Source organism: Corvus hawaiiensis, chromosome 1 (assembly GCF_020740725.1).
Source record: "Corvus hawaiiensis isolate bCorHaw1 chromosome 1, bCorHaw1.pri.cur, whole genome shotgun sequence".
NCBI lineage: Eukaryota > Metazoa > Chordata > Aves > Passeriformes > Corvidae > Corvus > Corvus hawaiiensis.
The window spans coordinates 60,354,135-60,805,402 of NC_063213.1; the positions used below are offsets into that span (position 1 = coordinate 60,354,135).

Sequence of the window (451,268 nt, forward strand, 5' to 3'; positions counted from 1 at the left end):
AGTAAACTTTTTGGATTTCTCTTCTTGTTTTTGTTTTGCTGTTCCATCTCTAAATTATGGAGGAACCATGGAAAAATGCGTGGCTCTCCGAGCTGCATATGGACATTTATCTTAAACTTGAAAAGATTCTTGAACAACGATTTTTAAATTTTAGCTTAATTCAAGCTCAAAAGGAACTGAAACACTTCCTGGCATGGTTGTTTAAGAACTTTTTCTACGTTTCTTGGGACTTGATTCTTACCAAAGACTTCTGGAAGACTGTTTGGACACAGTTAATTTCTGAGTCAAAATATATGCTGAAGGAAGAATATTTTCGTGAATATTATTTAATTACCGAGACTGTTGAGCAATGTCAGCTGTGTCCTTGTGAAGAGAAGCGTGCCTCAGGGACCATGCAACCCAGGCCACGCACACCGAGCGCTCTCCGAGCAGCAGCAAGGCAATTCCCTTGCGTGGGTGGAGCGACGCGAGCTGCAGCGTTGGTAGCGGAATGAGGTGCGGTGGGAGCGGCGGGACCCGGCGGTGCCCGCCTGGCCCCGCACAGCGCGTGGTGGAGTGAGCCCCGTGAACGCCCGACCGAGAGGGGTGGTGCGTGGGCGGCGGCCAGCGGCGATGGCAGCAGAGCGGAGCCGTGCCAAACCAAAACGCGCGCTGGAGCAGGGCGCGGGGGGGTCATCACTTGGTGGCCTGGCCAAGACGTGGGCACGGCCCCAGGCAGCAGCTGCGCAGCTGAGAGCAGAGGCGGCAGCAGCGGCAGTGTGCGGAGAGCTGAGCGGTGTGGCCCGGCCCGGCCCGCATGGCCCTGAATGCAACCCCGGGAAGTCGAAACCCCATGGTGAGAGCGCGCAGGCATGAGCTGCCCCAGCAGCCCTGGCAGCCCAGGCAGCTCTGGCGCTTCCAACACGGGAGCAAGCGAAAGCAAAAACACAGCGAGACAGAAAACAGCAGCCACTTGGAAAAAGAAAAAAATCATCGTATCTAAGGTTTTAGGAATAGTAAAATAGTATAATGTTAAACAAAATTATGGTTTTATAACGAGATGTGACAACCAAGAAGACATATTTGTGCCATTATGAAAAAGAACCCCAAAAAATATATCCCAAGCTTAGGAGATGGGGAATTAGTAGAGTTTAAGATTGTCCAAGGAAGGAAAGGTTTACAAGCAGCAGATGTCACTGGGCCTTGTGGTATTTCTGTGAAAGGCAGTATATATGCTAAAAATCGTAGTCGTGTTAGACAGTATCCGCATTATAAGCAGTCCATACAGCCTCCCTTTCCTAATCCCACCTTTCCCTTTTACCCTATATCCTATTACCCCCAGTGTATTCCCAATCTGTTTATTCACCCATGGTTTCCCTCACAAAACCATGCCTTTACCAATTGTTTCCCCAAAAATCCCTTTCCAATGCCGAGTGGGGGATGACAAGGGAGAGAGAAAGAAATTAAATACTTTTGTTTATAGTTTCAACAAGTACAAATTGAAGAAACCGTCTCCTGCCTCAGTTTCCCCACAAAGCATGCTCAGAGAGTCCTGTCTCCCTTCTGTCATCCTTAAGATATTCCAGCAAAAAAATCAGTTTGGACATTTAAAGACTCAGGAGAGTAGCTTGTTTTGTTTTGAAACTGTTCTTTTATCTCATGTTTATCCAGTTGTTTTCAATGTTAAGTTTTAAATCTCTTTTCTTACAAATAAATGGGTGAAGTGTTGGGGTTCCTCCCCCTGCCATGAGGTCCTGAGAGAGGGGCCCTGGGGTAGAGGCAGGGCCTACAGGGTTTCCCTACTCCCTGGTCAACCTCGTTTCCCATTGGTTGTTTTGTGTTCCCCTGCTGGGAAGGACCCTCTGGTGCCGTGATTGAGCAGTTCCTCGGCAGTCGCCCATCAGACGGCTGGAAAAATAAACATCTCTGAAAATATCTACCAAGAATCAGTCCATATATTCTTTTCCATGGGCCTTGTTGTCTGATACACGTGTTGCAAGAATTACCACTGCAACACTTCCAGCTCTGTTTACTACGAGACTATCTTGAGGACTTCCATACTAGTGCTTTAGTAGGAGCTCAGAACATGAGTAGGAATCTGTATGTTTGGTATTCTGAAGATATTGAGTGTTTCACATGATCTAGTGATCATGATGGGGTAGTTGGAACTAGATGATCTTTAAGGTCCCTTCCAGCCCAAAGCATTCTATGATTTTATGATTCCACTTATTATAATTTTCCATTGATTCAAATGCATAGCCAGTATGTAGGGCTATGCCAACTTGCTTCTATTCAAATACATATTTATATAACACAAGTGATTAATAGATTACAAGGTCAGAAAACAGCATGATAATTGCCTTCTTTAATCAGAGACCAGATTGTAAGACTTAGATCTGAGTCAATTCATGTCAAGCTGTTCTTCTGCCATATCTTTTGATTATTTTACAAAGAGATTACATATTTTTCCACTACAATCAACACCAGAAACACATTTGAATGTCTCCCTGCTTGCTTCTTATATCATCTGCTTTGTTGCAGAAATATGCTCTTGTTTCCTGCAACATTTCCTTCATGGGCCTGTTACTCCTTCTCAGATTAAAAATATCTTTTAATCTTGCTTTGTGACAAAGTAATGAACTTCCAGCACTGTCTTTATCTGTGCAGCATGCTGGAATTACTTTTTCTCTCAAATCTTAGGATGCTTGGAATGCCAGTTACTTAACCTTAGGATAGGGCAACTAATAATGCTTTTCAGAATAGCAGCCTTCTAACCACCATCCATTCAGCCACCTTATCACTTATTCAGAGATGCCTTCTGGACACACTCATATTCATTAAAATGTAACTTGACTTTTAGTCAGTTTAAAATCAAAAATGTGACGTTTATATTACAATAAATTATACTTTAACATCTTTTTTTTTTCAGCTTTAGCGAAACCAGTTTAAATATCACTTTCAAAACTGACATAAAAGCGCTATGTGTAAACAAGCTTGTAGTCATGTATAGCTGCTTCCTGAGAAATTTGTTTGAAACTCACTGCTGCTGAAAATGTAAGCTGGGTTTATTGTGCTTAATGAAAACTGGATTTATTTGTGCTCCTGTGTAGGCTCTGCTCACCCTAGGAAAATGTTGTATGCTGCACATCATGCAATAACTGGCAGGACTGGAGCCTTACAGAAATATGATAGATGAGGTGAATTGGTGGATTCAAGTCCAGTAATTTGTGAGCATCTAGCTGATGTACTTTTTCATTCCTTGAGAAGGTGTCTCAAGGGAGTTTGAGACATCTGTTGTGATGGATTTTTCACGGCAAATATCAGTCCCAACCAGTGAGTTATTTTCTGTATTTAAATTGGTTTTGGAATGACATATATTGCACTTACACAAATTTTGTCAGGGAAATCCGTTACAGTCTTATAAATTCAGCAAATGTTTCAGTAATTTTATCTTGTGTGCATATTCCACAATATATTATTAAAACAAACATTGTTGAAGTCTGTGGTAACAAACTAAAATGACTTATTTCACTGATAAATAACTTCTGAACATTGAAGTATTTTCAAATTATACAGTACAGATCACTTATTATCTGGTTGTACATTTTTATTTTTGTTAGAAGGGCTCTTTTTCCTATATTAAACATTAATTCAGCACTTTATATTAAACTATTAAGGAAGTAATCAAGAATTATTGCCAAGATTAAACAATCATTATGCAAAGTTATAGGTGCAGTACTTGGAATGATCAGTAATTTTACTGTTTTGTCTTTAGTTTATGTCTGTAGTAGATAAGTTATCAACAATTGAAAGGGCCATCTTTTTAAGAAAAAAATTTAAAGCCAGTTCTCTAAACTGTGATGAATCAGAAAAAAGTACAAATAACATAGAGCTCTAAACTATAAGCTTCTCCTGTGGTCTGTTCTTTCCCTGTTCAAAAGGACATGAATTTAAATCTGATCAGGATCTTCAGTATAGTACTTTACTGCTGCATAGGGAGTAAGAGACAATTTGGAAAGAAGGGAAATTTGCACAGTCTGTTAGTTTTCTTTGATGTTTTCTACTAGTTTGGATTTTTATGGCAATGCTGCAAATCACACAGCTGACAAATGAACTGTGGAATCACTACAAGTTAGAGTTCATGAATATTCATTGGCTCAATTACTACATCAAGAATGAAAGCTTGGTAGGTTTTAGTGACAGTGTTGCAGCTGTCTTCCATATTTGTACAATAATACATAATCAAACTAATGAATTCTTTGTCTTGATAATATTTTTTCTATTATGCTGTTGTGATCCTTAATGTTTCACGTATGGTCCTCTGCAATACACGATCGAAGAGCTCCATTCTTATTAAATTAAATGGAATCTTACTAAACCAACCATCTATGAAGGTGTTTTACACATCAATTTAAGATTCTCAGCCTTGGGCAGTGTCCTGGATGAGTGCCCAACTTAAGTTATAGCTAAGGCTAGAAATCGAAAGTCAAAAACGCTTACTTGATAGGAATATTTAAATAAAACATCATGGAACATGGCCAAGTGTACAAGTGTTCTCTTCAGTTTCCTGCAGTTGAATAAGGCCAGATTCCTCTTCAAGGTGCTGGAATTGTGTGCTATTACAAAGTGGTCTAGGTTGTAGCCACTGTAAGACATCAGACCTAAAAGCACGAATACCCATTTTCTTGATGAATGGAACCTTAAAAATTTCATCAGTGATGACCCCAGTGCATCCTAAACAGCAAAGTATTTTCTCAGTCAACAGCCAAACCAACAATATTTTCTCTTACAGAGGATTGAGAACAGCAGTACTGTAAAGGAAGCTATCAGCAAATGTCTTTATACAGGCAAAAACTGTGTTTTGGGCAGGCTAGCAGAACAAAGGCTGGCTTGGTGTATACACTCAAAGTTACCACCTTCAAGCAGTGTTACCTTGTAGTGGTAGCATGCCCACTGTTCTAGTGTGTAGTACTGCCCTTACTGTCACGCCTGTGCAAATCCCTGTGACAAGGCACGTCTGCTCTCGTGTGCGGCGCTGCTTCTGCAGCTGCCTGTGTCAGTACCTGTCAGTTCAGCTATCCCATCTGTCCTAAACAGCACCTGAATTGAATTCATGCTGGGAAATAGGAAAATAATACCTCAGTCTCCAAAACAAGTTAGTATATTTATCTAGTCTTCCCTCACACTGGCTCCCTCCACAGCAGCTCTTTGCTGAACTATGTTAGTAGTGGAAGTAGTATAGTGGGTAGCCCTAGTCAACAGAATCAACCAGGGTTGACAAGGTAGGATGTGTCTATGGTCCAGCGTTTCCTAGTTTAGGCAGTTTCTATTTAGGTTCAGGCTCAGAGATCCTGGAGAGTAGTAGGCTGATCTCAACCAAAGAAGCTTTGTTGGGTGCTTGGTGCAATGAGTAACAGCTCTAAACTGCCTTGGGCAGTGACCCCCTTATTCGTGGAGCATTTCTCAACCCTTTATCAGCATGACATGCTGTGTCACTATCTTACAAATAAACATTCTCCATACATTATTCCAGTATAGTATGCTACTGGTGTGTTAACAGCACCTGAAAGCAGCCACTACAAAAACGAAGACAGTATATTCATGTTTCACATGAATCACTGCTCAGACTGGTTCAATTTCTTTTGCTTTTAGACTAATGATGTTTCCAATTCAGTAGTGTGTTGAAAATGGCCTGTTTTGCTAAAAAAGCCGGAAGAAAACAAAAGCAGACCGTATTCTGTGTTTATATGGAGCTAGCTGAAATCTGAAAGGCAATAACAAAAGAAGAAAATTGTATCTTTGCAAACAGCTAGAACATAAGGTGTTTAACTTAATAGTTTCATTTTTGGGGGACATGATATTTTCTTGAGTGCAATAAGGATTGCATTTAGCTTGCAATTTAGCGGTGGCAAGTTAAACGTGAGTCTGCAGTGCCCTGGAAGCCAGGAGGGCCAACCATGTGCTGGGGGCATCAAGCACAGCATCGCCAGCCAGGCAAAGGAGGTAGCTCACAGAGAATGTGCCCTAAGACACAAAGAAAATGCTTAGAAACAAGATTTCTTGAGGAATACAGGACACATCTTTCATGTACAACTCTGGTAAATCCAAGCAACATTTATCTGTAGTCTGAGTAAATTCCTTTGAAATGCTTAACTAGTCACCAGGTGAATCCATAATTAGAGCTTACTACCATGTCAGCAGCAAGAGGCATCTCCTTTTAACTTCTGATTGCAATGCACACACTGTGAGACAGGACTCTTGGAAAGATGGATATATTTTTTCCTGCCCTCATCTTCACTAGCCACAAACTTTAGTGTACATCATACTGTACTTATCTACCCCCTCCCCACCTGAGCACACATTTTTCTTTTGATTTTTAGAGCGGGGCACCTTTCAGAACATGTAGGAGAAGGGTGAAAACTGCTGCAGATTATGGCCTTTATGCACCAATACCAATGTTAAGATGACCTACAAAACAATATGATTTCAGGAGCTGTATTATATTTAGGTGATGAACTAAATCAAATGCCTGCTATTAGTACTGGCTTAGAAATACAGGAGGAAAAGAAAGGGTTCTGCTAGTTCTGCTAAAAACCCCAATGTAAGTACATTTAATTTCAGCTATGAGGAGTGTTGTGTCCTACTCACATCTTGAGTATTGTTTGAAATGGGAAGGACATGGGGTTTGAATGGATACAAAGGCAAGCACAATTATTTAGGGACAGAACAATTCTCTTATGAGAGAGAAACTAGAAGGAAAATACCTAAATCTGGACTGGAAAAAGCTGAGAAGAGATACTGGTAATTATTACAAAATCATGAAGGTTGCGAATAAAATGGATACAGAGCTGTTATTGATTGAATTTTACAGTATACTAAAAAGGAGTAAGGAAAAGTTAAGAGGAAATTGATTTTAAAGAGATGAAAGAAAATCCTAGTTTACACACTAGGTAGGGAATTAAAAAAAAAATTTAGCACAGGATCTTATGAAGGCAGTGGGAAGATGAATTAGCTAAATGTGTGGAAAACGTTTGTAAGATGTACTAAAGGCAACAATCATGGGTGTGCTGCCTAACAGCTCATTCTAATGACTGCCTATGCTAGGTGTGAGGGGAGTGGACCCCAAACAGTGTCAGGCTTGTATGCACTGTCTGAACAGCATTTTCTGCTGCTATGACATAATGCTGAGCAAGGTAAAGCAATGCTTAGGGCCCGTAGAGCTTTTCTTAGTCCTTATGGTCCTCTGCTCTGGGTTATTCCTTTAATTTCACTTTCTATCCTTCTCTTCATACAGTTTGCCTTGGAGTTTGTTGTTATTCCAGTCAAAAAGTAATTAAAAATACAGAGGCTTATTAAACAGAATAAAATAGATAAAAGCTATGGACTTTTGCAGGGTTTTCAACAAAACCATGGATCTTTCAGAAAATGCAAGTTAGAGGCTAAATTACTGATGAGCCTAAGCTAAGGTTTGTGCTGTAAAAATAAAAATGTTTCATTTTTAGGATATTGTTAAGATTCTGTGACTTGCATCACGTAGTTGTCTATGCCTTTTATTAGCTAAATGAATAAGTACTTGGACCTGTACCCATTTGAGGGTGTGTTTTCAAACGTATGTTACATCACAATATAACTGGGCTACCCTGCAGTGCAAGTTACATCTTCGCAGATAATAGGTTTATTATTGTTGGGAGTGTGGTATGTAAGAGTAGCACTTTCTTCTGGGATGTACAGATGGATAGATGGATTTAAAAAAAAAAAAAAAAGAGTAATGTAGGGACGGACGGAGACGAGAGATCTCTATAGGCAGATCTTGGAACGTGCAGTTTATTGCAAAGGGCGTGGGTATAGGGGCACTGCTCAGAGCTGCAGCTGGCAGCTCTGAGCAGGCCCAAGAGAGCAAGAGAGTAAGCGAGTAAGTAAGGAGAGAGAGAGAGAGAGAGAGTGTAAGAGTGTGTGAAGAGTAAGAGAGGAATAGTGAAGTCCTGGTTACAATACAATAAATCATCTTCTGTACTGAATATTCTAATTGTCACTAACCAATCTAATACAAGATACAAATCCTATAGCATTTACATACAGCCTATAAGAGTTCTTATATTACCATAGAGTGTTACATCTTAACTTCTAAAAACTACTCTTTGGACCCCTTCTGCTGAGCTAGTAGGGTCTGCTCTGACCCTTGGACCTGCCTGCAAGCAGAGGGTATTGTTCAATCAAGAGGGGATTACTTCAGTTGGCCATACCATTGTTTTCCAGTTGTTCAGTAACTAAGATTTGGTATTTCAAAAGTGGCCTTCATTTCGATGTTGCCTGTAGTTTTCATATTCCCAAAATCTTTTGTCAGGCAATCATATTTATAAGGCTTTCCTGTTTCATCTTCCCCAACATCTCCCCCGTTCTGATGAACAATTAAGATATTAGACATAGTCCTACTCGTTATTTTTTGCACACACTGAAGTATACAAGGTACTGCTACTAAAACTATAATTATTACTACTAGAATAATCAAGCCTATTTTACAGAGTTCCCTTAGCCAAGGTGCAAAGCTCCAACCATCAAACAAACTGTCTAGCCAAGACGGGTCATCTGTTGTAATTTGGTTAGCTAGGTCCCTTAGGTTTTGTAACTGTTTGTGAATGGAAACAGAATGATCGGATAAGTTCATACAGCATAATCCTTCAAAATCTTCACAGCCATGCCCATGTGCTAATAAAAGATAATCAATGTAAGTTTGGTGTCTATGGCTGGGAGTTGGAGAAATGTGATGATTATCGTATGGCTAATATTTATCAAAAGTAACATTACCAAAACCTTCTGGGAAAGGCACTCAGTAAGTTGAGAAAGGTTTGTCAGGGCTTGTGTCAGATAGACAGATGGTATCGGAGCCTGCAGATTTGGCTAAAGCAACCCAGACATTTGTCTTTGGTTGATTTACAGGTAAAGCTTCACTACAAAAACTAAAACAAAAGGTTAAAAGCAACATGCACCTACACAAATAATGCTAAAACTCCATTCTTTTCTTGAGCTGTTTTTGGCAGATCACTTTCTTCTGGTGATTCTGCGCACTTCAGGTCTGGGTGCTTGCTTCCTGGCTTCCACTTGCAGGGTCACTGGCTGGAGTGGAACCGACAACGGGCTTTGATGTGTGGTACAGCTTCACGTTCTTTGCTGGAATCCACTTGGTTCCTTCACCTGTGGAGAGACATGCAAATCCCTTTCCCCACATTATAAGATCATATGGTCTTTCTATTTTTCCTGATTCCAAATTCTTAAAAACTGGGGGGTGTTCTTTCAATTTTGCTTTTTTGTTGTTTAAGAAATGTCTGAAAATGAGGGGGTCAGGCTCTTCTGCAGAGCTGTTCGAGAAATTAAAAACATACAAGGGTTTATTCAACCTTCTTTGAGGTGTAGCCTGGGCTTTTCCCCTTTTCTGTTGATTTAAAATGCGTTTTAAAGTTTGATGTGTTCCTTTTAGGGTACTTTTTAGCAGTTGTTTAAGATACGGTGAGCAAATGCCACTGTATCTTACAGCACTTTTTAGTTCTTTAATTTCGAGAGTGGGGATGGGAGCCCACGTTTTAGGACTGTCGGGCTGTTGGCTAGCTATCACAGGCTTAGTTAATAGACTAAGACTTTCATCTTTACAGATTTGGGGTCTTATTTCATGGCAATCTGTTAATTGAGAATAATCTGAGCACTTTGGAGGATTTTTTGATTCAGAAGGTAGCGCTGACAAACTCTCAGAACTCGTTTTCTCTTTCTGGGTTGCAAGATCCCCGTCGCTCGCTGGCGGGACTCTGGGGCTCATTGCAAACAAATCTGGCTGCTTTTCAGAGTTCACTTGTGTTAGATTTAAAGCATCAGCTCCGGCAGAGGGGCTCTCCATCTCCCCTGCCACTGGAGCTGCATCATTGCCCTCCGTTCCCCCCCTGCTTGCGGCTTCTGACGCGAGGCTGCACTGCGTGGAGGGATACGGCTGGGCGGCGGAGGGATACGACTGCGCGGTGTCGGGGGACCCCGGCGGGGGCGGCTGCGGCGCGGGGATGGGGCCCGGCGGGGGCGGTGATGGCACGGCAGAGCTCGGGAGTGGCGCAGCAGATCTCGGTGGCGGCGGGCGAGGAGGCGGCGGGGCCGCGGGGGACTGGCTCCGTGACTCCGGCACGGCTGATTGAGGCAGTGGCGGGCAAGGGGGCGGGGCGGAGCTGCGCGGCGGTGGGGGGGGCGCGGCAAATAGTTCCATTAACGCTGCACAAGCCGGGATGAGTTCTGCGGTACTCTTGTCCCAGCGTGATATGGCATTAAATAATTTGATTCCCACTGAGTCCCAAAAGTCTCTGGTGTAGACTGCTGAACGGTCAGCATTTGGGAAATTAATCAGTCCATTCTAAGAGGTTTTTTAGCTCCTGTTTAGGTAATTGTCTTGAACCAGAGCTTATAAGTAAATGCTTAAGTTGCTTATAGAGATCTCTGTCGTGGGCAGAGTGAATTTGTCCCATTTTTAGACCAGTATGATACTCACTTAGATGATGTCGCAGGAGCAGTGTCCTTAGTCAGAGGTCCGTCGTGGGGGGCTGGCCAGGCACTCCACTCGGCGCTCAGGACGCTGCTTTTGGGTCCTTTCTCAGAGCTCCGGTTTCAGGCGTCGCTTGGCAACGGCTTTCCGTGCTCAGGACCTCACGGGTGGGTCCACACTGAGCTCCAGCGCGGGCGGTGCTGAGCACTACTCGCCTGTGCTCGGGGCGCGCGGCAGGGTCCCTCCGTAGAGCTCCGGTCGGCACTGCTTAGCAGCGTGTCCGTGCTCGAGGGGTGATACGGCAGACTTCCTCAAAGAGCTCCAGGGAGCCGCTGCACAGCAGTGGCCGCCTGTGCTCGAGGACTGCCAGGCAATTCCCTCCAAGAGCTCCAGGTAATCCCCATGCTCAAGGGCTGCCTCGGCAGAATTATAGAGCTCCGGCTTTTACGATGCGCAGCAACGGTATGCCGTGCTCACGACACGTTCTAGGTGGCTATAACTGGTCTTTTAGTTACCGTCCATGGAGAAGTCTCCCACAGATGGAGAAAGCTGAACCGGGCGTTCAATCACGTTGTGCGCCAGACTGCAGGTGTTGGGTGTGGGTTCGGCAATCATGTTGGGCGTCAGACTGTAGGAGCTTGGGGTGTGGGTTCGGACGGTCGGGGACAGTGAGGACAGACGGCGACGAGAGATCTCTATAGGCAGATCTTGGAACATGCGGTTTATTGCAAAGGGCGTGGGTATTGGGGCACTGCTCAGAGCTGCAGCTGGCAGCTCTGAGCAGGCCCAAGAGAGCAAGAGAGTAAGCGAGTAAGTAAGGAGAGAGAGAGAGAGAGAGAGTGTAAGAGTGTGTGAAGAGTAAGAGAGGAATAGTGAAGTCTTGGTTACAATACAATAAATCATCTTCTGTACTGAATATTCTAATTGTCACTAATCAATCTAATACAAGATACAAATCCTATAGCATTTACATACAGCCTATAAGAGTTCTTATATTACCATAGAGTGTTACATCTTAACTTCTAAAAACTACTCTTTGGACCCCTTCTGCTGAGCTAGTAGGGTCTGCTCTGACCCTTGGACCTGCCTGCAAGCAGAGGGTATTGTTCAATCAAGAGGGGATTACCTTCAGTTGGCCATACCATTGTTTTCCAGTTGTTCAGTAACTAAGATTTGGTATTTCAAAAGTGGCCTTCATTTCGATGTTGCCTGTAGTTTTCATATTCCCAAAATCTTTTGTCAGGCAATCATATTTATAAGGCTTTCCTGTTTTATCTTCCCCAACAGAGTAAGAAAGAGAAATGTTGGAAACAAACTCTACTGGAGAAGGATATGAATTCATAGACTGTTCATGTTGGATCTTCTGTTCTTACTGCCTCCTCATTTATAACATTCATTGAGAGATGACATTTTAAAAGACATTAACATTAATGTTGTGGATATTTCAGCATGTTTAATTGAGTCAAAATATCTCTTGAAGTAAGTCATTCTACTTTGCAAAACAAATTTGAGAATACATTTCTTCTATATATCATATATCATCTTCGATAATAATTTATTGACTTTGACAATTTTAAGTCCTACTGTAAAATTCACCTTACTCTGCTGCCAAATAAACTTCATTTCAAGTTAGAGGAATAAACAAAAGCAATTTGGCATATCCACGTAAACATCTATCTCCAAAACGAATCATTCACCAGCTTAGTAAGAAATATTCTTGGAAACTATTCCATGCAGCAGATGGCAGCAGTAGTAAAATGGTGTAGCAAGGAGATGATTGCATCATGTCTAATTTTATGATCTTTAATATAGTGTAGCTCAAATAGTAAAAATAAAAACTATTAAAAGAAAACAGAGTTAAATCCTTTATTTCTGTCTTGATGATGTTGGTGTCAGCATTTGTTGTCATTAATAAGAGCAAATTATTTTCATACATAGTTTATAAATTCATGGCTTTAATTACTGTGGTTTTCACTACATAAAAAGATCCCTGAACCTTCTACCCTGTAAAATTTGTATTTTTCTTTGAAAAAATGAAATAAAATATGGTTCTGAACTAGCAAATGGACATTTCTTTTCCTGAGATCATAAATTGCTGCTTCTACAGATGCATTTTATTAGGGATTGCTTCATTACATTCTAGTGGTCAACATCCTGTTATACTGCCTCACAATCAGTGAATTCTTTTTTGTGACTATAAAAATATTGGAAAGCCTTTATAAAGTAAACAAGTATCAGATGCAATGAAGATGATTGTGTACAATGGCTTTGGATCTTTTCTTTGGATTCATTTTTAATAGCATAGTTTATTGGTTTTCATAGCATTTCTTTTTGTTTATTTCATGTCTATAGCTGAGTCCTATGTCTGCAGTTTTCCTGCATGCAGGTACTAGTAGAATGCTTCTCTAGCCCTTGTTTTGCACAAAACTTGCAGAAAAAAATCTTCGCAATTTTTTCTTCTTCTGTCAGATATATTTAGAAGTGGTAAAATTGTTAATAGCTTACTGGGGTGAAAGGAGTGGGGGAATTCATACAGGGACAGGGAGGGATTTAATTGGCAAAATGTAATTAATAGTACAGGTATGCACAGCAAAAGCAATCTCTCCAGGCTTTTTTAGCTGTCAAGGAAGTTATATTACAGAGACTACAGTGCAATTCCTCTCTTCCAAAAGTTTGTTGCGGAATAGGCCTGACAAACTGCCTCCTAAAGTGCCTCAATCTCCAATGACTGTACTAGGGGTCCTAGGATGACTTCTCCAGATAGCTCCATATACTGCAAATTTAGATAAGATCCATCCTAACTACACACACAGATCTCATCAGCTTAAGCCTTGCTTATTCAAGAGATCACACTGAAAAAAAGCAAAAAAACCCTCCTGCTTTAAGTAAGGGAGGAAAATGAAAATAAAAGAGAAAAGATAAATAATTAAGACTATACTCAATTATAAATAATAAAGGTTGCAAAGTGTTTTAGCTTTTTAAAAAAACATGGGTGAAAGAGAATTAGCGGTTTTCATGCATATGTTAAAAGGCTTTTTGGAACTATGCTTTTACAAAAAATATTCAGATCAGAGACCAAAGAGTTGCAGGCAGATTACGGGTGTTGGCTTTACTGTAAAATCTGTTGGTTTTTAAAGAATTGATTCGTTGACATAAAGCTAGAAATTTCCATTCTGAAAGATTCAGATCAGCTTTATCGATATGTTAAAGAGGAGATAACATAAAGGAGCCTGCCAAAGGGGAACAGGGTCTATTTTTCCATCTCTAATGCACATGTATTTTCCTCTTTCAATGACAGTAAAGGTAGTCTTTGGCAGGTGTATCTCAGATTTCTTTCTGCAGTAGGAGAGTAAACTGAAGTTAATACATAAACAGAAAAATGTGCAGGCAGCCCATATACCAGGGGGATTATTGACTTTAAAATTGGCAAAAAGTATTTGCAGAAGAGTTCTGTCCCTCAAAAGCAGGCATAGAAACAGTGCAAGGAGTCATCACTCAGAAGATGGGAAGGAAAGCCAGCATATTTGATCTATCCATTCTCCAGACTCATCTGAAAGTGCATACAGATTCACACTACCCTTTTTCTCAACTTTTTCACTGGTTTATGAAGAGTCTTATTTATCTTCCTCTTACATAAAATTGCCTCAGCTTCCTCTTTAGTTCTTTTCAAGGTTTCTGCAAAAAAAAAAATAAAATTTTTTTTTAAAAAATTCTGGTAAAAAATCCTCCAACCCTCCTTGTAGGGAGTTAATTTTGAAAAATACTTCAATGCCCTAATGCTCTGCATACTAATCCACTTAGGCTTTCTTTTTCAAGCTTATGAGTGCCAGCCATTGACTTGTTCTACTTGGCTACTTTGAACCTCACGCTGGGTTGCAGAATGTATATTGTCAAATGTAAGAAAGCATATCCAATTGTTAATAATTACTCACTTTAAGTTCGTCTAAACAAAATGTGAAAATTAAGATTACACTTTATAATTATGCTTTTCCAAATTCCTGTGTGGGGGTGTATGTGTTTAAAAAGGGCAGTGGGGAAAGGATGATTAGAATAAATTTTCTTCTTGCATACTTCAAAATCTATTTCCAAGTGTGTGGAAGGTACCAGGGGAGCAAGAACTGCAGCAAAACCAGAATTACAGAATAACCCAGGAGGCTTGGTTAGTTTCATACTAAACAGATAAGTTGCTTGTAGCAGACCCTCAGGTCCAGGAAAGTTTCTGCTTTCGGTGTTCACAAGCTACTCACATGGAGCCCTTCAGTATAAATCCATAACACTCATGAGAGCTTGCACAGCTGCTAAATCAAAGTACAAGCGCTTGCTTAGAAGAGAGTTAGTGTGGACTGCAACTCAAGACTACCTGAATTCTTTTTTTTCTAACAGATTTTTTCTTGTCCTTATCTATAGAGAGGAGACATGAGGAGCAAAGGAGAAGATAAATCCTGCTTCTGTACTTTTGGAAGAATTTGTTCAGCAGAAGGAAAGGCTTGAAAAATCTTTACAGAGAGAGTGTTGGTACCAAATTGTCGCTGTTCTGCATATTGCTGTTTTGCTTTTTAAGACGTAACTTAACACTTACTTGTGTGGATTTCTAGCTCTTGCTCTTTTTACCTCATTTTAATCAATTTGTTAGCTTTAAGCTGAGCTTTAGCATAGTACTTTGAAGTTAGCATTTCAGGATTTTCTAAAATTTTAGTTGCCATAGACCCAGCAAAATATATGCAGCCTAATTCTAAATTAAAGGCCACTGTAACTGATAGAAGTGGATTGGCCACTTCTAACAGTTGTTACCCACAGACGCCTACAGCAATTCTCCTCTAGGAGGTAGTGATACAAAGAATTCTATGGCCAACACTGAGCAGAATGAACAGTGCGCCCTCTTGATGATAAAACAATCGTTCCTAAATTGGATAGAACAGCGCTACAAGGATGTATGGTGTGTTTAACTCAAACTGTATTTCAAAAGTTAAGGTAGTAATTAATTTTGTATTTTCTGTATGTTTCTAAAAGGCTAAAAAGAAGCAAGCATTTAATTTAGAATCTTATAGTTGCATATGTGCATTTACTGTGAATATTGGTATTTAGATTAACTATGGTTATAGAGAGAGAAACAATTCTTTTAAAAGTGGAAAAGTTTCTTTCATAAAGTAAAAACATTTCTTAATATGAACTCCCTTCTCAGTAGTCTTGCTACCAAGCCTTCGAACAATGAATATAATACCAGGTTATATGGGAGAGATAGTAGTTTGTCAGTAGTTTTAATAAAGGTAGAAGTAAGGTCACTGTCATGCAGTGAAATTTGTATTTGGCTAAATTGTTTTCTATCAATACTGGTTCTTTCATTGTCCTTCCATTCTAGGATTTTCCTTTTTTTTCTTTTCACCTTTATTGCTTCAACAGCTGTTACTTGAAACCCATCTAATCACTCAAATATTCTATGAGCTCTTCTTACTGTTGGTGCCAGTTACAAACTTCCTAAATTTAAGACAAAGGGATAGAAAGAAACTGTCTTCTCTCATTCTGGCTTGTATTCATGACTCAGAAACTTATGTTTTTTCTTTTTTTTTTGTGTAGACTAGAAGACCTTGAGAAACATCAGTCAGCTCTCAGACAACAGGTATTTGCCTGAAATGACTCTTCCTTATTGTGAGAATTTCCTTAGAACTGAACACTGAGTCATAGTTTAAAAAACCAAGTGAGTAATCACTTGTTATCTCAATTTCTCTAATAGTAAAAATTCTTTAAAAATATTTATATAAAGCAAAAATACCACACAAATTCATAAAGAACATTTGAGGGGTTTTCAAGCATAAGTTGATGAGTATCAGCAGGAAAGGAAAAAAATCAGTATGCTGAGGTCAGAAGTCAATGGCTAAAGGTGCAACATACAATATTATGTCAGTTTCCTACAAGGTGAACAGTATAATTGTCAAAAGGTTATTTTTCAATTCTAAACTCTATTTTTTTCTATTAAAATATTACTCAGAGGTCTATGCTGCAATACTACACAATAGTTCATTTGGGATACTTAATAGTTCAACATGTATAATTAGACTGTAAATGCTTTGGACTGGATAAGACACTCTTAGTAAAATCAACACCGTTTTTGAATTTCTTTGGAAACCTAAAGGAACAAAAAAGAAACAACATACATAATAGTCTGAGAACAAAACCACACAATAGACAGTGAAAACCTTAGGAACTGATTTCTGCATCTGTTTAGTATAAGAGGAAGTGAGATAACTGAAGCTGACTTGGTGGTCTAGTAGCTGTAGTTTAATGTTTAGATAGCTTCAGAAAAGTTAGGCTGCTAAAGTTCCTAAGAATGAACACAAGAGCATTTTTTCTCTATGTGTTCTTTAAGGTGAAAATAAACAAAATTATACCATACTTATGAAACCGCCTCTTTTTCATGCCCAAAATACTAATACCTCCCATTCTAAGTTCTTTATAATAATTGCTATCACTGAATTGTCTTGATGGTTATCCTTACATCCCAATGCTTTTTGTTGTCTCTTTTTTTGTTTTGTTTTGTTTTGTTTTGTTTTGTCTTGTTTTAAACACAATCAGAGAGTTAGCAGTAGAGAGCCTGTGTGAGGGAGAAGTCTGTACTCAGATGGAGGCAATTAATTAAGTTTTACATCACAATTTCCATATAAATTAACACTTTCATTTAATTTCAAAACACAGATTTCATGACAGTAATACTTTAGGACAATAAATGTCACCTTAACTCTGTAATATGTGAGAAGGCACTTGTGAAGATATATTTCTTAAAATATAAGAGGGTTTGCTGGTCTAGAGTGTATAGTAATCTATAACTTCTTTCTTGCTTGCTGTTCTACTTTAATGTAAATAGATTTCCAGATCATCTTGGAAAACTTTCTGCTGACAAGTGAATTTTGTAATCCTGGACTAAAAAAAGACTTGTTCCAGGCACATGTATATATATTAAACTCTATGCTAATGCATGTAACTCAGAGAATTTCAATAATATTAATTTATTTTAATTCATTGGCAATCTTAATATATGTGATATTGTTAAGATTGGCATGTGATGCCAAAAAAGCTTAATTTACTGTGGTAATTTTAAAGTACTGACATTTTTTATTACAGCACTCTGGCATTAATTCATTGGCAAAGATACTTTATGTATTGAAATTCCACGGAAATTGCATGCAAAATGTAGTTCTTTCATATGTCAATATGCTGCCTATGGCTGTAATTATACAATGTGTGCAGATCACATTAATAACATGGAGGAAAGCTGCAGTGCCAGAGGATTCTCTTCTATTTTCCATAATTGCTGTGATTAGTAAAAAGGAAAAAAGATGCATTTGCTTAGTGCATCAAAACAAGTTACACAGTGTTAAAGGAATAAGAGTTATATAGCTGCATTATCCAGTGTGATGTGAAGTTCAGCAGGGGTCTTGCTAAAATTATGCCTAAATCCTCTCCCTTTCTGCTGTACAAATAAAATAAAGCCATTTGTCATGTTGGTAGAGCTCATGGGAATGCCTTTGTCATCTCCGAGTGAGTCCTCTAAAGAGTTTTCCTGTTCCTATACAATTTATTCACCAATCGTTTGAAACACAGTAAATTGCAGAGTGCAGTTATCCCTGGCATTTGTGAGTGGCAACTTGCTTTTGTTCTCACAGCAGGTGTGAAGGTGGGAGAAACAGGTAAGCTGCAGTTAGTCTTACTGGTTCACTTAGAATGAAAACTAAGTAAGTAAATAGAACACTGTAACCAGAGAGGCCTTGCAGCATGTTCTCTGTCTAGTTACACCATTTCTAAATTGCCTTCACTCCTTTTCACTAAGAACATCAGTTATTATTGTATGAGCTTTCTAAATCATAAAAGGTTGTATCTGTGGGTGGAAAAAATTTTATATGCAGTTGTTTGGGATCATGAATCTGTTCATGAAATAGTTTTGAGATGCTCACATATTTATCACTCTTCTTTTTATCTTATTTCTTCTTCTGCTGATTTTCCTGGGACATACCTTGCCTGTCAGCAATCAGTTACTCTCTTGCAAGTACCCCAGCATGGTAATTGTGCAAACTAATTTAAAAGTATTGATTTTTTTTCTGAAAATTCTTGATCTCAGATCCATGCTTGATCATGCCAAGATAAGTAAGTAAGTGTAAAATGGAATAATAATTTTGAAAGAAATTTTTTATTTAATCAGAAAATTCATCATACCTCTGGTTTTGCTATAGAGTCTGTTGTCATGTTAGAATGGTAATTGGTAATCTACTTCATTCTGAGTTACCCCAGTTTTCCAGTTCTTCTCAAGGTTTTCTTCCCATATATTTTATCATTCTACAGTAAATGGAGAGTCTCTGGCTTATGAGCATTGTGCATGGACTTTTCTTCCCCTTTATCAAAATTCTCCAAAAGGCATGCAGTCAAATTTGAGTCAAAATGGTAGTCTTGCAACACATGAGTCACAATATTAGTGGTAGGTGCTTCAGGAGATTTTAAGATATTAAACTGTACAAGTGATTCATTTTTGTCTGTGTATCTCAGCAAATTTCTAATGGACGTCTAACTACACAGCTCTGTTGTTGTCATGGTCCCTTTTGATCAGCTGGAACAGCTTCAGTATGGGTAGGTAGTGGGGGAATAATACTGCTGCACAAGGGTTTGAAGAAAAGACTTAGCAACTGATGCCAGCAATTACTTCAGAAGTAGTAATCCAAGTGCTGTGTAGACAGAATAGTTCTTTAATGACAGTGGCGTGACTGAAAACACAGTGTCAAGGGTAAAAGCAGAGGGTGAGCCTTGAGTCACTGTCAGTGATTTTGCCACCACTGAGAAGCTCATTCCCAAGCCAGAGGAGGTTTGCAACACTTAGTCATAAAAGGGAAGTGTATTCCCCTTTGAGATCAGCCAGAGTAGCCTGTACCAATTATTATCTGTTGCTTTTTAATGTACTTAATGTTTTCTTTTTTTCCTATCACTCTGTAATATAAATATTAAAGTAAGTTGTAGCCAGTATTATTATGCAAATCTCTCAGAAGCTTTCAATAGTTATAAATCATCACGTGTTTTTAAACGTTAGCTTTTCTCGGCAAACTGAAACAACTCACCCTCTGTTTGTACACTTTAATTGAATGGAATGAATTCTTAATTATAATTAGTAATTATACACAAAACATCAAATTATATACAGATAAACCTATTCTATGTTTGTTTGGAGATTGAGAAATCTCCAGAATTAAATGCTGGAAGCTATTCCCCCATTATCTGAGAAATTATTTTTATTAGTGGAACAAATCTGGACATAGTTAGCTTTGTTTGACAGAACAAATTATATAAAAGCCAGAGGAAGTGCATATTATCATGCGTTTCTGCTTTTCAGTCATTCTTCTAAAAAAAAATTTATATGAAAATTTCTGTAATTCTTGTTTTCATACAGTGGTATATTTAGTAATGTTAGTTTGATAAATATCCTTTGTAATTTATGAAGTAAAAAGAATATTTAAAAGTAGGACTGATTTTTAAAATACTCAGCCTTCATTACACAAGAATCTGTAATGTAATTGTACTTTGTATTTTTGAGAACATTTGTTTACATTTTGCACTTCCCTCAAGCTGGTCTTGTCAGTTTAATTCTTTTATAGTCAGTGTCAGTTGTCAGTTCTCAGTCTTGCCAAAACAAGGCTGTTCCCTTTGAGCTCGCCACCTTGAAGGAGACATTACAGACGTTTTAGAATGCAGGATTTTTTCATTAATCTAGCTTTAAAGAGAATGATGGTGTTTCTATTACTACAGGCTTACTGCTTCACAGGATTTGTTGAGCCGGCTGAGATGATAGTCCTTCATAGCAACACGGAAGGTTTGGAAGGTGGGAGACTGATATGACTGGTGTACCAGTCTCTGTGGAATCTGTCAGTCATGACAGTTTTTGCTAACTTCCAGTGCAATAATATTTTAATGGCATGGTGATGTAAATTCAACTTTGTAACAGCATCCCTCTGGAAAATCTGAGTGGGTGGACAAAATTTTTTTTCACCACAGGCTGAGCTATCCCAGCTTTTGCAGTTGGTGCAAATGTGACACAGAATAAGTGGGGATGAAAGAGACTGTTCTCTATGGGCAGAGTTTTGCAAAGAAAAAATATCATTTTTCTATGGATGTGATTAAGAAGATTTCTGTTTCTATCGTGTTCTCATATTTTCAGAAAGTATTAATATTTTAATAAAAAAAATTTCAGGTTTGTTATAGAAGTGATCTGATAATTTAGTAACACAGCGAACAGTTATGAGTTCTTGCATGTATTATCCATCATAATGAAATACATTCTTTAGCAGATTTTATACATCTTGTACTTCTAAAACAGACTGTTTCCATAAAATGATAACTACTAAAATATGTGAAATAAATTTAATAATGCAATGCTTAGAACTTGCAAGTACGAGAAGAACATGTACTAATTCCTACCCACCTCCATTGTTACCTTAAGGGCAGCTCTCTCCATAGCAACTGAAAACTTTTCAAGGCAGCAATAAACTAATCCTCTCCAGCTTCCAGAGCACCATCAAGGAATTTTAAAAACATTGGACTTCCAGCAGCTAAATACTTCTGAGGATTCAGAAGGCCACAAAGCTAGATACACAAGCATTCTTTTTCCCTTCAGAAGGTAAGAAAATAACATTTAGAAATAAATGTTCATAATATCTTTGTAACAATGATACATATTCCTAATTGATAACAGTAAAATATATCTAAACACCAAAAGATTTCCTAATATCTAAAAACATACTAACTTTTATCAGACTGAATACCCATTTGAATTCAGCAGTTCTTTTTTCATTTTAAATATTTTGTTAGCAGAGTTTCCTTTAAAATAAAACACGTGTATCAAATTGCAGTTCAAAGAAGATGAACGTATATGTGGCTGTTTAGCACATGTGCATTACTGTCGGAGTATGTATGTCACTGCCAGCATCTGCTTATCAATAAAATCAAAACTTCTGTGGAAAACAGAAGTGAAACTCTTTTATATTTCTTGTGCTTTGATATTGAGATAGATTGCTGTTAAAGCAAAGGGAGTGGTTTATTAGGGAGGATTGTGACAAGACAGATTTATAGTACAAAATGTCTTTTGCACCTAGAGTTAACAAGTTAAGCTTGTTTGTCTGGTTTATTCACTGAGTTCTTTGAGTGAAATTATAACCTCAGCATTGTAATTCTTCTGTCTGAGTAGAGATAAAATATCACTAATTTTTAAGTACATCCAGTTCCTTCTTTTTTTTTGCTGTATAGATGGAGTTTAGTAATGCTGGTAAAGTGTTTTGACAATATAACCTTCTTTACATTATTGCTGTGTAATGTAATTACTGCAGATTCATATCAGTATTAGAGTAGTAATATTTATTTGCAGCTATTTTTGTTCCTAAACAACTGTTTTCATAATTAAATGAAAGTGAAAGCCATGGTATTTTCCTGTTCTTACTAAAAAGAATTATTAGTGAGTGCAATAACGTAACACTGAAATGAAAGGCAAAGACTTTATTTTTAAGAAGAGGGAAGGGCACTTTGAGACAACCTCTTGTTGGTAATTCTAAAGAAGTTTTGAGGCCATGGTTGTCTTAGTTTCCTGCTGTTCTGTGCTGTAAAGCCCTTACAGGCTCCCTGTTGTTCAAAAACAGCTTGTCACTGCAAATCAGCTTAGCCGACCAATTAATAAATCCTTTCGAACATATTGCATTCACACTAATTAAAGGATTGGGTTTTTTCCCCCTTTACCATTCAGATTCTTCAGGTTTCGAGTTTAAGCTGTGAAGGGCAAACAACAATCCAACATTCAGTGCAGATCACACACTGCAGGAAGAGGAGATGTGTTTTCTGACCAAGCATCCAGCTCTTGGGGTGGTATGTTCTGCTTTCATATTCAGCGTGCTCATTGCTGAAGGACAGCCTGGGGAAGAGCATGGGCAGGATGGCAGCAATCCTCCCAGCAGAGGCTCTCTGGTGGAAGTTTTACGCGTTCTCTCAGCTGAAAACACTGAGCTCCACATGAACCACTCACGAGAACTGGTCAAAATGTTACTGGAGAGAGCTGAATGCCCACAGCGGATTTATGGCATGCAAGAGGATTGTAATCTGGTTAGTGCTTCAATTAATGAGGGATATCTTTACAGGATCGTCAGTGAGTTCTAACATTATTTGTTAGTGATACTGTCCTGAATATGATACCTAAACATGTAAAAAACGTGTTGTTGCAGCAAAAAAATTGTCCCCGCTGTGTTTCATTTTGAATTATTATTATTTATTGTTTGAGCTCATGAAGAGATGTTCCAAACATGAGAGACATTCCTTAAAAATGCCATGCTTCAGTCGCATAACACTAATAACTTTTCTTTTAAAGTTGCCAAGTGTTTGTTTTCCAGCAAAAATTTTTCTACTGAAAACTGATCTAACAATAAAAGCATGAGCTTGTATGTGGGGCACAGGATTTCCACCATGGAAAGACATAGGTAAATGCTGGGGACCAGTTCTGCCACTTTTTTTTGCTGTTGTTCTGGATTTTACTTCATAAAAATAAAACCCAGACAGGATTGTCTGAGATTTATGTGCCACTTCACTGAAACATTCAAGATTTAGGGGAGGGTTTTGGTAAGCAGTTCAGGTCAAGGAAAATGAAAGGCAGAACAATGAATCTACAAATCCAAACTGAAACTGGAACTAGTCCAGTGTACAGTTGAACAGAGGGATTGGTTGTCTACTTGAGAATATTTTCAGAACTCATTCCTGATTCAATGAAGAAAGGACAGGGACAGTGTTAGTGAGCAACTTAGCTGAAAGGGACAACAAAGGGCTTGGTCAGCCCTGGCTTTCATTACTCTGGCTCTGGCACTGTTCAGTGACCTACATACAGCAGTGTCACTTTATACCACCCTTATGAAGATGGTCAGAAAGGTGAATGCTTTTACAAGGTGCTATTCTCGGCAATCTACCAAGCCAATGAAATGGGAATCTTTTCATCCTGTGCAGTAGACAGCTGCTCACTTAATTGACCCTTTCTAAAAATGCTCCCATTTTTCATACGAGCCCATATGTGAAATTTCATACATAAATATTGTAGGTGTCTGTCATTACCTAAATGGATAATTTTTTATAAAGGAGATTATTCACATATGGGCAACAAATATGCATCAGATATGGCCCCAGATTGAAAGTTGACACTGTATTAAACGTGGGTATAGAGTCCTCCTAAACTTCAGTAAATGGGAGTAGGTTTTTGTTTATCTTCTTTGTTTTTCTTCTTGAGTGCCATGGTTTTTTTCTTGTATTTGTGATGTATTCCTGGAGAGCTTGCCCACTGTGTCCTTGGATTGAAGAAATCTAAGGGAAACATAGCTGGGGCTGACTTTTGTCAGTTCTGCTGCTCTGTTCAGGTTTCATCTTGGAAATTTCCTATAGGAAGAGTTTGAGGACTTTCACCATTTCCAGTACTCCTCAGTGTCACCTGAGCCAGAAACACTGCACACATCCTGCACTGTCAGTATTTCTGTGCCAGCACCACAGGAGCATGGTTTTCTGTAGGAAATCCTTGAGAGAGATATGGTATTTTCAGTCACATGGAATCCACATGGCACTGTGCTGAAATCACCCATGATTATTTAACAAGATTTGGTAAACCAAGACAGCAAAAACTGTGCAAGAAGCACTATCCTTCAGAATCATAAAAATCTGAAACAGAATGCCCCACCTTGTCTTGGCATTTTCTTCCTCATACTTGTTGGGAATCACTAATTGATTTCAGATTCAAATTTCCTTTCTAAATCCAGGATTCCATTTATACCACATGACTTTGTTTTCAGAGTTTTTTATTATTATTTTTCATGATATCTCTAAGGGGCATTTAAAAGCAGTGAAGTTTAACACTTTTTTTAGACCTTCTTCTGGTTTTTTGTTATGTAGTGGCCCTAAGACCCTTTGGGCAGGGGCTGGCAGCTATTGAATGGCATCTGACACTTCATCTCCTAAACACACAGAAGTCATATATTTCTTGCCTTGGTAAGAAAATCTTTTTGGTACTTCTGGCCACTTAAACAAAAGAAACTCAGACTTCAGTGCCCAAGTTCTGGGCTTCTTTTTTATAGGAAGTAAGCATTTCTAAATCAAGGACATGCAGATGGTTATTCCTGTAAAAATATTAGTAGCAGCAAAAAAACCCCCAAACCAATAAACAAACAAAAAAACCAACCCAATGACAAACCAGTTTATATCCTCTTAATATCTCTTCAAGGGTCACTCACCATGGGCTACCCATATGCTATGGAGTAACTTTTACAATGCACCTGCTTCCTTCTAAATAGCAATTTTTTTTCAGTCATCTTCCTTGCAAGATTGCAAACAATGGACTCACTGATTGCAATTTATCCTCAGTGGGTTTTAAAATCTTATAGAAATCTTTGAAAATCTTCAACTTCATGCCATATATTTATTGTATTACTACTGCATGTTCATAAAGGCTGGTTGACTGACTCGAGGTCTCTGGGACAGAAAACAGAATAGACTCCTCCTAGTCCAAAGAGTAATTCTCAGAGACTGCATTAGGAAAAGTTAGGCTTAAAGACCTTGAAAAGCAGTGTAGGCAGGACACAGTGAATCATACTGTAATCTAGTTTATTTAGGTATATAAATAGTTAATTTGGATATTAATATCCACAGTTTTCATTTTTCCTTTTATTTTAGATTCAGTATTTTGAGAATTTTGGTTAGAATTCTTCATATTAAAAAGTAGCAGCTCTCTCAGTTCCTCCAAGGAACTTTGACTTCTGAACATGACAATGTGAGCTTCAGTGTAGGAAAATGAACTAACATACAAGGTGAGCCCCACCAACCAATACATCATGCTTGTAGACACAAAAAATTTATTCTTACAAACTGGATCCTGTCTGGATTCATTAATTTATTCAAGTGCAGTGTTGATCCTCCCATGGTGTCTCATGTGTTGTAGTTTCTTCTCTGAAATGTACAGTTCAGCTGCTCTACCATTCTTGAGATTAGCTGACACATCTATAACATGCTTAGAAAGGAATCTGTAAGAGAAAAACTGATACAGAATGAATAACATTAATTACAAGATCTCTTCAAGAGGATTCTTTATTTTGGACTTCAGTGTCTTGTCATGGCCTGAGATAGACCTCTATTAGTCTTTTGGTCTAATTTACAGACTAACTTTTGTATGAGAGGCAAAAGTTTCTGCAAAGCATCTTTGTAGCAAGAAAAAATTGAGAGAGAGAGAGAGAGAGATAGATAGATATGTGTGTGTGTGTGTGTGTGTGGGTGTGTGTGTGTATGTATACACGTATTAAAAGATCTGTGCTCAGATGTAAAGCCTTCACATGATGAATATGTAATTTCAGTCTCTCTTGAAATGCATTTGAAGGACTAAATGGGGTTAGACCTTGTGCTGGCTCTCTGCACTGGATCTCATTGTTGCAGTTAACAGAATCCATTGAGAAACATAAAAATAGCTGTGTGATTATAGGGTCAATTAAGTCTCTGAACAGTGCATTGAATATGATATAACTTCTGTTTACATAGCCTCAATTAACTACAGTTCAGCAACTGTTTTTATCTTATAATGCAAACACATAGAATGCACAGATGAAAATATGAATAGGCCTAGCCCTTATTTAATAAATTTATAACCAGCAGTATAATCTATTGAAGCCAGTGGAAGGCTTTTGCTTTCTACAATGATTGATCAGAATTATTCCTAATTGTACTGAGTCTAAAACCACTAAATCATAGAATCATAAAATAGAATCATAGAATGGTTTGAGTTCGAAGGGACTTTAAAGATCATGTAGTTCTGATGCCTTAGGTTTTAATTTTTATGTTTTTCAAATTCTGTACTGCTTGGTGTGTGACTCTGAAGTTTCTTGTAGCCTGTTAATTTCTGCTCTCTCATGCTAGGTAGACATAACAAAGCCTCTGCGGCCCTGCTTTCTAAGGACACCAAGACTGTCCTAGGCCAAAAGTATAAACCAAAGAGCCTCTAAGGGGGGGGCAAGCTGAGAGTAAAACTGAAGCTTTAATTGGAGAATTAACCCTGCTATACAAATGAACCAAACCTATAAAAGGGTGAAGAACTCGTGACCTGGGGTCCATCTTGGGGTCCATTTTGAGAATAGCTTCAGAGTCCCCAGGGGCTACCTTTGAAGGCCTTTCAAATAAATACCTACTTTTATTCCCTTACTCCTGTCTAGTCTCTGTTTCTGTGAGGCCTCTTAAGGCATCAGTTCCACTTCCCCTACTGTGAGAAGGAGCACCTCCCAATAGACAAGGTTGTTCAAAGTCCCATCTCTAGGGCACTTGACTTTTCTTAAAAATAAAAAGGGGTCTGGAAAAAAACCCCATGGTATGATCTTGCAATGAATTACCTGCACCCTCCTCCTGCCATTCCGTCAGCCTGCATCTGTGTAGTTTTGGGTTTGATCCCTTAAATATAGAAGTTGTATTCTCCTGCTGTCCTTCCTATCTGTATTTGCAGATGCCTGGCAGCATGTCACTTGAGTGGAATTTCCATTAATTTTTATTTCTTCACAGTGCCTTGAACCGGATGCTCTGTTACTAGTAGCTGGAGGAGATTTAGAAGACCATCTCAGTGAAGAAGTATTTGAGAGAATTTCTCTTGTCCTTCTCTACTACATTCTTCATCATAGAGATATGTGTTCTTCAGAGTTCAGCTTGAATGATAAGGATTATAAATTTTACCTACAGAGTATGCTTAGTTTAAGACATGATGAAGACTGTTATTTTTTTTCACGGAATGAAACGGAAGATATTTTGGCTGCAGTAAGGCAACATTTTAAAACTTCTGAAAACCAGGTAAAGAAAACATACATAAAGATAACTTCATCTTTATTACAGGTAGAATGCCTTTATGCTAGTACAGACACTGTGCCAGTATCACAGTCCTCCAGAAAACTGGTAAATGACAGTGTGAGAGCACAGGCTGGTGTTGTGTTATATGTGCTGTTTAATGCTTTTCTGTGAGTTGTTTCTGGCATCTGCCACTTCCACAGGAACTGCTGCGACATGGTTGGGGAGATACTGCACTTCAGGGACCATTCCCAATAGGTAATTTAGATGCAGTTCCCCTGCTTAGGGCAGATGGAAAAGAGCACAGCTCTGTGTAGATGCAAGATCTTGCACTTGGCTCCAAGGACAGAAAATACTTTCTCATCTCTTGTATTTGTTAGTATCAATACACTAGCAATGTTTGCATTTCAATGGTATAAAGCAGAACAGCTCCATTACTGGCTGATATAGGTGAAATAATGAATTATTTTGCTGTGATGAAATCCTTGCCAGGTTCTACACTTCCATGTCTATCCAAAGCTGGATGGAATAAGGAATCTGTCCAAAGATGTGATAGCTTCCTTCAGTTGGAACACATACATTTGTGACTAATTACCTACCAGCGTGGATATGCCTTGTAGAAAGATTGATGAAGATAAGCTTAAGTTTAAAAAAAAGCATATTGCATATTTTCAGCTAAGATTATCCTTTCTAAGTCAGGAAACATGCAGGGAGTTTTCTCACTGCTGTTTAGAATTTCTTATCTCAAATAGGGTCTATAAAATAATAGAATAATATTCTAGAGTTCAAAATCTAGGAAAAAGATTTCCTTGTAACGGGCAATAAAACAGGTTTTTGCCAGATTAGATAACTCTTAAAGTACAGATTGACCTCCTGTTTGTAGCCCCTTAGATCTGTTCAATGTACTGAGTTAAATTTGGTTCATACAAAACTCAAATTTGTCCTTTTCGTTTCATTAGATTTTAATTTATAGCATGCTGTAGTAGGGTTTTCTGCACAAACAGAAGATGGGTAGGAGACCTGGCTGTGTCCAGAATGCTGAGGACCTCAGTTCCTCGCTCTGTCTTCTTTGTGTGATTGTTTCCCACCATAAATTATTCATTGACCAGTACTTTTGGTTCTGAGTCTTGGTGAACGTGCTGATTTCCAAGGACTCCAATGGTATCTGAGCAACTGTAAAGAGGCACTGGAGGGTATTTGGAATGTCAAGATAGAATAACAACCCATAATATGCATTACTGAGGGTTCTGTTTGTTTATGCTGGCAGTATAATCAGTTGTCAAGCCTGTCCAGTGACTGAGACTTCCCCACTCACTGACTTGAAGGAAAAGAGGTTTCTTTTATGAAAGGTACACAAAACATAATCCTTGGCATCACAACACTTGTGTTATGAAAAGGGCCAACAGTGCAGGGTAGTCATAGAAGAAAAGCATTTTTAGTGGCTCTTTATGTGTTTTAGTTTCACAGAAAATATCCTCTTCTTTAGTCATAGCACCTAATATCATGTTTGAAATGAGAGATTAAATTCTGGGTTGTGGAAATTTTAATGTGTAGTGAATGAACAGGAAAAGAAATGCCAGCCTGCTCTCTGCAGTGTTTATGGCCTACATACAGAGACATGAGTATGTACAAAGTAAATTACTTACTGTACTGGCTCATCTAGCTGACTTTTTAATTTTGTTAATATGAGTTAGAAACAAATGAAATTAAGCAATTTTTGCCTTTGTTTTTTTATTTGGTTGTTTCATTCAAACCCAACTATTTGCAGTGAGAATAAACAAGAAAGGAAAAAAGGGAAGAAAATGAGAAAAGGGGAATAAGTTTCTGGGTAACTGAGAGAGTTTTCAGGCATCCACACACATGGGTGTATACCACTGACTAGTGTTTTTATTTGGCCACCCAGCAGGAAAGTCATCCTTTTTCTGCAAAATTATATCTTTCCATATTGTCCCCAGATAACTACTCCATAACAAACTATTGATTTCGTTTAATAGGTAAGGAACTAAAAACATTTAAAGAATTTGTTCTGAAGGTTGAGATGAAGAGTTAAAGTCTCTATTATTTGAGCCAGTTTCTCATGCCTTAACTAAAAATCCTCCCTTTCTTCCACTTTCTGGAAGTAGATGTAGATGTAATTGAGGAGGACACTGGGAACAATAGAAACAGCAGGAAAATAACACTAAGCAAAATTAACCTGAATGAAAGACTATACTTTTTCCCCATTAGACACTGAGTAAATGTTCAAGACTTTTTATTCTATGCCTGTTTGTCTGAAAATGTCCTTTGATTAGCTGTCTTGCTGGCAATAACAGCTTACACCTTAGCATTTTTTCTACTCTGACTGTCTGTGAAATTGTTCTCCCCAGTTTCTCCTCCTGTCACTCTGATTATTTAAATGGAGGTGACCAGGACTGTCTTCATGCTGTTTTCTCCTGATTTCAGTGTGTTGATGTGAGCACTCTGGAGAAAAATGCTGATATTATGGACAGAGATGGTGCTGATGAAAACACTCTTCCACGCCTGGCTGCTTTAATCCTTACTCTGGCTCTCCAAGGAGTCTGTATGGGGAAAGCAAGTTTGCCTTCCCCAGAATTTTTTATAAAATATATTTTCAATTCTCTAAATAGTACCACTGAGCTCCAAGTGACAGGTAAGCTGGAGTATGCAAAGTTCATTTTCTTTAGGAAAATTTATTGCTGGACTTACCAGAAATGCTACTTAACCATAAATAAATAGGAGTATAGGAGAGTTCTAAGTGGTCCAAAAGTAACAAAACAAAAAACCTGGAACAAAACAAAACAAATGTTGAGCTATGAGCAACAGCAGCTATTAATTTCTGTAAAAGGTTGTGCCTGCTTGGCAGTTTATGAAGCTGTACCATCAACTCAGGGGCCTAGTATAGATTTAGAAGGTTGTTATAAGACATCTACTTTTCCTTGTTTGTGGCAATTGCTAACAGCAACACTTCACAAGCTTTTCAAATCACTTTTAAAAAGTTACATTAAGTATGAGTTAAAACAGATTAAAAAGTTGAATTGGGCATAGGTAAAAACATTTTAACATTCATAGATTACACAGAGGTGAATTGAATCACAGAAATAAATATTAAAAAAAATACTAATCCTTAGCCCTGAACTGGGGCTCCTCGATTGTGTTTACATAAACTGGTTTAGCAGCAAAGCCCTTCCTTTAAAATTGCCCAGCCAGATTTTCTAAAATAATTAACTCACAAGAATGGATGTACAGTAGCTTTTTAGCACAGTGCTACTAAATATCTATATATGGTGAAATCTGGGCCCCAGTGAAGATAATAGCAGGACTGTATGGTTGGTGGTGTTAGGATGTTCAGAAAAATAAAAAAATGTGCTTAACCGGTTTGTTACAGAGTAAGCATATTTTAACTCTAAGCTAATTATACTGTCCCTTTAAATTTATTAAAATTCTGAGCAGTAACTTCAGGAAAGAATAAGAATCAGGAAGCATGGAAAAAAGAAAATTAGATGTTACTATATTTAGAAAACAAATATACCTGTAGCTCCATTCAGATCTCTTTGTTTAAGTAGCCAAAAAGAATGTAGTGAAGCATCTTACCAGAAATCTTATTGTGAGATTTATGATTAAGATTATACCATTTGCAGTTTCTGAGTAACAACATTAAAAAATAATTTTCACTTGAAAACATTCTCGTTAATCTAAATTTCTTTAAAATTAATTTGTGGACCATTTTTTTTTTTAATGGACAGAAGGTCCATTGTGGACCATTTTTTTTAAGGTTTACAGAAATTATTGCTATAGCTTCATTTGAAAATGCAGGGGTGAAGGAAGGTGATAAGTAAAATGGGATATGGCCTGCCTCCTCAAATAATCAGGCAGTCCATCAGCAGAACCACCCACTGCACCCAAGCTATGTCATGAGGTACATCCGTGCATGAGCTCAGATTTAGCTTAGGGATCCTGGCTCTCTCATTCTGGTTTGAGTGCTGTGAGCAGGCATGCTTCCCAGTTAATCAAAAGAGACAGAAAATTCGCTGTCCTATGTTGCACTTTTGAAGTGTAAGGGCAGCAGAGCATCCTGAAGATTGATTTCAGGACACCCTAGAGAGGATCTGCCTCCTGATCTGAATACCTGGCTGTGGCAGCTTAGTGTGGAGTTCCCTTTACATAAGAAAATTTTAACAGTGAAGTTGTTTAGCAATGACTAGAGAACTTCGTCAGAGATTATGATTAAATAAAAGATGAATTGCCTTTCATTCACATCTGTTTTCCTCTGAGAATGTCATAAGCAAAACCTCTGAGTGCAGTATGTAAAGAAGGAAAGGCTGGGGAGCTGGGTGTCTGGAACTTCCAGAGTTGTGAAGCAGAAATTACCTCCAGTACCAAACTGAGAAAATAGTATTAAAATGAGGAATTGAATTAATGTTATAACAAACAAAAAGAAAAAAATACTGTCTTTTAAATGTTTTGTCTTTTAAGTGTGCATTTTCCCATGGTAACATATCTGTTCTCTAATGAATTACTAGAACTAGAACAACTACTAAATGTGCTTACAGCCAAAAAGACCTGCACTGTAAATGGACAATTTCACAGTCACAAAAGAAGACGTTACAGTATGGCAATCAGAGATACTGGAAGAAGAAATATTCCAGTCAAAGGAAACCATACAAAAGGAGACTATCTGAAAGGGTATTTTGAAGATCGTGAAAGAAACACAGATTGGGACCAGGTTAATTTATTTTTATGTTATTATAGTGTTGGTGGCAGAATTTCAGTGACAGAAGTTTAAATTGATTTGCAAACAATATAATATTTCTGAGGTAAGATGTATTAAGTTTCAATAAGGTATGTAGATACTGATGAAAATATACATTTATATAGCTATATTTGTTTAAATATTAATTGGGGAAAGAACTTAATGGTTGTTGAATGTGCAATTAAAGTCACTGGGAGGGGCTAACAATGGTTAGTGTTACACAGAATCAGGTGTTTCTTCAAGACACAGAGGACTGGGGAACATGGCTTTGATATTTTCACACAGAGATTTCTTGTGATCGTATGTCACAGAGTTTCCAGGACCCCTTAAGTGACCTGGTGGAAGAAGGATTGTTTTGTACTAAGGAAAACAAAGTAAATTAAAGTTTTTATGTAAGTTGCTTTTAAAAAGCTTCTGTAAATTGAAGATTGGGCATTTCCAAACTCTTTTCATAACCATCTATGGAATCCAGAAGCCTTCTTTAGAAAGTATAAAGTCTGTAAAACAGAGCCTTAGCTACTCCCCTGTATCCTCTCTGAGGACTTTGAAGGACACTGGCTCATTGCAGGTGATTTTATCCTTATCCTAAGAATTTGAAAATAAATAAATTTTGTTTATACCAAAGATCAAGATAGTAACTGACTTCCATCCTTTAGACTGGGTATCGTTCCTTAGACAAAAAACGAGACTTCAAAGTATATAATTGGTATATATTTTGATGCATACATTTGAAATATATACTTCAAAGAACACTTTTCTATTGTTTTCAGTTCTTTACCATTTACGTTAACTCAGTGGCAATGTTTCTTCTCCATTTAGGAGAATTGAGTGATGTGCAACTGACTTTTGCTGTGTGGTCATTTTATGATGGGGAACTGAGACAAATGTCATCTGGTTAAATGCTATTCTGATAGATATTTATCTGTGTAATTGGGTTGCATTTGAAATGCATACTCTATCAATATGTTTATTTCTTTGCAGCTGACCACAGAAAAGGATCATGCTGATCAGCATGATGAGGCTCTTAATGGAGTCTCAAAATAATTTTAAATTAAGGTCATTTTAAATGTGTTGCATATGAATTTTAAATTATGAGGGACAGAAATCAGTACTGATACTATCTGTAAAAGAACTTAAATTATTCTCCAGCAATTGAAGTATTTTTAAAGCTCAGTTTTTGATTTCTTGAACTTCTGAGACCAACTGTAACTCAAAAGATAAGTGTGCAGGGGCATTATCTGAGTCTTAGGAGTCAACTGAGAGCCAAATATTCTGTATATATAAAAATAAAATCACAAAGAAAAATCTGGACAGAAGATAATTTCTCTTCTGTGTTAATTCCTACTTTCTCGGTGGTTTTTTTCCCCATTCCTCTTCTTTTTAGCTCTGCCTATTTTCCTTGACATGTTCCATTAAAACATTTTGTGTTTCGCTACTGTGTTGCTAATTTTGTCTCCTGTTTTCTGCACCCATGATAGCCATTGTGCTTCATTAGTAATGCATTCTGCTACATACAAGACATTGACTCATTTATGGCTTGTGTTTGCTAACTGCATTAAGATGTGTAATTTAATTTTTATATAGGAATTATTATTTGAAACATTACCACAGAAAAAGGGTCACTGCTTTCTTTTAAAGTCATCATTGTCTCTACATTTAAAAAAGTATATTAAAAAAGTAAGTGGCAGATGATCTAATAAGATAAATAATCTTAAATTCCATTAAACTATGTCACAATATCTATGTATTCATTTACTATTCCTCATTAAACAAACATGGATTTTGGAAACCCAAATCATCCATCCATCCATCCAGTTTTTCACATGAAAATATGCAAATTCGATTTGCTTATTTCTTTTATATCATCCTCCAGGAGCACACACCTACTTGCTTCTCTAATGGAGACGGTTCTCTGTCTCCTTATGTAAAAAAGCTTATAAGGCTGGGGCTTGCAACAGGAAAAGATGCAGGTCCTTGTGCCCCAAGTCTTACAAGAACATTTTACTAAATAGACCTTAACAGCTATTTTTTTATGTATGGGTGGACAGTTTATTTTTACAGATGAAATTTTGCTTTTCATTGAAAATTCCTGGTAATAATGTCACATTAAAATTTAGGTTCATAGTAATCCTGGACCTCATCTTGTCTATCCTACTTCTCAAAAAAGAGCCAACTTAAAAGTTAGATCAGGTTTCACAGAGCCACGTCCAGTTGAATTCTGAATGTCTCCAAATACAAAGATTATACATTCTTTTTTGGGAAACCTGTAACAGTTCTTTATTGCCCTCATATTGATGGACTTCTTTATTATAGCCAATTGGAGGCTTTTGTTGCTGCAACTGATACCTTTTGCCTCTCTTTCTTTTGCTGTATGCCTCTGAGAAGATTCTGTTTATCTTTTCCCTATAAACCACCTGAGACAGTTGAAGACTTAAGATACCCACCAAGTCTTCTCTTCCCAAACTGAACAAACCCAGGTCCCTCAGCCTCTCCTGGCACATCATGTGCTGCTGTTCCCTAGCCATCTTGGTGGCCCTCCAGTGGACTTCCCTCAATTTGCCAGTCTTGTACTGCTGGTTATTAAGCTGGACATAGTCCAGATGTGGACTCACATGTCCTGAGTGGTGGGCAATATTCTTTCTCCAGTACCTGCTGGCTCCACTCTTGCAGCCAGTGTGCAGTTAGTGCTCATTGCCACAAGGGCACACTGGTGGCTCATGTTCAAGTTTCCTGTCAGGACCCACCCCCAAGGGCTTTTTCTGCAAACCTACCTTCCTTTTGGCCAGTTTTCCCTGGCCTTTATTGATGCATGGGGTTATTGTGTGTGAAGCACCATAAATTTGACTTGGCTGATCTTCATGAAGGTCTGGTCAGCCCATTTCTTTGGCTTGTCAAGGTTCCTCTAAATAGCAGCCACACCTGTCAGCATGCTGACTGGTGATCCCAGCTGGATTTCACTCGTGAATGCCATCGGGTGCACTCTGTTCCATCACTCAAGTTGTTGGTGAAAGTGTTAAATGTTATCATCCCTGCTCTGACTGGTCAGCAATGCTGCTCATAACCAGCCACAAGCTAGTCTTCCAACTTGATACCAGATGTCAGTGTTCCCTAGTTCTAGAGTCAAAACCACTGCTTAGAACAGGCAAAATTAAGGTCTTTTCCAATATGGTAGCTTCTGAATTTTCTTCATGCTCTCCTTTGGCTTGAAGGCAGAACACACTAGGTCCAGGTGACAAGATCACCCATTATCCTGAAGGCTTGAATGTGGTTTTCAGAAAGAATATATCAGTGCTCAATTAATTCAGTTTCTTAGTGAACCACAAGGCATATTTTACTTCACTAATGGATGAGCAAAGGCAGGATTGTGTTGGGTTTTAACTGGGTTATTTAAAAGTAATTATACTTAACAACTTCAAAAGAAGCTTAAGCTTCAGTAATAAGAGAAAGAATATTTAGGAATCCCTTGAGTCTCAGATGCAGACCAATTTAAATGAATTTTTTTTTTTTAATATTGAATCACAGCTCATCAGATGAGATTAAGAAATGATTGTTCCTTTAAGTAACATAACATATTTGATCTGGGGTTCTTCTGTTTAAAAGTGTTTACAGAAATTTCCACTAGAAGTTTTCTTATGCTAACTGCTCATGTTTTTACTAGAAGTTTCATCCTGGAGAGGAAAACCCAATTCTTCATGAAAATTTTTGAAATATAAACGGTCCCATGAAAAATTGCTTCTTTTGACAAAGAGATGCTCCAAACAAGAACAAAAATTAGTTGGAATTCTGAAGTACCTCTAATAATACAATTATTAAGCATCTTTCGACCAATTTTAGACTATGTAACATCTAGTCTGCTGACATGCCCTCATTTAATGAATTTAAAAAGCTAACTTATTTCCATATCTTGGAAAGATATACTGAAGATCCAGTACAAGGACAAATCTCAGTATTGCTTTGATATAGGCAGTACCTTATATTAATAGAACTATTGCTGCAAATAGTGCACTTTCACAAGAATAGCTAAGGATATGGTTCATATTAGCATTAAAACATTTTTCTTAACACATATGACAATAAAATATTGAGAGATATTACTTTGTATGATCTTTATGACACTAAGTGGCTTCAATAGAAATTGAGCTGCTTTATCCCAAAGATTCTGGTCTTTCTGAAATATATAGCAGTATCAAGTTTACATGGGAAAAAAATGCAGTAATTGAAATAATTAAACTAATTTAAGCAAGAAAGAGTATATATATAGCAGGTTTCTTCTAGGCTGGACAGCCCTGTGTTCTAAGTTTCTGTATTTAACCTCAAAGTTAAATGCAGGTATATGCAACATGTTCATGTAACTGTATATACTTTTCTACAAAGGTTTGTTTCTCTGCCAATGAACTTGTGAAGATATTTTTGAAAAACAGTTCTTCCTCCATTTCTAAGGACCACTTCAAGCAAATCAGTCCAGCTATCATTCAACAACTTTTAAGTTGTTCATGTCAGCTTCCTGACTTCAAGCAGACAAAGCTTCCACCAACAACTGTGGAAAGTGAGTTATGTTCTTATTAATAAATTATCATTTAAATTCAGATAAAGAGATGCAAGGACTTCCAGAGACATTTCATTTATTAATAAACCAAAACATAATGGGATTTATGCCCTTTGTAATTTATGCATCCTATAATTTCATAGCATATGTGTCAGATAATATTGAGAAGTGAGGAGATTCAATGGTCTTTTTATTTTATAGTACTTGGAATTATATTTCCATATGTAAGGTTTTATTTTCTTCATTTGTTAGAGGACTGCTTGATATTGCCAGCAGGTAGGCAATAACAAGTCCTTATCAGTGGATAAGGGCTTATTTTGTGAAACTTGCACCAGGTTTAAATTGGAATCACTGCATTGCTCTTACATATAGAATCAGGGTCACATTAGCTGGCATTTCATACCATGATGTGACAAATGCTTGATATAGGTAAGTTCTGTGTGAATGCTAATGGTGTTTCAGCTTGAGACATTTTATAGCAGAGGAGCTTTGAGGATACTATTGTAGTAAGAAAAATATCCAGAAAAACAGTAACAGGGCAGTAGGACTTGTGTGATAGAGCTGGAACAAGAACTGGGTTAGAGCATAATCAGGTTGTTTCCACTTGCAGTTGTAGCCCTCACATGACTCTGCTTCCAGAAGTTTCTGCCCCATCTGTTCCATGGATTCCACTTCTCCTGTAATCAATCCTTAGTCCACCTTATAAAAGAAAAAATTGGATCTGATCTGACCTGAGGGTTTCCTAATGTGTTTTCTGGGCTTTTTTTTTTTCTTAATTTTAACCCAGTGATATCTGGGAAGTGGCTACAAATCAAAGTGTGCAGGTGTAATACCAGAGACATTAATTTTGGGGGGGGATATGGTCATTTGGGAATGACCAAAACGAAATGGCCATCTAAGCATAAATGCCTGTATCTAGAGGAGAACTTTTTAGGCTACAAATCAATGTCTTCAATACCTTTATCCTAATATCTACATGGCCAGCTTTGGATGACTAGGTCTTTTTGGAGCTAGTAAGTTTTCCCCACATCCTGCTGCCCAATGATCCTTATGGAACAGCACATGAATTATAAAGCATGAACGGACACACGTGGATATCGCAGAACTAAAAAGCATGGGAGAACACTCTTGGATATCCCAGGAATTGTTATAGGAGAGAGACATACAGAATAGGAAGAATCATTATGGGTCTTCAATAGGGAGCAGTCCTTCTTTCTTACCTTATCTCTCTTCTCATTACCTGAACACCATGCAGTCTTCACTGCTTTGATCTTTTCTGTGCTACACAGATATGACCATTTTTCAGATCAGGAATCAAGGGACAAAGAAAGAAAAGAAAGTAACTTACCCAGGTCATATACAAGGTTCATGAATAATTCACTGTTAAGTGGGATTCTTCCAAGTCTAAAGCCATCAGCCCAATCAATGACATTTTAGTGATCTCATAAAGGTGAGAGATGAGAAAAACTGAACTATTCAAGTGCAGAATGGAATTAATAAGGCCCTTTCTGCAGCCCTTTCCCTGTGCTTTTTGACAAAGGAAGGTTTCCATGACCACAGAGATATTTCTGCTGTCTTGATACAGATAAAGGACTCCGTGTTTGACCTATGTGTGACCTAGTGACATGAGCATAGGCTCATTAGTTTTATTCTGAGTTCTATTTTACAGACAGGATATGCTGTTTTGGCTAAGTCACCAAGGCTTGGTCTTCCATATATATCTATTATACTCTTGTATTTGAATATGCAGTCTGTGAAATTAACTGTCTGATTTTATGAGGTGCTGAGCATTTGCAGTGCTTTTAAAGTTTGAAACATTAAGTAAAGTTCTGAATATTTTGGCATTAATTCCTTTATGTGTGTTTCTTATGAGTGTTTTACCTCCCATTTTAACACTTCCATACAAATTAATCAGGATTCATATTGTGCAAAATTTCATGTTGGAAATGTGAGCAGTGTGTAACTCTGAAGAATTTTAAGAGTAACATTCAAAAAAATCCCAGTAATCTGGGAAAAATATGTTGGTGGTCTTGGTGTATTAATTGAAGGGATGTATTTCCACAGCAGATTTGTAAATACAAGTTGAACCAAAATGTTCATGCTTAGAACCTAAATTATATCCCTACATTCATTTGAGGTTTTAGGCCTTTATTTGTTTACAGAAAAGGATTTGGTTAAAAATGGGTGTTGACTGTAAAGATACACAGGTGTGGCATGTGAGAACATAGAATCTCAAGCATAAACCTGCTAAAAGAGGAAGAAAATGCAGAGCAGTATTCACTGTGCTGCTCTGAGTGTCTCTAATTTGCATAGCCACAGTCTGTTTAGCTCTTAAGGTTTGACATTTGGAAGCACCAGACTATTACATTTAAAGCCTGAAAAAATGAACGTTTTCTGGGCTTCTAATTCTGTCATCTGTATCACACATGACTAGAAAAATCTATGTGGCTGTTGTGGCTTAACCCGAGACAGCAGCTAAATATGAAGTAGCCACTTGCACACTCCCCCACTGCCTACCCCCCCAGGGGTTGGGGAGGAGAATTGGAGAAAGGTAAAACCCATTGCTTGAGCTATGTTCAGTTTAATAATTGAGATAAAGTAAAATATACAATTCACGCTACTCCATCTCCTACTACTATGATGACTAGTACTGGAAAGGAACATTAAAAAAAAAAAGAGAGAGAGAAATAAACGCCAAGATAAACAAGTGATGCACAATACAATTGCTCACCACCTGCCAACGGATGCCCAGCTCACCCCAGGCAGCAATCAGCCCCTCCTGGCCTATTACCCCTGTTTATACACTGGGCATGACGTTTTGTGGTGTGGAATATCCCTTTGGCCAGTTTGGTCAGCTGTCCCAGCTATTTCCCCCCTCACCCCTTCCTCAGTTTCTTGTGCAGCTCCTCAATTTCAGAGCATGAAACACTGAAAAGTCTTTGGCTCAGTGCAAGCACTACTCAGCAACAACCAAAACATAACAGTGTGTTATCAACATTATTCTCATCCTGAATCCAAAACTCTGCTCTGTACCAGGTACTAGGAAAATTAATCTCGGCTGAAATCAGACAGCGGCACAATGAATCACTTCTCCTGTGTGCTTGTATATAGAGGTATTAAAACATACCCTTGAAAACAATTACAAATACAAAACAAATACTTGAACACAAATACAAATACTGGATGATTAAAGGTGCCCTTGTTTTGTTTCATTTGTTTTCCCCTACAGAATATGGTTACAGCACTGTTGCTGTTTTACTTATTACTGTTGGATCTATGTTTGGTACAACTCTCATTTTATTTAACTCCTGTCAAGAAATCTATACACTCATTTTACAGCTATTTGTTGGTTTGGCTGTTGGAACCCTTTCTGGAGATGCATTGCTACATCTTATTCCTCAGGTAAGTAATAGACACTTCAGTGCTTTTAAAATGTTGACACATTTGTGTGTGCACACACACGGAAGAAAGTTTCATTTAAACCTGGATAATGCTCATCAGTTTATAAATAAAGCTTTCCCTGAAATCCCCCCAGCATTCCAATTACATTTGCACTCTGTAGCTCAGAGAGAAATTAAAAATAATAACTAGTAGAAATCCATGATTGATGGTGATGCCACGAAGATTTTTTGCCTTTTCTTTTATACCCCTGTTATACCTTTTTACAACTTCTGTATTCTTAGTGCTTTTTGCCTACACTCTTGGGCTTGCTTGTCAAGCTAAGAAACTAAACATCTTAGAAGCTTCGTAGCTAGGGATCAGTGTGTCCCAGACCCCAAGGTCCTCTCCAGAACACATTCTGTAAACCAAGATAGAACCATCCAGGGGAAGGTTCCTGGGGGTGGGGAGGGGGGGGTGTCTCACTTGAGCCTCTCATTGGGGAATTTTTGATAGATGTGCTAATTAGTAACACCTATAATGTTATACCTGATCTTTTGGGGCATATTTGGTGGGGTGCATTTCAATGCATACAACCTGGACGTGTGCACTTAAGAATCCTTAAAATAAATACCAAGGTAAAATCCCTTTTCCCCTTCTAACCATGTACAACTCTTGATTTTAAGACCAGGAAAAGGCATCAATGGATTCAAAGAAAATAAAGTTCCTATTTTCAAAAAAACTTTTCAGAAACCCCACAAGTCCTGTGCAAGCCAAGTGCTAGTTGGGTATTAATTTCTTTCATGAGGCAGATTCTGTAACACATTTTAACAGAAATTGTTCAAAGGTTTTATGAGGCATCCATAGTCCCCTCCACACATTGTTCCAGAGAACCAGGATCTATCAGCCTAATTAATCCCGAGGCCTAGAAGTGCAATAAAATGGGTGCCATGATCTTTTCCTAAATTCATAATCTAAATTTTAAGAACAGGATAACATGCAAAACAGAACCAAATTTTCCATTGTGTATTTGACAGAGGTTCCTCTGGTATGACACATATGTTATGAGTAGACTTCTAGTGGTCATAGAAGAAGCTTCACTTAAGATTCTGGTCAAAATTTTCTTCATACTCGATGCATCATCTCTGGAAGCAAAACTGGGAGAGTGTTTCAAGGAAGGCAATTCTCACTCACACAATTGCATTTCTCGCAGCAACACCTTTTAAGTGTGAAAGTATTCTCTTTCACCAGTTTCAAGTGATGTATCCAGTAGCCTTTAGAGCCCTCACTTTCAGAGCAAAGGAGGGCTCCTGTGCTGTGACACTGGGGAAAAAAAGGAAGCACACCTACCAATAGAAATGAATTTTTGCATTAATTATACATTAATTAATTTATTCATTATTTTCACAGAATCACAGAGTTACAGAATTACAGAATAGTCAGAGTTGGAAGGGACCTCTGGAGATCATCTTGTCCAATCCACTGCCAAGGCAGGATCACCTAGAGCAGGTCACAGAGGAATATATCGAGGAGTTTTTGAATGTCTCCAGAGAGGGAGAATCCACAACCTCCCTGGGCAGCCTGTGCCAGTGCTCTGCCAGCCCCAATGTAAAGAAGTTCTACTTCATATTGAGGTAGAACTTCTTGTGTTCTAGTTTATGGCCATTGCTCATCCTGTGGCTGGGCACCACTGAAAAGAGCCTGGCATCATCCTCTTGGCACCCACCTCTGAGATATTTATATCCATTGATGAGATCCCCTCTCAGACTTCTCTTCTCTAGACTGAACAGGCCCAGCTCCCACAGACTCTTCTCATAAGAGAGGTGCTCCAGTCCCATAAACATCCTTGGGGCCTCTGCTGGACCCTCTCCAGTAGCTCCTTATCTATTTTCAATATGAAGTTTATATAGTAACATGATTCAAGTAATTTTAATAGTATTTTAACATCAATATATTGCAAACAAGATATATCTCATATATATAAAAGGTAATTTCATAAACTGTCCCTAAAAATACTGTTACTTTCACAACTGAGAGATGAAGAAGTGTAACAGAGGTTTATAATAATAATTCATTTCATCCTCTCCTATTCAGCTGATTATTTCAAAAGACACAATTTAACTTTGAAAGAACCGGGAAAATAAAATTCTGAGAATAACTTGAATTAACACATTATGACTTGCTCTAGAAAAAATTAAAACATTGTCATTTAATTTTTTTTTTAACTTTGTCTCTTTTATTTCAGACTCTTGGTTTACATAAACATGAAGCACAAGATTTAGAACATTTCTATGAGGGAAAAGAATATATTTGGAAACTTTTGGGAATAATTGGAGGAATTCATGGATTTTTCCTGATAGAAAAGTGTTTCTTTCTTTTGGTAACACCTCGTGACCAGGTAAAGCTTTGTACAATTCATCCTTTAAAAAAACACTTGTATTTTGAGATTTTGCAGTGCATAGAATGTTAGAATAATTGCGGAAATTATAATTTCTGTGAGTTAAATGAAGCATTGATAATTGCTTTCCAAAGTGCTCCTACCAGATTGACCTTCAGTTTCTATTTTGCTTTGCTCTGTGGATTGTACTTGCTTCATGAGTGTGTTCCATATATTTATAACTCAAGAAGGGAACAGTTAATCGGATGTGTTCCATAAGCCTGCATTCATGACTCGCACTGGAGCAGGTGAAAAGTGTGTATCCATATGAAATAGCAATGACAGTTGTTTGCTCTAGGCTCTGTTTGAAGAGGAGAAAGATGTAATAGAAAGATAGATGCAAGCATAAGATATTTTCAAGAATGATATCTTAAAATTTTCAGATTGCTTTTGATCCCTATCCCAATGATTTGAAAATCTAATATGTGGGTTGCAGTCAATAGGACCCAATTTTATATTGATAATATCGCCTTGCTCACGGCTATGCTAACAGTAATTCTAATACTTTATTTTACTGTGGCTGGAGCCTGAAAGTAGGATTATGCACAAGGATATAATGTAACAAAAAATGTGACGGCTCATTAAGCATGAGAGACAATCTTAATGTCACTTAAGAAGGCTAAACCTTTGCTGGTTCTGTTCTGCAGAGAGTGTGAAGACTGGCCTGATTTAGATATGCAGAAATGACTCCCAATTCCCACTACCTTTGATTCAGCCATAGGAATAGAATGTGAGATTAATACAAGGAGAATATTTTGATGATGGTGACATTTTATTTGCTCGGGAAAAAGGAGTCCTTTTTGTTACTTGCTTGAGAGAAAGCTTTTATCATCATCCCACAAGTCTTTAAACTTTTTCTACTGAGAACTAGATGAATTCTCCGAGTTAATTTTTAAATCTATGTCACCTTTCAATTTTAGTTTGATTTTTAAAATAAATGTAGTTTTATCAAACCATTGTGGTTGTCACTGATTTATCTGATTCACTTTCCAGGGTTTTTTAACAAAATAAGCATTAGGAACTGTTGATGCCAGCTGGTGATCTTTTTCAATAGATTTTGTTTGGAAAAAAATTATTCTTAAAAATGCTAAATTTTCACAAAAGACTGAGAAATGCTACATCTGTGTTCATTGGGTTTCAGAACTAATTGCAAAGCATCTTCATTCAGCAGGGCCTTTCTTTAGTTAATGGGCACTGGGGACATTCCCATGATCTTCCAGTGGAGTCTGAATTAAATGAACAGTCAGGCAGAGGCAAATCTACTTCAACCATACAGTTGGTAGGTTACCAATATGACATTCTTCCCTGAATTTATATTCTTCTTTCTCTGTTCCTCAAAATAAATGAACAAAATTAATGTAATAAATCAGTACTTTCAGTCTTTATTGATTTGTTATTACTTGACATGATTGTCAAGAATCTCTAAATTTTGAAGCTTATAAAGAGCTTTCATAGAGATATTAAGAACAGATATTTTACAATAACTCTTCTTAAGTGTGTATCAGATTGATATAACAATACACTTCCTGTATTGTTATACATTTTGTTGATAAAATTCTTGAAGATTTTCCTCCTCCCTTCTTTTTAAACATTGACCATATGTAAAGACAGACTCTCCCATAGGAAAAACTTCAGAATTTTCTGCAGTGAGAGTTAAGTGCATAATTAGTGAAAAGATTAAATCCTGGGCAGTTCTCGGGCATTCTTCCATAGATGTGAAGAGTAACGTAAACACTGTGGATATCTGGGAATGGTGCTTGCCTATACGAAGTTACACACTTTTATACTGGTCTGTTGGTATTATCCAGACAGATAAATCTTTGCAAATTAATATGAGTCATAACTTTTAAAATGCTTTCTCTTTCTTTCAACAAATCTCTTCAGTTTATGTCCAGCATCTGGATGCATAGGTAAACTCCATTTTACTAATGTAGTTGTGATGGGCAAGAGCCTCACGAGTCACCGCTAATCTCCAAAACACAGTTGGGAAACTCTCAATTGAAAACAGAGCAAACAGAGGAGTGAAGCATGTTTACTATTTTTTGAGACATGTCATAGCTTCCTGTTTATGATAAAAAATGATCATGTCATTCCCCTCAGCTGCAAAATCCCCCCAAAGTTCTATATAGATCACATGAATTACCCTGGCTGAGCTGGTTTGTACAAGAGCAGCCGATTTTGCAGAATCATGTGAGTAATACTAAGACAAACACTGGTTGACTAAGAAAAACTTATAAATCCTTCAGGTCAGTAATTAGTCTTGCAGTTTTTGACTCAGAGCTCAAAGAAGTGACATGTGAATAAATATTATAGGCGAACTGGAACAATTACTGGAATTCATATGACTGGCTGCAATCATGGGAATTAGAGACATTTATTTTTCCTTTATAATGTAGAATATGAAAACCAATTATTTTTCCTTCTTTCCTCATGCATCTACAGCACATATCCTTCATCACAACCAAGCTAATACCAGCCAATAAACATATTCTATTTTGTAGCCAGTGCACATCTCTGGTACAATTTTTGGAGTGGTGGCTGCTGTCCCTGACACAGTGCTCTTGTGCTGTTGTTGACTCCACTGGCTGCCACAATACATTTAACACATTTTTTTTGGGAAAAAAAAACCCCAGCAAATAAAATTCAGTCTTTCTAGTTTCAAGAAAACAAGTCTTTTGGCTTATCTCTTCCCTCACATGAGCTTCTAATAATTTCTCCAATCAGAAAGCAAAGCCCCAGGGAGGTAGGGGCAGTGAGAGATTACTCATGTTCTCCCTTCTCTCCCAACAGTTGCAATATCTATTAATTAAACGTTAGGGCTGATACATCAACTTATCTCTCTAGGATAAGGAAGCAGACACTGTTTCTTTCTTCACTTGAAATGAGGGTAAATTTCACCATGGGGCGTACTCAAGTGCTGCCATACCCAGCTAGTGTTGCCTGGTGCTGAGATGAAGCCCCTGCTAAAAGCAAGACACAAGACACTGGAGACTGCACCACCCTGAAGAAAACCTCCTATATTTTGAAAGGGGGTGAAACTACTGATTATCATCTCTTTTTAGTCTTGTGTTTTCACAAAGAAACTGTGAAGAGCATGAGTGCCAAAGAGACTACCTATTTTTCCTTGGAAATCCTGTGGACACATTCTCCAAGAAAATACAGTCATCCAGTCATGACAAAATCAAAACATGCAATTTTAATTATAATGTCCCTTTTAGTCTTGCATTTGGCTCAGATTTTTTGTGTATTCAAGCAGAAGTGTGGTTTTCTTGGGCTACAACAATGCCTATGAAAGTCTTTCTTCCTACCTGAATTAGACTTAACCCTCTCTTGGCAAGGCATATTTCTTTTTTATGTGTTTCTGCATTACCAATCACACTGCCAGTGGCCAGTAAATTATTCTAATGATATCTGTGCAAATAACAATTGACTATCTTTAATTCAAATAGCTTGAACTTAGTTGGTATTTTCCTGTATTTATGGCAGCAGCTGGAAGAGCCCCTTAACACTGATGTATTATCTTTGCTTTTAACTAGAGAAGCCCAGAAGATTCTGAACCTGCTGAAGTTCCTCCAGAGAGCAAGGTGATCAGCAAAAAAAGTTAGTATCAATAAAAACACTAGGCAAGACAGGAAAATCCTTCAAATGTATTTTCTAAGATGGAATTGAAAGTGTGCAGCTGGCTTAGCTCTGTGTTTGCTTTGTGCTACATCACCACATCTCATGGCGCCTGGCTACATAATTTAATCTCTGCTTAAAGACCTTCTCAGCTGCCAACCCTGTAATTGTGAAGTTCATTAATCTTACACTGTCCTTGCTTTAGTATTTGCTGTCTCACTGTTGCAACCTACTTTTCTAAAGCCTTTGCTTAAAGGGAAATAGTCAAAAATTAATACAAAACATATTTTTATAATTTTAAATTTACCTCAGGCTTTTATTTCTGAAGGTAGTGAAACATTTGTTTTGTTGGCTTCCTATGCTAGTATAATTCTATGTCCTTCTTTTCTTACACAATAAAGCAGTAGACTCTTTAAACCAGTAATGATTAATTACAGGTATGGAATTACAGCTTCATGATGGCTCTCAGTTTTAGAATAATCTGTTTGCTTCTGAGAACTTCAGATAATTCCTGTCTTCTGTGGTTTTTTGCTGCTTAGTTACTAAAAATAGCAAAATAGAGTACAAACCAAATTTTGCCTTTAACTGTACTTTGTGACCTTGGTGAATTCAGTAGAGTTGCAGTTACTCAACTGAGGGAATAATATTTTAATTGAAATCAGTTTATTTACTATAATTACCTCCTCTTTCTTTTGTGATGTCAGATCTCAGGTCATCAGTTTGAGTTATTTAAATATGTCATTATCTTCTTCCAGGTTTTTAATGTTCTCTTCTGCTCTTGTGGACTTCATTTCTATTTCTGAAGCATTAGAAATCTGGATTTTCATTTCTTCACTCTCACCTCTCCAGTAGTACACAATCCAGTGCAAGTCTGAGCATGACTACATACTTCATCTCTAGATATTTCTGTTCAGTTCAATCATCATTACCTGCTAGGCACCAACAAATTTCTAGTGATCTCAATGTTATTTGTTCCAACTAACTCAATTTGGGATAGTTTCTCAGTAATCTTTGTTTAGTTTAATTTTTTCTCATACCTGGGTCTTATCTCCATAAGTGAAATCTTAGTAGGGAAGCGGGGGGAGGTTATTTGGGGGTTTTTCTGGGAATACATAATTACAAAAGTTTGTTTCATTACAGTTCTTTTAAATAGCTAAGTGCATAAACATACTTGGGTTCCTTGATACTGAGCTAGATGTTTCTTCCATGAAACTGAACGGAATCTGCAGGTCTAAGAGAGAAGCCTGACAACTCCAGAACTGCAAAGCTTCACTGTAAATGCCTGTCAAGTAGGACTGCAAAAGGAGTCAATCACCTTAGATAGTCAGGGAGATGAAAGAAAAAGACATCTGACTGGCCTCATTTATCCATACTTTTTGTATCAAGATCAGAGAAGACCAAACAGTAGCATTTTATATTTGGTATACTTAGTGACACTTTACATTTACTAAAACTATTTTTTCTGTGTTGGTCATGGAAACATTGGGAAAAGATCTATTTATGGATAAATGTTTGCTTCAAAATCTTATTCTAAACTTAAAAACTGTAGTATATGTTGAGGTCCTGTACCCATTAGTTTTATGAAAATTATAGAATAGAATTTGCTATGAGTTCTAATCCCCTCTTTAAGCAGAGAAAAAGTAAGGTTTTTGGAGAAGAAGAGGCTTTGTAGAAATAGTTAAGGTAATGAGTTAGTACTCAGAGTTCATGTTGGAATATAATGCAGTGAGATAACTGCCAGTAACAAAGCTGCTTTAAAATATGCTGAAAGTAAAGTAAGATAAACATTCATATTTATTTATACATACATCTTCTTAACTTACTGTCAAGGAAGTTCACAAAACTTAAATCTGTAATTGCTCCATGTTAACCTGATTCCTGTGCTATACTACAATACTCTGGAATGAGTCCCAGTAATCATGGTATATCTTCTCCAACAATCAGATACTTGAACAAAACAGACCAATAAGACCTCAGGGCAGGCCACGATTTCACCCTTGCCAGTGCTTATTACAAATCACAAACTTAATGTAACGCAGCAATCTATTATTTCTATGTAATTCATGCTCTGTGCTATTGGTTATAAACTGCCCATAGTGTTTAGAAAGAACTGTGCAAACCGGGGACATCCACGTCCGGCTCTGTAAGCTGGCAGCAAAATCTAACAAGCCTGCCAATTTTTCTGAACCCACAGAGCTCCCAGGCAACTAGGGACGATTTTCTGAATACGGTTGTTAGGCTTTTATGTGCTCTGTGTTTTTCATAATAGTCTGAAGGCTTGAGTTCTAGCCAGTTTCTGTAAGAAAAACATCTCCCCCATCACTATAAAATGTTCATCTCTGAGAAACATTACTGGAGTGAAACCTTGTAATAACTATATTCAGACAGGTCTGTGCAGCTTCATGTTTGTTCCTTAGTCTGTCATACTATGTCGATGTGGGGTCACCAGAAGTCAGAAAAATACATATTTAGGGCCCAAATCGTGACCCTGCTCCTTCAGGCCTGAAACCAACCCTTTTCAAAGTGTTCTGTCCATTCTGTGTAGAGGGAAGCTGGATGGGTTTCTTGACAGACATTAGGCAGCCGCTTGTAAGACTGTGGGTAAAATGAATGAAACAAAGTACAGGATGGGGCAGCTAATTAAGTGTTGCTAAGTTTAGACATTGAACTTATATGGAGCCTTGTTGCTTCTTGAAGAGATATACTCCCTCCCTGTGAATCTGTTCAGCATTCCACCCAGCTGTTACAGGCTGGGCAGAGAGACTGTCCCTAATTCCCTAGCTTGAGCTCAGTGCTTGCATCACTAGTGGCACCTTTCCACTCATGTCAAGTGACATGATGCCATGAACACCCAGTACACTGTTTCACAGTAAACAAGGTCACAGAGCAGTATGGGAAAGACAAACAGCCATCTACACCCAGGAGTGGTGCTCCAGATAGGAGTACTATGGGCATAACAGCCATTAATTGATTGGAACAAATATTGGATATAAGCATACTGTAACCCTCTACTATAAGTGATACTCTTAGGCTTGTTGTCTTTCATTTCTATCTTTCACTGTAACGCAACTGCATAAGAAAACTAAACCCTGCAAATATTACTCAACAGTAGTAAGCTTCACAGGATTAAAACAATCAGCTGTGTGAGACCAAATATTTATCTTCACTATAGCTGTGCAATTCTGTGAGCAACTGTGGAAGAACTCCACATAACATCTAGCAAAACTTGTGTGAATTTCATCAAATAAAGAAAGAATATAGAAATAAATTGATATAAAGAAAGATATAAATAAAGAAATATAATAGAAACCCTTAGGATGCATCGTGAGACTGGACTCAAACCAAAATTTTTGTCTAATAGTTGACCTAGTAAGAATAAGGAAGTTATTTCCTGGTATCTGCATCTCATTTTGAATTGTTCTGGAACCTTCTTTTTTTGTTTCAAATGTATTGACGGACATGTAATAACAAGGACAAAGCAGATAAACACTATTTCCCTCTGATTATCATGACTTTTTGTAATGTTATATGCAAAGTCACAAAAAACCCCAAATCATTTGTAATATAACAAAAGTGGCAATATCTGTTTGGGTTAAAACTGGGCTTTTTATCTGTTTGCTTGTTTTCCGAGGTAAGAAAATCAGCTTGTTAGCAATAATGGTTCTGGTGGGTGACAGTCTTCACAATTTTGCTGATGGCTTGGTAATAGGAGCAGCATTCTCATCCTCAACAGAAACAGGTGTGACAACGACTGTTGCTATTTTATGCCATGAAATTCCTCATGAAATGGGTAAGAAATACATGTGTGTATTTTTCCTGATTGGCTTTGCATTTCCTGGTTTCCTAAAAAGTTCTTTCCTGTATGACATTTGTGGGCATTCTTGTTTATAGCATCATTAATTTTAACATTACTATGTGAGGCTGATACTTTCTTTGCCCTTCACAAAAACCGGAGGAGGCTTCTGCACTCATTACTGGATGCCTTCCCATCTCGCCTTCTCCAAATGCAAACGACATCAGGTCAGGAGTGACCTGTTATTCTTATGTGTACAGACACAAAAAATAATAAACTGTAAGCAAGACCCATGTGTGCATAATGGCCATGCCTGACACAATGGCCTATCCAAGAGTTTCAATATGCAGCAGAGCTATTTAAGCAAGTATTCCTCTTGCTACCCTCATTCCTGCTGCTAATCAAGAACAATAAGATAATAAAAGGTGTATGACCTATTCTACTAGTGGAGGGGATGGGAAGATTGTTCTGTTGAATATTGCCCTTGATTGACCTTCTGTGGTAAAACTTCCAGCATGGCTGAAGCTGCTCCTGGCATTGTGTTGACAGATGTTTATAAACTGGGAAGTTTGAGATGAGAACTTCAGGTTCTCATTTCTGTCATTAAGTGACTGAAGATTTCATGTGCTATATAGAAAATTCCTCCAAACAAAAAGGTGGGATGGAGGACTGCTGTAAAACTGGTAACTCTTGTTTGCATAGCAAAGAAAATTTAAATACCTGACAGTTACCTCCAAAGACACCTTCTTAATTCCGGGGCAGTAGTGCCTCAGTCTCAAAGTGGCCTTTTTACACTCATGAAACAAAGTTTTTCGAATCTTCTACTGTGGGCCTGTTATGAAATCTTTTATTTTAGAAGAAAAATCTGCGATGGGATTCTGATGTACAACTTGCTCCAATTGATGAGGACTGAAATCAGTGGAATTAAACTCAAACTGGGATCAGACCAGCATAGATTACTCTGACTTGCAGCACCTGTAAAACACTCAAAGACCGTGCTGCAAATATACCCACATGATTTGAACTGGCAAGTCCCCAGTGGAGAAAGATTTAGAAACTCTGGGAAGCCAAGTGACTTCACTTTTGCATGTATCCAAGTTGGAATGTCACAGAACATAGAGAACTAACAGAAAGCCCTCCTCAATACTGTATGCTATCTTTAGGAACAGCTAAACAAGTGCAAGTCAATATGACTTTTTTTTGTTTTGAGATTTTTCTTTCACACTGGACAAGTTTATAACTAACTCTACAGAATTCTAAAGGCAGCCCTTTGTCATTCACTATCTTTGTGCATATCCTAATTATTTTCCTTCATATTTTATTACCAAGAGTCTTAAAAATACATTTATCAGCTAAATAATAAATGTTCTCTTTTTCTCTATGCAGGAGATTTTGCTGTGCTGCTAAGTACAGGGCTCCCCACGAAGATTGCAATTTTGATGAATTTTATAAGTGCACTAACAGCATTCTTAGGACTTTATATTGGCCTTTCTCTATCGACTGACCCATCCATTCAAAACTGGATCTTTACTATTACAGCTGGAATGTTCTTGTATTTATCTTTAGCAGAAATGGTGAGAACTTCAGTCTATTTTTATATTTTCCTTATAGCATAGCCATATCATAGATGAGTGTCAGACAAATGCAGGGGGATGAATGTGGAGAGAAAAAGAGTTCATAGGCTGCTTGTTGGGAAGAGCATGTTTTCTGTCCTGTGTGTGCAGAGTGCTTAAAACAGTAATCTGGTTTTGTTTTGTGTCACTCTCATGCTAGGTGTCATTATAATGAAAAGGGGAAATAAAGGCCATTAAGGGACTAAGATAAGAGAAAGGCATAATGGACTTTCAGAGTCTTTTTAAAAAAATACTTTAAAGACTTTTAAACAATGTATTTTTAGTTAATTAGTGAAAATTATATATTTGAACCTTCAGGGGTTTTTAAGATCTTGAAAAAATTGGTTACTTTTTTCTTTTTCTGCCCTTTTTCTTTATATATTTTTCACCTGTTGTTTCAACGCAAATTTGCTGTTTCAGAACTAAAATGTAAGATACTTGTAAGATACATTTCGTTTCTGTCCTAGGGACGTTTCAATGAGCTCTTAAGCAATTAAAAAGCCTTCAGATAACCTCAATTTTTTTATATTTGCCCAGTATTTTTCATACTCCCAGTTCAATAGCAATGATCTCTCTATAGAAAAATAGCGTGTGAATATAGGAGGTAGGAGGAAGGTCTAAGGACTGAGCAAAATGTGGAGGAATCATAGCTCATGCAGATTCCTCAGGCCACATAATTTATTGAAGAGATGGGTAAGTGTTACACTTGTAGGAATGCAGAACATAAATGCCTGCCCAGCTTTGTCACAGGGCTCTTTACACATCATGTGTTGATGTAAAGTTTCTTGCAAGCTCCTCCACAAAGATGGAATGTTTTGAGTGAGTAGATCAAGAGGGAGGAAAAAAGAAGTCTCTTCATAAATTATTACTTTGTTTTTTCCCAAGGCCGTCTGTCTCTCTCTTGTGTTCATTACCATCCCTTGTCTTCATTACCACTTTGTGCCTGAGATGCTCTATACCAGGTTCAGGCATCATACTTTAAACCTGATATGCCATTCCAGTATTTTAACCTATTTAAAATTCAACTTAATTCTACTCTGCAGTAACTGATCTTAGACTTTGGTAGTATTTTTGTCTATTTTTGCTATTTTAAGTAAAGTAAAATGAACATAAAGTGCACCTAAGAGCTTAATCGGGAACTGCTGAAGGATTGTGGATGTGTCAACAGTCCTGACTGAGGTGGTAAATAACAGACAAGAGCACTGTGTACCAAGTTGCAGCTTGTTCTGACAGAGACATTTGGAAGTGAGGCTGCCTACCAGCTGTGTAGGCATGGTTTTACTAATGGGTCTAGGAACGATGTACACATATTTTTCCTTCAGTATGGGATCGGCATCCATCAGGGATCCACAAGCTCTTAGAAAAATACCATGTTTTACCCTGAGTCTTCAAAGCAATGTGCCAGCTGTAACTCCCAAGAGAAAATACAGTTCCAGGCAGAGACAGGGACGTATTTTCCCTTGTTCTCAGTTTGTCATCATAATCTTCCTCTTGCTGTGAAGGGGAGAAAGAAGGGAGAGAGAGGGGAGGAACTTATTTCTCTCAATCCCTTTTATTAATAGGACTCTCATCAGCCTTTCTCTGCATTTTGTCAAAAGAGCTGCCATCAGGAGGCTCACCTGTTTGTCAGTGTCAAATATCACAAGGATTATTTTATTTTAAAAATTATTTATGTAGCACTGCAGGCATCTATAGATCTGAAAATTTTTGCATGTTAGTATAGTACATCTCAAGAGAAAATGAGCCATTCTTTATGTATTTTTCAACTTTCTGCACAGAAATAGGTTCTATTCTCTGCTGCACTCTCATCTACAAACAGCAATCATCAGTGCTCCTGCCAGTGGTGTACAAACACTTAATAGTACACAAAGCTTGACTATAATTTTCAGTACTTGTTTTATGGGATTTCACATATTCATGTGCTTGTGAGAGCAGCAGTTTAATAAAACTGAACAGCATCACTGGTTTCTGCATTGAGGAACACTGAGGGGTGTGAGTGGAGGTTTGTTGACAGAACAACACAGTGAGACTGCAACCAAAGACAAAGTACCACAAAACTACTTCTGTGGGTAACTAAAGGTTTTTTGTTTCTACAAATGGCATCATAACTCCATTAGCAAGCTGTATAGACTAACAATTTCAGAAACTGAATAAGGGACAAAAGATAAAATCACTTACATTCATCATTTTTCACCAAGAAATTGTGCAAAACTGAAGTTTACTCTTTGAAAACGTTTTTTGAAAATGTTTTCAAATGTAATTTTGAAAATTTTTCCCATTTTGAAGATAAGGGAGTAGTTTTTAAACTGATTTACTGGACTGTTGCAGTGTAGCAGCCATGCCACCTGTGCCCAGCTTGGTAGAACTCTTTTTTAGCCAGTACAAGCCTGAGAGCCTCTCATGCCTTCTTTCAGCATGCTGCTTCCTGTTTCTTCTTATCTTTTGTGTGCTCATGATAACATGACCTGGAGTGGAATAAAGCAGTACCTCTTTTGCCTCTGACAGACTTGAAGCATTAGCAAGCGTGATAGCTTCTGACAGCTTGGATGTAGCGCTATGTTCCCTTAACTTGTGAAGTGGTTTGCATCTGCCAGTTGAATAGGCAGGCCTATGCTTCTTAAACAACAAGATTCTCTCTGCTGTACCACACACTTTGTTGTTCAGAGAGAGCTGGGTAACCACAGCTGATATTGTGACAGCAACCATTTTATTTTAGCAGATAAGCAGGGATGTCACACTAGGTATGGCTATAGAAATGGTTTGTATTGATAACATGCACATAGGTTAGGTAGAGGGAGCAGACATCAGCACTGGACATGGAAAAGGTACTACTTGCTAAGAATTCCTTTTGAAAATTCTCTTAGGAACCTGCTGTGCATCTGTGTAGCTCCTAAATTGTCACTGATAGGAATAAATAAATTCTCACTGACAGCAATGAAAATACTGGCTTTTGCAGCGAGAGGAGGAAATTTTCCCGTTTGGAGAACTTGTTCACTCAGGCACTGGAGAAGAGGACAAAATAGACTGATTATAAGGATAAATAAGAAAGACTAAACATCTGGACTGGAACCCTGGATTCAGGGTAGCTCTTAATTAATAGTTTTTACCTATATACACAAAAACCCCTGTGGGCTCTGAGCACTTAAAACTGTCAGTTCAGATTTTGATTTACATCAGGACTTTGAGGTGTTTACACTTGCTTTAGATGAAAAGTTTCTGATTATCTTTAAACACTGATCAAATATAACTACGTAAGTTTCTGCACCGTAATTTAAACCACTGCCTGGTTGTAATGAAGATCCAGGGCATTTGGGTTTCCCTGTTATTTTCAGGCAAAACTTTACAGCGGAGGCAGATTTTTCAGTACAGTTTTGTTTTGGGCCTATGCCAACTTCCAAAGGAAGAAGAATGCAGGAGAAGCAGCCCCAGAGACCCCTGTCTGACAGAGGGAAGGACAAGCGTAGCAAACACTCCCGTTAACCTCCTTGGTCAGCACCACTCCACTGTCTCCCAGTGGCTGCTGCTGTTACAGCTACTGCAAAGAGGCTCCAAAGTGCAGAGGAACTCAGTAGTTTTATTCAAGCACAGAAAAAACACACCAAAAACAGAGGTCAGCACTAGATTATTGCTCTGTATTTATTTCCAGAGTTGATGTGACAGTATTAGCAGTCATCAGTGTTTCCCCTGCATAAAGCAAAAATATTAAGAGAATTTGAGCCTGAGGCATCATTTTTGCAAGCTCTGTTTAGACAAATATTTAGTTTAAACCTTTGATAAAATACACTGTGTAGAGTGAAAGGTCAGTGCAAGTAGCTTTTATTACGATTATAAACAAGTGTTGCTCCATTACTTGATGTAAAACTGACAGAGAAAAATACTAAACATGATTTTTTTCAAGCATTTTAGAAGTCCTGTTTTCAACTTGTACATTTACTAAAGCCCAAGTAAATAGGAGTGTTGCCAGTTATTTCAGAAAGAGCATGATTGACACTATATATAGTACTGAAGCAAAAATACTCCAACTAGTTTATTCCCACAAAAGGAAATCACTAATTTTACTAAATAAGTATTTCCTTGCAGACATCTGTATAAAATTACTACAAACTACTGAGAAGTTAAAAAATTTCGGAATCTTGTTTATAATTCTTGTCAGTGCTAGTAAAAGAACCAAAGTGGGTTGAATTTGATTAATTGAAATATTTCACTGTCAAGATCACTTTTTGTCAAAATGTACAGAAAATGCTACACATTAATAACCATAGTCAGAAGCTCAGCATTTTAAAAGTTGTTTGTTTTTTTTTTTAATGAAGTTTGCCTTGTTTTCCCATAACTTTTTTTTCCCACAGATGAATGTATCTGGCTCTCATTCTGTGTCTTATTCTTTTTTTAGCTTCCTGAAATGACTCATATTCAGACACGGCGACCCTGGTTGATGTTTCTCCTACAGAACCTTGGATTACTATTAGGCTGGCTTTGCCTCTTACTTTTGGCTGTATTTGAACAGAAAATTAAAATATAAGTTTTCTGTTGGAAATCTTGAAGTACCACTTATGACAGTGGATAGCATTATTCACAATTTTGTCATGTCTGCTATAGTGATATGTAAATTAAGTTGCTGGGATTTTATATCTGAACAGTAGATAACTATTTTACTTTATTAACTTATTGTTCAGATTTTGTAATTATTTTTTTGTAAACATGAATGTTTAGAATTATGTTTTATTTGTTACTGAGTTTACCAGATCCCATGCTCAAACTCACAGGAGCTTTTAATTAGTTTTTATTGAGACTGTTTTAGTTGAATGCTCTAAGTGATCTCTGCCAGTCTGATTGAAGAAAAGAATAAAACAATTTTATATGCAATAATTAAAGTGGACTAACCATAGTTGAATAATTTGAATAAGGAATGGTTTTTTTGCCTTTTAGTACAAAGAATCAGTGTATTTCTTTAAATCTAAAAAGCATAGCCAAGCTAAACTGCTAAATGGCATAAAGCAATCTCATAAAGTCTGCACTATCTATGTTGACAACATAAAGATTCTCATCAGTTACATCTTGCTGGTCCACTGTGGCAGGAAAAAAATGGTAAGTGTAAATGTTGAAGTTTATGATATAGAAATTTGAGAATACTCTTTCCCGACTATAATGCAGTTTCTCATATGTGTGATGGATTCTGTGACAGTCAGGCACTGGACTAACCACTTTGGCATTATCTCACCTCTGGTGGTTGCTTATAGAAACTGCTTATGAACTGTTTTTCCCTGATATCCCTTCCAGGCTCCTCAAATGAAGGGATTTCTTGAGCCAAATCTTGCTTCTGAGACATCACATTCAATAAACACTTGCCTTCCTGTCAGCAATTAGCTTAATCATAGATATGGGATGTGCATTGTGGAAAGAGCTTTTTCAATTGTCTAGAGTGAATGTGGCCTCACTGCAGCTCCTCCCATCCTGAGTGATTTTTGTGTAATTAGTCCTCTTGATTTCAAGGTAATTCTGCATAAGTTGAGATGATTCATTTAATTTAGTATTGCAGAACCAGGTCTGAAACAAATATACAAATTCTGCCCTGATTCTCATGTGCTGAGCAGCTTCCAGGAGGTATTGAGCAACACTCAGCTGAGTGATTTCAGCTATTTGCATGCTCTCAATTTCTGGTGCAAGGACTTCTCCACCACTTCTCATACTTTTGTATGAGAACTGAATTATGTTCTTTATTTCTCCTCTGATGAGATGTGGAAATAGAGAGAGTAAGTTACAGAACAGACATATATTCTTTATGCAGCAACTGAAAATTTTCTTTTATTTGTCTTAACTCAGTCTTGAAATATCTCTACATTATGACACAACATGACTGTCTCACAATGTGTCCTGTGTTTTTTTGATAGCTCCTAGTGAAGGTACAATTATTCTCATATTACAGAGGGGAACAGAGTCTACTCTCCTGGAGCAGACTGTCAGACCTGTTAGTTCTCAAAAGCTTCATGGGCACCATACTAACTTATCAAAATACAAAGTGAAAAAAACCCCGAATTTCACTGTTTATGATAGCCCAGGTACATGGGCTTGTGAATCCTTAGTCAATCACAGACTAAATCTCAAGAAAAAAACAAAATATTTAGAGATAATTTTTAAAGTAGATATGTATTCATTTTCAGTCCCTGTTAGTTATGGGAATCTGTAGCAAATACTCCAATGCAAATCTAGACAAACCTAGACATTTACACACCTTGAGAAACCTTGTGCCAAACAATTTATCCAAGGTAACACAGGAGGTCTCCATCTGACAGGGGAGTGAACTGAGCTCTTTTTAAGGCTCAAAGTAAAATCCTAGCTTCTTTTATTTAGGTGTGCAAATATTACGATTGCTTTTTCTGTTGATGTAACTTTGAAAGGTGAATTGAGAAGCTATGTCTAATGCTTCTGTTTCAAAGTTCACATTTTTTTCAGGAGCTTGTGCTTGATTTTATTAAGGTAATATTTTTAAAAAGTGGTTTCCTTGATATTTCATCTCTTTGTTTTGGCACTGAGTCACTTCATGATCTTCAGCTGTGGCAGTCAATTCAAGCAATAGCAGGGCATCACTGGACGTAAGCAAAATCCATTATTCTTGGAGCAGATGGTGCAAATGAATATTGGAAACATTCATTATTTCAAAGAGAAGAGTTACCATAGTTTGAATGCTTATGTATGCCTGATGTTTGCTACCATGGAAAACAAGGTTACCAATATGATCATGTTTTGGTAATGTTATTGTATTCTGAAATATTTGTCTACTATTTATTAATGTGTCTGAAAGAGGGCAAGTAATTTCTGGCAGTGTGTACTTTAAAGTGGCATATGAGCATAGGTTCCCATCCTGACATGATCTGTGAACATATTGTACCCACATCTGTTAAGAAAATGCCATCTTTTGGCTATATATGTTTATCAGGCACCTTGATCACATTTTACAAACAGGTGTATTTATACAGCTTCCACCACAGGCACAGATATGTTGATCAGAATGCCAGTTAACCTTTATTTCTGCCACAGAGCTCTTAGGCTTTTGTGGTGTTTGTCAGTAAGTGAGTAGTTCTATGATCATTTTGCCCTGGTGTCAAATCTGAACACCTGAAATCTCATCAGCATATGAAAGTTTGAATTCCTGTGGCACTTATGAGAGAACTTATCTCACTGCTTAAGACTAGTGCCTCTGCTGTAAATCTCTTTACATTAGTGTCTTTAAAAAGAAGGTGGAGTGTTACCACACGTAAATCAAGACTTCTAGCCTTACAGAGGGCTGGAAACTGTTCCTGTAGATCACTGAAACAGAAAAGTAAATGAGTTTTACACCAAAGATATTCACCTGTGGAATTCCTCATTTTAGTCAATGTTCTCTAAAAATTCCAAAAAAAATAACAGAGTATGTTTTTGTGTCCCTACAAAAGAGAAGACTCTGCACAAGTATTCTTATGAACTCTTTTAGTTTGTTTTAAATTCTGTAGAGTTTGATCATAGAGATTTGAAACAGACCTGTTTTTAAAGCCAGGTACATCTTTCTGTTGCTCCAAACCTAACAGAGAGCATAATATGCCAATTGAATAATTTTCATTGAATCAAATCCTGTGTAAGGACTGCCAAACTTTATCATTTGCAGCCCTTAAATCAGGACTAGGTTTCTCTGTAAGCAGTATGCAATTACTCAAACAGATGTTATGTGCTTGATGGAGAGATTACTTGGTGAGGTTTTACAGCCAGTCAGGCAGCTCTAACTGGATAATCATAATGTTCCTTTGAAACTTTAAATACATGAATCTATAGATAAAGGAATTTTTCTGGAAGAAGCTGCTTAGCTTTCTCCCTTTCATCTATTCTTAATTTTCAGGCACTCTTAAGATGAAAAGGTCTTGCTTTCCTACACAGAAAATTAGAGAGAAAACGAAAGGTTGAAAGAATTTGTTTGCTACAGTATTTTTTTCTTGGAAGTCAGATGGCAGGGTGCCTCATGAAGAATACTTTCAATTCCAAACTACCAGCGCTCCTAAGCATGAGAGCTGACCTTGTACCTCACTTTTCTGTATATGTTACACATTATCCAGTGACTCCTAAGATAAATAGTACCTTCTTTGCAGTTATAGTAATGCCCTCAGAAGTTTCTGGAGCTCATCTGCATGTTTTAAATACTGCCATCTATTCCTTTATTTTATGCTTTAAACATGAATGTGGCATTTCTCCAGAGACAGGAAAATACATAAACATAGACATATAAACATAGACATAGAAAAATACAGAAAACATAGTTAGTTTTTGGTATTTACCCTTGGATTGTTTTGCTATCACCCTGCCATTGCACTTGAGAAAGCAAATTATCATTGTAACAGTTTTAAGCAGGTTTATATCTGTCTGATGTATGGATTAGGGCTGATACCTTATCAATGTCCTTAGCTTTTTCTTTCTTTACTGTAACCTTTTGTCAAGCCTTTCTCTCATTTTAAAAATAAGCTGCCTTCTATTGTGATTGTAGCTGTAGGAATGTGACTACAGAAAATACAAGCAGTAGTTACACAATGGCTTTAATCAAAACAAAAAGTCCTGCAATTTATTTTACTAGACCCACCTACATTCCCTTCTCCCCAAAAGAACAAAAAATCCACACATGGAGCTGTTGCTCTGGGTCACGTAGAGAAATGTAAGAGGTGCCTCTTTCCTTTTATGTCCCTGATAACAGGACCAAGCACAACGGGAGACCCTGCACAGACGCCTGGAAGCATTGACGTCTCTGCCAAGCTCCCGTCGGCGGCAGCGCAGAGCAGCATCCCGGGGCAGGGGTGCAGGGACCGTGCCGGGCTGGTGCCGCTCCCCTGCAAGGGACAGCGCCCAGAGCAGGCGGGGACTCCCGAGGGGGCACCGCAGGGTGGCACTTCAGCGCCTGCAGCGGGAGCATCCAAGGGTTTACAGCTGTCTCTGTTTCACCCTGCTCACTGCAGGGCACATTCTCAGATGGTTCATGTTGCCTTGGCTTAGCAAGTGAAAGCTGTCGTGAAAGCGGTCTGGCCGATAGCCCCGTGACTGCGGGCTCTCGCAGGGCAAAAATCCGCAGGAGCCCAGCAGTCAGGGTGATCCCAGGGATACCCAGGGAGGTCCATCTCCACTTTGCAGCTGCAGGGCGCCCAAACAGAGCGCGACGAGGTGGTCTCTCCTCGCCAGGGTCTGCTCTGACATTGCCAGAAATCATTAAGCACAGGATTACCTGGCAACCTAAATCTGCCCAGCAACCATTTACATATCGGCCCAGGATAATGCCGAGCAACTCAAACGCAGTGCTGGAATGTGTCTATATGTGACATCGTTTTATTCCACTGCAGCTGGCTGGGGAACCCTCCCTCCTCCTTTTCCCAAGGGCCAGAAGGACCTAATTTGACCCATCCAAGAGACGTGATAAGAGATAAGCATAGGGAAAGAGATTAGTCAATTATTATGACATAGTCCAGTCTTAAATTAAGATCCCACCAAATTGTTCTCCATGGACTCTCATGCTGCAGGAAGGGCAGCAGGACAATGTCTGCACTGCTCTGTTGGGTAGCTACCCAGCCTATCCTTGTCAGGGTACGTGGTAGGTGAGTAGCAGCCATAGCTGAGGCCTGGCAAGTGTTTCAGAGTATCCCAGGTGTCCCTGTATTGCTGGTGTATATCCACCATCATACTACCTCAGAAAAACTCTTTTTTAGCTTTTCTGGGAAGGACTTTCTAGTGTTTGTCCTTCCCCCTGCTATGCAAATACCATAATCCATATGATACGGGCTGTTACCTGGTATTTTCCACCACCCATAATGATGGTTTTGGACAGGTTTTTTGTGTTGCAACTGTTTACCTCTTCTGATGATAAGGACAGGTTTCTATGTTGCAACAGTTTATTTCCTCAGAAAGGGAAACAGAATGTTGGAGATTTCACTGAGAATCACACAGAAGGAGCTATTATTATATACACAGCAGTACCAGTAATGCAACTCATTTTTGGAGAGATGCTGCTGTGAGTACTGAGCACAAGCACAAGTAATTTATCTTTTGATTCCACACTGAAATGCGCTGGTGTTGTCTTGGTGGCCTTGGGTGGTTTTATCACAAAAAACTGGTAGTGTATCCTAGTTTCAGGACTTCAAAGGCCATCTACGTATTCCTGTGCAAAGGCATAGTATGAGCTCTGGAGCAAGAGTACACCTACTTTTTGACTGTCATCCCAACCCAGAAGGGGGTGGGTATTGAATTTAAGTATACCACCTAATGTCAGCTATATGCATGGTACAGTGACTCAGGAGCAGGTAGCTACAATTATCAGCAAGTTTAGAAAGTTGCACATGGGCAATATACATCTGATGGTTTAGGATGCCCAGGACAGCACAGCAGCATTCAGAAAACATCCACACTGAGCTGTAGCCATGAACGCAGTCCTTTTCCCAGGTTCTATCCACATGAGATGTCCCATGAATGTTAGAATCATTCTGTTACACTCCAGAACTTCACTGATGATAACTTTTTGTGCACTTTGCACAAGGTTTCAGGGAAAAAGATGCAATGGACAATAAGGCCTTTCCTGTAATACAGTAAAAAACTGAACATAAGGGGCAGGGCACTCTAAATTGCACAGTGATTCCTCATCCTGCACAAATGCAAAGCATCTCCCTTTTCACTTTGAGACAAACAGGGCAAAACTTATACATAACAGGAAAACCAGAACAAGGAAGTGTCCAGGAGAAAGTTTTTGTAAATGACTGTGTAAATGGGAAAACAAACAAGAAATACATAAAGAATATTACTCCCTCCTCATTTCAGTACCTCCTCATTGGCAAACACAAACCCCACAGAATTCTCTCAAATGTTGCTGGAAAATATTGTGGCTAAGAAGTCAAGTTTTAACATTGGAAATAGTTCACATATAACAAAATAGATGACTTTTAATAACCCTTAAATTTGAGAGAGGCATTGTAAATATGATCTGTATGTTCATAGCCATGTAGTTTGGAAAATACATATTCATAGTTGATTAAATCAGTATAATTTTGTGCACAGGATTTCAATTCCATCTCAAGTAATGAGAGGGAAAAAAGCTTATGAGAGCATAGGCCATTTTCTATCATTTCCTACTACCATAAAACCGAGTTTTCAAATTGGCATTTTGTACTTGCAATTAGCAAGAATATGCCATTTGTCTAGACAACAGAGTAGCTGAATATCTGATGTTTCTGGCATTATTACGGTAGATTAAGAAAGCACATGACTATTTGTAAATTCCTTTCTAGCATTTTTTCTTTCCTTCCCTTTCTCTCACTTAATTTCTCCCACCAATATAATTCCTGCTGTGTGTTAAGTTTCAGTTTTGGTAGAGAAAACCTGATTTTTTAGAGATATTTCATTATTATAATGTGTGTTGGATCATGGGCAAGAGAGACTTCAGAAAGGATTATCTGAATTCTAAGGAAGCATAAATAGAGCAAGAGGTTCCTACCTTTTTTTTTTTGGTTGATTTGTTGCTTGGGATTTTTTAAAATTGTTTGTTTTATTTTTTTATTAGAAAGCTTTAAAAGGAAAAAAAGGAACAATTAGAACCCCAACAAAGTATTTAAATGTCAAGGTGCAAATACTGACACTGGTACTCACCAGTTTACATTAGACTGCAAGTGATCAGGTCTTCTGCACATCTCCAATCACTTTTATTTAAAGCTATTGCTTCCCAGCTGAGACATGGTAACTGACCCTGGGCACATGCCTAATCTTTTGCAAATTCTCAGTAAAACAATTGCTAACCACTTCCATTTCTACAGCCTACTGGTATTACGGATGAAGACAGAAAAACAGTTTCTAATAAAGGATAAATATATGATTTAGGCAATATAAACTGAAAATTGCTGAAGACTAGAAGTAGATATGTACTTGCAATACACTCTTGTGGTTTATAGTTCTGGTATGAATGTAAACTGTAGCAATAACAAGAGTTGCTTTTGAGTATCTCATACTGATTTCAAGTAAGAAATATTCCATACTTTTCCCTTCAGAATTCACAACACAAAGGGTAGCTCAGACAGTAAGAACAAAGCTTCAGGTCCCTGGCTTTCTCAAGAATTACATTTTTGTATGTTCAAAATGGCTATTTGAATAGTAAAAAGGCCCTTTCCCACTTTCTGCATTTTTGTCCTACTTATCTCAGAAATAGCCACCTTTTACAAAGAATTGCCAAGCTTGTTCCCCAGGGAAGTTGGTGGTTCACATGGTAAGACACACAGAGTTTTGGCAGAAGAGACATTTACATTCACTATATTCATGGTTACGAAATAGCATCAGATATCAGCCTCAAGATTTTGCTCTTTAATGCTCTTAAAATCAGTGAGACTTTGCAGCATGTAAAGAATAAACCACTTCTGAATTCTCATGTTCGTTTTATACTGGCAAAATTTTGGTAGAAGCAGTAACTTCTGCTTCATTCTATTTTAAACAAAAGACAACATGGGCTTTTGGATTCTTTATAACAAAACTCCCAAGTCTGCACAGTGCCTCTGTTACTGAGATCTACATGATAAGGAGATCATCTGAAATACAGCTGGCAACCAGCACTGTTTCTCAAGTACTCAAAGTTCCTAGGCAGTATGTTTGATGAAAAACACATTGCATGTTCATTTATCCCCTATGTCTATTTAAAATGTGAGATATAAACATCTCTACTAGAGAACAACTCAAAAACCCTATATCTGGTTTACATTTTTCCGTCACCACAAGGACACTTCATTAGCTAATCCATTGTGGAACTGATTTTTAACAAAATAAAAGTAAATTCAATTTGTTAAGTTTAGTCAGATCATGTTATACTCTTCCAGTAAATCTACCCCTACAGTTCTAGCTGCCTTGTATTATTATTTTCTGGTGACAGATAGGCTGCTGCAAATACTTCTATCATAATTAATCTGCTCCAAGGGAAAAAAAAGAAAAGAGAGTTGAAAGTAAACTTCTAAATTACTTGGTCCTGCACCTTACAGTGTGAATGGGTCCTTGCAGTTTTTAGATCTATGAAGGTAAGACAAATAAGACAAAACAATTTCCCATGCAGTGACAGGGAAGAAGCAGTGTTTGATATGTCTGTGATGCCAGATAATAATCATCAATACTAATATAACAGTTTTGGCACTAGTTTGCTTGTCTTTAACTCTGCCTGTTGGCTACATCGACTATTTTCACTCTAATTATGCAGTATTCCCTATTACCTACTTAAATGAGAAAATAATCAGTCAAGCTCTCTCAGGGAAAATTTAATGAAGAAGAGAGTTCCTTCACAAATGAGACTTTTCCATGTCTTGTCTCTCAAGTTATCTCATCAGCTGAGTCCTGCAGAATGGCGAGAAAATTGAAAGACTTCTACTAGAGTTCAACAGAAACCTCAAAACATGAGGATTTCCAACCAGTTTTAAGCAGCATCCTTGGATGCTTCAAGTAATCCCTAGGACTTGGTAAGTTTGTCAATTTGTCTATCAGTAGTTAGATACAGCAAAAGAAACTTCCTTAGCTCTGTGATCTTATTTTTGCACAAGACTTCATAAGGGACCACAAGGGCAGTAGGACAGAAAAGAATTGCCAGTGAAAAACCCCAAATATCTGCACAGAAATCATCTGTTTCTGGGTATGGCTAATGCAAAAGGTAGTAAAATATATTAATCCCGCCTTCTTCTCTACAGTTTAGAGGCCTTTGAGATGGCAGGGATAATCCTTTAATCAGTGTGGATACAGAGAATGGGATGTAATCCTCTCCTGAGAGTGCATACCTTTTCTATCAAAGATCTGAATCTGATCACTCCTCTCTTTTAGAGAGTGGCTGAAGGAGGCTGTTCTGCCAAATTGTATGAAACAAAATTGCAGATCAGAATACTCAAAAACTAATCCAAAACTAGTTAATCCCATTTTCAGAGACTGCTTGTGCATTTTCTCCAAGGCCTACTCTTCCTTGGAGCAAAGACTAGAATCCCCAAGTGATAAACTTGGTTACCAGGCTGAAGAGTAAGTCAAAGAAGACCTGAGGTGGGCAGACACCTCCAGAGATTCTGTAGTCCAACCATACTAGCTCAGAGCAGGCTCAGCTAGAGAAGGTTTCCCACGGTCATGTCCAGCTAAGTGTTGGGAATCTCCAAAGATGGAGATTGCACAACCTCTCTGGGCAACTTGTGCCAGGGCTCAGGCACTCTGTTTCAATTTGTGCACATCACCTCCTGTCCTATCACTAAATACCACTGAGAAGAGTCTGGCTCCATCTTCTGCACAACAACAGTTTGACTTCAAGTATCCATACTCATGGCTATGATGCCTGCAAGCCTTCTCTTCCCGAGGCTGAACAGTCCCAGCCGTCTCCGCTTCTCCTCATTCAGCAAATGCTACAAGCCCTTAAGCATCTTTGTAGAACTTTGCTGGCCTTGTATTTCCATGTGTTTCTTTTCCTGGGAAGTTCAGCACTGGGCCCAGCACTCCAGATATGTCTCATCAGGGCTGAGTAGAGAGGAAGGTTTACCTCCCTCGGCCTTCTGGTAATGCTGTGGGACAAGCTGGACATGAGCCAGCAACATGTCCTTACAGCACAAAAGGGCAAAAGCATCCTTTGCAAAGCTGATTTCCAGCTTGATCCCAGCCTGTACTGGTGCATGGTGTTATTCCTCCCCAGGGACAGGACTTGGCATTTTGACTTTTTGAACTTGGTGAGATTCCTGTTTGCCCATTTCTCCAGCCCATCCAGGTCCCTCTCAATGGCAGCACAACCCCCAGTTCTGTACCACCTGCAGGTTACATTCCTTCTTTTCTTTTTCTCCAACCTACTACCTTAAATTAATTCCTATGGATTTCTAATGAGAACAGAGGAGTGTCACTCCTCAGAGCTGCCAGTAAGTGTGATGTAAGCATAGTCCTTTGGGGAGTAGCAGACAGGGATTTCAAGCTCCTCCTGATAAAAGCAACAAGGCAATGTCCCCAGCAATGTTCTTCACTCATTAGATATCTTGCCTAAGAATAGGGATCTGTATTTTTCTCTCAACCATCTCTGGAAAGGCAGTGATCATACTTTTTGTCAGAGGATAGTTCACACATTAGGCAATTTTGAAGCATGTCTTGGCTGGGCCCTAGAAAATTCTTAATTTCTAGGTCCTGAATCCTTGAGAGATACATTCCAAATTGTATTGCTCAGACTGTTACAGCCAAAGCTGAATTTAGGGAGCTTACCAATCAAATGGAATTATTTAACAAGCTTATATAACTTTAAAAATTATTCATACATAGCAACTACACCCTGACTTTGTCCTTTCAATCCAGCCTTATAGAGTTCCAAGAGTGTACAATATTCTCTGTCAAACTACTGCTACAAACTCTAGAGATGGGAAGAGAATGAGACAGATATTGCATAGTTATTTTATTTTAACACTCCCAGTCATTCCACATCCCTGCAAATTAGTACAATTTATGCTGTACAAAAACCACTAGAGCTACAGATTTATATGTTTAAAAGTTTAAACAAGTAAGCATTTTTGAAAAATAAAAATAAAGAGTGCAAACTCTACTTACTACTGTCTTCATTTCTGCCAAAGCTATGTCAATATGTGAAGTACCCAAATATTCTCTCATTAATAAGCTTATTTGAAAATCTGAAATTAAAAGAATTATGTTTTGTTTTCATAAGTTAACAGTTTACATGCTATCAAAAAACTCCTTCAGCTTCCTGCACTGCACGGATCTGACTGTACTTTCCATGATTTTGTTAATCCCAAAATGTGCCCATCAGATAAAATTTTCTATTTGGACAACACTTCTTGTCTTTCCAAAGTTGTTAGTGAGTCTGGAACACAAGCTTTAAAATGCCAAGTTTGTAAGATGTCTCTTTATCTGAGTAAATGTGTCCTCAGTTAAAGAAATTGCCCCTTACACTTCAGAGATTACCTTAGCAGAAAACAGGAAGAAATTAAAGGTAAATGTGAGTGAACTACAATAACAAACTGAATATATTTCAAAGGAGATCTCAGTGCATTTAAATAAATAAAAAATTTATAAATCACAGACCCTTTAATTAAAACAGTTTTCAGAGCCCCTTAAAGAATCACTGTAGGAAGCAGTTCACTCTGACTCTAAATTGCTTATTTCTTCCTGTCAAAAAATTATCAGTATTTATAGTTGCAAATGTAGAAACTTGCGCAATAATTCCTCTGTAGAAAAACACAATTAAATCTTTGGAAGTTCACAAAGACACACTTCTGTGCTGTTTCACTTACTTTTTCTACTTTGATCACACTCTTTCTCAAAGGTGTATCAGGCAATTACAACTAGTTGTCATTTCACAAAGGTGCTACAAGATAGAGAGGACGGTATTCAGTGGGCTTATTGCAGCAATATTTGTTCCTATTGACTTTTTTCCAAAATTTTCAAAATTTGGTTCCTCCAGGGAAAGCTTTTATTTGCCTTAAGACTGACACTTTACAATGGTACAATGAAAGACCAACTTTTGTGCTGTAAACAGCTATGGAATTGTAAACAACTTCTATTCACCCAAGAAATGTTATGTTTCAATAATATTTAATCCCATGTAAAGGTTTAATGTGAAATCTTTAAAATGCATGTCCTTCAGAAATGTAATTCCTATCCTTCTCATGACACAAATTAGTGGGTTTAGAATAAAATCCATTTTAAGCTCATTAGTTTGCAAACTGTGGAATTTTTAAGATATTGTTTCTTGACATCTTTTAGTTATAAACAATAAAACAGAAGTCAATGATATGGCTGCTCTAGAGAAACTAGTACCTACTTTCTAAATGTTGTAATTTTTTCTGGGTCAGATATATATTGCTCATAAAGTCACGGAAAATAACAGTTCATATCATCAGTCATTTGAAAATACCAACAGTTTTAGTGGTGACACTACCTGTATATTGCATGTTTGCCCTGAGAATACATTTATAGTCTGAAGAAAATCTAGAGATAATGAAAGTGGTAGTAAATGCATTCTTTTGAATGCTGCATACTTCATACTAATCCCTTATTTATGGTGTGGGGCAGATCCAAGATAGTGGAAATGAAAATTAATAGGTATTTTTCTGGTAGGAAAGTTTACTCCATTATTATGCACTGAATATCACAATAAAGAAGGGCTGTTTCTTTTCGGGCTCTCACTGTGAGTTGATGAGACATTGGGCTGTCATCCATAAAATTTTCAGATATACAAAACCAGGCTTTGCAATAAATATTTACATTTGGTTGTGGTTTTTTGCACTGTGCCTAATGAGAAAAAGGCTTTAAACGTTCAAAAACTGCTGAAGTAATATTTATTTCTTCTCATTTTATAGCATTCCTCTCTTTTAAATGCCTTTGGGAATTCCCAGCAAGATCAAATTTTAACATAATGGAAGATAAGATTTAGAAGCTGCTGTGGAAAACAGGTTACTAAGGTTACTAACCTGTGAACTTGTTTTCTTCCCAAGACCTTGTAGAGGTTCAGAGGCTTAGGATATTTCTGGTCTCTTCAGTGATTATAGTTTATAAGGAAATAATAATGACCATCTGAATAGATCTCATGTTAAAGATTTAAGCATTTAAAACAGTGGGTGATGCAAAATCTTGAAGTGACCCTTGCATTTATTTATTTATTTATTTGTTACTAAAGTAAGCTAAGTTGCATCCATGTGAAGTTACTAGTGAGAAATGGAAAAGATGGCAGTAAATGTAGCTACAGCATTCTCCTCTTTTTTCATCAGCCTGTAGAGCAAGACAGTCTCAGGATGAGAGAAGTGGCTTTCCCTGGAGTGCCCAGCTCAGGGCACTGCTACTTCACTTCCACAGGTTTCAAATTTCCACCAGCTACAGCACTACAGGGGAGTCATATCAGGGTGGGCATTAGATAAATGTGTAACTTGGGTTTGTTGATTAGGACTGAAATTTGGATTCTTTGGTATTACAGTACGAAATCATTGCATCCATATAGAGAAGAGATATACACAGAGTATTCCAACATGGTTTTCAGGCTACTATGCAAAAAGGGCTATGCAGTAGCTATCAGTGCTGTAAATCCTCTGAAGAGCAATAGTCTTAGCAAATTTAGTGAACTGCAATAAACCAACTTCATCTTATGGCAGCCTTAATACTTGATAGAAGCCCAGAGCACTGCAACAATCAAACTAGAAAAATCTGATCTCCTCTCTAGAGTGACTTATCTGGCAATGCTCAGAGAACCTGACCTAATTTGATCTACTCTTCTTGTGCCCATGTTAACGTGAAATGTGACAAGAGTGCTTAAAAACTATTCCTGATAAAATCTCAGGGGGAAGGGGTGGCTTGTGTCCATATCCTACCTCATCAACCCAGCCAGCAGCTCTACAGACTGAGCTGTCTTAGCTGGAACTCAAATGATTCATCATTTTAGAGACAATTATGATTTAAAGCATGCTTCTGTATTAGCTTGAAACACTCCCTAAGGCCTGTAAATGAGATGACTGTTTATAAATAAGAGTGCATATTGATATTGTTAATATTTTCCTTTTCTCTGAGAGATTTATGATAATAATTCCAAAACAGTTCATCTTTATGAAATACAGAAGAAGAGTTTTGTTGAGAATAATAGATTGCTTTAAATTATTATTAAAATAATTAGAGTTTGCCTGGTCTCTACCTCAATTCAGAGCGCTCCTATAGGAGTTTATCAATCAAAATAAAAACGAAGTTATCCCAATTGGCTGTTACTCAGCTTTAGTCATTTTAGAACAGCTGATGTCACAGAAAGGGATTTTTTTTAAATTATCATTACTTTTATACTAGCCTGCTTGCTAAGATATCTGTTACTGGACTGGATTTATATTTATGAAGCAGAAATAAAATGCTGACTTTTAAAAAAGTGTTTTTGCCTAGACCTGGTACAGTGTGATGTGATTGTACATGACAAAATTGCAAATGTAGGTATGATGTTTACAAGTCTCTCAGGAGAGTTTTGTTGCTCAGAAGTAGCACTGGTGAAACACTATTTTTGGAAGTGTTATCATATGTCGTGTTTTTACCAGCAGCATTCTTGTGTATGAGACTGGTGCTCTTGGATGAGTGTTCACATCAGTATTGTTAATCCGAGAAGCTTCAACGAGTGCTACAACCAATATGTGCTTAAAATAACCAGGACACAAGAGTTGCTGTAAAATTCTATTAATAAAATCATCAGGTAGAAATGCACTGATAACTCAAATTACAATCAGAATAAATACCAAAGTATTTGGAATGGAATTACATGGAATAATATGGAACAACAATGAGCAATAGAGCAACTGTTGCTTTGATGAAAGGGGAAGGATAGCAGAGAGCAGATTTAGCACTTTTAGCCTAAAGAAAGTGATAAGATTTATTAGGCAACCAATTATTTCCCTTCTATATGGTGGCTTCAATAGCTACTGAATCAGACACTATTTCAACACCACAGATATTTGGCTGATTGGCACTCAATATGCCAGCCTGGTAGGTATGTATAAGCAGTCACCAGATAAATTCCAAACTCTGAAATGCAGAATCATACTTCATCTCTGTCAATGAACTTACTTTTTGATTCTGCTCTGCTTACAGTAAAACTTTTTCTGTGGTACATCTCAGCACAATGTAGCTTTTTGACATTTTGACTTTTTTCTAAGCGTGATGTAGACCTCTAAATAGGTTTTTCTCTTAAACTTCATGAAAAGCAACTGAGGAGCCATAGAAACAAAGGTCTCAGCATATACATACCTACTAGAGTGAAAGGGAATTGGTTATATAAGCCAACATTTTACAGTCCTTCCAAACTAAGACTAATAGCCAGATGTTCAAGAAACTTTATCATTAGTGCAATCAGTCCTGATGTCTTTGCTTTGTGGTACATGTGCTTGTTGCCTTTCTGGCACTGTATTTTATTTCCTGTAGGGCTTAAAAGGCTGCAGTTATATGGCTCTTTGTGTGAACTGATTTTGGTGCACACATTTTTAGGCTCGTTTCTTTTGATTATGATGCAATCTGAGAAGTGCCAGCACAGGAGTCTAACCTGTCTGTGCTCCAAATGCCTGGGGATTAGTGCTAACAGAATTTGTGTGTGGGACTCACTCACAGTATCAGAGAACAGCCAAGCATCACTTCCCATTCATGACATTCTGCTGCGTTTGTCTTAGGGCATTTTGGCCTTACAGCTTCCATGTGTGAAGTCATATCCACATGGAGAAATCTTCAGTTAAATCACCTTCCCTCTAAGACAGTAAGGAAAATGAACAGCAGAAGGGTTAGAGACTCTGAGAGCCCTACATTTAGGTGGCCTCTGAGTTTCAGCACATATCCCACTATAGCCAAGGATCACACAGGCTGAAGCCATAAATCAAAGGCAGTTTTACGAGAGCTGGCCAGTGTAGAAGCAGCATGCTTCTAGCAGGACAGAGCGCAGTGAGTGCCAGCCACCTGAGTACTACAGCTTGTTCAGCTGGAATGTGCAGCCCTGACTGCATCCCGACACTCTCCTCCTGTTGTCTGTGCCAGCTACCTTCAGCCATTCTTGGTACAGACTTCTGACTGCCAGGAATGCGCTGGGACACAGCTTTACACACCTTGCTAAACCGTGGAGTCACACAGCCATGGTTGCTCCACACCAAGCTTTCATCTATCCTTGGCTTCAGAAATCTTTGTGGACGAGCAGTAGGGTTTCAAAAAAGTTTTGAAGCAGGGGAGAAGGTGATGAAATAATTTTGATTTCCAATCTGCAGTGATTGGCTTTCAGCAAAGTCACTGACTGACAAATATTTATCAATACATATGTTTTATGCTAGAAATGCAAAGATGCTATCTATCTGCAGATGCATTTGTTCACAGTATTAACATCTTGGGGCATTTTTACAGAGCGAGGGAAGCTGAAATAGAGATTATAAAAATGCCTCTTGACAAGGCAGGTTCTTGTTAATCTATGATCCCACAGAGAACTGTAATTTCCTACTGACAAAGATAATATTCAAAGATCATGTGGTCTTTGTCACCTAACAAACTGTGAAGGGTGCTGATTTTACTTCTGCAGCAGGTATATTTCTTCTGTACTGTACAGCCTGAGGGCTTCACACCTGAGACCTTATAGTACTGCTCTGATAGCAGTGAAATGGACAATTTATAGTAGAGTCCATGGCCTCTCTATGTTAACTACGTGATTTTTCTATTGCTAGTCTGAATGGCTAAGTAAAGATCAAAACTGCTTGGGAATTATTTTATATTCTATAGGAAAGAGTTTTTTTTTTATCAAATACCTTTCTGTCTGTGCTTTCACTTCTAAAAATTTTCAGGCTTTTATTATTTTTATTTTACCAGCATTTTTCTTTTGTCTCTTTCTTTCGTCTTTCTGTATTTTCCTTTTTCTTGCCCCAAACTTGGCCTTGGCTCACAGACAGAACCTGTGCTAAGGGTTACAAGTAGGATTTACTATATACTTTTGGCAATAAAATTGGCCAGTCAAATCTAGTCCTCCTTTTTTGTACAAATGCTAAGCCCACATATAAAGTAATTGCATTGAATTATTCCAAAGAAGTTTAATTCCATTTTTCTGAGAGATAAGAGTGGTAGCAACAAACAATTTTAAGATACTAAGCCTTGAAAGACTTCATTTTGGTTTGGAGTGGGAGGATGTTTGGTTTTGTAACAAACTGATGTTATACACTCATTGCAAACGGCTCCCAGTCCGACCATCAACTTTGAATGCTGTAATACAATGCTACTCCTAACTCTCTGAGCTCTGAAAAGATAATCAAACTACATTTTCATATTATTATACTGAAGTTTATTCTTCAGTGTGTTCCCTACAGAAGTGTGTGTTTAATAAGGAGGATGTGAAAGCGATAGTGAATGCCGAATGTTCCATTGCACTGGTGGCTTGCAATACAGCACTTTACCTCCTGGACATTTTTATAGAGATTTTTTTTTCTGTTAAAGAAATTATTTTTAAAACATTTTTCACTTTTAGTTTTTGTACTTGTATGTTACATTTACAACCAGTCTACCTTTTTAATATTTATCTTGCTCATCATTAAAAAAAAGTTGTATGCATAGACCAACTGAGGAAACAGCAACTACACTGAAAGAGTTTCTGTTTCTGTTTTTAAGGATATTTTGGTTTTTAATCTGATATCTACTTTTGGCTTTACTCAAAAGCCAAAAAAGCCTTTTGGGTAAAGCCAAAAGGTATGTCAGATCAGTTTTACCACTTGTGTTTTCAGTACTTTTTGTCATGCTTTTCTGTTTGAAATTGACTTTATTTTGTTTGTTTGATTTGATAAGTTTGGATTTTCTCTAAAAGATGTTGTATAGTATCTCTGAAATTTTAGCTACTTCTAAAATGTAAGGTCTGATCTAAAAATAGGATTATTCTCATAAAATGGGATCTGAATTGAGGTTCAGCAGTAGCAAAGAGCAAACCTGAAAAACCTTCCTGGGGTGCCAAGTGATTTTAAAGGCACTCAACTCAATGAACTTCGTATATATCTTTCACGTTGCACCTGGGACCAAAGACTAGGTAACTTTTTTTCCTCTAAGAAAATCCTATAAGGATGCTTATATCCACAGTATATATCTGTCAGGTAGTTCCTGTAACCATCCCAGGCAGAGGATGCGTCATCCCTGAAAACATACAAAGTCAGATTGGACAGGGCTCTGAGCAATCTGATACAGTTGAGGATATCTCTGCTCATTGCAGGGGCGTGGACCAGATGACCTTTAAATGGCCCTTCCAACCCAAACTGTTCTGTAATTCTATGATTCTATGATCACGAATGGTCCCTATTCTGAACACCCATTTTGATAGGACAAGGAATGAGGGGTAGAGTACATATTAATTTTTAGTCAGATGGTTGAATATTCCAAGAAGTTTGAAATATCCTGAGATTTGATTCCTGTTCTTAAAGAATAATTTATCCAGTGCCTATTCTGGTTAAAAAGCCAGTACAGTCTCACCTTGGAAACACTGAACTGTTCTGTACTTCTTTTTCCTGCTCTGCAGGATATATAATTTCACTGGATAATTATAATATTATTTCTAATCAACATTATATTTAAAAATGTTCAAAAGAAAAAAAGATAGCATTTAAATTATACAGTGCAAGCCATTTGGGAAAATTACTAATTCTATAAGACATTCAGAATAATGAAAGCATTAAATGTACTGGAACACATATTTGTGCAAGAAAGACCCCTCTCTTAGAGTTGTTTTTTTGCCTTTCTAATGGAAGCATGGTAGCAAATGCAGAAGAGTGGTGAATTTTCTTAAAACACATAGAATGTAGCCATGCATATGGAGATTATATATAGACAGTATAGTAGATGGTGGTAAATGAACTTTCCTTGCAGTGGCAAACATCAACAAGAATGCTAATTAAAAAGAGTTTATAGACTTGTTGCACAACAGCATATGTGCAATCCAAGAAAAGCAGAGCAGACACCCGGCTACGTAGTGATCTAAGCTGCAGCATGAAGGAGCACTTACGAGCAGCACCTAATCTGTTTATGAACTCTCAGAGCAAGGAGAATATAACAAGTTTCTTTCTTCTACATGATCTTCATGTAGATACTTTGGTGTGCATTCTGTTTTCATTGCTAAGTGATAAAAAGACATGTAAAAGCCCTTATTACAACTTTAACCTTGTTTTTTTAGGGAAAAAAAAGAAAAAAACAAAAAGAAAAAAAACACTCAGGCAAAAGTTCCTAGTAAAAGCCCTTTTAGTTTACACTAATGGCTGAACAAACACTGCAGAAAAACTGAGGCTTCTTCCAGAAGGAAATACACAGCAAATGAAGCTGGAATTGCTGAGTGGGTGACCACACTCAGCTGGCCACTTTGCTGCTTTAGGACATTGCTGCTTCAGCAGTGGCTACTGTTTAGAGAACCATTACTGAATGTATGAGTGAGAACAAAGAATTAATCTTGTTTTAAATTGGTATACTGGATTTGAAACAGCAGGAGTTCAGGAGTTGATTCATGAACAATAGTTTGGCTACAAACAGCTAAAATTTTGTTCTATCTCACTATGTTCACTGTCATTGTTGCCTTTATGCTGGGTGACATATATAGCAAAACTGAATAAAACAGTATTATTTTTTTGTAAAAGCATGCAACAGAGATTTACCTCAAAGAAGCAACCTCACAGTGACCCAAACTGCAGATCCCAGAGACTCACACTGGTACGTAATATTTATGACATTGCCCATACTACTTACACAAGCGGCCATTCACCTATATGTTATTCTGTTGTTGAAAGACTTACTTTAACACAGTGTTGTCTTTTTAAATGTGTTTGATCTATTCTAAATGTTTTGTATCAGCCTGTAGAAATGAAAACAGGGGGTTTTGCTATGTATTGAGCAGTAGATGAGCATTTGGAAGAGGTAAGAATATTTACTACAGTAAATATTGAATTAGTTTGTATAAAGTGCTAGAAAAAAACTTGCATGAAGTAAGAATAGTGTTATTGTTTATAAGCCACATTGAAATAGGTCCAATACATGAGAAATCATGTTTGGGATTCTGGCATCCAGTCAAAAACTAGTGTAGAGCACATTGCAACTCAGGAAGGGTTCTATGAAACTAATGAAGCTACATCCATGAATGATTTTCAGGACTCCTTTTGGTACACCGATATACAGCTCATTCACAAATCTTGGAAAACTAGGGCTTAACTAATAGCTGAACAGGAATGGTTCTCTTTTTTGATGCTTTTGTCTTCAGGTGGACATGAAAAATTGCAGGACTTCCTCAGCTTTGAGTGAATAAACAGATGCACACTGATTATACCAGAAAAAAAAAATAAAAGGAAACAAAACAACTGCATGAAATTTATTTGAATATTGTCCAAACAAAGGCTGTAAAACCTCATCCGGAATATATTTTGTTCTCAGGAAAAATCCTTTATGGCTAATTACCAAAGACCATGATCTGCTTCTTCACTTGAGGAGGAAATTTTTTAAGGCTTTGCTCATTATCACTCTTTGAAATTTATTTTTCTTCCTGTTGTGCTAGAATATGCTCCATGTATCTTTGAAGAATTAGGTCTCTGGCTAACAGGATGTTTCTTTAGTATTTGTTGCCATGGAGCTGCCTCTGCCTATTGAATTCACCTGGGCAGACTTCTGATGGCACACCAGAGCTGATGCAGCCTGTCTCTAACCTGTATTCAGTGACCACAGAGTTTCCCAAATGCCATAATGAAAAGCAGTTCTGATCAGATTTCCTATTAAGGGATTATTTTAAGTAATACTAAAGATTTGGTTTTTTATGGATGCTTTGTGGGATCACTGATGGCCTGAAATGCCCTCCTCGAAAGAGCAATGCTTCATCACTTTTGTTCCTTGCTGCCTTTTTCGGAAATACGCATTCAGGAAACCAACCCAAGAGTGAACATGGATGCATTTCACCATGGCTTTCACCAGGACCAGCAGCTCCTGTGCTGCCCACTGGAATAGTACAGAGTGGTTTGATTTTTAAAGTCCTGGGTGGCACAGGCTGGGACACCAATACATTAGCTGTTGCTTTTAGTAGATATGTAATTTTAGAGGTTGTTCTTTTCCTATTATTTTTATAAGTGTAATTCCATCATGAAGAAAAACTTTAAAAAAAACCCCAAACCTATTTCAAGCTATTTCTCCTACAAAATAGACCAGGGCAAATTTGAAGGGAAATTTGTTTTCTTAGCATCTAATGATATAAGGAAACCATAAAGATTTGAGAAACATGTCATAGGAAGTATTTGAGAGTGTGTTTTAAAATACATGATTTCAAAACACTATAAAAGTATATATTTAGTTTCAAAATGTGTAGTACATTTGATTGATACTTGCCACTGTTTTCTTCTTTGCATGTGACTGGGATCAAAATGCTGCTATTAGGCTTTTGGCATTTTTTTTCTAGAGAAGTCATATGGGATACCGTTGCAATGTTACAATAGAAAATTATTATGTCAGTACTAACTTGGTTTCTAGGTTTTTGAAGGACACTTCAAGGACAGTTGTCTCAATAAAATTCAGGGCAGCACAGAGTCAGAGAAGATGGTGAAACTTTATGCACCATTTCATGTTTTAGGGGCAAAAAGGTTTCCCTTGAAAAATTTTCTCTGGAAATAGATAAGATGGTTTTGATGGCAATTAATTGACTGTGGCTATTACAGCATTTACATCACAGTATTGATGTGAATGCTGATATTTTATTTCTCAGAATCATTTTTCTTATAAAACTTGAAGGGTGCTTTATTGAAAATCATTTTCTTACAAAATGAGAACTTCAATTTTGGTAAAGATTGGGTGAAAGTTGAGTAAAAGAGGCTTAGCAATATGTGAGAAAAAGGAGGAGCAAACAAAAGCTTGAAGACTTGTCTTTCCTTGCCTGCTTTTGCTGCATAAACTCAAAGTACTTACCAAAAATTACTTTTCTGAAATCAAATCAGCATTATTCTGCAGTAATGTTCTCAAAACCAAGCCCTTGCAGTTTGATGTTTATAGCTAGGCTTCCTTAAGGGTTGGTGTGCTGCCAGGAAGGAATTTTTCAGCCCTGCTCCGAGTTGCGTATCCCTGCTGTCTCTCCTTCCCCTTTCACCCTGGCAGTTGCACTACTCAGTCTTCATGGTAGGATGGCTCATGGAGACAAAGCAGCAGATTTACCCTATTGAAAGGTAATTAATTTTCTGCTACATTTTACCTTTAGTTCTGGAGTGGAGTCCCTCATGCTCTGAGAGCCAAGCAGTGTGCCATGGAGGATCAGATTAGCTCAGCCAAGGCAAGGAGGAAGGGAAATGACATCTGGCAAATGCTCACTGTTAAAACTGACTTGATGGCAACATGGAGCGGTGCCATCAGCGATTTGCACTTCAGATCTGTGCATGTATAAATTGGCAAAGAATTTCAGTACTCTCAGACGTATTAACTCTGCCAGCAGCCTTGGTAATGATGAGTTAACTGTCAACCACGATGATGGTTTTGCAATCCTCACACTGACTAGAGGTTGTCACTGTCTTTTCTTACACCATTTATTCTGAATGAAGTTTTGCCTCAGTGCCACAAATAAATGATTGTTGGGTTGAAAAAAAAAAACCTACCCAAAAGTAGAGAAGCCCAAACTGAGCACAGGACTCAATGAAGGGTGGAGAAAAGGCCATCCTCAAGGAGCTGAGGAGAGCTTGGATGCTTGTCCTTGGACACAGGCCACATGATTTATTAAAATCTGTCACTAACTCACATGGGCTGAGCATATTTGTTGGTGAGAGTGCTATAAAGCCTTTTTGTGCTCTTGTGATTCAAGTATTTAATAAGAATGAAATGATGCTATAAATAGGAACACCATAGTTGGTAAGGACTGGGGATACAAAAGGAGATATGCAATCTCAGTTATGACAGGAGAGCAAAGAAAAAGCAAAGAAAATATCAACTGAAACCAGCAACTTCTGCAGAAGTGCTTAATCAAACATGAACTTTGTATACAACCCATCGACAGCAGATTTGCCTCTCACAAAGTGAACAGCTTGCGAGCAGGAGCGTGCCTTTTTTGGTCACGTTTTGCAAAGGGCTGAAAATATGTGCTTAGTAGGTGTTGTGGCTTTTTGAAGTATTGCGAGCCTTTCTGTGCATTAAAAGCATTTTTGCCAGTGTTTATATCTTGCTCCTATCTCCCACCATGTGGAAACCTGCCTCCTTCCAGTCCTGTCTTCTCCTGAATACATTGTAACAATATCAATCACGGCTTTTTTTGCTGCATGGTGCCTATATCCAAGAATAAAGCATAATAAACACGAGCTGGGAAAATGGATCAGTTCATTAAATCCAGCCAGGTGGTGTTGTGCTCTGATACAGACTGATAACGGATTCAAAAGTGAGCCTGTCTGGAGTGGTTTTGTTCAGACTTGTGTGAACGATAAAGTACAAAAGTAAGAGGAATCCCTTCAATTCACACTTGTGACAGGCAGCTTCCAGTTTATCACCGAAGAAGATGAACTATGTCTGTTTTGAGATACTAAAAACAGGTAATCAAATGAATTCTTCTTTTCACAATATTGAATTTCTGGCTACAATTCATTTTAGGTAGGAGGTGGCAAAGACTAATAGATGGCCAGCATTTCTTTTTAAGTGGAAGTCCTAAAGAAATTGTCTATATCAGGGCTTTAAGCATACGCTCAGTTAGAAGCATTTTATTAGTTTCATAAGAATAATTGTAAGCTCACTGGTCTGTATTCGTGCAAGTTTCTAATGAAGTCCCTTGGGTCTAAGTTACTATCTTTTAGCTGCATTTGCACAAATATCAGCCAACCCTCCTAGGCCTATTTTTGCACATTCAGGTGATAGTTATAGGCTAAACCAAACTTGTACGTGCCATACATGGGTACAAATGTTAGGACATGGTGCTGACACCACATTCTTATACTGGTGGTAAAGAAAAATTAAACATGCAAAGTAATACAGCCCACCTTGCTCTAAAAGAACATCTAAACTCTCATGCAAAAAACCCAGCTATTTTTGGCACCCAAATCAGGTTATCTTGTTTTTCAGCCTAAGCTTTTTGGGGTTGTTTTTTTAAAGAAAAAAAAAGCCCTATGAACAAAACAGCTTGTGTTTTCTTCTGGTTTTCTAATATTTACTTGTTTATAAAAATCCAAATAAGCATGCACAACACCTCTTCGTTGCAGATAAATGTGTAAATAAATGCAGCAGTGTGTTTTTCTGCTGAGAAGGGGTTAGACATACCAGGTTGCTTTTCCCCTTGAGAAAGAACAAGCAATTTAGAATCTCTGCACATTGTTTTTACACATTGACCCTTATCCTGGAGCAGATGGGGCCAAAAACAGCATGCAGAGGGATGACTGCATGCATATGTGTTCGGCTGAAGGATTTTCACTGCACATTTCAAGGTTAGAGAACTTGGATTAACTGCTAAACAAAAGGACTGAAATGGAATAAGATACTCATAATTATTTAATTATTTTTCAATGCTAATCTTCTAGCCACTCATTACATGAAGGCAATGAATGATAATTGCTGCTAAAGAACTGTTGTGTAGAACGTTTTTCCTCAGCAAGAAAAAGCAAATAAACTTACCAAAAATTCAGATGTTATTTGGGGGGGGGGGGGGGGGGGGGGGGGAAATGTCTTTCCTGAGTCTGCTCTCTACAGACCCTATATGTGTATACTTAAAAAGCAAAATCATTGCCATTATATTTTTATAATGGAAAGAAAAAAAAAAGACAAACTAATCACAAAAAGATGTAAGACTGAGCACACAAAAAATGAACTAAATGAACTTCAATTGATATATTCAAGCTCTAATTTATAAGAGAGTAGAAATACTCTTTCAATCCAGATTCACAATTTATGGTTTTAGAAACCGTAATGTTTCAAAAATGATCACTACTATTCTTAAAGAAGGATGGTATACTTAAAAAAATGCTGTTATTTATACATTCTTTACCAAGTGAAAATCCAGAAGGCAATATGAAGGGCCACTGTTACATGATTAAGCAACTTCCACTCCCTTCTCTGTGTGAGAGAGAACAGGCAATCCCTGACAGATGCCTGAAAATCTACCAAGTAAATGTACTGAATCATGGTGGATCATCAAGTGCCTTTCCTAGACATGGTTCAAAACAGAAGAATAAATTGTTCCAAAGCTATAAAGGTGTTAGAAATTCAAAGCCAACATCTTTCAATAATAATATGCCACCTAGAAATCATTAACAGGAATACTGTGTTTAGGTTTTTTAGTAAATTCCTTAATAATGATGATGGTCACAAAAAGTAATTCAATTTAAACAATCTAATTTGTAAGTGACAAAGCAACAACTACTTCAAGGACTCTACTAGAAGGTGAAGTATGCATTTTTCACACCAAATGTCTAAAAAGAAAACATTGGTTATTGCCACTTGGAGAACATCTGGAAGCAGTCCAGGCTCCAGCATCTTTATAGTTTCAAGATCGTTGAGCATCTCTATTGAGCAACTTGAATGAAAGTTAAGCAATAAAGCTACACTTTCACTTTAAATTAAGGTTCTGTTTTGTCATTGACAACAACTTAAAAAATTCTGGAAATTAATTTTGAAATTTTGTCTTCAAAACTAAATATGAAACTTTTTGGACAAGTGAAAGTTCTTCAAACCTCAGAGCACTTCCACTTGCAGAGAAAGCTAATTCCTTCACAAAAAAAAAGAGCAGTTCCTGTAAGATTTTCACTAGTCATATGAGAAAATCCACAGGGGTAAGCTAATTCAGAAAGGAAGCTGATTAGCTATTATGAAAAATGAAATAAATCAGCCATGCAATCTGGACAGCTTGAAAGTACTTCTTGAAATTGATCTGGCTTTTGTGCTGGCTTTGGTTTGCTGGCTTCTTTTCCTGAAAGTGACTTTTATTGCTTTTAGTAATGGCTGTGATTTTAAGTATGTGACTTCAGGCCAGTCAGTTTCTAGACTGAGTTTTCAGTGTTTACAATCAGCTGGTAAGAGATTTCACAAGCCACCACAAAGTGATTCTGAAAAGATAAGTTTCCCTCTCACGCTTCATGGAGCACAGCTAGGTCCCATCCAGTGAAGATAAAGGAAGGTAACAAGAGTACGGGTAGCAGCCCACTGTGGGCTTTATGGGGTCAGAGGGTTTAGTCTCTGTCAGGACAGTCATTAAATTGGCTGTCACAAAAATAATCTGTCATTCATAAATAATGACAGATCATCTCAGGGGTGGAGGGTGATTTTCCCAGATCAGTTTTCGAACAGGTCTTTCAAAAGCCTCCTGGGGGGTACCCGATAGCACGATTGAGACTGTGCTGCTACAGGTTATATAAAATTAGACAGTGGGCTTCATCTCACACATTCCTTGTTGATATGTGCACGGGAACCTCCAAGTACAGGCAAAACCCCTATCAAACTCGAGAGACCTATGGAACTTTCTCTGTGCAAGTGCCGGTTTGCTCACTAAAACCAGAGGTCTTGCTCGATGCGGGCTGAGGCAGGCGATGCCGTGCGGCCAGGGTCCAGACGTCCGGCAGGGCTGAAGGGAAAAGCAGGGCCTGACCGCACCCAGCGCACCCCGGTCCACAGCCCCGACTCGGTTGCTCGCCGCTCGGCCGCGTTGGGTCCGACGGGCGCGGATGCGGCGCCGCCCCGCCGGCGCTGCCTGAGGGAGCCGCTCGCTGTCACTTTCCCTCTTCCCCACGCGCCGCCCCCTGCCCTCCCCCGCGCCCGCCGCCGGCGCTGCCCCGTCCCCCAGCGCCGAGCGCTCCCCGCCGGCAGCAGGCAGGGCAGGGCAGAGCGGAGAGGAGCGGAGCGGAGCGGGCAGGGCAGAGCCAGGCTGGGCAGGGCCGGGCTGGGCAGGGCCGCCCGCCCGCTCCTCGGCATGGCCGGGCGCTGAGCGGCGCCAGCCGACCCGGCTCGGCTCGGCTCAGCACGGCTCGGCTCTGTCCCGCCGAGGGTCTCGGCGCCCAGCCACCCGCTCTCCTCGCCAATGGTCCAGAGCGACATGTCCAAATCGCCTCCCAGCCCGGCGCAGGAGGTGCAGATGGAGCTGCTGGACAACCCCCTGCCCGCGGCGGCGGCAGCGCAGGTACCGCGGGGCTCGGCCGGGGCGGCGGCGGCAGCGGGGCGGGGGCGCGGAGCAGGGCGGCGGGGCTGCCGGAGCTCCCCGTCCTTCAACTTCGGTCACCGCCGTCGGAAAAGTTTGACGGCTCCCCTAAGACGCCCGAAACCCCTGTCTTCGCCCCCACCCTCAAATGCTGTTTAATTACATACATGGGATGCTCTGTGCCGTAGAAGCATCGTAAGTCAAAAGAACCTTGCGGTTGTTTGGAGGATGAATATGTAAGAATACGTTGCTGTTAAGCTGCTCTTCTGTACATGTATTACTCGCAGGCTACGGCTATTCTTCCCTGCTCCAGTAACCTGTTGTTTCTGTACCTGATGCTTACCACACACAGCTGAAACCTCCTTCGTCTGTTCCACGGGCTGGTGACAGTCTGTAGGTGAGGGAAGGCGATTCACGCCAGTAGTTCATGAGGAATTCTGAGGAGGCTGAAGGTGTTGAGCATGCTGCAGATTTAAGCTGCTCGATTTCCGTGCAGAAGGTGGTTGTATCGTCATCTCAGAAATTTTAACAACTCAGTTCATGTGCACAGTGTTCAGGTGGATGTGTGATGAGAAGGAGGCAGGGTAAGGCACACTTAGTAAAGACTTTATAATTTGAAAGGTTGTTTCTGTTTAATATATGAATGTTGCATAATCTTCGAGTTTGCAATAGTTGGCTACAAAGACTTCAGAGTGCTGTTTTTAAACCCAGTAAAAGGGTGGTAAAATCTGATTGTGTGCATTTCAGATTACAGACGTGCATGGTCTTGTTAGGACAGAGGTTTTTTTCCCTTTGGGGTGCAGTTTTTACTGCTGCTGCCAAAGCTATCTCTGATGCCTTGTTTGAGAAGGTGGACCAGCTTCATCCCAGAAGTGCTGGATTGACAGAGGAAAATGCTGTCAGTCTGTCAGCAGTCTTGGTGATTGATCTTACCCAGGCCTGGTGACAGCAGAACAAAATCCAGGCACTGAAGCAGAGACTAGGTGAAACTAAAGAAGTGTCTCTTTGGATGTGAATTTGTCTGTAGCCTCCAAGCACAGAACAGACATTTCAGTAGGGCCATATGCTTTGCCAGCTTCTCTCGAAGCAGTGGCAAGGGAGCTAATTTCTGACCTACAAATCTCCGCCTTTTTATATCTTTTCAGCCCTAAGCATAGGATCAGCAACTGTCAAATCATATGGTGCCTCTCTGCTGTGGACAAATGTCAAATACTGATCATAAAATCGATTTCTCACCCCTTCTTTTTACTAGGCTTAAAGAACCTCTGTTTAGAGAGGAAGAATAGTTTGCTAACACCCACATTATTTATGTTTCAGGTAATGCATTTATGTTCTGTTTTATAAAACAGGTTTTTGAACATTCACAGACAAAAAGATTCACTTTTTAAGACAGTAATAATGCAGCTTTTTGGCTCAGGGATGATTTTAAGTTTTTGGAATCAAAGTCATCAGTCAGAACAGGAATCATCTTCTCAATATGTACTTGTTTTAGTCATACATAAACCTTTGGTGTAGAGGAAATAAGATTATGGAAACAAAAGAGCCCTTTGTCTGTATAATAATACAAGTTAATTACTTAGCAAGCACTGCATTTAGAGACAATTATTTTGATTTGGATCTTTGTTCCATGAACATTTTAAAAAAATCTATATTGTAAAATCTTGCTGCTTTAGAACACACTCCCAGAGAAGGGAGGCTTAATGAGGACATGTGAATCATCAAGTAGATTGCCTGCAGGTACTTCAGTTACGTGTACCACTATCTTTTTCACTAAGATACTTGAATATTAATCCTAGAAACATTTCCTGCCAAATGATCTGTCAGGAAAAAAAAAAACAACAACCCAGCACGCGAGCTTATGGAGTGATGTCACTCCTAAAAGTGTTCATTCTGAAGTGCTTCTTCTGGGAATTATGCTTTAGTGAAGTATTATTGAAGAGCTTTTGTAGAGTTGTACCAAGTATCAGCACTTCTCTTATACAAGAATTTTACTTTTGCTGAGATTTCTCTTAACCTATCCTGACATCCTGGTCAATATCTTGGATTGTGCCTGTCCATCCATTTTGGCCAAACTTGTCACCACGTGGCAGAGAAGTGAATGTAGTTAGCACTCTAGAAGTAGTTCACTTAAAAGGTAGTTAAAGATGTGAAATATTGTCATACAGCATCTGTGTAAAATCTATTTCTTATTTTCATAATGCATTTTCCTAACAAGATCTGCAAACCGAATAAAATCTCTTTGGGTGCTGATCATGACAGTAATACTATATTTTTTCCTGGGAACTTCTTTGCAATTGTGACAAGATATTGGTGTATTTTTCTGTATTGCCTAAAATTCTGTGGCTTTTAGGTCCACATTACTGTAGAAACATAGTCCTAGTTATATATAGTTCAGTGTGATCTTGGTCTTAGATGGAGTTGCAATATAGTTTCAGATGTCCAGTTTTTTCCAGGCAAATCTGCATGCTAACAGTTACACTGTGGACTTATTCACAATGTCCAGGTATATGTCAGTGCAAAGTGGTAGTTTTAGGTGTGGCCCTTTTGTAATAAAATCAGCATTTGGTTTTATGAAATCATAAAAGAAGCAAACTGTTCAAATGTATCAGTGTTTGGTGATCAGTTTTTTGTTTTTTGTTTTTTTTTAATCAACTGCAATCTTCTTTTTAGTTCTTTATTTCAAGAACCCCTTTATTTTAGGAATCCAAATTAGTAGAATATTCAGTTTAATAATTTTAATTAACCCAGATACTAGTCTGATTTTTTTATAATACAACATAGCATATTAATGTCTTTCATGGTAACTCTTAGTCTCTCTTCTTTTTTCCCCTCCCTCCCTCCCATGTAATTTTCTTATGATCCTACTTCAAAGTCCCTCAGTCCTCAAAAATCATTAGATTCAATTTCTATTGCTGTTTTCTCATCGTAAAGCTTCCTGTGCTGTGCATTAGGGAACGTCATAGCAAATCAGATGAGTAAATTACACAAAGATTTTTCAAAGAAAACATAATGAAAACTTCTATCAAGCAACTACAGACTACCTTGTGGAGGGAGAAGGTATCTTACACTGGATGAATTCTTTCCTATTCCTCATTATTTTCCTTCTGTTCTTTTTCTTGCCTGCTTATGCATCATCTGTCAGTGCACGTCCTAACAACCTGACACATTTTAAGTGAAAGCAATTCTCTTCTTGATTGTTTTCTTCAGCTCTTTCACCTGCATTTAGATTTCCTCTGTTACATGGTACTGTTAAGTGCTTCTGCCTTCCAAGTCTAAAGGTTTCATCATCCCTGGAGTGCTTGGCTTGTTTTCCAGCTTGCATTGCTGAGGGTAAACTGAATGCATGAGGCTAGGGGACAGGCTTGTTCAGTTTTCCTTCTCTATCAACTATGATTGATGTTAAGGTGAGTTTTAGAGTCATGTGCATGTGATGATTCCAGAAAATCAGCTTAGTTACAGGCCCTTACTCTGGCTGTTGTCCTTCCTGAGTTTCCAGCTACCTTCTCAGTTGCATAGCACCATCCCTTCATTGCCTGTCTTGTGGTAATGAGGAATGGAAAGAACATCCAGAGATTTATTCTCAGCAGATTAATCACACTGCTCTCTGCTGCTTTCAGCTGAGTTGATTTATCACAATTCATACTGTGTTTACCTGTTCTTCAAACAAACATTTTGCAACCATGTATTTCCCAGTACTGACTTGGAAGAATAATTTGTAAGCCATAAATGAACAAAATTGATATCCCTTTGCTTACTTAATAATAACAATACCCATTCATTATAGAGGTATTGAAGGTTTTACTCTCCTCTGGCAGCATCCCTAGAAGCCAGATCCAATGTGGCAGCAATTCAGTGGAGCATATACAAATGAAGAAGAGATAAAATCCAGTTCCATTCATTGGACTTCCTCATGGCCCTCAGCAAGGGGTAGTGCTTTCTCTTCAGATGTGGTAATCTCCTTTCAGTGTTGTATTCCTTACTGACAAAAATAAATTTTAATACTCCGTCACTGAAGAAAGCCTTTCAGGTTTCAGCTATTACTTTTCCGATGATTCTCCTCTGCTCTTTGGGGGTTTTTTCCATTACCCTGTACTCAAGCAGTGGAAGGTGATTTTGCATACTCACCTCTTCCAAAGATATTTTCCACTCGGGTATTATACATTATCAGCATAAATGGGATATAGTAGTTGTTCTTTGCATTATCCTAGAGTATAAAATCCCTCTGAAACAGTTCAGCGCTTTCAGTCCTGACTTATTTGTGTATCTGGTAACCATCTTCTAGAGGCAATCTCTGGTTTTGTCTTGTTTTGTCTGTACAGATGAAAAGTTCCTGTGCTATTCCAAGGCTGGAGTCTCAGTTACTTTTCTTCTGCTTCTTTTACTCAGTTCTTTCCTGTGCCAGGATAGAAGACTTTATAAATCAAGGAACCTGCCTCCAAGGGCTTGCCTTGGTCTCTGTCCTCAGGGTAGCAGACCCTTAGCAGAGGGAAGCTGCCTCATAGTTGGCTGTTGGTCCTGCAGGCATCCTTCTGTCACAGTCGGATTTCTTTCTGTTTGCTTGTGTCAGTGAAGTACAGAAATCTGTGGAGAGCAGGTGGGGAGGTACAGGCACGTGGCCTACAACTATAGTTGCCAGTTTTAAAAGGCTGCAGGAGGCACAGTGGGGTTTGGGCATGAGCTTCAGCACCTTCTGCTGTTGTGTGCTCCTGTTTTGCTGAGTTGGGAGCTGACATCTTCATCACTGGCATTACAAATAGATGTGCAGCAGGTTTGCGCCGAGGTGGGTTTCCAAGCCACTGGGGAGGAGGAGAGCCAGCCAAGTTCCCAGATTCTTGTCTGGCAGGTGGAAACTGCCAGATGACCTGGTCTGAGGCCAGGGTGAGAGCACTGGGAGATGGCTTACAAGTATAGGAACTGGTGAGAATAGGGCTGTTTCTAGATGCAGTGTTGGCAAGGCTTTATCACAGGCCAGCAGAAAAGAGCATCTAAGATTTAACCATTACAGATTGCTCGGCAGAAATTAGTTTTCTTTCCTTTTAATGGGGAAAAAGAAGCATCCGTCAAATACTTATTTATGTATTATATTTGCAAGTTTTGAGAAGTAAATTATTTGTGGAGGCTTAAGGTTTTTTGTTTGGATGGATTTTTGTTTTGGTGTCGGTGTCGGATTTTATAAATGACTGTGAAATGGACTTTGCAGACTCATCCCTGTAGCTTGCGTGAACTTGATGACTGTATATGGAGATCCTCAATTTGATAGGATTCCTGATAGGAAGTCCTGTTATTTCTGAGTTTTGTCCCAATAGCAAATGTTACTTGTTTGGAAAAATCCAAGTTTTGAGACCTAAGCTGGGGATTCTTTTCTGCTATGGTAACATGAGTCTGTGCTCCTCAGGCAACTTCTGCTGAGGGTATGTCACAGAGCAGAGTGCCTGTCACAGGACTGCCCTGATGTTGACCATGTAGGGTGACTCAAAACCCCGCCCCTGAGGTGGAGGCAAGCCAGGATACATTGCTGTATCCTACCTTGCCCTCTTGCCCTCATTCCCGTCATGGAAGGGAGCTGGGGAGTAGGGGGGAGCACATCACCAAGGTCTGTGTACATCTCCCAGCCCTTGGCTGTGTGGTCAGAAGCCTCTACTCCTTTAAGAGATTAGTATGATTTCTTATTCATGTCTTTTTCTGTTGGGTGAGGGTGGAGGTGGCTGCAGCTATGCAGCTGATGCTGGAGGGTATCATTTCTGAGTGGTGGCAAGCCTGGCCAGTGGCCAGAGAGGGCCCAGGGGGCCTGACCCATAGGAACATTTGTTGCCTTGTTGTAAGGAATTGCTTAAAGTAGCAGTGACTGTTCTTTTAAGGAGAGGATGGAGCTGGGTGTGTATATTCTGCACTGTCCTGACATGCTATTCTGGGTATGGAACATGTACATCTTTAAATATTTTTGAAGCTTTTGCATATGGAGAAATACTTAGTGCATTTTTGCGTTTCTGACCTTCTAGCAATTCCCTAATCCTTCAGGGGGTCACTTTTTACCTTTAGGTGTTCTTTTGATTTTTGTAGTTACATCCGAGATGATTTAAGATTCGTTGTAGCTCTGAAATTTTATTTTCTGGTTTTGTTTTCTCCAATTTATTTCTTGCATCTTTGTTTGGGGACCTGACTTGGTGTCAGTGACTCTACTGCCTAAATCATCTGTGCCCTTCCTTCATGAGACCAGTTTTTAAGGGTTTACCTCTGCCACCTGCCATCAGTCTCAATGACTGGTGCTATTTTACCTGTGACAGATAGGTAAAGTTCAGACTCATCCTTTTTATAGTCCTCACCACTGCTTTGCTATAAAATACCATTAGAGTAGTTACTGGTGAAGGGCATTTTAAGACTCTCACTGAAGATCAGTTCCCTGGTTGTAGATAGTTGGGAGTTTTAAATGTTTTATATTTCCTCTTCCAGATGATAGTATTTTGCCTACAGGGATAAACTATGCCCTCTGCTTGTCATGTGTGTTACAGGATTAAATGTTACAGATGCATGTTTTTTATGTGTTGAGACAGAACCTCATTAAAATTAAAGGATTTCACTGAGCAGCATTGATCTCGTCTGTTTACAATAACAAGTAATTGTATATAAAACTGTTAATTATCAGAAAACTGCTATGTATGCCTTTAATGCTTCATATGATTCCCACATTTCATTTGATTACATGGGTTGAATAAAGGTTGTACAATATACTTTCTAATCAGAGTTGGAAAGCAGAGTCTTTCTTTGCTTTGTTAAGACTTGGTTGATGAAATGTTTTTTACAGAACTACCTTAGTTTGTTTTTGTTTTTGGTTTGTGGTTTTTTTTTGGTAAGTTTTCATGTTGTTTTCCAGGTATTTTATGAATCTTTAGAACATAAATGTGTGTATTTTATTTTTTGTCTCTGGCAACTCAGCCAATTTTAAAAGAATTTCACACATCTGACTAATAAACAAAGCTACACTTTTGGTCTTGTAAACACATGTATACGTAACTTTATGTTTGTGTAAGATGTTCTGCTAAAATCCATGAGAACATTACTGTCAGCAAACTTTTTATATAAACAGGCTTGTTCACAGGGCTGGAGTCAGTTGTATTCAGATCAGCTGGGGAAAATTATGGTGTGCCAACCCTGCCCTGCTGGGTTTTGAGGTTGCCACCACTGGGCACTGGAGACATCACAGGGGTGCTGAGGCATTCGCTCTCTGGTAGTTGTTCTGTTAGGTACAGCTACCATATAGGTTAAGAACACTGCCCCGTGTTGCTGCTTTTACTGGCCAATGTCCTCATGTCGTGATTCAGCCCTTTATTTTTAGCTACCTAATTGCAGCCAACTGCTGCACAGAACACAGATAAGGGAATGAATTTTAGCATGAAAATCACAGTAACATATTGGGGAAAAATGTTCTTTTTTTTTTTTTCTGAGAATTGAAAGTACCTGATAGATCATTACTTTTTTCTTTTTTTTTTTTGGTCAAAGGCCTCCTTCTCGCATTAAGATCTTATGGAAAAAATACACAGGCATTTCTGACTGTGGGAATAAGCTTGAAAGGTGTGGAAGACAAAGGTAGTCCCCGATTAGCATCATTTAAAATAATGAGAAGAGTCATCATATCCCAGTTTTCCCACATACCAAAGTTGTCCCCCTTTTCTCTGACTGAAAATTGGTCTGTGCAAAGAGGCAGGTGTGAAACTGACTCTGCCTACAATCTGTAGCCACGGCCTGCCGTCATGTCAACAGGTTTTTTTGTGTTTAAAGTTAGTATGTAGCTTATGCTTCTAAATAGTTTTCACTTACAGAACACTAGAACAAAAATGTGCATTTTGCTGTGCACAAAAATCCTCCTCAAACTGAAGAATCAAGGTGAGTTTCAGCCTGAGCTGCATCTGCTGTGATGTTGCCAGAAATAAATGCTTTTAGTCATTGCTACACAGATAAAATGCATACTTCTCTATCTGTGCTTGTAACGTTCTTTTTCTGCTCTTATCTGTTTTATCCTTATCACTCTAGACTCAGTCCCTCTTTTGCCTTTCTCATAATTTTTTGTCTCAAACTGAGCACTATGATACTTCAAATAAAATAAATATTGTAGAAACTGGAGACAAATACAAAAAATGTGACTGTGAAAGAGCATATGTGTACATTTTTTTAATTATCTCCTTGGAAATTACACAATATTGTACTGTACACCATTTATGAAATTGCCTAGTTAGTGTGATCCTCATGTAGATGCATTATATGCTTTATAAATGTTAGAAATTCTTCATTTTTTTGTAAGTATATTTCTATATTCTTCCACAAAAATTGTAGGAAAGGAGTTCAGAATGTTTGTGGGTAGCCACAGTCTGTTAACTCAATAGGAACCATTCATAACAGGTAAATTTTGATCTAAAGATGTTGTTTTATTTGTAGAATACTGCTGTGTATTTACTGTACTTTTTGTGTATTTTAAGTACTTTAATATTATATTAGGTGGAAGAGTATATTAATTATGTTAGGTGGAAAAAGATGGTTCTGATAGAACTGTCTATTATAACTGGAAAATATTTTTAACAATTTTCTTGTAACAGTGGTTCTAATCTACTAATTCTTACTGATCTAGGAAGACCATTCTATTACCAAAAAATTCTTCTATTATAAAAGATTCCTTTTAGAAATGCAACCATGTAAAACTATTCCTGATTGAAATTTAATTTTGTACTTTAAGACCTGCTGGGTTACTGTCCTAGACTCATCAGAAAGTCCTATTTTCACCCCCATAATGTGCAGCATGCTGTTTTTGTTATAGTTCTACCCTGACCAGCACATGTAGAATCAGTTGGGGTGCCCTTCAGAAATTTCTTACATGGCTGTTTTGCGGTTTAGAAGAAATCATATGAGCTTGGAAAAATGTCTTTTCCATAAATCTACTTTTTGGGGGATACAACATTGCTTTGTTGTAGGTCATTGTTAGGTTAGTGACAAAACAGATACTACTTTTACTGAGGGTGCGTGTCCAGCTGACAGAACTGTTGTTTCTTGAGTCATCCTTTCTAAAAGATTGGTATATTAGATTTCAACCAGTGCTCCAAACTCGCCCAGAATCAACACAGATACAGTTTGAGATTGTTCTCTTGCATCTTGTGGAGGCATGTTACCTGGATTTGTCAAATGATCTGAAGTTAGTAGTGGCTCTCTGTTGTCGTCCTCAGATACTCTTAGATTGCAAAATATTCATCATACTTACCATATGTGTTACTGATAAGAACAGCACTCAGATTTTGAAGAAACAATATTAAAAATCTGCCAGTATGAGATTTTAAGTGTTTCAGCCTGCACTGGAGCCCACTCTTCCCTACTATGAGAACCAGTAAACTCAGGCCCAATGCTCTGAAGTTGCCCAGCCCAGAGGTGGTGTTGTGGCACAGTTTACAGTCTACACAGTTTGAACTCATTTACACAGAAATAAGTGGTTGCAAATAACATAGTTTTGAACCATTTCTTTTTTTTTTCCTTGCAACTTATTGTAAAGATATTTATTGATGATCCACTTTCAATGCACAGAGCAAATAGCTTTTTGTGGACACATGCCTGCATTTGCTTTGTTTCTAAACCATGATTTTATGTGTTTCTAAACCATAGTTTCAAAGTTTTGTTTCAGCCAACTGTAGCTTTCTCTTAATGTCTCTTTAAATTCCTAGTAGATAAAAATGATGCCTTTGCTTTTTAGTTGCATATTATCCCTTACCCAGTTATAAATATAGTCCTTTTTTATTGTTATACTGCTTTTACTTTCTTGAACTTACTGTAAAAAATTATTATTGTGAAATCTCCCTCAGTTGTAAGATTGTGTCTCAATCAACAAGTTGTTTTTCACTTCTTGTCATTTAATGTTCCCTCAGCTGACTTTGCTCGTAGCTGTGCTGTACTGGAGACTGCTCCAGTGCCTCCTGTCCTACCTTGTTTATTTAAACTAGCTGCACAACAAACTGTACTTTTTAATCACTGTGACTTGGATGAATAATTCTACATCTCTGCGAGTCTATAAATGCTTTTCGAAACCCAAATGTGAAAAAACCCCAACAACAGCAAAACATTTAGGGCTCAATTGACCGAGCTTGGTGAGCACTTGCACACACATCCCATCAGTTACTTACTGAATATGTGCTTATTGATTGGCACAAAGCTGATAATCTGAATCCCTGCTAGCCTAGGAGACACAGGAAACTTTCTTTGCAACACAAACTAATGCTGTAATGCTGTTTCTCTAATCTGTGTTTTCTTCTTTTTTTTTTTTTTTTAAACAGTCTTACGGTAAAGGGGCAAGAAGGAAAAACAGATTTAAAGGATCAGATGGGAGTACATCTTCTGACACTACCTCCAACAGTTTCGTACGCCAGGTATGAGTTTTTCAGCTTGTGAAAGACTGGATGGCTTGCTGGTGTAAATGTTCAAAATGTAATTTTAATTTTTTTTTTGGTAAGTTGTCTAATCAGAGTGATGCTGTAGTCTGAAAAATAGCAGAAGTCTCTTCTGGCACAATGAAAAATATTTGGTTGCTATTGTTTTGATCTTGGCATAAAAATACTTTTTCTTTTCTCATTCATTTCCATGTATAGTAGTTATCCTTATTTTTGTTACTCTAATGGCATCAGGTGATTAAAGCTGGAGGAGGAGACAGAGTCTGATGGAAGTGCCTAAAGTGTCACCACGTGGAAGAAGAAATCAAAACCCTAACAATCCTCAGGGTTTTCCTGCTTAAAATAGTGCTGCATGAGGCAGTGTTAACCTAGACACTTTCCTCCCACATCCCAGTGTTATTTTAAGGCAGGGTTGGAGGGAAAATCCCTGGCAGCATTTGTCCCCATTGCACCGATGCTGGAAAGAGCCTGTAGAAGATGGGGTGGTGTTGTAGGCTCCCGTGCCCTGGTGTCTGTGTGACTCCTTCAAAGGGAGAGATCCTAGTGGAACATCATGGGGATCCCAGATCAGTGTGGGTGCTTGGAGGACAGCTCCATCTGGCCAGGAGAGGCTATCTGGAAGTGTATCCAGAGTCCAGCGTGGCTGTGGCTGCAGGACAGTGCTGCTGAGACTGTGCTTTTGAGGGTGTGTGTCAATGGGCGTGTGGCTGACAAGTTGGAGAGCAGAAATGGTACCCAAAGCACCCACAGTGACCAAGCCTGTGCAGAGTCGGAAACAGAGTTCTTCATGCCCAGCTGATTTAAGCCACGGTATTGTCAGTGCAGACTTTGCCATCTTTTTCAGAGAGGTTCTGGAATTTGGGAGCTTTCATAGCAGAGTTTTTTGTTTTACCATAAGCAGGCATCACACCTCCTTCTCTACTAGCTTGTTTTGCATGTTCCTTCATCCCCAAACATTTAATGACTCCACGGATGTTGCATTGATTGTATCAGTACACATCTTCTGTTTACAAAATTGTTTGACTTTGTCCTGCTATAATTGTATTGGTAGGTTTTGTGGTAGGCTGTGGATTTGATAAAGTCAGGCCCTTATTACATTTCTGTGTCAGTTGGACATAGACATGAAGTATTAATTGATCATGGGCATGGCAGTAAACAATATCAAGGTGGAAACCCTGGATCAAGTAAATTACTTGTTTGGGATATTTTGTCCTGTCTTAAAATACTGTGAAAAAATCCAGTCCTGGTAGTGGTTGAGAGTAGCAAAAGGATCTCCCATTTCCAAGGAATCTTTGTAAGGAATTCTGTGTTGCTGTTTTCCTTAGCTCCTTGTGGATATTCAATTCAGCCTGGAACATTTTTAGCAGAGTATGAGTGTTTATTTTACACCAGCTGCACATGCTTCTTTGCCTTTCTTGTTTACCTAAAAGAAATCTGAAGTTAGTTTCAAGTATATCCTCTTGCTCCTCTTGTCATGGTGGGGAGCAGGGAAAGGAGGATCCACAAGGAGGTGGATCATCAAAAAAGTAGTGATGTTGAGGTGGGCTTGTGTAGTCATTGGAGATCTGGTTGTCTCTACAGACTGTGAGCCACGATTTATCAAATCTCCAAAACTAGCATAGAAAGCAGGGTTGGTGAGCTGTAGTCTAAGTGTGTCTATATCTTTCTGAGGGTTCTAAAGGGAGTGTGACTTCAAGTGTAGATTTTACAGAAGAAATAAATCAAAATCCCTGAAATAAATCAAAATTTAGTAGTTATTTGAGTGATGTAATACAAATGATTAAAAGGTGAATAGGCTTCTGTGAAAAATCAGAGATTTCATAGATAGCTGAAGCAAAACTCAGTTTTGAAATGCTATTGTCACTGAAGATAATGAAGGGATGTTAATGGATAAATGAATTAATGAATAAATACATTATGTGAAATTATCCTGAGTAAATTACAAAAAAATCCCCACAAAACATTCCTAGCAAGTAATGTACAGGCAGAGCTGTTCAAGATGTAGCAGATAAAAGAGAGAAATGCCTCTTCACAGTTGCTGCTGAGAGGTTTGTGTCAGAACTTGGATTGTGCCTTCAACAGGCTTTCCTGCTCTGATTCTTCTCCTGGGACAGTTAGGTTTCTCTTGCACTAAGGAAGAATTGCCACCAACATGACCAGGGTGCCCAGTGCTCCAGGTATTAAACAGAATGGGGGCAGTTTTCTGCTGGCTCAGCTGCTGTGCCCTCCCCAGAAACCCTCTTGGTCTACATATTGTTTGTCTCTGGCTATCTGGCAGGATATTTTACACGGTATAAATGAGAATAATTGATTTGCAATAACCATTTATTTGTAGGGGAAAAAGTAAATCCATTAACTTTTGTGTTTCTTCAAGATGGATGAAAATTGCAGAAAAGCAGGGCAGACATATGAATTTAAACCATATAGACTCAATGATGTTCATTTCTTGTTATTTTATTTTAGTGCTATCTTAAAACCAGGAAGTCAGTTCTTCCTTAAAAAGGGATTTGTGGAGTTATTTGACAGTGGTTTTGATCTAGACATGGGATATACATAACCTGTTTGTTTCAGCAATGCTTATGATGCCTATAGCTGCCTTTTGTTTCTCCAACCTCCTTTCCCTCTCTGGGTTCCTGTTTCCTTTCCCATTTAGTTCTTGTCCTGCAACTTTTATGTGCATCTCTACAAGTACTCCCCTCTGCACTGAAGAAGGAATCCTGGGATTGTCCTGAGCATTTGTCACTAAGATCTGTCTGCATTCCTCATAAGGAAGAAAGAATGTTTGGAAGGAAGGTGTCATATTTAGCTGGCCTGTCCTTAAGCTGTGGGAGCTCTGAGAGGTGTGCAGGTTCTTGTCATAAGCATCGATGGAAAGTGGGTATTTCCTAACAGAGAAATATATTGTGGCTGGACAAAAAAAGACAAATATATTTAGTCCTAAGGAAATGTTATGCACATTGAAGGCAATTGAGGTTTTTGGCAAGAGCAAGGAGATAGGATTCAGTCTTTTGAATCCACAGAGCTGCTGGGCATTTAAGTTAAAGCTGCTGCAGGAGGGAGGGACTTCATGTCTGTTGCTAACACAGATAAAGCATTATTGTTTGTGTTTTAGTATTTCCTTAAGGACATACTCCAGTATATACCTGGCAGCTTTCCTGCTATGCATACCACATGCTACAGTAATAAAAATAATGCCAACTTTGTTCTCTCTCCTTCAAATGAAACCAAGTAACATTCAAATTGCTTGAAAACTCCTGCTGTTATATAAGAAGAATGAAATGTGCTCTGCACAGCCCTGTGTGCTATGATCTTTTCCATTTAAATCTGTTTTGTGGAGTGCTGAAGTAGAGCAGAGCAATCTATCCAGTATTGTTTCTAATGTGTATAAAAGAAGGCTTAAACTGGAGCAAGAGCATCTGTATACAATATAAAAATTAAAACCCCATTCTCTTCAATCCAGTTAAAGCTCCTTTGTGCTGTGAATTTTATGTATTGATATAGATTTTTATTTTAATTTTTACTTGTGACGCTATAAAAGCTACGAGATTTTAGGGTAATGTTTTGGATCATGTTCTATTTGTTTGTTACAAAAAAAAATGTTTGTTTAGCTTTCTCTCCAGCATATTATTGATGATATTTGAGCTTAAGAAAATAACAACAATTTGTCTTTCTTTTTATTTGGTAGCAGCTACTGCTTGTCTTTTCAATAGCAGGAGAGGGAAATTTTTTCCTCTCTGTTTTCTTGTGAAGTTGTATTGGCAATTAAGCTGTGTGTTTGAAAAGCAGAAGCATCATTGCACACCAGTCAGCTCCTAACTGAATATAATCAGTTGTCTTTAGGGAGCTAAAGGACATTGTGTTATACAGTTTTCATCATCTTTTTTGAGCTTTGGAATGACAAGCAGCTTGTTCTTAGGGTTAGTTATGAAAGAATGAATTGGATCTGATCTCTAGTTGTTGCCATTTTGACTGATGCTTGGTAATGATTTTGTTCCCGAGGGTTTCTTCAAAATACGGATCAGACAAAATAGTTTGCACATGACACTATGGCACTTCCCAGGAACATTATTTTGAGCAAATTGCATGTTCTGATAGCATTACATATTTTGTGGTTGTGCTTTGGACCCGTCTTTGTCAAGGTTTTATTTTAAATCATAATGATTAATCACAGAGGCAGAATAAGTTGTTGGGATTTTTATGTATTGCAAAGGCAGATTAGATTGTGAGATAGGCTGTTGTCTATGGACCAGCTTACAGAAATATTTAAGGTTTTACAAATCTGGTTTTTTTTCCTTTAAATATTGGCTTGATGCCTGTTATACTGTGTTCACTCAAAAACACAGCTATAAATAATTATGTAGGGAATTCATTATTCTACTACTTTCCCATAAGGACGTTTGCCTAGCTGTGTAATTACCTATTGAATTTTATGAATGGTAGAACTAAGATTTTCTCTAAAAACAAATTTGAAAATACTGACTTAGTTTTGCTCATAAACATGCCTCTTAATCTTGATTTCAGCAGAGAACTGGGCAATGTCAGAAGTGTATTCCTCTTCTTTTAATTGTGTTTTTTCTTCCAGATGTAGAGCTTAGCTTTGATTTTTAATTTTTTTTTCCTTTTTGTGAGGGGAAGAGCTTATGTATTCAGCTCATAGATACAGCCTGCCAGTGAAGTTATGCATTTACAGGCTGAGCCACAAAGAGCTGTGTAGAGTGGGCACAGATATTAGCTTTGGTCTTCACGCCTGGTACTAAACAATCTTAGGCTGAAAACCTGCCACTTTTCCCTGCTAGGACTATTCCTGCTTCTTGAAGACATATGTGAGCAAGATTGTGTCTAGCCAGAAAATCTAAATAAATAATTAAAAATAGGGCTCATTTGCCAATTAATATATTCTTACATCCTTTGTGTGTCTTAAATTATGAGACTTATTTTGCTCGTAGAGGAAAAAGGAGCTTTTCAGACTTGCCATTAGCCTTTGCCCATAACAAAATGAGGTACGTGAGGCACTTTTAGAGGTATTGTGCAAATACTGATTGTAAGACATAAAAATATATACCTACTGCTCAGCTTAATTTTCTCATCTCCTGTTTCTGATGCAAATGTCTGGGGTTGTTTTGTTAGGTTCAGATTTTTTCTGGTCTCCTTCTGCAGATTTCACTGAAAGCCACAGCAGTGATGCTTGTGGCCTGCGCTTGCTACTGTGGTTGCACTGAAGCCTTACACCAGTGATACATTCTAGAACGTCTGCTTATTTGAAACACATTAAAACTGTTATTTCATGGGGAATTGATAGAATTGTGGTGCTCTCTGTTTTTCACCATAAACTGTAAGTTATTGAAAGAAATGCATTGCACTTGGATAAAGCCACCTTACAGTGAAGTTGGCATGTGGAGTATGATGTCTGTACTGCTCTGTTCTTCTGGTGTTAGTGGAAGGAACCAAACTTTCCTCTGAAGGCCAATGTGTGACTTTAAATCATGGGCAGGCAGTGTAGTTTAGGGTGACCTGCTGTTTGTACTGAGCAGTGTGAATCAGTTTTTAGTCAGATCGAGTGAGACTGCCTTTATTGTGATCCTACTCTAGGAGTAGTACTAGTATGGGAAAGCAACTGGTTTTTTATGTATTTCTTGTTGTATGAAGTATACCAAGTTCACAGCAGGGGTGAAGGACTTAGAGCAGTGCAGGGATTCATAAGAATATGTCAGTTCAGCTGTTGATGTAGAGTTTCATTTATGGCTCATAAACGAATAAATGAATTGTTCTCAGTTCCTCAGTCATGTGGTAAAAAGCAGTTAGATGGGGAGTGGGAGGAGGACAGCTTTTAAAAGAGGCCTGGATTGGGAGCATGGGGCTGGAGGAAGGGGGAGGGGGGAAAGGGACTTTCCCTTGGCAGTTGTGGAGCTGCAGACATGGGGGAAAAAAAATCACATTAGGCTCATTGAACTATAGATTTCCTTGGCTGTAGTAAGAGCTTGAAAAGTCTCCTTTTTTGGCCTGGAGAGAATAGAACAGATGCCCCTATAAAGTATGGGATTTTGGCAGGCATGACTGGAGGGGAGATGGCTGAGAAAAACCCAGCAGAAAGGAAGTTCATTTGTGGACTTCAGTTCTTTCATGGGCCCTTTTTTGCCTCAAATGGTTTCTAAGAATAGAAATCAAAATGTTGCCATGTGTTTAAAAAAACTCCACACACCCTCTAACCAAAACAAACAGGCAAAACATCTTAATGCTCTTCTTACTTGCATTTACACTTCTTGTAGCAGGGTAAGAGAAAATTACTGTGGAGGGGGGACAAAACTAAATGTAATCCTTTATTAAAAACGGAAGGGTAGGAGCTCTCTTTGTAGCCTCGAATGGGTGTACATGTTTGATGTTACTCTGCATGCTGCTGAAGTCAACCCATCCTTTTCCAAGCAGCAGTGGAAATTTTGAAGATGGGCCTCATTTCTGATGTCTGCTGAGATGATTGCCAGCGTTGCTTTGGAGTTTGCTGAGTTGATGGGTGGGTGTTGAGAGGTGTCTGAGAGGTTATATGAGGCCTGCTGGGAGAGAAAAGGGAGATGCAAGCCCTGAATGTGGGTAGGTGGCATCCCTGGGGGTGGCAGCTGTTGAACCTCCTCCTTTGACATTCCCATTGCTGCTGTCTTGACTGCTGGCTGTGTGCTTCTCTGGGTCTGTGAGGGAGAGGAGGAATGGGGCTTTCTAGTTGCTCAGTTTCTGCCACAGCCTGCACTCAAGTTTGGCAGCATCAGATGCATCATTTTGTAGCAGGACATTCAAAAGGTGTGGCAGGACTTATGCATTGCTGAGCCAGAGGGTTTCAGCTAGTGACAGAGCTGCCTCCATGCAGAGGAGGAGGAGCAGGAGGCAAGGGCTTAACTGTTGGGGCAGGCAGAGATGTGAGGGGGTTTTAAGCATTTAGTCAAACTGATGAAGGTAAAGAATGATCTTTGCAACTTTGCTAAAGATACAGTTGGAGACTCTTCCATCATAGTGGATGGCATATGGAATGAGCAGAAAGCCTAAACACTGAGTTAGGCTTAAGCCTTTCTCTTTGTCCAAATATCTTTATAACTGGTGATTGCTCTCTGACAGTCTCCATCTTTCAGTGTTGTTCTAATCAAAGTGGACTTGCAAGAGCTGAACCTGTCAAAAGCCTTGCAGCTTATTGCCTGTATTTGCTGCTCTCTTGCATGGGGTATAGCAGTAGCTCCAAGAAAAAACTACGCAGATGTAAACAGTTAAGATCAAAATTAGGAATAGGATTGAATGAGAATCAAGTGTTTTGTTTTATTTTGTCCCCTGATAATATTTCTCCCAGAAAATTCAGTGTGGTTTCTAGTTCTTGTGTGCAGCATTGTCTTAATAAATTTGTGGTGAGATGCAAGGTTTATTATATGCTATCATAGATGTCTTCTAGTTATAGTAAGAATAGACATACAAAGGATCTGCAATGGAACAAGGTTTCTGATGCATATATTTATAGCTAATGCAGACACTGTAAAAAAATGTTTTATGAAGATAAATGCAGTATTTTTACAACTTTTTCTTATGGGCCTATCTAGTTGGAAATTTTTTAACAAGGTCTTAAAATATGGGGGTTCTTTTTAGATGTAACATGTTTTAAGTCACTTGCAAAATTCAGTTTATAATTACATGTAAGTGCATCATAAACAATTTCTTAGTTCCTGAAGTATTTTTTGTAATTTTCAATATTGCATTGATTTTCAGGGTTTGCATTTATGCTGTGTGGTTTTGATTGGGAACAAACGCCTAACAAAAGGGAACAGTTTGATCCTCTGTAAAGCAAATATCATCTTCTGCTCCAAAACACAAGCGATTCATAGGAAAATAACTGCTGGTTGGCCAATGTGCAGCAAGCTGCTTCAGTTTCTCTCCATCGTGAAGATGAACTGCTCCCAGTCGCTGGCAAGACTCAGGGAGTAAAGAAAGATCCTTTGCAATTAACCAGGGGGTGTTACTGACTCTTTTGTCTTTCACGATACTCCACCAGTACATACCTGCTCCAACTCAGGAGTGCTTAGTTTTGTCCCTCACTAAATAGATACACTGCAAAAGATATGTGCCATTTCTGTTCAATTAGTCACAAAATTGCCAGTTTTATGGGCAGTTGCAGCAGAGAGCTGTCTTCTCTTGGGCTATGTGTTTAGACAGTACTTCCAGCACTGATTATATGTTCCTGTAGACTTGAATGTTGCTTTTTTTTGTGTGATCTCACTCAGATTTTGCTGGAATACTAGGTTCATTGAAAAGATTGGTGCTCCAATACTTTTAAACTTAATTGTAAGTCTTCTCAGGAATTTACAATAAAGTTTTTTTTTGTTATCAAATTGTAGAGTGACATCCACATGAGCACAATTAGTGAGTGTTGTTTCTACTGATGGTCACATAATATTTTAGTTCCTGAATATGACTGGCCTAAAAAGAGTAGGACCTGAAGCAGTCCTAGGTATATAAAAAACTTCCTTAAAATCTGATATTGTAGAATATATGAATGATTTTTCTTCTGCCAAAGAAAGTCATTAATAATGCTCTTGAGATGTGCAGCATTCATTCTAAGCACCACATAAACCTGTAGTCCCCTATGTGTTAAATGGCCTTCATCAGATGGTTTACTAAGAGGATAATCAGGTCTTGGATAGGAAAGAGAACTTTTTCCTGCAGACAGGTGGGGAGCTGAAAGAGGGGAGGATGGATGAAGTGAAAAGGAGAAATATATTTATATATGCCTTTGATATGCTTCCTCCTATTGTCTCCACTGGTGTTTTTGAGTTTTCAGTTGTTTTGCAGATTGAACCTGGGGAGTCTGTTACAGGGTGAAAACTAGCCTTCTCTTTTATGCCATATCACCTTTAATTGCTGTGTCTTTTATTTTAGAAATACAGCTTTAAGCCATGGTTGATCAGATGGCTCTCAAAAGTGTCCTTATCAGATCCTGCTTTTGTGGAGACTGAGCTGAAGGCAGAAGTCATTGTTCCTGTAGAAACAGCAGTGAAGCATTGCTAGTTGGGTTTATTTTTCCTACAAATGGTGAAAAGTATAGCATATGTTCAGTAATCTCCCCTTAATACTTTTCTAAAAACATGTTATTGCATGTGTAGTTCTCTGAAAAATCAATTATTCTTTGTCCAGCTTCTTTGACCTTATTTATTTTTGAAGAATTCTTTTGAAAACAGTAATGTGTCAAGGAAATGTTTGTTTATAATAAGCAAAGATTAAATACTGTTTCAACCTTGTCCTTGAAATAATTGCGGAGAAAATTGCCAGAGTTAGTAATAGAGTTTAATCAGGACTTGGTTGGTTTTATACATCTCTTTCCAATGTTAGCTACAATTTATCCATCATCTGCCATTTAAAGTGAAGTGGAAATAAGATGCTTTCCTAAACTGCTTGTATTGTTAAATAAAATGCTGAAATAATATGTTAAAGTAAAACCTCCCATGCTTAGGAGAAATAGTGTTTGCTCAAACTCCATAAGCAGTTTGAACATATTGAAGGTTAAAATGTGTAAAATCTTCAAGTTCCTGTTACTATCTGAGAACAGTGAACAGTATTTAAAATGCTACTAAAACATGACAAAGAAATGAAAGCACATCAATAGATTTGACCAATTATGCTGCTAATATACTTTAAAATCTGAATGTAGAAAATTATTCAACACTTTACACAATAAATAAGTGTGATGATAAAGTATGGTGTTGAGATAAAGCCTTGGAATGAGATGACACAGCCAAGGGAAAGAGAGACAGCATCATTCTGAGGCCCAAGAAGCAGTGATTCATTGGAGATAGTCTGGGAGAATTGGCGGTATGCCATGTGCTTTTTTAATGGAAACAACTTCTCTCTGGAAGGTTTAAGATTTTTTTTTTTCTAGTCTTACTGATTAATTGCTTGTAAGCAAGAGCTCCTTAGAACAATGCTTGAATTTTTTGCACAGTGCTCAGCCTCTATATGATATTTATTTTAGAAAGATTCCTGGTTGTTTGAAGTACACAGGAGTATCACATTTTATCTTGCAAATATTTCCTACTCAGAGTTCAACTCACAATTTACTTAATTTAGTCCCATTATATGCTTAAAAATCAATGTGGTAAAATCCTGTTTAACACAGGATTTGGGATTTGATTTGCTGTTCCTTCAATCAGAAATCTGCTTTCTACTGTGGCAAAATCCATTACATCAGCCCAGAGCTCAATCCTTGCACGGCACTCAGAAAATCCTTTGGTCTCCTGTGACATGTGATGTCACTCCCTCTTTGTTATCCTTCACCCTCGTATTGTATTTTCTCGCAAAGCCGGGTCAGCTAAATCTAGGGTTTATTTCCAGCATGCATCAAATGTACATCATCTGGAGAATGTCCTATTAGTTCTTAATTTTTTTAATGGTAAATGGAGCCCAAAACCGCTGGAAAATGTGTATTTTTGATGCTACATGTCCTGTTTATAGCTATGGTTGTTTGATTGTTGATGTGGCCACTTGTGGGTGGCTTACATTTAGCTAGGAGTTCCTAATAGCCAGGGGAAATGAAGAGATGAAATAATAATGAAACCCACTGTTGCAGTGCTTGCTTCATTAAATAAAAGAAAGTTCATCCATGGGAACAAGCAGGGTTTGAGATAGTATGATTTTGGGAGATGTGTGCATCATTTGTCCTTTTATCAACACTGCAAAGCAAAAGCCCCAGCCCCAGTTCCAGAGGGAGTCTGTCCTCTCTGATGGTTCCCTTGGGGTTGCTCTGAAATGGATCTATTTGTACTGTGCTTCTGACTAAAGACTGCAGCATATTGTTCAGGAGGTGGCATTGATCTTTTCCATTTTTCTAATTTTTGTACTGTAAAGTACTAACCTGTTTAGACTTGCCAGTTCTGTTGGTTCTGCAGGCTGTTTGCAAATACAGACCTTGGCCAGATGAAATTATTATCTCTGCTGTTTCCAAGACATTTTTAATTTTCCCCCATTGGAAAATTTGTAGTCCATCAGCTTAAAATTCTGGATCAATTTACGCATCCAAAAAGAAGAGTCCTTGATTTAGACATTGAATGACCTCCTCTTATTGCCTGAATATTTGGTAGATGGACTTGGGGGAAATCCTATTCCTAGGCTGTAAAAAACTTAAACAGAAAGTTTCTAGGCAGACTTTCTTGGCAGCATACATAAGATTTTATTTTTCACGTTAGGAAAGTTGACTGTATTTGTAAGACTGGCATTATTCATGGGTTTTCAGAACACATTCTTGAAGTCAAGCAGCTGCAATTTACAGTTAATCTGGCAAACATTTACCTTTGCTTACTCTGAGTGTCACTCAGGGATTTTTCTCTGCTAGCTCTTTATAAGGCTTTTTGAAAGGTCTTACTGATGTGGTACTGCCAGCTGTGGAGCAAGGCCATAACTTGTTCTTATTTGTACTAATGGACTTCCCTTTCAAGTCTGTTTAACTGTGTATGCATAACTAAATTTTTCTATGAAACTGGTATTTTAGTCATCATTCAAGAGTTGGAAATACAACTTCCTTTATATTTCCAGGAAGACAGGATCTGCCTGAAAATACATCATTAGTTTTATTATGTAGGCTATCCCAAACCAGAGCACCATGAAAATCTGAGATGTGTATAAACCCCATCTCTGCCAACTTGGGAAAGGGCTTTTCATTGTTTTGCACTTGGCTGGCAGGAATTTTGTCAGCCACGGGAGCAAGGAGACACCCTCAGACGAGAGGGTGAGCTGCCGGAGAGGCATTTGCCAATGGTGTAGCTACCAAACTGCGCTTTGCTGGTTTGCTGGGCCAGTGAGGCTGCACAGGCTGCTCAGGTGTGATGAGGGGAGGGATTTGGATGCTGTGTCCTGGCAGGTGTCCTCTCCAGCCCCAGGTGGCATTGCTCCAGTGCTGCTTTGGGTCAAGTGCTGCATGCTGCTTCTTAGCCACAGAGGGCTATAGGAATGGTCATGTGGATTTTTGCTATGTACAGTACAGCCCGTGGCTGAAGAGTGTGGCTGAAGTCCTTATCATGCCAAAAGCCATCAAACTTGGATGCTTTAGTCCCTCTGTGGGAAGCCCCTGGGTTTGGAGCACATGCAATGTGCAGCATGGCAAGAAGAGATGCATGTAAACACCATTGCCTTTTTCCTCACCCCCCTACATTGTAATTTCCTTGGAAGGAAACAGTTTGTGAGGAGGCCCAACCTTCTGTGTTCCAGAAGTTTCTGGATTTGGGCAATGGCTGGACCATTTTCTCCCTGTGACTGCTGGACATTTCTTCCACAGGTTGACACCTGTCTCATTGGCATGGATGACCCCAGCTGCTAACAGGAGACTTCAAATCCTGTTTTGAAAAAATGCTTTGACAAAACATATATCGAAAATTGTGATGTCAGCAGGTGTTAAGTATGAGATAGGTCAGGAAGCAGACAGAAATGGAAATGAAGGTACTCTGTCAGCACAGGGAAGAATTCCCAGCCTTTGTAAGCCGAAAACCCAAAATACCAGGGTAAACAAAGGGAAATTTTCCCACTGTGGCTACAAACATTTTACAGGGCCCATTTGCTGTATAGAGTATTCTAGGGATTTCAGAATAGAACCAATTTATCAGATTGCTAGCAGTCTGTTGTTTGTTAGGTCTCTAGGCACCATAAATGAGGGTGACTGAGGCATTTGGATAAATGTTGTTTGCTCCTTATATGGTATATCATTGCCATTTAAGAGAGTATCTATTAATTACTATCCACTTTGAAAACTTGTCTGTTTTTTCATGAGAAGGTTTGGTACAATTTGAACTATTCTATTTTAGAATCCTTTTTCCATTGCTTGTATCTTGATTTTCTTAAGAGAAGAGGAGAACCTGGTACACAGTCTCTGTTGCTTAGCTTGTTTTGGTTGCCTCCAGTGGATGCTGTTGGCATTAGGCAGGGAGGAAAGTGCATTTTGAGCTCTCACCCAAGCTAGCAGCATTCTTGTGTGTGCTTGATAGTTGTGGAGACAGACTGTCTCTTCCAGAAGTTGATTTGTATTGCCTAAATTAGTCTTGTGCTCTGAAATACTCTCCAGAAGAAGGAATTGTAGTCCCACTGAGTACAGGGGGAACATCAGGGAACTGGTTTTCTCATTTAGCTGCCTGTGGTTGGTTGCTGTGAATAGTCTCTTTTGCTCATACCTGTGTCTGACACTCAGGCTTTCTTCTCGGCTGATGTTTCTAGAGCTGCTTAGCATTAATAGCACCTCTTTAGCTATTGAGCACAGATTCAGCACACATTGCTACAGTGCTTTCTATGTCTATACATCTTATTTCAATGGAAACCTTTTGCATCTGTTCTAATCATATGTTCTAATACCTGTGGGGTGTAGAATACAGCAGCACATAAGCTGTTTTTAATTTTATTGCTGTTCTGCATTTAGGAGTGACTCATTGCTTTGGAGACTGAGTTGATAAAAAATTTGCACATCTCATTAATCTAATACTGTAATTCCCAAAAAACATTACACTGAAAAAGCCCATTGTTCAGATGGTGCACAGTAATTTTTACTTTATGGAATAGTACTATGGTCTGCGTGAAACAATCCTAGGAGTAATTTTCTAGCAAATAAAAATAGAACACAAGGACTTCTTTACAGAAACCAAAAAATGATGCCTTGGAGCTCAGACCTTGGGGAGAATTGGATCAAGAGTTTTAAGAGGCTTCAGTTTCACTCTGTTAGTCAGACCATTCATTGTCATTAATATCAACCTTAAAGCTTTTCTGAACGGTGACATTTTTCTTTCTTTTTTAATATAAATCAAGTAAATTGATGACAACCACCTGATTGACCAAGAGATTGGTTTTAAAACTATTTTAAAGCTCTTATTTTATGTATGGTAGTCCATAAAGTGACTAATAATAATAATAATAATAAAAATAAAGGAAAGCCTTACACAGCCTTGCTCCCCTGTAGTATTATGATTCTCGTTTAGACAAAAATTTTAATACAGAACATAGCTAAGTGAGCTACTTTTTAAATTCTTAGAACTAAATTGATTATCTTCTTGTTTCACTATTTGTCTTTACTTTATCTTGGAATATAGTGTTCATGTCTCCCCTGCTTCTTTCCCCCTCCCAAAAAGACCAACCCCGAAAGAGCTAATGAAGGGTCCCATTTTTGCATATAAAAATTCTTGAAAGTGAGGAGAAACTGAAGATAATGTTCGATGTGGCAAACAATCATTCCTAATATGAATTGTAATGGAATGTGCTTATTGTAGGAACATCAACCAAAAAAGTAGGAAGCAAAACCAGTGGAGAGAGTCCACTGGAAAACACTTGATCATAGTCAATCTTCAAACCTCTCACTTCAAAGACAGTAACACTAGGTCAGGCTTAGGCCTGTTTTCTGGCATCTGGGTGCCCCACCTCCATGTGAGCTTGAAGACCTCCTATCTGGAGCAAAAGCTTGGTGTTTGCTGTAACATCCTTCAGGATAAGTGCTAGAGTTTGCAGCATTTTTTTATCTTCTGGGAATGATACTTTTTGGTGTAGTAAATTTGTTATGGTAATATACTAAGGATGAAAATTCTGAATGTGGTAAAATGTATTCACAGTTCTCAACTTAAGCCGAACTCCCTGGTTGTAATTTTTGTAATGCTGTAAGAGGACAGCATGATGAATTGCACATGAGAGCTGAAGCTGAGCTTTGCTTTTTTTGAAGTTATCCATAGGATGTGTGTGTACTTGCTTAATTTCCTTTTTTTCTGGAGGACATAAAAATAGTTCTCTTGCCCTGAAGTTGTGGGCAGACTAGTGGGCACCTGATGTGTGAATTTAACCCACCTTTTCTGAAGGGCAATGGTCCATGAGTCGCAGTGATTACTTTTTTTTTTGGCTCATGTAAACGACACCTGCTCTGTTCAACGTTGTATGCATTCCAGGGACTTTCTGTTTATTGCAAGTACAAACTAGGCACAGAAAATCCAATTTAAGAAATATTTCTTTAACTTCCTATAATTTGAGATTTTGACCTCCAGTTTAGGTTGAGGAGTATACCTACATGCAATTCAGTCTAGTAGGTGGTGTTTTAACATGTCTCAATTCAAGATACACAAGTATAAATGAGTAAGTGAGCAACAGGTAAATTGTATGAACGTAATTATCTGTCATAAGTGGATTTTTAGATACCCGAAGTCCATGAGTACCCTTGGATATTTCTTTTGCAGCCTGTCTCCATTGCTTGCATGGAGTTCTTAACCTAGCTAAGATAAATGCCAAAATAGTCACCTTTTAAATTTTTGATTATTCTGTCCAAACCTTTATTTCTTTTTTCACAGATAATGACATAGTGTTGGTTTGTGTATAAATTCTAGTACAAGTTCTGTGTAAAACAGGAAAATCTTATTAGAAAGTTAGGTCCCAAATATTAGCAGTTTTATAGTAAGACAAACCCAAAATATACTGTTCTATACCTTACTTAACTGTAGGCATGTTTGTAATGTTTTTATCCAAGCTTCATTGTTTTTTAATTTTCATAGAAATGTGGTTTTTAAACTGTGATTAGTATCATCCTCTATGTGCTACAGGCAGTAAAATAGAACACATAATTTTTCTAGAGTGTGTTGTACTCATACTTTCAGTATTCTCTAAAATATTGATGTGAATTAGAATAGGTTGTTTTCAAAATTTTTTTGAGAGTATATCTTCTTGAATCTTTTTTTTTAAAGTAAAAGCTGTATTATTATATAGTAAGATTTCTAGCAATGGGCCTTGTGTTTTTCCAGATACGGAGAGTCTCAGGCTGGATTTATAGATCACCTTTTGTTCCAATTATCTTCCATGTTCTTAAAAAAAAATAAAGGCAATATATTATTACCCAGATGATTAAAATGTCTACTAATAATCCTTTGATATTGAAGCACCTGCCATATGTTTGTGGGCAAGAAAAATAGTGAGAGGAATGAGAGGGAGTCAGAATATGATTTGAATTTGGTAAGGTGCTGAGACAAGTACTTCACACTGGTGTGGACTTCATGATCTGCGGTGTGTGGGTGAGTTTCCATGGCCAGGAGAGCCTCCCTGGAGCAGCCTGTGAGAGGAAGGTGGGAAGCAGCAGCTGTCAGTAGCCAGGGAGTGAGGACAGGGCATGCACCAGGAGCAGGACACACAAGGGACTCCTTGTGTCCCGTTTGGACCCTTCCTTCTGAAGGGGCTGGCGGGGGCCTTTTTCCTGAACAGTGACATCGGTGGGTAAGAGAAGGTTAATATGGGGTGGGAATAGTAAACGTGGGAAAAGTATGGCCTCTCATGCCATCTCTGGTGTCCTACAGGTGTGGGGGCAGCTCTGTGAAGACCAAGTTGAGCATAGGTGTCCAAGCAAAGAACACAGATGCCATATGTTGTTATCTTCAGTTTGAAAAGCAAGCAGGAGTGTTTTCTTCCCAGCCTCTCTCAGCACGTGTGCAAGGCATGTGTGTCAGGTGGGGGCTCTCCTGCATGTGACCCTGGTAATTGTGTTAATGAGCAGGGAGGGAGGGGAAAAATACAAGGTACTTGAACAACTGACCAGGAGCATTCAATATTTAATATCCTTATCTCCCTAGAAATTTAAGGATTAAAGAGGCATGATTTGTTACAGCCATTTTCCCCTCTTGGAGCTGTCATCTGGGCTGTAAGTAATGGGTTATTTTGAGGAAGAAAAAAATGCCTCAAAGAAACAACTCACTGCCCTCACAAATTATATCATTTTTCTACGTATGTTTAAATTACTTTTATCATAGATTTCAAATAGTGCCCTGGTACATAAATTTTGGGAGAATATTGCAAAGGCTGCAAGCTTTTGTATTTCTGAGTGTGGCTTTCCCTGATCCTGATGAAATGCAGACTTAATAGACAAGTGGGAGTGGCCGTATCTTGGAGGAAAGGCTCTTGCCCCATTGAAGCAGAGGCAGCTGATGCCATGCAGTGACCAGTGTTGCAGTTCTGCATGGGCTGTGAGCAGCTGTCCTGTTATGCAGAGGGGATGTAGAGGCACTGGTTTGTAAACTAGTACATCCTACTCTTAATCTTTGTTTTTGAGCCCTGCTTTGTTTCATAGTACTTGATGCCATTGGCATTTGAATTTTTTATCCTGTGACTTAAAATCTAGCTACTATGTTAAGAACAGTAGCAAAGAAGTGTCCATAATTTACTGAAGAAAATCTAAAATTTTATTCATTGAAGTTTTTTATATTAATTTTTTAATACATATTTATTGAAAACATTGGGACAAATTTCTGTTTGCCCTGCTAGTGCTCTCCAGCAGTTCTCCATCTAAGCTTTATACCTTGCTACGCAATTGCTGTGCTCCAGGTCTTTCCCTTGCTGCTTCCACGCCACATTGTGTCATCCATCTGTTTCTTTAGCTGACAACATACAGCTAAAGAAACAGCTGCATACGACATACATTCACAAAACATTGGTCAAATTGATGATACTGAGTAGTGTACTTAGTGTATCCTTAATTCTGGAGGCATGCCTTTTTTCTGTTCCTTGTACAGAGCTTATTCTAGTTCTTTTTTTTTTTTTTTTATTCTACCTGTGGAATAAGCTGGACTTTCCACCCTTGTCTAAAGATGCTGGCTGCCATGCTAGACTACTAAAGGCTTGTGAAAGTTAAACATATTTAATTTTTATTCTTACTTTTCTGGGAGTTTTAGATACACAGACTGGATCTAGTCATGATGCTTTTAAATTTATGGCTTTGTTTTTGCTTGACAAGAAAGAAAGCAAAACTCTATAAGAAAATAAAATGTTCTCTGCTAGGATCAAGATGCATTATGTATAATATATTATGCAGAAATCTGCGCACAGTTTTCTCAATTATATGTGTTTATTTCCAAAAGTAAGCAAAATCTAATATGAGCTGGAATGGAATAAAATAATAAAAGACTGAGGAGTTTTAAGTTTTCTCAGTAATGTCAAAAGTTAACATGCTAGTTGTCTGGTTTTAGATATGCGAGGCATCACCAAAAGTATGTTTTGATGCCACTGTTATTGTGAGACCAAGGGACATTTTTTTCTTTTCATTTTCCATTTATTTTCCTCTGAGTCAGTAATCTAAAATAATTATCTTACTGTTCTTAATATTTTGGATAGAGATTCTGAGATATATATCTGTCTGGACAATTTGTGAAAAGCACTGAGACGTGTGTGTTGTTCTGGAGAAATAATCATGGACTGACTAAAATTTAACCCATGTTTGCTTGTTGTTTCAATTGCATCCTAAGCAATTGAAACCAAACCATTTTTTACTGTTAGTCTGCATGCATTGTTTAATAAACTACCAGGTACTACCTCTTCTGAATAATCCTGCAGGAAAATAGTTGAGCAGTATTAGCAATATTGCTAATAATTGATTGTACCAATTATCAAGTTTCCTTAACACTTTCACAATGAAACTTCATTTGCGTAAAGTTTTTTATACATATGCTTTTACCTTAAGAGATGTGGCAGAAAGGGAATTTTCTTTTTCCTAAACAGGAAGTAAATAAATATATTTTTACTGCAGTTCTGGTATTTCAGAAAAATGCTAGTTAAACACAATAAATTGATTGAACATGTAGACAGGTTGTCTCTTTGCCTTTTCCATTTGCCTTTTCCCTTCATCTTTTCCAATACTACATATTTGATCACATACATTCCATAGGTAATCTTTCTATCAGAAGCTTGCATCGTCTTCTACTTAAACTGGATGAATCTAATTAGCAAATTCCTACTGTAGTATCTTGTGTTTGATGCACCACTAAACTGAATTCCTACTGTGTAACTCTCCTTCTTCATGTTACTTGAGCCTGAGATCTCCAGCAGTATTGTGAGTCCCACCACACTTGATGGAGTTTCAAGTGTTTCATAGAATCGTATGATAGTTTGAGTTGGAAGAAACCTTTGAATGTCATCTAGTGCTACCCCAATAAACAGAGATGTCTTCAACTGGATCAGGTTGCTGAGAGCCACGTCCAGCCTGGCCATGAATGTTTCCTGGTATGGGGCATCTACTGCCTCTTTGGGCAACTTCTTCCAGTGTTCCAGTGCCCTCATCGTAAAAAATGTCTTTCTTGAATCTAGTCTGAGATGTAGTTTCCTTCCCATCTGCTCTCTGTGTTCTTGAGGATGCTTGCACAGTGGTAGAAATTTCTTTCCATATCTGCTCCTGTCCTGATTTTGGAGTTACTTTGAACTCTTAAGGATGATTACTGGAAGCCTCAAAAACTCCTTGGACCACACTAGTATCAATGATCTAAAGCTCAGTAATCCTGAATAATTTTGGCTCTGTATCACCCTTGCAATTCCTAGAGCTCTCTTCTCAGAGGGCCCACTGTGCTATTTTTTTTGCTCATAAGTCAATTCTAAGGTAATTCTTTCAAGTAAAAAGAAATCTGCTCTTTAATAGATACAGCTCATGAGCGGAGGAAAAGATTGCTCAGAGTGGCGAATTTAAAGTAGGACTATTTTTATGCAGATGTATTTCTTGTTTTATTCAGGGACTGGGAGCAGGGTTCAGGTGTCTGTAATCGTTCCCTGCGAGAGCCGATGTTATCATTACCAAGCTCCTTCTGCAAGGAGCACCCTGCCCTTCTCCACACCAGGGTGAGCAATGGAATCTGCTCTTGGAGATGAGACAGGGGGCCCAACACCAAACAGGCTGCAGGAATCAAATATTTCAGACCTTTCAGAGGACACTCTAAATCTTAGACCCACGGATGAGCTGGAAACAATTCCTGTGGAAGAAATTCAAGGCCTTAAACCTGAGGATTTGCAGGAATCTGCTCCTGCTGAAGCAACGCAGAACACTAAACCTGGGGCTGAGCAGGTACAACAAAGGGATAACTGTAGATTAAAGGTCTGGGGCATTTTTACAGTTGCAGTAATGTATTTTTTAGCAATTGTAAGCATACTGTTTTTCAGTTATACTTGAGAAGGCTTGCTTCGGTTTTATGGATTTAGCCTGTTATTTCTAGAGGTTGTATCTGTGAAGCCCCAGAAAAGTGGTGCATATCATGGAAACCCCTTTTTGCTTTAACTAGGCAGAAGTTTATGTATGCCACTGTCATCTGCAGGGGGATTGAGTGGAATGAGAGTATCTGTTGCAAGCTGACCTGCATAGGCATCTTCCACGTGTAATGCTGAGCACTATCCATAATGGATAAATTGAAACTATCCTAATATGAGATGGACTTTTGTGTGCAGTTTGAAATTACTGGCCTCAGTTGAGAGTGAGGCTAGAAATATGATTGTTCCTATCTGTGGTATTTGTGGTATTGTGTTCCTCTGCAGAAAATTTCATTCTCCTTTGATATCACAGTTCACGGAGAAACATGAATATTGAGGGCTTCAAGTAGAGCAGGTGTAAAATAGGTTTTCTTTATTGTAACAAGCTTAAAATATTTTTCAGTGTTATTCCAAACAAGTGAAAAAAAGATCTCAGGAATGAGAGACAGGCTTCGATGACAGGTTCCAGTGATCTGACTTTTCAGTGCAAGACAAATACTTGCTCTTCTGTGCTGCAAGAAGCAAATGTCCAAAATGCTGGACTGGGTTCTTGCCCAGAAATTTTCTCATCTTAGTGTTTCTCTGTAAAATTTCCCCATTTGTATAAACTACTCAGCTCTCACTGCAGCAGGCATTTGAAACATCTCCTAAGCACCATGTGAGTGTCCTACCCAGCAAGTATTTTCCTCCAAATCAGTCATCCAGATCTACCAGAAGTTGGATCTCAGCCTGCTATCTACATCCTGAATGGGTGTCTTTCTGTTCCTTAAATATTTGTTTTGTGATAAGTGCTTTGAGTTTTTTTTAATCTGAAATTTTAACCAGCAGTCCTATCCTGAACTTGAGAAGCCTGTCCCAAGGAAAATTTTATTAGAAATAGCATATTGTTGCAAAGTCTAGCTAACAGATTAACTGCTTTTATCTGCAATATTGTTCTTTTGAAAAACTGTTAAATCAAGTCTTGAAGTTTTTTGGGGTACAACTTTAAGGTTGAGCCGTTCAGAAACAAAAGTTCTCTTCACCCATCTCTGGGAGCATTTCATCTCTAAGAACAGAGGCCCTTCTCCTTCCCTTGGAGCAAAGGGTCCTCCTCATCTTCATCTTTAGGACTATCTCTGGGAGCATCTCTAGGAACTGAGGTTTTCTCCTTTCCCATTTGGAGCAAAAGTCCTCATTGCTTCCATCTCTCCCTGTTCAAACTTCTCATGAAATTACAGCTGCGTCACCATCTGCCTATCTCAGCACAGGTGCTTTTGTTCACAAGTTGAACACTCCACCCCCCATATCTTCATGAAATTACAACGGGTACTCTGATATATCATAGCTTTACAACAGAATTTCAGCTTTAAGCATCTCCTCTTTCTCTTCCCTCAGGTTTTCAGCTCTTCATAGCACTAAAAGGGTTAATCTCGCCCAGGCCTTGCAGCTGGAATGAAGCTTATCCCTGTTGGTCACATGATCTCTGCCGGACATTGGTGCAGCTTCAGCTGAATCTTGGCCACACACGAGGCGGGGGAGCCGAGCTGCTCCGGCTGCCCACGGCAGGGCTGTGGGGGGGTTCCGTGGGTGGAACAGGGCTCATCAGCTCCAGGATGGCCGTGGCCTGGCCCAGCCTGGCCCGAGCAGGGCCTGGGCTGGGCCCGCTGCCCCTGCATGGGGCCCGCAGCCACCTGTTCCAGCACCGGAAACGAGACAGAGCTGTGGGGGGGTTGTTTATTCTTAAGTGTGGATCACAGAGGCGGTCACAATTTTAAGTGGCTCAAAGAATTGTCCATATTCAAACTGGCCAGCTGATAGGTTCTATCAGGTCCCAGAGGAAGCTGTCAGCACCCCTTAGCAAGGACATCCCTTCCGGGACTATGCTTGCTAACCCATGACATCAAGAAATGTTAGAAAGAATTCCTTGTCAGAATAAAAAGATGACTCTTGTTTCTGGATTAAAGAATAGTTACTAATACAGCAAGAAAATTATCAAGTGTCTCACATTACAACAATTCATGAATCTGAAAACTTTTTTTACAGAGTGCCTTGACTGTAGGAAAATAAGAACTTCTGATGTTGATGGTTTTTTCTTCTTTCTTGTTGAAGGTTTGAGTTTTAGAGAGAAGGGTCAGGGTGGGATGGTTGTCACCTTAACCAATGTGACATGCAGTCGTGGTTCTCAGCAGTGAAGCCCCATGGAGCCACTCACTTGCTCCCCCAACAGTGGGACTGGGGAGGAAATCAGAAGGGTAAAAGGTAGAAAACTTGTGAGTTGAGATAAAACCGTTTAATAGGAAAAGCAAAAGCAACATACACAAGCAAAGCAAAACAAGGAATTCAGTCACTGCTTCCCATGGGCAGGCAGGTGTTCAGCCATCCCCAGGAGAGCAGGGCCCCATCACATGTAACAGTTACTTGGGAAGACAAACGCCATCACTCCAAACATCCCCCCTTCCACCTTCTGCCCCAAACTTTATATCCTGAGCATGATGCCATAGGGTCTGGAATATCTCTTTGGTCACTTTGGGTCACCTGTCCCAGCTGTGTCTCCTCCCAGCCTTCCACGCACCCCCAGCTCCATTGCCTTTGTGGCAGTAAAAGCAGAAAAGGCCTTGGCTCTGTGAAAGCCCTGATCAGCAACAACAAAAACATGTCTCTGTTATCAACCCTGTGTTCAGCACAAATCCAAAACACAGGCCCGTACCAGCCACTGTGAAGAAAATCAACTCTGCCCCAGCTGAAACCAGCACACGTGAAAACTCAGGTACTAGAATTGTGAAGAAAAAGTGCTTCTGAATTCCTACTTCTAAAAATGATTTCTTGGTATGAACAGACTCTAAATCTTAGCCTTTAATAATTGATTTTCCTATTTGTCAAAAAACTTGCTTATTTACTAAATGAGAATATTATTCTCTCTGTAATGTTAAAGTGTGAGGGAATTCCAAAGTTGCACTTTAACAGTGCACTTTTTATATCTCTTTATCCAGGTAAAATTCAGTGTTGCTGAATATAAGATATGATCTCTTAATGAGCAGTTGTGATAATGTGTCCTACATTCCTGAGGCTGGTTTTTAATGCCATTGAGGTTGAGAGGAAATCAGCCCCACTGTGCATCTTCAAATATGGAGTCAGGAAATGACATGGGTAACTTTCAAAACTTTGAGATTTAATCTTGGCATAGTTTATTACTTTGCTCTGATGCTGCTGAACATGCATTTTCAGAACAGACACAGCTCTGTGAAAGCACCACTTTGGCACAGGCCTCCCCTTTTCTTTGCCTAATAGCTGGGAACAGTTCTTGCTGTTTAGTTCTGTAATGTTTCCTGAGTTCTTTCCACTGTTGCTGCCTGCATGTGCAGAACATCATGTGTTTCAGGGTTGTATGTGTACATGGCCCCTTTCAAAATGAAACTATTAATCACATTGATAAAGTTGAAAATTCTTGGTACGTGTACAAGAGTTCTTTGCTTATATTCAGAAGCTCTTTTTATTGTTTTTAAAACTCATCTAAAGTACATCCCAACATTCTTTAAGCTCTCTGAACATTTAATTTAGCTAAAAAAGAAAGATGAGATTCATTAGAAAACATGTTCTCTGTTAGGAAATTTCTTCATCTTAATGCCTTGTACTAGATATAAAGAAGTTTAGAATGATTTCCATTAGTGTTTTGATGTGAGGTAAATAAAAGCAAAGAACCATTTACGAAGAACTAAAGAAAGCTATTGTTAGTAATGATACAAAATGCTCAATCAATGCTTTTAAAAATATTTCTGCCTTTTTAGGACTGTCAAGAGGCAAACTTTCAGCATATTCTGGACACTAAGCACTTGCATTATATAATGATGTGTGTGTAGTTCTTGAACTTTTAAAATAATGTTTAGTTTATGAACTTTTCAACTTGAGATACAGCAGATTCTGCCTGGTGACAGAAAGTAAACAGAAGTTAGAACCTGCAGCTTCATTAGATGCCTAGACTAAATACAGTTTGTTTTCTAACAAAGCAGTATGAATGCTATTCATTCCCCAGCATTTATATTCAGGGACTTCTGGTAGATTTATGGATTTTGTGTGTCTTTTTCTTTCTGTTTCTTTGTCTCCCTCCCTCCTTTTCATTTCTGGCATCATTTTGTATGACTCAGATATTCCACTATTCTGTCTTTAAAGTGCCAGCAGTGCTTGCAAGAAATGCCAGTGTAATGGACTAGGAAATTCTGGTTCCTTTTCTCTAGAAAAAATACAGGCTAGGCAGTGGCCAGCCCACCATCATCATACAGATGAAAAAGTCACCATTTCTTCCCAGTCTTAGCCTATGAATGGGGAATCCTTAGTGGAAAATGACTGCCCCTAATAAAAGCAGAATTATGTTCAGTGAGGGGGGCCCAGACTGAATGGGGCACATGAGAAGATTGTTTCCGATATGCTTTCCTGTAAACTGTGCATATGCTTAATTAAGAACAAGTGAAATGCTCAGCCAAATATTTGGGGTTTATTACTGTCAAGGTGTTCTTCTGCACAGCCTCTTGTGGTTTCACATTGTGCACTGTTGGCTCTGCTCTCTTTCTCCATGAGAATGACTTCATTGATTGCTCCAGGTCAGTCTAATAGATCTCACCTAAAGGAACCGAGTTTGATTCAGATGGGCTCCGTGGTATAACGTACACATTTATACCGCAGTTTCTGCTGTTGGTGCTTTCTTTGGATGCAATCAGAAAGCAACCCTAAAAGGACCTGGAATCTGCAACATTGTCTCATTCCCAACATTTGTTATATCATGCCTTCTTCGGGGAGTGCAGCTGTGTGTCATCTTCACATATGTTCAGAATACATTATGAATGGGTGTTGCTCTTCCCCAGAGAATGCGCAGCTTTTGTTTGTGTTCGTGATCAGGAGCAATTTAGGTTGATAATAACCTTGGAGGAATTTGTAAGGGTGGATATCATGTATCTGAAGCAGTGTTCACTCTTCTCACTAGCATCTTACTTGTCAGAATTTGAAACGCCCATGGTAATGGTTTTCTTCCCTTAAGGGGATTTGTGTACAAACTTTGAATCATGTATGAATCTGTGTACAGGTCAGACTGCCTAACGCTGTGTGAGTTTTCCATGAATTGTTTTAACTGTAGTTGAGATAAGCCAAAAATCACTACAGCTTTCTTCTAGTCTGAATTAACGATTATTACTTTAACTGATTGTAACAGGGTTCACTTGGACATGGGCTCATGTCCTGTATGATTGGGACCAGTGTTATTTACTGTCTTCATCAATGACAGATGAAAGGATTAAGTGCAGCCTCAGCAAGTCTGCAGATGACACCAAGCTGAGTGGTGCAGTTGACACACTTGAGGCATAGGATGCCATCCAGAGGGACCTGGACAAGCTTGAAAAGTGGCCCATGGGAATCTCATGAGGTTTAACAAGGCCAAGTGCAAGGTGCTTCAGCTAGGTTGGGGCAACTAGATTGAGAGCAGCCCTGCTGAGAAGGACTGGGGATTTTGGTGCATGAAAGGTGGGACATGACCCAGCCATGTGCACTCACAGCCCAAAAAGCCAAACGTGTCCTGGGCTGCAGCAAAAGAAATGTAAGCAGCAGTTCGAGGGAGGTGATTCTGCCCCTCTACTCTATAATTCTTTGCTGTGAGGGTGGTGAGGGTCTGGAACAGGTTGCCCAAAGAAGCTGTGGGTGCCCCGTCTCTGGAAGTGTCCAAGGCCGGGTTGGATGGGGCTTTGAACAACCTAGTCTAGTGGAAAGTGTCCCTGCTTGTAGCAGGAAAGTGGGAACTCGATGCTCTCTAGGGTCCCTTCCAACCCAGGCCATTCTATTATTTTATTGTGATTGGTACCTGGGTGAGTCCTGTTTTATAAATGTATTATCCTGAATCTCAAGCCAGTAACTGGAAATTATTTGGCTTCCCAAGCTGGTCTGTAGTTTATTACTTTGCATGTCTGAACTTGAGGTAAGCCATTAGTTTTGAAGCTGAATGTTCCATCAGGAAACAGCTTCTTCTTACAAGCTGTCCCTGGCCATGGTCAGTAAAGGTGGTGTGAAAAGAGGTGAAGCAAGTGTGCTACATTACTTACCTTACAATGCTAAAGCCCTCTACGATCACAGTCTGCCAAGGCCTATGTGAAACCTGTGTGAGCAGCTGGAGAATTATGAATCATTGCTCGTAATGAGGAGCCATAATTCAGGCAAGTATAAGTGGTGACTCAGGGGACACTGAATTGTGAAACAGAGAACAGCAGATTAGTTTCAGAGGGGCCCAGCAATCTCCCTTCAGCAAACCAAGGAGTGGAAAATGGCACATTAAATGCCAAATGATCTGAAACACAAATTCAAGTTATATGCAGGATTTCAGATTCTAGATGAAAATTAGAAGGTTTCATAAATACATACCAAGATTTTAGGAGGAGAAGAAACCATGAGGTTGAGATTAGTTTACAAAAGGCTCTTTTTGAAATCAGAGCATTGTGAATCAGGTTTATTGTTCATGTCTCCAGTTACATTAATTTAGACCTTACATTATCTGAGTTACTTAAGCACATCAAAAGTGTTTTGTTACACTTCAGTATTTATGTGGTTAATGGTGATCATCACAGATTTCTTCTCTTAATTTAAATGCTAAAAAAACCCTTTCACCTACTTTTGTGCCCTCCCCTCCCCTCATTTTTTAAAGGTGTGCCATCTAAATTTATTCTTAATGACTGTCCAAAATGCAGTTAGTCTCACCTAATTTGTCTAGATTCTGTTTCTAATCCTTTGCTCTTGTTTTGACATTTTCTACTAGATTAAAGACCTGTTTACTGTTATAAGCCCTTCCTGCTCTAGCTTACATGTAATCCTTGTTCGAGCCACCTCTTAACTTTTTTGCTGCAATAAACAGACTCTGTTTATGCTGCTTTAACATTCCTGAAGTAATTTTTCTGGCACTCGTCTAAAATTTTACAGTTTTCAGTAGCAGCCTAGAAGATGTGTGGATGTTTGTCCTGTACACATTACCACAGTAATAATCTTGCTAATAACCATGACACCACCTACTTGCTCTCTCTTTACATTTCTTTGTAGGTTAAAATCACCTTCTAAGGTAATTAAAATCACCTTTTTAGGTTAAAATGACCTTCTAAGCTACAGACCTGCAAAGACTTTCTGTAAAACCAGTATTGTTCATGATCCTTTCTAGATTGTTCCTTTCCAAAGTATTCTACTATTACCTAGTTCCCCCTTTAAACAGATCTGTGTGCTTGCCTTAAATTAATTCAGTCCAGCCAAGTCTCCACGTAATTGCGTCATCTCCATCACTGTTTATTGCATCCTAGATTTTTCAGATTAACCTACCAGTGAAGTGGCCACTTTGTCAGTTACCCGTTTTCTGCAAAATCATTGCCTTATTCCATCAAATTTGGAAGTGCAGCGGAGATCCTAAAAATGTTAATTTTATGCTGAATTTGTGAAAAACAGAGGAGGGGGGCTGTGAAGCAGACAGAAGGGGATGGTTCCACAGTGCAGATGGGTGAAATCCGACCTTTGCCCTCTCTTTATGGCAGTAGTGGGATGGTGAATTGATATGAAGGTTGTCATGGGGCAACAAGCACATGTGTAGATTCAAGACACCTGCTGTCATCTGAAGCTGGCTCTTGCAGAGGTAGGAGAGGGTATTGGTGTAAGCAGGGAGCATTGTGGTGCTGCCAGGAACAGGAATCTGGTGCATGAGGAAGCTTAGGGATTCAGGGACACTGGGCTAATGCATTGCTCAGGATGTGGAAATGCACAGGGGCTTAAGAGAGGCCAATGTGTAGGTTTTGCTGGTTTAGGCAGCCATTAGCTCTACTGAGCTGATCTGAGCCCATTTACCATCTTTGTGTTTACATATTAGATGTGTTATGGGTCTGGGCTACATACTTAAACTGAAATGTAATTGTTTGCACTTGGCTCTTTTCGTCAAATCTTTTTTATTTGTCAGTGTACTAAACACCCAAATCAATCTGAAAAAATATTTTTGTTTAGGTTAAAAAAAAATCATTGTAAAATCCTATTTTTTCCCAGTGAAAAGTTCTAACGAGAGATAGTCAAAGCTAGAAGCACCAAGCAAATGTTTTAGAACAGCAGAAGAAGCCTAGTGTTGTGTTGCTTTGGGTACTGTATGACAAAACTGATTAGAGTGTTGTTTGAGAGCTAAGCATATATTTTCAAAGATAAATCCTACATAGTTAGGCAGCTAATGCATTATTCATGTGATACTAGGGAGAGGTATAGATTTCAGCTGATAGTGCCATATGGCTGGCCAGAGCAGTAGTATTTAGCCTTTCTTGCTGTTGCTGCCATGGGGAAACATGATCAGGATGGCATGGTGCTGTTACTCAGCACTTTAGACCCCACCCTCTGCTGTACAGAAATCCACCACTCTGTAAAATGCAAAATGGGAATGGCAATGAGAAGAAAATAATTTTTATGGAATTTTTTTGATGACAGTGGTTCATTTATGAGTAACGCCATTTAATGATTGTGTGTTCCTGGATTTGATTTTTTTTTAAGGATTATTTTGTTTCTTAAAAACGCACTAGCAGAAATGTTTCTAAACATATATGTAAAGAAGAAATGAATGAAAAATACTAGATGGCCTTCAACTGCATCTTTTAGAGGAGATTTTTTAAAAGTTACCAAGCTAGATTAATTGACTTTTTCTGTGTTACTTTCTGTTGATTTTTAAAAATAATATCTTCTAAATAATAATGCATTATGATATAAATATAGACATTAACTCATGTTGCATGCCCTCCTTAAATGATTTGCTCATTGAATTTGCTGTACCAAAGCTGTCTGTTATAAATATTTTGCTGGTGTCCAAGCAGTGTTCAGATAAACTTTCTAATAATGTCTCTGAAGTCTGACATAACAGGAAATTTGTTATGGTTATATAAAGGTGGGACTTAACAAGATTAAGACACTGGGCCATGGAGCATTTGACTGTGAAGCTCAAATGTTCGGTATGAGTGTATACAAAGATGGTGTTGTAGGTTTGACTTACCATGAAAGTGAAGGAAATTGCTATAAAAGCAGATTATTGGAATATTTTATTGTTTGTGAAGACTGCTTTTCTTCATGGAATGGAAACTGGGTCAGTTGTATCCCCCCAACATTCTTTTATCCACTAATGTCCAAATTATTTTAATTTTTACATAACCTTTGATTTCATGTCCTTCTCTGAAGAAGTGCCAGGAATAATTTTAACTTTAGGACCGGAATTGTGTAATTTCTGTCTATATAGTGTCTAGGAAGTCAAACTGTGATATTTGTTACAGTGTTACATGGCATTTTATGCCTTTTTATTATGTCTACTATTAGCAATAATTGGTTGGAGATTCAGCTTATATTTTTATAGTTTATTAATACAGAAAATGTAATGGTTTGGTTTTTTTGTTTCTTTTTTTTCTTTTGGTACCAATCCTTCAAAATATAGCCTCAAGAATCCTCCTTTGCCTGGAGAATTTAATGAAATACTTCTTTTTCTTGTGGTTCAGAGGGGTATCTCTTTACCATGCAAGGAAATTAAATTAAAAGCTGTCAGACCTTACAGAGGAGTTTTCATAGATGGCACTAGACCTAGATTGCAAGAATTAATAAATACTGTGTTTTTAATAAATTGCCTCACTGATCAGCAAAGCATAGCACTTTGGTTGCCTACAAAGTGGCTGCCAGCAGTTCAGATAATCAGATTGTAAACATCAGTGTCCAGTGATCTACTCTTGGTCTACTTCAGGAGATGATCTAGTCATATATAAGGCAAACACAAAAAAAGATGCATTTAAAAATGGACAGTGAAATTTAATACACACTATTCTGTGCATGAAAATGAATTCACCAGAACTCACATTTAATTTCTTGTCAAATACTGTGCATTCAGTTGCAAACTCCGTGAAGCTGAGCTACATGCTGCAATTGGCATGTTCTGGAAATCCTGATGAAAGTGATAAAAAGTGCTCAAAGGTGTTACTGAAAGTTGACAAGAAAGTAGAAGGACATTGCGAGGAAGTATTATTCCAGATATGTGAACATAATGGATTCATCTGTTGAATATAAAATTAGGTTTTTGTTTGGGTTCTTTTTTCTTTTTGACCATCACATTAAAGAATATACACATGATAAATTATCATAGGGGAAAAAAAGGAGGAAAGCAGTCAGCATCAAGATTATTCTTTGAGTTTTTTAAAGTGCTTTTTGTTCTCTTTGGTTTATTTGAATTATTTTTATTCTTGCAACTGCAGAAATGGTCAGGTTAACTATTTCACTCAAAGACAGTGATCAAAGAATCAGACAAGGGAGGATAAGAAATCATCACTGCTTCAGTAACAATTGAGCAAAGCATACTGTAAATGCAAAACACAAATGAGTGTGCATTGGGACATATTTTAGAGAAGCTGCTATAGCTGGTTCTGTAATTCTTTTTCGCTTCATGATCACTGCTGAAACACAGCTCTGTGTCCCTGTGTTTATTGCACAAGGGATAGCTCTTTGTGATTGTTATTGCCCAGGCTTTGTGAATTATTTACAGAAGAAAATATGTTAAAATTTCCTACAAAATATTATAAGTTTAAAAAAAAAAGTTCAGTATGTAATAATATTAAAGGAGAAGTACAATAACTTTCTTTAGGAGTAAATTATAATATTTTTCTGATGACAAAAGTGTGCCCCAATTGAGTAATCAACATGTACTTGAGTACATCAACATGTACTCAGGGAAACAGAAAATATGTCTATCTATAGTTTCCAAAATATCAGTTGTTGTTAGAGAAGCATAATACAGATCTATCTGTTAATGGCTAAGGTACTGTGTCCATAATTAGTACTGGTGAATGTTTTTTATTCATTTAAATAAAGCCAAAGCATTTAAAATTCTTAAATTGCATAGATCCTTTGTGAAATATGTTTGTCTTTCTTTTCTGCTCAGCAATCAGGCTTAGGTCCCTTTAAACATGGATGTTTATCTCTTGTCATTTCTGCATTAGAATAGCACAGAGATAGATGGGGTTGTACTGAAGTTACTGTGCCCTGCCAGTATGTGTGTATTCTTTTCCTAATATGTATTCTGCTGCATGGACTGGCCAGCAGCATGTGTGTGTGTGCGTAGTGGATTCCTCTTTTGTCTTTTCAAATATTCTCTGAGGATAAGTCCTTTCCTGCATGTTATTGTAATATCCTGAACATACTCTCTCAGGGACCCTAAATTTTACAGATTTTTTCATTGTTGTATTTTTGTGTCAACCAAGGGATATCTAAGCTTGAGGACACACATACATGAAAAATGTGTGCTTCCACAATTCTGACTTTGTCGTTAACTCTTTAATGTTTCATAAAGTTTCTCAATACAGTGAATAAACAAAAGCATGGCTATTAGTTGGTTCCATCTGAATTAAGTGGCAGCAAGTACATATGAAGTGCTAAAACACTGTTTCAAGGATGATTATAGAGAATCATTTGTCAGTTGTTTTGAATTTGCCTCTGATGAGAAGAAAACTGGCTATGACTACAGTGCAAATGTGTTCTGTGTCTTAAATTCTGCAGTTAAAAAAGTTAAGACAAAAGAAATTTTTTTCATGAATATTGAATTTATGTTAATCAATGTCATTGAATTAAAAGGAAGATATAATAAGTCAAGGCCAGTGTTAAATGGTTATTTAGCATATTTAGGAAGAAGATGAAGCACAATTACTAATTTTTTCTGTATACTTGCTGAAATGGCTTTGGATTTCAAAGAGTTACAGAAAAAGAAAATTCAACTCCAGAGAAATTCTACTAGAGTTATAAAGGGTACACCAGCAAGGAGATTAATGATGCTTTCACTCAGTTTGCATGCAATTGTGTGCAAGTTACACATAAATTGTAAGAATAATCAGATGATAGTGAACTGGTTAATGTTTACAGAATTGTATTCTTGGATACAGAACTGTTGGTCTGGAAAATGAAATTCCATTTTTAATTTCTAAATATATGTTTGTTCCCTCTGCTCTCTGAATTTTATATTTAGTCCAATACACATGACATGGATGCTAAGTGTATCTAAAACAATTACCAATCTTACCAGCCTTGAGAAGGTTAGGGGAATTGTTCTGACCTTTTGCAGTGTCATTTAAAATATAAAGCAAATTGGCTCAAACACTGTTTTTAGTAAACTTTTATGAAACATTTTTATTTCATTTTAAGGGGGTTTGGTGGCTTTTTTCCAAAATGGTTATTTTCTCCATAGATGGTCCACTTGCTCTCATGTTTCCATTTTTGAGGTTTGAAAGATCAAAACTGAACAAAACTCATAGGTTTTCTTTGTGCTGAAAATTTTACATGATATTGCTGAAAAGCCACAAGTCAGCTCTGGTTTACTGCAAGATTTCACAGTCTTCTTTCTTTATACGTTGAGAATACTCTAAAATTTGAAATGGAAGTAAATGGCTTGATTATAGAATGGTTTTGATAAGCATGACAGGAAGCTCAAGTGGCAGCTGTGTAAAGCAGAATCTTGAGGTGTGCCCCAAATGTTCTGCAATCCTTCATGGTTCTAGTAGGGTCCAAACCAATGGTTGAATCATATGTGTGCTGCAAACACTTTGTGCAAGACTGAATCTTGTCTGAAGTGAAAACCTTTCTGTGTACAGTAGAGGCATACAGGGACATTGGCACCGATTTTTGTTGATCTACTGAATGATTCCTGTGGTGCTGCATGATTGCTAATGGAGATGTAGCCAAGAATATAATCTCCTTTGGGTGTTAGTGACTTCCTTAGATAACCCATTTAAAGGCTTCCTCCTTAGCATTCCACAACCTCCCCACTTCTTCCTTCCCTAAGTGCTAGTACATTTTGTAAAACTTATTACTATCAGAGATAAAGGTGTGGTTTTGCTTCAGTTATAGTCTTCCATTTCTTGCGCATTGTCCAAACTTATTGGAAGATACCATTTTTTCTTGACCTTTGGGTAAAAAAAGAATAAGGATTGTTAGTAGTACAAGGTACTTACGCAGCCAGAGGATATGTTTTTGGAAACTGCTCTCCACATGTATGTGTTATCAGGGGGAATGTACAGCATCCTAACATTTGTTTCTATGTTCACTGATGTTAGGAATGTAATTAACTCACCAAATGGGTTTGTGAACAAAGTTATGAAAACATTGCTTTAGAACTATTTAATTTTGCCTAAATCTGTGAAAGAATCTACACTGACTACAGTTGGTTGTTATTTTTCAGGATAATTATAGATGCAAGCTAAGATTGCTTGAGTGCTGAAATTACTTTCACATCTAAATAAATATAGATATCTTTGCAAAATGGGTGATGAAGATCTATAACATGAAAGACAGTCTTTAGCATTGGATTGAGCTCTTCTTACAAGACTCATTCTGAATTCTCTTGTAGTACTGTATTCAGTCAAGAAACTTACAGCTTTAGTGCCCAATGCAAGCCTATGTTTCCTATAGAAATAAAAGCATCTAGTGATTAAAAGCTGATTATTGGGTTGTTTTTTTCCTGTTGTATTTTGCAGTCTGGGTTAGGCTGGGTTTCTTCTTCATACGGTGTGAGAAGACCAGGCACTGGTCTTTTGTGTGGTGGCTTTTGTGTCACCAGAAGGAAGAGCCCTGGATCTGCTGTTTTCTTCCATGTCTGAAGGGTGGAAAGGATGATGAAAGGGAATATGCAGCCATGGCCACAGCAATTCAGTAGCCTGTGTGCTTTTTCCAGTGCTGTTTGGATACAGGCAGGGAGTAGGTTTGCAGCCTTGGTAAATACTTAGCCATAATTATTTTCTCTCAGCCATCACCTTGAATAGAGATTTCTATTTCTTCTAATCTTGGTGCCTCAGGCAGAGGCAGCGTGTGCTGGAGCAGTCACCAGTTCTGCCATCTCATCATCCTTCTGCCTTGTCCCAGGGAAGTGACAGGGGGACATACAGACCATCCAGGTAATAGGCTGAGCAGCTGTGGTTTAGTCCATCCTGATGTTGGGGAAGTGGGTTTAAGCAGCTGTCACAGAAACTCTAATGAAGAATAAACTTCTGACAGGATCAGGTCACCATGGTGATCCCCTAGTGCCCCTTCCCCATACTGAAGAGAGAACTGAATTTTGTTATTCCAGATTGCCCCTTTCTACTTTGCATGCGCCCAGGAGGCTGGAATGCATGTCTTCAGCGTGTGGGTGATTGATGTTCTGCAAATCAGCATTTTCCCAAGCAAAAAAAATGGACCAGTGTCAATAATAAGTTTTATTCACTGATTGTTAGTTCTATAGTTTATTAAAAGCCTGTGTATAGCCAGTTAATTTCCACCAAAATTACATTTAATATTAAAATACTTCCCTATCTGGAAGTAAGAGTCCCATTTATATCCTCAGAATTTAAAATACTGAAAGGTAAAGAAGAGAGTGCCTTGCATCATTAACATTTAATTTACCTTCCATTCATGTGTGGTGTGCATTAATATAGTATTGTTCGGTTCAGGACATGAACTGCATGACAAAGTGCCTCTCTGGTTGTAGGGGGGTTTAATTTCTTTTCTCTTTGTTGTTTTCTTACATCTGGATTTCTTTGGCCTTTTTTGCCCCAAAAGTTGGATAAGTCTTTATGTATTTATATTATGGAGAAAGTGTGTTTAAATGTTTCTGTCTGAAATGCTATCTTTCTAAAGGCAGTTCTGTATAGTAGATAGTCAGAAGTATGGTACTGGTATCCCTCTTACAGTATTTGAGTTTCAGAATAAAATAGTAAGCAAATACTTGATGAGCTCATGGATTATGGATCTTGAAGGTCGTATGTTTGGTGTCTGAAAAACATTGGCTTTTTTGAAAGGGTGTCTTTTGTAGTGATGGAGATTGTGCTGGTGAGCTCTAATTAGTATTTCATCAAGTAACACTTTTTTTCAGAAGCTTTTGTAGATTTCTTATGCTTAAATAATATTTTGGGTTTAGAATGGAATGGACATTAAGGAGTGATACATTTTAAGTACATGAATAGTCTTTCAGTATGCAAAATCCCCCATTTTGTTTCCTTTGCTAGGTTTTCTTTTGATTACAGATGGCCTGTGTGATAGTTGCTATAGAAACCAGACCGTTTTACTTCAATCTCTCTCTGTTGCTATGGTGTGCAGAGAGCTGCTATGTGTAAAGTGTCATTTAGATTTTTTTGTGATACTCCATGTAATAGTTAACTTGCAATCAATACTCTCTAACAGCAGATAGGGTAATGTGACATGCTAATTAATGCTTTCTGCCACCAACTGTTGGATTCAACAGTTTGGCAGAAATTAGTTGCAAAGTTAGTTTAATGAATTCTGTGGATACAGCTTTCTTTAAATGCTCTAATATTAGAGGAAAATAACTGTTAACTCACTGTCAGGTGGAATTGTTTTTCTTGCCGTAGCACGCTCCCTAACTGAGTGTATGGAAGGCACCCAGAGGCTCTGAAGGCAGAAACCTCAGGTCTGCAGGGAGGCTACAGCAGCCAAAGAAGCTGGTTTTGCAACCTGCAGTTGCCAGTGGCAGCTGTAACCTTCCGGCAGTTCCCAAAGGCGGCACCAATGGGGACTGCTGAGTGTGAATAAGCTGGAGCGCAGCTGTCCTGGCCTCCAACCTTCATCCTCCTGCCAGCCTGAAATAAAACCAGTGCGGGGTAGGGTGTAAGACTTGTAACACTTCCTTGTTGCCTTCTTCATAACTGGATTTGGCAATTAAAAATTGAAATTAAATCAGTTTAATTCAAAAATTGAATTTTCAGGAAATGTTCCAAGGGTGGCATGAATGAGTCCTCAGTGAAGATGATGATCCTGTCATTACCCCAAGGTGAAGATGAGATTATTTTTCACGCAGAATAGTTGTAACCAGAACAAAAGTGTTAAGCAAGTTAGTGAGGAGATCTGATACTTATTGTGGCAAATGTTCAGCGATCAGTTGCCGGTTGCCGGATTTGGTTTAGTAGTAGCTCCTACTTAATTTATTTTGCTCACACCCCAATTGCCAGTGCAACATAAAAGTAACAGAGCTTGCCCTGGATCTGAGAAGTCAGGAGGAGTCCCCACATTAGGAGCATGGTGGCTCTTTGCCTCCCCTCTGGAGTCAGTTCGCAGCTGTTGGGGTGGGCTGGCACAGCACCCTGTCCTGCAGCACTGGTGTGTTCCCCTGGAACACACTGTGTGCAAATGAAGAGAGTTTATGGGGATTTCATTTGTTCCCAAGTACTGTCACCCCAGAGAGGCTCCAAAATCCTCGTTCCACTTTCCCTGCACAGTTTCAGTAATAAACAGCAAGGAGTTTTTAGATCATGCTAGCTACGTCCTGAAGCTTCATCAAGCCCCTGCTCTGTGATCTGTCTCTTCAGATGGGAAAATGGTACCATCAGGGTACATCTGTGTATGGCTTTGGTAGAGTTGGTTCAAGGGAGAGACTTTGCGTCATGAAATGGATCTCATTTTGAGACAGAGAAGCGTGATGACAGTCCCTTTTCAGATGTGAAATACTCTTTAATATTATTTAACCTCCAGTAAAGTAGAATAAAGAAAACTTTTGCTCTGTTAAGAGGAGTTTTGGGAAGTGACCTGTGCTCTCTGTAAGTGCAGTGAGATAAACTTTTGTAAACATCAGGATCCCCTTTTCAGATGTGTTCTTTAACATTTTTAACCTCAAGAAGAATAAAGAAAACTTTTTTTTCTCTTGAGAGGAGTTCTGGGGAAGTGATGTGTGCTCTTTGGAAGCACAACAAGATAAACATTATGATCTCTCAGTATCCTGAACAGACCAAAGTCCACCCTCCAGAAGTCCTAGGCGGAGGTTTTCTTGACCCCCTTCTTTATTTCTTCCAGAATCAATAAACTCTTTTATAATTTTGTGGCTGCTGTGCCCAAGATGAGCTCTGACCACCACATCTCCCACCAGCCCTTCTCTGTTTGTAAACAGCTTGTCTAGTGGAGCACCATCCCTGGTAGGCTTGCCTGCCAGCTGTGTCAGGAATTTATCTTCCACACACTCATATACTTTCTCTTCTTCACTGTGCCGAGTTTCCAGCAAACATCAGCAAGTTAGTCTCCACAAAAGCTTCATATTTTGTTTTTTGAGACAATAAATATATGGAGTTAAATGTGGTGAATTTAATTCTTTCTTAATGTGATTTACAGTGCTGAAGTTGAGTAGCACAGATGCCTGTTACCTGCCATCACAAAACCTGAATCAGGAGGTAGTCATGGCACTTACACTTTGCACTGTTTTTTGGGGTTTTTGAATCACTTATTTTCCTGTTTTTGTAACTGAGTCTGCTTTGTTCTTGTAATTGAGCCTAAACCTTAATAATTGAAACTTCTTGTTTATAAAAAAATACAAATTTTTGCTTCTTGGAGAAACATTAGATCACAGAGCTTTGAGTGCAAAGCACAGTTCTTGATTCTGTGAGGGAGGGATCTGTCTATCATGTTGAACTGGCTTCTAAATTGCACCCTTTCCAACACAGATGTACAAATGGCACTCGCAGGGTTTGTATTTTACATGGGTGCTTTGCTGAAAGAACGGGAACTGTCTGTCACAATCTGTAAGGACCGTGGGTGTGGGCCCTGTTGTATTCTAATAATATGGATTTTTACAGTTGTAATACTTTATTAATATTTACAAAGGAGAGGAAAATTTCCATTAATAGCCAATACTACATTGCAGACCCTTTGACAGTAAAGTAAAGCACATTTCAGCATAATTTTTCATATTAAAAGTTAAAATCTTGTTTAACTACTCTGCTTAATTAAAAATTAAATTACCCAAGGCACTGCAGCGTTAAGAAAAGCTGTCTGAAGCTGTTTCTGTAAGAGTCAAAATTGAAATGGAGGACAACATATGTTTTTGTTCTACTTCATTCATTCTTTTTTTGTTATTGTTGTATGCGAGCTAATGAAAATGAAAGACCTCTAATCTAGATAATTGAGCCTAGTCATCCAAGATGTATTGAGAATCTGACATCTGGAAACATCAGGGTATGTTAATTTTGTCATTTTAAGTGGTTATGGTTTAAAGGACACTACTAAGACTGCTGGGCTGTGTTTATGGTTTGGACTGTTTCCAAAATCAATCTTTGTCTTAAATTGTATGTCCATGTGGGTAGTATTGAAGGTAGGTATGCAGATTAATGCTCATAGGCTATCATATGAAATATCATTCAGAGATCGTTCTTAAAAAATTAAGGGTTTTTGTTGTATAAGTCACGATTGAGTTGCTTCTTTGTATCACTGTTATCTAGAGGAAACAGAAAAATCATAGTAACCACAGAAATCACAGTTCATTACTGAGTCACACATGGTGTATTCTTGAGCAGGAAATGTTACTTGCACCATGCTGGCAGAAATAATTCTCAGTTATTGACTGGAATGCATTTAACTATATTATTGCAGGCATGTCTTGATAATTTTGAGTGTAGTTTTACTTTTTGTAGTTATGTAGCAACTAATGTAGCAATTAATGTAGTCTTTACAGATGAAGTATCTTTCATTTATTTCTTGTAGGTTGAGCCTGTTTGTACTATTTTAGTTCTTAAGTGATTTGTTAATACACCTAAAAGCCAACAAAAAAGCATTAAGGAGTTTTTTAAGAATCTTAAAAGTCTCCAAGACCCTTTTTTAAGTCTTTATGTACAAGACTGCTTCCTACAGAGATTTCCTTTATACCTCAAGGAAGGCCGTTGCATTTCTGTCTTTCTGATTGTCTTTATCCCTCTTCAGCAAAAGCGAGACATCTTTTGCGTCTTCGGTTGTGATGAACTGTACTGGCTTTTAAAATTCCAGAGAACGTTGCCGTAAAGTTGGAGTAGGACTGCAGGATGTCTTTATAGGGTCAGAAGAGCAAGAGCTTATTGGTGCCGCTTCAGGGAGAGACATCTAGTGTCCGGTTGCAAATTAGCATTGAAATAGCCTCTATTTTTTTTTTTCCTTAAAGAAAAGTTAGACTCAAAATAGCACCTTAAGAGCAAAACCACAGAATCATACCAGTAGTGCAGAGATTTTGTTTTTAAGAGATGCTTGATGTAGTAGTGCTTTATAATTAACTGTAAACATAGGTTTCTTTTGCATTTGTCTCAGTAGAATACAAGATGTGGTGTTGGGTATACATGTATTTTTAGAAGTGAAACTTTCTCTGTTGAAGAGTTGAGTCAAAGGGGAATGAAGGTGCTCAGGAAATCATTTGTTGCATCTTTGCTGAAAATGGTTGTAGGTCTAAATAATTTGCTTCTGAATGTGGAATTGACTTTAGTGATTTGGCATGCCGTGAATATTAACTGAACAGCCTTTTTATCAGTTTGTTGATTAATATGTTTTATTTATTATTACTGATAGAGTTCTGGTTGATTTTACTAATAGCTTTCTTCTGTCCTTGTGCTTTTTTTCCCCCTTTATACTACTTCTAAAAATTACTTTGCAATCTCTTTGGAATACATGCTTTGCTCTGTTTGAATTCCTTTAAAGTACTGTGCATAGTTGGGAGCAATGAAAATTATCAAGTATAACAAATAATATCTCACTTAATATTCTCGATGGATAAAAGTAGACAAGATTAAACTAATGTGGTGTGTTGGGGTTTTTTGTTTTTTTTTGGTTCTTTGGGGGTTTTTTGTTTGTTTCGTTTAAGGAAAATAAATGGAAAATATATTTATAACTTAAAAAAAGGGAAGGAAAAATATCCTTTCTTGTTTTCTTCCAGAATTCTGGAGCTGTTTTGGGTTAACTTTAGCATTCCCACCATTGCTCAGCTGTTACAATTTTTGTGTAAGATATAGAAAACAGAACTAAATTCCAAATCAAACTTGCAGGAAACAAAACTTGCTTTGCTCTATTTTAACAAAAATGGTGAGTATACTGTTGAGATTAGTGGCAATTAAATCTACATGATTTCCTGGAGCATAATATAAATTCAAACAGCAAGTCCATAAACGTGCTTGACAACTAATTTCTTCATTCAAGAGAAAACTGCCTCCTCCTTTGTTTGATGCCAAAACCATTTTGTGCCTATTGTGCGTGTGGCAGCAGCTGTATAAAACGATTTCCTATACTGTGAATGCAGTTAATTGCTGCAGCTATCTTTTCCCTTGGTGGAAGAAAAGCCCCATGCCATCTGAAGGGGAAAGGAGAAAAGGAAAAAAATCCTTCAGGACTGGAATTGTGATTGTGGGTTTGTTTTCTCCAGTCTTTGTCAAGGTAGGTCGGCTCTGAGAACATAAGCCTGCTAGTGAGTTGAAGGTTGCTGTCCTTGTGATGAATGCAATGCCAACAATGTGACATCTGTGAGCAGATACTCATCTCCATGAGTCATTGATGGCAAGTAGTGCTCTTGGTTATTCTAACACATGTTGAGAAATCTTTTTCATGAGATGCATCTTTCTCCGCAGTGTGGACCTGTTTGTGACTTTATTAGCACTGTCACTTCTGTCTTTATTTTACTGAGGGAAGTGACAGCTTAGTGTGTATGAGGCACATCCTCTTTCACCTAGCCTGCAAAAGCCTCAAGATGCTCAAAATGTGAAAGATATGTTGGACTCTCTTCCTAGCTCCCATTTACCCTGAAGATGAAAATCAGGGAACAGACTTATGTATAGATTTTACCCTCTGTCTTTGTTTTGCTTTAATCTTTTTGGCATTTTCTACCTATAAAATAAATATAAGAATGGGTAGATACGTAACAATAGTTTTCAAATTGATTATTAGTGCTCTCTTTAGGAACCACAGTTGAGTTGTGTTTCAAAGGAGAAAGTGCTGTAAATTCAGAACTAGTTTCAATCCCTGGTATAAAAAAGTAAAGCTCCAAAATATTTTAATTCCCCTTCTGAATATTGTGGATTTGTTAATGTCTGGTTTTTTTTCAAAAATCAGCTTGCAAACTTATTATGTTGATTATTGGTGTCACATTACAGAGAAGCTGGAGAGCGTGGCTAAGCATGAAATGTACAGACTTTCCTGTGTCTGTGATCCTGGACAAATAGAATTGGGGACACATCTTTCTGACTCATTTAATCTGTGAATGAACCCAAGCTGGCAGTCGTCCAGGAGTAGGCATTTAGTGTGTGCCACATGACAGTGGTGTTCAGCCTGTTAACAAGTGTCACAACGTACCTGATGCTATGCAGGAACACATCTACAATTGATCTGAATCCAGCTGTACTCTTTGCTAATATAATTTATGTGCTCTACTGTAGCCAAAGCAATATGCAGTCATAGTCTAAATCAGCCATTTTGTAAGTGAGGTAAGCTGCACTACGAATCCTCCGTGAAACTACAGTGAGGATATAAGATCGGTCGTGGAAGGTTATTTTTGTCTTTTAATCCTGTTTCCAAAATGTATTAATTATTGCATGCTGTCAGGTGACACCTAACTTCTGCCCTCTGCAATATGTGAAGGAAATTCTGTCAAGCCTATGGCAATCATCTTTTTTTGTAAGAGGAAAGGTTCTAAAAAGAGTGAATGATGTCAAGGGATGACAGAAAGCAAGATTTATGTAACTGCTTGTAGTGACCTGGTAAAACTGTGATGAGAAGAGCAGAAGTACTGTGTTGCTGTTTAGAAGAGCTATAGCATAAGTTTATGGAAGAGATTGTCCTCAAGTAAGGATAGACACTCCTGAATTAGCAGAAGTTAAGATTTTTATGCACTGCGAAGAGTAGGTGAGAGACTGGAGGGGATAGTGGAACATCTTTTTGCATAAAGATTTGTTCTGTTTTGACTTTCATGAAGCAGAGATTGAAATACGAGCACTGATGTAAAGCACAGAAGTGTGAAAGGGTATGCTGGCCTCTCTTTGCCGTTTATTAACCATTCATGACCAGCCTCAGTGGTGGTGTTGAATCGATTGAAATTAGATATTCTTGGGCCACCCAAAGCCTTCTCCCAGGGATAATTTAAAGTGGGGTAAACTGGACCATCTGCTCCAGAAGCAGGTCCCAGTTCTGGAACTCCTGCAGATTTTTTGCAGGAGTGCAGCAGTGCCAGGGACTGGCAGTGCATGGTCGGGAGGAGATGTGTCCTGTTCCCAGCTCTCCTGTCACCCCAGCAGTCACTTTCCATCCAGGCCAGACTGCTGGCAGTTGTGGGAAGGGGCTTATGTTTGTTCATCTGGGAAGGATACCAATGCCAATTCACCGTCTTTCCCTGGGGAGGGAGTTGTGGGCAGCTGGAAAGCATTTGGCTGGCTGACAGCAGGGCCCTACAGGCTATTAAGCTACATTGTGAATTAGTAAAGTTGGTGCAGGGGAGTTTGAGTTCTGGCTTTGAAACAAAGATTTTGCTTTCAAGGCACACCATATCTTATTTTATTTTATTTTATTTTATTTGTTTAAGAATACAGAAACTAAACATTTCATTATAGATCAAACAACAAGGTTTGGGGTTCTTAATACATTATTTCGTGAACTGTTCATGTCTGTGCAGACAGTTTGATTTTTCCTTTTATTGGAACCCAATTTACTTTCTTAATCTGTAACAGTTCAAAAGCTATTTTACAAAGGACATGGTTTGAATCCTGGCGCCTTTTTAGTAATTTGTGTTGCTTTTCAGAATGGAGCTTCTACTTTTCAGTTATTTTAGTCATCATTTCATGTCAATCATTACACTCAGGATTCAAAGTGGCATCTACAACGAAGTCTAAAGGTGTTAGCAGCACAGAGCACTGCAGTTTGTTTCCTATATCATACTTTTGTTTTCAACTTGTAACAGTTTTTGACTTGATTATGCTTCTAGGAGAAAAAAAATACAGCGAACATGCTATATTTCACAATAGTGGGCTGTATTTTTTATGATTTATACGCTGCATGGCTATAAGACCTGCAGTCTCTCTTCTGCTACTCTTTCCTCATTCCAGTCTGTTTGAACTCCTGATCACTCTGTTATCAAAACAATATGCCATCCAAACAGAGAAGCCAAGATTAGTCAGGCTTAAGTTATCATGTACGGAGTCTGTCTCAGGAGACAGGGGCTTCCTGACACTGCATCAGGTTTCAAGCGAAGTAAGACTGCGAGGTTTAAAGTGTTTTCATTTCCAGAGAAATGCTTTGGTGCCGTCTGAATTCTTCCGAGCAACAAGTAGCTGGAGGAAGTAGAGATTTCATTAGTTAATACCCGAGGGATGTCTTATTTGAGTTCACAAGATGTGCCATCTGGAAATTCTTGTTCTTTCACATGTTGCATCCTTTTTTGGACACTGAAGAGTTCCAAGGTGCTTTATTTGAGTTGCTTTGGAAGTGACTAAAATAAAATCGAGAGAAATATTTGAAACTCTCTATTAAAAATAAATAAATAATAAAAAAATCTGTTTCCATCTGAGTTGCCCAGGTTACCCTTCTTTGCTGTGAAATCAATCCAAGCTTTGCTGCTCCTTACTGCTATGCTCTAAGCACTGCCTCTTTTTCTTCTACTTTTCATCCATTTATCCTTTAAAATTCCCAATAAGTCACCTTCAGAAATGTATCCTCTCTCCCTCTCTTTTTTCTGCCCCCCACCCTTTACCCACCAGAGTCTTCAGTGTGGTCCATGGAAACTGTGGGAACATAGCCAACTCCAGACAAGAATACTCAGCACAACCACTGTGACGTTTTCATCCTTGTTTTGTTTATCGTGGGATATGTTTGCTGGGATGAAACTTGAGGTCTGCTGGTTCAGTGGGATTTTTGTTGCGAAACACTAATTTGGGAGAAGTCTATGATTTGGCAGAGCCCGAAGGGTGGCACAGGTGTGCCTTGTGGTTCACTGTCTCTCTCTGCCTCCTACCCCATGACCCCGGCCTTGGAGCTCAAGGGCTTCTGGGCTTTCATTGTCTGGGGTATGGTACTGCCCATAGAGCCATGGCTGGGGAATCCACATCCCCACAGAGACTGGCAAGGCTCGGACAGTGCCACAAAACCGGTAGTAACGTGTGCTTCTTTCTCTTGCCGTTGCGTAATGCTGACATTCTTTTTGGGTCTTGGGTCAGTTTGGAGAAGAAGGAATGTTTTGAATTACTTTAATGAAGTGTGCTGAAATTTTTATAATAAAGTAGGATTTATTTTGCTATTTCAAAATCTTTTCAAATATATTTAGCCTTAGTTTCTAAGGCATTTGGTCCAAAATTTAGGCCCTTTGTGTAATGGTTGCCATGTTTATCCCTTACTGTTTCTTATAGAATCTACAGTTTCTTTTTAGTTGGCTACTCATTTAAGCACATCTGTAGGAAATTAATGCTTAGTGAAGTCAAATACTATCAAAACTGGCAAGTGATCCCAGTCTAAAGAGGGAGACCTAAGTTATTTTATTAGGAAACCAGTCTAAAAGGAGATTGTTTGTTCATTCTGTTTGGTTGGAAATAGTGAAATATTACCCGTAATTTGCAGAAAATCCACTCATATTGCACCAGCTGCTTTTATTGTACTAGATTTATTTTCCTAGAAAAAATTTTGTTTTAAATAAGCTGTGATACATATTTTAAAAAAGAAGTTTGTGTTTTTGTTTGCTTGTTTGTTTGGTAGGAAAAAATTGTCACTGGGTATCTGAACTTCTTAAAAAATGTGGTTTGTGTTGCATTTGAACTTCTCCATTCCTTATTTTATGGTTTGCTGATCAGTAACAACACAATTCAGTAGAAATATATTAGACAGCTGTTTTCCAAAAGTTCAACAGGTTTGGTAATTATGAAGGGAATATTAAAAGAAGGCTTTGGAAATTAGTGAGACTATAGTAAAAGAAAAGTTTTGTTATGCTTTTTTTTTTTTTTTTTGTGCTGTAGTTTATGTTTACTTTTCTTAGCAGTGCATTCTTAAAAACTTTCCAGCATCCTAATATCCATAAAAGCTTCACGAAACATTTGTAAAGCATCATGTAATTGTCTTTTGAATACATTTATTCTTTGGTTAGTAATAAGGAGAGATTTAGAAAAACAGACTTATTTTCAGTAAAAGTTACACTGGTTATGTCCTTGCTCACAACACAGAAGCAGCAGAGCATTACTTTCCCATTGTTTTCTAGAAGCTGAACATTAGGTAGTATAAGAAATGGAGATTATAAGTTCTTTTTTTAAGCAAAAAGACTGCTGCAGTTAAGTTTAGGCAAAATTCTGTGGCGTTTTGTGTATTTAGTCTTTGTAGAATCAGAGAATGATTGAAGTAGGAAGGCATAACAGGAGATCATTGAGTCCAAGCCCTTGCTCAGAGCAGACTTGGCTAGAGCTGTTTGCCCAGGGCCGTGTCCAGGAGGGTTTTGAGTATATGCAAGGGCGAAGACTGCATGGTCTCTCTGGGTAACCTGTTAAAAGCGCTTGACCACTCTCACTGTAAAATAGCTTTCTAATAATTAATTGAAATTGTTTGTATTTCAGTTTGTGCCCATTGCCTCTTGTCCTGTCATGGGGCATCACTGAGTTGCTGGTGCTCTTTACGATGTCCCTTTTGGTATGTAAACATATGGATAAAGACTTTCTCTAGGCTGAACATTACCAACTTCCTGCCTCTTGTTTTGTGTAAGGTGCTCCAAGCCTTTCATCATCTTCATGGCTGGACTCACTGTAGTAGGTACATGTATGTCCTGATGATGCTGGTTTCTCTGGGGAGGAAAATCTTCTGAAGGAAAGAAGGTTTTCAAGATCATGCCTTGTTTAAAGTGTGTGATGAACTCCACACCTCATAAAGGTGCTGTGAGTGAGTGATTTTGAGGCCTCCTGAGATACAAGGGCTCTGTGCCCTCACTGTGGATGTTATTGTAAGCTGCTTCCAAGTGACCTGTCAGCAGACTCCTGCTTTTTTGGGGGTTGAAAAACAAGGTAGCCAGCTGTGAGAGTACCTTGCTCTGTCTCTCATGTGCTCCAGAAACTGGACTGCTCAAATGTGCTTAGCAAGTGCCTCGTTCTTTTGTTCCTCTTTTGTCATCCCCTCCTCCTTCTTCACATTGTGCTTTGGATAGACACATGCAGCAGTTTAAGTTAAAAACTCAGTGCACTTCCAGCTGCTTCTTTTAGTCTCCCCTGTGACACAGAAGCTCATAGAAGCTCATAGCTGTGTCACTGTGATCAGTGGTTTACTGACATGTTAGATGACACATATCTAGGAATGGGAGTGGATGCTACTGAGCAAAAATACATTCCACATCTACTGCGTGTAGCTGATAACTTTCCAAGGGGGCAGTGCTCATTGTTTTGGAATGACTTGTCCTCAGTCTGGTTAATTCTGTTTTCTTTCCTCCTTATTCTGAGAGGGATGTTTCTTAATGACTGTCACTTAAAAGAAAGTGCAAACTAAATAGTGATGAGATTCAGCATTAGATCGTCCCCCTTTGCTGTAAAGAATGCGATCAAAACTGTTGAGCATTTAGTATCTGCAGTGGTTGTCTCAAATTCCTTTTTTCCAGTCTCACTCCCATCATGCTGGGGCCCCAGTGGCTTGTAAAGAGCTTGATATGACAAGAGCTTACTGTTAGAACACACACTCAATACAGTAAGTTTATAATTTTCTGACCGGTTAAGTAATTTAGCCAAGTCAAAAATCCTTGACTGTGGAGTTCACCATACTTCTATCTTGGAGCTAAGCAGATTTTTTCCTTGAAACAGGAAAAAACAAGCCAGGATCATTCTGCCTTTCCTCACTCTTTGGACACTTCATGCTCCTGGTTTATGATTTTTCTTTGGTAGAGGGAGATACTAATATTGTGAGTAGATTTTTATTAATTGGTGGCTTGGTAGTTCTTTGGGAACTGTGGGACAGGAGTCCTCTTCTTGCAAACTCTTTCCTTTAACATGAATTCCAGATGAGTCAGATGGGGTTTGCTTTGCAGTAAATTTGTGGAGAGTTAGTGGATCAACTAATGTTCACTTCGTGTCACTTATAGCTGTATTGGAGGTACCACTGAACCCAGTACACTGGGATGTGTAAGCGTAGACAGCATGGAATTTAACTTAAAGCATGGATCAATGAACAGATGTGCTGAAATAAAGAGAAAAAGTAAGAACTAGCCAGAAAAGGTTAAGGAGAAGAATGTACTAAAAGAAAAGGTTAAAAGACTAGCTCTCTTTGTAAAGTATTTGCTGAAATTCAACCAGATGGAGAGTGACCTTGCTGGTTTGAAAGGAAGAAAAGCAGCTTTTATATCAAGAAACAGGAGTACTGTGTCTTCTGTAGTCAAAAGATATCATCAGTCAAGTCAGAAGATATTGTATGTGTTAGTAGGTATTATCTTCTAAACTTAAAATCTGTGTTCAGTATTTTTATTGTTGCCCAGTGCAGTAATTCATGTGATTTCAAGAATGTTCACTAAAATTATTTTACCATCTTTTAAGGATTTTAATAGATGGATGAAGCACTTTAGATCACTTACAGATACTGTCATAAAATAGGTTTATGTTTACTGAATTTAGTTTTTCCTTTACACTTTTTAAATTTTCTGTGGCATTTTTTTAATAAGCCTTTTGTATTCAAATAGAAAGATACCATCATGTCGAACATTTGGTTCTTTGGCCAACTTTGCCACCTAGCGGCTGTAATTAAATAGAACAGCTCGTTTTCCGTGTTTCTAAGAAAGGTAATGTAGCACAGTGCCACTGTCTTTTTTTTCTTTGCATTGAATTATTCGAGGATTTTTGAATTATCATAATATTCAGATGCAACTGAAGCCACTCATAATATGCTATGAAAATAAACACTTCATTTTATAATGTTTAAAAGTTTGGTATGCAAGTACAGGAGAATTCGATACTTTCTTTTTCCTTTTTTTAAAAAAAAGTAGTCAGCTTGTGATAGAAAGAGAAGAAAAAACATCATTCCTCTTAGTATCTCTTGCAAAAAAGTGTCATTTTAGGTCTCTGTTTGTATGTACTGTGGATTGTTTTTCCTTTAATATCCCTGTGGCATATATAAAATAAATTATCCTTCTTTAGATATCATCCCTACAATGTAGAGAGGAGAAACTCGCACCTGCAGTGCTTGTGCTTCTACTATGCTTTATAGGCAGGCTGAGTCCACAGTAGGACTAATAAAGACTGTGTAAGTATTGTTTTCGCCTCTTCCTAGTTCTTCCTAGTTTCTCCTGCTCCTAGTTCTGATACAGAACCAGATCCAAAAGAAATAGAAATTATTCTGGCTCTAAATTGTAATTTTTTATGTTTTAGTGCCTATTTTTCCGTGAAATTCTGTTAAAATAGGAACTCTGTAACAGCTGTTTCCTCAGTCTTTCTACCCTGTGGCGGCACACGTGCTGTGAACAGCTGCAGTAGGCAAGAAATGTGTGGTGGGTGCAGTAATGAACCCTAAAACCTCTGGATGGGGGTCCACCTGCCAGCTCCCCTCTGGATTACACAAAGCCACAGGCAAGGCAGTTCCCCAACTTGTATGTAATCTTTGCCAACCCCCCCGCCCTCTTTTTTTTTTTTTTTTAAATTCAGAAATGTTTCCTTTTGTTTTTTTCTTCCTCATATGCTTTGAGCTTATCTTGTTTACACTTAGTAGAAATTGGCTTAAAGAGAGGTATTGAGGGAAAATTAATTCTTTCAACAGAAAAAAGAGCATCTTTATCTGTAACGTGGACATTTGAAATTAACAATGATATTTAATTTCAAAAATATGATTGCAGCAAATAGATTTTTAGACATGAATTACTGTCTTTCATATCTCTTGGAACGTCCAAAGGAAAAAAGTAGCTGTTCTCTGAGCAGCAGAGTAACAGAATCATGATATCCTTTTTATCTAAGCCTTTTTTATGTCATATACCCCAATAATTCTTTCTAGGCAAGTAACAGCATGTGCTGTGACTGTTTCAAAGTTATATGTGTGGTGACTTCCCACCAATGTAAGCATGATGCAGTATTGTGGCAGAGCATGAGATGCTTGTTTATAATTTAATATGATTTTGTAATTATCAAGGGTTTGTGTGTCTCTTATTTTATCCATCTTCTAGTAATTACCAGGCCTGTAGAAACAAAATATCCTCGAAATTTCCAGTAGTTGAATTATACAGACTGACAGGTGGAGAATCTGATGAGGTGGTGAAAGGGAGGAGGATCTGGTGGAGAATCACAGAACTACGTAAAGCTTTGTTTCCTAAGAAACCTCATCTAAAAAGTTGTGGGAAAGGCTATCATGCATCTTGATCAAAATACGGCCAAGAGAGTGTTCTGTGTACAATAAGGAGCTACAACAAGGAACTGAAACTAATAAGAAATTGCATGGACATCTTCTTAACGTTTCATAGCATTCATATTATCAGATTCCATGCAGCAAATTATTTAACTTTTGGAACTTGTTTGATAAATCCTTAAAGTACAGGAATGAGTAGACGTAGGACCAGAAAGAAAGGGAGGGGGTGGTGCAGATTGTCTTTAATGAGAAAGAAACAAGTCCTTGACTTTTGAGCTGGGGACTAGGGAGAGGTGCTGATAGTGTCTGAGATGGCGTGAGAGATGACCTTCACACGAAGGAGAAAACAAAGATGACTGGGTGTACAAGCTGCCAAGCTGCCAATGTATTAGCTGCATTGCTAATGAGATTTCTGATAACATCTGTATATGCATGATATGACCTGAACTGGGGGCAGAACATTCCTGAGAATTAGAGTTCTCAGGTGGAAACAGTAGGATTGGAGACAAATTGGAGCAAAGAAGAGAGGATACCGCATAGAAACATGGTGTGTTCAAACACCTCTCTGACAGGAAAACCAGAAAAGCAGGCTGCCAACTACAGAGGGTGATAGATACAAGTACAGAATCACAAGAAAAGAAGTTCAAATACAGTTGATGTTTCTGGATAAAAAGAGACAATGAACTGCAGGCAAAGGGAACAATGAGGCATAAAGAACCTCAGCTGACATGCAGACAACGTGTCTGTAAGCAGAAATCCCTTTAAAGAAGACTAGATAGCATGGCTACCAGATCACATAAAATCTCCTCCTGCATGAGGGTGATGGTCCTTCTAGCACAGTAGTCTAACTTTAGTTAAATTTATGCTAGTTAGAGAGTGTTTGAGAGAGCCCGTTGGCTTTCTGAGGTCCCTTGTTTTCCTTGTTTTTTCGGAGGCTATATGCTTGACTACTTGAATTTGTGTCAGTTTATGAGACTTCTGTCCTTGTATTTGTCCCCTCTTCTCCAGTAGTGTCTGTGGTACTGCCAGTGGCACCAAATTCCAGAATTTTATGTCTGATATTGTAAGAAGTATTTTATTTTATTTGCTTGACTTTCTAGGAAATCAATGTCAAACAAGTAAAATCAAGTTTAAACTATGACTTGGTGATTGCAATTGTCTGACATAAATCTGTATGAGAACAGCTACAGCTTGGGTGATAGCTTGACAGATTCATATAAACCTAGGTTAGTGATCATCTGAAGGAAATTGTTTGTTATCTGTCTTTGGAGAGCTTTTAACATTGAAAAATGAGCTTGAAAATATTACAGTTTACATTACCTCTCTGGATTAACAGGCACAGTAGGGTTTGCATACATTGCTTCCTTTTCAGGATCAGCTATGATAACAATGAGGGACTGTTTTATTAAAGGATGATTTTAAAATTATTTATTTTTGCTCAGTAACTATGTGTGCATAGATGTTGTAAGCAAGATCTAAATATTGCTATTTAGTATATGCAAACCAGCAAAAATAGCATAGTGATAGATAACTAAATCAAAATATTTCAGGTTAAAAGGGTTTTGCTCTTTTCCAGTCTGTTTAGAAATAGTTGCATGAAACTTCAGCAGCTTTATAAGAAAATAAAATTAAAAATTGAGCAATACATCTCCAAGGTAGAGGCAGCCACTATGAAGCTCTCTTAATGAACATGGAAATTCCTCAGCACTGATATTCTTTTCCAGAGAAGGCTGGAAGAGAAGAAGACATTTGTAACATTAATAGAAAGTCAACAACATTATTTTCTGGTGGAAGACAGGAAGGTGAGAGCCATACTTTTCAAAAGCTCATTGTCAGTGATTAAATCAGCAAAATGTTATTTTAAAATGTTATCTGAACGCAGAATTCTTGAGCTAGTATTGAGTATTTTTTTATATTAAATTTAGTTAATTTTTTTTTTTTTTTCTGGACAATACAGATGATATATGGATGATACAGTAGAGTTACCAGTTTGGAATACCATTTAAAAAGCAGCTGACTGAAGAACGTTGTTGTGGTCTTTCAAGCAGTGAAAGAGTTAGCCATCACCAGAAGTAGGTTCTTGAAAAGCCTTGTGAAGAATTGAGTATAGCACATGACCAGTAAAATGTCATGCGGAGAACGATAATACTGCTTGAGAGAAATCATATTCTTAAGTTATTTCCAGCAGTTTCTGAGAGCCAGATTTTTCTTTTTTCTTCTTCTTCTTGTCTGTAATTTATTGCATAATACATAGGAAATGCTTTGTAAAAGTTGGACTGGTTTTGAGAATCTCATACAGGTTTTTTACCTGTAACTTTGTAAGCAAAGTAAGTGTTTTGATTTGGTTTTGATTTTTAAGGGGGAAGGACTTTCTCTGCAGTTCAGAAAACTGAGGGATTCAGAAACAACTTCTTCTGACAAAGTCTGACATGTTTTTGATATAATTTCTCTGTCACCATAGACCATTCCAATTTAGCATGGATGCTTAAATACTTATTTATTTAAATACTTTTATTTGTAGGTAATTGAGTGGCTTTAAAATATCTCAAATCAGCTTCTTTGAAGTGCTTCATGTTAAATGGAAATAAGTAAATTAAATCTATTTAAAAACTGACCAATATGCCAAAAAAATTTAGCTAAAAATAATACATTATTTCACAAACATTGGCTCAGATAAACTGCTAAGAAGTGAGCCTGAAAATCTTTAAAATGGTTACAATTAGAATAAAATTAAACATTTTGATGTAAATTTAGGAATCTATTGACATACTTAGAATGAAGTTGTTATGATACCACTGGTAAAATCAGACCTAAATGTGTGTGTAAATTTTTAGGGGGAGAGGCCTTTCTGGGGGACAGTGATTTACGCTGAGTATCCATACCACAAAGCTGACATCCCGGAAAATTGGATCTTAGTAATCTTTTAAGAGTCACGGATTGGGGAAGGTTTGTAGGGACTGGAAGAAAGCAAATATAGCCACAGTCATCATGAAAGGTGAGAAGGAGAAGGAGGATCTGGGGAGCTACAGGCTGGTCACCTTTACCTCGATCCTTGTGGAAGTGCTGAAGCAAGTCCTCTTGGAAACCATGATTAAACATGAAGGTTAAGTAGGTTACTGGGAGTAGTCAGCACACATTTACACAATGTCAATCAGGCTTGACCACCTTGACAGCCTTTTACGATTAGACGAATGGCTTAGGTGACAGGGGAAGAAGAGTGGGTGCTGGTTATCCTGTCTCTGGTGAGGTTTTACAAGCTGTTTCCTAGCACATCCTCATAGACAAAATGATGGAATGAGTAAGTAGATAGTGAAGTGGACTCAAACTTGTCAGAACTGCCAGACTAAACTGTATTCAGCAGCATGAAGTCCAGCCTAGACTGGAGTCCAGTCGCTAGTTTTGTGCCCCTGGGGTGGTCCTGGAGCCAGTACAGTTTAACCTCTTCATTAGTAGTCTGGGTGATTTATGCAGAGTGTACTCTCAGCAAGATTGCTGATGCTGCAAAACTGGGAGAAGTGGGTCATACATCAGAGGGTTATACTGCCATCCACATGGACCTCAGCAGGCTGGAGAAATGGTCTGACAGGAGCCTCATGAAGTTCAACAACGGGAAAGGCAATGTTGTCCACACAGAAAAAAAATAGTCGCGTACACCCGTATAGACTGGGGCTGATCATCTACAAAAGAGCTTTGTAGGAAAGGCCCTGGGATCCTGGTGGAATCTGAGCAAGCATGAGCCAGCAACTTGTCCTTGCAGCAAAGGTCACCAGCCTTCTAGGCTGTGCTAGGAAAAGTGCTGCCAGCAGGTAGGAGATGATTTCTCTCTGCTCGGCACTGGTGAGACACATCTGGAGTGCTTCATCCAGTTCTGAGTTCCCCAGGACAAGAGGGACATGGGCATTCTAGAGTGAGTCAGTCCAAGAGCTGCAAAATACAGGTGATTGCAGTTAAACGTAAGGTAAAGCTTTTTTTTCCTGTGGGGATGGTCAAGCACTTTAACAGGTGGTCCAGAGAGCTTATGGAGCCTTAGTCCTTGGAGATAACTTGAAAGTTGGATATGACCCAGAGAAAGCTGTCCCAGCTGAGTCTGCTCTGACCAGGGGGTTGGACTCAATGATCTCCAGCAGTGCCTTCCTACCTCATGGTTAATGGATAAAATTTCATGGATAAACTGAAATAATAATTTAATGGAACTTACCTTTAAAGGATCCTGAAGGTTGCATAGGGTGGACAGTAATTTTTTCTGTGACTTTTTATAGAGGGCTTGGAAGGGGTAGTTGTGTCTCGTGTTTTGGGTTTTTTTAACCCAGAAAAAGGATTCAGCATGGTTTTATTCTGTCATTGCTCTCTTTTGGAGTGTATACAATGCCATTTGAGGTAGCTAGGGAAGCAGTGCCTTGAGCTTGCTGGCACTGAACAACTTTAGATCATCCCATTATCTCTGGACATTCACTTGATCACATTATGGAAAATCTGGCTATGAGCTTCAGTTGACTGTGAGCTGGCAGAGGCATCACCCAGACAGTGCTGGATAGCTGAAGAAACCAATCAAAGTAAATTATAACAATTCTCTGACAGCCTCTTTTTCTTTCCTCACCTTTCAGTTTATATAACCTGTGAAATGAAGCACTTGAGCAGAATACAAATAGCTGTATCACTCATTTACCTTCTAAAGGTTCATTCCTATTTCACTTTTCATGCCAGCCTGTTAATTTAATTTCAGGTAAGAACTTTTGTCGTTTCTTCCATGCTCTTTCAGCATTGGAGAAGCTGCATCTAAGAATTGAAAAGTTAGCCTCACTGATTATTTCAAAACACTTCTAAATTTTCTCCTTATTTATTGTACCTGTTGGCATATGTTTCACTGTTTTTCCCTGCTCCCCAAGTGCCTGTACCAGTCTTTTTAAAGGTTTTGTATGTGTCTGATAAGCTCCTTTTTCGAAGGTGCTATCATTTTGCCCTGTATGCAAAAATAAAATCAATCCCTGAGTACATTAACCTTGGTATTGTCTTAATGATAATGGCTAAATAAAAGGTCATTTCAAAAACACATCACAAGAAAAACAAGACTCATGGGGGTTTTTTTTTCAGTGTTAGAGCAGGGTAAAAATACCTTTTACTGGCTTGGTAGTTTTCTGTCTTCTAGTGAGGTTTTCAGGGTTTTAAGATTATTTTTGTGTTAGATGCCTTGTTACACTTTCAATTTAAGGTAACATGGAGGTTTTTTTATTTAACAGAAGATGCAAGTGGTCTGATTCTGTATTCACTGCATTGTCCTACAGGGACTGTGGCAAAGTCATATTTGCTGAACATAAAATTTTACTGGATTTCAATTACAGATGAGTTTGACTTGGACATACTTACATCCCTTCTGTCCCCATATAGTCATCCTTTTCTTACCTCTCCATAAAAAGCTACACAGACTCACATTTAAAAAATTGTCTTTGGTAATTGTTTGATGTAGAGTCATGACAAAGTATTTTAGTAATTGGGAGTAGGAAGGGAGAGAGTCAACCAAACAATTTTCATGTGTTGAGAGATTTTATGGTTAAACTATGAAGTCTTTGGTTCTGAGAATAGTTGCAGACTAATTTGAGTAAGAGTTAAGATACTGGTTTTGTGAGAGATGCTTGTGGTTGCTGGGAATCTTCTTGATGAGTTTCAGGAAGAGTTAAAAACACAGATGGATTTGTGTTCCTCAGAAGCAATTGAAACTTCTAAAATTAATTGCTACCTTTCATATTGTTTCCTTACCAGTGCAAGAAACACTTATGTGAATCCAATATTATGGTTAATTTCCAAATAAATTTCACAAATATTTGAATAAAGTTGAATGTATAACATATAGGTGATGCATGGCTTTTATATTTGTGTTATTTTGTGTATGGATCTTCTCCAAGAGTAAAAAGTAGTCATTATAAGGAGAGAATTTAGAGAACTGATTACATACATATATAAGCATCTGCTGCATTATACTGTCTAGCTTCATTTCATTAGCTATTTTGAAAAGTGATACTTTTTTTTATGGTAATATTCAGTGTGTCCTACTTCAAAATGCTTTTTTCTTCCTGCTAGTTGTCATTATTGGTATTATTAATGGTTTTATTAGAATAACTCTAAGCAGTCCTGATCTGAAGAGATTAATGATCTGCATTGCTTATTGATCTGGTATACTGCTTTTGAACTGTGAAATTGCTACAAGGACACTTCCTTATGTGTCACTGGAAGCACCGACTTCTGTTCTTCTGCTAAAGATAAATCAATATATATCAGAGTGTGTGGTAGGAGGTAAAATAAAGATAACTTAGATTTAGATGTATAGATTAGGTCCTTACATCCACAATTTCCTGTTTTTAATTTTATTAGTCTTATTATATTTTTTTAAGATGCTGAGAGCATCTGCAGGTCCAGCTGAGATGAGTTATCAGCAATACATCTTCACTAACAATTGTGGCTTAACACCAAAAGTACATTTGCCTTAAAAAGACCTGTCAGCCCATTGGTGTCCATAGGAACAGCTGGTTGTTAGTTGGATTGGAAAAAGAAACCTACCAAAAAACCCCACCCAAACCAGTCAAGCTGGTGATATTTGAGTGGCAAAATAAGGATTTTTGTCTCCAAAGACGCAGAGATGCTTAGCACAACTGATTTTTATTTTTTTAAGAGGGATGTTGCATATGACAAAGAAGTGTACTCAAAATTGGCAGGAAGTGAACTTTAGTTGCCAGACTTTGGGCTTGTAAATGTTGACTCTCTTTGTTATGTGATTTCATCACACAGTCAGAGGGATTCCTACTTCATTGGCCAGACCACTTACCTTACACTGGAATAAAACTCTGATCATTCAACTGGATTGAGTATCTGATAATATTTTGCCCCCACACAGATAACTTGCCTTCTTTGGAGTCCCCTCTTTCAAGCTGAAATCCAAACCAATCTCTGAGGAGTACCATCTTCCTTTTCTTTACATTTTCTGGAAGATTTAACCTTTTCATTAGTTGTCATCACAGAGCCTACATAAAGACAGGATGGAGATGACTTGTATAATCTCTAATTTTCTCATTGCAACTTTTAATGATATTATAGTATAATATTTGTGGTTAATATTGCAAATATTATTTTCTAAACTAATATTTTTGTAATGATAACTATTATTTTATTAATAACTATTTTAATCACATTGTGTATCCTAGTTTTTAGCAAAATGCCAGTGCTGAAAGAGTTAAGTGCTCAGTGCTAAAAAAAGTGCCTCACATACTCATCTGACAGGAGCTATACAGTACTGGAGAGATTTGAGACTCTTACACCACTGCCATAAAGTAGTGAAGGATGGGAGTTTTAAGATATAATGTAGCTATTAAGCCTTTTCAGTATTGGAAAACTCAGTCTCTCCCATAAGAAAAGTGATGACCTGTGATCATAAACAGGTTAATTCAATTTGACCTGGTTTCAGAAGTGTCCCCTTATTGCTTTAAGGATAGTAATTTTTCATTATATTTGACTTTTCAAAATCATTATCTGTAAGTCTCAATTATCCAAGTGTTTAATTAGTTCTCTAAGTGCGTATTGGAGTTTTAATGTTCTTTTGAGTTCTTTTTGTAAACAGTATCAGCAGAGGAGACTGTGCCTCTGATGCAAGTCAGGTAGCAAGGCCACTCAGCAGTCCTGCCTACAATTCATGTGAAACACGTCTCGTCAGACAAAGCGTCTGCCTATTTGGAGGGTGGTTCTGTAGTCTTGCGAATCCAGAGTGTGTTAAAGTCTAGACTCCGTCATTTTTTGAGGCTGTTGGCAAGGGTTAAATAACAAATCAGATATGCCTAAGATAGAGCAGAGGTAATCCTGAAGCAAGGATGCTTTTGCTGGCTTGTGCATTGGGAAGAAAGCTGTAATAGCAGCAGCAGCAGCAGCAATAACAACAGCAGCAGCGGCAGCAGCAGCAGCAAGAGACCTTCAGAAAGCCGGGGTTGCAGTAGTCTGAGATATGAAGATCTTGTTATGTCTCTGTTTCTCCTAAGTTCAGAATGGTTCATACAAACCTTACGCCACGTGTAGTAAAGGATGTACAGGAATATGGAATTTGCTTTGTAATAACTGGATGCTAAGGAAATAAAGACGTGCCTCTGGGTTTTTGTTGTTGGGGTTTTTTTCTGCCTTTTTTTTTAAATCGTTGGAAACAGAAGAGACTGATTTATTCAGAGAAAGTAAGTTTCATCTATCTTCACAATAATTTAAAGGGATAGTTTCAGAGCTGAAGGGTGACTGTTTTGCTACCTGTTCCCTTGCATCTGGGACTGAAAAGTGACGAGAAATGGACAGTGTCTCAGAGGAGACAGGAATGACCGAAGCTCGGTGAAAGCACACACTGATTGTTGTCTGCTGTCCTCTTCATGCAGTGCTGTGGGCTGGTGCACCGACGGCGAGTACGGGTTTCCTATGTAAGTTTTCATTTGCATTAGTATGATGTTAACTTGTGTGTTCCACTCCTAATATATTAGCTGGTAGAGTATGACCGAGGCAGGTATTTTAATGCATAGCTGCATGACTGACCAGAGTGCTAAGTACCTGTGAAGTAAGTTTTTACAGCCCAAAGACACAAGGATCTTTTTAACAGGTATGAGTCTTGCCATCTATTTTCTTGTAACTTGTTCATATCCTCAAGGATATGGTTTTATTTTTAGATGACCGGTAGTATTGAAAGACTGGTAGTCTGACCATTCTGATTTCTTTTTTTATATTTTGTATTTATTCTTGGTAGTAGCTCTGTGTAAGTGGAGTCCTTAGAAAAGGACATCTCTACTTATCCATATATGATAACTGAAAATCACTTAAAGTTATAAGCAATTCTGAACTGGGCACAAAAATTATTGGAAAGGCCCTGAGGAAACATAAAAATAATCTTGTGGGGTAGTTCTTTTGAAAAAGAGCAGTAGTACAGTGGCAGAAGTATAGCCTGATATTTTACATGGTGTATTTGCTTTCCAGAACAGGGTATTTCATTCCTCAGGTATGATATGACTGCTCTGTCTTGCAAAATGGCTGGCTCCAAAAAATTCCAAAAGGAAGGCCAGCACCAAAGCTTAAGTATTAGTAATGAAAAAGATCAAATACTAGCTGAAATATGTCTGAATTATACTCAGCTGACATAATAACCCTCAAGTAATTAATTTATGTTTTAACATGCCTCTTCTATTCTTCTGTTCAGTTTTCAGATAGACATGATAAGAAACAGGAGGTTGCAATGATCAGGATAAGCTGCAAATTGAAATTGCTGAGTATTAGCAACAAGCAGCTTGTAGCTTGTTGCACAAGAAAAGAGCAAAGGTATCAGGAGATACAGTTCTGTTGTCAGAATTACTGTGGATTTCTCTGTGTCATAGAAAGGTCCTTTAGAGATGCTTAAAAATTCACAGAACAGAAAAGATCACAGAACAAGCAAGGTCATAAATAGGTACAATCTAAGTCAAAGTTTGTGTAGGGATTTGATGGAGAGAATTGAATTGTTAAAAAAACCCTAAATCTCTCCTTCAGAACAAATTGCAGAGATGTAAACAACTGAAAATGTGAGTGTGGTCATAGTTGTTTTGCACAAAGCTGATTTGGCTTTGGGTGTATTTTGTTCTCACCAGTGCAACAGTTGATACTGTAAGAAGCAGGCAGAAGTATGGAGCGTCAGATGAGATAAAGGAAAGAACTTAAATAGTACTATATTTTGTATAAACTGTGCAAAAAACAATGCATAGTTACTTTTAACCATCAATTCAGTGTAAAATCAAAACTTGGATATCTCTTATGCAGATACTTGATAATATTCCCACAATTATACAGAAGTTGAATTACAAATTGAAAACACTTCCTGTCAGCTCTCCCATGCCAGTGGAATTTAGGGCGTATGAAAATAATGTCCTCTTGAGATGCATCACCCACCCTTTCATTACTCCTTGTTACTGTTATTTAGCAGTAGCACCAGCCACTGTGAATAATATTATCTAGACAGAATCCCACGAACTCCATCGGGTATTTTGATGTTTGTGGGTAATGGAGAGAAAGGTGCTTAGTGAATGTTTTATAAAGTACTAAGCTTTGTACCTTTTTTCTGTGAGGGTATTGTGCAAAGCTGATGGACCTCATGGTGTTCTGAATATCTTACTAACTGTTTACAAAGAAGAAGGTTGCTAAGTCTTAGTTAGGACAAGTGAAATGAAGTTTGCCCTTGATCTTTTTGGTCTGGATGCTATTACGTGAAAGATGACCGTGTTCTTAAATAACTTAATTACAATGAAAATTCTCTCTGTTGTTTGAATCCTTGATTATCCAAACCTGTTATTATTAAAATTTTTTGGCACTCCCAATGGCATTGGACTAATTGAGGTTGTACTGTGTGATTCTTTTGGGATGAAAGCACTGAAATTAAAGTGAGCCAAGACATGACCCTTTTTATTAACGTCTTACTCCCTGGGGAAAAACATTAGACTTTTATTCTGGGTTATTAGTTTACAGTTTGGAAGTTCCTTATGAACTGTAGTTGTTAATGATCTGTCTTGAAAGTTTGGGGTTTTTTTATTTTTTTGGGGATTTTAAGGTACTGTACTTTATGTAACTGAAACATATGGCCAAACCTAACTGGCTACTGTGTGCCAGCAATACAGCTCATTCTGGCCTGGGTCCTAAAAACTGTGCAAACCTTACGCATAATCAATCACTTTGATGATGTTTTGGGTACCCTTAGTTACACAGGCTCCCATTGTTTTTTTGGAGGAGCAGCATTGTTGATAGATAAAATATTTGCATTCATATATTGCTCCTTTCTGTGATCTCCTGCATGTTGGACTGTCATGCACAGAGATTAGTCCTGCATCTGTGTGCTGGGATAAAACTGAAGGCCTGGATGGGTTGTATCCTTCTTTCCTTCTTGCCAGGTTTTGCAGCTAATAAGTGGTGTGCAGACCACACAATGTTAACAAGATTAAATCTGGCTCACGAGAGCTCGCTTGGCTTGCCTGATCGTTGACTCTTCCTTCATCCTGGCACCATGTAATGCCTGAATCCACAAAATTTCCACTTTTCCTCATCTGTGGTTTCTTTGGATGGGTAATCAGGGTGATAGGGGCATGAAGTGTCATTTAATGTGATGTGTTTAATATGGTGTGAAATAACCTGCAGCTTCTAATGGTAGGAACTGTCGTAAGAACATTGTGACTGCATGCTAATACTCAATTCCAGAAATAAAGACCCTCACACTGGAAATTTTCATGGCAAAAGTTGGAGATAATTCCAAGTAATGTCTACACCTTATTCCATCAGTCATGTCTGTGAGTTGGGGTCATGCCATTTGTCAAATAGGATCTATTTGGAGTGGTATGGAGGAGCAGCTGAGTGAAGTCCTTCCAGTGAATAATGTCATCTCTTTCTGGAAGTGAAGTCTAAAACATTAGTACTACTTATGTGTTGCCCAGAAATGTTTTCACAGCTCTTACTGCCTACATGGTACAGAACATTTAAAAGCACTGGAGCCTAAAGACTGACCAGTTTATTTTGTTTTCAAACTTTAGTCCAGTCTATTCACTGTTGGTCCAGCCTTCAAGACAAGTTGCAATCTGATGGAAGTCACTCAGAAATCTTGTACCGTATCCAGCTCGCTGATGTCCCTGGAAGAGTCCGGAAGTGAAGGCTGTTTGGACACAGAGTCCAAGATAATTCCAGACTCTGCATGTTTCTGAGCAGAGCAGTTCTGTCAACCACTTTGCCTGACTGTATGTGTGCTGCCTTCTCTAACTGCTGCGAGTGATCTCATTTGCTGTGGTTCAACTTGCTGACCAAACTGGAAGAATTGTTTTTATGGCAACATAATAGGGGTTGACTGAACTTTTTAATCCATGGCAAGTGAAATCAAGGAAGAGGTTAGTTTCTTGAAAGACTGTTCAAGTCATTGTGCATGGAAGGGACCAAATCCATATCTGGAAGGCATCTGCTGGAGTATACAGACAGGTAATTCCAAGCCCCTTGAGCATCCCAACGTGCTGCAGAGCCTCCTGGCTTCTCGGGATGCAGGTGCGTTCACAGAGTACATGTTTACTGCCATTTTTACAGCTATGTAAACAAGGAGTAGGTGAGCGTGGCCAGGGAGGACCAACATGATAGTCTGGATAGGCAAGCCGTGGGTTTGGAATCCATTGTACTTTAAATAATAGCTTAAAATCTTTAGCTGTCTGGATTTCCAACCGCTGACTTTCATACTGATATGTTTGAAAACTCATGTGGTTGACTTTTTGAATTTTTGTGGGCTTTTGTTGTTTGGTTCTTTTGTATAATTATCAAATTACATTTTTGCTTATGTGGAAGGACTATTCAGAATAAGTCCGAGCTGATGTTTTAAATATTTTTCTCAGATATATTACTAATTTGATAAAGCATTGAGATGATGTCTGGAAGGCAAATATTCATTACTCTGGCTCTAATCTTAACGAAGTACTATTATAATTTGATATAAAAAAGAAAAAAAACCTTTAAAAATGCATTCCAAAACAATATAAACTTTATTTAAACATTAGTAGTGAAATTTATGGTATGGCTTGTACTGTGTATTTTAGTTTAATGTAATTAAAGGACCTTAGTATGGTTTTGCTTCAAGATGCTTCTTTTCTAATGGTGGGGACTGTAATTGGAGAGCTTTCTGCCTGCAGCAGTGAGCGGGCTCCAGACGTCAGGCTCTTTGTGCCTGTGTCTGGAGGATATTTCAGACCTCCTGAGGGAGCGTTCTCTTTTTGGTGTTTTTAGATTTGTACTAGGGCTTTTTTTTTCTGTTCCTTCTGACATCGTAATCTTTTCTATCTATCACTTAATAATGTTTCTCACCAGACCATTCTTTATTTTTTGTAGCAGATGCTGTCCTTTCCTTTGTTCCTTTTGCTTGCCACCTCCCTTTCTCTTCTTCATTGCTGATTTATACTTATTTTTCTTCTAGATAGAGCTACTTCTTTTACTCTTCTCCACCATGCTTCTCATTTTGACCTGCAGAATTCTTGATTCACATTTGAAAACTTCTTTGCTTCTGATGACATTAGTCTCAGCCCAGGATGGCACCTGCCAGGCCTATTTCTGTGACCCCCTGACACCCCTGTGCCATTAACTCTAGTCTTGCATCTATCCCTCTTTTCTCCGTTGCTGCTTTTGTCAGTTTTAGTGGAAGTTTGAGCTGTTCACAAGGACACAAGGAGATGTTACAGGCTAAGGCAGCTGTGGGTGAGCTGTTATCAGAATTTACATCCATGATTTTCTTCCTATTGTATTGTAGGCAGAAAAGCACATGCTGAGGAGGAGGAGAGAAAGTATAAACAAATTGTGGTTTAGTTATGAAGACATTTAAAGGAATGTTTGTAGCATAAAGATGTTATATTTACAGCTTAAAGGAACTGGCTGGAAAAGGAAAAAGTCCTTTAACTTTCTTCAGTGACTCCACTCAGTACTGGGTGCCTCAGCTAGGAAGGAACTCATAATCTATGGATTTGAGGGGATATTTTCTGTATTTAAGTTGTCTCTGAGAAGTCCTTTTGAATGTTTTCTATACCCTGATTTTGTAATTTTTTGTTTTGATAGTATGGGAAGAAGACAGTCTGAGAATAAAGTGAAATAAACCAATGTGGCAATACTTAAAGAGCGAGGGATTTGCACCAAGACTCTCGTAGTCATTGTATACCAGCCAAACCAGGACTGTCAAACTTTGCACTCCCAAAATGAAAAGTAATAAATTCTCTTCATCTGCATTTATTTTGCTACAGCTGTCTAATAACCCATATTCACTATGCTGGGGAGTAGTATTGATGTTAAACTCTTCTGATTGCAGCTCCGGTCCTTTCAAGTGAAACTTCACACATTTGTTCCAATTGTTTTACTTTTCACATCATTAAGTGGCCATAATTTTTTTTGGACTCTGTGGCTCCATTTAAAAGATTTCTTTCCATTTTATAGCATAGATTTTGGACTACAAAACCTCTGTTTTCTTGTCTCCCTTCTTTAAATTCTTTTTTCTTGCTGCATTTCCTAGGTGCAACCTTAGAATTTGATTAACTAGCAAAAGGGGCTTCTTTTGAAAAAGAATCTTACATTTAGGAGAATTAAATGGAACATTTGCAGCTCAGTGTGCATTTTGAAGTAAAATTATATAACAATATGGCTGGTGGACAAAATATTGTGACAATATCCACAATAAGGACCTGCTGTCATTCCTTTTTCATTCTGTGTATAATGTAACTTCTTGAGTTAAAGATTTAAAATATGTAAAATTTCAAGGCAGCAACATCATCAAGATTTTAATTTTGTACTGAAGTAAAGAATTAGAGAACTCAAATTATTTTCCACTACCCTCATCTCTTAAGGCTGAGTTCATAATTCCTTTGGTAATTCTATCACTATTTCACTGTCGCTTAAATGGAGCATTATTTTTGTTACTTCCTGCTAATTTGGATATATCAAAGTCGTGACATTATTTGCATTGTTTTTGGGAAGAAGACCTTAGATGTGTGAAACCAGCTGGCTTTCCTTGTAAACTCCTTTTCCTTCATCAGTAGCACCCTTGAGTTGAATTTTATGCAAATTTTAATTTTAGAGTTTTCTGAAGCTGTGTTTAAGTAAGGTGTTCTTAAAAAGGCTTTGTGTTTTCTGACACCTGTGATATATTACTGAAAATAAGTTGCAGATTTGCAACAAGCTGTACACTTCAATCACTGGATGGTCCATGATGAGTCTATTGGAGTTAATGAGTGGGAATTGGGATTTGTAACCTCTGTCTCCAAACCCGTCAGTGATTCATCCTGTGGCTGTGAACAAATCATATGGAAAGAGGCCTGAGGCGCTTCCTTTCCACAAAACTTGAGGAGAATCCTGCTGCAAAAGTATGTGTGCAGAAGTATAACATTTTTAACAAAATGTGAAAAAAGAGTATTTTTTAAAAAGAAACACTTAAAGCTAACTTAAGAGATTGTTACAAGTAAAATGTAACCCATTTTCATGCTTCATTTCTTTACAGCTTTTTTTCCTCTGTCTTTTCTCCCACTTCATACACAGTGAACTTTGCCATCCTCACTTGGTAAAATGTTTTTCTTCTTTGTTCTTAGTGTTTTATTGGTTTGGTTCTTTTTTCCTTTCCTGAATGTATTTTTTTCCCTTCAGTAGTTACTTTTTCTTTCTGCTCTTCTTGGGTTCAATGTCTTTGAGCACAATACTTACTGACTTCAGTGGTGGAGGAAAAATTTAAGTATTCTTGGCAATTTTAATACATTTTCTGATGAGTTGGCATTCCACGACAATTTTATGAGACTGTGAAGTCATAATAAATTAACTGGCTGTCTTACAATACTAATTGAGTCCCCTGCATTCTCTATGGAAGAATGCCATGCTTAATGTCTTTCCTACTATCTTTATACTAAACCAAAGTGATAAAATTAGAAACTTAGTAATAGGGAAATGAGAGAAAAATAAAAGAACACTTTTAGGTTTGAATAGAAAAGATAGATTCATAGGGTTCTGAACAGAGCAAGACTGCTTCACTGAGCAGATGTTCTTCGGGAAAAAGTCTTGTAATTGTTCTGTTGTGATTAAACATCCCCTTCCAACAGGAATTTTGGAGGAATACAGAAAAACTGTCTGAGCAAAGCCCGATAGAATTAAATCTGCTCAGAGATGTCAAGGGCAACAAGAAAAGCTTCTGTAGGTATATTGATGATAAAAGAAAATCAAGTGAAAATGTGGGACCTCTCCAGACAGAAACAGGAGTCCTGGGTACTTGGGACATGAAGACTGAGGTGCTCAATGATTTTTTTACCTCAGTCTTCATTGAAAAACGCTTCAGCCACACCAGCTAAGTCACAGAAGGCAAAGGCAGAAACTGAGAAAATGTAGAACTGCCTGCTGTAGCAGATTAAGTTTCAGACCATCTAAGGAACCTGAAGGTCCACAAGTCCATGGGACCTGAGGAAGTGCATCTGTGGAGCCTGAGGGAACTTACAGGTGAAGTGGCCAAGCCACTATCAATCATACGCGAGAAGTTGTGGCAGTCCAGGGAAGTTCCCACCGACTGGAAAAGGGGAAACATAATTCTGTACATTACGTAACGTGGAATATAAGGATGTGATTGATTACAGCCAACATGGCTTTACTAAGGACAAATCACGCCTGACAGGTTCGGTGTCTTTCTACAACTTGATTACAGCATTGGTGGATGAGGCAAGTTGGTCAGAGCATGGTGCTAATGACACCAAGGTTGTGGGTTCAGTCCCTGTAAAGGCCATTCACTTAGAGCTGGACTCAATGATCCTTGTGGGTCCCTTCCAGCTCAGAATATTCTGTGAATCTACCTGGACTTGCGCAAAGCATTTGACCCTGTCTGGTACAGCATTGTGGTCTCTAAACTGGGGTGACATGGATCTGACACGTGGATCACTCAGCACATGAGGAATTGGTTGGATGGTCACACTCAAAGAATTGTGGTCAGTGGCTCAATGTCTGAGTAGAGACCAGTGACAAGTGGAATTCCTAAGGGGTTGGTTTTGGGACTGGCACTGTTTAATATCTTTGTCAGCAATATGGACAGTGGGATAAAGATCTCCCTCAGCAAGCTGGCTGACATCAACAAGCTGTGTGGTGCACTCCACACGCTGGAGGGAAGGGATGACATTCATAGGCATCTTGTTCCACCTGAGAGGTGGGCCTGTGCCAGCCTCATGAATTTCAATAACACCAAGTACAAGGTCCTGCACCTGGATCAGGGCAATCCCAAGAACAGATAAAGGCTGGTCAGAGAGTATTCTGAATAGATTGAGAGCAGCCCTGAGGAGAAGGACTTGGCGTCCTTAGACCAGAGGAGAAGGTGTTGGTAGATGAGAAGCTCCACATGACCCAGTAATGTGCACTCACAGATCAGAAATCCTGAGTTGCATCATCAATAGAAGCAGATTGTCCTGACTGTAGATGCTAATAATTCTGATGCTTACAACATTATATTTTCTGTCCAGTTAACCAAGCATGCAGTACAAACTTATGTAAGAAGCAGATTATTAATGAAGCTATTAGCAGGGCCTTTATACTGAGTGTGCTGTCTTAGTAGTTTATGCTTATTCTTTATTTAAAAATAGCTAGTCATCAGGGATGAGTAGTCTTTACACACTCTTCCTCTAGATGGAACCACTCTGCTGCTTCACTTGGATAAAATACTATTTGTTTTAACAGCTGAAGAATCTGTTGCAGAGTGTATTTGCAGTCATGCATCTATGTTCACATGTGCACGTGGGGCTCGGAGCGCTCTGTGTGGCGTTAGAGCGTGATGCAAGAGAAGGAATGCTCCTGGGCTTTGTGTTGCTTCTGGGAATAAGTAATTTGGAGGTAGTGTTTGCACACTTTGATCTGTTCCAGAGTAGTGAAAATTACTATCTTTATGGGAATAATGACCTCTTTATTCTACAACTGGTGAAATGCTTCATCTTGTCCATCGGCTCTTTAAAGTCTATTTCAGAGTTTATAACCAGACTGCTAGCAAGAACACTCACCATCTTCACATTTTGTAATCTTCTCTGCTTATGCGTTTGTGCACAGAACTTGGTTGACTATAGCAGATGTTGATACCTCTATTTTCAGTAGAAACATCTTGCTTCATTTATTGCTTTTCTATTTCCATTTGTTAGTTTCAGAAACCATCCCAGTCAAAATATCTTTCTTCTTCTTTATTAACACTTTTCTCATGTTTTCAGATCATGAGTTTTTTTTAGTAAGTTGTGAGTACAACTTTTCTAAGGTTCCTCTGCTTTTACTGACTTAAAAATGTTCTGTTTACCTCTTGTTTTCCCAGTTGTTAATGTGAGCTGTATGTATTATATAATATACTCTTCATATTCTTTTCATTGAATTGTGAGCCACAGAATTTACTTACACTGGGTACTTCACTGTTTCTAAGAGCAGCATTCTTTCTAAGGCTTGTGTCACTGCAGGCCATGCAAAAGATTCAGAAAATAGACTGGTTGGAGTAATTATCTGCTTAATCAGAATCCAACATAGTAAAAGGTTGTCCAAAAGAGAAGAAAGAAAAATGTTGAATACAGTTAATTTAATGGATTTTAGTCGTCATTTTCTCCCGGAATACTGAAAGTGTGCTGAAACAGCATGACCCTACACAAAACCAGCATCAGTAAACAAATATAAGGTGCTGCAGCTAAGGAAAGAAAGGCTTAGTCATGCAACTCTTTAAGAACTTATCAGCAAAACTCTAGTTGGGAGGTTAGAAATCAGATTAATTTAGATCATGTTTGTATGGAATAATAATAAGCTACTTGCACTGAAAGAAGTAGAGGCATGATAAAGAGAAATTTAGAGAGGATGTCAGAAGAAGTCAGCAGACCTGGAGGAGGTTTGCCATGTGTATAGAAAAAGTAGGTGGAGAGGAGTCACACTCATGGCACCTTCTTCAGTGGAGGAAATGATTACAATTGTTATGAACTACTGCCCCATTGCATTAAAGGTATATCTTTAATTTCATTAAAGATACATGTTTGCATGTTTAGTTTCATTAGAGATACGTTTGCATGTGTCTACAACCACAGTACCGTAATTCAAGTAAAACACACAGCTGAACTTTTGCAAATTTCAATGAAACTATATTGTCTAATGATTGCTGGTAATTGTCAAAGTATTATCATGTTTATCTTTTGAATTGTCACCATGCCATTAGTTATTAAACCTATTTGCATTTTAGTAAAAGTCAGTCTCTACAAGGACTAACATATTTGTGTAGGTTGCATATAAAACATATAAGGTATAGGTTGCAACCTATACCTTAGGAGAGGACAACAGGTGCAACACATCACCCAAGGGCAGCAGAAATGAGAGAAATGTTATCCTGACTGGGGCAAAGAAGTGTGTGTTAAACCAGGCAAGCACATGAAATGATACCTTGTCTAAGAAGGAAATATTTGCATCTCTGAGGAAACAGAACAGGATTTGTTTTGAGAGAAGAATAACCACAGGAGAAAATAAATTAAGTCTCAGTGACGAATGTTGAGGGAGAATTCAATGATCAGGTTAATTATAAAATGCTAAGTGCTTCACCAAAAAGAGATACTCAGTGAGGGTTGCACAGTGAGGGTTGCACCCTGAGGGTTAAGATATGCAGAAAGATGGAAAATGGAATAGAAACACAGGAAAGTCTGTGGAAGGGAAAGATTCAGCTTCCTTCCCTTTGTCTTCATAAAACATTTAACTGTTGACTGCTTTGGAAGTTTTAAGGAAATATTTTTCTTTTTGTTTTAATCTTAAATGGGCTTGTGTCAAGGGTTGGAAAGCTCCTGGGTGACAGCATACCTCATCCAAGCCTATTGTGAGTCAAACAATTCATTCACTCTATCTTTTAAGAAATACTCTGTTTGTCCAACATGTGTCCAGGGTGACCAATGGTAGTAAGGTTTGCCCTGGAAAAGGGTGTCCTAGGGTCACATGAGTCTGTGTGTCCCAGTCACTGGTGGGGGAACCGAGACAGCAGTTTTTAAATGGGTCTCCAGTGAGCTTGCCAAGAAACATTTTAAAGTAAGTGTTTCCCTTGTTATGATCCATGATGATACATCTTCCCATCCATATAGAGTAGGATTTCTGAAAAATTAAAAAGATGTAACAAACAACCAACAACCAACTCCCCCCCCATCATACACACACAAAAAAAACCCCAAATCCAAAATTAATTAAGAAGGCTTCTTAGGAGAGCTAGAGAATTGCGCAGTAAATCTGAAATGCAGTGTCCTTGATCAGCCTTGCCATTGCCAAGCTCCTGCCAGCTGCAGACCTCCTGCAGGGGACCCTTCCTCCAGGTATGCGTTTGAAAATGTGGTGTTTATGCCAAATATTTTCCTTTTATTTTATACTTATTTTTGAAATTGCTTTGGATTCAAAGAGATAAGACATCATGTCATCGTGTTTTTATGCCAACACTGTTGCTTATAGTTAAGGAGTTGACCCCAGTCTTATTTATGTTTCTAAGCTGGCTAAAGTGATCCTTGTAAGTTTTGAAGTGCCAAAGTACTATAGACTGAAATAAACCTCAGACATGAACTGAAATAAGTTTTTCCTCAAAGAAAGAAATAAAAAGGAGACAGAACAGAGAAGATAAAAACTGTTTCCAGAAATAGTGATATTTACCTGTGGTATAGGCAGAGATCACAGAGACAGTTTTTGTTTGGTGAACTCTCTACAGTCACTCTTAGCAGAGCTCTGGCTGGATTCAAAGGAAATATCTCTGCCTGCTTGTGCAAAGCTTGCTCACAATACCAGTTATTGCTGTGAGGCTGTGTCACAGGAACACTGAACAGAAAGACTTCCTGTACTCTTAGAGAAATGGCATGATTAGAGGCAGAAAAAATTCTTTGTTTTCTTAGATACTGTAAAAATACAAAAGGAATGGGGTAGTTGTTTGGCATTAGGGAAGTCATATATTCTAGAAAAAAATGTATTCAGAGTACATGGATGGTAGATGAGACAGAAAAGGGGTTTATGACTAATACAGTAAAATAGTAAACTTTTTTCAAGAACAATTCAACCAGCTGGAAATGAAAAATTTGTAAAACTGCCAAAGTCAGTGAGACCCTAAGCAATTTGCTGATTGAATGATGATCACATGTACATGTGCCTGTGGGTTCTGTTTAGTTTCTGTACTTTCATGCTGTAAATTTAAAGCATCTAAAAAGGGACAAATTAGACCACAAAATAAAACCTGTAGTGTTAGTAATTTCTTTAGAGCTTGTATTTTCTTTTTCGTGTGCGTGTGGCAAGTCTCTGGGGTGCTCTCCATATACAAAGGTGTTTGAATCACAAATTAAAAGTAACTTCTCTGTCACTTTGCTATCACATAAAATGTGGATTTCTGCCCTAAAAGTAGGAAAATAATTTTAAAAATTTTTTAATAAATGACTGAATCTGGTTCCTTGATTTAATATAGCAAATTACATTGACAATTTGTAATATAACAATTTATTTTGCCTAGAGAATTTGTGGATGCCCCATCCCTGGTAGTGTTCAAGGCCAGCTTGGATGGAGCTCTGAGCAGCCTGATCTAGTGAATGGCATACTGCCCATGTCAGGGGGCTTGGAACTGCAGTCCTTTCCAAACCAAACAATTCTATGATTCCATGAATATAAGTGACTAAGTTATTGAGGTAAATGCAAAACTCTTGCTGTGATTTCAACAGGTTAACATTTTCAGTTTGATCTTCAGAACTCAGTGTACTTCCCAAACTGAGTGGTGCAGTGTGGTATCATTATCATAACACTACAGACCAGTTTGGCCAAGCTGCAGGGCTGACTAGTGACAGTGAACATTAGGGCCAGGGAAAAATTTATTATAAGAAATTCCTTCTTTCTGGACTGGGGAATCGTTTACATCTCCCAATTTCAACTGGATGAGAAAATAAAATGTGCCAGTTACTCACAACTCAGAAGGGTAAAGTCTGTTGCCCAAGGCAAGTAAATTGGATGAATTTAAGGCCTATTTGATGGAATTGTAATGGAGTCTTGCCAAAACAAGATGCAAACTCCAGGAAACTGGAGAAGGTATGACCAGGACTATTCTCAGCCACCAAGGCTAGCTCTTCTGTATTGGTTTCAGCTTGTTGAGTCAGGATGTCTTTGCCAGCCCAGCACCAAGAATATATGGGAACATGTGGGCTGCTGCTGTGTTAGGTTAACTTGTTCTCCAAATGCTCTAAAGTCTCAGAGATCAGTGGGAAGATCTGGCTTCACACATTTTGTGAAAATTAAGTTTCAAGACTTTGCCAGTGGCTGCGCTTTGCTGTGAAGGAAGACAAACTAGAGACCCTAGGAGACCCCATTGCTGCTGTGGCCACTGCCTCCCTCCTCCTGCATCTTTCTGCCTCCTTCTGCCTCCTGCCTGCCTCTTCCTGCTTCCTTCTGAGAAGGAGGAGGAGGAGGCTGGAGTGATGTTGCCTCTTCAACAGTTTAAGCTGAAGATAGATTGCAGCCTCAGTGTTACATACTGTGTATCACATTGAGATAAAGATGTTTCTGGCAGGTTATGAGCTTTATAAGAATCTCTCCCATTTTTCCTTGACATGAACTCATCTGGGTTTGCAGAGTGGTCTGTCCCACTGGCTCCTCTGAGCTCAGGAGGCCACTCTCTGGCACTACTGACAACAGGACACTCCTGTTTACAGGCACCATAAATTGCTGCCCACCATTCTGTCATGTGCTGGTTGCTTTCATCCCTCAATGCCCAAGATGTGCTCCTGAGCTTGCTCTGCTGCTGGAACGTTTAATTTGGTGCATGAAGTATGATGTAATTTGTGGCCTTTTTCCAGTACACTACTCTTGATTATATTGGATTGTGTTGGGCAGCCCAGGAGGATAATCTGTGTATATAATACATAAATATTACCTGGCCAAGCTGAACTTTATTTAATTACCTTTTCTTTGTCCCCTCTTCTGCCTTTTCTCCCCAGAATGTCTCTTTGACTTTAACTACAAGGGTACTCTAAGCCAGAGCCAAGTGCTTTCCCTTGATCTGTCCTGGACTGGCTGCTCCCACCACTCCTGCTGTCTTCCCTGCATGATATGATCCATCATATCATTTTGTCTGTAGCAAATATAAATAGGCATGAGAAAAGAGAGATTTAAAAAAGGCTGTATAAGACAGAATATTTCTTGATGCATGGTCTTCAACTCAAATACTGTAATCTTTTCTTTTAATGGTGTTTTTGAGAGTATTTTTGTTTTGAAATCTGTGCTTTGCAGTATGTTGCTTGTCCCTGAGGAATGATGTGACATAGTAGAACAGACTCTGATTTGAACTGGCTTTTCACTGATGATTTAATTGATTAAAAGACAACATTGTGTGAGTTTAAAATTAAACTGTCTGAAAGGCTTTCACAGTTTTAGTAGTGATTTTGAATATCACTCGTCTAACCTCTATTGTTTTCAGCAATTTGGGCTTGAAATGCTTGATGATCTTGTCTAACAGCAACATATAATAAACTGTTATTGCTATAGTCTAGGGTACTTGGCTTTTTAGTCCATGACATTTTTCAATTGATTGCCACAGGAAAACAGTATCCTCTGATGGTGTATTTAATTAGGGTTAGAAGTAAAGAAAAAGTTAAAATAAATTTTTGTTTCCCCAAGCACTGCTATAGTTTTCATGGCTTTGCTTGTGTGTGTAGAATGTTTTTGTTGTTTTGTTGTATAAAATATTGCAAATGAGTCAATTCCTTTTGTTATTTTTGTCCTTTGTGTATTCTGAAGGAACTGTTTGAGTGGTCATAAGACAAAGAATAGAAAAATGGAAAATATTCAAGTCATGTCAGTAACTCATAGTAAAGGTTATTACACAGCTATTCAAATAAGTGCATTAAAACACATTTAATGTAAATATATTTGGATGAGAGATGCACATGAATGGGTTGGGGTAGTAAGTTCAATAGTGTACTCGCTGTACTTTTGATTTTCTTATATAAGAATTATACAAAACTTTTCAGGTATAGAAACAATTACTACATTTTTAAAAGAAGAGATACCAGAGCTCCTTTTGCTCACCAAGGCTTGAGGAATTTTGTTTCATAGAAGCATTCTTTGAATTAATATGCTACTTCAGGAATTGACACCTCTCTTAACATTTAGTACATCTTCTTTTACAAAAAGGTTTGATTTGCCTTGCCATTTATTACTGATAGTTTCTTCTTATTATTTTTTCTTAGTGATTTTGATTACAATTTAATGTGTGGCACTCACCAACTCTTGAATTTCAATTCCTTGAATATTTTTAGTACTTCCATTATTATTTATATACAATGAACTGAAATACCACTGAAATACTACATTTACATACTCTTTAAGCTTTCCTTTGTCATGAGCATGTAATTAATTTTCTACTTATAAATATCGAATGTGACTTTTTCATTTACCTCTAAAGCATGATGCAGAAGCCAGTAAAAATCAGATACTTTTTGTTTTCCGTTTCTTGTGGTGAGCCACGTTTTTTACACTTTCCTGCGTTATTATGAAACTTTTTTTTTTTTTTTTTGTGCTGCTGAATACGACGGATATGAAAAGAAGTTTTATCCTACCAACCTTAGAAACTAACTACAGAAACAGATACTGTAGGTTATTAATATCCATAGAATTTCTTCCTGTTCCGAGAAACATCATCTCTGAGTCAGCTACATTATCTCAGATAATGTCCTTTGAAAATATGAATGATGATTTTAAACTATGACAAATGGTGAAGAACCATTTTTGAATCAAACTTTGAGTTATCTGAATTTTGGTTGGTTTTACAGCTTTGCAGTTGGGGGTTCTTTTCCCATTTTCTTCCCTCTCTGCTGGACTGTAGCAGCTGGGCAGCAGCCTTCTTGCCTTGCTGCCTGACTCCTCCATTCATCATCCCATGCACATTGACTCTGAATTGTGGAACTTGGAGGTTTTGTACAACCATGGCCTATATTCCAGAAGATTTTTATTTTGAATGAGACTAGAGAAAATAAGCTGATCCTTTGAGAAACACTAGGTACAAGTAGGATTTGGAATAGGCTGTGGGGATCTGCCTCGAGCAGGGGTTGGTCTGCTGCTGTCTTTTTTTTGCTGGCCAGGCTGGGTGGTGATATGATAGCACTGCTGGCTGGGACTCAGGGGAGGGACGGGAGGCTGGGAGTCAGAGGACTTGGAGGGGAGCTCAGCAGCTGGGCTGTGCAGTCACGAGTCACTTGGTGGCAGGGAGGGATGACCACTGAGATGTAGAGCTGTCAGGGACAGCAGCAGGAGGGCACAGTGTCTAAGCTGCAGTATCTTTCCACTATGTAAGCAGACCATGTGTCCCATCCTTTCTGAGGCCTGGCCATTTCTCTGTGTAAAGAACAGTAATTATGGTTTGGCAGCCCATGTCATGGTGTGTTATGTATGCAAAGGCTTTTCTTTAATGATCTTCATTAAGCAGTGCATTCCTATAATGTTCATCTAATTGCTTCACAAACTTTAATGAGCAAATTTGAAGCATTTTTTTTCAAGGTCACAATCTTATTTCTCTTTTGTATCTAGAGAGAAGACACATTAATTCCAGCATCTACTTATTCTGAAGAGCCAAAATGAATGATTCGGGCAACATGCATCTGTTTCAGCCACAGCTCTGAACTGAGGACAGTGGCTGGGAAGCTTGTTGCAGTCAAAATCAATGCATGCATTCATACGGTTTCTTTTCTGGTGGTGATGGTGCTGGAACTTTTATTAAAACCTATAAAAAAAGGAAAACCTTGCATAAGAAAGCATTGAGATTAGGAAGTCAGTTATTTGAAAGCTAAAACACCCTAGAATTCTGTGTATATGGTGCAATGTAGTATTTAAAGACCAAGAGCAAAATTCTATTTTTCCTAAGATCACGGCTGTATTCATCACTGGATGGCTGATATTCAGGGAAAAAAACCTCAGATTTCTTGATGTGAGACACCACTTTGTTCCTGAAGGCAGAGCTAAGTAAGTAAATGTAGGGCAGGAAGAGAGAGGATAGTTTTATGAATAAAATGGAAATAGTTTTGGTACTTACTTGGCTTTTGGCAAGCTTGAACATTTTTCTTAAATCAGAAATTCTGTTAATAGTCTAAGTGTCTTTTGTACAACTATTTGGGAATACCCAGCTTAAAACAGGTCTGTGATCTCAAAATTGAAGTGATGAAGATTTGTGTCCAGAACTGCTGAGTATGCAATACAGAGAAAGTCCACAAGTGTGCTCTAAATACAGAAAGCATTACAGTATGTTAAATTCTTGAAAGGATCAGACCAGAATCCTCTCAGACTAGATTGCTCATTAACTAATGGACTCATCTGGAATTTATATTCCAGCTATCAGATGAGAATAACAGCAGCAGCTTTCCTCACAAGCTTCTTCTGAAAACACGCTCATTTAATACAGAAAAACTATCCGATGTTGCAGTGACTGTACAAAAAGTGCCACATCTGAAAGGAGAGGATGCATGGTGCAGAATATTTCTGTCATTTTAGGTTTATTGTTCAGCATTGTTCTTCTTACGAGGACCTTCTGTTTTCTACAATGAGATTTGTGTCCTCTGGAATTAAAGATTGCAGCATAGGTCCTACTTATAACAGGGTTGATTTCTGGACTTTCTAGTCTTGTTAGCATTTAAATTTTCAACCCTTGTTGTCTTTTATTTCATTATATTTTAGCAGTAGGATTTTTTTAATGCATGCTATTGGTCCTTATTTAGCTGCTTAAAGTAAAAGTATTTCAAAATCCTTCTGTGTGAGGAAATAACTTTAGTTCATTTTATTTGAGCGCGTCTGGCAAGCCATTAGCAGCTGCTGCTCTAAAATTCTGTGAACTGAGTTAACATTAAGAAGGAGAAAGCTCAAATACCAGCTGTTTTTCAGCTTGTATGTGTAGAACCAAGTGTATATTTATTGTCACAGTATATAGGGACAGATCTGATCTAATCCATTCTACACCAGTGACAGTGCTGTAGGATACTTTTGTGTTCGATGCTGATGTAACAGACACTAGACTTATATTCTTTAACTTTCAGAATGGAATAAAGTAATTTCTCTGTGAAATATTTTCTTTAATATGTCTAGACATGGTATATTTGAAACAGAACTGTTTCTAATAACTGCTTAACATCTCATTGAGACTTTTTCACTGCATAAAGTTTCCACACTGCTGGATTTATATCCAGTCATACACCTTTGGATTCCACCCGTCCAACTACTAGAATTTGAATCTCAGTGCACTTAGTGAAGGCAATCATCCACTCTTTTATTTTAGTCCCAATAATTTAAAATTACAGATATTGCTTCAGCTCCATGACTTACGTAGACTTACGAAAAAAGGGGGGATCTAATTAAAAACTGTGTGCATATAAACTTTCTTTCTAGTATATGCAACGCAGAGCGTATCAGACTTAGCTTCTGATTACCTACAACGTGGACTACAGAAAGCAGAAGACTGTAAGTGTTTAGAAATCAGATAGTAATTTCCAGTGGGAAATACACACATTTTATCTGTGCCAGTCGCATAAGCAGTTTCTAGAGTTTCTTTTAACAAAATAAGAAATTTATGTTGCCACCTTGGAAAAGATATTAATATTATTTTAATACCCACAAATAAATCACAGACCATCCACAAATTGAATTCTTGGAATCATAAACCCATTGCATTTATGCAAATACGTTAAATAATCAGTAAAGTGACAGATGATGCTTGAAGCATAATCTAGGTCTGTATCATGAGTAGATAATAATATTAAGTTCTTATTTAGGAAGTCCTAGAAAAATGTTGTATGTTGTAATGCAAACTGCATCTGTCTGTCACATTCAGAGTATCTGTCAGCTGGACTTAATTTTGTACATTTTTTAAAATTGCTTTTTATCAGATTGCTCCTTTGTTCTGTTTCACCATCTTTTCTATTTTGTGTTTTGTTTTCTTCTTTTCAAGACAAAATATCACAATTTTGGGATGTATTGTACCTTTTTACCTCATAGCTCGTATTTGCATTTAAATTTATATATATATATATATATTTGAATATGGTTCAGGCAGGTAACCTTCCTTGTATATACAATGATATACTTTGGAAAAAGAATATTTGAATTAAATGCTCTTGGTGAGTGGTGTAGATACTGTCAGTGGGATTTGTGGATGTTCTCCCAGGGAAAGATGATGCTTCTCACAAGTTCAGTGCTCAGATGCCACGTAGGTGCACTTGGACTGGATCCATATCTGAGCAGCAGCAAGCAGGTACACAGAGCACTTTGGGTACGTAGTGCCACTCTTTGATATACTATGCTTTCTGGTGAATCCATGAGACTCCAACAAACTCTTCCATCTGGAAATGGTCTGAAACACTCCCCTGTAAATTCATGCAGCTGCTGAAAGTAGGATCCCTTTTCTCTCATTTTTAAAGACGGTGCGGTCTGGCTTGTTTTCCCTGCACTGTTTCTCTTACAATGGACTGCTCCAAATGCTCTCATTCTGTGCAGTGAAGCATAAGTATTTTGCAAATGGTACTGGCCCGTGTGCTGAGTGAGGAAGCAGAGGTCTTCCTGTATAATCCGATTTCAATCAACTCACTCTAATCACTACTGATAGTTGCAAAATTTAGCCTGGATCTGCTCTGGTAATCTAGATTGACAGGAGGTAAAAGTAAAAGGACAGAAGGGCAGAGGAACAAAGAGAAACAAGCAGGAACAGTGATTTTCTGCCTTTGCTTGCCGTTCTGGGACGCGCGTCCGTGCCAGCGGTGAGCCCAGCGCTGCAGGAGGGTGCTCCGAGAACAGGTGCCCTCTGTGGGGCTGGAGTGGCAGCCGCCACGCCACGGGCACGGATGGTGCAACAGGTACCTGCCCGAGCTGTTGGCATGCATTATTTATTGACATCGAGATCCTAATTCTCTTTATTACTCTAAAGATCCTGGGGTCGTGAAATATTCAGGCATAGCAGCAGTTAAACAGTGCAGCCAGCAGCTGTGTGTGTCTTTGACATCCTCTGAAGGCGAGTGGCTTCCAGTGCTGGGCTTCATTCTCCTACGAGCTCAATGCTTGGCTGGAAGCTTGGAGGATAACTGGACTCTGCATTTTCTCACTGGGCTGGTGAAGTGTGTGTGGGAGTAAGTCCCTTGGACTTTTGGTTTTAACTTTTCATAGGGAAGAGCCAACTTTGGATTTCATGGATATACAGAAATACAGGCAGCTGCTGCTGAAGACAGGTATGTCTCGGTTTGACTGGATTATACATCGGGAAGAAAAATGACTTTTTTTATTGTTACCTGACCACATGCTCTGTGTGCCTGTGTCAGCCAGGCTGAGGAACTCTACACCCTAGGGTAACCACGGCGCCTGGACTACCCCTCCATCTGACTTTCCATGCTGGTGGGGCTGCTGTTGGTTGTTTCAGCCTTGCATGTTGCCATGCTAAAAACACCCAAGGCTAAAAATGTGTCCTGGGTAAGTACAGAAGCATGAACAAAGTTTCTATAAGTGTGGATTTTTCAGGTATATATGAATATGCTTTTCTCTATATATGTGGAAGTATAAACTTAGACAGACTGAGGTATAAGGTAGATTAAAAGATTATAAATCATTAAGATCGTAATTATTTAAAATATTTCTAAGAATTAAGAAAAAAAAACATTATTTTGAACACTGGTAATTTGAAGGAACTGTACTAGGAAATGTTACGAAAGACTTTCAACTTACTTGTTTCTTATATATACTTTCCATCTGTGCTAGTAAAGCGTTTGTGCTACATACTTTTATATCAATTGAAAAATTTTTGTGGATTTTTGGATGCAGACTTAAGGCTTAAAGAGTAAGGTTTAAAGATTTTCATGGGATTAATGAATAACTGTAGTTTAATTTCTATTTTTTTATACTTCAGTGGTTTGATACTATAGGTGTTCTTCTATGTAGTTTGATTCACATCTTCAAACACTGTTTATAAAGTCCCAGGAGTTGTTTCGGTACGTTGTAATAAGTTGTAATACACAGTGGGATGAGGGAGTCCACATTCGGTGTCTTTTCTGTTGACTTTCTTCTTTTTAAGTAAGGAAATACATTTTTATTTTGTCCTTATCCATTATTTCTGTATCAGAAACTAGGATTCCTGTTGGAGAATAAAGTAAGCCATGAAATACAATTCCTGACTAAGAAACAGTGCCCTTTGCTTACCCCCATCATGGATGATTATACAACTCTACCAGTGCACAGCCTGCTCTACCGAATAAGCACAGTATCATCAAATTGCAGGTCTACACAGAGTCCTGGAAATGCTGGCAACTGCTCAGTACATAGCTTTAGGGCTTCTTTAGTGACCTCACTGAGTCCCAAATATTGCCCCAAGTGTTCCTCATAACTGCATTACCTTGTCTACAGTGCCAGGGTTTTCAGCAGTAAAGGATGCCACTGCCAGCTCTGAGGTTCAGATCCCTTCCCTTCCCTTCCCTTCCCTTCCCTTCCCTTCCCTTCCCTTCCCTTCCCTTCCCTTCCCTTCCCTTCCCTTCCCTTCCCTTCCCTTCCCTTCCCTTCCCTTCCCTTCCCTTCCCTTCCCTTCCCTTCCCTTCCCTTCCCTTCCCTTCCCTTCCCTTCCCTTCCCTTCCCTTCCCTTCCCTTCCCTTCCCTTCCCTTCCCTTCACTTCCCTTCCCTTCCCTTCCCTTCCCTTCCCTTCCCTTCCCTTCCCTTCCCTTCCCTTCCCTTCCCTTCCCTGCTGTGAAAATGCATTAAGTTTCAGATTACTTAGAAATTTAAGTGTGTTCATGAAGCAGGCTATGATATGAGCCTAGTTGAGAGATGTTTGTATCCCCCAATTTATGTACTGAGGGACAAACTGCTCACATACACAGTGTCTCTTCTTGGAAGTAGAAATCTCATATGTCTGCAGATATGATGGGTTACAAGTTTGGCTATTTAAATATAAGGTATATGTATGTATTCAAATACCTATTTCTGGTGATTATGTTGGAGAATGTGGAAATATTTACTCTTACGAATAGTTTTGCATTGTGGAATAGTCACCAAGGATAAAACAAGTAAGTCCTTTCTTGCTCTCCATCCTTTCATTATCAATTTGCATAAAAAAAGGAAATAGATACATGCTGTCATGAAAATGGTAAATTTTGGTAATCGTTTCAACTGGATGATTGATACAGAGTTTATCTATCATAGCATGGCCCTAGGTTGTGGACATTAATGACCTTTAGTTGTTTCATTAAACCCATAGTTGCACATGTGAAATGTATAAACTATAAACTGATTTGAAAACTCCAGTTCAAAAATGACAACTTACATGATTGCAACTGTGTGCTATATAAAGAAATAGATGCTGCATCCAAACCATTGTAGCATCTGGGATTACTTCTACTTCATATACAATTTTTTCCATTGAATAAAAACCACAAAATTTCTGCAAAAACTATCTGTAAGGTTTCTGACTTAATTTTTAACTAAGTGTATTCTATTAGTAATTTACAATTGTAACAGGATAGTTGTTTGAGCTAAATGAATTAATGGCTATAAAACGATGGAGATAGTTTTATCTGTCTTGCATTCATCTCTTTCCCTTTGGTTTTCTTGGGGGGTGTGTGTTTAATCACTTCATCTGTCTTTGGCAATATAATATAAAAGTTATTCACTATTAAGTGATGGCAGGTGTCATTTCCTTAGTAAGTATAATTTGTGACTAGTACTTTAATTGAGAAAAAGGATACCTATTGCTCTGAGGATGCTTAAAACAGATAAGAATAGTGATTTTTTTTTCTTTTTTTAATGCTTTAGTGTTTTGAAAATCTGACATGCCCTACAGTGAAGTACAAGGGCACTTTAAAGAATCAGATACCTGCTCAAAGTATCACTTGTTTTAAATCCCAACAAGTGAAGATTAACTGGAATTTATCGAAAATCTGGATTTTGACTCCAGAAGTTTTACCTGTCTGGGGATTCGATCTTGACCTTTGTGGATATGCAATGAAAATACAAGGGTCCCAGGCTGAATCACAAAGATAAAAGTGCATGAGCAAGGTGCTTTGACATTTTCTGAAATTTAATTTTCACCTGCTTAAAACTTAAGATTTTGGCCACTTTTTGGCAATTACTTTGCTGAATCACAGTGTTTTCTAAATCTTTGCTGTTCTGTAATTGAAGTTGGCATTTGATCCTTGTATCTGTAGCATATAATGTTCTTAAGGACAGAAACCATGCTATGCTGGTGGATTTTTTTACAAAAAAACCTGCTGCCTGCATAATTTATAGTTCCTCTTCAAGGCTTCAAGGTGTCTACCTGAGTGCCTTCCCCTGTGGAAAAGAAAACCCAAACCTGCTACAGTCCTTAAAAACTAGGCAGCTTCTATGACCTTTGCTAACATTTTGCACCAGTGTGTCTGACAGACCCTGACTGCTGCAAGGACCCTCACCTCAGAAATTGCAAGGCTTAGAAGTTAATATCTGATGTCTTTCAAGAGTTGAGGAGTTGTCAGCTTTTCAGTGGGTTGTTTCTTTCCCAGAAGTGCTTCGGATACCATTTGATAGATCTCCATGTCTTCAATACAGGTTCTGTGAATATCAGCCTTGGTCTTGTGCTTGTGATTGTGAGGAAAGCATTGGTCACGGCTACATGTGGTGTCTGGCTATTTAAAGGCTTTAAATGGTCTTCTAGCAGCTGTGGGGACTTTAGTTTAAAATTAGGTAGAGAATATTTTAACTTTTCTCTCTCTAATGGCTGTTGGTGCTGTCACATGTGAATATTTTAGAAAATTACTGGGAAGAACTGAGGCTGACCTAGACAAGATGACTGTAAAATCTGTTTGTCATCTGGTGCCTTGGGGTTTTTTGTATTTGATTTGCAATATGAATTCATTTAATTATCCTTGATGGAATAATTTTGTTAAATTGACTCCTATTGACACAAATTTAATTTTCATTGTCTAATATAAGCAATTCGATTGTTTGCTACTTTATGTAACAGAGCTACCTTTGAGCTCTGTGACAATTGTAGGTAGGACCTAAACCTGTGGAAAAGGCAGTAGGTCACAATAAATGCAACTATGGGACATTATCTTTAAACCATGTTTTTGACCTAAGCAGAAGATGGCTGTGAGAATTGAAAATACAGGAACTTGGAAATTTGAAATACCATAGCATCTTCAAAATACAGTTCTATGCATGTTAATGAAGGATGTCTCCTCTATAGTTTCTGTAAACAACTTGGCTAGTCTGTTATACCCTTATATAGAGGAGTAAGCACCTTCCAGTATTCTGTAAAAGACATTTAATTGTGTACCTGATGTAATTTTCAAGGGCAGCATCATTTTAGTGTTCTAAGTACAGCCATTTTTACCTATCCAAGCATCCTCTGGCCTTTGGAACCATACGAGCCCTGCTGGAGGGCTGCAAACCTTGACTCTGCGCCAAGGCAACCTACTGAGCAGAAAGGTCATTGAGCCACAAATACCCAAATAAATTCTAGCTCTTTAGCTGAAAGCTGTAGAGCTGCCTGCCATGCTCTGCTGTCAGTAGTTAATTTGTGGTATCTATTGCAAAAAAAGAGCAAAGTCTGTGGTGCTCTTTGGTAGAGTAACTCTTCTTCCCTGAAACACAGGTTTGGGGTGGGTAGGAAGTTTGCTGCATTGTTGTTACTGTAAGTAGGATGCTTGTGAGTGCACACATAGTATGTTTCTGCTTTTATTAATATTTAAATTGAGTTGTCAGTGTTGGTATTAAAGAGATATATCTTCTTTATTGCACAGTATCTTTTATCTCTGTCTTCTTAATAATGCTCTGTTGAACAGCTTGTATCACTCAGATTCAAAGGAGTGGAGTTTACAGAGGAGGAAGACTGACTTTTATGTAATTAATGGAATTGTAATTCCTGATGAATTCCCTCAGCTAATAAAAAGGATTGATATTTCTATCTCACTTTATTACTCAAGAACTGACATGATACATGTGGTGTTATAATGGTACAGGAAGTTAATGAAAAAAGAAGAAAAATAGAATGTAAATAGTGAAATATGCTTGAAATATCACCTAACGGGAAAAAATAGAGTGTTATGTAGTCAAATAAAAAGGGAGAGCAGGGGATAAAAATTCTGAGGGAGAAGAGATAAATAAAAATACAAAGTAGAGCTTTGAATCTTAAGATATGCGATATTATTAGAAAGGAAGGGTTAAACAAATACAGAAGTACAAAGAGGGGGACACTTAATGTGTCTAAATTAAGAGCTCTATTTTTGTACACTTGGGATCAACTTGAAAATAGGAAATAAAACAAGTAGTTTGAAGGACAAGACAGTGGAAGAAGCTTGGAAATAATAGGGAAGTTATCTGAGGATGATTTCATGTTTACCCTGAAATGTGAAAGATAATGGTAATACAAATGAAATTTGATGTGCTTCTAACAGAGGGCAAAAGGCTCCCTCGGATGAGTTCTCTTCACTTGAGGTTCTTGAGGCACATGGATGAGAGGAAGACTTGGAGAGAAGTACCTGCTGTTCGCAGGCGTGCTATTACTATTACTCTGCTGTGGGTTAGTATCGATCCTGTGAAGAGACTGCAAAAGTGCAGGAAATATTGAAGGTGCACGCGTCATCTGTCTGTGAAACACTAATGAAACTATTGCTCATTTCATAGCATGGTTTTAAAATGTTACTGAAGGAGGGTAAGCTAGGGTTTGATGGAAGGTCTATGGAGAGAGCTCTTGACTGCAGCTGTATCCCTCTGGGCTTAAAGGGTTATCCAAGCCATAATTGCAGGAGTATGTGGCATAAAAGACAAGCGATTTCTCAACTCTGGCTTGCATGGAAGACTTTCATCCTTTGATAAATCACGGGTCTTGGCATTTAAAGAGTGACGCAGCTGAAACAGCTGTAGATGCTTTTTGTCTGAAGTGCACCATTATTGGTGAAAAAGAGAAAAAAAAATATTGTATGTTACATTGCTTATGAAGTTATGTTTTTGTTCAGTAAATTGTTGGGCTGCTGTTTTGGTTCTGTCTTGTCCTGGTCTAGCATGTGCTAATACGATACAATACTCACTCTGTCAACTAATCATTCACTGAAATGACATTGTAATTTGCTTTCTTTCTGGTTGTTTTCAAGTCCTTAATTTCTAGTGGAGACAGCTCTCAGCATTCCTGAGTAATAGAGCAAGCTTCCTCAGCAAACTTCTGATGACAGGATTGGCTCTCTCTGCTGGCAGCACAGGTTTTTTTCTATTAATAGAGGCAGGTCTGGGTTGTCTCCATCCTTCAGAGGCAAACCTTTTGTGAAAGCACCTGCGGCTCCAGGATTGTCTTCTTTTGGCTGCATGGGGCTCTAGTGGTGTCCTGCAGAAAGTTCAAGGGACTCAAAGCACTAGAAAAGAAAAGGCAAAAAGCTTAGCTACATATTATCCATTCCTCTGTTTTTCCTTGTACTTACTTATCAGTGTAATTCCCACTGATTTTGGTTGGAGCTACATTCATAATCTGATTAGCAGAAAGGTCATCAGGGCATGCAGAACTTCAAGTAGTCTGCTGTAAGGTAGAGGGCTTGCTTCCCTTGACTTTTCTGAAAGTTTTCCCTTGAATCAGGGGACCCAGGATCCTGCCACATCCCCAGAGCAGCCAGGCTGTGCCAGCGAGTGGAGCTGCATGGATGGCACTTTCTGCGAGAAGTTGTGGCCTGTGCGCACAAGGTTGGGATTGCACTCAGGCTGCTCATCCAGCAGAGTCACTGCCAGTCTGGGCTGGATGGGGGTGATGCATCCTATCAATAACACTGCTTGACTCAGCCTGCACGATCTCTGATTTTTAGCAGTCAAGTCTGAGAAATAAATTAGTGGTGCATTCCAGATTGGAATCTCTCATTAATTTTAGCAGTTCTGTACAGCGTGCTGACGTCGTGACTACCAGGCAGCAGTTTTAAAGAGTCTTGAGGGCGATTTGTGTTAAAGCTGGAAAGTTGTTGCTGACTGACTTCATACAGTAAGGAGAAGTTAACTTTCCCAGAGTACTTTTTTGTTAATACATGAAGTCACACCAAAGTGAAATAGAAATATAGGTTTTTTAACTTTTAGTAGAAATATATGCTAAGTGCCTTAAAAAGTGCCTTAAACATTAAAAAACTGCAGCAGATACCTTAAACACAGTTCTTACTGCAGCAGTGTTACCTTTTTACAGAATTCTTTTACTTTAGACAAAATATAGATAAAACTATACTGTTCACATTTTTTAGATAGAGTGTTCACCTAAACAATAAGAGTTGATAGAAACTATAAATGCAAATCTGTGTAATACCTATGTAACTCTTGTGTAATGCATGCACATTAAATTTAAATACATGCACAAGCATTTACCACAGATGTCTAATCGCTGCTTCTAATTTCTATGGACTTTTTGTAACCTCACAGGTATAATGGGGAGGGCAAGAGGAATATGTTTCCCACTTTTTAAGATGTAAAAGTTAGGGTGAGGTTTTTTTCCACTATCAAGAGTTAATAAAAAAGCAGAAGTTAACAGTTGACCCAGTCACAACTGATTTGAGCCGCCTTGAAATGTCTTGAAATTTTTAGAAACTTTCAGTTTTTCTGGGTCAGAGGAGAGTATTGGAGAAAATACAAACCTTAGTTTGAAGGTAATGTTGTCTGAGATGAAATAGAAGGTGAAATTACAGATGCATCTGTGGACAAAAGGAAGTTGAGCCTGTTTTTCTCAGAAATACTTGTACTGTCCTTGGACATTAAAATCTGAATACAGGAATGCCATCTGTATACTCCAGTGGTTTAATTATTTCTACTGTCATTTCATTTTTAGTTTTCTAAGGTTTTTGCCCCTACTAAAATTTGAGGTGCTTTCAATATAAATTTGTAATGTAATTTTCCTATATTTGAATTGCAAAGATTAAAACTGACTGGGGTTGCAATTTATGCCAAATTGTCAGATATATCTCACATTTCCAGAGGCATAAATGGGCTCAGAGTGAATAAAGTGTAAATGGTTTATTTTTCCAGTGATGCATGACAAATTTAAACATGTAACTGCATAAGTATTTATGAATTCTTTGCTCAAAACATTAGTGCATTAATTGAAAAATTATTCTTAAAATTATGGCAGCCAAGGGAAAAAGAAAGATAATCAAAAGAATGGATATTGGACATTTAGGACTGAGAACATACTGCAACCTAGGAATTCTGTAAAAACTTAGGACGATGGAGAAGTTTTAATCCTTTTGTATTTGCTTAATGTTAGAGCTGATAGGGAATTTTTTTTTTTTTTTAATGCTGTATGTTAAGGCTGTATAATTTTCTGTTTGAATTCATCCTGCTCCCTTTCAAAAATACTTGTCCTCAGCACAGTTGCTACATTTCATCTGGGATTCTGCTTGTGTATAGATCTTATAATGTCCTGTGGTTATTGTATCCCATGAAGTTATACTGTTCTTCAAGTAACATGTGATGCCGAATGAAAATTATGCATACAATGAAAAAGGCTCACAAGAAATGTTCAAGAAATGTGCCCATATTTTAGTCATAAAGTTATGGATACGGTTGATCAGAATCTCATGGAAATTTAGTCATTATATGCTCAAAGTATTCTGTATCTGTTTGTTTCTTCCTGTGTATACCTACTCATAGGAGAATATTTTTATCTAATCATTAACTATTTTATACTGAGTTCATAGGAGATATTGATAACATTGAAAGTCTTCTTAAGTTCTGTTTTTACAAGACAGCCTGTTCTTGGAGGAAACTACAGACATGATTTCCTATGTGGAAATTGGTTTTGAGCATTTAGAAGCAATTTGAATGTAATACTGTGCAGAAAACTAAACCAAATAAACCATGCATTTTTATTATTTATTATGGTAGAAAAGGCTGTCATAAAAATTACCACATTAAAAAAAAAAAGCAGCAGCGCAGTTAACATAGTTTCTCTGGATGATCATCAGCTGTCAGTAAGCTGTGTCAGTAAGATGTCTTCTTTAGAATAAAAATAGCATCAACACTTGTTGACACAAAATATAACAGTTGATTACTAGACTAGATAAATCTGGGAAAAGATATGTAAAGGTGTGTCACACACGGGGAAAAAAAAGTACAAATAAAAAGTTACTTATGTGGAAGTGTATGCAACAGTCCCAAGATACACATTGGCAGTGAAAATCTCTCTTTTCTATTATACATGATTTATAAATGCTTTCTGTCACAAGTGAAAGCATCGTGGAAATGAGAGAAGAAATTCAAAGGACATTAGGAAGTGAAGATAATTTAACCTGAAAAACAGGAAAGAAGTAAATAGAGCTGTAAAAGCTCCAGATTTCAAGAACTTAAAAGTCCAGACCGCTCCCTAGAGCCTGTCAGTGAGGCCTGCTCTGCAGAGGCTTAAGGGATGGCCTTTATGTTTGACTTCCCAATCTGCTTCCTAATGTCTTTCAATTCATGTTGGCTTTGGTGAATAAGTAGCTGGGTACAGTGTATTGAATTCTTGCCCTATTTCCGGGCTGAATGCTGTTTCCACATTTCAACATGTCTTTGGCTTTTCTTCTTGGAAAATCCCACTCTCTGAGATTTCTCCCATGTTATAGAACCTGGTTCTTGAATGGAAAATACTTGTATTCAATTTATTAAGTAAATTAAATTTGATAAACTTCAACAGACATTTTGATACTTTCTGTAATAATATCTTGTTGTCTTCAGAATTTTTAGAAAATAGTAGGAATTTCTTTGCAAACAACACCTCAGTTTTTAGTATTCAGCATTTCAAACCAGTACCATATTCTTCATGCGGGAATTATTTTATTGCAGGGCTCATCTGTGTTTAATACTTGCAGGTTTTACTGTCTTGTGGTCTTTTTCTTCCATTGGATTAACTGCTGTGGCAAAGAGTAACTTGTACTTTTTGATATGACTTCTATTGAGTCTTCCAGTAATTTTGAGGTTGTATTGTCTGATTTCCCTCTATATCTACACCATGTTAAATAAGGAAGGGAGCTGGACCTGTTCAGCCTCGAGAAGAGACAATTGAGAGGAGACGTAATCTCTCTCAGTATCTGAAGGGAGGGTGCCAAGAGGATGGACCAGGCTCTTCTCGGGGATGCCAAGCGGTAGGACAAGAGACAATGGGCAGAAATTGTTGCACAGGAAGTTCTACCTGAATTATGGAGAAGAACTTCTTTACCATGAGGGTGACTGAGCACTGGAACAAGTTGACCAGAGACAGAATGGAGTCTCGTTCACTAGAGATATTCAAGGACCATCTGGATACCTGTGCCATGTGCTCTGGGATGGCCCTCCTTGAGCAGGGAGGTTGGATCAGATGACCCACCTGGTCCCTTCCAACCTCACCCGTGTGCTTCTATGGGAGACATAAAGCACTGCTTAGTCTACTCGGTACTCCTATTGTGAATAATATTTTTGTTAAGTAACATTAAATGTCACTTCTTAAAATAAGACTAGTAAGCAATTTGAGATAGATGCATTCAAAGAACATAATCTCCTTAAGACTTAGAGGAAGCTTTCATAAAAAAAAAAAAAAAGGGCCTATAACTATGTTGGGTTGAGTGCACTAATATGCAAGATATTATTTTACAGATTTGTTCATAGCTGCACTTCTGAATGTGATTCCATGTTGTTAAACTCCTAGTACCAAATGTTCTTACTCTTTCTTTATCTGAAAAGGGCCATTCAGATGTCCTTGAAGTTAAAAGTTCCTCCCTAAAGATGCAAGAATGTCTAAAGACATCAGAAAAAAAGCAGAATGAAATCCCAAAAGCACAAAGGGAACAGGGAAAACAAAGTACTGTTATCCCAGCTGCTGATACCTACTTCTTTATTTATTTCATATTGGAAGGCATGAATCAGATATGACATCTTCTGAGAAACTGTTTACTCTTTATAAACCATCATCTCAATCTAGTCCTAGAGCTCCTCTTGTCTGTTGGTGAAATGGGATGTGCTGGAATGCTTCATCATAATTATTGCCTTTATTAGTTGTAAGAAATTAGAACAACAGTTAATACGGTCCTCTGTGATTCAGATGATGAATATGAAGCAGAAGCACCATTGTATAACACTCTAATTCAAGAACCCATTTTTTCTCCTCACAAAAACCTTGATTTGCAGACTTTGAAGTTGCTCATATTCCATACCTTGTTTCTCACAGAGCACACAACTAATTTTTTGGTTCTGTTTCATTTATCAGTTGGAAAAGAGTGCAGCATTTCTTGTAATTTTTATCATACTTTCTATTGTACAGAAATTGAGATTGGATTTAATGTCTTGATCTCTTTCTAAACACTGACAAAACAGGAATTTGCAAGTATTTAGTGTGAATACATGCATGGAATACTGTGCTTGGAAGACATTAATGTAGTGATATTCTTTTGAGTCATTAACAACTGATAGAGAATAAAGCTAATGAGGCAAAATATAACTATGGAATAGATAATTTCCTTTTAAAAATTATATTTTTAGGAGCAGATTTTTTGTAGGAAGAAGAATCATTACCCATTGCCAACTATAGCAGATTTTTAATTCAGCAACTGATAAATTTTATTCTTTCATGGAAAACAATCAAAATATCTATTTTGAACAGTTAAAAAGTTTTAATGAATATTTATTGATGTAGTACTATGGTCTATTAATAGTTTCACTTAGGTAGCTTTAATTTTAAGAGTTTTGACAAATTTTTGTTGGTTTATTAGAATTGTAAAATGCTTCTCAATATCACAGAAACTTGTGTTAGGAAATTTTTCCTATTGTAAACAGAAATTAAACAAGCTGTGTGCCAGCTATTTCATCTCTGACAGTTGGGCCCTTGCAAGGTCACTTACAAAGCTCATAAACTTAATTGAGTTCTCCTACAAGCTTTGATATGAAGAGTAAGTAGCAAAGTGTTGGATTGCCAGCTATTTTGAAGTGTTCCCAATACTTTGGCCAACAAAGCAGCAGGAGAGGGGACAGGGCAGAATGGGGATGTGCTTTTCAGTTCCTGGCAAAATGACACAGTAGTAGAGCAAAATCTATTAAATGACTTTCCAACTTTGTTCTGAACAAACTGTACTCTCCAGTATCGTTTCAAATGTCGTCAGCTCTGTCAAATGCTTAATATTGTCCTGTAAGGTTAAGTAATTTTCTCTGAATCCTTGTTTGAGGTCGGTAAATCTGTTCTGGTGGAACCTCTGTGTGCTGTGTAATTGCGAGACAATGCTAGGTATGGTTATACTATATTTGTGATGAGTAAAATAGCATCAGTCACACAACATATTCCTCCACTGTCACCAGATCAGGCATTTCAGTCTTTTCACCTGCATTAGGGATGACAGGGGATGTGGGCTGCACGACAAGGAATGTGGGCTGCGCAGTAACACATATATTATTGGCCTGTTCTCCTCTATCAGAAAATCTCATGTTACTAGTCAATCACCTCTGTATACTGTTGTACTGGAAGTCTTTTAAATGAATAAAAATGATGTCTCGCCTTTCCAAAACAAGTGGGAAGTTTATTTTATGTCAGCAAGTCTCGTGATGCAGCAGCAGCCCCCAAGGCTGCAGTCCCTGGGCCTGCAAAGTGAGTGGTGTGACTCGGCACTGCTGCTCTGTGGGGTTTTGAAGGGATCCGTGTGGAGTGTTCAGCTGCTGTGCATGACTGGAGTGGGGTGGCTGTGAGGAGGGAGGTACTTCTCTGTCTGAAGCAAAGCCAGTCCCTGTTAATAGCTTAGCAGTGTTTAACTCAGCACCCTGATTTCTAAGCTGTCAGTGGAAGGACCCAGGTTTGGGGTTGCTTGATAAGCACCCCCAAACACCATCAGTCACTGCATCAATCTGCCAATGCTTATTAGCCCCTTTCCTTCTAAGTTCTTCCCCTTTCCCACTCAGATTCTCATCCAAAAAACAGCTGTCCCCCAATCACTTTTTTTCCCAGTTTGTCCTGATTTTGGTATGTCTGACAGTGTTGCCCAGGTAATATGGCCTTACACCACCCTACTGATAAGGTTACCTGCACACTGTGTACACACCTGTGCAGGTTTGGTGGGGGAGGGAGGAAAAGGGTTCATGTGCTGATGGGTAAATGAGGCACTGGTACCTCTCTAAACCTGAACTGCTGCTGGGACAACAATGTGCTAAGGGATCAGATCCCAATAATGTAGGATCATTACTGATGCAGGTTTTAATTTCAACTATTTTTGTGGGTGACTTAAGCACTCGTGAAGAAACGGCTTTTGAATTGCAGCCTTTCCTGTACATTTCCCTTACCCTCTTGGTAAATTGGAAAGAGATTATTTTAAGAGATGTTTTGTAAGTGACCTCTTCCAAGAGACAAAGTTTCTGGTTTATTTTTCAAAGTACCTCCTTTGAAATGTGTTTAAAACTAAAATAAATCTTAAAATTGTGCACATTGCCTTCTTTAGAAAAAAAAAAAAAAAAAAAAATCACTTAAGTGGAAATCTAAACCCCAGCTGGTCTAAACTACTGGAGTAATTTCTGCATATTTATGACTGGAATGGCACCAGACTAGCTCATGATGTAAATTAAGGATTTCTTTTCACTTACAGCCAGTGCTTTTAACTACTCCTTTGTATTTTTTCTGTAAGTTTATTGTTGCTAGGGGAAATACTTTGAATCCTGTGAGAAATGTGGTATGCTCCCACACTAATGGAACCTACTGTATTTTTGTACTATACAGTTTTCAAGGAAAAAGAACTCCTCATGCTGCAAGTAACATCACAAGTAATGAACACATTGGCTCTGGGAAATTATGTTCTCCTTGTGATGGTGTAAATTCTCTGTGGTAAATACAGCACTTTTAAGGAAAAGGAATTCAAAAGCCTTTTAGCAGTAACCCAGGCATTTCAGATTAGTTAATTATAATGTTGCGTGATGGTCTTTGAACTTAAGGTTGGGGCATTCACAACTTCTCTGGGAAACTTGTCCCAGTGCCTCATCAATCTCACAGTGAAGACTTTCTTCCTAATGTCTGATGTAAATCTCTCCTCCTTCAGTTTAAAACCATTCCCCTTGTCCTATCAGTGAATGTTCTTATAAAAAATTCTTCTCCAGCTTCCTTGTCAGCTCCCTTTAGATACTGGAAGGCTGCCCTGAGGTCTCCTTGGAGCCTTCTCCAGGCTGAACAGCCCCAACTCTCTGCTTGTCTTTGTAGGGTTGGTGTTCTCTGATCATCTTTGTGGCGTCCTCTGGACTCAGTCCGACAGGTCCATATCCTTATGCTGGGCACCCCAGAGCTGGATGCAGCACTCCAGGTGGGGTCTCACCAGGGCAGAGCAGAGGGGCAGAATCCCCTCCCTCACTGTGCCGCCCACACTGCTTTTCATGCAGCCCACAATTGGCTTTCTGCGCTGCAAGTGCACTGTGTCAGCTCATCTTGAGCTTCTCATCCACCCACAACCCCAAATCCTTCTCCTCAGGGGTGCTCCCAGTCCATTTTCTGCCTAGCCTGTACCTTTGCTTGCAATTGCCTTGACCCAGGTGCATTTATCATTAACACAAGACTTATTGGAACTGTTAAAACTGTAGTTTAGGTTTAAATTTTCAAGACTTGCCAGCCTGTAATTTGTAAAAATACGTAGATAATTCCTCAAGTCCATAATTAACTACTTAATACATACATTCTGATAGGATTTTTCTTGTGTGAATGTGCCTCCCAAAAAAGGAGCAGGTTGAAGAAAGCTATTCAAAACCATTGTGCTTCCAAAGCGTATGGTTCCTTTTATTTCTGATATCAGCCGTGGCTTGCATCAAGCAACACAAAAATCAGCCTAGTTAGATGTCCACTTTTTGTGGGGCTGTAATGTGCAAATTGACAGAGAATATGAAATCCAAAGAGAAAAAATTCCTCCCTAAAGACGCCAAGTAGTCAGTGTGTTAAAGAATGAGAAGAAGTAGAGTTTTATACCTCACTGATGCAGAAGACTGTTTGCTGACTGGTAAGTGCAGGATTCCAAATGTAATGTTTCTGAACAGAAGAGAGAAAATTACCTACTTGTTGGATGAAGACAAACTGGGTTCTCAATTAAAAGTGTGCCTAGGCTGTTCTCTACTTAAGACAGGAGTAAAGGATTTTAGCAAAAAAAATAATGAACTTTTTGAAAATCTGAAGGTGGAACTAGCTGTGAAAACCTATCTTCCTTTCCAGCAGAAAACTACCTAGAAAGGAAAAAGGATTGCAGGGTAAAAACATAAAAAATAAAGTCGAATTTCAAAATAATACTGCAATAACAGTAATTATTGACAGGAAACTTATCTAGTAATTAAAGAAAAATGTTATACATTATTTACTATTTATTTTAAAGCCATCATCAATTTCTACTTGTACATTCATTTTCAGAGACACTGTGAAGCTACCGAGAAACACAGGTTTGTGTCACAATTTACTTAAAGAATGCATTCACTAAATGCTGTAGAATAGATATACCAGTGTAATATTTTGTGCTCAAAGTCTTCAGTTGCTTGCAGTAATTCATGATACCTTTGCAAGTCTGTGCTTAGGGTTATGCATCTTATTCTTTCATTAATATATTGTTTATCCTCTGAAGTGTGACTGTCTATCTGTTGCACAGAATGTAACAACTGTGGCTTCATCCAGACTCTCCTGAAAGAACTGGGGTCACATTTTCAAGTTATTTGTGGCACTTTCATCCTTTGCAAGTCATGTTTTGGCACATTGTGTTCCTTAACAGTGCTGAACTTACTGGTCCAGTATTACTGTAGAACTAGTCAGTTCTGTGAGAGCTAAATGGGTGCAACTCCTCAGCACTGTTACTGCCAAACCCCGCTTTCTGTTTCTGAGGTTTTTAATTTTTTATTTGCATGTCTAAGAATTGCTTCACCAGTTTATAGCTGTAAATTAGGACAGTCAAATGCTTTTGTTTTCACAGAACAGGGAAAATGCTGCTTATTTATGGGAATTTATTATGGCATACAAGGAAGGATTTGGGACCATTTACTGCATCGCTCAGTTTCCCCCAGAGGATCTCCCCAGGCAGTCAGCCTCTCCCAGAGTTCTCAGGTTCCTGGGAGAAAATTTCTCCTTCATGGTGGCAAATCTGTGGTCAGACTGGGGGATCAGAACTTCAAATCTTACAATTTTGAAGATTTTTTTCCTTATTACCATGGGTCCCCTAACGTGGGCACTCATGACAAGATGTTGGTAAAGATCACCCATCTGTTGAACTTGACTTTTCCTTGGTCAGACATAACCTCCAGGCTGAGGAGCACTTGAGGTTCATCCATTTGTGAATGTGAACTGGGGACTCTACGGAATGAGAGGAGGGGTGTGAGAAACACGTTCAGTGAGACCCATTTCCGGCGTTCCTCAGACATAAAGTCAGCATATTAAAAAGAGCTGTATTTTTAGCCAGGATTGCTTCCTAGCAACAGACCATTTACTGTACTGTGGGCTTAAAAAGTATTAAATAATTTTAGCTTTCCTACTTTAACCTCGGTGGATTACACTAATGCCTTCAGGCTCTTTTCCTGTGCTATGCTATCTGCCTTCTGGTACAGCAAACTACTGTCAAGGCCAGGCTGCTCTTAACTCACATGCTGTGAAACTTTTTTTAGCAAAAGGATGGTGACATAATTTCTGCTACCTTCCTTCTAAGTACTAAATAATAAATAATTAGAAGCTCAAGTGATTGCTATCCAAAAGCTGCCCAGATTTATACTTCCACAAATTAAAAAAAAAAAAAAAATTACTGATTATATTTCTGTTAAGATTATTATTTGAATTTTTAAAAATTAGTATTAACTAATTTCCTTCTAGTTCTAAATATTTAAGATGTATTACTCAATGATTTTCACGTTATGATTCAATTTTGACTTTTATAGTCACATTGCAGTATTTTTTGTAGAACTTACTGCAAAAGTGGTTTTGATTTTCAGCTGTGACCAATGTGCGTATTCTGCTGCAGGCAAATAATTAACCTCTCTGCTTGATCAGCTTATTGTCTAAATAAAGCCTGTATTGTTTAAAGAGGATACTTTGACTAAAGTATTTAAATGGTCCAGACCTGAGAGTGCAAGAAGGCAAAGGTCATGCAAGTCATTTTGTTGACTAAGTCTGAAGAAAATCATCTCCTCAGACAGCAAACCTGCCTTTCCATTGGCACAGTGTGGTCACCTAGACTAAAGCAAAATTTATTTTTATGCAGATTTTAAATAGCTAGAAATGGTTATAGAAAGAAGCAAATAATAAACCTTCACTAAATTCCAGCCAGTGACTTCAGCCCTTGTAGACTTCAAAAATACCTTAAATTTAACCACAGAATAGATTAATCAAAGTATTTTAAGGTACTTTAAATTACAGTAAAGTCCTAAAAGCATTCTGAAAATCTCCTGTGATTCGGGAATTTTATATTCTTTTCTTATTTTTTTGTCGTGTTTTCTTTTTTACTGTGATCTTGCTAGGTCTAGGCTAAGTTGTTTTCCAGTGTTTCTGGAAGTGATAACCTTTTTCTTTACTCTGTTAGGCTTCACATTTAAAATGTGAAGTAAAAGTCTTTGGGCCAATTTTGTTGTTATTTATGCATGGGTAAAGCAAATCACAGCTGTCAAGTTTTGCGCATGCCATGGAAGATGTTTATGCAAATCACTGAATAAGTCATGCTACATGCTTAATGCAATTTTGCATGTAATAATAACCTTCCATTTGGAAAAAAAAAATGCTGATGAAAAAATGACTATTCACTGTGGTTGGACAAGTCTTTTATAAAACATATATGGTAAACATATATGTTTTATATGTTTATAAACATAAATGGTAAACATACTGCCCTGTTGCCATGTCTGAGTTCTTTCCTGCTGGGAATAAAAAGGTTATTTCTGTCTTGTTTCTTTGCTTCAGGTGCTTTTCTGTTTGATTACCAATTAATATTAACTGTGATGAGTATGCAGTATGGAAGCTGGAACTTAAAACTCAGGAATCTGACAGATAGGAGATATGTTTAACTGTTACTGAGATGCAAAGGGAAGTCATCAATGAATTCATGACACTCTTCATTACCCAGACCCAAATATCTGTAAGGTTCTGAAGGAGGGATTGTACTCGTTGTACAAACATACATTCTGAATTTGGGTGTTTCTAAAAATCAAGTCCTGAATCAGACATCAATTCTTAAAATATTATTTTTTTAAATTCAAAATTATTCATTTTGTATTTGTATTTCTGTAAAAGTAAATAGGAAAAAAAATGGTGGTTTTCTAGTGTTGTACAAGACATTCCATAATGTTCCAAGATACTGATTTGGCCCCTGCTCCCAAAAAGGAATGATTCAAGAAGCTCTAACTAGAAGTGATGGAACATGATCATCACTTCTTTCCTGCACCAGACGAGGTGCTTGAAATTGGCTGATTTTCCCTACTCTTCATATAGCTACATTTTCATTATTTTTATTCTATTAATTTTTTTATGTATTTGGGTCTCAGTATTTCCCATGTTTTGTTGCAGTGGGCTGCTCCTGTTTGTGCATTCTCTGAAGCTGCCAGGTGAAGTCTGGTAAGGGAACAGTGCAGAGATATTCTGTGATCTCAACAGGATCCTAGCTCTTGTTTGTCTCAGGAGTAAATGCTTCTTTCCCTTAAGAAGTTTTGGAGTGTAGCTGGAAGTAGCTTCCAGGGTCGAAATGCAAGGCTTGGCCTCTACCCTTGCCAGATCCTTTCCCGAATCTGGTGCTTCCCATCCTTCATGAGCATGTGGTATTTTGGCATGGGCCTGTCTTTGCTGTTTGGCAAGCTGGATGTGGATCTGGTCAGAATGGCCTGAGGTGCCAGTAACTCCTCAGTGTAGTCAAGGGGGCGGCTGGAAATGTGGCCAAGTGCGATGTTGTGGTTCCCTCTGCATGTTCAGTGTTCCTTACTCTGAGTGCCCAGCTCTGGGGAAGTGTGTCCAAATGCAGTCAGCACTGCCTGTCATGGTGGGAGATTGTGCAGGTCTGTTCTCTGGCCTTGGCCATGAATTATCCTTTCTTCAGGATTGGGATAATTTGATCTAAAAATGCTGTACAGTAAATATTAGGATTATGCTAACCTTAAAACATTCCACAGAGTCTTTTTATATTGTGCCAGGAAGATTTCAGCCTTTACAAAAACTATAGTTTGAGATGTCATTTAATGCCTATTTTGTATTGAGTGTCCTATTTTCCCTTTACATATAATTTGGCATGAGAAAAGATGAAATCATTGAATATATTTCAGAGCAAAAAGGCGTGCTGAAATTGAGTGTCCGTGTTGATAGGGCAATGGGCTGCCGAGCACTGAGCTGAAAACCATTTTGGAAAGTATAAGGTCATATTTTTCAGGCTCTGAATTTCCAGAGAGAGATGTTTCAATTGCATTTTTATATATGCTTGAAAAACCTAAACAATACTTCCTGCCTGGCATTGAGGCTGCCCAGGGTGGCTGTGGCTGTGGCTGTGGCTGTGGCAGGGAGTCTCTGGGGCCTCTCAGTGGTCTGTGCTGGGAGGTGCAGAATCAGCTCCTTAAGCTCCTCTTCTCTTCTACTTCCTACAAAATCTTGCCATGCAGTGAGTTTACGCTGCTGTCAGCAGGTCATGTTTTTATCCTTCCAAATATTGTATTGTCCCAGATTCAGGATGAATGTTGAGAGATTTTAGTAGAGAGTAAGTGAGAGAATAAGTCTTTTAAATTTTCCTTAGTAAATCTGAATAGATTAGTCTGAATCATACACGTAAGAAAAAGATATTAAGTATTAGTATCAAAATTCAAGGATGAAACATCATCCTGAGTTCCTCTGAAAAGTAGCCTTGCCAGTGCCAGCAAAATGACCTTCTTGGAGCCCATTTCCTTCTCTGCTGTGAAGAATTTTTGTATCCTTTTGCACACAACTTTTGCTTACCTGTCCCCTTTCCAAGGATTTTGGTGAGCTTCAGAAATATTTATAGCTGGCTACAGTGTTTTATGATATAACATCAGTTGCCAGTTGATGGTACAGGAAAAAGCCCCAAGTCCTCAAGTCTTTTACAGATGGTTGGTCTGACATATGATGTGGTGAGGGGCATGCCAAAAGTTTTTCAATGTTTCTATGTTAGGTTTGAGATTTAGTGTTCTTTTGTGGTTCATGGTTTATAAAACTGTATTCTAGCAGAACTTAGAAAATTATTTTGCTATTGAATGTGATTTATTTAGTGAGATAACTTTAAAAAAATAGTGTATGCTGAAGATGAAATAATTAAATACCGATCAGAATCTGTTTTGTTACACATATGCCTAAGTATTTGTTTTAATATCTGTTAAGGTATCTGTCAGAATTGAAGAAAACTGCGTATTTAAGTATTTGGTTGACTTGATAGTCTTAATTTTCTTACTAAAATTGTCTTTAAGGAAGGGTGGTGAAGTATAGAGCGCTATGGAGCAGATACGAATTTCCTTATGCTGCTGCACTGTGGGGTTTTTTAAAGGTTTTTATGTTTCTGCTTTGAAAAGAAAAAGAAAAAAAAGGGAAAAAGAAAAATTTAAAAACCAGCAGTCTCATGACTGGCAGAGTTAGAAGTTACTTTTACCAATGTCATGGTTTTAACCCCAGCCAGCAGCCAAGCCCCTGTCACTCCCCCACTGGAGAGATCGGGGAAGGGGTTGGAAGGGTAAAATGTAGAGAACTCGTTGGCTGAGATAAAAGCAGTTTAATAGGGAAAGGAAAAGCATGCACACAAGCAAAGCAAAACAAGGAATTCAGTCACTGCTTCCCATGGGCAGGCAGGTGTTCAGCCATCCCCAGGAGAGCCCGGCCCCATCACATGTAACAGTTACTTGTGAAGACAAACGCCATCACTCCAAACATCCCCCCTTCCACCTTCTGCCCCAAACTTTATATCCTGAGCATGATGCCATAGGGTCTGGAATATCTCTTTGGTCACTTTGGGTCACCTGTCCCAGCTGTGTCTCCTCCCAGCCTCACACGCACCCCCAGCTCCATTGCCTTTGTGGCAGTAAAAGCAGAAAAGGCCTTGGCTCTGTGAAAGCCCTGATCAGCAACAACAAAAACATGTCTCTGTTATCAACCCTGTGTTCTGCACAAATCCAAAACACAGCCCCGTACCAGCCACTGTGGAGAAAATTAACTCTACCTCAGCTGAAACCAGCACAACCAAGGATATTAAATTTGAGTGTTTTAAACAAGACAATACAAAACAGGTGAAGAAATTGCGTGGAATTTAAGCGGTAAAAAAATTTGTGGTCTTTAAATGGTACCCTGATGCTCTGAGGAGGGGCATCAGTGAAAATGAAAAATTGTGTCTCTCATGTATCTTATGTGATGAAGACATGAATATCCTGAAAAGTATAGGTGTGTTTATCTGCATAATTGGGAGTTCCTAGCTTCAGTATCAGGTAGTGTCTTCTCTCAGCCTTGCTGAGCTGCCCATTTTTCAGAGCTGTGCAGAAACAGAAAGTGCTGCTGGGCGAGCTCTTCCTCACCTGCATAGGCAGCTGGACATGAAGCTGATAAAGCCAAAGAGCACAAAACCCCGGACATGGTACAGAAGCTGGCCCTGTTTAATCCCTACATGGCATAAACAGGAAAACAGAGTATTTCTCCCCAGAAACAGCACTAGTGCAGATTGCACTTTTTTCCACATAGATTATAGTGTCAGTACAGCAAGCACCTGAACTTGTAAATATTTAGAAAAATTATTTCCATTTAGAGAAGACCAATTTGTTTGCAGGATCCAGTTTTATTTACATCTTAATTTTCTATGGTAAACCCTCACTCTTAAATCCAGGGTTACAGGTAGTGAGCTGTAAGTGCAGCTCAGGCAAGGTGGTGCAAAATGGCCTCTGCAGCTGTCAGCCTTGGGACAAATGATGCAACCAAATCTAAACTCTCCCCAGTTCTGCTCCAGCAGCCTCTGGGACAGTCGGCCCATCACTTTTCCTTATGTTCCTCTGCCCTCACAGGCCCTTTTTCTGGGAGCCAGGAGCTAAATACTGTAAAAACAGCTGCTCTGTTCTTGCTGCTCTGCTCTTGCTGCTCCAGTGTCTCATTTTAAACACAGTCCTAAGACATGAAGCAAATGGGTTTGTTATTTTTATCTTACTCGTTAGATGATTCTCTGGCTCTCTGTTACTGTCTTTCTAACTGTTCTGCTTTTATTTTGTAATTTGTGTGGGACCTTGTATACATACAGTAAATGAGGGGTGATGGTGCCCTTGCAAAGACTCAGTAATTTCCAAATGAGTGTCCCAATCTACAGGCAAAAATACTTGTAGTTGCTTCTGATTTCTTTATAAAAAAGATTTCATTGTCACCATTTCTATGTTGTAATTCAAGTACTGTCAAGTGGAAAAGGCTTAGAAATTAAATCGTAGCACTGGGCAAACTGATTCGGTGGCATTGAAATGTCATTTCTAGAATTATCCGGCTTACTGGGGAGTGTTTCAAGGAATAACCTTCTGGCGTGACAGACTACAGTGGGGAGATTAGATGGGGTTTGTACAGTGGGCCAAATTCTGCCAGTGTTAATTAGGATTGAGTGAGCATAAGTGAGGACAAGAACTGTCCCAGCGATTGCCATTTTACTTTTTAAATCTCTGTGGCATATATATTTTCATTTCCATGTAACATTATTTATTTTCAGGTAGAAGGAGGCTCATACCCTTTTGACTAATAAAAAGAAAATAAAAGATAACCAGATCATGTGTCAACAAAATCATTCTACAAAGTCCCAGCCTTTTCTTTGTTTTCTGAAATTTAGGATATGTTTGGTACCCTATTTTCAAGAGAAATATATCTGATTTTAATTTTGTCTAAGAAACTGGGCAATATTGCCCCTTGAGCAGGACCTAGAGTTTTGAAGGTTTATGAAAACATCCTTAGAACATAATTGAATGCTGTTTACATGGGGTTTTCCAAAAGGCAGTGAGGCTCCTAAGGAAGCCACAAAGTGAAGACTAGATGCTGAGCCTGCGAGGCAGTTCACTGGATCCCACAACCCTCCCTGCTTCTGCAGGGGCATAGAAAGAGAGAAAGAAGCTGAGGGTGGAAAGTTTTGAATTTGACTCCCAAAACCTGTAAGCAGAAGAACATGGGAAGTTAAGATGGACAAGCTTTACCTGAAAATGTTAGCATGATGCTTTGCCTGCTTCCTGAATTGCTATTTAACAGCGTCAGAATGAAATTACTCAGACACAGCTTTGAACTTCGAGTCAATCTGAGTGTAGAACAGAATACGCAGCCCACTTCTTCAAGAGACTAGAAGAAAATTGAGCTGATTAAATAGCATTTATACTGTTATTTTCAATAATGTTCTTTAACTGGGACTCTTTACTATTTTTAACAAAATCAGATCAAAAGTTCAAGTGCTGAGAGGTGATATAATTTTAATAAGCTTCTGTCATAGTGAACGGAACTTTTGGAGCTGTGGCTAAAAGGATGACTGTGACTGATTTAATGGTGTTCCATAGGAGCTACCAAACAGCTTACTGAAAGGACAATCTAGGGCACAGAGGAGGTACTTGTATTTAAATCATTTTATGAGGAAATAAAACAATATGTGAGCTGTATTTAGGTCCCTTCATTTTAACCTGGGAGAAAAATGCTGATGTGCTGGTGGTGAGGAGTGAGGAGGGAAAATGTACCTGGCTGCTGGATGACAGATCGTTTGGGGGGAAAGGATGTTTCCTTGTTTGCTTTCTACAGGACATCCGACAAACTGCTAATTTCATGATAATTTCCTGAAGTTCATTGTGCAATGATTAGACCAGTTTTAAAAGACTTCATAATTCTGTTATGTAATTGTTCAGTTTGATAGTATGTGGTTGAACGTGGCCAGGTTTAAAAAGCAGAAGCTATTGCTTCTAAAATCAAGCAGGTTTTGTGTTGGTTTTGCAATTTGAAACACAGAAATTCAAGATTTTTAATTAAATCTTTTATATATTTCATATTAATGATAACTATTAGTACTATAATATAGAATAGCAAGAATATTAGCTGAATACTAATACAATTTACTGGAAAAAAATATGACAAAACTTGAAGCCCTGTAATTTGTGAATGCAAATTTTTTCTGCAGTTGTGATATAGATATACTTTACTTCATGGACCAAGGCTTAAGCCTTATACAGTAACTCATTATTTGAGTTCTATCTATTTCCTTATTTAGACAATTGACACTGGAAAAATGTTTACTGACTGCCTATGTTTACTCTGTTAATGATTTTCATGCTCTGTAAGTAATTCAGGAATTTTAATATTGTTTTTCATAAGGATTCCCCTTTTATTTATACCTGCCTTCATAGATTTTAAGTACTTTTTTTGCTGCTGTAGAGAAACCAGAACCTTTAAAATCAGTCCTGTGATTAACTGGTAAGATTAGATAATAAAAAAGGAGAATACACTGGAAATCACTAACTTTTTGCCAGCCGGCCATGCACCCTCGGCTCATCAAGCAAGGTGCTGGCATCTGTTTGTTTGTGTTAAGAGGGGATGGCATTTACGTCTTGTGTGAAATCCTTGATTGACGCAAACTGCCTAAATCTCCTTAGGAAGAAGCAATCAGTGAGAGGCAGGCTGGGCGGGTGGGCAGCGCGCTCCTCTCATGGGCACAGGGATCCTCTCGTGGGCCCTGCCTGCTGTCTGCTCTGCTGAGAGAGCCTGGGGGCTGCAGCCAAACCCTCCCTTTGTGCCCCTGAGCCTGGCCTCGACCACAGGGGTGGATGCGTTGGGCAAGGGACTGAGCTCTGCGTCAAAATGATTCCTTGAAATGTGACTGCGCTTGAATTTCCTCTCACAGCAAGATAAGGAGTAAATTGTAAAAATAAAAAATGTAAGGAGAAGTTGATTTTTCTGCTCACTAAGGGAATTTCCCTCAGTGGCCCATGTTGTTGGTTTGGGGAATTTTTATGAAGAGAATCATGGCATTCTGCTTCCTTTATGTAGCCCCACCTTTCAAAGAAGAGGGGAAATTGAAATGATTCTGCTTACTAGCAAGAATGCCTTTCTATCTCAGTTTAAACCAAAATAAAACTGGTAGTTTTGCAGCCTTTTACCTGACCTGTTTCATGACTGTATTGGGCCCGGTGGTAGCAAACTGATACCAGAGTCTTTCCTTTCTCTCGTGCACTGTTTCTCACACAGACTGATGAGGAAGCGTATCAGGAGATGAGAAATACATGACAAAGGAGAGAGGGGGGCTCTGAACTTTCCATCAAAAGGTATATGTCACAAAATGTCCTGTAAAGCAGCTTTAAACCAAAAATACTAGAGATGTAGCACCTTCCAAATGACCTGACTTTTCCACGTACCTGAATTATTTATATTCTTCATTAAAAATTCATTTTTGTCAGGGCTGATCTAATAGATTTACAACAGAAATAATTTTTGCAAGTAATGGATCTTTATTTAGCTCTACTGGATTTCATAAGGAAAAAAGAATTAATTTTTTTTTTTTTGAGGAAACTATTTCCTGACAGTTCTCAAGTAAGGTTCAGATCTTTAAAACAAAAGTTATGCTACTGTTTGATTAAATCATTATTTTGGGGTTTTTTTTAGATCGGGGGTTACTTGTAGGTTTTTTGTTTGTTTTTTCTAGGAGCACCAATATAGGAGAACAATAGAGAACAACAGAATAAGTTGAGCTCGAATGGCTTGAAAGAAGGAGGGAAAATCATAATGGTTAGGAAAAAAAGTCAAAATATGATAAGAGCAACAAACAACATAGAGGTAGAAGGGAACAATAATACAGAAAAAATTAAACCGGAATTGAAGGTGAGCTTTTAAGTCAGCTTGAGTAACAGCTAGCTGAATAAAAAGGTGGATGAAAAAAGACTGATGCAGAAGTTATCATTTAAAACAGAAGTAATCAGAACAATCAAATCCTTAACAATTCATCTGATTTATAGATATTCCATTAAGGTGCTGTAGTTGGCCTTTTAATATTTTGAGATGTACTGAAGTGGTAATTGAGAATACTGGTTTAATATCTTTAACTCAGGATTCATTGTTGTCAGACACCACAAAACTCTTCTGTTTTTCTGTGTTGCCAACAACATTTGCACAGAACACGGAAGACAACACAGTCTGATAAAGAATGCTTCATCTCTGACTTCTGTGTGCTACTAACGAAACAAATACGTAACAATTGGGAATCCAGTCTACAAATTTGTTTTGATTTCTAATATTTTAAGGAAGAAGTGTAAAAGATGAATGCCATGTTTATTTGCCATCCAGGAGCTAGCAAAGGGGTGTCCCTCCTCCGTCTCTGAGTCTCAGCTGCGGGGTGGGCAGAGGGTGTTGGGTGGGCAGAGCAGCGCTGAACAAGCTGCAGCCAATGCATCAGATTCAAAATCACTCCTGTAGTTAAATACGCTCTTTTTGAAAATACTTGCATTGGATTCATTCTCTTTTCTTCCTTAATCCCCTCCCCTTCTTTTATTTCTGTTATGTAAGAAGCATAATTGTTTTTATAATTCACATTATTTCTTTTCACCTCTCTGCATCATGAGCTAATCCCAAAATATCTGTTATGTACCAGAAATAGCAAATGGAAGTTTTGTGTTCTGTTTTGTTTTGGTGTTGTGTTTTTATTTCTCTTTTCTAGAAGCTTCTTTCTGCAGCCTCTTGTCTAAATGCTGCCCAGCAATCCTGTGTATTCCCCGGATCTGGGACACAAAATCATTCCCTTAATTCCTGTCTCTGATTACTTTCTGATTCTGACCACCGTCTGGAGCTGAAGCGCACAGATTTCATATGTTTGATTTGCTGTGCAACAGAAATCTTTTATCGGCCAACAATAAAAAACGAAAGAAAACCCCACACCCAAACCTCTTCACTGCAGCTGTACAGGAGCGGGCACAGGCTTGGGGAGCCATGAAGTTTGAAATTGTCTGCAGATGATCCAAAGTGAATGTGTGATTTAATCTGTATTTTCTTATACTGATTTGAATATTTCGTGTGTCTAAAAGTTAATGAAATTTTGTGCAGAGAGGTGATGAGAAGGGAAGCAGTGGTGGTGGGTGGTTCTGTATCAGGGAAAATTTGTCTTAAAGAGGTTTATAGAAATAAACCCATTTGCAGAAAGATAAATATGTATTTTTCTTAATGGATGTTATCAACAAATATAAACCTGTGTGTAAAATGCCTGGAAATGTGGTAAAATCTGTATGTAAAATGCCAAGATGTGTATATAACTCAGGTCTTAAACAAACACCAACTCCATTAAACCAACAAGGCATTTAAATGACCATGCTGCATCCAACACAATTTTGTTTCATTTTTAAAATTCCCTTTCACATACATTCTCAAATCTTTATGGAAATAATTAACTTAGAAGTGAAAAAGTTAAGAAGGTTCAGAACAGAAATAAGCTGATATTAGCTGTGCTCAAATTTGACAGAAATTTTCAAAGCCTTTAAGAGATGTGAGATGCTCCATGAGCAGCTGATGGCCTGGCCCTGCCAGCTGGGGGAATGAGAGTCTGTCTTTTAAAAGAAAACTCTAGATCAGCAGGTGAGGATATAAAATAGAAATAATTGAGTTGGCTTAGAAACTATGGTGAAACAATCACCTGAAGGCATTTTAAAATACATTTGTGGCCATAACTGGGGTGTGGCTTTGCCTGTAGGAGTTTCTGAAGCTGTCTAACACTAAGACTGTTTCCGTAAGTGGGAGCTGACAAGCATAAGAAGTTTCCTGGCAAAGGAGCACAACTCTGTAGAGCTGTCAGAACAGTCCCTGGTGTGCCTTTGGCCAGGACTAGCTCGCAGACTTCCAGGCAGCTCTTCGGTGTCGCTTGTTAGACAGCACAGGCCAGGTGGTAATTCTGTGGGACAATTTGGATTCAACCATCCTCTTTTGAAGGGGAAGAGAGTTTAATACTATGGACTTGGCAACTCCAAGACAGTTGACTTTGGTTCAGGAGAATGGTCCAGGCATGTCAATGCATTAGACTCCACTAAGGGGAGCCAGGAGTACTGTCCCATGAGAGCAGCCACCAATTTTACTTCTGGGGCCCTGCAGTGATTGCCCTGCTAACTGCGAGGAGTGGACCAGGAGCCCAGTGAGCCAGGAGGAAAAGTCGTGATCTTTCTCCAGCCCTTCGAGGTACCTCCATGTTTATTATGAACCATTTCCATTTCTTCCCTTTTATCAAAGATGGCATTTGCATTGCCAAGAGTACATTTTAGCAATCATTTGTAAGTCATTTTGTGCTTAATAACTCACATAGCAGTAGATGCTTTGAAAAATAATTTTCTTTTTTAGCTGAACAGCTGATCTGAAATGCAGTCAGTGGTATTGCACTGTCAAAAAATATTAAGACTCTTTGGACTCCATATTCTGCTTTTAAAAAATATTACTTTCACAAATATATTCTGTGTTGAAAATGAAACTTTTCAAAACAAAGTAGTAGCCTTAGCTATACAGCAAATTTAAACAGGAAGTGCAGTGTCTACTGCAGCTTCTAGTTATAGGCAAAATTAGGTTCAAAAGTAGAGTATATCATGTCCTTGACTCATGGAGAATATTAAGGAAATAATCATGGGAAAAATGGACTGAATTATATTAGGGAGGAAAATAAAATAACACTTACCAGCTGAAGTCTCTATTTGCAGTGATAATGTAACTTCCAGGGCAGTTCCTGCTGTCTTGGGCTGTCCCTCAGCTGCCTAGTTCATGGTCAAAAGCACTGTTTAATGCAGTAGGGAAAAGTCCTTCCTCTAACCTGGGGCTTGACAGTACAAACATCTGTACTGACCTATGCAGTTTAGTGAAAATGCACAGCAGTTCCTTGTGCATTTTTTTCTCCTGTGTAGAGTAATATAAAGGGAGTGGTTGCACTTAGTATCACACGTTTGGGTTTGATGTTTCTGGGAAATTTGTGCGCTAACACAAGAGTTTGCATTTTATTTTACCTGAGGGAAAGCTAAGTCCTTGATCACAAGAACAGAACTGGAGTTAAAAGAGAAAAACATAAAAGGAATGAAAAGGAAACTCTAAGTATATTTAACACCAACCTCCTTCCCTGGAAGACTTTGCAGAGGGATCTCTAAGCCCTCAAGGGGGCTTAGGGGCAGTTTAGCACCATGACGCTTCCTGGGAGTTATGTTTTATATCAGCCTTTAAGCTAACTTTGAAAGTTGGAGGACTTGGTGTGTATCTCCTTTTCTTCTGTTTCTTTCCCTCATCTATTAGTTTAGCACTTGACATAAAACATGCTGTACCAAATTAGATCAAAGATTTATTTAGCTGTTTGCAATATTAGCCATTAGCAGAAGTAGAGAGAAATATAAGCACAAAGCAAGTGTGCAGTGATATCCTTCCACATAACAGTTTATTGCCCATGAATACTGGCACAAAAACTGCAGCTGTGGTACTATTCCTAAGCTCTATTTAATGTGTGCTAACTGGCTCTCAATGGAATTGTATTCCAAGAATGTGTTGTGTCCACTCACTTTTTGGGTCCAGTTCTGTCATTTCCTGTGTATGTTACTTACTCAACAGCAATATGGTTTCTGAATTTACACAGCAGGTGGTTATGATGGCTTAAGTTTTTTCTTGACAACTGATCTTTAGATCAAAATGCAAGAGGAGGGGATGCTCCTGCCTTAAGGGGTTTGCCTGCATTTAAATTCTGTTCTACCTATTAATTAGCACTTTTCTTCTACTTAAAAAAGCTTTCTTCTTTTTTATTGTCATGTGAGTGAATGACAAATTTTCTTCATGTCTAATAAGATTCCTTACAAGAGGTTCTCTTCTTCTTGTGAGCTGCTTGGAGGTGAGGCACTGGTACTGGGAGCAGGAGGCTTTCTCTTACACACCAACCTTTGGTGCTACAGGCAACAAGATGTTTGCATGCTCCAGATTTGAATATTGAGGCGATACAAAGTCCCCTTTTGCCTGAATTCTGCCTGCTTAAAGTCTTATCTGAAAACTGGGAAAAAGGTTCCCTTCATTTTACTGTCCTTCTTATTGTGGAGATAAATTTTTGAAGCTATAGGTAATGCTCATGATGAGCTTCTCAGAAAATAAAAACCACAAGTTAATAACATGGGCTTCAGAACAATACAGGAAGCCTGGGGCCCAAATACTCAGGGGAAAAAAAGAGCACAAAAATTATATATAAAGTAGTAGATCAGTAAACATTCATGTGTCTGAGTGCTGAAAAATGTCGGAGCTCCCTGGAAAAGAGAATATGATTATGTAGGTGAGGACAAGGGAATTAAATTAACGTTGACTAAATGCTTAATTGCTTTATTTTGCAGTCTAGTCTTCTGTCAAAGTAGGTTATGTGTGTAATATATTTTAGTTTAAGCTTGGTATGACTGTGGTTTTTATCATTCTTTCCCTGCTTAAAACAAAAAAATCCAAACTAAAGTGTTTGTTATTATTAAAAAGAGTAAGTTACCATTCTTTTTGCTTGTTAGAATTGTTTTCTTGAGCCTATTTACATGTCTTAGTTGGAAAGTAATTGCTTTCCTAATCCAGATAAATAGTGTTGAAATGTGAATTGCAAAGCCTGGTACGTTTTAGATTCATGGGTGGAGGCTGCTGTTTGCGAAGGATCACTGAAAATTCTGCATTATCAGCCTAATAAACAATGATTTCTATCAGTACAGATAGATAATCTCAGATATTTGCAGGCTGTCGTATTCTGTGATAAATGGTTCTTCAATGGAGAACATGAAATAAATAGTGTGAATAATCCACTCCTATCCTGTTGATAGGAGTAGGGAAAATAATTTTAAAATTGCATATTTTTAGTCCTTATAATGAACTGTTGTACTGACCTATTTTTGATATAATCTTAGAAGCTGTAATCTGAAGACTGTTCTCTGATTCCCTGTAGATCAGTGCACCTTACTGGGTAGTAGTTCTGACTTATCCATTTATTTCAGCAAGATTTTTTTCTGTAGTAGTAATAATGAATTCTTTGCAAGGATTTAGTGATAATCCTGTTAACATTTTATTGTTTGTGCCATTACAAGGATGGATACAGATATCCTTGTGTGGTGTTTTTTATTGTCAGTAGGAAAAAAAGCAACTTAACAAGAATTTGTAATTGTTCTTAACTGGAAGAAAATTATGCTTCAGGAGAAAGTAAATTATAATAGTTCATCATACTTCTGCATTACATATAGCTTAATGGGCTGTTGTGTGGGGAGTTCTTACTATTTGATAGCAGTCCCTTCCAAACTTCACTGAGAAGCTGCTGATAGACAAATACACATTCACTCACATATTAACAATTGGTTTGTGTGGGCTCTGCATTGGTGCAGTGTGTCTTTTGTACTTGAATATTAGATTGCTTTCTTGGCTCCTGAGTAAGATCACAGATCGATCTGGAATTTGCACAGTATATCTAATACTTTTTATACTTTGCATAAAAATAAAGTAGGAGAAGAGTACTGACCCTGGGTCTTCTACTTTCCAGTAGTTCCAGCTGCGGCAGTACTGACCTGTTGTGCTTCTTATCCCCTGTGCAGATATGGATATTAATTTCCAAAGCACCAAAGTTAAAAAAATGGCCACACCGGAATACATTGGGGGTGTATATCATACGAAATTACAGTATTTATTTCATTATTTTCTGGGAGAATATATATTAGCTGCTCCAAATTACACGTGTCTCTTAAACAAAAACTAATTTATACACACAGAAATTGTGTCTGCTGGAATTTGCATAGTTGAAATGGGCCCCAGATGTTGCAGTTATGTAAGGGCCTAATCTAAAGCCAACCAAAGAGAGCCTTATGGGCTTCAGATCACGCCAATAAGAACATTTTCAGAAGAATTAACATTGAAGGAGACTGCAGTAAGCTAACATTGTCTGTAGCTATTACAAATATAAAACTGAAATATATGGATGGAGGGATGTGCCTTTTTCACTGTGGATGGAATTAAATTTGTACTTCAGTGGGGAAAAATATGACATGAATGATTTTTAACAAAAAAAACCCCTTTCATTTAAATGTTAAGCCCAACTGTATGTGTCTGAAAAACCATAATTTTTTCTGTTTGCTTAAGTATTTGTGGGGGAGTGGTTAATTAGTAATATTTTTAATGTGAGATACTTTTGAAGTAGATCTGTTTTCTGCTTTTGAACTGCTACAGGATTACATTACATAGCTATTGCTATCCATCACAAAATAGAATAGGGGCTGTCTTGTTGTGATAAATAAATGAGGGATTTTAATACCTTGACATCTTTTGGAAAGACTTTGAGTCTTCTAAAAGGGGAAAGCAAACTCTTCTGAAGCTGACTCTGGCCAGGTGAGAAGAGCTGATAACATGTCACTTATAGGAAGGGCAAAGGGATAAATATTCACCTTCAGCTAGGAAAAGAGAACAGCTTGGGTTGTAGTTAACTTAACCTGAGCTCTTTGTATGGGGTACTTGAATACTTAGAGGGCCAGCTGAGGCAGCTCAGAAACAAGAAGTTATGTTTTGAGAAATTTTGTAAGACTGATGAGATACTTGATAGCTGAATAAAAGCAAATGTGATATCTGAGATAACTGGAGAAAAGCAAATACATTATCTGCCTTTAAAATGGGAAGGAAAGGCAAAACTGAAAAATCTTCATGTATATATATATGTATTAGATATGCAGATTTACAGGTTGCTATGCATTACCTGTTCATGCATATACCCATCAGCAAATGTCAGATAACATAATTCATAATAAGGCAGAATGACAATAAATTGCCTTAATTTGTTTGCCATATGCTAAGCATGCCCACATGTCCACACATGGATCAGCTGATGCACAATAACTTGGTGATGAGAAAAATTACTCATATGTTTTAAGGTTTTAGCACTTCTGAGTTACTGACTGTGTGATCTCTTAACAACTCATTTTTGATCTGGTTTACCAACAGGAACTTGTATAGACTGACATCCATCTTGCTTTGTTACACAAAAAGACAAAACCAAAGCAGCTTAAACATTTACAAGCAAGCTTCTATTAGTATGTTACTGAGTATTTAGTTAATCAGTACTTCTGTTTCCTCATGTGCTTAATCCCATTTATTGTCCAAACATAGTAAAATTTCATAAAGTTGTGTTTAAAATTGAGACTTCTGATGAAATCACAGTGTAAATACAGAGTACTAAGATTTAAAGTTCAGGCTACTTCTCCATTAGAACTATACAGGATTAAAGAATGAATCAAAACATTAATCTCTGAATTAATTGTGTTCCTGTTCTCTTAATAAAGATGTGTTTTTCTGTGAGGGGTTGAAGGTCTTTGTTCTAAGGCACCTTAATTTGTCAGGTTACACAGCAGATACCTTTTAACAGATCTGGTACTTCTTAGGTGATGATTCACCATCTTGGGCAAAAAAGGGCGAAGTTGTCTAGCACTTACTGTATACTAGTTCCATGCTGTTTGCTGCTCAGAAGTTAAAAAAAAAATTAAAAAGGAAAAAAAGGAAGAAAAAGAGGTGTTTCTATTCTGTTACTGGAAGATTTAGGGAGCTTTTGAAACTATGACTGGTACTGGCAAATTTTTCTATTGCTGTTTCTACATTTTAAATTATCTCATTACTGCGTTTTCTACTACAAAGTTCTTTTGTTTCGATATTGTGATACAAAATTTGCCATGATGACAGTGTGGTCTTGCAAGCTTAGTGTCAGTATTCTGTAAAATCTGCTGAAGGGCAGAAAATAAGCCTCTGGAATGAGAGCTGCTCCGTCCTAATTGCGATATTCCAGCTGAGACTGTGACCGTGTATTCTTCAGAGTAGTTCTGATTTGCCTCAAGATATTTGTGTCCCACACCATGTGTTAAACTTTTTAAGGATAATAACTTTGCTAAAAAGCTTGCTCAGTAATTTTACTGTTAACCCCCCAACATTGTTAATACAGTATTGCATCAGAAATTGCTATACTTCTCACAGCCTTCTAAAATTGTATTCGCTGAAGTTTACTGTTTGCTTCCCTGGAAACCAGTAGCTGTTTCAACATTTTGAGTTTAATACCCAGCCTAGAAGTGCGCTATGGAAGTCAAAATAAGTTATGCAAGAGGTTGTCAATGTTCTGTGTATTTTTCTTTGCTCAGTCTATTTCAGGTAGATGGAAATGTCTATTTCATGAGAAATAAGGACAAGGTTTCTACTTATTTAATTCTCTTTTGGCATCCAAAGTGGACCTAACATGAATACTGAATTCAGAAACCGTGGTAAAATTTTAAGAATCCTGCATTCTCATAGTCCCCTTAAAAAAAAAACAACCAAAAAAACCACTGCAAAAAACAACCACCTGATCAAGTATTAACCAAACGTCACTTCTTGTTTCAGTGAGATAGAATGGTTAACAGTATTGTATACAGATAATATAAATAAGAAATTACATTTTAAGAGGATAACTTTATATTGATCAATCTTGGTACACCTTAAAAGTGGCTGTGTGAAAAAATGTGTAGGAACCAGTTCATGTAAATGGAAGCCAGTCTGAAGTCTCTGTTTAAAAGGAAAACAAAATATCTGGTTTAATACTTATTGTGAGACATAGGTATGGTCTGCCCTTCTCTCTCCAAGTAGTGTCGACTTTACCGAGTCTACAAAGTCAGTATTAAGAGCTTGGCCTTTGAAAATAGACAATATTTTCAGCTCTCATGGACTAGAGGCTGGACTTTGTGGGCCTTTGCTTGCCTCGCATGCCTATTACAGACCAGTCTTGAGGCATAGGCAGAGGAGAAGGTTGCCCAGCTCACTGAGCAGCTGGAGCCAAAACAATGTTTGTCCTTGTTGCTACTCTGGGGAGTCACTGCCTCGGCATTCATTATCTCAGTGGTAACAGAGGGGGAAAGTGGCTTCTCTGGAGCTCTTTTTCTGTTCCTATCATTCCTTGCCTGTTGCTGCCTGCTCCTTTTTCCTCTTTACTACACCTCTAGGAGCCTCGGACCAATGCAAGCATGTATCTTTCGTGCTTAATTACATTTAACCTATGCTTTTATTTTAAGCCAGTTGACCTTAATCTTGCAAATTCTTAAACTCATTAGGGCCAATAATATAATGCATGTAGGTTTTCCTGATTATTTCAGTCGACTGGCTAATATATAGAAGTATTGCCATGATGAAATGTCTAGTGAGAGTTTTTTAGGATGGTAGTTTATATAAAAATCATGATTAAGGTTCATTTATATGTATCTTCTACTATAACAGGTCTTCTACCTTAGATATAGTCAAGGAGAATTTTCCTTTTACAAAGAAAATTTCCAACTTAAATTGATATTTACAGTTTGAAATTCCAGCATAATATCTCTGTGGGTGGGGGAGAACAAAAAAAGATCTGTATCCAGAAGCATCAATAAATTGATTATGTGGTGTTTATGCTCAGATGCCTCTCCTGTTTCTGGCTGCACAGCAGTTGTGTGTTACCAGGGGGCCATGCATGTTGCAAGCCATACTTCTGAGATGATTGAAGTGTGATGTTACTCCAGGAAGTGTGCAGGCTTCATCCTTACAGCGGCTGTCGTCACCGTGAGCACAGAGCCCTCCCACTCCTCCTTGGTAATTGATGGTGACGGGCTCTCTGCTGAGCTGTCCCTAACATAGGGACTGAATCAGATCAACAGCTGAGAGAAATCGCCAGTAAACAGCCTTGCTCCGTACAGACAAAAGCTGGGCCCTGTAAACCAGGCCTTGGAAGTACAGGTATTTCCAGTAATGGTCAATGCGGGCTGATTCGCTGAAGTTTTCGCTGGTGAGCTGCTTTGCGGCGGAGGTTTTGCTCCTGTGAGAAGTGTTGCTGCTGCTGGAAGGGCTGGCCTGCTTGGAGTGAGGCTGACATGCTTGACAGACGCCTGATGTCTCCTCAAACTAAGCACATTGCTCCTGGGGTAAGCATATGTGGCAGGAGTGCAGGCCAGATGCTCGGGGAGCCCTTTGATTTTACAATGTAGAGGCTGGCTTGCAAGTGAACTTAATTACAGTTCAAATGTTTCACTTTGTTCTCATTTAGCCAAGCTGAAATGTTTTGGAGAAATGTGCCAGCCTTTTTGTGGAAGTCCAAACCATACTTTTGAGCTTCCTTTTTTGAAACATACTAACTTGACTTACGGTTTGGAAAAACTGTAAAAAAAATGAGTTGAGAGGGAGGGAAAGCAGGTGGCTGCTGCTGAGGGCTTCTGTCTCTAAACCTATTAAAGTACTTCGAAGTGGCTTGCTGTTTGTTCTGTGATTTTGGGGATTGTGCTAAATTGTTTTCTTCTCAATATGAAAGCAATGGGACTCTCTGCTGGCAGTAGCTTGAAGTACATTCTCTCTACAGACACAAACGTTATACTCTCTGTTGTTTTTGTTTGGGTTAGGTTGTAACACATTCCTGAGTTTTGGTTTGGCAGCATTTGACCAGATATGTGTATCCTGGGGCCAGGGACTTTTAGTAGAAGACATCCCACTACAGCTGTGCTGTGAAATGAAATTTAACTAGATGACAAATACTATTTTTAAAGTTCTAATGGATGTGCTTTTTCTTTTTACATTGTATAGAATAAAGGATAGAGATTAAAATAAAATTAACACAAACATAAATTTAAGCTGAATGTTTGGCTTAAGCTTGCTTCTTTCTATAATGTTTATGAGAGATTTCAATAAAGTTGCAGTAAAAGAACAGTAGCACGACAGTAGCTTTCCAGAGTTATTTTGAGAGAGCATTGAGAACATATTTTGAGAGGCTGTTGTCTTGTGTAACAGCTGCTCTAGAGTTTTTTTCTACAAGGAAATCAGGTTTGGATCATTGCTATTCCTGGGTTATTTAGGGATCGCCACATAGAAAACTGATTAATTATTGCTAATATCCATTCTGTTCTCCTCTTATGGACAACTTATCTTTATGAACAGCTTCTTTTTATTCTAATTAGACTATGCTCTTATGTTTGTGGGGGAAGTAATGCAACAGTGGGTCTGACAGGAAGTGTGCCACGAAGCAGGAATGGGTACAACTACTATATACAATTCCACTGGACTAATTTTCATCATCGATGTTCAGGATAGTAGAAATCAGCTACTAATAGAATCACAGAACCATTTAGCTTGGAAAAGACCCTTTCAGTCATCAAGTTCAACCATAGCTGTAGCTGCCTTTAGTCTTTTCTTATCTAATTAATATAGTAAAAAGCTTAAGTCTTTCTGTTTTAATTTATAGACAAGCAATTATTAGGAGTTCTGATGAATAATATGTTTTGGGGTTCTCTGACAGTCCCAATATATGTAGGGGGAAAATGGAACATAGCTTTTTTGGCAGGGGGAAGGTTGTTGTAAAATAAAAAAAAATCAAATTGGAAAATATTGTTTTCATAAAGAGAAGCAATCTGATGTTGAAACTTAACAGAACTAATGTACATGTTTCCATGCAGCATTTTCATGCTTCTGTCTGCTGGTTGTCAAATAATGTCCTCAAGGAGAAGCTGTGTTTATCTGATCTATCTAGGAAAATGAAGCTTTTCCCTCGTATCACATCACAAAGAAGTCCAAGTTCTATTTTAGCATGATAATAGAGGTCCTGTTAGATGGAGGAAGAACTTACTGTTTGACGGGGTAAGGGGGTCACAGGGAGTGGTGCTGTGGATGTACAGCTCTTGTGAACTGAGGAGAAGCAAAAGATATGTGAAGTGAAACACAGATAGAAAGGAATAAAAGGGATTCAGCCATGTACATGGATTTCTCAACATTTGGCCAACCCTCCTTTCAAAGTGATAGTTTATGACTATTCTGTTCATGTTTTCTCAGTTTTTATGCTAGTCTCCAGATACGTCATGAGGGGAAGACTATTTAGCTTTGCTAATGTGAATTTTGGCTGCAGTCACTTCTTGTTCAGAAGCATTTTTCAGGAAGCTGTGTTTGCAAATTAGCCTTTTTTTTAGCAGTACTAGTTCTCAGACATCATCTAATTGAAAAAATGATTGTTTAAGTATCTAGGAGGAAAGTAATTGGAAAGATTAAAGAAGAGATACACCTTGAGAACTTTCATATTGTTGGCATGAATAATTAAGTAAATTTATTATTGATGACAGTCCTTGAATGGCAGTTGTTGCATCCAAAGTAGATTCAAATTGTATAATTGACTAGAACTTCAGGTAATTGTTTTATGGGTACGTTTTTCCAAATTGCCAGATTTCAGGATGTCCCTTGGAACAAATTGACCCCTGATGTATTCAAGTTAATTAAAATGTTACAGGAGGATAAAATGAAAGAATACTTACTGCAAAACCACTGATACATTTTCACCACCAACACAGTCATTGTAACATAGAAATTCTGAAGTACGGAAACATTAGTAACTGCCAGAAAGTATAAGGACATTTTGTCCTTTCCTCACTCTCTATGCAGAGAAGTGGCACCCTGCCTTTTTCCAATTTACCCAAATTTACCTGAATTTGTGTTTTTAGCATCAGTGAAATATATATTTGCTGCTGATATTTTTTATTCCATTTTCAAATAGCAGTGAACAAGCCTAGGAATTCATAAACTTGAAAGGGAAAATTCTGCTATTTTCTCCCCAGTATCCCTGGTGGGATCCCTGGGATCCCTGGTGGAGCTGCCACAAAAAAAAAGGCTGTAAAAGGACAGGAGGTAAAGTGCCTTGAAACTTCAATTGCTTTCAGATATCCATTTTATAGGCTATTAAACCACTGCCGTGCTTTATTTCAATATTTGTACTTTTTTTTTTTCTGTGGGCCAAAATACAGAAGATGTCAGAATTTTGAAAATAGATTGTCTAATTACATATGAATATATAAATTTTTGCAATATTTTAATTACTGATCCCTAAAGTCCTTTGTTATAAGTACAAATTTTTTTTAAAAAAAATTTTACAAATGTTTTTGCACCACTGGTGCTGTATGAACACAACCCAAAAGCCTGTGGTTTATACTGTACTTGTAACTGCTTAATAAGAGCAACCAATGTTCTGTGACGATGATGTGAAAATTTTCTGACTGACAGATTAAATGTTTGCATTGCTGCTCATGGCATCAGCTTATATTTAAACAAGCTGCTGAGTATTAAAGCGTGCGGACAGTCTTTGTATAACAGCTCTGATTTTTTAGGTGTATTTCCTAAGACAAGATTTATGCAATCCCACTTTCCATCTGTTAGTTGTGCTTCTCAGGAACTTCAGTGGCCGATTTAAACCAGTCTTGCAGAGGTCTCAGAAGTACTGAGTGATTATAGCAAAACTTCTTGGGGGCTGGAGGAGCTGTTAAAGCCATTTCCTCAGCGTGCCAGTGTGGGAGATGGAGAGCACTCTCCGGCCTCCTCTGGCATCCAGAAGGCAGCATCCATCCAGCTAAGGAGCACAGCCTAACTCTGCAACAGATCAAACAAACACTCTCTCTTGTTCAGCTCACAGAAAGGGAAGTTTGGGGAGGGGAGGGGAGCTGAGGGTACAGAGCATGTGGTGTGTAGGGAAAATGAGAAAGAGCTGAAGGTATTGTGGAGATGTGTGTGGGAACCCAAGCTTCATTACTTCTGCTGTCACTAAACAACTTTTCTTTTCTTCAGCTCATTTATGATACATTGCATTTTGCAGTATTTTACTGGGTATAAACATCTATTTTTTTTCTGAATGTTTTGCAGCTGCAAATCTCAGGTTGATGATTTATAATATTCATCTCTTAAAAATCATTAGCTGGCTAGTTAATGGTATTGGTAGAGTATTAGTATCAGAAGAAAATGTAATTTTAAAGCTCTGCTAGTAATTCTAGATATAAAAGCTAAATTTCACTTTGAGTAAGCTCATGCTGACCAAAGGATTCCTGTAGAAAGACTGGCTTACAGATGCAGTAATTGTAATTTGGTGTCTTCTTGGTTTGACAAAGTCCTCAGTCAAGTATGTATTATCATTTCTGTGCAATTCCCACAGCCTTATAAATACACAGTTCAGCAGCTCTCTTCATCAGGATAGAGTTTCCTCATCAGGATAGAGTTTCCTTGAAAATCTTCGTGACCAAAACATGCTTGGGCTTTACAATTTTCTCTCTTATTAAAAGCCTTAGAATTGGGGGTGGATGAAAAGGCCTTTGAAGGTCCCTTCCAAAACAAAATATTCTATGATTCTGTGATTTTGCTTATTGGTTTAAGCAACATTAAGCGACTGATACTGGTTTGAAAGGTTCTGGTTGGTTTTCTTCGTGTCACATTTGCATAAACTTTATCATTCTTGTAAATGATAAAGTAGTTTCTATGAGCTAACAATGAAACAAGTATTTTCAAACCAAAATATTATTTGAAAGTCATCTCTTTAATATTTGCTCACTAGAAACTTTTAATGAAAATACATACGAGAGTTTGGTAAAAGTAATGTTGGAAGTTTTAAAATACTGCTTTTCTGCAATATTTCCAGTTTGGCTTGGAAACAGGGTCAATTTGGTGTGTAAGAAACAGGCTAATGCTTGATTACATAATAGTTTGAATAGCTGATGCTATGGTGGAATGCTGGAAAATGTGCTTTCAAACTAAGCACTTTGATAACTTCCTGCAAAATTCAGAGTAAATCAGTGAGTTCCCAGGACATCAAGATATTTTCTGTCTGAATGTTTTCTTTTACGAACATGGGATCAGGTTCTATCACTGTGATTTCACGTGGATCTCCCAGTTTCACTAGAACTTGTGTAGACATAGACAAAGCAACAAGCATCATCATGGCAGAAGTATTTTATTTTAGGAGAAGTTTAAGGTGTGAAAACTAAACTGCGGGAGAGAATAATTTCCTTCTTAAATTTTAAAAGCAACTTTCTGCATTGATGCTGGTTTAGTGTAAATCCATTTTTCTGTTCATGTCATGGACAACACAATATACAACTTAGGTTCAGTTTTATGAGTTTAGGAGAGGAGAAATTCCTGCCTCTTGGAATTCAAAATGTCTTTTTATAGGTTGCTACCATATTAAGATTATGGATTTGATTAGAATTTTTATATTATTGACTTTTTTCAACATGTTGAATCAGATGTCTAGCAAATTTTTTGTACATAGGAGGAGTTTCTCAGTGACTTAAGAAATCCTCATCCAATGCACATTAGTATCATAGATTTGAACCTATAAAAGGTAGTGGGGAACGACTTGTGAAACACAGGAACAGGTTCACCTTTAAAACTCTTACCAGGGTGTAGAAAGTGGCTGAATGCCTTGCCTGGAGTATGAGAGTCCTGCAGTCTCGGACAGAAGGAGAGCCCCACACAGAAATGCAGTTTGAGATATGCTCTTTGCTTTGATGCATGAGCCTTCAGTGCTGTCAGCTTTGGGGGAACCAGGCTGTTCAGAGCATTCTTTTTATGAACACCAATTGGAAATTGTGGCAAGAGGGAGGGGAAAAAAATGTGCAAAACAGAAAAATGCAATTGAAAAATCATATTTTTACATTTTACAGTTATATCTAGATTATAGCTAAGAAAAAAGAATTGTGTTTTCAATGTAGAAGACCTTTGCACCTTCTTACTCTCTGCCAAGTATTCACCTTCTTACTGTCTGCTAACAAGATCCTGCTAATTTGAGTGGACAAGGAAGATTGACTGAAAGTACCTTACCTTCACGAAGCATCTCATCAGGGCAGTTCTGAACATGTTGTTGTAACACGTTGCATTAATTCTCTGTAAGGAGCAACTCACTGCACTTATTTAATCCCTTGCATTGCAAACTGCTGTCTCTGCTTAGCTGACATGCTGGTTCCTCTGGCTCTGTTTTACTTGTTTTACTGAGAGTTCCTAGCCAGGGTTACACATCTGGCTCCCTGCTCATTAAACTGAAGTACATTTCTGTTGTGCCAGCGTGACACCCAGCCTCACAGGTGAGAGAGCCGTTACAGCAGCACATATGCTGCCTAAATTCCACTTAATTCCTATTTTGAGCTCTGAAGTGAGTCCCAAGAGATACACAGTCCTTTCTGCAGAGACAAGTTTTCCAGCTTTCACATTTCACCAGAATTCATTTCACTGGAGCTTGTTAAATTGCACAAGCTATTCCATCAAAAATTAAACATAATTAGGCCAGATTTTAGGATTGCAAAAATCTGTGACCATCAGAAATGTTAGAGGTTTCAAAAACATTAAAAATGAGAAATGGGAACTGAGATTTGAAGGACCAACGAGGCCAAAGAAACCACAACGTTTGGTGATAATCAATAATTTAAATTGATGGAATTGTGGAGTGATGTCTTGTGCCAAAAATGCATAAACAAAGGCAAAGTGAGCCATATAACTCCTGTGGCCTGCTGTTGTGGCTCTCCTGGTTAGATGCATTTTATTTTCTGGAATGAAAACAGAATTTGGAGGTATCCATAGCTCAAGCACTTCTATAAATGTGATTTTGAGATATGGTTGGTCATTTTAAAAACCAAAACCATTTTAAAGGCACAGGGGCTCAGTCTGTTCCTCGGTGAACTATCAGTTACTAAGTTAATGTCCTGAGTATGGGATTGCACAGCAATTGTCCCAGAGGACAACCTGTAAGTGGATCACAGCTTTCAGGATGTGGATGTGGCCAGAGGGTAATATTCCTACTAGTCTGGAGTAGCTCCTGTGAACAGCTATGAGCCAAAGTTATTCCTCAGTCTCCAGGTCTGGGCAATCAGCATTTGGCCATGATGGAGCTGCCCATGGCACTTGAAACATTTCAGTGCCCCCAGAGGCAGAGTGCCGAGTGTGAGAAGTGAAAGCCTTTCACTGAGATTGAAACCCTCTGTTTATTTAATGTTGCATTCACGTAGGGGTAACACTATAGAGTTAAATCAGTAACTTTTTAGTGGAAATATGTATTTTTTAAGGAAAAGTAGCCAGCACAAGCTGTTTTTAAAGTGTTCTGTAAGTTTTATATGTTCTACTTCAAGGTATTAAGCACAAAGCTCTTGTGAAGGTTGTTTCTGTATTGATATTCTTGTGCTCAAAAGTATATTCATTTCCCATTTTGCAATTAATAAATATAGCAAGTGACATTATCTCCTTTTTAATACTCAGGGTATTACTTCTTTTAAATATGGTTGTTGAATCCATTTTTTCTTCCAATCACTTAAAATTCTGACAGAATTTACAACTGTTTCAGAAGTGTTTGGCAGCACATTCAGCTGCAGGTGACTTCTGTGACTATTGTAGACCAGCAAAAACATGTTGAGCACTCGAATTGTTCTTTCTGTCTCTGTCCCTGTTCTCTGTGTTTCACTGCAGCAAGGCTTTAAGAAAACAATGTTCCACATGACTCTACGTCACATGTAAAAAATAAAAATAAAAAATCTTGCCCACATGGGAACAATCACCTATGGGCAGATTTTCCAACTTTATAGCATTTATAGCACCTCTCTCCAATATCTCAGTGATGCAGAGTATTCATAATACAACAGGTATTTGTATTATGTATCTGTAATACAAATGGTTTTAAACACTCATTGTGAGTTGGGTTAAATGTTTTAACGTCTGACTGCAGGGAGAACAGCAGCTTGTTATTTCTGTGACACTGTGAGAACATACTCACGTTATCTTTCAGTGCAGCAGGAGATAGCATGTGCCCCTAATGTATGTATGTTTACAAGTTGAGAAGTTAAGTCTGCTGTTAATGTTATCACTGCTGTATCCTGAAATAGAAAAGTGCAGGCAGATTGGATTGTGTTAGAGAATGGTAACCATAATAACCAATAACAATCTGCAAATGATAAGCAGCTTTAATGTTTAAAAATAAAATTTATATAGCATTCCAGTACTTCCATGGACATACTTTCAGGTTTTATTTTATTATTCATTCTTTTTAGGTTTTGTTTTGAGATTTAAGATGTGACATCAATCTTAAGGAAGAGTTTCATTATTGCATCTTGAATTAGTTGGTTTATTATATACCTAAATTAAACCTCACAGAATAAAATTTTACTTAACAACCCTCTTTCAGATGTACACCATCTGTAAGGGAGAATTACAAGCATCCTACATGATGTATGGAATTTTATGGAAGGAGATGGACTTTGATTTTATGGTTGGATGTAAAATGGATACATTCAGTAAAGAAATACAAAGTCTTCTGGAAATGAATGCAGAGCATCTTGATAATTTGGAATCTGCACCATGTTCAGGGATGCTGCCCAACACATCTGCTGATATGAAAATTAAACAAACACAAACCCCGCCCTTTTAACTTGCCCCAGACCATGCTATTTTGTTTGAGGGATGCTTTTAAAAGAAAGGAAGGTATCATTCAAGAGAAGGAAGAGGTTGAAATTGTGTCCTGGCCCTGCCATCCCCCTCCTTGCCTACCTCCAGCACACAAATAGGTGAATTACTTAACCTGTCATGAGCAGTGTGGTGCTATGAGCAAGCTGGTAATTCTTCTGGGTTAACATGTTCTCAGTCTTCCTTGCTGAGGCAGTCCTATAATTTTCATAAAAGACTTGGATGTTTCTTAGAACGTGGAGTCCTATTTCAGTTTTTCTTAACTGCTGAAACACTGCAATTACCACCACAATGTGCTCAGAGAGTTACAGTGGCAATGAGAATAACTGGAAAAGACCCATTCTTCTAAAAGTGCTGATGTCCAGAGGACCAAGGCAGCCTGGGCTTCAGATCCATGCTGTAGCTCTTTCAGGGCACTAACACTCCTGAAAAATTAAGTTTATCCTGCTGAAAGTGTCTTGCCCACAGTTAGAGTGACCACTATGGGAGAAAATCAATGGGAGAGCTCAAATTCATAGGAAAAACTAAAAAATTAATTGCTAATCATCATTTTCACATTTAAGTAACCTTATTAAGAAATTATTCAGTGCTGGTGTGGGATGGGATGGTTTGAATGGAGGGTAATTAAAGTGAAATAGCTCTTGCTCTGTCATCCCATATGTGAGAGGGAAAAGTTATTCAGAGTTTTTTTTGCCAGAACTTCCCTTAAAATGAGACATTCACATTTACAAGAGACAATTCTTGTTGCTAGCTGTGTAAAGGAGTTACGAGCTGTTGACATTCTTCACTGGGATTTGAATTTGAATCTGAATTAGTTAAGAGAGAGTCAATTGCTTTCCATTAGAGTTCCTGAAGAAAAAAATGTTGTTACTGTTGGATACAAGTTGAAAGATTCTTGTTTATCAAGAAAGGTCTGTTTAGTCTATTAACCTTGACAACCATGTCAGCATTTTTTTCTGTTTGTTTTCCCAAAGGCACTGTGTTGAAGTACTATGATATACAAAGCTATTTATAGTGTAGACAGTTCATAGCTATGCTTAAAAGACATGGGTCAGGGTTTAAATACCAGAGTTAAATGCTATTCTCTTTGACAATCTGAAAAGTCATTATGCTTAATCCTTGAAAATTAAAATGGAGAGATGGAATCCCTGAAATACCAATGTGAACCAGACTTTTTTTAAATTTATTTTTTTTAGGGTTTCACAGAGTGGTTGAGGTGAAAAGGAAGCTCTGGAGCTATTCCAGTTACCTGCTCAGAGCAAGGCCACCTAGAGCTGGTTACCCATAACCATGTTCAGATGGCTTTTGAATATCTCCAAGCATTGAGACTCCACAACCTCCCTGAGTAGTCCGTGCCAGTGCTCTCTCACCCTCACAGTAAAATAAAAATATACAACAAAACAAACCCTATCACCATCTGTATTTCGGTTAATACTCATTGGTTTTTGCCTTTTCATTAGGACTCACTGAGAAGAGTCTGGCTCTGTCTTCTTTACTCCCCTGCCACCAGGTACTATACACCAATAGATTTTTATGAAAGGAACAAAATTTGGGGAAGTAATCAGGGAAAACAAAGTCCACATATATTGACACATCTGTGTTTGTACCTCTTTGCCTCTGTTAACACATGATTAATATTGCTGTTGCTGTCTTGGCTTCTACAGATGAGCAAGAGCTGCTTTTAAAGTGCTTGCATGCAGTAGAAAGCTGAATAAGTGATTTATTTTATCCTTGTGATTTACTTAATCATTTCAGACTGTAGTCTTGACTCTCACAGTCACAGTACTTTATTTTTCTTCAGTCTGAATGCTGGTTCTCAAGGCCAGTCTTCATCAAGCCACATTTGTGTAGCTCTCTGTCACATATCTGCAAGAACATGTCATGCTAGAAAATGCCAGTGAGGGAGAGGAGCAATTCTATCCTTAGCTTTGTTTCCACCTTCCATTTTATAGACCTGTTTCTGTGGTTTTGACACTTTCTGCCTGTATCCCAGTTCTATTACTATCCCAAAAATAGGATAGCAACTTTGTCTCTTGCTGAAGTCTCCAACTTACAGGCTTTCCAATGGCCCATATTTGCTTGATCAGCCAGTTCTGCCCAGGCATCCCATCACAGCATTTTTGCCTTGGTCCACACCATTCCATTCCTCCCTGGTTACCTCCTAGCTTTAGGCTAGTCAGGTAGCCAGCTGTCTATGAAGGTCTTGTCAAATCCTATTTTTCTCCCTGCCTACCATGAACAATTTTCTTGCATAACCTTAATTCCTGTCTTCTGGCCTAGCTTCCAGACTCTCCTCACTGTGGGTCACACGGCTTCTATCCATCCTTGTTCTGCACTCTGGTTTTCTGCTTTTCCCATTCCACCACCTCTCCAGCCTCATTGTTCACAGATTCCTTTTTGCAACCTCGGTCTCCCTCTCCACGCCCCCCTCCCACTCCCCCATCTCTTCCCCTTCACTGCTCACTCTTTCTGTATGGATCATGGCATTCTGTCTGCAAAGGTCAGCACTGGTGAGACACTGCCCACCCTCTGCTGGCCAGTCCCTTGCCACACTAAACTACTGGGGGAAGGATGTGCAGCAAAAACCCAGTGCTGTCACTTAGCTGGGAGTGGAGCACAGGTCATCCCGCAGTGCTTTGCTGAGTTTAAACACCCTCAACAGAAGTGGCATTTTTGCAGACTTTTAACTCTTGAACCATAAAAGCTATGTGCACATTTGCTTTGTGGAGCCCTAAGACAGACTTTGGTACCTGTCATGATGTTTCAATTGAAGAGAGCAATGAGCAATTCAGCTTATTTACTGTCCAAGCTGCCAGACTCTGGCTGCTTGTACTGTCTGTAGTGAGAATTACTTGCGACATGAAAGTCACTTATGGTGACAGTCTGAATAATGCCCTAAGTCTCTGTTGAGTATATGTGAACTGCAATCCTCCCTGATTTCATATTCATTCCCAAAGCACAGGAGCTGATGAAATGAGTTTTAAAAAAATTAAATTATCATAATTTTTAATGCATAGAAAGCAATATGTTTTCCTTATTTTTGATGTTACGAGTACTTGTAATGTTCCTGCTGGGTTTTTTTTCCTCCAAATGTACTTGTGAGAGCCATAACCAAAAGGGAGCAATCAAGCTACGGTGCCCAAATTCCAATGGCTTACAAGAGCTGTATCAGACAAGCAAAGTAATGTGTGATGACACTGGCTTTGCCTAGTATTGACAGGTGTGGTTTCACTACTAAAAACACTGTGCAGGAAAGCTTAGGCAATTACGTTAAAGCTAATAAGTATATGTGACTACACTCGTTCAGCATCAATAGGAGCAACCAACTTGGACAAGTGATTATTGCATTCCAGCAGAGGTGTCTGATGCCTGTTAGCCTCCATGCAGGAATGGTGCATGTTTTATTTACTCTCTGGGAACGCACTATTATGATGTTATTCGTTTGAAGCATAATTTGCAGTTGATATAAGGCGAAGTGACCAGTTCAGATGACAGATTAAACTAATGCTATTTTGTAAACATATGGTTAGAAATAAAATTAATGTCTTCTGATTTCTAATTTCCCCTTTCCAACCATTTTCTTGGGTTTAACTCTGCTTGTAGATACATACAAGAACTTAAAAAATCCAGACTCATGAGTCACATCACATATAGTCAACAGAGGACTAAAGGTCTGTTTTGACAGAGAAAGCAGATTGGGAGAAGAATATTCTACTAACTTACGCAAAGAAACTGAGGTAGTCAAGACAAGATCTGTTTAAAATAAGCAGGGGATCATGCAGGGGAAGGAACAGGGAAGATATTTACAATGTTTTTGAACTGCTTCATTTGCTGCTTTTGTTAGGAAAGAGGTCTTGTTCTCTTTCTTCTGTGAAGAGAAGGAAACTGAGTAGCACAAACTGGTTTTCTGTGCCGGGTATGTTCATGGTATCATGTAATGAGATGTGTATATTATATTAACTTGATTACAGATAAAAATGGGCAAGCATACACCCACACATTTCCTCCTTAAGATGTTACGTATTCTTTATTTTTTTCTTAGTGCTTATGTATAGTTGTTGTTATAGGATATAGTGCTAGCAGCAGTATGAACTATAAGGAATTGAGAGGACCGAGCTGAGAAGGGATGGGTTTCATAATGCTGTTTGAGAGCAGTTTTGGTCGGTGTTACTGGATGCTGACTGATGGCCTCTTCCTCAGTTGTAAAGAACAGCCTTTCCCACAGGGCAGTATTTCTGCATGCCTGGTTTACTTTATGCTGTATTCCTAAACCATCTTTAATGGGATCTATTTTTAAGCCCCATTTTAATATTAGTTTGGGAATGCAGTTGGTGATTAGTCTCTGAAGTCTTTTACTGGTTTTATCCTGCTCTTTGGCTGCCTTTACTCCTTCTTGCCTGCTCTGCCTGGAGTAGAAGTTGGCCAGGAGCGAGGCGGGTCCATGGATTCTTCTCTCCCGGTGTGGTACTGTGTGCTGGATCCGCTTCCCGTGCACTGGAGGCAGCGGGTGTAACTTTTCGGTTACCTGAGTGCCATTGTGCTACAGAGATAAAGTTACACCGTGTTTACAGAGCAGTCTGGGACTAATCAGTGGCAGGAAGCAATGAAGTGAGTGAAACATAGTAAAGGGAAGCTATTCTGGGCTGTTTGTTTGTTTGTTTTTCAGAAGAGATTTTTCTTTTTTTTAAGAGATAGATAGTGAGATAGCTCCATGGGTTTCTGCAGCACTGTCAGAGCAGCGAGGGGTACGTGTGAACCGAGCTCCCCGCGCTTCACCCAGCGCTGCCGGCTCGCCCGGCCGCAGCAGCTGCCCCCTCCGCCGCCCCCTCCGCTGCTCCCGGGCTCTCCCGTCCCGTCCGCGGCTCCGCGGGCCCCATTCGCGCGTTCCCCATTTGCGCGTTTCCCCGCACACAATTTGGGCGGCGTCGCGCCAGGCGGGGCAGGACCGGAACGCGGCGCTGCCGCCCCCCGCTGCCGCCCCGCGCTGCCCGCACCGCCCCGGCTGGGGCTGCCCGCACCGCCCCGTCCCTCTGCCCGCACCGCCCCGTCCCTCTGCCCGCACCGCCCCGGCTGGGGCTGCCCGCACCGCCCCGTCCCTCTGCCCGCACCGCCCCGGCTGGGGCTCCCCGCACCTCCCCGCCCCGCCCGGCTCCGCACGGACGCGGGGCTGCCGCTGCCGCCCGCGGAGTTTCGCAGTTTTCCATCCCGCCGGTCCCGCCGCCCTCGCAGCAGAGATTCCGAGTTCATGCCCGAGAGCCCCGGTGCCTCAGGAGCAGCCCAGGCGTGGGAAAGCAGCCTGGGAAGCCTGTCCAGCTGGGACACGGGAGCTGAGGATGCAGTGGAAGATCTGACTTTAGGCGACTGGGCGCTCTGGGCAACTGGTGTCAGACTGTGAAGGTGTAACTATGTACCTTTTTGGCAGTGAGGATTACGAAGCGGTAAGATGTAAACTAAGGGGTTTTTTTTCTCAGTTGTTATTTACTTTTAATGTTCCTGTCTCAGAGTTTATTGGGCAACTTTGCGGTTTTGTCTGTGGTTGAACTTTTGTAGTCACCAATTCACTTGCTTTTTAAATAGGACATTTTTCTTCAAGTTCTTCAAGTAGTGAGATACTATTTGCTAGATAAAATTGAATTTTCTTTCCTTGTCCTGTTTATTGCATTGTGGTGATATTGAAAATGTTTAACTACTGAGCATTATGAGGCTGTTTGGGCTTTTGGAGTTAAGCAAACCCATGCCTCCAAATAATTCAGAATTTGTCTCATACTTTGTAATGTAGATAGACTACAAGGAGCTTATGGAACTGGCCTTAATAGAGTGTTTGTGGGGATGTTGCCAAACCATTTCTTTTGTACAGTTCAAAGCATGTCATTGTAATGTACTGCAATGTCCATCAAAAGAGCTAGCTTAAAAAACTCCAAACACACCCACATTAAAATCTGACACTCTTTAGTTGAGTATGTGTGTAAAACAGTGTTTGAAATAAGTTGATGATGTCAGAGAAGACCAGAAGGAAACCACTAATAGCTCCACACTGTTGCGTGACATTGTTAGCTGACATAAAAGTTTACAATTTTGCAGCCTGTGGTTCAAGTGCTACGTTGTAAGCAAAATGGATGGATTCTTCCACCCACACACATTTGTGACTGAGTCCAAAGGAGGTTTGGGCAAAAATGACACTGAAAAATATCTATGAACTCTACTATAGGACATCAAAATAAATTTCACGTGCTAAAAAGTGGCACATTCTTTGCATATAACTGGCAATTGCAAATGTTTTGTTTTGATTATTGAAGTTGCTCTTTGAAATATGAAAGGGCCTTTTTTGGCAGTCTGGGTTCTACAACACATTTCAAAGAATTAATTTAGTTATTTTGGATTATTTTTCTTCTTTTTTTTCCCTTTTTTAAATTCCAACCAGCTATGCTTTTGAGATGCAAGAAATGTGGAAGACATTCAGGAAAATAATTTAAGTGCAGCTGTCTGTGCATTGAACTCGTTTGTGTGTGTATGACTTGCACAAACTTTCACAAACAAAGCTAGGGAACTGAAAAGAACTTAGTTTTTCCAAAGCAGTAAGCCACATCACTGGCATTGCAGTGATTATGCTATAGAACATTTACTTGTGTATAAAGATTATAAAGCAAAAGAGAGTGTCAAACTTTGAAGCTTTTTTTTTTTTTTTAATTGGTTACATTTAGATATTTGTAAAGCATTGCAAATCTCTCTTAACAGATTTTTTGCATTTTGCTCTTCATTCCATTGTATCCTGTGGAGTTATTTCCTGGTTTATACAGCAAATGAGTCTGAAATTTTAAAATTTCTTGAAAATAACCTAGATGACTGAAGAATGATGTTAGAGCTTTGGATTCAAATCTCAATCTTTCTCTGATGCTGTTTCAGCTTCTAAAAAATATGGAAGTATTCTGTGTCATAGAAAGTAGTTTAATGTTTGAGACACCTTTCCCAGGCAGGTGGGCCATCTCATTCCAGTCCCTTTTCTACTACAAAGTTGTGCAAAGTGAAATAACATCAATAGAAAAAGTAAGGAGTCCACCATTAATTGTGTGGGGTTGGAGTTTTGTAATTTTTTTTTTCTTTTGTTCTCTTTGATATCTCTGTAGGTCCCTGAAACTGCAGTGTAATGATCTGCTCAAACAAAATGTGTCACTAAGTGCAAACTAAAATATAATTTGGGTTTTTTCTTCTTTAGAGCAAGATAGTTCAGGGGAAAATAGGGATGCACTTTTTTGGTGTTATTTTGGTAGCCAGACTACCAAACTACAAACCAAGATGTTTGCTTTACTCGGTGATAAGTAAAATAGAATAGATGGTGTACATAAAGCTTGAAGAACACTTTTATTGTTCAGCAAAAGCTAAATCAATGTGAAACTTCTATCTGTACAGATCTGTTGTTCATGAAGCCATATGCTCTGCTCTGTGGAAAAGGCATTTGTTTTATCTTCCCACACAATTATTTGAGTGACTGAAGGACAAAGTGAGTGAAAAGTGACAGTGAAGAATTTCAGGGTTTAATTTTAAGTTTACTATTAATTTAAAGCAATTTAAAACAGGTTTAAGGCATTCTATCTATGCTTATAAAATTTGATTTTTATCCTAGGGAGGAGACCACTGATGAAAAGAAACATAGCATCATTAAAGCATCTCTTAGAGGAATTCAGTAAATCCATCTCTTAAAGCTCAATCTTTAAGCAGAGTAATAGACAAGTGGAACTGTATGTGACCACTGTTCGCATTTCATACGTGCACGCGAATGTCCACGTGAGCATGCACATGCACGTGCAGAAATGTGAGTATCTGAAGTGATACTCCAACTCAGTTGAATTTAATAGCAAAATGCCAATGCCACAGACTGGTACTCCCAGCTTTTGCATCTGGTGTCCACTTTGCATTCTTTTTGTTCCTGTGTGTAAACAAGCTTGGGTTATTAGCTTACTCTGAGTGCATAGTAAGTCTAGATATCTGACAGCACTGATAATCAACTTTGATGCCATCTCCTACCAAGCTCAGCTAACAAAGATAATATTGCTTAAGAACCAGTTATCAACAGAAAAAAGCTGGGATTTATGACCACTTCATATTAAGAATAAGAACAAAGTGTCATGACATAGTGACAAAAGCTACATTTTTGAAATTAATAATAAAACCAGGCAGCAGTGGTCATTTCCTATTTCCATTAGTATTTTAATAAATATTCTAACTTGGCATGCACAGTGTGTTTCACATTACATTTCAGAACTTCAGGTAGATGCTTATTAAGGTGTTTATGACTGATGAAATAAACATATAGTATCTTTTTAGGCATTCCTTGCCACATACCTGGCAAAGTAGATCTGTTTAACTATAGTAAGCGATTTTATTTCATAAATACAGGAAACTGTAAGAAGCTGCAGATCCAGCAGTCTCATTTGTGGCTGTAATTTGTTTGTTCATAACTTTTCCTGTTTGTTTGCGAAATAAACCTCTGGTTAAAGCGAATAAATAAATAAACCAAACAGAATTGGAGTAGTTCCTCAAAAATGAAGCAGAAAGAAGGAGCTCCTTTTCACAGATGTCTGGTAGATCGTAGTCTGCATTACCCTCCCAACACAAAAGCATCTAAAACTTACTCCCAACAGTCCTTTGAGTTCCACATAAGGGATGATGGGACTCTAGATGGTGCTTGCATGTTTGGGAGGCTCTCCTGTGCCCCCAGGCTACACTTTGCCCAGCAGAGCATTTCCCTGTGGCTGCAGAGCATCTGCTCTTCCTTCCTCAGGTGGGCCTTGCCAGGGCTCTGGGTGCTGGGCACCTCCAGCCGCATCCCTCCAGCCTTCCTGGAGCCCTGGTGGAGGTGTTCCAGTGCTGATGGCACCGACTTGTCCCCAGTTGGGCACGGGACACCTTTAGTGTTTTATCACGCTTTCCTGATGGCAGTCTGGCCTGGCAGAGACTTCGGGCTCTGTTGTGTTAGCATAATCCAACACTGTGATGGTAAGTGTAGGGTTAATTATGATTTCTTCTGCAAAAAACCTAATCATTGGAAAGCTATATTTTTAGCAGAATAATTCAGAGGCAGCAAGAAGTTTTCTTGGTGATTAGTCATTTAAGAAAAATAATTTAATTTCATTCACTCTGTTGCATGCAACTTTCAGACTTTTGCAATCAGTTTTTAACTTTCCTAAGAAACTCAAAACTTAGCTTTTTTTGATCTCCATAGATATTTTTCTTGGAAAATATCCGTACAAAGAGTGGGAAACCTCTATATAAGTCCAGTGAATTGGTTGTGATGTCCAGAGCATATGTTTTGGTTGCCTTGGAAATCCAGCATTTGTCACTTGTGTTCTCCAGGCAAAAGTTTTGAACTTGTCTATTTAAATTAAAGCTTCACTTCCATTGAGTTTGCCTATGTCCTCTTGCAGGATGGAGTACTTCTTATGGATTATTAAGTATGATGTTGATAAATGCCAGTTTTACTCATGGCTCCTGCTGGGCAGAATTATCTTCTAAAAAGTATGAAAATCTGTCTGCTAAATTTCTAAAGAAGGTGAATATCTTGAAGCAGTCAAATGTCATTCACGTTTGAGAAGAGTTACTTTCTGACTGCTCTTCATGAATCAGACAAATCTCAATTCTGTGTGTACAGGCATTCTGCTGAGAGGGCTAATTTTGCTGTGTCCAGGGAAAACCCCACCTCTCCTAGAAACAAATAGGGAGAACACAATGATGTGCTTATTCTGAGACATTGCTACTTACCTTATTTCAGAAACTGAGTGAAGGGAGAAAAGGATGTTGTTTGAGATTGAAGAGAGTCACTTGTAACTGTTTAGCAACAGTAGTTTTCATCATACTGTGGATTGACCTGGGAATGTATCTGAAAATCATAAATCAGAATTGCTTCTTTGGGAACCTCTCCCTTGAATTGCATATTTATTATGACAAGGACAGTTCTGCAAATTGCGTGTGGCAGAACACTGTAAAAATTTAACCATAAGGTTTTGGAATGACCTTTCCATGTTCACCTTAGTTCAACCTAAGGCAACAACATCTAATGTTATGTTCAGAGAGATAAGTTGTACAACTTGTGAGTGTAACTTGAAGTACAGACTTGAAAGGCAGTCAAATTCAATTCAGTCTCTGAGGTTTGCTTCAGAGCCGTGAGTCCGTCCTTTGACAAAACCCTTGATATTTTGATTCTTTATCTTTAAATTTTAGGAGACACTTGATTTGTTTCTAGTGACAATAGCACTTGGTTAATTTTCAACTGTAAATATTGTACAGATGCACAAGGAATGCATCACATTGTACAGATGCACAAATTCATGCCTAAAACCATGTGTTCAGTGAGAAGTACTCTTATGTGGAGGAAAGAAGTGCTTATACGTGAAGATAGATGGGCTCACATCCAGAGCTGGATGTAAATTTGTGAAACAGTCACCCTTAGCAAGCCTTTTTCCTGTGGATTCTCTGCAGCAGCCAAAGTGTAGAAGCAATACAGTTCTCTTTTCCTAAATTGGAAAAATGAGGGTCATTCTGTATGGCATCATTCCCCATGACTAGCTCAGAGACATCGCAGCTGTGTTTTAAGCACTGCATATGAGTTTTGGGACTTCCCCAAGGGAAGCCTGGGAGAGCTGCTGGTTTCGATCCTGTAGCAGAGTGGCTCCTGAAACAGTTTCAGTTTAGAATAGGGAAATGCTAGAGAGGAAAACCTTAGTAAAACAATGCAGAGGAAAGTATTGATCATTTTTGTGTTACTTCCAAGACACCAAGTGTACTTCTCAGTTAGTGATTTGCACAACTGTAGTGACTGTACTTTTTTCCCCAGAGAAAAAACAGTGTTCAATCTAACCTCCTGTAGTTTATGTGAAGTAGATTTTTAATAATGATTTTTAATAATGATGTTACTGTTTGACCTTCATATCACTCCCGTTTCCTTGCCTCCTGTCTTTAATTTGAATTTCAGTGACTGAGGATGGAGACTATTTTTGACAGTATATTGAAGGTATTTATAGTGTATGTGACCTTCCCCTACCTCTGGGCCCACAATCCAACACATGAACAGTCAATAAAAAGATGGGGAGCTCTGTGGAAGCCAAGGGTGGAGGCACAAGGTGTAGGCCCTGTTATGTACGTGAGTCTGTGAGCAGTGGATAATCTGTCCCTCATGTAGAACTCAGAATACCTGGTTCATAACATGGGGTCCTGGGGTGCATGGAGCTCTGGGAGATTAAAGACAAGGTTTCTCCCTTCAGGAAATAACTTTTAGAAATAGATACTTCCAACAAAAAATATGAGGCAAGTCAATGACTGCAATTTATCTGGATCCTTTTGCACTGGTTTAGTGCCGAGTGGTGTCTGAACGCAATGAAGGAAGGGAATGAGCATATCTCTTATTGTGGAAGAGGATCATGGTGAGTGCATCATGTTTGAGAAGCAGGTTTGTGCTTGAGGCACCTGTGAAATCAAGCAGTTTTTGACATTTAGAAACCAACCTCACTGACCAGCTCCAGGTGATGAAATAGAAAATGAGAAATTTGTTTCTGCTTAAGGAGTAGAGGGTAAGAGAAGTGGAGTGTGGAAATTGGGCTGGGTTGGCAGGACCAGTACAGTTTACCTCACAAACATGAAGAAAATGTAACAAAATCAAAGTACTTAAAAATCATATACACAGATGATGTGGGCGAACAGCCTTGTGAACACTTGTCACAAAATCACAGGGTGGTTGACAGTGGAAGACATCTCTGGAGGTCATCTGGTCCAATCCTCCTGCTCAGACAGGGCCACTTAGAGCCAGGGGCACAGGACCATTTCCAGGCTGCTTTTGAGTATCTGCAAGGATAGGGAGACTCCGCAACCTCCCTGGACAACCTGTGGCGCTTCTCAGCCACCCTCATGGTAAAACATTCCTATGTTCTGAGGGAATCTTCTGTGTTTCAGTTTGTGCCCACTGCCTCTGGTCTTGTCACTGGACCTCACTGAGAAGAGCCTGGTTCCATCCTCTGTACCTTCCCTTCAACTATTTATATACAAAAAGCCCTGAGCCTTTTCCTCTCCTGGCTGAAAGTCCCAGCTCTCTCGGCCTTTCCTTATGTAAGACATGCTCCAGTCCCTTCATCATCTTTGTGACCTTTTATTGGAATCTCTCCAGAATGTCCATGCCTCCCTTTTACCGGGGAGCCAGGAACTGGATACATCACTCCAGGTGTGGCCTCACCAGTGCTGAGTGTTTTGTTTGTGTTTTTTTATCATAGCTCCCTTTTTTGGTTTTTGTTTCCATTACTTACTACAAGATGGAAGATGAAGGTGGAAGCAAAGGGTAGAGATGAGTGGAGCGTGCCCCCCACCAAACTGCTTGAGGGAGCTCTGAACCTCTCAGCTACTTTTCCATTTGTGAGACAGCAGTGGGAAGGAGGGAAGGAAGTCTCTCACAGGACCTGGCTTCTGAGTGTATTGAGAGCACCAAGTCCTGATGAAATCTGTAAATTCATCTGTTGGTCTTGGTTTCAGTTAATTTCCATCTGAAGGAAATGGCCATGGTAATGGCCTATTTCCGGGCAATGCGCTGATCAACCTCATGCTGCACGAGGCAGTTTATGTCAGTGATGTGAGCCAGCATGGACTTTGAAAAAAACAAAATAACCTATCAGGAATAGTTGAGTTCTTCTATTCCATATTCATTTACTTTACAGGTCTTGATATTAAAAAAATGGCTATTTTTCAGTGAGGAATTTGAATGAAGCTAGTGTAGCCATAACAAGTGCTAATGATAGGAGCAGTAATCTAGGCAGGGCAGTACAGAGTTAACAACAAGCTAGTTGATTGGGCTTCTCTGATTTATGTAGCTACATACTTAATTCTTGGATTCCTCTGCACACCTTGTGTGTGTGTGTGTGTGTGTGTGTATGTGTTTCCAGGCTTTTGGGAATTATTTACAACTTCCTCCCTGTTACGCCACATATATTCATAGTTCTTATTTGATTAGATGTCAGGAGACGTCTCTCAGCTAGAGAAGTCTTCTGGGTAAAAGATACTAATGGCATGTGGTTTAAGTCAATTTATATAGGGCTTGGGGTGGGAGCCCTACATGCAAAAGTTAAGATATTTAGAAGAAGGTGGCTTGAATGTCTTTAGTTAAAGAAATGGGACATGCATATGCTGTGCATGAATATGGTACAAAATAAATCCAGATCTTGCAGGGACCCCGATGTTCTGCTTCTAACAATAGCATTATTTTAAAGTTTGATTTCCAGTTAAGTATTTGTGACATGCATTTTGATGTCTGCGTTGTTTAGCCTGTGGAAGGATGTAAGGTAGCAGAAGGGGTAGCAGAAGGGTTAGCAGAAGATGTTTTATGTGCAAAATTGAAATCGTGACTTCCCTACAGCACATATGGAAAGCTAAAGTCAAGAAGGCATGTTCGCGCTGTCTGCCATCCGCGCCTGCTTGCCTGGTGCAGCAGACTGCCTGTTTTAGACGCTCTATCCTGGGTAGCACAACTACTCTCCCATCAATGGTGTGTGAGATGGTGTCTGGCAGTCTAGATAGCTTGTTGCTCTCTTGACCTTTCAAAGCAAGTCGTTTATTTACGCAGCAGCGGGTAATGACAGCCACGCTTGTTTATTATTGTTTATTATTTGATACATATCTGACGAGATTAATGTCTAAGATTCTGCCAGGAGAAAATTTAGCAAAACTTGGATGTTTTCACTGCAGTAACTACAGAACCATAGGAACCAGATGTTTTAAAAGTTTTTTTTCTGAGAAATGAAAGATTAAAATCTCTGGGAAATTCTCCTGTGCACATTTCATTGTACATTGTCATTTACAACACAGTGTGATTCTATATGTTTTAATTTAGCAATGCGTAGGACTTTCTGGCATTTAAAATTCTAGAATTCCGTACTATATTTTATGGTTTGCAACAGAGTTTTAGAGTTGTGTTAGAGTTTACAAACCAGTCAAATGGAGTTAATAAGAATTGGGTTTAACACTTCATTTTTTTACTTTTTTAAGGCAATTTCTGTGTTTTTTACAAATATCTATACAGATATTTTTATTAAAAATAAATTCTTTAAATCAAAGTATTTTTTATTGGTATAAGAAAATAATTTTTTTTTCAGGAATCCAAAATGAGAGTGCTTCTTACTCAGCTTTGTGCTGAGGTCTAAGGGCAGGTAGACCATTACAAGAATTTTTAAGCAGAGGGAACAATAATAGGCCAGCTTATGGGAGCAAGGCTGATACATTAATACTACTAGTTGATTATCATAAGAACATAACTGCATTTCAAGGCTATTCCCTTAAATAACAACTAAGTACGACAGGAAAAAGATATTTACATCTCTTTTTATAAAGTATATTTGCCTGAAAGGAAGTGACAAACTTAGTTTTGTCTTCACTGGAGGTACTTGAAATTTATTATATGTGCAGAAATGGGCTTTACTAAAATTGACTTTGCACTTAACTTCATAGACTTGTTTCTATCTGCTTGTGGAGGCAGCTCAGCAGGCTAATTTTGGAGGCTAAATGTCAAACTTCAGAGTTTTTTATCCTAAGATGTTAATTACTCTTAGGATTTCTTTACTTTTTTATCTGGTGTAGGAGATTAAAAACTAAAACTCCTTGTAAAATTGCAAAATTTTAATCCATGGAGATTGTCAAAACTCAACTAGACACAGCCCTGAGTAATCTGCTGTGGCTTTGAATATGGTGCTATTGAGCAGGAGGCTGGACTAGATGATAGTCTGGTTCATTGAGAGAATGCAGGCTATATAAAAGTCTTCAGGGCACAAAGGAGGAATCCCCATGTTTTTTACATCATAAGTTAAAACTCACTCTTAGAAGTTTTCATCTTGTCCAGCAGTTGCCCGTGATTTAGTTCCCATTACTGAAGGACGCCCAGTATAATTCTGAAATTTTAGGCCTTTAATATCTAATTCACTGTGATTCTTTTGCCTTCATTTGGATTCCAGGTAAATATGGGGATAATATCTATAAAGTGAGATATGAAAGAGGCATTAGATTTTTGCTCAAATATAGTCAATTTATCATATATATCACATTGTGGTTTACCCCATATATTTAAGAAAGTTGTGTTCTGCTTCCCTTAATTCCTTTTAAAATGGAATAATTTGTATTGTGTGCTGTAATTCTGTTATTCCTTATAGACATCCTGGCAAGAACATGGGTGGCCTTCAGACATGCTGAAGTGAAATCATAAGGTTCCCTGTACAAGACCCTAGTACCATATGTGAAATTTTGATTTTGCTGATTGACGTTTCACTTGAACTTGACAGTGAGAAAATGCTTTTTTCTTTTAAATACTCACCACATACGCCTATTCCTGATAACTTAAGCTGCTTTGCCTTCTAAGAGTTTTCCTATGCATGCGTGAATGTTATCCCCCTCCTCTCCTGCCAGGAACATAGATTTGTTAGGAAAAATGAATAATTCAGTTCAGCCATGTCTTTTAATACAAAATAATGTTCTCATCACATGGATCCAGAGGTTCAGTGGAATTTTCAGGCAAGAACATCTGGGAGATGGTCTGGATGGGACTGTCCTGGTGTGCTGAGGGAGAAAACATAATTCAGCTGATACCATTTCCTATAGCTATCTTTGCCTTGTCACCACAGGGATAAAATTTGAGATATTCCTGTAATCAAATGCCTCCCAGTAAAATGCATACATTTAAAAAAAAATCCAAATACTGCAAATTGTGCTGTTTTGCTTAGGGTTATTTTAAATAAACCTGGACATCTGTGTCTGTAAGTGTGGTGGGAGAGATTAGTCCTGCCAGTTAGACAACGTGTTTTGTGGATCCACTTGACTGGTAACAATTAGAAGTGTTGTCCCTGCACTTCTCTGGTAGATTTTATGATGTGAATGCAATGCTATTCCATTTAAATAAGGTCTGTTTTAGAATAATCAAGAGAGGAAACAAGAAGGAACTGCTATGAAGATCATAGGCTATGATGATTTTGAAAATTAACAGGAATAAAAAATACCAATGCCTTTTCAAATCACGAAAAGATCCAGGTCTGCAAACAACTGACAAAACACAAGAGGCTATAAAAGAACACACTTGTGTTACTGTGCCAACTTAAGCAACAAACATTTCCTTTTCTTCTGCATGATGAAAGAAACAATAAGCCATGATTCTTTTTTTAAGCATTGTAAACTTAAAAACTTTGAACAGGAAGGGAGATGCTAACTGTATGAATTACTGCTGATGATTGATGGAATAACTGTTACAAAAGGAATAATGGAAGGAGAGCAGTGCAAATCTAGAGTGACATTCTGGCTTACTTAAATGAAAGTTTTCAATATTTTGTAATAAGTGTTTTAGCCTAATTGAAATCAGTTAAGAATAAGTTTAAAATTAAAAAAGAAATATAAATAAGATACCAAGTCCCTTTTTTTTTTTCTCCAAAACTGAGTTTAGCTGGCATAATATTGAGAGCCAGGAAGATTTCTTTAAGTGTGAAAATCCAGTTTTGAATTTAGTGGTGACTTCTGACTTTTACCTGACCAGGGAATGCAGCATTGCGTCTCGAGAGTCTTGGAGGGGTTTTGAGTAGAAATGTATTTGAACTGTGGTATAGCAGAGCATATACAATCTACTGAGTGGGCCCTAGGTGTGACCTCGGAAAGGTGATGCATCTCGGTTTCTTTAGCATTTTTAAATTTTTTTCTGCCCATACCTACTTTGGGGACTGCCTTCATGTAAAGCTGGGTGAACACAGAGCGCCTGTTGAATGCTTGTAAGCAGAAAAAAACCAGTTGTGGGATTAGCTCTGCTATGTGCTTCAATTAAGAAGCCTAGAACTGCTGGATATTTATTGGCTGGCTTTAATGGAAAGTTTCATAGAGAACAGAGGTGATTAAATCTTACAAAAATGTGTATTGTTAATAAAAACCAAAAGGAAGATAGTCTGTTATGGCAGCCATATATAACAAATAACATTGAGGTAATTTTTTTTGTTTCATGGTATTTTTATATGGTACTTTTCGTCCTAGAAAGGATATCATTCTGCTTTTGTGATCTCTGTTGCTAAACTGGAGCATGGCAAGAACTAGCAAAAGTTCAGGAATGCTCATTGACCTGCCATCCATCTCTTACATGCTTGAAATATTCTCTCATATTTTTCTCATATTACCCTGATATTTCTCCTCTTGAAGCTTTGTCCTTCTTTGCTACTTTGTCATGGTGCTCCTCCTCTGGGTAATATCAATGATGCCCATCATCCACCTACCTACTTTTTGCTGCTCCTTGTTCACTCTCTTTATCTTTAGAACTCTAATCAAAATATGAGTTGCCTTCCTAATTAGCACAGCAGAGTGGCAATATCAGAGCCATCTTTGTCATATTCCTGTCCCTCAGCGGGAATCCAGCAGTGATCGAAGCAGATGAATAGCTGATATGTTTGAGTGGTAATTCCTCAAGCAGAAACTGATTCCCTTGTAAACTGGAAGAAATATGACTTTTGACTGAGCATAACCATATGAGTTAAAGGAGAAAATTAATTTCATTTGCAAACAATGGATCACAGAGGAAAAAGGAGGCTCTAGCCAGCACAGTTCCTGAAGAAAACAAATTTTTAGGGATGACCTAGGCTTGTTTGTATTTCTTTGACGAAAGTTAGCACAGCATGTTTTGAGACCTTAAGACTTGCAGAACTGGAGTTTCCATTCTTGTGTCATTCATCACTGCAGGTGCTGGAGACTCACTTGTAGTCAGAAACTTGCTAGGGTAGTGTGGAAGAAATCTCTTTATCTGAGGGATTTTACAAAGTTGATTGATCCTGTAGCATATTAATAATGTTGCTTTACAGTGTGAGTACTGCTTGTCTTAAAATTTTTGAACAAGTTGACTGTTGCATAGCAAATCCAAAAAGGAAGGTTTGCCCAACGTGTATGTTGTCTCTTTTATGAGAAGTCTATATTTCCAGTTGCAGATTCTTCTGAAATCCCAAACTCCTGACTACTGTATGAAAAGCAGTACAGGTGCTCTATGCAGGGAGATGATTATGGCATTCATTAGAACATAGCTGCTTTACCTTGACCAGTTTTGGTGCCCAACAGGAGAAAGATGTGGATAAATCAGAGAGGATTCAGTGAAGGGCTCCCAGAATGGTTGGGGCTGGATCACTTGGCTTGCAGATGCAGCCTGAGGGAATGGGGCTTGCACAGCCTGGAGTCGAGATCACTCAGCATCTACAAGGAGGTTATCAACAGCAAGGAGCTAGGCTCCTCAGACGTGTGAGTGGCAGGACAATCAAACGTGTATTTTCTGCCAGCATTCAGTATTGCAACAATATATGGAAGAACAACCAGTGGTCCAAAATTTGGTGTATCCTTAGAAGAGGAAATAGCTCAGTGAGGGATAAGATGTAATGTGCTTTACTGACCCAGGCAAAGTCTGTTCTGAATCAGAAAGAAATCAGTTTCTCTTATGTCTGAAAAACACAAAATTCTTGGTCTTCTAGGTTGCAATAATTTTAGAAACCTGAGATCAGTTGTTATCCTGGAAAATATCTGTTGTACTTTTACAACCTTTGAATGTCCCAGAACACAAAAAATATTCCAACATTGAGCTATAAAAGTTCACCACACCATTTGCTGCTTTTATGATTTCCTTGAGTTTTTCTTTTGCAATTCATTTATATTTTATTTCCTTTCAGGTTAGCATCTAATCATTAGCACCCTCTTCAGCAGCAAGCACATTTCTGCTTCCGTGTTGCCTAAAACATACACTGCTCTTTTAACCCTCCCATCTTTATTTAAGCAATCTTTTTTCTAGTGTTCATATAAATCCATAGTACAATATCTGTTTTATCTCTGAGAAAGTACATTTAGGTTTATTCAATATTGTGTATTACATACTATCAGATGGTTTCTAGGAAACTTTCACTATTTTGTTGTAAACAAGTATTGTATATACTCTTCACATTCTTGTGTTGCCTTGCAGATGGAAAGCGGTAACATACAGAGGCTTCAGTCTTATTTCTTAGTAAAGAGATGGGAATAGTGCCCTAAAATGAGCAGAGTCAGAATCACAAACTCTGTCTCACTCTCTTTCTTTCAAAGGACAGTTGGTGGAGCTGTGCAAGCAGTGACAGCCACACAGATTGGGATGGGAGAATCAGGCGTGTAGTGCTTCCTTTAGGTTGATACCCTCATCTACTCTGTGTGCATGCTCTAGGTCAGGTGGCTTTTAGAGACAAATCTAAATGAGCCAATGGATGTGGACAGCTGGCATCATGTAATCTATACATTAACTGGTGTATTTTTGGTTTAGAACAAAACCTATGAAAATACATGCTGGAGAAGGGGAATTTTTCAAGATTATTTTGATAGGTGATACACAAGAGGGACAAAAGGCCTTTCCAGAGATATTTTCATTGATGTAAAGTATTGCAGACTGTTATATTCTTGAAATCAGATGAGAATAATTGAAATGTGTAAATCATGAAAGGAGCCTCATCCTCTTGGTAAAATCCTAAATAGTTTGCTTTGTTTTATGCTAGACCTGGTGGATAGGTAATGGGTATAAAGAAACAGTCCTGATATTTTTCAAGGAGTTTATGAGGATGAAGACTAACCAAAGGACTAACATCTGAAACCACAAGGACTCACGTGGCTTTGACACTCTTGGAAAATGGGCTTAGATTTAGCCCACTGATGAGGATGTGTGTATTTTTTGTAGTGTTTATATCCTGAAATAAATGATGCCATGCAGTGCTAAACTGCTCACTTGGTGTTTCTGGCAGTATCAAAGAGAGGAAGGCTGCAGTTGCTTAAAGGGTCATTGTGTTTACAATAGATACCTGGGCTGAATCACAAATGAACCTCTGTGTTACGGGCTTGAGCTTTCAGTAAGCCTGGGTGAGGGAAATTTAATTAATTCCTTAGTCTTCATGTGCACAGTTTAACACAGATGTTGGTAAGAAAACCTCTCCTAATCTAAGCAGTGAGCAAATGGCAGTATTTTATGTCACGACAGTCATTGATTGCTGTTAACAAGAGATCATGACTAGAAAATCAAAATTTCAGTAGCAGGTGATGATCTGGACTTATAAGTAGACAACTAGTGTATGGCAGCGGTTTCTTCAGAGTATATCATTGTCAGACTAACTCATTAAGAGATGGCAAAAAAGATAGTTATTTCACCAGATGAAAACTGTATTTATGGCATAAAAATGAAGGGTAGCAAGCAAAAATACGTATAAAAGCAGTTGTTACCTTTGAAAGCTGACTAAGTTTGAGTGCTGTAACTTGAAGTTGTCATTGGCACAGTTGAGAGCCTCTGGGTAAGGATTAAGAGACAAATAAAGCAGATACCATCATGGGAGTCTACTATAGGCCACTCAGCTAGGATGATGACACTGATGAATTATTCTTTAAGGAATTAAGGGATCTAAATCATCTGTCCTTGTCCTTATGGGGGACTTCAACTTGCCAAATGTTAACTAGGATCACTACAAAACTAGCAAAAACAGGTCCAGAAGATTCCTAGAACATCTGAATGATAACTTCATGGTACAGGTACTAAGGGAGCTGGCTGGGAAAGATGCCCTCCTTGATTTGATGCTTGCTAACAAGAGGATCTCATGAAGTGGTGGTTGGTGGCCTTTTTGCTGACAGAGACCATGAAGCAGCTGAGTTTAAAATCTCTGGTGACAGGAGGAAAACTGCCAGCAAAGCTTCAACCCTGGATATGAGGACACCAGACCACAGGCTGCTCAGGGAACTGGCGAGTAAGGCTCCTTGGGAAAACACTTTTGAAGATGTTGAGGTCCATCAGTGCTGGTTGCTCTTTTGGCACCACCTCCTAAGGGCGCAGGAGTGGGCAATTTCAAAATGTCAGAGGTCCAGCAGACAAGGCAGATGGCTGGCTTGGCTGAGCAGGATCTTCTTCTGGAGCTAAGGCAAAGAAAGCCAGTGGAAGAAAGATCAGGAGACATGGGATGACTACAGAGACAGTGATCACCACTGTAGGGAGAAAACTCATGCAGCTGAAGCTAACTCTACTGTGGGGGACAATAAAAAGTGTTTTTAAAAAGGCAATCCAGTAATAACATTGACCCATTACTTGATGAGGATGGTCACCTCACAAATAGGGACATAGGAAAAACAGAGATGTTTAATGCTTCCTTTGCTTCAACATTGATGATGGGCTTTGGGGGCCCCAGAGCCCTGAGCATGGGTGTACCATGACTGTGATAATGATAAACTCTCAGTCAGCCCCAAATTTGCTGCCTATCAGTCTGTGGAGCTTGATGAGATTCACCCAAGAGTACTCAAAGAGCTGGCTGATGGCATTGCAAGACCTCTCTCAATGATTTTTGAACAGTCTTGGTGATCCAGAGAGGTCTCAGTTGACTGGAAGCTGGAAAATGTCCCAGTTTTCAAGAAGAGCAAGAGGGATGACCCTGAAAATTACAGGCCTGTCAGTCTCACTTCAGTGACTGGTAAAATTATGGAGAATATTGTTCTGGGAGTTACTGAAAACCACCTGAAAGACAATGCAGTCGTTGTTCACAGCCAGACTGCTTCTTGAGGGGAAGGTCCTGCTTGACAGACTTATTTTCCTTTTATGACAATATAATCCACCCAGTTGATCAAGGGAAGACAGTTGAAGTAATCTTTTTGGATTTCAGTAAAGCTTTCCATGCTGTCTCTCACAGTGTCCTTCTGCACAACATGTCCAACTCACAGCTGGATAAACACATCATGGGGGGGGTGAGCAACTGGCTCATGGGTTGGGCACAAAGGGTTACAGTGAAATGGGGTGATGTCAGATTGGAGGCCTGTCACTAGTGGGGTTCCACAGGGCTCCAACCTTGGCCCTCTGCTCTTCAACAACTTCATCAATGATTTGGACACAGGACATACTGATACACTGAGTAAGTTTGGTGATGACACTAAATTAGGATGAGCTGTTGGCTCTCTTGAAGGGAGAGGTGCCCTACAGGGAGATGTTGGTAAATTAGAGGACTGAGCAATCACCAATCATATGCAAATTAAGAGGGGCGAGTGCCAGATTCTGCACCTGGGATGGGACAACCCTGGATGTACAGGCAGACTGGGGAGTGGGAGGCTGGAGAGCAGTGACGGGGAAAGGGACCTGGGGGTCCTGGTCCATGGCAGGTTGAACATGAGCCAGCAGTGCCCTGGCAGCCAGGAGGGTCAAGCGTGTCCTGGGAGGGCATCAGGCACAGCATCACCAGCCGGGCAAGGGAGGGGATTGTCCCACTCTGCTCTGCACTGGGGCAGGCTCACCTCGAGTGCTGGGGGCAGTTCTGGGTGCCACAATATAGAAAAGATATTAAACTATTGGAGAGTGTCCAAAGGAGGACCATGAGGATGGTGAAGGGCCTTGAGGGGAAGCTGTGTGAGGAACAGCTGAGGTCCCTTGGTCTGTTCAGCCTGGAGGAGACTGAGGTGAGTCTTCATTGCAGTTACAATTTCCTTGTGAGAGGAAGCGGAGGGGCAGACACTGATCTCTTCTCCTCTCTGTCAAGCCCACTAACAGGACCCAAGAGAATAACCTGAAGCTGAGTCAGGGGAAGGTAAGGTTGTAAATTAGGAAAAGATCTTCCCCCAGAGGGTGATTGGGCACTGGAGCATGTTCTCCAGGGAAGTGGTCACAGCACCAAGCCTGGCAGAGCTCAAGAAGAGGTTGGAAAATGCTCACAAACACATGGTCCAATTCTTGGGGATGGTCCCTTGCCAGGACCAGGAGTTGGACTTGATGATTCTTGTGGCTCCCTTTTAACCCAGGATGTTTTATGATTATGTGGAATAGTCAAATACAGACAAATTCATTATATATGCTTAACATCAACATTTTTAACAAGGTAAAAAACAAGTAAGAAAGCAAGCTCCAAAACCTTCAATTTTTTATCTGGAGTAGATGAAAAATGTTACATTTGAAAACCAGGTAGGGCTTGTATGTATGGAGATAAAAGATAAAATTCAAGGAAAATATTTTTTTTCTCTTCAGAATTCTCCACTGGTAACAGAATTTCATGTTGAATTTTCAAGGAAGCTATTTTTAAGTATGCAGAAAATCTTAATGACTTGAACCAAAATCCCAGATAAAAATATACTGACGATCTGGAACACAGAATCTAAATTGGCACTTTTAACTGAGCTGAGACAAATTGGGATGATGGTTGCCATGCTTTCCTGCAAATTCTTTCCTTTTCTAGCTTTCTGTTTTCTTGTTGACATCCCAGATGTGTTTTCCATTTTTCCTCTTTTTTACTGTCCAGTTTTAATTTTGTAGCTGACCCCATCTTTGTCTTTCTGTCTGTGCTCTTATATCAACACATAGCATCTTGTATTTTAAATTTTTTTTTTCTGAATTGTCTTTCTGCAATTTAAAATCCTCCCTTTGTGATATTTGCTGCTTGTTAATAAATACAGTCAAAAGTTATATTTCCATTTTTCCTTAAAACCTGTAATTTTTAAGCCCCTTCCGCCCCAGTAAACAGCACCACAGGTCAGCTTGTTGTTACTAATAAGTCTGATTTACCTTTACTTAAGGTCTTAAACACAATCAAGTTACCAGTTTTCAAAAGCTACCATGAGTCAACCAATCTGTGTTAATATCCATGTGTGTGCCGACAGTCTGAGACAAAAGTGAGATGATTTAGGTTCACACACTTGCAATCATTTCCTTGGTGTGTTTTTCTTCCTTTGACACCTGTCTCCAAATTATTCCACTGGCAGCATCTTAGTTCTGTCATCTCTGTGGCTTCCCTCTATAGCTCAAAATCATTAATAATTTAATGCCATTCTCTAGATCCAATTAATTGTCTCAAAACATCAAATTCCATTTCTTTTCCTTTAATTTGGGGGATTTTTTTGCTTTGTTTTTTAAAGTTCTCAATGATGTGATTATATTATTGATAAAGCTTTTTCTTTAAATGAATTTGGAGACTGCCTTCTATTTCTGTCATTGCCCTCTTCCTCAAAAGCCCTTTCTCTTATTTCATAAATGTGAGAATCTCTCTGTCAGAATACACAGAGCTACCAGATTATCCTCCTTCAGAGGCTTTCACAGAACTAATCTCTGCCATAATACGTATAGGAAACTTGCTTAAAGAACAACCCACTGTGGTTATGCAAGGGATGAGTCATAATGCTGGTATCGAATATTTAAAAATGCTTTATTTCCTATTGCATTGCTACCTTGATCCCCGTGTTACTCCTTTGTTGTCTTTTTCTGCTCATTTTCTCTCAGCCTTCAGATTGCAAGCTCTTTTAGGCAGTGTTTGTCATTCACAATAGCACAATATGGTCTCAAGGAGTTTTCCATCTTAGATGTTTTTTGAAAAAAAAACAGGTAAACTAACACACCAGAGCATCCCATAGATTTGGGAAATGTTTAGCTCTGACTCTGAGGGCTCTATTTGTTTGATAACTGGGCTGAGCTCTGGAGCTGCCTTTTTGCATATTTTCAAAGATTTTCTGAGGAGTTGCCATGAAAAGACCATCACTCCTCTAAAAATACCTACCCATTCCACTTTTTCCTAGTGAAGCAACATAGAAGCAAACATTTAGGCTAGTATCATGAAATGGGAGTGCAAATACGTGGGTTGCTTGGTGTGGGGCTTTTGTGGTTTTGATTTTTCCTGATAAAGTACCTGGTACAGCTGTTTACCTGGTTCCTGAATGCCAAAATCTTGTCTTCTGCAAACCTAAGAGCTATTTAAAAAAACTCTGCTTTCAGGCAGCTGTTGATTGGATTAGCACCTTGCAAACCTGTTAATGGCAAGCTGGATGCTGCGATCAAGCTTGCCAAAGTCATGTTAAGGGTAAAGAGAAGACTGATTTCCTATATAATCTCCTTTTTAATCACATTGCCACCCTAAAGCTCCCAGCTGTTCTAAAATTTCAGTCCTGCAATTTGAACATCCCCCATGGCTGAAGATGCCATAGCAGTTCCACATTAGCTTTAAAGAACAACAAAACCATTTTAATCAACATACAGTTTGGTTTTTAAATGTAAAGATAGCAGAATATTTCAATGCCTACTGTAGGAGCTGGTAGCCCTCCTTGGATAGTAATTGTCTATTTATATGTAAATTTTGTGGCACTGTACTGCAGGTCCATGCCAAGAACCAGGGAGGACATCAGGACTAGACTTTGCCAGGTTGTGAAGCATCCATGGCCCTTACACAAGGAATTAACACTTCCTGCTTGATATTGCCTTAATGAAAACATGGACTCTCCTTTTTCCTTTGCTAAAAAGATATTTCTTCAGTTTGTCATACACTTCAAATATTCCTTGAAAACAATTAATTGAATTAAATTTTGTCTTTCTATAAATTCTACCCTCAAATAATTAACATCCATATAATATTATTTAGCATTCTCAGAGCAGCATTTTGTGTTTTCTTCAACAGAATTCAAAATAATGACATTGTTTAGTCATCTAGAGAAGACTTCATAAATAAGAAATTTTCATGTTCACCACCTGTGGTCCCTCTGCCAAACTGAGGTCCCCTCTACTCATGGTGCATTTGTGGGAGTGATTCTGATTGTAGCTTGTATTTTTCAAGTTGATCAGTTTAGGATGAAATGATAGTCTGTATTCCCTGTTGGTATATTATGATGTGCCAATGTCAGCAGTTTCACTTCATGCTAAACTTTGACATTTCACATTTTGCCTTTGTTCTGAATCAATTTTAAAAGATTTTAAGTGAAATAAAAATTTTATGGGAATAACTCTTCTTTTTTTTACTGTAGTTCATAGCAAACAAGAAGGAGTTGCACATCACAAGGACATAAGATACCATTTCAAATCATGTCCTAGCGGGATGTGTGATGACATTCTTAATACTGCTACAGGATAAGAAGATAAGCAGTTAACAATATCTCTTTATAAATTCTGAATATTGAAATGATTTGTTCCTCTTATTGGCACAGTGAGGCCTGAGATTTCCATATTCAAAGTATACATCAAATGAAGACATAAAGGTATTTCTCCTTTTGGATTTAAAAGTCTCATTAGCATCAAGTGAATGAAAAGATAGAAATATATCTCAGAGGGAGACCCCACTATCATAAATTAAGGGTTTTATGCATGTGTGCAGTCACATATATTTCTTTATTCCTAGTAAAATCTCAATGCACGTTTGCTTACTGCTTCATGCCTTCATTTAATAAATAATAGTGTGAAAAGTCTTTGCTTGAAGGAACTTGTTTGATCTTTCTAAGAAGATAATTACTTGAGAATTTTCAGTGATCTGGAAAATGATATCTAATTCCTAAGTGGATTACCCTGTTTAAGTTAGTCATTGTACTCAGACTGCTTTTATTTTTTAAGGGAAAAACACAATATAAAGGCCACAACTGAACTGGTGAGAGTAATGGTGGCTATATTAATGCAGTGAGAATTCATCAGTCAAAATCTGTACTTAAGCTCCAACTGTACTGATGAAAGTTAAGCATGGGTACAGAAAACTAATAAGAAAAATAAGAGATCTAGAGGCACTACCTAATTTACTTAAATAGTTTCCACTGCAAGTAAATGGAAATAATAAAAAAAAACCCTTTCACTCGGTGGACCCAGTTTCCTGAAGATGACACACTTGTACAATACTAAAAAGATCAGACATTTATGGTCTTCAAGGAAAAGAAGCTCAAATATTATCACATATGACCACTAGCAGTGTGAAAAGTATGAGTTTGCACCATGAGAATAACTCACAGATGCTATTCTAATATAGTAAGTGGTAAGATAATTGGTAAGTATTTGTCAAGCATGTTATTAAAACAAGAGTTTGTTTTTCAAATAAACTGGGCTTGTAGACCTCACAAATAAGGAAGAAAATAAAAAGAACAATAAATAGCTGGAGTAATTATTAACATGAATTATCTCACTTTTATTAGGCAGTTTCCCGTTAAAGATGAAGAATTGGGGGCTGCAGTAACACACATTACTTACAGATATTACTGCAGCTCTTCCATTTTGCAGTGAAAGGAGATGGAGACATGAAGAATTTCACAAAGGTTGAATTTCAGAAGCTCTTGCGAAAAGATTTTTACTGTTCTCCAGAGTAACCCAAAAAAACTTCAGTAACCCAGGGAGGAAGTATAGTTTCCTTGGTTGTCATGAACGATGTCCACTTGTCATTATTTTATTGAATAGTCGAGGTATTTCTATTATAGTTTCATCAAAGTTTTTGTATACGTTTAATTTTTTTTTCATCCTAATGTGATGGGATCCATTCTTAGCTCATATAAAAATACTCAGAAATCTACACAATTAATTTCATGTAATTGTATGCTCCTCCTTTTCCTGGGTTACACTGCTGTGAGTTTTTTCCATATTCAAAAAGCAAAGAAGCTTCCAGCTTTCCCTTTCCACAGAAAATTTACATGACCACGTTTGTACCACAGGGAAAATAAGGGTAATACTGAGTTTTAATAATGCAATTTGTCAATATAATTAAAATAAATGGAATCACTCTGATTTTTTGGAAGTGTGTTGGGACTGTGGCCAATGCAAGACATGACAAGCACTGTAAATGATCTCTGTGGCCTGAAAGAGGAAAGTCCAATTTTAACAACTCTAGTCTGACCCAAAAGGCATTTTTTTCCCCTTAGGGGAGATAAGAATTATGTTACTGTGCTTCATGGTTTTTTTTATAAGGTGAGGACCAGTTAGGTAGCATCCCTTGTGGACAGCAGAATGAAGGGTAGTAAAAGTGATGCTAAGCCACTTGGTCAGTGTCAAATATGATGTGCTCACCATGGAAGTGCTGTAGAAAGTTAACACCCACACAGTCGTGTGATTGCCTGTCAGGCTTAATGGCTGCTTTGTTTGTTTTCCTCTTATTAGAGGTAGTGTTGCTTCAGGTTTGGTTTGTGACACCATTCTTTGTGGCAGTAGAGTGGCACCAAGGAACTGCAGTGCTGGTGGGGAGGGGGTTGGATGTGCCCTTTCCAAGGAGGATTGACTGTTGAGGGACCACAGACTGTCCTGGGGGCTGGGACTCTATGAGGTAGCTCATCTCAGCTTTCATTAATGCTGTGATAACATCAGTGGTTTTGTCCACAAGTCACTGGTCTGTCAACCATAACAGAGATTTAAACTCTGCACTAAACTTCTGTCTGCTTGTTGATGCTCATCTTTTCCCACTATTTCCATTGGCAACTGTGTCAGAAGTTGTGGCAAAGGGAAATTTTAAAGAATAGCAAAATTTGGCAGGCTTTGGGGAGGTTACAGGGCCTCCATATATTTTCTTAATAGACAAGATATTTTTAAAAATTCAATAAACTTTGAGTACATTTCATTTTGATTTCTGCTCCTTTTGCTGTAGCTCAGGTGACATTTTAATTTTGAACAATCACTGTAACCTAGCAGATGTATCTGAACTCCTGAAAAGCAAAATATTCCTTGGAGAATAATTTTATGTCAGTTCAAAGCTTATTAAATTCTATGCTGTAACTATTATGGGCTTCAGGAAAGAAAAAAATAAAATATTTGTAAAGTTAAAAATTTGCTTTATTTTGAACTGTGAGTTTAGTAACAACTGTTGTTTGTTCTAATAATGGTGAAATGTAGGCTGCTGCATCACTTGTGATGGGCAATTTCATTGTTATACAGACACAAACCATGGCAGGATTCAATCATTCCTGGGATATGCTGACATACTGCAACATGTGCATGACCACTGTTCTCACTGTAATCTCTATTCGCTGTTGTTCTTGTACATCTGAATTTATATGGAAGGTGGGCACTGCAGTCAGCTACAATGATCTTTTTCACCTAGATTGTTGCATGTCCATCAGTAAATCGTGAATGCCCTAGGAAAACCTGCCTTAGCATGTTCCTCCCATGTCAGTTTATTACAGGGCAGAGGGTGATTCTGAAAAAGTAGAGTAGTGAAATTTAAGGTTTTGTTTGGCTTTTGTCATATTAGGATCTAATATTTATGTGTCACGTGGTATGTTGCAGTTATTCTTTACTTCTTTCCTGTGCTAATGTCAGAAAAAATATACGCAGTAACCAGGGGGTTAAATTCCAACTCAACAGGCATATTTTTGGTTTCTGTAAGGGAGCTGTGAGTGGAGCTCAGCGCTTTGCAGCGGAGGGCAGCGCTCCGTGACACAACCGAGCATCCAAGGGAAACGTGGCTGGCAGCAGACATCCATGACAGGAACGAGACGCTGTACCAGCTCTTGCAGTTTCACAGGGACCTCGCGTTTTCCAGCTGTTTACCCTTGAGATGTAAAATGGCAATTTGGCATAGGCTAACAGCCCAGTGTGATGTGAGCATCTGCGTAAAAGGCTGCACATATGGAGCATGCCCAGTGGTATGAACAGCCTGTTACCCCACCCCCAGCCAATCTAGGAAGAGATGAAATGAACTTTGCACTTGCAAATGTCACTGAATACATTTTGCACAGGATTTTAAAAGGTTCTTTTACAAGCACTATTTTTAACAGCCAAATCCGCCCCCCAAAACAGAAAGGAAAAAGCCCTAGGTATTTTTCTGTGATCGATCTCAGTTTATGATCAGCTGAAGCATCTCTCACAATATTTACGAAGCCGGTTTTATTTTATGTTTTTATCATTGAAGTTGAGATTTTTGGAGGTGGTGTGGATTTTTGGGAATTTTTTTAAATTTTTTTTTTTCCCCCTACTTGCATGAGAAAATTTGAAAATTTAATTGCAGTAGAATACTTGGAAACAGGGAGGCTGGAAGCTTGAAACGCAGAGGGAAGAGAAGGAAGGCTCTCACAGCAGAGCATGGATAGGAAAGGAGCTGTGATTCTGCAGTGCTCAGTGTGCACATGTTTTATGAGATCAGTGCCGGGCGCTGCAGCTGCGGACAGTAACTGAGCTGTCTGGCTAATGAAGGCCACCTGGATCAGGCTTCTGAAAAGAGCCAAAGGAGGACGTCTGAAGAATTCTGATATCTGTGTAAGCCCTGCCTTTTCCTTATCACTTTATATTGTATGTATTGCAAAGAGGGAGAGAAAAAAGGCGGCGAGGAGAGGACAGTTGTTTTCATTCTGATTGAATTACCAGAACTCTATTTTGTATGCAGGGAGATGCAGAGGGAAAGCAGAGCTGTCATTATTTATAGAGCTGTTCTGGCATTGTGGCTGCTTCCATTGTGGTGATATAGGGACATGTGTTGAGTCCAGACGGATTTTATTAGTTGGAAGTTGATTTGTGGTCATTTGCATGTTTTGCTGAGGGGCAGAGATGGATATGAGCCATTTGCAGTTCTGATGGGGAAAGTGTGTCAGGTAAAGAGGCTGTCCTAAAATAAAAATGCATAGCAGAGGTTAAATCTCTTAGCAGTGGTATTGTGTAATGGTAATTATTGATACTAAATTTGCATTTTGATTATAGAAAGTCTGTTTGCTTGCTATTTCTGTCACTGTTTAGAGTTCTAATTTTTATGGAGCCATCCTTGAAGCTGCTGTGTGTCCTTCAGCCTGCACTGCACCAGTGCTGTAAGTCTACAGAGAAACTGTCTCTGCTTGCTGAAAAGCACACAAATAAGAGTGCAAGGATAGGGCAGGAAATAAAACACTGGAGGAGACACCTGCACTTTTTGAAAGTTTCCAGAAGAAAACATTTACCTAGGCATAATTTCTTCTAAGTGAATTTCCCTTTTGGGCAGTTACTGTCTTTTCAGGGATACAGAAGTAAGGGAAAAGGCAAGGTGTATAACCACTTCTACATTTTTTTTTTCTTTTTAAACATTAAAGGAACTTGTGGCATTATTTTTCCTTTTCTTTTGCAGGGTTCGGCGGACTCCTACACCAGCCGTCCATCTGATTCAGATGTATCTCTGGAAGAAGATAGGGAAGCAGTGCGGAGAGAGGCAGAGCGACAGGCCCAGGCACAGCTGGAAAAAGCAAAGGTAAGATGTTGTTTCATGTTACAAACTCATAAAATGCTCGGCTTTAAGCAGGGGTTGAAACTAGATGATTTTGAAGATCCATTCTAACCCAAAGCATTTCATGATTCTTTGTCGTCTCATCCATTAGTGATAAAGTGTTTTTAATGTGTTAACATATAGATTACATCTCTTATAAACATTCCAGACAGCAGTTGAAAATCTATGCTCCATGAAAAATCACTTAGAATCAGTTTTCTGTAACATGCTTATGACTAATGTATTTCAGAACATTCTTACTTAAGTGTGTGCATTTCTTCTTTTATTAAATATAAGCATTTGTTGCAGTGTGTAGGGTCAAAGCTGAAGATGTTTGTGAAAGTTTGCTCATGGATTGCTACGGCACTTAATGCTTTTACACTGTCAAAAATCAGCCCTCAAACATCCTGTTCATTTCCCTTCAATGAAGGATCAGTCCCTACAAGTAATATGTAAGTAGGGAGAATCTGTTATAAGGGTGTTTTTTTCCTAAAGACTTCACTGACTTTCTTTACAGTTAGTGTGTTAAGTGACCCCATGAGTCATTTTCTGTAGGTCTTCTTAAGATTTCTCCTCTCTCCATACTCCTGGCAGATAGTGACAATGTAGTAAGAAAACGCTAAATGAGCTTTAGGTTTTTGCTGTGTGTTTATGTATTTTCCATGAGATGCATTTAGGACCGTGAAGGTTTTAGCAGTGAGAATGATGGGCTTGTTTCTTTCATCTGTGCTGTGTCTTTAAATACTATTGCACCTGTAAAAATTGTGCTCATCTTATTATCATTCATTTATCACTTCATTCCAGTTTGTCTTTTTTTGTATGCTACCTGCCAGGTTTAAATGTATTACTATTTTCTGGTTTTTGTTCTGATATATTTAAATACACCATTAAGATGCCCCCTTAGATCTACCTGATCTGCATTTTTCCCTCACTTTCTCTCTGACTCCCCTTCTTCATTTTGCCTTGTTTTTTAATTCTTTATCTCCTTTCCATCTCCTATACCATTTAATTCTCCACTGCCAGCTTTACCTCTGCTCATTTATGCCACCTGTTTTACAAAGGCTCCTCAGAAATCCATGAATCCAGATCACTGAGCTCATGTGGCTGATCGTGTGGCAAGGACCAGCTCTGTAAATAATACAGTACTATAATGCACAAGCAGACATCTTCATCGGGCCAGAAAACCTGAATAGGGAAGCCAAAAATGTTATTTTTAAAATTTAATTGCTAACTGGTATTTAATAAGAGCTCCTACAGCAGCTTTTTAATGAGCTGCTGGAGTGTGCCAAGTGTAGGAGATGCTGAACATCTCTTTGTAGTTGGATCTTGCTGTCCTGGGATCACTGTAGCAGAAACTCAACAGAAGCACTTCTTCCCTTCAGCCTTGTATCTCAGAGATTGCTGATTGTAGTTAGGAGTTCCAGTTTTATCAGGGGTGGTTTTTGCTAGTTTGAGGTTTTTTGCTCCTGGGAAAGATGATAAAGGCTGCCCTGAAATTCAGGTGAAGTTTTGAATTTTATCAATAAACGCACAATCTTTAAAAGAAAATTTGAAGTAATAGTATCTTGCGGACTAATCAGGGTAGCAGTGCAGTGCTTACTGCTGAACTGATGCATCTCTTAGCAATGAGTAAATCTATGTGAGTGTTGCTATGGGAATTTGGCTTAGTGATGCTGGCTTGAATACATGGACAGCCCTTATGTAATATTCATGACCTCTAGCACAGCTGCCATTGTAGTTTGTAGAGAAACTGCTAGCAGACCCTGACTTCTAAAATCTGTATTTCTATACATAAAACCAATGTTCCCACTCCAGCTGGCATGAGATACAGTCTCTAGGTCTGACACTGTCTGAAACTGTAAGACAACTTGTGAACAGTCAAAGTAGTAAAGGCACTGCCAAAATCAACAATGGGTTATTCCAGCCATAGAAAACACAGAATTAGTTATTTAAATATTTTTTTTTCTTTTAAATAGATTAAGGCTGGAATTAGATTAACATTTTTGTTTCTCTAGTCAAATGTTAAAAGTCATTCCAGGCTGTAATGTATAGAAATCATTTTATGTAGATGCTGTAACAGTGTAATATTAAGTCTAGTGTAATATTTAAATTAATACTAATAAATAAAATATTATGTACAATTGGTTCTTTTGTTTGAAATAAGTGTTTAAAAATGTGTTTAAGTTAAGACTAACTCAGCAGATGTGAAATATGACAGGGTGTGTTTTTTTGCCTTTGTTGATGATTCAGTCCTTCACCTCCCTGAAACACAGTAAAATTAATGAAGCAGTGGCTGCTGGTGGTGGCTCCTGGCTGCTGTCAGCCCCCAGACCGGTTTGCCACAGGCAGCATGTTTGCTGCCTGCTCCCCACAGCTGCCTTGCCTTTGCCCTGACCGACTTCCAGGCAGAACCAAGTGACAGAGCTGCTTTAACTTTTGCCTCTTCGTATTGTGAGAGGAAGTGCTGATCCTAAATAAAATCATTACAATTATATTTGTCACAGGAATTAGAAGAGGGTGACACACATGAATAATGCAGTGGTGGAGGAAAGATGGTAGCGAATTAAGGTTAGATAAAAAACTATTGAACTGTGTCACGCAGTTAATGAAAACAGTTTAATGACATCCATTTTCCTTTGTTACAGCTAGGGAAAACATCTTAAACTGAAGATAAAAATATAGTGATAGAGCACACAATGCCAAATTGTTAGGACAATTTTAAGATCTTTAAGTTTGGATTTTTATAGCATCTAAGTGTTTGTGTGACATGAAGCCGGATTGTATCTCTGATACCTATCCAAACAGAGAAAATAAAAGTAAAAAGCTTGTAAGGAAATGCACATTCTGGCCACATTTATTTATTTATTTAACACAAGCATTGCTTCTCTGGAAAATGGTTAAGCATATTTTGCTGACTCACTTTGGCATGTGACTTACTGTAAGGAAGGTGGGGCCACGGGCGCATGTTCCGAGTTGTCCAGGAACAGAAAATGAAGAGGCAGCTGGTGAGGCTACCTGCAGGCTACTGTCTGCTCCTGAGGGAAGCAGATCTGAAATGAAGCTGTTAAGCTCGAAGCTGAGATGGAATGTTCTTGATTAGAATAGCTGAGCAATAAAATTGCAAAAAGGCTGAGGTTTTTTGTTGTTGTTTTTGTTTGGTTGGTTTTATATAGGAAAAAAAATTTAAGGCATTGAGGGTTTCCTCAGTATTCTCCTCACAGACCATAGCACGTGCTAAATCTAGGATAAAGAGAGAGGACCTGTGTTGTGGCCAGGTAGGGTATGCTGATAGCATCCAAATCTAAGGGGTTGTATGCTATTTTACTGAGCTTGCTATTTCCATAAAAACATGGATCTTAAGCATTTAGAAGCCAAAAAAATAACATTAATTGTGTTAGCACTAATAATTTAAAAATTGTCATTTCTACAGTCAAAAAAGCTTTTGAGTTTTGACGGATGATGATTCAAAATAAATTATGATAAATTAAGTTGGGTTTTTTTGTCCATTCCTTGCAAGTATTCATTTAAATATTCCTTAAAATATTGCACCAAGTGAGAGGGATGAGATCAAAGGAAAACTGAAGTATTAATGAGAACTTTAAATCCAGTACTAACTGAGCTAAAGTTTGTACATGAGAGAGGGGACTTCAGGAATTTTTGGCCTTCTCCAGTGCTGGTAAAATCAATTAAAATATTCCATTGATTTGTTTTGCCACAAGCAGTTCATATGTTTTGAACCTAGTTTTTGACTGAGATATAATTAGATGTTCTGTAAACCTTTATTCTCGTCTGCAAAAGTAGCTTCTTTCTTCTCTTCAATCTCTTCAGATTTTTAGATTTTGCCTTTTTTCCTCCTATGGCTTTAGAGCTCCTTATTCAGAAGCAGTTTTCAAGAGATCTATAGAATATTTTCAGCATTTTAGAAAATGATTTTTTTTTCCAGTTATTTCTAGTACATTGGGTACTGAAAGTGCCAGTTAATAATTCAGGTTCTGTTTCTCACCTGGGACTAAGAGACAGCTCTTTGTCCTCTGATAAGGATTGTTCTCAACATCCTGTGGTCCTAAAATTTCTTAAATTACTATCAAAATCAGATAATTTCTTTTTGAAGTGATATGACTTTTGGCCTTTGAGAAGTCAGTAATTGTGTTCGTAATAGGAAATCTCAATTCCCCTCAGCTCTGCTTTGTTTGCAGTCCACCTAATGCTCCACTGCTAGCATCCTTTTAGGAGTTTGCAAAAATTTGAAGTATATGTAGTTCTAGTTTTAAATGCCATTAAAATAAATTTTATGTTAAGATGGCGAACCACTGAAATTTTGATACTAAATGTCCCTTTGCTGGGTCTGAGGCAATGATACAAGCTGTCACATTTTGCTTTTTTTGATATGTGCTGTAGTAGTGGTGATGGCTTGTGACTGTGAGTAATAATGCAATGTCTTAAGTGTAATGCATTGCCTCCATGCATGGTTTGGGGACCACAGCTTTGAAATGTGTAGCAGGCTGGGATAATGCCTACACAGCTCTGTGAGGCTGAGGGCATGAAAAAGATTGTCAGATGTAATTATCCAGTGCAGTGTGCCAAGACTAGTTATTTGAGTATTTATTCACTCGCAGACAGGTTTCACAGCCTCGGAATGACCCCATGCTGCTAGCAGGCAGCTGCAAAGCTAGTTGAGGTATGTCTACTGAAGCTGCAGTAGCATTTTTGACAGGCCAGAAGTGCCCATCTCCTTGATGGGCATCCTTATATTATGTCAGCTTGTTCCCTCATGGAGATTCTTTCTATTTTCTCTCAATTACAAGAGCATCATGGTGCTGAACAGCACACAAAGCTATAGCAACACAGGATAGTACTTTGTGTCTGGTAATTTTTTTTTCATTTATTTCTTCTTATTTTCCCTTTTGTTTTAGAATATTTTTGTTGCATGTAATCATTTAGATCATTAATGTTGTGTGTCATAGTTGCTGGGATCACATGAGAGCTGGCACAGTGGTCTAGCTGGAAAAAGAATGGGCTGTTGATCCCAAAGTACAGTTGCAAATTGGTTGTTGCTTAGCTGCAGGTGAGTTCTGCATTACTGTATCTGCCCAAATCAGGTTACAGGTACTTTTTTTTCTTCATTTTCTTCATTAATTGCAGCTGCTTTTTCTTAGGAGTGTAACACTGGGATGTGAAGCAGCTTTCTTTATACTCTCTGTGACCTATAGGTCTTTCTTGTTGGTATTCATGATCTATTGTGTCTTCAATTTGAGTGTATATACTTGTTCTACACTAGTGCCTGCCATTATATTGGTTAATTTCCCTGAACACTTTATCCCTTTTTACCATTGGGCTGCATTGTTTGGGGGCTGGAATTCTTTCTTCCAGTGGGGTCTCATGTAATCTGGAACCAAATGCCCCAGAGACAGTACCATCTCCAGTTAGAAGGCATCTGTCACCTCCCATTCATACTGTGATTCAGGTGATGAAATGTGTTTATTAAGCAGCATTTCCTCTTCTGCTTCTTGGGTTTGAGTAGATAAAAAAGAGTGCAGGGATATTAACACAGCCTACATTTAGATACCTAACTGTAGATAGATACTGTAGTATCCTGGAGTTCTTCAAATAATAGGGAAGAGAGATAAATTATCTCCAAGGAATGGATGCAATACTGAGGTTCTGAGGACAACCAGAGCTCTTCTGCCTGCTCTTTTACCTGCTGCTTTCACACGAGCCTACTCCCTTGATGAGATGTCTTTGTTCTGACTTGTTCTATATGGTTAAATTGCCATATAAAGGGCAGAAGTACCAGTGGTACTTTGTGTAAAACTAAATAACTTCTTTATTAAAAGCAGTGTGAAAGAAGTATTTTAACGAAAGTAGGTGTTGTAAGCCAGGTGCAAACATCCTCGCCTGGATGTTTTTCTGCTCCTTGTCCTGCAGGTCTCTGAGCTGTCAGCCTCTGCTGCAGGTCCCAGCAGAGATTCTTGAAACCTCATGTGCCTGCATCCTACCTGTGGCTGCTGAGCCAAGCTGCAGATAAGGTGTGCTCGGGCCAGGCCTCTCTGTGCCTTGGGGGGTGGTGACAGATGGGTCTGGGTGTTGAGCCAGATGCTCATGTGGGGGTCAGCAGAATCTGCTGAGTGTCATGGGAATCATACGAGAGGATGAGACGTGGCCTTGGGGACCTTCTCTGTGACTGGTGGAGAGTGAACGTGGCATGGGAAAGGAGGAATTAAGGTATGTCTTTGCAGGCTGCTCAGGCTGGTACAATGGCGAGCACTTCCACTGATGCTAGATAGAGGCAGATGCTGCTGGTTGCTCTAAGCAACGTCATTTCCACTTAAGACACATATGACCTGGTTCATTAACTTTCTTGAGGTTTATAGGGTCTGATTTACTTTTTCCAACATCCAAGACACTGTAATCCAGAGCTTCACTTTTAGCAGCAGCTGCTCCACCTATTAGATGCTGTGGGTTTCTTAATGGTTAACAAATGATTTTTCTACCTAAAGGGGAATAATGTAGAGGGGAACATAGGATTTCAGGGCATGACCCATTGTTAAAGGTAGCTACAATGTTTGTGATCTTTGAATATAAATGTCTATGGTTCTTGACCTCTGACCCTGAGATCAGTTCAGTTGGTCAGAGCATGGTGCTAATAAATGGGCCATTTACATGAGATCCTTGTGGGTCCCTTTGGGTCCCTTCAAACTTACAACATTCTGTGAATCTGTAAACAGGAGCAGAAAGGAATTGTTAAAAGAAGACATGCACATGTAATTATGTCTGTGTGGGCTTTTACACATATATGTACACATTATATATATCCATATACACATCCCTGTGTGTATATGCAAATACCTTTGGTTACATGGCTGCATGTATTAGATAACTATCACTGGTGACTTGAACTGGCCATTTATATCCTACAGCTGCACAGCTTCCTGGTGTAAAATGGTTGGTTTGTATGCGGGGAGAACTGTTGTACCAAAGTATTAACTTGTGTAAAAACACAAAGGTTTTGTCAGAGAACAAAGTTATTCTGTGATCTGGTAGTGGAATGTCATGGGATTTTTGGAAGCAGGAATGGGTTAGAATAAGGACTTCAGTGCAGGCAACAAGTGTCTCACCTTGCAGAGGTGCCTGAGCTCACGCTAACACACGTGATGTGGCACAGCGTCTTGGAGAAAAACTTGTTTGGACAACAAAGCCCTGTGCTTTCTGCTTCCTGTGCGGAGGGGACTGTTTTCCAACGAGTTCAGGAGCTAACCTGATTTCTGTTAGAGCAGACACCTGGCTGATGTGTATTATTATGCAGGGAAGTACTTGTCATCTGCAGGGAAAACAAACCTCCAGACACAGTTTTGAGTCCTTGGCAAAGATCTGAATCCCTTTCTTTCTCACTAACCCAACCTCACAAAAAATAGGAAGAAAGAAGAAAAAACCTGCAAGTATCTATAGTTTTGGTTTTATATATAATCAGAAAAAAAAATGGAAGGAAACTTCAAAAATAATCTCTTTTTTTCATCATAATTGCAACTAGTTTTATAAAATTACATGCAAGATGCCAAGGAGTTCTAACTATAGGTAGCATTAGAGTGCTTTGATACAAAATTAGACTGACATTAGATGCTAATTCTAAAGTGTTCCCTTTGGAAAATTTAATATTAGTTACATAAACTAGTTGCTGACTGTATAAAACTTTAAAAAAGTAAGTAAGAACTCAAAGTAATCTTGTAATACCTGGGAGAAGGATACTCTGTGTTCCCAGGTTAGGAACATTTGAAGTGCAAAACTCTACTTGAACTTTGAAGAGTGTCTAGATTCTGCATAATTCAGAGTATTAGAGAAATTAATTAAAAATGAAGATTCAGAGAGGTCCCACTGGTGCTTTTCTGCTTGTGTTCTGGATATGTTCTGGTATTTTCTGGATGTGTTCCTGCCATACTTTTGTCTATATTCTGAAGAAAGCCAGTGCATATCCTAGAGCAAAAAACTTCCCCCAAAATTCACCTGTGGAGCCTACAGAAGCTCTGAACACTTCCTCTGTATATTAGCGTCCAATCCTACTCTGACATTTTCCTCCAGCATTTCATAACCACCTGGGTTGTATTCCCAAATTAAATATGATAAACACTCTATTTTATACTTTTAAAATAATCAGTCCTGAGGTAAAAGTATATACTAGATGCATTTTAGGCTGCCACAAAGCATCAAAGATTAAACAGACATTTATCCTTTGTGAAAGTATAGATAGCCATTTACCCTTTTTCTTTTATTTTTGTGATGGAAATGTTGCCAGTGGGCTTTAGTCCTATAACTTTCACAACTACCTAGTTTTGTTTTTACTTACTCAATTGGACAAATTCAGCTCTAATAAGAAGTAAGCAAGCAAGCAAATACTTTTATTCAATCTGATATGAAATCTTAACATATAACTTTCAAATGGTATTCTCTAGCTTTAGATGAGATAGTAATCACTGAAATATTACTTCTTGGAGTTATTTTTTAAAAAATGCTTTCTTCTCCTTGCTAAATAGCTAGAGGGTGATATTTAAATCCAATTTTATTGTTAGCAAGACCTGCAAACAGTACCTGTTTTTAAAAATGATTCAATGTCCAGCAGTACAATGGTACAGAAAATTCAGATTAATATTGTTGCAGAGAATTCAAGGGTTTCTCCCATTTTATTTTTCTTTTCTATCTCCAGCTTTACTTTTCTTAGTATTCTCCCTGGCCAGATTTGGGTCATTTTAGCATACTGTAATTGTTATATTACTTTTTAGTTTATTCAATTGGTTGTGTCTCGCAACTGACATTAAAATAAGAACTTTTCATTCAATTATTCTTAGATGTGAGACTTCCTCTTGCTTGTTGGTGTGTAAATATGTGAGGTAAGTACACATCAGCGAGATTGCCCTTGAACCTCACTTTGGAAATCTTATCAGATAAGATACATATTTTCAAGGTGATTTGTTGTTTACATCTAGAATACAGAATCCAGTTTGAACACTGATGTTTTATTTTCAGTGTTTTTAACAAATCTGCATTTGACAGGTATGGAAAGCAGGGATGCACCCCATGGTTTGAGTTTTGTTGTGCAAATATACTTGTATTATTGAACTGCAAGTCATCCTTTTTCAGTGACTGGAGGAAAAGCCAAGGGAAAAAACAACTTGAAAGGGAAGAGATGAAGGATCAAACTGCAGCTGCTTTGATTATTTTGACTGGAGATGTCAGATTGTTGAAGTGAGAGAAGAAATGAGCCTGCTGCTTTTTGGCTCCATCCATTCAGCCAATTACTTGAAAATGAATTTTAAAAAGTTGTTGGATTCTAATGTTTTGGTTGGGGTAAAACATGAACACAAAGCACTTGGGGTTACTCTGTGTCTCTATCACCTCTGTCATAAGAGAAACACTTCCTCACTGAAGTGAAAATGAGAAGTGGTGCTGGGAGTCTGCCATCTTGTAAATCATCTGGGCACATTGCTTTTAATAATCAGCAGTAATAAATGGCAGGAATTGGAAAGGAAAATCTATTTCTGGCTTTCAGAAGCAGTCAGATTACAGATGAACATATCCTTCCCAGAGGAGCTATAAGGGAATGTACTACGTTTATCCCAGCTCTCTCATTACTTTGACCCTTTATTCCCTTTTTGCAATGAGGCACGTGATTCACTCACAGAACACACATTTCCTTGCCTTCTGCCCTGGTGTTTTCTGGTGGTTTAATCCAATTGAGATATAACACAGATCCACCACGGAAGTACTCTACTGTGCTGCCTTTATAGTAGCCCTGGCATGTTCAGTGGGCCAGGTCTGGGGTTGAGTGAGAGCCTGCCTCATCCAGCTGCCTTCCAAGTGCTTGAGCTGCCTTCTGCAGGCACAGGGATGTGACATTTCCTGACAGGTACATGAGCAAGAGGAGTGTTTTCAGTGCCTGTCCCCACTCAGCTGGCAGTGACCTCAGGGACCCCGATAACTCCAGCAGCCTGTGCCAGAGGAGATGGGTGCTTTCCTCTTGTGAGGTGAAGGAAGACACAGCTGTGTTGGTGTACATGGCTGTATACATGTGAACTCTAATGAAATTCTTGTTCCTCAGAAAGGGAGAGATTCCTTACTCCTAGATTTAAACTCACCATAAAATCACCAGGTTAAATCACCCAATGTAATCCAAATCCCTGCTCTTTGCTTTCCAGAGCAAGAGCTTGTCTTGTCCCAGTGCTGCGTAAAATCTCCAAGTGAAGCCCTCAATCCAGGAGCTTTTCTTTGGAAGCCCATGATTATGGTAGAGGCCTGAGGGCAAGGGGAAGTTAGGGAAGGGTAAAGGGGGGAAAAGTGTTTTGGAAAGGAATAGACACTGTGTGGATTGACTAACACAGCCTTGTTCTGTGATTCAGCTTGAAGAAAATCCAGTGGGAAGGAAAAACAGGGAGCTGTTCTTGAATTGGCATTCTTGAGCAGGTTTGAAAGATTCAACTTCTACCTTGTATTTCTCAGACTTGACTGTTTCTCTCACACCCTTTGACTGTGCTGTGTCTCTCTGGCAGCGCAGTTTCATGGCAGTGGCTTTGGCTGAAAGCATTGTTTTGAGAAGTTTCCATCTGCAGCTGCTCAGTTCATTTGTTTCAGGAGGGCTGTTTTGAAGCCAGCTTAGTTAGGCCCAGTGTGTATGGTGCAGCCTTGTAGGCAGTGCTGTGCTGTGGTATGGGGAGTGCTCCAAACCACAAGGCTGCACCTTGGTGGGTGTACCCTTTTCAGCTGAGAACTCCAGCTTCTCCTGTGTGAGTTGGGATCTTGCTCTTAATCTCCTGCTGATCCCATTTCCTGATACAGCAGCACATGCCGTTGGGTGTTTGTTTGCCCGTTGCCAGTGAATTGATTACTCTTAAGGACTTTTCTTCGGAAGCTGTCTGATGTGAACAGGGACATGGATACACACTTTCTACTTAATTCCAGGAAAATGAGCAAGACATAAAAGGTCGTAAAGCAATGTATCTGCTCTATCTGCTTCATTCTGTCATGAATGGAGAAGGTCTTATTTTGGACTCAAAAATTACATGTTTCAGTCTTTCTTCCTGAATGCCCCTGCAAATCCAGTAGAAATTTTGTCTAATGCAGTCTGGTGGATAGTTGTGTTCAAATAGTCAGAAGTAAAACTACATTGTCTCCTTAAACTTCAGTGTATATTGCAGCAATTTCACTGTACTCATGAGCTATAGGCTCTCTGCTGTGACTGCAGGACTGTTGCACTCTAGGACAGGAATGAAGACAGCCATAATTCAACAGCTGGAACATATAATGTAGATACCATTCTGTATGCATCTTTCATCACAAAGACAGTTTTTGACAGCTTTTTCTGAGTTTTGTGCACACTGGGTTCTTGAAGCTACGTTGATTAATTCTAGACACCATAAGTGTCTGCTCTTGTACATGACTTCCTACAGAGTCTTCCTGTGTGTTTTAATGCTGACTTGAAGTTCTCACCACAGTGACCTGTTGACATAAAAGACATCCCACACTACATGTAATAAACCATACCCACTCCTTTATGAGACCCTGGATTTGCAGAGATGAAAGGCCACTAAATACAGTCTAATTGTATCTTGTTCTCAGATGTTTATATGAAACTAAAATTCATTGTATGTGTATCAGTAGTATGAATTTTATTATTTCAACATAGAAACAATTATTTTTTTGAAAAACTAAAAAAAATATTGATGCATAACTGATACTGTCAAGTTTCTTATGTATCTATACAAGCCAAAATAACTTCAAGTCCTAAATTCATTTATTTGAAGTGATAAAGCATGTATTTGTTTTGTGAGATAGTTCATTTAGGTGCTCATATAGCGTATTCAGTGTCAATACTGCTATGATGTCTGTTCAGATTCTGTTTATCCTTATAGCATCAAGCTCTAGGCATAATAGAAGAATACTACATTAGTTTCCTTTAAAAAGATCTGAAAAAGAAGTGGTGATTTTCATCAAAATAATTTCTCTTCAGGAATTTCTGTAAACCAGAGCTAACACAGGAACCTCCATGTCAAAACCCACAAACAATTTTCTTCCCTGTTAAAACTACTTGGGTTTTTTGAATATTTTAAGTAGAAGTAAAAGATACTAAGTGGAAAAGTACACATAAAGATTTATGTGGCATTAATACAGCTGGAAAAAAATTCATGTACTGATCCCTCTTCCAATTCAGAGCAAAGAAATATTTAAGCATTTAAGAGATATATGGGAGACTCAGTCAGGATACCATTCTTCTTGATTTATATCAAGGAATTAAGTTAGTTTATTTTGCTCCAGGTTTTTTTTTTTTTATTCTTATGGAGCCAGTCTGAAAGTTTAGATGGAGAGAAAAGTGGAATAAGGTCTTATCAAATCAGTTAAATCTCTTATTACTCTTTTTTCAGTGGCAGAACTCTGAATGGAAATAGAAGATAATATCTTAGACTATTTTGGGACAGTTCAGAACATAATGTTTGGATTTAGGTTTTAAATTAAGCAGCTAATCAAGGTCTAAGAGCACACTTGTTATTGTTCAAGGAATATAAATTTAATTGATCAATCTGGTATTGATTTTCAGAGAGTCAAAATGTGTTTTTTCGGAGTTTTTTTCAAATTTTTGCAGAATTCTTTGTGTTAAAAAAGTATTTTTACTTCTTGCTATTGTAGATTTTTGCTTAAATATGAAGTCCTTAAGTTATTTTATCATAGCTTTTTCAGTACATTCAGTATTCTTTGTGACTTTGATTTTTCACATTTTATATATAAAGTTCGAGATTTTTAGTAAAGTATGAGCTCTTTGATACCGTAAAAGGAAGATAAATGGTTGAAGACTCAGCAAATTAAGTGTATTATTTCTTTTAGCAAACGTTGAGTAGCTGCTGTGTGTTGCTTTAGCTGCTCTGAGGACAGAAACAGCTTTAGCAAATGCTGGGCCCTGTGTGAAATCAGTATCTAGTATGCGTGTGAGAGAAACCTTTTGCAGAGGTGGGGGACGCACATGTTCTTGCATAATACTGTCAAATTTAGCAGTAAGTTGAATAACACCCAAAGAAATTTCATGTGTGGAGGGTAAGGCTTCTCTAATTAGCTGTAAAAGGCCAAATGATTGGTGCTAAACACTGTATTATAGCAGTAAAAATCTCTGCTGTAATGCATCCTTCACTATCATATTGAAGAGATTGCTGGGTGTGGTGGTCAGTGGTGTTTCAGAAAACATAGTATAACATCATAGTAAGCCACTGCGTGTGGTTCACTGCACATTGTCTGAGGCACTCTATACTTGCAGAAAGTTGTTTCGTTTTGGAAGGGGGCAGAGAGGATAAAATCTCTCAAATCTTCTTTAAACATTCTGCAGATGCTTCTGATCCTTTTGTTTACTTCTGAATCCCAACACACGCTTCCTCAGTGTGTGCCCTCTGGAATGGCCAAGAGAAGTTTTAACACCAGATTCTCCTCCAGTCGACTTTTAGAGGTAGAAAACATTTAAATTGCTTGCACTCCCTGACTGGTAGCTCAGACTTTTCACGTCCTTGCTAAAAACCAACTCAGGCTGGCATGGTAAGTGAATGGCACTGAGACCCATAATGACATTGTCTTGCCCCCAGTATGTGCTTTGAGACCTGGTTTCAGCCCCATAAAAGGGTGAATTTCTTGGATCAGCTTCTTTACAAAAAAAATACAATAGGTCTATTTGGTAACACATACACCGCAGTTAAATTATTAATTCCTCTCAGGGTCAAATTTGATAAGTTTATTTTAATGTCATTCTAGAAACTAAAAGGAAAAAAAAGTGTTATATATTAAATGGATCCTAAATCACTCTACTTCCCCTTAATCTGAGAGGAGGTAGGCTGCATATGCAGAAATCCAGTTTTGAGTAACATTTTGTTTACTGTTGAATCTTTAAATTGAAATGTGAATTCTGTATTCAAGTCTTGGCTTAGTCATCATGTTTAGCCTAGTTAAAGTAGAAATTAGTGGATAGGCTTTTAAATTTTTTTTTTAAATTACTCAGATCAGTTTAGAATGTCTATCAAGGCAGGCACTTATTACATGTATAATGTATGTATGCAGATAGGAGGTACAGGTAAAGAAAAGAGCCTGCACTGACTGTGAAAGAAGTCTGTTTGTTTGTAAGTAGCCTGTAGAGAATTTCTGCATGTTAAGTAGTGAAAGAAGTTCTTTCAACTTTAAGTCAAAATGTAGTCCATGAAGCTAAGTGCTTTTATCCCACAGTTACTTGAAAAAAGACGAGTCATCAACTAAATAAAGTTTACATTTTAAAAAGGAACATATTCCAATATCCCAAATATGCTGTATTTAAACGTGTTCCTAAGCAGAATTCATTTACAGTTATTTTTGTTTTCTGTTGGACTACACTAATCGGTTAATGATGTAAAAATTAACATTTTACTATAGATGAATGCTGTGATCCAGCTCCCTTGCTGGGATAGCTATTATATGACTGCATGGTGAGAATGTTGGCTAAAAGGAATTCAAAATACACATAAAACCATGTCTGAAGGTCATTCTGAAGTAGGGTTCAATTTCATTATTAAAATACCCTTGAGAGTACATTGTAAAAGACTTCTGCTTCACTTCATAAATAATGAGTACATGATATCTGATCCAGTGCCATTCATCTCACCTTTGTATTTGTCAAGAAGGTACTTTATAGCGTGCAGATAGATATAGATATATATATATATATATAGATATATATATATTTAGGTTTTATATCTAGATATAAATTAACTAGTCCTAATTTCCTGAAATGCAAGGTTTGTCTAGATTTCATTAGAACAGAGGATTGCATCCAAATTGACATCTTGTTGGACAACTACAACAACTCTGTTTGGTGGTCGTTTTACCCTCATTTTCTCAATCTCTCTATATATTTTACCTGGCATCTTACTCTCTTTAGATTTTTAGTTCTTTCCTTTACTCTTTTCCTCAGTTTCTCCTTATTATTCATGATGATGAGGTGTCCAGTCCCTGGGCAGCCTGCTCCTTTCCTTCCTGCTTGGCTGGAGCATCTCTGCAGGCAGATAGTGGTGCAGGGGATGAGGAGGGGCTGGGAGCTGCTGGCAGTCATGTGGGAAGATGAGGCACCAGCCATCACAGTAAGTGAGTGTCATTTTCGGAAATCTCGAAAGCTCCCTCTTGTTTAAAGAGGAAAGAAGAGATTATGAGGGGAAGGCTAAGACCTGCTTTGCAGAAATTCCTTCATCGCCAGTAGCTGGCTCCTCAGGTGTGGAAATAAAACCAACTGTGTAGACAGCACACATCATCTATCCTTTGTTGTCTAATCTAGTTGTCTAGTCTAATCTAGGTGTCTTTCTCAACTGTCTTCATTCACATCTTTGCCAAGCAATTAGCAAGTTGGGTAAAACTCTCAATGCTAGAATTAAACTACCTTGCAAGAGAGCAGGAACTTTCTTCTTTTCAGTAGCAGTGAGAAAAAGGGTCATTGAATGTGTGAATTCTTTCCAAATGCACACTTGTATGATTTCCTTACAGTTCTTTGGTGGTTTGTTTTTTTGTGTTCTCATCAGGAATAGAGCATTTAATCCCTTCCCTTTCCTTTTTAGTATATTGTTATTATTTTTATATTTTTTTGCAGTTAGTTGGCTTTTTTAATAATCTTATAATGTGTCAGACATTTTTCCTCTCCTTGAAAATGATCACTGGTCCACAGAATGAGAGTAATATCCCTATTGTTCTTGGTTCTGTGTTTCTTTGTTCACTTCCTTTCTTAATGTTGAGACTTTACTTCCTGCCCTGTTTGTGTGTTGTGATAACAAAGACAATATTGGGAACAGCTATACTGGTAAATGCAGTAGTCTAGTCTGTTAAATGTCTATTAAATAGAATAGAACATCTCTATAGTTGATATATTTTTAATTACTATGTTCTATTTGTCTGATGAAAAAACACAGGCAAATTGACACTTCTCATACTAAAAGTGTGGTTTACTGTTGCAAATAATGCCATTGCGTTCATCTCTGTTGCATTTGCTTTCCTCACAGTCAGTTTCCGTTGCTGAGCTTCCTTTGCTTATGCTTTTTAATGACAGAGGAACACTGTCTTTCTGTAGAAAAGAAGGTGCAATGATTGCAAATGTAATGGAATGTGAGGTATTAAACTGTTCATGCATTGAGCATACTTGTATAGATATCCTTTCAAGATTACTGAGCAACAGTGAGAAACGTTTCATGTTTTCATGCCTTATTTATTGGTTGGATCTCTGAGTTTGCAAAGGTACTGCTTTCCTTCACTCGAACCACCAAATATGTTCTGCAAGCTCTCATAGTAGTTGGCACCAGGTTGCAGATCAGGAGCCCTGAAAGGACTATTCACTGTGCTGAGGTAGAGAATTTGCAAACATTAATTTTGGAGGGGCTCTGATTGTACAGCCCTCAGCATTATACATGGAAAGGATAAAGACAGAGATGATATTTGCCTCTTGAATTCTGGATGTGGCTCTAACTTTGTTCTTCTGTTTGTGAACATTTGGTACTTTCAAAGGCTAAAACCAGCTCTTCACAGCATAAAACTGAACAATATTTAACTCAAAAGATTCCTTTTGTCCTTTTCCTTACCAGAGTTATAAGCATGCAAATGAGAGGAAAAAATCAATGTCTAAATCTGATTTGTATGATTTATAGTCCTGCATAAGCAGAATTTTTTACAAGTTTTACCTTATGTTGTTGCTTAGTTTGAAAATTAAGGAGACCAAGGAGAAGGTTTCCTGAAACGTCAGCTTGGAAAAAATCAGCATTTCAAACTTAATTTTTATAAAAGAAAACAGAGTACAGATACAGCTTAAGTGACATGGGAATGGTTGTGTCTGTTCCTGGTGCATTAGGTTTATTATTGCACTTACAGTATGTTTTAAAAACCATAAAAAGTAGAATTTTAATAATTAGCCCACATTTCTACAAATAAAAGTTTTCTGTTCAACAGAAAAACATAAGTATAGCCCCAGCGATCTTTGGTTTTAGTTTATTTATTAATTGTAGTAATAAAAAAAGCTAACGTATTTGTGATTTTTGATAAGAATAGAATGAAGATAGGAGAAATACGATACTGAAAATATTTGGCTGGATGCTTCTTCAACAGTTTTGAAAAAAAATTTCAGTGATGTGGGAAAGAACCATGATTAAATGATGTCCATTCATCCAGCTAAGTTTAGCTAACAACATGCATATTTTTGAGAGCAAAAACCTTTGAGCTTTTTCTGTTGTAATCTTTAGGGGAAAAGAGCCAAATTCTGTGTTTGGCTTACAGACACCAATGTGTTTGATTTGGGGAGATTGAAGTCTTGGGAGAAGTTTGGTTGAGTCATTACCAGGTTTTGACTCTTGAAAGGAATGGACAAAAGCAAGCACTTTATATGGAAAGCTGGGAATTTATTGTTAGTTTAATCAAAGAACTAGTGTTATTCCAATTTCAATAGCTTAGAATTATATGTGTTTAAAAGGATGTACACACAAACTGATATCTTCCTTTTTTACCTCTGCACCACTGGGTCCTAAGGTCAGTGGCAGCTGTTGTGTTTAGGGTGGGGGTGCACGGAGTCATCACAGCATCCTTACTGGTGGTTTCTTCCTCTTCCATATAAGGTCCATCTTGAACTGTTCTTACCTGTTTGTCAGCATGCTTTGGGGCTTGCATTGGGCTTTAATTTTCCATTACAACTATTGCTGCTGATAAGGGTTCTTTGTTCTCTTTTTATCCCCTAACCCTGTTTTTACATAGTGCCTGAATTGTGTTGTTTAATGTCCAGTCTTAGAACACTGTGCAAGTTGCTTCTAGCCCTTGGGCCATTTATTCTAGGGACATAGAGAGGCCACTCCACATAGGGTCATTATTTGTTATTACTGATTAGTTGCAGAAATATATCCAATAGGTGTTCCACAACACAGTTGTACAGAGCTAGGCAAAAGGCAAAGCAAAGTGCGTGCCTGTTACCGGGACTTAGATAATTTCTGATAGGAACAAGTCTCCCGTCAGGGAAGCACAAGACCCTTGGATCTGTGGTGTTAATTTAATAAAAGGCTTGTGGCGTGTCACAAGAGGCAGCAGAACTTTATTTCTTTGTCTCCAAGGCCTGCAGAATGTTGATGTTTATATGCTCCTTCATTTGCGTTGGCACTTCTTGCATCTTTTCCAGTGAGCCTTTGAAAGAAGATGATCTGCAGAGATACCAGAGAGGCATCATGACAGCACGGAGGGCTGAGGGGCTGGGCTGGGCAGGGTTTTACTCAGTTAATACTGACACAGTTAGCAGAAGGGAGAGAGGATGTGCTGAGAGTCCTTTGAGAGAGAGGAAGGAGAAAATACCAAAGAAATTTAATAAACAAAAATTTAGGAGGTCTGAGAAGCACAGCTTGTGATGAGGGACAGTGAAGGGATGGAAATAAAGGGGGGGGAAGATCAGAGAAGCAAATGCAATTTCCCCAGTTGCAGACCTCAAGAAGTTGCAAGATTAACACCAAAAATAATATCATTTTTTAAGTGTGCTCCCAAGTTTCTGAGCCTTTAGGCAAGGTTTGGGAAATATTTTCAAGGCTTCTTTCATATTTGTAAGGACTAGAATATAAACCTTTTTTTAAAGATCATGGACTTTTAAGAGTAAGAACCAAATAATCCAGGATTTAAGAATTATGCATATTGGCTACAGTACTTGCTTGCTTTCACGAAGTCATTAACTGATGGGGAGGGCAGAAAAGTGAATGTGCCTTGTTTCACCTTTGAAAACTCTCTTAGTGCATGTGGCTATCTGTGCACCTCTGCTTCTACATTTCAAATGTTCCTTTCTGAATAACTTCAGCAAGTAACTTAGATACTCCATCACATTACTGCCTTCATGATTTCAAGGTTTCTGGGAAGTAATGGAAACAGTGGCAACAGGTGAAATGTGAAGTGATTAGTGACGGTGTCTATTTCAAATTTTTTTTGTGGCAAAGGCTATACATAGCCTAATTTTTATTTTTTTTTCTTTCTGACATGAATTTGTATCTCTGAAAACATTCTAGAAAAATGTCTTTAAAAGAGGCAAAATTCCTGGAAAGTAGACTTCCATTTATCAAGAAGAAAACCAGTTTTGAGTTTGTTTTCCAGTTGGGAGTTTGTTTTCCAGTTGTGAGCAACTTTAGCACTGTCTGTCCAGTGACTGCACAGCAAAATTTGTGTGAAAAGCCTTACAGAAAAGCCGTATAGCATATAGATTTAGTCACTGCTGTCAAATTTCTATATTTAATCAAGAGTTGTTATAGAAATACTCCTTTTAAAGTAATAACAGTGTCACATGAGGATTATCTCAGAGGACTGTTTGTATCTCTTATGGTTATGACCTAAATTATCTATATTTAGAGCACATCACAGATCTGAATACCTGTGACTTCACAGTTTGTACTGTGAACTTCAAGGCTTAGTCAATCATGAACACATGCAGGTAGCAATATAAGCTTCTTTATTGTGGCCTTTTAGATCTGTGGTGAAATGCTCCCATTTTTTAAGCTGGTTGCACATCAGAGTAAAAACAAAGAAAAAACTGTTTGCCATGGTCTTAGTCTATACATGCTCACTAGTATTATTCTTGTAAGAATTTACTGTGCTAGTAATTTTGTATTTTTAAAGAGACTTATCATTTCCTCCTTGAAAGATGTGTTACTTAGGATTTCTGTCTTGCAACTTCTTGTTCAAGACTGGTTTTTCAATGTGATATTCTTTGCACTTGGAGGTTATATATGTGATTTCTTAATTACCCTTTGTGATGCTTGGTCTTTTTTTTTGTCCAGGACTAATGTCAAATGAAAGGCAATTTATGATTCTTGTTATTAATGGCCTTCAAAATTGATAGGTTTATCATATTATTTGCAAAGGTTACTAATGGAAATAACAGCATTGAGTGGAGGACAGTAACCCTGCTAAATGGGAATGGTCATATAGTCATATACTTGGATAGCTAATTGAAATTCAAAAATCTTATATTAAATGCAAAATTGTTACTGGCAAATTAATGCAATGAAAAAAGAGGCTTTTTCTGTTTTGAGCACTCTCATGTGATTATCACATCTTTATAAAACATGCTTTTATTTTAAATTAGTAATAAATATTATTTTAAAGCAGCTGGTTTACCACACTTTGAAAACAGTAAATTAGTTATTTATGTTCTCCTGTCATGCGAGTACCTTAGAGAATACTTCACTATTGGTTTTTACCCTATAGATTATTGTATATTAATGAATTGGGCTTCCAGTTTTCCTGGAAGTTTCTGATGGATATAGAAGTTGTCTGCCAGGATATCTCAGGGGCAAAACTGAGTAAACTCCTTACAGGTTTACTACAAAAGACTGAGAAGATTAACTTTTTCTGAAATAGAATAATTTCTGGAAAGTGATTGTTATTATGTCTTCTTTCTTAAGTAAAACAATTCTTACACTTTTCTAAAAGTAATTTGTTAATAATCTTATTCAAACCTGTGACTTTCTAATCCAAATCAATTTTCAAGCATCACTGGGGGCAAGAAGTCGGCAACTTTGGATCAGTACAGCTTAGTTACAATTTGGAACAAGTAAATGAAATAAAAATTTAGAGCCTGTAGCACAATTTCCCTTTTTATGTTAGAAAAATAAATTTTTTAATAGAAAATTGGTCAAAAGACAGGGCAGAAAGGCTGAAGATCTGTCATTCATGGACTGCTTACACAATCAGTACATACTGAATTGCTTTCCCTTAGCTTGCTTTCATCAGCAGCCGTTCCCATTCCATAAGCAAGGCTGGGAAGCAGCATTTCTCCTAACAGTTTTGATGGAAATATCTGCTTAGTCTTAACCCTAAACTGTCTTGTTGATTAAGATCCTGTATAGTATTTTCTTAAATAATTCAGTAATGCACAATAAATTCAATAATTGAACTACGTGTTCAATTTTGTATTTTAGCTAAATTATACAGGAGGGTGAGGACTTTTGTGCCTGAGCAGAGGCAGGAGGCTCCCAGCAGGCTGAGCAGGTGCAGCCTCCAGGAGCCACTGCCCTGGGGTCACAGTGGCAGAGCAGCACCAGTCAACAGGCACCTGGTCCCTTGAGGCAGCAGCTGCCTATACCCGAGGGAGCTGGGCTTCCTCCTTCCCCACCTTCCCATTTCACTATTAATGAACTGCATTAAGTTCAATAAGGATTCAATATCCTGAGTTTTGGTCAACACAAATACAAATAGAGAAATTCCTCAGGTTTTTTTTGCAGTTCTTACTTGCATTTTTCACTTAAGTAATTTGTTGTCATGGTGTGCTGTGCTGTTCTGTCTTCCTTGAACATGAGTGTGGAAAATGGCCATGCTTCAATATACTTTAGGAGGAAGGTTTTGTCAGATATTACCTTGCTGAAAAGGTGGTGTAAAACCAAGACTGATCCTGCTCATTTTAACTTACCAGGGAATCACATTAACTTCCAAGTTAACTGAGCAAACTGAGTTCCCTAAGGCTGGGTAATGTTGGCAGGATGTCCCAACACTGCAACCACAAAATATTAGCTCAAAAAACAGTATTCCTTTCCATCCTCTTGGAAACCATGGAGCCAGGAGGGAGCAGGGATATGATACTGAATGGAGAGCAACAATCAGTGAGAGCACTGCAGTGGTCAGTGAGATTTCTGAGGAGCAGGACTGCCAGAGAGAGTAGCCAGGTTGGAAAGGCTGAAGCTGGACTGGACAGTGGAGAGGGATCGTGTCCTTTCCCTGTACAGCCTGTTAGCAAGGGGAGCAACAGAGGTTTTGGCTGCAGCTTTGCCCTCGGCTGGAGGAATGGGGTGAGGACAGTGAAATCCAGGAGCCTGCTGGGAACTTCTCTAAGCTGCAAAAAGGTCTGTGAGGGCCAAGAGAATGCTTGTAGTTAAAATTGAAGAGATCTGGATGTCCTGTTTGGAAGAGGGAAGATATTCTGGGTGAAGGGCTACAGTATTCTTTTCAAGCACAAGAACTAGTGAAGTTTATAGAGGTGGCAGATCTGAACTGCATATCTTCATTGCCATCTTCATTTCTGTCTTCTGGCTGGGAGCACAGTTACCCAGTAAGTTGCTTGTAAAGGTGGCAGAAAAATCACACATCTTTTGTAGCACGTTAAAAAAAAATTGGATACTATAATGTTAAGATATTGTAATGTTGTGTGTTCTAAGTATACCCTTTATCCTGTACCTCAAAGACTTGAGTTACTTGTGAATGTTCTCGTTTTCCTCTGTATGTAAATGAAAGGGTAGCAATTTCTAAGCGTTATAAGATTTTAGTCCTTTCCTTCATATGTATTGCCTTTTACAGGAATGCTAGGTCTGGTCTTACATGGGAGTTTACTTTCCTGGCCTTTTGGCCTTTTTACTGTTCTTGGCACTGGATACAAGTGTTTTTTAATAATGAGCTGATTTTTTTTTCCTTTGAAGTCAAACATTGGTATCTTGGATTTCATTTAACCAGTTATTTATGCGTAAGATGAAGACGGAAAAAAAGGCAACAGATCTTTGACACTGTGATCTAATAAACAAGTTCTTTTTTAATTTAAAAAAAAAAAATTGAAAAAGGAAAGGTAAAATAATCACAATACTTGGAACAGTTCTTGAAATGCTGATGGGAGAGAAATGACAAGGCCAAGGAGTCTAATGGTTTGTGAGGTTATGGGAAGTGAAAGCTAGTCAGCTGCCATTACCCTTTGGTTGACCACTTTGATATGGTGAACAAAAAGGTTAAAGGTTTCATGTTGTTTGCTTCTTCCCTTTTCCTTCTGGGAACAGTTGCATCCCTTTTCTTGGCTGGATCAGCAGTAATGTCCTGACCTCATGAGGCATTTTCCCAGGAATTAAAGTCCCCTCCCTCTGTTCCCTGCCCTCCTGCATCCCATGGGATGGTGCTTCTCTCAGCTGTCTGACTATCCCCCTCAGAGAAGAATGATATGTCTTCCAAGGTCTTTTCACTGGGGTGGTAGATTTTCTTTTTCCAGAGAAGACACAGTATTTATGATAAAGGATCTTGCGGGTGCTTGTCTCTGCTATACTTTTAAAAGCTTTTAAGCATTTCTTAAGCCTCTCAAGGGTTACTGGGTCAGCCATGGCTTCTGCTTCCCAAGGAATTCATTGGTTGGTGTTGATGCTAATAGTTCCAATCTGGTATAATGTACTCAGCAAGTGAAAGGCAATGTGCTCTTCACCACTTGAAACGGGCAGAAAAACACTCTCCTAGGTGGCTTGAAAGAACACAGCTTTTTCACAGAATGTCTTTATGTTACCTGTTGTAGAGTTTAATGTTTAGCTGAATTTGATATTTAGGATAATAAATGATCTTTTTTCACATTGAACTAGTTGAAGCTGTTATATTACTGGACCAGTACAAAGTTCTCCAGTGCTACTATTAAATTCTGGTTTTGTGGACTTTGGTTGGCTGCAAAGTGTGATGACATTTGTGTTTTGGTTGCACTGTTTACACATTTTTTGCTTTTACCTGCTCACCTATATCATCACAAAATTTAAGAGTACTTGCTATATATTAGACTTCTACTCCCTCTGTCAAATGTGTGTAAAAGACTGAAAACTTAGTGGGTGCAGAGGTTATGGTGTGTTGGAAGGCTGCTTAGATGAGCACCAGAGAACAGTTGCGGGCACCCGGTGTAAAAGTCTGACACTTTTCCTTTGGTTTACTGCTTTCCCATAGTTCCAGTGGTTCTGAAGGTCAGAGCAAAGAAAAGTACAGTCTCAATGCAAAGACCACTGTAAACCAACACCCTCTTATTCCTTCTGAAATCAGAAATGGCCAATTTGACTCTGTGCAGGAAAAGAAAAAAAAAGAAGAAAAACTGTGAGCAAATAACACTGGTGCTGGTAAATCAGAAGGGTTTGGGCTTTGGGGGATTTATGAGAACATTGAGTTACATGGCCAGAACATATACTGAGCTAGACTGTAAAAAGGGGGGAATACTTCCAACTTAAACTCTGTTTATAACTTTTGCCTTTGACTTGCTGCATAAAATGAGGATAAATAAAAGGAATGAATTTACAATTGTAACTGCTGAGAAAAGTTCATTGCTGTTTGTGTTTGTTTTGTATCTCCATTCACAGAGGTGCTAACAGCTGGAAAAGATAGAATTTATACTGGATTTTTTTTTAATTGTTTCTCTTTTTTAAGTTTTATGCTACAAAACCCCCAAATCAATATACAGGGTGACAGACTTGCTTCCTGAGCAGCAGGTCGCTGCTTCTGTCCTGGCAGTGTAGCCAGGGCCAGCCCTGCCATCCAGGGCTGTGTTTGCCAGGGTTCCTTTGTTTGGTGCCACCTGGCTGCAGTGCTGTGGCCAGGGAGGATGGAGGCATGACAAAAATGTCTAGCAGAGGCCAGGCGATTGTCCATCAAAATGCCTCAGCTTCTTGGGAAGCTGCATTTCATTGTGACACTGAATTTTTTAAGATTCTGGTTGCTTCCCAGATTTTCCTTTCTCTCTGTGGCCCCTGGGTCTACCACATATACATTTTAGAAAGAAAGGTCTGCCAAGTAACAGAGTATAAACAGTTTTGCACTTTGGATATGCTTCTGACCTTCCTTTGTTGCTTTGCACAGCAGTTGAAGGTGATGGGGAGAAGTAGAGATGAAAAAGAAGGCGAGGAAATGAATTTTAAAATATATTTTGAGCAACAGACTCTGTCCTTGCTTTGCTGGCTGCTGTACTTTTGTCAGCTGGGGAGAGCTGTGCAGTAATCATGTCAGAGGTAAAGCTAAAGGCCAGATCTCCCACTATCTCTTTCTACTGATTTTCTCCCTGAGCAGTGTGAGATGCAGGGCAGTACTAGCTCATGGGTTGGGGCTGCTTCCAGTGGCCCAGCACACTCATCTGCTGCTCAAAGACAAGTGACAGGACAACATCCCACCAATTTCTCTCCTAACACACTCTTTCGCAGCTTAAGCTGTCTCGCTCCTTCTCTCTTCTTTGCCTTTTTATTTATTTTTTTTCCCTCTGTGACAGTTTTTTCAGTCTTCAGGGTGTTTTAAATGTCACATTTCTGGCAGGTGTAAAAAGCTTTGTATGAGTGAATTCTAACACTCCCCAGTCTGGCCTATGGAGGCCACCTCATCATTACCTGACCCTCTGTGTTAGCTTCTCTGCAGCAGATAATCCTGAATAAAATGCCCTCTGGAGTGCCACCTTTCCACCTCTCTTGGCCTTTCCCCTGCCTGTTTCTTGAGAGTGTGGGTGTTGAAGCCACTAGTAGTAGCTCACACCTGATACTTTTCTTTCTGTGCCTCTAGGTTTTGAGGGTTGACTCTGGGGGTAAGTCTGAATACCCATGTTATCTTCTTGGTAATGTCCTTTGGGCTCAGCAACCCAGCATGTTTCGCTGTTTTTCTAGCTCCTGTGAGCTTCCATTTCCTGACATAGTTTCCACTTTGGTTCTGTCTTTTTGTGGTCTTTCTGCTCACCTGCCACCATTGATGTTGGCTTGATCTGTTTCTCTTCCCTACAAACACAGGCAGCCCCCTTAGTGTGAGGGATACAGGAGGGCTTTATGGGCCACTTTTCTGCACTTTCTGTGTCTCAGTAAGTCACTGCCTGAGCTGACCTACCACAGGTGGCTTCTGATCTGAGTAGTCTTTTAGGCTTGTTTTCTGCCCAACAACTTAGTAACTTGTTCAGTTGATATAAACCCCACCTTGTCTCTTTTTAGGATCCAATAAATCTTTTCTTCGGTCATTGTGGGCCTAGTCTTTTTTTTTTTTTTTTTTTATGCTTTTCTCTGTTCCTATATCACTGTGAGATGACTATGAATGCTTGTATGAATTTTTATACATAGCACTTAGATGCCACATTAATGAAAACATGAGAAGTTCATAAGGTACCAGAAAAAGGTAATTAACTAATCCAAAATATATGTGTATGGAGCTTGCTTTCTTTGGGGACAAAAGGTAGATAAACAATAGTTCATTAGAAATAACCTCAGTTCATAGAAAACAGTATTATGAGATATGCAAGAGAGGAGATTTGCTGTGCTCTTCACTCCATGATGTACAGCATGAGTTTGACCAAGTGGGAGTAATGAAACTGAGAGAGAGTTTGAATGTTTTGTGAATGTTAAGTTCTGCTGTCCATTGCCTTGCGGTTGATAGTCTCTTCCTTCCTTCCTTCCTGCCTGCCTTCCTGCCTGCCTTCCTTGTATTAAATGATCACACTTTTGACATAGCACCTGGCAAAGGCTGGAGATAAAATCTGAAATTAAAAGAGTTTAGTAAGATTTGACGTATTTTGTTTTAAAAATAAACTTATGTATATGTGAAAAAGTTCAGAGAGTAAAATAAAATTACGACTTAGAGGTATTTAAAGGCATTCCCAAGTCTGTTCTTCTACACACATTATAGGTATTTGCATAACTTTTTCTTGAACCTTCTGACGGAAAATAAGTAGTTTTCTCTGTTCTCCCTGCTGTGTTCTACACCTCCCATCATCATTGCTGCTCCTGTCCAAACTGTTACTCTTCTTCCTTCAACCTTGCCTTGAAGTGCTGTGCTCAAGACAGCGCAGCACATGCTGCGTGAGGCCCCAGACCCTCTCAGATTGATTGTTTTGGTCCATGTGGGCTGTATTCTTGCCTGGTCATCTTCCATGGGGTACTGACTTTCACATGTTTGGCAGTCAGTTCTAACTGAGATCCAGTTCATAAATCCTGTCATTAGGACAACCATTGAGTCAGTTAAGTGCTTCTTCCACACAGAGTTGATGAGTGTCTGGCTATCTACAGCTATCCTGATAAACTGTGCTGTGTTTTTTTTCATTTAGTTCATTCTTCCAGTTTAGAAATATATAATTTTATGCTAATTTCCCCCCATTTGTTTGCTCTATTGTATTCATATGACAAAGTTTCAGGTTATGAACTGTCCATCTTTTTTCATACAGGTTAGTTTGTGCTTGTGCCTTTAATATTATTTCAGTGAGGACCTGTCACTTTCCTGAATTTATTTTTTCCTTGAGTCACTTATACTTGAGAATGCACTGCAAGTGTATGAAAATCTGCTTTCACAAAGGCCATTGTATTCATTCCCCTGTTATCAGTCTTTCCTGACTGTTGGTGACTTTTTTCCAAATCCTGATCACTTGTTTCTTCCCACTTTCACGTTTTAAACAGTTTCTACCAATTGATTAGAAACAACCCTAGAGGAGCCCTTCTATTTTGTTTTCCCTGCTTGTGGTTTCCAGGACACTCAAAGATGTTACTCTTGCCTTGCTTGATTACATTCTTCATAAATGTCTACATAGTTTAAGTATGCCATTAGGACAATGAACTCTTTATATAATTGGTAATTATTCAAATAAAACCCTTATCATCTTCTTCAGGCTTGATTGCTTATAATGTGTCTCTTTTGTGTCCCTTCCTTGGCTTGTTTTGGCTGTTTTCCCTAATTTTATCCTTAAATCAGAGAGTTTCAGTGATCTATCTCACAGTGCATTCTGAACTTCAGAGGAGGCTTGTATATTTGTTGTGCTAGACAACATATTTTTTCTCCTATCTCTGGATAGGAAATGTTATCTTCTTGATGTAAATTCTGATTATGCAGTTATCTCACAACTCTGTTAAGACATGATTTTTGTTATGCAGTGGACATCCACTTCATTTAGTTACCATGCTGTTGAGAATGCAAAGTGACAAAAAGAAGTTTGTGTAAATTGTTTAGCGATACCTAAACAGATAACTGTCTTCAGTTTTTAACTGGATGCTAACTAATTAGGTGCACCATCTATATTTTTTCATGTGAAACCAGTTTTCATAAATCCATCATGATATCAAACACTATTAAATGAGAGTTATTTTACAGTGACTATTTGAAAATTTAAGATAATGTTGCATTAAAGTAATAAAAAAATTACAAAACTGTATAAAGTTAATATTGTGTTTATATTTATTAATTTTAAGTAATTTTTATTCTCATTGTGCAGAAAAGGATTCATTTGAGATGGAAACAATTAAAACATGCCTTTGTCTTCCAGTGTCTGACTCAAAAAATGACATAGCCATGAAAACACATGCTAGAAATTTTGACTTTGATACCAATCAACCAATTTTAAAAGTTCTTTATGCTAGCAAAAAAGAGTATTTCCTTGTTATGAAATACAAATGTAAACCAAGATTAAAATGTATAATTTAACTAATAACCTACTGATTTTATTGTATTTTGTCTTTCCGTTCTCCACATCTTGCAAACAGTTTTTATTTACAAAAAATAGAATGTATAACAGCATTGCAGCTCAATATTCTACTCTTAAGCTTTACTCCAGCTTCTTAATTTCTTTAAGTAAATATGGAAATAAAAAATGGCTATTAATAAAACTAATTTAAATTTAAAAAAAAAAAAACAAACAGAGCAGAACTCCACCATCTGTTTTCCTGTATCCCTGGTGTCACTTTGTGCACATGGGTTATGCCATAAAGCCATTTACAGGCTTCTGGTTGACTACCAGCAATTCAGAAAGGATTACAGATCTCCTTGGAGTATAGCCATGGATTTTATATAATTTTGATACTAGAGGAAAGATACAGAATTTTTAAATTGTTCTTTTAGAAGCTTTAGAAGCCTGCAGAGTTTTAGTTGCTTATTAGGAAACCATACTTGATGTGCAGCAGTGTCTTGTATTGTGTGTAAAAGGCATTGGTGCACAGGGGGTGTTGCAGCTCACTGGTGTGCACACAACCACCTCACCAGATCCAGAGTCAATGATGTGCATCACCTCTTTATAGGCATAGGGACTTTGGGGAAAAATCCGAAAAAATGGGACAAAGAGGAAGAAAGGCAAGGGGAGGCTCTGATTGGCCAGCTGGAGAAAGAGGTGGTAGGATCTCCTGCTGAGTGTCCTCACCCTTCTCTGGGTGCTCTCCCCTCTACAGTATGTGGTGGTGAGAAAGAAACTAAATTTTGGATTTCTCTCATATAAACTAGACCCTATAAAATGAAAGGCAAGACAGTTTGGAGGTTGGAGGGGGGAAGGGCTGATTCTCACGCCACTGGCAGTCACTTCCCAGGAGAACCTGCTGCAACAATGGGTGTAGGCATGTAAAACCCTGTGTGATGTTGAGTGTGTAAATGGCAGCTGCTTATGAATGAAACACTTATATGTGCACTAACTGTTGTGTGTGGAGAAAACAGCTGTGTGCACATAGGCAGCTGTATCATACAGGGTTGATTCCCTGGTCAGACTGAGCACAGGCCACTCCACTAGCTTTGGTTCAGCCTGAGGAATGATGTCCTTGCCTACCCACAGAAAATTCAGTCCACTCAGCCAAGGAAAGTACAGTAAATTTAAAAAAATCTAGAAACCCAAATTAGAATTCTTGCTGCCGCTTTGCATTTTGATGCCATGTCTCTTTTCTTACAATGAGAAAATTGTTACAATTCTGTGTCATTTTATTTCATGTTTTTATAATAACTCTTGCTGCATCCAGCCTGGAATTAAACCTTAGCAGTTCTATGGCTATAATAAGAGTAAGGTTTATTGCCAGCTAATGTTTCATCTGCTGGCTAGATGACTAGCTGTGCACCAGCTGCATAATATATTCTGTAAGGATATCATCATCACAGCACTTCACTCTTGTATCTCATACACCCACCAGGAAACATGTTTTATCTTGTGCTCTGAGCAAGGAATACAAATGAGATGTCTGAAGGAAAAGTAAATAAGACTATTAGGAAATATTAAAGTAAATGAGAATACTGGGAAATATTAAAGAGAAGTAATGCCATTTATAGCTTGTTACTGTGAGAGACTCTTCTTTGGACAGGGATGAGATGAGAGCTTCCACAAATCTTTAGGTGCTGAGGATGGAGTGTTTTTGGCATGGCTCAGACACAGAATGGCCCAAAGCCTGGCTTTTAGCTGCTCTTTTGTTGGCTTCTCCCCTGCATGGTTCTTCCTGGTTCCTGGCCCATGTCAGAGAAGCCCTAGTTCTGCTCTAGCTTAATTTTAATCTTTGGAGAATTTTTTCTGGCAGAAAGGCATCTCCAGAGTGTATGAGCAAGGCCATGACTCCTTCTGTACTGGGACAGAACTGCAGTGCAGCAGCAGCTGTGCTGGTGCTAAACCTCCTGGGAGCTCTTTCCTTCAAAGAGAAGGGGAAGGGTTTCACTGCTCTCCCAGATGTACACAGACACAGTGGTGGCCAGGCTGAGGAGTCAAGAATTGCCCTTTTGCCCAAAGCATGAAAGGAGGATTACAACATACAGGAGATACAAGATACAGGAGAATTATATAGATGAAGTTGTTAATGTAGAATTTATTCTATTTATGTGTGTTATTCTGCCAAAATTATGATATTTGTCCTAATAGTTTATATGGTTTGTATCAGCTTCATGTAAACTTTGTATTTTTAAATAAAATGAAAAATTTTAGATAAAACTACATTTCTCATTAGCTTTGCTTTAAAAAGCTCTAGTTCCCATGTCTCACAGTTGTTTTGCTTTCAGCAAATATTTGAACAGCAGAGCCAAAGTGTGCCTTGGCTCTAGTGCTCTGCCTCTTACGGAATATTAAACCATTTGCAGTCTGTTAATTCTGTGCTGGAAGTTGCAAGGAGTTTTTGGCAATGGATATAGAGATTTCAGTCATACTGATGGTGTTTGAAAATATCAGTGTGACACTAGAAAGATATTGTTGGGGTGATCCTTTTGTTGCTTGTTTTAATTAAGCCTAGAAAATTGCACATACACACATAATTAAATAGAAAAACCTACAAACTGCGTGTACGATGTCAAGTTCTCCAAAGGTAGAAAATGACAGATGTAAAGTGTTTTGTGCTATCTTAGCTTTCCTGTGGAGATATATAAAGCTATAGACTTCACTGTATAGTCTGATTGTATTTAACAACTAGTTGTTGATTATTTTGTTTCTCTTTTGTTGTCATGGGATTGGTGCATTTGTTTCCTCCTTATGGGATAAGGTCAGGCAAAATGTTATTCATGCCATTTTAAAAAGAGATAAATCATCCCTTAGAGACCACTTGCTTTTCTCTTTTGAACTGGGAACTTGATGGCAAAAATGAGTCCACTGAAGGGTTCTTGGATTCTATGGAGTGCTCCTTGTGTTTCAGACATTCTTGATTTTTTGCAAGGAGAGATCTTCCTGTATGCAAGTAAGATACAGTATGTATTGCTCTCTACAACTACCTGAAAGGAGCTCAGTCTCTTCTCCCAGGCAACAGTGAAAGGACAATAGGAAATGGCAGGGGAGGTTCAGGTTGGACATCAGGAAGACTTTTTTCACTTAAAGAGTGCTCAGGCATTGGAACAGGCTACCCAGGGAGGTGGTGGAGTCACCATTCCTGGAAGTGTTCAGGAAATGGCTGGACATGGCACTTAATGCTGTGGTTTAGTTGACGTGGTGGTGTTTGGTCAAATGTTGGGCTTGGTGATCTTGGAGGTCTTTTCCAGCCTTAATGCTTCTGTGATGCTGTGATTCTGTAGTGCTGCAGTGGGAGAAAGTACATTATTGTGAAGTTAATGGTTGAACAGTAATACTATACACAGTGAGGGCTAAGTTAAAGATACCACCACCATTCCCCTGAGTTAAAGGTAGCCTCATTTTCACTTTTCCTAAGTCTGGGATGTTTAACTTTCAAGCTTAAAAAATACTCATTTACCACAGCTTTGAAGATATGTGCTCTGTGTTTATGTAATCTGTATCTAGGCTGTCAGGGAGATTTGCAGCACAGATTCCATTTTAATTTAAAAATGAGAAGTAGTGCAAGACCTGCATAAACAATAGGTACCCAGGTGAGGTAGAAGATAACATAAAGCTATGGCCATAAAATGTAACCATGTGAAAGGGGTGGGAGCATTGAGGCAGCTTAGTGCCTAATTAGTGTTTATCATATCCTCACATAACTTCTCAGTTTTAGTTCAGTGTATGAGTTAAGAGCTAATAGAACATTTGGCTTTTCAGACTCTAAAATATCATCCTTGGAAGATATAGCAATATAATTCCTGGAAATAGAGCAGTCTAGCTAAAAAATGTATGTTTTGAATGAAGGAAGAATTTTTCAACATAGTTTCTTAGAAAAACATACTTAAAATATTATGTAAAAGTGAAACATTTTAACAAACATTAACCTTTGGCTCTAGCAGTTGTAGAGACTTTCTGATCCAATTGGAAAAATGAAGTGCAGAATTACTTAAATATTGGAACCAGCAATAAAACTTGCATGCATAACACTGAATTAAGAAACAATTTCAGTGATGCAGCAGTTTTTCAAGAGCTTTTGGTAATAGAATCTACATTTTTAACCATTGCACTGATGATTTATTTAGTGTTTACTTTAGCTTGCTGTGTCACAGAATTTTGCTTTTCCTGAAAAATTTTTGTTTGTGAAGAGCCTGAAAATGCTACTGCAGATCTTTTCTCTATGTGAACCTCAGTTTAGCCGAAAAGCTAAGATCTGCTAAAATGCTGTCTCATAAGCTTAAGATGTCTCATAAGCATAAAATGTCCTCATTGTGACATTGAAAAAAGAACTTGAAATCCCTGCACAGTATTTTTATTGCAAATGACAGTTTTCATCTGCTGGCTTTTGCTGCCAGAATAAGCATGTTTTCAGTAAGCACAAACAGACTTTTTCAGCTGTGCCTGTTTCCAGCGGTTCCCGTTAACTCCTCAAGTGGATGGTACGGAAGAGCCACCTTTCTGGCACACTTGCATGCAGACAACACATGGCCACTGGTGAGTTTTGGCATTCTGCTCTAATAAAAAAAGACCCTGCTTATATGAGAAAGCTTGGTGTGCGTCAGTACAGCTATTTCAGTCTCTGCTGCCTCCTGAGCTGAATGTAAACCAACATTGGTGACTCTATTAAAATACGATTTCGCAAAAGGAAGTAAGAAACATGACTTTCAAACTGTGTGTGAAGATGAGCTAAAATAGTAACAAAAGTATCTCTAGAGAGTACTAGAGGACAAAAAAAAGTCTCTGAAATCTACCTATTGTTAAGAAAAAATGGATCTGGCAGACTCTCTTTTGTACCAGCTGGATGTGTTAAATTTTCCTTCTCTTCAACATTGAGAGCAGGCACTGCTGTAGGAGGGATGCCAAGGAACTGGAAGGATCCAAAGATTTCCTCAGAAAGTGTCTCCAATGGGCCTTGATCCTAAGGAAAATCACAATTAAGCTTTAATAGCTGCATTTCCGTGCAGCAACCCTTACAGCCTGTGTCGAGTCCAGGCAGGAGGCTGATGGCGCGGTGGGCTTGTGCGACGGGCACGAGTCCTCGCTGGCTGCTTTTGCAGAAGGGTGCTCATTCATGTTAGGCACCAGAGAGAAGCCATTGTGACGTGTCCTAGGCAAGAATTCAGTGAGCCAACCCTTTGTAAGGTAGCAGAGCAAGCACTGGTAATGGCTGGACATAGTTCATGTTGCCCTAATTTTGGGAACAGATAGGAAAATGTACTCAGATCAAATAATTCTGTGTTGAACTGCTTCTCTCCCAGATCCTTCTGAAGGGATCTGTGCTATCCAAATCCATTATAATTCAGAAGAGTTTGGATGTCATTATACCGTTGTACTTAGGCTGCTACTTATTAACTACAATTGTACTGTGTTTTGGTGTCACACTGTACTTCTCAGCTCCTTCACTTCCTTGGAAGTGCTGAATTCAGCACAAACCCTCTTTTTAGACCGCTTACAATTAAAACTGGAAATTGATACATTCAGTGTGTAATAACACTTCATTTTGCTTGTACTGGACTATAAAACCAAATATTTGTTTTCAATTATGGATTTTTTTGTTCCTCACTCATTGATACATGAGAGAACCATAGTTCCTGTATGATTTTTCACAACCACAGTGGTCAAATACTGGAGCAAGATGCACAAAGAGCTTATGTTGTTCTGTCCTTAGAGGAGTCTGTTCAAGACTCACTGGGACACAGCCCTGAGCAGCCTGATCAAACAGACCTGTTTTGGGCAGGGATTGGACTGGGAGACAGCAGAGGCTCCTTCCTACCTCTGTTACTCTGTGGTTCTGGCTTCTCACCAGGCTTGTTTGATACACACACCTATGGCTGTAAAAGAAAGCCTGATCTTTGCTGGGAAGTCATATTTTTGATTGCTCCTTTTAGTGACAGCAGCTGTATATGCTCTAATTTTCTGTTGGGGCATTCATGAATTGTCATTGCTTCCTTAGCAATGAGATTGCTGAGCAGATGCTGTTGTTAGAGATTGGACAATTACTTACCTGACATGAGGCTCCAGCAATAAACAGCATTTAGGACCAAAATTTCCTGTGTTCTTAGGTGCGTTTGATTTTTCTTTCTTGTGTAACAGATGTATAAATTATTGTACAAAGTAAAAGAGGTAAAATAGATAATTTCTTTTATTATTTTTGCATTTGCATTCTCAAGCTACTTTTGTGACAGTATAGGTTTCATAACATTGTACATTTCTTTATAATAGTAATAGAAATCACTTAATTCTGTAAAACATAGCATTTTTGAACGTCTTCTGCTTTATATATTTGACTTTATGTCATTATCAGGGCAAAATAAAGTGAGGTGTTTTTAGCACAGCGGTCATTAGGCCATCACAGTGCTATTGATCTCTGTCCTACGTAGAGTATTAATATTGTTGATGGCACAAATACTATGTACAGGGCTACTCTGTGAAAATAGTCCTGAACATAGGTCATCATCTGTCATATTTGCTCCCTACTAAGACTACTAGTGAAAAGTTCACTACTAGTGAAAAGTTCACTAGCAGTAATCATCTTTCCTCAGATGAAAGAAACGGTGTGACTTTTTAAATTTTCATGAGTGCAAACTTGTTAGTGATTTGAGAGACACCCATTATATTCATTACCCAAGAGAAGAAAAATTCCTTGCTTTCAGGATAAGGTTGCATGCATCTGTGAAAAGTGGATGGGATGAAGGATGAGTAGCTTTATGTAGAAATAGGGAGGGAGTGAACTTGCTTTGAGACACATTTTCTGTACTTTAACACAGACACCAACTTTGACAAGCGGTTTGTCAAAATGGTAACTGTAATAGTTTTGTGAGTCAGTTCTTGTCTTAGCTGGCAGTGGCTTCATAAAGGTGCATTCTGGTTTTATTTAAACTGGTGTAAATACAGAGGTGCCTCTACTGTAGGAATGATGTGAGAGAGTAAGAAATGAGATGAATCAGAGATCCTAGATCAAGCCCAAGTGTAGACGAAAATGGTTTGGAGAATGCTTTCATCAGTTTTTCTACATCCTGGTAGTGGACAAGGAATAGAGATACCTTGATTATCAAGCAACAATTCCAAAATTAGTGGCCATGAGAGGGATGACCTGTTCTGTGAGGAAATTCCCTGTCAGAAAATTTGCCTCCTTGGCTGGGATCTCCGGGGGCTGCCTCCACTGGGTTTATTGCACAGCATCAAAAAAACTGAAATTAGTTCTAGGGAAAAAAGGGCCCTGTCATGTTTTAAGTACATTACTAGAGAACAGATTGTATTATTTTGCTCTGTTATTGAGTGAAATATTTTTTGAATACAGATTCAACCAAGCAGGTACAAACTTGTTTAAACTGACAAATTGACCCAGGCAGATACAATGTCCAAATGCTTGTGTTACATTCAATACAAGTTAATCATGACACAAGGAAATATAAGTAGTCGAGTACAAAAATACTGTAAATAGTATGGAATTAGTAATGAGGGTTGATATGAGGATGTGTAAAATAAATATAATTTGTAAAGGAAGAGGTGAGATCCAGATAGAAAAAGAGAAAACTGAGTAAGGTTGCTCTAGACACACTTTAATTTATATCCATTACCTAAAGTGTGCAGCCAAAATTGGTTAAACAGTTGGTGAATAAGACTTTGTTGATTTATATTCTGAGTTTATATCAGAATCTGAAATTGGCTCATGAAGAACCTCACTCCAGAGTGTGTTCCCTGTTCATGGTCTGATTGTTCTCCTTGTGGGTTTATTCAGCTGGTTGAATGTTATACAGGAGAAAAAAAGAAGAACAAGATGGAAGTCTTCTTTTTGAAGATAAATGAACTTTTCCAGGCTACTTTGTTTCTCTGGAGAGACATGAAATGTTAAACTGTTTAACATCTGGGAGCATCTGTCCCTGTAGTCCAGTCTGTGGATTAACTGAGTGCTAAACTGCCATCCCATTTCATGGAGATTTAGAGAGCGAACAGCAAGTGCTTAGATGTTTTGACCCAGTCTAATTTTAGAAATGCAGAATATGTAAGCAAATGCTAGATACATTTTCAAATGTACATGTATATGTGTCAAAAAAAAATTATTTTTTTTTTTTACATAAGACCCTAATTATATAATAACTGGACTTTTTTAGTTCAAGACAATGTAGTTCAGGAAAGGTACTTAATTTGACAGTGCTATGAAACCTTCAGAATTATTTATTTATGTAAAAAGGCTAGCATTTAACTTCTATAAATTAATTAGTTTAAAATATTCAATTAGATGAATTACTGTAGTCTAATCCCATGATAATTCAGTCTCCCTTTCTACCAGTGTGACAGGTATCTAAAATGGGACATACCACTTATGTGAATATCTGTAGCTCAGTGTTCTGCTTTGTTTTTCTGCTCAGAGTTTTACATTATATTTTTGATGGCAGAAAATGACAGAGAATTTTACCTGCTCCTTTACTTTCATGTTAAGATAGGTCAGGAGTATTTTCCATTGTATTCTTTTTCTTGGGTAGTCAGGTATTGTCTTCTAACAGAAAATTTTAGATCACTTCTAAGAAGTATTTCAAGGACATCAACTTCCTGGAGATGTCTGTTTGTTGCAGTGCTGCCAAGATTTTAAAGTCTTTAGTCAACCTAAAGTCTTTCATCCACTGTTACTTTTAGGAGTAAGTCACAGTGGTTGAGAATTTTTTTTTATATTTGCTAGAGGATATAGCAATGTGAGAATGGATAAGCAAGCATACTGTCCCTCCTATCAGTGTGTGGCACAGATCGTTCCTTAATATTTCCATTCCTGTTCTGAGATACATTTCTACAGTGACAGGTTACTACACCTTACAAAATGATCATTCTTAATAACAGTGGGTGATTTATTTGATGATTTACTATTTGATTCTAAGTATTGCTTATGAGATTTGACAGTTCGATGCTTTTTCCTATCTCTGTTTTCAGTGTTGAAATTAGTAATAGCATAGAAAGCATCAATTCTGTTAGCCTGTAATTTTTACATTCAGGAAAGTTTTGAGGTTTTGTATGAATATTTTAACCCAGTAATTTATGCTATCTTTTATATTTAAGGAAGATACGTGATATCATGGAATCCAGTGCCTGTGTGACTCCTTTTTTTGTGGTATGACTAGTTCTGTAATAGTTTGGTATCTTTTATGTAGGGTAACAGTGGAAGTAACACTGAGAAAATTACAGAGGAGATGACTAAGATAAGAGTTTGAGCTGTTAAGAAGTGGACATTCCCATTGTATCAACACTGCAAGATTTTTTAATTGATGTGCAGAAATCACCAAATTTTACTTTTGGATGATGGTTCTTATGAATTCCCAGTTTCAGAAACGTAATCATGAATACATAATCATATCAGGATGCCCTTCTAACAGTTTATCTGGTTATGACAAGGTGGGCTAAAAGTTCAGCCTGGGGTAGGAAAGTGGCAGGTCCTGGGGATACTTGGTGATCATGTCTGTGGGGAGAGCAAGCTCAAGCTGGTTTTTAGCCTAGAATGATGCAGAAGAAATGTCGTTCTCCTGTAAAATGGTTGTACCTTTGAGAAGAGGAAGCCCTTGGTAGCTGTAGTCTGGGCTGAGCTGGATGGCACCTTCTATTACTGTACCTGTGCAGAGAGGTGCTCAGCACTGATGGTGCTGGGAAAGAGAAGCTGTGCAGATGTGGGGCTTCTGTGTGACTCTTCCAGCAACTGCTTCTTGTAAACAAAACTTGGGAAATCCTCTAACTCACTGACGTCAGCTAGCAGTGTAAGAAAGAATTAGGGGAATGAACAGATCTCTCTATGGTTGGTAATTTGTAACGACAGGGTGATGTCAAGGCACATTGCTCCACTCTCAGAGTGGAGTGAGATTACTTGCTTAGGGATCACTGGCAGCTGCTGGCACCTCTTCTCCAAATTTGTAATTTTCCCCAAACAGTTCTTGGGGACTGAGGCTGTGAGGGCTACACTAATGGCAGCCTTAGAATGATGCTGAAGTGACCAGCACATGGGTGCCCAGATGAGAAAGGTATGGAAAGAGCAATGTTGGTGCAGTGCCACGCTTCCCTTGCAATGCCTTTTGCAGCCCCATTGTCCGTGGAGCTTAGGTTTTGTAGCTCTTGAAAACCGACCTTCTATGGCAGCCCCCAAACACAGAACTTGCAGCAGAACTGCAAGCTGACAATATTATATGGACTGCCAAGTAGATTGTGATTACTAATTACTGATTTGATTTAGCTTAAATTAATTCAGAGCTCTATCACCTACTAAAAATCTGTATTCTGTGAAATGTGCTGATATTAATAGCTAATGTCAGTAAACAAAATTCTCCATTATGTTTTGCATGGATGCATCGAGAGTTCTTTGTAATTTTTACGATTTTAAAAGCTTAACATACAGAAATCATCTCCTGTGTATGTGTTTGTACATACGTATGTGTTTGCAAGGGAAATCTTCATGATGTTTATCTTCTATTTTGCAGTCAAAACCTGTTGCATTTGCAGTTCGGACAAATGTTGGGTACAGTGCAGCTCATGAAGATGATGTTCCAGTCCCAGGCATGGCCATCTCATTTGAGGCTAAAGATTTTCTTCATGTTAAAGAAGTAAGTAAAACCAGAGGAGTAAGTGAATCACTCTTTAATGGAATATTTGAGGAATAGTGCTACTATTTTGCAATGTTGATAACACTTCACATTGCCAGAGCACTTTACAAATGTTATTTAAAGAAGGTAACAGTGTATAAGGAATTGAATGTTCTTTTAAATGCTATTCTTGTAGGAGCAATGGCACAAATTTCTTACAATCAAATTAATGAAGTTCAGAAAGCAAGTACTTTTCTTCTATAGTAAAAATTGCTTATTTATAGGTTTAAATGTTTATGTCTGATTATTCAAAGATAATATATTTGTGTTTTTTTCTAATCTGGCACTATGAGGGTTTGCTGTGATTCAGCAGCCAAGGGTTTCTTCTCTTTTACTTGTGTGACTGCATCTCAACCCCAAAATCCTCAGGTCTCTTGTTTTTCTACTGAAGCTACTTCCTGGGAACAGACAATATTTAATTAGTAGTTACATGCTGAAGAACTGGAATGATGTTTCAAGATAATAGCAACTGTCAATAAAGGTGCTTTGCATCTGCTGCATTGTTTTTCTTTTCCTGTAGTTGGAAAATTTTTAATTTTTACAGTTTCAAACACCTAAAGTAATTTTCTTTCTCTGCTTCTTGCAAGACAATCCCAAGCAGATAACTTGGTAACTTTCACATGCAGGCCCTCCTCTGTAGCCTGCTGTTCCCTTTTGAATGACACCTTCATTTTATAAGGTTTTCCAGCTTTTGGTCGTATTCCATTGTGATTTGTCTCAAAACGGCCCATCTGGATCTGGAAATTTATAGAAAAAGGAATAGAAGTTGGTTTTAAGTTAGAGCAACCTAGCCAATGCATTTGAAATTATGTCTTTGTCTTGTTTTATCGAAAAATCCCTCAGTAGTTATGATTGATGAGGCACAATGATTCTGCTAGTGCAGGTGCCTTGGGAAGAAAGAAACATTCCTAATACAGAGAGAGAAATAGAGGTGGACAGAGACGAAGGAAACACAAGAAACAGACTTGGCTAATGATCATAATTTTTCATATATATTAAACACACAAAAAGGGGATAATTTTGATTCAGACTCTATATATTGAAGGAAATATGCTTTCTGTCTAATGGTAATGTGAAAGAATTTCTTTGCTCTGCCTTGTGACAAAAGAAGAGATGAGCAGGCAGAGAGTCCTGGCAAAAGAAAAACATTAGTGTTCTCCAGTGAGTCTTGAAGTACTGGAAAATACAGCTCAGTTTGGTTAGATCAAATGGGTTTGTGTAGTCATCTATTCCATCTGCACTTCAAATGAGGTGGTAATCTCAAACTCTACAGCAAGTGTTCCCCTGTTTCCATATAAACCAGACACACAGGGTTAGCAGTTTTCCGTTCAAGTTTATGCATTTTTCTTCACAGCACAACTTAGTCTCAGATGTATATATATAGGGAAGAAAATCAGGCAAAAAAAAGGCCCCTGAACTTTTCTGGATCTCCAGAAATGCCTTGAAAGGAAGCTTAGCTCAGCTGAGTTCTTACATTGTCTGTGTCTGCGTGTAGTACTGAGGGGTGGTAAAATAGATGAAAATGTTCTTGCAGCCCCAGGTGTGAGAGAAGAGGCATTCTGTGCTGATTGACTTTAAAAAAGCATGGTTTTCTCTGTAAGCTGTCAAGGAGAGTTGGTTGTCTGCTGGTTCTAGTCCAGAGATGGGTTGGGAAGGAACCCCGTGACCAGGCCACCTGCACTGCTGGAATGGAGAGATGGGAAGGGATCCACAAGTAGTTGAACTTGGACTCTTGCCCCTGCATTTGGCAGCAAGTCTGGGTGGGTTGAACCTCCTTCAGAGGGTGCCCCGGGCCCAGCCCTTCCCTGCACAGCCATGTCCTCCCCCTCCATCTTCTGTGCCATGCCCTGCTCACCCTCCAGGGCTCTGTATCCCACCAGGTATTGCCCCTTCAGTACTTTTGGTGCTCTCTACAGTTAATGCTGGGAGAACTGAATTGTACAAACTTTAGTTATTTATGCAGATTAAAAGAAAAAAACCATATTAGACTATAAAAAGCAGTGTTGCTTCTATATTTTATACCTAACTTGTCCCTAGAAATGAAGAAACCTAAGTTAATCACCAGTAGCTTTTGCCTGCATAATGATGCCATACTGGACCAATGTTGTCCTCTTCTTGTCTGCAAGGGCTGTTTACCAATTTGTACTGCTGAGAGGGCTCAAACAAGAAAAACTTCAGTTCCAAATGTACATGGACAACGGTGAAAAGTACTGCAGTGATTGAGTATAAGGGAAATTTATCTCCATTATTAGGTCACATTCATTAAAATTCAGTACACAAAAGGATGAAGGATTCCTTCCTGCATGAAGAAACTGCTGCATCATAGTAACTTACGAATCTTTTGAGGCTTTAATGCATGGTCATCATTTTGCTCTTGTTTAATTAATTTCTGTGTTTCCCTTGGCACTCCAAGCACAGGTGAATTATAGAGAATCACTCACTTCAGCCAGCACCTTCAGAGCAGGACACCTCTCTACCAAGATTTCCAAAAAAATATAAAATTAGAAAGTATTATGTGTGGTATTGTTAAATTTAAAAAGTATCTAATACTCTTCATATACTGACACAGCATTTATCTTTGAGACTTTCCAGAAGTGAATTCTGCATGCTTATATTTCTTTATGAAGAAGAAATTCCTATAGATTTCAGATTTCTATTCATTCTAATAAAATTTATATTTTGCCTAGTAATCTGTTGTGCTGTAGGACAAAAATAGTGACTGTTCAGATTTTAATTTAATGGTGGTTTTTAATTATCGATGGCTCCCTTTTACCAAGCTAATGATTTAGTTAGCCTTTTGTAATGAAAGGTTATAATTTTAATAATACATTTCAGTCTAATACAGCTTTGAGAAACTGCTATTTCAGATTAGCTCCCTATTAAATGCTGGTATTCTTACTCATAAAGGCATCCCATTGAATGAATATTATAGATCTCCTTATGTTTTATGAGCTTAAAAGTGCTTTTATTTTAATCTTTATTTTTTGTTAGCTGAATGTCTGACAGTTGGTCTCAGGCATCACAAGATTTCTGTAGTTGCCAAAGTGAAAGATAATACTGCAATTTAGATGTGTATCAGTGATCCACCAATGATAATAAAACTTTTTTTTTTATGGGAGCCCACACATTTTACATGCTTTATTCCTAACTGTACACTTGTTAAAGCTACTTATTATATAATTAAATATGCACTACAGTATCTACATTAATGGCTTCAGATTCAAGAAGGCAACTTCTCTCCACATTCCAGTGTTTTGTTACAGTTTCATAAATATTCCAAATTAATATTTAATGGTAGTTATTCCCATGGAATGCTGAAAGTATTGCATGTGAGGCCATCCACAAGTGACCTATTCTCATTCAAAAATGGTGAATAAATAAGAATGGAAAAAGCAAATAGTTCTGCTGTATAGGCCTCTGCAAAACAAACTGCCTCCCCCATGCGTGGTGGAGGGGTGTGTATGAATAAAGGTATTGAATTAGAGTAGTCAATATCTCATATTTAATAAAGATGAAATTCACTTAATTGGACTATATGGTGGACTTGTGTAATTGTTAGGATTTTTTAGTTATCCAAAGGTATCTTTTTCTTATGGATCTATCATAGTAAGTTTAAAATGCAGATCATGTGAGCTATCTGCAGCAGAGTATATATAAGCAGCAGAATTCAGTCATATTTCAGAAGATTTTAGTGAGAAGTTGGGGAATTTGAGAAGTAGTTTTTTTTAATTAAACAGAGAACTGAATGAAATGGAATTAGAAAAATAGATTATTACAGTTCCATAAAAATTGTAGCAGTAGGTGAGAGTAGATCCTAAGTCTCTGGTGTCCACCAAGGAGAACCGTGAAGGGAGAACAAAAGCAGCTCTCATGTATGAGGGGAGAAGATTGTGAAGGAAGAAGAAATAAAGATGGTGAAATGGGTAGAAATAAAAACCAGGGAGAAACATGAAGTCTGCGAAGGAAGGTTTCTGCTTAAGCACTGTGGATTTTAATAATTTGAAAGGAATAATTATTTTAATGTATTTCTGTATATTACCACAATTCTTCATTGCCATAATAACGTAGGACAGTCATTAACTGCAGGGAAGAATTACAAAAAATAGCATAGCTGAAAATTAAAACTAATAACAAAGTTATCCCAGATCCAGTAATTTCTTAGTATGTTACCTTTTTCTTTTTTTTGTTTAATCTGTAGAAATTTAATAATGACTGGTGGATAGGACGATTGGTAAAAGAAGGCTGTGAAATAGGATTCATACCAAGCCCAGTCAAACTAGAAAACATGAGGCTGCAGCACGAACAAAAGGCAAAACAAGGAAAATTCTACTCCAGGTAATAATAAGAAATCTTTAAAAATAGCAACATGACACAACTTGGAAATTGATGCTGTGTATCACTCATGTGTATGCTTAATTATCGTAATGTCAGCTACAAATGTTTTTAATCAATTAAGAAATTACTATATAATTAATTATATTTTATATTATATATAACATTGTTTTATTTATTATCTTGTTAATTAATAAGCTAATTTTTTTCATTGCTATTTGAGAGAAAAAGATATTTGGATTGGTGATCTGTGGTGGCCTACAATTGAAATTATTTCCTTTTTTTCCCCTAAAATATATGCTAATATACGTTGCAGTAAGTACATTTATTACGTGTTAGTAAATATTTTGACTTAAAATTAGTTTATCTAAATTCTGTAGCATTTTTTACTTGTTTTGATGATCTAGCTATTTCTAAACACGTTTAAAGCTCATTTTAGAAATTACAGAATGTTAAGATGAATTTATTCGTAAGCCAGAACTAGTGCCTGTTAGTTAGCTCATAGGGAAAAAATGGTCTTGTCAAATCATTGCCTACAAATACAGCTCTTAAGAACACTACATTTTATGATGGAAGTTTCATGTCATTTGTTATCTCTGACTGCAGCCATCATTGCATAAGAAAAATGATTGTTTCTAGATATTCTGAACAATACTACAAGATAGAATAATGTCACCTTTACTGTAGAATTCTTAATAAAGTAGTTTTCTAGTAACACATGTGGAAGCAAATGTCACTTGTTTCCGTTTGAGTATAAAGGAAACAAATATCCCCAGAGTATTTGAGTGGGATGGACCAGGAATTGAGCTAGGAACCATTTGGGAAGCAGGAAATGTTTTCCTATCTCAATAGGAAGGGCAACAGTGTTTGTAGAGCATGCCTAGAGTTGGACACTGTGATTGTGCAGTGCTCAGCTGTGTGAAATGCCTTTCCCATGAGCATGGTGTCCTCAGCAGAAGGATCTGGTCCTTATTCCTCTAGTGACACTTTTGGCACAGCCAGATCTGTCCCAGTGATTCGGTTCCTTTCCAAATAGTAGAGGCTTCCATTCTCCAGAAATTCTCACTGAAGATAACATTGTCCTACACCACAAATGCATTAACTTAGTGCTTATTCGTATTTTAAGATAGAGAAAGTGGAAACTACTACTATCACGTGAATGATTTGAAGAGTGAAATAACCTTTCTTACATTCTTTTCAGAGCTTTTCTTATTATGGTAACTGAAATAAAAAGACTAGAACTGTTGTTTCATTTTCATGACTTGGATAGGTTTTCACAAAGCAGAACTTGACAAAACCTTAGACTGCTTTACCTTTGTTTGAGAGACTTTTTTTCTTAAGTGCTATATTGTATTGAGAAAGCAGAAGAATTTGTACGTTAATTAAATTGAAAAGATGATAGAAAAACAGAGTCTCATCTTCATTAGGGATTTGTCAATAACTCTTCATTTAAAGGAGACAGATATGTTTGCTGGCTTAAGAAAAAGTCTTAGAAATGAGTAGTAATATTAATCATTATATACCAGTAGCCATATTAATGACTGAATTGCATTAAGATCATGAGGAAGTGAGAGCAGCAGAATGAATTGCACAGCAGCACAGGGAGTATGATCGATGTTTGCAGTTCCTCAGGTCTCAAAATATTCACATATTTTGTGTGAGATGTATATTTTATACCACTGCCAGAAATACTGTTTGTCTTACAGCTAGCACCTCATTTAGAAGGCAGATAATAAATAAACTAGAAAAAAATTTGAGAAAGCTACAGAACTTCAGACTAATTTATTACTTTACTCCAGTAAATCAGGAGGAAACTCTTCATCCAGTTTGGGTGACATCGTTCCTAGTTCCAGAAAATCGACGCCTCCATCATCTGGTGAGTAGGTTGTGAACCCTTTGGTAAAGAGACTCATCAACCTAATCTGTTAAAATTCACATACCTTTAGACCTATTCTTCTTATTCCCCATTCTTCAAAGGTAAAACCTGAGTGTTGTGTTACCAGATAAGGCTGATTTGGATAGATTTGAAATAATGGAGTAGATGCAAGCAAGTTCAGGCAATGATAGGGCTGTTAATGCACATAATTCCCTCTTTGCTTTTACCACGGAGCTTTGTAGCAAAGATAGAACAGATCTGTGAGACTACATTACAGTAGGTAGTGGAAGGTTTGGTCTGGTCTGAGCACTCCTATTGAACAGTAAATGCCTTCTGGTACAGGAGAAAAAGCAGCAATAAAAATAGAAGTTCCTGAGAGGTTTCTGCAGTAGCATCAAGAAAGGCATTATTTTAAAACATCAGGGACATTTAGTTTCACGATTCTGATCATGAGGATGTGCTTCACATAATTCTAGGATACTGGATATTTTTTGCCTTGTACAAACTTTTCACAAATACTATTTTGTACTTAGAGCATCAACATATAGATTTAACTTTAGTTAGGTTGGATTCAAGTGGTATGAAGCAAATACATGGCAAGCTGGTGGAGGATGCTGGCATTAGCACCATAGAAAAAGCATAACAGAAGATCACAAAAAAAATTTCTACTGAATTCAGCTGCTGTGTTGCTGGATGTTTTATTTTCTCATATACATTTTGAATACCTGAAAGCAGAAAATATTAATGAGTGTTGGTAGTTTCTTGTATTCTAGGGCAAAGACATGTATTTTCCAATCATACTCATTTATATGGAGTCTGGCCTACAGAGCAGGCGTCTTAAAATGACCCTCAAGATTTTGAAGTATTTACTCGGTCATTTAAAAGGGAGACAGAGAAATTAAATCATGTTATGGTAGTGGCTTCATTTGGTTCAGTTAATTGAAATATATCTCTGTCTTGTGAAACCATGGATTGTTACTAACTACCAACTTTATTACAATTGCATTTTGTTTATTAAAATTGCACCTCAGTTTCACTTAAGTTCTCTTTTAGTTTGAAAATACAATAGATGCCCATCACAGGTGTGTAGAACACATCTTAATCTTTTGTTTTATGATGGCTTTACACTGACACATTTGCTGTTATGGTCAACTTTTTCAACAACTGCATTTTTGTACTAAAATTGTCCATGGAACTATGTTGCAATTTTATAGTTAAAGCATATGAAATGCTGTAATATTATTTGCTGTCAAAAAAACCGCTTGAAGATCAGTACATAAATTTCCAGAATGTTGCACAGAATTTAGAGTTAAGAGCACAGATAACACCTAGATTACCAGCAGACTGACTGCTACCCATCCTGTAATATTCATTACATTGAATCGTTTCTTCAGACAGTGGTTTTCAAGAAATATGGATTTCTGGAGAAAGAAGGAAGTCTGTTAAAGTTTATTCAGTTACAGTGAAGAGTTGGAAAATATGTATGAATAGTTCATATTAGCTTTTTCTGTGATCGCTGGATTTTGAGTCTACAATAATTTTTTGCTTATCTTAACACATCTGAAGAAAGGTGAAAGAGGCTGTCCTGGTTTGAGAGAAATTGGAGGAAATGTCCCAAATGAACGTATCCTCTAATAGAAGGCAGATTTCAGCAGCCCCTCCCCCACCAGCCATTGGCTCAGTGCCGGTCAAATTCTTTGTAGAAAATCTGGGGCCTGAAGAGATGGAAGAAGAGGCATAGTTTGTGACTAAAACAAGAATTCAAGTGACTTTGAAGCACAATTCAATTATTATTCCTACACCTTCTCTTTTTGAAAGTTTAATCAATTACATCAATTATTTAATAAGTTGAAGAATATTAACTGAATAAGTTAGTTTCATTTTTTTACTTCGAGTCAGAGATGGGCTTTTTCAATATAAAATAGTGCCACAGAAAAACCAAACCAGAACAAACCCAAAAATAAGATGAAGAACCAGTGAAAAACAAATGAAAGGGAGGCTCATATCCATTTAAATAATCAATATTGATATAGTAAACAATCCATACAGTCCTTATGGGCCATCAAACAGCATAAGAATAATGGTGAAAATGACTGAAAAAAACTCAATGAACTAAAGATAGTTTACAGTAAAAGAACAGGAGATGTTACATAGTGTGAAGACTGAGAATGAAAAAGGAGATATTGGTATCTAGCTGATCAAGTTCTGCATTTCTTTCTTACAGGAAAAGCTTAAGGTACCTGATTTTTTACTGACAATTTTGGTTGAACATAGAACCGAAGGAGTTTTTAATGTGTCTTATTATGAGTGATTTACAGCATCTGTGCTGGCCTGTATTCAAGAAAAGATAATATGTTCTTTTTATACTTATGAAGAGGATGAAGGAAGAGTGTTGCTAGAAGAAAATGTTACATGATTTCTGTGGCTGTTTTTAGGAGCAGGATTATAGAAACAGGATGGGGATCTACTCACTGAGTTTTTCCTGGGAAGGGCAGGCACAAAGGCACAGTAACTCAGGGAATGCCAGGCATCAAGGCATTAGATCTGTGGATAATTCAAATGGGAGAAGGTACTTTATGCAAACAAAAGAGATCACTGCCCCAAGTGTCTCTTAAATCACTAGCTGCACGTAGGCTTGACAGAAATATTTATTTGTTACATAATTTAATAGCACATGCCACTGTATTAGCTGATGTCCCACTCATGAAGCAGATGAAATCAGGTCACTAAGATGGTTTCATAATAGTTTGCAGTGATTAATTAAGGGTTTGGATAAAGTCAATGCAAACGATTCTGCTTACAGATCTGTTTAGGGTTAGGCTCAGTTTGGCATAATGGCACAGCAAGATAAGCGTGTGTTACCAGAGGGAGTGGAGAGGTGGGTAAGATCTTCTCACACCAGGGTGATGCTGTACACGTTTGTGGTTCACTTTGTGCATCTGCTTGCTTTCTGAAGAAAAATTTAAATCACTACTTAAGATCAGGATTGATTGTTGGAAACAAGAGAGGTTTTGTTTGGTTTTGTTTTGTTTTAGATGTATTTAGCAGGTATCTGTTGTACTCAGCATTCAGGATAATATGGCTTTGCATTTTGAAAGTGTATTTATTACTGAGTCTGTGAGGATTCTTGTTGAAACTGTTGTTACTTGCTAAAAAGGGTAAATAATTCAAGGGTATGGTATAAGCATTGTTTGTTATATATTCTTTCAGGGTAGAGATTGAACAGCAATGGTTTGTTGTATTCACTTCCATTTTACCCTGCCTACGTCCTCGCTCTTTACATAGGTTCCATGTCTGAGCCAAGCTGGGATAAATTTCTTTTCTTCTGCTATCCATTCTTTTTAGTTTTCACTATTAGTAGATCTGTGTTTATTATTCCTAATAAATGTATCTTACGAGTACAATGCATTTTTATGTAAAGGAATTAAAAATGCCAATTTTAGTCCATCCTGAGATAAATGGAGATATCATTGTACCAATATCTGGCTGATTTTGTCTTCAAAAGTGATTTTTCTTCCATTTCTTCATTTTCCATAGACGCAGTAGTAACATTTCATATTTCATTTGGTGATACCCATTTTCAATTAGTGTTCATTGCTATAAAATAATGCAAATGTTCTTGACCAAGTTCTGTTGTTTATATTGGTGGAAGTCTTATCTATTCCAGTGAATACTTTGGATCTACACTGGCGTAACAAGAACAAACTTGGCCATTGGTCTGTTTTGTAAATGTTACAGTAGCTGTTACAGATTGCCTTCTGTCTTCTAATCCTAATGTACTGCACCTTTAAATTTTTCCCTTTGATTTACTGTGGTTTTTTCTCATGGTTGACTTTTAATTTTTATTTATTTATTTATTTATTTATTACTCTGGACAGTTTTATTTCTCTTTACCTGTAATTTCCTTTTTAACCTATCTTTACTTTCCCTGTCATCTGATAATTCTGAATTGTTTGTCTGTATATAGCTATAGACATAGATGCCACTGGCTTAGATGCAGAAGAAAATGATATTCCAGCAAACCATCGCTCCCCCAAACCCAGTGCAAACAGTGTAACATCACCCCACTCCAAAGAGAAAAGAATGCCCTTCTTTAAGAAGGTAACACCGACTTCCAAGCTCCCATCTGTCCACCTGCTCACCTGCACTGCGTCGCATTTCTAGTCCTGTTAACTGTCTGCGTCCTTTGACCAGCCAATAACATGCATGCTTTGTTGTTCTTTGTTTCTTTTCCATGCTGCTGTAGCTAAGCAGAAGCAGAAATCGGTAAGTTTATATCGACATTGCCTGTGTTTATCCTGCCACTGGCATCATTAGCATTATGAGTCCAGATTAACAATGCGGCTATTCTAGAATTAAGGATGACGAGATGTGTTGAGCTGTTAGTGGATTCATTACAGGAAAACAGGAAAACGTTCAGTGTGTCTGTGAAGCTCTGCTACGTACTTATCCTTTTTGATGGAATAATAGGACACACTTAAAAGGCCTTCTGAATGTTTGAGAAAATTATTTCTGGCAAACATAATGCACCTCTCTAGTGCATGTTTATTCCTTCTATATCTTTCTCAAGTTTTTTGGCTTTTTTTCTTTATTACTCAGTCTATTGAAATCATTACTGGAATCTATCAGATACTCAGTTTGGACTTAGGAAACAAATTGTCAAAATTGTTGTATTTTTTATTTAATCTGTACTTAAGCTTCTAATTCACTAGGTACAAAGTCTGCAAGTGCACAAGACCAATGGAAAACCTCAGACTTGTTTTGACAGTTTACTTCAAGTTTTTCCTGTTGTCATGTATAAATTATCAGCCAAATGTTCTTGCGATCCATCAGTGAGACTTTTTTAGGATCTCAGCTATTGGAAATGGTACTGGTGGTTCCCAGGGGAGCCAATGTCTCTCCATAGATAACCCAGATAACTACAGAATTATGTAATTGGCATCCTGTTGCAAAAAGCTGCAATATGTTTCTAGGACCTTTGCTGGAATAAGTTAGCAAGACATTAGGTAGCAGCCAAACTATGCAGTGAAATATCACATTTTGATTTTTTTGTTTTAAAATCTTTAGTCTTTATAACTCTCAATCATTTGGTTTTAACCACTCACTTAAATCTGCAGGTAATAAATGTTATTACAGACTGTTATAGTGCTTAAACAGTGCCAAGTGACATTGCTGTCGCTGCTGTGGATGCTCTCGTGTTTAATAAATAGATCTTTGTTTCTGTCTCTCTTTTCTTGAACTCTTTTAAATAGTATTGAATCCTTCTAGTTTCCAAAGTCACTACTGTTGGCTTCAGTTTGGTCTGTTAAGCCTGGTGTGGAAATCAACAGCAGGTTCTTGCTTCTGAGTAATTTCTTACTTAATCATATTTTTAATTGGATAAAAATTATAAGGAAGAATAATATGTGTTGACATGTATTGGATGCTGTCTGCATAAGCATCTTTCAAAGGTGCAGCTTCTAGATGAACCACCATAGATCTGGATGATGGTTAGTCCCACGTCTTTTTTCCACTCTGTGGTATCTCTTTTCTTCCATATCAGAATCATTACTAGTGTTAGGGCGGTTCATAATACTGACATTTACAGTAAGTACTGGATGGCCATCCCAAAGTAATCTATGCAGTAAAACCATTGAGTAAAAGCCATATGGTCAAAACTGCTAGTTTTTATTCTGAGTTATATTTGAACGTGAATCTGCAATGAAAGCTGTATAGTTCAGTGCCAGTCTCTTAGAAATTACTAGATTCTCTATTGCTAAATTAAAGAACTTTAATGCTTCCATTAGATAACTTTTACTCAATTTTCTGCTGACAGCTTCATTATTTCAAGCTGTAAAGACTAGAGAAAAAAAAAATGCCCATTTTAACAGAACAGATTTTAAAAATACCCCATATTCCATCAAATAAGGTAATTTCTGTGCTTGCCCTGATTGTCAAATAGCTGGTTAACTTCTAGCATGAATGCCTTTGGTTAAGTCAGCCACATTAAGACAAAGATCTGTTGCATCAGGGTACTCATGCTAAAAGCATTTGCACAACTGTAATGAATTTTTCCTCGAATCTATCTCTAATACGCTTATCAGATTACTAAAAATGTTAGCAAGAACAGTGGAGGACTGCTTTTGGATACAGGCCCAGCTTAATTGCAGGGGGTTGCTTTGGAACGTGCTGAGTCAGATTCTGCACTGTGTACAATAAATTCATTTCACGTGCTTATGATGCCTTGGGCACTGGTATTCATTCTCATGTTATTAATTATCTCGTGAAAATACAAGTAACAAAAAATAAAATAAATTACATTGAAGGACATTCACTAAAATGTTTTCTGTGTTTTAGACTGCTTTAGACTGCTGCTTGTGTAGCATTGTGTGCTGTCACTGTATTAATGTCTGTCTTTGTGGGTTTATGTTTTGGAATGTATATACTTATTTTAATGTTATTGCAAAACACCTTGGGATACATTGAGTTCTGGAACAATGAACAGTGTCTGTATTCTGTGATCTTGACTGATGTATTTGTACTATGTACACATTTGAAAAATAAGTCTGGCATTTCTTTTTCCATCTCACCCACAGATTCCTGGGTTTGGGTTTCAATCATTTTTTCCCAAGACACAGATAAACCAAAACCTCCCTTATGAACAAAAAATCTTTCTGATAAGACCCCATTCTTGGTGATATATATTGAATGGCCACTTATTAAAGAAAAAAAACCCCAAACCCAACAGTTTAATTTTTTTATATTGTATTGTGATAACAATATAAAATTTTTGCAATCTTTGGAAGGAGACAATCTTTTTATCTTTGTATGTTAAAACACTTTTTTAGAAATTGTGCATGATACATCAGTTAGTATTCTGGTAAATATGGTACTACCAGAATCCATTCTCGGGTGGTGACAAGAACTTCCCAAAGTGGAAGAAATGCTATCCCAAGCTCTGCTTATGATAATTTTCTAGAAATACTAACTTGATCAGTCATTATTTTGATTTAATTTGTGATTGAACTGTGGGTGCAAATCTGGAAGTGAGACTGACTGCTGCCATGGGAATTTGCAGTGATGTCACAGTATTTTTTCAAGCAGTGGGCAGATCTGAACATTATCAAAAAAGACAAGTTATGCTTTTCAAATCCCCTTTTATTTTTCTCTTTCATAATATCCTATATAGAATTTCTGTTGAAAACAAATGCCACAGCTCTAGAATTAGCCATTTCAATTCATTAGTTGTTGGAAATAACCTTTTCAATTTAGCAGTTAGGAATTATGGAGTGGGACATGTGCATGACCCAGAATAAGAGTTTTTAACTATCCAGAGTAAATATGAAAACAGTAGGAAAACCTAAAGTCAAAGAAAAGTTTTTTTCAAAAGAAATCCCTGAACCTCTTATGTCCTTATCTTGTGCTACCAGTTTTAGGGAAAAGTTAATGAATCCAAGATTCCTGTGACATCACTGGAAATTCAGAGTTCCTAATACTGTAAAGAGTGATTAACACTTTCTCTATGTGCTGTTATGCTGAAAACTTTTTCTGTTTTGCAGACAGAGCACATCCCTCCCTATGATGTAGTGCCTTCTATGCGACCAGTAGTTTTAGTGGGGCCTTCTCTGAAGGGATATGAGGTAATTGATTGTTGTGAATGGTTTCATTTTTGCCAAAATACTGTGCTTCATTTGTAGTTGATAATGGATAACATAGGCAAACATCAGACAGTTTTTACTCCTACTGAATAGCTGTTTATTTGTATTTTACTTCATGTCAGAATTGAGATTAGGAATAAGTTGCATTCCAATCTCATTGTTCGGATATAAGATTTACTGTCAGCTTTATTATATAATATTATTAGCATCAAGTGTTATGAATTTCCTATGTGATTATTACTTTGTTGGTTTTTTCCTTCTAGGTAACAGATATGATGCAAAAAGCATTATTTGATTTTTTAAAACATAGATTCGAAGGGCGGTAAGTACTTTGCAATGCAAATATACTTCAGTTCAGGTTGCGGTTGGGCACTACCAGGTTTTTAAGAAATAATAAGATTGGACAAAATTAGGAATGACAGCTAATTCCTTGATCAGTGGATTTTAGTGTGGATTGGAAGTTTCCTTGACAGAGCATGCAGAGGCTGTGTTGCAGTGGGAAGTGTTCTGGGGCATATATTTGGTGAGAGTGGAAAAAAGGATGTCTTCTTCTTGATGACTGTGACATTCACACTCCAAATTGCTAGATATTTATCTACAGATTAAAAAGTTATTTTAAGTATTTTTCAAATGGTATCAACACTTCCCAGGTTTTGAGCAAACTGACAAGAGCCACGGTTCCTCCTCAGCTCTAATTCCTTACTTGGCATCCATCTTGGAAAGAGTGATATGAGATTCAGACTATCTGGTCTATGGGATTGTTGACCTTTTGATCCCTCAAGATAGGATCTTGGTTTGACAGTAGTTCTGGGCTCTGTAGTGGGAAGTTTCAAAAGGACTGGGATGAAGGGGTAGGGCAGTCCTCCACCTTGCTGAAATATGGTTACCCTTGATAGCAGACCGGCTGCACTCGCTGGGTTCTGATCCAAGTGGTTACAGCAAGCTAGACAAGGTCCAGTGGGATTTGTACTTGAGCCTTCAGGCATTACTGTGGTACAGATCTCAAATGATAGTCTGTCTTTAAAAGCAGTGACGTGATCTGTAACTCCAGCATCACGGACCCATGGAGCAGAGACATCAGGTGCATTCTCCAGACATGATTATATTGGTGTTGGATCAAGCTCCAGGTTAATATGTCCCAGTGGGTTGACACTGGGAGGAAAAATTGAGAAAACAAGAAGATCTTATTATAATATCTGTAACTTCAAGGAATGTCCTATGTAGTTTGGAAGTGGAGAGATCCATAACACTATTCTGTGTGTCCTGTAGCTGCCAAAACTTTCAAGAGGGAGCCTGAGGATTTTTGTCAATAGCTTCAGTTTTTTAAAATACCAAGCACTGTGGTTTAAACTGGTGGATTTTCTCAGTCTGAATAATGATGTAAATACCTAACCACTTCAGTAGTCCCTCTTTATTAGTCAGGATTGTCAAACCCTAGATACACACCTTCAGAATTGGAAGTTAACAAAACAGTTGTTGCAAGCAGATGAAAATTACTCCATCTTTATGTCTTTAAGTATTTTAGAGCATATCAGATTTTCAGTTGTAGATCCAACTGTTGCAGGGTGAATCCACAAGTACTCCAAATAAAATTGATGTCTATAGTAGCAGATTTGAAGCATTCCAAACTTCAGCAGCAATCTGAATCATTACTTAAGGTTTTGAACAAATTCGCACCGGAGGTTCTCAGATTCATGCTAGTGCTTTAAGCTGCCACACTGCTGTCCCTGCTCTCACTGCAATTGTTTCACAATATGAACATACACACCCTTTGTTTTGAGTGCAGACTTGGTCTTCCTGATGTGACATTTCTCAAAGACATTAAAATGTCCTTAGAAAGATGGTAAAAAGTCTTAAAATGAAAAATAGCATTTTTCATAGATAAAGAGACTGATAAATCTAGCGTTGTTCAATATACCATAATTGCGTTTATAAAGGCAAAAATTTTTCTATAGCCTGTAGGAAGAAAGACTGGCAGGAAAAAATCCAAATCAACACAAAAAACCAAAAAGCTGTAAAAGTTTGTAGTCGTTCCATTAGCAAATAAAGATAACCAATAAGTATCACAATACACGTTTTATTTAATTTTAAGACAAATGGCATTATCTGTGAGGAGCTGTGCCAGAAATCACAATCTTTGGTGATGTTTTTAGCTTAAGTTAAATCATGCCTAGATTTCCAAAATTATATTACTAATCAGTATTGTGCACATAGTTCTGTTTTTTCGTATTAACTTCTGGCTCTGTTAAATTTTTTAGGGTTTTAGATAAGTGTATACACGTCGAGTTCAGTGGGAAATGGCCTATTGGATTACATTTCAAATGAACAAACAGCATCTGACAGTGCTTGCTAGAGAGGAGCCCTCCCTCTTCTTAGCAAATCCATTTCCTCTTTTAAATTGCAAGTAAAATCCTACAAGGAAGAACAAGGGAGTATCATCACTCTGATTTAACTTTCAGCACTGGAAAAATGTGACCTCTAAACCTCATTAGACTAGAGAGTTTGAAAAGGAACTTAAGGGTGCATTTTGGCGCAGTAAAGCAAAACAAACCAAAGAAACTATGTTCCTAGGAAGAAGAATATGCAGAAGGTTGTGTAGCAGGTCAGTGCAAACAACTGAAAGTAACCACTTCTTTCTTGGCTCATCTATTCTCATAAACACAAAACTGAACCTGCCAGATAGTCAACCTAGACTTTTCAAGGATGTGCTTCTCCCAGTTACAGTTCTCCTTTTTAGGTGGCTAGCATATTGCTAGCATAATCTTCCTGGAAAATTATAGGTAGCTCTTGCACTCTGTTAGAAAAACACGTTAGTAAACTGAACAATAAAAAACCCAAAAAAAAAAACCCCAAGCCAAAACAAACAAAAACCCCATGATTTGTACTTGTAGATCTATACTAATTTCCCTGCTAAGCCTTACCCTTACCATTTAATTCTGCATAGCCCTATATGTCTTATACATATGGCTAAAGTAAGCCAGGTTGTCGTTCAGTACTGTTCAAGTCAGGGAAAGGAGAAAGCAGTTTGCTAATACTGGGGGTACTGGTGTAAAGTCAGATCCTCATCAGACCTGGAGACCCCAGGAAGTCCCATCTTCTGCAGTAATCCCTGACCTCCTCCTGCCTGCCCTCTCCCTAGGCATGTGTAGGATGTCTTATCAATAGTTATTGTAGCAGTATTAAGTTAGATAAAGTTTTTTCTCTGTTCACATTGAGCGAAGCATACTGTGCTGCTGAGAACTTATTTTCCTGTAGTCTTAGCCATCTTCTAGTGTTAAATGAGAATTCTCCCCACATCCCTGAGAGATAAATAACGTTCAGCACTGTTTTGCTGTGTTTGTTTTGCAGTATATCAATTACACGAGTCACAGCAGACATCTCGCTTGCCAAACGCTCAGTGTTAAACAATCCCAGTAAGCATGCGATAATAGAGCGATCTAACACCAGATCAAGCCTAGGTAAGTACCTGTAATGATACTATCTACAAATTACCTGTGAAGTATGCTACTCTCCATTCATATGTCTAAGCTAAAAATAGCCTTCTCTCTGCTGTGAGAAAATCACAATTCCCATAAATCAGAAATCCTGGCACTAGAAATCATTTTAAAATCACTATCAGGTAAACTTCCTATAGTGCTGATTTTGGTTTATTCTCCTTATGCTCAGTTTTCGTGTTTTGCTGTTTGCCTCAATGGGGAGAAGCAGCCATCCATATAAAATCTGAAAACATAATGTCTTGGGGTGACCTTATGATGTGTATCCCCTATCGCTGTTCTATGCCCAGAAATTAATTTTGTGCCTTTCTTCTGGCTAAATAGAAATTACTCTTTTCAGTTTCTTGGAATTACATGGATATTACTGATATTTTGCATTATTTTTATAAGTTTACTGTTAGCGATAGCAACTGATACGAAGCTTGAAAAATATTACTGAAGTACACATTTGGTGAATTTTGTGTCAGTTTAAACTAATCCTAAGGTTGGTACAAAAAAGGGAAGGATGCAAAAAGGGAGATGTTTTTAAAAACTGTATAGCTGCATTCATAGCCTACATGTCTGTCATCTTACATGAGTCTTTTAGTACTGAAGCTTGCCCAGTTGTATCAATAATTAAACATTTATTACTCAGAAAGAAAAATAAGCTTAGCTGGGAAGTTGTAACTAAATGTAACCATCTACAGTACAGGTGGCTGCACTGGAGCTTGCCATCCCAAGGTGTCCATAGAGTTAGGAGGAAAAGGTGATAATTTTGGAGTCTTAATTCCTGACTGCCTTTGCCATTCCTCTAGTGTGAGATGTTTTATATCCAAGACTCTGCTGCTGTCACTGGTGCATTCCCTGTGTAGAGCCACCTGGAGAGAGCCAAGAGGTCTCGTGGAAGGTTCCCTGCCCATGGCAGGGCGGGTTGGAACTAGATGATCTTTAAGGTCCCTTCCAATCCAAACCATTCTGTGATTATAAGATGAATCGTGCCAGGAGTCTACATACTCGTGTAAGGGCACTTGGCTGAGATACAGATATGGGTCCCATAACAAATCCTCTGCAAGTCCCCCATCAAATACCAAAAAAGGAGGAACTTGCTACATCACAGATGGATCCTCCACTCATATTTCTGCCTTTACAGAGCTGCAGATTCCTCTTAGCAGCCTTTGAGAGAGCTTCGTTTCCCTTGAACACAGCATTGTATCTTGAAAAATTGTAAATTTTGTGGAACAAGAAAGTAGTTTCATTCATCCTATTAAATAAGTTCTTATCAGTTTCGCGACAAAAAAATTTCTGACACCTGAACTGACTGAATATTTAACGTTTGCCTAATATAGTAGTCATTTTTAGCATAAGCTTCTCTGCCTTAAAAATTTTGTCTTCCCTTTCTTGAAAATCTGTTTTGTAAAACCTTTGCTTTCAGCTATATGGAGGCTGTGAATTTTTTCTTGGAAGTAGTCTGTAGCTTCCAAGTGTGTCTTATTTAAAGTGTTTTGAAATATCAAAATGCAATGTACTATAACAACATAATTAATATCTTTACACACGAGAATATTCTTCTGTGTGAATTTCAGTCTTGTCACCAAAGTCTGTTTAATAATCTAATGAAAAGATAAAGTGTCACTTATTTTGAATAGGACTGAAAATTGGTAATAAGTATGGAGGTCAACCAGTCATGGAACAAACAGAATCACGATGATTAAGTTTTCAGCCTCATCAGCAAAGCTTGTGCAATTTTGCAATAGTGTACAAATATATGCAGCAGTAAAAGCATATAATTCATTCCTCATGCTAAAATATTCTCATATATGTGAGACTCTATCACAAAAATCTGTACAGGAAAAAAATTAATAAAAATTAAATTCTGCCCAATCTTGTACACCTTTATCTCATGTAGAACCATACTCTTGAAAGCATCAACATTTTTTCTTTGTGTCAAGGTACTTTTTTAGATGGAGGTATTTAAAATGGAAGTTCTGACAGAACTGCAGTTTGAGACACCCAAAAGATGACAGTGATTATGTATATATGCAAATATGTGGATTGGTAGGTAGATGTTTCTCTCTAGTTTTTGTAATGGGCCTGTTATTAACTATAATTTCCTGCTACATACCTGGTTTTCAGTTGCTAATAATTGTTCTAAAAATTAACTGATTTATAAAATAACTTTGAAGATCTTTGACCAGAGCAACTGGGTCATTCTAGCAATAAAGTTAGGGCAAAAATTAATTTTACATATGCTAAAATATTCTCAAACGCTTTGCTTTCAGAAGCTGTAATACTTTCATTGTTCTAGTAATCTAGAAGGGTTTTGAAATCTGGTAGTCAACTGAACAAAATTTCAGTTACTTGTTTCTGGGCAATTTTATGAAAATAACGAGAAAACTTGATCAAATTAGTAGAATCTGCCATTAACGCATGCCAAGCTTTGCATCTGAATTGCTTAAAGACTCAGCTTTCCTTGGCTAGGTCCAGCAATGATGCTGAGCAGAATCTGCTCCCAGTAGACTGAATCAGAGCAGCCAAGCAGAACTGAGGTAAAAAGATGCTCATCCTCCAATTTGCGATCCCTCCTTTGCTGTGCAGCATGGAGAATGGAATCAAAAGTCATTTACTTTAAAGAAGTTCACCTGGAGGAACAGGTGGCTGGCCAAGCTAAGGCAGGAAGGAAAGTAGTGAAAATCCATTATGGAAAAGGTTTGACTTATGGAAAAGGAGTTGGGACAGTCAATCCCACTGATACAGCACCTCCAGGTCTCTGCTCTAGGCATGGGATAAACCATAGGAGGACAGAAATCAGACAGGAAGTCTGGGAGGGAAGTGGTGTGGCAGCAGTGTTGGGACAAAAACTGAGATAAAATAAAATAAGCTGGAGTCAGAAAAGGTAACTGCTTTTGTAAGACAGTGGGAAAACCATTGAGCAAGGCAAAAGAAAAAAGTACAAGGCATGTTACAGCCTGTTCCCTTGCCTACCTGCAATGTACCTCAAGGCAGAAATAAGAGTCAGAATCAGAAAACATCATTGTAGTCTGCTGGTAGGTGGCCTCTCCTAGCAGTGGTTCACAAAGAAGATGACAACATACTACTGCTGTGAGTATTTAGTCGGCTGAAGTAGAGGTGAGTGGCAATATCACACCATATAGCGGAATTTTTTTTCTGTCTGTGTGATGAATTTGCTATAAGTCAACGAAATACCCTGTTAAAAGTATATTATTTGGTTTAAAAATTCAAGTAGTGCAAAATAAAGGTTAGGAAGTGATAATAAGAAGGCTAACAGTGCAGCTTCTTAGTATTTTTAGGTTATGTTTGCTGTCATCCATCTTTGGTCAAATATTTACAGACTACTTTTCCACCAGTCCTCTGCCTTAATATTCTTGAAAAATATGTAAAATAGTGTGGGGAATTGGAATTTTTGAGTGAATCACTACTTCCCTAATTTCCCTGTATTAACTTATACAGTGTATGCCATCAAAATCGGCATGTTGCATGATAATGCCCTGACTTGGAAGAGGGGGATGGATATCAGGCAGTCCTTTATGGACTACTGGAGCTCCTGTTGGGTACCTTGTAAAATACCAGGCTTGTGGATCCTCATTCCCCAGAAGTCCTCTTATTTTAGGCTCTCCTCTTTGCAGACATTTAACTGGGGAGATATTCTTTTCATTTCCAGCCTAGCTCAAAGAATTTTTTCCTTCTCTCAGATCAGTACTTATATTCTGTACTGACAGTACAGAGCAGCATCAGGAATGTCCTGAGTCTTAGTACTGACTTGTAAAAGAAGCTTCAAGGTTATGTTCCATTTTGGAAGAAAGAATCCCCAGGAATCAGGATTTCCTGTAGGATGGCTTCCATATTTCTATTCTGAATGTAATTTCTTGTGGTAATTACTCTGAAGAATCAGACACTGCATTTCTGAAAATTAACCCTCCCTGAATTATTCATAACTTGTGATTATTCTTTGTAATTTTCTCTCTGGAAAATACTAATAATTCCAGCTTTTCACCTAACTGGGATGTTTCAAAGGGAAAAATCATTTTATTGCATATATCACCACAGTAAGCTCCACAAAATAGCCCACAAATATTTTATTAATTCTGTTTTCAGAGGAAGATTAGAGCCATGTGTTCTAAATGAGATGTGAAACACATATTTGAAAATGAAGAGAAAGTAAATGATTCAATGGCTTCTTATCAGTTGACAGTGTATGGAGTTGCATACTGAACAAGACAGCAGCCCTAAAGGAACAACTTTATTATATGTTCCTGAATGTGCTCTGTTATAATACAGATCGCAAAAGATTTGATTTAGGAGAGCTATTGTGGCATTTCCTACTTTATCAGCATTAGCTTTGCAGCCAGTAGTATTCTCTATGATTACAAGTTTCACAGATACATCATTAAATCAGGACTCACATTACATTCGTTCTTTTCTAGTATCTGCTGCACGTCTGCTAGGAGTCCTGGAAAACGAATTTTTTGTCTGCCTACATTTTCGCTTCTATAAAATGAAATTAATAGGGTTTTTTCCCCAGATCACTGGGGGGGAAAAAAAAGAAAAAAACCACAGAATTTCAGCAAGTACTAAATATGTTCTGGTTCTCTTTTTTTTGTCCAGACTATCTACAATGACTTAGCTCTGACCTAGGTATTTAAAACTCGTATTTATCACAATAAAAATTTGTTCTTGTTAAGGAAAAACAGGGTTTGTTTTGGTTTGCTCTGAATACGTCTCCTGGCTGCAGAGCTATGGGATGTGGGGAGATGAGTTGCTTTCTTGTCTCTCCTACTTGAACAGTCATTGGCACATGGACAGAGACCTATGTGGTTTATTCCTACATCTGGTATAATTTAAAAATGCCTTTTTGCAAATATATATAGATATATGTTTTCTATATAATATATATATAGCACATATAGCTCCCCAAAACTGCTTTATGTTAATCCAAATCCCTCCCTCCTTCCAGATTCAATGGAAAGCTATTTCTTTACTCACCAACCTTTGTGCAGTTGTACCTCATGCAGCCAGGCCACTGATCAACCCTTCACTTATGATCACATTTGTGAGCAGCAGTTGTAACTGCAGCAGAGAAGGCTATTTTTTAGACTTCTGAAAACATATTGTTGGTTTTTAACTATTATTTTAATAAGTGTTTCATCAATTACTTAAGGTAGTACAAAGGTACTGTGCTTGATCTATTTAATACCAAATACTTTTTTCTGGGAAATAAATGTACGTCTTTTTGAGAACTCTTACCTTATCACCCAATACAGGTCTGCAATGTTGTGCATAGCACAGAAAACAGTGAAGTGAGCACCATTCTTTGGAATGATTTAATAGATAACCCAGAATTAATTTCAAAGAGACGTACACCAACAACGTGATAATCAGAAATAGGAATTGCCACGAGGAACTCGATTTACAGGATTATAAGGGAGTCTCAATCAGCTTTTAATGCTACACACACCTATCGACTGACAGTTTGCTTTTGTAATGGAATCAGTTAAAAATAGACTTGGGATTTGACTCATGGGAAACCAATGCTGCCACTGAATATCTAGTATAAAATTAATGTTCTCAAGAACTTTTTTAAAATAGTGCCTGGCTCATAAAGATTTAGGTGGATAATACAGTCTTATTCCTCTCTAATTAAGCTTATTTTGATGTAAATAGGAATGTTTGCTTGTCAATATTGTTACATGTTTTAACACGTGAGATGTTAGAACTAAATTTAAGGAAAGGACAAATGATTAATTTCTTTAAAAGCCTAGAAGAAATCTGTAATTTTTAATAGATTTTTTCTCCAAGAAAGTACAGTATGTGGTTAAGTCTTACTCACCTGAAAATCAGCCCAAATTGGCTTAGTTAAATTTTATATAGACACATGCCATTTGCAGAAACTGCTGAACCAGCTTTGTGCTTTTGCTGCATTTTTTGTCAAAAGAACTCAAACCTTTTTCTGTGTATGTTACGCTTGTTATAACCTTACCTCATGCTGTATGCTTTGTACAAAACCTGATTGTGTTGGCTTTTTCCATTCTTTGCTTCATTAATGCTCTCCCTTTCCAGATGTTTTAGGTATGTATACAAGCTTGCAAATTACTTTTCCTGCTGTTTTGTGTTCAGTGCTTTATTGTACCTCACAGAACCACCGTGTGTTTCTCGCATCTGGCTCACTGACAGACAAAAGCTGATCTTGTACCTGTGCTGCTAAGTCTTTATTTTAGAAAACCTTGCTGGTTTTCCTTACTTATTTTCAAGTAATTCTAAAAATAAAGTTGACATTGACAAGTAAACGCTACAGATTAGGTATTCCATTGTATATTTCTGAGATGTGTGCACCTAATCTGCGTGTTCTAACACAGATGAGTGACCGTGGATGTAAAATGTATCACTGTGTTTATGGTAAATCGATTGCCATCACGTGCCTGGGAATCTATTTGCTTTCCATGTGCATATGCAGTAACCTGTCAGGCATTACATGCACCCAGTTTGCATGTGCAATTGAGCACCTACCTTTGGAAGACTGTCTCTAAAAAGTGTGCAGATCTTCCATTCACATCATTAGGTTGATACCCCAAAGTTTTGTCTTCTGAAAATGAAACATAAATGCTCAAAGAAATAGTAGTGGATTACCTGTGCAAACTTCAGCCTTGTGGTTTCTTTTTCCTTGATAGTTGTGTGAGAAGCCAATTGAATGCTTGAAACTATGGTAACAATTTTTTTGCTTGATATATATATATATATATATACACACACACATACTGTATATTATATACAAATATGATGTTACTATGTATTCTCCATGTCCAGTAATTTAATGACAGTTGTGGTGTCAAGTATAATAAGTTTCAAGTAAAAGCTATCCTTATAAATAAGGATAAACCTAAAAGAGTGCTAGCTAGGCATCATAAAAATCCTTCATTACTTACAGAGGCCATGGAACAGGAACGCAAAATTTGGACTTAAGCAAGAGTGTATTTCCTTCCCAAAGCCTCAGAGATCTAATATAGTTCAAAGAAAATAAAAGAGGTGTTCAGTGTGTTATAGAAAATCCTGATTGTCCCTTTATAATTTTATCTTCAAGATAGGTGTGACAAATGTCCATAACTCTCATTCTCAGGTGTTAAATATGTTAACCTGGTAAACCTGAACCTGCCTTGAACCAGAATGCAGTAAAATAGCAGCTAAGAGCTTTTGAGTTTTCATGAGGGCGTAGATATACTTCTTTTTGCCCACAAATGGGGAAAGAGCAGTGTGAAGTTCATGAACCTGTGATAATTTATCAGTCTCACATGTCACAAAATACTCTTTTATCCTGCTGGGCCAGCCTTGATTTTCTTAACATCTAAGGTCAGAGTTTCCCCAATGAATTCTTTAGGTAGTACTGTATTAGAAGTTTGGTACTAACTTTCCAATATTCTAACTTGCAAATAAGGTTTTGATACAGTATAGGCAAAGCATTTAAATGAAATTTCTTGAGTGTTTTTAAAGGGTATATGGGGGAAAAAGATTCTTGATTTCTGTAAATTAGAGATAACTCTCAGCAACCTCTCCTTGTATTTTCTCATGATGCTGCACAGAAATATGTGATTGATAATTACATTGAAACAAAACATATGCTAGAAACAAAGCATGTAGCAATGTGTTAGAATAATTTTTAAGGTTATGGATATCTGTGTAATAGGATACTTGGATAGGTGAATAAAATATTTTTAGCTAGTTAGCTGTTTGTTTAAGAGTACAGTTTGCTTCCCTTAAAACTATTCACACTGTAGGCTGAATTTTTTTCTTTCTCCTGGGCTGGTGGAACTGATTAAAAGTTGGTGTTTGTGACCCCACTTTATTCAAGACTAAAGGTTTGCTTTGTTTAACCAGAATGCAAAGAAGTCTGGGTTCAGTTCTGTTCTCTGCTAAGAGAGGCAAGGGCTCATCATTCCCATCGCCATGACAGGGCTGTGATCGCCATGACAGGGCTGTGATTGCCTTTAGGATGGCTGTTGGTTGGTCCTGCTGAGTCTTACGCACTTTGCATGATAATTAAACTTTCCCTGGAGAAGGAACTGGAATCCATGTGTTTTGCCTCCCACTCTGAGCATCAGGCTGCAGAGTCAGTATCTCTCCCACTCAGTGAATACGCAAATGTTTTGTGAGTGGCACACCATCAGCAGGAGGGGTTGAATAGCCAGTGATGGAGTGGTTCCACATCCTATCTGTGAGAAAGGCTGAACATTTTTATTTATGTTTGTTCTGAAAAAAACAACAGACCTAGGGAACACTTATTTAGTGCCTATGTATGGACCAGATCTGTAAAAGCCTACAGCACTGCACTGAGTAATGATGCATAGTCAGAAATACCCAAGTTATTGCCAGCCTGACATGATGATATCCATTCTGAACTGTGCAGAGACACTTGGTCCTCTGGACAAAATAAATGTTAGACTGCTTCTTTGCCCAGTTTTCCTATCCCGATTACTCCTTAACAGAGTGTAGGGGAGCTTAATGATAGGAGCAGTGCTATGCTGCTGCATGGCACCTTCTGGAGCTGCTGTGGTTCTTCCTGGCACAGTCATTTCAGTGCACCCTTGTGCAGTGCTCAGCCACTTGTGTTTCTGCTGCAATCTGCTGGTTTCAATCTTTTCCATTCATAGGCCGTTAAAATTTACTTCCAGTTTAAACTTGGCATAAGAAGCATCATTCCATGAATGCTATTGTTTTTCTAGCCCAGAGAAATGAGGCAGGAAGTAGACATTTTTATGTGCTATTTAGTGTTTTTAAATGACACTATCTGTTTTATATTTTCACATAATTACAGTGCTGAATTTCAGGAGATGTTAGTCCATTATAAATAGATCTTGGTTATGTTGAGGTTTCCAAACATGACATTATTTCTGTCAATACCACTTGGACGTGTGTGTGCATTAAAAGCCATCTGAATTCTGCCTAAACTGAGCCTTAGCAGGCAGGAGGAGGAAAACCCTGTTTTCCTGCAGCACCTCGCCTCACAGCTCCCCTTCAGCAGAGCCCAGACAGGAGCTCCAGGCAGAGCAGCAGACATGCTTCTCTCCTTTCTGCCTTACCCCTCGCAGGAGCCCCATCTGTTAGGCATGAGTAACACATGCAGCCACTTTTCCTGGAAAATATTGTCATCCTCCCACTCCCACCCTCCTCTTTTTACGTAACAAGCTACTGGCTAAGGTATTTGGTGGAGACCAGGAAAATCTAAGTATATTCACAAACTACATTTAGGTTAGACATTTGATTAAACACCTGTAATCCAGGCATCTTTTGACCAGTTGCCTGAGGACTAAAGCTAAAGCATTTATTCTCTTTTGCTTATGTTCTTCAAGACTTTTTCCTTCTTAGCTGGATATGCTGGAGCAGAGGCACAAAGCATTCTGCTCCCCAGCACTGGGATGCCCCATGGTGTGAGGTGGGACATGTAGTCCTGCCTGGAGACTGTGGGACTGAACGTCCCTGGCTGGGGAAGGAGTGGAGCCTGCTGTCCCCTGCCCAGCAGGAGCCCCCTGTTAGCTCCCTGCCTGCCCAGAGCAGCATTGCTGCTTGAGGGGAGGAAAGGAAGATGAGAAGAAGGAGGCCAAATGCTTATATACCTGTGGGGTGCCTTCTTAACTTGCTCTGCTGTGCTCAAAGTCCATGTAACTTATTGGAACATCAGTAACATCTCGGCCTCTTTGCTTTGTTTCCAGGGAGAACAGATCCCTGGCGCAGTCCAGGATAGCCTGCTGTGGCTGAGTGCCTGCATTCTGCTTACAGCAGTACCCCATGGAGACACTATGATTTTTTCACTCAATATAAGCATGTGTATACACACACATGCTCACAAATTAAAATTTAAAATTTTAGTTCTGTCAGTCAAGCTCATGATTTTGTTCTTAATAGAGACTTGTGCGGGGCAATAATTATCACTTCCTTTTTTTTCTTTTTTAATTTTCTTGGATGTCAGATATGACCTTTACTCATTTCTAGCAGTTTTTTTGGTGCAAGACATTCTACATGGTTTTAAGTGACTGGGATAAAAAACATATTTTTTTCTTTCACCTTTGTTATGGAAATCATGAGGTTGCCTTAAACTTCTCATTATTACATTCATGAAATTCAGTGATTAATTATTTTTCAGTAACTGTGTTTGTAGAAAAGAATTAGCATAAAAAAATCATGGCTTCTGATGGCTGTTCTTCTTAATTTACAAAATTATTTCAAAGCCTTTTGTGTAAGGTGTTGCTAATCATTTTGTATTGCATACATTGACATAGGTGTGCTCTTTTCATTCCATATGTCTGTAATATCAGGAGCCCTGTTTAAAAAAACTGGAATGCTTTGTCTCTGTGCCTGTTTCAGTTGAAATCATAATTTACATACCTGTTTCTATGAACAAAACAGAGCCACCAATACCATAGACAGGAGACAAAGTCAAATTTAATAGGATATAAAAATCATACTGTGCTCAGTTGAGAGTATTTGAACTTCACTGCTCCTTGTGAACATCAAAATCTCTTTGCTGTATCTAAGCAGTATTTTGTGCTTCACGTGGGCCTTTGCAGGCCAGATGCATACCCATTCTGCATCTCCTCCCTGTCATGGAACTGCTATCTCATCAGGGTCTTGCTGAAACAAATTGCTGGTGTAGCTGCTGCTCTGGCAAGCTGAGTGTCCTAGTGACTCCTGGCTGCTATGGGTGCAGCCCAGGTTTGCAGGAGGGTTGTGTTTCTCCACTGTGTAGCCTAGAGAATGTTCTTTTACCATGGCATTATATAAGTGACCCTAAGTTCCACCACAGCTCGTCATGTTATTAGTGAATTGACAGAGATAAAACGAGGTAGTGTTGTATCTTTGCCTGTATTTTAGGCGAGATTATTGTAGTAAACTGGGAAAGATTTTTTCTTGGAATTCACCTGTAAGGTCCAACTGGTGTAAGGAATGTTTGTCTGCCCCCGTAACGGGAAAGCCATTTACTTGTGCTCTCACGGCAATGAATTTCTGTTCAAGGTACAGTAGTGATATTGGGAATTAATATTTGGAAGTAAGTTTAAATGTGCTGTATTTAAAGTTGTCTGGGAGATGTGTACTTACTGTTTCTTAGACCTGACTCCTTATTGTATGGAATAAATAGTTGAGTGCTCCTGTCATTTAAAATATGTTCACTTTCTGGTTACCAAGGAGACCATATAAAATAGATTGTAAGGGTCACTTTAAAATTTGGTAGCTGATTTCTGGGTTTGAATTTTGTAGCTGGGCTGTCAGCATATCACGATGATTGTCACAGTAGTTCTGATTATTTTTATGCCTCTGATTATGATTGGCAAATACAATTTATTGGAGTTTAGTGTTATAACTTCACTCTTATGCCTCTCCAGTACATAAGAAGGGACATTATTATAAATAGATGGTATTCATGGAGGTGGGAAGATTGCAAAGCTATTACTGTGCTGCTTTGAAGATACCCTACTGTCACTGTTCTCAGCTCCCTATTTTAACTACCAGTGACATTTGTGTTACTATCCCCACATGACTTTTTGAGTTCTTTGCTTACTTTGGGCAAAAGTCTGAGATAAAATTTGTGTTGAGTGTCTTGTTGTGAAGGAATTTTTACAGATAGAGAATTTGGGGTTCGAGAGATATTGTTAAAGAAAAATGAAAACCAAAGCAGTAGCAGTGGATAAAGCCTTTGTCATCTAAAAAGAGAAACTACTATTATGTAAGTAATTACAAAAATCTTAGATGTAAAGTTAGAATTCAAAGAAGATTTCAAGCAGAATTAAGGTTTTTTCCAGAAGCTGAAGAAGTACTCTAAGGAACAGGAGCTCAGGACCTCTTCAGCTATCCCTGTGGCATTTTTCCCATCCATTCTTGACTGAAGAGGTAGAGCCACATATATTAGTTCACCAGTCATGCAGTGTAGTTCCTTGAACTTTTCTCCTATACTCAAGTTAAGAAAAATAAGTACCGAAATACATTTTAGTTGAAGAAAATGATACCTCTCCATCTTCAGACTCACGTGGAAACTATGGGTTCATAGGACCATAGTTACCTGCAGTTGTTGCCCTGGGTGTGTTTCACAATAGAACATACCCTGAGGAATACTCTGCCCTGGCAATGGGTGTTTCAAAAAGTATAGCAGGAAATGTAGTCCACAGAGGTGTGTTCTCTACTGGCAAAAAAGTGCTTCCAGCAGTGTAGCAAATACTGCTTCCCCAGACAAAATTATGATACAATGGCATAGAGACAGATTTTTCTGGTTTTAAATTGTCTTGAACAAAAATTTTTTAGCAGTCTGGAATGGTCTTAAAATGATATGTTAATTAATATTGTTATACTGACTAAAGTGTTGAGACTGGTTTGAAATTGCAAGAAAGCAATCCAAACTCATCATCAGAACAGTGTAACAAATTCTCTCTGATATGTTTATTCTAGTTGTCATTTGAACTTAAATTAGGGATGGATTCTTAAGTGTCTTCTACTAAAACTCTGAGACAGGGGTATTCAGTGTTTTCACAAGTACCTCTATGCAACAAAGTTGTAGAAAATGTAATTGTGAATGTGCCAAGAACCATCAGAAGTTCTGTCTTAAAACAATGTGGTCATAATTCAGACAGCAGCAGGACCACAGTGCTTTTATTGGCCAGCAGGAAAGCATGCATCAGTGCTTTCCATACCACACCGTGCACATCTCTGCATTACATTCCCTGCTGTAAACCACTGATTGCATGTGCTCCCCCCAAACTGCAGATAACCACAAACAGTTGGAAGTGATCTCTAGTAGATCCAAAGCAATGTCAACCTCCTCCAATAAAGGACATCATACATAGATTTTTCTGAGGACCATTTAGATGTTACTTGATTTATAAAATGGCCATAGCAATCACCTATTGATTTGGAACCAAAATACTAGCTGGGATGCCTTGCTCTCTCTTGGAAATTTTGCAACCTTTTTATAGTACCCGATTTATTCAGTTGCTATTCTAAGATAGCAAAAATCAATCTCTTCATATCTCTTGAAAGAGACCATTTGGTATAGAAAACTCTATGCAGATCAGATAGGTTGTGTTTTCAAGCTAAAGTAAAGCTTTTGCCAGCAAAATAGATAAAAGGCTGATAACGTAATTTCAAGGAACTCTCTTATTAAATTTTTGGTACCTCTTCATGACCTTTAAGTCTCTGTTGGTTGTCTTCTTATATTTTCTTTGAATGGGCTAGATATTGAATCTGGTTTTGGTTCATGAAGCGTGCACAACCTTTAAAGGGAAACCTGTATGAATTAGTCTTGTCTGGCCCGATGACTTTCTTTATAGACTTGCACAAATCACCCAGCTTCTCTAATTCCTCTGTGAAATCAGTTGATAGCAAGATTTGAACAGGAAAATGTGATTTCATTTCAAAGATGATTTTGCTATTATAAGATGTAGTTTTGTTTCATTGGGGAATGAAGACAGTTTCTACACCACTTGTGAAAGTGGATGCAGCCCATCTGTCTTGGAGAGGTTTGCCCTGGAAAGTACTGCCAATCAGACAGGGTGCCGAGGAGCTGGGAGCATGACTACCAGAAGAAAAGATGATTTTTCTCTGGGAAAAGCAGCTTTCCACAGCTCCTGGGGTTGTGAGGAGGATACCATGGCATTATTTAGATTATTCAGTTAGTTTCTCTTATAAAAGTGTTTTACACATAATAATGAAATTTTTAACAGGGTACCATACTGAGGCCAGTAGAAGAAAACTGTTTTCCTGAGCTTTGATAAGTTGAACTAAATGGGAAAACAGTAGTTCCTGCTAACATAGTAATCAGTACTTCCTAATGCCTATCTCAGGCAGTCCAGTTTGAGCAAACTGGTTATTGGGTAAGATTCAAGTCTGAGCTGACATTATTTACGTGTAGCAGATTTGTGGCATAGTACAGTTACCATTTGATGCAGCAAGCATTCGTACCCCTTTTTCTTGGTCTGGTCTGGGGTCATGTAAGAAGGTGTTACCAGTATCTCTCCAGCTTGGAATAGCAGGAATTGGTGAGGTGAGAGAGGCAGGCAGTGCCTGCAAGGGCAGCAAAGCCGGGGTGAAATGCTCTCATTAACGCTGTATTCATTACCCTACTGTGCCAGGGACATGCACAGATAACAACTCCTGCAGCCAGAGGAGGAGCAACACGCCAGTCTACTACATTGTTACATTTCTTAAAACTAATCACCTCTTAGTATTTTCATAACTTTTAATTTTCTACTTCTCTGCAGCTGAAGTTCAAAGTGAAATTGAACGGATTTTTGAATTAGCCAGGACACTGCAGCTGGTAGTGCTTGATGCTGATACCATTAACCACCCAGCTCAACTGAGCAAAACCTCTCTGGCTCCCATTATAGTATATGTAAAGATTTCTTCTCCTAAGGTAAATATTTTAGATACCTTTATGTTCTTTCAGTCTTTTTTTTTGGGGCCTTAAATGCAGATAATCACATGTCCTCATTTAGGTTCAGAGCTATATATTGTTACTGCTTCCCTTTGGATAGTGAAGTATTAATAATCAAAAAAGTATCTGAGCTCCAATGTTACCAAAACCCGTTTTGGAAAAGATGCTGTAGCTCCAATGGGTTTTTTAATTGGGATTGCACTTTTAGTATCAATCACGTAAGTAGTAGTAGTGTTCATGGTTCGTTAAATCAAAATAATACAGAAATGAACACAGAATGAGTATCAGACTGATTGCTAAAGTTTAACATCTGATAATATACTCTTTCATTGTGTGTAAAAAAACATGCACAGACCTTGCGAAGAGGCATTCAAAAGAGAAGAATGAATTTGTGGGAAGAGAACTCAGGAGATCAATTTAAAAATTCAACTTAGAAAAAATGAAACCAGAAGCAGCGTAAAAAAGGCAGGAGGGGAACTTTTTAGTGCTTGTAAAGGAAAGGAGATATTTGGATGTAAATTAAAATTAGCTCATTCTGGATGAGGGAACATGGGAAATGTTCTTGAAGCCAGCAAATGAAGAATTTGCTCATGTGAGCAGTTTCAAATGTAAACATTTTAAGTGATTATATATGTATATTAAGTCTGAGCCTGCTCACTTTTTTTTAATGTCTTACTTTTCACAGGTTTTACAGAGGTTGATAAAATCCCGAGGGAAATCTCAGGCCAAACACCTTAATGTTCAGATGGTGGCAGCTGATAAACTGGCACAGTGTCCTCCTGTGAGTTACTGTTAATTTATGTCTTGTCACTGAAAGATGCCTTTCTTTTCAAGCACGAGGTTAATTACATAATTTTCGGGAATGTTTGCCCTCTTCTGGCCATATTTCACTATTGCTTTTTGCAGAACACCTCCTGAAGTCTTGCGGCTCTGCACAAGGGTGCAGTCACAATCAGTTATTAGGATGTGTGCTGATACAGTCAGTGCTTCAGTAAACTGAACATTTGTTTTACTTGATAATTTTTAGGGAGTTATTGGTCTAAAAATGAACCCTCTTAGTGACTGTGCTTTATCTCTGGTAGTGTAGGGTAAGGCCAGTGGTTTGAGTAGCTCCTCTGGGGCATCTGTCACCACAGCCCACCACTGTTGATGTTCTTGGTCAGGGTTTTGGCAAAGAGTTGAGTGGTACTGCATAGCTGACAGCTCTGTAGTTCTTCTTCAGATGTGCACTGAAGCAAATTCTCTCAATTTCCACCTATGAAGTGGAGGTGATGAGACCCCAACTGTGTTTTAAACCTGGCATGCATTGCTACCTGCATAGTCAGCTGTCAAGAGTATGGGTGAGAAACCAGAAGATGAGAGTACAGTTCAGTTGCAGATATAATTTGCCATAGTTATGGAGCTGAGTGAAGGGAATGTCCTCATCATTTCAGTTCAAGCATCTCAGTTAAGAGATGCTCAGGTCTCCAGGAAGTCAATGAAGAATGCTGGAGACCTGCATAGGCCCCTCAAAGCTGCCTTCTGCTCCCTGACCAGGGAGGAAATAGATGAAACTCACCTCCTAACTTTAGAAGTCTAAAATTAGACGGTGTGACTAATCTCTTACCTAATATTTGTATGACACTTGGAAACTGAATGATCTGTATTCTTACTGTTTTAGTTATTGGTCTTAGTTTGCCTTAGTTTTCTCTTAGTTATTCTAGATAGGGGGATTGACTCCCTTTCTTGCCATTCCATTTTTTTCAATAGTTAATTCTTCAACATTTATCCCTTCTTTCTGTATATTTAAGATTTGTTCAAGCTGCTTCTTCCCGTCTTCTTTGACTGTTGGTGCATTACTATGTGGAAGTCACAAGGCCTTGCTTTAGCAAGTGTAACATTAGTGCTAGTTATGATTACGGTCTTTTGTGTCAAATGCATTCAGAAAAACAAACACAAATAAAAAAAGGCAAAATATCTTAATACAAGTACTAAAAATGTGGTTCATTTTTCATTAATGAAAAGCATGATCATTGTCTCTAGCTGATCTCCCTTTACCTGGTGATTATTCTCACTAAAACCTTTCCTTTATCAGGAAATGTTCGATGTAATTCTTGATGAGAACCAGCTTGAAGATGCTTGTGAGCACCTTGCTGACTATCTGGAAGCCTACTGGAAGGCCACACATCCACCTAGCAGCAATCCTCCTAACCAGCTTCTCACTCGCACACTTGCAACAGCCACTCTTTCTATTAGCCCAGGTCCAAATATTAATTTACAGGTACAGTTTTTATGCCATCTCTTCTTTTTCTTCTGTCAACTTCTCCTTCCAAAGCACAGTGTTAGGCTGATATTAGAATACGCTGAATATGTTTTACTGCTGTTGATAGAGTAAAAGCTTTTCCAGTAGACGTTCACCCATTTTCCATATAAAAGGCAAATACAAGCATGTCACTGTTATTGCTATTGTATTCATGGTAGCATGTGTTTGTGTGTTGACTAGGGGGCTGGTTTTGATTCCAAGGACTAAGCTGGCCTGACAGAAAACATATGTTGATGTGAAGTGGAATACTTCAGGTTTTATTGTGCCCAGGACACCGCTGTGCCAGTAATATTTGTACCAGCCACAAGCATTTTTATAGCTGGCCATATGTAATCCAATCAGAGAAATAAAACTAGACTAAGACTATGCACATTCCAGCCTCTGGTAACTTTCTGACTGATGGGCATACTATTGCTAATAGGCAAATCCCAGCCCCAGAGGCCCTGCATGACAAATTGGGTTATGTACAGGCCAGATCCACAAATGTTGGAGGGAAATCTGTTCCAATCTTCCCACAGGCTGTAGAGTTGTAGAGGTTGAGAATGACTGACTGTATTAGTGAAGATTCTAGGTCAAAGTGACCCTTCCAGTGTTTCTTTTGTTCTTTTATTCATTGGACATTGCTGTCAAAAGTACAGATTTCCTTCAAGCTGAACTCCTAGGTCAAATTCAAGTCCCACTGCACTGCACTTTGTGCAGAAAGACCTTGAGAGGCTCTATCTTCTGAACAGTGAGGACACTCTCCAGTTCTCCAGTGAGCTGGGAAAAGCAGGCTTTATTCCTGCCTCTGCACTGATGTACCTGTTGATACAGGCATATTCTGTCCCCTCTATTCTCCTTCGACTTTTGGGTTGTATAATTTTATTGAGGTGTTCTGCATAAGGAGATGCTTTCCTTTGGATATGTGTTGCATGATATGAAATGAAGTGTTTCAAGATGATACTTCATTATAAGTAGTGAGTGATGCCTTGAGGCTGAGAAGATAACAGAAGGGGTTAAAATACATCTGTCCCAGATCAAATAATGGCTCACCACATCTAAATTTCTACTTAAGTTCCATGTATGCCCATAAGTTATATCCATATGCAAATTACAATTCATAACTCTGGCTAAGAAAAACACCTCCTCTTAGAAAATCAAATCAAAAAAAATGGATCTGCCCCTAAATTAAAATGCAAAAAAGTAATCTTTGTTATTGTTTTGCAAAACAGTGTTTTTGTGTCAAGTAATTTAGTTCTCATTAGAAAACCACAGACTTGACAGGTTTGTTCTTTAACAAGAATAATTTCTTTAGCCATCTCGAAGGGTATCTCCTTCTCTTGCTTTCAGACACAATTGCAAGAAAAGAGACTGTAAGCTATAGCTCATTTCTGCCTTTTTTTCTGTCCTCAGAGCTGAAACACCTTGAAAAAAATTGTGAGCTGGAAGAATTTCTGAGTATGAAATTCAGTATTGTTGTGTGCAGCCTTGCTAGATAAACTTTCTTTGCTTTGTAGACTTTTAAATTATTTTGCTCAAGTTTTTTATGCTTTTTGGGTGTGGATTTAGAACTCACATACTCATTGTATTAACCACATTCTCTGGAGGATCTATGCAGTTTTAATAACACTTTTCTGAATGCTGTGCTGTCTCCTTACAAACTAACAGATTTTTATTTAAGGACTAAAAATGAGAGTGTATTTGCAGTTTCCCAGTTTGTTTGTAGGTCTACTAATACAGAAGTGTGAATCAGTGGGGATCTCTTATGGAACATAAAAGTTTTACATTCCTTTGGTTTCATTTTCCTACGATAAATGTTCAGCTGACATCTCAAACCTGAGCCTGTCACTGCCTTGGCACAGAGCAGGTCTGTTTTTTAATCATGGTGGCTGAACCCATTCTTTCAACAGTGTTGAGAGCCTGTGTTTAGAGAATTTAAAGTCTATGCCTCTGCTGTTTTTCTGGGCTGCTCTGCAGGGAAAAGCCAAGCCCCCAGCTGTTTGGCCTGGGGGAGCCACGCCCGCCCTGCAGAGCATTGGAGTCATCCTCCCCTGGGGCCAATGCAGTGCCCCTTTGCCATGAAACATATTTGGGGTTTGTGGTTTTTTAGTCCCCAGAGTGTATTGTAAGGAGGGATTTGTGTTTCCAGCTGCCAGAGTGGCATTTTTACAGCATGATGCTGCCTGTGTGTGTTGCATGGCACGAGGTGCTTAAAGGCGTGAGGCCTCCTGGGATGGTTTGAAATGAAATCGGCAAAGACCTTACACCTCCTGTCTGTCTGAGGGAGAGCTTTGGAACAAACTTGTATGGAAATAGTTGGCTAATTCCAAAAGGACTGGAGCCACCTCACACACATATGGTGCAGGTGATCAGGGACCACTGGAAATAGGGAGCAAGGCAAATTCACTCAGAGGGCAAAGGCTTCTCTCTCCTCTTTCAACACTGTTTAAACTTCATTCCAAGAACCCCTACTTCTTTAAAAGTACAAACTGAGTACTGAAATAGGATTATCTCAAACTTTCTCTATTTTAGACAAAAAACCTTATGAGATTAGACCATAAAATTCCTGCACTGCAGAATCTATTCCAAATCAAAGCCCAAATTTGGTTATGAATCAAAAAGCTGCATTCATAAATTCAAAATTCAAAATCTAATCCAGATTCAGACATTAGCTGTTTGGTGTCCCTGTAATATTTAAGGAAAGTTACTGTCAATGAATTTGCCTATAAATCCCAACAGCCCTATTCTGAAATTGCAAGTATTGGTTCTAAATTTATTCATTGTGCTCCTTCACATGTGCTCATCATAGCAGAGAAGATGCATCCGAGCTTGTAAAAGTAGCACTGTGTTCAAAGCAGGTTCAAATTTTGCATTTGGTCTCAAACCACATCAATGACAGATTTTATTAGTCATTATTATATAAAGGTACATGCATATGTGGCATTTGACCACATGAGAATTATAGGGTTTCACATGTATACCATGTCTAAGTGCCTTAAAACCAGTCATGGTGATGAACTGATAAAAGTTGTGTTTACACATCCAAAGCAGGTGTTGCTTTGGACTCTTTCGCTTTTCGCTCGATTTCATTTACAATTCACCTCTGTTGAGTCATTTCATTTTGCCTTGAACAGATATATTCATGTTTACAGTTACTATACTCCTCTCTGGCAAATCAGAATCATCTTGAGAACCACAAAAACAAGAATAAACAAGAAGTTTGACTGCTATTCCTGTTACCTTGTTCTCATCTATGCCATTTGTTTCAAATTAGGAACACATGGAGCAACCCAGCTAGTCTGTCAGAAGTTGACGTAACAAAGTGTTGTCTTAGAAAATTAGGATTTGTTAAATTTACCAAATTGCTGATTTGAAACATGCCGCTTTTTATAAGTTTCTGATTAAATACAGATTATTTTCCATTCCAATTTCCTGGAATTTTACTTTTTGGGTTGCTAGGAAACCCACCTGCCAGGATCTGTGGCTGAAGGACAAAATTTCCTCCTTCCCCTAGCTCTTTTCCACAAAATAGAAAGACAGAAAGAAGATACGTCCTGAGCTGACCTGGAGGCAATCCTTATTTTTAGACAACTCTGCACATAGAAGGGCAAACTTAAGACTAACTTTGTTAAATTCAGAACAGTCTCACAAACAAATGCCTATATAACTCTGGTAGAATCTACATTAATTTTGTGGCAGCAGAGATGATTTTGTCGTGACATTCTTCACCTCATGTGAGAAGTATATTTCAATTTCAGTATTAACTATTTAAATTTTTGCAATTAAGCTTGAGAAGTTTTTGGCTGCAGTTTGGCAATAAAAGCAGGTTAATGTAATGAAACCCCCAAATGAGTTAAATAATGCCACTTGTTCATTTTGCAGTGATTTCAAAGCATTTATGCGGGTGAAGAGTAGGTTTATTACCTGGTAATTTTTATTTTGGTCTTTTAATAGCAGTGGTGTGTTAGGAAATTTTGTATGTGATAATATCACTCTCCTCCTGCTTTTCTTGGCAATGGGCTCTATTCTTGACCTCTTAAAATTATGAGGTCAATGTTTAATTTTTCATTACCAAGAAGAAATGAAATTATTGCTGAGAAAACAGACGGTCAGTGATACTATTTAGTATCATAATACAAACTTTATTCATACCAGATTCACTTGCATTTTTTTTCCTTAAAAAAAAGTTACTCTAAAAGAGCCAAGGTTTTGTACTTTGGTTCTTTGCTGGAATCCACCTCCTCAGCCCTCTAAAATCGCTTTCCCATAGCAGCTGTTTCCAGACACGCATCTGTAAACTCTTAACTGATATCTGCCCTCTCCTGGCATGGTATCTCCTCTTCAATTTTTCTGTAGTTTGTCCTGTTTCTGCATGCTCTCTTTTTCTTTGGAGGGTGGAGGCAATTACTGCTAACTGGAGTAGTCAGAAACATCACAAGAAATGAGAAGGTGCCACCCAAGTGCCACCCTACATTCTGATGAGAGTAAAAAGAATTGTTTGTATTATAATACTGAATTTTCAGTAAAAGTTGAATACTAATGGGTTTTTTTCCTAGTTTAGATTCAAAGTGGATTGTTTTGTACTTAAAATTTTATTGGTTTCATGGTACTTTCTAGTTGAATTTGATAGTGGGGGAAATTTTTCAATGTGTACCTCATGACCTTACTGCTGGTTCTGGTAGCAGGGATCTCAAGGAGACCAGAGGAATGACCACTCGGTCCCTGAGCGCAGCGGTTCCCACATTGAAGAGGAAGCACGGGTGGAACCCATCAAGAAATCCCAGCACCGCTCTTCCTCCAGCCAACACCACAACCATCGCAGTGGTGGCAGAGGCCTTCACAGGCAAGAAACTTTTGACTCAGAAACACAAGACAGCAGAGATTCAGCTTACGTAGAGCCAAAGGAGGACTACTCACATGAGCATGGTGACCACTATGATTCTCACAGGGATCATAATCACAGAGACGAGTCCCATGGGATCAGTGATCACAGACACAGAGAATCCCGGCATCGCTCAAAGGAGAGAGACCGCGAGCAGGACCACAATGAATGCAACAAACAGCGCAGCCGTCATAAATCAAGGGACCAATATTGTGACAAGGATGGGGAAGTGATATCAAAAAAACGTAACGATGCGGGAGAGTGGAACAGGGATGTTTACATCCGTCAGTAACTTTTGCCTCTGGCAGTCTTGTGTTTCTTTGAAGTCTTGTAACAATGCCCCTTGAAAATATCTTGGGTTCTTCTTTGCAGAACATATGGTATCCTTCTGTATGCTGATTTGTATTGCTGTTGCTTGCATAGCAATAGCATGAAATAGAATATTCATATACTTATTTTTTTGGTTAGTGCTATATGAATTAGTGTAGTACAACTGAAGAGCTCCTGATGTTGTACTATGACATTTTTCAAGCTGTTTTTGGTAGCTGCCACTTGAACAATATCTGTTGCCATCAAGGTGTTGTTAGTGTTTTTTAAAAAAAAGGTACATTTGATGTTTAATAACTTCCCATGTATTCCGCAAGCCAGGATCAGCACATAAAAGAATCTAAAACTTTTTGTCTGTTCTGATTTTTAATTTGGATGCACCTTGATTTGCATATTGATTTAAGCACCACTCTGTTGCTTGTACCTCTGGTGGTCTCCGTATGAAGACAGAATTCAGTCTTGCCTTACACACAGGGGATCATGGAGTCAAAATCTATTTTCTATGTACTGGTACTGTGTACTGTATATACAGTTTATAAATGTTATTTCTGCAGACACCTTCTTACTATATAAGTTTGATCACACTGTTTTAGAGTCCTAATGCCAAGTCAGCAGATTTGCTTTTGAATTACTGGCAACTGGAACTAGCCTCACTTAGGAAATCTGTAACAGTGTTCAATCTAAATACTTTTTCTTCTGTAGCAGAAAGCTTATACTTATTGTAAATATGGATGAGTGCTTGAGATAACGGGTGTAACTCTTATGCTGTCCTTGCAAACCCAATTTTGCATTTTAAAGGTATGGTAAAGATAATGAACTTACCACTATAAATTATTCTTCTCTGTTCAGGTCACAAAATTGCAATGGGCACAGCTTAATTTTTGTTCTACTGTCAGTAAACAGAGCACACATGTTGGAGGTGTGTATGTGAGTGGGTGGGTGGTGGATTGGCGTTTGTGTGCGTGTGCGCGTTAGGCAGCAAACTGTGAGAATCTACTGAAGAAAACAAAGGTTACTCAAAAGCCCAACAAATCTATTTCTACCTTCTGTCTTTTAATTTAAAAATCCAAATTGCATTCAGGGCATATGAGGGAATTTACTGACCCAGGTAATTGGGAAAGCATAAATCTGCTGGCTCTTATGTTGAGACTTCAGGAGAGTAAAAACAGGCAAATGTTACTGTGAGTTTCACTGGAAATGTAAAATCTTTGTGTTTTAGAGTATTTGTTTTAGTAAGAAAAGTTTACACAGCTTGTGGAGAGTTATTTTGTTGGAAAATAAATTTTTGTAGCTTCTCCACTTTTTCTACACTTGCCAATTCTCTGCATTCCCACTCTGCAGCCAGCTCACTGCTTTTCCTTCACCTAAGCTGTTGTGCTGCTGATAAGAGCATAGAAAAATTACTGTGACTCTGTTAGGAGCTTTCTAGGGAAAATGCATTGAAGTCAAAGGGAGTGAACACAGTTTGTTTTGCACTGAACACCTGTTGCACTGGTAAGTGGGGGGAAATTCACTATTATTTTTGACTCCAGGTTCCATACCCTTGCCTAGTGTAAAAGCTGTTCTGCATCACATGTAGTCTTTGTAGTACTTGTATGAATGAAATACTTTTTGTATTTCCTTGTAAATAGCACATTATATAAAGACTGTAGTGTGATAGGAATTAGTTTAGCTGGAAGTTCTTTTTATTTATTATTTCAATTATGGGAATATCAGCATTGCCTGATTTTGAATATCATTTTAGTGAAATGGATAAGATACATGGCAGGTGCATGCTTTCTCCAATCTCCTAGCCCAGCGTCCAAGAAGCTCCCTTAAACATTCTCTGTCCTTCCTCTCCTACCCTTCTCCCTGATGCTTTATAAGCATTTTTACAATACCCTAAGAGTGGGAAATTCTGCTGTCAGTTATCTGGCCTTTCCTCCCAGTGCTGCTGACTGTTGTCGTTATTGAAGGGTAGGTTTTGGCTCAAAGCATGAACTGTGGGGAACACAAGAAAAAAGGTTATTTTTCTAGAAATAAAATTCTCATAGTTTTTCTAAACATCACTAAATGGCTTTGTAGAGAAAGGAAGAGTAGGTAAGTAGATACGTTGTACTACTAAATGGATATAAAAGAGTACATAAACAGTGGCTTTTGATACAAGAGAATTTTCAGGGTATCTGTAAAAAATGAAATTAAAAGACTGTTGTTTGAATCATATCAGATCACATGTAAGTGGGAAGAAAGTTATATTGTCTTGCTCTGTATAGCCTGGCTTTAACTAATTTACCAGCTGCAGTAAATGCTGTTGCTCCCTGCACTCATAACAGCTGTGTCCTCTAAGAAGTGATTCCACTTCAATACCTTGAATAATTTGTTCCTTTTTTTTTGTTGGGTCTTTGGTTGCGTTTTGGGAGTTTTTGCTTTGTTTGTGTGGGTTTTTTTTTACTTTTGCTCCAGAGAGTGTTTATTTTTCAGCTTTCTTAAAGTATTTTTTAAGGAATATTGGCAGAATTTCAAAGCACTGAGTAGTATATGAAAACTATGGCATAGGTAATTGTGTATAGACAAATAAATGAGAAAATAAAGTGCATAGTCCAAGCCCTAGTATTTAAGTATGGCCTATATATTGATTCATGGAGTACAAACATCACAAAAAACCAGACAAATCCAAATCCATCTGGTCATAGAAACGTGTTTTATATAGTGCTGCTATTTATGTATAGACAACATACTAACAAATGTGTATTTCTTAGGCAGACTCACTAAATAGGTTTTATTAGCCTTGCTGAGATACTTTTTTTCAGTTTCTGTTTTAAGAGTGACAAATCATTTGTAATGTGAGCTTGTACTACACATATTGCACAATACCACCTGCCTGCTGAGCACTACTTTGAAAAGCACTTTAACAGAGTTACGTCAATAAGAAGCTTTAAAAAACTCCAAGTGGAGGACATATCAAAGATTATTGTGATGAAATGTCTTTGCAAACTTTTGCCAATAGAAAGTTTAATATTTTTGGTTGCATTAGGATACTAATGCGTTCGTATTTCTGTATCTGGTTTCAGGGATTTTGAATCTGAGAAATTGTGGAGGTCCCAGTGAGCTCCAGAGTCTTATGGATGTATGGTACAAAACAACCTGTAAAATTTCCATTCAAATGAGCTAAAAAAGATAATAAAACCAGTGAAACCTAAGGAAAGGGAGGAAGATAAAATAGTTAAGTGTTATGGAAGTCTTGGCAGCTCAACTTTGTATTTTTCTAAAGAATTTCAGTATATGGAAGGAATGGGATGCATTTCAAAATCTGCATGTATATGTTAGATGTTAACCTTATTTTTGTGTGTTTTTTCAAATGAATATACATCAGTGGTGAGTAGCCTTAGTCTATCCTTTACCAGTTGTTTAGTGTTACACAGATGTCATGGAAGAAAGAATTCTCAAGGAGGGCCTGGAAGGAGGTGACAGTAAAAGTCTCAGAGCTGCTAAGGGACAGGACACTGGGGAGGATTAAGCAAACAGGTTTGTGCACAAAGGCAGCATCGGGATGAGTTATGAGCTGAAAGAAACTATTTTTATTAAATTGATCCATAAATTACTGGCTAGAATTTAAAGAATTCTTCTAGAATGCTCATGAATTCATATTCTGTGTCTGGCATCAGGAGATCAGAATTCGAAAAGAGTTCCATAATTTTTGCTTCTCAAGGAATAAAATCAAATACATAGTTTCTCCTAAGGCTCTGGACCTATTTAATGAAGATCAGTTTTAAAGCCACAAAGAGTTTCAGTGGAGCACCTCTTTCCACAGAAATCTGTATACTCTTAACCTATAGCCCTTATTATAAATGGAGGATAAGGAAATTAAATTCCACTCACTAAATCCTGACTAAAGGGAGACACCCATTTTTACCTCTGTCTGCATACCTGGTTACTCATCCTACACACGCAGTTCCTGCCCAGGTCTAATACCCTGCCCCTTAATACTTAAGTCTTTTATCAATCTGTTAGCAATTACCATTTTTAAGCTCTGTTGGTTAGTAAAGTCATACATTCTGTGACATGGGCAAAGGTTTTAATGGGGTCCATTATCATTCCCTCAGCTGGAATGAAGTGAGTGGTCTGACTGCTTTTAATCAATGTCTATTCAAAGGAAAAGAGTTGGTGTAAACCACCTCCTGTGTTTGTTAGTTACTAAAGCATCTTCAAAATTTATTTTGATTTGTGGTTGCATTTGACCTCTGTTTGCTTTAACACATCAGGCTGAAAGCTATTGCCCAAATGTTTTGGACTTTAATTCTATTCCATCCATAAAAATTGAGCACATTGCAAAAAACTTGATTACAAAGTCTAAACAGAGAAGTTATTTTTCAGAGTGTAATATAACGTTTCTGGTGTACATTTACTTATATTTATTACTTTATTGCATATTTTTCACCAAAATCTTAGTTCTTCTATCATCTGTAAAATATGTGGATGCCATTTTTACTGTGAATGTTTTTAATCAAATGTTATTCAATCAATTTTATTGCTTGGCAATTTGTCTGTAATTTATTTCCCCACTTTTATATAACAAACTTTTACATATGAGCTTACAGTAGTTTTGTAAGTTTCTTTTTATAACTTACCACCCTAGAAATGTATTCCTACGCAGCCCCAGAAAAGGTTTATATCAGATATAATAGAGATTAAGCAGGTTCCTCTAACTCATCCATATTCTCATTTCTTTATTCTTGCCACTTTTATCTATCATACATACCTACTCTGCAATGAATTCTAGCAGGACAAAATTGGATTTGCTCATAGACTTTTTATTCATGAACAATCAAACATAAAAACAAAGTTCTTTATATTTTAAACTACCCACTCTAAAGTAATTTCTTGATTGATCACCTTCACCAGCCCATTCCTTAAAAAGCATATGTGATCCAAAAAAATTGGTGCATTCTGTGACACTGAAACAAGAAAAAGCTGTATCATAATTTCATAATATATGAGGCTGCCTATTTTAGTATCTTTATACTGACCAAGATAGATCTTTAGATTTGGCACTATTACTAATCACTGTTTCTGCAAATAGAGAAAACTTCTTTTCAGACTTTCTTAAAGACAGGATCTGTTTGCATGCCTAATCTATCTATTTTGTAGGGTTAATCTTTCATTATAATGACAATAACTTTTTAAATTTAATATATAAGTATCTCATATATATAAAAATAAATAAATATATTCCATTGTGCTTTAGCATCAACTGGTGAAGCACAATGATTCAGTGTGTAAAGATAATCAGGAAAGTAATTGTATGATATGTTTAAAACACATATACACCATACATCAGAACTGTGTCAATGAGAAAGTATTCCTACCATTTCTAGTTAAAGTCACAGTAAGACTGTGAAAAGAAAAAAAAGGCATCCATCCAATCTTAGTCATCTAACTTAGCCACACCTATGGTCAGAGAAAGGATGGTGGCTTCTTCAAGCGATGGAAGCATCTTAATTGAGTTTCTGCTCTGACCTGCCTGATGGAGAAGTCATTACCAACAGAGACAGGGCCCTTGGGGAACAGCTGAGGCCTATCCCTTCAATATCCTGAGTGCTCTTTTAAGGCTAGCAGTTGACTTTTGCAGAAACAACCCTAATAGCAAAAGTAATTTTTTTAGGTGAAGTCTGCTCTGCAATTACACTGGAATTAACTACAAGTTAGTTACTTTTTCTTCCCACCCCTAAGAAATTTCTCATATAAAATCAAGTGAAGTCACCTTCTTAAAAAACCTATCATCCAAAACTAAAGAAATTGGGGGAAGTCTCAACAAATACTCCACTAAAAATTCAGCAATCTTAATTCTTTCAAATTCAGCATTGCACAAATCCTGCTACTGAAACTGGAGGTAAAGTTCCTTACTTTATATGAATACAGAAACTTCAGTATATAGTTTATGTGTGCTGATTAATGTTTACAAAATTTCTGTATTCTGCAAAAAAGAAAATGCTTTTTTACTAGCACTGAGTTAAAGATTTCAACATGTACTTAAAAGATAATCCCTTTTGTTACCAGGTAATTATTTTAGCCATATTTAGACTAGAAAGACTATAGTATGAACCTTCATGATTCTGAATAGGATATCTCACCTACTACTGATGAAACGAAATTACTTTAAATCTTCTTTAGACATGTTGTCTTTAATGGCAAAGAATGACCAACAAAAGTAGAGAAGTAGTAGACAAGAATTCCATTTTCCTATCCTGCTAGTATAGGCCTTACATGGATGTACCAGTCAACCTTGGCAGGACAGAAGAAACATTTGGTTTTTATTTAAGAGCAGTAGAAAACATACAGTATCAAAACATTTATGGAAAATACAAGGAAACAACCAGGCTACTGAGAAAGAGAACTGTATAGACTGTTTTGATTGCAAGCAAATACAAAAAGCACTTCTGACAGTAGAAAGACAAATGATAAACAAACTATTGCTCTTTTTAATCCAACCAAATAGCTTTTTGTGAAAAGACAGACATTTTTCAGATAATGCTTCTTAAAACTGGAAATTGATGAGTGAGAGGAAAACATCAAACACACACAGATGTCGGTTTCTGTTTTTCCATTGTACTTAGCTTTCCTTCTAATTTTAGTGCTATTGCCAGTTCCAGCAGGACTGAGAATACTGTTCAAACTGGAACTGCAGCAGAGTTTTCAAACACATCTAACATCGTTAAGAAATTTAGGTTATTTAAACTTTGAGCAATGTACTAAGGCAGTTCTCATTAGCATGCTTCCCCAGTTTCAATTTTCATATGATTATAGCTGGTGATGCTTTCTAACCAATAAAGAATTAACATTCTTAGTTGTTTGAAAGGTGATTTACAACACTTCAGATGGTATTATGCATTGTTTTCTGTCTTTTGATATATTAATCACAACTGTAGCCCCTTCTGTTACAAATGTTTGATTTTAAAACTGTCACTTGTCAGCCAGTCCAATAGGCTATTTCAGAACCAATACAGTTTATGCATGGGAAGTTTGATGTTGAAACACTATTTATTTACATTCCCAGAGTGAGATGGTTTAATATATTCATGCTGCTATAAAAGACATGCTACAAAGCCTAATCGTATTTTGTGTATATATTATGTGTACAGAGAATCTTGCTTGTATTAAAATAAAAGAGAAATGAGGTTCTAAGTATCAATTTATAAAACAGTTCTTTGTAAAATGTTTTGAGAAGCACTATTTAAGTAAACTAACTACTGGTAAACCTCCATAGAAACTACCCTTTCCAAAATTCATTGTAGTAGTTCCCATCTATTTTATTTATGTTTGCCTTTTGTGAAGCAGCTTATATCCCCTTCCTACGTTTGCTGCACCAGCTAAGAAAAAAGCAGAACAGACAGCAGTATGAGTGAACATAGTTGTCATTCAGGCACTGACCTGCTGTAAATACAAAGCAGAGAGAAACTTAAAAATGATACTGCCCTTCCCCCAGCCATGACTTTTCTGCTGCAACCTGTGGCTCTTTCCCATCAGAACAGCTGGCAGATCTCAGTGCTGCCATAGCAACCCTGCCGTCAGCCCGTTGGCTTGGTAACATTGCAGCAGGAAGAAAGGCACTTCACGTCTGAACTGTTCTTAGACTCACTGAGGTATTTTTTCAGGTTGCATTCCCAAATCCGTATTTACTGTTTGATTTAATAAATTTTGCAATGAAAAATCCTATACAGTCCTTATTTGCCAATGAAATCAGGTCATCTTCTCTGGAATCTTGCAAAGAATTAATATCCATTCCTTGCAATGTCACAGCAGATGGATCAAATCTCTGCAGCAGCTTCAACTGATCAAGTGACAGTCCAGCTCCCTTCATGCCTTCTCCTCCAATGTGAGGTTCCTGTTCAAGTAAGAAAGAAAAGCAAATTATTGCATCTCTTAAAGTTCTTAAATGCCCTAAATGTATTCTGCTGAGTATATGCAGAGCTATCTAACAACATGGACAAGCTACATTTATATCATTCACACCAGGAGATTCAGAAGTGATGTGGCTTCTTCTCTTGCTTTCATGTGGCCAGTAGTATACAAACATATATACAAGATTCAAAGTATTTTGAGGAGGTGGTGATGCCCCTCATCCACTTTTTCTCAGTAGTTTAGAGCACTTGTTGAGGATGGGTCTAAAACAACTCATTACTCCAAGGGCTGAAACATCACAAGAAAGCAGTTACCACCAGATAGCTGGTCTAAAGGGTTTAGGTTGCCGCTTCTAAATGATGCAGCACTTCTGTGTACTGACTTCACAGCTGTGAGTTAAGTCAAAAATAGTGAATCCTTAGCCCATTACCAATATCCTCAGTAACAGTAGTAGAATCCCAGAATCAGCTAGGTTGGAAAAGACCTTGGAGATAGATCATCAAGTCCAGCCTGTGACCTAACACCACCTTGTCAACTGAGCCATGGCACCAAGTGCCATCCAGTCTGCTCTTAAACACCCATAGGGATTGAGACTCCACCACCTCCCTGGGCAGCCCATTCCAATGCCCTATCACCCTTTCTGTGGAGAACTTCTTCCTAATGTCCAAGCTAAAATACCTGGATTCTTCACAGTAAAAACTTCAACTGGAGAGAGTAAAAGCCCCGGGCCAAAATACTTTACTGCCTGAAGAGGCATCATTTTGGCACATGATGCAGCAGAAAAAATATAACTTCGAATTTTCTAGCCATGTAGTAAGAATAACAGGTAAACGGGACTACTGTTACATGTGCATGTCTATGAGGCAGAGAATAAAAGACAGGAAAAATTTCAGGAGATGAAATCTGGCTTCAAAATCCTCGAGAGGAGAAGGACTTAAAATCCCAGCCCTTTTCTCAGTATTTCTTGAGAGTAACCTTGACTGCTTCTTATTTAATACTAATTCCTAGGAAAAAATTTAATTCTTAGCTGGATTGTTCTTTCAATGCATTCAGTAAGGAGACAGAACAAAGTGTGCAAAAGCTGGCACTGCAGTATCAAAAATAGATCTCCTTTGTCAATCTAGTCTAATGTAGTCCATAATGCAGCCTACAGCAGAGCATTTTTTCAGCCATCACACTTTGCTAACACATGAGCTCACCCAGTCAGCACATGATGCGAGTTAGCTGCTTAACCACGTACTGCATGCTGGAGAGCTGGGCAGCCAAGGGGCTGCAGACTGATTCTTTGTTTCCCTCAGCATGATTTCAGTGCTTTCCCGGTAAAAGACAAACAAAGATGTCTATTGCAAACTGAGAGAAAAATGATATACAAAGGGAGACAAGGATAGCAACTCGATGTAATAGAAGGAGGGAAAGGTAAAAGTCTAGAGGAAACAGTATTCCACGTGTTCAAGTAACTTGCTTGAAGGCAGACCAGTGTTTTCCTCTACCTTTTCATTTTTCCTTCCAGTTAAGTTACTGCATTTAAGCTGATCCACACTATCTCCTGTGTAAACTCCTAAGAGGAAGTCTGCACAAAGGAGCAGCTGCCATGTGGTAACCTCCACCTACAAGAACGCCTATGGCTCCATCTCCTGTTTTTTCCTTGCCCACATTACCCCATGTGATTCCAGGATCTGTTGCCAAACTGAGAAACTGGGAAACAGTGGACTGGATAAAAAAGGAGGTGTCCACTGACACTAAAGAATATGGGAAATAAATACATAAAGGAACATGAGGTAAGTAGACCCTAGACTCCTGTCTTCTGTTCATTGGAAAAGATCCCCTTAGTTTACACTAGTGGGGAACTGGTTATAAGGCATTACAATTTATATGTGGGTAAACAATTCAATGTCGTCTCATTTAAAATATACTATACATAAAAGATTAATTTTTACAGATATGGCATCTGTGTGTGAAAAAGAGTGCTTTATTTAAGACTGATACTACTGGTGAGAGAAAGTCCATTAAGCAAGATTAATCTTGCACTTGCGTTAATAAGGCTTGTGCTTTGCTTTGTCATTCTATCAAGAATTTTTTATGCTGTTAAGTTAAATGTATAATCTCAGTTGAAATGTCTTAGTTGAAAAATTCTTAGTGAATGGATGGTGAGAAAACAGACAGAAGAACAGACCATAAAAAGCTTTGATAAAGAGCTTCAGTTCTGTTAAATCTTTAGCAGCTGTCATATTAATTTCTCATTGTACAGCTGTTGTATATATTTTTTAATTTCAGTTAAAGATTCATTTAAGCTTCTTAAGAAAGGTACAAGTCATCACACAGTATGTAAGCTAACCAGGTATCAGTTAGACTTTTCCTCAAAGACATGATGATAAACAACTACCCCACCCAGCTCGTCACATCATCAAAGAGGAAGTGGGACATGTGTGGTCTGATGATGAACCCCCCTGAAGTACTAATAAAGGTAACAGATATTTCTGAATTGTATAAAATGTAGGCAGCATAGGTAAAAAAATTCTAGTATCTCCCTATATATTACCTCCTCCCAGACATCTAAATGGTAGACACTGACTCCAAAAAAGACAAGGTACAGTCTTGGGACACTGAGCCTGAAATAATTTCTTTCCTGCATTCCTTTTAAATAAAGCAAAAATAGCTCCCATACATATAAAATCCTCCTTCCTTGAAACACAAATTTATTTTCATTTATGTCCCATACTTTATATGCAAGTCTTCATGACTTCAGTGGCATTAGTGAAAAAAAAAATTCACCTCTCCTGTGAATGTGCAAAAGAAGAGAATAAAATATATGAATTAAAGAAATTGCAAGAGAAATTTTAACCTGTCTGACCTATCTTTTGTCCCTGTTGTGTTTCAAAAGACTGTTGTACAAATCAAAAAAAACCCACTATACACAGTGGGAAACTACTTAATGATTCCTAAATAAAGCTCAATTAAGCACAAAAAATAGACTTTAAAAAAGCCTCAGAAATCCTTCTGTTATTTCTATGCACACCAGTTAAAACTGTCCAAGGTGAAAAAAAGATGTATTGATAGTAAATATACTGTGTAACTTTACGGTTCCAAAATAGGCTCACTAGATTGTGTGAAATACTCTGAAAATAGTATTACCTGTGGATGAAGGTGGAGGCATGGAAAAGTTTTCAGGGCCCAAGCAACTTGCTCCTCATTTTCAGCAAGTGTAATTGTACATGTACTATATACTAAAACACCTCCTGGCTTCAGCAACTTCACTGCCTGCAGGGAGAAATAAACAATAGTTCAGCTTATTTTTAAATTTAAAACTTTCATATTAAGCAACATTAACTAATAGACCATGTACCTAGAATATTAAAACTGAACACTTAATTAACCTCAAACCTTTCTAAGTTAGGCATTAAGATACTAATTCCTCTCAGGGAATACAGCAAAGGATAACATGGATTAGAAAGATTCTTCTTTCCAAATAGGTATTATAGCTCATGCAGTTTATTAATGTCATTGAGATGATTCACCTTGTAAGATTTGTTATTTGTACAGCTCTGCATATCCCAGACAGATTAGATCTGTTTTCACCACCTGCTGCCAACCCTGGCTACACAATACTTATGTCAGTTATATTAGATGTCAATTGTTTCCATATATTTGGCATGGAAGCTGTATCTATGCTGCTTTTCAAGCCGTCATTCACTTTGAATATGTATCATTCAGATTTTGACAAGTTTCATCTTATCTTTCAGCATCAGCCCAAGCACACTCCTTAGCATGCTCTTAAGTCACCTGCTCTCTAACTTAGACCCTTGGGATTATTATAAAGTAAAACTGATAAAACTGAGGGAATTGAAAAAACACTGAGGTTTTTATTTACTATGGATTACATATACCTTTCCCATGCTTCAGTGAACTGGCTTCACCTAGCAACAGATCTGGTGGAGCTGAGAGGTTAACAGGACCCTAATACTTCCTGGCTGCTGAAAAAGTAGGGAAAATGAGGCACCATTTTTTGGATAAGTTTTATGCTGCAAAAGCATTTATGTTCAATTTAGCTTACCTACTCAATGTTTAATACATACCATAGTGAAAAGCTTGCGCTGTAGTGGCTGATAAGAGGCCACTTCCTTTAAAGTTGAGGAATAAGCCATGTTTGGTCTCTGTCCCATCCCACTACATGGAGCATCAAGAAGAATTCGATCAAATGACTCTGGTAAGAATGGGGGTCCTTCTGTAAAAAGCAGTTAGTAATGTAAAATGTGCCTGTTTCCTTCCTTGAGAATTCACTGTAGATAAGGACAAGCTCTTACTTATGTCTTCCTTGACATAAAACATTTATGCGCTACAGACAGTCTCAGCTAGAGACAAGTCTCAGCACTGCTGGTGGTAGTTTTCATCTCCCAGAAAACTAAACAGTTTAAGTTCTGTCAGCTGAAAAATGATCCCTTTAGGCAACATTTTTTTTTAAAACTTAATTTAATAATTTGAAAGTAAAATGAAAAAGTAATGAAAAAAGTTGAAATATGATTGGTCAGAGGTGCTAGGTACAGAGCTGTACATACAGACTGTAAAGAACTCCAGTCAGCTCAGAAGTGTGCAAACCTTTACTGAGAGAAACCTACAGTTAATAACTGAGATTGCCTTATAATAATTGGACTGTCTATATAATAACTATTTCTTGTGATGCATATGTAGCTATAGAAAATAACATGAACTACTGCAAGTTCTAATGTGAGACATGCTGCCTCCATGGCAGAACGATTCAGTGACCAAGGATTGTGAAGAGCAGGACAACTTCTGACTATTACCTGGATGACAATATATATGTTCTATATGCAGAGCCTAGCCTTAAATCTGTACCCCAATGACTCAACAGCCCAGAAGTTTCTATCTCTGCAGTGCTAGGGAGATTGTCTGGCTCAGCATCACCAGGTACTACTGCTGCCAAACAATACAGTATTATCACTGTATTAACTACTAATACCTAGTTTGCTCCTGCACTACAAAATGAATTTATCTGGTTTATCTACCTCTGATCCATTACTAAAATATTCAAAATATGTCATGTGTTACTTGCAGGGATGTATAGAAAAGCCATCATGATCTCTCAGTATTACAGCTTGCTCTTGTTCATCTCTGTAATTGCTACTTGCCACCTACAGTATTTAACATTCATAAAAAGACTCTTAAGAAAGTACTTTTGTTCCTCCAAAGCAGGAATAACTGCAATGCATAGGGACAAAGAAGGTGAATTATGCAATCTGATTCCTACTTAGGCTAACCAGTGACTGAGATAAAATAGAGTGAGAAAGAACAGCATACTTTGCACAACAAACTAAAAATAATCAAGGCAGCAGATACCATTTAAATCATTCCATCATGGGAACAGAACCAGTATCATAACTGCATCACTTCAGAAAAGCAAATGAAATTACTTAAAATAATACTGTGCTTGTATATAACTTTCCCCTGAACAGCTGAACAAACATCAATGAACTAAACGTTACAGCACTCCTGGGAGTTAGGTATTAATAACCCCATTTTACAGATGAGGATTATGAGGCAGAAAAGGGAAGCAAGTCTGCAAAAATAATTTTTTTCTCAGACTAGGTCAGACAATTCAGAGTATGGGGTTAAATGTGATCATGAAAAAAGGTTTAAGGCTTCGTCAGTCTTCAATATTATCCGGGAAAGGAATGCATTTCCTTTGAGAATATTAGGTAGTGACAAGGACAGATAATTTGCCTTTTGTATTTGCTTCATACAGAAGCTGATAATCACAAGAGAGTAGAAAATAAAAGTGCATTCACTGTGCTGAAGCAACTTAGGTATCTACCAAGATTTCAAGGACTTGTAGAACTGTGACAATTTTAATACTGTTTTTGCAAAACATTAGCATTTTCTTCTAAAAGCTACTACTACCCAAATTGTTTATTTTACCTTGTTTATCCTCTCTCTTCTCCACTGAAAGGGCCCTTGTTCCATCATAGCAAAAGGCCTTAATGCAATTCAACTGTAGCAATTCAGCATTCTGCTTGATTTTCTTGACCTTGTTAGCTATCTTGTCCATGGCTATTACTTCACCCTGAAAAAAATCCCAAAGTTTTCATCAAAAGCATCGGGATTAAATGGATGTGCACTTTCTGTTTTCCTTTCCCCCACCCTGGGCAGGTGTAATAAATAAAGTACAGTCTTCCCTACAGAATAATTTTATTCTTAAATCCACACTCCTGCAGTCCTTATTCACACGTGTGTTCCGTGATAGCCGCATTAGTCTGAAGCAGTGCACATTCCGACTGCTTGGCACTATCACTCCAAGGGATGCTGTAATGTCTGACTTCTGGCAAGTGGTTCTGTTGTTTGTTTCTTTTTGTTTGTTTTGAACTGCTTAAGTGGGCACTAAGATAAAAATTTAATCATTTGAAAGAGGGTAGAAGCCTCAAATACATGCTAAAATAGGCCAACAGGTTTTAAATTTGTATGGAGAGGGTAGGAAATACGATCACAATATAGCTCAGTGCTGAGGAAATGAGACCCTCAGCCATGTCTCTGATTTGCTTAGACTCATAACATACTGTAACACTTGCAGTACTTGTCACTCAAGTTACTTCAGAAATAGTGTAAATACTAGAATAAACATAGAGGTGGGGGGAGGGAAATCACAATTACACATTGTTCCCTTTATGTAAGAATAAGAGTTCTTTTTTCCTCCCCCAAAATAAATCAAAACAGACACACACCCCTAACTGCTACGTGAAATCTGTGAACACAGAGTAAAGAGTAGCATCAGTAAAATCCAGAACAGAAAGACCCAATGACCAAAAACTTCCACTACACTTGCTACAGCAAATACAATGTGCTGAGAAAACAATAACTTTTTTCTATTTGGTGATGGCTCTCTAGAGGTTTATAGACGGGTAACGTGACTAAGATAGTTTAAAAATTAAAAAAAATCAGTAAAGATAAGCTGTTATCTGTATGTTGTGTTACGCAATAGGACTGAGAGGTAAGAAAGTATTTAGGCTGTGTCAGTGGTGTCCAGTCTTCAGCTACTGTGAGCCGATCACCTCCTACAGGTGCACTCAAGAACCAAGTGCCACTGCTTGTCCCCTAACACCATTCAACTGATTGCACTCATACACTAAGAACTGACTGTGCTTCAAAGTTTCATCTGTTGCAAGAACAGTGGATTTCCTGCACATCTCTGCATACTGCAGAGATAAAGAAATGAGAGAATCATAGAATGGTTTGGGTTGGAAGGGGTCTTAAAGATCATCTAGTCCAACCCCCCTGCCATGGGCAGGGATGACTTCCACTAGACCAGGTTGCTCAGAGCCCCATCCAAGCTGGCCTTGAACACTTCCAGGGATGGGTCATCCACAGCTTCTCTGTTCTTTTCTCCATTTGGCCCATGCCAGCCACTGCCAGAACAACTACTTGAAACACATCTGGAAAAAACAGTGGTCTGGACTGGAATACAAATAATAATAAATTCTCAAGCTTTAACTATTCCCAATTCTTTTTTAAGAGCTCTTAACATTACAGAGTAATTTTATATCTTGGTTATGACATTTAAAAACAATATATTAATGTTTATAATTATATCACAAAAAAAAGTAAGAGTGATTCAAATATTCTGACATGCGAATGGTTTAATATACCATCTGTGAAAAATTAGTACAGAAAATCTGTGAATGAACTTAAAATCCGGTAAGAAGTGCTTTTTTCTGTATCTTTATCTTCCATATCTTAAAATTACATACTCAGGAAAATCAATTGAGATAAATATTCAACATCTGTATTCTTAATCTTTACCACTTCAGCTGCAGGTAAGCAGAATCAAAATATGTAAAGTGACTAAGGAAATAAAACAGTTCTGCAAAGTTATACAAATTGTAGATACACAGATGGAAAAAAGTATAGATGTAAATGAATGCATGACATAAATATATGATTTACAGACTTCCTTTATTTATCACATTGGAATTCTTTACTGGAAGCTTTATATATGTATATAAAAAATGTCTAATGACTGTCTAATGTATTTTTAATGCCTTCTGCCAATGTTCCATACTGAGGGAAGAAAACACCTCCATAGGCAAACCATCACAGAACTGAATACATGCCTTTTCTCAGTACATTCATACCATTACATACTATGCCTTCCCATTTCTGCACAGGCAACTGTCAAAGTACTGCATAATGTAACTGCAAGACTTCTAAATAATCTGATCTATTCTAATAACCCTATTTCAACAAAATAAAAAAGCCTTACCAAAATTTTTAGAGAAAATATTACATACTTTTTCCCTTCTGCTAGAGAAGAGTAACCTGCATTTCTGTATTTCACTGTGCACATAACATCTTAATATATGCAAATTTGTAATCCTATAGCTAGATTCTTATTTTTGTATGTTCCCTTTTCCTTTGTCTTTCTCTACATATTTTTTTTTTTGTTTCTTCTCATTTTTGTTACTTTCTCATGAGCTAGTTTTGGATTTGTGACATTCTACCATAGAATGACAAATTCAGCCTAAAATCATATCTGTATGCAGAATTGCTAATTTTTACTGAGAAAAAGTTAATCAGATTAGGAACTTTTTAATAATTTTTTGTAAAGAGTTGTGTGTTTCTTTGGCACACAGTAGTAACCCCTGATTTTTATGTATCTCAGTTTCATGAATCCAGCATATTCTTGCTTAACTTTGCCTTGCATGTAAAAAATTCTATGATTGAAAATAATTCAATAACATTTTAAAAAGTGAAATGAAACATATTTCAACAGTGAATTTGTAGCAAATAAGGTTTTAAAGGTGATGGTGAATATTTGATAAAGACAGTCTGTCGCCCATTTCAGTAACTCTGATGTGTAGCAAAATACATTGGTAAATAAAATGTCAAAATATTGTTTGCTGTTGTAAATTATCTGTGCATTCTAACAGGTAAGTGAAGAGAACTGTACAAATGAACTTTCCTCCTTAGACAGAAAATTCTTACTTCTCTTACCTGGTCATGCATTAATGTTGCAAGATGGGTTGTTTTTCCTCCAGGTGCAGCACACATATCCAAAATTTTCTCTCCTGGTTGAGGGTTTAAAATATGGCTCACAACCACAGAAGGTAAATTCTATCATAAAAACAAATACGGGAGAATTCAAACCTTATACCCTGCATCAATTCCTTTATGAAGGAATGGCAAACTCATTAAAAAAAAAAATCATTCAGCAACGAAGATACCTATGATGTTGCTCTCAGTTCTTTAACAGGAAATGAATTATTTTTATCATATATAAGGGACAGTTTACGACAGAAGTCTCCAGTGGCTTGTTTTTTATATAAAGCTATGTCTGAGTATCTATGACTGAAGTTTAGCAGCTCATGACTGAGGTGACTGCAGTGCTAGAAGTCCAAATAAAATAAGCTGATACTGGCTCAGACACAGAGGAGCTCTGTTTATTACAAATATTTTTAATTAACCTGTTTATTGGAACATTTACTATATTAACATATTGGTGCAGAACATTAAAGAACAGTAATACCAAAAGGCAGAAGTCTAAGCTTGCTGAATTAAAGTACCAAGAAGCTGAACTGTGCTATTAATTGTATAAACAGAACAGCTGCACTGAAGAGAAATAACGTACAATAATTGTGCACAGTACTGCACCTTAGACAATATGAAAATATTTTCTTCTTAGTTCAACACAAAAGTATAAAAACCTTTTAAAGTTGTCTTTAGGACTTAAATCAGCTTCAAGTCAACCTAATATTTGGAGATTTTCCTGATTACAGAATGATGTACCTTAAAAGGGGCTCATATTCCAGAGCTCATAGGCAGATTCGAAAAACTAATAGTTCTATGCAGAGTACCTGTGCGAGAGGAATTTCTATGTTTTTAGGTGAATATCTCTTATGTCACTTTGAAAGCCCTTATCATATCTCAGACACATTATGATTATACCACCTACATATATATACTGACTTCATTTTAAATGCTTTGTTTTCCTCAAATCCAAAGTCTGAATTAGGTGCTATAATGCACAAGGAATGTAGAAACCATGAATGTGTGCAAAGAGAATATTCATTATTCTGTAAATAGTACAGACTTTTGGTTTTGGAACAAGCATACCTGTAAAAACAAATGCCTAGGGAGCACATTGTCAAATGAAGGACTAAGGTAGACTGGCTCGATCATTCTTACACCCAGCCCTCTGAAAAACACGAAAAAAAATTTTAAATACCTAGTTTTATACATTTTAACAGTAGTAAATTTAAATCATTATGTTTACAACTAGCAACTTGAAACAACAATCTTACAAAAATGGAAGAACAACCAAGAAAAATACTTCTACAATTTTTTAATGAGATATTCTTTAAAATTACACCATTAAGTTGAGTAAATCATGGCAAAAAATGCATTACATTATGAATTGGAACCATCTGTAAAACTGCATAAAGCAAATTTCTGGTTCTGTACACAGGATAAACCAAGATCTGATCCAAGCCTTAAAAATGTAAAGAAATGCATAAAACCAGACCTAAATATCTTAACTTCAATCCGTAAGTGCTTTTGGCTAGCCATGTGTATGCACTAAGGCACTGGAATGTGATTTCCTACTTAGATTTTTCTCCATTTCCTAAATTTCTGAGATTTCAATCAAATAACCATTGAAATCCTAGATGAAAAGCCTTGCAGGAACATTGCTTTACCTGTGAAGCTAAGGTTCGAACTCAGAAATCACCTGAAAGTTTTAAATATGGATGAATTTCTGATGCAGATTTAATTGTTAAACAAAATGTACCAGGAAATGGATAACAAAAAAGAGAAAACTATAAAATAACAACACTGAGTCTGCAAACAAAAGAGAAGAAGAATGAGTATTATTTTGTATATGTACTGGATAGTCCAACAAGAAGGAAGGATATGAGAAAGCAAACTTGCAGACACCAGATTTAGTATTACATACTGCTGTTCCATGTCACCAACTCAACAGGTACATCCTACCACTACTTGTACTATATTTATGCTCTCATAAATCAGAAATTCTCTGACAATGTACTTTCTTTTTCCACTAGAATTTTTGTGGTGCATTGTCAAGATGTAAAGTCTTGGTCATTAATTTGACATCCATAGTCTTCTACCTTACTTTTTATATGTGTTTTAGGTGACACAAAAGGAATAAACTACATGCTTTATCAACGAAATAGAAAAGCAAGGAATCTTGAAGTAGGTAACTACTTTGGCAAATGTCAGTAATTTTTTTAAGATATCTGACCTTATGTTCTGTCCTTTGCCCCACCAAAAAAAAAAGCCCCCAGAGATATTTTTAAAAGATGGAGAAATTGACAAGGCTGCACTTCTGTTACATCCAAACTGGGAAGTAGAACAACACAGTTTACCAAAATGCAATTTTGCCACAGTGAGAACATTTATCAGTTCTATTTGATATTATTGAACTGAATAAACATGAATCTTGAAAATACTCCCACTTATTTGCTCCTACCTCTAAAGTAAATTGGTATCTGGATCCCACTGTGAAACTAATGGCTTCCCAAAAAATATTGGAAATCCCAACATGCAAAGCCATCTTGTGACTTCACATAGGGTACAAAATAATTCAAAATGTTTTCGCATCTTCTTCCTTCCCTTTGCAAATGTTTACATGTAGATTGCAATTACTATAGACTTACTTCAGTGGGCCAGTTGAACTGAAGATTTCACTGCGACTGAGTTCTGAAATCCCATTTCCAAGGAAAACTTTGACTCCGTCGAATTCTTTGGCCCCTCTTTTGCATTTCCCTTCAATATCTGAATACACTGAAACCAGATCTCCAGCTTTCACAACTGCACAAAGAAAAACAGAAAGTTTGAAATCATTATATACTTAACAAAACAGTAGTGACCAAGTAACTTAGGATTTTCAGTAGAATACTTACTTCAACTCTTCTATCATACCACACTTCACACTTTCTAAATGTAATCGAAGACGATTACCTGATATAAAGCTTGAAAGTTTCACACAGTGAATGATGGCTACCGAACAACTGGAGGTACTGAGAGACACCAAGGTGCAAGTCAGGCACTGTGGCTTGTTTTCTAAGAGGCTACACAAACCTGCACGTTAATTTTTTTATCATGGCAGGGTCACCCTTAAGTTTTAAGCACACTCTTCAGTATCCAGTCCTCCGTGTGTGCTCCAAGCACACAAGTACATCAAATAACACTCGTTCACCCTTACTGAACAAAGACAGGAGTGCTAAATTTATCTAATGACCTCTCAATAGCTACCTAGAACATAGCTACATAGCTATAGCTGCTTTTTCTCCATTTATTGCTTGGACACAAATGATTATATATTCTTGTTCTGGTCTGGCTCTCTTCCCTTTAAGGCAACTGCTGTTCTCAATAATCCTCTTAGAAAGTTTTATATCTCCAATTAAAACCCACCAGATCAGTTAAGTATGTAAATATACCCCTAACTCTAGAAGTGTAATCCTACAGATATAACAAACTTTCTGAGTAAGAAAAAAAAATAGAAAAGGAATGGTTTAGGTGATTTTACAGAATAGTGAGCAAGCTCTATGTGCTGACTGGCTGAAAAATATGCTTAAAAATAAAGGCCTCTTCGGATAGCAATAAAAAAATTTCCAAAACTGCATTTCTGTGGTGACTGACAGGCTGGAGGAACCAGAAGATATAACAAGACTAACGACAGTTCGGCTTCCCAAGAATTACTTGAATAGTACTAGAGAATCCCTTTTTCCATTTTCAAGTGGCCTTCTGATCATGCCCAAATGCCCCGAAATTCTTAAATGGTAATATTTGGTGGGTAGCCATTGAAAATATATTTTTTACACTACTTCTTTTTACACAATGTGACACAAAAAAGCACTAAGTGATTGCTCAGTAATACTGTCTGCTTAAACTTCACTGAACAAAAACCTGCAGCAATTTAACTCTTCCATCAAGCACATCTGCCAATGATTTTTGCAGTATTCAAACATAAATGCTTTTATTTCACATTCTGCTGACAATCATCCTTTCAAAAGACACCAGTTCTGCATGGAGTTCCTAAGCTTTTTGTAGATTATACTAGCATTCCATAAACAAAAAAGTTAGGATTTGATTAGTTAAATTAAGCTCAAAGTTTCTGATCATTAGTTTACCATCATTTGGACTGCAAGTTCAGTGATTATATATGTGTTCTTGCTGTACTATTTTTTTCCCTAGTAAGACCATCTGTGCTTAATACAGCCTTTATTATATTTGGCATCAAGTGGGTAGCATGCCCTTTTATTTTATTTTCTTATTTGCAATTCCTCTGAAGTGTTCCTAAAGTTTTACAGTATCTTTATTTTCTTTGAATTGATGTTACATGCATAATTACATGCAGCAATTATGATAAATCACTAGCTGACTCAAAGAAGGACTTGAATATTTATGGAGTTGTCTAAATAAGCAGTTCCAACAACTGTTATTCCAATATACTTATTTCATTATCAAGCCCTAGATTAAAACACATTCCTGTTCAGTGAATTGGACTTACACACATGCTTAAAACTTCTTGAAGGTTTTTTCCTGAAAGGAAACAAAGTGACTAGATAAATGCTTTTATGACTCATTTTGTTTAATAGTAAGAATCAAGATGATTACTAGATCTCATCACAATAGAATAATAAGGTGAATCATCCAAAATTTTACTGGTTTTACATAAAGTTAATTTGACATTTAAATAACAAAAATAGGCTGCTGAACACAAAGCATGCATATGCAGATTTATCTTACTGCACGGGCATTGATGCATAATTTCTATCTCTTAAGAATCTGACATAAAAACTGAAGACTTTGCTCATCAGTGAAAAAAAAAATTTACTACATCTCTCTTACATAAACAATATCAATGAATTTCCAGTGGATTAGAAAAAAGAAGATTTGTAACTTAAAACATAATAAAATCATGGAGGTAAGTGGCTTTGTGACAGAGTGAAAAAATAACAAATCTGGAGACAATATGTCTTAAATGATCAACACACATCCAGTCACCATCCAGGTGTGGCATCTCTTTTTTTTTTTTTACAAGACTGCAAAGCAGCCAACTTTTGTACGTTTATTCAATGGAACATCCATATTAAAAGTTACAGTATTAAGTAGTAAAAAATCCTCTTAACAAAACAGGTTTTACATTGAAAATTTTCTTTGAAAGATTTTTTCCTTGAGAACTAATACTTCAGCTAGGAATTGCATATGGAAAAAGGAATTTAAAACAGGCCAGGTCAGTAAGAAATAATCATACATAACTTACTACAAGTAAAATGAAAAATAGTGAAAATCTTAAAAAAAAAAGCCAGAAAAACTTCTAAAAGTGTCATTACTATAAATTACAACTGTAAAATTAATTTCAGCTGAGAATAGAAAACAACTTCGTGTCACTATTTACTTATCTGTTATCCAAGGGTGACACTTTTTCTGCCATCTTTACAACTTAATTGTGTGCATTTAGAGAACTCTTACATCTTGAGGTGGATACAATCCCAGGGACATAAACATGTGCTCCGCGAAGTACTGCATATCCACACTGGGCTCCTACTATGACTTCAGATGCATGTTTTTTTAAATCTCGCCTAGAAATACAAAATGTAGTTGAGTTAAAAAGAAAAGTATACTGAAATAAAAGCCAAATACTTCCCAAATAAACTCCAATTCATAACTACTGATTTTGTCAGATATAATCGAAAAAGTAGTTAACTATCATGTATTACATTTAAAAGATTTCTTTTAGTCCCAGAGAAATCAAAGGAAAGAATCAAGAAGAAAACTAGTTCTCAAAATAATGCAGATTCTGACACATTCTGCCACTATTATGAACCTGACACAGGAATACAAATAAATTATACTGGGATGGAGAAATAGTTCTCTATCCCTTCCTATGCCAGATGATTGTGAAGTGATTTTTTGTGTTTAACAACTGCTGAGTAATTCTTGATTCCACTTGATTTCTTCCAGTGGAAGAAAACCCTGCCTATACTTAGCTCAAGTTCTATACTCAAATGCAAAAGTTTAGTTCTTTTATCTGCCACCTACCTGGCTTTCCAGGGAGGATGCACGCATGCCACTTTTTCCCTATAAAACATTGTCTTATGAATAACCAGAGAATGCTATGTTTTCTTTCATTTTTAGGGACTAAAACTCTGACCTGGTTAGTATGTGGACTGTCCACCAGGTCATAATACAAATGAAGTTGTGCCTCAGTTATAGTGAGTTAGTTATCATAACTGTAAGAAAATGGTGCTACAACATTTTAAGGCTAAAGACTGAAAATTTCAAACCTGGGTCCAACGACAGGAATTAATAAAATGTCCTGAAGTTTCGGATGCTCGAGAACTGGAACACATAGTCCTTTAAACTGCTGTTTCATTAAAAAAAACATAATTAGTAAGCACTACTAATAAACATAATATTTGATTACTTAATTAGACTAAAAACTCTTTCTCATTCATATTTTATAGCTGTAGATCACAAAACACAAAGGTAGTGAAAACAGTTAAAAGCACCTGAGAAATAGTGTGCAAAGGGACAGTATATATTAAAAATACTGGTGTAAAAGACTAAACATTTAATAAATTCAGAAATAACAGGACCACAGAGAGATTGACTGAGAACTGACTTCAGGGAGTGGGAGAGTGTTCTGACACTCATAACCCTATCACTGGTTTTTGCTTTCTTCTGGAAGAAGCTTGTGTTGAGTTGTTGTCCGAACATGGCAACACCACCATAGAAGCCTGGGTGTCACCTGTGTTAACTCTTTGATGTTATTAGTTATAAGCTACTGTTTACTCATGTATTGCTTGTCTTATTTAATAGACCAGGTTGGCAATACTTTTCATTCTTCTTGTCAGCCCAAGTTTGGGTGCTGATACCTGAGTTATGTATCCACCTGAAAAAAAATAACAGCTTGCCATTTTATAAAGGTTTCTAGATTTAAACAAGATGATGTCTTCTCATCTGAGCCTTCTAAATTATAACCTTAAAGCATGTAAAACCATAAATCAGTTAGCATCTAATAAATAAGCAGTTTTTCTTAAAAAAGAAAACAATCCATGATCGTACTTTTGTTCAAAAGTCTTATGTGGTTTCCTTTTCTAACACATAATCACACTTAAGAATACAAAAAGTTTGTGAAAAGCTGGTCTTATGTCAGTTTTCAGTAAAGTCTTTTCCCTTAAAGCAAAATATAACCCTGCAATACCCATTTCCAGACTTCTACAATCAAGCTAAAATTAGCAAAACTCATTATCATCCCAGCCAGCAGAACACTGTCAACTGCCATCACAGAAATGTCTTGGCTCCTGTCATGCAAAAGCTCCCTGTACACCCACTAGCATTAATAACTTACTCAAAGAAGAACCAGATCTTTTTAGACAGAGTGAAGATCAAGGACACAGTTTCAAAATAATACATTTCTTAAACATAATGGTTTACATATTATCAGATAAATGTTTAATTAAGAGAATTAAAAATCCAGAAAATTATATAAAGATTAAACACAGGTTTAAAAAAAGAAAATACAGTGGCTGCAGGGCATTGCTGTGGCTCCAGTTTCTAAAACATACCGATTTTCTCACTTTCCTAAACAGTTTCTACAATGAGATACACAGACATTTTCCTTTAGTCTTAAATAAAAGTGTTCTAACCATGCTGAAGACAGCATACTGAACTACACTTTTTATCTGTCATCTCTATAGACTTGACACCTTTACAATATTTAGCCCAGCAGTACCTCAATCCTATCAAAGGTTTGGATCTGCCATATGAAAAAATGTTGGATGCTTCTTCCCTCTGCTATTGCCTTTCTCAGAGGGATTAGATGAGGGATACTGGTACACAATGCATTTTCCTTTAATACTGACAGGAAATCAGTGTGATTGCATAATGTTAAAATTAGTGGATGCATAAAGGTAAGGTATAGCTTCCTGTAATGAAAAGGTCTCGTGTTCAGGCAAAAGATGAAATACCCTAGTATTTTTGCTGTAGCAAAGAAATTGTACAAACCTTCTGGATCTCTTCAAACAGCAATTTTTTCACATGTTTCACTGAGGCCAAGTGGGTATTTACTCTTACAGTTGTAAAACCTGGTGGATGAGATAGATGACTTAACAGAGATTGGTATTTATTCTCTGCCTCCTGTGCACCTAAAGCCGTGATAAGCTGAAAATGAAAGAAGAGATTTTATATTAAGAGAGTCATACAGAAGCCTCTTGCTCAATGCAAAAGAACCCCACCAAATAAACATTCCATAGAAATTGAGGAATATGGTTGTGTGGTGTGCAATAGAGAGGAATGCCTGTGTCTGGAAGCCTAATTCCACAGGAAGCCTCATAAATTTCTTGAAAAATACTTGTTAGAAAAATAGCTGCATCAGCAAAATCACTGTAAACAGTCTGCAGCAAGGATCAAAGCAACTGCCAGAGAGCTCTCTGATATTGTACATAGACCAGTCATAAGGAAATGGAAGAGTAAATTCAAAACTATCAATCAGTAACTTTCATACTGATAAAAATGTACATAAAAATGCAAATTTTTTTATCCTTGGCATTAGGAACTAATAGATTGTCTGTAGTATTCTACACTGGGTTAAGGGAGTATTTTCAATATTATGTGGTTAATATGTGCTTAATTATCTATGATCATTCTTCAGTGGGATCCAAAATTGAATTCTCTGATTTATGCTCAATTTAATTTAAATACTTGTATGCTACTTTGAGCCAATGGGAATCAATACTAATTTTGCATTTTAAATATGAAAGTATTTTATATACAGAACTCTGTTTAATGTGAAGACAGTATTTTATTGCAAGGTATTAAAGTTACACAAAAAAATGATTAGTTTTTGATGATTAGTGGTAACTATGTCACATACCTCTTTATTTCTGAACACTTTGGTGAGATACTCTTCAACTTCATATTGGAAAGAGATTTTAGGGAAAAAGGACATCTTCCTTTAATTTTGAAAATCTGCTGGTAAGGAACTGAAATAAGCAAAGTATTTTCTTAGTGGTTCTTATCATATTCTGTAAGTTTATAAATGTAACATAAGATGTACCCACAAACTAAGTTGTTGGCTCTGATTCTTTCCATTTTAATAATGCAATTTTATTGCACTCAAATTTACAAATATTGGTCAGGATATGACTGTAACACTACTCTCATTACATTTCAAAGTATGTTCATTAACATGTTTAGCATTTGCAATCACCTTACAATGAGGTTACTGCTTTCCTTGCTGTCACATCCTTCCAAACCAGACCTTTTGGGGCTGCTGCATTGGTGTCTGAAATCCTGTCCCATTAAAGTTCCCCTAGCTATCCCTGGGAAGAACAAATTTCAGAGTTCCAGAATTCACTCACAAAGGCTCCTGATGGAATTTAGCTTTGACTCATTTAAATTCCAACTTTTATATCTGTACTCTATTCCATTATCATATCTGTTCATTTTCAGAAATAATCTTCTTAAGTTTCCCTTCTTCTTTTCCTCAAGCTTAACTTCTTAGGATTCCTCCATAGTTCAAATTATCAAAACTTCAAAACAGGGGTACATGTATGACTGCAAGCAATGATTTTTAATGTATATACTTAAAAAACTAAGTAAGCTTTAACTTTAGTTTGTGTTAAATTCACAGTAGGAAGAGTGAAGGATTAATGCAACAGAAATTCTACTGATCCCTAAAATAGATCTTCAAGCTATCTGGTGAAAAAAATAGATGGATAAAAGGTACAGGAATTTCAAGATGTTGTTTTAATCCCTCTTGAAAAGCCAAGCTACAAAGTCTTACTGTAGCTCAGTCCTGATAGAGATTTTATTCTTTAGCATTTTTCTCTGTAGGTAATACAGTTATTTTCCCAAATGGTATCTCCCCATCCCTCTGTTGGAACCCTCGGTTCAGAGAATTTCATTCTTTCAGTGCTGACAGGCAGTGATCCTCAAAAGCACACTGCATTTGACCTGAGGCCTTGGGAAAGGCTTCCCAGATTATGTGATAGCACTGAGATTGTTGCTGTGCAATTAAAGTTACATCACTGGGTGGAATATGTAGAGATGTAGAAAATTTAGGTTTATGGGATATCATAACATGCATGTAACAAAATGGAGGATTTTGGGTGTAGGTTAGTTCTTCTTCTTTCCTCTTTCTTCACAAATCTGGGTGTTTTGGTATTGGTTCAAAAACCTGCAGCGCCGGAACATGAATGTTTAGTTACTGGATTATAAGTAAAAATAAAATAATTGGCATTCCATAATTGGATAGATTGGACTTTAAAAGACCTTGGAAGGCAGCACTCGGGGGCCATTTTTACCTTGTTAACTTAGAGGCACACTCTATGCAGCTGTAATATAGATAAATAATAAACATCTAAGTCCGAAGAAAAGCCTGGCATCTCCTGCGTTTTAATCCAAACTCTGAGTAAAAGAACTCACGAAACAGAGACAAAGAAGAACAGAAATGAAGCAGAGAAAATTAATACCCCTCTATTATCTATATTTTGAAAAATTATATACACTTCAGTCTGAAATGAGACTTCCTAAAAATTTAAATTTTCTTACAACAGCTTAAATGGAAGGAAAGAGACAACATCACTCTAGTTTTATTCCATTCATAACAAGGAATTTTGACTATCAAAATACATTCCCATTGTATTAAATGTACTTAGAGAAGAGAGATCGGAATGTTTGATATTCATTTTATTTGAATGAGAGGCTATTTGACACTTTTATCATACAAAAACACTCAAAAATATATTTTTATTTTTAATATTTCTGATTCAATTCAAATCTTAATGCTACAAGAATGTGATCTTATGTAGACTTACTTTTGAGTCCAGACAAAGTTTCATGGGCAGGAGTTTCAAAGCCTTATTTTCAACATTAGCAGCTACTGAAAGAAAAAAACTGTAATTGAATTAACGAACTTCTTTTTACAATCAAACAAAATGCCAAGAATTTACCTTGCTATTTCCACGAAATCTAATAGCACTACACTAGTACTACAACAGCTGATACAACTGAAATCACCAAAGCTCACTTTTAACATTTCAGAAAATGTGACATACCATGTGCCTGTTGTCCTACAATGCCTACATTACAGGGGGGAAAAAAAAAAAATAAACCAAAAAAAAATCCCCATATGGCTCACATTTGGAAAGCTTTTTCTTCAGAAGCGTAATAAACTAGCCTTTAAAAAAATCCCACACTTGTGAATTTTTTAAAGAATTGGAATCCTGAAAATAATTAAGCAAACATTTGAAAATTGGTAGAAATGTGGTGTCTATAAGCCCTACATGTGACTTCAATATTGACATTATGAAGGTATCCTTTTAGGAATTAAATGGGTTATTTAATGATGGCTGCAGAATATCACATAATGACCAAGGTGATATCACAATTACTTCTTCATGGAAAACCAACCACTCATCTGACAGCATGTTAGCAACATGGCTTGGACCTATCTAAATTCTAAAATGTGACTTAGTGCTACCATGAAACATGAGCCAGTGGTCAAAACCTAAAACTCTTGCTGAAAAACACTGCACACAAAGACAGAACTACAGTGAAGTTCTCTAAAAGTGTGTCATGGTTTTAGCCCAGCTGGCAACTAAGCACCATGCAGCCACAGCCTAGTGGAATAGGGAGGGAAATCCAAAGTAAAACTTGTAGATTGAGATATGAACAGTTTGAGAACTGAAACAAAGTAAATTAATAATAATAATAATAGTAATAATAATAATAGAAAGACAAATGATGCACAATACAACTGCTCACCACCTGCTGACTCATGCCAGACCCCATCCCTGAACAGCCACCCTTCCAGCTAACTCCCCCAGTTTATATACTGGGCATGATGTTTAATGATGTGAAATACCCCTTTGGCCAGTCTGGGTCACCTGTCCCAGTCATGCTCCCTCCCAGCTTTCTGTGTACCTCCTCATTGGCTCATCTTGAGACACAAAGAAGTCCTTGACTTCAGATAAACACAACTCAGCAACAACCAAAACATCAGTGTGACCAACATTATTCTCACACCGAATCCAAAACACTGCACTGTACCAGCTCCTGGGAAGAAATTTAATCTACCCCAGCCTAAATTAGGGCAATGTGTTACAAAAAATAACCTAGTCCCATGATACAAATTAATGACAACCATGTCAACAAATAATGCAGAAATATATAGTCTGAAACTTCATACCAAAAACAAAATTATGTGTTAGAAACAACTGTGCATTCTGAACAGGATGTAAAGCATATTACAATTACTCCAACATAAGGGCTAATAGAAAAACAAAACCAAGGAGATTTCACTTCTCCCAGTATGAAGAGGTAGACTCACACGGAAGCATGATGCCATATCTATGCTTTTAACCACAGTTAATGAACACTTTAGGAAGTCATGGAACACCTAACAGGAGAAGTTACAACTTGACTGTGGCAAGTTCATAGGAGTTGGCATGAAATGTGACTGCAAACAGCTCTTCTGTTACAGGAACTGTAAGGTGTTCAACACCTGCGTTCAAATGACAAATACCAGATGTGCTTAGTTCAGGGAGAGGAACAACACACAAACGATTGTGTTTGCAATTCTGCTATTAAAAAGAGCCATCAAAAGAATAAAACCACTGTAAGCTGCCTGGAAATGTCAAAACCACAGGACCGGAGGTTCAGAGCACACCCAATACAACCTTCAGCTTCATATATATGGCCTTTCCGTGGACATTGCATCAGAATGCAGCTTAGAAAAAAGTGAGAGGTGATTATAATACACAGGGAATTGCTTTTAAATACGGAAAGGCTAAACATTTCGCCATCTTCCAGGCTAGGGAACACAGCTGAGGGGGAACAGGACAGATGCTTCTAAGTTCAGACAGAGCAGGAAGCCGGGCTGATGAGGGAGACTGCCTAGTGTCCCGTCAAATACAGCAGTCAGACTTCAAACGTTCAGCAAGAGGCAGGCTCGTACCTGAGAGGGGTATTATTTTTCTCCAGACCTGCTGTGCCGTACACCTTGCCCCAAAAAAGGCATGACGGACTTCAGAAGAAAGCCATTGAGGTAGCATCTCTTCCCTATTCACCACCTCCTCACGGATTTTCATGTGCTTCTGTGGCGAACTACAGTGGGGAACGCGATGCCGGACCAGGGCTTTGATCTAGCTACGCACACGAACACTGCGAGCAGTCACAGGCAGCCAGCACCTGAGATGCCGAGCAAGGCTTTCAAACCTCCCTTGGTCACCCTTTCCCAAACGAGGAAAACGACAGTTGGGTCATTGCTGCGGGAAGCAGAATATGGGGCTCCCTCTTTTATTCCCCCGTCCGCCAGTAACTGAAATCATCAAGGAGCGGGGAGGAACGGGACACACAGCTCTTCGCAGCTTCCCCAAGGGCCTCGACCTCAGCCCAGAGGTACCCGGGAGGAGGCCGCACCCCAGCGCGACGCGCCGCCGCCACCGCCTCAGCCTGACGGAGCCCGAGGCACACACAGGCCCGAGCTGGACCCGGGCCGCCACGACGAGGGCGGAGTACGCAGGTGCCCGTACCGGGCCGGGCCGCGCTCGGCCCTCCCGCGGCGACACAGGGACCCCAACCCACCGCCCGCCCCACACCTACCGCTACGGCCCGCCGGGCCCCGCCTCCTCCGGGGAGGCAGCAGGAAGTGCCGTCGGAGCGGTGTCGCCATGGGAGCTGGGCACGCCGCGGCGGGACCGCCCGCAGCCCCTGTGCCCCCACCACGGTACGGGGAGGGCGGCAGCAGAGCCCGGGGGGCGCCCAGACTTATCGGACAAGACATTGCTGACATCTCTTGGTTTTTGTTGGGTTTTTTGGGGGGTTTTTTTTTGTTTGTTTCGGTGTTTGGTTTTGGTTTTTTGTTTTGGTTTGGTTTTGTTTTCTGAAATTCTGCCGAGTGGATTAAACAGGTTTTGTACTTGCACCGTTTCTGCACCCAAGTGCCCGCCGGATCGCTCGCTAGGGCGGAGCTGAGCTCGTGCTCGCTCATTGACCCTGCCCAAAGTGCTGCTGAGGAAGCGCGGGTAGGTACCCACGCAAGAGCTCAGTACAGAAACCTGTAGCGCAGCCCTGAAAGGGAGTCCGCTGCTTTCACAACTTTAAATGTACACGAGAGCACTGCCTGCCCTGAAATCCTCAACTCTTCCCAACAGCAGAGGCCGTGGACCGGCCATAGCACCGCCGGGCTGAAGGACACAGGGACGGGACTGGCGCTCTGCCAGCGCCTCCCACCCCGGCACCGGCCACCGCGGCGGGGGCCAAGCTCTCCTCGCGGCATTCGTCCCTTGCGGGGCGGCTCCGTCCTCCCGATCCCAGACGCCTCGGCTTTCCAGCAGCCCTGCTGCCTCCTCGCCACTGTCGGCGCAGCCACGCTGCCGCGCCCGCCGCCCCCGCCGTGACACCGCAGTGACGCGCGCGGGCCGTTGGCGGGGCGGGGCGGCGCCGCGTGCCCGCCCCCTCGCTGTGCCCGCCCGCTCGGCGCTGCCGCGGGGCCGCTGCGGGAGCCTCCGCTGAGGGAGTCGCTGCTGTTGCTGCCGTTGCCGCCGACTGAGTGAGCTCGGGGTGCCCCGGGCACTCGGCGGGAAGCCGAGGCCAGGCATGGGCCTAATCTTCGCCAAGCTGTGGAGCCTCTTCGGTAGCCAAGGTGGGCGCTCGGGCCCGAGCCGGCGACGGGGCGGGCGGCGAGTGGAGCCCGGGGGCTGCGGGGGCCGCGGGGGCTCGGGGCCGGTGCCGGTGCCGGTGCCGCTCGCCGGGCTTCCCCTGAAGGCCCGCCTAGCCAAAAGTTGAGCTTTGCTTTGTGCCGCGCCGTGAGCGCTGGACCCGCGGCGCCTCATGCTTGGGGTCGCTTTGTTTCAGGTCCCGAGGTGGTCCCTCCTTTCCCCCTCCTCCCCGGCCGCGTTAAACGCGTCGTCTGCCCCGGGCAGCCCTTCAGGCGGTGCGCGCCCGGCATCCACGGCGGCCCGGACTGCTGAAGCTTTGATAGACGATGACGGTCCTTTTTGACTTCGCCGATCCTGCTTTTTAAGTCGGGATCTGTTATTAAAATCATGTTATTTTAGTCTTTAATTAAAAGGAAAAGAAGAACGCCAAACATGTAGGGGCCTTCGAGGTAAAAATTCTGTTTGTGTTTTGGCAATGATGCTAGTTAAATACAGTTAGTGACCCAAGAAAATCACTTCTCCAGACAAAAATAAAAAGGTCGTAAGGGGATAGTATCGCTTTCCATGCTCTCCTGCCCAGTTCATCTAGCCCCCCAATGATGGCTCATGTTCTAATCCAGAGTTCAGAATTTGCATCTGCCACCACTTTTACCTCAGATGGTTATCATAAAAATAGAAAATTATGTTTTCTGTTAATTTGTTCTAATTTTTTTTTTTTTTTTGTTTACCTAGCCATGTCTGGTTAGGAAATTAAATAGTTAAGGAATTTTTAGTTTATATTCTTTTTCCTTGAGGCCCTGAGCTTGGAGCAGGCAAAATGATGTTACTGTTAATTGTTCTCTCATCAAGTTTCCAAATGTGTACCTCATTTCCACTTTAAAGTTCTTGATGCACATAAGACTTTTTTGTGCAACACTCTGTTGCAAGTTTTTGGAGGCAGATACACCTGGTGTACTTCCATAATTTTGTTCCTGTGGTTGCTCATAAGCCATTCTAGTTCTGTAGATACCAGAGCAAAGCCTCAGTGTGTGTGCACGTTGACATCTGTGTATCAAATTGTCTTTCATAGGATGGGATTTGGACCCAATCCCAGATCATTTATTTTTCTCATGCATACACCATCCTATCACATCATTCCTGAAGTCTTCTAACAAAGTCTTCTGAATTTGTTGCTAATTTCTTATTTTCCTGAACGGTCAAACCTATTTGGTAAGATTCAATGTTTCCCCTATTCTCCAGAAAAATAGTAAGTACTTTTTTTTGTTTTCATCAAATAGTGCAATCTGCAACTCCTTTCCTTCCATGAAGTGTTCCTAAGACTCCAAAGAGACCTATAAGCAGAAAACTGATCAGGAGATAACTGGTGGCTTTTAGTATTTGCCTGTATAGTAGCTTATGATGTCAATATTTATCTTCAGGAAAACACATTGTGTTTGGTATTGTATATTATTTCCTGGAAGAAAAGTTATTCTTCATTGTGAATTACCTTGGCTGGATGCCAGATGCCCACCAAAGCAGCTCCGTGACTCCCCTCCTCAGCTGAACAGGGGGAGAGAAAATACAGCAAAAGGCTTCTGGGTTGAAATAAGGATAGGGAGAGATCACTCACCAGTTACCATCATGGGCAAAACAGACTTAATTTGTGAAAGTAATATAATTCATTCCCAGTCAAATCAGAACAGGTTAATGAGAAATAAAACCAAATCTTCTAAACATCTCCCCCCGACTCCTCCCTCTCTTTTCCCAGGGTTAACTTTATTTTTAGTTCTCTACCTCCTCCCTGCAGGAGGGGAACAGGGAATTGGGGCTGTGGTCAGTTCATCACTTGTCTGCCACTCTTTCCTCCTCATGGGGGTGGACTCCATCCCCTATTCCAGTGTGGGATCCCTCCCATGGGACACAGTCCTTCATGGGCTTCTCCAGTATGTGTTCTTCCCAAGGTCTGCAATTCTTCACTAACTGTTCCAGCATGGGTCCTTTTCATGAGGCACAGTCCTTCAGGGACAGGCTGCTCCAGCAGGGATCCCCCACGAGGTCACAAGCCTGCCAGCAAACCTGTTCCAGAGTGGACTCTTCTCCATGGGTCCGCAGGTTCTTGCCAGGAGCCTGCTCCAACCTGAGTGTCCAGTGGGGTCACAGCCACCTTTGACATCCACCTGCTTTGGCATGGGGTCCTCCATGGGGTGCAGGTGGATCTCTGCTCCTCCATGGACCTCAATGGCTGCAGGGCCACAGCTGCCTCGATGTGGCCCTCACCATGGGCTGCAGGTGGATCTCTGACACCTGCAGAACCTCCTTTCCCTCCTTGTGCACTGACCTTGAAGTCAGCAGAGTTGTTTTTACTCATATATTCTCACTCCTCTTTTCTCTCTTTTCCTGTCTTAAATGTGTTATCCCACAGGCATTACACCTGTTGCTGATGGCCTTGCCTGGCATTGGCTACATAAATGTAGGAGAAGCTTCTAGGAGTTTCTCACAGAAAGCACTGTGTAGCCCTCTTCACTATCAAAATCTCACCATGCAAACCTAGTGCATTCGTATGCATTAATGAAAAATTAGTCTCACAGTTAAAATAGATGAGATAATACCATGAAATATTTAATTTTTGGCTTTTATCCCAATAAGAAGCTCTTAGGGTGTGTCCTGATCTTGGTTTAGTGCTGGAGTTATCTTTTGTTTGGTTTTTGCTTTGGTTTTGGGTTTGGTTTTTGGTGGTTTTTTTTTTTTTTTTACCTCTTCTTGTGGTAACCACAGAAAAGAAAGTGAGCTTTTTTTCATGGCCAAATTTGAAATTTCATTCTAGAAAATTTGCTACAAACATAAACTTTTGACCTAATGGAAAATTATTCTCCAACTATACACCTATTTTCGCTAAATAATATTGTTACTAATAATAAAGCATAGTAATTTCTGAGTTGATTTTGGTTGCTCTTCTAGTTACATCAAATCTTGACAACTCCTTAGAGAATTCACAGGCTGTCCTGTGAAGCTGCTTGTTGAGCAGACTAAGATGTTAACTTACACATTGGTTTTGGCTATATAGAAGGAGTATTCCAAAGGTGCAAGTAGGTTCCACTATGTGAGGAGCATGGTATCAGTTCTCATGGCTAGTTGTGTGATAGTCTGCAGCACTTGATTACTGGCAAAAGGAAAAACAAAAAACAAAGCAAAGATTTGAAAAGTTCCATCTGTGTTCTATCAAGTAGAGCGTGGGGGATGAGGTGTGCCTAAGTCTTTCAGCTCTCAATATATATTGTCTCATAATCAAATAGTAATTGAATGGTGTGAACTGAAATAGAGATACGTTTACTTGTAAGAGAAACAATGGCCTTTAAAATAGACTTTTGTCATTTTTCTATGTGACTTTCTAATGGATTCCTGATAATTTTTCCTTTTCTTTTTTTTTTAATTGACCAAAAATATTGCCCGAGTATTGTTTTCATTTAAAATATCATGCCCTGAAGCATGACCTGGTGACCTTAGTGATCTAAGTTCAGATTGAACTTACTTTTATTAGTAACTTACTTTTAGAAGTTAAAAAAAAATCAAGAGTTCACAAATGACCTGCTGAAGCTATGATTCAGTAGTCAAGTGGCACATTCTTCTAAGCAACATGTAGTAGTGTGAATAGATGGTGGAGCAATTAAGTTAGTGCCTGTGTTAACATATGTCTGCATAAAACTTGCTTGATTTATCATTCCATCAGTGTTATCAAGACTGCTCTTAATAAAACTATGGGTTAAAAAATGGAAGTGAATGTCAGCAACCCTGATAAAGGTAACTGACATTTGTCAATACCTTATTTTTTTGTATGTGTCTGATAGAATTCTTTAAGAAGCATACAAATCTGGGGTTTACTTATATTTGGAACAGTAATTATTCAGAGTCTTACAGGTTGCTCTGGAGGTCTGGAGATACAAGATGTATTTTAGCAGTTATTTTGTGCTTCAGAGAAGATTCTAAGGTAGCTCTTAGTGTACAAAATGAGTCTTTGTATTGAAACCTCTTCGACCTTCAGAATTATGTCTTCATAATTATGACTTTCAGCATTCTGTCTTCAACTCTGAGGCCTCCAAGATTGTTGCTCTTTGGAACCAGATAAGTTTTGTTTCACAGCCTGGAAAGTATTGGTACCCATTCCAGTAGTCATTTTCTCCAAATATGTTAGAAGACTCATCATTAAAGTATTTAGAATTTTTTTCATTTTTATTTTTACCTTTTGCAAAATAGAGGAAAAGGCATGTTGGGAGAAATGAATCTTCAGTTTTGGGCTGTTTTACAACAGAGAAATATAGATGAGTAAGGAAAGAAAAGAGCATATTATGTTTTTCTTCTAACATCTGCAAGAAGATAATCTTCACTGTCCTGTGTTTTTGTAATACTAAACTGCCAGGGATTTTTTTTAACAGTATTACATACTATTTTTTTTAAACAGTGTGCTAGAAATGGTTGATAAAACCAAAAAGTCATTGGATTCTTTTAAGGAGTAGTCTAATACTGTCTTTTCTTTTTTTCCCTCCATATGCCTACTTTTTCTACTTTCCCTCCCCATTCCTGCCTGATTAATAAAGACTCTTCTCTTCTGCTCTCTTAACTTTGTTATGGATTTTCTTCTTCTTTTGCCAAGAACATGGTGGACTGGGAAGATATTCATGAATACAACCTAAACTGAGTTTGAATACCAGCCAGTGAAAGGGAGAAACTTTGGTTAGTCTGTAAGTACAGAACCCAAATAAATCACTGCCTATGGTTTACCCCGTAACTGTCCTTCTTCCTAAATGTGACATCTCTCTTCTACTAGCTGCGCTTGTAAACAAGTAATTGTCTTGCTAAAATTCTGTTGTGTCTTAGTTTGGTAGTTTTTAAGCTCACATGTTTTTCCTCTAATGCACATATATGTGTAAATTTTCTGTATTTTCATCAAACTAGACAGAAATTCAACTTTCGAATATATTTGTAAGTGATGAGTTTTCCATTACTATAGTTCTGGAATCTGCTACTTGTATGAGATACCCATGATTTCACCTTACTATTTTCATGACAAGATCATCATTAATTAACACTTGTGTGACTGTTTATTGTTTGTGCTTATTCAATCACTGTATGAAACACCATTTGACTATGAAGTAACACAGATAAGCTGTGCCTTTTTTTCGAGTTAGTGCTGATTCACACTTCAGTGGCTTTTAAAAGCAGTCATCTCAATGGAGGTTTTTTCTTCATTACTTCAAGCAGTATGATGTTGTATCATCCAACACTCTCAGTCATTCATGCCTAAGATGATGTATTCTGATAAGAAGATGACAGGGCAGAGTAATTCCTGACTGGAATTTCTTTTCTTTCTTGAAAATAACTCAAACAGAATGCTGCAAAAGTAGAATCATCTTCTTCCTGGCTATAGTTGACATGTCTGGTTTGAAAACAACAGAAGGGTATTTCTGTTTGACCTTTGAAAGCTGTTTAAATTTAACTAAATTTGAAGAAGAGATGGACAGCCAAGCTAGGCATGATTTATTAGCATTGAAAATAGAGGATTTCATACTATTTATGTATTGGGAAAGGTCATTAATTACTGATGCTGCTGTTAATGGGGCTAGAAGTACTCCTGTATTTACAGCCAGGAAATGTTCTTTCCTTAGAATGTATTGACACGATGCAGTAGTAGGAGAACTGGCACAAAGAAACAGATTTTATCATCTGTTATAACTCTATTGCATAGCAAAACTTATAAAAGTTCCATACAAGAGAATGTTTTATTACAGTAATATTTTGTATAAAAAGATGTAGGTTACTATAAATAAATAGATTTTAAACCAAATCATTTCAATTCTTCCTTAAACCACCCACTTGTGGGGGAAAAATACCCACCAATTTGATATTTATGATAGATCTTTTGCTCTAGTAACTTATTGGATTCTGTACATCAAATGTGGTATTTTGTAGGAAGTCTTTAAACTGTGAACCATGTTTTGCTTTGGAATAAGGGCCCTAGAATTGTAAATATTATCTCTTTAAAAGTGAGCTTGTTCACAGAATTTTTATGTATCCATTTGCAGATTCTTCCCTCTGAACTGATTTGCTTTCTTTGTCAGTAATTGGATCAGTATGTTGTAACTTCACACATGTAGCAAAAGAACCACCATCCTAAGTGGTTGTGCTACTGGATTTGAAATTCTAAGAGGGATTATTTACAGAAAAGCATATAAATTCTGGAGGACTATTTTGCTGGTTTTGTTTGTTTGTTTTCTGTTTTGCTTCCTCTGTGCCTGGAAAAAAATAACATTGCAGCAATTGCAAGATCACTATTCTGTATGCTAGAATTTACTGCAGGTTGGGGGCTGTGATCTTTCCTTTATACTCAGCACTGATGGGGCCTCACCTGGAGTACTGTGTCCAGTTCTGGTCTCTTCAGTACAAGAGAGTCGTGGACGTACTGGGGAGAGTTCAGTCATGGGCTGCAAGGGTGATTAAGGGACTGGAGCATCTCACATATGAGAAAAAGAGGTGCAAAGAGGGCAGAGCCAGACTTGTCTTAGTGGTGCAAATGACAGGACTGGGCAATGGGCATGAACTGAAACACGGAAGTTCCTTCTGAACATCAGGAAACACTTTTTCACTGTGAGGGTGGCTGAACAATGACCCAAGCTGTCCAGGAAGGCTGTGAAGTTTCCATCTTGGAAATACTAAAAACCCAGCTGGACATGGTCCTAGGCCACTGGCTGTATGGGCCTGGTTGAGCAAAGAGGTTCAACCAGATGGCCTCCAGAAGTGTTTTCCAGCCTTGACTATTCCATCATTCTGTGACTTTTCAGCTCAGAAGTTGCAAAGTTAGAATTTGTGGCCTATTCAAAATACAGTTTCCTCTCAGGTTTTACTGTGTGGATGATGATGGTACCTTAACAAATGGTTATTATTGAGCCTTGAATGTTAGGGTAATATCTTTGCGGTCTTTGGATGTTTGTTGGTGTTCATTGTTATGAATTATATTTTTTCATTGTACTTTTCTTTCTAAAACTAGATGTTGTAAATGAAGTAATTAGATTTCCAGTGCTGACTTTTCTGAAACTAGTCTCAAGAGAAGATGAGGCTTTGTGGTTTTGTTTGGCTTTTTTTCTGTCCTGAAGATACCACTAATCTGTGTAACATACTGAAATAAGAGAAACAAGCAGTTGCTTTCTTCAGTAAGGGAGAGTGATTAACCAGAATTACAATTATTGCTGTTTCCACTAATTTATTGTCTTTTTTAAAATTTTTTTGTGTATGCAGAGCACAAAGTAATCATAGTGGGACTTGATAATGCTGGAAAGACTACTATTCTTTACCAGTTGTAAGTATATGAGCTAATTGTTTTTCTGTTTGTATTTTGTCACTGTTTAATCATGGAAAATTCAGCTTTGTAACCTTGTGGAATCTCTAAAGTTCCAAATCACACTTCATACATTAATGGTATTAGTTGTTCTAGGCAGAGTAAATATTTAAAGGATAAGTGAAGAAACTGCTGTGCTTTAAAACTGCACTGTAAATTGAATAACAAAATTGTACATTCAAGCACAAAGTGAACTTTAATTTTTTTGCCATGAAAGCCTGTCTCAATTTGTAAGCATAGAAATAATCTTGTTGCCAGTAACTGCAGGAAAGATTTTTAAACTAATGGAAATTCTAGCTGCTCTGCAAAAATCCAAAAATGTTTCCAAATGTTTCTCAATTCCAGTGTCTAAAACTTGTGATAGAGAATTCCTAAAAATAATATTTCCTCTTGCCCGGGTCCTAGCTTTCTCATTTTCAATAGCATCATTGCACCCAAATCTTGGCAGCATTACAGAAATAGCCATGATAAATTCAAGACTGTTGTTAGGACCATAATTACTATTGTAACTGTGGAAAAGGAGGAAGGTGTAACTAAATTAATATCCATATATCTGGATATCAAAGCAGCATAGTATGCTTTCCAAAAAGACTTTTTATTCATAAGCATTTTTGAGCAAGCTTAAAGGTGAAACTGAGAAATTTTCAGAAAATTCAGAAATTTTTTTTTGGCTTTGTAACCAAACAGTCTTTTGGGATTTAATATTGAGTGACTAAGTAGAGTGCTTTGATAATATTATATTCCAATTTATATTTATATTTATATTTGGGGGTTATATTTGGGATCTTGAGAATGGTAGCTCCTACTTTAAAACAACTGTGTTTTAAGTGTCTGTTAATGTCCTTTAAAAAGACAGTCCTCCTAAAACACAGATGCTTATCCATTTGTTATGCCTTTTATGTGCTTATTTTTCATTGCTGATTTCTTTAAGCATGACTCCTTTCTAAAGTTCAAATATATAGCTTTTTTAAAATATGCCTAAATTTTTAATATTTTTTAATCAGTTACACATATTTACTTTTTCTACAAAAAAATTGTTATAATTCAGCTGTAACATGCCTTGTAGATTTTGCTGATTGGTCCTTATGGTATGATATTGCTTCCTTTAGCTTAATGAATGAAGTGGTTCATACTTCTCCAACCATAGGAAGCAATGTAGAAGAAATAGTGGTGAAAAACACTCATTTCTTAATGTGGGATATTGGAGGGCAAGAATCATTACGGTCGTCGTGGAATACCTATTATTCAAACACAGAGGTATGAGACAATGTTTTGAAATCTGCAAATTGAATAAGTTTGTTTGAAATTATATTCATTTATTAGGAATATTGGTAGACTTCTGTAAAGATGGCAGCTGTATTGATTTTAAATTTTATTGAGGAAGAATAAACTCAGAAAGTGTGGGGTATCTCTGGTATGCAGCCATTTTTCTGGTAACGTTTGAAGTATTTTTTCCGTATACTTTACAGTAATGCTATTTGATCTATGCTATAACCTGTGAAATTAAGACTTTTTTCCTAGGCAATAAAATGATAGAAAAATACATTTTAGATCAGATTTTTTACTTGCTTTTTTTAAGTAGTTTAAAGAGAAAATTTTGCAATGTAATTTGCAAATTTTGTGATGATTTGTAGTGGTCAACTGGACTTTTGTACATCCAGTGTGAAATGGTTTTGAAATAATGATAATTAAGGACAAGGAATGAGACTTTCTCTAGGCCTAGGCAGCAGTATTTTAAAAGCTCATCAGCTCGTAGCTTTTATCCAAAGGAGGAAGGAAAGTCTTGCTGTGCCCTGTTTTTGAGGTACTGGCACAGCTGCTGTTGCTGAAAAGGTTGGAGTAGAATTCAGCACTGGTTTACTTTTGGGGTTTGTTTTTTATGACAGTCTTATTGAGGCCAAGAGGTTATCAATACAAAAAGGCACATATAACCTCTGAGGACTCTTTTTGAGACACCTACCTTGATGTAAGATATTATAGACTTCATTTTTTACCATTTCTACTGAAAGCAGAGACCTCTTCTAGACACTCATTATAGAAGTATAGAAATATAACATTACCTGTTTTATCTTTTCCTTTTTCTATATCTTTTCTTATACTCCTCTTGAAGAGAGGTGAGATCAGTGATCCGTCCTAGATCTACTGTAAGCCTGGTGATGATATCTCAACCATCATCTCTAGTATTTTAGACTAATTTTTTATTTTATCTGGAAAAGTACAGCTACATCTAAGACACATATGAGGATAAAGAGACTTCTGCAATAAGTTCTTGGCATGTACCCCTTGAATATCTTTGGTTTTGGAATTTGGAGTGATGTATATATTCTTTTCCTGATACTTTTGGGATGTTCTTCATATTCTATCTAGTAAGTGTTTGAAATCCAGTGCCTTCTAGTACTTGGAAAGAGGATCTTTACTTAGAAGCTTTGCCTGCTGGAAACAGTTGAGGAAGAAAGAGATTTGTTTACTGTGCTAATCCTAGCCTCCCTCATGAATAATTCCATTACTGTTCCTCCTCATCTGCTGGGCATCTCAAAGTCACAGCAGCATTAAATTGACAAAGTTTTTCATACTTTGTGGTCATTTTCAATGGCGAATGAATCCCTTTAATTTTATAAGGCCAAGTGATTTGGAGCATATGTTGGAGAATTATAGCAATGATTTCTAATTCTCCTTCTTTGTTACTGTCTCTCTTTTCTCCTTTTGTCACTTTCTCTTTTCTACTGTCCTCTGAAAGTGTATGTCTCTTCTGTAGGAAGACTTGGGGTAGTGGTCTCTTGAAAATGTGCTTTCTGTAATTTGTAGTTTATATTTACATACTATACTATTGTTGTTTTTCTCTAGTTCATCATTCTGGTTGTTGACAGCATTGATAGAGAGCGACTTTCTATAACAAAAGAAGAACTTTATAGAATGCTGGCTCATGAGGTATGGTGGGGAGTTGGGATACTAGTTTTGTTGAGAACAGTCAAATAACATTTCATGCTTCCTATGTTAACAAAAATAATACTATCAGAAAAAAAATTCTGAGAATGTGTATGCCTGTTGATCACATTTTAAAACCATGTAAGTTGTAAATAAGCAGAAAAATTATTATGAAGTACTCTTCTAATAGGACTTGCTTGATTGGAATCAAATCAGTCTTTAGGTTGCAAATGCTGAACTTCTGGAATATCTTACGCTTCATATTAATGTAACCGGCTATTACTTCACTGACTGTTTCAGTTAAATGGCTAGAATTTAAAGAAACATTTTTTTTTTTAATCCTGTTCCTTAAAATTAAGGAGCATATATCATACTATGGGTAAATTAATTTCAGTTCATTTTCATTCAGAATTATTTGGTTCTGTTTTTATTATATGTTGTCCTGGCGACTGTTCAGAATTGGGCCAACTCACTCAAACATCCTAAATTAACTTGTACATTGGCTTAGGTGTAAAGTATGTTAAAACCTTTTGTGATCACTCTGAAGCTGAATTAAAGTTGTTTTAAATCTAAATATTCTCCCTCATTTTTGAAAGAAAAGGATTTATTACAATGCAAGTAATACTGTTAAGTTCATTTCTCTGAGAGACTTGTTGTGTTTCACATAAGTGAGTTTTTGATTTACAGTTTATTATTAATTGTAGTTTGGGTCTAATAGTAAGGAGTAAATTCACTACCAAAAAAGGTGGAAAAATTACTTATTGTGGTGAAGTTTTCCCATGTAGTTTTTTAGTTTCCAGTCTGAAACTCTTAGGTAATTGTGATTTACCATCTCTTGAAAACAGTTGGTAGGCCTAGACTGGACTACTTTTAAGGGTGAATTTTCAGCTGTAGATCATAAACCTTTTTGTTTTGGGTTGTTTTTTCTCTTGGTAGAAAAACATTCTCAAAATTTAATATGCACTGAAATGTATTGAACACTTTTAGTTGCAACTGTCAGCTTCCTGAGTATTACATTTGTTTACCCTTCTGCACTTTTAAAGCCATACATTCCAGTTCATCTCATTGCTGTTTGGAATGCTACAGTCCATACTGAAACAAAACAATTTTAATTAGTTATTAAAGCTGATGCAGCATTATTAGAGCTCCCTTTTTGGAACACTAGGATTAAACTTATAAGAATTCAGAAAACTTTCTTAAATTATTACTGCTTTAATCAATACAGAACTTCTTTAACGAAGTTGAAAGCAATTTCAAGGGAGTGATATCTAGCAGGCTTTTCCATTTGAATAGTATTTATTGGAAGACTTTGAATGTTTAACCAGAAATAATTCCACTGGCTTAGAGCATTATAAAATGTATTTTGACAAGACTTTCATTAGTTACGTATGAACATGTGGTCAACACCAAAAGGATACTCATATAATACATTACAGTTTGATTCTCTGTGGTGGTGAACACTTCTGAATAAATTAGTTTTTTCAGTCTTACTGCAATGAGTATTTAGTGCAGTAAGTCAGTTAAAACTCCATGCTCCTGTGTAATTGTAGATGAGCTTGGATACAGTTCTTTTAAGAAATGAAGTTAGCACAATAGCCTTTTAGTTCTGTATAATAACTATTACGAGTACTGTAAATCATTTCTAGGATTTACGGAAGGCTGCGGTTCTCATCTTTGCAAACAAGCAGGACGTGAAGGGCTGCATGACAGCTGCTGAGATATCTGCATACCTCACCCTCAGCTCCATAAAGGATCACCCATGGCACATTCAGTCCTGCTGTGCTTTGACAGGAGAAGGGTAAGTGCTTACTGCTTAGTATGGCAATTGGTGGTAAATGAGAATACTGATTTAGAAGCCTGCTGACACCAACATGGATTTTCTGAAAGTTCATATTTTCTGAACTTTGCAGTCAGAGGGACATTTTAAATTTTTCATTTTCTTAATTGAACCTTGTGGTTTTTCTCATAGCTCAGACTCCAAACTCATATGAAATTCTTCCATTTGTTGTTAAAAACCCCAAATCAAAAACCAAACACCACCCCTCCATTTAAGTATGTAGCTGTTGACATAGCTGTCTTTCTCTGTACTACTCTCTTACTCTTGTGTGTCTTTCTGTATTAAAGAAATAAGCTACTTCTTTCTTCCTTTATATTCTAAACTACAGGAAGCTGCTAAGCTGGGAGGTTGAGGTGTTCTGGGGTTTATTTGGTTGGTTGGGTTTTTTGATTAGCATTGAAACATAGTTTTTGATGAAAAGTTATATAGATCTGTCATAAAACAAAATTGTTACCAATATTAAACATTTTGTTTGTATCTGGCTAGTATAGCTAATTTTGAAATATGTATACCTTATGCCAGCAATTACTAAAATGGAATGCTGGGCTAGCCTTAGATCCTTAGTCTGTAAAGACCAAAAAACATTTTTGGATACCTTTTAAAAAGTTGGACAATGACTTGCTTGTATGGTGTGAAGTGTACTAATTTTTCATCTTGATTTTTAAGGCAGTCTTGTAATGTGTGATATTTAGAGGGTTTTTTTGGCTCTGTTACACAACCTTTACAATAATGTGGTCTTGTGACATCAAAAATAGCGAATCCAACTGAGTATTTGGGAAGGGAAAGCATCTACCTCACTTTCTAGCATGAAGTACAGTCTAATGTCATGGAGATATCTTGTAGAGTGAATGGTGGCATTAACTTCCTTGGGGTGCAATATGTTAGAACAAAGTGGGGGTTTTTTTCATGAGGTTTTTGGATTGTATTGTTTTGTTCTAAGAGTTAACTCTACTCTCCTGCTACCAATTTTGCTAAAGTCACTTTTGAATACACAGTTTATGTACTTATTAAGATCTTCAACCAAGTTGACATTTGAAGGAAAGTAATAATTAATAAATACGAAGTTTAGCTTAGAAACAGTGGCCATCCTAGGCTGCTTCTTTGTATTGTGAACCAAAAAGGGGTGAATATTTAGAATACTTTAGACTGTGACAGTAGTGAGATGAACTTAGAAAAAACATTCCCAGAGTTAGATCAGTGACCTGAGTCTTCCATTTTGATCTGCTTGAAACAATGAGCCCTATGATGCTACATCTTTCCTTGTCTACTATTAAAAAGTCTTGTCTCTTCCAAGATGTTCCAGTGGCCCCTGTGGGTATCACTGCATGATTTTCATTCATAAAACATACTAATTTGGATGTTGCCAATTCGCATTGCGCCCCTGGTGGTAGCAATTCTGACAGGAATCTGGGGGGATCAGCCCCGTGTGAGTGAAGCTAGCAATTCTTGGATAGCTAAACCCTGATTTACTGTATGAAGGTAAAGCTCAAAGAGGTATAAACTAGGTAACTAGATCCCTACAAAATCAAAGGAAAGTCTGTCTTCTGAAATGGAAGACTTTAAATGGAGATGCAGATTGAGTTAGGAAGCAGATTAGATCCCATGCAGTCTTAGTATTCAATGTAAGCATACTTTTAATTTTGTAATGTGATTTTAGAATTTCTGATTTGCTGTCTTTTCATGAAACAATTCAGTCTGGATAACCTGCCCTTTATCTTTTAGTATTAGTGTGTAAAGGTCTAGCATTCTGTAGAAAAATAAAAAGGTTTTTGTTTCCATGTACTTATGAGTAACCATTTAAGAATAGTGTCTTTTAGGTTTACAAGGAAAAAAAAATTGCAGTACTGCCAAGCTTCAATGAAATAGAATGCTTGACCATTTTCATGTGGCTAAAGCATAAGTAGACTTAGTTTAAAACACTATTTACTCTGTTCAGCTTTCAATCCCATTTCCAGATGATCTAATTTATTTTAAGTAGCTGCTTTGACACATAAAAACAGGTAGAAAATACCTTCAAGATGCTGGAATACCGCTAGTACCAATTATAACGTCTCTTATCTTTCAGGTTATGCCAAGGCTTGGAGTGGATGACCTCCCGTATTGGAGTGAGATAGCTTTTTTTTTGCTTTTTTTTTTGCTTTTTTTTTTTCAATTCCTCCAAAAGAAGAGACTTCTATTTATCCTGTGAACATGTACATTTTTCTGTACTTTTGGCTGCTGAGGCAGTGACCATGTTTAATTTATATCAGCCAACCTCTAAGCTGTGCTTGAATCAAGCACAGTTGAACTGAAACACAAAAGTATTTTCTTAACTTTTTTTAATACACTAATCTTCAACTGGATGAACATATGTGAATCTGTTTTTAAGCATTGAAATTCCTCTGAATATGAATTCTAACTTTTTCGATGATAGCTTTTTAAAATCTGTTTTGTCATTGTCAATATTTCATACTTCCTCTTTCTAAATAGTTGTATAAATTACTAACATAAATGAGCACATTTTATTTAATAATTAAAAGTAGTGTTTAGGTTAACTTTACTCTGCCATAGCTTTAACCTCAAAGGATAACTGTATCTCTCCAGCTGGACTTCCTGGAACTTTAGTAGAGTTCTAGCCAGCACGAGAATTAATAGTTATGAATGCAAATTTTAACATGCCTAATGAATTAGTTATAGTTAATATTGTGGTGGCTTTTAATCTGATACACAATGGAACTTCTGCCTTAAAAGAAATCTGTTTCAGTCTCAGTTTCTGTGGTATGTAGTTCTAGGATATTCTTCTACTTGAAGATACATCTCTGTACAGTGCATAAAAATATTGCTACTAAGTGCTGGTATAGTCATTAAGAACTTGAATACCTTTTCAAAGGTAAATTGGTAATTAAATTGGGAATCACAGCAGCCAGTGTTATGTGTAGACTTGCTGTATTCTGTTACAATTTTAAATTCTGTTACAATTTTAAATTCTGTATACATGAGCCTTCCTCACCTTTTAGTGAGAGGGCTGTTTTCTAAATGAATGCAAAATCAAAAGGGAAGCCAGACTTATAAACAAAACCATGGTGCTGTATCTGTAGACTTCGGAGTGAAGCTAATCTTGACCTTTATTTACCTACTATCACATACCTTTTCAGATTCTGTTGCAGAGAAATTATTTTGCCTTCATTTTTGTTTTTGGTCTTATTTGCACGAGCAGAGGACTTTTGATGGTGTTTGAGTTAGATTTCTTTGCCTGAAATCTGAAAAACAGGTGGTGAAAGATTGGACCCAGTAACTGTTAATTCAATTTGAAGGGAATTAAGTTAAATCTAAAGAAATCTGAAGACACTGTGTTAATTGAGACATTAGGTATCAAATAAACCTAACCACCAATCACCCCAAAAAACCCCACATGAGGATTAAAAAAACCAAACAAATCAAAACCGGTAGTGGACACCCAATTCCTAGCAAAGTCCCAGCAGCAGTCAGGTACCTAACGTATCTAAATGCTTGGCAGGTTTTCCAGAAGCACTGTTCTGCACTTCTGCATGCCTAAAAGCCACATGGAGTTTGGATACCAGAACCATTTTGCAAACTGACTGTAGGCCTTTGATGACAAAATGTTTTTGTTAAATCTTGTTCCGGAAATTAAAGCACACCGAGTTTTCTTTAATAAAATCTCAAGCTTTGTAAATTTCAATTTGCTTCCATTTTATTTAAATAAAACTTAATGAAATTTTTAAAGTATCAGCAAATATGTTGTCGTAAGTGTTGGAAAGACTTTGAATACATGTGGAAACAGTGATTGGTTGAATGAAGTTGTGTATTAATGCCAGTTAGCAAAAGTTACATTTAAGACTACATTGAGTGTCGAGTCAAAGTGTTCAGAAAATAATTAAAATCAGCAAAAAGTAGTGCATTAAAAAAAAATACGAATGCAAAACGAGGTTAAAATCTGGTATTAAAGCTGTTTGCTCTGATGTTCATCTGTTTTAATGTGTGAAAATAAGATTTGTTTTGCTCTTAGGGAAGCAAATTATAAAGGAAAAAAATAAAATGATAGTATGAATGATGTTTCTTGTTTGGTGATTTAATTCCAGTTTGCAATTTAGATTTATTTTCAGGTTTATTTTTATGTCATTCAGAATGTACTCCTGAATACCTACAAAGAGCACTAACTGGATGTATAGCCCTTTGATTGTTAAAAAAAAAAAGTATGATTTTATATGTAATGCTTTCTAGCTAAAACTATTTGAAAATCTATAGTTTGATTACTAAGTCCAGTCTTATCTGAGGTAATACATATAAATTTGATTAGGAGGAAATGGTTTGATTGTAGACATTAGAATATCAGAATAATTGAAGTTTTCTTTTAATTTCTTAGCACTTAAAACCTTTGAGTATCTTTACAGAATGAAACATTCCTGATAATTGCTATGATTTTTATCACCTAACAGCTCCATTTTCTGCAACAGTTTTCCATTGATAATACTGGTTTCTCTGCAGCACTGTTGCTGTGGGTTTTTTTTTTTTGCTATTATCATTTTTGGGGGGAGAAAGGCTTGGTGTGGAATTTTGGGGGCCTTATTTTTAATAACTTCAAAGCCTGTTAAACTGAAAGTGATTTGATTAAAATATATTTTAAGGGGTCCCTTAGAATATTCTGTGTGTCTTTGCATTCCCAAATACTGCATGATGTTTGCTAATTTGAATGTGGTAAATATCTTGCAGGTAGTTTTGCATTTTGAAAGTATTCTGTGTTTAATATGCTGTTCACAAAGAACAATGTTAATCACCTTAAGGTCAAGAAATTACGGTGTCCTGTGCACATTTATATTGTACTGCTGTAAATGGGTTGGCACGTGGCTTTTTATTTATGTTTTTTTACTTTTTTGTCTAGGTGGCAAAGAGGTTCAGTATCCCCAAAGCAGGGATTCTTTCCAGCTCTTTAAACACACTGCACTCAGTAAGGTGAAGAGGACTTGGGCACAGCTGCTCAAAATACTTGCTGTCAAAATAAAATTGAGTTGTTCTGTTAAGTTGGATGGGGTTTTTGTTTGTGAGTGCTCTGTGTTGAAGAGGTACTGCAGTAGTGTAGCATTGTCACTTTCATTTCATCTCCAGTCTGTTCACTTGGGCAGAATGAGGGCCTGCATCATGTGCAGCTGTAGCCAGTTCGCAGAACATCTTGGCTGGACACCTGCTTCCTTTCATCTCAGAGAAGCTCCAGCTTTGATCCTAAAGAGACTGTCACATCGTTTCAGCCATGGGAAGCGTGGGTCTTTGTTTGTTTCAGTGAAGGGTGTTTGTTTTAGTGGACTGTTCCCTTTCAAAGTAAGAACAAAACAAATCTAAACAAAAGACTGGGAAAAAACTTGTATGGATTTTTGTCTGTGCATCTGGCTATGCTTAGCATTTAGCTGAGTTTGCTCTTTCCTTTTGTAGAGTCCGCCTTGTGAAAGAGCCCGGAAGGCAACCGTGAGGAGAGCAGGGTGAGAAACCTGGCCATGATGCCAACACTAGCAATAGAAACTGGCATCTTGGAACAACCTTCAACTTTTTCTAAAATTACCCTGATGATCTTTCAACATTGAGTGTTTCTATATTTTGCTTCTTAGGGGATTGTGCACTAGAAAAGCTGCATGCTGTCCACACTGTGCGTGTGCCTGTCCTGCAGGCAGGAGAATGAGGCTTTATGTTAGGTTAGTTTCTTGGTAGGTGTGCTACTCTTCAGTTAAGTTGATTTTTGTTTTGCTGGGTAGAGATAAGCATTTCATACAGAAAGTTTTCCTGGAAGTAACTGAAGACAGTCTTCCAGTTGCACACCAGTTTGTGTCCCCTAGATGGCAGGAAAGGATCAGTTTAACAGTGCCAAACCTGCTTTAGCTTGTGTTCTTTGGCATCTGTGTGAAAGACTTTAAAAATGCCTTGGTAAGTGAAGAGGCTGTATATCACTAGCTCAATCGTGGGGATCATGCTTAGATATAATGGAGACAACCTAAAGGAGAGGAAGGTTGAATCACATCTTCGGTAGGAAGGAAGCTTACAGTGAGGTTTTAAAAAATTTACAACTGTTCTATGGCTTAAAGGCACTTTGTCTTAATTCTTTATGGTTAGAATTATATTCCAGACCTTTTATTGTTTCTACAACTGAGAATGTAGACAACAAAAAGAATTAATACAATTCCTGGCATATTTCATTTTAATAGTAACTTCTGTCTGTTGTCCATGAGATGCTCGATTTTTTTTTTTAACTTTGGTTGATGACAGTTGCTCCTCTAATGCTCTGTTGCACTACTGCTCCTCAGAAATTGCAGGGATCTGTAACATTTGAACTGTCACCTTGCAGTGGGTTTAGCTATGATGATGATTTGTAGTCTTTACTATATACTACTGCATATGAAGACTAAATTCAAGTAAAATAGTAGTTCTGCTGCAAGATTTAGATTATTTTTAGTGTAAGTAGTGCTCAAAATAGCAGCAGTTGCAGTGGGCAGTACCACCAACAGCAAGCTTTCATTGTCCATGTTGTTTCTTGTGCAGTTGATACAATGTATGTCATATTTGTGTGTTTCTCTTTATGCAGTGATTTAAAAAGTTATTTATATTATTACTATTGACAAGAGTATTGCCTAATAATTTGCACTTCATTTTTATTTCCACATTGAAAGTTACTGCTGCCCAGTCTTCATTACACATGAAATTGACTTGTATGACGTCAAAGGCTCATCCTCCATACTGAACAAGAAAAGTGGTGAATAGTGTTGGGGCATCTCAGGAGGGAGTGAAGTCTATAGGACCAAAATTCCATGTATTTTCTAAGCATATTCTGTAATGAAGCAATGAGCAAGAACTTCTTGAAACTCGCTGTTTTGACAGCTCATCTTTTACAACTAGAAGCAAAAGTTAACCTTTATGTACAAGTTGTACCAAAGAGTTTAGTTTGTAAACTGTAGACCTCTGGTGGGCCAGATGGGAGCAGTCATGACCTAGCTTAGCTGTGCTCAGAGTCTACAGGGTGAGATCCCCTTCTGTTCCCAAAGCTGCTCAGATAGATGTACTAGTACGCATTCAGGATTTGAGCATGCTTTCCAAGAAAGCTGACCTGGAGACCCCCACACTGTGATTGTGTGAGTACACCTTCTGTGTGGGTTGTTCAGCCAACAGAAGCTGTCTCCAAAGCCTTACACAGAGGCTTCTGTGCTCTGCAGTGCGCACGGTGCACTTGCTGCATCCACAAAGAATGAGGTGGATCTGCCTCCAGAGACGACTTTGCTCTCACTGCACTCCTCTCCTGAAATGACCATGAAGTGACTGAAAGCTGAAATGAAGTGTACCAAGATAAACCTCAGTGAAAGTATTGACTAAAATTTTCAGATGTAACCACTGACATTTTGGAATTAAATTAATTAAAAGGCAGTGTTGGTTGGGAAAATGTCTACTGAGTTCTTTCAAAAAATTTCAGAAAACATGTTTCAAAAATAGGGTTGCTAAAACTGATAGTGACTTAAAATTTTGGTAACTGGCTAAAACTGGTCAAAATCTTTGACAGTTTTAAGAAAAACATGACTGTTTTGTCAACAAAACTCTGGCTCCTGGTCCCTCATTTTTCAAGACTGCACTTTTAAAGCAGTGTTTTCACTGAATCATTTGAGTGCTTTCCATTTTTCCGTTAGCTTCTCTCATATTCGCTTTGAGGTTTTATTCCATTCTTTAGATTAGTTCACTAGTTTAGGCTTGGAGTTTTGATATTCTAATCTCATGTTGAAAAAAGGACTTTTTGGTCAACCCCGAAAGTTTGACAAGATATCTTCAACTACCACCAATACTCCAGTGTTGGGAAAAATTTTGAATGTTTTTTTTTTTTTAAATAACATTGCTAGACATTTGATGTAGATTTCAGTTGAGTGCACTACAATTGGAAGCTGAAGAAGTCAATTGAAATATTAATGTCAAACTTAGGAAAATATGAATGACTTGGGGTTTCTTGAGAGATACAAATATATATATGTATATATAAGTTTCTCATATATAGTGGAAACTGATGCACATACATACTGTAGTCTGTCCAGTGAGGCCTAAGCTCTCAGTTCTTAGCACTACTTTTCCCATCCAACAGTTGCTTTGGATTCAGCACCTTTCAAAGATAAATACAACCTCTTAAAATATTTTCCCTTTGCTCTTTTATCCGTTAGTTGCAAGGCAGCAGCTACTTGATAGAATCCATTTTCAGTTTAGTAGGAAATGTAATATACTTCTGTTCTGGAGGAAAATTGGTAAGTAATTACTGTAGAATTAAATCCTGTTGCTTCTGTGAAAATAAACAATACAAGAGGTGTCTGGGGACTTGAAGTAGGATGCAAAATCCAACAGTACTCATTCTTCTTTATAGAACTATCTAATTAGGAGTTAATGAAAAAATATTGGACTGCTTGCAATTCCATACACTGATTCTCTGCAAGTGTAGGAAGTTTCTTTTGCTTCCTCTGAATCTTTCTATGTTTTTGCTTTGTTTTTTAGCTGCAATGAGAATGGGATCTTACATTACCAGGAATTGTCTGTCTTGGTAATAAACAATTAAGTTCAGTACCTTCTTAATTCAGTTGCTTATTTGATTGTCTCTTCTGTGCAGTAAAGACTGTTTCTTCTAGACTAAGCATAGATTTACAATTTCTTGCCAAATTACAAAAAAGGGGAAAAAGAAAATTTAAAAAAGGTTAAGGAAAAAGAAAGTAAAAACGGTTAACTGTATGTGAGTTGAAATAAAGAAGGAGCAAAAGTACTTTTTTCCGAAGTCAAACCATGTGAATTTATCTGCCTTTTTCTGTCCTTCCTTTGGAGAAAAAAGAACTTGGGTTTTTTAATTGTGCTGAACAAGTACTAGACAGAGGCACCATGTGTGAGGCATGGGCTTTATACTCCCAATATTCTCTTTTAGTTCTACTGATGACATATCAGCTGGGATTTCTCAGCACTGAACCCAAACTGTTAAGATTCCTGGGCAGAGACCATATTGGTGACAGTGTTATAAACCACAGCACACTTCTGTGCCCTGTTTTTACTCTGCCAGGATTTCTGATTTAAACCAAAGACTCTCCCCACCAATTATGAGGTATAAAGACAGTTTGTCCAGTACACTTACAATGCAACAAGTGAAAATTAGCTATTCATCCTGTAAATCTAATATACGTAGTAATGAATTCAGTTATAGACAAAAATACTTGCAAGATTCATAAATACTTGTTTGCTTTGAAACACAGATGTCAGTGGCTTTGTTTTTAAAGCCTAGTACTAGAATTGGATAGAATTTTAATATTGCTAAAATTGTGCTAAAATGCTTTTGGAACTTCAGGCAAAATAGATCTAACTTGGCTAGTAAATCTAGTTTGTTTCAAAGGCACAGAGCAATAAAACCCCTGAAGCAGGCATTACCTGAAGGTAATTGACTGCATCTATGAGTTAAATGTTCCAAGGAAGACTGCTTTTAGCTGACAAGGTCAATTATCCCCTCACTGTGTCCTCTTTGGGTGGTACTGGCATTCCAAACACATCCAAAATTCTTAAATAAAGCTTTTGAGAGCAAAATAATGTTTCTTTAAATATAAGTCCTATTAACTATTTTTAAAAACTCATATATTAAATTAAAGCACAGAAATAGTAGTTATCCTGTGGATAGATGTACTTTACTTTCAAGCAGTAGTTACCTATCCATTGTCACTCCTGGTTGGGTGGAATCTGATGAAGGAATTTTTGTGGTTGTTTAAAAAACATTGACTGTAAAACGGCATTGTGTGATAAATGGAGTAGTTAAAGGTTGTACCATTCTTGTGTATCCCTGGATGCCCTGTTTCTGTCGTGGATGGAATCCCGATGAGGTAGAGACAAGTTACGTGGGCCGAAACAGGCAGTGCTGAACCACGCGGGGAATTGGTAAGAGGTCGGTGCAGTGGTTCAGAAGCCAGTAGCAGGGTTCTTCCTTGGCCTTGTTTCAGATGTCCCAAGTTCAGCTGGCAAGTCCCACACAATAAAACCTCACCTGCTCTCTCTGCCCAAGGAACATGAAGTAGTTGGCCTCTCAGACCCTCTCTTGGAATGTTCCATGAGGACCAGCCTCAAAACCTTCACACAGCTGTTTTGGGCTCCCCAGTATAGAAACACAGATCATGACACATCTTTTACTCGAGATTTTTTTCCCTCCCTTTGGTAATGCTGTATGTAAATTGTACCTTTTCCCTTGGTTTTGTTTCCATTCATTTATTTCATAAACTTCTTTGGCTGGAAACAAAATGTCTTTATTATAGCATTTGAATTTCATCTGTTTTCCTTCAGCTTTTCTCTCAAAAGTAACAATTACAGTGTCCTGGTAACACCAGATTGTTCATCTGTGTCCAATTGAAGTTAACATTCTGCCTTCTTTAAAATTGATAGCCCATTCACTTTGTGGTGCTGTGTTGTTCATTCCTTCCTGTATGGTAATAATGCTGTTTCCGGTCCTGTTCATGCTGTTTATACTCCGCTAAAGTTTGCATTTGCTTGGGAAATCATGGAGCCTTTTTACTATTTTATTTTTAAGTTACGTGCATATTCTTATTTTGTGAATCTACCATATAATTTAATGTTTTGTGCCGCTTTTTGTCTTGTCTTAGCTCCAGTGCTAACCTCTGCAGGTCCTTCTGCTTCTCTTTCTTGCTGTGGGATTTTGTCATGTTTGTAGTACTATAGGTTTCTCTGTATGTCATAAACTTCATCTCTAGTTGAGTGATGTTTGAATGGGAAATGTATTGTCTCCATAAAGGTTATTTTTGTCCCATACTCCTTTTTTTTATCAGATTCCTTCTAGATTAAGTTTAAACCACATATTTATCTTTTCAGTCTTTAGTCAGGGACTCCTTCTACCTTCACTTATTCTTCATAGAGTCTATTTAAAAGTGTGCTGAAGCTATTTCAGAACTAGTTGATTGCAACAGCAGTGCCCTGTGGCTGTCTTCCTTTCACTCTTGAACCTACTTCTAGTAATCAGCAATGGAAGTGATGCTTTAAACCTTCTTTGTTGTCCTTCACATTTCAGGAACGTTTCAGCTGTTAGCAGATACTCAGAGTAGTTTTTTAGCTTCATGTGCCCCTGATACTTTATTCAGTGATTGTTCAAGAGGAGATGCTGGCTGTCTTACAGTGTCCCTGAGTAGGAGGGTGGAACGATGCTCCATGTGTGGTGAAATGAGTAAGGAAAAAGAGAAATGAGTGGTGAAGGGAGAAGGCATCAGAGGTGGAAATGCCTTGAGTCTGCCCAGGTAAGCAAACATCAAAGTCTGCATGAGTCAGAGGGCACTGCTCTGTGGCAACTGGAATGCACCTGGGGCCAGAAGATGTATTTGGAGCTCACTAACTTCAGTACTTGACTGAAAGCAGGGCCAACTTTAAATTTAGGCTTTGAGCCTTGTCCCATTGTCTTGGTCTGCACTTAGTGGGGCACTGAGCTTGCCCACATTGTCCTCCCCTGCTGCAGTCCCATCTCTGTGCCCAGGGCATCAGTTTGTGCATTCATGTGACCACACTGAGAGTCAGGAAGCTTATTTGGCTAAAAATCTACCATTAGGTGACTTCAAGACATTGATGACTTCAAACATTGGCATTAACAACATCCTCTCCTGGTGAAGAGATGCAGTAAAGAAACAACCCCCTTGCAAATCAAAAATTATCCCTTCTTCCTGCCCCTCACAATGCACACACAGGTGAGTGATGTGGGAAACATCTTGCATTTAAGCACGTGAGAAGTTTCATCAATTTAAATTGTGCTTTGGATGAATGGGAAACATAATCAGAAGCTACTACATTCTTTTTACTTCCCAAAACAACACCCCAAAAAAATCTAAAAATGCCTAAGTACTTTTCTTGACAATATCTCAAATTCAGGCTTCAAACAAAAATGTCATAGGAAAACAAGCATCTGCTGTAATTTCTCAAAGCTTACTGAAAGCTACAGTTCAAATTCTGGATTTGATGTGAAAAATATAGGTAAAATATAAACCCTGGTGTTTAGTAAACAAACAAAAGCCTCACGAAACCTTTCTGCCATAGATCTTGCTCAGCTTTTCCATAGCCTAATATTAAGCTCAATGACAGCCAAAGTATTTTCTGAGGTTTATTCTTTGGTATAGAAAAACCTTTAATTTACCCCCTAGGATATCTGAACTTGCAATGGAGAGCTGTCACATTCACTCTGATTCTATGTGTCAATCTGCTAACTCTCATGCTGTTCAGTGCTTTATGCTGTTTAAAAATAATGTGATTTCTGCTGCTCTGCATCAGGTTTCTGAAGCACATACCATGATAATAGGACAATCAAATGTCATGGGGATGAAATTTTGCTATAGTACTTTGAAATCAACAACCAGCTCCAATTGAGAGATCCTGCATTTCTGTTATTTAAATTCTTGGGTTTTTTTCTTTCCAACAAGAACGGTGTAATGAGAGGAAATGAGGGTAGGATTGGGCATGGGGTAGTGTGTGATGAAAGGGGAAGATTTAAGTGCAGTAAAGCAATACAAGATGGTATTTTGTAGATAGTGTGCAAAAATAGAGCTGGACACAACTAATTTTTGCTCTGTTCTTTGTCATTCTCTGAATGTTTGGACTTTTCTTGTGTGGTTTCTTTGTTTCTGTCCTTTCCTTCCCAAGCTTCTAAGTGAAGCATCCACTTGGAAAATTTTTTGTTTCTCTTCCAATATTTGTATGTTTCAGTGGTGCTGTAGATAACCTAGTAAATTGGGCTATCTCAATAACATCAAGTGTTATAACTGTAAATGGCATTCTGAATTAACCTGTATTGTCTTTGTATTCCATGCATTTTTCATGTGAACAGTTTCCTCAATATAAAATGGTGTTTAGTAGCTTGACGCCTATGCAAATATAGAAAATATGTGTCTTAAATTCTTCCTGCCTGCAACAGTCCTACCTTCTGTGCTTCCCCCACCATATGCTGGATGAAGTCTAAAGGAGATGGACTTGAGATGAAAAATATATTTTTCTGAAGATTTAACTACTTTATTCACTAGCATTATTCATAATTTTATTTGATCATTTGTTTTCCTCTAGAGAGTTCCTCTTCAGCAATTTATTTCATCCTGTATTCCATACTATGTAATGACACTCAGCTTCACTGGGGTTTTAAAATATAGAGTCATGAACATGTTTGGTAAATTTAATTATATTTTAGTTCAGATTATTTTTACAACTCAACTTTCCTTTTGTTTTGTTCATCAATTAATAGTGTAATATTTTAAACTGCTTCCCTGAAAGCAGAGGCATCTGTACTGTCATAGAACAATTGGCCTCTTAGGTTGATTAGTTCAAACCATATTCTGTACATAAATGTCTGGTTTCAAACTACTGCAGTAAATAGGTATTTTCATTTCAGATTTGTGAAATGTTATATTAATGAAAATAATCATATGGTAAAAACCCCTGAAGTTTCTATTCTCATTCATGACTTCAAGATAAAAAATATCAATGCCATGAAGTTAACATTAGATGCATGCACTTATGACAGCAAAATGTGCTTTGAAAACAAGACACAGTGTAGATTCTATGAAGGTATTAAAGAAGGTCACTTCTAATGGAGACAGATTTAGATGCAGTACATGACTTCAACTGCAAATTGGAAGCTGGCAAACTTTGGGATTGAGTATTTTGGAGGCAATAAAAGTTAAAAGCTAGAACAACAACACATTAACTGCTACAAACCCTCAAAATTCCAGGCATCGAGCATCACAAGTGTCAAACACCTCTAAAACATTCCCGCCGATGTAGAGCATGGATTGCAGGAGTGGTTGATGTGCTGAGTCAGCTGCTCCTTCAGTTGTGAACAAATTCATCATTCAGCAGATAGCCTGACAGATCTGCACTCATGTAATGAGATTTCTGACAGAATTTGCAGTTTATTCCATGTGCATGTAATGTTTCGAATTATAATCTAATATTCTTCAATTCTGACAACCCTTCCACTGAGGCTGTAGATTCTTACTGCCTTACTGATCAGTGATCTTCCATGATAATCAGTGAATTACTCTGGCAGCTGATTGTATTTTGCACTCTATACTGGGTTATTCAAACTGCAGAAGTCTCACATAAGATGGTCTGCTTATCACCATCAATTTAAAGCAACAAGAATGAACAGGAAACCATAAAATGCAATCAAATTCATTAAGGAAGTGCTATGTAGTTTTCTATAACTTGTTGAAAAACTTAGGTCATGTTGGTGATATAAATAACTTGGGAAAATTTAATGTGCTGCAATACTTCCAGTATCTTAAATATACTTTCCTGAGCTAGGATTAAATTTAGCAGCAGCTATCCACCCAATTAAAGCTCTCAAGGTTCTGCTAAACACAAACAACTGCCAAACAACATTTCTTTTGTGTTTTGACTTTGAGAGTCACCAAAACTACTGCATGTGACTTAGTGCATGGAACCTGAGTGCCATTTAAACTGTCCAAACATGGAGCATGCATTTCTAAACACTAAGTAGATGTTAAATAATAGAACCTGTTTTATTTTCCTTGTATACACCACCTAATGTATAATGAATAGCTTTAAGGGCTGTTCTCTAGTGAGTTTGCTTAATGGGGCTGCATTCTGTATAAAGAGCTTCATCTGAAATGTGTACTGGCTTGAGCTATGTGCAGCTGTGCTGAGCTTCTTGGGATTGCAGAATTTGCTATCTGTAGGGAAAATACCTCCTTAAAAATACATAATGCCTGCCATTTAAGTTGTGTTTAAATATGAACAAAATTAGGAACAGACACAGCTGTGTTTGAATATGCATTCTTTGTCACTATCTCACCCTGTACGTTTATGTCTGTCTTCACTCCCATAAGAAAAAAGGAGTAGGATACATTTGCAAAGAAATATTTTAGTTGCTTGTTTAAAACACATTAAGAGTTCTGCTAGTTTCTGTGAGCAAATTAAGACTTTCTGTCTTTGTCAACCCCAGCAAAAAACTTGTGACCTAGCCCAAAAAGTTTAAAATAAACAAAAGGAAGCTAGTAGGTCTATTGATGCTGAAAGTATTGCACTGAAATGCACTGCTTGGATAGTTCTTACGTGTTTACGTTGGAGCCAGTGTATTAGTATATCTATTGCTAATTGTATTTTGAGTCTGCACAGGGATGTTCGAGATGTATTTCATTAAGACATTAACAGATAATCGCTAATCTGAGGAGAGAACCATCTTAATGCAACTGATACCTGGTAAATGACTGCTAACACAGAAGTAGTTGACTGGACTAGTGTTGTTCTAATTCTCCCTAAGTTATGTGTGAATGTTGATGGCTCAGTTCATTTTTCATTTCCCACTTTGGCTGCTTACTCTCCCACTCGTTTCACAGTGAAATGTTTATTCAACCATTTCCTTATACCAGGGAATCTTACATGAAAGGATGTGAAGAAAATGTCATGTGAAAAGTCTGGAGATATCTTATGCAGCAGAAAGCTTTAGAGCAGGTTAAGAGTTACTGCAGGCGCAGCTGAGGCTTAAAAGACAAGACCTCAGTGATAGAGCTGAAATTAGCTTTTCTGAGGAGAGTGGGGCAGAATTGCATATGAGGAGCTCTCCCAGCTCAGTATGTTCAGGTACCAGCTTGAATTCAAATCTGGTGTGGGTCACAAGTTAAAATGAGTTTGTGCACCCTTGTCCCCAGGGGACATTTATCTATACACCAGTGCCATCTTGCAATTTGGCACAGCAGTAGTGTTAAAAAAGCTTTCTTAGGGACTGCCTGCCCTGTGTGTCCTTCTCTTGTTATGAAATCAGTTCTGAGTAAATCAGTCTCATTCATCAGGATGAAAAATTAAAAACAAACAAAAACCCAAGCTAAAACCAACCAGCCAGACAAACAAAAGTAACAAAAAAGGAAATAAATAAAAGACAAGAGTTGCCAAACAAGAATCGTGGGGTTTTTGTACACAGTCATTCAGTGATTTCAATACATAGGTAATGTTATTTTCATTTTTTGTCTTGTCTTTATTAAGCATATCAGTCAAGAAGGAACATTAAAATAGGAATTTTTTTCTTTTCATTGTATTTTACCTTCTTTTTGTACATTAAATCTCCTTTAAAATATCCTGCAAGATTAGGAAGTAAAAATCAGATTCCTCACAAGAGTAGACTTTATTTCAGATATAATCCAAAGACAACTGGTTTCATAGATTTCTTTGCATACCTACTACAGGTATAATTTAAAATGTCCCTTTAACTATCTCTACAGTTTGTAGAGTCTGTTCAAATATTATTTTGGTTGTTGTCTTTGCCAGCTGGATGATTTCAGGAGCAAAATATCATGACAGAAAATGACAGCAGCTGGTGCTGTATTACATAGAAGGAGCTGCTGTGGCTGGGGTATGTCCCATGTCCAATGCTCAGCTGAGGGACAGATCCTTACACTTTCTCTGAGTGAGGTATCTGCATCCTGTCACAATGCAGTTCTTCCCTTCACTGAACCACGTGGGGTTAGATATCAGGGATATCCATTGCTGAGAGATGCAGGCATGCTGACATGTCCACAACATGCTCATAAAAACTGCATAATTCAGTACTTCACTCCCAGTCTTTCATCATTACTCTGCTACTGGCTCCAGACTCCCTCTCAGAGGTGCCTGGTTCTCCCTTGCCCACGAAGCAGCCACCACCTCTTTGCTTAGGAGGGCCAGAAAGCAGAAAATGCAGCCAGGAGTAAGATAGGGTGCCAAGGACATCATCTGTGCGTTGGTCAGGCAAGGGAGAGATGAGGCAATTACAAGTGCCGTAGAGCAGAACACCTGTAGTGAAGTTCCAACAAAACAAATTTTGATCATCCTGAATCCTCCCACAGCTGAAACATGTGCATTTGTCTCCTAGATTGCAAGTGTAGCAGACTTTTTTTCCAGATTATCCAGTTTTTCTTGACTCCCTACAACTTCAAACTGTTTTTCTTCAGTGTTCCCACCCCTTGGGTTAATTAAAATAGGAGAATGAAGGCCAGGGATGTGGGACATGCCAGATAACAAAAGATGGATTTCACCGAGACTTTTTAATTTGCCTTTATTACTACTATTTTCTTTAACTATTATTTGGCTTAGGGTACAGAGCTGCTGTAAAAAAGTATGTTTAACTAATAGCTGACTAACATCTCTCACAAGCAGGTGACTGAAGTTTCAGAAAATAAGGCATAAGAGATTGGTACAAGAAAATATAACAATATGGAGAACTGAGAGTAGGGGGGGGAAAAAGAAAAATAAATGAATTGTTTGAATTTTTTAAAAAGAAAAGAAGTAGCAAGGTACAAAGGTATCCAAATCCTGCCCGTGGCTAGGCAGTACCAACTCAAATGAGCCAGAAAAAAGCTCTGAGTGTGCATCCTTCTCCTCGCAGAGCCAGAAGTGACACAACAGGAACATCCCTCAACTTTGCAGGTTGGATGCTATCCTGGTCCTCAGGTGTTCAGAGCATCCAGGAGCATAATTCGGTAGCACAACGTTTCTCTCTCTTCAATCTTCACATCATGACACAAAGTCAATGTGTAGATTGATCGCAAGGCTGCTGCTGTTAAAAGCTACTTTTATTTATTTTTCCTCAAGCAGATAGGTGCCCATGAGTGTTCTTACTGGCTCAATGAACTGCAGAAAATTTTCAAGCATCATGACATGAAATTTACTTTTTCTTCATGATAGGAATTAAGAATTCTTAATACTGTGCCCTATTATAATTGCTTGTATATTGAGCTTACACTACCAGTACTTTTCCAAAAATAGCATCAGGTATGTAGGAGAAAAAGAGAAACAAGTTTCCTGTAGTTATGAAGTTTCAGCTTTCTTGTCTATTTTTCATAGTCACTATTGCATTAGATTAGTCACAGGCACCACAGGAAGGCATGAAGAACTGTAACATTTCACCATCTAAGGAAGATGTTTTTGGTAGCTGAATTGTCATGCATTGATATTAGACTATGATACAGGTTTTATACCCTCATCTCTGTAACAAGCAAAGAGAAAGATCAAAGCTTTATATTTTTCTGCAAACAGAGGAGAAAGAAATAGATAAAGGTTATTTTTTGAATATATTACCCTCAAGTATTAATGTATGTTGCCTAAATGACAGGAAATGTCAACAAAAATTAATTAGAGCTGATATTTTCTTCCATTATATGGATCCATTTGAATTGGTATTTCTGTTTCTTCAGTCAGTAAAAGAGTTACTACGAACAAAATAATAATTAACAACTATTACTCAGAAATGCAGGTCAGCCACTGCTCTTTGACTAAGATCTACCCTGTTATTTCTTAAAGTAATAAATTACAGAAAAAGAAATGTGTGCTTGATATGTTACAGACCAACTCACCTCTCCTGTTTGAATCAAAATGTCTCATTTAGAAACAATGGAATTGCGACATACACTATGTAAAGAAATAAAGTTTTATGTATTTCTCCTGCTTAGGTCACACCTGTCTTAAAATAGAGAGTTTTAGCCTTACCCTGTTTGTATTACACAGTAGGGAATGTCAGGCAATAATATGTGCTCTGAGAAATAACGACTAGATCTTATTGTGGCAAACCTTAATCTATCAGAACCTTCTGAAAAATTCCTTTTGCCTGTTCAAATAGAAAATATTTTATCTTTACTTAGAATTAATGTACTTCTTATGCATGTGTCTGTACTTGCCTAATTGGACTGGAACAATCCTTCACGTGGATGCAGCTTTCTTTGCAAGAGGAGGTGAACCCCAGCTTGGAGTGGGCTCAGAGGAGCTCAATCCCCTTTCTGAGAAAACAAGCGAACTTTAGTTTTAGTAGTTATTTAAATTTAAAATTATTTTTTCTAAGAGAACTGTCCCAAACCACTTTCACTGTGCTAGTAATGGCAGCACTCTCTGCAGCATGCTGCAGAGGGGTCGCTGGAAAACTGGTGTTTACACAATGGCTGGGCATTAGTTGTCCCTGTGAGTGTTTAAAAAACAGGAAACCCAAAAAATTAAATTTGTTACTTCACCCAGAAGCTTGAAAAATGAGAAAGAATACAGTGTTTTGCATAAGTATTTGCTATTGCTTGTTTCATCCTGGTTTTAGTAGGTTTAGGAACATGCTTAAGGCAACTCCTTCATCAGACCAACAATTACCTCACACACACAAATCAAAGTATCATCATTACTGAAAATTTGACAGCTAAAAAACCAATTGGACAATTTCAGGTGAAACAACTGTGTCCCTTCTGGTAACTGATTTTTTTCTCAGTATTTTTCCAATTTGAAGGTTTTGCTTATTTGGTAATAGCAAATATAAACTGAAGTTTCATTGAAAGCAATTAAACTGATCTCATAGAAGGGACTACTACTTATGGAAATACGTAAGATTATTTCCATCCTTTCATGGTTTTGTTCACTGGTTTCTAATACATATAACTTGAAGCAAATCCCAGTTTTAAAAATATCTCCAGAGTGCCATGATTCAGAAAATAGTTTAAACATCTATTTCAGCAAAACACAGTTCTTGCTGAAGGTAATAGTTATGTGCTCTCTGAAATCTAGAGGGCAATATCTCTGCAGTTTTATCTATCTTTCAGCCCACAATTTTAACTTACATACCTAGGCATGAGGGGGTAGCAAACTTCCACAGAAATGGGAACTGTCAAGCACTGATGATCCATGGCCAGCACAAGGTTTAGAGCACCTGGAATTTTCACACTCATTCCATCAGTCTTTACTTGCAGCCGTACTCTTTGGGCATTAGCAACTCTGCAACAAATAGGGGCAAAATTAATCCAAACAAACAGGAAAAAATGCCTACTAGACACTGTGGATGAGAGACATCAATGATAAATCTAGACAGTTAAATATTTTTTTTGTAAATGGTTAAGATATTTACACTATTCTCTTTCTGCAGTGGTCTAAAAGAGCTAGCACATGGTTCCCTTGTTCTTTGTTAGATGTCAGCATTAGGATGACACGACTCTTGCCTGCCCTCCTCTAACTACATCTACGAGCTGTCGCTTGAAGGTAATTGTGTGTGATTAGCTCAAGTGTAGATTTGATACTAAATCAGATTAATGCCATCCTATACCGTCATTTTTTTTAAAGTCAATATCCCGTTGAAAGGAGTGCATTTTTTATGCTGGTTTTTTTAGTTTATCAATAAGTAGGCTTAAAAAGACGCTGAGCATTTGTGTACAATTCATACGTATTTGGAAAAAAATTTAAATGCAAAAATAATGATGTTTTTGTGTGGAATGATACTTCCTGAAAGTAGGTGAGGGTTTCTTGGGCATTTTGAAATGCTTGTACCACATTGATATGTGCTACAGAATATTAGACAAAGTAAACAAATATACTAAAAGTCTGTGATTTGAAATGGAAAGCCTACAATTCTGATGTCTTGCTTGTATATCACACCAAAAAGCTTGTAAATCCAGTCTGAAAAATCTTCAGTGATAAGTATAAAACGTGAAAAGAAGAATGAATGGTTTGAACCTGGGATGGTATAAATCATCAGCGTGGTACAAGTACCCCGGTGTTTGATGCACTGGGCCACCTTTGTCTTCAGTGTATGAATGGGAATTAATGAAGTTATAAACATTCGTGGATGCATTTCTAAAGCTGAATTAAGCCCTTGATATTGCCTCCACCGACCAGCGTGTGGCTCACTAGCTGTCTCAAAAGCCATAGTACTGTGGAAATCTGTTGGTGCAGTGTCAGTGCAGAAGGGACTGTGTCATCTGTCCTCTGAGGACTCGTGATGCTCTGAAAGAGAGATGACTTGCTACTCACTACATCATCCAACATAAAGGCAAATTAAAGGCCCATGAAGCCACTAGAATAAAATAATACCTGTTGCAGCTTCTGATAAGATGATCAGCAGTAAATGACCAGCTCCTGAAAATAATATCCAAAAAATTAATATCTAGTATATTTGTGGCTAAAAGACTCTTCCTCAATTCTAGATTGCTAATAGGCAATGCTGAGGTTTGTGTTTGCCTGGCAATTATCTTTTATTTTGTAATTTTCTTCTGCACCAATTTGCAGCTTACTATTCTTTTTCATTCTTTCACTCTTTCTTACTTATAAATAATTTTTCTGCATTTTGCTGTAGAAGAGATAAATTAGTAATTTTTTTTCTTACATTAAGGGGTAGCATAATCTCTCTGATTCTTTTTACTCATGGAGGCTTCTTTTGCAGCAAATTTTAATAATCCTGTTGAATTCTCTGAACTTCCATGTTCTATAAAGTCTAGTCAATTTTTTATTTCACACCATCATGCTTAATCTTTTTACTGCTAAAAATTGTTCCACTTTGGTAATGGGCATGTCAGTCTTCATCACACCAATGTGTATTAACTCTCATCTCCTGTGCTCATGATTGACTTATCATAGTTTCTTCTTTTTATCTTAGAAGCAATCTGCCTTATTCACTTTTTATCATATATAAAGCCATTTGGCTATTTTTATCTTGAATTAAATCAGTGGATGGGATAGCTGGCAGATAATGATAGCTGAGTTTTTCATTTAATAATGTTGCATTTTAGAGCACTGAAGAATGAAAAATAATGGCTGTTATCCTCTATAGAAATGCACCCATGTAAAAAAGAGAAAGTGAGCTGAAACCTAGATAGAGCAGTGTTTGGTACCTAGAAATGCATCCAGGAATGTAAATCAATTTTGTAATGAGATAAAGAAAAGTTATAGATTGTCCTGTTATTTGTCCAATATTCATTAAAAAAAAAAAAAAAAAAAGGGAATGGAGTCCAGTAGGTTCTGGGTCATGTTTGGGTCATCTGGTGTGGGTATTGTGGGTGCTTGAGGCATAAATATGGCACTAGACACCAGTACTTAAGCAGGTGAGTCCCTTAACTTTTTTTCACCTGTCGTTCTTGCCTAACAACTTCAGAATCTATTTTTTTTCCCAACAATCTAGCAGAGTGATGAAAACCCAAGAGGTACCATCTTTTGTATAACTTCAGTGAAAATTGTCATCCATGTAGAGGAGAGACTCCTTGGCCAAGGAAAAGCAAACCTTGACGGGCAGCTTCAGTCAGCACAGAGGCATGGGATGGTCTGACAGCACCCAGGTGCCCAATGGCTTCAGTCTGTGGACAGTGGGGACATGGGCAGGACCTGGAGGGAGCTTGCAAGATTTCACATCAAATCCTTCTGCTGAAGTCGGTGGGAGATCATTGCAGCTCAGGAAATCCTTCTGAATTCAAGGACTGTGTTTTGTCTGAAGATGAGTAAGGTTGCTCTTAAAGAACTCTTCCCCGAGCTACATGGTTAGAATTTATTTCCCACATTTAAATTTCTTTCTTTCACTTCAAACACTGTATGAGAGGGTAAATGCAGCAGAAAAACATGTCCAAATATGAACTTAAATTGCAGTCTGATTGCACTATCTGCATCAACATTTTCCTTTTCATACATTTTCTTTGTAGATATGTACTTCTTATTTACTTTTATTTAATTTTCTTTTAACGATTTTTCTCTAGTACATTTTCTCTCGTGCAAGCATGAGCTTTCTATTGCTCTTTCTAAATGGAATGCCTAAATCTCCTTTCTGTAATTTGCACAATACTCCAAGGCATCAAAGCATTATTTGGTCAGCTTTGCTTTGTGTTTTTTCTGCTCTCTGCTCTGGGGCTGGTATCAGTTTCTATTAAGAGTGTCATTATGAAATACTCTACCATCTAGGGGTCCTAAGTTTCAGGTAGCACACAAGAACACTTTTTTACCCATTGTTGACAGTTTCAGTGTTTTCAGACTTACAACTCAGTGTCATACTGATGAAAGTACATTACATAATGGAAAACTCGCAATTACTCTCTAGATGACAAATATTTCTTATGCAACGATTTGTGATAATTTCTTGTTACTATGCCATTATTATGTATTCCACAGCTTGTGGTTTTGAAGGACTCTAACATTTATTCTGAAAAAAAATTTCAACACCTAAATTTACATCTTTGATCCCATTGGACAATATGCCATAAATATTGATCTGAACAGCTTGTTGTTTGTACAGAAAAATTCAGCAGGGACAGCACCTGTTTTGTCTTCCACTTTATCTTGTCCATGTATTGTATTTCATTGGCTTCTAGCAAACCAGAAGCTTGGGTTTAGGTGTTTGACTGCAAGAGTTTATAGATTTAGAATTCTTGAATATAGGCTTTTTAAATTCTGTAACAGAATCTAGAAACTCTTTCATTGAATTTAAGGGCAATTGGGCAATATTCCAGTTGCATCCATTTAGTAATTTCTTAAGTAGTTTCACTCTAACATCAAATATACACCATGTCTTAGAAAATACGGGAATTAATGCACAAACAAAACATACCTTTCTGTATGATAGTTTCTCTACTGATACTGGAAATGTAAAAGAGCAATATAGAGGGACTAGTTTGGTTATGGGACATAGAGTGGGTGAAATAATTTGGTCTGCAGTTCTTGGATTATTTGTAAATTTACTGCAGACTTCTTTCCTTTACAAAAAATGAAGTGCCAGTAAACATTTGGGTTACATTCCTAGAAAAAATCTTATACAGAAGCATGCAGCAAAAAGACACACAGATTTATATTTTCAGTGTCTGGCATAGATGTTTTTATGTTTCAGTGCTGAAGTTATTAGACAGAAAGCTTTTTCCTAACTAGATAATGAGGTAATAAATTATTTGTTTGTACTTTTTTTGGAGAATAATGGTAGCATTCTGCCACTAATCCTGTTTGCTTTTTGCTCAGCCTGTCTGCCATTTGGAACAAGGTCTTTGCATTATCACAGTCTCAGGATACTATCTTCAGCAATAGAGAGCAAGTAGGAAGTTCAAAGAGGTCTAAAGGTATTTTATGGGTTTCTGTGCCAGTGTTTATACTTTGAGTTTAAAATAGAGTTTTGTTTTAATAAAAATCCTTACGTTTTCTTGCAAAAAATAACTTTTTTTCTTTTAGAAGGAAGTTTACTGTGCTAAGAAAATTAATAAATATCTGTTGTCTGACAACTGGATTGCAGCCAATGAGGCCTTAGGGAAATACTTGGGTGCAAAATGTCCATTAGGTGGCTTTATTCATGTCATTAAACAATTTTTCCAAAAACAAAATACTTTCTACCACTTTTATGCCTCGACTATCTTCATTTATTGTGATCTGGACTATCAGAGTACTACAGTGTCTTGCCTGTAAATGCTTATGTAAATTTTTGCACAGCCCTTATATATGCTTTGTCTCTGATGCCAAAAATACATCTAATTTTTAAAGAAAAAAAAAAAAGAAGGGTAGCCAGCAAATGCTTTAGTTAAAGAGGATGTTTCTTTTGCTGTGCAGGTATATCTCCTGAAGTGCTGGATGGAGATTCTGATAATAATTGATACCAATGTTTTTGATTTAAAAATGTCCTATCCATACGAAAAGTAGGCTGGAATGCAGATTCTGGCTTTGAAGCCTCTTATTACGGCAAGGCCTGAATTCAGTGTTGACACTGCTCAAAGGAGTAGGCTGCATTAGATGAGAAGCCTATTGTCTCACCCTATAAGAGGATCTACTGCTCATTTATGCTCTCTTTCCCTCAGATTTTGGTAGTGATGGGGTAATTTTCTTGTATGAAGCTGTCAGCCCTGCTAACTTCACTTAGCATTTTATAAGTCAATCTTTAGGATATTATTTCTTTGTCTTCATTCAATGTACTTTAACAGAAGCATTTTTTTTCACCTTCTGTTATTATAGGAGGACTTTCTTGCTTTATAAATGAAGAAGTAGAGTAAGGACTTTCCTTCTGGCACTGCCACTATGTGCCTACTTTGCAAATAGCTAAATTCCTCTCATGGGCTTTACGTCAAATTAGTGGAAACATATTTTAGCATTTCTTGCTAGAATACTGTCGGTCATATCATTGTCCACCTACTAATTAAAAGGATGTGTGATAATGACGAGACAAATGTCAAAGGTAATTCTCAAATTGGGATAGGTCAAGACCCCAAAATGTGTTCTTTTTAATTAAAGCCAAAATCTTTATGAATATTTAATAAGATATTTAATGGAGACCTTGTAAGGACTCTATCTTTTCTTAAAAGAGAGGAGAGGAGCAGTCTGCCTCAATAGATCAGAACAGAAGCTGCTCTTAAGTTTCTTGAATTATTCTAGGACATTTTAAAAATACCATCTACAACACAGAAGTGGTAAAGGTCAGTAAAGTGAAAAATTAAGGTGGAAATGGAAAGACCACATCCTGTTGTTGTGATCAAAAATTTAGGTTCATTAGTGTAAGAATTCAAAGAGTTCTTTTTTTTTTTCTATTTTTCCCCAAATCAGCTCAAGCATCCTCAGACAGGTGGATTTTATTTTCCTCACTCTTACTTGGTGGATATTCCATTTAAACCTTTAACCTATGCCCTGAATTTTAAATTGTATTACCAACCTGGAGCATGAGTACCTACAAATCAGCATGAAGAGGCTGAGTGGCATGAAGTTTAAAAGAAAAAGATGTACTTAATAAAGGGATATCATTGTGTTCGCCTCCAAATTTTTGATCCTTTTCAACTGATTCACTTTTGTCACCTCTAATAAAGGAACAGAAGTTTATTCTTGTTCTTTTTAAATTAAATTCACTGTAATTCATGCTTGATTCCCTAAGTGTTGCCAGAGTTATGACAAAATTTGGAAGTAGATAGGTAAAAAATCTTTTTTTATTTGTATATTTTTTGTTTGTTTTTCATTCCAAGAATCTATAAGGAAAAAAATTCTTTCAAGAGCCAGTCCCTGGGCCATTGATAGCATCTTAAGTTTGACAAGGGTATAGGGTAATGGTTTCTGAAACCACTGTGCCTTTTGAAAATAGGTATTACAAAATAAATTACCGAAACCTCTTTAAGGGCAGAACCATTTCTATAATAAGGTATAAGCTTGTGATTAATTGTTTCATTGCTTATATGTAAATTTAACTTCATGAAATAGCATTGTAGCATCATAATAATCCTAAATGTTGAGTTAGTGTCTTGTGAAAGAGGAACTTCATATAGTGGTGAGCACAGCACCATCTAGAATGTTATTTCTGAGAACCAACTTTTCTATCATAACTTTTACATATTCAACTCATTCAAGTATGAAGTTTGGAACTGCATAAAGGCATGCTTTTCTAATTAGGAACAGACAAGGAACTGATCGGGAACAACTTGTATTTTCTCCATGATATAGCTACATAACTACAGGAGCACAAAAATACTCCTTTGTCTCATGACAAACAGTGCTGCAGATTCTCAAGTGTGTGCTGTCATTTTGCATGAATTTGTCTTGATCATTAATGAGAACCAAAAGGGAAAAGAATGTATCCAACAAAAAGAAAATATGGCCAACTCGGTGGAGTGCAGGTACTGAATCTCTGTTCCCTTTCTTTTCAAATGAAAATAATGGATGTGGCATGGTGTGGGCTTGGCACGGCTGCTGCAGGGACCCTGTATCCATCCCTCAGAAGACAGTGATAACTGGTTCACTCCAGCCACAGGCTGCACAATTCTCTGAAGTGAGTGCTCATGAAAGCATTCAGAAATCAGAAAGGGAGTAGATTAGCTGGTATGGGACTTATTTAGCATTAAGGATGCAAGAGAAAAGATAGTCAAAGAAACAGATGAGAAATGTGTGAGGCCACTGAGAAATATCTGTGCATTTTATTTTAATCTCTCTGTCTTTATCTTATATTTTTCTTCACCCTACCTGAATTGGGCTGAATGGAATTAGAACAAAAATTGCTCCCAAGCATCCTCTTTATCATGAGGAAATGTAGCAGATACCTGGGAAGGAGATGGAGACCTGAACAAATATTGAGTGGCTTTTCCCTCCTATGCTCCTCCAGTTTCCACAACCTTAAAATCTTTTAAAGTTATCCTGCTTTCCAGAGTGTTTCCACCAAGTTTATTAAAGTTTCCATGAAACAACATGAAAAGCAGATGATGACCAGCAATGTTTGACTCGCTGGACTTCACTCTCAAAACTCTTGAAGACAGTGCCTACTACCCTCCTTTTCTACAGTACTGAGTGTCTTTGATGCTCCTTAGTTACAGCTCTCCCCAGCAACAGAGCTGGAACGAGCTTCAGGCCCCATACTGGGCTGAAGAAACCCAGAAGGTGGAAAAAGTACAGACAGTTTTTGAATAAGCAGGAGAAAGAAAAGCTTACTGGAAAAAGAAGCTGCGGAAGGTCACAGAGAAGGTGGGATAAAAATTCCCATGTCCCATGTTATGTGGCATATCCTGTACAACTATATTAAAAGAAAGTAGGTCGAATTAGTGATTTAACTGAAGTTTAAGAAAGGATGAAGACTTAAAAGTACTGGAGATGATAAAAAATTTTATTCTCTCTTGGGTCAAATACTATAATTATTATAATATGACAAACCAAAGTTTAGTATCATATTGATAGATATTAATCATTCTATATTAGCATATGAAAACCAATAATCCATCTCTCATCTATCTCCTTTTACTCAGACTCATACTGCATTCTCTTCCCTACCCCTTTCCTCTTTTTAATGATCTTAGTTCATAGAAATGACTGAGGAAATGCTGACATGCTTGTCTTCTCAGTTGATCTTTTTTTGGTGGGGGGGGAGGAATTTGACTAGCACAGAAAGCTTTCTGTTGTCGAACATCATATTAGATATCTTACTCTTGATTTTAAACCTCCTTAAATCACATTAAATTGACTTTTTAAAAATGGTTTCAATCTAAAAGTGTTTTCCCAAATCTAGACTAGTTTTTGCAACTCTTTTCTGATTGTTCTCCTGTTTGTCAATGTCTGTGCTAAAGCATCAGCAGAAACTGGATATGGTATGACCAGAGAAAAGTTCATCAGTGCTTCAGATAATAAGCTAATCTTCCTTCTCATTCTATTCTTTCAGAATAAATACTCTGTAAAATCAGAACTTAAATATTTTTAATTGAAATGGTTTGTACAACTAGACTGCAAAATATATGTAATCAATTAGTGTACTAGAACTAATTTTTTGGACAGCTGTCAGTGAGGCACTACCTTGGAAACCCTTTCCTCTCTGGATTTTTGAGCAATCCCAGAATATTTTGAAAAGGAATGTCCAGTGGAAATGTAGCTTGTACTACCTCTACAAAGGTGATACAACACCAGATTAGCATTTCCTGTTAAAACATCCCCCAGCCAAGTGTCCCGACCACGTTTTCACATCCTTAGTAGCTGATCCTTCTTATGGAAGGATCTTGAAAACACTCTGTTTTTTTATTTCCTTTTAGGAGTTACTTTATTCCACAATTTAAAAGGAAAATTAGTTCCCTCTGATTCCTCTACATATTCATATTTTATGCTGGTTTTCATTGTCCTTTTCTATATATGTTGTTACATGTATTGTCTCCAGTGGGAAGTCTCCAGATAATGCCACAGGAGAGGGACATGTCTGGCCCCACTTCGAGCAGAGAGGTGTCTCTGGGATGCAGGTGTTGGTGGGGAGGTTTCAGCATACATAGAGAAGAATTTTATGAAGTCCAGAGACACTAACTTATCCAAATGAAAAATATACATAGTAATTTGATGTTTATGGCACCTTTTTCTCTCCCCAGCAACAGAGCTGGAATGAGCTTCAGGCCCCATACTGGGCTGAAGAAACCCAGAAGGTGGAAAAAGTACAGACAGTTTTTGAATAAGCAGGAGAAATGTAATGACATTGCAGATTATGAGTAGAGAATAAATTGCTGCACCTACACTGACACATGATATGCTTCAGGGCTGTAAACATCAGCTGTTGAGTAAGGGAGCATGAAGTGAATATATCTAATTAACACAGGAAGGGGCATTCAGTTAGTCAGAATGTAATATGAAGCCGTTTTAATTTTGTTTCAGTTAAGTTAAAAAATGTGCTGTCTGTAGAAGCAAGATCATAACAGATAAAATAGTGATGATGGATTGCTTACATTACTGAACATATTTCCATGGTTATCTTTAAACAGATTTTATCAGAAAAAGTCATATTTAATTCTCTGTTTAATAATATTTGCCTGTACCGTCTGATCCTGATGATTTCAAAACCTAGTAAGGTAAACATTCCTCCTTGAGGTCTAGAAATGTTCTTTTTCTTCTAATTCTAAATTAGCTTCTCCCACCCCACTCCATCTCAGGAATCTTTTACATAAGCAGAGCCCTGATTTTCTCGGAGACCACTCATTTTAAGGTTCTGTTGGTTATTTGTCTTCTTGGTTATTGTTTTCTTCATAGGTTTTCATAAGTCTGTCTGCTGAGGCTAAGACATTTACTGAGAGGTAATAATGACTTTGAGATAAATGATCGGTTATTAACTATTTGATTCTTTTTTTACTCGTTGTCTCCCACAATAACATTAAATGGCAAAAACATACTGTTTATCAAAATTCATTAATATTTCTTACCACAAGGGAAAGAATGTGTTAAGATGATGATGCTGACTGCAAAGTCTTGACTAAATACTGATTTGTATATTACTTTATAGCTTTATCCAAGTATTCGATATCTGAGAGGCTTTAATCACAAACAGGTCATACAGCATTCTCCTTGTCTATTATTAATGTCCTTGTCATACTTTTCACATGAGTTTCCTGGCACGAATACAGTGTTAAAAATAAAACTGGTTCTTGGTGGACATTCTAGCAATTTTTAATCAATTTTTCAGGGCCCCTTCAGGGCATAAAGTGAGTTCTAATACCACAGAAGACTGTGCATATCAGAAAAGAGCTCTTGAACCTCACTATTTTTTGAGACTCAGTGTAGACAGCGAAGTGGTAGTCTGGAGTATTCATGGTGACCTCTGACACTTAGTAAACAGGTACAGTATTTAGGACTGTCCAAAAAATGCTATTTTTGGACATTCTTAGCTATGATGATTGTAGCCAAAGAACACAGCTGAACAGTTGAAGTCTGAAACAACTGTATGTCCCTAAAAAAGACAGCTTTCTACCCAGAGGCAGATGACTGTAGCTGTAGTGGGAATACAAGGTAGTAAAGGCTTACAATGAATCCTAAGTTTGTAGTTCTCCCTTGAGTGATATTGGAGGAAAAAACCAAGAAAATTCTTTTCTTTCTGTCTGTCTGTTTTGATACTTCTTCTTCCATCGAAAGTTAAACAGCAAGGCTTGGGGTGGGAATGGGCTGGGATACGCTTGTCCCTCAAATTTAATATAACTAGACATCTGGACAACTTTCATGTGCATTTCTGCTGGCTAACAAAGCCATGTGCTTTCCTTAAGAAAGATCTTGAAAATGAAAGTCTAAATAGTCAAGCTTTGGTTCAGTTTGCAATGATTATTCACTATTACTTTTCACCTCTAAAGCATTTAAGCAGTTGTCTGCTACAAGCGGTAGTGGTGAATTCTGGTTGTGTGTTCCACCATGGGTAAGGGAGAGGTGATCTGTGAGTCCAGTGCCATGCCCTGTGCCTCTCATGTGATCTGAGTCTGACAGCATTGTTCAGGAATATAGATGTCCAGATAATGTAGCAGACTTTCTATAAATTTCTCAATTTGGTATTATTCTTAAAATAAATCTATGGTGTGAGAAGTTAACTAGTGCCATCAGTAGTGCGACGGCTTCTTTAGCATTGTTTGTCAGTGTGTGGGTATTTAATAACAGATTTCTCCCTTCAAAACGTGGATGTTATCTCTAATAAAGGTCCTAGCTGTGCTCAGAAGCAGAGGCAGAAGCCTTGCAAGCATTCAGGCTGCCTACAAACTCACGTTTTCCACTTTGCTAAAGATGGACCAGGGATGTTGGACCAGATGACCCTCAGTGGTGCCTTCCAACCCAATCAATTCTGTGATTCCATCTAATCTGCAAAATTATAGCTCCTTTCCATGGAAAGAAATGTTTGGAGAAGGGACTAGTGTTTGTTAACTTTACCCTAAAAGGGAGTCAGTATATGACTGGACCACTCTGCAGAGAACCTAAAATATGCTCCAGTCTGATGAAGCAGAGGAGGCTCCAATAATATAGAAACATCCTAATGTGTTCCCACAACAGACACTGTGGAGTATAAAATACATCATTTTTGTTGTTTACTACCTGTAGTATCTCCTGAAGCTATTTGTGGAGACACAACAAAAGATCTTGAAGGAAAATTGTGATTTCTTAGAGAATTAACAGATTATAGCAGCCTGGACCTACAAAGAACATTATCTCTTTGAGCCCTTAAGAGTAACACCTCCATATATGAAATAGTTTCAGGATCATATTTTTCTATTGTTGATTTTTTCCAGGACTTTTCAGAACTGTCACTGTCTGCTCACATGATTGTCAGGAAAGGAATAACTTGGTGCCATGTTCCCAATATTCAACTGAACTGCTGTTAGGCTTTTTGGGTTCTTTGACTTTCTGTTTACTTGACTTGATTCAGTATTATAATTTGATATTGGTAAGATCCAACTAATTTCAAGGGCTTCTAGCTGCTTGACAGTGCTAGTTTTGCAAATGAACCAGAGAATGGTTTGATGATTGATTTTATTTATGTGTGGATCAGGGGTTAGATAAATAACCGTATCTCTGGAGAATTAAGGTGGCAACACACGTTCTTTTCTTGGAGCATAGATTTTATTTTGGAAGGCTACAATATTTTGTGTATGTATTAGAATATTTAATCAATACTTACAGATCTATAACACACAAGAAGTCAAATTAACTCATCCTGTTATTCTCTTTTGCTGTATTTTCTATTAAATATGTGAAGAATTTATATCAGAAAACAATGTGCTGAGTTTTTATATTCCAGAAATTCTATTTCATTTTTAATTTGATTATTATTTTTTTGTTTGTTATGGGATTTGGTTTTTTTCTTTGTTCTTGTTTTTGGTGGTGGTGGTGGTTTGGGGATTGGGTTTTTTGGTAGGGAGAAGTTTTACATCAAACTGGGGATTTAAAACTGCAATTCCTTTCTACCACCACATACATATGTGCAGATATTTCTACTCTAATTCTGGGGAAAGGTGTCTATTTTTGTATTTTTAATCTTAACAGAATTATACAATAGTCTTAATGAAATTATACAGTCTTGATTTTTTGTAAGTGTGTTTTTGTCTGCAGGGAACATAATGATCTGCCACGAGATGGAGTATTAACTCTGTATTTCACATATTCTCATATACCCTTCAGTAACTGGAGACACAGCTCATGTATTTGAAATGTAAGAGTGAAAGTGGCAAGGCACAATTTAAGCTACTTACTTCTATGCTTAACTAGTTAGTGCTTAACTAGTGCTTAACTTGTTAGGCAACATGGGAGACGAGGGAGGTGATATTGCTTTATATTGGAATCATTTGTTTATTTGTTCTATTCATGTTATGGTTATTTTTAAGCAAAAATGGGTAGCTGAAAATGTCATTATTCATTCCTTATAGACTACAGTGCAGAGCAGAACACTTAGGAACAGCTATTATGGAGCTGAGGCTCTAGCATGGTTCATGTTGTTAGCTTTGGTGATTTCATAGGTTCCACAGGAAAGTCAGCAGGAAGGGTGGCTCCTCAAACTGGTTGTTCCGAGCAAAAGCTTGCTCAACTCCTCACTCCCCTAGATCTGCATGTTATACTGTTGCTGCAGAGGATGCCATGGCTTTTGGTCTGTTTCCTATTCGCAAAATGAATGTGCTGGCTTAGCAAAGCATCTTCCTGGAGTCCGACACCTCCCATCTCCCTCAGTGGGGCTCATGTTGAGCTGCATCCCACAGTGCTGCTCTGGCTGCCCACCTCTGCCAGCAGCAAAGAAAGACTGTAACATTCAGGGTCCACTAAGGCAGACTTCAGCTATCACAAGATATATTTCAACTAGGAATTGAAGCAGACTTGGAGAAGAGACCATGGGAACATACAGAGCTGTCTGGGGCTCCATAGGTGAAGCAGCTGAAGCTCCCCACATCTGTAGATCCTTGGCTCTTTGAAGCTTTCTCTTTGCTGCTTCCAGCCTCTGATGGCAAAAGAGTGGGTCAGAAGCCACACAAGAGAAACTAACACAAATTTACAATTTTCTCTTCAGCCAGTCATTTCTATATCAGAGGAAAGGACACAGGCCACAGACTGTGCATTGTATGATTGACATTCAATGACAATCATTTAGTTGGTGACTCAGTCCATTTAAATGTGTGCCTGACATAAATTAACTGAGTCTTTCTAAATGGGCTATAAGGTATATAATGCCAAAAATTCATGACCTCTCTTTCTCACCATCTCACCAGCAGTGGTGATCAGTAGTTTTGAGAGCAATGGTTGGAGGCTCTGCCATTTTCTGTGCATTGGTCTTGATGGGAATAGGGCTCTTACAGAGACCTGTTGCTTGTTCCCATTGCCCTCCACCACCACTGACTGAATACTAGTCTTGCTAGGAATCACTAATGTTCACAAGGCTTTTTCTGCCACAAATAGTAGTAACTTTTCCTGGGTGAAGTTCAGCCATGTAGGATGGATCTGGTGAGATTTGTGTAATCCTTCTCTAAGGGCAAATGCTTAAAGCTACATTTTAAAACTCTAATTTTGTAAGAGAGCATTGCCTGAAGTGGATTAAGTAATGGTAAAGGGAATAACAGAGAAAAAAATTCCCTGGTATGGTGTTTCAGTAGCCCCACTTGGATCAGCTTCAGTTGGCAAATGGAGTTTTCATTCACTTGTGCTATTTTACATTAACTTACAACTTTTTTTCCATAACACATACATTGCTTGTTTTAGTGCATGTTTACCTTTGCTGCCACTCTTTTTCTATGTTGCTGGCAAACAACTGCATTCAAGACTGCAGTAGTTTGGTCTCTAATGATTTATATATTACAGAATCTTTCATGATTTTTTATATGGAAAACATAGAAATTCCTTACATATATCATCCATCTTTGTTTGAAGTGTTCTCCTTAGTAATCCATCAACATACCTGAGATGTCTCACAGGTATGTGAGGCATACCTGCCATTTTACAAAACTCAGGTGCGATTTCTATGTAACCTGTCCCTAAGAAATAAGCAGTTCAACATTATAATGTAAAGATGGAAGCAGCTGATGTGCTTGTTTTGTTTTCTTATTTATTTCAGTAGCACAGATGCAAATCTTGTAAAGTATCGGAAGAGTTGTTAGATGAACACTTTATTACTCAGAGCTTTCCTCTCCATGTAATTTCAATTTTAAAAGTGCTGAGTGAGACCTAGTGCAAGAATTAAAAAGACATAATTTATAATTATGGAGAAGCTGATTAAACTAGCACAATAATGTTAGTATCATAAAACTTGTCTGTTCTGTTCATCCTGGTTTTTTTTCTGTGACATCACATCTTCATGTTTTCCATGTTCCAGTGTTTTCTGGAATCTAAAGAGGAACAAGTCAGATAATTCCACCTCTGAAGCATAGATATCACTGTTTTTTGCTCTTTGGATAAAAGCTTCCTGGAGAAGTTAGCAGTTTCCTGCTCCACATATTTTTATATGCTCCACATATTTTTAATGTCTATTTTTCATCTCAGTAATCATAACTTCAGACATAAGTCCTTTTTTCAACTATTGTATAGAAAAAAACCCATGGAAGGTGATAGAAAATGGCTTCAACTTTGTGCTACAGTATAAAATGGTGTTAGGATTTGATGCCTTAAGTTACACAAGAAGTTTTTCAAGGAAGTGGCCACAATTTGGATGGCTTTCAAAGCTTTAGGGCACCCAGGACTCATGTTAGCTTCAATTAAAACTCTAGGTACTCATCACTTTGTACTAATTGTTTGATGATAGTGCTTTAGGTACTCATCACTTTGTACTAATTGTTTGATGATAGTGCTTTTGAAAGCTGTATTCAGGTTGCCATAAATCTCACACTCTAGTTTTGTTTTCTTTTGTTGTCTGAGGGGAAAGGTTTCCTACAAATGGCCTGTGGAACTTACAAAGCAATAGGAAGCAAAATTTCTCATCTGGGTTTTATTTTTTTTTTTTGTCCTGCAAATTGCTAATTTAATTTGCAGTATAGCACCAGTAGGAAAAATGAACATGCAATAGTGCAATCTATCTGGTGCAGAAGAACATCTGCCTATTTTAGTTCCACAAGTGGCATATATTTCTTTCTGCTGTGTGTGTGATTGCTTCTGATACCATGAAGAACAATAATATTGATAAAAAAATACATTAAAACATTTATTTTAAATTTTTTTTCATCTATAATATATAGAATGTTTATATAGAATAGTCCCTAATTATAAATAAGTTAATGTATTATTATTTTTTGTGCAAAGACTGAGATAAATGTGTATTGAAGTGAGGAATGTATTTTCTTCCTTCATAAAATTTGTATGTATGCTAATAGGACTAAAAGGCATAGTTTTAGGTGAGAGCTGAATGTGGAATTTCTGTTTCCCTCTAAGATATTGAGGTATAATATATAAGAATTGATAACTGGAAACTCTGATTGCATTCAGTGTATTTTATTTTAAAAAAATTATTTCAGTGAATACAGTAATGGCGTGTAAAAACTAGAAACTGCCCCATTTGTATTTTACAAAAAAGATTAAATATTAAGCCACAATTATAATATGAACTTTTAACTATCATATTATTTTTATTATCTATTTAATGGGCTTCCTTGAAAGTTGTAAATGAACACTCACTAATGTGCAGTACAGATTGGTGAACTCCAAAAGCTTTCAGCTTTTGATGAAGAGCCACCGAGTTTGACTCTGTTCTGAAACTTTTGCAGCATCCCTGCCTGTGTCAACTAGCAAAAGCACATTTAATGAAGAGAAGCTTGGTGTATGACTTGGAAGAGGAACAAAAGTATCCCCATCTAGAACAAATCAGAATTATGGCTCCTGCAATACTTGCTCTACCCAGTGCTCAGGGGAAAGAATGATCATAAAATGCACACACAGAGAGGTAGTGTGTATGTGCACATGACGTGCTAGCAATCTTCTATAACTTCTGTTGAGAAATCCATATATTAACTGCCAGGCTATAAGACAAAGCAATCATATGATCTAAAGGAACATGTAACTAGAAATATGCACAGTTTCTCCTGTCTGTAAATACAGCTCCAAACACTGGGCAGATGATTCAGCTATAGTAGATTTGTTTGTTGAAATTTTTGAGACAACACCATTTAGCACCAGTTGTAGTTTGAACTCAAGAAGTCAAGACCTTATCACCATTTCTGCAGTGAAAGGGATTCTCAGCAAAGAATTAGAAACAATACACTAAGTCAAGTGGAAATTTTTATTATAGCTCTGCACGCTTCCAAATGCTAATATCTCCTTATTCAAAGGATTGCTATACCCAAATCTTTTTTTGTGTCAGAGTGATAGAGAGTTATTGATTGATTGCTTACAGGCTAATCTCAGGAACTGTAAAAAAAGGCTTTTTAAAAACAGAACAAATCTATCTTAAAGCCTATGAAAAGCAGTTTAGGAAAATGCTCATTCTCGTTTCAGTATATCTTTCAGTTTTATACATTCCTTTTTTTCTTCGTTTACATGTCTCGAACAAAGTTTTTATTTAGATAAGCCACATATACCTGTCCAAAATAGAACAAGAATATTTTCCTTTTTATTCAGTCTGTTCTTCCATGTATATGGAAAAAAAAAACCTCTGTACTCCACAATCTATGTTGTTCTGCTGATAAATTTGCTGGAAGTTCAGTAGCTTTGCTTTTTTCTGCCTGTAGAGCCAATCCCTCTTACACACACTCTATCTCTGACAGTCTTGACAGATGTTGTAAACTTCACAATTTTGCAGCCTTGACAGACCTGTACTGAACTTTGGTGAAAAACTGTGGTTTCCAGTGTCTGTGTGGTTTTTACTCTAATATGCTGATGAGTATTTAGTGCTATTTGCTATAAGCACTTTTAAAATATGGCTGGTAAAAAAAATCACTCACCAAAATAAATACAAAATAAAAATCCAGACAAGAGTTTCTTCAAACAAACATCCTGAAAACAAAACAGTAATTTGTATGATGTAAAGAAGATGGTTGCTGTGTTCATGGAACTGGAAGTCCTTCTGGAAGTGATATTCTGGAGAAACACCAGCCTGGATGTAAGCAGATTTCCATGCCCATTTAACTTGGTATGGCTGCATGCTATGAGAAATGGAAGTGACATCATTCTCCTAAAACAGCTTTGCTTTAATTTTTGTTCACTTTCCATTCAAACAGAAAGCTGTTCATGGAAGTGCTGCTATGAGTAAAGGTGAGCAGATGGAGTGTACAGCCTTTACTAGTGGGGCTGATGTGGAGAAACCAGCACAGAATGTTTTCATTTCTGGCAAAAAATCCTCAAACATAAAAAGATTGAGCAAATGAATAAATGAGTAAAAGGAGGTTGAGTGTTTAAATTAATCTGATTTCTGCCTTCCTGCCTCCTCTTTCCCCCCTCCCTCCCTTTATTAGCCAGAGTACACAAATTGCTTTTCCATGGCAATTTTACTTGACACAGAATATTTTGCGGTGTCAGGGACATCCACACTAAGGAAATGTTACAGTAGAAGTGTACTCAGTTTGAGCATTTTAGCTTTCAAGAGAAGTCTGATGATCTTTTCCTTCCAATATCAACATAAGTGAGCTTGAACCTCTGTTACTCCAAGAGAAATTAAGAAAAAAAATTTCAGACTTTTTCTACTCCTTGCTATGAATACATAAACCAGCTAAGGTTTGCTCTAAGATAAGGTCAGCATAATTTACTGGGAATTAATGAAGTTATATCTGCAAAAAATATCCACCTGACAGCTGTGGAGTGGAAAATCAGTACACTGTCTACAAAGAGCTATTAAGATGTTTCTAAAATTGGATGTTTGGGTCATTGTTGCAAAATGAAAGTTGCTTTGAATAACAAGATTACTTGACAAAGAACGTCAAACTTGTCTAGGTGTGCAGCTTGATATGATAGAAGGATAATTGGACTCAGCAGTACTTGAATAAAGAGCTCCAATCTACTTAATTCAGAAAGATCATAATTAGTGCTATACAAATCTCAGTGTATTCATTAGTTGTTAAGATTGACTGATCAAAGTACAGGCTCCTACTACTGAAATCACCTCCATGAACCTCTGCTTATAGGAGAACTGTAAAACTTTCAAAGAATAAATGAAGAAAGATTTCATGCAATTTTAACCTAGTATGACAATCATGCACATAGAAAAGCACTCCTGTCTGAGCTCCTCCTGTGGAAGAAACTTTGTGTTTTCCATAGTACCAATATAAGATGTTCTGAGACCTTCACCGTAAACTATGCAGAGCAGGTGTCAAAGGTAACCTGAACAGCTTCTTTGAATTTTCTCTGTTTCATTCTCAATTTGTTTGGCTTTCAGTTTGAGGTGGCTGCCTTACTGCTGGAGAAAATTTAAATTAATACCACTCCCTAATTATTCCTGCTAAATGCTTTTGCTTAAGAGGAAAATCATACCCTTAGCAATATGACACTTCAAAAATCTACTCTGTGACCTAATATTCCAAACTTCCCTGGCCTTTCATCAGCCATTTTTTGCCTTGTTCTGCTTTTCTATCTTTTATAGACTTTCTTAGATTCACTGACTCTCTTTGGTTAAGTGCCACCAGACTCACAGCTAAGGCCCAATTCTGTCATCTATCTGAAACTGCCACTTGTCAATTCATGATGCTCCATCCTTCAATTGAGGATGATAATTCTCATCATGAATTGTGGGGTTCAATCAATTATGTTTAAAAGTTGTGCAGATTTCTCTTCTAGACTGTTAGGTAATATTACTGAGCTTGTAGTTTTAATTTTACTTGTTCAGCATTGCTATAGCTTATTTTCCCACTTTTTGCTGATATTCTCCCCTGTTCAATTTTGAATACTTTTTTTGATGTGGAAAGTGGAGTCACTGACTGCAGATATCTGCATTCAGTGGCTCTTTGGCAGCTCTGTTCCTTGTCTTGTGTATAAGATTAGTGCTAATAGAGAAAAAAACCCAAACAAACAAACAAACCCTCTCTGGTGCTCCTGCTGCCTCCAAAATAGGATTTGATCTCAGCTAACTTCTGAGCTAGCATTGTTAGATGTCATCCAAAGAAAGAGGCCCACTAGGACTGCAAAAATTACTATTGAGTCCAAGAACTGAATACAAACTAGGAAAGACTAAGGTTACTTTTGTACAGGTTGCTATAGATCACACAGATCATACAGCCCTACGTGGCAGGAGGATGAAAGAATGCTGAGTGATTACATTTTAAAAGGGAAATTAATCTGGTACTCCTCACTAGCAAGTCACTCCAGGCAATTGCATCATAAAGTCCGACTGCCCTTCTGAACATCACTTTGTGTACAATTGTGTGTATGCAAATAAAATCAGCGTGAACGCACATTTTATGTCTCCGTGGTTATAAATCAATTTGTATGAGATTCTACTATTTCAGTCACATCCTCAGGGGACTAAAAGCAGGTGACTCAATTTCTGACTTGTTTGGCATAATCTTACTGATCAGCTTTCCCATCTGTACAAAAGGAATGATTTCCATGGTTAAAATCCAGAGCAGGATACTATAGTAATATGTAGTATTTCTATTTATTAAATACAATTCTGCATTTACCAGTAGCCTTTCTCATAGAGGTATTTTTGCAGCATATTGTAACTGACGGTAGCATACACTCTATTACCCAGCCCTGGCCTTTTTCTAATTCAGGTCATGTTTTCCTTAACTGCATTTTCTTTCATTAATAGTCCAGACTTTTAAGACCTGTAGCAGCAGGAATAAGTCACTCCACTAATACCAGTATGTCAGAATTTATAAGAGCTTTGTTCAAACTATTTGTAACTGCCAATAATGACATAGAGTCTCCTTGAATGTAGAAGTGCTTAGATGGAGCTAATGTCTTTTCTGAAATCCCCCATTCACTTGTGAAACCTCCTTTGCAATCATATTTAATCTTTTATTAAACAAAGAAGCCTATGATGTCCTCACCATCCCAATGACCTCAAAAAGCCAAAGACACACATGCACGCATGTATGAAACACCAGATTACCTGAAACCATCAAAGTGAACAGCTCCCACCGTGCAGTTGTTCCACCAGCCATCACATTTAGTAATAAAGTTTTCGGTTTTCTTTTCTTTTTTTTTTCTTTTTAGCAATATATTAATTTCATTGAATAAATGTACTCATATACATGGAGATAAAGTACTTCCATTACTTACCCAATGACATAGACCAAAAATGAGGTTTTACTGTATCAATGGGCATCCATTCAAATGTGTCTTTGATGCCAGTTTAGCAATAAAAATTTCTGTTAATATTTGGTTAAATGTATGTCTTTCAGTATAATTTATTCATCTCTAATAATCATTATAAGTTAGATAGAAATATTTAACCCCAAAGCTCCCTTACATGTATTATAAAACTACATATAGGCAAGAGCTCTTTCATACATGCATTGGAAGAGCAACGAAGTCACCTTATGAACATAATTGATGTGAAGGTATTTTGGTTCAGTCATTCTTTTAAGTTACTAAGAAGCCGTGAACCCTCTAAAAGCAGGCCTGAAAATCCTGAGCCTGGTACAAACTGCTGACCTGGAGACAAGTCACGTGGCACATGGTATTCTGGCTTTCATATTCTCTGATGTTATAATGTCTCAAGAGTAGCTTGAAATCTTTCTAATAATCCCACTGCATATATAACTTTTTAACGGGCTGCAGTGGTATAAACTACTTTGCTTCCTGGATTAGCACAGAAACTCTGGAATTGCTTAAGAATTTGGGAGTAGCTGCTGATATGCAAAGAAAACACTAAACATTGTTCGAGAGAAATTAGGTTAATGCAGTTAAAGATCTTAATCCACTTGGAATTTTTTTGTTGCTTTTTAAAAAGTTTTATATTGGTCTTTACTGCTGTATTGACTTTTTTGTGTGTGTGTGTGTGTAGGACTGGCTCCAATTTCAGTGTTACCTTGTTCGATATTAAATGTTTCAAAAGCTTTTATCTCTGGAAGGAATTATTTTTCAATTAGAAAAACAATTATTTCTGGGAACTAGGAAGAAAAAAGGAAATTAGCTGATAGGAAGTGGCAAGGACATAAAAATCTCTATAAAACTGATGAAATTTCTTGTCTATTTATCAGTTGTAAGTAGTACTTTCTCAAAGTCCACAGAGCCATGCCAAATATGCAACCACAAATTAGGCAGATCAGCAGGCCAAAATTAAATAGCTATTTAATGAAAACATAAATTATTTGGTAGCATCTTGTTCCAAAACCAGATTTTATTGCTGAAGGAAGAGAAGCTTGTTTATTTGAAACTGTTGCATTGCAAAGAAAAGCAATATTTTTCTCTGCGTGATAGCTACATTCTCTTTTCTTAATTCAATTTTTTTTCTCTCCCTGAAAAACACCAGTTAGCACATTGCTATGGGAACACAAAGGATGTATGTATCTTAAAAGAATAATTTAAAAAACAATTTAATTAAAGCAATCCAAAAGGATATGATTGCATATTAATTTGAGGAACAGACATACAAGTTAGCCCAACATGCATCCATTCGATCATGATAATTACTCATTCATGCAGTGTTGCCTCTCGGAGGCGTAGCGACCTGGTTCAGGAACGGCACAACGACCACCTCAGGTCGTTCGGACCATCAGCTCACAGACACCAATGTGGTGGACGGCAAATGGCGTTTATTCATGGTTTACATAGGGTTAAATAACCTGGGTTTGCTGCGTCACTTCCTTCTGCTCACGTATTACCTGTAGAGGGGAGGGGTTCTACCTGTCCCGTACAACGCGATATCTTCCGAACGCCTATCCCTAATCACCTGCATTTCCCCCCCCTCTATCCTGAATTACCCACAATGCAGCTACAGACAGGACAAGTCACAAGTTAAGTCTGCTTAAGTCTCAGCTAAACAAGATTAAAGTAAGTGGCATTGCTTCATTTTGCTACAGATTTGGGGTGGACAGGGTGCCACAGCCTAGTTTTCAACTAGTGACCTCTTAAACAATGTCAACCTGAGCACGTGTCTGAGTCATATTTTAAACTAAACTTAAATACCCTTTGCATGCACTTGTAACTAAAATAGATTCCTTAATGACATTTGTACTGCTTTGAAATACTGGGGACTTAAACAAAATTAAAACAAAAGCTTTATAAGAAGACCTAAATTGGCCACGTAGAGCAAGAGTAAGCTCAGTTCTGTGGTGCGTGGAATGTTCCCAGTTCTAGTGGTACACAATTTTAAGGGGAAATGCTGCACAGAGTTCAGCCTTCTGAAGAGAGGAGTAGACCTCCATGAGCTTAATGGAGCTTAAAATTGATTTAGTGAGACAGTTCTTTAAGACTTGATAGTTCAATTGAAAAATGCCACTTTATTATAAAAGCAGGATTTGAAGACACAAGGTCTTACATTAATAATTATTTTACTTGTTTACATGCAAATGTATTCCAAGAGTTCTGAGTGTTCCTGTAATGACACTTCTTTAATATATATTTGTAATACCTTTTAGGATATAGTGATACATTGGAAAAAATAAAATACTTGCAGCTTTTTTAGCAGCTACATATTAGTGTTGTAGGAAATGAACGTCACCTGATTCCATGAAATGAAGAGGGGGTTTCCTTTCAAAAGTCCCAGAGTGATAAATACTTTTCGCTAGTTGAAACAACAACAAACTTTGAGTCATGAAAATTGGATAACTAAAATAGGAAGTTGACCATCATCAATTTAATCAGAGGCAGACATTTCATGAATGAGTGACCATCGCTGATCATAGCTTGAAAATGTTGCACTGGGTTTATGTGGCAAGGTTTTGGTATCAGGAGGGCTGCAGAGGCAGCCTCTGTGAGAAGATGCCAGAAGCTTCCCCCATATCAGACAGAGCCAATGCCAACTGTCTGCAAGAGGGATCTACAACTGGCCAAAGCAGAGCCCACTGGTGACATTGGTGTGACAACGTTTAAGAAAGGGCAAGAAGTGCTGCGCGAGAGCACTTGAGGAAAAGGAGTGAAAAATGAGAACAAGAAATCTGCAGACACCAAGGTAAGTGATGTAGGAGGGGCAGGAGGTGGTCCAGGTGTCAGAGCAGAGATTCCCCTGCAAGCTGTGGTGAAGACATGGTGAGACAGGCTCCCTGCAGTCCATGGAGGCCCATTGTGGAGCAGAGATCCAACTGCCGCCCATGGAGGATCCCATACTGGATAAGCTGGATGCCTGAAGGAGGTTGTTTCTCCATGGAGAGCTCATACTGGAGCAGGTTTCTGCTAGGACCTGTGGCCTTGTGGAGAAAGGAGTCCATACTGGAGCAGGTTTGCTGGCAGGACTTGTGACCCTGAGGGGAATTCATGCTGGAGCAGCCGGTTCCTGAGGGACTGGACACTGTGAAAGGGACCCACATGGGAGCGGTTTGTGAAGAACTGCAGCCTGTGGGAATGACCCACGTTGGGGAACTTCATGAAGGACTGTATTGGATGGGAGGAACTCCATTCTGGAGCAGGATGAAGTGCACAGACCACGGCATATTGACCCATGAGATTTTTGTCATATTTTTCTCCTCCTGTCCTGTTGAGAAGCAGGAGTGATAGAGCAGATTGGTGTGCACCTGGCATCTAGGCAAGGTCAACCCATTACAAAAGTAATTGTCAATTCGCTATCCACAAGGGAGTTAAAATCCAATTGTAACAGGATAAATGTTCCCACCAACCTTTATTAAAAAGGGTCTGCAATGGTCTTTAAGTGGTTAAAGTGAATTTGTTGTGCAGCCTCAGAATTTATTAAGGTCAATTAATTCTAAGTTGCAAGGACTATAACTAGAAGGAGTTTGCACAGGCAGTAAGAGAGGTATTCAGAATGGCCATGCCCAGGGTGATGGTTCAGATGTGCCTTTTTGCCTCACTGAACACTCTAAAGACACAGACATGCCTAAGAAGGTTTGTCTGAAACTAGTTAATTTACCTCATTCTCATTTTCTCATTGACCAAGTCAATTTTTCATTATGTTTAGTCAAATCAACAAGAACCTGGTAATTTATTTCTTAATTAATATAGCCTTATTTTTAATATTGATGAACATTCTATTTAGAAAGTTCAATCATTGATGCTTAAAAGAAACATGCAATGACTGCAGAAAATAACAATTTTCCCCCCACCCAGTAAATGCCTTGTAACATTTATAACTTATGTTATGCAAAATTTTAAACTAAGTAATCCTTACAGTCCATTTTGTACATAAAGCGTATGGAATAAAAAATATTCTTGTCTGAACCTGGCCAAGTAACCTTGTCATATAACCTCATCTATTCTTTTCAGCAACCTTAACAGTCTTTTTATCTTTTAAAATATATTCTTGTATGTGTCATCCAACTATTGCTTCATACATAGTCACTATAATCTTTGTTTATGTTCTTGCATACATATATAGAGGGGGTTGCATGTGTGTTTATTGTTTAGAAAGGTAATATATTATAAAAAATTATAAGTGGAAAAAGAAATATCTGAACATGAAGAAAACTCTCTTGTGAACCAAAACTAGCAGCTGAGCAGAGGGCTGGACTAAACGGGTTCCTTGCAAATGGCTCCAGGTGACATTTCACAGTCCCTCCTGCTCCACTTTGCTCTTCCACTCAGCAAAGGTTTTCCTTAGACAGTAAATTCTGAATTCATGGCCCTGAGCATTGTTTGGTGGACTTTCAGGCAACCATCTGTGGTCACATGGAAACAGCGAAATGTGTTTGGTCCCGCAGCTCCAGACTTTGAAATATCACTTAGATTGCAGGGGGCTATATACTGGAGAAAAGAAAGCAAATTTACTTCCAACAGTTTTAATAATGTACCAGTAATATTACTGTAGTTGACCAGATATTAATAATGAGTAGTTTCCATCTTTTTCTTCAAAAAGAGGAATTTACAATTGCAGTAGTTAATTCTGAATTTACCCTTTGTACTTACAGTTGATCAAAACAACAAATTACCCTCCCTTTCCTATGCTGTCCTCCTGCTGTCATATCCCGCTTTTGTTTGGAAACTGATGTCCCTGCATGATTGTGCAAACTAGTGTAAGAAATTCCTTAAGCTTAAACTTTCTTGTGGATGCTGGCTGCATTTTCACTGCCTGTGGTCCCCAGACATGAGGATCAGTATCAGCTGCTGCCTTCAGGGCACCCACTGTCTCAAGTATCTGCTTTTTTTTTCCATGGTAATATAACAGCCATTAATAATTTATCACAAAAGAAATACCTCAGAAAAGTACTTCCCAGTGGTAAGAGACAGATCCCTCAACTACTAATTCAGTGCTGTATTTAGTATTCCATACCCAAAATTTCTGAGTACCTAACAGCTTGGTCTATCACCATCATGACAGAGGATGGAGGATTTCCCCTTCTGACTCAGCCTGGCGGTCTGTAACAAGTCTCATTTATGCCACTAGCAATTTAAAACCTTCAGTTGTTTCCAGCCACGGCTCGTTATTGTCCACTGTACTGATGCAGTTACTGAGTACCAACTATATTTAGTTTGCTAACCTTCATACAAAATGGGGCAGAAACATTAATCAAAGCTCCAGAGTAATCAGCAGGTAAGTTTCCAGTCAAAGAAAAAAATCTATCCTTTTACATCATTGTAAGTGGCTCATAATTTATGTCAAGGGAGAAGTAATAGGAGCACCAGGCAGCAATTCCATTCTAGTGGCCCATGCAAAGAGAAGACACATTATTTGTTTAGTGGTCTAGTGACAGGCACTGGTGCCTCACTTCCCATCCCTCCAAAATGCAACAAACCAAAAAGGGACTGTGGGGAACTATAAAACATGAGACAGTGTTTTTAGGTCTTCAGTATTATTTTATGCTTTGTAATTTCTGGAATCAACTCTATTAGATTATTCATTTTTATTCTGGTTCACTATGCGAAGAAAACATTTTCAATCCTTCTTTTTTGTTTCCTTTTTCCTTTACTTTTTAGCTTTACTGATGAAGCTGTCTGCCAAGGCAACTTTTACCATTTTTTAATTTAACTGTAAAGGGCAGGTTTGCAAGCACAAAGGTAAAATATTTTTTCCACATCAGCTCTCCACATCGTTCTTGCAGATGCATGTATTGTTTTAGACTGTTCTTTCAAATCTGATTCTCTAGATATTTCTATTTAACTCTATAGTCCTACAACTTTCTGGTAATTATCAGTAGTGTAATTTTTTTTCAGCATCACTGTTACTTAAAGAAGGAGTCCAGGAAGGGCTTTGCAAGCTATTGCTTTCTTCTAAACTCTTGGTTGTCAAAGAAATGGAACAAAAGAAAAAAGAAATGCATTTTTAAATGGATGGAGATCTGTGTTAGGTAAACAAAGCAGATTATTTTTAAACAGTATTCATTCTGCTTCCAGCAGCCAGAACAGACTTGTTAAAATATTTGTGGAAGTTAAGAATTTGCATTTTTCTGAAGCAAATCAGATCCCCAGGTATCTTGAGCTCTGAATCTGAACAAATCCTTTCTCCTCTTATAAAAAAAAATAGCATCTTTAAATCCCTGCTCAGACAGACAGTGATGTGAAGGAATATACATTTTTTCCCTTGCTCATTTTGACCAGACATTTCTTCCTATTGACTGAAGTGCCATTTCCTATGAAAAGCTGGGTGCCTGGAACAATCAAATTTTTACAATGGAAAAATGTTCTCATAGTAAATTGCTCCTTAGTCATTACTCTTGCGCGTTATTTGGATTGAGGGACAGATTCTCTGCCATTTTCTACTTTCAGCCTTGGTGACAGGAAGACAAAAGTTTCAGCTGTAACACACTTGCTCGTACAACCTCTGAGCAGCAGAGTGTCTGTGACAGCCGGCACTTACTCGGCCTTGGTGAAAGACCTGAGCCCGGAGAAGTGACATGGTTAGCTGGTAGGCAGACCTCAGTCCTCTCACACATGTACCTGCTCCAATGAATGTGTAATTAGTTAGAGAGGTAATTTTCCTGACTTCTTCCCTAGTTTGCTCTTTGCTCTTCTTCATGCCACAGTTATGCTGAAATAGGAACTTTAGCCCTTGGGGTGTAACAGCATTGATTCAGCTTTTTGAACTTGAGAGAGAGGGTCACTTCTCTGCCTCATGCACAGCAAAATTTTCTGAAGGAGGTGTCTGTGGGCATTTGTTTCAGTGTGGTGTCAGCAATGCAGGAATGACGGTACTGGAGTTCTGCATTACTTTTGCATTCCGTAGCCTTTGTCAATAGATCAGCATTTTTTTGTCTGACCTTTTTGTTTGTCTTCTGTTTAGCCTCATTAACCTTTGAGGAATGAGGTGCATTGTACAGTAGACAATCAAAACAGAAAACCTGAGAAGGTCAGTGTAATGCAGTGTGCAGCAGGATTTCACATAACGAAAAGATATGTATTTCCCTTCCCTGCTGTCACACTCTTCTACTCAATATTTCTTAAGGGAGGAATCATAACAGGTGAGTTAAGTCAGTGCTGGTCCCCTAGAAGCATTGCTCATCCCCTGAGTATGTAGAGGTCTTCCCTGTGATATTTATAACAACATGTCTGCTTTTCTAGAATGATTTTTAAAGTGTAGCATTTCTGAAAAACATCAGTTTGACAGTAAGAAAGGGAGCTTGTCCGAAGAAAGGGTGTACCACTTTAAATAATTTAAACTGGAGCAATCAGTCCTGTCTCATAGGAACTTAGTTTTAAAAGTGAACCTGTGCAAACTTTTCTAGGTGAACCTGCTTTAGTAAGGGGGCTGGGCTAGATGATCTCCAGAGGTCCCCTCCAACCCCAGCCATTCAATGACTCTGTAACAATATGAGTGATGAACTGGACAATGATTAGGACTACATTTTGCAGAACTGCTTTAATAACACTTCATTGTTGATAAATGTTTTGTTTCAGAAAGAAAAAGAAAAGGTTATGTTAATTTTAAATAGACATCTAGAAATCCTAAGGATTTCTTATTGACATGTGTGTGTCCATACTTATGACAGGGTAATCACAATCTTGGGTGAGAGCCAGCGTCTTCCTGCAGTTTTAAAACATAGCAAAAGATAAAGGAAGCATACTTTCACATGCAGGGAATAATGATTTTCTAAAATGCCTTTTAAATGTCTTTTCTGGCAATGAAGATGAACAAAATCTCAGCAAAAACAACGGTTGATTTTTAATTGTGATTTTTTTATTAGGTAAAGAGGAAACAGATTGATATTAATGTTACATACACAGTGTTTGTATAAAACTTGCAGTTTTAAAACATAACTGTGTGGATAGAGAAAGCTGTACTATTTATCCACCAAAAGTATGTATGCCAGTTTGGAAAGATACTCCATGATAGGGCTGCTCTCTCACTTGTACATTTTCACTGACATCAGTGACATCGTTTCCAAGGACAGCATAAGCAGGATTTGGTTCTCTGAAGCTGTGCTCTGATTATTATACTGGAGACTGCAGTACCTCACATTTGCTGCTTAGAGAGAAGTGTATAGCAGGGTAAAATGTACTACAGGGATGTCAGTCAGAGCCTGAGAACTCAGTGGCATTACTCTTGTGCTTCGAGTTAAGCAAACGCTTTATGAGATTCACAGTGGAAATTGTGAGTCTCAGGCTCAGACAATATCATTCTAACTGAAAGTCTTCCTTTCTTTCCTAAAAAATAAAATCTCTACAAATTTAATCAAGAAATGAAAAAAACCTAAGAAATACCAAGAGGAATTCATTGCAAAGCCAAGCATGGCTGAGCTTTATAGAACCAGAATTTTGATTTTTATAGAGTATGTGATTTAGTACCACTGAGATTGAGACAGGTTGTCAGGCAGAAGATGAAGCAAGCATGAGCTCCTGAGTCCTGTTCCTGCAGCAGCTCTCTCATAACTGATGGCAGCATCTGTTCTATCAGCACTAAAATACATATGTAAATAAGGAAGTGACCTAAGAAAATTTAGGCATTTCTGTTCCAGGAAAGATAAAGTGATATAACTGTCTGGTAACACAGCAAGGAAAGTAGTGGGTTTTTTCATTGCTTCATTTTCTAATTTTTTTTTTTTTTAATATATATATACATAGCACATGTCTGAGAGAACTCTAAACCCTAGAAAGTATCAAGACAGATTCATCCAAACTGAAGGACAAGAAGTGAGAGAGGAACCAGAAAAGCTTGTTCTAACTGCATTTAGACTTTACTAAATGGATAAGATTTGACTAGTAATAAGAATACTTGTGTCTCACTTGCTTTATAGTTCCTCTCTTCCAACTGGAGTTTCCAGGCAGTGATGGAATTCTGTGGCTTCGCTTGAAAGACTTTTGTGCTCCCTGTGTGACCATTCTGGACTTGAATAATTTGCCAGTTTGAATCTCTCACAATCTAAATCATGTCTGATCAGGAACTGCTGTGCCTGTGGCAGACCCCACCAGAAGTGGCAGGACTATGACCATCTCTGTGACTGGCCCATGCTGCGGGGAAGATGGGGTCCAGTCCCTTTAGCTCTCCCAGTAAGCCTATGTCTTGAACATTTAATGACATTCTGGTCTTTATACTTGCACAGAGACCACACTATCCTGAAATACAAGAATTCCCTATAAGCATTACAGTGCTACAGTTTTAGATTTGAGAGCTAGCACTGGGGGAAGGAGATACTGGATGAGTATATACCCACAGGAATACAAATACTTTGCTTTCTCACTAAAAAAGGTGGCAATAATAAAAGCATCCTATAGAGAAGCTGTTTTCCTTCCTAGAAGCTCAGGGCAAGATGCATATTCAACCATCTGAACTGATGCCTGTCATTGCAAAGGTCTTTTTGTTACATCTGGCTTGAGGCCTCTAATTAAAGAAAGAAATTTTTCTTTGATTCCTAAAAATCACTGGGTATAATATAAGAGTATAAAAAGCTCACTTGGAAGGAGTCTATCTCTGCTTTAACTGTTAAGTAAAGGGAATGTCCCTGATGTGAATTAAATCAGATTTGGCATAAATAGGGTAGTAAATGATGCAAAATGAGATGATAACAGGATGCTCTATTGTGAAATATGGAGCTATTTAAAATTAAAAAACATTGTGTACTTTTCTAGGCTACTCTAAAGAAAAAAAAATATGGCAACTGGCTTATTTTATGCTATTTTCTACAAAATATAAACTCTTTAACTTAAAAATTTACCGAAACTTGTTTCAGATCTACTGATAGTCTATGACTCAGTGAGGAATATTATTCAAATACATCGAACATTTATGTACAGTTCTCTGCTTCCTGAGGGTACTATAACTCTTCAGAAATATCTGATGATAGTGCTTCCTGAACAGGCAGGGCAAACATGATTTTGTACAGCTTTCTGAAAGTTGAGGATATGGGGAAAAAAAAAAAAAAAAAGTAGGACTAGAAATTCTTTCTGCTTTCATCTTTAGATATTGTTAATGCATATTTAATTCCCTTTAATTCCCAGATCAGATGAATTTGAGATTTTTCTTCATTTATAACCATGATTTTCCATTCCATGCTTTTCAGGTGTGATCTCTTTCATCAAATGACTTTTTTCACTGAAGCACAATGGCTCAAAGCACACAGCCAAGAAGCAGTATAAGAACATGGTTAGGAACAAAGCAAGGTTGAGGAAGTAGCTCCCAAATGCAGTGTCCCAGCTTCCAGCAACCTATGGCTCAGAGATTAGATGTCATTACTTTGTGTTTAGTACTCCTTAATGTATTTCTGCTCAATTAAGGTGTCTGGTTACTTCTGAAACCAAGTAAACTAGCATTCTCAGCATCTTGGGACAATGAATTGCACAGTTTACCTCTGATTTCTGTGGAAGAAGCATTCTATTTTTTTTATTTGCCACTTGCATTTGATATCTTCTGATTTTTGCATCTGTTCCTTATTTCCATTTACTCATGTTTTTAAAAAGTTTCATTACATTTCCTTGCAGACAATTGTTTTCCAGACTTCAGAGTCTAAATCTATCGAGTTACATTTTCAGTGTGCACTATTTTATACTTTTTTGTCTTTCTTTGCAGCTATTCTAGTTCTACTTAGGTGTCTTAGTGACAGAATTGGAACACCCATTTAAAATGTATTGTGGATTTATTCCATAGTGTAGGGATATTTTGTGCTATAGTCAATATTCCTTTCCTGAAAAATATTAACATCATAGTTGCTTTTCTGAAAGTATCCTGTTTAACATATTATGAGGAATGTCAGCTAGTTCAGAATGCATCAGTGTGTATGCATCTAGTCAGTGTTAGTTTTCCTATGTGCATTACCTTACCTTTATCAGTAATTTACTTCCCAGTACATTGTTCAATGACTTACCTCCAGCATGTCCTTTCTTAGTCATTTTCTTCAGGCTTTTGTGTTTACTAGCTTAAATCTATAATCATGATAAGATATTGTTATCTTCCTTCTTTTACCTTCCCCAAATTTGTGTACACTTGCCAGAGTTAACCATTTATGTGTTTTGAAAAGTATCAGATTTAACTAAGCTTCCTCTGGCATGCAAATGAGTCTCTCACCTTTTGAGCTTATTCTTACTCTGCTTCCTATTTTGCAGCTAAGAATCCACAAGACAATTTTCTTTCTTATCTCATGACACTAATATTCTATATTCTTATATTGACAGGGACTTCATTGAAAAAAACCCACAGAAAACCACGATCAAATGATGTATTTACTCTGGTCTATAAACTTATTTTGGTTCATTCTGGAAGCTCCAAAGATATTTAGTCACGACTCCTCTCTGCAGAATCTACACTGGTTGTTCCTCAAAATTCCCATTTTCTTAATGTACCTACTGATCCATTTTCTTCTTTGGTCACAATCAGCAGGCAGACACATACAGGATATTGTGGTGGACATCTGCTGCACACTGCCTGAGCAGAAAGAAGAAATAGACGTGGCCTTTCCAGACAACTAGAAGAAACCTTGTATTTGCAGAATTTGATCCTGGTGGGAGGCTTTACCATCTGCCATTTAGGATCACTACAGGTGCGAAGGTCAGGGACAGCTTTGGCTGTAGTGACCATGGAGTTCAGGATCCTGAGAGCAGAGTACAAGGCAAAAAGCAGGATTTCCTTGACCTCTGGAGAGCAGTCTTTTGCCTGTGCAAGGACTTTCTTGGAAGTATCCTATGGGATATGTCCCTGGAGAGGAGTGCACGAGAGCTGTCTGATTTTCAAGAATCACCACTTCCAGGCTCAAGATTGACCCACAGCAATGTGCAGGAAGTCAGACAAAGGCAGCAGAATGTCTATAAGGACAAACAAAGACCTAAATTCTGACTAAAATCAGAGGGAACAAGGAAGCATACAAGACTTAGAAGCAGGCACAGGTGACCTGGGAAGAGTATAGAGGTACTGTCTGGACAGGCAGGAATGGGGTTAGGGAGGGCATGAAGGACAACAAGAAAAGCTTCTGAAGGTTTTTCATCTGCAAAAGAAAGACTAGGATAAATGTTGGCTTGCTGTTCAATGGTTCACGGGACCTGGTGACAAAGGACACAGAAAAGTTTCACCTCCTTCACCTCTGTCTTTACTAGTAAGGCTTTCAGGAATTCCAGGCCCCTGGAATCAGTGTGAAAGTTTAAAGAAAGGAAGTCTTGTCCTTGGTAGAGGAGGATCAGGTTAGAAGCTTTTTAAACCAACTGGACTTCCTACAGCCCATGGGAACCTGTTGGGATGCACCCCAAGTTCTGAGGGAGTTGGTTAACATCATTTTGAGGCCACTATTGATCATCTTTGAAATGTCATAGTGACAGGGGAAGTTTTCTGAGAACTGGAATAAAGCACTCTCAGAAAGTTTGTTGATGATTAAAAATTGGAAGGGTGGTTGATCACACCAGAATGTTGCCCCACTTTTTAAAGGGACCTTTACAGGCTGGAGAAACAAAAAAAAGCAAAAAGGAAAACAGGAAACCCGTGAAGCTCATCAAATGGAGATGTCTCCTCCCTGGGGAGAAATAACCCCATGCACCAGTATAAGCTGGGGCCAGCCATCTATACCAGAGTTCTGCAGGGAAGTCCCTAGGAATGCTGGTGGACAAGGAGTAAAGCATGAGTCAGCAAGATACCCTTCAGCACAGAAGGCCCCCAGGTTCCTGGGCTGTGCTAGGTTGTGTTAGAGCATTGCTAGCAGGTCAGGGGAGGTGGTCCTTCTCTGCTCAGCCCTGGTGAGTCACATCTGGAGTGCTCTGTCCACTGCTGGACTCCCCAGAACAAGCAAGTCTTGGACACATTGGAATTCACATGTAAAAAAGTAAAATTTTTTTACTGTGAGGGTGTTTGAACAAGGAACAAGTTGCCCAGGGGGGTGTGGAGTCTCATCCTTGGAGACATTCATTTGACTGGGTATTTCTGTAAGCCGACTTCTCTTTTCTGGCTTTGAGCAGGAATTCGATTACCTCAAAACAATCTCCAGAGATTTCCTCCAATCTCACTGATTCTGCATTTCCATGTTTTTTTGATTGTTACAGCTTCTACCAGTTTTCCCAGTGCAGATGTCTGAAACAGTTGTCAATATTTTATTTTCAGAGCTTTCAAAGATTTTTTTGCTAGGTTCTATTCACCTGGTATTACTTAAATTTTAAGGAATTTAGTTTAGCAGCACAGTTTATAGTCTTGACATTTTATTTTTCTTTTCTTTTTCAGAATTTTTTCTAATATTAACATCTGTCATTTCATTTTATATATTTTTCTAAAGCCTCTTCTTCTAACACTTTTATCAGAGTCAGATTCTTCAGTCTATTCCAAGTAAAGAAAGTTTCAGTAATCACAACTTTTCTAATATCTCTACAGTGATTACGGGTATAAAGGATTTGGAAGCTTATCTTCTTTAAGAACTTCTTTTACACTTTCATTTTATGGCTCCACAGTCTATTCATCTCTGATTTTGGAATACCGACTAAACATTTATTATTAGTCCTTACATCATCAGCTCTTATGTTTTCAACTAGGTAGTACAGCCCATAGATTCCCTGGTGTTTAAAAGGATACACCAGCTGTGCATCATATTTATTGATACTTGGGACAAAATACTCTTTATCCAAAACCATGTTTTAGGGATAACAGAAAAGTTGTACTATTTTTTTCCTTCTCTCTGGTGTTCAGAATTTACAGATAATGACTTTGACCCCATCCGGACCTTTTCAGGTAATAGATAACCAGAAGGAAGTGTATGACTGGAAAAGACTGTGCGGGGTCAAGAAGTTCAATTTCCAAAAGATCTTTAGGGGATAAAGCTAAAGATTTTAAAGGACACTGCTAGACACAAGTGTAGTGATATTGAATTTTAATGACTACAGCTGCATCTGTAGAATAGTCCCTGTCCTAACTTATAGCTATGAATTATGGTCTAAATAAAGTTTACTTTATCCTCTTAAGGTCATTAGGACTTCTTTGTGCACATTATTATTTTTCGTAGTTGTTCAATGTCACTTTATTAGAGTTCTCATTTTCTAAAAAATACCCTTTCTTTTTATATCCATATATATGTTTTTATAGATATATTTGTTTGCATTGTTGGATGAATATATATTTCTATACTTATAAGCATTATTTATTGGAACCATTATGATATGCATACATCAAATTTGAGAACCCTCATTCAATATTTAATCAAATATGAAATTCTTATGAATTGAATTTTGAGACTTTAAAAAGTGTAGTTTCCCTTCAATACAGTGACCAATAAAGGAGTAGGAAAACACAAGGTAATGAAAAATAGCACATTTTTAGTCAGTATTGAACCAAACTATAAAAGCAACTGTGCCCACAAATGGAGTCCAAAATGTCCTGGAAGGAGACATTTTTAGCCCTTAAAATTAATTTCTGAGGATGAAATAAAGACACAGTCTATAAGAAGAATAGTTACAGATCAGATATATTAGCAACATCAGTGTTTCTTTGGATAGTGTTTGCCAGAAATTCACTTGTTTGTAATCACTGGTGTATTTTTTTCCCATCATTTCAAAGATATGATGTTAATTCCAGTGAGATATTATCTGTTTTAAAGGAACATACTTTAACTTGCCTAGTTTCATGAGGAATATAGGTAATATACTATGTGAATTCAGAATGATTGCTTGTATTACTGTCCATAAGATATATCTGCCACTGTGAAAGTGATTTTGTCTCCGAGACAGACAAGATTTTTTTCTCCAAACTGCTGCCAATTTTGCCACAGAAGAGTTCATGGATCAATTTCCAGATGTAGCTCCACCTTTTCGTCAGACAGCAAGTAATTCGAAGTTGGACAAAGCAGGCATATTGTCTGAGGGAAATAGGTCAGTTTCCCATTATGCTCCATTGTTGATAGAGAATTTTGACCAAAAAAATGTTTTATGTTAAAATCTCAAATCCAATATTTTATTCCTAGGAATGAGTATGAACCTTGAAATAAGAAACTGTTCAGAGGATGGCTATTTTGTCCCCCTACCTTAATATATGGGAAATTACTTCCATGAAACATGGCTCCTGAATGGGCAGACCTTTACAATCACTACATTGAATCCTAAAGGAAGGAGATCAGAACTAATTGCAGAGGTGAAGAACAACTGAAATATATTCATGGCAATGTATCACACTATGAAGTGTGTATTACGAAGGTTTTCTTTCACATTACTTTGGGACTATGAACCCCTGCATAAAACAGGCTTGAGATCACCACTGCTGTCATTCAACACACACTACAACTCAAATCTGGGTCAATTTGAATAGGTATATCAACAGCAGTCTTGTCTATAAACCAGTAAAAGATGTTACGAGTTAAATAATCCAATAGAAAGAGAAGGGGTCAGAAGTGAAAAAGTGAGCAGAAGTGAAAAGGGCTATACAAATTTTCTGATATACCTGAAATTCTGGGATTATAGAAAACAAAAAAATTAGCAGAGATAATTCATCACTTTATTATTGACTGGAAATGACTGATAGTTGCATATTTTTGAGGATGTACAGAGTGGATTTTCTGCTTGTCAAGCAGGCTGTTCTCAGAACAGAATTTAATCTGTAATAAACCAGCTTTTTATTTCCCCCTCTTCAGTCAAGGTTGTGTTTGTCTTTACATAGAAACTGCTGTTTAAATTAATTATGAATGCTTAAAAAAATCCAAACTAAATTTTGCCAGTGGTTGGCCCTTTGTATTAAAAATTAGTCTTTCTAATGAGGTCAGCTTTGGTCACAGTGATTTGTTAGAAGCAACAGACCATATTGCAGTTCATCAAAACTTCATTATATTCCAGTTCCTAAAAGTGCCAAGAAAAAATAACATTGTAATCTAAGATGTCAAGGAAATATGTATCCAAACAGTTTATGTGCTTAAAGCCTTAGTGAGGTGGTGCTGTGCTGTGCTGTACCTTTTTTAGTGCATCTGGCAATACATTAGATCAAACTTTTGCAGCAAGGAATAATCCACTGTTAAGAACATAGTCCTGTTATCTTTATCAGAGGTATTGAAAGTTATCTTATAAGTGAGAGCTTCTTTAGGTTCTTGGGGCTGTGTGGCATCTGCCTCCTTCATGGCTGTTCAGAGTTGAGGAAGGATAAAGAAGCCTTGAAGAGTTTGCAATGTCATCTCTTGCAGGGTCTATACGATACAAGAGGGCAATGCGCACTCCACAGCTCGTATCCCCCTGAATGTTCTCAGGACCCTTCAAGGTTTGGCTGTGCCTTCTGCTGAGATCAGTCATGAGGCTTTCAGTCTTGCAGTTACAGCTTTGTTTCGTGACTGAAGTCTTCTTATGAACCCCTTGGCATGTCAGAGCTCTTTTAAGTCTGTTGCTCAGGTACTGTAATGGTGAACTCTAGGAGGGAAAAAATGCCTCAAAAGGGGCACACTGTATTTCAGTGTGCAAACTAGGAGGTGCAGGAAAACTGAAATCTCTCTGTCCCTATGCCCTGAATCCTTTGAGTGCATTATTATACCTGAGTCCAGCTTCTCTCCTTCAAAGGAGGCTCTAAAGTGATCATTAATGTTCCGTTGGTACAACCTTACCATCCTGATGAAATTCTATCTCAGATAATTGCATTCTGCCTTCCCAAACTCCCCGTGCCATTTCATCTGGATATGAGATTCTTTTCTCACTATCTGTTCCTAGCTGTTGTGAGCAATTGCTGTCTAGTGGCAATGCTGCAGTGGGTGAGCGATCTGCTTACATTGCCTCTCCTTCATTTATTTCCTGAGGGAATGTTGATTCTTAATTTAATATTTTTTAAATACTTTAGGATAAATTGTAGTAAGTATTGGCAAAACATTGCTTTCTTTGCTGTTTCAATGGGTCTGATACTTTGATAAAAGGTGTATAAAATAGTATAACATTTAAAATAAGATGTCTACTATGTATGGTAATTTTATGAGGCTTCTAACTCAGATGTAAATCAGTCCTATTTCTTCTGTTTCCTGGTGGTAGAAGACTTGCCTTGCTCCATGAGGCAGAAATAGGAGATGATGAAGTGAATGTACATGATAGCAGGAAGGAAGAGGAAATGAGGGTTGTACATAAAACAAGAAAACTAAACTAAATACAATATGTTGCACATAAAACAAGAAAAATAAGCTAAATACAATGTCCTTTCCCTTTCTGAGATGTGGTGTGAAACATACAGTTACATGACAGAATGACAATTTTGCTGCTATTATGCCTTCATGACTTTATTGATTAACTTGTTCAACCAAAATAAAGGTGTTTTCTTTGGATTCAATATAGAATTTGCTTTAGTGGAATGCTAATCAAGGGTAGCATCAAGGGAACGATTTATTTCTGGCTGAGTTATGAACTACCCTGTGTTTTGATGAAGGACAGTAAAAGTCTTCGGACATATCCCACATGATAACCTATTTTTTACTGAGAGCAAGTCCATTAATAATATTTTTAAATATAAGAAGGGGAATTTGGCTCTGTGTGTTGAACTAGAATACATAATTCCTTGCTACAGTGCTATGGAGAATGATCTTTGCTGTAATTATCCTCACTGAGGGTAAAGGGAGAAATCTGTTGAATTCAAATATTAACATATAATGCTCCCTATTCAAATTGTGCTGGTGTCTGCAGCTATTGAAGTAACATTGGCAGTTACATGCCAATGGGGAGCTTAATTACGGCTTTGTGTACTGTCACCTACAGCTGGAAAGCACTGTCAGTGTCAGAAAGGGCAGCCCGTATCACACCCCCTGAAAATTTATGCCTGAAATAGATTACTAGATTATAGACCATGTAGACCATCCAGTCAGACCTCCTTTTTACTACACGGTATTTAATTTTATCCAGGAATTAGATTAGAAGGAATCAAAAACTGACCTGCAGAGTCTGTTACTGTTTTGGAGAAATCCCATCCAGTGGTTAATCACCCTGATTATAAAATAAAATCCTTATTCCCCATTTCACTTGTTTTGGGTGGAGTTGTCAGCTTCTTTCTATAATCTAAGTGGTCCCTTAACATGCTGGTGCTTTCCTTTACTGAAGGTGCTATTTACTTATATAATTTCATTACACTTTATTTTTATTATTTGAAAATCTTGCAGTTTTAAAAAACTATTCTAAACCACCAGATATAGTCGAAACATTTTAATAGGAAAATATTCACTTTTCTAAAACTAAAACTTTCCAAAAACCCATTTCTAAATCTAATATATCAAACCTTACAGAAAAATCAATATGATAGCTGATAGACTTCTGACTTGAGTTCAGATACTGTCTTTCATGTGCATACCAGCTGAGAAGTTGTTTTGTCGTGTTTTTGTTTTCTCTTTTGTGTGATAGATTTGCGCTGAAATTTCATTTTATGAAGTTGCTTGCCATTTTTTATTTTCACCTCAATTCAATTTTTAAAAAAATGATATTTTAGCTGAGAAAGATTTTTTCTTCCCGGGTAGGTTCTTTTCAGAATATTCCAGTCTTGATCTTATTAAACAGAAGTAAAATCATCATAGTTCCCTTTTTGCTAGTCCTTGTTTTTGCAAGTAACAATCGCATTAAACCCTTTTTTCTTCATGGTGGTTCCTTGGGATCTGGCTGTTTATAGCTCCCACATAATTTCTGTAGTTTTTGTTCCCAACTGCATTCCTTGTTTCTTGCTGTAAATGTTTACATTCAGCTGTATTGAATCAAGATTTTGAAAACCAATCCTTAACTAAGAAATCTATTTTATTTGGTGTGTCATTTTATAAGCAAGACCTTTATATTCCGATCTGAGCACCAGTAGTTCCATACTATGAAATCTAGCTGTTATTAGAAAAATTATGAGTCACAAAGACTGTCCTTTCAAGCTTGACTAATAAGTCAATTTACAATCTTCTCATTATGCACTAGAAGTGCTAATTCAAATGCCTTTATTAGTCCTTTAGTCTTACACTTCTACATTAGGAACACTTAAACAAATTTGCCATTTCATCCAATGATTAAGTCAGTTCTGCTTGACAAGATCAGTGTCCTGTAAGACAATTACAAATTAAATTATTTGATTCCTGTGGCAGGATTTCCAAGTTTGTCTTGTTTGATCTAAATGGTTACTCCTGTAATCCTCTTTGCCTTTTGTGACTTTGGCAAACGCTCCAACAATATTTTAGCATTTCCTTGAAGTTCCAGATTTATTTGAAGGAACATGGAAAGACCAAAGATTGTCCACTAGTTTGAAAATTTGACCATCACTACTAAGTGTTGATTAACAGTTTGTTTAGCTATTATTGTGAAGTCTTCTGTGAGTGACCGAGACATGGACTCAGACTGGCAGGGAATCTGAATTGTTTATTCAAAAGAAACAAGCTGGTTTCATTCACTTTTTCAAGGCACAGTATTTCCTTACATGGCAATGTAAGGTCACTACATGACCTATCCCATGTTGCCACGTCAGTAACACGCTTCCTAAATGCCCTTCTATGGGGTGATCACTCGCTGTTCACCCGTCTGTCAGCTCCCGGCAGGCTCCTCTCCATAGGGGTCTGCTGTGTGACACCTCCTCCCCCCAGGGTCCAGTGGAGACAAGCCTCTCTGTGCTGCCATGTGCTCCTTTGTGCTGCCATGTGCCTCTGCAGGCGTGTGCCACAGCCCATAACCCAATTCTATCACATCTCTCCCCATAGTCTCCCACATTTTTTAACTTGTACATTATCCTGCATCTTCCCAAATGTAAAATAGAAATATTTATTGAACACTTCGGTCTGCATGTTAGTTGTTGCTGTTATTATTATCATTAGCATTTCCATCTGATAATGAATAAAATATTTTTCAATATGCTTAAAACACTTGGGGTCTTGTGTTTTGTTCTGACAACAATTGGTTTTTCCCAAAGTACTTACTATCCTTTCCCACTTCTATACCCTTCATAACTTCTAATTTATTTTGATTTCCATTCTCTCTTTCCCTCACTGTTTTATTATTGACATATCTTGTTAACCGAAGAAGACATCTAGGATAAGTTTCTGAGACTTTCACTATTTCCTGAAGAAATGGCATCAGAAACAGTTGGTGAACAGTTACAGGGAGATAATTTGGGAAACATTGCTATTAGCACTTAATTTTATTCCAAAAATTATGGACACATTTCTGTCTTGATCTCAGTTTATGAAGAATTTTTTCAAACTTGTCCCATGATGGAAGTGGTGCATTTTCCAAACTGCATAGGGCTGGGATGGATGCAGTCAAGATTCTCTTCTGTCATCTTATGCCAGAGTGCCAGGGGAGAGGTCTGTAAACACTGTCTTTCCTCTACCAGAAAATAGTCTGTACCCTTGAAAGAAAGGAGGAAGAACTGGTGAAATTGGCCAGCATGGCTGACAATTTCTATAGCCAGTGATACAAAATGCCTCATGTGATTAATCTTGTCTCAGTCACCTTTACCTGCTCAGGTCCTCTATTTGCAGTGAGATACAGATGAAGTTTAATTCCTGAAGCTGTAGTGGAGTGCTTTCTGATCACTGTATCCTGCCTGATAAAGAAGACAGCATGTGAATATGCAAGGGAATGATTTTAAAGTCAATTTCCATAATAAAGTATTTAAATAAAATTTAGCTTGCACCAATCTAATCAAACCTGTTGAAAAATGTTTATTCTCTAATGTGACTGCTGTGATTGTTATTTTCCCTAACCTACCAGCTTCAACTAGTTACTTGGTTTATTCCATTTGGTGTAAGACAAATAAGAGGAGTAAGTTATGTTATACTTAAGTTGTACAGATTAAAACAATGAAATTTAGTAATGTTGCTGCCATCTACATTCTTGAGTTAGTTCCCACCAGACCTGTTCAAACCATGCTGAGGATCTGCAGCTCAGAGCAGTGGGAAGCAGAAATGCCTATCATTCCATTGCTTTGGCATCCACCTTCAGTGAAGTAACCATCACTGCTGAAGTAACACCTCTGTCTTGAGTATGGTGTAAAGACGTACGAAGCCAAACTTCATATGGGCGTAAAGACACAAGCCTGTTTTTCACTGGCAATTTTTTTTCTATGGTTTGTATAAAAAATGTTCTTTTCTCCAGAAATATGATGCATTATAACAAGTGTATTGCAAGCACTTTTTACTCTATAGGCTTTTATAAAGACTTCCATAACCTCTTCTGATATTATTTTTTTTAAAGGCTAAACCACCCAAGCATGTGCCAAGTATTTTATATCAAAACCTGCCAATGGAATGTGTAGCTCAGGATTTCAGTTTGTTTCTTATTCTTTGCATCTGCAACATTTTGAAACACGTTAGATCGATTTTTAGTTCCAGAGCGCAGCATATTTCAAACTAGATCTTTCCTGAATTGTTTTGAAAAGTATTATTTGCTAATCATGGTAACATAAATAATGCCATTATAATAGTGCACCTTGGTATTAAAAATTGAAGACAAGGAATGTCAATTCAAAGAGCATGTGTATTATTGCTCTCATGTCATGTAATTCCATCTACTGAAAACAATGATATGCTTCTCTAAAGTGTAATCAAGAATGGTGCAATTCCATCAGGCAATACTCTCCTCAAGCTGATTCCATCTATAATGTCCTACTACTTATGAAAAAAAGAGAATCTTTCCAAAGTGTACTAATTGCTGTACACTTTGAGCTCTTTTGGAAGTTATATGAGAATGTAAGGGTAAAATGACTTAGTCTTCATTTGTCATGAGAATGAAGTGGTAGAACATTGCTTTAAATTTGCTTCATTTTAGGTGCACGTTGTATAATGATAATATAACCTGATGGCCACTATTCTTCATGCAATCAAGTTGCTATTGCAGTGATTATTTTATTGGAAAATATGAAGATATATCTTCATAATGATATTATGAGATGAAATCAAATGGCATTAGTTTTAGGTGAAGCATGTTAAAGAATGAAAATCAAGTAGTAATTTATTTTTGTAAAACCAGTGGGTTTCGTTCATGGGAAATATTTTACAGAAAATGTCTGTGTCTTGATAAACATGAGCTTGAAAGTGATCTGAGGACATTTAAGTTTTAGAATCATTCCATGTACTGAAAATAAATATGTATATGCCTTTGTATCAGTATCTCATTGTCTCAGTAGTGAGGGTAAAAATGTTTTTGACTCATTGCCGCAACTGATTGTGGGAGAAGCTCTTGCTAGGCAAAAATTTATTATTCTTAGTCTACTATTTTTATACAGACAAGTCTTTTTACTGTTGTCTGATCATCAGTTATGTTAACTAGTGTTTTGATTTGTTTTAGTTTTGTTTAAAACTTGAATTTTTCATAAGGAACCATGTCAATGGATTAATCAGTTAATTACAAGCATTTAAACAAACCTCAAACCTCTCCACCTTCTACCTACTTGAAATGCACCTGTGTCTTATTCCAAAAAAGTCTCTGATAGTACTTTTCTGATTCACTTGGTCTAAATGAGACAAAGAAAAGAAAAAGGGGTACAGATCTCAACTTCTTTATTTCCCAGACATCATATAGTTTTGTTCTTGTCTAACAAATTCAAAGTCGAGGTTATGACTAGATAGTCACTTTTTGCATGCTTCCTGCATGTGCTGGTTGCATGTATTGCATACATAACATGCAAAGATATAATTATACTCTGTATAGTCACCAAGAATAGTATATATATGTGTGTGCATATGTGGGAATAGTCAAGTATAGATACATACACAGAGATATATATGTACATAGGTACAGACACACATACCTTTGTCTTGTAGGACATGACTGATCACTTGGACTTTCATTAGGAGGTCAGGCAAACATCTTGGCATTTCACTGTATAGGACACAACAAATGCTAGCAAATGAAAACCAGGCAATTCAAAACGAATTCATGCTTTAGCCTTACATTCAATTATGCCATTTCATTTAATCTGCTCTAGTGAAACTATCATCCCTATACAAATAAGGCTTTATACCACAGAGTATGTTCGGGGACTATGTATGAGGACATATATCATCCTGAATAGCACAACGATGATACTACCACCAGCCTAAAGGAAGCAGTTCTTTTTGAATAAAAAGCTGTTCTGTCATTTCTTGGCTGACCATATACAATTTGAAATGCACCTTGGAAAGAATATATTGCTGGAGGGAAGGAGAACATTAAATAATTAAAATATATATTAGCAAATTGTCTCTGTGCTTTATGTTCATATAAAGTGCGAGGGTCAGACTGAAGAGAGTTTAGATTTTGAAAGAGTGACAGCAATGTTGACACTTGGATGCTCCTGGGTTTTTACTTATACTGTAATAAATCACCTTCCCCATTAAAAAGAAGCCTTTAGAACTGCCACACCTCTAAATTCACTGTAGGCAGTAAAATCAAATAATTTATCTTCCCACATAGATAAAAAATCCAATTTGGACCAATCGGACTGTGTTGTCGCACTAAAAATGCTCCAGTTTTACCTTGGATCATCACAAATGTGTATGCATTTAAGATGCCAGAAAGCAAAAAGGAGATATTGAAAGGAGATATGGAAATACACCTACACTGAAACGACAGGCTATATTTTGATTTTATGTTTATTTCCTCTTCTCATCACTGCGGCCTGCCCTTATTTAATATGATTCTTTTTCCCGTTTCTCTTTTCCTGGGCAGATAAATAAGTCTATTATAAGGTATGCACTGAGGATTCTTAGGGTAGTCTGTGCTTGTCCTCTGAGATACCACCTTGTTTTCCCCCCAGGAAAGAAATATATCTGAAAGTATTATGAAATAGCTTTTATCGAGATCTTTTGCCTTTTCCACATGCATAACTGGATTAATTTTTAACCCTAGATCTTTGAAAATTAGCCATAAAATACACATTATTTTCTGAAATTGGAAACACTTTATGAAATAATAGCATATAAGTATCACCAGTGGAAAATCAGTATATATTTACTAGTTTTCATGTATTTATAAACTTCAGGAAAGTTAGACTAATTTCTTTGGACAGCATTCTGTATACTCAGTATTTGGATTTACATTATATATGTAAACATCACAATATGCAATATGTATTTTTCAGTTTTATCCTTCACTAATGTGATTTTTAACCAAGTAGCCTTCCCTTCTAGTACACATACAAATCTTGGAAAATTCTTCACTTCACTTTGCAAGTTCTCCACTTGCACCCTGGAAAATGGAATGAAAAGTGTGCCTTTGGCCTGCTGACATCCAGTCCCCTGTGATTTCAGACACCCATATGCCACAACATCTTTCTTTAGTGGATTAAAAGTGACATTTTGGCCCCAGTTTGTATTCCAAAATTACACTCTTCTGTCGGTTAGAGATTTAGTCATGGGTACTTTATGCCTGATAATTTTTCTCCCAACACCATTTTATTTCAAGTAAGTCCTTTTGATGTTTTTCCCCTTCTGTCTGCTTGCCTTGGTTTGGTTCTTCAGATTATTTTAGTCTCTTCATGTCTTCTCTGAGTCTAGGTAGTTTATATTTATTGCTGCAACTAAACTTTTCTTGTAAATGAAGGACTAATTCTCTGCAAAGTATTTGTTCTGCATTGTCACTAAAGCTTTGGACAATGGGGTTATGCTCCTTCACTCTGTTCATTATGCAGCTTCTTTTGTGGCTACATGATATTGTCAGCTGTTATCTGATGAGACCTTCTCCTCTTCTGTCATCTCCACTAAACTTATATTTTAGACATCAGTGAGACTCCTCTGAACCTGTGCTTTTCACGGTCATTTTACCCTATCCTAATGCACCCCTTTCAGAGTCTCCAGTGTTTGTTATTTTGTGGAACTGGAAGTTAAAAATGCATTTTGCTAGGACATTAGCCTAGGTGTTAACACAGAGACTCCTAGGTCAGTCCTTCTTCCAGAGTGTTTGTGTATTGTAGCTGTGTCTTCCACTGTCCTTTTGAAGCATGTGGTATCTGTTGTTAAATTCTGCAGAGTCATATGAGATGACATTCCCATTGCCACTTCCAGTAAATAAGAAAACGTGTCAGAGACCATGACTGGGATTAGGGACTTTAAACAACTAATCAGGTTGCTTCACACTGCCAGCTCTAGGGTACTTCTGAGGGAGCACCATGACTTTGGAACAGGAAACATTAACGTTGGTGAATAAAGCACTTAGTGCTTTAGGGGTCCCCAGAAACAGGTAGTGAATGACCTCTAAGGGGTTTCAGATTCAAACTATGTGCCTCTATTCTGCTTAATTTTCACTAGATATTTCAACATAGTCTATTTTGGATTTCAGCCTTACAATTCTATGCCTCAGTTCTTGGTTCTTAAGAGACTGAAGACCCTCCTGTACATAAAAAAGTGGTTATGAAGATAAATTAATTCCTGGCTCTGTAATACTTAAAAATTTTTAAAGATGTAGAAAAGCATTTACAGACAGAAGAAAACAAGAAACATTTTCCTGTTCCTGTCCCTGTTGTTTCTGAAGATTAAGTCTGTCAGGCATTTCCCCAGCTGTGTGTTTGGATCTCCATTTCTCATCTACTTCAGGCAAAGTCAGGATAATTTTGATTTGTGTTTAATGGCTCATTGCTTACTAATCTAAATTCTTATCTGACATTTTATTTTTAACAGTAACTTGACACAGCTACAAAGAAGTTAGGGAGGAGAAAAGGGTCTATTTGGGCCCCACTCCTAGTGCAAGGATGGGGTAAATGCCTCACATGTTTTTCAGTATGCCTGAAAACACAGCATCAGGTTGATTCTCAACAACTGGTGAGATTCTTTTCTCATGACAAGTTAAGAAATTGCCTTGTAAAGCACTAAGAATGTTAGCTCTTGATACTCAATCTCTTGATACTCAGTCTCAAATATCAGTACAGACGCCTCTTCAATGAATACTTATGTAAGCATGAAATAGTATTTTAGTGCTGTGCTGATACACAGCACTTCACAGAATCTGCACAATACTGAGACCTGTTGCTATATGTAGGGCTTTACAAACTTCAAGAGCCTATCACAGCTGTGTTGGTGTTGTTTGGTATATCTCTAAGAATATAAATTAGTCTATCATTTAGCATGTGATATTAGTATTATTAAATATGCAGATATATTAATATTTCACTGCATCATTTAGTTGGATGTTTAAAAAAAGATTTTATGAATCTATTATTTAAATGAGATAAAGGATTATGTGGTTCTTTATGCAGAAAATATATCTCATCTCTCTTACTTTATTATCTCATTTGGTTTTAGATGAAGGATGTCAGATTGCATAATGAGGGAACGAGATCTCATTTTCACCAAGGCTGCTCAAACTTAATGCAAGAGTTTCAAGCTCCATTGTTCTTCTAAGTAATAAGACTCTATGTGTCATACTTTTTTGCTTGTGAAATGTGGAGTAGCGCACTGTGAAGTTTCTATTTCCAAGGTGCTCTACTGCCTGTGACGTTATTAATTGAAAAGACTACAGTATATTATGGCTTCCTGGGTTACAGTTTATTCTTCTTTTTAATATGCATGGGATTGTTTCTTCAGGGCTTTTGGAAGAGAGAAAACAGGTGTGTGGTCAAAGAATATCTAACAATGATGCTTCAGTGATATACATGTACAAGATGTGCTATTGAATTGCTTTCTAAAAATCTAGCTTCAGGTTAGGATGGATTTCAGAGGTAAAACAGAATCCAAACAATTTTTAACATATTACTTGATTTAAATCTTCTGCACACCACCTGTCTCTGGTGATCATCTTCCATTAGAATTGTCATCCTTGGGTTCTTCAGGCTTTTTCTTGGAGCACCTATTTTTGTTGGCAAGCATGTGTGGCTTGCTTTGAAATGCTCAGACTGTGACTGATGATTCATAAACCAATGGTGCCTAGATTTGTGTTTAAGTCTAATGAAATGATATTAAATTATCTAAGTCTAATGAAGCATAAGCCTTCAGCCAAAATCTGGAATAGTGCCAATACAAAGGTTCTGATTTTCTTGCTTTTCTTGCTGGGTCAGGGCTGATAAGGTGAAACCTCACATACACAGCTAAGTGAAAATTAAAATAGTGCTGTTTACGATAATTTCTGGTGACATGTTTAAGAATTTTAAATTGCCCTAGGAACATGAAGCCAGATATTTAAAGACTATTCAGTCACAATTCATGGAATTTTAATTGGTGTAATAGTCACAGTGGGTCACAGACATAGAAAAATAATTTTTGAAATTCAAGATGAGTAGAACAGCACATATTTAATAGTTATGGGAAAGTCAGTCTTTCATATCTATTCCTTCCCACAACCTGAGGGTGAAGAAAAGCTAGTTAAGGTTTCCACAGGCATTATGGAATTTTTTGGGACCCTCAGGAAGCAAATAATATGCAGAGCTCTGGTGCTGTTCAGGACTAATACGAGAGGAGAATTGCTGGGAGGCTGAGTTCACAGGATAAATAGAGGTATATCAAGACCGTATAATTTATTGCTTAACAGAAAAATTGGCTGGGTTTGGTCCAAGAAATCAGCAGAAATGATTCCTTAATTTTCACTGTGATGCAGGGTGTTGTGAATGTTCAGGTGACTGACCATACACAATTAAGCATGAAATTCCTGAGTTAATTTATTTTGCTGATTGCAGAGAATATTTCATTTCTTATCTGTGAGAAGGTTTGAGAGTTCTTCACACTTATTCTCTCAATTTATCATTTTGACTATTGCACTGCCATTTTGACATGTTTTAAGGTGAAGATACCAAGCAACAACAACTTGTCCTGACCAGGGCACTGCTCACTTTGTAAACAAACTTGACTCACTGGTCTCCTGTTCAGCAAAGTGAGTCCAAGATCTAGAGTCAGATCTCCAGAGGAAAGTGTAATAAAATAAAATTATATGCAAAAATTAGTACTAAGATTTAAATCTGAATTTTCTAAAAAATAGGAAACAAATTACAGATTACAATCAAACAGAAGATATAAATAATCTAAAGGCATGTCATCATTGTACATCACATTTATTGGAATATTCTGCCTACAATAGATCTCCAGATGCTTCCCATACTTATATTTAACAGTTAACTTAAATGTCAGATAGAAACTTCAAAATAACCTGGTGACACCACTCAAGGCAAAATCTGGCTAGTTGATGCATAGAGTTTGTCATTGCAATATTGGCCTTTATTGATGTTGCTGTATTACTTTCAAATTTTGGATTTTTAATGGCATGTAAAGAAACCTCAGTAAACATTATTCAATGATTGAAGACTAAATATTTTATGAGTGGTTTTTATGAAGGGGCAATTAATTTCTTAGTGAGTCTGGGATTGAAATATGAGGGATTTTACTCTCACGAAACTAATGTAATTCATACTCAAGAATTATCTGATCCAGCCTTTCTGCAGGTGTCTGTTGAATGACTTTTGTGCTCACTGAAGATGTTAGCTCAACATTTTGGTGTACATACACAAATAAAATGATCCTTGTAAAACAGAAATACCAAAATAAATAATTGCAGAATAGGATTTTGATTCACACCTAGTTTTATTGTCATTAACACTGCTAATGAAATTCTAGAATTTCTTATTGATACCTTAAGTTAGAACTATCTTTGAGCCCACAGATCTGAAATGGTCTATACAGTCTATTATTTCATTAGCGAAGGATGGCCCCGCGTAACCTCTGCGTGCCTGGCCACAAGGGCACTGCTGGCTCATGGACAGCTTATTTTCCACCAGGACCCCCAGGTCCTTCTCCTCAGAGCTGTTTTCCAGCAGGTCAGCCCCCAGCCTGTGCTGGTGTGTAGGGTTATTCTTCCCCAGGTGCAGGACCCTGCATTTGCCGTTGCTGAATTTCAGACAGTTCCTCACTGCCAATCCCTCCAGCCTGTCAAGGTCCCCCCAAAGGGCTGCACAGCACTCTGGGGAATTGGCCACTCCTCTCAGCTTTGTGTCATCAGTGAACTTGCTAATGACGCCTCTGCACCTTCATCCAAGCAACTGATGAACGAGTCAAACAATACTGAGCCCAGTATGGGACCTTGTGTTGCAGCAGGGATTACTTCAACAAGCATATTTCAAACCAGGAGTCCCGTGGAAACGAAGTATATATGGACAGATTCGTGGTAGATGTTTCAGAGGTCTTTATTTCTCCAGCTGCATGGCCGGGGCTCTCCTCAGGAACTCCGCAGTCACGGGACCCAAGGGTCCTTGGCCACCCCGGGGAACCCAAACCAACCAATGGGAAATGAGACTGACCAGGGGCAGGGAAACCCCGTGTCTGTCCCCTCAGGGCCCATCTCCCAGGGCTCCATGGAAGGGGGGAGGGACCCCAACAACCTTGGGGGACACCTCTAGTGACAGGCCTCCAACTGTATCTTCATGCAAAAGACTCTGAGGCAGATTTTTTTGTTTACACGTCCAAAGCTCTTCATGTGGGGAAGACTTTGGACATTCTTAGTTTTACATACTGATTATCTGTATAAAACTCATATAACAGGATTTGTACAGAGCATTGAGTTAAAAGTTGATTAGTATTAGGTGAATGTTTATTTATGCTGTTGATCTAAACAAATCTACTGTTTATGTAAGCAGCATATGCACAACACAAGATTCCAATAGTGATTAGATTTCCAGGATACAAAACTGTGTCCCTGCAGCATGACAATATCCAGATTTTTCTCCTTAAGCTTGCCTAAAGTATATTTTTACATTCATTGTAAGAGGACATAGGAAATACAAGACAGCTGTGAAAATGACTGAACTGAAATGGCATTGACCATTATCAAACACTAAGAAAATAGAAAATTGGAATAGAACACATGCAGTGTAAACAATCATAAGTCTGTAGGACATCTACTGAAGTAATACGATGTAAGAATCTTTTTTAAGACCCTCTTTATTTCCTTACAATATTCTGCTTATATTTTATTTTCTCAGTCCTTTTTGGAATTGGTCTACATTCTAAGCATTATCAACAGTGCTTAAAATTTCACGCCATTTACTTAAGTAGGAACTTGACACCTATTTTCACAGGCTAAAGGTAGGCATTCAAATGTCTTTTAAAATTCAAGCTGGTCAGCTGGGCTGGATAAAATTAGGTCCATATAGATTTTGATTATGTCCCACTGCCATTTCTTGAGAAGATTTGACCAGAACACATGAAAACTTCTGTCACAGAAAGAGAATAAACCTGTCTTTCGAGTGTTTACATATGAGCTTTGTGTTCAATTTCATCCATAAAGCAAAAATATATTTTGTATAAACAGTATTATTCCTTCGTTTCAAGCTTTTATGTCCACATAATTTTAAAATTTTCTGTGTGAACCTCCTACCTTCTTTTCCAGCATCAAATTGAACAAGTTGTTTCTTTATCTACTTAACCTCCATCAAATAAAAAAGTTCTTTCTACAAATTTAAGGCAATTTACTTTCTCTATCTCTCTCTCTTTCTCGCTCTGTCTTTTCTCCCCTTCTCTAGTAAATGAATAATGTAATACCATCATATTAGTATTCATGCACATCCTCATCATTTAGTGATGACAGTAAATCAAAGATGAAAAAACATCTGTTTACAGAAAAATTTCCATATTTCATATACTGTATGCAAATTCTATGCAACTTTTGTTATTTCCTTGAAGGCAGAATGTTCATTCTTCTGACACAGCTAATTACTTCTGTATCCAAGTCTGACTTGCTGATGAGCTATATTTATGGTTTTCAATACTGCATTTGGAGTCTTCTCCAAACAATGCAGTTCATGGTCTTAACACACTGAATTCAAGCTACTGGTGATGGCCTCATCTTTAAAGACCCCATCATTTTAAGCGTAGTAAGTTAACACAAAAGGAAAAGAACATTACTGTAATGACAATAGTAAAAAGTTAAACAAAAATATCTGATCTATTTGTCATTGTATCTTAGTTAACTTATTGCAAGTGCTTTTGCTTGTGCTTTTTTAATTAATTATTTTTACATGCATGCAAGAAGAAAACGTTCTTTCATCACACATTTAAATGCAAACCTACTTTCTACGGTTGAACAATAAAATGTAATGCCACTAATATTTCCTTGGCTAATAAATTTAAATTTCTTCATAGTTTCATTGAATAGACTTTCACTGCATTAAAAAAAGGAATAAAATTATACATACGTAACACAGGATGATTATTTGAAATTTCTTCTGTGCCTTATTGTTGCTTGCCACGCGCAGCTTTGCAGTGCCGGAGCGTGATGCAGCAACGTTTCAAAAGCATCTCCTTAGCGAAGCCGCTCAGCAGCATCAGCACACATTCAAACACGAGTGCATGCACACACAAATGGATAGCTCCAGTAGCATGAGTCCATGGCAAAGAGCTGGGAAGGGTCTCCGTGTAGAGTTCCACAGATGCAGCTTTATTGCAGCCACAACGTGAAGGGACACAGGGACGAAGACAAAAGACAATGGAAGGTCCAGGTTTAAGTATGGGAGCGGGCTGAGCATCAGAGACCAATGATCTGAAGGCACGGGGGTGGTACACAGGCGGGACTAGGGAATGGGAGCCAATAGGAAACTCTGAGGGAGTGGCGATGGGGCAAGGGGCAATTGGGGGAACCTGGAGAGGAGAAACTTCTAGGGCTTGGGACATATAAGGTAAAAAGGGGGTGGAGAGGCCAATGGCCAACCAGGAACGCAGAACTGGGGTACATTAACATAGCAGAACAGAGCATCGTGGGAGAAGCCTTTCTGGTCACCCTAACCTGGAGAGGAATCTCTGGTACTAGGGGCGGTCCTACCAGTGGAGTCTCTTTGTGCGTTGCATTCTAGGCTCACTGGCGACCACACTTTGTAGCTTATGTACCTTCAAAGACTGTATGAATGCGCCAACCTCTTACCTAAGAAATAAGCTGTTTTATCTGAATGTTTCTATGGCAAGAAGTTTTCTCTTCCACAGATTTTATTGGTATTGATAGCACATAAAGAAATCATAACTGAGCACCGTACAAAGATACATTGACTAAAACATATGCATTTCTAACAATATTGGCAATCGACCAAAGTAGAGCAATAAGAGAAGCAATCAGCTCCCAAAAAGAACTTTAATGGTGTCATAGGTTAGCAAGCATAGTCCCAGAAGGGATGTCCTTGCTAAGGGGTGCTTACAGTTTCCTCTGGGAACTGATAGAACCTATCAACTGGCCAGTTTGAATATGGACAATTCTCTAAGACACTTAAAGTTGTGACCGCCTCTGTGATCCACATTTAAGAATAGGCAAACTCCCCCTCCAAGCCCTCTCTCGTTTCCGGCGCTGGGACAGGTGGCTGCGGGCCCCATGTGGGGGCCAGCGGGCCCGGCCAGGCCCTGCTTGGGCCAGGCCGGGCCGGGCCACGGCCATCCTGGAGCCGATGGACCTGTTCCAGCCGTGGAACCCCCCCCCCACTGCCTTGCCGTGGGCAGCCGGAGCGGCTCGGCTCTCCCCCCTCTCCACTGCGATAAGAAAAATTCAATATTCCAGCTGCAAAGCTGCAAGGCCGAGGTGAGATTAACCCTTTTATTGCTGTGAAGAGCTGAAAACCTGAGAGAAGAGAGAGAGGAGATGCTTAAAGCTGAAATTCTGTTGTGAAGCTATGATATATCAGAGTATCCTGTTGTAATTCCATGAAGATATGGGGGGTGGAGTGTTCAACTCGTAAGCAAAAGCACCTGCGCTGAGATAGGCAGATGCTGATGCAGCTGTAATTTCATGAGAAGTTTGGACAGGGAGAAATGAACCAGGTGAGGACTTTTGCTCCAAATGGGAAAGGAGAAAACCTCAGTTCCTAGAGATGCTCCCAGAGATAGTCCTAAAGATGAAGATGAGGAAGACCCTTTGCTCCCAGGGAAGGAGAGGGGCCTCTGTTTTTGTTTCTGAACGGCTCAACCTTAAAATTGTACCCCAAAAACCTTCAAGAGTGGACCCTCGAACGTGGGAAAACCAATTGCTATCTGTGTGTGTGTGACCTTGAACAAGCTGCAAGTCGGGGGAAGGGACTCACATGCGAGCAGAGAGACTCCTCTTCCTAAATGGACTGAACAATATTTGGAAGTGGGCGGCTGTCTCGTTGTGATAATGTTTTCATAGCATGAACAAGAAGAGACTTCTCTTTCTAAATGGACTGAACAAGGTTATTATGGAAGTGGTAAACAGACTGAACATCTTAAGGGTTGTCTTTTTTACATTGTCAGTGGGAGAAGGGAGGAAGGTGGGGGGAGGAGGAGAGTTCTGAAGGTATGGTATAATTTTTTTTCCCCCTCTTTTAGGTCTGTTAATAAACTTCTTTATATTCTTTCAAGTTTGGTGTCTGCTTTGCGTTTCTCCTAATTCTTATCGCACAGAAGATAAACCATAATGAGTATTTTGGACCAAACCACTACAATATCCAACAGTAAATTATTTCATTTCAACTAAAAAATGCAAGTCTGATAAAGTTATTATACCATCAGTAAGTACAGTGAGGGTTGTTTCTTAGCTATCATTAATGGAGAAACTTCTGGTTTCAGCAGATGAAGGCGGAAGAAAACCTAAACTTTTAAACCTTGGATAAAGCAGAAAGGTTAAGAAGGAAGTGCACTGAGACAGCACAGCAACCTTTCAGCATGGTGTAATCCTTAAAATCACAGAAGAGAGAAAGAAAGTTCTGAGAAAGTTCAAGAAATAAAAATAGCATGGATAGGAGAAAAAAAAAATCCTGTAATATTTCAAATTTATGCCATTTCTCCTGGAAGAAAGGAAAGAATGTCTTAGGCCTATATTACAGAAAGAACAAAATAAAGATCTCAAACTAATAAAAAGTCATTTTGAATACTAAACAGTGCAATTCACAGGAAAATATAATTTAGGAAAATATCTTTTCCTTTACCAACTTGCAGGTGAGAGAATCAGAAGTTATATTGCAAACATGGTTAAGAAATACAGAAGATGAAAATCAATCCTGTGCAATTTTCTGAATAAGTATTTTTCACTGCAATTGTAAATTGGTTCAAAGCACTAAAATAGGAAATTTCCTTGTCTTTGGATGGAACAGTAGATGTGTCCAGAACTATAGAGACAACTGATAAACTACTACAGTGTGAAAATAAAGCATATTCCCATAATTCAAAAGTCAAAAAAACAAGAGCAAATATAGCAGAGAGTAAATTGATCTCCTTCAAATTTATTATAGCAAACAAGAGATGCAGGAAGTCCCAAGAAAACAAGTGTATTGTCATGCTTACCATATCACCAACCATTTTTCACAAACTGTGCAGAAATGCAAACCAAAATTCATCCATAAAGATACAGCTGGAGGACAAAGGTTAGATGATAAAGAAACAAATATCTTTTGTTGGGTTACTTAATAAATTTACCAGACTGTAAAGGAGGTTATTTTTTGATATAAACCACAGGAACAGAAAGAGAATATCAAAGAGATGGTACAGCAGGGTTCAAAGTAGTTATGGCATCAAAAACTGTGTCCAGGTGAATGAAATTGTCTACAAATGAAAGCAGCTGTCCCAAGGAGAAACTGTTTTAAACTGTAAAGACATTGGCCGAAGTGGAAGCAAGCACCAGAGTTAAGCTTAACAAGCTTTTTCAAGTGATTTTATGCTTCATGCCTTCCAGAAGACACTTATATTCTTCTCAAAAGTCTCCAACCACACACCTATAGTACAGTGATTTGTGGCTTACCAACAAGTAAAATTTTCCCCAAAATTTCATATGGGGTAGGAACTCCACATAAGTACACAAAAACTTCAAAATATACATAAATCATGTAGAGTTTTGTTGTTAATTTTTACTGCCTGTAGAGAAACATGAACTTCCAGGAAAGAGGTCAAATTCAAGATGCAATAAAAGAAGGTGCAATAAAACACCAAAGCAAACAAACATGCTCACCTTGTTGCTACACTTTGTGTTCTCCAGCAAGATGTATTTACATAGACAAAAAATAAGAGCACTGTTACTGGTTCAGAGAAACCAGTTGTATTTATTACTTTATAACAATTTCTATTCTAGATTCTAATACATATTTCCTAGTTGATAGGTAAGGAGTACAGGGTTGGGGTCTCATCCTCCTGAAGTATCTGCAAACATAATCATGCAGCCTTACTCCACTGGTCTAAGGACCAGCCTAAGAAGGGCTAGGGAGCTTTAATAGTGATAAGTCTCTCTTCCAACCAAAAATTTGGCTCAAGAGCTTGGTCTCATTCTAATGCCTTTTATAACCTCACCTCCAGGATCAAGACAGCCAAGTGCAGGCAGTACTTCTGGGAAGAAGGAACTCTCTTATACTGATGTGCATAATTTAACGAGTCACATCAAGTCACCAGCCAAGACGTAGCAAGAAAAGCAGAGAAGACAAACCACAAACACACTCTGCCCCATCCTACCCGCAGTCTGCTGGCCAAAAGGCTTCACATTCCCAATTTTTAAACAAAATGGCACCCTTTGATGCTTAGGAAAGGCCCTGGGTCAGGTGAGAGGACCAAATGAACATGATTTTAAACTCCAATACCAGAGTGGTGAGCCAGGTGCACTTTTTGGGTTAACAGCATGTGTAGGAATAAGAGCAGGATCCTTCCCACTCACTCTTGAAATAGGGCAGGGTGCAGCACATGTATCACAACACCCCTGGAGCACACATGGGTCTCCTGTGCTCTGTTAAAAATACCAACTATTGGTTCAATATCTGGTCTTCCGCAGCCTCACAACCAGACTTGGGATTCTGCCACCTTCCAACCAGACTGACGCTGCAGGGGTTTTGATTAAATGATAAATAGACAGATTTGGAGTACAGATATAAACATACTTTCAAACAAATCTATTGGTAATAGAGCAAAAATCTATTTTGACCTCCGCCGGGCTGGGGAATCAAGAACACTGTCTTGTAAATCTTTGCTGTTTTGAAGTGTTCAAACAGCCACTGCACATTGCTAAATGGTTTTCAGCAGTTTCTTGTTAATTTTCTAGCATTTGAACAGACTGTTTAACATAACACAGGGAGGACTCAAGAGAGGCTAATATTAAGAAAAAATAAACTTTTTTTAATCTAAGTATAGTATGTGGTAAGTAAAATGCTCTACTTATAAAGGTTTACACCCTAGACCTTGTAAAAGTACATCATCATGTTCAGTTAATTTCTTAAGTCTAAGCATACTAAATTCACAGGACTGCCTAATCTATTCCCTTAATTAAATGATTTTGGGTTTATTGTTTTTTGGGAGTTTTTTTGCTTATTATGAACTTGTTTGCCATTGTCCCAAACCTAAGACTCCTAAAAGTGTTGATCAGAAATAGCATAAGATTTTGCAAAAATTGCACACATGATGGCTATAAAAGCTATCTATTTAATGCTGCCACCGTACCAACACATTGTAAAAGTTCAGACATTTCAGTGACTCAAGGGAGTCAGTACTTGACATACCAAATAAACCATCTCTGTTCCCCACAAATGCTAAATAATTGCATCTCAATTCTTGTGTCGCTCTACATTTATGCAAAAATTATTGTGGATGTTTATTTAGGTATGTTACACCTGCACCAGTGTTATAGGCTGAGACTTGAGGAAAATGAGCTTCCTGACCCTTCAAGTGCATGGCAGCACTCTAACAGAAAATGGTTTTGGCTTGTATTAAAGCTGTTTAAGAGAAGATAATTTCTGTTCTTTTACAGAGACATCTAACCACATCGTTTTGCATCTAGTTGTGCAATTTTGACACATGATATTTATTTAAGGAATAGATTCCACCATACACTCAGGGAGTTTGGGGGTTTTTTTCCTAAGGGGCTAGAAGATTAGCATTGGTTAGCATCTTTGATTAGAGAAAAAACATGAGATTTTTTTTGGCAATGGAAGTTTGAGTGTCAGTATTCTTTTTTCACCTGTAGTTTAGATTAAAAACCTTGAAGACAGCTTTAAAACATTATTTCTTTAGCATAAGAGATTCCCCATCATCTTTGGCTTTGATACAACATCCATACAGAGCCACAATACAGGAAGTCACAGTCTGGTCACCAGCAACTCAGTGTGCAAGCATTGCATGTTTTTATGCCACTTCTTATCCCAGAAAGCCCCCGTGCAACACAGAAATAATTCAGAATCAAGGTGGTTTTGAACACAGATTTACCCCTAAAGATGGAGGATAAAGGACACTCAGAAAGAAATACAAAAATCTTTAGATTAATAAATGTTCTTCTAACCCTCAGTTCTAGAGAAGAAATAGGTTAAACACAATGTGGTTTTCCTCTACTACATCAGGCCACTGCTCTAGTATACTATGTATCAACAGTTTGCTCATCATTTTGATGGGGAAAAAAGGGAACTTACAGAGAAGGAAGATAAGTTGTGCCTTGAAATTCACAAATTTGTTTTGATTAATTTCTTTCTCACTATGTGTGCTCTTTAAAATCAACTCTGCCTGTTAGGATTGTGGGTTTATTTCCTATTGTGTACTTTAAAATACTTTTAGGGATATGTAAAGGTAGCAACAATTAGTAAAGTGTTTCTGTAAATAATATTAAACAATACATTATCTCAGGAAGGTCAAGATAGCTTTTCTTCTCATTTTTTCATGGGAGTTGGGCCTCTCAGAGAGAGAGACAGAGAGACAGAAATCAAGTAGAAGATAGTCATCACCCATGGATCCAACAGTGTCCCATTGGCCCTTCTTCCTACTGGGCTTCTCAGTGGTGGGGTTTCTGAGGTCATTCAAAACTTTTCACTGTTTATACATTTTAGCAAATAGAGGAATTAATGCTCATTGAATAAGCAGTTCTCTTATTCTGTTGGTTAAATGAGTCCGTCCTAATGCTAATTAGTCCCATGCTCAGTCTTTTGAGTTGCTGGGTTTCTTGGGTCTCTGGGCCATGAGTTGGTGCTCAAAATCTCCCCCTGTCAAAATTGCCTTTTGCCCTGTCCAAACTGATTTCAGCACAGTTGCTAAGTTGGCATTCTTTCTTCTGCATTCTTTGTCCCCATTTTTAGTGATACATTCTTCTTCACCAGTTTTGTTAACATCTCTCTAGGCTGGAGATAACATCCAGACAAAAACACCACCTTAATCTTATCTCAAGTTCCTGTCATGGGGACTTAACTTATAGTCCAAATTCCAGGTATCCAGAGGCAGACCATTCAGGGGAGTGGTTGGTGGTGATCACAGATGCCATCTGTCCTAGAATGTGGGGTGATCTTTTTTTGACCAGTGATATATGTACAAGCAGTCACTTCTTCACATAGTTTGCCACAGTGGGAATTTTTGTCTGGATGCATTACTCAGGATGTGCTACCCAGGTCTCACCTCCACCAGGCCTGGAGTTAACACCACCCTGTAACTCCATTCTGTGCTTATCTCATGGCAAAGTCCTTCTGCAGCATTAGCAGTGTTTGAGATGAGTAACTGTGCTCTTCAAGTCCTTATGAAAAATTTTAGTCCTAGATAACATCCAAAAAATTTTGGTTTTGTGGTTTCACTGTGTTTTCAAGCAGCTCCATTTACTATGATTTGTATATAATCTGAGCCTAAAGCCTTATTTAGGATCCCAATTCCTTAAGAATTCTTTAAGAGGCTGAAATGCTCATGGAAAAATATATTGCCCTGAACAGGCGCATTGCAAAAATCTCCATAACAATTCCTAGGGTATCCCATTGGCACTTCTGTCCATTTTTAAATACTTCCAAACACAATAGTACTCTGAAGAGCCTTTTACAGGGTGCCAAATACATTATTTCCAATTATAAAGTTCAAAGGCATTTGTCACTGTAAAAGTAACAGAATGTGATTTACTGCTTTAAAGTGTTAGTTTTTATGTGTTCATTAGAACAACCATTTGGTGGTTTTCTGTTGAGTATTCATAAAATCCTGCCTGCCAGATAATTATATTGCATTAATATGGTTTGAATAAATGAAAGCAGTAATTATGGTTTTATTCTTTGTTTTGCAATTTACAGTTTGCTTTGCTTCAATGGTACAAAACTATTGCATCTGAAACAATATCACACGGTAATTTGTTTTAGGACTCTTCAGAACATACACAGAGAGAGAACTCCACCCAGAGTAATTGAATGGGTAGCATAAAGCATACGTACATTTTCTTTATATCAGGCGTTGATCATGACGAACTGCATAAACTGGGAGGAAAAAAGTATCAATTTTTGTGAAGTCCAAGTCTTTACAATAAGAAAGGATATTCTATATATGTCACTTTTCTCTCACCGTGCACACACTATACCAGGGCATCAATTCTGAAGTCCCCAAGGAAATCCATGAGTATTACTGCAGAAGAAATAGTTCAAAATAACCGACTGTCAGGAGAACTTGATTTTATATCATGCCGCTTACAACAGATGTTATAAGGGAAATTAATATTTATTCTTTTTCCAGATATCAGCCTTCCTTTGCATGATCATTGCAATTCATGGTGGCCTCCAGGAAGAGTCAGAGTAGTGCAAATTCTCTTCCTTATATCTAGAAGTTGGAGTAGACTTCTCAGTGTGTGGCTTTGAGAAAGTAATGACTGACCCAGATACCTGTAAAGAGGGGATATAAGAGATCAGAGATCAAAGAATGTCAGACAGAAGTCCGTTCTGAAATCTTGATGAATCCTACCTCCTACGGGCCTGCATATTAACCTCATACAGTACTGACTAGCGAGGTTTCAAGATCACTTCACTACTGTTAAGCAGGTATTCCCAGAGACCCTCAAATGCAATAATGCTGTTTCAGTACCAGACAAAGTATTCCTCTTGCACACAGCAAGCCTGTGGCTCTTCAGAGAAACTCTTTATGGTGACTCTTTACGGTCCTCTCATCGGGTGTGCAAGGGAAGTGCAGGAACAGCTGGATAGAAGTCTTTGGCATGGGTGCAAGGTAGAGCTAGCCCATCAAGAACACATCCAACCATCCTAACCATGTTGTGGTCTCACCAGAATTTTTACTTGAGCTAGACAGACCCTGCGAGGAGCCAGCCCAGGGAACTCTGTGGCAAGTGCAGGGGATAAAAGCAAAAAGGAAGCAAATGGATGTGATGAAAAATATTACCTTCTTCTCAGAATTTTTTGCATATTCACACCAACAATATTAATAGTTGCATTTAGGCCCCCAGAACAATATTTTGCAGGTTTCTGTATGAATCTTACACTAAATTGTGGTTACCTTTCTTAAAGGTGAAGGAAGCTTTTAGGAAGAAAGCCCTGTTCAATAGGCATCACAACCTTGCACCATAAAGCCATTTGAGGCAGACATTTTCAAAAACCTCCATCCAAGGGACAGATTTAAGAATAAAAATCTTATTACCAACCCCAGAGTATTAAGATCTTTATATCAACCCAGGAGAAGCTATCTTTCTACCAGACATATACAAAGAATGTAGCTGTAAAAATCAAGATTTGTATTTAGCTATTGCAAACCATAACTAGGAGACATGAATATTTCCAAAGAGTTTGCATTAAAAAGTAACAATAAGCACTAGAGCTCACAGAAGAGCTCACTAGAGCTTACAGAAACAATGGGTAAAAAATAAAAATAAAAATAAAAATCCCAGGCAAACAAAAACACACACAAAAAAACCCCTCCAAACCACCCAACCAACCAAAAAAAACCAAACCCAAAACTAAATACTTCTGTTCATTTTGTCATAATCTTGATCATAATAAATTATGGCTTAACTGAAAAATGTAAGTGTTAAGACCCACAGCTTTTCCACATTTTGTAGTTGTACATAATATCAGAGAGGAGGTGTTATAAGAGCACAGACACAGGGAAAGCAAAGTTGCAAAAGTTAAAGCTTTTCAACAGACTTTTCTCCAGTTATGAGTAAAGTTGTGTCAGTAAAGCACATAAAATTATTTTAAGGTAAATAGGCCAGAGAAGAATAGCAGATATAAGGGCAGCAGTATCTCATAGAGTCCTTTCCAGAATTATTGTAAACACTAAGAATGCTTCTCTTAAAAAGTTAAATCATTCTAAACACTTGACTCTAAGCTTTGTATTAACATTTTTCTTTCTTCTTATAGAAGAAAGAAACTCCTTCAGTCTTGACCAGGCCATGGAAATAAACACATGAAGTTGAAGAATTTAAAAAAACTTTTATTTTTTATTAATGTATTTCAAAAGAGTTAAGAGCAGGTAATGCTCCACATCTTAAATGTCTTAATATAAGATTTTTTTCAAGAAAAATCATGACAACTTGTTTGAAATAGGTGGATCTGTAGCCTCCAATTTAGTCATCAAGCCTGATATTAATGTTTTTATCTTGGTAATATTTTTGTGAAAAAGACACAGAAAACCTTTCCAAACAAAGGCCTATAAATAGAAGAACTTTCCTTTTGCTCCAGATCTCTCAACTAAAAAAATAAAGATTGCCTTTTGACACACCATAAAATTTATTAGTTGCAAGCCATACATATGTTCGCAATGTACTCTCTAGACCTCACCATGCACAATGTCACAGCCATGAGCAGAGTGTAGTGAAACACCCAAGCCTCCCAAGGATTGGATGCATATGGGATGGTTTGGTGGTGGACTGAAGGAGTTTAATTTCATCCACAAAGGCACTGTTTAGTTATATTCTGAACTGGGACAGTTCTTCATGTATCTTTACTAACATTACTCTCAGCTGTTCTTTTTTGTAATCTTCAAATTATGTTTCTCAGAGTTCCTACTCATGTTTGAAAAGAAATAAAAGAAAAAAGAAAAAGAAAACAAAAAGAAAAGAAAAATAAAAACCAAACCAAAACCTATTTGAACTAATCTCCTATGCTAACTTGCCAGACTCACTGTACCAGCATCAGTGAGAAGATGACCAGAATGGCTTAGTCCTATCTAACACCGTGTAGAGGGACAAGAATGTCCCCAGCCAGACAGCAAGATGACCAGTCATTGCACAGGACTGGGGAGGGGCATTGGGGAACATCCCATGCAAAAAAGTAGATCATTATCTTTGGGATACTTCATTACAGAAGGGAGTTTTTCAGCTTTAGAAGGATGTAAATGAAACTCAGATGAGGCTGAGCACAACCCAAATGATTTGACTAACTCTTTTACTGCTGAAATTTAACTAGGAAAAAAATTGAATCTAATTCAAAATTCCCTAACTTATTCATACAGGATAATGACTGTAAAATAATAACCTTTTTTTCTGATGCATTCTATTACTGGTCTCTAAAGCTTTCTTTATTCAAAGGTTCAGATTTTTCTGTCATCACTCTGAAAAGGGAAGCTGCCACTTCTCTGGTGGTAAGACAACTGACCATTTAAGAGGAAGAAGAAATGAAATCAACAAAAAAAACCCAAAGCCAAACTTCTAGACAACAGCCTACTTCATTATCTGTGAAGGAAACATAAGATCCATTTAAAAAGCTTAAAGCTTTGATTAGAATTTTAATCTGCTTTTCTCAGCAATTATCCTGCTAGAGTTTACTTTCAAAAGGAAAGACATTCATATGAATCCAAAAGAGAGAGGGCTTTAAGAAAATTCTCAACTATCATGTGATTGTCATTAAAAAGAAAAAAATATATATATTTACAACAGTGCCAGTAAGCACATTTTGTCACTAAAATATTTCTCCTGCTTCCTAATGACATTTTATAAATGAGTTCTGATTAATCCAGTACCCATTTATCACAAAGAAAGCGAGGAACTTGTCCAAGGTTTTCTTTAAGATTGCTTTGAGAGTCAGTCATTAGCCTTACATTAAATAGGCTTTTAATGCCATACTCCAGTAACAACATTTTGACAGTGGTCCAAGTTGTGTTACTGAAGTGCAAATGGAGGAAGAAGGATAAGCTGGACTTCTGGCTTTAACACTTATGTCAGCATGTAATCACATTTAAATTAAAAGACATACTAAACTCTATTTTGTGTATACCACCATACACCTTATTCAAAGTATTAATCTGAAAACAGTCTATGTTTTATTTTATTGTTTCCCTTTCCTAGTTGAAAGCATTTTTTAAAACATGAAGAATTCAATTCCCTCTAGAACTTCAAATCTGAAACTACTTGAACCACACACAGACAGTCCAATAAATCTAGCAACTTCTAAAAACGGACAGTGCACAAGGAGAACCTAGAGTTTATTGGAAGCTGAACAGGCCCAGCTCCCTCAACCTTTCCTCATAAGAGAGATGCTCCAGTCCTTTGATCATCATTGTTGCCCCCCACTGGACCCTCTCCAGGAGCTCCATGTCTCTCTTGTCCTGAGGAGACCAGAAGTGGACACAGCACTCCAGATGCACC

The 451,268-nt window shown here is 38.0% G+C and overlaps 4 protein-coding genes and 2 long non-coding RNA genes across 39 annotated transcripts; 3 read left to right on the plus strand and 3 right to left on the minus strand.

Annotated features, from left to right (window-relative positions):
* The first annotated feature begins 20,221 nt into the window (after nt 1–20,221).
* Nucleotides 20,222–56,369, plus strand: SLC39A12 (solute carrier family 39 member 12). Of its 6 annotated transcripts, none has more exons than XM_048307215.1 (14): nt 20,222–20,345; nt 20,964–21,140; nt 22,257–22,375; nt 27,068–27,349; nt 29,786–29,993; nt 31,864–32,066; nt 36,468–36,639; nt 39,869–40,041; nt 42,263–42,415; nt 43,623–43,733; nt 45,991–46,054; nt 49,704–49,862; nt 51,252–51,439; nt 55,869–56,369. In XM_048307215.1, the coding sequence occupies exons 3-14, from the start codon at nt 22,340–22,342 to the stop codon at nt 55,995–55,997; spliced, it is 1,878 nt and encodes a 625-aa protein (XP_048163172.1). In that variant the 5' UTR covers nt 20,222–20,345; nt 20,964–21,140; nt 22,257–22,339; the 3' UTR covers nt 55,998–56,369. The 6 variants fall into 6 exon arrangements, with proteins under 6 accessions (XP_048163172.1, XP_048163148.1, XP_048163157.1 ...); XM_048307191.1 differs by having other exon boundaries at nt 20,224–20,345; nt 22,257–22,609; XM_048307200.1 differs by having other exon boundaries at nt 20,224–20,345; nt 22,257–22,609; nt 43,626–43,733.
* A 26,432-nt stretch (nt 56,370–82,801) lies between these two features.
* LOC125327582 (voltage-dependent L-type calcium channel subunit beta-2) lies at nt 82,802–331,333 on the plus strand. 18 transcript variants are annotated; one of them, XM_048307371.1, is made up of 16 exons: nt 82,802–83,051; nt 93,374–93,466; nt 245,955–246,074; nt 284,778–284,900; nt 289,138–289,274; nt 291,071–291,147; nt 295,115–295,248; nt 298,686–298,766; nt 299,048–299,106; nt 302,133–302,242; nt 308,333–308,341; nt 316,507–316,658; nt 317,365–317,460; nt 318,754–318,939; nt 320,374–320,418; nt 323,646–323,734. In XM_048307371.1, the coding sequence occupies exons 1-15, from the start codon at nt 82,953–82,955 to the stop codon at nt 320,377–320,379; spliced, it is 1,482 nt and encodes a 493-aa protein (XP_048163328.1). In that variant the 5' UTR covers nt 82,802–82,952; the 3' UTR covers nt 320,380–320,418; nt 323,646–323,734. The 18 variants fall into 18 exon arrangements, with proteins under 18 accessions (XP_048163328.1, XP_048163337.1, XP_048163353.1 ...); XM_048307380.1 differs by having other exon boundaries at nt 323,643–323,706; XM_048307396.1 differs by lacking the exon at nt 320,374–320,418 and adding an exon at nt 322,843–322,887 and having other exon boundaries at nt 82,803–83,051; nt 323,646–323,733.
* LOC125327689 lies at nt 291,141–295,440 on the minus strand. 2 transcript variants are annotated; one of them, XR_007204344.1, is made up of 4 exons: nt 295,290–295,440; nt 294,010–294,097; nt 293,620–293,691; nt 291,141–292,862 (listed from the first exon to the last, which is right to left on the minus strand). It is a non-coding gene; the product is annotated as an uncharacterized LOC125327689 (long non-coding RNA). The 2 variants fall into 2 exon arrangements; XR_007204343.1 differs by having other exon boundaries at nt 291,141–293,691.
* LOC125327652 (tRNA (cytosine(72)-C(5))-methyltransferase NSUN6-like) lies at nt 330,432–354,723 on the minus strand. Of its 8 annotated transcripts, none has more exons than XM_048307424.1 (13): nt 354,686–354,723; nt 351,898–351,962; nt 349,953–350,061; nt 349,085–349,240; nt 347,362–347,441; nt 346,547–346,656; nt 343,726–343,879; nt 342,164–342,245; nt 341,045–341,164; nt 337,979–338,123; nt 336,121–336,269; nt 335,180–335,305; nt 330,432–332,030 (listed from the first exon to the last, which is right to left on the minus strand). In XM_048307424.1, the coding sequence occupies exons 3-13, from the start codon at nt 350,025–350,027 to the stop codon at nt 331,797–331,799; spliced, it is 1,431 nt and encodes a 476-aa protein (XP_048163381.1). In that variant the 5' UTR covers nt 350,028–350,061; nt 351,898–351,962; nt 354,686–354,723; the 3' UTR covers nt 330,432–331,796. The 8 variants fall into 8 exon arrangements, with proteins under 8 accessions (XP_048163381.1, XP_048163391.1, XP_048163401.1 ...); XM_048307434.1 differs by having other exon boundaries at nt 351,898–351,959; nt 354,686–354,704; XM_048307444.1 differs by lacking the exon at nt 354,686–354,723 and adding an exon at nt 354,039–354,657 and having other exon boundaries at nt 351,898–351,959.
* Nucleotides 354,724–355,536: 813 nt separating this feature from the next.
* On the plus strand, nt 355,537–371,922 carry LOC125327699 (ADP-ribosylation factor-like protein 5B). Of its 4 annotated transcripts, none has more exons than XM_048307496.1 (7): nt 355,539–355,727; nt 360,371–360,458; nt 363,010–363,070; nt 364,219–364,366; nt 365,954–366,037; nt 367,681–367,832; nt 369,937–371,922. In XM_048307496.1, the coding sequence occupies exons 4-7, from the start codon at nt 364,223–364,225 to the stop codon at nt 369,983–369,985; spliced, it is 429 nt and encodes a 142-aa protein (XP_048163453.1). In that variant the 5' UTR covers nt 355,539–355,727; nt 360,371–360,458; nt 363,010–363,070; nt 364,219–364,222; the 3' UTR covers nt 369,986–371,922. The 4 variants fall into 4 exon arrangements, with proteins under 4 accessions (XP_048163445.1, XP_048163453.1, XP_048163472.1 ...); XM_048307515.1 differs by lacking the exon at nt 355,539–355,727 and adding an exon at nt 356,057–356,192; XM_048307488.1 differs by lacking the exon at nt 360,371–360,458 and having other exon boundaries at nt 355,537–355,727.
* Nucleotides 371,923–428,563: 56,641 nt separating this feature from the next.
* Nucleotides 428,564–435,914, minus strand: LOC125335222. The gene is made up of 3 exons (XR_007207385.1): nt 435,835–435,914; nt 430,849–430,919; nt 428,564–428,643 (listed from the first exon to the last, which is right to left on the minus strand). It is a non-coding gene; the product is annotated as an uncharacterized LOC125335222 (long non-coding RNA).
* Nucleotides 435,915–451,268: the final 15,354 nt, after the last annotated feature.

What these genes read in the sequence shown, in the direction of transcription:
- SLC39A12 (XM_048307191.1), top strand. Translation starts at nt 22,340, where the DNA reads ATGTGTTTTCTGACCAAGCATCCAGCTCTTGGGGTGGTATGTTCTGCT. An exon ending in TGCTACATCTTATTCCTCAG is followed by an intron (nt 40,042 to 42,262) that starts GTAAGTAATAGA and finishes CTTTTATTTCAG; the next exon opens with ACTCTTGGTTTACATAAACA. An exon ending in CTACTTCAACCATACAGTTG is followed by an intron (nt 43,734 to 45,990) that starts GTAGGTTACCAA and finishes GCTTTTAACTAG; the next exon opens with AGAAGCCCAGAAGATTCTGA.
- LOC125327582 (XM_048307247.1), top strand. Translation starts at nt 82,953, where the DNA reads ATGGTCCAGAGCGACATGTCCAAATCGCCTCCCAGCCCGGCGCAGGAG. An exon ending in CAAGGAAAATTCTACTCCAG is followed by an intron (nt 289,275 to 291,070) that starts GTAATAATAAGA and finishes ACTTTACTCCAG; the next exon opens with TAAATCAGGAGGAAACTCTT. An exon ending in GTCCAAATATTAATTTACAG is followed by an intron (nt 318,940 to 323,642) that starts GTACAGTTTTTA and finishes TGGTTCTGGTAG; the next exon opens with CAGGGATCTCAAGGAGACCA.
- LOC125327652 (XM_048307424.1), bottom strand. Translation starts at nt 350,027, where the DNA reads ATGTCCTTTTTCCCTAAAATCTCTTTCCAATATGAAGTTGAAGAGTAT. An exon ending in TGTTTGAAGAGATCCAGAAG is followed by an intron (nt 347,442 to 349,084) that starts GTTTGTACAATT and finishes TTAATGAAACAG; the next exon opens with CAGTTTAAAGGACTATGTGT. An exon ending in GAAGAGAGAGGATAAACAAG is followed by an intron (nt 336,270 to 337,978) that starts GTAAAATAAACA and finishes TGCTTTTTACAG; the next exon opens with AAGGACCCCCATTCTTACCA.
- LOC125327699 (XM_048307488.1), top strand. Translation starts at nt 355,682, where the DNA reads ATGGGCCTAATCTTCGCCAAGCTGTGGAGCCTCTTCGGTAGCCAAG. An exon ending in GAGCCTCTTCGGTAGCCAAG is followed by an intron (nt 355,728 to 363,009) that starts GTGGGCGCTCGG and finishes TTGTGTATGCAG; the next exon opens with AGCACAAAGTAATCATAGTG. An exon ending in CCTATTATTCAAACACAGAG is followed by an intron (nt 364,367 to 365,953) that starts GTATGAGACAAT and finishes GTTTTTCTCTAG; the next exon opens with TTCATCATTCTGGTTGTTGA.